This window comes from Calliphora vicina, chromosome 1 (assembly GCF_958450345.1).
Source record: "Calliphora vicina chromosome 1, idCalVici1.1, whole genome shotgun sequence".
Taxonomy (NCBI): domain Eukaryota; kingdom Metazoa; phylum Arthropoda; class Insecta; order Diptera; family Calliphoridae; genus Calliphora; species Calliphora vicina.
The window spans coordinates 139,506,425-139,972,941 of NC_088780.1; the positions used below are offsets into that span (position 1 = coordinate 139,506,425).

At 29.4% G+C, this 466,517-nt stretch overlaps 21 protein-coding genes across 28 annotated transcripts; 10 read left to right on the forward strand and 11 right to left on the reverse strand.

Annotated features, from left to right (window-relative positions):
• The first annotated feature begins 2,716 nt into the window (after positions 1–2,716).
• Positions 2,717–20,805, forward strand: trp (transient receptor potential). The gene is made up of 17 exons (XM_065508824.1): positions 2,717–2,815; positions 3,820–3,827; positions 8,988–9,188; positions 9,251–9,491; positions 9,575–9,717; positions 13,491–13,692; positions 13,765–13,941; positions 14,003–14,237; positions 14,915–15,067; positions 15,441–15,586; positions 15,660–16,027; positions 16,102–16,459; positions 19,040–19,265; positions 19,343–19,505; positions 19,568–19,728; positions 19,792–19,973; positions 20,040–20,805. The coding sequence occupies exons 3-17, from the start codon at positions 9,052–9,054 to the stop codon at positions 20,697–20,699; spliced, it is 3,552 nt and encodes a 1,183-aa protein (XP_065364896.1). The 5' UTR covers positions 2,717–2,815; positions 3,820–3,827; positions 8,988–9,051; the 3' UTR covers positions 20,700–20,805.
• A 6,051-nt stretch (positions 20,806–26,856) lies between these two features.
• Positions 26,857–35,581, forward strand: Capa (Capability). The gene is made up of 3 exons (XM_065508836.1): positions 26,857–26,966; positions 34,953–35,150; positions 35,253–35,581. The coding sequence occupies exons 1-3, from the start codon at positions 26,891–26,893 to the stop codon at positions 35,480–35,482; spliced, it is 504 nt and encodes a 167-aa protein (XP_065364908.1). The 5' UTR covers positions 26,857–26,890; the 3' UTR covers positions 35,483–35,581.
• Positions 35,582–44,159: 8,578 nt separating this feature from the next.
• On the forward strand, positions 44,160–49,467 carry LOC135953163 (cardio acceleratory peptide 2b-like). Its single transcript, XM_065502888.1, has 3 exons — positions 44,160–44,235; positions 48,928–49,116; positions 49,215–49,467. Exons 1-3 carry the CDS (start codon positions 44,160–44,162, stop codon positions 49,436–49,438), a joined length of 489 nt encoding a protein of 162 aa, XP_065358960.1. The 3' UTR covers positions 49,439–49,467.
• Positions 49,468–56,020: 6,553 nt separating this feature from the next.
• On the reverse strand, positions 56,021–69,163 carry LOC135957992 (uncharacterized). Its single transcript, XM_065508848.1, has 10 exons — positions 69,049–69,163; positions 63,279–63,466; positions 59,143–59,354; positions 58,974–59,080; positions 58,454–58,913; positions 58,237–58,394; positions 57,971–58,172; positions 56,824–57,908; positions 56,499–56,721; positions 56,021–56,427 (listed from the first exon to the last, which is right to left on the reverse strand). Exons 1-10 carry the CDS (start codon positions 69,161–69,163, stop codon positions 56,124–56,126), a joined length of 3,054 nt encoding a protein of 1,017 aa, XP_065364920.1. The 3' UTR covers positions 56,021–56,123.
• A 525-nt stretch (positions 69,164–69,688) lies between these two features.
• On the forward strand, positions 69,689–415,072 carry ATPsynC (ATP synthase, subunit C). 3 transcript variants are annotated; one of them, XM_065515974.1, is made up of 4 exons: positions 69,689–69,699; positions 412,305–412,416; positions 413,831–414,035; positions 414,692–415,072. In XM_065515974.1, exons 2-4 carry the CDS (start codon positions 412,369–412,371, stop codon positions 414,853–414,855), a joined length of 417 nt encoding a protein of 138 aa, XP_065372046.1. In that variant the 5' UTR covers positions 69,689–69,699; positions 412,305–412,368; the 3' UTR covers positions 414,856–415,072. The 3 variants fall into 3 exon arrangements, with proteins under 3 accessions (XP_065372046.1, XP_065372045.1, XP_065372044.1); XM_065515973.1 differs by lacking the exon at positions 69,689–69,699 and adding an exon at positions 411,457–411,475; XM_065515972.1 differs by lacking the exon at positions 69,689–69,699 and adding an exon at positions 411,861–412,007.
• LOC135958000 (endocuticle structural glycoprotein SgAbd-9-like) lies at positions 85,075–88,776 on the reverse strand. Its single transcript, XM_065508860.1, has 3 exons — positions 88,654–88,776; positions 85,468–85,598; positions 85,075–85,386 (listed from the first exon to the last, which is right to left on the reverse strand). The coding sequence occupies exons 1-3, from the start codon at positions 88,669–88,671 to the stop codon at positions 85,161–85,163; spliced, it is 375 nt and encodes a 124-aa protein (XP_065364932.1). The 5' UTR covers positions 88,672–88,776; the 3' UTR covers positions 85,075–85,160.
• On the reverse strand, positions 94,383–95,914 carry LOC135958009 (endocuticle structural glycoprotein SgAbd-9-like). The gene is made up of 3 exons (XM_065508872.1): positions 95,897–95,914; positions 94,684–94,814; positions 94,383–94,608 (listed from the first exon to the last, which is right to left on the reverse strand). The coding sequence occupies exons 1-3, from the start codon at positions 95,912–95,914 to the stop codon at positions 94,383–94,385; spliced, it is 375 nt and encodes a 124-aa protein (XP_065364944.1).
• LOC135963945 (putative mediator of RNA polymerase II transcription subunit 26) lies at positions 109,854–243,724 on the reverse strand. Its single transcript, XM_065515959.1, has 4 exons — positions 242,967–243,724; positions 217,749–220,668; positions 156,336–156,765; positions 109,854–111,583 (listed from the first exon to the last, which is right to left on the reverse strand). The coding sequence occupies exons 2-4, from the start codon at positions 219,833–219,835 to the stop codon at positions 111,074–111,076; spliced, it is 3,027 nt and encodes a 1,008-aa protein (XP_065372031.1). The 5' UTR covers positions 219,836–220,668; positions 242,967–243,724; the 3' UTR covers positions 109,854–111,073.
• Positions 302,638–303,612, forward strand: LOC135958016 (uncharacterized). The gene is made up of 2 exons (XM_065508885.1): positions 302,638–302,911; positions 302,995–303,612. Exons 1-2 carry the CDS (start codon positions 302,668–302,670, stop codon positions 303,477–303,479), a joined length of 729 nt encoding a protein of 242 aa, XP_065364957.1. The 5' UTR covers positions 302,638–302,667; the 3' UTR covers positions 303,480–303,612.
• Positions 304,969–320,558, reverse strand: LOC135963946 (WD repeat-containing protein 44). 3 transcript variants are annotated; one of them, XM_065515960.1, is made up of 11 exons: positions 320,312–320,558; positions 320,035–320,236; positions 319,107–319,211; positions 317,921–318,999; positions 317,653–317,853; positions 309,198–309,269; positions 307,196–307,790; positions 307,003–307,134; positions 306,126–306,944; positions 305,937–306,065; positions 304,969–305,688 (listed from the first exon to the last, which is right to left on the reverse strand). In XM_065515960.1, exons 1-11 carry the CDS (start codon positions 320,395–320,397, stop codon positions 305,533–305,535), a joined length of 3,576 nt encoding a protein of 1,191 aa, XP_065372032.1. In that variant the 5' UTR covers positions 320,398–320,558; the 3' UTR covers positions 304,969–305,532. The 3 variants fall into 3 exon arrangements, with proteins under 3 accessions (XP_065372032.1, XP_065372033.1, XP_065372034.1); XM_065515961.1 differs by lacking the exon at positions 309,198–309,269 and having other exon boundaries at positions 320,312–320,555; XM_065515962.1 differs by lacking the exons at positions 309,198–309,269; positions 317,653–317,853 and having other exon boundaries at positions 320,312–320,557.
• LOC135963947 (Golgi to ER traffic protein 4 homolog) lies at positions 324,232–325,481 on the reverse strand. Its single transcript, XM_065515963.1, has 2 exons — positions 325,039–325,481; positions 324,232–324,978 (listed from the first exon to the last, which is right to left on the reverse strand). Exons 1-2 carry the CDS (start codon positions 325,405–325,407, stop codon positions 324,349–324,351), a joined length of 999 nt encoding a protein of 332 aa, XP_065372035.1. The 5' UTR covers positions 325,408–325,481; the 3' UTR covers positions 324,232–324,348.
• On the reverse strand, positions 327,633–329,313 carry LOC135958039 (meiosis-specific nuclear structural protein 1-like). The gene is made up of 2 exons (XM_065508905.1): positions 328,006–329,313; positions 327,633–327,947 (listed from the first exon to the last, which is right to left on the reverse strand). The coding sequence occupies exons 1-2, from the start codon at positions 329,229–329,231 to the stop codon at positions 327,815–327,817; spliced, it is 1,359 nt and encodes a 452-aa protein (XP_065364977.1). The 5' UTR covers positions 329,232–329,313; the 3' UTR covers positions 327,633–327,814.
• LOC135963949 (BTB/POZ domain-containing protein KCTD9) lies at positions 330,769–332,237 on the forward strand. Its single transcript, XM_065515965.1, has 2 exons — positions 330,769–331,473; positions 331,536–332,237. Exons 1-2 carry the CDS (start codon positions 330,853–330,855, stop codon positions 331,980–331,982), a joined length of 1,068 nt encoding a protein of 355 aa, XP_065372037.1. The 5' UTR covers positions 330,769–330,852; the 3' UTR covers positions 331,983–332,237.
• TrpRS (Tryptophanyl-tRNA synthetase) lies at positions 332,270–336,206 on the reverse strand. The gene is made up of 5 exons (XM_065515964.1): positions 335,938–336,206; positions 335,650–335,878; positions 335,400–335,582; positions 332,651–333,230; positions 332,270–332,594 (listed from the first exon to the last, which is right to left on the reverse strand). Exons 1-5 carry the CDS (start codon positions 336,116–336,118, stop codon positions 332,484–332,486), a joined length of 1,284 nt encoding a protein of 427 aa, XP_065372036.1. The 5' UTR covers positions 336,119–336,206; the 3' UTR covers positions 332,270–332,483.
• On the forward strand, positions 338,488–342,849 carry Vps16A (vacuolar protein sorting 16). The gene is made up of 12 exons (XM_065515966.1): positions 338,488–338,662; positions 338,736–338,925; positions 338,984–339,260; positions 340,081–340,769; positions 340,823–340,950; positions 341,117–341,265; positions 341,335–341,456; positions 341,518–341,679; positions 341,820–342,091; positions 342,159–342,290; positions 342,351–342,551; positions 342,617–342,849. The coding sequence occupies exons 1-12, from the start codon at positions 338,607–338,609 to the stop codon at positions 342,762–342,764; spliced, it is 2,526 nt and encodes an 841-aa protein (XP_065372038.1). The 5' UTR covers positions 338,488–338,606; the 3' UTR covers positions 342,765–342,849.
• Positions 355,045–407,381, reverse strand: LOC135963952 (type-2 histone deacetylase 1). 4 transcript variants are annotated; one of them, XM_065515971.1, is made up of 7 exons: positions 390,612–391,630; positions 383,654–384,877; positions 363,045–363,254; positions 362,660–362,768; positions 362,410–362,547; positions 361,826–362,328; positions 355,045–357,308 (listed from the first exon to the last, which is right to left on the reverse strand). In XM_065515971.1, the coding sequence occupies exons 2-7, from the start codon at positions 383,751–383,753 to the stop codon at positions 356,671–356,673; spliced, it is 1,698 nt and encodes a 565-aa protein (XP_065372043.1). In that variant the 5' UTR covers positions 383,754–384,877; positions 390,612–391,630; the 3' UTR covers positions 355,045–356,670. The 4 variants fall into 4 exon arrangements, with proteins under 4 accessions (XP_065372043.1, XP_065372042.1, XP_065372041.1 ...); XM_065515970.1 differs by having other exon boundaries at positions 357,126–357,308; positions 361,122–362,328; positions 390,612–391,638; XM_065515969.1 differs by lacking the exons at positions 355,045–357,308; positions 390,612–391,630 and adding an exon at positions 407,272–407,381 and having other exon boundaries at positions 360,204–362,328.
• Positions 415,073–418,442: 3,370 nt separating the features above from the next.
• LOC135963954 (G patch domain-containing protein 4) lies at positions 418,443–419,533 on the forward strand. The gene has a single exon (XM_065515975.1). It carries the CDS (start codon positions 418,527–418,529, stop codon positions 419,523–419,525), a length of 999 nt encoding a protein of 332 aa, XP_065372047.1. The 5' UTR covers positions 418,443–418,526; the 3' UTR covers positions 419,526–419,533.
• A 691-nt stretch (positions 419,534–420,224) lies between these two features.
• LOC135963955 (probable rRNA-processing protein EBP2 homolog) lies at positions 420,225–421,426 on the reverse strand. The gene is made up of 3 exons (XM_065515976.1): positions 421,289–421,426; positions 421,143–421,226; positions 420,225–421,078 (listed from the first exon to the last, which is right to left on the reverse strand). The coding sequence occupies exons 1-3, from the start codon at positions 421,352–421,354 to the stop codon at positions 420,308–420,310; spliced, it is 921 nt and encodes a 306-aa protein (XP_065372048.1). The 5' UTR covers positions 421,355–421,426; the 3' UTR covers positions 420,225–420,307.
• Positions 421,427–423,088: 1,662 nt separating this feature from the next.
• Zwilch (zwilch) lies at positions 423,089–433,094 on the forward strand. Its single transcript, XM_065508914.1, has 6 exons — positions 423,089–423,268; positions 423,329–424,056; positions 430,184–430,350; positions 431,760–431,833; positions 431,989–432,185; positions 432,247–433,094. The coding sequence occupies exons 1-6, from the start codon at positions 423,119–423,121 to the stop codon at positions 432,848–432,850; spliced, it is 1,920 nt and encodes a 639-aa protein (XP_065364986.1). The 5' UTR covers positions 423,089–423,118; the 3' UTR covers positions 432,851–433,094.
• Positions 433,095–439,654: 6,560 nt separating this feature from the next.
• Positions 439,655–461,710, forward strand: chp (chaoptin). The gene is made up of 20 exons (XM_065508936.1): positions 439,655–439,889; positions 439,953–440,019; positions 440,083–440,729; positions 442,777–442,952; positions 446,105–446,239; positions 446,301–446,529; positions 446,601–446,819; positions 447,040–447,126; positions 447,182–447,316; positions 456,404–456,478; positions 456,536–456,629; positions 456,700–456,830; positions 456,899–457,012; positions 457,103–457,245; positions 457,316–457,457; positions 459,026–459,384; positions 459,444–459,867; positions 459,937–460,178; positions 461,037–461,223; positions 461,293–461,710. The coding sequence occupies exons 1-20, from the start codon at positions 439,707–439,709 to the stop codon at positions 461,392–461,394; spliced, it is 3,891 nt and encodes a 1,296-aa protein (XP_065365008.1). The 5' UTR covers positions 439,655–439,706; the 3' UTR covers positions 461,395–461,710.
• LOC135958057 (uncharacterized) lies at positions 451,429–455,468 on the reverse strand. Its single transcript, XM_065508925.1, has 4 exons — positions 455,237–455,468; positions 455,005–455,175; positions 452,420–453,217; positions 451,429–452,355 (listed from the first exon to the last, which is right to left on the reverse strand). Exons 1-4 carry the CDS (start codon positions 455,396–455,398, stop codon positions 451,675–451,677), a joined length of 1,812 nt encoding a protein of 603 aa, XP_065364997.1. The 5' UTR covers positions 455,399–455,468; the 3' UTR covers positions 451,429–451,674.
• Positions 461,711–466,517: the final 4,807 nt, after the last annotated feature.

Below are 466,517 nucleotides of genomic sequence, written 5' to 3' on the forward strand. Positions count from 1 at the left end.
CATGTTGAAAATATTCTTTGCTAACACTTCTTGATATAAATTTCTGTATTTGTACAGCCTTTTTTATGTTTTATTACGAATCAGCAACATAAACTATTTGTCATTTCTGTAGCATGGGTTTTATTTTATAAAAATTCTCTATATTTTGAATCAAAATTCTTTATTCATCAGGAATATTTTAGACCTTGTGTGTTTTCAAACCTCCTGTCTCACCAAGCAGTTATAGCACAGCACTATTCGAGCAGTTTTTTATCTGTTACAGATGGTGTGAAATTTTTTGATTGAGAAAAAGGTCTTTAAAATTTTTTTCGATTTCAGTATTTATACTCTTTTTGAACGACATTTGGGTCTAAACGAAAAATTTCTATCAAAAACAATGAATTTTTGAATCTTTGCTCTTCTAAATTCGATAATATTTGGTAAATATGTTTTCCATGGCCAGAATTAAGTTCACTTTAGTTTGATTTTTATATAAATTTAAGGTTCATATTTTTAATAGATGCATGCAAAATTATTAAAGTAATTTAATGTAATTTTTGAATTTATATTAAAGCTAATGGTTCGTAGAATATAAAGTTTTTTTTCCAGAAATTCGTTTTCATCAAAACAGGATATATTATAGAAAATGGAAAACGTCAACAAACCTGGGTATGTTTTGCATTTTTAAAATGCTGTAGCTCTGAATTGGATAATCGGATCGACTTTTAGTTTCAATTTTAGTTATATGATGTAAATACTAATAAGATTCAGTAAATAAAATGATATATAAAAAAAATAAATACTATGGCCGCAGAATTCCGCATAAATGTCGTATTAGGATATCGACACCGGTAGCAGAAACAGAGATGTCTTGATATCCTAACCAAGTTTGGTTAGGTTGAATCACCGGTTTGGAAGATAAAGCCCATTTACAAAGTTACACGCTTACGTCAACAGCATACATACCTGGGTATCCATAGTAAAACGCATGCGAATATAATGATAAAATTGAAAAGTATAGTATTTTTTCAACGTTTTTACCCACCCTACTCCACATTTCTGATAACAGAGGGTCCAAATATACCCCGATTTTCTCCATTTTTCCTTTATTGGACTAACAGCAAATGTATATGTCAAACAAAAGAGTTATTTAAAAATCGTGACTAACTCCAAAGTTATATGTATTTGAATTTAAAAAAAAATTAAAAAGGCGATTTTTCTCTAGTTTTTGGGTAAAAGGTACTTTTTATGTTTAAGTTGTCTAAAAAATTTCAAAGATGATGTATTAGGAATTTATACTTTTTGAAAAGCTAACTTTACACTAAATATTTTAAATGAAATTAAATTTAAAAATTCTTTATACGGAGGGGACCAGGTCCATTCAAATAACGCCTATTTTTTATGTAAAATTCCACTTTAGGGCAAAAATTCTCAAATCGCGTAGTCGATATTAAAATAAAGTAACCTACTTTAGATGGCCAAATATGTTCTTAATTATTTTGTAATGGGTTCCGATAATCCCGCTCCTGGTGTGGATATATTACAGCAAAAAAACTAAAAAAAACCCATTTTTGGAATTTTTCAAAACTTTTTTGGGAATTACAGGATTCCTGATTACAAATTTCAAAATTTGTTTTTATTTTTCTATATCTACTAGAAAAGTCTATATAACTGTAAAATTTCATTAAAAACTATTAATAAATAAAAAAAATATTTTAATTTGATTAGCTTTGCAAAAACTCAATAAAAAGCATTTTTTATCATACCTACCCAACCACTTTTTTCAAAAAACAATGACTAAATGTAAGGGTAAAACTGGTTATCATAATATTTTTGAACCTTTTGTCTATTTCTAACAAAATAAAAAAAAACAATACAGAAATTCCAACAAATGAGTTAGATATTAGCATTTTTATGCTAACGGCAGCCATTCACAATACAAAACGTATGAACATACCCAGGTATGTTGCTGTTGACGTGCGTAAAGCAGTTCTGCTGTTGACATAAAGGTTAAACAAGACCGGTCAAGAACTTTCTGAGTTTGGGAGTCGATATTTAGAATTTTTAAATCAAAGATAGCGAAATTTTGTATATTTTTGAGCCAATTTTAATGAAACTAGAGAAGAATATATGCAAAAAGTATTTGCAGAATTTCCATAAATACATAAATGTACAATTGGGTATGTATTTCTGTATTTGCAAGTATCTGCGTTCATAAAGAAAAATTGTAATAACACAAATAATCACATTTCCTACAAAGAGCTTTAGAAAATCTCCGCTAAGGTTTCAATCGATCAATATAAACTGAGTAAATAATTTCGTTTTCAATGAATCGTTTATTTCATTCACCCTTTAAAATTGTAATAGATTTCAAACATTTCAATACTTACTACAACCATAGAAAATAATCAAAACGTGCAGAAAGAAAACTATACACAAGAATAGCCAAGTAAAATCTTTGAACATAGAATAAATGTGACATTTCCATTTTTAGTTAATTTTTTTTTATTTTTTGTTCAGCTGGTTCTCTCTTGTTCAGTTTTCAATGACTAATATTGGAACCAGTAAAATACTAATGTAATTAATGACATACTTATACCAAGGTACTTGAGCAATTTTCAAACAGTTCTTCGCGAACTCTTGAATACTTAACATTGGATAAAAAAAGGAAATTCAAAAGTGAAATTTTTTCAAAATTTTCCACTTTTTTTGTTTTTCCAAGGATACAAAATATAATAAAAGTTTAAATTGGATAAATTGTAAAAGGACAATTAAGGATACGGAATATATGCGTAGTTTGTGTAAAATGCGCTAATAGAAGCACAGAAAAAAAAAAGTAAATGAAAAAATAAATGGTTACATAAAAAAATGCATTGAAGAAACCTTAAAAGTGTTACTAACTAAATTCAATATTTGTTAAAAAATCTGAATAAATCAATGAAATACTTATAATTTAAAGATAAAAGAGAATTTATAGAAAAATTAATAAAACATTAAAGGAGTTTTTTAAGTGTGCTGTAACTAAAAAAAACTAAATACAAACAAATTATTCAGACCTGTAAAATTATTTAGCCAGCTTTTAGAACTCTACATATACATATATTATGGGGTTGTTTAGAAATACAAAAAAAATAATATTAAATAGTTATGAAAAAATTAAAAATTTAAATCTAAAATAATCTGTTACAAAAAAAGTGTCAAAAAAAGCTTGAAATTAGTCATAATGCCTAAAGAATCTTAACTATGCGGAGGCGTTGTTCGAAATATTCGCTGCTTCCGACCAAAGACCTACTATAAGGACATTTTTTTTGAAGGAGAAACGAAAAGTCAAACCAATCTTGAGAAATGAGCAATTCTTTCCTCTTGAAATTTTTTCTTCTTGAAACCTTATTATTTATTTATCAACATATTTCTTTAATGGAAATTTCATAATTTCCATGATCTTTATAACAGTGGATTACAAAAATTGGGGCATTCAAACGGTCTGTTATTAAGTCATATTGTCATAATGTCCTAAAATATTATGATGGTTTAAACAAAGTGTTGTTGTGATTCAAACAAAAAAATTTTATTTTATGACAAAATAATAATCATAAGGTCAATCCACAATGTCTCCTATCATATAATATTGTCCTAATATTTCACAATGGTTTGAAAATGTTGTTATTGCCTTTCAAGCAAAAAATATCATAAAAAATACTACTCTGTATGTTTATGTTTATTGTGTTATCGTAGCCAACCAGCAAAGACCTGCGCCTAACACCTAAGAGTCGATTAAGCCGAGCCGCCGAGTTGTGAAATATTAGGACATGATAGGAGACCTTTTGAATTGACCAATAGTTCAAAAAGTCTTATTAGTTTAGAACTTTTTTGTTTGAAACACAACAAAAATTTGATTGAACAGTCGTAATATATGAAATAATAGCAGACCGTTTGAATCCCCCAAATATAATTTTATTGAAAAGTTTCCATTTTCGAAGACTATTGCAGTATGTAATAATTTACACATAGAGGCTTCGAGGAATCTAGTTCCTTTCATAGGTGTGAATCGTTTTCAAAAAGTTTTGAAATCTGCAGATTTTATATTTTCAAAAGATGTCATATGCTTTGTTGCTGTTCTTACAGCTAAAATCATAGATAAATACACATATCGCACTTGTTCCTCTAAAGAGCGTCAATTCAAAATTTTTCAATTTTAACTTTTTGCAAGAAATCGATGTGCAGTGATCATATCTACCCACTGTAAAAATCTGCTATCATTTTCTCTACTCTTTCGCCAAAAAATACATTTGTATCCGTACAGTCGTTTCATTGTAATGTATTGAAAATAAAATAGTTTTTTGCTTCTACTGAACATTTTAAAATTTTGAGTTGACGCTCTTTAGAGGAACCAGTGCGATATGTAGATCGAAAACTTTCCTGTCAAAGAAACTTTCAAACTTTCAATTGTCAATTACTAAAAATTATGTGAAAACAAAAACAACACCTGTATGTGTGTTTATTTTGAGTAATTTTTTGTTTGAGTTTTTTTCTAGATTCCGATCTATGTTTAATTTATGGCTAAAACAATTTTCTAATGCATTCTGCCTTCAGGTCCAGGCCAAGGAATTGTTCGACTTCTACCGTGTTAGTCATAAATTGGGGACGACATTGTCTATGCAAACCAGTACACAATTAGTCAATTACTCCAGACAACAGTTAGGACAGAATTATACGTTTTTTACGCGGCAGGTTTTCCTCTGTTTCTGCTACTGGTGTCGATATCCTAATACGACATTTATGCAGTATTCTGCGGCCATAGTATTTTTTTTATATAACATTTTATTTACTAAATCTGCCTTATTTTCTTAGTATTTACATCATATAACTAAAATTTAAACTAATTGATCTCCGACGAGAGCATTGATGGACAAATGAACCTCATCTCAGCGTTTAGATCTGAGCGAGAAGTCTAGTTTCGGGTGTCACTTCACCAGTGGTACTTCCAAGTTCCTTTGGATGTTCTCATTTCATATGTACCATGATGCACCTGTCATGGTTCTAAGAATTTTCAATTGGACCTTAGCCTTTTGTATAAGATAAATACTGGTACATACTAAGTACTCGGCGTTCCTCACAGTTGGATTCCATAAGTCCAAATTGAGTTTAAAAAGCTTTTATACAGGATGACTTTATAGTATATTATTAATTTTGATTGGTCACTGATTAACCAGTAAAGACTAGATGATTTTAACTTCATCTGAAGTCTCTTGGTTTCTATATGAATGTATAAATAGTTAATCTATCGCTCATAGGCAAGTCGTAGGTGTAAATTAAAGAACACTTCCTTGTGGTACGCCAGCTCTAATCTTAAATCCATTTGTCAAGTAATCGTTGTAGTTAACTGTTAATAAACGGTCCGATAGATAGGTTAGATTAATTCAAAAGCTTTTCTTTTCTCTCCAGTTATACATTTATCGCGAACGCGATAATCAAATTGATGTACTGGTATAATATTTTTCTCATTTAAAATGGTACGATTTTCTGTTCAGAGCTTATAGCAAGTATATCTACATTAGATAATGTAAAAACAGGTGGTTCCTTAAGTTCAACATCATTTGTTGATGAAAATACTGTACTTAAGATATCTGCAAATATGACAGCTTTAGCTTTTGAGCTACGTGTCAATATATAGTTAGCTTTTCTTAAAGGGATTTGAGACTCTACCGGTTGCTTTATATTTCTTTTTGATTTCCAAAGAAAAATTATTTGAGCGTTTGGTATTTGACAAACTTTGAATGTAATTTCTATTTCTGTGATTCCCTCCTCATAATATTTTACTAGCAGCAGACAACCTCTGTTTTGCAACAGGTGATGTATTTCGTTGCCACTTTCTTCAGAGTTTTCTATTTTCGATAAGAAGTCGTTCATACACGATAGACACGATGTCTGAGCCATGCTAATTCGATGACATCTCAGCATGATGTTATGTTCCATGACTTGGAGAAGCTTCTTCGTATAGGTGGTTTTCCGAAATTAGTTGCTTTGAATATCTTTGAAAAGACAAAGATTAGCTTTCGCAGTTTTTCAAATTTGATTCATTTGTTAATATAATTCTAGAAAATCAAAAATGTTGATAACACGGAGCTACGATGGAAAAAAACTTGAAAAACGACATAGTGTGGGTTATAGGTCTTGCTGAGTACATTACAAATTATGTCTAAAAATTTCAGAAATACTCTCAAGTTCAGAAGTTATTCTAAAAAAACCGTTTTCAGTGATGTTCGTCGATTTATCGACCTTTGGCTCAGTCAGTTTTTATCCGAGTTTACATAAATGTTTTAACTGGTTTGCAAAGAAAACTTATTACGCTTTAAAATGACGTGCAGTTTTTGATACATTTAATTTATAAAGTTTTTTGATTTTAGTCGCTTTTCATTGCTTATTTTGATATGAAAGCTTATAAGAATTTATACCAACGTATAAAGGAAATTTAGTTCTTAAAAAAACATAGTTTTAATTATTCAAATCGGATGAAAATTGTAAAAGTTATTCAACTTTTCATTAACACCGTTTTTTAGCATTTTCTCCCTCAGCGCATATACACTGAATCAATTAAGTCTCCGTACAGACATACTCATAATATAAACTAGCTATTTATGGTCACTTTTCAATACATATTTAAACCTTTTTTTAATTCATTTTATAAAAAATCTTATAAACTAGAAATCAACATAAAAAAACTACAAACATTTTCATTAAAAACAAAAAAATTTACATAAATTCAATAATTGTACGAAAAGTATCACCAAAAAAGTCTCCAAAAGTCTCTCTTTTAAGGCAAGGAATCCCAATATTAATTTTAATTGAATTTAATATGTGGCAGGTCCTCCTTTCTGAGCAATTGCAGCATTTTAATGGCTGTGCATAGAATGGACCAGCTTTGTTGTTGTCAGGGAATCTATTTTATACCACTCTTCCATTATAACGGCTTTTAGTTGATCTTTTCTCGTTATATTGTGCTGCCGAACCTTTCTTTCCAAGTGATCCCATAGATGCTCAATCGGGTTGAGATCAGGTGACTGAGCTGAGCGATTTAAGTGCTTAGGAACATTATAAATTCCTTTACTAATCTAGAGGTGTGTTTAGCATCGTTGTCTTGTTGGAAGCAATACAAACGACCCAAGCTTAATTTTCCAGATTAAGGTATGCATATTTATCCATAGTGTTTTCAACAAAAATAAGATTTCCCACCCCAGATGAAGCCATGCAACCCCAAACAATAACGTTACCTCCTCCATGCTTTACGGTTAGCGTCAAATGCTTCGAATTCATTTCAGTATTTGGCTTTCTCCATAACATTTCTCTTCCATCAGAACCAAAAACATTCAATTTACTTTCATCGCTAAAAATAACTCGATCCCAAAATAAAAAATCTTTATCAATATGCTCGATAGCGTAATCCAATCTCTTTTTCATGTTCACTTTTCGAACAGGGGGCTTCTTACGGCTTACTCCACCATTGTATACATTTAGTTTATGATCGTTTCTTACAGTTTGGGGGTTTACCGTTAATTCATCACTAGTTTTCAAGTTTCTCGCAATTACACATGCGCAAATTTGTGGATTACCTTCTACAAATCGTACAATTCTTCTCTCTAAGTGGTGGTCTATTTTTCTTGGATGGTCAGTTCTTTGTTTATTTTCCATTGTTCCGGTTTTTTTGAACTGTTGAATAACGTACTGAATGGAAGAGCGTGGTCTTTTTACAATATCCTTGATTTCGGTTAATTTTTCCTTCATTTTGCAAGTTAATAATAATTTTCTTTCTATCCATTAAAATTAGCTTATTTTTGGTTTCCCTGACAACAACAAAGCTGGTCCATCCCATGCACAGCCATTAAAATGAAGCAATTGCTCAGAAAGGAGGACCTACCACATATTAAATGCAATTAAGTTTAATATTGGGATTCCTTGCCTTAAAACGGTTAACTGTACGGAGACTTTTTTGGTGATAATTTTTGTACAATTATTGAATTTATGTAAATTTTTATGTTTTTAAGGAAAATGTTTGTATTTTTTTTATGTTGATTTCTAGTTTATAAGATTTTTTATAAAATGAATTAAAAAAGGTTTTAAATATGTATTGAAAAGTGACCATAAATTGCTAGTTTATATTATGAGTATGTCTGTACGGAGACTTAATTGATTCCGTGTATGCATATATATATGGAAATAAAATACAAACAAAAAACTTTACAAAAAAAAAATTGTACAATTTTGTAATTACAAGGTAAATTTTTTCGAACTTTTTTCGAAAAAGTTTAATAAATTTTGCAAATATGAACCGATTTTAAGAGGTAATGTCTCATTTCTGTCTATATAAATTTTTCTTTAAAACACTGTGCAAAAAATAATAGGTTTTCATAGAAATAAATTAAAATAACTATATGAATTTGAAAAATTACGACAAAAAAAAAATAAAAGAGCGAAACTTTTTATAAAAATATTTTTGGAATATACATTTTATGCAAGCTTAATTCTTTGCCTATCCATAATTGTTTGAAATTTGGAAAGCGGTATAAAAATGTGGGAGTTAGAGGTACTAAAGTACCTACCCTAAAACAGTTTTTTTCAAAATAACTCAAAATTTTGAGGGTGTTTCAAAATCATTGAAAACGGTTTAGTATGTCCTCACCAACCCCTACAACCTCCATTAGGCCGCTTTTCAAGTTCTGACAAAAAGTGTTATTTTGTAGCAGAGTGTAATCGTTGAAACTGAATTCAAATGGCTTGTAGTTATTTTGAGTTACGAATATTAATTTTTGATTTTCCTCATGCATAGGTTTATGTTCATACTTTTTCCATATGGGTAGGTCCATAACGAAAAACCATGCCAACGGTCAATAAGAAAAATTGTGGTTCAGACTAAAATGTATTTACTTCAATTTATTGTGGATTTCCTCACATGTTGTATATAGAAAAACACACAAAATAATATAAAAATTGTTTCTCTTGTTTTTTTTTAGCGGATAAATCTTTAGAAACAATAAACACTAGCTTAAAAATTAAAAGCAAAACAAACAATAAAACATGGCAACTGATCCGGAAAAAGGGAAAAATGAGGAAGAAAACTATAATATACAGTTTGCAGATGAATACGTGTTGACGGAGACAGAGAAAACCTTTATATTGGCTTGTGAGCGCGGTGACATAGCAAGTGTCAAGGTGTACGTTAAGCTATATCTATGAATCATACATTTTATCATGGCTATTTATTTTGTTATTATAGAATAATTGAGGAAAATAAAGGTGCACCGGAAAAGTTTAATATTAATTGTGTTGATCCCATGAATCGTTCGGCCTTAATATCAGCCATTGAAAATGAAAATTTTGATTTAATGATTGTACTGTTGGAGGAAGGCATAGATGTGGGCGATGCATTGTTGCATGCTATTTCTGAAGAATATGTGGAGGCTGTGGAGGAACTGTTGCAATGGGAAGAAACGCATCATAAGGAGGGTACACCATATGTAAGTAGTTATTGTCACAATGTTTAACACTATCTTGGAAATGGATATACAAACTTTTTTTTTTATTTTTTTTAAAAAAAAAGAGTTGGGAGGCAGTTGATCGTTCGAAATCGACATTTACGCCTGATATAACGCCTCTAATATTGGCAGCACATCGTAACAATTACGAAATTTTAAAAATTCTATTGGATCGTGGTGCCACATTACCAATGCCTCATGATGTCAAGTGAGTATTTAAAAACAAGTAGGAAAGTATAGTCGGTCACTATGATGGTATGAATATAAACAATTTCGAATACTTCCCAGTACATTTTATGTATAAATAATTACGTGTCAAAGTTGAAATGGAATAAAACTGTTTGTGAGGTATTTTTTTTATTTGAATTGCTCATTTTTGTCATTATGAGAAAAAAAGGAAAAAAATCTGTAACTTCTAAACCCTTAGTCCGATTTGAATAGGAAGTGCAGTGTGCAAAGAGGAAGTGCAGTCGAGTTTAAGTTTTCAATTTGGACCTCATGAGCCTACCAGGAGCGGGACCAGGGGTCCCCAAAGTAGGACACCTCGGGTATGTTCAATTTTAAAAAATATCATATTTCTTCGTTTGTGTTCCGATTTCAAAAAATTTACACATATAGAATTTTCTTGCTGAACACTACATAAAACCTCGTCGTAGCTATCAATTACCTCTTATAGCTTAGGAGATATTCGCATTAAATTTTCCACATTTTTACCCACTCTACCCCAGTTTTTTGATGACCGCGGTTCCAAATATTTCCCGATTTTGTCCATTTTTCTATTGTACAATTAGCAACAGATGCATATATCAAATAAATCATGACTGAATCTAAAGTTACATGCATTTGAATTTAAAACATTTTAAAAAGGCGATTTTTGGCTATTTTTTTGGGAAAAAAGTACTTTTATTCTTTTCAAGTTATCTAAAAAATTTCTAAGAGGATGTATATTGAATTTGTACTGTTTGAAAAGCTAACTTTACACCAAATATTTTAAATAAAAAAAAATTATAATATTTGATACCGAGGGGACCAGGTCCATTCAAAAAACTCCAATTTTTTTATGTAAAATTCAACTTTAGGGCAAAAATTATCAAATCGCATAGTCGATATCAAAATATAGTAACCTATTTTAGATGCCTCAATATGTTCTTAATTATTTTGTAAAGGGTTCCGATAACCCCGCCCCTGGTATGGATATTATAGGCAAATAACGAAAAAATACCATTTTTGGCATTTTTCAAGACTTTTTTGGGAATTGCGGAATATTCGATAACAATTTCAAAAATTTTATTTTATTTTTCCATTTTAAATAGAAAAATCTACATTGTCTGCTTTTACACAGGGCAAGTTTTCTTGCGCAAGTCTAGAGTTTATAGGAGAGAGAGGCAAGAAGAAATAAGAGGGGTACACACTTGCTTGTACTGGCAAGTCTCTTCAATTCTCTTTTGTTTTCTCATTTTCACTATGGCGTCTATAAGGTTTTAACATGCAAAATTGAAAACAGACTTGCTGTGTGTAAACAGTCGAACAAGTTTAAAAGGAAATCGAAGAGACTTGCTTCAAGTAAACTTGCTGTGTGTAAAAGCAGACATACATAACTGTGTAATTTCATTAATAAATATTCATAAATAAAAATTTAATTTCAATTTGAAAAATTTGTATTTATGCAAAAACTCAATAAAAAATATTTTTGTCATATTTTTCAAAAAAGTATTCCATGAATTTTTTAATTGTCAAAAGTTATATACATTTTTGAAGAGTAGACAAAATCCTCTATCCATTAATATATAATATTTCTACCTTATGCTTTTTTGTCTTGCTGGACAAAATTATAAAAATCTGTGTCTTCAGAGTAAAGCAAAATATGTATATCTTGTATAATAGCTAACAGCATGCAATCATACAATCTAAAACAGTTTTTTCATTAGTTATTCGGTTATCAGAAGAGATGCGGGTGAAGTTCAACAAAATATTGGCTCATACTGAATGGAAGAGCGTGGTCTTTTTACAATATCCTTGATTTCGGTTAATTTTTTCCTTCATTTTGCAAGTTAATAATAATTTTCTTTCTATTCATTAAAATTAGCTTATTTTTGGTTTCCCTGACAACAACAAAGCTGGTCCATTCCATGCACAGTCATTAAAATGAAGCAATTACTCAGAATGGAGGACCTACCACATATTAAATGCAATTAAGTTTAATATTGGGATTCCTTGCCTTAAAATAGTTAACTGTACGGAGACTTTTTTGGTGATACTTTTCGTACAATTATTGAATTTATGTAAATTTTTATGTTTTTAATGAAAATGTTTGTAGTTTTTTTTATGTTGATTTCTAGTTTATAAGATTTTTTATAAAATGAATTAAAAAAAGGTTTAAATATGTATTGAAAAGTGACCATAAATAGCTAGTTTACATTATGAGTATGTCTGTACGGAGACTTAATTGATTCAGTGTATATATTATTTTATTGGTGCTGGTTTAGTCCTTCAAAATTGGGCATCCAATACAAAATATTCCGAAATTCGACCACTTTTGAAACGCTTTTTACCACTTTAATGCAAACAATTTTTTAATATTGTGCATACCTAGAGAAAAGAACCTTTTAAACCACATATGTTTCATAAATATTAGTGGGCAATAACATACTTATTTATATATGTATAAGATATATAGGATTTAATGGGGAATTTCATGTCAAGTGAACCAACTTTTGAAATCGATGCCTTCCGATCGGATTTGCACCAAGGTTAGTTCTACTGGATAGTAATTCAGACACAATTTTCCAACAAGATCGGTTTAGAACTCTCTGAGTTAGAGGGGCTCAAAATTTGACATTTTGTCCAAACAGGTGTTTTTTCTCATCCATTCAACTTATTACCGATTGTTCTTAGCAAAATGTATCCCAAATAGTTTAGATAGCTATTTCTGCAATCTATCGAAAAAAAATTTAAAACAAATTTTGAAATTTTTTTCCGAAATCAAAATTTTGTTGATATTTTTTACAAGATATTTATTTTGATGGATATCCCACTTGATGGATATCCGAAAGCAAACTCGCATCTTTTGAGCGAAAAAATTTTTTTTTGAAAAAAATGAGTTTTGAGTTACAAGACATTTATTTTGATAGATATCCAACTCGACAATATGAATATCTAATTATAGTTATGATAGACCTTTGCATATAAGGACAAAGTAAAATTTTGCCATACAATTTTGCTTCGCAAATTTAAAAAATATTTAATTTTTATTTTAAAGTTGCTGAATATAACAAAACAACAAATTAGCGTATAATGAGGAGAGAAATGGTCAGAGAATTAACCTTGTGCCACGAGTCGTTATATTCAGTGAACCTACCGAATGGATCCGGCTATATCTGAGAGGAGACCAAATTTGTACTGTCATCGGCATAAAATTCACACCAAACTGCATTTGAGCCGCGTATGGGTTGAAATCGTCCCATATACCGCTATTTTAATACTTAACATAGCAAATTTTTATTAACAAGTTCCTCGCCGCTAAAAAAAAATCCAATATTTTCGATAACGAAATTTTATACTGTGTTTTGGCGTTAGTGACTGAATATTTATCAACATATTTGATGCCAACAGAACAACGTGGTCGACACATATTATTAACATCGACCCGTCCTTAATGCTGTAAATCTCAGCAGTTTGCTCTAATATAATTAACACCTTATCTAGAAGGGAGGAAGTAAATTCCTTAAAAGACTACTTCAAATATGTTGTATTTTTTTCATATTTATATGTTATGTTTTAAGGTTAAATACCTATAGATATTACATAAATGACACATATGTTGCTTTTTTAATACTGCTGTAGATATAAAAATACTAATGGCCTTAGAGTCAACATAATTGAATTTGTTAAACAAAAAAAAAAAAAAAAAACAACTTACCCACTCTACATTTCACAACCACTAAAAAAACGAAAATGTATATGATTTTCCTTTGATTATAGATGCGGTTGCGATGAGTGTGTAACATCACAAGAAACCGACTCCTTGCGTCACTCTCAGTCGCGTATTAATGCTTTTCGTGCTCTTTCGGCTAGCTCACTGATATCTCTTAGTTCACGTGATCCCGTCCTAACAGCTTTTGAACTCGCATGGGAATTGAAACGTTTGCAGGCAATGGAATCAGAATTTCGTGCTGAATATGGAGTAAGTTGGAGAATTACAAAAAAAAATACAAAAATAAAATAAGGAAAATACTACTACATAGTATTTTTGCAGGAAATGCGTCATGGTGTCCAAGAATTTGTTACATCATTACTAGATCATGCCAGAACCTCAACCGAACTGGAAGTAATGTTAAACTTTAATCATGAAGCTTCCAATGACATTTGGACTCCTGGACAAAGGCAGACATTGGAGAGACTGAAATTGGCCATTAAGTATAAGCAAAAGACGGTATATATAATGAAAAATTATAAGAAAATCCATGTTATTAAATAATGTCTTGTGATTTTAGTTTGTGGCTCATCCCAATGTACAACAACTATTGGCTGCCATTTGGTATGAAGGTTTGCCCGGATTTCGACGTAAAAAAAGTTCTCAACAAATTTTAGAAGTTATAAAATTGGGTTGCATGTTTCCCATTAACAGTATGAATTATCTTATGGCTCCCGAATCGGATGCTGGCAAATTTATGAGAAAACCTTTTGTTAAATTCATTACACATTCATGCTCCTACATGTTCTTTTTGAGTGAGTATATTTTAATCGAATTTAGGACCAGCATATGTTAAGAATTAGACAGTTTTAAATGATGACCTTGCACAATTTTACACAGTGGACGAGGTTAAAATTACAAAAATGAGATTTTGTTTCTTGTTGTAAAATTTCATGTGAATACTAAAAATCTCCAGATTTTTTAAAACAACCCGTACTGCTGTAAAATTATATTAGATTAGTCAATGACAAGATATCTTAGTCTGCGCTCCTGTAGAGCGGATCAGTCATGTAAATGGTGTGGTAACGATAATTCCCTAATCCATACGTTTTGACATACATATGTCCAACGTGTTAGAAGTCTAATCGAGTTTCTACCAAAAGCCAAGAGAGCTCCATAAAGAGGGCCACATGTGTTCCATCTCTTTCCATGCCCATTCATCAATAACATTCGATACAGCAACCGTTTAGTCCATGAAAGACTAAATAGAAATTTAATATCCCCAGATGTCTTTTATGTCCTGGATATTATTAGTTGAGCCAGGGAATAAATGCAATAGAGATAATTATTGGACCTCCAAGATTTACTTGCTTACTTTGTAAAACCGATTATGGTTAGATAGGTTTTCGTTATTTGTTTAACACCTAGAAATATACGTTGAAATCCCCATAAAGAGTTAATATTTATTATGGGTTGTTATTTTAATTCACAGTGTTACTTGGTGCTGCTTCATTGCGTGTTGTTCAAATAACATTTGAGTTGTTAGCGTTCCCATGGATGATTGAAATGTTGGACGATTGGCGTAAACATGAAAGAGGCTCTTTGCCCGGACCTATTGAATTAGGTATCATTACGTACATTTCAAGTAAGTAGATAAATAACACTACTCCTCAACAGCCAAAAAGGACTTCTCGTGCAAAATATCTAGTTTATAATATTTCGGCACGCTGAATACAAATATACCAGACATTTTAAAATCGTATGGTTAGTTTTCGAGTTATTTTCACTGTTATGTTTTCACAAATTAGTAATAAAACTACATTAACAGATTTCAAAAATATTTGAAATCAATGATTTTAGAACGTTTTGAAATATTTCAAAGACCTTTGCAACGAAAATATCTCGATTTAAAAAAGTTTGCCATTTCAGCGAGCCAACATTTTGTAATAAAGATGTTCAAACATTTGATTTAATAATAAAAAAACAAAATTAAATAAAAATTGTTTAATATTTAACAGGTTTAGTCTTAGGCGAATTGAAGTCATTATATTCGGATGGTTTGTTTGATTACATTATGGATCTATGGAATATTGTGGATTTCATTTCGAATATGTTTTATGTCACCTGGATACTGTGTAGGGCCACCGCCTGGATTATAGTGCATGTAATTTAAGTTTAAATGTTTCGTAATTTAATTTAATTCAATTTAAATTTATTATTATTATTCCTTCATATAGCGTGATCTCTGGTTTCGAGATATAAATCCTTATTTTCCACGAGAACATTGGCATCCGTTTGATCCCATGCTGCTGTCAGAAGGTGCATTTGCAGCAGGCATGGTATTCTCATATTTGAAACTAGTTCACATTTTCTCTATAAATCCACACCTGGGACCATTGCAAGTCTCATTGGGACGCATGATTATCGATATTATAAAGTTCTTCTTTATTTATACTTTGGTGTTGTTTGCTTTCGGCTGTGGTCTCAATCAATTACTATGGTATTATGCTGAATTGGAGAAAAATAAATGCTATCACTTGCATCCAGATGTGGCGGATTTTGATGATCAAGAGAAAGCTTGTACTATATGGAGACGATTTTCAAAGTATGGTTGAATTAAAAATGTTTAATTATAAAATATATGTATATTTAAGTACATATTTTATTTATATATTTTAGTCTTTTTGAAACTTCACAATCTCTATTTTGGGCCTCCTTTGGTTTAGTGGACTTGGTGTCATTCGATTTGGCCGGCATTAAGAGTTTCACCCGTTTCTGGGCCTTGTTGATGTTCGGCTCATATTCGGTAATCAATATTATCGTATTGCTCAACATGCTTATTGCCATGATGTCCAATTCATATCAAATTATTTCTGAACGTGCCGATGTTGAATGGAAATTTGCCCGCTCTCAATTGTGGATGAGCTATTTTGAGGATGGTGGCACTGTACCTCCACCATTTAATATGTTCCCCTCAGTAAAGTTGATGCGTAAGGTATTTGGCAAGCAGAGACCAAAACGTTCCAGGAGTTTTATGGTGAGTTAAAGATATTTAATTATTTGTTTTAGCTAAATACCAACATTTACGTCACTAAAACATTCAATTTACCTAATACATACTTTGTAAAATCTTGTATCAATATTTACTTGTTATGAGTTTATTTAACAATTAACATTTTGTTGTCTCTCTCAACCGGAAATACGTTAGTTATTTTGATCAAAATGTATAGAAAACTATAATAATAATCCATTCAAATTTATTACGTGTTTTAGTTGGCTGGTTGCATCATTTTCCAAAATAATTCAAGAATAAATATTGGTATAAAATAGAATTTATAAGATTTGAAACTACCTACCGCAATGATGCAATATGTTGAAAACTATTTCAATAACAAACAAAATAATATAAACAAATGATTGTCATTATTTGCAATCAAGTATCATGAACACCTAGTGGTCTTCCAGTAGAGCGGGGAGGATAAAACTAAAATAAAAATAAAAAGTCTGTGTACGTCAATGGAAAATAGAAAGTGGGTGGTTTAATAAGTTTTGTGAAGAAATATATAAAACAATTTCATAATATTGCACTATAGGTAATTTTAACCATTTTTGAGGCAAAAAGTAATTTTTTTAACTTTCATGAATGCAGTTTTTGTTGATGGTATTTGATAAAGAAAGCATTAAAGCAAACAACTGCAAGTTTTGTTTTTGTAAAAAAATAACGGCGACTGCTTAGCAAGTGGTCAAAGTCATTGTTTGTGAGCAAAGTGTTGAAATCAGTATGTACTGTGCAATTTGTTCGAATTTTTAAGTTTATTTAATTAGTTAAAAAAAATATAAATTTAAATATGGAAAACAAAAGTGATAGTGCTTAATATTTTAAGAAAAATATTTTGTAAAAAAAAATTGTTTTTGGCGAAAAAACTCATACTTCTGACATAACCTTTAATTTTATAATATTTTCTGAAAAATTAACTTTGGATAAACTTTTAAAAAATGTAGAATTTTGAGTTTAATTTGTCAAATTCATGTTGCATTTTTTGAGAAATATAATTTTTCGTAGGCAGCCTCCGCTTGCAAAATAACGAACTTGCGGAAGTTTGGTTGGATGAACAAAATAAAGAGGAAAATAATGCTGCTGTTTACAATTTTGTTGTTGCTAAAGTTGAATGCGGCAGAATTTTGAATGAGGAATCGGCTTATGTGATCCTATTTTCATGTAAATCAGAATACACATTAAAATTTTCGCCGCCATTTGGATCCGCCATTTTGAAAAATTTTACCTCAGATTCGAAATCAGCAATCTTGAATACTCCTGTATACCAATTTTCATGTAAATCAGAAGACATTTTAAAATTTAAGCCGCCATATTGGATCCGCCATTTTGAATTTGAAAAATTCTACCTCAGATTCGAAATCAGCAATCTTGAATACTCCCATATACCGATTTTCATGCAAATTAGAAGACATTTTAAAATTTAAGCCGCCATATTGGATCCGCCATTTTGAATTTGAAAAATTCTACCTCAGATTCGAAATCAAAAACCTTGAAAACCCCCGTATACCGATTTTCATCTTGTTCAGTATTTCCTTATAGTTTTTATTCCTTGTAGTGCATTGGGCGGAATAAAAATATTTTGGACATAAATCTTTCCGATTGACAAAGCATTTTGTTTATGGGTGTAGCAAATTATTAAAGTGTCCATTCAAATTATAAAGTCACATACTTTTTTAAACTTTTAGGTGAAATACTTATTTAGATAAGAATCCTTACCTCTCATTTGATTACTATTAGTTCTAAATTATAAGGAAAAAATTATAAGTTCAATATACATATATGATGCAGTTTTTGTTTCCATCCTTGGTATGCTTAGTCCGTCCAGGTTCTTCAAAGGTCTGCTTTCCTTTAAATCTTCTTTACCACAAAGCTGTCTTGTATCTTTGGAAACAATTTTCGGCTCTCGGTAGGCTAATGACTTATTATTATAAAATAAATACAACGGATGCAATCCAAGGAGATGAATTCGTTGGCTCTATAAGTTAGGACTAGCTACTGAGTATAATCCGACGAGATAAATGCTTCGGCTCTTGGTCGGCTAACGACTAATTATAGGTAAATACAGCTTATGGATGCAATTCCAAAAGATAAATTCTTCAGCTTTCATCGGCTAACTACAACTTATTGACTATAACTACCTAATGAATACGTTCCGACAAGATAAATGCTTCGGCTCTCGGTCGGCTAACTACGATATTAGTACGAAGTAAGAATTTAGGCGTCGTTTAGTTATGCTTTGTTAATCGTGAGCAAATTACATATAAGTAGATCGGGACTTAGAATCTAAGTCTTCGATTCTGGATCAAAAAAAGAAAATTGGCATCGTTTTCAATATTTCATGAAACTAAGTATGTATATGAAATTGGTAAATAATTCTAAATAAACCCTCGTAAAACTTAATAGTTCCATGTTCATACAGAAGTGTGGTTGAGACGCCATAAAATAAATATCAAAATCAATTGAACTAATTTGCATACACACCGACACACATCAGCACAATTTTCAACATATTTTTTGCTAAAATCATCAACAATTCCAGTAAAATTCTTTTGTTCACAGTTGAAATCAAGGGTTAAGGCACAATCACTGCATGAGCGTGTAATGAAGCTATTGATACGTCGCTATATTACGGCCGAACAGCGTCACAGAGATGATTTCGGCATAACCGAGGATGATATCATTGAAGTGCGTCAGGATATTAGCTCATTGCGTTTCGAACTGTTGGACATTTTTACAAATAATAAATTTGTTGTACCGGATATTGAAAAGAAATCAGCAAGTGCAGGTAAGGCCAGGGACTTAATTAATTCAATTTAAACAAACTATTTGTGTGACAAAAATCTTGTTTTCTACCATTTACAGCGGCTGGTAAGAAGGGTAAGACAATAGAACGTAGAATTTTGAAAGATTTCCAAATAGGTTTCGTTGAAACTCTACAAACTGAGTTAGTAAATAGTGTCGAAGAGGGCAAGGATATATTCTCGTCATTGGCCAATGCTATACGCAAAAAAAGATCTCAGAAAGGGTAAGATTATTTCTTAAATTTTGCAGTATCGGTAATTTCAATGTTATATTCTTGATATTTAGCGAAAAAGATTGGAATGCTATTGCTCGCAAAAATACTATGAGCTCAAATCCCATTGGTTCCAAACGTTCATCAATTCAGCGGCATTCTCAACGCAGTTTGAGACGCCGCATTATAGATGAAGCAAACGAAGGTCTTAGAATGAATCAGAATCAACTTATAGGTAAAACTATAAATTACAGTTGAAATCAATTAATATTTTATGTTATGCTCCCTTTTTTTATAGAATACAATCCCTCTCTTGGAGATGTTTCGAGAGCTACTCGTGTTGCATATGTTAAATTCATGAAAAAGAAATTAGTGGCTGAAGAAGGTATATCACCTGAAGAACTCAATGAATCTAATAATTCTACGGAGGCTGCAGCAAAACTCGACGCTTTTGCCAGGTCCACAATGAAGAGAGTAGAGGTACAGATCATACTTAGTAAATAACTAATGCAATTTATTAAATACATAAGTTTTTATCATTTAAAGAGCAAAAAAGATGATAGTGCAAGTCCTGATGACTCGAAAGCAGCTACTGACAAACCGAAAGCTCCAGCTGGAGATAAAGCAAAACCAGCGGCGCCCGCTAAGCCTGGAGATGCCAAAACAGCTGATGCTAAGGCACCAGCACCTGCTCCACCTAACAAACCAGCAGATGCTGCTGCTAAGCCAGCTGTAGCTAAGCCCGGAGCAGAAACCAAACCTGAAGCAGCAGCTAAAAAGGGTGAAGCTGCTAAAACTGCGGATGCCAAACCCGAAGCACCTGCTGCAGCAGCTGCAACAAAATCGGCCGCGCCCGCTGCTCCCGCCAAACCCGACGCCTCAACGAAGCCCCCTGCTGATGCTGCAAAACCTGGTACAGATGCTGCTACAAAAGCAGCTGATGGTGCTGATAAGAAAGCTGACGACAAGAAAGCAGATGATAAGAAACCCGATGACAAGAAACCCGATGACAAGAAACCTGATGACAAGAAACCCGATGACAAGAAGCCCGACGATAAAAAACCAGGAGCCGATGCCAAGAAACCTGATGACAAAAAAGATCCTCCCGCCAAGCCCGCAATAAAAGTTGGCCAAAGTAGTGCTGCCGCCGGTGGTGATCGTGGTAAATCGGTTGTTACTGGTCGCATGATATCGGGTTGGCTTTAAATTCATTTTATACCAATCATTTATTTGAGACTTGAGACAAATAAAACTGATACTTTTAAAATTAAAATTGAAAAAAGAAAACTTGTAGTTAATTGGAAATCGATTAATTATTATTTTTACGAATAAAAACTATAAGTAAATACCAACAGTAATGCTCTGAATGTTTTTCTGTTTGTTATTTGACAGTAGTTAATCAAAAAGACTCTGTGGCATTTTCAAGAATAAATATGTATATTACACTTTTTTTAATTGATTGGACTTACGGAATTACAAAGTGTATGCGTTAACACAATATTTTATATAGTTTTAAGTTTTCGTTTTCGTACACAAAAAATAGTTAAATCTTGCAGGAATTTCAGTAGAAAATAATTAAAATAATAATGATCATAGCTAATTTCTATGGCAAACGTCTAACTCCATACATAAACAATAATTCGTCGCTTCATCGAATGCCAAACTCCATATAAACTCCATAATATTGAGTTTGGCATGGTAGTATCCAAATATGATCGGGCATGCCCGACGAATCAATCCAAGTTTAAATACTGTGTTCTGAAGTGAAGAGTATCCCATAGAGAGCGTTCGAAGCAAATAGTAATCGCACGGGGTAAATAAATAGTTTTTAACAAGTCTATTTATTTACCCCGTGCTTAATGTCTGGCAGCATATTCTGGTCATTTTTTTGGTCAAACTAATCATTTGCGTTTGATACAGTTTCCCTGTGATGGTCTGGCCAGATTTCAGCACCTCATAATTAGAGTTGTCAAACCGGTATTCGAATTATTCGTTTTTTTTTAAACCGGTTTTTACAAAAGGACTGTTTTGAGTTATTCGACAAACCGGTTTTTTTTGTGTCGAATTATTCGACAAAATCGAATATTTTTTTAAAATTTATTTTAAGATTTTATGCGATTACTTTTAATAATTTTAATACAACAAGTAAGAGAGCTATATTCGGCTGTGCCGAATCTTATATTCCCTTCACCAAATTATACTTTAAAATATTTTTATTTAAACAAAATTAATTTTTTTTAAAAAGTTTTTTCCAATTTTTTATTTTTAAAAAATCTTTTTTGGGGAAAAATAATTTATGAAAAAGAAAATTTTTTGATGAAAAAAAATTCAAAAAAATATTTTTACCGATTTTGACCCATTGTAGCTCCATCTTACTATAGCCTTATATACATCGTTACAATGGAATTTGAAATATCTATCATTAGATATCCATATTGTCTATATTACTGACTTAGTAATCTAGATATATAGATCAAAAATATGACAAAAATTGAGGTTGTCTCAGCCATATGTGGGCTGATTTTGTCGCTTTTAAATAGAAACCGGAAGAATTCCCGATATATTGATATATGAATCATGTATGTAAGTAATTTGGGGGCCATGGAAAGTTGATTTCAACATAAGGACTGTGGACATGGCTATATCGGCTTCGCTATCTATAACGATACAGAATATATAAACTACTTTGCAGGGTCGCAAATGAAAAATGTAGAAATTACAAACGGAATGCCACTCAATTCTTAAATTGACAAAAAAGGCTAAAAACCGGTTTTTGATAGAAAAAACGGAAAACCGGTTTTTAAAAATTACGCTTTATCGAATTATTCGAAAACCGGTTTTTAGAATATGTTGAATATTTGACAACACTACTTATAATAGATAGGACCATATTGGTCCCATATTCACAGCATTACCATAGCGCCATGGATATCTGGCGATTCGGCTGGTTGGCCGGGCTTCACATAAGATCTCTTACTCTTCTGGTTATCGTAATGGATACATTTATCATCGCAAGTACTGATTAAGTGCAAGAAGGATTTTCTTTTATAGCGATCTAGCAGCATTTTGGACATGTAAAATCATCTTCACGCTTATGAGACTTTCTTGGCACAAAACATATAAATTGGATAAGTGGTTTAGAAACGTTTTTTTTTTTTTGTTTAGAAGTAATGCGGTATCTCGGGAACTATTGGAAATATTGTTACGAAATTTCACATGGTTGGAGCTGAAGTGTTTTCGAGTAGACTCAGTTTCCTAGATGTAATGCGGGCCAGTACGTGGAACCTCAAAAATTGGTCACCTCGGGTCCTACATTTTTTAAAAAATCTCAGAATGTTCTAAGTATTTAAGAAACTAATAGGGTTATACAAATATGGAGGTTTTTTTAGGATCAGTGCTTTGCGTTTTTAGAATTTTTACTCTAACCTACATTTTTTTTATAAATTAGCCAAGTTTGGATAGGTCTGGTAGGGACTAGGTCCACTTAAGTGAGCCAAATTTTACTTTACACGATTTTGCATTAAGTTCTCTTATCATATCATATACAAATTTTATATAGTCATGAAGAAAAATTTTTTCTAGAAAAGAAAAAATAGAGGTACTTTTTTGGGGAATAATGGCCCTTTGGACATCCACATTTAGATACTTCTTATAGGGACGAGATAACTGTTAGAAATTTATTTTTATTTAGAATTTCATCGCTAATAAAACAGATTTTTTAAAAAAAAATGTCTATCCTCCGTACCTGCCATATCTATCGAGCATAATTAAAAGAAATAAACTAAAAGAGATAACCTCTTTAGCGTATTTTTTGTAGATCCTTTCAAGGACTATTAATATTTTTTTCAGCTCATTCGGAACATAAATGTATTTTTGTCAATCAAAATGGTACTTTGTTCCAATGCAAGTCAGGTTTTTGAGATTTTTCTTAAATATTTTTTATTTTAAGTACCAAAGTTTTTGAATTTTTTAGATTCTAAGATTTGAATTAAACCAAATGAAAGCAAACAAATTCAAAATACAAGAATTATTTTAAGAGAAGGACAATATCTTCGTGAAATGCTATTTAAATGCAAATTTCTTCAACTTTCTTACCGAAGCACCACTTAAGTGTCTTAATAGTGTTAAACATATCCTTGTGGTATTTAAAGGAAATTTTTTTTGTTAGTAGCATATAAATATAAATGTCCCTGAGTGCAGTATTTCGTGTACTAAATTAAAAAAATAGTCTATATTTCCAAGGTGTTAAATTCCCGGGAATCGGGTAGTGAAAAATTGGTCAAATTCTTGGGAAATTTGTACCGCGAATTCACGGGATAAGTTACATATAGAAATACACATAGAGAGGAAACACTCAAAATAACTCAGAAAAAAGTTTAGGAAATATTTAAATTTAAATATTTATCACATATTATTGAACTGGCTTGAATTATTTCATAAAATTTTGTTTTGACTAGTTCAATGTGTGATGAATATTTGAACTGAAACGGTTTAGGAAATATTTTTTCTGTAACATATATGTATGTATTTTTTAAAATTACGTAGCTATAGAAATCTATTTTAACCTTCGCTTTACCAAAGGTTTTTTATGTACATGGTTTACCAATACCCACCCGGGTTACACTACACTTTTATAAATATATGCGACGAATGAAATTTTAAAAAATTTAAAAAACCTTATAAAAAGTTTAAAATGTTTCTATTAAATTCTATAGAACCTTAAAATTTGTTCAGTGAGTATAAATTTCATTTAAATCGAAACAAAATTAAAAAAAATATTAAACCAATAAAAATGATGTGGTCACCCGGGTGGGTATTGGTAAAGCGAAGGTTAAAGATGTTTATATTTTGGGTAAGGGTTCATAAAAACAGAATTTATATCTATCTATATATTGAATTTCATGGAGTAAAAAATAAATAATACAAAACAATTTGTATTATTTATTTTTTTCTTAATTATGTTAATTAATTTATATTAAGCGAAAGCTGTCAATACCACTCAAATTTTGAATTGGCTGAATATTATATTTCATGCAAATTACATGTAAATAGAATTCTCATACAAAATATTAAATTGTTTTTTCAAAAAAATATATTTATTTTAGAAATTATTTTGGGTTTAATATAAACGTTAAATATCGATGACTTATAACATGAAACAAGTATGCCAAATTCTCCAGAATTTAGATTCGGTGCTGTAACCCATTCCATTAATCTTGCTTTTTCAAACGACCACAAAAAACTTAATTAACATTTTTAATGAACCACATTAACATTTTTGTAAAAATAACATTTTAAATAATTTGTCCATGTACAAAATATTTGCATTTTCAAAAAAGAAAAATAAGAAAAAAAAATCAATAGGACGTGTTTCGCTGCAAGCTTACAAACAGACTATTTAGAAATCTCAACTTTAGAAATATACTGCAACATTTATTTTGTCCAGCAACATGTTGCCATTGAAGTGAACGTTATTATCAAGTACCTGTTGCGTTAAATAAACAAACGCAGTTTTAAATCAAATCGTTGAAACGCCTGCGCATTTTTATGCAAATAATTATTTCATTAATGCAAAAAAAAAATGAATCCAAAATATATTTATGTATATTAAACACACGCAGAATTGTGTTTAATAAATAATATTTAAGAATAAAAAACAACAACCAAAATAATACTTATTGAATATTCAAATTTAAACCAAATACTTCTAATTGTTGTACAAGATAAAAAACAAGCAACCTATAAAAACAGCAGTGATACGTACGAATAGCATTTCATTATTCCCAAAATCTGTGTATATATTTGAGGCTGTTTATTAGGATGCTACTGCTTTTTTAGGTAAAAACACAAGTTAGTGTTAGTTGGGTCAAAACATAAACACAAATATTCCGGTGATATGATCATGTGAATCGAAATACCCAGTTCGAAATGGTAGATTTATTTCCAAAAATATTTTGATTCAGTACCACTTAGAAACGTTTTTTTGGAAATAATTCGGTATTTCGGGAACTATTGGAGATATTGTAACGAAATTTCACATGGAGCTTAGGTGTTTAAGGAATATTTATATATTAAATTTCAGCTCTGAAAAACAAAAAACATAAACGCTGCTGTTCGGTAAATCGAGTGATTTCAAAAACTAGAGACTTTCAAAAACGAATAGTTGTCAAATTGATGTTCTGAAAATCGCGCGATTTTGTAGTCGATAGTAAAATGAGTTAATCATGTGGATTCGAATTACAGAACAGCAAATCATGTGAATTCGTTTTAAAATCGAAAACGTTACTCGGATTCGAGTAACTTCCCAACCACTTTAATCTAAATACCCAGAGTCTTTCGTCCAAAGAGCGCTTCAAACGAATCAGTTGCCGCGTTTAAAAGATACGCCATATGTTGGGTGTATGACTTAAGTCATACATTTCAAATATAAACTTCCTATTATTTTTGTAATTACTTTGTAGTTGATGTACAAACTTTTAACTAAATCACTAAAAATATATTTTTTTACTTCAGAGATGCACAACGTTAAAATTTCGTTTAAAAAACATTGTGATTCAAGATGTGCATGAAATTGTATGTTATTGTTTGATCAAGATATAATGGGTAATTTAAGTTATAAAATTTTACAATTATTACCATAAATAAAATACAAAAATATCTTTTAATTGAACTCGTTTTTCAACATTAATTTATTTTGATTTTTTTTAAATATGAGTCAATGTTTTGATATTTGGCTCAAATTTTTAGCATTTGATTTTAATTTAGATTTAAACAATTTTGGAACTTGGAAGCCCCGAAAATCAAAAATGTCCAATATAAGGGCCATCCTACTGTACATGTTCTTTGTAGTGGCTTAAAGAAAACCAACTGAAAATAGCAATAGAACAGCAACAACAAACATCAACAAATGGATTTCAATTGGTAGTTTATGTTACAAATTTTCAGTTTTTGTATCTGTGAATGTTGGCATGTGTGTGGCTGTTTGTGTATGACTATTTGTTGTTTGTGCAATACTACATCTGTAGGTATGTGCGTGCATAGATTTATTAATGTGTATGATAATGATGATGTTGATAAGGATACTGATGTTGCTGTTGTTATTATCGTAGTAGTGATGATGCCGCTGCTTAGGGCCATACCTTTTGTCATTTTCATATAAAAGGACATTTTTGTAACAGTTTTGAAGCATAATTCGTTTGAACGTTCACTAAAAAACAACAACCATAAACATCTTGCTCTAGTTCAGACATTATATTTATAAAAAATATTTGAAAAATATCAACAGTCGAAAAAGTGACTTTGAATTGTGATTAAAACAAAAGAGTGCCATAGTCTTGATATTGAATCAAAATAGAATTTTTTTTCATATTTCAAACCGTTTTGCTAAAAAAAAAAACATGAAATCTTTTCAATGTGTGGATATTCTTATTTGTTCGGTAATGGTAATGGCCATTGTTGGCTGTTCTAAAGCCGGTAAGTTTATCATTATTATTACTTTTTTATTTCTCCTCTTAAGAAAGTGTTGACAGCATGGAAAATTAAAAATAATATGTAAGAATTTCTGAAAAAAAATATTAAAAAAAAACAAAATAAATATTGAAGAGTAAAGTGCACACAGTATAAAAAATTATATAAAAATTCACACACCTTAAGACTTTTAATTAGTGTTATCTACATTTAATTTTTTTAAACTTCGGTTAGAATATCTTTTTTTTCATATTATTCAACAACATTTTACCATTTTAGTTGTCCACTGTTGGTATCAAATTTCTTCATATTAAAAATAGTTCAAGCCAATTTTTATTAGGCAATAGCTGCCAGGACTAATTAATATGAATAGCTTGCAATATTCTCTTAAGATTATATTTCATCTATTTGCCTCTAAGAAAGTAAGATATAAAGTTGTTTTTCCAGTACAGAAATTATTAATTGTAATTAAATTTGTTACATGTTCGTATAGTGGCTAAATATCATATTAATATGATACTTCTTCTAGTCTAGGTCAAAAATAGCATATATGTATGTTTTGAAATTTTTGAAAGGTTACTTAAAAAAATTAATTTAGTTTTATTTTGAAAAAAACAGTGTTCATGAAATTTAAGGTATTTTTAGAATATAAACTTTTCAAAATAGATTCGAAAATTCTAAATATTTTAGGTGCTCTAAAAAGAAGAAAATAAATTTGAAAAAACAAAAATTCAGACTAAATTCGAAAATTCGATCTTACGTTATGTTAAAGCTGTTGAAATAATCTAAAAAGAAGAAAATAAACTTTAAATGAAATAACACTAATTACACTAGTTTACAAGGTTTTTGCTCATGAATTGAAACATATGGGGATTTGTGTATTTAGGTCTTCTAACTTCTGAAAAAATATAAAAAAAAATCCTAGACGTCAAACTTTTGAGATATTTATTAAAAACGAAACATATAAAAATGTACATTAAAGTAGGAAAAAAAATTAATCCTCTTTTTATAATTATTTTCATTTGTCTCCCTCACAACACTCCAACAGTAGTCTCCTAGCATATTCTGATCCCAAAAACCTTGATAATTCCTCACGAAAAAACTTCACATCTTGATGGAAATGCTCTCCATGTTTATCACTCATGTGTCCTAGGTTTTCCGGGAAAAAATCCACATGAGAATGTAAAAAGTGAATTTTGAGGGACATATTTACACCCATCAGTTCAAAATTATGTAATAAATTCGCAACAATATCTCTGTAGTTTTGACTTTTCTTAATCCCCAAAAATTCTTGAACAACAAGTTTAAAAGAATTCCATGCTGCTTTTTCAACATCGGTTAATAGACACTCAAATTTGGTATCACCCACAAATACCACCCACAAATACCCTTCTTTTAATTTAGCCTCAGAAAGACTCGGGAACACGCTGCATAAATATTGAAATACTGGTTTTGTCTTATCTAAAGCATTTTGCAGTGTTTGTGTTATAGCAAAAACCTCGATTTGACTGAATAATTTTTCTACAAATAAAACAAAAATGGTCTGGGTTTATTTTACACTCTCTAGATTCTAGAGTCTAGAAGATATTTCAAAATAGTTTTTACTTTAGAATTTTGTATTTAATAGCGATTTATTAATGTTTATCTACAGGAAAGATGTACTTTTAAACAGTATTAATTTTTCCTCCGTTAATTTTTTTGGAATTTGTCAAAAAAAATACAATTCTGAAAGCATCTAGTAGCTTCGCCAGAGTGTTGAGTACCCAAAAACGATGTAAGTACTTAATTATCACAATTCGGTATACTACAGTATGCATTAGTAGTACTCAGGGCAGGTGAAAAATAAAAACCCATATATCTCATCATTTTGACGTATAGGTGTGAAACAAAAAATGGTCAATAAACTCGAGTCCCTAGCTCTTCTCAAAAATATAAGTTTCATTTCTAATCTATAAGCACAAAATTAAAAAAAATGTTTGTCATCAGAATAAACCGAAATTTATTCTTTACCATACCTAACATGATGATCTCTTACTACGTAAACAGATTTTCAATCGATCGTTTTGTTTTCATGAGATGAAAACGAGATTTCCTATAATCTTCGATCATATTTTTGCTTCAAAATATATAAAAAATTTATGATTATTTTATAGTTCAGTTGTTTTATAATACAACAGTTGTTTTATAAAACAATAGTTACCTGCCTTTCACTTAAGAGCATTTTGCTTATAAGTGCACAAAACTTGTGCTATGTATATTTATTTACCAAACTCCATATAAATTCGTTAATTTAAGTGCATTGTCCATACCTGCATATTTAAGATAAGTGCATAATACATTTGGAAGCTATATCTGGTTTTCATGAAAAAAATTTAATTTAGTTGCCTAATACAAAATTAAATCAAAACAAAATAAGGAAAATACGATTTTGAAAAAAATGAGAAGTTTGCAGCTTCTTAATAATTTGAAACGTAGCTAAAATAACAAATTTGTCGTTATGTTTAGACGGAAAAATCACAAAGCTTCATGTAAATTATTTGCCGTTAGCTGCTTTTTTGGGCAGTAAACTTAAATGCACTTACCAGCATCAATGAGCGTGTAAGTGTATTAAGGTTAACTGCATTTTTATCTTACCTGCACAAAATATCGTGCAAAGTTGGTTGTGCAGGTAATTCAAAATTACTGTACTGAATATAAACAATATAATAATTTACACAGTAGATATATCGCACTGGTTCCTCTAAAGAGCATCGACTCAAAATTTTAAAATGTTCAGTAGAAGCAAAAACTATTTTTTTGGCGAAAGAGTAGAGAAAATGACATCAATTTCTTGCAAAAAGTGAAAATTTAAAAAAATTGAGTTGACGCTCTTTAGAGAAACCAGTGCGATATATTTATATTAGATTTTTCGTAGATATATTTCATACTCGAATAGTGATCGTCATTGTGCAGTTTTAATCCGTTAAAGATCAATCCCAAATAATTGAAATTTTAATTATTTATTATTTATTTTAAAGCTTGAACAAAACACCTCACAGTCTTTATCGTATGTACTTTCATTCATTCTTTTTTACAAATTTCAATAATAATGATTTTGTTATGTCGAACCTAAATTCAAAAACAAAAAATTGCATATTTCGCCACTTTGTATGGGCATGGTTTTTTCAACAAATTATCACTAACACAATATAATCTATACATAGATTTTGTTAGCATTAATGAAAATGATTCCACCGAAAGTGCGGATCGAAGTACAATACAGAATTATTATGTCTTCGTATTTGACTCATACTTGCACCAAATCGCTCATTGGCGATGGATTTATAGCGATATCTACTCATATCTAATTTTGGCAAAATATGAATAGTCTTTTCATCTAACAGCATATTGTTAGGTTTGTGTGCAAACCTAATAAGTCAATTTTTTGACAATAGAGATTTTAATACAAAACATTAAAATAAGTAGTTTTGCTTAAAACTAGTTTACAATTATTTAGTTTTTATTCCGTTGTAATACTGTGGTATGCAAACGTGCTAAGTGCATCTTTTTTTGACAGAATTACAAAATTATTATTTCTGTTAAATGGAATTAGTGCAAAACATGTTTTAGTTATCAGTTTATTCATTAAACGTCCACTTAAAAATACAAATAAAGTAATATGAAATGTTCCTAAAGGAGTTTTATGTCGACAATGCTTCACATGTAAAGTCTGATTATTTCTCATTATAAAAATCACACCAAATAAGTAATAAAACTACATTTTTGAAAATGTTTGTGTTTCTGGTAAAATTGGTGCAAGTGACTTAGTACGTTTGCACACCAAGTTAACAATTGTGGGAATTGCTCAACTAAAAACTTCCTACTTGTTCAATAATGTTTTGATTTTGTTTCGCAATTTAAAATTAATAGAATATGTGTGAAATTCAAACTATAACGATTTTCGAAAAATGGGCAATGATTGTGGATATTTTGAACTCGTTTTTATGATAGTCTGTGCTTTTTTCTTGTTATATGATACCAAAGCATTATAATCCTTACCTCCAGTAACACGAAGTCTGGTTATGTGTTAACTAATAGCTATACTGACAGTTTTCATACAAAAAAAATGTTAACCGACAATATAACTGTTAGTTAAGGCATAACCAGACTTCGTGTTAAAGGGGGAAGTTGAAATTTAGGTAGACAAAAAATGTAAAATATAAAATTTAAAATAAATTTTTTTTATTTTAAATATTCTATTTCCGATTCCTAAAAAAATCACTATCCAATGACTATTTCATACCATCTGCGTTACTTAGAGGTTGTTTGGTAATGACTCACATATAATCTGATATATAAGAATGAATGCCTAGTCAATTTCAAATATAACTATTCCGAATTGATTAAAATCCCTTCATTCCATTTGTTTTTTTTAATACCAACTTATTAAGTACACAGACAAAACTGATTCGCAACCGAATTTGTTGCCAATCGAATAATTCTGCCTTAGTGACCGATTTTTTTAAAGACACTAAGTACAACATTCTCGTATTAAGAAAATTTATTCGGATGCAGACATCTACTAAAATGGCAAATATTTGACGAAAAAGAACCGCTAAATAAAATATATTTTAATTCTTTTTATTTAATGTCAAACAATCCTTTTACTTATGACAATTCAATACAAATATTTAGTTTTATTTTATTTGATGATGTTTGATCTTACAAAACACTTGTAAAAACACTGAGTAAATATTCGCCATGTGTGACCGTACCTTAAGACAATTTCCTGATAAATAAATACCTAAAAAGAATAAAGCCTTTTAAAAGGAACTTAAATCATAAAGTACTAAGAATAAGTACATGCCCAACATTTTGCTGGGTAATGAGGATATTTTGTTTTCAATAGTGTCCCCTGTACAAGTAAAAAAAGAACTACATACGACAATTGTACACAAATTTATAAACATTATTCTGTGGCCTCCACCAGAGTGAATATGTGTTATAATTTCAAGATCTATTAGAACAATAGCGGTGCTTGAATGTGAAAATGAAAATGTTTGGAAATATGAAAACATAAACATAGATTTCAATAATTGCCAGAAATGACACGTAACGTAAACTAAAGAAGATTAGAGAGACACTAACTATTCATTGCACAAAGACTTTAGTAGGTGTTAAATATCCTGTACCAACAAAACCTCATATTTACACTAATACAATACTAAACCACCCTAGATGTATGCTTCAAAAAAAAACTAAACAAAACAGGGGAATATTGCTAAAATGACGAAAATAATGATGCTACAACTAAAGAACTAAACTTAATTAGAATATTAACCTAACAGCTTTTCTTTTTTTCCATTTTTTTTTTTCAAACATCTTTGCAAAAATGGAAAAATATTAAAATAATGAAAAAACAATAGGGAAGTTAAACTTCTTTTACCTGGGCATTATACTGGGAAATATACAATATATAAAAATAATTTAAAACAATTTACGTTGTAATAATAGCAAAATAAGCTCCAATGTCCCTTAACAGAGGTATTGAGAAATTATGTAAATTTTTATACTGTAACACAAATTTAAATAAATTAGAAAGACACACAAAACAAAACCTCAAATAGATTTAAGATTTTTTTTTGTTTTTAAATTCTTTGCATCATTTAACTGCAAAATAACTGTGTTTATTGAAGAAAACCAAAAGTAGTTGATAAAATGTTTATAAGTAAGTGAATATATTATTAGCCTAAGGAGCGATTGATTGCTATGGCTTAATAGTCCATCATAGAATAAAGCCCAAACATCAATAGATTAATTTATACATATGTTTTTATGTTATTTATATTGTTTGCTTTTTCTTGATTATAAAGTTAAAGTCCTTTGGTAAATACCTTTTGGAGCCAAGTGATATTTTTAGTTTTTTTATATTTGTTGTTAATAGCTAGTTGTTTAGCTGTCATGTTTGAAAACAATTCCAGGAAATAATAAACTTAAATAAAAATCTTGATAACTACTTATTTAAAGTTATGAGGTTTTTTCTTTATTCTATATTATACCCAACAAAAACTTGATAATGACATGCAATTACTGTACAAATTCCTTTTCAATGACTACTTCATACCATATACATTACTTAGAAGTAGTTTAGTAATGACTGACATATAATCTGATATAATATATAAGTACTAGTTTACAAAATTCATACATCATTGGTATGATTTCATTTTTGTTAATTCAATTCAAATACTAATTGATTTCAAAAGGCCGGGTAACTTATCAAAATAAACAATAAAACAAAATTGTTTATAAATGATTTTTTAGAGAAAGTGATACAAATACGATTTTTGTTTGAATCTGTCTAGGAATAAAACTTTAATATGTCAATATGCATATGACAATATTTCCCAATCAATTATGGAAATAAAAATAGCTATAATTGACCCCCTAACACCACCATAGAGTCACGGATATTATGTGTTTATAGTGATGTTGGTATCATAAAAAAAATCGTTTGACATCCAACGTAATGTATCGGCGCAGAATCATTTCTGGGCCGACTCAACTATAATCGTCCGTATGGCCATCTCTCCACCTTGCACAGGCGGCACAGACTTATAAAACATTTTAGGAAAGTATAGGTCGCAAGATGTTTCGATACATGCAGTTTTTTCCGGCTTAAGAACATAAGGCTTATTGAAGATGGTTAAAATCGGTCCATAATTTCACCTAGCTCCATAATTTCCTCATATAATAAGGTTTTTGCACTGATAATTGTTTTAAATATGTGGGATTTCATATAAAATACATTTTATGAAAATCGGTCCACATCCCAATATAACTCTAACGTATAAATAAAGCTCTCAGATAAAATTGGACTTAAATTAATTTTTGTAAATACATAAAATATGCTACCAAATTTTATGAGGATCGCTCTAAAATTGGGAATAGCTCCAATATAAACCCCACTTCCGAATAAGACTTTAGAAAAATTTTAGAAATGTTTTTAAATTTGTCACCACTATGTTTCGTATATAAATTACTTTACCAACTTTTAGACGAAGTATCGGTTAATAATTGGTTATAGCCCTCATATAAGGCCCACTTTTGAAAGTAAATTTAAAGCCCATTAATTTTTAACACAAATAAGATTCATAAATACGAAAATCCTCTAATTAAATTTCATGAAGATCGGTCAATAACTGGTAATTTCATGCCTATAAAACCCACTTCATAATTGACCTTTCACATAGTTTAACCTAGATCTATTCTTAGTTCTAAGATATTACAATAGAAATACTACTTTTTAGTGTTCAGTAGATATTAAATAATCAAGCTTAATCGACTATATTTTCTAATTTACTTAACAAAATATCCGTCCGACAATTAAAACACGATTGGCACAAAGCTAATAGCAAACTTAAGTACTGCATTGTCTTTTACACATTTCGAAAATCAATTTCGAGCTTAATTTAATATAAATTTCACTTATGTCGACTTTTAACTTAACTTTTCTTTAATGAGCTCTCCCATTTTTATACCCAACGTGTTAAAATGTTATAAACACTTTATTACACTTTCATCATTTCAGACATTCAATGAATAAAATATTTCTAAAATATTCCTTTATTTACATTTTCGTGTTACACTTTATAAACACTGACCAAAATCTCCATTCTGTTTCGGCAATTACTTTATAATTTTTTGCTTGCAAGTAAGTAATACACTCATTAGAGCGTCTTCTGTCGTTAATAGTTCCCCAGAGTTAAATCAATTTTCCAGTGTTTAAATCCTGTAAAAAGACACTAATAATTCGCAGAATGCAAAAAAAAACATTCGTTATACATACATATTTAACAAACAAATTTATAGCTTTTAAAAATTATTTAAAATTTCTTAAGTTTAAAATAACCAACCGTTACAATACAATTTGAATACAAATTTGTCAAATATACAGCCAGCATATTAAACATATTATTATTTGTGTGTTTTTTCTTTTTGTTATTTCTATAGAACTTGAGCAAACCAAAAATCGTCGTGGCGGTGGTGGCACTTCGGGCCTTTTTGCTTTTCCCCGCGTAGGTCGCAGCGATCCCACATTAAATCTCAACAATTTGCATAACCCAGATGTAACTGCTGAAAATGCGGCAGCAGCTGCTGTCGCTGCCTTGGATATTTTATATCCATCTTCTTCCTTTGAGGAATATGAAGGTTTGTATTGTATTTTGGTAATGTTTTAGCATTGAAACTTAAAACAACAATATGTAGAATATATTAACATTAACTTGTGTAATTTGCTTTACAATTAAATAGAATATCCCAAATCTGATGTCAAACGTGCTGGCATGATTGTGTATCCACGCGTTGGCCGCAGTGATGCTGATATACGCAAATGGGCCAGACTATTGGCGTTGCAGCAGTCATTGGATAAGCGTGCGGGACCCAGTGCCACCACAGGAGTATGGTTTGGTCCCCGTTTGGGCAAACGTAGTGTTGATAATCAACAGTTTGACAAATCTTCCGGACAGAAAGAGGAATATTAATTTATTAAGGCCTCTACCCAAACAACAAACAAATTCCAAAGACAACCTTTGCTATTCCTAATGCACACATGACACTCACCAACTGGATTTTAATTATCGAAATATATATAAAAATAATTAAAAAATATTTGTTTTTAATTAAATTTAAATAATAGACTTTTATGTAATACCTATGTATAAATATTCCAAAACATATTCTATAATACTCAAATACATTTAAAAAAAAGTTTGGTTAAAGTCGCATGCTAACAACGTCTTAATAGTATGTATTTGCAAAGAGATCAATTTTTGAATTTTTTATTATTTTTTTTTAAATTTAAATAAACCATAAATATTAAGCCTTATATCTTAAATAAATAATATGTCCTAAAACAAACCTTTTTAAATAAAGTATAAAATAAACAACAAATGAGTAAAACTAAAAATGGGCTGGTGTAGGCTTTCATTTTATATAATTTTGATAATATTTAATGAAAGTCTTAAACAAATTTGTTGCTAAAAACATCACATCTTTATTTAATGCGTTAATAATATATAACAAATTCTAAAACATAATAACTATATATTGTAAATATTTTTTAATATTAGTTATTGTAAGTGATATTGTTATTTTATTGAATTTGTCTGCAATGTAAAATATTTATTAAATATAAATGCCGCACATTAATTATAAATAAAGCAAACGCTCAAACTAATTTTGTGTTCTTATAGTGGGTCCAAACGATTCAGAAATAATTTGTGGGTCCATATTAACAGCTTCAGCTGGTTTAATATTTAGAGTTGACTTTAACGTCAAATGTACATTGTTTACTTGTCTATAATAGACCTAAAGTCCACTCTTAAGTAAAGTTGACTTTAGTTCTCTTAAAGTAATAGCACTGGCTGCCTAGGCCATCAGCTACTAAAATAATATATATTCTGTAAATATATGTATTCTCTTGTAATTGCCCATATATGTTTATTTTCAACAATTGCATTCGCAATTATTGCCTTTATTTTACGCACATTGCGTAAGTATGATGAATACATGATAGATCATGTTTTTGCTTGCTTGATCATGTGTGTAAATCTCTTTCAATATATATGTACATTAGGAATATAAATATTAACATTTTTTGCAAATATGCAAATCTATTATTTTGATTTGATAATTTTTATTCATATAGGACATAGAATAAAATATACATAGAAGCGCTACTGAGACACAAAGAACCTAAGTTTGTTGTCAAAAACCTAAGTCTTACAACAGACTACATGTAAATCAATGTACATATTTTGAGTTTTTATCACAGATCGAGTTTTTATATAAAAAATCGATTTTTTGTCAGAAATATGATTCTGTGATCAATCGAGCTCCTTTTCTCGATTAAACGCTTATTGGCCAAGTTATTGGCGATTTTAGATATTGTGAGTGATCATAGATCGAGCTCCTTTTCTTGATTCAATGCTTATTGGCCTAGTTATTGGCGAATTTAGATATTTTGAGTTTTTATATAAAAAATCGATTTTTGGTCAGAAATATGTGTGATCACAGATCGAGCTCTTTTTCTTGGCCAAATTATTAGCGAATTTAGATATTTTGAGTTTTTATAAAAAAAAACATTTTTGGTCAGAAATATGAGTGATCACAGATCGACCTCCTTTTCTTGATTGATCGCTTATTGGCCAAGTTATTAGCGAATTTAGATATTTTGAGTTTTTATAAAAAAAATCGATTTTTGGTCAGAAATATGAGTGATCACAGATCGAGCTGCTTTTCTTGATTGATCGCTTATTGGCCAAGTTATTAGCGAATTTAGATATTTTGAGTTTTTATAAAAAAAATCGATATTTGTTAAGAAATATGAGTGATCATAGATCGAGCTGCTTTTCTTGATTGATCGCTTATTGGCCAAGTTATTAGCGAATTTAGATATTTTGAGTTTTTATAAAAAAAATCGATTTTTGGTCAGAAATATGAGAGATCACAGATCTAGCTGCTTTTCTTGATTAAAAGCTTATTGGCCAAGTTATTAGCGAATTTAGATATTTTGAGTTTTTATATAAAAAATCGATATTTGTTAAGAAATATGAGTGATCATAGATCGAGCTGCTTTTCTTGATTAAACGCTTATTGGCCAAGTTATTAGCGAATTTAGATATTTTGAGTTTTTATGTAAAAAATCGATTTTTTATATAAAAACTCCTTTTCTTGATTGATCGCTTATTGGCCAAGTTATTAGCGGATTTAGATATTTTGAGTTTTTTTATATAAAATCAATTTTTGGTCAGAAATATAAGTGATCACACATAGAGCTGCTTTTCTTGATTAAACGCTTATTGGCCAAGTTATTAGCGGATTTAAATATTTTGAGTTTTTATATATAAAATCAATTTTTGGTCAGAAATATAAGTGATCACACATAGAGCTGCTTTTCTTGATTAAACGCTTATTGGCCAAGTTATTAGCGAATTTAGATATTTTGAGCTTTTATATAAAAAATCGATATTTGTTAAGAAATATGAGTGATCATAGATCGAGCTCCTTTTCTTGATTCAATGCTTATTGGCCTAGTTATTGGCGAATTTAGATATTTTGAGTTTTTATATAAAAAATCGATATTTTCTAAGAAATATGAGTGATCATAGATCGAGCTCCTTTTCTTGATTCAATGCTTATTGGCCAAGTTATTAGCTAATTTAGATATTTTGAGTTTTTTATGTAAAAAATCGATTTTTTATATAAAAACTCCTTTTCTTGATTGATCGCTTATTGGCCAAGTTATTAGCGGATTTAGATATTTTGAGTTTTTATGTAAAAAATCGATTTTTGGTCAGAAATATGAGTGATCACAGATCGAGCTGCTTTTCTTGATTAAACGCTTATTTGCCAAGTTATTGGCGAATTTATATATTTTGAGTTTTTATAAAAAAAAACATTTTTGGTCAGAAATATGAGTGATCACAGATCGACCTCCTTTTCTTGATTGATCGCTTATTGGCCAAGTTATTAGCGGATTTAGAGTTTGAGTTTTTATGTAAAAAATCGATTTTTGGTTAGAAATATGAGTGATCACAGATCGAGCTGCTTTTCTTGATTAAACGCTTATTGGCCAAGTTATTAGCGAATTTAGATATTGTGAGTTTTTATAAAAAAAATCTATTTTTGGTAAGAAATATGAGTGATCACAGGTCGAGCTGCTTTTCTTGATTAAACGCTTATTGGCCAAGTTATTAGTGAATTTAGATATTTTGAGTTTTTATATAAAAAATCGAATTTTGGTCAGAAATATGAGTGATCACAGATCATGCTCATTTTCTTGATTAAACACTTATTGGCCAAGTAACTATCGATTTAATTTTTTATATAAGTAATTGATTTTTAGTCAGTGATCACAGATCGAGCTCTTTTTCTTGATTAAACGCTTATTGGCAAAGTTATTAGCGAATTTAGATATTGTGAGTTTTTATATAAAAACTCGATTTTTTGTCAGAAATATGAGTGATCACAGATCGACCTTCTTTTCTTGATTGATCGCTTATTGACCAAGTTATTAGCGGATTTAGATATTTTGAGGTTTTATATATAAAATCAATTTTTGGTCAGAAATATGAGTGATCACAGATCGAGTTCTTTTCCTGGATTAAACGCTTAATGGCCAAGTTACTATCGATTTAAACTATTGTGATTTTTAATATAAGTAATCGATTTTTGGACAGAAATATGAGAGATCACAGATCAAGCTTCTTTTCTTGATTAAACGCTTATTGGCCAAGTTATTAGCGAATTTAGATATTTTGAGTTTTTATAACAAAAATCGATTTTTGTTAGAAATATGAGTGATCACAGATCGAGTTCTTTTTCTTGATTAAACGCTTATTGGCCAAGTTATTAGCGAATTTAGATATTTTGAGTTTTTATGTAAAAAATCGATTTTTGGTCAGAAATATGAGTGATCACAGATCGAGCTGCTTTTAGATATTTAGATATTGTGAGTTTTTATATAAAAAATCGATTTTTGTTAAGAAATATGAGTGATCACAGATCGAGCTGCTTTTCTTGATTAAACGCTTATTGGCCAAGTTATTAGCGAATTTAGATATTTTGAGTTTTTATATAAAAAATCGAATTTTGGTCAGAAATATGAGTGATCACAGATCATGCTCATTTTCTTGATTAAACACTTATTGGCCAAGTAACTATCGATTTAATTTTTTATATAAGTAATTGATTTTTAGTCAGTGATCACAGATCGACCTCTTTTCCTTGATTAAACGCTTAATGGCCAAGTTACTATCGATTTAAGTTATTGTGATTTTTTATATATGTAATCGATTTTTGTTAAGAAATATGAGTGATCACAGATCGAGCTGCTTTTCTTGATTAAATGCTTATTGGCCAATTTATTAGCGAATTTAGATGTTTTGAGGTTTTCTATAAAAAATGTCAATAGTTATATCCCTAATGTGCACATCCATTGACAACATGTATCCAGCTGGCTGTTTTTCGAGGTGATGTTGTTTCGTAACGGTTTTTAATCGTTTTTGGCCTCATAAGATGAGCAGTACTTTTGGCTCGGATTCCATATGTTGCCAGAAAGATGGGGTTATAACTAACAATTACCAATATTTTAAATAAATTTAAATTGTACAATGTTCATAAATGTATTTCCAAATAAAAACAACAAATTTTAAAAAAAATAACAAATGTGTTTACTAACAACGTATAACAATAGAATTCTATTTTTATGAACCCTTTAAACAAAAAATAAACAAATTAGTTTATTTCTATCTATATATTGAATATCATGGAGTGAATGTAGTTAAAACATTTTGTATTATTTATTTTTTGTTTAATTATGTTTGTTAATTAAATAATAATAAGCGAATGTTGTCAAGGTTCATGCAAATTACATGCAAATAGAATTATCATACAAAATATTAAATTGTTTTCCAATAAAAATCTTGCTTTCGACCACAAAAAACTTAATTAATATTTTGAATGAACCACATGAAACTGTTTGTAAAAATAATATTTTGTTATAATTTTAAATAAATTGTCCATGAATACAATATTTGCATTTTCGAAAAAGAAAAATAAGAAGAAAATCAATATGAAGTGTTTCCCTGCAAGCTTAACAACAGACTATTAAGAAATCGCAACATTAGAAATATACTTCAACATTTATTTTGTCCAGCAACATGTTGCCAAAGAAGTGAACGTACATACGCACAATTGTGTTTAATAAATAATATTAAAGAATAAAAAACCAACAGCGAAAATAATACTTATTGAATATTCAAATTTAAACCAAATACTTGTAAAAGCAGCAGCGATACGTACGAGATGCATTTCATTATTCCCAAAATATATTTCATACCAAAATCTATCTATAGATTTGTGTTTTTGAGGCTGTGTATTAGGATGCTACTGATATTTAAAGTAACAAAATAAGTTAGGATTTGGAAGATAATCACATAATTCTATGTCAATAGAATTATGTAAAAGGATTAAAATATTCCACGAACATTTTTGACGAAAAATTTCAGTGAAGGTCACCAAACATACCAAAGTTGTAAATAATCTTTTAAAACTGTTGGTATCCACTAGGGTTTGGGGTCCGGGAAACTGAAAATAGCAATAGAACAGCAACAACAAACATCAACAACAAATGGATGAATGTTGGCATGTGAAATTTGTTTGTGCAATCCCAGCAGTTCTATGAGACAGTCCCGAACTAGTGATTTTACCCATCATTTAGGGTGCATGTTAGTTACTTCAATAGCAAAGTGAATAGTTATTTTAACACATGCATATACTAAAAAGAGGATCAACTGACCCCTTTTTGATTACAAAGATACTGTATAATAGCTGGTCTAAAGTATTCAACGCATTGGATTCACATACTGGTTAAGTTACTAGCTACCTAACTGGTTACATTACTAGCTACCTAACTGGTAACTTGATCAGCTATATGTATAACTAGTTATTTTAACATGTACGGGTGCTAATTGACATGAAATAGTCAGCTAAAAATATATATCATAGACAGTCCAATAAACAATTGCTTCTGGTGGGTAAAATAACAACTTTCTAAAATGCAGTACAAAATAAACGTTTAAAGTGACTTCACTATAGGTTACTAAGAGACACTAAAGTGACTAGTGACTTCACGCTATATTGCATGGGACATCAGCTTACTTAAGCAAAAATAAACTGCATGAGAATTATATCAACACAATTTGTATAAAACCAGTTTGTACACCAAGAGAATAAACTACTTAAAATCAATAAAAACCATATTGAATCAATAAGAAACATCAACGAAAGTCTACACCATTTCCAATTGTATTTCAGAAGTTTCTAATTGTATTTCAGAAATTTCTAAATATATTTCAGAAAATTCCAATTGAATTTCAGAAATTTTCAATTTATTTCAGAATTTTCTAATTCTATTTTAGAAATTTCCAATTATATTTCAGAATTTTCTAATTCAATTTCAGAATATTCCAATTATATTTCAGAATTTTGCATTTATATTTCAGAAATTTCTAATTGTATTTCAGAAACTTCCATTTGTATTCCAATTGTATTTATTGGCCAAGTAATTAGCGAATTTAGAGCTGCTTTTCTTGATTAAACGCTTATTGGCCAAGTTATTAGCGAATTTAGATATTGTGAGTTTTTATATAAAAAATAGATTTTTGTTAAGAAATATGAGTGATCACAGATCGAGCTGCTTTTCTTGATTAAACGCTTATTGGCCAAGTTACTAGTGAATTTAGATATTTTGAGTTTTTATGTAAAAAATCGATTTTTGGTCAGAAATATGAGTGATCACAGATCGATCTGCTTTTCTTGATTAAACGCTTATTGGCCGAATTACTACCGAATTTAGATATTTTGAGTTTTTATATAAAAAATCAATTTTTGGTCGGAAATATGAGTGATCACAAATCGAGCTCTTTTTCTTGATTAAACGCTTATTGGCCAAGTTACTAGTGAATTTAGATATTTTGAGTTTTTATGTAAAAATCGATTTTCGGTCAGAAATATGAGTGATCACAGATAGAGCTGCTTTTCTTGATTAAACGCTTATTGGCCAAGTTATTACCGAAGTTTCTAATTGTATTTCAGAAATTTCTAAATACATTTCAGAAAATTCCAATTGAATTTCAGAATTTTCTAATTCTATTTTAGAAATTTTCCATTATATTTCAGAATTTTCTAATTCAATTTCAGAATATTCCAATTATATTTCAGAATTTTGCATTTATATTTCAGAAATTTCCAATTGTATTTCAGAAACTTCCATTTGTATTTCAGAAATTGCCAATTGTATTTCAGAATTTTTCAAATCTATTTCAGAATTTTCTAATTGTATTTTGGAAATTTCCATTTGTGTTTCAGAAAATTCTAATAGCAATACCAATTGAAATTTCTGAAATACAAATAGAAATTTCTGAAAAACAATTGGAAAATTCTGAAATACAATTAGAAACGTTTTAAGTAAAAATTAAAAATTCTGAAATACAAATAGAAATTTCTAAAATATTAATGCAAAATTCTGAAATATAATTGGAATATTCTGAAACTGAATTAGAAAATTCTAAAATATGATTGGAAATTTCTGAAATTTAATTGGAAATTTCTGAAATACAAATGGAAATTGCTGAAATACAATTAGAAACTTCAGAAATACAATTGGAAATGGTGCAGTAATGTGGAAATTTTTTATTTTAATAAGGAACAATATTAATTTAAAGTTGAAAATTATTGATTTATAGTATTTGAGTATAATTTTTCTATTAAAATCTATTATAATGAACATTATTGAATTAACCCTTTAATTGAATTAACCCTGCCATTAGGCGGGTATGTTAAATGTATGCAATGCTGCATTATTTGGTTATTTTTCCCGTTATAACGGTAAATATGTGTAAAGAGACAAACAATTTACTTATTTTAATAAACAGGAATGTGCACTTGGCTTTTGTTTGTTTTTATTCTAACGTATTTCTATTTTTTTTTTCAAACAATAACCTGGTTACAGGGTTAATATGACGCTTTCTTATTTTTAAGTTGCAGTTTTTCCCTGTGTGTACGAATTACTCACAAAACGTTCACTATAGATTACTTACAGACACTAATAAAGTGACAATTGTCTTAGCGCTAGATTACCTGGGATGAATAAAGTAACCAATTGTCTTTTCTCTGCACTACAAACAGCACATACATGCCAAATGACCCAAAATATTTAAATTGGAGACAGCCAAGTGATAGGACATTAGTGACAATTACTGTCTATATTGACTACTTGCTTAGCTGCTGGGAACTGCTGGGATACTACATCTGTATGTATGTACGTGCATATATTTATTAATGTGTATGATAATGATGATGTTGATAAGGTTGCTGTTGCTAGTATCGTAGTAATGACGATGCCGCTTCTTAGGGCTATACCTTTTGTCATTTTCATATAAAAGGACATTTTTGTAACAGTTTTGAATCATAGTTCGTTTGAACGTTCACTAAAAAACAACAACCATAAACATCCTGCTCTAGTTTATAAAAAAATATCAACAGTAACATTGAATTGTGATTAAAACAAAAGAGTGCCATAGTCTTGATATTAAACCAAAATAGATTTTTTTTCATATCTCAAACCGTTTGCTAAAAAAAAACATTAAATCAAACATGACATCTGTTCAATGTGTGGATATTCTTATTTGTTCGTTATTGGTAATGGCCATTGTTGGCTTTTCTAAAGCCGGTAAGTTTATCATTAGTATTACTTTTTATTTATTTGTCTTCTTAAGAAAGTGTTGACAGCATGAAAAATTAAAAATAATAATATAAATAACAATTTGTAAAAAAAAAAAATATTAAATAAAACAAAATGAATATTGAAGAGTAAAGTGAACAAATTATAAAAAAATAAATTTTGTATAAAAATAATTATTTTTATAAAATTCAGGACACAACATAAAAATTAGAAAATTTGTTACACACCACACCATAAGACTGGAAACGACGGATAGAATATATATTATGCAACAACAGTTTACTACCAATTCCACTCCACAAAGTTTCAGATATAAATAGTCTACTGTAGTTAGTTGTCCACTGTTGGTATCAAATTTCTTCATATCAAAAATAGTTCAAGCCAATTTCTATTAGGTAATAGCTGCCAGGACTAATTAATATGAATACAAGGCAATATTCTATTAAGATTATATTTCATATATTTGCCTCTAAGAAATTGAGATATAAAATTGTTTTTTCGAATAAATAAATTATGAATTGTAATTAAATTTGTTACATGTTGCTGCAGTCACCTGCCTTAATTAACATTATTTCGTGTAGTGGCTACATATCATATTAATGTGATACTTTTTGTAGTCTAGGTCAAAAATAGCATTCCTTTTTAAATTATTAAAAGTATTTTAATAATTATGCTAAAAAAGCAATGTTGAATATATATTTTGTGTCAAAGAAACAACAAGTAAATACCAACAATTTTGGTTAATAGTTTTCTTAATTTTGTTTTTTGCTCAAAAGAAAATTGTATGCCTTGAGTTACAAAATATTTATTTTGATATATAACCCGCTGGCATGCCACTAAGCGACTAAAAACCTCTTAAAGGACAATTTAAAATATAAAATTTAGGTAGATTAATCGAATATACAAATACAAGTTTCATTGAAATCAACCAGCACAAACTTGTTAATGATTTCCAAATACTGAACAACTTACTTTCCAATGACTATTTCATAGCATCTGCATTATTTAATATTCGTTTGGTAATGACTCTAATATAAACTGATATATAAGTATTTGTTTACAAAATTCAAAATGAATGCATAATCAAATTCAAATATACACAGAGATAACAGATTCGTTATCTCTATATAGAGTCGATTTCGAATAGAGTCGATTTCAACGCACGCAAGACTCAATGTTGTATGTTAACACACAAACGCACAACAGATCATGTTGCTCCATCTGTTTTCATGGGTGGTGTAAATATTAAGGAATCAGAAGCTCTTGATGTTCTAGGCATGAGTATTCAGTGCGATGTCCGCTGGACAAAACACATTTTTCGAGTGTCGAAAGAAGCATTCTAGTGCCTTGGTTTCCTTAAACGGTGTAAGAATTACTTCACTTCATCTGATCTCTTTACTACTTACACCACTTATATCTGACCTAAAATGGAATACAACTCTCATGTGTGGGCCGGTGCTTCGAAGTCTATTTTGGAGTTACTCGACCGCGTACAGGAGAGGGCGAAGGTGCTTATCGGTGACAGTAGGGTATCCAGCTCTGTTGACTCACTGGAACATCGTCGCAATGTGGGTTGTGTTTCACTGTTCTACCGATACTACAATGGTATGTGCTCTGCAGAAATTAGGGAACTTGTTCCCGAAACCCGTAGTTTTTTACGCAACACACGTTCTTCGGCAAGGGCTCACCAATTCGTTGTCGACTGGACAGTGGATCGCACAACACATTACAGAGAAAATTCGTTCTTTAGCCGTACTGTCCGTATGTGGAATAATCTTCCTCCTGAAGTCTTTCCTGTCACTTTCAATATAGGAAAATTCAAATCTAATGTCCACAAACACTACTCCCTCTATCCTCCCACCCATAACCTATTTTCCTAGTTCCAACACAATGCTTTGCATGAGTAGGGGTCATCCCCTGAGTGCTGGTCCAAGAAAAAAAAAAAAAAAACTTTTGTTACTCCTTCTAAAATTTTGTAGCCACAACTGTAAAATTTGGTCACTAAGGTAGAATCATTCGATTGACAACAAATTTGGTTGCTATCATAAATCTGTTTTCTCTGTGTAACTATTCAAAATTGATTTAAAATGTTTTACTTCGTTCAATTTGTTTTTTTTTTAAATTATTTATAGATAATTTGTAATAGATTTATTCAAGCTGGGTAATGAGGATATTTTGTTTTCAATAGTGTCCCCTGTACAAGTAAAACAAAGAACTACATACTACAATTGTACACAAATTTACAAACATTTTTCTGTGGCGTCCACCAGTGTAAATATGTGTTATAATTTCAAGATCTATTAGAATAGCAGTGCTTGAATGTTAAAATGAGAATGTTTGTAAATATGAAAACATAAACATAGATTTCAATAATTGCCAAAAATGACACGTAACGTAAACTAAAGAAGATTAGAGAGACACTAACTATTCATTGCACAAAGACTTTAGTAGGTGTTAAATATCCTGTTCCAACAACACGCACAGTAACCTCATATTTACACTAATACATCAACACAAACACCAACACACTTTTAAATCACCCTAGATGTATGCTTCAAAAAACTGAACAAAACAGAGGAAAATTGCTAAAATGACGAAAATAATGATGCTACAACTAAAGAACTAAACTTAATTAAAATGTTAACCTAACAATTACCAATTTAATACTACTTGCTGTTTTTTTTTTCAAATATCTTTGCAAAATTAGAAAAATATTAAAATAATGAAAAACAATAGGGAAGTTAAACTTTTTCTACCGGGATAGGTACAATATATAAAAATAATTTAAAACAATTTACGTTGTGATAATAGCAAAATAAGCTCCAATGTCCCTTAACAGAGATATTGAGAAATTATGTAAATTTTTATACTGTAACACAAATTTAAATAAATTAGAAGAGATTTAAGATTTTTTTGTTTTTAAATTCTTTGCAACATTTAACTGTGTTTATGGCAGAAAACCCAAAGGAGTTGACAAAATGTTTATAAGTAAGTGGGTTTTTGTACAAAAAAGTTAGGTTGAGGTGGTGAATATATTATTAGCCTAAGGAGCGATTGATTGCTATGACTTAATAGTCCATCATAGAATAAAGCACAAACATATGTTTTTATGTTATTTATATTGTTTGCTTTTTCTTGATTTGAGGAATCATGTTATAGTTTTAGTTTATTGTAATAGTCATATTTGAAAACAATTTCACGAAATAATAAACTTAAATCAAAATCCTGACAACTACCTATTTAAAGTTATAAGGTTGTTTGCTTTAAATAAAGCTTAGCTATTACTATTATATATACATTAGAGTTCGTTTGTAACCAATTCACTTCTTTTGTTTTTCGGGTATCATCATTTTTCTAAAGATTTTTGCGTAAATAAAAATAATGGCGTCCTTTTTTTGGAAAATTTTCACTCCTTGTGGTGGTGAACATTTTTGAAATTAACTTTAATATACATACATATATACCCAACAAAAACTTGATAATGACATGCAATTACTGAACAACTTCCTTTTCTATGACTATTTCATACCATCTACATTACTTAGAAGTAGTTTAGTAATGGCTGACATATAATTTGATATATAACTATGTAATTGTTTACGAAATTCATATAAATTTGTAATGATTTAATTTTTGTTAGCTCAAATCTAATCCAAATTGATTTCAAATATATTTTCTTTATTCATTTGGTTTTTTTTTTAATTGAACGATTTTATACCAAAAAACTCTACTAAAAATAACTGAAATTTATAAAATGTAATAAACGGTTATACTAAAATAATTGTAACGAACTATACTATTGTGAATAAGACTTTGTTTCAATCTATCCATATTTAATCCAATTAAATCCAATTTAAAATCAACTTAAATTTTTTTAAAGGCAATAATGAATTAAAATTTCAGTCTATAAGTAGTGAAGGGTAGTAATATTTTTGATTTCCGCCATAGACTGCTTCACTACAATAGGATTAATGTCTTCATTACTCTGCTCTGTAAACTCTGTTAGAACATAATTAAGTAATTGTATTGCAGTAAATACAAGGGCGGAACTACGGGTGGAAGGAAAGTGCTCCCCCTAAAACCAATTTATATACTCTACACCACCTTAGTGGGGAGGGTATATTGGGTTAGTTCTGATGTTTGTAACGTGCAAAAATATTGTACACCTTAAAGTACACCAATCTGCTCAGGATCAATTTTTGAGTCGATTAAGCGATGTCCGTCCAAAAGTTCGCAATTTTAAAGAGAATTCGACAAAATTTGGCATAAACTTTTCTATTGCCCCAAGAACTAAGTTTATTGAATTTGTTTAGAAACGGTCCTAGTCCCCCTATCTGAAAATAGTTAAACTCTCATAAAAAGGTGAAACTTAAGATGGCGTGTAATTTTACTAATTAAGCGTAAAGAGCTTTATTTACAACTTTGGTATCTTTGGTGACTCCCACTGAAATTTTCCGGCAAAAAATTTCGTGGAATATTGTAATCCTTTAAAATTTTTGGGATTTTCTCGAAAAAAGGGTCAAATTGACCCCTGAAGAGAGGAGCTAGAGACCTAAGATCTTCCACAAAAATGATCGCCATAAAATTCCACAATATAATTTGAATATTTGACAAATGTACAGCCAGCATATTAAACATATTCTTATTTGTGTGTTTTTTCTCTTTTTGTTATTTCTATAGAACTTGAACAAACCAAAACTCGTCGTGCCACTTACGGCCTTTATCCTTCTCCCCGCGTAGGCCGCAGCGATCCAACATTAAATATCAACAATTTGCATAAGGCAGATGTAAATGCTGAAAATGCGGCAGCAGCTGCTGTCGCTGCCTTGGATATTTTATATCCAACTTCTTCCTTTGATGAATATGAAGGTTTGTATTGTATTTTAGTAATGTTTTAGCATTGAAACTTAAAACAACAATATGTAGAATATATTAACATTAACTTGTTTAATTTGTTTTACAACTAGAATATCCCAAATCTGATGTCAAAAGTGCTGGAATGGTTGTGTATCCACGCTATAGTGATGCTGAAGTACGCAAATGGGCCAGACTTTTGGCCTCGCAGAAGTCATTGGATAAGCGTGCGGGACCCAGTGCCACCACAGGAGTATGGTTTGGTCCCCGTTTGGGCAAACGTAGTGTTGATAATCAACAGTTTGACAAATCTTCAGGACAAAAAGAGGAATATTAATTTATTATGGCCTCTAAGCAAACAACAAACAAAATCCAAAGACAACATTGGCTATTCCCAATGCACACATGACACTCACCAACTGGCTTTTAAGTACCGAAATATGAATAAAAATAATTTTAAAAAATTAGTTTTTGTTAAGTTTAGTAAAAGACTTTTATGTAAATCTATGTATAAATATTCCAGAACATGTTCTATATTTAAAAAAATAAATTTGGTTAAAGATGTATACTAAAGTGTTAATAGTATTTGAAAAGGGATTTTTTTTCATTTTAATAAACATCATTGTAAAAAAACAAATATTAAATAAACCATAAATATTAAGCTTTATGTTTTAAATAAATAATATGTACTAAAACAAACCTTTTAAATAAAGTATAAATAAACAAATGAGTAAAAATAAAAATGGGCTGGTATAGGCTTTCATTTTTATATATCATTTTGATCATATTTAATGAGAGTCTTAAATAAATGTGTTGTTTATTTAATGCGTTAATAACATAAGACAAATTGTAAAACATAATAACTATATATTTGGGGGATTCAAACGGTCTACTATTAAGTCATATTGTCATAATGTCGTAATATATTTTTATACCCTTCACCTTCGTGAGAAATGTATATATAAGTTTGTCATTCCGTTTGTAATTTCTACATTTTTCATTTCCGACCCTATAAAGTATATATGTATATTATGGATCCTTATAGATAGCGGAGTCGATTAAGCCATATCCGTCTGTCTGTCTGTTGAAATCAATTTTCTGAAGACCCCAGATATCTTCGGGATCCAAATCTCCAATAATTCTGTCAGACATGCTTTCGAGAAGCTTGCTATTTAAAATCAGCAAAATCGGTCCACAAATGGCTGATATATGAGGAAAAAACCAGGACAACCTCGATTTTTTACCTATTTTTACCTATATCTGGATTACTAAGACATTAACAGAGACAATATGGATATCTAATGATAGATATTTCGAAGATATTTGCAACGAAATATATAAGACCATAGTAAGTTGGACCTACAATGGGTCAAAATCGGAAAAAAAATTTTAACCCGATTTTTTTTACCAAAAAAAAAATTGAAAAAACAAAAAAAAAAAATAAAATTTTAAAAAAATTTAAAATAACAATTAGAAAATTTGTTTTTCCAAAAAATGAAAAAAAAACACTGGAAAAAAAATAAATTTTGTTTAACTAAAAATATTTAAAATTTTTATTTTGAAGTATAAATTGGTGAAGGGTATATAAGATTCGGCACAGCCGAATATAGCACTCTTACTTGTTTTAGTTTAAACATATTGTTGTTGGTTTTCAAGCAAAAAAGTGTTATTTTATGACAAAATTATAAACATAGTCCAAAAAATCTTATTAGTTTATGAAACACAACAAAAATTTGTTTAAACTATGAAAATATATTGCCACATTATGACAATATGACTTAATAGTAGACCGTTTGAATACCCCAATTGTAAATATTTTTTAATATTATTATATGTCTACTCGTACTATTTGGCATACAAGTGATATTGTTATTTTATTGAATTTATCTGTAATGTAAAATATTTATTAAATATAAATTCCGCACATTAATTAAATTACACTTTGCTAGTTGAAAAAACTGTCAAACGGGGCACCAGGTGGGTTAAACTAATTCGGGTACGCTGAATTCAATGGTGTCAACCGTTTTTTAAGGTTAGCTTGTATTTTTGAGATATACCTTTATTTCTAAAATGGAGGAGGTTGCACAATATACATATCGAGCCCTTAGCGCCAAATTATCGTAAGCGACATTTTCAAAAAAATTTTTTTATTACAAAAATTAAAATTTTATGAACCGACTGATGTTTTAGCGTTCTCAGAATATCAAAATTGTTAATAACTTCAAAATTATAGGGGGTAAGATTTTATCGTAAGTCAATGTTTACATTTTACAGTAAACGAATTTTATCGTAAGCGACACATATTACATAGAAGTGTTGTGGAGTTTAAGTTCTGAACGTGGACCTCATGGGCCCACCAGGTGCACGACCAAAGGCCCTCAATGTTGGACACCTCGGGTATGTTACATTTTTAAAACGATCCTATTTTTTCGTTTGTGTTCCGATTTAAAAAAAAAATATACATATAAAATCTTTTCATCGAACGCTACAAAAGTCCTAGTCGTAGCTATCAATTATCTCTTTTAGCTTAGGAGATATTCGCATTTGAAAATTAAATTTTTAACAGTTTTACACAACCTACTCCAGTTTTTTGATAACAGCGTATCCAAATATTTTCCGATTTTCTCCAGTTTTCCTTCATTAGACTAACAACATATGTATGTGTCAAATAGAAAAAGAAGTGTTTAAAAATAATGACTAAGTCCAAAGTTATATGCATTTTAATTTAAAAAAATTAAAAAGCCTATTTTTCGCTAATTTTTTTGGGAAAAAAGAACTTTTTTTCTGTTTAAGTTATCGCAAAAAAATTCTAAAAGGATGTATAAGGAATTTATACTTTCTTTCTACTTTTTAAGTTATCGCAAAAAAATTCTAAAAGGATGTATAAGGAATTTATACTTTCTGAAAGCTAAAATATTTTAATTGAAAAAACCATTAAAAAGTTTTCTTACCGAGGGGACCAGGTCCATTCAAAAAACACCTATTTTTTATGTAAAATTAAAATTTAAGTCAAAAATTCTCAAATCGCATATTCGATATCAAAATATAGTAACCGATTTTAGATGGCTCAATATGATTTTAATTATTTTGTAAAGACCTCCGATAACTCAGACCCTGGTATGGATATTATAGCCAAAAAACTAAAAATTTCCATTTTTGGGATTTTTTAACAATTTTTTGGGAATTGCGGGATTGCTGATAATAAATTTCAAAATTCGTTTTTTATTTTTCCATTTTAAATAGAAAATTTTACATAACTGTGAAATTTCATTAAAAACTATTCATAAATAACAATTTTATTTCAATTCGAAAAATTTGTATCTATGCAAAAATTCAATAAAAAAATTTTTTGTCATATTTTTCAATAAAGTATTCCATGAATTTTTAATTGTCAAAAGTTATAAATATTTTTGAAAAATAGACAAATAGCTTGAACGAAATTTATTATATCGCATCATAACATTTTCAATTTTATGTATAAATTTCAAAAATAATTGAAAAAACCTTCTCCTGTAAAATTTGTGTTTTGTCGCTTACGATAATTTGGCGCTAAGGGCACGATATATTCGCGTAACTTAAAAACGGTTTAGCTTATTGAATAAACTAAAAAAACGAAATTCCGCAATAGAATTACCTTTACGTAAGCCTATCTGAACTTAAAAAAAGTGTCAATTTCATGCACAGTGTTATAAATAAAGCAAATAAATGCTCGAAATAATTTTGGGTGCTTATCTTTTTTATACACTAATTTACAACTCCATAGTGGGTCCAAACGATTCAGAAACACTTTGATGAGAAACATCAGATGAGACGATGTAAGTTCATCTGGTTGACTTTCCATATAAACTTAATGCAACGAACATGTAGCAATCCATACAAATGTTCTTATGGAACAAGGGTGTAGCCCTAATAAAAAATCACTTCAATGTAATTAAATTTATATAAGATTTATTATAATCAATTTTGTTAATTTTATCCTAGCTTAATATTAAACTTACCTTGAACTTGAATAAAATTTTCAAAAACAATAAATAAATTTCATACAAAAATCTCTTTAATACTACCAAATTTTATGAGGGGACACAAATAAATCTCTTAAAATTGAATAATAATAGAGACGAAACGAACAATTTCGATCACAGGGCAACCAAAAATATGCAATTTCATATTTTTTTCTGTCTGTCGTATAAATATATGAGCTGGTTATTTATCCGCTTCAGACAATTTTAAGACTTTTGACATCGATTTGATAGTGAATATTTTTGCATATTTAATTCATGAATGAATATTTCAGCATTTTTTGCGTTTTATAGCATATTATTGCATATTTAACATATAACTGCATATTTTTGTTGTATATTTTCTTTTTTTCATTATTTTCTGTTTCTTAATATAATTTTATTATTTGCATTGTATTTTTTCATTTTAATATTTTACTATTTTGTTAAGGTTCAAGGATAATTGGTCCAAGCTAATTAAAGAGTAAATGAGAGTACTCATAAATTACATATCTTCATTGCATTTTCGTTGACTTAAGGGAGCTTAGTTTCCACATATTTGAATTAAATTATAAAGATGCTCACACAAATATCAAAATTTAACAAATAGTAAAAAAATAAAAGAAAATTTCAAAATTGTTTGTTGCTATGGGCAACTTTTTAAGTACGTCACTTTACCAACATTTTGGATACATTGAATGCTCCAAAATCCATCAAATCACATGATAATAAAGTGGTTTTTAAGCTTGATGTAAAATAAAAAAAATTTCGAGAAATTTATCCGGAACATATTTTTCCTAATGATCGTATAAACATTGGGGCACATCGATTGAGAAAGTATATTATGCCACTAATTACTAAAAATAAAGTTTGTATTAGACATTTTAAAAAATGATACAAATCAATTGATTAAACTAAGATTTAGTTAACAAATTTGAAAACCTAAGTAAACGAATGATTAGTAATTTATTGCTAAATTTAATAAAATGAATTGAATCAAACAATTTTCATGTAGTGCCAAAGTCACTAAAATCGAAGTTTAATCCTATAATAACAAATATTAATTTATGAACTCACTATTTTATTTACTTCTTATATATTTGTTTAATAAAACTTTAAAATCAAACTAAAAACCATATATTTATAAGTGCATATTTTTTATATTTTAAGAATTTATGCGCATGAAACCCTTTTTTTAGAGAATATTTATGGTACTGGTCATTATACATGAACAAATCGATAAATAGTTACATCAAAGTAGAGTATGGTAGTAACACTGCGTTTCTTTTTCGGGTCAAATAACCAGTATTTAAAAAACTAGACTACAAGAGCAGTAGCAACGAAAAAACACAAGTAGTCTAGTTAAAAAATTAATAAAAACTCGGAGTCAATAATTACTACTACTACTGCTACCTTCACATTTTGGTAGCAGTAGTTGTAGTAGTACTAATAAAAGAAAAATTTAAAAGTAGCAGAGTAATTTATTTTCTATTGCTACCTTAAAAAAGAAAAAGTTTTGATGTAGCAGTCATTAGTTTTTTATTAATTCTGCTACTTTTAAAATTTAGTAGTAATAGAAGTAACAGTTGAGGTAGTAGAAGAAGTAGCAGTTGAAGTAGCAGCTAAGTAGCAGTTGAGGTAGCAATAAAATAAGTCAAAAATAAAAATCTTCAGCCAAAAAAGTATATTATGTGTTGTTGTTGTGAATGTATATTTGTGTAAGTTGGTCGTGTTGTAAACAAAAGTTCGGCTTTTTTGTTATACACACAGAAAACACGATCTTTCTGTTAGCAACACGAACATCTGAGACGAATAAAAACGAATAATTCTTTCAAACTCTCTCAAAATAAAAACAACACACAGTGTTTAATTCTGTCAATTTTGGTGTTATGATTGAAGATTTTGTTTTTTGACTACTTTTATTGCTACCTTAACTGCTGCATCAACTGCTACTTTACTGATACCTTAAAAATTAAAACTCGATATAGAGCAGTAGCAATGATTTGTATTTTTATGCTACTACTCCATTTACAATTCATGTTTTATTACTACTGCTCTGTTAAGAGTTTTATATTTTGAAGGTAGCAGTAGTTTTAAAAAAACAAGAAAACGAAAAAAGACAAATGCTACTGCTACCACTACATATACTTTTTTGAAGCAGTAGTTGTAGCAACAGTTAAAAATTTGTTAGTTATCGTAGCTTTTTAAACACTGCAAATAACCATTTAAATGGACATTATATATAGATTAAAAGTTCATATTTTTTAATAGATGCGTAAAAAAACCTAAAGTAAAAGCGTTAGTGAGATTTCATATTAAAGCTAATGAATCGTATCGATATCTAGACATTTTTGTATTTCGTTTTCATAAAAACTTGTTTATACTATTAGGAAGAACATGGCAAAAATTGGAAATGGAATTCTGAGGATGTTACACCATAAAGGTTAATTTTGCAAACTACATTGCAAATTTGCTAATAAATCTGAAGTACCTACGACTTATATAAGATTAAGTTTAAGTCTGATAACTAATTAAATTCAATAACTTTAGCCAAATGTTTTAAAAATCAGTTATAAATCTGTTAGAAATTTTGAAAATGTAAATGATACAATATAAACAGAAATCGCTCTAAAACATTTTGCAAGGATCGACCTCTAATTCCGTGAGGACAAGTACATAGTTGGTCCTAGTCTCCATATAAGGAATACTCCTGAAATCACTTTAACTTTTATTTGCCATAATAAGGTTTCATTTACACAAAAATCACATTAACAAATTTTGCAGATATGTCAATAACAGGTCCTAGCCCCTTTATAGTGATTCTTTCTCGAAAATAATATATTTCTAATATTTCTCCTACAAATTAATATATAATTAATATAATACACTCAAAATTCTGTTAAACTTCTACTTTATTTAAATGCAATCATTAAAATGTTCCTTTATACAAACAATAAAAACTACATTTAAAATCGTATTATAAAAATTAAATATCATTTGAGTTTTTGTGACTTGATGAAAATATTACTTGGGATCATTTTGAAATTTGCGCAATTCCTTTTGTATGGCCTCTATTAGGGGTGCTGTGGAAAGATCGTGCACAGGGCGTGCGGCCATATTACTGCTGTGAATATCAGCTGGACGATGAAATGGTCCAGCACTCATGGGTCGAACAAGAGGCGAGTGCGAACCATGAGCACTGCCACCACCGCTACCCCAAGCTCCTAGATTGGGTGAAGGTGGTTGGGTGGAATGATTTGATTTGCTAGTTTTTTCCGGTTGAGCTGTAGCAGGACGATTATCAAGAGCCGAAGATTTAAGATTGCAACTGTTGAATAAAAAATATATATGTATGTAAATAAAATACACCTAATTATTATTAACAATTCTAAAAATTACTTGGAAGCTCCTGCTGAAGAACCGCGTAATTCACGTTTTGTCGGTTTGCGTTGATTGGAGAAATCTCTGGTGGGCAATGGCATGGGCAGATCATCCTGACTGGAATACATTTGCAAAGCGCCCTCTAGTAAGCCTTCATAGTGGTTACGCATAGCAGCTGGATCTTTCGAAGGACTATAATAATCCGTAGTTTTATGTTTATATACCTCACAATCCTCTTCTTCTGGAGATGGAAATTTAGCAAATGATAGAGAAAAGTCGAAAACAAGAAATTATGTAGGAAGAAATTAAAGTGTTCAGTAACGTTGTCTTCTTTCGTAATTACCATTGTCTAAGACATCATCAGCACTTAAGCGTTTCTTATGACGTTCCCACACTATAGGGCCCACAACTCCCGGATCAGGATTATCACTTTGTGAGGCGAAACGTGAAAACTTTTGTGGAGCTTTGGGCGTAGGAAAGCTTTCAATGGTAGCTATGGTAGTCGAGTCTAAGCCATCTCTCGAAGAACGTTTCTTGCTCTGAGATTTGCCAGTTTTGGACGAAGTTTGATGGACATTTTCGATGTTGTCATAGTATGTGACAAAAACGGGCTCTAGAACACGATTTAAGGGTTCGGGCAATGTTGTTTTTGGAAACGCTTTAACCGACTGCATCGACAAAAACGAGCCAATACTACCGGAATCCGAAGATTTTTCGGTTGGCTGCAAAACTCGTATAATCTCTTTATTAATGGCTTCCGAAGAAGCTTCTTCTACATCATCACAATCCCTGTCGCCATATATGGTTTTCTGATGCAACAGTTTATTGCGATGATAATTGTTGTGGCGATTATATGCCTCATTTGTTCTCTCAAAATGGGCATATGAATGTTTGGTTGCTGGTGCGGCATCACCTTCATCACCAGAATAATCTCGTTGACTTTGTACCGGACTCGTTTCTAGAGAGCCCACACGATTTTCCGACAAATAACGACGTTTTGGTTTGTGCTGCCTCGACTTATCTCGTTTCTTTTCCGATATTACAGTGGTATATACAGCATCCTCATGTCCTTCGGCTCTATCGTATTGATTGTGTCTTCTCGTCTTATGACGCTCAAACAGATTGGCTGCCTTTTCGTCGAGCATTCGTTGAACATCAGCTGCAGGTGGATTTATGGGACAGTACACAGACGAATCTGAAGTATTGTCTGAAGAAGTTATGGATGATCTACGTGTGCGTTGTGCAGGTGGTCCTGGAAAATGTATGCGTGGTTCTCGGTCCCCGTGACCAGTTTCGTTTTCGAATGAAAAGTTTTGTATGCCAACATCACGAGACTGTGTGGTGGTACGACCAGTGTCCAAGGCTGATATTGTTGAAGTCGGTCGCACCGATTGTGTTTCGGACAGGAGTTCATTGCGACTAGTGGTTCTGCAAAGATACAATTATATTATATGAATACATAATTGTATTTGATCTTTCCAAAATCTTACCTATCCACCTCATTCTGCTTATGCCTGACATGAGAGCGTCCCATTAAAAGTAGAGCTATTAGTAGCAATAGCAATAGTAATATGGCAATTGAACTAACTATCACCAATATGGGATTATTTTGAATGGAATCTATGAAACCTGAATCTGTACCACTATGGGTGGCTGGGGCTAAAGGTGTAGCCTGGGGTTCTCTCAAATACGCTAAAAATATAATTTTAATTAATTACATTAATAAAGTAAATAGAACATTTAGGAAACCACTTACGTTCTGCTTTCATAAATATTTCTTTACCCATTACCGTAGAGACCTCGGACTCACTAACCAATTTCATGTCATTGGCTGCCGTTACAGCCAAAACAGGGCGGCCATTAACAAACACGGAATAGATTAATTCTGTCTGATTGGCTACAGGTCGTTCATCTCTAGAGTTAAAATAGAATTGATTAGTTTTTATGCTACATTTCATATGTTATATACCCACATTTTTTCATTAATGTCTTCATCATACAACGTACCACTCACACCGACCCCTACATTGCCTCTTTGTTGCACATCCTCTTCTGTCAGTTGCGTGACATTATGTATAACAACTCGCACCTGGTCGTCACGAAAACTTAATGCTGACAATTTTTGTGATTTCAATAGGGGCATTGCATGTGTTTTAAATGCTAAGGGCGACAGAAGTTTTTGTGATTTATCATTTTGTTGTATGAGTTCCCAAGGTGTCACAGTCGCCACTTGGGTTGCAATTTCGGAAGCTTCAGCCATCATATCAGTCACCCGCACTTCATAATCCATAGTCGTTGTATCCTCGAAACTTTCTTCGGACGATGCCATTAATTCAGAATGTATATTAATGGGATAAGGAGATTGAGAATTTTTATTGAGAGGTTGATTATTAGCATGCATATCAATTAGTTCGCTGTCATAATCGGAAGGCTCTAGAACACAAATTTGGAGTAACATAAAAATAATTTCTATAAGATTTTCAAATAAATTACCTCTAGTTGTAGTCGACTCACTTTGTCGTCTATCCCTGCCCGGTGTTGATATTGAAATTCCCGATATATGTTGACCACCATTTATACCCAAATGTCTGGTTTGCTGCCTGTAAATAATGTTAAGTTCCTGTAATTTGAATTCCACTTTTAAAAACAATATATTTTCTACCTAGTAAAAGCTAAACGGTAAAGTCTTGCTAATTTCTCTTCCAATATGGGATTATCCTTTTGTGTGTAAAACCCCGACATGACCGTCAACAGCCAGTAGCGTCTATCAGTGGCTGAGTAATTTAGTGGTGGCATATTTACGCCCGTCCAGGTACCATCTATGCCCACAGTACCTTCACCATAGCAATCCAAACAAATTGGTATATCAACTTCCTGTGGAAATACAAATATTATATTCAGATATTTTTTTTTTAATTCAACATAAGATATTGTTATTTAAATATCATATGAAAAGAGTTTGAAAGTCACATTGAATGACATGATGAAAGTAATTTAAGAGAAACTCCAACTATAATTGATTTTTTCAGATTTTAGAAAGTTTTATAAAAATTTATTTGAATTAAATATTTTACAAAAAAAGCATTTTTCTAATAACATATTATTCCAACCTCATTTTTTCTCAGCATTTTTTAATTAAATTTTCTAATATTAATTATATAATGCTTGCATAATTTTCTATGTGCATATGTCCCTGTTCTGCTTATCTGTCATTAGCAATATTTACTAAATGCACCTTACTGTAAAGCTCTACTAAATGTTCTTGTGTTTTCTCTTTAATTCTCTCACAACAACAACATTTTTATTTAACCCCTTTTGCATTTCCTCTTCGTTAATCAGTTTCTAGTTGTAATTTGGTCGGTGCGCGAGTTTCTTGGTAAAATCCTTAATAAAATTAATTTTAAAAATAGTTTAAAGTTTTATAATTTTATGGATAAAGTGTAAATTAATTGTTGCTTAATAAATTAAGAATGACATTTTATTAAATTGTTATGTTATTTCTATGAAAATTGTGTGTTTAATAAGCTGTGAAAATTTGACCAGCTGCTGGCAGCGCAGTCTCTGTTTGCTTAGTTGTACATACATATGTGAGAATATAACTAAAGAGGAAATAAAAAATGTTGAAAAAGCAAGTGCAAAAGCAATTTTATTTGCAATAATATAAAAAGGAAATCAAAATCATTGCGTTTCTTAGAAAATAATAAATAGTAAATAATTAAAAGAGAGACAGTCTAATCGTCTCCAAATATGGCCTTTATAATATATAAATGTTTAGTTTAGTGTTAATAAAAATTTTAAATCATGTTAGCCAAAATAATATCTTGGTAAATTGCTAATATTTAATTAAGTGGTGAGTCAAACTAATAGTTAATAGTTAAAAGAGAGATTAATCTTCTCCAAATATTGCCTTTTATTTGTAAATGTACTATATAATTGTGTTAGTAATAATATTAAATATTTATAGCTAAACAAATCATTTAATAAATTACCAAAATGCAATCTTAAAGTAAGTTCTATTTTAGCTTTTTATTAGCATTTGGGACGAAACGAAATATTTCGGTAAAAAAAATGAATTTTTTTAACTTCTGAATTCAATAATATTTGGTACACATATTTACCATGGTCATATAAAATTACGTAGTGGAAAAAATCTTTTTTTTTCATGCTACATAAACCCACCCTAATGTAGGTTCCCTATTATATTCTCAATATATCCCAATGAGATGATCAAAAAATTCTGAAATTTGTTTAACAAAATTTTTAAAAATTTTAAAATGAAATTTTGAAACTGCCGTTAAAAAATTTTATTTTTTTGGTCATACCTGCGAATAGGTTAACGGTATCCTACGAAGACAAAAACTCATATACAAGTAAATATGGATATATTTTAAGTAAAAATGAGCTTTTATTTTAATTTTTATCAAAATATGTTAATTTTGTTCCTACATTTCTTGTTCTAGTTGTCTGAGACACGTTAATGGCCTGGCGAATTTTTAATAACTTTGACATTTTTTGACCAATTTCTGTTTTTTATGTCTCACTAGAATGACAATTACGTACACATTTCTATTCTTTTAAATTAAATTGCAAAAGTAATTTTTTAATGGCAAAATTTTTACAAAAACTGAAAAAATTAATTTTTTCCTTTGTAAATGCATCACAAAACTTCAGAGGGCTTGCGGAGGGTGAGAATGGCCAAAATCCAACTTTCATTTATTAAGGGCCACCGATATCCGATTTTAATTTTCAGAAAAAAATATTTTTGATGGAAAATATTGGTGATTAACGTCCCTTTTCCAATGAGAGGCATATTGACAAAGTTATAGACGATTTAAAGTTTTCATCCAAAAACAGATTTTCATATTAAAAATTATTTCCATATTTATTTAAGGCATTTGAAAGAATTTAAATAAAAAGCACATTAATTGTTGCTATTTATTACGCAACATTTTTCTTTTAAATTTTTCACAATTTTCTACTTGTTTTACTTCTCCATTTACCAATATTGTTGTTGTTTTTAAAGCTCTACTAAATCTTCTTCCTTTCTCGCTCTAATTCTCTCAAACCAACAAAACAAATCAGTTTTGTTTATCCCATTTTGCATTTTCTCTTCGGTAATCAGTTTCTAGTTGCAATTTGTTCGGTGCGCGAGTGTTTTGGTAAAATTCTAAATAAATTAGTTACAAAAATAGTTTAAAGTGCCTTAAGTTTTATAATTTTATGAAAAAAATGTAAATTAATTGTTGCTTAATAAATTAAGAATGACATATTATTATATTGTTATGTTATTTCTATGAAAATTGTGTGTTAATAAGCAGCGATAATTTGACCAGCTGCCGGCAGCGCAGTCGCTGTTTGCTTAGTTGGTTGATTTGTTCTCTCGTGTCGTTCGATTTGTATTTTGATGTAAGAATATGTGAAAGAGGAAATAAAAAATGCTGCAATTGAAATAACAATTTTATTTGCAATAAATTAAAGAGGAAATCAAAATCGGTGATTTAAAAGGCAAATAGAAAAAGAATAAAATAAAATATTTAAAGAGAGATTTATTATCTCCACAAATAGCCTGTTTATGATTTTAAAAAATTTAAAAAATGTGGTTTTCAAATTCGATTATTATAAATATGTTGATACTAATATTTTATTAAATGGTGAGTTTAATGTTTGTTTTATTATATTTTTTTATTTAATTGTATTATTAATTACATAAAACAAATGTAATTAGGTACATATTGTAATAATGTGAAAAATGTAGTAGTTGAGTTTCGACAGTGTCCAGTTCATACCCCATTGTCACAATGCAAAGTTATGTTTTAACCTAAAGTTAAACTGACAGTTTTTATAAAATAATTATTTTAACCGACAGTATAATTATAAGTTAATGTATAACAGAGACGTACATGAGTTGACTTGCTTTTCTTCTATATGAATGAAATTACTGCATTTGTTGTGTTTTCAATCATCAACATGTGCAAATTATATTGCTGGCAGTGCTTACATTCTCACAATTGATTGTCATTTATACAATCATTTTTTAAATGCCGTTAACAATAACAACTCAAAATTGATTACTGTGTTTTGATTTGTATGCAAAGCATTCAAATGATTCATAAAAACTCGATAATAAGTTGAATGCATAAGACAAAATCAGTGCATTAATTTGTTTTAAATAAATTTTCGCTCGTTGTTCAAGAAATAAATTTCGTTTATTTTGATACAATGAAATGCGAAATAATAAAAAATATTGAACAAATTTAAATATGCAAGAAAAATCCTTCTAAATACAGTGTTAAATTAATTCAAACATACTCATATAGGAAAGTGTATATTTACTCAAAAAACTCTGCGTATATTCAAAACACTCATATTGATTCGCTGCTTTTGTGAATGGTAAGAGTTTACAGAATATGCAGGCAATTACGTGCATTTTGTAACAAATCACTTGCTGTAGTGAATCATGCAATGACAGACAGTATTCGTTTAATTTATGTATAGCGATAACTCAATATTCACTTTTGCAAAATAATAATATATGTAATTTGAATGGTATTCATGTACATCTCTGATGTATAACCAGACATCGTGTTAATGGGGGTTAATCGTACAATGTTATTTGAGTTCAGTGTCTTGGGTAAATTTGTTGTTGTTTTCTCATCGGTATTATTTACCTTTTACTACTGTATATTAAAACGAAATGCGTCCTTTTATCAATAAAGTCATTATCACATAAATTTATTCTGATTTTGTTGAATTATATACCTACACTATATTTAAAAGCAATTTACTTATATTACTCACATTATTACCATCCACATAAACGGTGGCCACAACTGTTTCAGTCTTCACCACCACATCCTTTCCTTTACTTATGCCCGTATGAACCTTTTTCAAATAATCCGGTGGACCATCGCCGGAGCCTGTCCAAAAGAAATCTTCCAAATGCACTTCTTCACGCAATTCCGGGTAATCATCGCCCAAGTCATCATCTAAATAAAAAAACACAAATATTTGACTTTATCACAAATAAATTCACCTGTAGATATTCTTGCATATTTAAAGTATTTAGGGGGTTAAATTGTGTGTTTGTATGTAAGTTACTATAGAAATAATTTTTGTGTATTATTTGCCAGACATTGTTTATTGACAAATCATCTACATATTTGTTATACTTGTTACCAACGTTATAAAACTAGTTGTTGTTGTTGCTTTTTTTCGTTACAATGTTTGCTTTTATTCGTTTTATTGTACTGAAAAAGTTTGTTTGATCAATTTAATAAATGAGATCTTAATATGACTGGAGATTATCAGTTATATTCGAATGCATTAAATTAAATGAGTTATTATTTTTAAAAATTAAATTAAAGTTTTTACGAATTTACTTGAAATTAAAGTTAAAATTAGTTTCTAAAGCAAAATATTTAGCTTTAGAAACTACGTTTTAAAATCAGATTTTGTAAGGAAATTTTGCTTTAAAGCATTGTTTAAATTTAAATTTTTTAAGAATATGGGTGTTAGAATAAATATTAGATGAATTTTAACCCCAATTAACTTAACAACTAACTAGAATATTAAGTACTTCTTAGCCATTCACATTTTTATCAATGTAAAAGTGAAAACAAGTGCATATTTTCTTATACCTACTTCTATTATTAATGAACAAAACTACCTTTTTTAAATTTATCCTTTAGTTAATTTTGTAAAATGTTTAATTTATATTTTCATATTGTATTTCATTATTATACTTATAATGTATATTTTTATATATTTTTAAGAATTGGAAAAACAATTCCATGGAAAAGGCTGTGTTAAATCATTAACCACCAAATTACTTATTTTCACTTATTTGGTAGTATTTTTTGGCTGGATTACTTATAATATAATAATATGTATTGCATTAAATTTTTTCTAGAGCTTGTAAAAATGTTTAATATGTATATGTCTATATATAATCAGTGTTTAAAAAGCTACGATAACTAACAAATTTTTAACTGTTGCTACAACTACTGCTTCAAAAAAGTGTATGTAGCGGTAGCATACTACCTTCAAAATATAAAACTCTTAACAGAGCAGTAGTAATAAAACATGAATTGTAAATGGAGTAGTAGCATAAAAATACAAATCATTGCTACTGCTCTATATCGAGTTTTAATTTTTAAGGTAGCAGTAAAGTAGCAGTGATGCAGCAGTTAAGGTAGCAATAAGTAGTCAAAAAAGAAAATCTTCAGTCATAACACCAAAATTGACAGAATTAAACACTGTGTGTTGTTTTTGTTTTGAGAGAGTTTGAAAGAATTATTCGATTTTATTCGTCTCAGATGTTCGTGTTGCTAACAGAAAGATCGTGTTTTCTGTGTGTATAACAAAAAAGCCGAACTTTTGTTTACAACACGACCAACATACACAAATATACATTCACAACAACAACACATAATAACTTTTTTGGCTGAAGATTTTTATTTTTGACTTATTTTATTGCTACCTCAACTGCTACTTAGCTGCTACTTAGCTGCTACTTCAACTGCTACTTAACTGCTACTTCTATTACTACTAAATTTTAAAAGTAGCAGAATTAATAAAAAACTAATGACTGCTACATCAAAACCTTTTCTTTTTTAAGCTAGCAATAGAAAATAAATTACTCTGCTACTTTTAAATTTTTCTTTTATTAGTACTACTACAACTACTGCTACCAAAATGTTAAGGTAGCAGTAGTAGTAGTAATTATTGACTCCGAGTTTTTATTAATTTTTTAACTAGACTACTTGTGTTTTTTCGTTGCTACTGCTACTTGTAGTCTAGTTTTTTAAACACTGTAATTATCGATTTCAAAATGTTTGTGCACAAAAACTAATATTTTGAATTACACATTAGTAGAGTTTTTTTACAAACAATAGCAAATAATATTTAAATACAATTACTATTTGTTATTTCCCAATCTAATAACTTAAATGTGTGTATGTATTCGAGGTCAAACCAAAATAATGAAAAGATAGAATGTCAAAAGTATCGCAGCTCAAGTGACAATTATTCAATTAAAATACTATAAATTATATTATTTATATGGTATTAGATTTTCATATATAATTGGGGTATTCACACGATTGGTCATAATGTCCTAATATATTTTAATAGTTGTTGTTGTGTTTTAAACAAAAAAAAGTATTATTTTATGACAAAACAATAAACATAGTTAAGATAGTCTTATTAGTTTAGAACTTTTTTGTTTGAAACACAACACAAATTTGATTAAATTATCATAATATATTAGCACATTATGACAATATGACCAAATAGTGGACCGTGTGAATACTCCAAATATGTTGTTATTTAATAAAATTGATTAGATTTTTTATTTGTTCTAACTATGCGTAAATAACATGATAAAATTTTAAAATTTCTATCAAGCATTTTGTAAAATATATTATTTGTTTTCAAGCTTGAAAAACTGACTACAAGGCAAATGTGGGATTTCCATAATATACGATTCCAAAGTTAATGAAATTGTAGGATTACATTTACCAAATTTAAAATTAATCAGGTGATACATGGTTTTATACAAATGCACACAATAGGTGTCCGTATTACATATATATTTAAAATATTTAAATTGTACATCAAAAATAATGAACCTTTTTCGAGCAAAATAATGCTAAGGAAATAAGGAAATTCGGCTCATTCGCCAAAATATGGCCAAAAAATTTGTTTTTCTCGAAAATCGTAAAATTTAAATCGCAGGTATGGAAAAACTATAGGATGTATTGTCATACTTTTTCATATTTTTATTCCCTATTATGTTCTAAATAAATCCCAATGTGATGATTAAAAAATTCTGAAATTTGTTTAACAAAATTTTAAAAAATTTGAAAATTTGAACCTGAAAATTTGAAAAGTTAACCTGTATAGGTTAACGGTATCCTAAGAAGATAAAAACTCATATACAAGTAAATATGGATATATTATAAGTTTTTATTTTAATATTTCGCAAAATATGTTAATTTTGTTCCTACATTTTTTGTTCTAGTGGCCTGATACACGTTAATGGACTGGCAATTTTTTAATAACTTTAACATTTTTTAACAATTACGTACACATTTTGATTCTTTTAAATTAATTTGCAAAAGTGATTATTTAATGGCAAAATTTTTACAAAAACTAAAAAAATTGCATGTTTTTCCCCTTGCACCTCAAAACTAAATCGGAAGTCGGCACGGGTTGCAATCATTATAGAAAGATATATATAAAAAAATATACGGTATGCGTTCCAAAATTAAAAAAAAAACTTTTGGGACACCCTACTCTACATATTAAAAACCCAATAAAGTCTTAAGGCCTTATTTATAATCAATTTATCATAATCAATGATCGCTAAATTAAAAGCTCTACAGTGAATTTCGGTATAACGAATATTAATTTTTGGCGAAATTCAAGAACTTATAATATTTAGAGCTTAAAAAATAATTTAAATAATTTTTTGAGCATAAACATTTTTCAACTAAATTGTTTTCAATATTATTACATCTAGGGCTATCAGGTTATGATATTACCCTTGCGTCATACACCTAATATTTATACTGACATATACAGAAGTGTTGGGATTTGTGACAAAATTGTGCAATTACTGGCACTATTTCTTTTTAATGGTACGATCAATATGATTTTGTCACTTTCTATACCTACCGATTCAAAATGGTAAAAAGGTAACGGTAACGCTAATTTGGATTATTTCGGTAACGGTAGCTTAGCGGCTACGGTATTTGCTGTTATTTCGATAACTGGCGTAAATAATAAATAAAGTTTACAAAAATTAAAAATAAGGTCAAATATTACTTTTCAAATGATCTACATTTCAATAAACTCTATTATTGAAATCAAAAAATTGTTTAAGTTTTAATTGTTTTAAAAATTGTTAAGTTTTTTCAATTTTCTTAAATAAAAATAGCTGATCCTTATGTATTTTTATCTGCTGATGACGATAGTGTCATTAGTTTTTACCTACCAGTTCAAGTTTTAAAGATATATTGACATTTATTATTTCCATAATTTACACAATTTTTTATATTATTCGGTCAGTATTTCGCGAGCGGTCATCCAAACTATAAAATACTTTCCAGAATATGAATCTCCTCAAAAATTTCAATCAATTGAGTAGAGTCACATTATTGAACAATCATGATATCTTACTGTTATTGCAAGGTTGTTGAAATTCTTGTGTTTTTGGTTTAGTTCTTAAAACTTTTTTTGTCGTATTTTTCCTGAAATCAAAATTACTGATCTTTATGTATTTTTGACCTCCTGTTTTAGAGATATTGTGTATTAATTTAAAAAAATACTTTAAATTTCCCTTTTTAAGTCGATCCAAAATAATTCGGTTTTTATGTCAAATTTATCATTAATAGCATAATGACTATGATGAAAAGACGTTGTTAGAGCAACGTGAAAGATTTCGCCAAGATATACGAGTAAACGATATCAAGAAAGATGGCACCACCATATGATGGCAGATTACAGCTGCAATCTTTGTCGAAATCTTAAGCAGGCTCTTTATTCAAAAAAATCATTTAATAGAACATTTTATACGTCTTCACCTTGACTCTGCAAAATAAATTTTGTGAAAAGGTTTAATTTTTATGTGAAGATACACATTTTTGGTATTATTTAAACAAGTCGGAAATTAGATAAAACGTGAAGATGGTTTTTAAATATGAAAAGGTCCTTCAATGGATTTAAAATTGTTTACTAAAAATGCAAAAGTTCGTTGGTATATTTAGTTTGTCCATACATTGAACAATTTTTTCAATGTTTTAAGGACTAACCTAAAAAAAATAAATTTGAATATCCTTACAATACAACATGATAGATATCCTGATTTACTCACCATTGTGACTATACTCAAATGAAAGAGATTTTTATGTTGATTAATAATCCAGAACATATTTAGAGGTTTGGTGGGAAATATTAAGCGAATAATACAAAAAAAAATGGTATAAATCATGCAAATATTAAATGTCCTATATCTTATAAACCAGAGCTGCTAGAAAAAAAAACTAATGACGCCATCGTAATCAGCACTCTTAATTTAATCAAAAGCAATGGACAGAAGTCTGGAAAATCATCACTATCATCCGCTTGGGGGCAAAATTTTCGCATTGTATTTCAATTAAATTGTCAATAGTTTTTAACAAATTATATATATAAAAATTATGTCAAAAAGACATCTAAATCCTGTTAATTCCTGGAGTGTTATTTTGGCACTATTGGTTCCATGTTGACACTTTTTAGACATCAATTTGGCACTAAATAAAAATTTTAAAATTCCTTTAATAACATACAGGACGCCCTAGCTTTTTGCAACCCTCAATTAACGCAACTCCTCGATTATTATTTTTATTAAAATTGATAAAAAGTATTATTGTCTGTGTAATTTATCTCCACATTAAACAAATTGCCTAATATACATAACTTAGTTTTCGCAAAAACCGAAGTTTTTTTGCTGCTGCCCTGGCTTTTATTAGCGAGGGAGTACTGTATACGCAATTATATATAAGTATGTATGTAGTGTTCAACGTACCATGACTTATTTGTATCAGCGGCAAACCAACTTCAACGGCGCGACAATTATTAGAGAATTTCAATAATATTCCACAAATTACAATTAAAGTGCTCACAATATTTTCGGAAATCATTACAATTGTTGGTCAAACCAAAAAAAGAAAACCGAAACAAAAAAACACTTTATTTATTAAAGTTTTGCTACGTAGACTGGATTTTTTCGTTCCAACAGTATTCTAAAATGATTGACGTCAGAAATATACAAAATGACATGAAGTATTGCTGTAAATGTCTGTAAGTTGTTTCCTCAACTTAATTGCCATAATGTACTCATATGAGTAGTTAAACAAAAGTGGTGGTATAATAAACTTTTTCACAACTTCGTAATACAAAATTTTCTAAAAGAATTCTTTAAATTCATATTATTTCATAATTGAAAATCATTTTTATGTGTAAACGAAAACACTTTTTAAACGGTTGCACAATAACTTTTGAAATTTTATTACACGTGCATGAATTTCTTTAAAAATTCTTTGGTTTAAACAATTTAACAATTTTTGTATTTTTTTTTTATTGAACCATTGAAATTTCACATTCTTATGAAACGTATTTTTCCGTTTTAAGTTTCATTTAAGTTTTTTCTAACTCTCTCCGCCAAATGTTGTTCGAAAACTGTTTTCCTCAATCACACAATTGTGCCCCTTTAGTTTATTCGATAGCTGGTTGTTTGGTGGCAGGTTGTTCGGTGGTGGTAGTTTATTAATTTTCCTATAGTCTGACTTCCTCTTTGTATAAACAATAAGTTTTACGCTCTTATTGTTTAGTTTAGAAATTTTCTCTGTTCGGGCCGTATATAGTGTGGTCAGTTACCTGTGGCAACAGTACAAAAATATTTTGAAAATACAAAAAAACAAAAAACATGCTTGCGAATAAACAACAATAAGTTTATTGTTTAAATTGTGTGCCCGAGTGTTTGTTTGTATTTTACTAACTACTACCAACTTCAGTTTGTTTACATTTCTTTTCAGAATTTTTGTATTCGTACACCCATAGTTAGTTCAAGTTCTTTGTAAAGTTTTATAGCAAATTTCATTATGACACAGTTCGTTCGCAACGTTTTGTTTCCGCCAAAATTTGATTTTATATACGATTTAAAATTAAATGGAAAAGAGTGGTGATTAGAACAAAACATAATTACAGCGTATTATAAATATAATACTTGTACTGTTCAATAACGCGATAAATGAAGTGAATTTTAATTTGTGTTTTTAAGACGTTTAAAAAACTGAGTTTCATTTGACCCCAAGTCATTAAAGGGTTAATTTTTACTCAAATTTTATCTAAAGATATTAATAAATGCATAATATTTGGTTAACTTCTACTGAAAATCTTTAAATAGGTCAAGCTTGACTTTTTACCCGAGAAATATTTAGGTTTCTAGCCTAATTCTAGCCTAATTGTTCATATTCATAAACAATTTTTAAATTTAAACAACGTTTTAAAATTTAAAAATTGTTTATGAATATGGGGGTTAGTGTTCCAAAATTTACGCATGATTTGAATTTACTGTAAGTGTTGATAACCAAAAATAAAGTGGCAAAGCTGTATATTCATAAACCGAAACCTGAAATTGTTTGTTTTCCATTCCAACAAAAAACATACCGATTAAAACTATGGACAAATCCTGGTTTAATCAGTGAAATCATATCCATAGAGAAATCATTCAGAATCTGGCGTAATATCAAAAATGTCGAAACCGATTCGCTGCGCAAAAATCTCTACACGAGCAGCGCCTCTCAGCCAAAGCTGTTACTGCTCCACGGGGCTTTTGTCATTCATTAAAAGAATAAAGTGTAATGCTAGCTCTTCAATTTCTACTCATTTAAGGGATGGCCAATCATTTACTGGCCGATTGATAGAGCTAACCTTTTGGCAAATAATTCGAACCTAACGCAAAGCAATCAACCACTACCCGAACTCGAAATGCCAAATATATTATTTAGCGCAGTTGAAAGGTTCTAATGGATCTCAACATAAACAAGTCGCCTTACCCCGATGATATATTAGCACTGGTTTTGAAGCAGTGTTCTTCGACTCTAGCTCATCCATTAGCTAACCTTATCAGCATTTTATGCCGTGCCATAAAATTTCCTGTAGGAAGGTTGCTAATGTAACGCCAATTCCTAAAAAGGAGGAGGCTAACAATCATGAAATTTATCGCCCAATAGCAATTTGTTCTACACTTTCCAAAGTTATGGAGAATATGAAGAACTAACATCTTGTGGAATATTTAGAGTAAAACAATCTACTCAGCGACCGGCAATATGGCTTTCGTAGAGGACGCTTTATGGGAGACTTGCTAGCCTTCCTATCGGAAAGATGGCGTCGTTCCATTCACTGTTTTGGCGATAGTGAAGTGGTGCCTCTAGATATTTCTAAGGCGTTTGTTAGGGTGTGGCATGGTGCGCTTCCATCTAAACTCATTGATTTTGATGTCGGTAATAACTTTTCTAGATTTATATCGACCATTCTCAGAGAAAAAAAATCCTCAAGCGTCCGTCGTTGGAAGCATTCAAGTGTCTTGGTTTTCTAAAACGGTGTACGAAATACTTCACTCGATCTGATCTAATTACTATTTAAACCACTTATATCCGACCTTAAATGAAATACAACTATTATTATTATGTTCTCCGGCAAGGGCTCATCCATTCGGGACAGTGGATCGCACAACGCATTACAGGGAAAGTCCGTATTTGGAATAAGCTTCCTGCTGAAGTTTTTCCTATCACTTTCAATATAGGAAAATTCAAATAATCAAATGTCCACAAACACTACTCCCTCTATTCTGCCTCCCATAACCTATTTTCCTAGTTCCAACACAATGCACTGCATATGTAGAGGTTATCCCCTGATTGCTGGTCCAAGCAAAAAACGAAGGCGTCAGCGACATATACATATGTAATTTTTTTGGGACTTTTTTTTGGCATTTTTTATTAATTATTCTCGTTTTTTATAATATTTTTTCTTAGAGCAATATTTTTGATATCAGTAGTCGGGACGACTACTCGTAATCATTTCTGCAACGAATTACGTTGACAGGCCTAAAATAGGTTATTCAAAATCGCTGCCTTAGACTGTTAACTTGTTAATGTGTTTTTTTAAGTCAAAGACCTACGCCAACAAGCTCGTAACCACCGTGCACTGAAGGATTATCAACGAATCTTAGCCACCTATATGCCAAATGTTCTTGGAAGATTTCGTATGTGCCAGTCATGGCACATAATCCTTTTCAGTGTACATTATGATTCAATAAAAACAACCAATCTAAAGAAAAACAAAACTGTTTTCTATTTAATAAAAATCTTGAGCAAATTTTGGTACACTCTTTATTTCTTAGGGATCATAATATTATAAAATAGTTTGATTTTAATTTTATAAACCTAAATACATAACACTATCTGCAGACAATGAACAAATGAAATGTATATGCAGCGAAATACAAGAATTGATGGATTTTCTAAATATTGGATAATTTTCTTTAAAGACTTTCTTAAACATGTTTTTTGTCTCTCCTGGACACTTAAAAGTTTTTGAGTTAAATACAGTATTGTTGAACGATTACGATATGTAATTTACTTCTGTTTTAAAATTAACAGTTATTATTTTGAATATAACAGCGCCATCTTACGGTCAGTAGTAATATAATGATTCATACAGTATTATGATTCTGTTGTCAGCTGCTGTTAAAGCAACTACATATTAACATTATACGCTAACAGTATTTTCACTACTAATTCACAGTGGTGGCTAATACTAAAATATGCTTTATTGACAAAAAATATAATTGTACATAATAGAATAACATATACTACGTTTATACGCACGACTTATTCGCAAATAAATATATTGAAAGTAGAAAAATTAGCCGTATTAACAGTGAATTAATTTTTTATTTGCAAATAGCTAACTCACGATAACAATCCCTGATTGCCATATTTTTAACGTTTTTAGTTTTTCTTTCATTTTTTAAATATTTCATTGCGTTTTTGCATTAATTGGATTGCAAGACAATCAAGAATTTCAAATTCTTTAATTTTTGCATTTAATAACATAAGAATTTTCCGTAACCAATGTGACATATAAACAGAGAGTTAGTTAATTGCAAATTATTTTTATTTGCGAATAGGCTACGTATAAACGTAGTAATAGTAAAGTACTAGTAGTGTCGTTTAAAAATTTCATAAATTTGTTATTTTATTTTTTTTTATAATTTACTACTAAATCATACATAAAAGGTTTCAAATAAATTAGGAAGATAGATTCCTGTTTATCTGGTGTTACTTCATCTTGACATTTAAACAAAATAAAATTATACTCCTCGCCAGTATGTTTATTAATTAATATGTATATGTATTGAAATTTATTAATTGCAAATACTACTTTTTTATTTTAGTATATAATTATTTGCAAACTTGTTTATAATCTTCCTAATTAATAAGTTTTTGTTTTCGAAGAAGCATATCTTCAAACAAAAAAGCGGTATGTTTTTAATAGTCGCTAAATTTGTCATAGAGAATTCTCAGTGTATCAATATATTAAATAAAACTACTATTTTGCATGCATTTCAAATAATTTAAAGCCTTTGTAATGCATTGACGTAAAGAACATTGTTGCAAAGCAGCGTAACTTTTTGCTCCCATTAATATTTCATTTAATATGATATTCGATTGATCATCTATAACGACGTTTTTAGTTTTTGTAACTAGGGTTTTTATTCTCGGAATTCTCGGGACAAATTTCCCTGGAATTTTGCAAAATTTTCACTGGTCTATTTAAGGGATTTAATACAGACGAAAATACACAATAATCAAGTTGGAATCCAAATTTTATTTAAAATGTGTATATAAAAATGAAACTAAGACCGATTTAATTAAATTTTAATAGGAAAACTATTCGAAAAAACTGCCGGTGGTTTATTTTGTAACTTGTTTCAAAAATCATTATAATTTGTATGTTTTTTTTTCGAATCGAAGTAGTTACACAATAACCGCCCTGCACTAGGGGACATCTAAAGTCATTACCACAAGTATATATTCTCAATTCCAAATTGAAATTCTCAATTTTTATACCCTTCGCCATGAGTGGCAAGGGTATATACTGTAAATATATAAGTTTGTCATTCCGTTTGTAATTTCTACAGTTTTCACACACCCTACGAAGATCGTTATAGATAGCGAAGTCGATATAGCTATGTCCGTCTGTATGTTGAAATCAACTTTCTCCCAAATAACCTACATACATGTTTCATACATCAATATATCGGGAATTCTTCCAGCTCGGTTGCTATTTAAAATCGACAAAATCCGGGACAACCTCGATTTTTGATCTATATCTGGATTACTAAGTCATTAATATAGACAATATTGATATCTAATGATAGATATTTCAAAGTCCATTGCAACGATGTATATAAGGCTTTATAAAGTTGGACCCACAATGGGTCAAAATCGGGAAAAATATTTTTGAACCCGAATTTTTTTTATCAAAATTTTTTTTTTTTTTAATTAAAAAAATAAAAAACAATTAGGAAAAAAAATTAATTTTGTTTAAAAAAAAATATTTTTAAGTAAAATTTGGTGAAAGGTAGATAAGATTCTGCACAGCCGAATATAGCTCTCTTACTTGTTTAAATTTTAAATAGAAATTCTGATTTTTTTATTTTTCTCAATTGCACATTAAATTCTCCATTTCAGTTGGAATTTTCACAATTTTATTTGGAATTTTCTCAATTTTAAAATCGAATTTTCTCAATATCCTGTATAATGTTCTCAACATAGAATATACATAGAAGCGTTACTGAAAGACAAAAAACATAAGTGTGATTTCAAAAACCTAAGTCTTCAAACAAAAAAATAATCAATGTATTTTGTTGTTGTGTCATCTATATAATTTTGGAAAAAGTAATTATTATTACTCTCAGTTGCGCCACTAGTTCTACCCTATGGTTCTCCCATACGAAGTAAACATATATTAATAGCTACCGAGCGAAGCCGGGAAGGTCAGCTAGTTGAATATATAATTTTAATATAAAAATGTAATATATTACCCGCTTTTTGTTATTTGTAATCCAAATTAATGTTGCCGTTGCCATTACCGCCAACCTTGATTAATATTATTTTACAATCAAGTCCATTGTGCACCATTAGATTATTTTAATTTTATGTATGTTTTTAATGAAATGTATTTTTAAACACATTAGGTACGGTTTCATTATTTGCAAATTTCTTATGAATGAAGAAATATTTAAAAAATTATTCATCACAATTTTAATTAATTGTGCATCATTTGTTATTCAGTTCTTAAAATTGTTTACATTCTACAAATAGCTATTTAATTAGAATTGCTTAAATATCTATTCAAATTAGATTTAGAATTTTGTTTTGTTTGATGTTAAAAACCCCAATTAGAATAGACACTTTCGAAGGTGTATGAAAAGTACACTACTTGAAACATATAGAGTAACAAAACTGATTTTATGTGGGAATACTTCAGTTTTGTAATAAGTAATGATTGAGGAATAATATAAACTAAGTTGTTATTTATTTTTTTTTCGTACGGAAATAAATTTTAATTATTATTATATTTAAATTTGTTGCAATTTAAATGAAAATTGATTTTGTTGCAATCACTCAGTTTTAATTAACATCAAGTTTACTATATTCAAAACCAACACCCCACTTTTCGCTTCACACATAGAATTATCATTTAATGAATGAAAATTTTATTGAAATTGTATTAAAAAAATAATAACTTTTATATGCAAGTGTGCCTGAAAAATAGTTGTTAAATGTCGAATAAGAATGCAATTAGTAGAAACTTTGTAAATTATTCATAAACACTTTTGAATGGTAATTATTAAATAATGAACAACAAAATAACCACATCAACAGAGATCTAAACAAATCAATGGCAAACAATAAAATAAAATTTAAGATTTAAACGTTTTTATCTTTCAACAAATGTAGTACAGTCAAGTCTGTTGATATTATAAAGTTTAGAGATACAGTATTACTAAAAACTTACTATTCATTGTCTATAAATTTACCAATATATTCCTAAATATCTTTATTGATTTCGAAGTTATCACACAGAATATTGTGCAAATTTCTATATACATACTTTAAGATACATACAAATTTTTTAAAAAAATTCAGACAATTTTAAGAATCGATTTGTTAGTGCATATTTTTGCATATTTAATTCATGAATGCATATTTCAACATATTTTGCAATTTAATAGCATATTTTTGCATTTTTAATTATTTTGTGTTTCTTAATATAATTTTATTGTTTGCATTGTAAGTTTTCATTTCAATATTTTACTATTTTGTTAAGGTTCAAGGATAATTGGGCCAAGCTAATTAAAGAGAAAATGAGAGTACCCATAAACGACATATCTTCATTGCATTATCGTTGATTTAAATGAGCTTAGTTTCCATATATTTGAATTAAATTAAAAATATACTCACACAAATATCAATTTAAAAAATTAAATAGTAAATAAATACGTACAAAATTCAAAGAAAATTTCAAAATTGTATGTTGCTAAGGGCCACTTCTTAAGTAAAAACAAGTAAAAAACTATGGTCGGGCTTAACCGACCATACCCTACACCAAGTAAATGAGTAAAAACGTTTTTCTTCTAAAATATCAATAATTTATATTCGTGAGTGATTTTCGGAAGTGGGCCTTATATGGGAGCTATGACTAATTATGGACCGATCACCATGAAATTAGGTCGTGTGATTTATGTATGTCTGTATGAAAGTAATTTGTGTTGAATTTTGTGTGTATACCAACATTTTTAAGAGATTTATGCACGTTAAAGTGATTTTCGGAGGAGGGTCTATATGAGAGCTATGACTAATTATGGACCGATCGTAGCAAAATTTGGTGACATGAATTTCTTATATATAAAACTTATTTGGAGTGAAATTTGTGTAGATACTAGGGTATTCGAATTATTCGATTTTTCTCTTGTTCGAATAAAACGAATAAGAGATTTTAACTTGTTCGAATAATTCGATTGCGCGTTTAAAATTAATCGAATTATTCGAATTATCGAATTATTCGATTAATTAACATTTTTTTAAAAAAGTAAAGAATGAATATTTTATTGTTAATGAAAAACAAAAAATAACGTTAAAGTTAACAATTCAAGTATTGATAATGTTAAAAAACATTCGAAAACAAAGTCCATCATTAAATTTTCAACAGATATATTCTGATCAGATTAACTCCCGAACAATCCACAAAACAATTGACTAGCAAACCCTTTAGTTTCCGTTTTGGAGCTATGCTTTAAAAAATTTGAGCTAGTTGAACATGATCCTGAATTCAAATACAATATAAACGTATTCAGAACTTTTTTATGTCGTTCATTAATTCGGGTTTGAAATTGAGTAACTAATTCTTTAGTAAATTAATTATTCACTATTTCTAAATTATTTATAACAAATTGTATTATATATCAAGGGTATCAGCGTTGCCGAATCTTTGCTTAATATAGTGGTCTTGGCGAATTACACAATAAAGGGAATCTGTCCAAAGTTTGATAACATTGTCAGTGAACGTTTCTAATTTGTTTATCATTCGATTTATTAAATATTTTGCAACACTTACGTACGCGGTTAATAACATCATTAATTATATACATATATTTTAAGATCATGGCCTTCATCTATTTCAATGTAAACATTATAAATGTCATCCTCAATATCACTTTCGACGACCGTTTCAAAATCACATTCTCCATCACATACAACTCCACTTTAATCTAAGTTAATATTTTGATTATAAATTGCGATTCTTCTAATTAATATTTCTAATAATTTTATTCCGTACCTTTTTTTCATTGGTTCAAGTCCTAATTTAAAAATTTTGAAAGATTTGTTTTTAGAATTGTAACTTCTTGCAGTAATATTTATATATTAATAGATCATCTACAGTGATCGAAGTTCCCTTTGTCTTTAGTTATTTGTCGAATTTCAGAAGCAATACAATTTTTGTGAGTCATTATTAGTTATATAAATTTGAAATTATGAAAAAATTTATGCAATTTAATAAATTTAAATATATATGAACATTTATTCGTTTTATTCGATTATTCTACATAAAATTATTCGAATTATTCGTTATTTGAAAATGGCCCTGTTTAAATTGTTCGAATAATTATTCGTAAGAAATTATTCGATTAATCGAACGATCATTAGTCGATTGAATACCCTAGTAGATACATATATAAATTAAACATTTATGACCGATAAAGTCCAATTTCGAGAGGACATTTGTATGGGGCTAGGTGAAATAATGGACCGATTTCAACCAGTTTCAATAGGCTTGGTCCTTGATGTACCAAATTTTATCGAAATATCTTCAAAACTGCGACCTATACTCTGCGCACAAGGTTTACATGGTCAGCCAGCCAGCCAGACGGACGGACATCGTTTAATCGACTCAGAAAGTGATTCAAAGTCGATCGGTATACTTGGGTGATAGATCAATATTTTTGGGCGTTACAAACTTCTGCACAAACGCATTATACCCTCCCCACTATGGTGGTGTAGGGTATAAAAAACTTAAGGCAGCTTGAACTGTTATTATTGGGCATTAACAGTTTACCACTAATATAAAATTATATAAGTATTCAACAAATATTCGCAATATTTAGTTCCATCGAAAAATTAGAGTTCAAAGCACGATAATAGATTTACACAAATTATAACGAAGATATTAATAAATCATTAAAAAACAGAAGACGTGGATATCTATAGACCTATACAATGGATAAGAAAGGAAGAAGCATAGGAAATGGCAGGGTATTTTGAGTCCTCATGATAAAACTGCTATAAAAAGGATTTTTAATTGCCGCAGTCTTAAATAGAACAAATCATTACACTACTGTAACGCTTTTTGATAATTCTACTTAAATTTAGGAAGCCGAATTTTTTAGATGTTAATCGGCATACATGATGAAGGCCGATCAAATCCATCAAATCATATGATAAAAAAGTGGTTTTTAAGCTTTGTGTAAAATAGAAAAATTTTCAGAAATTTATCCGGAACTTTTCCTAACTGCTCCTATAAACCAGACTTGGGCGTTGCCAATTACTTTTCAATTACCAATTACATTACATGTAATTGGTAATTGAAAAATACCAATTACCAATTACTAGCAATTAGTAATTGAAATTTGCCAATTACAAATCCAATTACATTTTGTAATTGGCAACCAACAAATACCAATTACAATTACAAGTAATTGGTAATTGGCTTTTATCAATTACCAATTACTGTAATTAGTAATTGGTAAATGGAAATTACCAATTACATATAATTGGTAATTGGTAAAGTAATTGCAAGTAATTGATAAAAAAGTAATTCTAATTACATAAAAGGTAATTACATTTAAATTTTTTTCTAAAAGTTTTTTTTGTAAAATCGTGAATTTTTTTAGACGTTTCTCCACATAATTTATGATAACTCAAAACGTATTAGTCCGATATTATAAAAATAAACTTAGAAACGTTTAAAGTTACATAACCTTTAATCCGCTATTTATTGCGTTTTAATCAGCTCAGTAGTTTAGGAGTTATAATTACAAATTGAGCAAACAAAATGGAAAACGGCAGAAATTGTTCAGATTTATTGCCTTGTCGCAAAGCCTCAATTAAGAGAATGCACTTATTTTCAGAAAATTGTATTTTAAAATCATCAATATTTTGATCGAGCTGAAAGTAATAACCCAGCAGTTAAGAAAGTAGTAAATCCATCCCTTATAGACTAATGTTTGATGACTTGATTGACTCCAATTGATATATTTTGTCATTTGACACGTATGTGCTATTTGTATTTCAGAGAGATGTCAATTAGTTACTTTATGCATCCCATGCAATCTATCGTAAAGACAATTGTCACTTAAGTGCATCTAAGTATTGCATTCATCTCTATGTAATACAAAGGATCAATTAACCCTCTGCTAGTTATGTAACTAGTTGTCACCCTAAATGATAGGTAAAATTACTAGTCTCATAGAACCGCTGGGAAATGACTGCGGTAAAACTTTGTATCTATGTGAAGTTACAAAATCGTTCGATAACGAAATCTTTTAAAAATTGAAATTGCAAATTGTAATGAAACAACATAACTCTAAACTTTTTTGAAGCGAAATGTTTTGAAATGATAATTTTCAATTGTTCATAGAAATAAAGAAGTTAGTCGACAACGTTTGGAGTTATTTCTATAACAAATTCGACAAATATGTTGCCCATTGACGACAAAAAATTCTATTTTTATTAAAAACTTGGATAATATACACATAAATATGCAGTTTGAAATTAAATATAACTAAATATGCATTATTTATAAAATATGCACTAACAAATCAATGCCATTTTACAGCAAAATATGCGATTCTAATAGATAATTAGTCTACATTTTATTTGGACGTTCTAGAAGAAACATGCATTTACATATTAATCCGCCCCCTAATAATAATATGTTTGGATTCTATTATTTTGTTTTTTATTTTTTGTATATTGTGTAATGTACGAGTTATTTAATAATTACATTGTTGGTAATAAATACTTTAAAAGTAATCATTACACATTTTTTATAAATTACTTTCTATTTCAATTAATTTTTACCCATTACATGTAATTTGTAATTGACAATAACCAAATACCAATTACATGTAATTAGTAATTGGCAATAACCAACTACCAATTATATGTAATTGGTAATTGGCATTCACCAATTACAAATTACATTTAATTGGTAATTGGCATTTGCCAATTACAAATTACTTATAATTGGTAATTGGTTATTGCCAATTACAAATTACACGTAATTGGTAATTGGTCCTGTAATTAATTACAAAATGTAATTGGTAGTGCCCAAGTCTGCTATAAACATTGAGGCACATGAATTGAGAAAGTAAAACCATATTATGCCTCTAATTACTAAAAAAAGTTTGAAGTATTAGTCAGTTTAAAAGATGATACAAATCAATTGATTAAACTAACTAAGATTTAGTTAGTAAATTTGAAAACTTAAGTAAACATATAGTAATTTATTGCTAAATATAATAAAATGAATTGAATCAAACAATTTTCATGTAGTGCCAAAGTCACTGAAATCGAAATTTAATTCTATAATAAAAAACTTTTATTTATGAACTCAATATTTTATTTACTAATTATATATTTTATTAATAAAACTTTGAAATCAAACTAAAAATCATATATTTTTAAGTGCATGTTTTTTATATTTATATTTTAACCCCTTGTGGACCAAGGCTATAAATCGTTGAAAAAGTTTTATTTTTGTTATGAAATATTAAAAATAAGGACTTCAGGAAGTTATTTAAAAAATTTTAACTTTGTAGAGGACCAGCAAGGATCCGAAAGGGACCTGGTACCGTTGGGTCAGCATCAGCTTCAGCAAAAAGGTGCAAAATATGTTTATTATTGTTATGGTACTTATATGTACCGTCGGGCGACAAAGGGTTAAGAGCATATATTTCGTTTTTAAGTGCATATTTTACGCACATGAAACCCTTTTTTTAGAGCATATTTATGGTTGCCCTGCTAATAACTAACTTATGGTTAGGTTTTGGATCAAAATATATGAAAAATTTTGTTCGCATTTACCATATTTTATTCTCTATAACATATAAATGCACGAAATTATCCAGATGAAATTTACCTCTGATATTTCTAGTAATAGAAAATATAAAATTAACCAAATACATTTGTGTCTACAAAATGCACAAGAATCGGTGCACGTAATATATTTTATACCACACCAATATTTATATTGTAAACACACCAATATAATACGTGCACCGTATCACAGCCGAATATAACAATATTGCTTGTTTTAAACATAAAATTATTAATTTTTCTCTTCATCAAAACAACTTTACCACTTACTGTATTATTTGTTTATTCTTAAAGGTGTTTTCTCGTTTTGTGTTTAACGATCGCTAACTTTTCATGACAATGATGATGATGATTTTTTTATAACATCACGAAGACCTACTCATACGTTTGTAAATAAATTAGACAAAAATGCATACAAGAATTTCAAACTTTTATACACAAATTTTGCAATACGCAATTTTTTAAATCGATATATCTTCCTCTGTTTTTAGATCTTCTGTTCTTTTGAGTAATAAAAAAAAATATTAAAGTTGGCAAATTTCAAATGAATTACGTAAATTATTGATTTCGACATTTGAATTGGACAACTACTGATCATTTCTACAATATGTCTTATAGAAACTTGGTAGTCATGCCAAATTGTAATAAATAAACTTGTAATTTAATTATACAAAAACCGAAAGCAATTGAATAAACAATTGCAAACAAACACACATGCTGAACTTGAACTTTTAATGTGCATGATTAAATGTTAAATTTTTTTTTTAATTGACCAAGAGTAAGAGCATGAAAGATGTTTTTGAAAGATTTAGATAAAGACATCATCATATAATCATTGGAATTATTTATAGCTGGTAACGAATAACAGGTGGGTGTTTTATGACACATGATGTTTTAAGTGTTATTAAATAAGAATTAAAGAAGAAATTATCTGTAGCAAGTGGAATTGTAGATCTAGATCGACTTCTAAATCTTCACCTGATTTATCACACCACAGATCGGTATTTAGAATAAAGTTTGATTATATCTGGATGTCATATCCTGTTGATACTATGTGTTTAGAATTCATCCATTCAAAATATCCTTGCGAAATAGTACTTTAATGCTTATAAATCTATATATACAAATTGTAAAAATTACTTTTAAATATTTTTTAATTATCGGTTCAAAATTGATCAAACCCCATTATAACTCTCATAAATACACGACGTCGTTTGCGATATAGTCACAATATTGAAATGTATTGGGTGTATGACTGAACAATGCGGGATTTTCTTACAAATGTTTAACTTTTATATTGAAACATTTGTACAATATAAATTTATTTAAAGTTAGCTATGACCTGCTCCCATATTTTTGGCAACATATGGATTCCGCGCCACAAAAGAATTGCTTTGTTGATAAGAATTGCTCATATTTTGTGGCCAAGAACGAATCTGAGGGAGAACGTTCTGCTTCGATCGAAACAAAAAGTTGTCGGACCGGGCAAGGTCTGGACTATAAGGCGGTGGGAAAAACATCTCAACCACTTCATTCGAAATACTTTTTAACCGGTATTGCAATATGTGACCGAGAGTTGTCATTATGAAATATAACGGTTTCATATCTGGCCGCATATTCTGGAAGTTTTTCGGCTAATGTCGGTTTATAAGTACGTTTTTACATATAAATTCATATATAAATTTAAGCAAATAGAACAGTTGAATCAATTTCAATTTATATGTTAAAACACAGGTGCTCAAATATTTATATGAATTTATATGAAAAAACGTACTTTTAATAACGTTTTTCTTTATAACTCCTGAACTAATCAAGTCTCCATCGAATATAGTAGAGAGTTTAGGTGTCCTCATACCGTGTTCTTTATTAATTTTTAGCACCGCGATCTTTGATATTATTAACATTGAAATATATACTCCGAATATTGACTTTTAACCTTTTGGAAGTAAACAATTTTATTCACACCATTTTAAGGACAATATCTTTGGCTATAAAATGGAATCAAAAATTATGTTGGACTTTGGGTAGTTTTAGACAATTTTAGACAATTTTAACAAATTTTTCATTTTTCAAATCGCGATATTTTTACATCCGAATGAGTTTTCATTGAAAAAGTCACTGATATGAGGAACATATTGAATATATTATATATGTGGTAAATTTTATTAAAATCGGAGATGGTAAATCCGACATCTGTCAGCTTCCATATGGATCATACCTATAGGAGAAATACTATTACATAATTTCAGGAATCTTGTAATTGGCTCATTTAAAACAAAAATTCGGTTTCTGGCTGGCCTGCGAAATCTTTGCCTCCGTGTCAAAATCACCATTTCAGAACCGCTCAAACCATCTCTAGGTATTTCGTTTCATTTACCACTGGGTGTATAACTGAGAACTGAAAACAAGACTTCTATTTACACTCGTTGTGTGAATATGTGGATCAAATATTTTGTATAGGGTATCATATGGTCGTTCAGGCACTTCTATAATATCTTACATATGTTTTGCATTAGTTAAATTATTTTCAATATAAAACCTTTTCCAAAAATGTGATACATATTCTGCCATTGGCAATAAATTAAGGCCAACTACAAATACCATAAAATTATATTTTGACAATTGAAACCAATTTAATTTGACACTACTGTTTGTTTAGTGGCTTGTAATACACGCATGATTAGAATTTGAATATATGTACACTCATAAACAATATTTCTATAATTTATAAAATAAAAAACTTGATGACCTTAAATCTAAAATTGAGGATTATGTCAAATTAGATAAATTGATATATGTAAATAACAAGAAATCCAAGTAGTCATAAATTCAAATGGAAACCAAAAATTAAATGTAAATACGAAGACTAAGGCTAAGAAACTCCACAAGGTATTAACAAATAATTGTGGTTAAATGTGTGAAGATTAAAAGCCAATACAAATAATTCACAATATAAACATATACGATACGTAGTATCAATTAATAGAAAATATGAACTCAACATTGACCTTGTCAAAGAACGTAAACATCAACGTTGCCATCACCAGCTTTGTTTCTAGGTTTCACGCTTAACAAAATTTGGCATCACCAAACACAGCGGCACCACCACCAACCAAATGATCATCATCAGAAACATGTTTTAACTAGAAATTTATATAACAACATATGAATACGAGTAGATTTAGTCATTGTCTAACATTTCCATTCTTCATATTTCTACAAATATTTTGGAATTTCTTCTCAAAAAAAAACCAACAATTATTTCAAACCAGTTTAAATAGTGAATAGAATCTATAGAATTTTATAACAATATAAAAAAAACATTTTATTAATCTCATCATCATTTAATTAACAACCTTTTAAAAATTAGAAAAAAAAACACATTCATTATTATTTAATTAAAGCAAGTTTAACCAGACAATGATTTCAATGAGCCAGGACTCAATTTACGGTTTTTAAGCATATAACGGGACTTGTAACCATCCTTATCGGCGGTGTACATGGTGATGGTTTCAGTATCAGTCTTTTCATCGTACACGGAATAGGTACCCATAACCACTAATTGTTCTTCGGGTGTGCCGGGGTTAACGACCATGCCAACTTCTTCACGTTTGCTGCCATTGGGTTCTTCCAAACTAAAGAAAAAAGTATTAATGAAATGATTAGTATTCAAAATTAGTTTTGAAGATATTTACATATATTTGCTCAACACTTACTTTAGACGATAACCCTCTTTGGTGGGTGCAAGTTGATATTTCTCTTGCAAAATGGTGGGCACGAATAGGGAGTCCAACAAACCAGCAGAAGCGGTAGCAGCAAGAACAGCCATTACGGCGCACAAGAAAACCTACAATATAGAACATTTTTATAGATAATTAATTATAATGTAGATAATAATTAAATAATTGATACAGGAGGTACTACAAATTTCGTAAAATCTTTGGTTTTAGATAGTTTTTAAATCTGTTAATGTAGTTTTATTTAAAATTGATTCCTAGGGATTCTAATAAAAAAATATATCATTATAAAATACATACATAAGTGTGTTTATGAGGTAGTAGTGTTTGTGAACATTTGATTTGAATTAAAAAATGAATTTTCTCTGTAGTGTGTTGTGCGATCCACAATCGACCACCAATGGATGAGCACCCGCTGATGAACGCGTATTTCTACGAGTATCGGGAACAAGTTCCCTAATTTCATCAGAACACATTCCATTGTAGTATCGATAGAACAGTGAAACACAATCCACATCGATGTTCCAGTGAGTCAATAGAGCTGGATACCCTACTGTCACCGATAAACACCTTCGCCCTCTCCTGTTCGCGGTCGAGTAACTTCCAAAATAGACTTCGAAGCACCGGCCCATACATGAGAGTTGTATTCCATTTTGGGTCGGATATAAGTGGTTATAAAATTTTACACAAATTAGTTATAAAAATTCTGAAATTTTATTGTAAAGTATGTACGAGAGGACCCCGTACAAGGTCCCCCTCAGAAAATGAGTTATTGTCTTATAATAACACTCTGCTTCATAACACTTTTTGTCAGAACTTGAAAAGCGACCTAATGGGGGAATACTAAATTTTGAGTTATTTTGATTTAGGGTAGGTAGTAGTACTTTAGTACATCTGTTTATTATACCCTTCACCTTCGTGAGAAGGGTATATATAAGTTTGTCATTCCGTTTGTAATTTCTACATTTTTCATTTCCGACCCTATAAAGTATATATATTCTGGATCCTTATAGATAGCGGAGTCGATTAAGCCATGTCCGTCTGTCTGTCTGTTGAAATCAATTTTCTGAAGACCCTAGATATCTTCGGGATCCAAATCTTCAATAATTCTGTCAGACATGCTTTCGAGAATTTTGCTATTTAAAATCAGCAAAATCGGTCCACAAATGGCTGAGATATGAGGAAAAAACCAAGACAACCTCGATTTTTGACCTATATCTGGATTACTAAGACATTAATATAGACAATATGGATATCTAATGATAGATATTTCAAAGACATTTGCAACGACGTATATAAGACCATAGTAAGATGGACCTACAATGGGTCAAAATCGGAAAAAAAATTTTAACCCGAATTTTTTTTTTCACAAAAAAAATTGACAAATCAAAAAAAAATTAAAATTTAAAAAAAAAAAAATTTAAAAATTAAAAAATTTAAAATAACAATCGAAAAAATTTTCCAAAAAATGAAAAAAACAACTGGAAAAAAATTAAATTTTGTTTACCTAAAAATATTTAAAATTTTGAAGTATAATTCATATACGCTGGGAGAGAAAATTCTAAAAAAAAGTTTTAATAAAAAGTTGAATAACTTTTACAATTTTCTGCCGATTTGAAAAATGAAAATCATGTTTTGTTAAGAACTAAATTTTCTTTATACATTGGTATAAATTTGTTTAAGCTTTCATATCAAAATAAACAATGAAAAGCGACTAAAATATAAAAAGTATTTTTTTTAGATATTCTTAGCAATAACAATACTTATCACTTACAAATGTATCAAACAAATGCATGCCATTTTAAAGCGTAATCCGTTTTCTTTCCAAACAAAATCCGTCGGACAAAAACTGACTGAGTTACAGGCCGATAAGTTGAAAACGGTTTTTTAGAATAGCTTATGAATTTGAGGATGTTTCTGAATTTTAACAGGGTGTTTAACAATTTGTAATGTACTCAGCAAGACCTATAACCCACGCTACCTCGTTTTTCAAGTTTCCTGTATAATTAATATCGTGATGAAATTGGAAATCAAATCTTTTTACCAACTTTTGTGAGGATCGGTCCATAATTGACACTATCTCCCATATAAATCCTACAAAACTTATTGATGGTGGGTATACAAGATTCAGCTCGGCCGAATATAGCACTCTTACTTGTTGTTGTTAAGTTTTATTTTGAGGTATTTTTTACGGAACTTTGGCCATTTAAGTACACTATATTTGTTAATCTGTGTGTGTGTAAAACACGCTCACATTTAATATACAATACTTAAAGGAATGAGATTAATGTAAAATGTGTATCATTATAAGCTGTTTGCTATAGAAAATCGGAAAAATCCATTAAGTAGAAAAAAAGTTATGAATCATAATATAACACAATCTCTACAAAATTTAAAGTTTTAAACGAAAGTAAATTTCAACATTGTTGCCTACTTAGTTTGTTGTAATGTATGCATGAGTTTAATATATGTATATATACAACAATGTTTGCATGATCATGTATGTGTGTGAATTAAATTCAATGTAGGGACGAGTGTTTTCAGTAAAGAGGATTCGAATTTGTTTAATGTTCTGAAAGCTTCAGTCATCTTCTATAAATTGTATATACAGCTTTGCAATTTCACCAGTTTTTAAGAAGTTTTATTACTATTTCTTTTTGCTATTGGCTCCAGTGTGCCTTGCATGGATTAAATTCTGCTTCTAATTATTATGGCTTCTACATATATTGAATTTTCATCACTGCTTTATTTACACTACGATTTAATGTTACTTTTTTCAGCCAGTCAAATTTAAATAAATATCCATTTCATATTCTTTAGTTTATATATTTTAGCTTTAAAAACAACCAATAAAAGTTTTAATTTTGCATACCCACAATATAATTATAATTTAATTTGCATTTTACATATGTTGATTTTTTCAAAAGCGGTTCAATAAAAAATTCTTGTTTTATTTTAAATTCATTCACAATAGATCAATCACACGAGTTAAGGTTAGGGGAAAAATCGTTGTATGTATTTAGAAAAAATATCTCACTAAGTTGTATTTGTATTTAATTTTAATTGTTTAGTAAACTTGCAGTTGCATTGTACTTAATTATTTTGTTTAATTACTATTTATTTAAATTTGTATATATTCTTAGCGATGTTTTCTTAAGAACTCACCAATTTAGCAGATGCCATTTTTTTGTTTGTTAAATTTGTTTAAGAATTTGTGAGTGTTGGTCTGAATGACTAAAGATCACAATGAAGACTGATTTCTCAAGAATAGTTTGACTTAACACAATGGGTTGGAATAGCATTTCTGTTACTGTTTTTTTTTTTTTTTGTTTTGACGAAGACTCTCAAAGTATGATTTGAAATGTGAAACAGACGGACTAAGAGACAGACAAACTTTTGCAATGATTCTTACTGAATGCTGTTGACGTTTCGCTATTAACAAAATAAGTTTGTATTTAGTATCTTTTTTCTTAAAGTTACTATCATTAGCTAAAGAAATAAAATAATAACAACGACGACAAATAGCGTCGAAACCGGTCTAATACATTCATCATGTTTGTATCAATTTGCTACCAATCTCATCTGTATAAGTGTTAAAGTATGTATCTGTGGGTGAGCGTGTGTATCTCAAAAATCTTAATCTTTTGCATATGTATATTATACATATTTAATTATTTTGCTTTTCAATATAAAAATCACAGGTTGTTTTTATGCGAAACATCAAAAATAGATAAAAATGATACTCTCATGTCCTATGTTAAACAAAATTATCTCAAATAACCCACTAATAACATAAATATGCGGATTTCAAATAAATGTTTCCATTGAATATTCAAATCATGACTAAAGTTTGTTTCCCGTTTTTTTTTTCAACCGTAAAAAAAGACTCTCAGCAGAGGTCATTCATTCTTTTTTTATTTTACAAACATATTTAAACTGTGTTTTCACTAACATTGTTTTAAGGTATTTCCCCGTTTAATATTAAATCCGTCATTAATTTCGATTATTGTAATCTTATTCTCAAAATGATAATTAGTTTTCTATAAATGTTTGATTATAAATTAATTCATTATAAACCTTGTTATTGAAATACATAATATTTATTTAACATTTCTGTTTTGTTAAATTAAATTTATTTTTGCTATAAACTAGTTTAAATTAAAATTAATTGATCCGTTATATAAAAAAACAAACTAATTTTAAACCATAAAAATTATAAAGAAATTCATAAATTTATTTTGTTTAAAACAAAGTCTGCATCAACTGGTATAATTATTTTCTCTTTAAAACATTTTGGTTGCCGAGATAGTAACAAGATCCTGTATTAAATTTGGAACTGGTTCAAATTATATTCTTGCGTGTATTTGTTAACATTTAAAAAATACAAGTAAACAAACAACTAAGTAACATTTTATTATTTAGTTTAAACAAATAAATTTACTTTTGTGACATTTTGTTGAAACTATAAAAATTCTTTATTTAATTAACTCCCACTCTAAATAATATCTGAGCTATGTTATTTAATACATACATATTGATTTTTATTCATCTTTATTTATTTTTATTTAATTACACCTGTCATGTTAAGTTAAGGTCACATCAGTCAAATCTTTTATGACCACTAAGCTCAATTACCGTTACTGTTACCGTTACAATACCCTTTTATACCCGTTACTGAAATAACCGCAATTACCATTACCACTAAAATACCGTTACCGATATTCTTTAAAGATTCGCGTAAAAGATCACATACGATCTCTTACGCTTCGGGTTATCATAATGGATCCATTTTTCATCGCAAGTAATGATTCGGGCCAAAAATTATTTTCTTTTATAGCGTTCAAACATCGTATGGTACCCAATTTCCCTGCTTTTGGATAAATCCTGCTGCTCGCAAACGTTTTGTAATTCCTGCTTCCGTAGCTCCCAATGCTTTTGCAAGCTCATGTTGGGTTTTACAAAAATTTACAACAATCATCATGGAGTAATGCCTCCACATCTTGGTCTTTAAACTTTTTTGGTTGACCTGGGCGATCTTTGTCTTTCGTGTCAAAATCACCACTTCTGAACCGCACAAACCATCTTTCGCACGTTGAAATCAATCTAACAAATTCACCATAAGTTTTTGTCAGCAATCGGTGTGCTTCAGCTGAACTTTTTTTAAATTAAAGAAGTAAAGCAAAACTTCCCGCATAATTATGTTGGGCCAAAATTTAACATTTTTGAAGCAAAAACAAGTAAGAAAGTATGGTCGGTCAAGCCCGACCATATAATACCCTACACTAAGTAATAGAGCAAAAACATTTTTCTTTTAAAATTTCAATAATTTATATTTTTGAGTGATTTTCGGAAGTGGGCCTTATATGGGAGCTATGACCAATAATGGATCGATCACCATGAACTTAGGTCGTGTGATTTATGTCTATAATACTACGTTTATACGTAGCCTATTCGCAAATAAAAATAATTTGCAATTAACTAACTTTCTGTTTATATGTCACTTTGGTTACGGAAAAAGTCGATCGGTATACTTTAAGGTGGGTGTTAGACTAATATTTTTGGGCGTTACAAACATCTGCACAAACGCATAATACCCTCCCCACTATGGTGGTGTAGGGTATAATAATAATCTTTTGGTAGAGTGGTTTTTAAAAATTGCAAGTCTTCGTATTTTTTTGCTGTTATATTTCTTTTTTCCTGGTAAAGTTGCTGCAAATTAGGAAACTCAATTGCTTTTATATTTTTATTAATCTTCTGCTGCATTTTTTTCCATTCTTCAAAAAATCGAAGTTTAAAATAAATTTCACTTTTATGAGTGTATTTAATACCACGTATATCGGTAACTTTTGCGTCGCCTTTGCCATGTCCAGGTCGAATACTTTTATAAAATTTAACTTTATTAAATTTTTTAAAAAACGAATTATCCAAATAAGTAACATCATTAAATTTTTATTATTATTTCTCCAAAATTTTTATTTTTTTTTTTTTATTTTACAATGAATTGTGTAATCACACTATAGTGATTACATCGAAAAATGTTAATCTTCAAAGTAATATAGCAAATAGTACTGAAAAAGTAGATTTAAATAGCATATTCAATGTTTTTTGCTGGACTTAGCACGCTTTCTTATTATTATTTTTTTTGTGGTCTTAGCGTGGTCTTTGCGTATCACTAAAAAATCATCAGTTAGAAACAAAATAACGAAATTTTTTTTATTGCAAAATATGTATGTATCTTATGTTTTACTATCTTTCTGCATCAAAATCTTAATTTCAATCAAAAGTGGACTTTTTATGTTTGCGTACTAAGCTAACGATATGGACAATTCCACTAGAATGACAATCACGACTGAAAAGCTAAAACCCTTGAACATTTTTTTCAAGATGATTTGAATAGGATAAAACTCTAAAATGTTACTATGTGAAAGTATTTAGCTTATTACAACATTTTAAGGGCAAATATAATAGTTTAAATTGACTATATTTAATTTTTTATTTTAATTGGTATGTTTTAGGCTAAGATTGCGGCGAAAACTAAGCTCCCAATTAGCATAATAACATTTTAGTGTATGAAATGAATGTGACTCTGTTTTTTTTTTTTGCTATTATCATATTGTTTATTGAAACCGAATATATATTTTGTTAATATTTTTTAGTTTTTTAATACATATATATACATATTTACAGAATACATATTGTTTTCCTATAAGAGAAAAATCTGTCGCGTTCTGTATGTCACATACGATTTAAATTTTATTTATTATAAAATCATACAAAGATTGTTTTTATAAATAATAATATTAAATAATATTTTTTTAAATTTGTTTGTATGCATACTAAGGCTATAACGAAATTTTGGCCCTAGTACCATGCGATGGCAAACGTTGTGTTATTTACCATAACATTTGTTTCGGGTCATTTTGGAATAAAAACCTCACCCACAAAAACGATTCTTTAAAGTAAAAATTTTGTCAAATTTGTATTACTTTTTTTATTGGATTCCTACCCGTTACCGCAAAATTTTAAATATAGATTCAAGTCAGGTTGATATATTAAAAAAAAACTATTTGCGTTTTTTGGATAATAAAAAAATTATCTCCAAGCTTTACCGCCCATTTTGAAAAAAAAGTCAAAAAAGTTTTTGAATTCGAAAAAAAATTTCAAAATTTTTTTTTTTTAATTTTTTTTCGAAAGATTGTAGCTATCTAAACTATTTGGGACACATTTTGCTAAGAGCAAGAGGTAATAAGTAACATGGATGAGAAAAAAAACCTGTCAACCTAATGTTGACCATCTCTAACTCAGAGAGTTCTCGACCGAACCTTGGTGCTAATTTCATCCCCATCGGAAGACACTTTACTTTGTTACTGTTGCTGAATTCACAAAACCCCTTGTATCATTGTATCGAGTGTATTATTGAATTCAAATACAATAGTGTAAGCTTGTTGTTGGAAATTTTCATACAAAAATTAAATACACTTATACACTTTTATTTTGTATGTTTTTAAAAAGTTGTATTGGTTTACAGCTATAAATTTCTCTGAGCACACATAGTACCTGTATATGTGAGAGAGTAATTTGAAAAAATGAGAGTCGGTCTACTTGTTATACATACTACGCTTTCAAAAACATTCATACAATATACAATGGGTGTTCACAAACTAATAAACAAAAATTGTATTTAATACAAGATACACGATACAAATTGTTGTGAATTCAGCATGTGTTTTACATCTGCACATTAGGGATATAATTTTGTAAAATTGTTGCAAATATACAAAATGTAAATGGTAATTTTATTATCTTTAATGGATAGTTCTTACTAACCATTCCTTCCTAATATTATGATTGAGTCCCGATATTATTGCACATTTGAGGAGCCGCAGAATAAAAGGTACTTTTTCGAATTTTTTTATAAATTGATTTTTTGGTATTTTTATAATATTTGGGTTGAAATCTTCTAGAAAAAATATGTATATTTCCCAAAATTTTTAAATTTTCAAAAAAGTACCTTTTGTTGTGCTCCTCATTTTACATAAAATATATTTTAGTTCAATATTTTCTTTTTTTGCAATGTTTTTGCTTTTTTTTGGACCGAAATTCGATATTATTGCTTAATTAAGTTTAGGATATACTCTTTGATTTCTCGTAATTTTCTTACCAATATTATTTAATGATATCACGATATTTTTTATATTTTAACAAAAAATTATTATTTATTGATATTTCCAATAAAAATTTAACAATTTGTTTGCTTTTAATTATAAATGTTTATATGTATATAAAAACATGTAAAAAAAGTATAGCCGGTCAAGCCCAACCATATAATACCCTACACTGAGAATGAAAAATCATTATTCTATTAAAATTTCAATCAGTTTTTTTTAACAATTATGGACCGATCGCCATGAAATTTGGTCGAGCGATTTATTTCTATATTATATTGAATTTTTTCTGGATATAACATTTTGAAGAGTTTTATGCTCGTTAAAGTAATTTACATAATTGGGCCCTTACATGCTTTAATCAATTATGAATCGATTCATCCAAACTTTTTAGGTGAGATTTATTTGTATATAAAACTTATTTGTGGAAAAATTTGTGTGGATATCTATATAAATGAAGCATTTATGGTCGACAGTCTCATTTCGAGAGGACATTTGTATGAGGGCTAGGTGAAATAATAATAACACCCACTTTAAGGTTGGTGTTAGACTTTGGTCATTAGATTTTGGTCATTATAAACATCAGCACTAACGCTCATTACCCTGCCCACTATGGTGGGGATTAATGGATTGAAGATTTTAGAAATCGCTTTAAAAATAGGTTTTAAGTAAGAAAACAATATTGCCCATTAGATTAAGAAAAATATTTATCATTAAATTAAAGCAAATTTAACCAACGCATGTTTTCAATGTGCAACCACTCAATTTGCGATTTTTAAGCATATAACGCGGCTTGTAACCATCCTTGTCGGCGGTGTACATGGTGATGGTTTCAATATCAGTCTTTTCATCAAACACGGTGTAGCTACCCATAACAACTAATTGTTCTTCGGGTGTGCCAGGGTTAACGACCATGCCAACTTCTTCACGTTTACTGCCATTGGGATGTTCCAAACTAAAAGAATTATTAATCGAATGTTTAGTATTCAAATTTAGTTTTGAAGTTTTTTATAAATTGATAAACACTTACTTTAGACGATAACCCTCTTTGGTGGGTGCAAGTTGATATAGCTCTTGCAAAATGGTGGGTACGAATATAGCGTCCAACAAACCAGCTGAAGTAGTGGCAGAAAGAATAGCCATTACGGCGCACAAGAAAACCTTCAATATAGTAAATTAATATAAGTATTATGTAGTTGTTGATATTACACAAATTTTAAATTTATTAAAGCATTTCTTTTGATCTTTTATTAAAACATACAATTCATTTTTATGTTTTACCGTTATTTTATATTTTAAAAACAGCTTTACTTAATTACTGTCTGACTTATTGTCTGACAATACAATAAAAATCCATAAATTTTATTTATTCTCTTCGAAGTACATAGCACTTTTTCGTTTCGTTAATCCTATAATGAAATCAGCGTCTGCTTTGTCTAACAATTTCTTTAAGATACCACGCACAGTGGTTTAAAAACGTTTTTTGGAAATAATTCGGTATCTCGGTAAATATTAGAGTTATTATTACAAAATTTCACATGGTTGGAGCTGAGGTGTTTCTAAGTTGATTTACAGTTGTTCAGCTCCCTAGGGGTAATGGGGGCCAGTATGTGGCCCCTCAAATTTGGTCATCTCGGGTCTCAAATTAAAAAAAAACAATCGCCAAAAATCCATTTAATCCGAATGAGCTGAAATTCCAAGACCTTGAGAATATCTTCTAAAGCTGATACTAAACCTAAATATCTTTTCAACTAATAGAGATAACCTACACATCGAAGCGTATTTTTAGTAGATCCTCTCAAGCACTATTTGTATAAATTTCAGGTCATTCGGATCATAAATTGATTTTTGGCGATTTGTTTTAAAAATTTGAGTGGCCACGCACTGGCCCCCATTACCCCTAGAAAGCTGAACAACTGCAAATCAACTCGAAAACACCTCAGCTCCAACAACGTTATTGCGCATGCTTGTGAAGGATATTTTTCCTAACTTTTTTAGTTTTTATACCGGAATTACTTAAGGCAAAAACGCTCAAGTGTTTATCCTTTAGTGTTTTTTCTTTTCTGTTTCGAATACGTTAATTAATGTATTTTTAGCCAGGCAGAATTGAATGAATGTCCTTTTAATGTTCTTATTTTTTTTCACTTTAATTACATATTATTTAAACTTTTTGTTGCGTTGTAATTAATTATTTTGTTTATTATTTATTTAAATTTGTATAGATTCCTTTCCTAAGAACTCACCAATTTAGCAGATGCCATTTTTTGTTTGTTTGTGAAATTCCTTTTGGAATTTATGTGTGACTGAATAACTAAAAACCACAATGAAGACTGATTTATGAAGAATAGTTTGACTTAACTCAATGGTATGGAATAGCATTTCTGTTTACTGCAATGGTTTGGAATTGCGTTTTTGTTTACTGCATCTTTTGCTTTGAGGAAGACTCGCAACTATGATTTGAAATGTGAAACAGTCTGACAAACTTTGCAAAAATTCTTGCTGGATGCCGTTGACGCACAGTGGGGTGGATCGAAAAAGTGGTAATAAATCTGAATCTTCTAAACTACTGCACCGTTTGCAAAATTACGTATGAACAAATCATAAAGGAGGACCTAGGCTTTAATAAATGAAATTTGTGAATACCTTGTTAGGAAACATTGTACAACTTGTACATATGTATATCAATAAACGTAAAAAATCACTATTCGACCATTGCCTGAAGTGGAGTCCATGTCAAAATCAATTGAAAAATTTCTTATTTTTCATTTTTGAAGCCAATATGTAAAAATAATTAAAAATTTTTAAATAATCTTTGAGAAATATTATACCCTTCACCAAATTATACTTAAAAATATTTTTATTTAAACAAAATCAAATTTTTTTTTAATGTTTTAAAATTTTAAAAAAATTTTTTTTTTCCAAATTGTTTTTTATTTTTTTTAAAAAAAGTTTTTTCAAAAATTTTTTTTTAAATTCATTTAATTAATTTTTTTGGAAAAAGAATTTATGACAAAAAAAATGTTTGATGAAAAAAAAATTCGAATAAAACATATTTTTTCCGATTTTGACCCATTGTATGTCCAACTTACTATGGTCTTATATACATACGTCGTTGCAAAGGTCTTTGAAACTATCATTAGATATCCATATTGTCTATATTAATGACTTAGTAATCCAGATATAGGTCAAAAATAGGTCAAAAATCGAGGTTGTCCTAGTTTTTTCCTTATATCTCAGCCATTTGTGGACCGTTTTTTCGATTTTAAATAGCGACCGAGCCGGAAGAATTTCGGAGATAATGATGTATGAATTGTGTATGTAAGTTATTTGTGGGCTTCGGAAAGTTGATTTCAACACACAGACGGACAGACGGACATGGCTATATCGATTCCGCTATCTATAACGATTCAGAATATATTATGGGGTCGCAAATGAAAAATGTGGAAATTACAAACGGAATGACAAACTTATATATACCCTTGCCACTCATGGTGAAGGTTATAAAAACTATGACTTAGTGAAATATACTGGAATTTCGTTACCTTTCCACTTGCTTTCAAACAGTTTTATTTATTGAAATCTGTCCATAGTTGTACAAGTTACCAGCTGAACAAAGTTTCGCTAACAAGTGGTCGACGAATTTTACACCCTGTATGTATTCTAACATTGGGTCTCTACGATTCGTTTACACATTTTTTACATATTTTTACAGTAGTTTAGAAGATTCAGATTTATTACCACTTTTTTCGATTGACTCCACCGTGTGAGGTTTAGCTATTATTGTGCATTTTTAAAAATCATCATTTGAAATTATACAAAACCAATACATGTTTTCATACCCACCTCAGGTATTTCTTGGCATATCCCAGCAGTTCTGGTGACAATTTTCAATTGTATTTCAAAATCTTCTAATTCTATTACAGAAAATTCCAATTAAATTTCAGAAATTTTCAAATATATCACAAGTACTTCATAAATTTCTAATTGTATTTCAGAAACTTCCATTTGAATTTCCCATTTGTATATCAGAACTTTATAATTGTATTTCAGTATATTCCGATTATATTTCAGAAGTTTCCATTTGTATTTCAGAAATTTCCACTTTTAGAACTTTCTGAACTACAAATGGATATTTCTGAAATATAATTAGAAATGGCTAAGAAGACATCTCCAAGACATTCCAATAACCAATTGCTTGTAAACAAACCTTCTTCCGACTACTCTACAATATATTACTTTTGGTGGGTAAAATAAGTACTTTCTAAAGTGCTGTAAAAAATAAACATTTAAAGTGGCTACATTCCAGATTACTTAGATACACTAAAGTGGCAATTCACTTCACGCTAGATTACCTGGAATGTATAAAGTAACCAATTGAATTCTTTCTTCACTATAAAGAGCATAAATGACCCAAAATATATAAATTTGAGTTAAACAGTGACAATTAGTGTCTTTAAGGGTTACATTGACCATTTGTAAAACTGCTGGGTTGAAGCCACCCATACCTTCATATAAATAATCATTTTATTTTTTTTTTTATAAAATATTAATTTTTCACAACTTTTATTTGCATATATTTGAAAAATATTGAATTTTTTTTTTATTTTTAACATTTTCTTTTATTGTCTTTTTAAAGCTTTTTTAAAAGCTTAATATTGTGGAATGGCTTTGTTTTATTTACCGTTTTAAGTAGTTTTTTTTTATAAGGTTTTCATCAAAAATCAGTTGAAAGTAGTTTTTAATTTGTATGGAAAGACTAAAGAAATTTTAGTATTGTAGTTTTTCAAATAAAAAACCGAATAAAGCTAAAAATTACTTGTTTTGCATTACACACTGGGTAATTTGAACTACAATATCTTATCCTCTCTTCACCGTATTATGCGCGATTTTCTTCTATGTTCCTTCTATTTGATAAAAAAAACGTTTTAATTTGTGTTGCACTATGCACATTGCTTGCAAATGTAAACTTCGACCATAAATCAGATGATATTTGTTTTTACATAAACCTAATATGCATTTATTTGCTTTGATTTATTCTTAATCGAACGTCATTAACAAAAACATTATCATTGTATTTAAGTGCAAAAAATTATTTTTTGGCCAAGATATCGGGTCAAATTACCTACTGAGTGTTGGTGTAAATAGCATTTTAACAATATTAATTTTGTATTTAGTATTTTTTCCATAAAGTTACCAGCAAAATGCTAAATTCTGCCACTTCGCTACTTAAAAAATAGCATTTTAACGCGGTGATGTCATTGGAGGCAAGTAATAACCACAACTACTTATAAATATGTCATTAATTTAGTATCACTGAAACTGGTTACAAGTAATGATTTAAATAACACATTGATAGTATGATACATATTGCTGTTATTGGCTCGCCATTCTACTCGAAAATACTGAATTTCTACAGACCAATTAAAAAAAATTAATTCATGTAAAGTTCAACTGATTTGTAAGTGGGGATGTGATGGATTATCAGCACTCTCGGATTATAAATAAATCAACAAGAGTGAAACTTCTTCGGAATATAAAAGTGGCTGGTTCCATTAAGAATTCGAATTTATGGAGACAGCGATTCTCCGTGAACCAGTTTCGATGACATTTGGAAGAATTCGACTCCAGGATCAAACATTTTTTTGTACTCCAATAAGCTTTGACTATTTAAAGGAATCCAAATGATAATTTGTATTGAAGCGGATATTAGAAACCGATAAAAATCGAAATAGAAAAATAATATTCCTTTAACATTTCCTTTGATTTAAAACTAACGATGATTGATGGGAAATTTGGCAATGCTATTACAGGAACATCATCTACTTGGTAGTGCTACATATGTATGTGGTGACAAAAAATCCGAATTTTCGAATATTTCAAAGGAGAGAACATATACGAGTAGCATAAGACTTACAGTTAGTGTTTATAATCGGGTAACCGGTTTTTCTTCGAATCTCGGTTTTTTTGCGAACTGGTTAATTTAAAATGTTGATTTTCGATTAACTAACTAAAATGAATAAATTCTATGTTTTGGTGAATTTTTTTATATTCATTGTATGCGCATTACATCAAACATTTGGTCTGATTTGAAACCTAAACTGGTGATATACAATATAAACCTATTTTGATAAAAAAAAATTAAGAATTACAATGATTCTAAATAGTAGAGATAAGTTTACTTAAAAACTTTTACAGAATTAATTGTGCATAATGAAGCTATTAAAAATTAAAATTAAATTCCGCAATGAAGTTTACGTTAAATCTTACTAATGAATCATTAAAAACTTAGTGATGATTTTACCAAATTGAATTTGATGTACATATCTTTGATGTACAATTGAAATATTACTTTTGTTCCAGATGTCTACTAACACAAAAATTTTGAACACAATTATTTCGAAATGGCAAAAATATTATACACTATTGTTTTATTAAGGGGACGATACATACTTTCAATAAATTTGACTTCATTCGAGTGTTCCACTCTTAAAATTTTATTTTATTTTTTAATTTGTTAGCAAACGCGCTGAGTTCCTATTCAGAAATATTACAGGAGATACAAAAACGTTCTAAAATCCTTGTTATTAAATATTTTTGAAATCTGTTAATGCAGTTTTATTAATTATTTGGTTTGATGAGAAATTATCACAGTTAAAAAGAAGTGCGTTTGCATCTTATACTATAGGTCCTTTTTTTGGACTTTCTGTTTCATATAAGAAAGTCGAAATTTTTTCAAGGCCGGTTCATATAAGAAAGTCGAGGTGATAATAGATTTCTAAATTTTTTTCAATGCCGGTTAACCGGTTTTTTCGAAGTCGGTTAAACGAAAAACCGGGTCTCTAAAAAAGCCAAAGGCTTTTTGAATTCTTCTTTTCTCAGTGGCTCTCATAGCTCTTTATTGTTATTTTTCTGTTTTGTTTGCATTTCGGTATGCTTCTGTACTGTAAGCAATGTTTATAAAACACAGACTTTTTAAAAAACCGGTTTGTCCATTTTTAGAAAACCGGTTTTTCGCTTAACCGAGTTCTAAAAAACCGGTTTAACAGGTTAACCGACATTGAAATGAATTTTTTTAAAAGTTTAAACAATACATTTTTATATCTATCTACGAAAAATTCTAAGAAAATTTCGCCAAGAAACTATGGGTCTAAAACCAAAACCTAGCTCCCGCCGAGAGACATCAAAATACACCTTTAAAAAATTTTTAAAAACAAATTTAAAATTTGTATGTCTCTCGGCGGGAGTTAGGTTTTATTATGGTTCGGCTATGATTCGTATTAACTAAAATACATACATAAATATGATAAATGTTAATCAATTTAATGAAAACAATATAAATTTGGATCCTTTTGAGTGTCTGTTCACCACAATTTTAATGTTTCATAAACTTTTCATTTAATAATGTCATTAGTCTACACGAGCTATAACAATATTAATATTTTTGGAACTTTCACTTTCAATTAATAACATTTTGAACATGTTTTTTTAGAAATATTCAAATAAACAGGAACATAAATTTAAATTTATTCGTTCTTTTTTATTTTATTCTCATATTATATACATAGGTACTACATACATATACATATGATTTTATTAACATTTATTTTTTTACCCACCAACAAAAATCTGGGGGTTATATTGATTTTATCATTCCGTTTGTAACATATAGAAATATTGGTCGTATAACCAAAAAGTATATAAGTATATGTATTAGGGTATTCAATTAATCGGGTTTCTGGTTTAATCGGTTAATCGAGCAAATAATTAATCGAGGTTTAGATTTATTCGGTTAATAATCGGCTAATTAAAAATTATTCGATTAACCGAATAATTTCTATTTTCATTTTAAATTGAAAATACAACAACGAATTTTGTGTACAAAACCATAAAAAACAGCAAATAAGGTATTTGAGATCATTTTTGTAAACATATCGCCTATTTGCTGCAACAACGTCATAACTCAAAATCCGTGTTTTATGAACTGAGTAATACAAAATATGCGCTGTTCTATATTCTTTCATATATATATATAGTTTCATCAGTTTTCAAAAAAGTCAATTATTTTTTGTGTGAGAGTGTTTTTTTTGTTGTAAACATCAAAATTAAAATTCATGTTTTCTCGTATATTTGATAAGTAAAAATTTGGGTTAAATACAGATTAGAAAGATATTAACATCTACTATTTATATTTCAGAAATCGCATGATTTGTTGAAAATTTATTTAAGAAATAGTAAAATGTCATAAAATATTCAAAGGCGTTTTTCTCGAAACGACTTTTTTTGAATTATGACATTGTTGCAGCAAATGAGCGATGTGTGAGTTTTTTAGGGTTTAATGAGATCTTCTGAAATAATCTTTTATAAAAAGAATATAATTCATACGATTTTTTCTTTAGATTTAAAAACCTTTCTTGGAAAAAAACTCTCTCGCTGATTGTATATGTTGGAGAAATCTAAAGCATGATAAAGAATATTCCTTTTGGATTGTTTTAGATTTTGATTAATTTAATAGTTTCGTTTAGTTATGATAAAAGACTAATTTCAACAAAAAAAGTTTCGTCTATACATGTAAATACAAACAATGTTTCAAATACATGTAAATTAAATATGTCAGTTGTTATACATACTCACTAATCATGTTTATTGGATGTTCAAAAATATCTAATTTTAATTTGAAATTTGTATTTGAATTGAAACGGAAAAAAAGGAATTTCGGTTAATCGACACAAATTAATCGGTTTAGGTTAACCGATTAACGGTTAATCGATTGAATACCCCAATACAGAAAGGGACTTAGATACAATTTTCCTCCAATGTTCTTTTTTGATTGAAAATGGTCAAAATCGGTGAGACCTACTCCAAAAAAAGTTGATATTTTCAAAAATATTTTGCTATATTCTTTAAATATATAATGCTATGAAATTTTGCACACATTGGTCCTATGATTAATGGCTAAGTTCTGTTGAAAATGGTAAGCATTGTCCATGATTTGTTCCAGCCCCTCAAACAAATTTCTTCCTGGGATATGTCACTATGGTATGTAAATCCTTATCAAAATAAGTTCCATCTAAAAAGAAATCACAAAACGATGTTTTGTTTTGTTCGGTCCATAGCCATTTAAATAAGCATAAATGTCTTCTAAATATAGTTATCAGGTTACAATACGACATATATAAAAATCACTGTACCAAATTTAATGATGATCGGTCCATAATTGGTCATAACTCACATAGCAGGACCACTTTCGAAAAACACATAAATAACATATAAATATCATATTCGAACCAAACTTTAAACTAATAAGTAATATGAATGAAAAAAACAAATTTATGAATTTTGTGAATATCAGTCTATATTTGATTTATAGCCCCCATATTATTTAAATTTCTGAAAATCGCTGAAATACTCATGAATAATTTATAATTAACGTAACTCGACATCAATGAAATTCGACATTAATGATCGAAATTTACACAAAAATCTCAATACCTAATTTGATGAAGATCGGCCCATAATTGGTCAAATTAGATATTAACCCATTTCGCTCTTTTTTAATAATATTTTGTTATTAACTTTTAATAAAAAGGAAATAACGCATGAATCTAGCTTTTATTATGATCATTGGTATTCATTTTTATTAACTAATTTTGGGAATTTCATGGATTATTTAGCAACAGGTAATTTTGACAGCTTAACTAGTTAACTAGCCTATTATCAGAAAATCTTATTTTTATTATACTTTTTTTATAGCAAAAAATAAAAAATATGGTGATATATATTAGGTTTGCTATTCTGTTTGTAACACAAAAAAAGGCATGTCTAAACATTTTAAGAAACACTTCAATATTTTGTGGATTTCATCAAATACATATTTGAATTTAAATTACATATATTTTGAAACAAACTGAACACCTCTAAATACAATTTATGTTTTTCTTTTTTTATTATGTTACTAGCAAACACGGTTCGCATCGCTACACGAATCATAGTAGAACTATGCAAGGATTTTTTTAAAAAAAAATTATACTGTAAAGAAGAATAAAAAAAATAACAATAATTATCCGATTTTATTCACATTCACCCAGAACCATATATTCTGTATTCATTCTGTTCATATTTCTAGGTCCAATATTATAAAAAAGTCAAAAAGTACCATTAGATAAACGAATAAGTACCATTAGTTATCCCTATGTTTGATTCGAACTTAACTCTTATGCATATCAGCTAACTTTTATGTCGATAAGTTTAATAAATTAAAATATTAAAAAAGTCAAGTTTGAATTTTCAAAATATTCAATCTGTATTCATATTTTAAAAAAGTACCAAACTGTTTACCCGTATTTGTCTACAGATACTTTTTTGGTATAAAGTATTTTCTGTAAAATCACAGTATTTACAAAGTTATTAACGATTTAAGGTGATCACAGATTGAGCTTATTTGCCATAAAATCACAGTATTTACGCAGTTATTATTGATTTTTGGTATAAAAAAATTTGTGATTACAGACTGAGCTAAATCAGAGTATTTACGAATTAAGATATTTGCGTTTTTTATCTAAATATCGATATTTGGAATAAAATATGATTCGGTTTTTCTAAAAAATCACAGTATTTACATAGGTTGGTTTATCTTCCCTCAAATCACAGAATTTATAAAAATATTAACGATTTAAGATATTTTAATTTTTACCCAAAAAAAAAAAATGATTTTTCCAAAAAAGTGTCAGAAAATGTGAGTTTTTAGGGTTACATTTGTAGAAATTCTGTTGGGTTATAAAATTGAGGCTTACTCAATCTGCTAATTGATATCGGTGAATTGAAACCAATTCCCTGTCAAAAGAAAAGGGTTTTAAATTTAATGTGTTTTGAATGATTTCCTGGAGTAGGTAAAGTTTTACTAAACAGCGTTTATAATAATTGAAAATAAAGACTGTTTATAATAAATATATTACTTAATTAATTAAGATTTTATGCTTATGAAGTTGTTTTGTCGTTTAATGCTTTTTCGTTATTACCATTGTCACTTCTTCGTTACTTGTTAAAACAAACATTAATACAAACTAATTATATAAATGCAAATATATATTTTGTATGTTTTCACATTTAAAAGATTAATGGATACAATCAAAGTTCTGGAGATTATTAAAATTATTGTTTTGTTTTTAATTATTTAACTTCAGTCACACTAGAATTTTATAAATATTTAATAATTTGTATATAGGTAGTTACTGCTGTTAACACTTATTTACCTATTTAATTCAAATAATGAGGCTCGTATAAAAAATTAATTGAATTCTTTATATGCCAAATCGATTAATTTCATAAAGCATAAAGTTGGGGAAAATAATAAGATATAATAAATGTGTTTCTATTTAGTCGGATTTATACCATTTTCTTAATAACGTTTATTTTTGATGTAAGTTAGGTTACTTATTAATAAAAAAAAATACGTACAATATCTTTTTATTTATTGTTTATCAATCTTCACAAAATCCATAAGTAAAAAGTTTATTGCTGCTGCATATACATATTTTTATTTAATTTGTGAAAAATTTATCAATTAAAATCAATTCCACAAATAACACGTTATCAAATATTAAGCACTGTAGCTTCAATATTAGCGCCTTAACTTTCACTCTATAAACAAGACATCTCATTAATTTAAGCGGAAAACGGAAACATCAAGATAAAACATACATTTTTTTTCTAATTTGTATAGCTCTTGTTATGGATATAATAATAACAGCCTTAAGATATGCAATAATATTTTATTTTAAATATTACTCATACAATTAATTATATATACATATAAGGAGTGAGATCGAAAAATTCTTAACATACATATATGTTTATAAAAAAGAAACCACTAAACTTACAGCTTTAATTTTTTTTTTATTTGATTGAAATTATTATTACAATTTACAAAAAAAATTATTTTTATAGTTTTAATCACTAGTGATGAAATTTTGAACCTTTTTCGGAAACCCTTCCATTAACGTTTTTATAGTGCTTTCTGTCACTTTGCTCGAACATGTAGTCCATCTCCGTTTAAAATCTACCACACTTTTGGACACCTTTTTTGTACTCTTCAATTCTCTTTTAACAAGAGCCCAATATCTCTCCACTGGCCTTAGCTCCGGGCAGTTTGGAGGATTTGCCTCTCTTGGTACAAATACCACATTATTGTTCTTGTACCACTCAAGGGCTTGTTTGCCATAGTGACAGGATGCCAAGTCAGGCCAAAAATAAGTGGACACATTATGAAGTCTTATGAATGGAAGCAGCCTTTTTTGTAAACATTCCTTGATGTAAATTTCGGTATTTATAGAGCCCGTTGTAACAAATGAGTGGCTTCTTTTGCCGCAACTGCATATTGCTTGCCATACCAAGAACTTTCTGGGAAATTTTGTCTGCTTTTGGGTCCTAAACTTTTCTTCAACATTCCCTCGAGCATCAGCAACATAAAATTTTTGACCTGGAAGTTGCGAAAAATCTGCCAGAACATACGTTTCGTCATCCATTATGCAGCAAGAATATTTTTTTATAAAACTTGACTTCAATTTCCGTGCTCTGTTTTTGGCCTCTAAATTTTTAGTAGCGTTCCTGTCAGGAACTTTTTGAGCCTTGTATGTTTTTAAACCTGCATTAGCTTTAACTTTTCGTACCAAATAGTCCGAGCACTGAGCTAACCGGGCTGCTTTCCTACCGGATGTGTTGGGAGCTCTTTTGAAAATGCGTTCTATTTTTTTGGCTTTAGAAACATCATGTGGACCATTCCTTCTACCTGAACCAGGTTTTCTATCAACTGACAAGTTCTCCCGGTACTGTTTAATAACATTGGAAACAGTTTGACGGCAGACCTTTGTATGCTTGGCCAACTTTTTGTAAGACCAAGTTGGGTTTTGTTGAAAATATTTAATAATTTCAGTACGCACTTTTTTCTGGTCACTCATTTTAATCAGATTAACAAAAAAATTAATATAATTGACATTACACATAATAACTGACATGTTTTTCAAAGGTAACTTGATCAAAAAAAAATTCAAATAATACTTGGGTTAAAAAATGTAATGAAAAACGTGTGTTAAGAATTTTTCGATCTCACTCCTTAGTTATTTCTTCTCAAACCTTAATAAGCTAGTCGCATTCAAGGTTGCCAATTTAGCCATTTTCCGGCTAGATCTAGTGATTTTATTTTCATTTAGCCATAAAAAAATGGCTAGATTTAATCTAGCCGGAAGATTTTGCCATTTTATTTTGTCCTAGCCTTTTTTATTTTAAACTTTTCTTGAAATTTTTTAAAAAATATACCAATATTTTGAATCAAATGACAAAGAAATAGTCTTTTTTAAAAAAAAATCTTACGTAGTGGATTTGATGAGAACAGGCTGCGTAATTGTTTCCAAAGCAAACACATCAGTCATATTCGAAAATCAATTTTGCATTTATTTAATGGATCCGATTTTGTTTATAAGTGCCCAGAAAGTTGTTTAATTTATCAAAAAGGAACCAATTTATATTGATATTACAATTTTTTAATCTGTTAAGAAATGTAATATTTTATATATTAGTAAAGTCGATCTCACTATATAAAAAGACAATATTTATGAATTTGTATTCAGTCATTTTGGGTTTTAGCCATTTCTAGCCATTTTTAATTCTAAATCTAGCCATTTTCTGAGCTGAAGAGATGGCAACCTTGGTCGCATTACCAATTGAATACTCATTTAATTAAAATAATACTTTATAGTTTTAAGTTTTCTTATTATATTTAATGTTTGTAAATTTTGAAAATTTATGTGTTGTTTTTCTATAGCGAACGAGTATTTTGAGTGGAAATTTAACATGTGTTTTGTTATTGTAACAAAAACAAAAGACATGTAAAAGGTCCGCTCAAAACACTCGTTTGTTATAGAAAAACAGCACACTAAAAAAAAATTCAATAAAAAGCTCAATTAAGTAATTTTGAAAAACATTAGCCCGATTCACAATTTTGTGTATTTGTATTGCTAATTCGTAAAATGGTGTACACGAAGGCGATTTTGCAACGACTTTTTTAAATGTATAACAAGACATCGACCACCTAGTTCTTGCTCTTTTTCATATGAATGTCTGAACCAAAGTATAACAAGTAAGAAAGTATGGTCGGTCAAGCCCGACCATATAATACCCTACACTAAGTAAAAGTCCAAAAAATGTTTCTTTTAAAATTTCAATAATTTATATTTTTGAGTGATTTTCGGAAGTGTGCCTTATATGGGGGCTATGACCTATTATGGACCGATCACCATGAAATTAGGTCTCGTGATTTACGTCTCTATGGAAGTTTACTATGTTGAATTTTGTGAGTATACCAACATTTTTAAGCGGTTTATGCACGTTAAAGTGATTTTCGGAAGCGGGTATATATGGGAGCTATGACTAATTATGGACCGATCGTAACAAAATTTGATGACATGAATTTTGTATATATAAAAATTATTTGGAGCGTAATTTGTGGAGATACATTTATAAATTAATCATTTATGACCGATAAAGTCCAATTTCGGAAGGACATTTGTATGGGGGTTAGGTGAAATAATGGACCGATTTCAGCCAGTTTCAATGGAATTGGACCTTGGGCCGAAAAAATAATATGTACCAAATTTGATCGAAATATCATCAAAATTGCGACCTGTACTCTGCGCACAAGGTTTACATGGACAGCCAGCCTGCCGACCAGACGGACGGACGGACGGACATCGTTTAATCGACTCAGAAAGTGATTCTAAGTCGATCGGTATACTTTAAGGTGGGTGTTAGACTAATAATTTTGGGCGTTACAAACATATGCACAAACGCATAATACCCTCTCCACTATGGTGGTGTAGGGTATAACAAGTAGTCCGACTCTTTGTCAGCATTATTAGCGATGAAAAATGGATCCATTACAATAACCCAAAGCGAAACGAAACGTCACCAAAGTCAAATATCCATGGCGCTAAGGTAATGCTCTGTATTTGGTGGGAGCTAAAAAGCTATTATGAGCTGCTGGAATCTGGCAGTTTGTGATAGTCTCACAGGGAAACTGCACCGGACGCAACATATTCGTTTGAAACGAGCATTGGCCACAAAATGCACAGAAGATACGACCAGATGAAACCATTATATTCCATCATGACAACAATACCTGTTAAAAAGTTTATAGAATCAAGTGTTTGGGAAGTTTCACTTCACCCTTATAATGCAGACCTTGCTCCGTACGAAAACTATTTGTTTCGATCGATGCAGAACGCTCTCTCTGGGATACGCTTCACCTTAGAGCAGAGTATACGAAATTGGCTTGATTCATTCTTGAACTTAAAAGATGAGTAGTTCCTTTTGCTCGGAACCCATATTTTGCAAGAAAAATGGGAAAAGGTCATATCTAACAATGGCCAATACTTTAAATAAATTTATATTGTACACATGTTTCCAAATAAAAGATAAAAATTTGAAAAAATACCGCATTTTTAAGTCATACAACCAATATGTTTTCCCTTGGTACAAAAATAAGGACGACAAATTAACAATTTTACGAATGTTCGTATTTTTGATTTAGAGGGAATGCAGCATACGGAGACATAAAATCTCACCAAGTCTTCGTAAACAAATGTATTTGAAAAATTCGACGCAGGGGAGTTGTTGAATAGGTCGACAGCGAGATAAAGAAGATGTATAAAAGCTGAAGCGATGGACAGATCTGATTGTGAGACCCATTGAGATAATGAGATAAAAGTGCCGTTCACAGAGAGTTAAACGGACAAGAATAAGTGTGGCAAAACACTTTTAGAATAATTCCAGCATACTATGAAATGAAAATAGTTTTACCTTCCAACTAGTCAAAGGTTATCAAATATATTATTGTATGTTAAAAAATTTCATCAAGTTTATTTGCGTTTTTTAAGAAGGTTGTTTGATTAACAGTGTTCATGGCTGCCCTTTGAGGGTTGTTATTCAATATCAAATGTAGAATATAAGAAGCAGTTAACGAAATTATTTGTAACAAATGCTTTTCAATTAACTAATTAATGACAATATCAGGGATTTTCTAATGAATACAAGAACCAGATTGTCAATAAACCCTGTATTTAACCTTACAAATATTGACCCCGTCTGCAGTTATAGTGAGTACTCACCTTGCACAGCTTTTTAACAATGAATTAAAGCATATAACATGAATTGAATTCAGTTTTTCTTTATTTATTTTTTTATTAAGCATTTAAATTTGTTTCTTTATTAAAATATTTATTTTTCTTCATTTTTTTTTAATATGGTGTTGTTGTATATATACACAATAGAATATTATCGTACCAATTAAATTAAATCAATTGAAAAAAAAGTGTTTTGGATTCAATCCAGCCATTAAAAACTACAAAGTATATTCAAGTATAAAATTACAATTGCATTAAAAATGAACAGAAAAAGTTATTAAATTTATAGTATTTAATATGGTTAAATGTATGTTTTACTTATGATAAAAGTAAAATAATGAACAGCCCAAGCGTTTTATATTCTTGTTTAATATTCTTTATTTTATGTAAATATTTATGTATTTTATAGATAGCTTATGTCGATTTTAAAAAGCACTCCTTAGAATGAATAAAAAAATAATAATGTACAAATTAGTTGAGAGAAATTTAATGAAAATTATGTAAATAGTTGTATAGTTAATCAAATTCTGTTTCAAAACGTATAAAAACAAATATATATAGACACCCTTTTGCCAGGACCCCAGTGTTAAATAATAAAATTAGTTTTGTTTTTGAAGTTTTTTTTAAAAAATCAAAAATATTCGAGAGAACGAACAGTAATAATAAATTTAAAGTTTAAATAAACTAAAGCTTAACAATCAATTAACAAATTAATAAAATAATAAAAAATAAAATAAACAAATCTACACAACTAACAAATACATTTATATGATATCAACTAAATTTCTAAATACCAATCAATCTGATGTGTCATTTTATAATAATAATAATAACATTTACAAGCAAATATCAACTCATTTTAAATAAAAATTTTAAAATTTTACAAAAACAAACTATAAACTTAAAACAAATAACTCTAATCAATAATATTTTTGTTGTTTTTCCTTCTACTTTTGGCAAAAATAGTTTTGTTTTGTTGTCTATTTTAATATGTATGAATTATTTCTTATAAATATAAAATATTGCTTTTCTACGTTTTCTATAATATTAGGGATGGTCCTCTATGGTTAAATTCCTTCGTAACACCTGCTGATTGTTTTCATTAGTAACCGTATTATTGTTGTGTTTCTGTAGCTGTTCTGAATTGGTTTTGTTGAATTTATTCGATTCATCGATCTTCTTGGCATCGCCCACAATCACTTTGCACATGACCATCTTGACTTCGGCAAAGAAGTCGCTGAGGTAGCATCATGTGGGTCGTGGCGGTGCTGTTTGACTTTTGCGATGAGTCGGTGGTGGTGGCGGTGCACTGCGCATGCGTGGCACCGGCTTCACATCCAACGGTTTCGGCAATGGTGGCTTCAACAATTGCGACTTTTGTTGGTCCGCTAACGCTGAAGCTGTTGATGTTGTTGTTGATGACGATGATGACGGAGACGATAATGTTGTTGCTTCTGAAGTTGTCGTTGTTTGATTCGTCATTTCGTTATCGGCGGCATACGATTTAGTTAGTTTCGGTTGGGTGGTAATAACATTGCCATTTTGTAATTCCATACGACTTTTACTTTTTAGCGTTAAAATTTCATCTTCGCCATCCGATGATACCGAGTCGTAGGGTGAGGGTGAACGTGAGTGTGTTGAATAGGTCTCATCGTCGTCCTGTTCCTGATCTTGGATCATGGTGCGAAATTCTTGGATGGAATCATTAAGGGCCCACAGTTGGGATAATAGCGAGAGATCCAATTGGCGAAGTCCAAACTGCAAGTGAAGAAAAATTTAATTCATAATTAGTAAAACATTTAATAGGATATATGCTATGTATTACATATAAATTAAGATCATATAAACAATTGTATTAAAGCGATATTAAAGTTATAAAGTTTAGAAGAGAGTTTCCAGTACGAACATATTAAAAAATGGGTATTCTGTGTTAAAACTAATTTAAAATGTGTGAAACAGTTAGAGAGAAATTCCGTATAAGTTCGTATGTGGATTTTGTATGCTATAATACTTGATTAGTATAATATTAGCTAGATGGATAAGCCTAAACTAGTTGGTCTATGATCAGCAAATTTGCATTTGTATTACGCATACATTTTGTACAACTAAATGACACATATGTTCTTACATGTATGTGGCCCTAATTAATTAATAATTAATATTTATTTACGCACTAAGATCAATACAGATGTCGTCTGCATAAAACCATGCATGTAAATGTACTTTGTATGCAAATTGTATTGTATATTAATAAATATTTATTTATTAATTGTCTTTATAATTTTCTATTCATAATGTAAATGTTTTCTTATGCACAAATGTAACAAAATAAACAGCTAATCATTCAAACGTACGACTCATACTCATACTTAGGCTACGTCTAACGGCAACAGCAAAACCGACACTGTAAAAATTGATTGTCATACATAGAAAAGTTGTTGTCTTTTTGCATGACAGTTTTGGCTATAATTATAGTACATGAAGATTTTAGTTAAAGAAAAGTTTGTTCTATTATAAGGATCTCACTAATACTATCTACTCTAATAATGAAAAACACGTCTTTATAGACTTGAAATATTTCTTATAGTTCTTGAAGAGTACTGCTACATCTATTGTCAACTTTTTAATATTCTTGATAGACTTATACAAATTTATATAATAGGATTTTATTTCAGCTATGACTTCCTAATTCGTATAAAATGTATTTCCCTGAAACCATTTTCCTATGTTATGTATAACAGTATTTTCTATAGAAAACTTTATGTATAACAGTATTTTCTATAGAAAATGTTGTGTATAACTGTTTTTTCTATAGAAAATGCTGTGTTTAACAGTTTTTTCTATAGAAAATGTTGTGTATAACAGTTTTTTCTATAGAAAATGTTGTGTGTAACAGTTTTTTCTATAGAAAACTTTATATATAACAGTATTTTGTATAGAAAACAATATGTACAACAGTATTTTGTATAGAAAATATGACTTCCTAATTCGTATAAAATGTATTTCCCTGAAACCATTTTCCTATGTTATGTATAACAGTATTTTCTATAGAAAATGTTGTGTATAACTGTTTTTTCTATAGAAAATGTTGTGTATAACTGTTTTTTCTATAAAAAACTTTATATATAACAGTATTTTGTATAGAAAACTTTATATATAACAGTATTTTGTATAGAAAACTTTATGTACAACAGTATTTTGTATAGAAAATGTTGTGTATAACAGTAGAAAATTTTGTGTATAACAGTATTTTCTATAGAAAACTTTATGTATTTTTATGTATTTTGTATAGAAAATGCTGTGTATAACAGTAGAAGATATTGTGTATAACAGAATTGTCTGTAGAAAATTTTATGTATAAAAGTATTTTCTATAGAAAACTTTAATTATAACAGTATTTTGATAGAAAATGTTGTATATAACAGTATTTTCTTTAGAAAATATTGTGTATAACAGCTTTTTCTATGAGAAAATGTTGTCTATAACACAAACAGGACGATTTTGTGTATAACAGTTTTTCTATGGAAAATTATGTGTATAACAGTATTATTTTTGTGTACAACAGTATTTTCTATAGAAAATGTTGTGTGAACAGTGTTTTCTATTTAAAACTTTGGATATAGCAGCATTTTCTATATAATCAGATCGCAGCAATAATGCTCTGCCACAATGTATTTCTTGTGCTATATTTACGTCCCTGCTGTACATCCATCGTAAACATTATATGCGTAGATACGTACATACTACGTATTTATGATGTATTTTTTTACCGTAAACAATTTTTTCATTTCAATAAATTCTATCATTAGTTGACCGCAAATTTTTCTGACGAGTACCAACGAGTACTATTCATTTTGTGCCCATTCATATTTGTAAGTTGGAGACTGCAGATGGAGTTTTATTGGAAGAATTGGCGGAGAGCAAAAGAAAAATCATTAAATATCTTCAATGCGGAAGACATGTAACAAAAAATTAAAAACAACAACACCAACTAAAGCAACTACAATCACAACAGCCAACCAACCAACAACAATGACGAAAGTCAGTGTAATTTAATTAAGCCAAACACACAATAACAACAACAACAAACCAACATCGAAATAAACAATTCATTAATTCTTTCGATACAGTACTCGCCTGTAAACAAAAACAGAAGAGAAAAAAGTGCAAAAAGAATGCGGCAATATGTAAATGATAAAAATGTAATGTTTGGATTTACACAGATATTTTTTGTATCTTTCAATCTTTAAACAAACATACTGACTGACTCGCATAAAAATAAATATTTAAAATAATATGACATCAAAGAGTTTGGTGCTGCTGCGTTCTACCACCATTCATTCATTAATTAATTAATAAACTATAATATTCATGTTTGTAGGTTGTTTAGAAATTTACATAATCATATGAATCGTATACCTCAACTGCGTATTATACCAGTTCCATAGCTGTTCTAGTAGTATATACAACAACAACAAAAATAAACATAAATATGAAACACCGAAAACCACCTTGAAATTTGACTAAAACGTGAAAATAAATCGAAAAAAATCAATAATTTCTAATAGGATTTCTAATACTTTAAATAGCTATTATGCCAAGCCGCCTTTGCAAATTTAAAAAATACCGTTTATAATTTGAACAAAAAATCTTGTGTTAAACTAAAACATAAAATCATTAACAACGAATCTAAAGAAAAAAATAAATGTGTGAAAAAGTATTAAGTTTTGTTTACTAACAAAGAATCACGTGCGATAAGGTTCTTAGCTAATGATCACAACCATGAAAATAGTTTAAGGTACAATAGAGAAAAACATACATAAATAGTAACCCGGCACTCCTTCATTATATCATACCATTCTAATTTCTAATTGATAAAAATTAAATTAAAGATAATAGAGCCCATAATTCCCAAAAAATAATATAAAATCTAAAATATCCAAAACCGAAAACCTTTCAACCGGTTTTTTCATCTTTGTAAACTCCACCGGTTTCGGTTTCAAACATTCATTCAAACATAGTTATGAAAAACTTTGATACCCTTTTTAAAAATATTGTTTTATTTTATAGAAAATTATAGCATTTGTCAATATTTCGTAATAGATATAAAATAATTGCATAAAGATAGAGTCTTAAGAATTCAAAAATGCTAAATTTCCGAAAATTTAGTACACAATTCTTAACACATTTACTATTAGCTTTCACAAATTAAAATAAATTTAAGTAGACCTTCTTCATATTAAATAAAAATTTATTATAAACCGATTAATCGGATTTTTTGAAAACAAAAACCAAAACGGGTTAACCGGTTTTTTTAAAAGACAATAATCAAAACCGGTTTTTGAAAAACACACTTTTTCGGTTAAACCGGAAACCGGTTTTTTAAATATGCCGGCATTTTGGACACTCTAATAAAAACATCTTAAAAATATAAATTTGAATTTTTTATTGTAAAATGTCTAAGCATTTTGTAAAAACTGTTCACAATATATACTGATATAAAATTCACATGCTCTAAAATCAAAATAATTTGTTCTGGAAATTAAAAGTAAATTTTAAATGTTTCGGTATGTTTTGAATTAAGCCAAATATTAAGTTCGCTTTCCGACTGATAGAATGGTTTCAGTCGAACTCTATAAAACTGTGTCACTGTTTTGCTAAATCCGAAATTTTAATATTAAAATTTAATAATTAATAGATTAAATTTGGAAAAACTATTAAAAATAGGACACATTTTTTATGTGGCAAATACTCTCTGTAATAATATCGTTAAGAAAATAATAATAGAGACAAAATTTTATACATTTGTAATTTTTTTTGTATGAAATTCAAGTTGAAAGCAAGTGTAATTCAAGCCTTGAATTATATTCAAGCAATTTAAATTAAGTTCTATTACACTTTGTTTAAATAGCATTCTCCAGTAAAAAGGAAACATAAATTCAAGCCATATGTTTTTTTTTTTTGAAAAATATTTAATTTTTCAAATATTTTTCAAGTTCAAAACATAATTACATTTGCATTCAAGTCAAATTCCAACAAAATGTTCAAGTGCTTGAATTTTCAAGGCTTGGTGCTTATTGCGTTGGACTTTAATTTCAACTATTTTTGGACTCGTACAAAATATTGATTGAGCATTTTCGATATTTAAAAAATACTGAAAAATTGTACAAACATTTTGAAATTGAAGAATTCATAAATGTATAATATTGAATAACAGGTTTGTCCATGAACTTATCTCAATGAAATTGTTTATATAGTTACACTTTATGATACCAAATGTTAAAGTGGAAACAAATATACGATTTAGTAATTCCGAAATTCCTCAAAAACCCAAAAAAAATTAATTTTTTTTAATTTTACCTCTTTTTAGCCCCTTATGGCTGTTAGTAGATTAATACTATTAATTTGAAATACATCATAGTATTAAAACTGTTGGCAGTTTTGAAATCCATGCATTGGGATTTTGTAACACTTAAATGCAAAATATTTCTCTGGGATGCAAAGAGAAGCTGCGGTTTTTTGACCAAAAAATCTATTTTCATACATAAAAACGATTATTTTTGTAGACGTTTTGGACATTCTAAACTTATTAAATCGGTAATAAATTTGTGTTCCTTATTTTTAATAAACCGGAGGGTATTGAAAATTTAATTAAAGTTTTCACTCATCCTAGTTGACTGTTAAAAATGCTAAACAATGTACAACTGCATTGACGCTTAATGAAATAATTAATTGTTGAATTGTTATTATGCGAAAAATATTCTGAAATTCTGGTTCATGATTATGATTGCAATGCACGAAAATTAGGGATGCCAAACGGGACTAGTTTTTACAAATCCCGGGATTCGGGTTTTTTTTTATAAATGTAAATATCCCGCGATCCCGAGATTTTTCGGGATTTTTGTTTCACATCAAAAAGCATAAAATTTAACAATGAAAACTATTTATTTCATAAATATATTTAAGTAAAAATATAACAAAACAAAAACTAATTCATGAATTAAAAAAAAATTTTACACAAAAGATATTTCAGTGAAAAATCTATAAAAAAAAAACTGAAAATTTGAAAACCTTTGTATAATTTTGTTATTTTCATAAAGTTCAGAATACAAGGGTTAATATAAATATTGTTACGAAATTGTACTTGAATTCAAATGTAACGATTTTAACGGCTGATTTAAAGTTGCATAATGCTTTCAAATAGCAGTGCCCAAACTTTAACATATCTGTGGGCATTATTAATATTGAATAAAAGCTTTCAGTTGACCATTGATCGTAAGTATGGCAACGCTGTTTGCTGCGACCGTATATTCGAATTCGAATATTCAGTTAAAGAACTTTGTAGAAATAGAGCTTTCTAGATGGTAATGCAGTGTTATAAATAGTGGCAGAGGTTGCAGTCGTTAGTGAGTTTATCAAAGACGCTTTTCGAACAAACATCAACTGAGTGCTGTGTTTTTCAAGTGAATTCGAGTGCCTTAAAGTGTGCCTGTATTTCTGCGAATTTATAAACGTGTATAAAAACATTGAGTGACTGTTTAAATCTGTGGTTGTTGTACATTTTTAAATAAATAAAGAGTTGTTACAATCAAAAGTATCCGGTTTATTTAAAGGAAATAAACTAACGTTTTGAAAAGGTTAAAACGTAACAATATATTTGATGAAAAAAGCAGTAATGATATCCTCTATTAAAGAATGATTTTTTGAGTACATATCCCTTGTTCATAATAAAAGGATTTTTAGGATATATGTATATATTGAAGTGTAAACATTGTTAAAAGTTGAACCTCGACAGAATCGTGACCAGCAAATTTAAAAATTTTAGGAAACTTAAAATTTAGTATAATAACTATGCTTTCTAGGTATTTAGGGATCTTCAAAAATCTTCCAAAATATGAAAATCTCCTCATTTGGGGGGATTTGTGGGATTGGGATTCGCATCCCTAACGAAAATTCACTCGAACAAAATCTTGGCAACAAATTTGGCCCTCAAAACAAATCTAATTTCTCTGTGCATAAATAATACTGTAGCTATTTAGAGTTAAATTTATGCAGTAAACTTTCGTTTTCCAGGTGGCTGTCAACTCATTACTTTCGAAAGTGACATTATTCCCAACTGACCTTTGTGAGTACAAAAATTCAGATCAGTTTCTAGAAGAAAAAAATAATTAACATGCATTCAAACTCTGAACCAATAACATTTGACACATCACTCACTTTCATACTCAAATACAAGTATTTTATGTTAGAGAATTTTGCTCTTAAATGTTTGTATCTTGTGTCAGTTTTTTTGCTCATATCGGTTCTAAACAATTTAGCCTACAACAACGTCAACAATAACAACAAACTATTTAAAGTGATTACAAAATTTTTGAAATGTTTTTGTTGTTGTTGTGTTTATTAATGTTGTTGTGAGATGTTGATGTGGTTGTTGGCTGTTTAGAAAGAAGTATTTCATAATCAAAGCTTTGTGAGGTTAATTGTTTAAGGTTATGTGATATTAAAAGACATGAAACATTTGTAGTGCATGACTGACAGTCTTGATTGTTTTCTTCATTTACGAGCAAGTATTCCAAACAAGACAAAAAACTATTTGCTCTTGCTGTTCTGTTCAGTTCAGTTCTATTCTGTGTTGGGTGTGTTTTCTCCATAAGCGAGTATGTTGGTATGAATGAATGTTTAATAGTACATAAGGAGTGAGATCGAAAAATTCTTAACATACATATATGTTTATAAAAAAGAAACCACTAAACTTACAGCTTTAATTTTTTTTTTATTTGATTGAAATTATTATTACAATTTACAAAAAAAATTATTTTTATAGTTTTAATCACTAGTGATGAAATTTTGAACCTTTTTCGGAAACCCTTCCATTAACGTTTTTATAGTGCTTTCTGTCACTTTGCTCGAACATGTAGTCCATCTCCGTTTAAAATCTACCACACTTTTGGACACCTTTTTTGTACTCTTCAATTCTCTTTTAACAAGAGCCCAATATCTCTCCACTGGCCTTAGCTCCGGGCAGTTTGGAGGATTTGCCTCTCTTGGTACAAATACCACATTATTGTTCTTGTACCACTCAAGGGCTTGTTTGCCATAGTGACAGGATGCCAAGTCAGGCCAAAAATAAGTGGACACATTATGAAGTCTTATGAATGGAAGCAGCCTTTTTTGTAAACATTCCTTGATGTAAATTTCGGTATTTATAGAGCCCGTTGTAACAAATGAGTGGCTTCTTTTGCCGCAACTGCATATTGCTTGCCATACCAAGAACTTTCTGGGAAATTTTGTCTGCTTTTGGGTCCTAAACTTTTCTTCAACATTCCCTCGAGCATCAGCAACATAAAATTTTTGACCTGGAAGTTGCGAAAAATCTGCCAGAACATACGTTTCGTCATCCATTATGCAGCAAGAATATTTTTTTATAAAACTTGACTTCAATTTCCGTGCTCTGTTTTTGGCCTCTAAATTTTTAGTAGCGTTCCTGTCAGGAACTTTTTGAGCCTTGTATGTTTTTAAACCTGCATTAGCTTTAACTTTTCGTACCAAATAGTCCGAGCACTGAGCTAACCGGGCTGCTTTCCTACCGGATGTGTTGGGAGCTCTTTTGAAAATGCGTTCTATTTTTTTGGCTTTAGAAACATCATGTGGACCATTCCTTCTACCTGAACCAGGTTTTCTATCAACTGACAAGTTCTCCCGGTACTGTTTAATAACATTGGAAACAGTTTGACGGCAGACCTTTGTATGCTTGGCCAACTTTTTGTAAGACCAAGTTGGGTTTTGTTGAAAATATTTAATAATTTCAGTACGCACTTTTTTCTGGTCACTCATTTTAATCAGATTAACAAAAAAATTAATATAATTGACATTACACATAATAACTGACATGTTTTTCAAAGGTAACTTGATCAAAAAAAAATTCAAATAATACTTGGGTTAAAAAATGTAATGAAAAACGTGTGTTAAGAATTTTTCGATCTCACTCCTTACGTATATCTGTGCAATTTCTTGAGAAGAAAAAACAACCAATAAAAAATAAGAAACCATACAGACTGCAGAATGGTGCAAATACAGTTTATGGTCATAATGTTGAGAACTTTTAAAAAATTATTTTTTTTTTAAATCGACTTCCAATTCATTTTTTGTCCAAGTTACAAATGAAACTGCAGAGTTTTTATATTCATTTAAAGAACCAATGTAATCGTTTATTGTTTGGAATACTCTGGCCTAATAATGTCCTTAATATGTTGGACGTATTCTGTTTGCAGCATTCTACTTTTATTATTTGTATATGTATCTATGTACATTAGGGTGGCCCCAAAATAAAAGTTGTGCATGTTTCCAACTAAAATAATAGTTTAATTCATTCTAAGATATTGTTTCTCAAAATTTTTAACTTAGCGTCAATATTTAATGAGTTTGATCAATGTATAAAAAGGACATTTTTCAGGTATTTAAAAATCCTCCAACTTGGAGAATTCTCCGTTCTTGGGAGTTGGTGGGACAATGGCATGCATCCAACAATGATAAAAAATAATCCAGAATGATATGAAAGGTTGAACAAATTTATACACGGACAGAACTATTCTGACTGTCCAAATCCTGAAGAATATGCTAAGCGTATTGCAAGGAAAACTGGAACTTTTGGAAATTTGTTGCAAACATTTTATGTTTAACGCATTATAATTTCACTGAAACGGTTTTTACCGTTTTTTTAAATTTAATATACGAGTAGTTCGAATTTTATTTGAATTTCTCGAAACCTATTTTCTCGCCATAGAAACGGGTCCACCCATATGTACATATATGTATATTCAATTGTTTATACTCGTATGAATTCTCTGTCATGTTGTGTTTCTTTATTAAGAGGTCATTAAAATCCCATTTCATATGCTTGTCATTTACAAGCAAATTAACTTTTTCCTTAAGTTATTTTTTGTTTGTTTTTTCATATTATTTTGCGAAAAAATACCAACATATTAGAGAAAAATACAAAAACATTTAAGAATAAAATAATTTGGTACTAAAGAAGAACGAAGAAAAGTCTATTGCCACAACAGAAATTAAATATTTTCTATCATATGCATATAAAGTATTTAGTTCTTCTGATGATTTTAAATTTATATAAAAGTAGGTCAGAAAACATTTGGAGATTAAGAAAGAACTACTAGTACTACTAGTATTTAATGAAAAACCAATTACCAAATAACGTATTAAAATGACGTTTAAAATTGCATTTCTAATTCAAACATATTTAATTTTTGTGGATAATATCTATCTTGTATAAAAATATAAAACATTTTTCAAAGTCAAAAACGAAGAATTTTGCAAGGCTTAATTTTAAAATTGGACACACACTTTCCAGTAGAATGTCCATATTGTATATCATTGTGAAGTCTATTAAAGTCGAAATAATTGAAAAGATTATTTAAGGATCCTCCAACTTGGAGTATTCGCAGTTTTTGAGTGTTGGTGGGACATTGGCAACCTTTCAACAATGAGGAAAAATTCCAGAACGATGAAAGTTTGAAAAAATTTATAAATTGACGATCTTAGGAATGCCATTTGAACTGATTGATTTGATCGGAAAGATCCATTCCGATGGTCTAAATCCTGAAGAATATGCTAGGTAAGGAACACTGGAAAACTTATTGATTGCAATCTGAAAGATAGGAATTTGATGAACACATTTTCCCCAAAAAGTTAGCTTTCTCCTAGTTACTGTTCCGAATTCTCTTGACAATCCTTTGACCCGAAACTCTTGCTGCTCTTCGGGGTATCAAGTATTCTGGAATATTTGCTATAAACAATGCTGCCCCGTATGCGAATATTTATTCCTTTGACAATCCAGAAATGACGTACTTCTGGCTATTAATATATTAATTTTCGTTGTAACGATTGCTATTAGGAAAAATTGCCAATTTCATAGATATCTCACTAATTTGGGGGACTAAAAAAATTTCAATTCAATGATGATCCCCAGAGTAAAACTGTGGCATTACATTGATTCTTATCATGAGGACCACAGAAAGACTGTAATGACATATCATTACCGTATGACTTACTTCGTAATGACTACTACCTACACACTGCATTAAAAGTGGTTAAGTGCACACTTATTCTATTTGAGCCCTTGAGAACACAGTTATAAATAATTATAATAACATTTTAACCGATTACATTGTAATAAACGTTCTTTTTTAATAGAATTTCATTTTATATTTATCACAAAATTTGAAATGCCTTTATAATAACAAATTCACATTTCAACCTTTTAAATAAATAGCAAATTTTGTTAAACATCATTTTAAGCAAATAATCACCCTCCATCATAAACTAACATTCCTTGCACATCTTATGAATAAATCATATTTTCATTATCTTACAAAACACTTCAACACATCATCATCATCAATATAAGAGGGGTGGTCTGATCTAACTCTATTTTGAATTCTATAAATAGTTGATGCAATGCAGAATGTGTATGATGATTATTTGATTGTTTTATTTGTCGTGACAAATTGACATTAATACCAAACAATACATTTGGTTTAAGCCAACAGAAGAAAAAAAAAAAAGAAAACGTAATAATACCACTGCATTAACATACGTTCATTCATTGTTCTATGCCTGATTAAACATGTAAAATATATGTTTGTATGTCTGAATGTGAGTATTTTTATGCAAATGTCACCTATGACATAAAATGCCAATTTTTATATTTTTTTTGGTTTCGTATTCAGTGTATTCTTGTATAACATTTACACTGCATACATTTGAACATGAATGTCACATAGTGTTGTTTATGTTGAGGTCATTTGAACAGAATAACTGCATTGCAACGCATTGGGACTAAAGTATGAGTGTTCTTTTACTAGTACTTAGATAATCAATTATTTATTAAAATTTTATAATACAGCACACTTTACTATTGTGAAAGAGTTTTTCGAAGTTGGCTAACTACATGTTTGAATCAGAAATAACTATGTACATGCCATTTCATTTATAATTTCTATATTATCCATCTGTAACCCTATAAATGATTTATAATCTAAGTACTTATCGGGGTAGTACAGTGGTATAAAAAAAGAGGGAAATAAATCTGTAACTTCTGAACCCTTAGTCCGATTTGAATGGAATTTGACATGCGGAAAGTAGAAGTGTCGTCGAGTTAAATTCTCTGTGAGTTATTAAGTTGTCCCTAATTAATTAGCCACGTAAAAACATAAGGTTGACATTAGAGTGTCCAAAAAACCGGAAAATTTAAAAAACCGGTTTCCGGTTTAACCAAAAAACGGTTTTGAAAAAAACGGTTTTGATTTTTATCTTTTTAAAAAACCGATTATCCGGTTTCGGTTTTGTCTTCAAAAAACCGGTTAACCGGTTTATATTAAATTTTTATTCAATATAAAAAATACTCTAATTTAAAATTTTTGAATTCTTAAGGCAATTATTTTATATATTTTACGAAATATTATCAAATGCTAAAATTTTCTATAAAATTAATCAATATTTTTAAAAATGGTATCAAAGTTTTTCAAAAATATGTTTAAATGAGCTTTTGACCATTAAAACCGGTTTTTCAAAAAACCGAAATTTTAAAGAAAACCGAAACCGGTCGAGTTTACAAAGATGAAAAAACCGGTTGACCGGTTTTCTGTTTCGGTTTTGGATACTCTAGTTGACATGTTATATATCAATGGACTTTTGACAATTAAAAAATTCATGGAATACTTTTTTGAAAAATATGACAAAAAATGCTTTTTATTGAGATAAAAATTTTTTAAATTGTTATTAAATTTTTATTTATGAATATTTTTTAATGAAATTTTACAGATATATAAATTTTTTGTAAATTTTAAAATCCCGCAATTCCCATAAAAGTGTAGAAAAATCACATTAGATTTTTTAGTTTTTTGGCTATAATATCCATACCAGGAGCGGGGTTATCGGATCCCTTTACAAAATAATTAAGAATATATTTGGCCATCTAAAATGGGTTACTATATTTTGTTATCGACTATGAGATTTCAGAATTTTTGCCCAAAACTTGAATTTTACATTAAAACTAGACCCCTCGGTATCAACAATTTTCCATTTTTTGTTCATTTAAAATATTTATTGTGAAGTTAGCTTTTCAAAACTTATAAATTCCTCATAAATCTTCTTAGAATTTTTTTAGAAAACTTAAAAAGAAAAAAAGTACTCCCAAAAGCTAAATTCAAATGCATATAACTTTAGAGTCTGACTCGATTTTTAAACAATTCTTTTTTTTTGTTTGACATAAGCATTTGTTGTTAGTTCTATAAAAGTAAAATGGGAAATCGGGAAATATTTGGACACGCTGTTATCAAAAAAAATTTTAAAAATTTAATTTTCAAATCCGAATACATATCTCCTAAGCTATAAGATATAATTGAAGTTTATTGTAGTACTCTATGAGGAGATTCTATATATATAATTGTTTTGAAATCAAAACACAGACGAAGAAATAGGATCGTTTTAAAAATTGAACATACCCGAGGTTTCCTAATTTGGGCACCCCTGGTCAAACTCTTTAAAACATAAACTCTACGACTCTACTTCTTTGCGCATGTCAAATTCAAATCGAATTAAGGATTTAGAAGTTATTTCCCTCTTTTTTTATATACCACTGTGCGTAGTCGATGTCCATGTGACTATGGTATCTTGAAAGAAATACTTTCTGTTTTAAAACAAAAATTATCCAATGTCCGAAATATAAGAGACATAAACCCATCCTTTTTTCGTTATGCCTCGGTGCTGTCTTTGTCTTGAGCTGTCAAGTTCAACAGACTTCATATATGATATCAAGCATCTAACGAAGTCACACTAACATACTAAGCTGAATACGAAATATCAGTCTATTCAACCCAACAAAAACTTTTCTTTGAAAACAGTTTCTTTTAAAACTAGAAAATCTCCAAAAAACTCTACAAATACCAAAAGAAAAACACCACCACATTCAATGCGACAATTATCTTCTTCACACAACTTAAATATTCAAATGAATTTGCGAAAAAAAAAATGTTTCTATACCCTCATTCCTTTATTCAAATATTTGAAATTAATTTTTGCACAAACTCCACCTAAAACAATGAAAATCTACGAAAGCAAACAAAATCATGTCACAGATCATGTTAAAACAAACTACGAGTACAATGAATGCAGAAAATAATTTGCTTAAGAAACTGAACTGAACATAATCATGTAAATTTGAAATCAGTTCAAATGAGGGAAACAATTGAACTAAACTTTAAGTACAAGCATTAAATTAAAACAACAGCCACTAGAAAAAAAAAACTTAAACTGAAACTCTTCATAGAAAAAAACAATACAAACCAAAACTGGAGGCTTCATTAACTTGAATGTAATATTTGAATAGAGCAGCGCACAATGGGATTTATAATATCGAGGGTCGGGGTTATAAGGCACCTCAGGCATATGCAACCTTTAAAACGTTACCAATTTTATGGTTTTCATCCGAACCGAAAGATTGTACTATATATGGAATCTAATAGTTAAGATCTCCAAAAAGACACCTAGAGATTATCTCATATAGTTTACGAGATGACGTAATTTAGACACATCTATGGTGGCCAAGTTGATGTGGCCCTCTTTTAACGAAAAACATATCATGCAACTGAAAACACGGCACTGGGCGTTAGGCAAGCATGCGAATCGTCTGGGACTCCCTTTTAACGATCATTTACTACGTTTATACGCACGGCTTATTCGCAAATAAAAATATTGCAATTAGAAAAACATGCCGCATAAACAGTGAATTAATTTTTTATTTGCGAATAGCTAACTCACGAAAACAATTCCTGATTAACGACACTATTTGCAAATAAGATATTAAGATTGCCATATGTTTTAACGCTTTTAGTTTATTAAGACGTTTTTTAAATATTTCATTGCGTTTTTGAATTAATTGGATTGAAAGACGGACAAGAATTTTTGATTCTATAATTTTTACATTTAAAAAAATAAAAAATGTATCATATTTTATTCAATAAAAGAGCAAATAATTAAATTTTACCATCCGGCATCTCATAAAAACAAGAATTTTCCGTAACCAATGACATATAAACAGTGAGTTAGTTAATTGCAAATAATTTTTATTTGCGAATAGTCTACGTATAAACGTAGAAATTGTCGTAGTTGTAAGGATAGGGAAAATACTATAAAGACTTCGACTATACTTGATTTTTCGCATGTAGTGAACTACCACGTAAACCAACCAACTAAACCAAGTTTACGAGATATGCCCATATTAAAATTAAAATTTTAGTTTTTCATTTCGGTTTATTTCCACTTTTTTTTAGACATTCCCCCATTGTGCAGCGGTAGTCAGTAAGAGGAAAATTCCAAATACAAATACTTGTGGTACGTGAAGTGTGGGTTAACATATTTCTTGTTTTGTTTTAAAGTTAAACGGCAAAACATCATAGTTTAATGTAAGTTTTGATAATAAAATCTTCCAACTAAAATTACTAAAATATGCAACATCATCATTGTACTCGTACTTACTACATATTTAAAAACTATCTACTCGTATTCAAATATTTTTTTGGAGGCAACACAAGTCTTGTTTATAGTTCAGTAGGGGGAAACAACGAGTTACAAGCAGTAACGAGTAAAAAAAATATATTTCTTCAAACAACACACTTATTTTTTGCTGTATTTTAATACTGGGGCAATAATTTTTTTATAGGTTTCCCGCATAAAAAAAACTCGCACTAAATTTACAGGGTAAATTTATATGGGAGTTGCATATAAAAATAAATTTGGCGAAAAATGCTTAGAATTTGAACGACCATCATTAAAGTATTGCAGCATTCTTGGAAATAGTTAGTTGCTAAGTACTACATGATTTGATTTGCTTAACGAGTTTTGCTTTCGGACCCAATTGGCTGCGAGTGCCTACCACTGATCTAGATTCTCAATTTTAAAGAACTTAGTAAACATTTGTACGCTTTATGCACAAACTGACAAAATATTGATTAACATTCGATATTAAAAAGTACTTCATTATTCCTGAATTGTATTTGAGGACGTTCTAGTGAAATATCTCCTATTTCGACACCCTTTCCTGTACAACAAGCAGGGGCCATAGTTAAAATAAAACATATTTTTTTAAAATTTTTCTAAATACTGCTCGTACTCTATTTGGAAGCCTTTATTACTTGCCAAGCTAAATAAAGTAAAATATTTGCCATCATACTGGTAACCGTTTGGAGTACTACAAGTTTGAGCGAGTATGCCTGTTCACTCATTTAGACACGGTATTAGAGTTATAAGCTCTAAATAGAGGTTTCTTCCAACCAATGAGTGAAAGTTAAATGATTTTGTGTTGATGACAATACAGAAAAAAAAAACAGAAAAAAACTGCACAAAAACCATAAAAATTTCCATATCGTTACCAGCAGCAGCAAACTAAATATATGTACAGCATTCAAAATACTCGTATGTAGCGTAACCCAGCAGTTCTAGGAGACAGTCCCGAACTAGTGATTTTATACATCATTTAGGGTGGGAACTAGTTACTTCAATAGCTATGTGACTAGTTATTTTAACACGTGCATGTCCTAAATGATTACAATGAGACTGTCCGATAGCTGGTCCAAAGTAGTCAACGTCTTGGATTCACATACCAGTTACATAGCGTCAGTTACTTTACTAGCTACCTAACTAGTTATTTTAAAATGTACGGCTGCTAATTGACCACAAATAGTCATGTGACTTCACTATAGGTTACTAAGAGACAATAAAGTGGCTATTGAATTCACGCTATGGCACATGGGATATCAGTATACTTAAACAAAAATATACTGTATGAGAATTATATCAACACAATATGTATAAAACTAGTTTGTACGAATTACTCACCAAAACGTTTAAAGTGACTACACTCTAGATTACCTAGAGACAGTTAAGTGGCAATTGTCTTAACGCTAGATTACCTGGGATTTATAAAGTAACCAATTGTCTTCTGTCTGTACTACAAATGACCCAAAATATATATTGGAGTCAGCCAAGTGATAAGACATTAGTGGCAATTACTGTCTATAAGGGATACATTGACTACTTGCTTAACTGCTGGGAAATAAGTTTGTATTATATGTATGCCACAAACAAAACATCAAACATTTATATTCTCCTGCAATTCACGTAGTACGTCCGTCCGTCCGACCGTCACTGGGTCCATTATTAAAATACATACAACAACCTTAAATTATCCACGCTGTGAATTTTACTAAGTACTGACCACCATATTTAAACTTTCATGAAATGAGCAATAACTTTTTATTTTTGTTGTTGTTTAGTTTATCTTCAAGTACGTAGAGGGTTAATGAACATCAGAATCTAAGAGTTAGTTACTCGTATGGAAGTTGGCAATTGGCACATTTGTTTTTTTTTTATTGCATTAAAAATAATGTTGTTGTACTATATTATAGTAGTTATAGTTTGTATAAATTTGCTCATACATTGTTTTAAGGAGAAATTTTTTTAGTAGGACACCTCGTTAATCATTGGTTTTTATGTATGTACTTGAAATTTAAGTCCTAAATAGCAGTTGAGATCTGTTAAATGCGTTTATAATTAATATACCAATCTAAATACATATATGGGTGATTTCACGTTAAGTGAACCAACTTTTAAAATCGATGTCTTCCGATTGGGATGAAATTTGCACCAAGGTTAGACCTATTGGATAGTAATTCAGACACAATTTTTGACAATATCGGTCAAGAACACTCGGTTAGAGGCGGTCAATATTTGCAACAAAAAAATGCATATTTTGAGTTAGAAAACATTTATTTTGATAGATATCCCACTCTCATCCCACTAAGCGACAAAATAGGTCTTCAAGGAAAATATTTGAGCTTTCTGTTGAGCAAAAAAAAATTAAAAAGAGGGCCCATTTCGGAAAAAAAAAGTCAGCAAAGTTTTTGATTTTGTAAAAAAAAGTCAAAAATTGCACGTTTTGAGTTACAAAATATTTTTTTTAATAGATATCGAACTCGCATCCCACTAAGCGACCAAATAGGTCCTCTAGGAAAATATCGAAGCATTATTTTAAGAAAAAAAAGGCCCATTTTAAAAAAACAGTCAAAAAAGTTTTTCATTTCGGAAAAAAAATATTAAAAATTTTTTATTTTTTTTCGAAAGATTGAAGAAATAGCTATCTAAACTATTTGTGACACATTTTGCTAAGAACAATAGGTAATAAGTTACATGGATGAGAAAAATCACATGTTTGGCCAAAGTGTCAAATTTTGACCCCCTCTAACTCCGAGAGTTCTTGACCGATCTTGCTGAAAAATTGTGTCTGAATTACTATCCAATAGGACAAATTTCATCCCAATCGGAAGACATCGATTTTAAAAGTTGGTTCACTTGACGTGAAATCCCCGATATGTATAATGATATTTGTGATCAAGATTATAAATATAATAATATTTGTTCATATTTATCACTCAAAATTAATCAAAATGGTTTGAATAGGAGAAAACACTAAAATGTTGCCAAGTATGTGAAAGTATTTAGAGCTTATTACATTTTAAGGGCACACATAATAGTTTAAACTGACTGTTTAATTTTTTAATTTAATTGCTGCGAAAACTAGGCTCCCAATTAGCATGTACAAGGTGGCGCAAAAGTCTGGAAGCGGTCAAATCAGGCGACCTTGCTGACCAGTGCAAATCGCCAAAACGGGAGATTAGTCGCATGGGAAATGCATCCTTCAGCATATCGGTTGTGGCACGTGCAGTGTGTGCCGTTGCACCGTCCTGTTGGAACCACATGTTTTCCAATCCCAATTCATCAAGTTGCGGCAATTCGTTATATCGAGATGTTTTTTTTTAATTCTGGACTACTTTTTCTATATTGGAATTTAACTAATCCCTAGGTTGGATGAGCAGTGTGACATTAGGAGGCATGAACATCGTCCAAATGTGTATATCTTTAGTAGTTTTTACTAATTGTTCTTCTGGAGGGTGGCTTGGTGTATTATCCACGAAATTCTTCAACGGTTTTCCATATTTAATTCACGTGAACACGTATACAATTATAACCTGCTTTACAAAATCGAATGAAAGATTTCGTTCGCATTCTAAGTTGATTTTGGATTCCTTAACTACATGTTTACGTGATCGAATCAGTTTTTCTTCGCTTCGAATGCGAACGAAATCTTTCATTCGATATTGTGAAACAAGCAATTAAAACCACTATAGAAGAAATGATAGCACCTATTATTAAGGAGAGTACCCATTGAAAGCGGTACTATAACGACTTATTTTCTTATTTTTACATTATTTACTACTTTTGTTTTTTATACTTTCTGTTCGTTATATTGAGCGTACAAATTTCGAAATGTTCGCTATATAACGTTGTCAATGTTAAAAATTTGGTCGTTTATTTGTTTTTTCTCACCATTCGTTATATCGAGCATAGAATTTTTGAAACGTTTGTTATATAAGGTAGTCAATGTAAAGAATTTGACCGTGCGTTAAATCGGATTTTCGTTAAAGTGAGATTCGTTATACCGGGATTTGCCTGTATTTTCAAATGTATTTTTGCTGAAGAAAAAAAGTGGGATTAGAAATCAACATTTTCAAGACAAAAATAATGAGAATTATTGAGTTTTTTAATTTGTACTATAACCTTATGTACATCGTTGCAATGGACTTTGAAATATCTATCATTAGATATCCATATTACTTATATTAATGACTTAGTAATCCAGATATAGATCAAAAATTGCAAACAATCTAGGTTATCCCGGTTACGGAAAGTTGATTCCAACATACAGACGGACAGACGGACATGTCTATATCGACTCCGCTATCTATAACGATCCAGAATATATATACTTTATGTGGCAAATGAAAAATGTAGAAATTACAAATGGAATGACAAACTTATATATACCCTTGCCACTCATGGTGAATGGTATAAAAATAGGTCTAATTAGGAAAAATCTGGTATTACAAATTTTGAAATGAGTTTATTTTTATAATATTTTCAAACACGTTACCATACATAAAACCATAAACAAATAGTATATGACATTGGCGGTGTACTAAAAATTAATATAAATACTCTTTTCCAAAAATAATGGCAGAAAACTACTATTTTTGATTTTAAACATATCTTTGGACTCAGCAGTGAAAAAAAAATTTAAAAAAACATTTTGAAAAAAAGTCAACCAAGTTTTTGATTTTGCAAAAAAAGTCAAAAATTGGATGTCTTGAGTTACACAACATTTATTTTGATAGATATCCAACTAAACAACCAAAAATCTCTTCAAGAAAAAGCGAAGCTTTCATTTGAGAATCCAATTTTGAAAAAAGTCAAAAAAGTTTTTGATTTTGAAAAAAAAATATTCAAAACATTTTTATTTTTTTTAATTAGCTATCTTTTTTTTAACTAGCTATCTAAACTATTTGGGACAAATGTCTCTAAGAACAATAGTTAAAAAGTTACATGAATGTGAAAAAACACCTGTTTGCCAAATTTTTACCCCATCTAATTCATAGAGTTCTTGACCGATCTTGTGAAAAATTGTGTCTATACTATCCAATAGGACTAACCTTAGTGTAAATTTCATTCGATCGGAAGATATCGCTTTCAAAAGTTGGTTCACTTAACATGAAATCCTCCATATATAATTTTTTTAATTTATTAAATATATATCCGAGGTACCCCACTTTGGAGCTACAGTGCAAGTTTACTATCTATATATCAATGATGAAGTATAATGTAAATCAGTGCTTTATCAAGATATCGCCGTACTACAATTTTACCCACAACTGTATAATGCCACATATTCAGCTTAAGGCGTTTGTTTGTGCTTCAGTGCCAACCCCAAAGGGGTTTTCTACAATTAGTAAATTATCATACAGTTTATCTCTCTCTCTCACTGTCTCCAATCACAATGATGACTCTACTTTTTTGACAATCATGAATTTTCATTTTATTTTAAGGCATTTTTATTTCTTCCAAATGCCTTAAAGCCAACTAACTAGCAACAATCGCACAAAGGAAAAACATTTCATTACAATATTTAATGATTATTATGATGGTAATGGCTGGTACTTAAGAGTTTAAACGATTAAAATTGGTTGCATTTGAATGAAACATTTTTTTGTCATTAAAAGTGTTTGTTTCGTTAAACCGGCAAATGCGAATATGTACGTGAGTTTATGTTTCTTAATAAGGAGTGATAATAAATAATATCTGTATTTGTGTTTGGAAAAATCAGTCAAATCTATGACAATGTTGTTGTAGTTTTACCAATTTTTCTACGTTTTTCTTTTTTGCTGCTTTTGTTTATGTTGCTGGTGAATATACAAGTGTGTATTTGTTGATTGTATAATATTGTAACATTTAATTGTTGCTTTTGCTGCTATTGCTAATGTTGTTTTTGTTGCTGGTGTTGTTTTTTTTTTTTGTTAACACTTTGCCACATTAAGCAGCTACAAAAACGAAGTCGTCGAATACTTATACTGGGTAATAAAAATTATTACATAATTATTGTTCCCCATCCAATATATTTACTAAATTATAAAAATATCAACAGTGTGACATATGTGTAAGTGAACAGTGTATAAACAAAAACTAAAATAGAGCATATTAGCAATAGAAAAAGGGCAACATTCGTATAGGTATTTCAACGAATGATCCAGGGGAACAGTAAAAACTTAAGTTCAAATATGCAATTTCATTTACTGTTTTAATTAAAGTGGTGGCTCTCTAGATATTTCCAAGGCATTATGAATTTTTCTCGAAATTTTTAAAGGATTGTGTTTCTACTTTTTTTGTTCGAATAAAACAAATAATTCGAAAAAGAGATTTTAACTTGTTCGAATAATTCGACCTCACGTATTAAAATAATTGAATAATTGAAATTTTTGCAATTAAGTCTAATTTCAGGCATTTCTCTTCTTCAAATCGATACAAATTTTGAAAAAGCTGTTGATCGTAAGGAATTCACATAATATTAGACACTTGAAGAACCAAAAATATTGAATTATATAAAAACTTTCTTCAACAGCTCTCTAAGAACTTTCCACTAAAAAATGGAATACCGCAGGTATCCACCAAAGTCAGTCGTTCTTTTTAAAACTGCATTTAATCAAATGATCAACATCATCAAAATGCTCAAATATGTAGATCATTGTCTTTATGCCGATGATCTGTATATGTTATGCAAAAACACAGACATATCAAAAATCAATGGCAATGGCTGAAAATGTAGTTATCAAATATTGGACTACAACATCAGGAGCAGAAATCTATCTTGAAAAATCGTTCAAGCTTATCGTTGGCAAGAACAAATTCTTATGCTAAAAAATTTTCACATTGGTAAAGCCAACATTTTAAGATACCTCGCCACTAGGAGTTTTACATATAGACGGTATTTTTAGACCTCTGCACAGTGCGGCCAAAGGTACCTTTGTCCGGCGAAAAGTCGAAAAATGTACAAAATGATCCACAAATTGGTATATGGGGTTTTTTGGGTCGCTGATTACGAATCCGTTATCAGAATTAGCAAATTCAAAATGGCCGACCTAATATGGCGTAATTTCATACGAAAAAACTTGTAAAAAATTAAATGATTTTGCTAATTGATTAAAAGTCATAAACCCTCTAGAAAGTATTTTTGCCGAACGTAGGGCAACTTGCAAATACTTGCAGCTGAATTTTATTTTATTTGTTAAATAATACTTTGACTTATTACCTCCAATATCTTAGAGAGCAGAAAAAAGCATGAAAAAAATGTTTCACTCAATCACATTAATTTTGTTTTAAAAATACAAAATAAAAAATAGTCCTTACGTATCACTTTCTAACAATTTATTATTTAGAAATTTACATTCAGATTTTACGTATTGTTCTTACCTTCAGCTGTAGAATCCATTTTGTTTCGTTTGATTTGCTTGATTACAAAACTTTGACACGTGTTTAACGGAAACTCCTACTAGTCGATCTTTCCTACGGTAGTGTGTGAAATTATGAAGGGCATTTGAGGCAAGGGACCATACTATGATAATTTTTCATCCTAGAGCATTTCTTTAACCAACCCAATGACAAAAACCCCCAACTAAAAACTTGTTTTTTCGACTTTTGGCCGGACAAAGGTGCCTTTGGCCGCACTGTGCTCTATATTGTAAACATTATATGTAACGGATTTGTGTTGGACATAATTATTTATTTAAATTTAAAATTATAAAAAAATTGAAAGAAAGATCAATTAAAAGAATAGTTATTCCAAATAAATTGTTCGATTAATCGAACTATCATTGTTCAAATGAAGTTTCTACACTTTATTATATAAATCCACACAATAAACAACAATGTTGTGGCGGTGATACAAATAATTAAGAATTATTTTTATTCATTTTATTCGAATAATTTTCATTCGTTATTCAAAGATGGTATTTTTTTATTCCTAATAAATTGTTCTTTTCTACAGACAATAAGCAAAAAAGTTGTGGTGGTGATACAAATAAAAATTATAGACCCTTCATAGAGTCTTCGGCTCAAATTTTACCCATTTTGAAGTTAAAATTTATTTTTTGCTAAAAGTGAGTGCTTGATATTTTATGAATTTTATTTATTTTCATTAGTCAACAACACGTTATGTTTTTAGAAAAAAAAAAAACGGCAAACAAAATTTTATAAAATTGTTTGGTTCATATTTGGGCCAGAGCAAAAATCTTGGATTTTTGTTACGCACAATTAAGTTAAATGTTTTCAGAGCTTTTGTAGCTCTGCAAAATATCTTTGGTAGCACTAATATACATACATATATATGTCTATTTTCATCATACTTGCTGAAAATTATATTTGTATGAAAACTGGGATTTCCCTGGTAATAACCAAAGCAATATTTTTCTTATCCTTCATAAGGTCTTCGGGTCAAACTTGACCCACTTTGAAATTAAAATTAATTTTTTTTCTAAAAGTGAGTGGTTGATATGTTTGATATTTTATGACCAATATTTAAAAAAAAAAAATGGCAAAAAAAAATATAAATTTTCCATTTGGGACAAATTGACCCGAAGATCAAATTCGAATTTAGCATTAGAATGAAAAAATACCATAGACATACAAATTTTCTTCATATTCAATATCAATTAGTGAAATGATTTGTTAAAAACAATTACAAAGCAACAAAAAAAAAACTTGCTTATTTAAGTAAGTCACACATAAAATTTCCACATTTCCTCAATTTTCATAAATAAATCAAACAAAAAAGAAGAAAAAACTATTATGTATTTATAAGTTTGTAACTCTGTAAATGGGTCACACTGTATAAAGCACAACATATGGATGTGTATTTAATTTATATGTGCCTGTGATTATCTGCAACTTTTTGTACCAAAATAAAAATTAAAATTTTTTTTATAATGTTGAAAATTTTCTTTTCAACATTGTAGTTTTTGTTGTTGTTTGATATTAGTTTTTATTTCATTATAGTTATTTTTTTTGTATTTATTTTTTGGAAAAGTGATTTTTTGTGTGAAATTGTGCGTGTGAAAAACCAGTTACATATGGCTGGTTGGCTGGCTGGCTGGCTGATTACCTAAGTTTTGTGTATGTCATTTAATATTTGTTTTAGCCAAATAGCGGCACAAACAGCAGCCAGAGAGCAGGCAGCAGTGGCAATAAAATGTTTTGTAGGTTTCTAGGAAAAACTCCAGCCACACACAACGTCACAGTCAGAAAAACAGAAACAGCCATCCATAACCGTAAGTAGGTTTGTGGTCATTTTTCACTGATTTTAAACCGTTTTTTTGTGGGTTTTCATAATCCAGTATCTATTTTCATTTAACAGCTATTTTGCTTATGTAAATATTATGGCGACTTTACTTACACCCAGAGATATACGCTATAAATATGTATATAGAGAGAGACAGAGATACTATATTTAGCTTCTTATGTGAATGATAGATAAAATTAAACTTTCTTTGGATTCGCATTAAATTGTTTAACTTATTAAAATGACAGGCAACTAACTCTTCTTTGGTGTGGTGGTCCGTTGGTCACATATGAATACCTTATCTTCCATGAATGACGCCACTTTTATGCCATTTACTACTTCGTTTATTTTTTTAACTATAATCAAAAAAATGCTTTAATTTATTTGCCAAAAAATTTCTTTTCTTTTTTTTTCGTTTCTTGTCATTTTATTTCTGTGCTAAGTAAACGTATAAAAACTTTTATATTCTTAATTTATTTGCACCTTTTACGGTAAAAAAAAACGTTTATGGTTTAGCATACTAAATTGTATCTACACACCCTCGCATGTTTACTAGTAAAACAATCATACAATATATTGTATATTATACATATGTACCTAGATACATTGTTGTACGTTCCACACAAGCCGTTCAGGCAGAAGAAACCGTTAAAGTATTGCAAACACATTCAATCCATTCCATTCAGTCTTTCGTTCATTTGCCTGATGATGATCAATTCTATTAGATAAACTGAAGCAAACTTATGATGACAATAGCTTGAGGCATGATTTTCATACCTCTTTCTCTATCTAAATACAAATGATTGACAGACCGACAATGTGCCAGGCTGACAGAGTGATGTAAGTCAAAGAAAACGAAAAGCATAAAGCCAGAAAAAATGCCAAAGAATGTTTAAAATCCACTCCATTAGATGGCAAACTTTGAATATTAAATTGCAGACAACAAAAAAAAAACTAGAGAATTTGTTAAGAACACGATTAGCTAATAAATTTTTACTGTTAAAATGTTAATAAACTTAAATGGAAATGTTAGTTGTTTTTATTTTGAATTTTGCATATTTGCACAATATTTGTTTGCATAAAATAAAGTTGCAATATAGATTATTTCCAAGAAACTTTTAACTGTATAATGCAAAATGATAGAAATGCAATGCTAGTTGCAATATTTGCCGGTCCCGTAACTTGATATTTTCATAATTTTTATTCCATGTAGTTGACTACTTTCTCGTAAGTCTAATTTTTAAATTAAAGTCGATTTGAAAGTAATTTTGTACTCTAAATAAATACATATTATTCATAGCTATACAAGTGGTCGGCTATCATAGCTACCAGGGGCCGAACATGTCAACGAGTGTCAACAAAGTTCATACAAAATATCAGCTACAAACTACAATCAAAAGCTGGTAAATTCTCTGCGAGTTGTTAAGTTTTCCCTAATTTATTTGCCACGTAAAAAACATAAGGTAGACATGTTATATATCGATGGATAGGAGACGATTGTATATTTTTCAAAAATATATATAACTTTTGATAATTAAAAAATTCATGGAATACTTTTTTGAAAAATATAACAAAAATAGCTTTTTATTGAGTTTCTGCAAGAATAAAAATTTTTCAATTGAAATTAAATTTTTATTTATAAATATTTTTTTATAAAATTTTACACTTATATAGATTTTGCAATTGAAAATAGAAAACTAAAAATAAATTTTGAAATTTGTAGTCAGGAATCCCGCGATTCCCAAAAAAGTGTTGAAAAATCACAAAAATGGGCTTTTATAGTTTTTTTGGCTATAATATCCATACCAAGGGCGAGGTTATCGGAACCCTTAACAAAAGAATTAAAAACATATTTGGCCATCTAAAACGAGTTACTATATTTTGATAACGAGTATGCGATTTGAAAATTTTTTCCCTATAGTTGAATTTTAGATAAAACAAGTAAGAAAGTATGGTCGGTCAAGCCCGACCATATAATACCCTACACCAAGTAAATGAGTAAAAATATTTTTCTTTTAAAATATCAATAATTTATATTCATGAGTGATTTTCGGAAGTGGGCCTTATATGGGAGCTATGACCAATTATGGACCGATCACCTTGAAATTAGGTCGTGTGATTTATGTCCATATTAAATTTAACTATGTTGAATTTTGTGTGTATACCAACATTTTTAAGCGATTTATGCACGTTAAAGTGATTTTCGGAAGCGGGTCTATATGGGAGCTATGACTAATTATGGACCGATCGTAACACAATTTGGTGACATGAGTTTTGTATATATAAAACTTATTTGGAGCGAAATTTGTGTAGATACATAGATAAATTAAACATTTATGACCGATAAAGTCCAATTTCGAGGGGACTTTGTATGGGGGCTAGGTGAAATAATGGACCGATTTCAGCCAGTTTCAATAGGCTTGGTCCTTGGGCCGAAAAAGTAATATGTACCAAATTTGATCGAAATATCTTCAAAATTGCGACCTGTACTCTGCGCACAAGGTTTACATGGACAGCCAGCCAGCCAGCCAGCCAGCCAGCCAGCCAGCCAGCCAACCAGACGGACGGACGGACGGACGGACATAGTTTAATCGACTCAGAAAGTGATTCTAAGTCGATCGGTATACTTTAAGGTGGGTGTTAGACTAATATTTTTGGGCGTTACAAACATCTGCACAAACGCATAATACCCTCCCCACTATGGTGGTGTAGGGTATAAAAATATACGTTTTTTTGGATGGACCTGGTCCCCTCAGTATCAACAATTTTCAAATTTGTTTTCATTTAGAATATTTAATGTAAAATTAGCTTTTCAAAAAGTATAAATTCCTAATACACCTTTTTAGAAATTTTTTAGATAACTTAAAAAGAAAAAAAGGAACATTTTTTTTCAAAAATCAAACGAAAAATCGCATTTTTTAAAATTTTTAAATTCAAATGCTTATAACTTTGGATTCAGTCACGATTTGTTTGTTGTTAGTCAAACAAAGGAAAAATGGAGAATATCGGGAAATATTTGGACCCGCTGTTAGCAAAAAACTGGAGTAGGGTGGGTAAAAATGTGAATATCTCCTAAGTTGTAAGAGATAATTGATAGCTACCCGAGGTGTCCTACTTTTGGGAACCCTGGCCGCATCCCTGGTGTGCCCATGCGGTCAAAATTCAAAACTTAAATTCGACAACACTTCGTCTTTACGCATGTCTAATTTCATTCAAAACGGACTAAGGGTTAATAAGTTACAGATTTATTTCCCACTTTTTTTTCTCATAACACTGTGCATTGCTATAAAATATCATGATACTTTTTTTAAAAAACTTATTTGAAATTCATTGATAAATTTTAAACTTTTTGCCACAATTGGACAAGTAAAGAGATCCTCCTCTTTTTATATGTCACGGGACAAGTGCATTTAAAACAATTGACACAATTTGCCCACAGTGTAACTATAAGAACCAATTTTATACAGTTTCTAATTGAGTTCAAAACTTATTCTTCTAACACAGTAGTCTAAATAGCCAATTCACCTTTCGCATTTTACCCATACATATTTCTTTTATATGCATTCCATACAAAATGCAGTTTGTGCTCAAATGTGTAGACACAAATATATTTAATTTTTCTTTTACTGTCTTTCATAGATATCATCAGACATACTGAAAAATATAAAAAATAATACTAAACTAGCCATAACATTGCACAGTGTTTTTTGATTGAAAAGAGAGTGAATAGACAAAGAAATGTTAAATTGAAGAGACGTTTTGTTCATATTTGATGTGATCTATCGGTATTCTTGCTTACATTTCTGTATTACATAACACATCAGTAGATTCCGAACTGATACAGACAACTGTCACTTTCCTGTAATACATCCTATACAGTCTAAATTCTTATATGCAAAGATGTCGATATAACGATAGCTGTCTGACCATATGTCTATTACTTGAAATGCGTTTTCTGAAGTCTCCAGTGTCCAACGGTCCCACATGTGTTATTATTATTAGATTATATCAAATATATTCATGAGAATTTCGATATTCAACAAATCCAGTCGCTAAATGACTGATATATTTGTGCCTATATCTCGAATACTTCTCAATAAGCACTTAAAGATTTTGTTGGAATTTGACTTGTATGCAATTGTAATTATGTTTTAAACTTGAAAAATTAAATATTTTTCAAAAAAAAAAACACGTAGCTTGAATTTCAATTTCCTTTCACTGAAGAATACTATTGCAATAAAGTTTAATACAACTGCAACTCAAGTTGAAAGCAAGTGTAATTCAACACTAATTCAAAATGCTTATTGGATTAGTTCTGAGTATATCTACATGTATATATATATATATATATATATATATATATATATGAAGGACACTTCAAATCGACTTCAATGTGTATCGACTATGGGCTAATTTCTAGAATAATATTTTGTAACCTGATTTTTTTTTCCAAAGTATTTTTATTGACAATTACTGTTGTTTGAAATTGTTTTTGAAAAAAGGTACAAGGTGAATTGTATAAAATATTCCACACATTTTAATATAGTACTCTAAGTTATTATACCCTACACCACCATAGTGAGGAGGGTATACCGATCGACTTAGAATCACTTTCTGAGTCGATTAAACGATGTCCGTCTGGCTGGCTAGTCGGCTGGCTAGTCGGCTGGCTGGCTGTCCATGTAAACCTTGTACGCAGAGTACAGATCGCAATTTTGAAGATATTTCGATCAAATTTTGTACATATTATTTTTTCGGCCGAAGGACCAAGCCTATTGAAACTGGCTAAAATCGGTCCATTATTTCACCTAGCCCCCATACAAATGTCCTTCCGAAATTGAACTTTGTCGGTCATAAATGTTTAATTTGTATATGTATCTCCACAAATTCCGCTCCAAATAAGTTTTATATATACAAAATTCATGTCACCAAATTTTGTTACGATCGGTCCATAATTAGTAATAGCTCCCATATAGACCCGCTTCCGAAAATCACTTTAACGTGCATAAATCGTGCATTAAAAATGTTGGTATACACACAAAATTCAACATAGTTAACTTTAATATAAACATTAATCACACGACCTAATTTCATGGTGATCGGTCCATAATTGGACATTGCTCCCATATAAGGCCCACTTCCGAAAATTACTCAAAAATATAAATTATTGAAATTTTAAAAGAATTATTTGGTCGGGCTTGACCGACCATACTTCTTACTTGTTTTTAATTTATTTTATTCCATCTACCACACTGTGCGCTGAAATGCAAAAAGAACGAAAAACTAAAAGCTAAAGAAAAAAATAGCAATTGCCATATTTAACAATTCAAGCAAGTTTATAATACAGTCAAGGCCATTCGTTAGAATACTAGCGGGCAAGAAAGAAAAAAAAAAACAAGAACTAAACCATAAAACTAGATAATATTGATACTAAATACATTTTTAACATCTTTTTTCTCTGATATGTGTATAACTGCATGAGTATGTTTGTATGATTTTTACATACTTAAGCTAGAACATAAATCTAAATTCATTTGGGTTAAAGCTTAATTAACGTTTAACGCTTAGAAAACAGAATTTAAAAAAAAATACTAAAAGAACAGACTAAAACAATTTAAAATAAAACATACGCCATTATATTTAATGTATTTACTAAAGACTAAATAACTTATTTTACTCTGGCCTAAGGCGATTAATTATTGACAGCAGTTGCACGAGTACTTAGGTACTCTGTAAAAATATGTATACTGGTTACTGCTAGGAAGCAAATTGTTTACGTATTGAAGCCTAGCGACCTTGATAGACGATTTTGCATATTCTAAATGATGTTCGAACGCTATATAAGAAAATTATTTTTGCACCGAATCAACACTTGCTATGAAAAATGGATCCATTACGATAACCCGAAGCGTAAGTGATCGTATGTGAAGCCCGGTCAACCAGCCGAACCTAAGGTAACGCCTACAATATGAGCCTAAATGCTACCGTAATATTCCATCATTTAGACAGAAGTGGTTGAGAAGTCTTGAACGCTCTCTCTGGGATACGCTTCATTTCCGAACAGAGTATCCGAAAATGGCTTGATTCGTTCTTGGCCTCATAAAATGAGCAGTTCTTTTGGCGCGGAATCCATATGTTGCCAGAAGGATGGGGAAAAGGTCAGAGCTAACAATACAGAGTGGGGCAGAATTAAAATTTGTTGGAAATAAATCTGGCATTTATAAACGGCTGCTTCGATCGGTATCATGACGTGGGCGTAGCCAAGGAGTATTCGAGTTTATGTTATTAAAATGGGCCCTACAAATGCAATATGGGGGCTCAAAGTAGGGTACCTTCGAAATGTAAAATTTTTTAACACTTGCCATTTTTTGTTTCCCATCCGATTTCAAAGATTTTTATATTTTTGGAAAATTTATCTCTTATAATTTCCGAGTTATAGGCATTTCAAAATTGAAATTAAAAAATGTTGCCATACCTTGGTGAGCTTTTTTAAAAATATAGGGCGTACTTTTGGACCGCATGGACTTGAATTTTTCTGTTAGTTAGACAACTAAATTACCAATAATATACAAAAGATTTCAGAGCAATATCAATTATGGATCCAAAAATAAACGATTTTCAATTAATTCAAAATTAAAAAAAAGTAGATTTTTGCTTTTTTAAGAACATATAATTTTATGTTTTTCTGTAAGGTATCTTTACGGAGAATATTTTGGCACAAAAAAAATTTCCTACTTTTCGAAATTTGACTTATTTTTTTTTTGCAAAATTTCAACTTTGGGCCACATTTTCTAAAATCCCAAAATCAGAAAACGGAAAGCAGCTTTCGAAACCTTGATGTGTTCCCTCTTTAAATCCAAATTTTTTTCCCAGTCCCGAAGCAAATGTGTAAAAATACCATTTTTCGCTTAAAGTTTTAGGAATTGCCTTTTGACCTTTCGACAAGTTTATTTACACTTTGCTATTTAAAATGACAAATTTAAAAAAACGTTGAAAATTTTATTGTGTTTTGTTAATAAATAAAGATTTTATTACATATTTATTGAGTTTCTAAAACTAAAATTTGAATCAAAATCTTAATAAGGTTGCAATTATTGAGAACAATTTGATCCACATTTATTCCGAACTATTGTTTTTACTTAGATAATTCAAAAATTCAAAAATATGCCACTTTAAAACAACGCCCTTCAAAAATATTGGAATCTTTGAAATCGAATGGGAAACCAAAAAATTACACGTGTTTAAAAATTTTACATGTCGAAGGTACCCTAGTTTGGTACTTCTTGGCTACGCCCACGTCAAATTTTATCTTGATCGGACCAGCCGTTTAGAAATGCCAGATTTATTTCCAAAAAAATTTGATTCTACCCCACTGTGCAATGGTCAATAATTTGAATAAAATAAAAGTTACAAATTTGGAAAAAAAAATATTTATAAGTCACACACCCAATTTAATATATTGGGTATGTGAAAATCTTTCCAACGATGTCGATATAAATTTTCGACATGAAAATTTGGATCGACAATAGGCCAATTTAGTGAAAAAATATATGTTACTTGAAAAAGCCCTATATAAGTAAATACATATGTATCTGCATAAATACTTATATAGCCATGATATTAAGCTTTAATTTAATGTATTTTTTATTATGTTTAATGGTATATAAAGAACACCTTATATGTATTGCTCATTACATCTACCTTTAAACACAAATCTCCAGATAAGAAACCCTTGCAAAACTTTAGGTTTTATTGCTTTATTTTCGTTTCATACTAAATCATTATTTCCTAAAATTGCCATAACTTTATGACTCAATAACGATCATAAACCCTTTTTTACTGTTTGCTACATATTTGCCGGCAAAAATAAAACTGAAGTTTAAAGAAATAGAACCATAATATTTATGCACATGCTAATTAGTGAAAATTGTTGAAGAATTCTCAGGTAGATGTTAATTAAATAACTAAAAAAAAAATAATAAAAAAATAAAACCCTAAAGTTATGAATGTGAGCTTAATAGTGCCAGTTTATGAGCATTAATGGTGAGATTGAAAAGTTCTGAAAGTAGTTTTTTTTAAATTAATAACTATAATTTTACTTGGCAGCTACATAAATCAAGCTATTTTCTTTTGAACATTTAGGTGAATGAACCTTTTAATTTAAAGCAACAGATTAATATATAAAATAAATAATTAATATTTGTTTAGATTATCTTTGTATGTTACCTATTTTAGTTTTATTAATAACTTGCATTGAAACTATTGGTATTAATTACTTAAGTTTTGCAATATTTAATTTTGTAAACTATACTTTTTTTGTTTGTTAATTTTGTTTTACAAATAGAAGTAAATTATACAATTTGTTTGTACATGTATTATAAAATGTTGTTTTCTTTTAATTTAATTGAAATATAAAAAACTATAAAGTGGCTTAAATTCAGTCGACCGCAAATTATGTGTAAACAAGTACTAAAATAAAATCCAGACCGGGCCAACATATTGTATGTACTTACATATTTAATAAAAAAAATTGCTATTAAGTTGTAAAACTTAAAATTTTTTAAGTTTTTACATAATTTTTCTTACTAATTTTACCTAAATTATAAAAAAATGGCACAAAACATAAAAAGTTTTTTACATGCATGATAGAATTTTGAAAACCACCTGTTAAATTTGTTAATAAATTTAATGCATTTTGGGAAATTATGTCATACATACACGGTTTAAAAGAAACAAAGTTATGTATCATTACAAATGTATATATAAATGTTAACTTTAGATTAACATACATGTTTACATAAAACTAAATGGCAAGTCAAGCCATAGGAATCAGTTAAGCTTTTAGCACTTTTTGTAACTGTTAACCCACAGACTCGCAGGTGTTATAAATATATCAGATATAATAAAGAGAACTGAAAATCAGCAAAATTGCTCCAAAAATGGCTGAGACACACGACTAACTCGACTTTCAGAAGCTCTGAGAAATTAAAAATAAAACAAGTAAGAGAGCTATATTCGGCTGTGGGTAGCGTTGCCACTGAACAAATCTTATTCCTACCAAATTTTTGTCAAAAAACTACCAAAATCGTTTTAAACCTACCATTTTTTTAAAATCATATACATATGTCAAGAATAAAAAATAAGTTTTGATTTTATTAGACATACTTTCTGCCAGTTCTGCTGCTCTTATACCATTTACGTCATAAAAACGTGATATAAAATACAATTTTAAACTGTCCCATTGTTCTATAATTCTTGCAATAACACCTTCTAAAGATAACCATCTTGTTTGGCAAACACCTAATATTTTATGAGATTTTACAGAACAGTATTCCTGAAATTCTTTAAGCTCGTTAATTCTTTTGGGACTATGAGAGAAAAAAGTATATATATTACCACAAAGAAGCTCAATATTTGGCTCAATATATGCATAACTGGAGCAGAGTTGGAGTGAGTGACATGTGCACTTAATGTAAAACAAGTCAGTTTCATTTGTAAGTAACGTCACCAGTCATAACGTTAGCACCGTCTGTTACCAATCCGATCAAGTTTTTTAAAGGAACGTTATGTGTAGGGTTTTTATCCCGGTACAAATTTCCCGGGAATTTTGCCAATTTTTCACTACCCGATTCCCGGGATTTTTAGTCGGGAATCCCTGGAATTAAAAACTGACGAAAATACATTGAAAACAACTAAGAACTCCATTTTTTTCGCCAACAAACAGTGAAAAGTTTTTTTTACAGTTTTTTGCTTATATCTCGGCAATAATAGATCGCTTACTATTATTATTTATTTGTGGTTTTTCGTATGAAAATTTAAAAAGTGAATTCATTATTTATAGAATTTATTTCTTATTGAATCATTCTAATTTCTTTAAATTTCTTCTTCAAATCCATAACAAAATAGCTTCTCAAATTTATTAATTGATTAAATTTTTCTTCAATTCAAATCTAGTACAAAAAGGCTTAAGAAAATTTTTTTCAATTAATATTGTAAATGATTTGATTTAACAAAAATTTAATCATTCAAAGTTTGAATAAATTCTGTTATTAATTAACTTTAAATTTAATTCAGTTTAAACAAAGGCTCACTTAATTTATTTCTCGGAGGAGAATCCACCATTCCACTAAAAGAAAATAAACGCTCTACTGGAGCAGAAGAAGCCAAAGGCGTGTTAAATTTAAAAAACATTTGCCTTATTATTGGATATTTTTTGAGACTGCAAATATCAGTGTCCGAGCTTAAAAGGAATGCACGTATTTCACTTTCTATGCCATCTTTCTGAACAAATGTTGTCCTAATATTGAAGATGTTAATAAACTAAGTAATTTCTTCAATAACTTTTTCACTTACTGTCAATTTCCCCAAAATCTAAGAATCCTACATTATCAGTGTTTTTTTGTGTTATTATTTCTTCGGATGCTGAAAAACACTTTGAAGCTTGCTCAACAAACATCTGTATATTTAATATTCTAGTTTAAACTGGAATAACTTCATGATCACTAATTTTGAATATATTAGTGCAAAGAAAATTATTCAAGCTTTTTTTTAGTTATTGTTAAATTTTTTAACTATTTGAGTTTAGTGCTTATTTCTACACTACCACTCAATTGATTTATAGTTAAAAAAATATCACTATCACTAAAAAATATTAGTGATAAAAATATAAGCTTCACTACCACTAAAGCTGATGAAAATTAGTTAAAACTATATTTTTTAAAATAATATTTAGTGCTAGTGAAATGTTGATTGCACTCAACATTTAGTGCACTACCCCCAACTCTGACCCAAATCTATCTGAACAAAATTATAAGGATGTGTGTTTTCAGAATAAAGAGAAAACTGTTTTTTATAATAGAGATTTTCATGAGAGAAGCGCAAGTAGTTTAACAAATTTTAACTCATTATATTGGTATCAAAGTTTCTAACAAATTTATGATTCACTAAATAACTTATATTTCATTTGTTTTAGCACCTAGAAAGCCAGACTTAAAATCTTATATCTAATCAAATTGTTTGTTTACACGATGAAATTGTATTATCGTTTGTAAATGCCATAAATAATATATCAGAAATAATTCAACATAAGCTTCTAACAGAGCTGTAAATGAATCATAAATTTGTTAATTAATTCGCGAATTATTCATGCACTGAATTAGCAATTTTGAATTATTCTTTTCACACAAAAAATTAATTGAATGAGATTTGAGTCAATTCAAATGAGTTTGGTAAAAATTAATTGCAATTCGTTTCTAATTCAAATGAATTTGCCAAAGTGAATTGCAATTTGTTTCTAATTTGAATTGATTTTCAATTAATTCAAATGAATTTGAAGAAAGAATTAGCAATTAATTTCCAACTCATTTGAATTGAATTGATTGAAATTTGAATTGATTTTGTAAGTAAATCTATAGTAATCACTGTCGTTTTGTTATTAAACAATTTTTTTATGCATTACTCTCGTTTTGTATATCACCTAATATAGGCCAAAGACAAAAATTCTTAGATTTGACATTCCCATGATATACTGGAATTGTCAGGTAGCGGCAGAATAGGAATTGAATTATTAGGTATCGTCGAATTGAATTAGAAATGAATTGAAATTAATTTGAATTGATTCAAATTTCATACAATTCTGTTTTGTTGTGAAAAGACTTAATTAAAAATTTAACTAATTCGTAAGGAATTAAAATCAAAAATGAATGTTTCATTTACAGCTCTGGGTTCAAACTAGTAGAATACTACTAGTTTGACCCCAGAGCTCATAAAATAGATTAATAAAAACATAAATGCCGTATATACATAAGTACACTAAGGGAAAAGCTGCAACTTAAAAATAAGAACGCGTCATATTAATTCAATAATGTTCATTATAATAGAAAACCCATACAAAAATACGATAAATCAATCATATTCAACTTTAAATTAATATTTTTCCATATTGAAATAAAAGATTTCAACATTACTAGACTTTCGTTAATGTTTCTTATTGATTCAATATGGTTTTTTATCGATTTTAAGTTGTTTTTTCTCTGGGTGTATATTTTAGAATCTCATTCAATTCTAAATCGATATTGTAATGAATTAAAAAGTTAGCCACTCTTGTCTGCTACAATTGAAACTTTTACTTTTCATATTTGTCAGTGCAATAATTTAGTCACAGTTACTATTGTAGTAAAATGTAACTGTCATATAATTTACTACCTACTATAAGTATTTATTTATCATTATTCTAATTTATATTTATTTTGCAATATCTTCAAGATACATACCTACTCGTATTTATTCTAATAAATGAATACTATTGCAACAAATAGTTAGCAGCACACTCAATTTAACATTCTTTTGTAATTGCAACAATTACATAATTTAGTTGTTTTGCTATTGCTGTTGTTTTTGTCGTTTTTAGCATTGTTTAGTTTAAACATTTAACCAAGTTTGTCTAAACCAGTTATAATTCTATTACAAATAGTTACAGCTCAAATAAAACAAAAACAAAATTAAAATAAAGAAAAAAGCAACAATCAAAGTTACTATGTACAACAAAAAATAGTTGTTATTTAAACGTAAAACTATTATATTTTATTTAAATACACATTTCTGTTTACAAGTATCTATGAAATATATATTTGTGTATCTATGGAATTGTGGCTGGTACAAAAACACAATGGTATTGTAAACCTTGACTACATATGAAACGGATACAAGTGACGTTTTTTGAGCTAAAGAATTATTTTAGTTTTAGTTGCTTGGTTTTGATTTGTTAGCAATTTTTGTTTAAATATTTTAAATTTAATTAGAGTCTAAAGCCAATGGGGGGCAGAGAGAGAGTCCATGATTTCTATTTGTAGCGTGACATGGGGTTGTAAGTGATGAATGATTTGCAAATAATTTATAGATCTGCAATTGGAGTTTATTTTGAAATTGAGTTTAATGTTTTAAAACATGTTAATGTGGATTTGTTTGAAAGAAAACATACTTTTCGTATTATATGTTTACACATGGCTTGTTAGCAATTGAAATTAATTAATATTATTAAAATATTTCAAATCAAGCATACTGCCTGCAAGTATTTTAGAATCCAATGCAGTAAAAACAAATATTATTAAAGATATTAATAAGTCCTTCAGTTCTCAAATTTTTTAGTTTATATAGATTCCCAATAAGCCCCAAAATTTCAAGTCCTTGAACATTTTGTTAGAATTTGACTTAAATAAAAATGTAAGTGTGTTGTAAACTTGAAAAACATTTGAAAAATTAAATATTTTTTAAACAACAAGAAACATTTGGATTGAATTTATGTTTCCTTTTTACTGGAGAATGGTATTGAAATAAAGTGTAATACAACTGTAATTCAATTGCTTGACTATACTTCTAGGCTTGAATTACACTTGTTTTTAACTTGAATTCCAATAAAAAATTCTTAATGGGTTATGTTTAAAGGTGACACTAATATATGACGCATAAGAATGTTGAAGAGATGCATTTAATTCTGTTATGTGCAGGAGGATTTGAAAAAATTTGGGTCAAACATTTTTTTTTCTAAAATTTTTGAAAGGCGTAGCTAATATGTATCTAAAATTTTATTGCATTATTTTAAGTTTTACTGCCTCCGGATCGCGATTGAAATTTTAGAAAGAGTAAATTTTTTACATCACATCAATTATACTTTTTTAAGCGAAATAATATTAATTACATATACCAATATCAAATATTAGCATTCAAATCCGCATTCTTACTGTTACATTTCAGCAGAACACGTATTTACATATTACTTTTTATATACAAATACCCAAAAAAAATTAATTGAGCTGGAGAACGAATTTTGATAACATACCAGAGAACGGTTACACAAATGGCTATAAGTAGCCAGATATATTGTCATTCGGATTGTGAAGAAACAAAACAATTACGAACATTAAAAACTGTTTTCTTGGATATCACAAAATTTTTTAATTGCATATTCGTTTACTAGAAAAAATATTGGGTAGAGCCTAATTGTGTATCATTTGTATGTTACATATGAATGAACTGCCATTCAGACACCTGTTTCAACATATTGATGGTGGTAAATCAAGACCACAGCTAGTTTTCAAGTTCTTTGCAAGACCATTGCAAAGAACTTGAAAACTTTGAAAAAAAGACCAATAGTGAAGTGTAAACCAATTCCCACGAACTTACCAGAGCTTTGTGTTGAATATATAAGTGCAGATCTTCGTCTACATATTTCAGTTGAGAACAAATCTAACAACTCTTACAATATATATTGTAAATCATTGGTAGGCAAAAAGAGGCATTTAATTTGTGTGCTTTTTTGGGTAAAAAATAAAATATCTACAACAACATCAAGCAACTGAATGAAATGTGTGTATTTTTATGCTCTATTACGCTCTTTTGTTCACATTCGGGTTGTTTGACGAAAATCATCGTAACCTGAACAATATGAACGCCTACCATGGTTGTAAATGTTTACGTTCCAGTGTGGTTTTCTATAAAAACTCTTCCCAGCTGTAAAGAAGGACCTCGTCACCTTTTTGAAGGTGACCATTTGAAATGGGATGCAAATATTACTGAATCACCTATATTAAAATCTGTAGATGAAAAAATCTTCTTCTGTTTATTAAGAAGGAAAAAACGGAGGAATTGAGCTATTTCACCCCCTGTCATACTCAAGAGGCAAAGAGAGCAGTCAAAGCTGTGAGTAAAGCAACATCAACTTTAAGCAACAAAACAAGATGAGAAAGATTCATCAAAGTTTAGATAGAATCGTGAAAATCAATACCAAAATTTGATAACAATAAGAATTTTGTCGCTAAATGAACACTTCATTATTATTTTGATTATCCATTCTTTCACTTTTGTAAACATTTTTGTAATACTTTTTTTCTCTAAATATTTAATATGTTAAGGTATTTATAGGCGGCAATACTGAGTATTAATATTTGTCAAAAACTCAAGTATCATAATACAATTTCATCGTCTAAACAAAATTTGTATTAGATTTTCCAAAAATAGGAATTTGTTTAAAACAATTCAAAAACTTTTTATTTTCATATGTATCGGGTATGTATTTACAAATACAAATAAAGCAAACATAAATGTCAACAAAATATAAAATATAGAATAAATATAATATACAGGGAATGTAAGAAAAGATAAACTCACTGTTTATTGTTGGAGTTTTGTTTAAGCTTTGATATTTTTACAAATAAAGCTTGAGTGTCTGTAATTCTCATTCACTCTATGGCTTGATATCATTAGTGTTTCTAAAGCCTTTTGGGAAAAGGTTTCCTGATGATCTGGCCTAAGCAGCCAGTGAAATGCGCATAGGAACTAGCTTATCCCCCAACAATTAATGTCAGTGAATTTATCAATAATTGGGAAATTTAGCACAATTCTTACTATGATATAAATAAAGTTTGCTGAAAAATATCAATCAACAAAGAAATCAAATATTTGTAATACTATCGTGTAAACAATAAATTTTTTTCGAAACGATTTCTTGAAATGCCGAATGATTTCAATAATATTTTAAATTTGAAAAGTGTTAATACTCAGTATTGTGGTCTATAAATGCCTATATATGTATGTAATTATAATTGATTTCTATTTTAAAAATAAATACAGTTACCTAGAATAAACTTGCTTATCATGCTCTATTGTCATTTTTAATTAAAGTTTTGAAAAATTCAACATGAAACCGGAGGCAGAAAACTTAGTGACATGAAAATATTTATAACTTGGCACATTTTTTTCACCATGCCCATAAAAAAACTTAAACAAAATTTTTCTTCATTCACGGGTGACCCACCCTAGTGTACACATGTGCAGTTTCCTGAAGAAATGTCTCGGTAAAAAGAGATTTAACTCCAACGACGAAATGATCTCACAAACAAATACATATTTTTATGATCTCGACAAATCTTATTTGTTGGAAGGGATACAAAAATTGGAGTAGCGTTGGATAACGTGTATGGAGCTAAAGGGAGACTATGTTTAAAAATAAAATTTTTATCCGAAAATCTATGTTTGATTCAAAAAGTCAGCGGCTTATTGACCCGCCTCTGTATTGTGCAAAATACATTTTCAAGCTCTAAAGATATTTTGCTCGAAATTATATTGTATTATGTATTAATGATATAAAATGGAGAGATTATATGTATCATATTTAAGTCATACAGTGAAATAGTTCGCGTTTCAGATGTTATAACTGAAGGTGAACAAAATCTCAAGCATCTAGTATTCTGCATGGCACAGCATAACACTGTTGTGTTGCAACGACATAACATAACAATTTGTTAAAGTTGGCATAGCAAGGAACCACACCTAGTTTGAGTTTTCACAACATAGCAAAGCATGAAATACTGGAGTATAGAATTGTTGTACAGCATGTTGTCTCTGGTTCATGTATTAAACAGCATACAAAATTGTTTATAACTTTTAAATTATGTAACAAATTATTTAAAGGTTTCGCAATTTTTTAGGAATTTTTTGTGAAATTCTTAAAAACCATTAAAATGAAATATTTGTTACTGATAAATTAAATTTGTTATTAAATGCAAATTTTCGTTTAGAATACTAAATACCGCACTTTGAACAAAAACACAATTAAATTATCTAAGAAACAGGTTAAAAAAGCATTTCAAGAAATACACATGGCAGCCAGTACAACAGTAATACGAGTCTAAGAATTATTATTAGTTTTTTCTTTTGTATAATTCGAAAAATACGTGATTTAAATAAAAACCGCTCCTTTAAAAGAAACATAAACATTAAAATATAAATAAAATGTTTGTAAACTAAAACAAAAAACACAGGTAATAATAGCAAATAATGATTTGTTTGAACACAACTTCAAAGCAACATTCTATATAGTTGAAGCGAAGCGAACCAAACAATTTACCACCTTCCACTCTTGACATTTCAAGAGTTGGTAGTAAATGGTGTGTTTTTGTTTGTTAGTTTGTTTTAATTTAAAACAGGTTCTTTATTAACGTAATATTTACGATATTTCTAAATTACAAATTAGAAAAAAAGAAAAAAAAAAAAACAACAATGAATGCAAGGTAAACCAAAAAAATCTTAATATTTATTTATAAGTCTAAGATCTTATAGGTATGTTTTAGTTTTTATTCATTAGATACATTTTGTAAATAAAAAAAAGTGAAAGGTTAAAAACTAGTTTCTTAGATCATACAGGACGGTTTTTATTTCTTATAGTTGTTGCTGCTGCTGTTAACAACATAAATACTAAGTTTTTGTTATAAGCAACATTTGTCTGTCTGTCCCAGTAAATGTATCTAAATACAGCTCTGTATCGTATCTTGTTGTCTATAAGTATGTTTTACAAAACAACTAACTGCATAATTAATATATTTGATTGTTGTTGTTGCTCTTTTGCTGTTTCGGTTGGAGCAAAAGATTAGTTAGAAGATTAAACAAATGTTAAATTAAATATTTTATTAACTTTCTTTTAACAAGTCATGACTTCTCTCCAAACTGTTATTCTTATATACCTTATATACAATTTATGAAATGGACAAACAGCGAATAACACACAAAAACTTTAACACTTGACCACCTTTTGGGGCCAAAAAAAGCAGTCAAAATAAACAACAGCTTCAACAAAACTTATGATCCAGCTAAAATTAATAGCAACAACATTGATCCGTACTTAAATTACTACTACTGCTGCTGCTGCCGCTAAAAGTACTAATTAAATAACAAAAGCATGATGAGATCATGCACTCTACCTTTTTTTCACTTTTGTGAATTTATCACCATGAAATAAATGTTCAGTGAGTGAGAAAAGATCACTTGTATTATTTGTTTTTTTATTTATATTTTTGTATTTTTCGTCAGTATTATTTTAAAATACTTTTACTTTTGTTTTTTTTTTTTGTATTTTCAACCTGCCATACCAATGACATTTTAGCAGTTTTACTATGATTTTGTGGCAAGAAACAAAAAAATCAAATTTATAGAGAAAATATATGTTAGAATGGTGTGGAACGACTGACAGATGCTCTATGTAAGGTTTTTTATAAATTGTTGGTAAATAATTCATCAAAAGGACACTTTTTAAAGATTCAGTTTTCTTGCAATAAATTTGAATTATTAAATCGCATTCTTTAAAAACAATTTAAAAAAGTATGTACTTCTATAAAAAGGTACTTTTTAAAAAGGATGCAATTTAACGTTCATATGATGAAAGTACTTTTTATAAAAGTACACTTTTGATAAGTACTTTCTAAAACAGATGTTGTTTAAAAAGTACTTTCTTTAATAGTAGTTTTTCAAAAAGTACTATCTATAATAGTGCTTTTATAAAAAAATGTTTATGAAAAAAAACATCCTATAGAAGTACCTTTTTATTAAAGAACTTTTGATAAAAATAATTTTAATTCAAATTTCCCTTAGACTAGCGTCAATGTGGCATATTTATATCCGTTCTGAGATTTATGTACCATTATTTCATTAACAACCTGTATACAAACAAGTACTTACTGCACTAAATAAAATAATGTGCTGGGTAATCATCGCTCATTACAAATTAATATACGCGCCTGCATTATCCTAAGTATTTACCTATACCTATTTATAGCGTTAGGAATTTACTAATTGATCCCTAAAAGTCAGTCTACTAAGTTAGTACTTGAATTGAAATTGATTTCAAAATCTTTAAGAGAAGCATCATGCTGTGACAACATGATGCTCTGAAACCATTCAACCGATTAGCTCCAAACTGGTTTTATTGGAAAAAATTTTGTGGAGGTAGTGTTAGACACCTAAAACACTACATTAGGTCCATGTCCAATACTACTTTAAAAAAAGGAGAAGAAATACTACTTTTTGAAAAAGGAGTAGAAATACAACTTTTTGAAAAAGGAGTAGAAATACTACTTTTTTAAAAAAAGGAGTAGAAATACAATTTTTTCTAAAAAAGGAGTAGAAATTTTACTTTTTTAAAAAAAGGAGTAGAAATATACTCTTTTAAAAAAAGGAGCAGAAATACTACTAATTTTAAAAAAGGAGTAGAAATACTACTTTTTTACATATGTACTTCTTTTTAAAAAAAAAAAAGAGTAGAAACACTACTTTTTCTAAAAAAGGAGTTGAAATACTACTTTTTTTAAAAAAAGTAGTAGAAATACAAATTTTTTAAAAAAAAAGTAGATACTGTAGTAGATATACTAATTTTTTAAAAAGTAGTACAAATACTACTATTTTTAAAAAGCAGTTAAATACTACAACATAAAAATATTTTTTATGAACAATAATAAGGCACATACTGTATTAGCGTAATAGCTCACGCCGAGTATCCGCTTGTTATTTACTAGAAATACAGTTGTGGTTTTGAAATGCGGAACGTTGCTAAATTGAAAGTGGAAAAACATTAATGATTAATTTTTTTGCGATTTTACAAAATTTAACGGAATTTGAAGGAACTAAAGCAAAATCGATCGAAATTGTACAAGACTGTGACAGGCTTCTCGAAACCAGTATGACAAATTTAAAGAAAAAACTAGAACGGTTTTTGTGCTTTCGTAGAATTAATTTCGAGAGTGACAATTTAAAGCAAAACACATAGCTTAAAGGACATTTTGTATAATCGTATCAAGTTGTATAATAATATCTAAAGCTTTCGCAGAACTTGTTTCGAAGGTGGCAATTACATTGTTCTAGAACTAGATGTGGAACTAAAGATTAAACAAATTCAAATTTACCCGACTGTAGATTTTTTACAGCAAGTAAAGTAACGAGTAACTAAAGTAAAATACAAAATTATTTTCAAACTCACTTCTAAGGGACAGTAGTATGAAAATAAAAATGAAACTGAAACTTACTTAATTTAAAAACAAAATCACAAGAAATCCAAGTAAACCTTCAAACTATACCCTTGCGATAAAACAAATAACAAGACCCAGTGGTGATTAAAATGACTTGTCATTTTGTTAGACAAAACTAACAATTCACTCTGCGCTAGATTTCGTTGAATATGTAAAATGACCAATTGTTTACTCTTTACATTACAAAGTGTCAAATTCCGCAAAAATATATATGAAAATTGGAGTCAATCAAGTTACTAGACATTTTTGTAAAAGGAAAACATTCCCTGTCTGAAATTTTTGTCAATTGTTTAAAACTTACTAGTCCTGGAACTTGCGATAAAAGGACATATTACTAAACTTGCCCAATTGTGCCAAAAAGTAGGCAATTTTGTGACCAGTATTATAATATGCAAAACAGAACATGGTTAGTTTCGTGACATGTCAAAATGAGTCTAACAGATAAGAACTTGCTTGTTACAACTTGAACTGAATCTTATTGATGAAGAACCAGTAAAATATATAGGTTTGTTTTTTTGTTTGTTGGTTATTTATGCCGCTTAATGTAGGGTACTATCATCAAACACACACAAACATTTAAATTTCCATACAAAAATCAAAACCACACAATACCGTTGATAATTTGTTTAATCCGCAACAACAAGATTAAACCCACGAAAATCAAAATGTCAAAATCATAAATAAAATTTAGAAAAAAAGGAAACATAAAAAAGTTAAAGTTCAGCCATAAAAAAATAATTAATTTAAGAAATTGTTCATTAATTTTTTTCATAAAACACTTAAAAATTTTAATTAATTTAATCAAAACCTAATAAATATGTAAAAGATTTTTTTAAATCCTTAAAATTATGCAGTTTTTACTTACCATTTCTTTACGTAATGTTGCTATTTGTGTATCCAATTTACTACCCGGTATCGCTGGCGGTATTTCCGATATTGTTTCATTGCCATTTATTTCTTTTAATGGTGTCGTTAACGCCGCTGTTGCAGTGGATGTGGTCGCTGTTGTCGTCGATGTTGCGGTCGCTGTTGTTGTCAGACACGCATTGTTAAATTTATCACTTGCATCTTTAAGTGCATTATTGTTATTATTAATGTTGCTGTTATTATTATTATTTATATTTAAATTATTATTATTTTCCTTTTGGTTTTCATATTGTTTTATTAATTCATTATTTTTCGTATTTTTTATGTCGGTATCCACGTCACTGACCAGACCCGAATCGGAGGCCAACATTTTATTTATACCGCTGAGACTTTTTGGTAACGGTGGCAAATCATTGATTGACATTATTCTGAAAAAGGTAAAGATAATATTCATGTTATAAAAATCATTTGAGAATTGAATTACATACAAGTAATTGTATAGTTAAAATGTAGTAATACTCTTATATTAAGAAATTGGGCTATGATTTTGAAATCATAACAAATTATATGCTTTGATATGAAAACAATTCTAACAAGTAAGAGTTTTATATTCGGCTGTTAGAGCTAATTACAAATTTTAAAGGGCAAAAATAATAGTTCAAACTGACTATATTTAATTTTTTAATTTAATTGGTAAGCTCTAAGCTCCCAATATGAAGGATTGTAAGGAAAAATATTTGGTTTAGTGTAAGAAATTAAAAGAAAACATAACGCCTCTCACGATTCGCAAATATTCGTATATTTCTACATATACCACTAAATTACTTTCGTTTTATGTCACGTACGATATACCCTTATTTCGCTCGATATTTTGGACAACAATGTTTCGAAAGAACCTATTATTTTTATACCCTTCACCTTCGTGAGGAGGGTATATATAAGTTTGTCATTCCGTTTGTAAGGGTATATAAGATTCGGCACAGCCGAATATAGCACTCTTACTTGTTTTTTTTTAATTAGTACCCTCTGATTGGAACATAAAGACCAAATTAGTTTTCAGATACTCTTATATTTGCAAAATCTATACCACTCTATAGACAAATGTCACATACGATGACATGGAATTGGTCTGCCACAAATATTTTGATGGTGGATATACAAATTAACTTAAGCCTATTTGTAATATAAAAGTCAATTTAATTTTCATTCTATTTAATACAATTTTGAAAATTTAATTAAGAATTAATTCTTTCGAATCTTTGGTTATAGCGTATTTTTTCACAAAGGGAGAAAAAATATTATTTATTTAAGAAATTAAAACTGAAATTTCATATTAAAGACAAATAATGACAATATTCAGACAGAACTTCGCTATGAAAACAAAAAAAAACAAATCCCCATTAAAAAATGTTATATAACCAAAATTCCAAACATGTTTTCCTACGACAATTTTCCAAAAAAAAAAACATAAAAATGTCCGAATTAAATACTGTAAGTTAAATATCCAGAAAAAACATCCGCAATATAAATCTAAAAAATTTAATTCCCAGAAAATCACAAAAAAATCCGTCAAATTCCCAAAACAGACAAACTTGTTACTTTAATGACAATATACTGAGATGTTGTTCAATATTTTGTTAATTTTTTTTTTTAATTTCTAAAAAACTTTGCAACTTTAATTTGAAGAGATTTAAGTATTACAAAAGTGTTGTACAAATCTTTATTGATAAAAACTTTTCAATGTTTTGAAATTTTCCCGGTTGGTTTGGAATTATGAACAGTTTTACCTTAAACTGATGTTAATTAATATTAATCATACGCTTGGGTATTCGAAATTTTAGAGTATTTTTTAAAACTTTGCTCTGAAGAGCAAGAAATCGTAGTCCATATTTTCAGATGTCATTTTAAAGCTAAAGAACTGTAGTTTCTTATTTGTTTTCATTTCATTAAGGAAAAGCTTTATTTAAATTGGTACAATAATTTAGCAAAGTCCCAAAGTTCTATACGACAATTTTCAAAAGAAGGGTAACTTATCAAAATTTTAAATATAGTTAAGGCATAATCAATGTTAAAATATTTTTTTTTTTTTTCATACAAAAAAACATTTATTAAGCTTAACTATGTTTAAAATTTTGATATGTTACCCGGCCTTAGAAATTTAAAAGTCTAAATTTTAAGAAAAATTATCTAATTAATTATTGTATTGAATAATTTGATGAAAAACTAGAAAATCTGTTCAAAAAATTATATTGTGCCATCTGTCTTAATTTTCTTTAATAAATTAACTCTATTTTATTAACAAACTATGTACAACAATTAACAAAATCGACCCAGATGTTTTTTCATGACTCTTTCCACATCTTCTTGATTATTTTTATTCTTTATTTTGTATTCACCTCAATTGAATCTGCTTTACTTAATTACAAAATACATCAGCAGCTAAAATTTCAATAAATTCTGCCGTCAACTAAACGTAAATAATATTTGACTGATTTATTCTAAGCTAACTTGACTGGCTGTTTGGCCTGTCCTAATGCACACTCAAGTTGCTTTACTTGCCTTTATTCCAAATAAATTATTATATAAAAGAAACAACACAATAAAAAAATTAAAACAATTGTGTAAAGTTTCTATTGTTTAAAACAAAACTAAGAAAAAATTCTTTGCACTGCATTGGAGGAAAAAAAATGTCATAAATTGTAATCAATATCATGCTAGTTGAACGTGATTTCTGGGTCATAATGTACGACGAGTATTAGAGAATAAAACTAAAATCAAAACCAAACCGATCCAATGAACCAACCAACCAGCCAACAACCAAAGAAACATTCATCCATCCATACAACTTGCAAAAGGTATGACAATGTTAACAAACACTCACTCACGTACATGCACATATTCTTGAAGCAACTCTAATTTATGTTGCAATGTTAAAATGTCGTGACGCTAATAATCAACAACATTAGTAGCAGCAGCAGCAGCAAAAGCAACCAACAACAAAATAACAAATAGATTGGTTAATACATTAGATTATTTTACAACTATTACTATAACGAATGAACGTATAGACGGACGGATGAACGGACGGACAAACAAATAAACTAGATTTTAGTACCCTCTACTAAAAGATTGAAGGTTATAATAATTTTTTTATACAGTAGGTGACATACTGATTGGCATCTTATATATAACTTATGAAGACGAACAGAAATCATGATTTTACTCCCTCAAAATGAAGTTTAGTTCATTGTTACAGGCCATTTTTTAAAGTTGCGTTCTTTTCTGTGTATTCGTAGTTTCCAGATTTCTTTTAAAATGTTTTAGTGAACAATTTCATCAGGTGGAATCATTTAGAATGGGCCAACCATCTGCCATTCTCTGTTCGAGTCTATGCTAATGGGCAGACAGATGAGCTATGTAGTGAAAGCCTCAGATATTATTTTCAAGGAGCTGAAAATAAATAACGCGTATTGAATACCTGCAGACCAATGGGAACCAAACACAGTCCCGGGACACAAACATCAATCAGCTTATTACACAAACACGAACGCTAGCTTTCAACGAAGTGTTTTGTGAAAGACACCAATATATAACAATATATTAGGGTATTCCAATTATTCGATTTTTGTCTTGTTCGAATAAAACGAATAAGAGATTTTAACTTGATCGAATAATTCGATCACACGTTTAAAATTAATCGAATTATTCGAATAATTTAAATTTTTATAAAATTTTTATAAAAAATTAAAAAGTTGATGTTGGTTTTTTAAATTTATATTGTTAAAGAAATATAAAAAATAACGTTAATGTTATCAATTCAAGTATTGATAATGTTAAAAAACAAAAACGAAAACAAAGTCCATCATTAAATTTTCATTAGAAATATTCTGATCAGATTAACTCCCGAACAATCTACAAAACAATTGACTAGAAAAACATATAGTTTCCGTTTTGGAGCTATGCTTTAAAAAAATTGAGCTAGTTGGACATGATCCTGAATTCAAGTACAATATAAATGTATTAAGAACTTGTTTATATAGTTTATTAATTCTGGTTTTAAAATGAGTAACTAATTCTTTAGAAAATTACTTATTCACTTTATCTAAATTATTTATAACAAATTGTATTATACCCTCAAGTGCTATCAGGGTTCCGAATCTTTGCTTAATCAAGTTGTCTGAGGGAATTACACAAATCCGTTCAAAGTTTGATATCATTGTCAGTGACCGTGGTTAATTTGAAGTCAGGCTCATTTACAAATACGCAAAAAGTTTATTACCATATTATACAAAGATGTTCAACGATTTTCAAAATCATGTATAAGACGAACTACATGCTTTTCTAGCAGCAAAACGTTAGTTTGCAATATTTGTGTTTATTATTCGATTTATTAAATATTTTTCAACACTTACGTACGCGGTTAATAACATCACTTAAATATATTTTAAGATCATGGCCTTTGTCTATTTCAACGTAATCATTATAAATGTCATCCTCAATATCACATTTTACGTCCGTTTCAAAATCACATTCAACTCCACTTTAATCTAAGTTAATATTTTGATTATTAATTGCGATTCTTCTAATATTTCGCCAGCTAAATAACAAATATTTTATTCCGTACCTTTTATTTTCATTGGTTCAAGTCCTAAGTTAAAAATGTTGAAAGATTTTATTTTAGAATTGTAACTTCTTGTAGTAATATTTATATATTTATAGAAGGAGCTATCGGAACACTCATCTACAGTGATCGAAAGTTCGGCTGACTTCATAAATGCAGTAATGCAAAGCAATTATAAGGCAAAGCTATAGTTTGTAACATTCATGAACGCATAAATGTTTTGTAAAAAATCATAAATAAAAACAGTTCACAAATTTGAGTGATGTTGCGAATTGAATGAAAAGCATTGCCATATAATAATGAACTTGCAAAATCCCCAAAACAAAATCTATTGCGTTTATGAACACTATGTGTTGCTTTGCAAAATGCGTTTATGAAATCAGCCTCCCTTTGTATTTAGTTATTTGTCGAATTTCAGAAACAATACAATTTTTATGAGTCATTATTACTTATTTAAATTTATGAAAAATTTGAAGTAATTTAATAAATTTAAATATATATGAACATTTATTCGTTTTATTCTACATAAAATTGTTCGAATTATTCGTTATTCGAAAATGGCAATTTTTAAATTGTTCGAATAATTATTCGTAAGAAATTATTCGATTAATCGAACGATCATTAGTCGAATGAATACCCTACAATATATAGGAGACAGTCCCCTAAGTTTACCTAACATTTAGAACAGGTTCGGATCCAGGTCAACCATTTGCGGGGTGAAATATTAAAATTTGTTCCACATATTTATTTTTACTTTTTCTTATTTCACCACCTCTGGATCCGCGCCTGATTTAGAGTGACAACTACTTACATAACAAGTAATTTTAACACGTCCATGTCCTAAGCAGGGTATCAATAGACCCTTTTGGATTACAGTGATACTGTATAATAGCTAGCCCTAAGTAGTCAACGCATTTGATTCACATACCGGTTACATAGAGTCAGTTTCCCTACTAGCGAACATAGCTGATTACTTGATCAGCTACATAACTAATTGTATGCACATGAATGAATGATAATTGATCTGAAATTGTCAGTTAAAAACACATTTAATAGACATTCCAATAACTGCTTGCTTGTAAACAAACCATCCTCTGACAACTCCCAATGAATTACTTGTGGGAGGAATTATAACGTTTAAAGTGACTACGCTTTAGGTTACTTAGAGACACTAAAGGGAAAATCGTCTTCACGATAGGTTACATGAAATGTCAGTATACTTAAGCAACAAGAAAATAAACTGTATGAGAATTATCAACACAATTTGTATAAAACCAGTTTGTACGAATTCCTCATAAGAAAGTTCAGTAAAAAAATAAACGTTTAAATCTACTACACTCTATATTACTGGGAAAGACACTTAAGTGGCAATTGTATTTTCACTAGACTACCTGGGATATTTTAAGTAATCAAAACTAAAGCACATACGTGTCTAATGACCCAAAATAATGAAGTGGAATCAGCCAAGTGGTTAGATATTAGTGACTATTACTATCTATAAGGAATCCATTGACTACTTGCTTAACTGCTGGGTATTTTAAAATTAATACATACTCATTTAAAACATTTATCTTTTTGGTTGAATCTACTCGCGAAAAAAAGAGAACGTACAAGCCACAAACATGGGTGCAAATTCTCTCACTCCTTCAACGACTACTCTGATTCCAAATACTTAAAACTTTGACTCGGGTTTCAGTTACCCGAGTTCAGTAAAATCTTTAGTATAAAATAGTTTTTTATTTGAACAAAATTATAGCCAAAAATTTCGTTATTTTTTCCTGATATCCTTGAAGTTCTAATCGCATATTCATTTATTCCGTGTAAGCTCTTAATAAAATCCTTAAGAGCAATTCTTAATTTTCCACAATTTGTTTAACAAAATTGTAAAAGTTTTAAAAATTGAGATTTAAGATTTTCGGCCTTAGTTAAACGAAAATCCAATCTTTCGAAGGTGAAGGTAGTCTTGTATTATAAAACTTTTCAAAATTATTAAAAGTTTTTCTTGCATTTTCCAGGCCTCTAAACAGAGCTTCAAATTCTACAGAATTGAATTGAATAAAATTTAATTATTGAATCATTGATTAAGCTAAATTGCAATAGATTTGAATTCAAAACAATTTGATTGATTAAAAAAGTAATGAATTCAATACGTTTGAAGTTCTAAAAAATTCAAACAATGAACTAATTCGTAATGAATGGTTTAATAGAATGTTTAAAATATCAAATTTAATTATGAATAAATTCTTTCAAATCTTTGTCTGAGACATATAATCATTTTCGAACCGATTTCGTTTTATAAATTAAGACTCTATTAAACTAGATGCGAAATTTAATATTTAATAAGAGATTTTTGGAAAACAAAATAATATTTTTTTCCTTGTAAAAGCATTTCAAACATAAAAGCCGATGAGGCATAGGTTATCATTTTGCGATTTGATTTAAATTTTCCAAGTTGGTGTGAAATTCTTTAAGAATTGATTCATACAAAAAGAAAATATTTATTAAAATTATTCTCTACCACAGAGCTATTGTCGCAGCTGGCGGGAATTAGGGAAGGTGAATATATATGAGATATTTGATTCCTATCTGAGGTATCGGGAACTGGTTGGTTTTATCCTAAAAAGATTTTAAAAATCTACTATTTTACATATTAATGATTTAAACATCGTTAGAAAGCTTAATAAAAAAAATACCACAGAAAATTACAAACATCTGCAGGGTACTTTAAATTCGTTAACATCATATAAGAGTTTCTTTTAACTTTTTATGGTACTTCTTATAAACCAGATTAAAAATAAAGTTATTTCTCTGTCTTACTTGTCTGTGCTTTAAATAATAAAATATTGTATTTTAAATTTAGTAAATGTTAGTTGTTTTAAATGTTAGTACGTACATACTGCTACTGCAAAAATTCTGTTCAATATTTTTCATACTTCAAACACTAACGAAAATTGAAACATGTTTTGTAAATGTAAAATAAACTATTTTTTTTTCTGCAAAAACAGAAAAATAAATTAACTAATTAATTTTCAATACAAAAATTCCTAAACTAATTGAATTTACTCGAATGATTTTCTAAATGACTTTGAAACTGCAGTTATAAAAACAATAAATTCTTGCAGCTATAAAAGTTTTAAAACAAATTTTAAAGCAAAACAATTAAGAATTGTATTTAAAATATTTCAAACAAATCAATTTAATTTTTCCAGTAAATATATCGTCATTCTCCCACATTATTTTGCCACAATAGAGAAAACATTTTTTTGTATAAAACAGATCTTTATTTTAGTTATTAATGTCTTCGAAATGACCTTGTTTTAGGTGAATAGAATTTGGTTTATTTCCAGCAAACAAATCTATATTAATTATTAAGTTCTTTCTTTAAGATATTTATAAATTACCAAGTTATTTACCCAAAAAAAAAATAGTTCAAGTTTGCTGACAGCAATTTCTCTAGAATATTTTACATACACATTTTCTTAGACTGTGTGATCTTTAGAAGAAAAATCAAGCCCAAAAATATTTCTCACTAACACAAAACATATTTTTAGTTCTAATAACTAAAAATAAACACCAACTATGCACTTAAATCCACAAATATTTCGTTAAACACCAGAAAAAAAAACACTTAAAATCATACACACTTATTTTAAAAAGAAAAAGATCTTGAACACAATTATCGATCACCACATGTAATTTGCTCTCTTTTTTTGTGTGTTAAACAACACAATTGATAGTTTTATTTTGTTGTGAACATTAATAACAATTCAATTATTAACTCACCTTTATGAGTTTTTATAAACTGTATAGTTTTGAAAAACACTAATATCATTAAAAATTCTTTTTATCAATTTTCACTAAATTAAGATGTTTAACACTCTGAAATAAGCCGCATACGTCGAACAAATCACTATAAACAGACAGGGGAAACAACTTCTTTCTACATGTCGAATGCTAACTATAAACTGAGATATAAAAAATAAATATTTGGCAAAAAAGTATATTTTCTTCCGATATACAAAAATATTAAATAAATAAATACAAAATTTTTGGGTTAATATTGTGTGTAGGTAATACAGGGTGTTTAATGATTGAGAGCATGGTAAATACTGAACGCATATTCTATATATACAGAGGTAGATATATATTCTATATCTGAATAAAGGCAAATGTATTTCCCTTGTACCAATGATGCCAAACAACATATGTATGATGGTGAAATCTTTGGCATCATTAAAATATTTTAAAAAGTTCTTAGTTACAAAATGTCAATCTGTGACCATCGAAATTTAAAACAATTTTATATCAGGGATTTTAAGTTTTTATTGAAGAATACACAAAAGATCAGAATGAATGACATTTAGCTTTATATTTCTATGCGAAAATATTTCAAATGATGGAAATATCAAGCGTCGCACAGTGGCTCATTATCGATTTTCATCGGCCAAAAGTCTGTATCTTTTGAACCGATGGAGATATTTTTGAAAATTTTTTTTGTTGGACAGATAACTTCTTGAATTTTTCTCCAGTTCTAATACAATTAAAATCGGTTCAGCAGTTGTTGAGCAATTTAAGGTTAACTTTTAATTTTTGAGTATGAAAATGCGATTATTTTTTTTGCATCAGCTTTACTTATAAAAAAATTATAAGCAGATAAAAACAAGTAAGGAAGTATGTTCGGCCAAGCTGGACCATATATAGTACCCTACACTAGAATTTATTTTCGGAAGAGGGCTTTATATGGGAGCTATGACTAATTATGGACCCATCGCCATAAAATTAGGTCGTGTGATTTATGTCTATATGGAAGTTATTTGTGTTGAATTTTGTGTTTATACCAAAATTTGTAAGAGATTTATGCTCGTTAAAGTGATTTTTGGAAGCGGGCCTTATATGGCAGCTATGACTAATTACGGACCGATCATCATAAAATTAAGTGACATTAATTCAATTTAAATAAAACTTATTTGGACTTATATTGTGTAGATACCTATATAAATTACCCATTTACGACCGATAAAGTATAATTTCGGGAGAACATTTCTATGGGTTCTAGGTGAAATAATGGATCGATTTCAGTCATTTTCAATAGGATTCGTCCTCGGGCCGAAAAAAATGTATGTAACAAATTTTATCGCAATATCTTTAAAATTGCACCTTGTACTTTGTGCCAGTCATATGAACAGGTAAAATAAAAACAGAAAAACAATTTGGGACTAATTTCATTCAAATGAAAAAACAAACAGGTCAAAACAGGTCAACAAGTTTATATGGGCTTAAAGAGGATACTTTTCTCCTGGTAGCAAAATTTGTTTAACCCCTTTTATTCCACTGAAATTCAAATTTGACTAAATTATAGTACCTGAGAAAAAATTTTATAATACAACAGGTATAAAAGGTATAGTGACAAATCATACCAGTTCTTAAAGACTATTATCCTACCAACATAACAAAAAAAATCATCCAATTATCGATAATAGTTTGAGAGTAATGATAATTTACTTCTGATCAAATTTACAAAAATCTCATTTTTTATAAAATGACATAAAATATTTGACTTTAACAGCATGCCACGCACACAATTGACAATATTTTTATCTAATTTTTTGGCTACCTTAGTTTCAATGTGTTTACTATTGAATGGCATTCAAATTTTTGAAATCGGAGTTAACAAAAAGTTGGACTTTTGGCCGATGAAATTGAAATATGAGCCACCGTGCTTCGTTGAATACGTAATTTTGTGCTCGATTATTTTATCAGATTTATAATATACGAAACTTTGCAAAATCGAAAAATTCTCGAATAAAAATTATCGTAAATCGAGACTTTTCAAAATTATGAAAATTCTCAATACTCTCGATGTTTTTTAAATAGGTTATTATAGATGATTTTCATAACAGTCACGCATATGCAATCTGAAAGATGAACTGCACTCAGAGATACATGAGAGCAATTAACAAACAAATAAATAATCACACACCTCCCATTATTCATTAAACAATTCTGCCAGTGCAAAACAATCAACAAGCGGCTACAAAATGAACGAGCAGAATGGTTTCGTATACTATACTCTAATATTGGGTAGTTCATGTAAGAACTAGTTCAATCAAACGATACAATTGTTTGAACTAATGAACTGTTTCAAATCTTTCGCTCACTTTGTTCAGTTTTGAACTAAGAACCAAATTGACGTAGTTGTAAACTTAAAGTTTGTTCTCCTTGTTTTTCAAGTTTCATTCCGGCCAAAACATATAGAATCTATAGTCATACATTTCCTCAATTGTAAGCTATACAAATTATCAAAATTAAAAACACTATGAGCAATTTAGATTTAGAATTCTACCCATTTTATATTTCAGAGTAGAAATTTTAAGATTTTAAACTTGTATTATAATAAATGTTTAAATATTTATATTATTATCCGTAAATCACTCGCTTTTGTTTCACAATTTGTGCTTGATTGCTGTGGTATGAGCTGAATAGGTAAAGGGGCCATCAAAAATGGCTAAACTTGACATTTGAAGCCCATCTACTATGTACAACGACAAGATTAAGCATTACCTCCGTCGTTCATATCATGACAGATTTTTAAAAATTTGGAGATAACCAGAAAGTTGACATATTTCTGTCCCGTCCCTCCAATTCGATCACTTACAATACTTGTGGAGTTATCGGGAGTTTAGCCAAGTGCTAGTGAAACAGGTAAGGCTGCAGGACGCAGCCCTGAGTAACTCCTTGCTTAACCCAACGGAATTTTAAGTCACCACGAACGATTGACAGCCTCAGATCTCTTCTTGTTGTATGACATTGTGGAAATGGTACCAGCGTTGCTTTACATTGTAAAGCAATGTCCAAAAAGTCTCATTTTTGTCAGTCAGCTCTTTTTTAGTTTGGTTGAAATGACAATGTTTTATCTTATGATTTTGCCAACTATTAAGACAAAGTGGTATGTTTAAAGTTTGTGATTGAATATAGCTAATCAACGGTTATTTTTGAAACAACTATTTTGACAATGGTTCATTATAATAAACCAACTTTATTTTCTCTAGATCGCCAGATTTAATCTATAAACTTTTTAAAATATTGCTAAAAATCATTTGATATATCACAAGAACAAAGGGTCAGTTTAGTTATTTTATTACCTTTCACCTAAACACCCTGTATTTGAGGTATTTTTTCAAAATAAACACACGTTTTATTTTATTTCGTTTCGTTTGTTTTTATTAAGCACATACTGACTGAAATTATGAACAACAAAACAGCAAAAGCACAACCAAAAAAAAAAGTCAAATAATCATGTTTTGAGAATACCGAACAATTTTCTTTAGACTTTTGCACATGACAAAGAAAATTTTCATAAATAAATAAAGAAACGTAACGAAATAAAATATTATTCTTCTCTCTTTGATTTTGTGTGTGTTTTTATATGAACAATAGGGTGGGCCAACAGTTTGTATTGAAGGAAAGAAATTCTTGTCCCAGTCTCAACAAAAATTAAAGTTTAGTTAATTTTTGTTTCAAATTGTAGGATTTTTTCATATTTGTTACTAACGAGGATTAAGGATCTCTCTCTAAAGCCTAATTTTTAACAAACGTTATTATTAAATGAATTAAGTATTAATTTGAATTGGACACTACTTTTTTGGGGCCACCTTATGGACATTCAATTTTTTTGTTCCTACTTAAAGGCGACTTCCTCAAACATAAAACGCAGAAATCTTTAAAACAAAAATAAAATAAACAAAACTTATATGTAAAAAAAAAAACACTGGTGGGACCAAATTAAAAAAAAAAACTCACAAAAATAAGAAATTTTGACAAATTCTTAGTGGGAGAACAAAATGACAAACATTTTTTTATGGGCTTGTAAAACAAATAATGTTTACCTTACACTCTCTCGGAATTTATTTAGCTTTGTAAGAATTGAAAGAAAACATTAACACTTGATGATACATAAACACGAAGATTTTATGTTAAGTATTTGTAGATCTTATCAAATATCAATGTTTTGTGACAGCTGTCAAAATTTTGTATTGTATGTGTAAATTATTGTTTCAGCTTACATATACATACATAGCTAATAACATTGTCCCTGACTAAAGGTAGTGTCAAATTTGTCAGCCAGCTGGTATACTATTTTGGACACTCAGTGTCAGAAAAACAAGCAGTTCTATTAACAAGTAAAAATTGTTTTACAGAAGACTTTTTTAAAATCACTTTATTTTTAACTCAAACTAAAGTTTTAATTTTATAAAACGAAACTACAAATCGATGGTCAGATATTAGAGAATGATGGCAAATAACAAGGCATGTTGTGCAGTTGAGTTAGTTATTTATCCTTTCACACAATTTTAAGAATTTTGCCATCGATTTATTAATTCATACTTTTGCATATTTTACTCATAACAGCATAATTTGGTTGCATATTTTATTTTTCTTAAAAAAATTCTAATGTTTTCTTTCATCACATTACATATCGAAATATTGATCGTTGAACCAAAAAGTATATCGTTAGCTAAAATGCAAAAAGGTGTAACTAACAAAAAATTCAAAATCGAGTTTTTGATTGATCATTATGAATGCCATTAAATTACATGTCTTGTCGAAAAAACAAAGGTAAACAAGTGTGTTTATTTGATAAATGCAAAACGACGTAATTACATATTTTTTTCTAACAAAATATAATTATCAATGCATGCTTTTCTGACGTTACACAATGGTATAGAATGCGCTTAGTCCGAGTTCAATGAAATTTGACGTGCGCAAATAGGTGTTGTCGAGTTTAAGTTTTGAACTTGGACCATGGGTTCTCAAAGTAGGACACCTCGGGTATGTTACATTTTTAAAACGATCCTATTTCTTCGTTTGTGTTTCGATTTCAAAAAAGTTACATACATACACAGAGAAAATAGATTCGTGGTAGCAACCGTATTTGTTGCCAATCGAAGGATTCGGTTACACACATTGAATTTGTCGGTTTTAGCAACAGAAAGTCAGTTGATAAAGAAGAATTTCAGTTGAAGCAACCAAAGTTATGTTACACTTTCCAAAATTTTGTAGCCACAATTGTAAAATTCGGTCACTACGGTAGAACAATTCGATTGGCAACAAATTCGGTTCACGAATCTGTTTTCTCTGTGTAGAATCTCCTCATATTTCCCGATTTTCTTCAATTTTTCTTTATTGGACTAACAACACATGTATGTGTGAAATAAAAAAATAATTTCTAAGTCCAAAGTTATATGCATTTGAATTTAAAAAATTTAAAAAGGCGATTTTTCCAAATGTTTTTGAAAAAAGTACTTTTTTCTTTTTAAGTTATCACAGTGAATTTCTAAGAGGATGTATAAGGATTTATAGTTTTTGAAAAGCTAACTTTTCATAAAATATTTTAAATGAAAAAAAATTTTAAAATTGTTGATACCGAGGGGACCAAATTCATGAAAAAAAACGCCTATTTTGATACCCTTCACCTTCGTGAGAAGGGTATATATAAGTTTGTCATTCCGTTTGTAATTTCTACATTTTTCATTTCCGACCCTATAAAGTATATATATTCTGGATCCTTATATATAGCGGAGTCGATTAAGCCATGTCCGTCTGTCTGTCTGTTGAAATCAATTTTCTGAAGACCCCAGATATCTTCGGGATCCAAATCTTCAATAATTCTGTCAGATATGCTTTCGAGAAGTTTGCTATTTAAAATCAGCAAAATCGGTCCATAAATAACGGAGATATGAGCAAAAAACCGGGACAACCTCGATTTTTGACCTATTTTTGATCTATATCTGGATTACTAAGTCATTAATATAGACAATATGGATATCTAATGATAGATATTTCAAAGTCCATTGCAACGATGTAGATAAGGCTATAGTAAGTTGGACCTACAATGGGTCAAAATCGGGAAAAATATTTTTTAACTCGAATTTTTTTTTCATCAAAAAATTTTTTTTGTCATACATTTTTTTTCCAAAAAAAAAATTAAAAACTAAAAAAAAAATTTAAAAAAATTTGGAAAAAACTTTTTTAAAAAAAAATTAAAAAAAAAAAAATTGGAAAACAATTGAAAAAAAATTAAATTTAGTTTAACTTAAAATATTTAAAAATAATTATTTTAAAGTATAATTTGGTGAAGGGTATATAAGATTCGGCACAGCCGAATATAGCTCTCTTACTTGTTTTATTGAAAATTAAACTTCAGGGCAAAAATTCTCAAATCGCATATTCGATATCAAAATAACCGATTTTAGATAATTTACCTAACAAGTGATTCTGAGTCGATTGATATACTTTAAGGTGGGTGTTAAATATTAAAATAATTTTGTTCTATTTCAAAATTTAAGTAATTTATTGCAATAATAACATGAATTGAATCAAACTACTTTCGTGTGAGTCAAAGTCATTAAAATCGGTTCTGTAATAACCAACATTAATTTATGAATTCAGTATTTTATTAACTTTTTTTCAATAAAACTTTGAATTTCAAACATATTTTTCGATTTTAAGTGTATTTTTGGTTGATTGATTGCCTCATGTTGAAACTTTTTGCCAGTTACAAAGTGTCAACATGAGACCAATGACGTTTTTGAATTATTTCAAAAACTATACCATTATTCTTTATACAAATTTATTTTATACACAAAACATTTCATTTTGAAACTAAACAAAATATTTTTTTAAACTTACATTTAGAAAAAAAAACTTGATGTTAAAATATGAAATACTCACGCCCCATCAATATGTGCGAAACCAAAGTTTACAGTTTAATTTAAAAGCAATACTAAGTGCAATTGAAACATTGTACCTAATTTTATAACAAAATATTGTATATAAAATACTTGAAATAAAGTATCCAAAAAAATGATGGTTGAAGACTTCACACAGTTAACATTTTGTTTTTAAAGGTTAATGCACATTTTTATTTCAAACTACTTTTGTTTAGTAGATCTTATTTGGCTCATTGTCAATATTTATAACACATAACATATTTAAGACATGACCAAACCTACTACATTAACTTAAAGTGTTTGTTATTTTATTACATTTTTTAAAATACTTTTAGCACCCTTTACTAAATAAGAGTAAACACAGTTTATTACACATACGAGTATTAAACAAAGTAAGTCATACCATTAAAGTGCTTCTTCATAACCAACCAATAAGTTTACATCACATTTAATGCACAAAAACTGCTATTTTTTGGGTTTTAAAAAATACACCATTTATTACCATAAATAATTCCAAAATACTACGAGTACAAATGAAATAAAACACATAAATGACCTTTAACTTTAAATAAAATTTAAACACTAAAAATTGAATAACAATACAAAATTTAAGTGATCGTTAAAATATTTGTTTTTGTCTGTTCGTTCGTTTTTCGTACAGGTTCATTTAAAAATGAATGAATAAAAACAATTTTCAAAAAAAATATAAATCAAACAAAGTGTTGTTTGTTTTTATTGTTTTATTTTTATTTTATTAATATTAATCTGAAATATACTTATTTGGACGCCCACGATTACACCTCATTTTGGGGTGTGTAGTGTGTATGAAAGGAAATATTATTTTACAATTATTTAGTCACTTAAATTGTGAGGGTATATTTGGTTTGTTATAGCACTTACAACATATTGGGTGGACAAAACAAATAATTTTCCAAATTTAGAATTAATTAATTAACAAAACTGTTATAATTTACTAAAAATTTTAAATATTTAAAGTATGGCTACTACTATTTGCATAAATATTGTTGATATTGATCTGCCTCGGCGATCATTTACTATGATAAATCCATTGACGTTATCAAAATTACATTTCTTGTTACAAATAAATGGTGTGCTAAAATTTACACTAAATTTTAATTAAATAGAAAACGTTAATTGTTGTTGACATAGACATTTGACTTCAAGTAACCCCATAAAAAACCCAATGGTGTTTAATTCTTCTGATCGTGTGATTTAACTTCATTGGATTTCATTCCAATTTAGATCACCTAACCGAGAGAGTACAAGAACTGGAAATGATTCATGCAGTAATTGAATTGATGCAACATGGAGCACCAGTAAAGCCCTTGCTTGACCAGCCTCATTTCCGAAGTAGTGTTTATAATTTGCACCAAATACTGAAATGTTGTGGATATATTTGTTTTTCGACAATCACATGTGGGTCTCTGAACCACAAATGCGGCAAATTTGTTGATTAACAAAGCCATCAATATAAAAATTTTATTCACGCTTAGCAACTATGGCCGCTCCGATATTTTTCTCCTTTGAACTCTATGAACATTGTCCAACGTATCTACAAAATTTGTTTAACCCTTCCAAAAAATAAAACTTGTCGATGTCAACAAAATAGGTATTTTTTGTGAGATGATTTCATCGTTGGAGTCAAATCTCTTTCCACCGAGACATATGTATCTTCAGGTTTGGAAATAAGAAATAGTCATTAAGGGCTAAATCCGGAGAATAGAGTGGAAGAGGGAACATTTCGTAGCCTAATTCATGGATACTTGTCATGTGTGTACCCTTTTCTGCACCTGATTGTATGCAAACGCGGCAGCCATCTTGCGAAAAGCTTTCTCTTACCCAAGTGTCATTCAAAATTTAAACCACTGAGCCATTTAAGATGCCTATAGCTTCCACAATCTAACTCTCTTTCAATCTCCGATCGGTCAACATCATATCATGATATTTATACCCTACACTGATGATTGTTCAAAAATATTAGTCTAACGATCAACTCATAATCACAATATCACATAATCACAGGTCGCAATTTTAAAGATATTTCGATAAAATTTGGTACATACGTAGGACGTAGGCTTGGCTGAAATCGGTGCATTATTTCACATAGTCCCCTTGCAAATGTCCTTCCGAAAGTGGACATAATTGTTTAATTTTTATAAGATAAGGCCCGCTTTCGAAAATTACTTTAACGAGCATAAATATCTTAAAAATGCTCCAATCACAATATCTAATCTCATGGTGATCGGGTCATAATTGGTCATAACTCCCATATAATTCCTACTTTCGAAAATAAATAATTAAAATTTTAAAAGAAAAATGTTTTTGCTCATTTACTCAGTTTATGGTATTATATGGTCCGCAAAAAATAATTCTTAATGAGGAGACAAAATTCATTTTTTTCCAATTTCTCCTCAAGTTACGAGGTAGTCTGCTATCAATGGCTATCAAACACAAACTAAATGACACAGCTTATTGAAATTTTGACAGATGTCAACTGACAGATGCCTGTTAAATTCAAAAAGTCGCCGACTTATTGCCAGCCCTCGTACAAATATTATATCATAAGCTTAGTGAGCATAAGTATCAAGTGCACTTTTTATGAAAATTGAGAAATTTTTTGGAAAAATGCAAAAGTTCTAATAAGACCATTTTTTTCAAAATTGCAAATTTATTATTATCCAATGGAATTGCGTATAACTATATTATTAAACATAAAATAGCACCAAACTTGTATTAGTTATTAGCAGGGAAACCAAAATATGCAAATGCATGTTTTTTCTGGTGAGTCTAATGAGCACATGTATAAGATATTTACACGTTTCAGAACTATTTAAGAATTTTGGCATCGATTTGTAAGTGCATATTTTTGCATATTTTACCCATAAATGCATATTTGTTTTAAGAGCATATTTATGTCATATTTTTGCGTTTTTAGAACATATTTTAATGTTTAATAGCATATTCTGACTTTATCAAAAACAAATTTTGTCTTACTTATTCTTCGCTGTTGTGTTACAGCTTTTTACTTCCTATGTTTAAAATTCAAAATTGAAAAATAGATGGCTTTTCACAAAAAATTTTTTTTTTCTTAAAATTTAAAAAAAAAATTTAAAAAACTGAATAAAAATTTTTGTTCAGCTAAAAATATTTCAATTTTTTATTTTGAAGTATAATTTGGTGAAGGGTATATAAGATTCGGCACAGCCGAATATAGCTCTCTTACTTGTTTTAATATAAAATAAGCACTATTTTAACAATAGCGCCATCTAAATATCAAATTTTAGTTCTAATTCAAACTTAACCGTTCAAGTGTTAAAGAAATATTGTCTTTTAAATTTGCTCCTATAACATCAGTTGATGTCGAAAGAACATTTTCTATGTATAAAAATGTTTTCAGATCCAATAGACAACGATTTTTATTTGAAAATTTAAGTCAATATTTTGTAATTTATTGCAATAATACCTAATTGAAGAAGTGACTTCATATTTATATGAAATATCATCAAAAATACTTCTCGAGGCTTTTTCATACTTGTTTTAGTTCATCTTATTTTTGTTTATTTTATGTTACTTTACCTTTTTAGAAATAAATTGTATTGATTTTTTTAAATCAAAGTATATTTTTTGGTTAAAAATTATATAAAAGTTTGTTTTTTTAAGAGCATATTTTTTTAATTTTAAGAGCATATTTCAAAGTTTTTACTGCATATTTAAAGCGCTTAAAACGCTTTTTTTAGAGCATATTTCCGGTTTCCCTGGTTATTAGTTAGTTTATACATTTAATCCTAATCAAAAAGCGTAAATCATAAATTGTTTAAGGAAATATTGAAATTTATTATCTCTCGACTACTGATCAAAAACAACTGTGTTGAAAGAATTTTTTAATGGTTTTTGAGTGTCTGTAAAATTTATTAAAAGGGACTTAGTACGTTTGCACACTAAGCAGCTTAAATACTTTTCATTATGGATTTTCGATAAGTAATTTTAATATTCAACATTTTTATGCACATTTTTATGCATACTGTGTTAAAATTATCCTGAATTAAACCCCATTAACCCTTAAATGCATGATTTTTCTATAAAATATCAAATATTTAGTTGATTTTTATTTATTATATTTCCTTTAGCTTTAGTTTGATTTAGAATTTCTTTAACTGAAACTTTTCGTACTCCATTTGATTTTTCGGAATTAGAATCTGAATTAGTATCAAGCTTATATTCGGCTAAAATTAAGTGGAACTGGAATGTAGACAATTGGCAACAATATGCATTAAAGGGTTAAATCGGTCTAATGTTTTTTAATATAGCTGACGAATAACGGCTACATGACTTTTAGCTTTACAGTTTGTAAGTCACCTTCAAAGAAAACATCTTAACAATAATTGTATTTATCTAATGAAACTTATTACCTTAATAGTCTTCATTAAAATTGTTTGTAACTCATTAATAAAAAAGCGTATTAAAATTATTAATTAATTACTCAGAATGCAAAAAGGTAAACAAACGAAAAAACAATAATTAAAGCCGACACTTTTAATAGAATCATTAGTAATATCGACAAAACGGGGTCAGTATAAACAACATTAGTTTTTTTTCAAGTTAATTTACAATTGTAGAGTCGTTGGTTTTGAAAGTTGGTGCTGAATTTTAAACACCCTGCCTGCATAAAGTTTCACTTTACTTTATACTCGTAGCAGCTATTCTTTATGAGCCAGACATGACTCTGCACCAGGTTATTAAACTTTTTAATACCTAAGAAAGGTTTTACGAATTGTTTACTTTAAAAACATATAAATTAGAGACAATAAGAAAAATTTAAAAAAAAAAAAAAATTGAAATAAACTTAAACAGAATTATTTAAAATTACAACATATATAAAATAATTTAAAATTTCCTTAATACAAGCAGCCTTTTCAAAAAAAGCCTCCATTAAAATGATTAAATCATAAGTAAGTGACAATTTAATAATGGTTTTTACTATTTGAAATTTCTCAGTTTATGATTTTTTATTGATGTTACAATTCTTATTTAATATTAAATGTTTAAATCATAAGTAAGTGACAATTTAATAATGGTTTTTACTATTTGAAATTTATGATTTTTATTTGATGTTACAATTCTTATTTAATATTAATTATACCCCATTTATTCTTTATACTAAATAAAGAAGTACTATAAAAAAAACGGTGTCAGTATAAACCACTTTATTTTGAAATTCGTATTGTAACAAACAAGAGATCTAAGCAATATTTTACGTTTTTTATTACAAGTATTATTTTCGATACTAAATAAACATCATTATTAAGGTAAAAACATGTTTATTTTCTTAAATAACCAAATTATTAACAAAACGAAAAACCGTAAAAAAAAGTGTTTAAAATAATAATGATCGTTAAAATAAACAAATCAACGAAATATTTGTAGTTAATATTCATTTATTTATGAAAACAAAAATTTCAATTTGAAATTGAAAAATACTCAATTGTAATTGACTATATTTAATGGTGTGTGTTATTACTGAAGGTCAAATTGGAAATAAAAATATATATAAAAGTAATATATACTTTAAATGTTTGTAAACATAAAATAACAAAAACTTAATTTAAAATTTAAAATAATATCGTGATTATTCAAAAACAATATTCTACATAATTGTATTGTATATATAGGTACCCTAATCCAAAAAAAAAAAACTCAAAAAATATGCTTTGACTACTCTAGTCAGGTCCAATAATGTCTCTAGCTCAAAATCTGGAGCAAGCAATGACACGTTGCTGATGCATTTATGTTTCTACAATCACATGTTGGTTTTCCAAACACCACATGCAACATTTTACGATTAACAAAGCCATTAAGTTGTACTTTTTGGTTCATCTTTATACATAAACAAGTAAGAAATTATGGTCGGTCAAGCCCGACCATATAATACCCTACACTAAGTAAAAGAGCAAAACCATTTTTCTTTTAAAATTTCAATAATTTATATTTTTGAGTGATTTTCGGAAGTGGGCCTTATATGGGGGCTATGACCAATTATGGACCGATCACCATGAAATTAGGTCGTGTGATTTATGTCTATATGAAAGTTTACTATGTTGAATTTTGTGAATATACCAACATTTTTAAGCGATTTATGCACGTTAAAGTGATTTTCGGAAGCGGGTCTATATGGGAGCTATGACTAATTATGGACCGATCGTAACACAATTTGGTGACATGAATTTTGTATATATAAAACTTATTTGGAGCGCAATTTGTGAAGATACATTTATAAATTAAACATTTATGACCGATAAAGTCCAATTTCGGAAGGACATTTGTATGGGGGCTAGGTGAAATAATGGACCGATTTCAGCCAGTTTCAATAGGCTTGGTCCTTGGACCGAAAAAATAATATGTACCAAATTTGATCGAAATATCTTCAAAATCTGCGTACAAGGTTTACATGGACAACAAGCCAGCCAGCCAGCCAACCAGACGGACGGACATCGTTTGATCGACTCAGAAAGTGATTCTAAGTCGATCGGTATAATTTAAGGTGGGTGTTAGACCAATATTTTTGGGAGTTACAAACATTTGCACAAACGCATAATACCCTCCCCACTATGGTGGTGTAGGGTATAATAAAGCAACATCAAGAAAATCAAGATAAGTTACCGTTTTACAAGATTTCCCATCCATTTTACGCATGAGCAAAACACTTCAAAGTACCTAATTGATTTATTGCAAAGTATATCGAGAATTGTCCTTGAAACACTTTATTTTATTTTTCGATAGATATTTAACAAGGTGATATCATCAACTACGCCGCTTTCTTGTGCAGCTAAAAAAAATCTGTAACTTTGAATTTGGAAAGAGTATCAGGAAATGATATCCGCAAACTATTAGCAAAAATTTTCCTGAGAATATTTTTTAGAAATGTCCAGGAAATTTCGGGAATTTCTTCTAATGATGGGTATAAACTATCATTAAAAAAATATATTGATTTTATCATTTCGTTTGTAATATATCGAAATATTGGTCGTAGAACCAAAAAGTCTATATATCCTGGGTCCATACAAGATTCTAAGACGATCTAGCTATGTCCGTCAGCCTGTATACCAAAAGAGCTTTGGTATTGAAAATGGGGAATATCGGTTCATGATTTAACATAGCCCCCATGCAAATGTCCCCCGGAATACTGTTTGAACAGTCATAAATATGTTGATTATAGGACAATCCTTATAAAATGTTGCACAAATTAGTTCTAAGTACTCTGAAATTATATGGTAAAGTATGGTGAAAATCGGGAAACATTTTTCCCTAATCCCCATACAAGGCCTCCCTCAGAAAATGACTTGAACATTCATAATTTTCTATAATAATTAATATGAAATTGGCCATAAACAAGTATTATAAATCTTTCTATCAACTTTCGTGAGGATCGGTCCATAATTGATCCTACCTCCCTATAACCCCTACATCAGAAAACTATTTTATTGTCACATATTGAAGGTGGGTATAAAAGATTCGACACAGCCGAATATAACACTCTTAATTGTTAAATTGAAAAAGGTAGGAATCAAAGAATTAAATTAGCAATGTTCCCCACCACCACTACACCAAATACACAGAGGGCGTTGTTCCTAGGCAACGACAGATGGCAACACCATTATCCTAGACCAGCTACAGCAGACCAATTATCTACTTAGTTGGAACAACAACCTATTAACGAAACTGACACAAGGCAAAAATAACATGTATCCTTGGACCCGCTACAGCAGACCAATCAACTACTTAGCACCTACTGATACAAAAATAACAAACAGTCTGGTTCTAATGGCAATATCGTACATAAAGACGCAAGATACTCCAATAATAAGGAGTGCAATCTTACATGGGAAATATGCGAAAAAACAACTGCAAACAGATGGAGATGCTTTGTGGAAGCCAAATGCACCCAGAGGGGTAATGGAGAAAAAAAATTCTTAAAGTATTATTTCTAAATAAAGAAAACATATTCCTTGTGTCCGAATATATCCATAGATTTTTTCGATTGAAATAATTGACTTTTTGTCACCACAACTAAAATTTTACAACGATCTTAATGACGAAATCATTCGATTATCAAACAATTTTTTTGTTCTTCATTTTAATTTACTCTAAAAGAAAGGTATCTAACATTACAACATCTGAGGTTATACATACAAAGAGAAAATAATGACAATGTAATAAACCACTATTTAAATTTCAGAAAGTGATTCTGAGTCGATCGGTATACAAGTATTATAATAGAACATGAAACTTATTTTCTTATTATGCTTTGTATGCACAATCTCCATTTTGTTTCCCTTGTGAGAATTTTATCCTGTTTCGCTCACATTCGTTTTGTATACATCCGAATAGTCAATCGTGTTTGGCCTCTGGTGGGCATGAATGCCGACCACTGATCTAAAGTAAAGGAAGAACAAACAAAGGCGATTTAAACTAAGAAATATGGTTCCATATTTTTTTAACAAACCTTAAATTTTCAGATAAATATTTTGCATAAACATTAACATATTAATGTTTAGTGGGAGTATGTTACCATAATTGATTACAATTTTGTATAAAAAGCTTTTTCGTTTGAATTATTAAGTATACTTTACGGTATACTACATTTATTTGGAATTATTAAAAACAACAGTTTTTGCAGTATAAAAAACGTTTAGAAATTATATTGTTTATATAATACAGGGCATAAATAAAGTTCCACCTGGCCAAAAGTATTTAAACATTTAGCACTTTCATTTGTATGCAAAAAGGGGTTTTCAAACAATGAATTTCCAAATGACTTCTGTATGCTAAAGATTTGTGATTAAATTTTTTTAATTTTTTTTTTGTTTTATATCATTTGTTTATCTAAGTAAAGCTCTCTTTTCCATATAAAACAAAAAATATATTTTTTTATATTTAAATTAGCATTTCTCTTTGTTATTAATTATTTATATATTCTTTTTTGATGGTAAATAAAATGTTGTTTACGTTTTTTTTTTATTTAACCAAGAAGGTGTTTTCTTTTGTTGCCTGTGTTATTTTTTGCGTCAGACCAACAAACTCTATTAAAATCCCACTATAGACCCACTGTCTTTCTTTCTATCTTGTGGTATTTGATTTATTTATGTAAATTTACAAGTTTTATATGGGTGATTGAGCGAACGAACGAACGTACGAGTTAGTAAGTGAGTGAGTGAGTGTTTCAAAGAAAAGGGAAACTGCTTTCTTTTCAAAGTCACACACAAATACAAACCAAGACTCTCTAACACACTCACAGTTTGCAAACAGTGATCGTGCGTATCTATGTGAACGTGAAGTGTTTAGTATCAGAACTTAAATGAATGTCATGGTTTTGAATACTTAATTGATTACAATATGTTCAATATGTCGGTATATCAGTGTATCTATAGGTATATGTATGAATGTGTAGGAATGTTTGGTATAAAATTTATTTGAATTTCTTATTGGATGAAACGATCAAAGAAAAACATATACAAAATATCAACTTAATTTCTTTCTATTTTAAAAAGCGAAAGTTTGATTTAAATGATGGTAAAAGTTTTATATTAAATATTAATGAAAATAACAAAAAAAAACACAAAAACCTCAAACTTTTGATAAGAAATTTCTTTTTCTACGATTATCTGAGGTCAAGATAGTTTTCGTGTATTGATTTTTAAAATTCGTTGCGTTAAGCAAATAGCAGTAGTAGGTAGTGTGGTGGTAATTTATTAACCTTGAAATTAATATTTTTGTAATTAAGTAGAAAAATGTTTATAATCTTAATTTATATACATATTATACTAATTATGTTGATTCGATAAGCTATAGAGACAGCATTGAGCCATAGTATAGAATACATTAAACAAAAGAAAGTCAATTAAGTTAAGAGACGGTGACAAAAATTAATAACTAAAATTTTTAAATTAACTTTATTTTTATATAATTTGAAAGTAAATTTTAATTAGGCTTAAGAATACACATAAATAATAAAAATAATTTAATTTTCGTCTAATTTACAAATAATATAAATATGAATTTGGCTTCTCATATTCTAATTCCTAATAATAGTAAGTTAAATAGATGAAATTTACAATAGACCTTGACAATAAATATTGTTAATAAAAATACATTCCAATTTGCCAATTGTCTAAAATTTTAGTATTCAGTGATATTCTTTGAATTATAACAAATAAAATATAATACAAATTAACTTAAGCCTAATTAAAATTTACTTTCAAATAAAAAAAAATAAAAAAGAATATTATTTTTCAAACATTGTTTAATTTTATTAAAAGAAAATGAAAAACAATACATTACAATTCATTCTACTAACATAAAACCAAAAAAAAAATGTTTGATAAAATATTTGGAGATAATTTGTTACTATAAAATTAAATATTAGCGATATTCATGATGTAGAGCTCTTGTCCTGGTAATAGAGCAAAAGAGCAATTAAGTATCACAAAATTTCATATAAATAATGTTATATGTTCGTCAAAAACTATTTTTTCATTTGACGATTTCTTATTTTAGTGGCAAAGTTTCCAGACACCGAGAAAACTCATTCGTTTTAAACAGGTGGTGGCTTTATCGTTAATAAAGCATTATAAAGACAATATAAATTTTTTGCTACTTGCTTCAAATAAAGCTAATTCCCTCTTAAAACGACTTTCAGCATGTGATTTTAAATGTTTAGGATTTTCAATATTGATTGAATAATCTAATTCGTTTTTAAAATTTTGCTCCATTTGTATTTCGGAAACATCATCATCATCGCTTTGAACTGATGAGGGAACATTGCGGTCAAATAGGCGTATGTATGAACATTGTATTTTTGTATTATAATTTAGCTTATTATGTTGTGAAGTTATTAGGAAATTTACATAAGTCTGCTGTTATATTGTTTATTAACTTTACATTTTATTGCAAGAACAATTTTTTGAGAAATCGTAGAATTTTTAGATAACAGCTGTTCATAAAGAGTGTTCGTCATAGCAAAATGTCGGCATAATGCTTCTACTGTATCCTTAATGGGGTTTAAAACCTCCATTAATATTTGGAACAAGCCATTCATCAAACAGAGATGTTATATTTAAATGTATTAAAGTATTTTTAATTAATTTTAAATTTCCCGTTTTTCCCGGGAAAAATATTTAAATTTTCCGGCGGGAATTCCCGGACCCCAAACCCTACTTCTGATCCACTGTTAGTTCTATTGGACAGTAATTCAGACACAATTTTTCAACAAGATCGGTTGAGAACTCTCTGAGTTAGAGGGGGTTCTTTCTCATCCATGTAACTTATTACATATTGTTCTTAGCAAAATGGTTTATATAGCTATTTCTTAAATTTTTTGAAAAAAAAAATTTAATTTTTTTTCCGAAATCAAAAACTTTTTATGCTATTTTTTTTAAAATGGGCCCTTTTTTACTCAAAAGAAACCTTAGATATTTTCCTTGAAGATACATTTTGGTCGTTTAGTGGGATGCGAGTGGGATATATATCAAAATAAATGATTTGTAACTCAAGATATAAAATTTTTGATTTTATTTGGCAAAATCAAAAATTTTGTTGATTTTTTTTTTCAAAATGGACCCTTTTTTAATTTTTTTTTTTGCTCAAAAGAAAGCTTAGATATTTTCCTTTGAGACCGTTTTGGCCACTTAGTGGGATGCGAGAGGGATATCTATCAAAATATATATTTTGTAACTCAAGACATAAAATTTTTGACCTTTTTTTCAAAAACTAACTTTTTTTCCAAAATGGGACCTTTTTTAAATTTTTTTTTTTTGCCCAAAAGAAAGCTTAGTTGTTTTACTTTAAGGCATATTTGGTCGCTTCGTGGAATTACTATCCAATAGAACTCACCTTGGTGCAAATTTCCTCCCCATCGGAAGACATCGATTTCAAAAGTTGGTTCACTTAACATGAAATCCCCCCATTATATCTTATAAAGTGAGGTAAAAAAATATTTTTAAAATTTTTGAAAAGAATGCATTTTTCAAAATGCATTCCTATTGCATTTTAAATGTATGAAAAAGCTGTGTTTGCTATGGGTAAAATGTCGCTAAAAATCAGTCGTTTTTTCTGCAGATATGCAGCAGGGTTGGTATTTTAACAAACTAATTACGGCATTGCGATCACTGAAATTAAGCCTAATATACATATTTAAAGTGTATTTTTAAAGAATTTTACTGCAACTTTATATATTATCTACCTTTTTTAGACATTTCAATTGTTAAGTTTGATTTATCTTTTTTCCAACATAGACCTAATATAATCCTATACATCCATACATTTTTCCTTAACATCATCATCATCATTTAAAGTCAGCAACAAAATTAATTTGTTAACTTAACTGACAATTGAAATTATGCTTCATGCAAACATTACAGATGACAGTAAAAATTCCATTTACATGGACATAAAATAACACTTAAATGCATTTAAACTGACATAAAAGTATTGTATTTATAATCAAACCAACCGACACATAACAAATATATGATTGTCTGTCTGTCGTTAATTATTTAGTTATCTTTTTTTTTCTTCTTTATGATGTGTTTTAGAGCAAAAAAAAAACTAGTAAAGTGTGATAATTACAATATTATTTATAAAAAAAAGAGAAAAACAACAACTGAAAAACGTTTTCACAACACCCAACAATTACGAGTATTAAACGGGCAAACTGTTGGTTGGATCACATGTGAGCGCCAGGCAGGCAGGCAACTGTTTCCTTGATATAGATTTTGTCGCAAGTGTGTTGCTTCACCTGTCTATTTGTCAGTGTGTGTGTTGGTTGCACTGCACCCTGGTCTCATCGAACAGCACAAATTGTTTTTGTTGTGTTTTTGAAGCTTTGTATTGTTTTTGTTTTGATTACAACATTTACTGAATCTTTTTTTTTATTTTATATTATATTGTAAAAATAATTTTCAATCAAGAGCATGACTAAAGGAAAAACCAAAAAAGAATTGTTCAATAAATTTTGAATTGTTTTACTTCCGGTGCACTTTTATTATTTATTTTTTTGTAGTTGAAACTGTATGCTGGCCCGTAGTATGGCACATATATTTACTTTGCGACTTTAAATTGCTTGCCATTTGTAATTTGCCATGGTCAGTGTATGTATTTTGATCATATGTCTAAATAATATTTGTTTTGTTGTAGGTTGTTTAAGGAAGAAAATCCAAAACAAAAAAACAGGTATTTTTTTCTATTATTTTTATTTAACATAAATAAAAAGTTGTTTTATTATTTAACGTTTTGTTTTCATGAAAAATGATTTCAATGATTTTGTGCATTTTTCCTTTTACATTTTTGCTAAATTTAATTTATCTGACACAGAATGAAGTAGGCTGAAATGTACATAAGTGTACGCCTTCATAAATGTTGACATAATTACTAGAAACTAATGTACATGTGGGGTGTTTTATTTACACTTTGGCTCTGATTTATTTTTTTTTAATTTTTTTATTTTTTCCTGGTAAATGATTATAATATTTTAAGGTAATTTTTACATACCACAGATGCATCACTTCGAATTAACAAAAGATCCAATAACTTACCTAAAAAATAATAAAAAAAAAGTTAAATTAATAATTTTACTAACATAAACAAATAAATATATAGGATTTCTCTCATTCATCAAAAATAATTTAAATTTAAAAGTTTTTATATCATGCATAGATCCTGCAAGAAATTTGTGACAATGCACGGTGGTAAATTACGGCTAAAAATGTTTTTTTTTGTTTTTTTTTAATTTTTATAAAATTTTGATGGTAAATTTTTCTTAACACTTCAGAATATAAAGTATCATTATTAATTTGGCTATAAAGTAACTATGTGGCTATTTATAGTGTTGTAAAGTCAAAGGTTTTTTCTTGTCATTTTAATATTATAAAAAAGTGATTTTTTTACTTTTGAGTCGAAGTATCCTGTGCCTTTTTTTTAAGTTTTTTTTGCAAATTAGCACATGTTTTTATAAAATAGATAGCAGTTAACCATTCCATGTAGTTATTAAGGAGTTTTTGCGTGTTCTTTTCATATAAAAGTGAAGTGATTAGGAACTAGTTTTAAATCTATAGAAACTAAATTAAAAAAAAAGTTTCAAAGGCCAGAACAAATTAAATGGGGCAATTAGAGGTTAAGTGTAAATTACATATAATATTATAAAGTATCAAGAGTAAGTACAATAAATTTCAGCTGCAATTATCTGCCATTCCAATAACCAGAACGATTTCAGTGCATTCATATTTTACAATATTTTTTGGTATTTTTTTGGTCAATTTCAAAAATTATGTAAGTTTGAGAGTTATTTACGTCTATGCTAAATTGGCCAAACCATATATTTGTATGTCGAAATTTTTTCAATGTATTATTTATGTTATTTTTAATTATAAACCTAATTTAAGCCATGTACAAAAATTACATACTTTTATAACGTCAATGTTTATTTGGCCAACTCCTGTATGCAATTTCTAATATTTTTTGCGATGGATCTAGTGTGTTTTTCTTAAATGTACATCAAATTTAAAATTTTACATGAATAATCTAACTTTTCCACTAATGCTATTCTTCATTTTTGAACTAAATTTCAGGCATTTATATGAATAACTTAATTTGTTCGATGCTTTTAAAACATCCATGATTGTTTGGATAAACCCTGTATATGTAATCCGAAATTTGAGTGACCGATTTTTTTCGATCACATATTTTATTCTTTATTTTTGGAATAAATTTCAGCCTCTTACATGCAATTTTTTGATACTTTTAGAACGTCCATGCTTTTTGACCAAACCCTGTACTTGAGCATCGAAATATTTATCGATCGGTTGATTATGTTATTTTTAATACAAATTTCAAACATTTTTATGAAGAAATAAAGAAGTTATGGATTTTTGGCCGGAATTGACCACCGTGCAATGGTTCAGGTATAAAATGTGTTCAACAATTTTTTGTAAAATGTTACGGAGAACATTTTTGTAGAATATGTTAACCCTCTAGATCCTCAACGCAAGGGTCTTTTTTGTCCTTCTTTTAAAAAAGAGGGATTTAAGAGGTTAAACGGAAAATTCAACCAGACGGTCAGAAATAAAACACAATAAAAGAGAGCTTAGGGTTAATTTCGCATTTATTAAGAATTTTATTTTAGCATGAAAAACTTTTTTCACAGATAATATTTTTGCGGAAATTTTCAGCTTATTTTGTAAGTAAAATATTTTCTAGTAAGACTCAACATATAGTTTTTAATGGAATTATACGAGATTTATGTTACGAAGGGTTGTCTTAAATTTCCCAATCTCATATTTTTTTTAGTATTTTATAAAACACCTTAAGCGTTTCTAATAGCTAAAAAATTAAGTACAAATTTACACAATTTAAATAATAAATACTTTGACCACTTAGTAAAAGCAAAAAAAAATAATACAAATTACTTACATTTGTTTAGAATTGTTTACATTTTTAATTTTAACGCCTAAAGGTGTCACGCCTCTGACCATAAAACAAAATAACCCTCTAATATTTAAGCTCAACTTGTTTATCTGTTTCATCTCTGTAAAATTTGTTTTTCTGTCCAGAATTTCTCTAATATAGATTTTGGTTAATAAACATTTAAATTCAAACAGAAACTCAATCATTACCATTAACCAACACAACTTTCTAAAGAACTTTAGTCAATAACATTTTTTTTTTAATTTTATTTTATATTTTTTTCCTTTAAAGTACATTATCTTGAACATCAACAGGTGTATAAACAAAATGTTAAGAGTCATCTTCAATTTTAAAAAATAAAAAATAATAATTTAGAAAAAGATATCACAGTGTAGTAGATGTAGTACACTTTACTACACTAATGGTAAACGACAATAAAAACCGTTGTTCTATTCTGTTGTTGTTTTTTTCACTTGTTTATTTTCCACTCTTTACATGAATTGAATTGTTGTTATTATTATTATTGTTGTAGTAGTTTATAACCTTAAGCGCGTAAAACCGTTAACAAACTATAAGATACAATGAAATAAAATAATGAAAAAATAATAAAAAAAATGTTGAATCTAGTAGCATTTAAGCGCCCTCAAAGCTGTAATCCTACAATAAAACAATAATGATAATGCAAGAATCAACTACGAAATCTGTTCGTAAGAAGAATAGTAATGTCAATTGGTTTTAAAAAAAAATCGCTAAAATACAATTTTTTTCATATAGCTAGATTTGTTATATTAAAAATAAGGCCTCATGTCAAAAGATTTGGATTTATGAAATGTCTTCACACTAGATTACCTGGGATGTATAAAGTAACCAATTGACTTATCTCTGCACTACAAAAGCACATAAATACATGTCAAATGACCCAAATTATATAAATTACTGTCTATAAGGGATACACTGACTACTTGCTTAACTGCTTGGATGTCATATTCATCCATTAAAATACAATTTAAGCTGGCATATAAAAAATCGCCTCACATACATATAAAAAAACGCTAAATTCGTGTTTTGTAGTGCTCTTCCAACACTACAAACTTTGAGCCACACTAAAACTTTTTTTACACAGGTACTTACTATAAAACATGAAAACCACAATGAATAACCATTCTTCAACTTTTCAAAACTGATGTTCAAAATTGTTTGTTATTTAACTAACAAATAGACAACAGACAGAAAAATAATAATAAAAATTATTAACGTACTATTATGTACTATCATCCAGTAGTAAGTAATATAAATAAGAACAAGCCTGAGAATCAAATACATGGGAATTCTCGCAATCGTAATCGCAGTCGTAACAGACAAAGGCTGAGACACAGTTGTACGGGTAACACCATAAATGGTTACAACTGTTAAATAAATAGTTAGCGCTGACTACTACTATTCACTGAAGTCACTTAACTCAGATATAATTTAATTACAGCAATACAATGATGGTTGGATACAACAATAATAACAATGACACTTTAACGGTTACTTACTTGAAGATGTCTTGATGTTAGTTGGAACTCACAACCATTAAAGGGTCAACAACTTTAGGTATTGGACACTGGATTGAATTTAATGGGCTGGGAAGAAATGTAACAATATGGTGCTATTTTTTCTTGGTAGATTCATATTTTTTTTTAAATTTTAAGGTGTTTGAAAGTTATTTCTCTTTTAATGAATTTCATCAAGGGATTGGTAAGGAAAAATTTTAACTAAGTATGTAGCTCATCCAATTCCATACATTGATTCTCCCTTTATCGATTATTAATGGTAATTCTGAATTAAGTGAATCTAATTTCTGGTTTAACATAATACAAAAATCAAAAAGTACCATAATGGATTCCTAATCAGACACATATGTATGTATGTGCTAAATTTCCTATTTCTATATTCATTCAGGATCATATATAATTTTTCATTATTATAAAAAAAAAATCAAAAAGTACCTCAATAGATACTCACTCACTCAAGACCATATGTACTTAATTTTATATTTATAAAAAATTAACGAAAAAGTACCATTTAGTCCGCCTTTTTAGAGTCTAACTCAATCAGGATCACATGTAGATACATACATGTTTAAAGGTCTATTACTAAATACAATTCAAAAATAAAATTCAAAATTTTATACCATTTTGTACCACTAAAAGGAAAAAAGTACCATTAACCCTTTAACACCTAAGACCGTCTATAGAGGTCTTCAAAAAATACCATTTATTGTAAAATCGGATTTTTTTACACCATAACAACTAAAGAATTTTTATTCAGTATAAAAATACCTATCAACCGGTACTAGTTTGAACGGGCTCAATAAATAAGTTTGGCAAAAATATCAGGTTCAATCTGAATTTTAGTGAAAAGAGTCAAAAAAAATATTTCTGATTTTTCTGAAAATTCAAATTTATAAAAATATAGTTTTAATTTGCTCTATTGACTCGGGAATTTTTGGTAAATATTTGAAATGTAAACTTTCATATATGTTTACTAATTTGATTTGTGACTGAACATGTGTCACCAAATTGTTGTTTTTCGGAAACACCGTCTGTAGACGGTCTTAGTTGAACAAAATTTAACTATTCTGTTTAGTCTTCTTTACTAATAAGTCAATTGAAAATGATTTTGATTTCAAAGATACTGATGAAGATTTCGATGACGTATGGAATTCACATATTATCAATACGATGAAATTATGCCAGAATATTGTGCAATTATAGCAATAGCTAGTAGTTCCAGTTTAAACAAAATGAATGCAAAGCAAGATCATCCACAAAATCGTGTAAATATTGTAAAAAATCTGACTCACATACGTTTTGAACTAAGTGTAATATCAACTTGTGTTTTTGAAAATCAAGAAATTGCTTTAACCCTTTGACGCATACAGGACACCGGTGTCCCAAACGTTTAACATTGGATATTTGCAAATTAAACTTATTTTTGTAATCAATTGGAATACAAACCGACTATTTGTAAACAAAACTTTATTTTCTTTCAAGTTTGGAAGCACTAATCAGGAAAAGTAAAACAAATAATTCAACTTTATTTTTGGTAATTTTGAAGTTTTTTTTTATAATATTAAAAAATGATTTGTAATATATTAGTGCAATTTTCAGTAAGTACAGATTGTGATTAAATTGATTTTTGCTAGAAAGAAGATTTTGAACTATCCGCAATACGAAATTTCTTGTAGGAGACACTGGTGTCCCAATATGCATGAAAGGTCGAGAATGTTTTATGATGTTTATATATAATTTTTATATATTTAGGCCTATAAAACTACTAGAATATTCCGAATAAGCAATAAAATCTGTTTGTCTAATTAAAATCAATGTTTTATTTCAGTTTGAAAATGTATTTATAACCTCCTAATGATAATTTCTCAGTTTAGAGATAGTCGGCCCTTAATGCATATTGGGACACATTTGTCCCAAGAGATTTTCAGTAATCTACTTACATTTTAATTTTTTCATTTTGAGCTGGTGCTTTCCAGCAGCATTTTTTTGGCAAATAGACTTCAAATTCATGCTTATCAGCCCAAAAACATACTAGAACCAAAATTATTTTAGCATTATTACATGTATTTCAATTTCAGGTATTTAAGGGTTAAGCTCCATTTCTTGATTCATACTTCACTTAGATGATTTATTGGTAAGTTCATTAATTCAATATTAGAAAAACAAGTAAAAGAGAGCTATAATCGGCTGTGCCGAATCTTATATACTCTTAAGCAAATTATACTTTAAAATAACAATTTTAACAAAATTAAAAAAAAATATTTTGTAAAATTTTTTTTTTATTTATTAGTGATTTTATACAAACAATTTTTTTTTGGATGAAAAAAAGTTCGGGTTAAAAAATATGTTTCCCGATTTTGACCAATTGTAAGTCCGACTTACGTTATATAAGTCGTTGGAAAGAATTTTGAAATTGTCTATATTAATGACTTAGTAATCCAGTTATATATCGTGGTTGTCCTGGTTTTTACTTATATATCAGCCATCTGGGTCCTTATAAAATTTAAACACGATCTAGCTATTGACATCTGCCTGTCCGCCTACACGCAGAGAAAAAACTACTATGTTCTTTGTAACAATATATTGTTGTCTTAAACATATAATTGTTGTTTTAATTTAATTTCAACCATATTTTAGTTACTGTAAACGTTTATATTTTCATCGCAATTATAAATATGAATATGGTTTTCGGACAACTAAATAATGATAAATAGGTAAACATATTATGTTATGTGCAATCATTAAATGCTAAGTTTCTATACGCGTAATCATAATATGTTTAAGATGTAAACATAATATGTTTATAACAACTAAATAATGATAAATAGGTAAACCTATTATATTATGTAGTCATAATATGTTTAAGAAGCAAACAAAATATGTTTACTTTTAATAGTCTTTTTTTCCCACCATTTGTGAGTGTTGGTGTTAGTCTAAGCTATGTTATTTTTACAAGTAAATTTTAAGTGTCTGTAATTCCCATTCGCTCTTTAGTTTTATTTGTATACTAGCTGACCCGGTGCGCTTCGCCACCCCAATTAGAAGAAAGAAATAGTACTATCAAGTCTCACTTTGTGAATCTAATTGTAAATGTCTAATTTCATATTTCTGGGTCCATTATTATAGAAAATGCAAAATGTATTCCTAATTTTAAATTTGTATGTTTATTATTATAAAATATTCAAAAAGTACCATTGCAATAAGGAAATAGTACCATTGATTATCACTTTTAAATTCGCATTCACTAAACCATAACCCGTCAAGCTTGAATTTTAGATTTGTATATCATTTCCTATATTATCAACTAATTTTGTTTCTATAATACTTAAGATTTAATAAATTATCACAAAACCGAAACCGATCGGTTTTTAATTTTTTAAAACCGAAACCGCGGTTTTGAAATTCTTCGATTTTTTGGAAAGTCTAGGTCCATTATTATAGGAAATTCAAAAAAAGTACCATTAGAATATATAAAAAGTACCAAAAATCCCCCACTTGTGGTTTCCCACTCACTCGGGTCCATATAAGCTTAATTTCATGGCTTTAGGTTCATTGGTGTAGAAATTACAAAAAGTACCATTCGAATAAAGAAAAAGTACCAAAAAGTCTCCCCTAGAATTCTAACTCACTTAGGACCATGTATGCTTAATTTCATGTTTTTAAGTCCATTGCTATAGAAAATTAAAAAAAAGTACCATTAGAATAAACAAAAGGTACCATGAGGTATCCGCTTGAATTTTCAATCACTTAGGACCATATACGCTTAGTTTCATATTTAGGTCCATTATATTATAGAAAATTCAAAAAGTACCATTAGAATATAGAAAAAGTACCAAAAAGCACCCACTTGTAGTTTCCCACTCACTCGGTTCCATATAAGCTTTATTTCATGTTTCTAGGTTCATTGGTGAAGAAATTACAAAAAATACCAATCGAATAAAGAAAAAGTACCACAAAGTCTCCCCATAGAATTCTCACTTACTTAGGACCATATATGCTTAATTTCATGTTTCTAAGTTCATTGTTATAGAAAATTCAAAAAAGTACTATTAGAATAAACAAAAAGTACCAAAAAGTCTCCCCCTAGAATTCTCACTCACTTAGGACCATATATGCTTAACTTCATATTTCTATGTCCATTATTACAGAAAATTCAAAAAGTACCATTCGAATATGGAAAAAGTACCAAAAAGCACCCACTTGTAGTTGCTCACCCACTCCGGTCTTAATTTTATGATTTTAGATTCATTGGTGAAGAAATTACAAAAAGTACCATTCGAATAAAGAAAAAGTACCAAAAAGTCTCCCCCTAGAATTCTCACTCACTTAGAACCATATATGCTTAATTTCATGTCTCTAAGTCCATTGTTATAGAAAATTCAAAAAAGTACCATTAGAATATAGAAAAAGGACCAAAAAGCCCACACTTGTGGTTTCCCACTCACTCGGTTCCATATAAGCTTTATTTAATGTTTCTAGGTTCATTGGTGAAGAAATTACAAAAAGTACCAATCGAATAAAGAAAAAGTACCAAAAAGTCTCCCCCTAGAATTATCACTTACTTAGGACCATATATGCTTAATTTCATGTTTCTAAGTCCATAGTTATAGAAAATTCAAAAAAGTACCATTAGAATATAGAAAAAGTACCAAAAACCCACACTTGTGGTTTTCCACTCACTCGGTTTATATATAAGCTTTATTTCATGTTTCTAGGTTCATTGGTGAAGAAATTAAAAAAAGTACCATTCCAATAAAGAAAAAGTACCAAAAAGTCCCCCGCTAGAATTCTCACTCACTTAGGACCATATATGTTTAATTTCATGTTTCTAAGTCCATTATTATAGAAATTTCAAAAAAGTACCATTAGATGAACAAAAAAGTACCTATAGTTCAGTTCACACATTTTGGTACCTAAATATTATCCCCTATTCCTAACACTCACTTCACTCAAATAAATATCAGCTAACTTTAATGTCGATAACTGAAATAATTTAAAATTTTAAAAAAGTACCATTAGGAGAAAAGTACCAATTTCCCTTTTCTTACTTGAACACCCCTCAAGTTTAAAATTTAAAAATATTCCATTTTGCCAAAATTGTTTATGCTATAGGCATGTATCAAAATATTAAAATCTGTGTTAATGTGCCCAAGAATAAATATGTTTTAAAAAAAGTACCAAACTGTTTACCCGGATTTGGCCCAATATACACCTTGGTACTCGAGTTGCAAATAACACGCTGTTAGTTAATTTTTGTATGAATCCAGGAACCAACGTTAAAAAAAATTATCAAAATTGGCTTAATAATTTCAAATATAATGTATTTTCCCGATTTTATCCCCTTTTTGGTACCTTTTTTATCCCCATTGAGGTGGTACAATTTCATTCAAATAAATTTCTGTAACGTGGTGGGAGCTCATAATAAAATATTCGTATGTCTATGTCAAATTATAGAAAAACATATTTTATGAAAAAGTACCAAAAATTAACACAATTTTTATCCCTTAAAGGTTCGAATTTCCAAAAAGTACCAAACTTATATTTTTTATTTTTTGTTAGTTAAAGAATACGATTTAAAATTTGTTTCTATGTTTATTGGTTTAAAAGATACATAGGGTTCAAAAAAGTACCAAAATACAGTTTTTACCCGTTTTCTCCCCTAAAAGTTTCGAATTTCCAAAAAGTACGAAACACCTGTCAGCTTATTTTTTAAATGGAGTAACATGCTATTTTAAGTTTTTTTGTATCTTTATTAGTTTTGAAGATATAAGGTTACCGAATTTACCCGTTTTTACCCTTTTTTACCCCCTAAACGTTCGAATTTCCAAAAATCCCTTCTTATCGGATCGTTTTGGGGAGGGAGGAACCCACAGTTAAAATTTCGTGATTCTAGCTTCAGCCGTTTGGGCTGTGCGATGATGAATCAGTCAGTCAGTCAGTCATTCAGTCAGTCAGTCAGTCAGTCAGTCAGTCAGTAACGTTACTCTTTTATATATATAGATTATCTTTAACTTTGCTAGAGCGAATAACAATAAATTTCAGTAATTTATTAATAATATTTTAATTGGGAATTTAGTACCTTAAAACTAAAGCCTATAAAAATAAAATTTTGTATTTCTAAAAATAAATTTTAATGAAAATATGATTACTTTGGATCATAATATGATTTTATTGGGTCATAAATATGATTACTTTGGGTCATATTATGATTGATTTATATCATAATATGATTATTTTAGAACATGTTATGATTAATTTGTATCATAATTTGATTATTGAAGAACATATTATGATATTTAATGATACTAATAATAATCATAATATGTTTTGGACTAGAAGCATAAATCTGATCATAATATGTTGCTCTTAGTTTATGGTTTCCACACCCATGTTTTTTCTCTGCGTGTAGAAGAAAGGACATTCATTGATGGAATTTTTCCCAATATATACTCTGTTAATCAGAAATGCTTAGTATTCACAATGGACAAAATCGGTCCTAAAAAAACAAAAATTTTCATTTAGCTATAGTGCCCGGGCCTAAAAGATGAGTTTTCACAAACAGTCATTAAATTAATAAAACATTTTTTGTTCTCGATAACATTTAAATGCATGAATCTAGCAAAGGTTAATGAAAATATCATTTAATTTTTCAACATAGTCTCCGTTAAGCTCTATAAGATTTGGAACTGCCGAATATAACACTCTCATAGCTGGTTGTAGTTATATTAGTACAGACGATTTACAGGTTTTTGCTCTTTTTACCCCCTTAAAATCCAAAAATAATATGCAGCTCTTTTTATCACTTAATGCTAAATTAACATTTTATTCACTTTAAATTACCACCATCTCCTACAAATATTAATGTTGATCTTTTGTTAAATACCATAACAAATGATTTCATCTATTACCTCCCATTAAAATTTCCTGCCACTTTTAAAACATCCTCTGCACTAGAATCCAGTCCAATTGTAAAATATGTATTGCATTTGTATGAACCACAAAGTAAAGACAACTAGATTAATTGCAGCATACAGCATTAGCAAGTGGTCACTACCAAATGTGCAATAAAAAATTTCAATAATCTATGTGAACAAAATAAAAAATAAAGAAAAAACAACAAACTTTTTTATATATATTTATGTATATAAAATTACAAACCAAAAAAAAAATATTAAAAAAAACTGCCAACAACTTTCCAATTATGACAAAAATAAAACAAAGCAACATTTATATTAACGATCAATGATCTTTCAATAATCAACTTTGACTACCACCAAAACCAACTGGCAACTCACACACAGGTCTGCTCATAACTGGAATTTATAGAAAATTATAATGAAAACCGAAAAATAAAAAAAACAAATTCAAATTCAAAACTAAACTACGTCAAAAAAAAGACAAAGAAACTCCTCTTTGTAATTCCTAGAAATTAAAATCAACAAAAACTAAATTATAACTCTGGCTTTAACAGAAAATTTGAATTAATAACAACCATTTTTTGTTTTAATATAAATGCTAGTTAGCATGAGTATGAGTTAGTAAACTAAGAGTTAGTATGTAGCCAGCTGAAGTAGATTGTTGCATGTTTTTTTATGCCACAATTTGGTTTTTTACGTTGTGTTAATAAATTGTGTTATTTGTTTGCACATTTTTAGTAGTAATATTGCTAAATATTTTATGAATAAAAACAAAATATAGATTTTTTTTATTGCTCAACACAATTGTTAAATTATTTAAAATGTAGTTTTGTTTTAAAAAAAATAAAAAACGAAATTACAAATGGTTAGTTGGTGTAAAAAAAGGGTCAACAAATGAATTTGTATGCCAATTGACATGATAAATTGATAAATGAAATATATATAAACTAATAACAAATATGTTAACTCAAAATTTCGATGTCTATTAAAAAATATCAGTTCTAATTTTAATAGCACAACTCTATGCACTAATTCATTTGTCCCCACTTCTTATGTTATGATTTTTTACACATTTCTCCTTTAATATTTCTACAAATGTATTTACTGTCTGTTATGCTAACAGTTATACTTTTCATTACTCCACAAAATAAAAACAAACATTAAATTAATTAACAAACGTTGTAGGTATCTTTTGATATTAACTTCAGTTTGTTCACTCAATTAATTAATTCCTTAATCAATCATATTTGATGTGTAAATATAATTTGATTTGAAGTGTGGCAAATGTGATTTTTTTCTCTCTACTGTCACCTATACCTGCACAAACAATATTCGTGTGCACTATGCGGCATTTACAAGGAAGTTGTCAAAACGAAAATTTAATCAAATGTGATGTGTTACATATTTTGATAATTAACATAAAAGGTAATTTTAATATCTATAAGATCTAAGAGAGTATTTTGAAAATGTATGGCAGACACGAATTTTAAATTCCCTATAATTTCAATAAATAAAAAAAAGTTCCATACCCCGAAATAGGTTTACATTTAAGCCTGAAATATTCGCTCAATTGTTCACTCGAGATTAGAGTGTCCAAAAAACCGGCAAATTTAAAAAACCGATTTCCGGTTTACCCGAAAAAGTGTGTTTTTGAAAAAACCGGTTTCTATTATTGTCTTTTACAAAAACCGGTTAACTGGTTTATATTAAATTTTTATTTAATGGAAATTTTGCATTTTTGAATTCTTTATGCAATTATTTTATATTTTTTAAGAAATGTTGTCAAATGCTACAATTTTCTATAAAATAAATCAATATTTTTTCAAAGTTTTTCATAAATATTGTTACGAAATTGTACTTGAATTCAAATATAACGATTTTAAGGGCTGATTTAAAAGTAGCATAATGCTTTCAAATAACAGTGCTGTAATAGCAAACTGTAACATATCTGTGGGCATTATTAAATAAAAGCTTTCAGTTGACCATTGATCGTAAGTTGGCAATGCTGCATTCGAATTCGAATATTCAGTTAAAGAACATTGTAGAAAGTACACCACAGATGGCGTATGTATTAGTAAGATCTAGAATATTCGAACTTTGACAGTTAAAGAGCAATCTAGAGTGCGGATGGCAGTGTTATAAATAGTGGCAGAGGTTGAAGTCGTTAGTGAGTTTATCAGAGACGCTTTTCGAATAAACATCAACTGAGTGCCTTAAAGTGTGTTGTGTTTTTCAAGTAAATTCGTGTACATTATAAAGTGTGCCTGTATTTCTGCGAATTTATAAAAGTGTATAAAAAACATTGTGTAACTGTTGTTGTTGTACATTTTAAATAAATAAAGAGTTGTTACCACTTTTAAACTACTAAACGGCTTTTATTTGCAATCAAAAGTATCCGGTTTATTTAAAGGAAATAAACAAACGTTTTGAAAAGGTTAAAACGTAACAATATGTTCGAATGAGCTTTAGAAAATATATTTCATTAAAACCGGTTAACCGTCTTACAAAAACCGGTTTATCAAAAAACCGAAACCGGTGGAGTTTACAAAAATAAAAAAAACCGGTTGACCGGTTTTCGGTTTTAGATACTCTACTGGAAATAGTAATTTTGGTGGCCCATAAAATGTTCAATCAAGGTTCAAGACCAAGTTAGCTTTCTAGAAAATATTTATATTCAAGCTGGATTAAAAACCTAATTTCCTGTATGTATCACCTCAGGATCCTCCAGTTGGATTCCATGATATGTTCTAGAAAATAAGTACTTCTTACTTATCCGGCTAAAACACTGTGTTCTAATGTGTCTTTTATTTAGTTTCAAATACCCATGTGACCAGGGTGCGACCTCAATTCCAGTGACCAACGAGGACTAAACATAAGCCTACTCGATACTGGTCTGCTCAATTTCAGAATACCATCCATGTTATTATATTACGATTTCCCCTTAGTAAAGGGGATATCTCATTTAGAGTTATTATTTTAATTTTACATAAAACCCTTAAATTAGAATTGTTTGTCGGAATTTTTATTATGATCCGAAAGAACACTCGCGAATTACTTCACACACGAAATACTTAATAAGCTACTCACCAAAATAATTTCTCAATAAAGCCATTGTTGCCTTCGAACCCTCGACATGTAAAAGTTTTAAACACGTGCAATTTTTTTGTTTCCCATCTGATTTCAAAGATTTTTATATTTTTGGAATTTTTTATACAAATTTAAGTTTTAGAAACTCAATAAAATTTTAAACGTTTTTTAAATTTGGCATTCTAAATAACAAAGTGTAAAAAAACTTGTCAAAAGGTCAAAGAGAATCCCGCAATTCCTAAAAATTGGAGCGAAAATCCTAATTTTTAAAATTTTGCCCCTAGGGTCCATATTTCCTTCGGAGATGGGAAAATGATTTGGGAATAAATAGGGAACTCATCAAGGTTTCCAAAGCTGCTTTCCGTTTTCTGTTTCTTTGGGATTTTAGAACATGTGGCCCAAAGTTGAAATTTTGATAAAAAAAATAGGTGAAATTCCGAAGGGCGTAGGGGGGATACATTCGAAAAAAAGAACATGTTTTTTATACCAAAATATTCTACGTAAAGATACCTTACAGAAAAACATAAAATTGTTATATGTTCTTAAAGAAAGTTTTTTTTTTAATGAAAAAAGAGTTAATGTACTATTTTTTAATTTTTAAATTAAAAATCGTTTATTTTTGGATCCATAATTGATATTGCTCTGAAATCTTTTGTATATTATTGGTAATTTAGTTGTTTAAGTCCATTCGGTCCTAAAATACGACCTATATTTATAAAAAAGCGGATAAAGGTATGGCAAAATTTTTAAATTTCAATTTTGAAATACCTATAAATTATAAGAGATAAATAGCACATGTTTTTTCAAGACATAAATATTCTCTAAAATTTACCACTGTGTCATCTTCATAAAATAGTATTTTTATTGGAAATAACAGTTATTGTAACAACAACAAAATCATAGAGAAAATATACATAGAGCGGAAACTAGAAAAAAACTCAACCAAAAAATTTCTCAAAAAAGTTACACATACGAATGTTGTTTTTGTTTTCACATAGTTTTTTTATACTAATACATTCTCACCACTTAGGTTTTTGACAACTGAGTTAGGTCTTTGACAGGAGAGTTTCCGCTCTATGTATATTTTCTCTATGAACAAAATACATGTAAAATTTCCAATCAAATCACTCGTTCGAAATTGAAAAACAGCACATAATACCCTCTTTGAGAGGGGATTGAAAAACCATTTTCAATTTTTGTATGAAAAACATTAAAAAACTATTTGAAAACTGAGTGATTTTCATACAAAAACAGTCAATTATAAAATTAATAGTTTAAAAAACCATTATAAATACTTCTTAAGTTCCTTTTGGATATATTTCAATCAGACAGTGTTTTTTAAGAGTTAATTTGTACAACAAATGCATTAAAGAGTTAAACATAATAAAACCAATACTTTATTAGGATCTTAGTACATTTTTTTTACAAATAATTATGTTTCAAATATTATTTTTTTTTTACAAAAATCCTCCTATATAAGGCAAAATTATATTTTCTACCTCTCCCTAATTACGCTCCTGACACACTTGCATTCATGATTTTTCTATATTTTTCAATTCGTAGTCGTACTCATTTGATGTCTGGATGGTTAACGTGCAGTTAATTACGGTGAACTCATGTTAACTTGAGACGGACATACGGATGAGAGCGTACTGTTCACATTTATTAACAACAAATTACTCATGTACAAATGTACAGCTATTTGCAATAACAATAACAATATGAAAACAACAACTATAACCAATACAAATACAACTGTAATAATACATCATACATAGATACATATGTAAGTATGTATCTATGTATCTACATAAGTACATATCTTCATAGTATGTAATTGCAATTGGATCATCATCATTAATCCAAAAGATTTATAAACGTATTTATGAGCTTGTAATTGTAGTTATTCCCATATGAAAACACAAACATACATATCGTCACTTAAAATGCAAAATTCAAAATTGAGTTTTTAATGGATATTGGTACAGCGCACATCATCACAAATGTTTAGCTTTATATTTTTAAAAATAACAACTTTATTGAAGAAAGAAAATCATATTTGTAACCACAACACTTTAAATTTTATTATGTTTTTTGTCTCTCCTGTAACATTTAAAAAAAGTGTTGATAGGCCCTTTTGCATTTTAGGTGACGATAAGTAAGTGTGTGAAAAAAATAAAATTATTAATATACAATTATGTGTGTGTATGTATGTGTAATTAATATTGCAAAGATTGACATAAACTATAATCCAATTTATAATGTTGTTGTGCTCACGATTCGTAAGATTATTAACCCTCTAACTGGCCAATTTTATTTTTAGCGAATAAAATATACCAGGTTATTGTTTGAAATAATAAAAAATTCGTTGGATTAAAAAAAAACAAAAGGCAAGTGCACGTTCGTGTTTATCACAATAAGTAAATTTGTTGTCTCTTTACACATATTTACCATTATAACGGGAAATACTCGTATAAGCAAATAAAGAAGCATACATACATTTAACATACCCCGCCTAAAGGCAGTCTTGCCAGTTAGAGGGTTAAAGAAGAATAATGGTAGCACAACAAACCACAGAAAAATGAACAACAAACCAAATACATAACAAATAAAGCACAAACATCTGCAACACAACATTACAGTACAATGCAATAAATATAAACCCAATTACATATTTATGTACAGTAGTAGGGTGGCCCTTATATTGGGCGATTTCGATTTTCGGTAGTTAATCTTTATCTAAATACAATTTATTTGAAGTTTTGAGTTTCCAATACATTTCTCTAAATTGGTGAAAAATCCATTTAAAATAGTCTTGTACGAAAACTAGAAAAAAAATGAAACAAAAAAATTACTCAAAAAAGTTTTTGTTTTCACATAGTTTTTTTTTACTCTCAGCACATAGGTTTTTGACAACTGAGTTAGGTCAGTGTTTAACATGACGCAGAGAAAAAATATAGTTGTACATGTTCACTGTAACAGTTTCAATACTTTTACGTTTTTTTAACAATATATGGTTACTGTAATTATAATATGGTAAAGTTACAATTCACATGATTGCAGTAAATAAGTATATGTTTGTGGCAACAATTTTTTTGATGAATGGATATCATAATCGGATAAGTTTGGAGCATCGACTATAAAGTTCAAAATATGAGCCATCCTAATGTACAGTGTAAAGTTGTTGAGGTTGTTTTTCTAATTTTATTGTTGTTCAATTGTGCAAAGCTGTTGTTATTTTTCAAAAACTTTAGTGATTGTTGTTATTTGTTTGATATTACATGTATAAATCGAAGTTAAAAAACCCTTCCTCCCGGCCGTTGATACATAAATACATATAAATTCAGATTCATATTTGTTGAGTTATGTTCATATGTATGTATTTGTACAACTTTGTATGTATTCCTCAGTTACCATCCCAGCGGGAAAAAATGATAAGACTTCAGTTTGTAGGCCTTCTAAAAGGCATACTAACTCATTCTAAAAGATACGATACTCATTCCACATTGTCTCCTCTTAGAAGCCCTATGAATCCCCTTCTAGTAACAAGTGAGTAATTGAAAATAGTCTACATCAAAAAATAAAATACACTGCATCTCTTTGAATAACTCTCTTTACAAATTTACTACAATAAATTGCTTGTTGGCTACCAGCAGCCCATCGTAAGTAGGCCTTCCTTCCATCGTAAGTAGGCCTTGACTCGCAATGACACGCCGTGTAAAATTGAAATGATTTTGCCATGTGACTAGAAGTCCTTGTGTCTGCAAAATGAGGCATTTAGGAAGGTCTCTTTACTGCATATTTTTCCCGCTGGGATTATATTGCGTTGTTCTGACATGAACAATTGTCTACATATATTTTATGGATGAGTATAAATATGATTTAATTAAAAGGGGTCTGTCTGATGAAGACACGGCCAGTTGACCGGAAAGGTTTAGTATTGAAAATGGATAAACATTTAGAACAAAATGTCCGTTTCTAACCAGAATTTCGAATTATTTAATTAAATTTTAACTTAATTCAATGTAATCTTAATGAAGAATTAAAAATTATAGAAAATCATTTTATGAAACCATTTCCAATATAACAAATTATTAAGCTTCATCCATAGGCTTTTATTTGAATAGAATTCATTCATAATGAATGAAATTCATATACATCTTCTATATATATAAAAATGAAAAGGTCCATGTATGTAATGTCATCACGTTAGAACGGCTGGAGCGATTTGCCTGATTTTATTTATACGATTAGAAATTTTTAGGAGATGGTTTGTGAAGAAAAAAGCTATTTTAAGATATTTTGTAATGGATTTGAAATAAATTCTATTGGGAATTAATTCTTCAAGGAATGAAGTACTAAGGAATGAATTCTTTAATGGAATGCTTAAGAGAAAAAAGTTAATTTGATTTTGAAAATTTAACTAAGAATTACTACCAAACTTTGTCTCTAGCTCGAATTTTTAAGGATTTGGGGACGTTTAAGGACAGATAGAGTTTCTTTAGAATGTTAAAAATTATTTCGGGGAATTGATTATGATGAAGTATTTATGTATTTATGGATTTAAAGTTCTTGGCTTTTTAGCTGTTTTTTTTATTATAGTAACGATATTTACAACCAATTTTCTAATTGACGGGTTTATTTTTGCTGTCCGGAGAATTTCAGAATTTTCATTAGTCTGATATAACTTGAAGAAACCTGAACATGATCCAATGGATTTATTTAAATGTTGGTTACAGTTACCTCTAAGCTATCATTACCCCTAAATTAACCTTTCAGCTCAACTACCATTACCAAATTAACTGCAATTCAGTTGCCGCGGTTTTACAAAATTCAAAATTGGTCCATTTAGGTTTTATTTTCGAGTTTCCCAAATATTATGATATTATAGAATCAGGAAACATTTGATAATATACAAAAATCATACAAAACTATTTTTCATATGTTGATAACTCGTTATGTACGGATCTTGTGGTGCTCAATAACTCAATTTAATGTTTAATTGTTCAGATATCGAAAAATTAATACTCATGTAATATGAGTTTTAAAACATAAAAACTTGTCTCCAGAAAATTTTATTTATCACAGTTAATAAAATGCTAGATTACAATTTGGTTACATTATGAAAATACCGTACCGAAATAATCCAAATTAGCGTTACCTTTTTTACTTTCGAAAAACTTTCTCAAAGTCATAACACCGAAATTTATCTATTATTGGAAAATTAATTTAATACTGTAAAAAAAATATTTGTGGACTGCGAATAAAACTACCGGCAATAGTGAGTCAAGGCGGAAATGAGTTGGATTTGACATCTACGATATTATAAATTCAAAGTGTTCATCAAAACATAGAGACGCTTTCCGGTCCAGGAATAATAAGTCTTAAATATTGAATAGTTCCTAAATATTGAATAATACTTTATATGAATACACAATAGTATATAACTTTTAATCCATATCGTGTATAACTACTTTTGATTTCATTTTAAAGAGCAAGAATTGTTGAATAAATATTTGTAGATCAATATTTGTTTACGGTATAACAAAAATTGTGTGGATCTCAGTTTATTTTAAATAAATTGATTGAAATGCATTCGAAGTTCAATTCTTGGGCTACAAATTCCCCCAAGAGCGCTTTGGGGTGGATTCTGATTCATATAAAGGAACATTTGAAGAAAAACTTTATATTTTTTTTAATATTTGTATGAAATTAAAGAAAACAAAACTCTCACCAGGAATTAAAAAAAAAACTTGTTCACCTTTTTTTCTCGCTAATTAATATTAAAGAAAAACTTGTCTTTTAAAAGCCCATTTTATATGCCGATCACATAAAATGATCTGGTTTAATTAAATCAACAACCTTGATATATTTTTTCTTTGCTATTATATTAGCAAAATACTAATAAAAAAAAACTAAATTAATTGTTAGCACAACAGCAAGACAAATAACATAAAAAAAATATGTATTTTTACCTTGATTTCATAGAAAAGGTTAGTAAAAATGCCATTTTTTACAGTAAAAACCCAAAAGGAAATAGAAGACATACGAGTTCAGTAAAAAAAGTATTAAATGTGTTACTAATTGTTGGTAATTTTTTTTTTAAGAAAAAAGAAATAATAATTGTTATTTTTTTTTAAACAACAAAATGATTCCAATGTTATCGATTTCAAAAGCTGAAAAATTATATAGACAATTTATGTACACGTTCACAGCTCACAGAAACGTACTCGTACTTACTGACATGTTCAGAAATTGGTGTCTAAACTTAAACTTCAATATCAAAAACTTATAATCAATTTCCGCTACAGATTACGGAATATCATTTTGTTTTTGTTTCTATTATGATTATTATTATTTCGTTTTATTATTAATATATTTTAGAGTAGTTTGTTCATGTCTTGTATTTATCTATTGTAGTGGTAATTTATTGTGTTTGATCCGCTATTGTATGCAAAAAGATATGTATATGAATTCATATTTTTATTATAGTTTTTATTGTTGCTTTTTATTAGTTTTTTAGTTTAATAACAATTTGCAGTTTATGTGATGCTTTTTTTTTTTTGTTCAATGTTGTTTTTAAAGTGTTTTAAACAAACATGTAGAGTACAAAATGACCACAACACTTTTTTTGAATTAATGACAGGGTGATCAAATTCTGTTTGATCGTTAAGTAAATATATTGAAAAGAAACGAACTTAAATTAAATTAGACGAATTGAAATGACCAATGCACAGTGGTGCAGATCGTAAAGTAAATGATAATAAAAACTTTAAAACTACCAAACTCTGAGCCAGAGTCATTAAATTGTGGCCATTTAAATATCACGTACATAGGTAATGTAAAATTATCAAGCAAATCTTGGAAATATTTGTATTTTCAATATATTATTTAAAATGTATTATAACCAATCTTAAATCATCCACAATTTCACAATTGCTATGGTCACCATCTTGGAATTCATATTAAAATGTTGATGTCCTGTTTAGGTAAAAAGTTTAGTTAAAAAGAATGGAGGTGTATTGAATTTATAATTCAGTTTGTAGCTCATTGAAATCTTAAACGTCCGTCAGTATATTGAAGGCGCACGATAGGGCCTGGTAGGAAGAACGTATGAAATGTTCTTTAAATATTCTCTATTGTTCAGAAATGTTTGCTATTTTAAAATGGGGAAAATCGGTCCAAATAAAACTTATTGGAACTCAAGGTCCGTCAGACGTATAAAACAATAAAGACACAATAGGTCCTAAAGAGGAGAAAATTAGCAAGATGGAATTTAATATTGCTATTTTCTAGTAAAAGAAAATGCAAAATTAAATTAAAAAAAATTATTTTTAAAATTTATTAATGAAACAAAAGTTATGGCAAAACAAAATTTCTTAATTTTTTTTTTTTTAATTTTTTAAAAAAAATTAATTTATTAGTGAACAAATTTTAAGATTTTTTTGTGAAAAAAATGGATTAAAACATAATTTTTCCGATCTTACTATGGCCTTATACAGCCGTTGTAAAGCTCTTTGAAATATCTATCATAAGATATCCATATTGTCTATATTAATGACTTAGTAAACCAGATAAAGCTCAAAAATAGGTTAAAAATCTAGGTTTTTTCCTTATATCTCAGCCATTTCTGGGCCGATTTTCTCGATTTTAATTAGCAACCGAACCTGGTCAATAGTGGATATATTGATATATATAAGTTATTTGGGGGCTACATGGTTCAAAATGGCTATATCTACTCCGCTATCTACAACGATCCTGAATAAATGAGGCCATGAGCGCAACAGTCCTTACATTACCAATATCAATACAAAAGTGAGGTAAGCTACCTTTTGGTGTACAAAAGCAGATGAAGCTGAAACAACCGTTTTGCACATAGCATAATATAGGAAAGTAATGTAGCCAAAGTGGTGTAAGTTGAATATACCACTAAATAAATAGTTTGGTTACACCACTTTTGCACTGATAGCGTCATATATACTTTATCAGGTCGCAAATGAAAAATGTAGAAAATACAAACGGAATGACAAACATAAAGTATGGGTTTTTAAGGAAACAGTGTATTTTTAATAATTTTAACGTTTTGCATTAAAATCTCAATTTTCATTAAAAATAGACTTAGTACGTTTGCTTACTTAGCCAACAATATCTAGAATAACGGTAATATTCGTTTAGAGGAAATGGTATTTTCGATTCTTTCGATATCTGTGGGGGTTGAGTGGGGAAAAATAAACAAAATATGTATTTTAATTGGATTTAATGAAAAACAAGTAAGAAAGTATGGTCGGGCTTGACCAAGTAAACGACATTTTTCTTTAAAAATTTCAATAATTTATATTTTTGAGTGATTTTCGGAAGTGGGCCTTATATGGGAGCTATGACCAATTATGGACCGATCACCATGAAATTAGGTCGTGTGATTTATGTCTACATTAAAATCAACTGTGTATACCAACATTTTTAAGCGATTTATGCACGTTAAAGTGATTTTCGGAAGCGGGTCTATATGGGGCCTATGACTAATTATGGACCGATCGTAACAAAATTTGGTGACATGTATTTGGTATATATAAAACTTATTTGGAGCGGAATTTGTGGAGATACATATATAAATTAAACATTTATGACCGATAAAGTCCAATTTCGGAAGGACATTTGTATGGGGACTAGGTGAAATAGTGGACCTATTTCAGCCAGTTTCAAGAGGCTTGGTCCTTGGGCCGAAATAATATGTTCGAAATTTGATCGAAATATCTTCAAAATTGCGACCTGTACTCTGCGCACAAGGTTTACATGGACAGCCAGCCAGACGGACGGACGGACATCGTTTAATCGACTCAGAAAGTGATCCTAAGTCGATCGGTATACTTTAAGGTGGGTGTTAGACTAATATTTTTGGGCGTTACAAACATCTGCACAAACGCATTATACCCTCCCCACTATGGTGGTGTAGGGTATAACAATAGGGTTTTAGTATTCAAAAATGATTAATTTATTGGCAATTTTAAATTGTATTTGAAATTTGTTTTATGGTACGAAATTTAAAATAATAGTCAACTTTATAGACTTAAAATCGACTTTAAGTCTTTTGTAGTTAGGCTGAAAAGTTATATTTTAAAATAAAGTCGACTTTAACAAAAATTAACTTTAAAATTTTTTTCATAGTTAGGGACATAGTTTTCTTATTTATCTGCAGCTAATCATCACAACATAGTATTCAAATTTTTGTAATATAAATATTAAATTATTTTACACGTTTACACATTTATTAACTTTTTAATTATAATTGCAATTTGCAACCTTTCAATATCTTATGTATGTACATCGCATTTGTATAATTTATTTATTTTTATTTGAATGTCATTTCGTATTTATCATCACATTTGCTATTTGTTTTATTTCATATCTTAATTAAGAACTAGTTATATTAGCGCCTTGTTTGATTTTACGTAAAAAAAACAACAAGAAATCAACAAACCAACGAAAAACTGTTTATTTATTCATTTAGTATTAATTAAGCATCAGCAACAATTACAATTTAATTCTAAAATAATTTATAAATGTTTAGCAGCTACTTAATCATCAGATATTTGTACATATTTTTATGATACGGAAAAAAATGAGGCGATGAAGCTTTATAATAGTATTAAACCGTAGTGTCCAAGCTTGGGAGCCTGAAAAAGAAAATTTTAAAAAATTCTAGCAGTAACGCTGCAGTTATTTTTGATGGTAAACAAATCACTTCTTTAATTTGAATAAAAGTGCCGCTGAAGCATACCGATTGTTCACTAAAGCTTCTGGTAAATGTGTTCCATCGGTTTCACCATGCGAGAGATGGTGTGTGCGGTTCAGAAATGGTGAATTTGACACGGAAGACGAATATCGCCCAGGCCAGCCAAAAAAGTTGGAAGACCAAGAATTGGAGACATTACTCGATGAAGATTTTAATCAAAGGATCGTAGCTTTTAATAAATTTATATTGTACCAAAATAAAAGCTAAAAATTTTAAAAAATACCGAATTTTTAAGACATAAAAATATTTATTTTTTTGTTCAAATTGCCCAAATTTATGTACCATAATAAAATCAGTATAAATCTATTTTTAAATTTTCAAAGATTGTACTACGCTGCCAACAGTAATATTAAAAAAAAATTACTTCATGATAATTATTATTAATACTAAGTTAAAACCCAAGTAGAGCCTCAACAAATAATATTTTTTTTCTATATAAAACACCAAAACAATTTCTCACTTATTTATAATATACGACTACTGTCTGTCAGTATCAGTGAAAATATTATGAAAGATACTTTAGTACATGTACAATGATATAAAATCTGAGATATTAAAAAAAATGTATGAAGAAAATGTCATATAAGCATTGACACAATACGAATGTGCAAATTAAATAATGAATAATAAGCACGAAAATAAAATTACAAATATGTATAATTAAATAAAATGAAAAAAAAAATAATAATTCTACTTATATTTTACTGCAAAAAGGGTGCTTCTGGAAGAGGTGATATTAGGTTGGCAATAAAAATTGGGAAAAGAAAACATATCACTTACGGCGTTTTCTTTTCTGGCATAAATTATGCCTTTATTCTGCCTACTACCCTTTTTTGTGTTCTTTTCTGAAAAAAATTTAGTTTGGTAAGATAATTTTGCCCTAAAACCCCGTAAATATGCTACATGTTTCACCGTCAATTTTATCAAAGGATTATTGATGCTGCTGTTTTTAAACAGCTTTTCTTGTTATTGTGTTTGAAGTTTGTTTGTGTTAATGAAATAGTTTTTGCATTTTTTGATTAAAAGTGTTAAAATAGAATCAACATTTTTAGTTTTACAATATTTAGAAGCAACATAAAAGAAAATTGCATAAATAGTAATTGTTTTGGTTCTTTTTAATAAATATGTTGGCAACATTTTGTGTCAGAAAACAAAACGCCATTAGTTTACCCAATTACTGCTAAAATTTAACAATTTATAGAAATATGGTAAAAATTAATATAAGTTATAATATCCAAAACTTAACAAACCCCAATAAGCACAAAATCCCCAAAAATTCAAGCACATGAACATTTTGTTGGAATTGGACTTGAATGCAAATGTAATTACGTTTTAAACTTGAAATAAATAATAAATAAACGGCTTGAATTTATGTTTCCTTTTCACTGGAGAATGCTATTGAAATAAAGTGTAATACAACTGTAATTCAATTGCTTGACTATAATTCAAGGATTGAATTACACTTGCTTTCAACTTGAATTCCAGTAAAAATGCTTATTGGGAAAGTATTTGATTAGTTCTGTGTCCTATTATCCTAGACTAACATTAAAGTGACAAACAAGTTCCTTTCATAAAGTGGTAGAACTAGAACCGTGTCCTACTCCAGATCATCCAACTATATGACTAATTCAGTGTTCCCTCTGGAGAACTATTTACATACTTAGTAAATACTCAATGTCTTTGAAAATTGTTAGTATTGGTGTAGAAATGCATTTCATTCGTCCTCTCCTACATGTTCTATAAACTCTCGCAAAATAACGAGGCAGTACAGGTAGACCAGGTCCACTATAACCCTCATATGAGATGAGAGACAAATGTTCACCACAAAATGTCCTCCGGATGACATGATGAAGAAGTCTAATCAGTTACTCATCTTAAACCAATGACTACTGAAATCGAAATAAATTTAAAACAACCGATCTTCAGATATACACAGCGGACAGGATTTGGATCGGGGAAACTCGAAATTTTCATTGCTATGTAAGGAGATAAAATATAACGTTATGTTTTATGTGGATTGAGTCTAAGCTGATTGTCTGAGTCGGAAGAGTTTAAGACTGCATATTGTTCCAAGCTAATGTAGTCTGGTTAAACTGAAGATGACTTATGATCAAGTGAAGTTACACGGATATTTTGTTTTATGAGGGCACGTGTCGATATAATTTAATACAGCGGATGGATCCACTCTAATATATTCAGGTTAACCTCAAGATCAGTATCGATCAAATGGAGTTCAATATAAAGCCACACAAAGCACTTATATACTGAAAAATTTACAGATCTATAGCCCAGATCTATAGTCAGGTCTTCAATCAATGCAACTGAATATGCAACTGAAAATCACAGCAATAAGACAATACTGGAAATCATTTGGTATCCAAACATTACGACTACTTCATAGACGTCGCCAAATAGAACATATGCAACAAAAACCTTAAGACGAAATCTTTGATATCTGATGGAACTAATCACAACTCATGAAAAATTAAAATCAGCGGTATCGTATAAAAGGCCGTGAGAAATGACAATAGGCAGAAAAACGACCTAATTAAGCAAAGTCTGGATATTTATCAAAATATACTTATATACAATAAATAAATAAAAAATATATGTATGTTAATGACAATTTTGCAAAATCGGATCATAAATATACAAAAAAAAACATGATTTTTTAGATACTTTTAAATATTTTTTCTCCAAAGCTACTTTTGCACTAACTTCTCATTTGATTTAATCAATTAACACATTGAATCGTTTAAATGTTTGATAGATATTTATGGGTCTATTCATAAAATCATAAATAAGAAAGAAAATAAGTAGCCTCAGGGGATTGATTTCAGGATTTCGATCAAAATTGCTGGGTACTCAATACATTAAAATTAATTCAGCTAATTCAGAACTATAAAGATGTAGAGTAAAGTTGGCTTTAAATCAGTGATCGGCACTCATAGCCAAAATCGTCTATTCAGATTGGTTTTTTTAACTTTCAACTGAAATGAAAACTCAGACAAATCCATAGAGTTTAGCGGGTTTAGATTTAAGATATAATGTAAAATTAAATATTAAATAAAAATATTAAAACTAAAAAAAAAGATGTGGTAAAAATATCAAATCATGTATATTTTTCAATGTAAGCTCTAAAATGTCTCCTCTTTTTGAACGACCCTGCATTTATATAAACAAATAAATTACCCACCAAAATAAACAAATGAGTCACAATAAAAAACATTACAAAAAAATGAATTGTATTGAAATTTTAATACAACTTATTGTTGTTTTTCCATAATTGATAAACTAACAGTCGTAAGATTGTTTCTAATTTTATCATTAAAATATACTTTTATCAATTTCCCAATACTTACAAAATTTATTTTATATCAAACATATTTAAATATATATTTATTAAGATTTTTCTAAAATTCACTTAATTTTCGCTTTAAAATTTGTGTTTATATAACTTTTTGTTATTTATTATTTTTTTTTAATAACCATTGCAAATATTTATGTCATATTCCTAAGAAACTTTTAATGCAACTAATTTTTTAACTACCGAGAAATAATGTATTTGATATTTATCTTGTGTTGTATTTTGTTGCTGAATTATTTGTTTGTCTTACTTTTTTTTTATTTAAAATTAATAATAATAATAATAATAATAATAATATAGTCTCTATTATTCATATGCAATAATTTGCATATAATATTTCGTTGTGTAGTATTTTTTTCACTTCATATGCAATTGTATGCAATTCAAACCCCAACTACAAATTACAAACAAACCGCGAAATTATTTCTTTCTTCTTTTCAAACAAAAATTAAAAAGAAAAAAACACTCGTACACCATAAAAAGTAGATATTATTTGTACTAGCAAATGTGTTGTTCACTAGTGTGGCAAAAGAAAATTTATAATTATAAGTGAATACCGGTTATTTTAGGGTAAGGTTTTTAGGTATCTATGAAAGAATGTGTTAAAAACTTTTTGGAAGCTGAGAAAGAATAAAAATAAAGAAGGATTAAGGAAGATTTTTTGATATATTTTAGCTCAAGGTGCTTAATTAAGTTCTTAATTTCAATTCTTCGTTTCAAATAGCAATTTTAAACTTTACGCAAGATTTCATATCGTTCATTTACATTAAAGGCCTAACCAATACTCGCTCTATACTCAAATGTTGCATGCTCTGCTAGGCTGTGACTCAAACGTAATACTGTGCACATATATGTCAACTCAAACACTTTGTCATGTTATGTCATTGCTAATTATAAAGGGTGTTTTTTTAAGCCTATAGAACTTACGAAAAGGTTAACTGTCAAACGAACTGCCATACTGTGCTCACTTTCTGACATTTATGTCAAGTATACTTTTTCAAATCATCATGAATAGATTAACGCTATCAAAGTATCCAGATTGTCTTTGAAAATCAGTCATCGATTCGCGCAACTTATAGACGACTGTTTTATCGCAAAATTGTGTTCAGCGATGAGGCTCATTATTGGAGTGAGACCAATCCAAACCCTACAGATCAATCAATGAGTTTTTGTTTGAAAATATGGATGACATTGATCCAAGCAAGATGTGGTTCCATCGATTTATTGTAATCAAAATTTGACGATAACAAGATTTCGAGAAATGGACCAGTCAATTGGCCTCCAACGTCGTGCGATTTGACACCTCCAGATTATTTCCTGTGGAACCACGTGAAGTCACTAGTTTATGCTGATAAACCAGCAACAATTGACGCCTTGAGGGCCAACATTGTTCATGACGTAAAATTGAACGTCCATAATTCGCTTCGTCAAGAACAGCAGCGTTGGCCATATGTCCGAATATTGGACATAGCTATGAAGCGTGCCACAAGATCCGAAAGAGGTATTACATGGGCTATGCATGGGCAACTGCAAAATTCGACACACAAATTCACTGAAGAACGAACGAAACTTTAAGCAGGTTTTAAATCTGCAGCGACATCAGAGCTAACGCGAATGTTTAAAATTCAAGAAAACATAATTGAAGACTTGAAATGTTATTGCTACGTAGGCAGCATTCTAACGAAAGCTGGAGGATCAGAGGCGGACATCGCGAATAAAATAAAATGTATGGAGATCAACATCACTATCCCGCAGCAACAACCTCCGAATCTTTAATTCCAACATTAAGTCAATTCTTGAAATTCGGAATTGGATAGGTCAAACCCTGCTGACATAATCGAATAGAACCCTCAAGGCAGTCGTAGAAGAGGACCACTATTTACACAGGGCAATAAAATTGAAAAAATTTGGTAGACTTTTTAAACAATTACACTATTTTGATGTATTGTGTTTCCAGTAGTACAAATATGGTCCAAATTTTAAATTCTATGGAGAAGTTTTTTTTTAATTTTTTTTTTTGTAAAATTGTGAATTTTCTTAGACGTTTCTCCACATAATAATTATGATAACTCAAAAAGGGTTAGTCGGATATTATTAAAATAAACTTAGAAAAGTTTAGATTTACATAACCTTTAATCCGTTTATATATTGCGTTTTAATCGGCTCAGTAGTTTCCGAGTTATAATCACAAATTAATATATTTTTTTTTACGTGAAAATAGCAAATTTTTTTGTATTAAAAAAATCATGAAAAATCGAAAACGGAAGAAATTTTTCAGGTCTATTGCTTTAACGCAAACCTACATATAATAGCAACAAAATGAGATATCGATCATAAAAATCGATTGATTCTTTTGAAATTTATTCACAATTAAGTGAATTCGCTCATTTTCACAAAATTTTACTTTTTTGTTTGATATACATAAAATTGAGTAGTTAATGTTCTTCTTTCGATTGATTGTATTTTAAAAACATTTTCTACATGCTATGTACAAATTTTCACATATATATTGTGTTTCAATCTGCTCAGTAGTTTCGGAGTTATAATAACAAATTGAAGCATAAAATATATTTTTTAAGTGAAAATAGCAAATTTTTTTGTTTTTAAACAAATCATGAAAAATCGAAAACGACAGAAATTGTCAAGATTTATTGCTTTATCGCAAAGCCACATGTAATAGAATCAAAACGAGATATCGATCATAAAAATCGATCTATTCTTTTCGAATTTATTCAGAATTAAGTGAATTCGCTCATTTTCACAAAATTGTATGTGCTTACAAGCGTGTTCATTGAGTGTAAATTTTACATGTGTTTTGTTATTGTAACGAAAATTTTAACTTTTCTTGTCATTCATTCCGGTATTGAATCCTTATTGCCATTCCTTCAGTTTCGCTAAATATTCATAATTCGTAATCAAGATTTTGCTGCTGCTATTCCACAATTATTATATTCAGATAATTTAAATAAACCGCTAGATTATTGCAAATGTTTACTTTTATTTTACAGTTTAATTTGCTACATCAAACGTTTAAAACTACTCACCAAAGAATTCTATAGAATTCTTTGACTAACGAGTACTTAATAATATTCAAAATTTTCAAATAGACTTCAAATAACACCAAAATATTCATACAAACTCACAGAATTCTTTTCATGAGTTTCTCAAAACTAAAACTCAAAATTACACTTGTGTTCTGTGCACACAATTTTGACAAACTACCTCCAAAGCATACTATAACTACAATAATTACCCATACTTGGAATGCGAGGCATGTCAACTTTTTTCATTTTCATTATATGAGTTTTTTTGTTTTGTGTTTTCAAAGTTTAATAATAGCGGGTATATGGTTAGATGAAATGGGAAACGAAGCATGTATGTAAGTGAGTTTTTCATAGTTTCGAATTAAAAAACTGTTTCCTCAAAATGTTGACTTTGAAAGGTGATTTTGACAATCACTTACTAATAGTGAAAAATTATTTTATTTTAATCCCACATAAACCACACATTTGTGATCTGTCCATGGTACTTTCGATTTAATTTTCGTAATCTAATTACACAAGTATTTTCCCATTAAAAAAGAAAAACATCAGGAATAACTAAGTTTTCTTAATGTCCAAGATCTTATAATTCATTCAGAATGGTAGAATAACAATTGATGACCGTTCACATTACAAAATAAAATCGTTTGATATGTTTATAAAGCTGAATGTAAATATAAATAATAAAGAACCATGCCCACTTAAATTGGGAGCAAAACACATTGTTTTCCCTATAAACTAATCAGCTATGTAAAGTTATCAAATATTTTTGTTTCAAAAAAAGTATATTTATGGCTATATGGCAGTGGTCGGCAATCATAGCCACCAGAGGCAAAACACAATCGCCTATACAGATACACAAAAAGGCAAGTTATCAAAAAACACGATTAGAAAAATCGTTTTATGTAACATTACAATTCATTTACTAATGTGGAAACTTATGTTTGTGCCGACCACTGACTTAGAGAATGTTTCAAAGAGTTCTATACTGTTGTAATAATATTCTGCATTTAGGCAAAGTTTATATTTTAGAACATTTTTTAATTACACAATTTTGATTTTCAGCCAACGATATACAAAATAGTAGTCACTTTCATAATATTTATGTACGAATAACTACTATATACTACAATGTTTTATATCAACTACAACTAAAGTGCTGCCACCACATATCGCATCTAACTTCAAATCAGATGTTTTTTTTTTTTGTTATTGTTTCTCCTTCTAAGTTTCTTTGTTTTGTTTTGATTGTATTTTCTAGCGATTGCGTTTTTTTAATTACTGCAGCAATTGCAATTTTCTTTTTTTGTTGACAGTCAAATGACAATATGTATTTCTTTTTTTTTGCAATAACTACTTGATTTTTTACATTACAAAAAACTTATCGCACGCCCACATTGCACTCGCAATGAGAATTTATTTTAATCTGAAATATTTTAATTTTCATATGAATGTCATGTGAAAAATAAGAAATATTTATAAACAAATAGATCAGGGTATGTGAGTTTTTCTAATGCGTACTTTAAGTTTAAGTTGGGATTTCGTAAAAATCATATCAAGAGATTATTTTTATAGAAAGACAAAGTAAAAGCAATAACTTCCAAAAACATAACAAATAATTTCCAGAAAATTTTGAGGAGTAACATTACTATATTATGACTTAGTTTTGTTCGAGTATATGATACATTTATAGGTTTTACAGGATATAATTCCCGAAATAAAAATGTCTGTCAGTTGTCTCCTATCAAAATTCGAACAAGCATCGTCATTTAGTTTGTGTTTGACAGCTATTGATAGCAGTCTACCTCGTGGAAAAAGAAGCGAATTTCTTCTGCTCATTATACATTATATTTTGCGGAAAAAATCCTCAATCAAATAAACGCTAAGCTTGATAAATACTATGGGAACTCTGCACCTTCAATTTCAATGGTAAAAACTGATTTACGGAAGAATTCTCTATACACGAAGCAATTAAAAATTATCACGATATGGTGTTGGCCGATCGGAGATTGAAAGTGCGAGAGATTGTGGAAGCCATAGACATCTCACATGACTCAGTGGTTTTTGAATGATCACTTGGGTATTAGGAAACTTACCACTTACTTAACTTGGCTGCCGCGTGCAGTTTTCATGGCAGAAATCCATGCATTAGAATGACTATTTCTTGTTTCCAAACCTTACTCCAACAATGAAATTATCTCACAAAAAATACCTATTTCAATGACCTCGACAAATTTTTTTTTTGGAAGGGATAAAAAAAATTATAGAAAAGTTCAGCAAAGTGCATAGAGCTCATAGGAGAGACTATGTTGAAAAATAGTCTGTGTTTCATTCAACGGTGAAATCAATAGTTCAGAACTCTAACTAGGATACCTTGAGGAAATCGTGGGACCAAAGAAATAAAGTCCTTCCAAACTTTGACATTCGCAAAATAAAATGGTGATCAGACAAGAAATTTATTTGATTTTTCTTATAAAATATTAACCTCATTCTTACTATTTATGTTTATTTGAACAATATTAAAGTACTGTATAGCAGAATTTTAAAATCAAAAAAATTAAAATTTTTTACTATTTCTTTTTGTCTTTTTATTGTTTTTTGGAAATGTGTAGTTCTCCACATTTTCAATCCCTTAACATAACCTGATTTTAAATATTAATCCTAGTAACCCCCATTAACACGAAGTCTGGTTATGCCTTAACTAATAGTTATACAGTCGGTTAAAATTATTTTTGTATGAAAACTGTCAGTATAACTATTAGTTAAAACATAAGCAGACTTCGTGTTACTGGGGGTAAGTATAACAAATTAACTCTCGCACTTACCTCTTCACATTACGGCTTCTCTTCGCCTGTTGTTGTTGTTGCATTTGCTGTTGCTCAGCCTCCTTAACACTGTCCCACGAATCACCAACACCCGATGAAGACATTTCGTCCATACGTTCTTCATCCTCCAAACCGGAATCCTCCAAACTAATATGACAACTGGTGAGCGTTACCTGCTTGCCATTGTCGCCCACCTCAATCCAATCGGAGGTGCGAATGCGTGCAGAACGTTCAGTGCCATAGGGCGAGGAATCGGAAGAACAGCCCGAGGGCGTACGTTTGCGTGGTGAATTGTGGTCGGTTATAACTTTAAGAGATTTCTTAAGATCTTCTTCAACATCACCATCGGCATCTTCAATATTATCGGCATCAATGTCATCATCAACAGCAGGGTGATTATGATGATGTTTGTTTAGTTGTTGCGGTGATCGTTGATGCTGCTGTTGTTGTTGTTGCTGCTGATCTTGTTGTTTATTGTTATTGGCTTTCAATTGATTCTCCAGAGTTTTGAATTGTTTGTAATTTTGAAATTGTTTATCAATCGTTGTCGACTCTTTTACCGATAGCGGCGACTGTGGCTGCAACAATTGTTTGGTTGTTTGCAAATTTTCCATAGAACATGATCTGGTGCGCATGGCAGCCAGTTCAGAAATTAGCATTTCATGAAATGCAGCCGATTTTTTCTCTGGAGAATTGAATGCCGATACCACTTGTCTGGTATTAGTAGTTGTTGCGGACAGCTTGTTGGTATTTTGATTATTCGCTGCAGCTGCTGCTGCCGCCGCTGTGTTGGTGATATTTATGCGTGTACAATTATTATTGTCATTGTTAAGCGCATAATCCTTGGAGGTGGTTACCACTGTTACATTATTCGAATTATTTGCATTATTCTGCTTCATAGGTTCCGCCTGATGCTGTATGGCTCTTTCATGTTTCGTTATGATGGTATTGGTGGCTACATTCGATTCCAAAGCATTTTGTTTCTGTTGATTCACCATTATTTCCGAGAACAAACGTTCGGCGGCATTTTTAAGATTATTTTTGATTTCCACCGTCTTGCCCGACAAATAGCTGCCCGTGGTGCTGGTATTCACAGTGGTGATGTTTGAACGTGAGGTAAAATTTTCTATTGAAGTTTTCGAGCGTTTAAAGAGATTCACATGCAGAGTGTTTGAGGATGAGGTGGAGGGTGTGGTGGCAGAGGATTTCGTATCCTCTACATCTAATGTTGCAACGGGAACTTTAACAATTTTTCGTGGTTTCGGCAAGGGTTGAGAAGGCTGCAATTGTTGCAGTTGTATTTTAGCGCCAACTCTTTCAAAATCAGCCTTGCCCAAGCTTAGACGTGTGTCTTTGGCCAGAGCTGAGGGTTTGTTTTGAGGTGAACCAGCACCCATGGAGTGATGGCGATTTAATGTAACTACACCCTGAGCTGATTGCACAATTACAATATTGTTGTCATTGTTAGTGTTAGTGTTGCTGTTGTTTTTGTTGCTTGTATTACTGATGCTGTTGTTGCTTAATTTTGTTACGGTTTCTTTAACTTCCGGTTGTGGCGTCGTTATGCGTGGTTTGAAATTTGTGGGCACATCGGGAGCTTTTCTCAATTTTAACGGTGGTTTAGGTGCCTGCGTGCCATTTGCTAATTTTGCTTTAGTTGCTGCTGCTGTTGTTGCTGCCGCTGCCGAGGTTGTTCTTGTAATGGCAGTTGTTGTTGTCTGAGTACTGGCTTCATTACGATTCTCACGTTCTTCTTGTCGCTTTTGCAAATTCAATGATGGTGATTTATAGATAACCGTGCGACCGCCACTTGTTGTAACTGAAGTAGAGACTGTTGTTGCCGGTGTCGTGTTGCTGCCGCCGTGGCTGGCGTTTGCTATTATGGGCTTTTTAAGAATCTGTGGTTGTTCTAGACCTACTTTGCTCATTAAACGTTGTGATGTTGCTGCCGCCGCCGATGAAGATGATGATACATCACGTTGTTGTGTTTTTAATAAACTTGATTGTTGTGGTCTGGGTGGTACGGGAGGTCCCGGTTTTTTGGGTTGAGGGGTAGGTATCATAGTTGTAAATGTTGTGGTTGCCATTTTTCGTTGTTGGTTGGTTTGTTTACCACAATATGTTGCTGCTGGAATAAAGCCTGGCTGACTGGTTTTTTTTTGTTGTTATTGTTGTCGTTGTCGGTTTTTTCAAGTTGTTGTTGTCTGTCTCAACTGGGTCTAGCAAAGTGGTTCTTTGCTTTAGTCTGTGCTGTAGCAAATGCGAAGTAAAATCATAAACCTGTCTTTGTAGGTCACTTCTACTTCGTACACTTGTCTCCTCTCCTCACCTTTATGTTTGCTACTATTGCTGCCACTTTTGTTATTGTTGTTAATATTATTTTTATTATTATTGTGGTTTTTTATCTCTGACTCCAACTCACTCACTCGCTCGTTCACTGTTTGTTTGTTTGGCTGAATTGTTGGGTTTGAAAACAAAATTGTGTTTTTGTTTTAATTTATGTTTAGCATACTATACGTTGAAAACAACAATAACAGCAACGAATTTAAACAAACAACAAAATCTGGTTTCATCTTAGCTGATTTTACTACGAGCTTTATATTTTGTTATTTTTTTTACCACAAGTCTCTTGCCTCAGCTTCAAGCTTTCCAAAGCAACGTTTCAATGGATTTTCTTTGTTTTTCGCTGGTTAGTTTTTGATGGTGACAAAAACAATCTCATTCAGAATCTTGGCATTTTCTTAGAGATAAATGAGTTTCTTTACAAGTGAAATAAGTTCTAACTAAGGCTTTTTTACAGTTGGCGATTTTTTAGTAGTTTGGCTTTTTTCTGCATTCAATACAGGTTCATAATGTGTCTTACTTTTTGGTTTCAGAGTGGCCTACAAACGATTATTGCACTTAACTCGTTTTCATTGATCTACAAATAAATAATAAAAAAAAAGAATAAAACAGAAATGAAAAAAATGTTTTAAATTAAATTGTAGTAAATTAAATGACACTTTATTAAGAAAAAAGAAACAAATGAAATCAACAACAATATGAAGTTATTTCAAGGACATGAAATATAAAATTCATCAACTATTATGAGCATACTATTTATTAACTGATTGTGTTTTGATATTAAATTGAATATGAATGAACTAGATCGCAATAATCGGTTTTAGTTGATATATCATGTAGCAAGTTTTAAATTTCCATTTTAATCAAATTTTATAAAGGTTGTCGAATTTCAAGGTGTATGATATTAAAATTTCAGCCAAATCATACTTATCAAATTCAACATATTTTTACTTCTAAAATTTTCCAATAGGGATGCTCCATCCCAAAACGAATTTGTCATTTCCAATTTTAAAGAAATTTACTACAGTTATTATGTGTTGCAAGTCATAGACTTTTTGCCTCAAAACCCTCTTTCGGTCCTAAAATATGACTCTTTGAAAATTTAAAAAAATTAACAATTTTAATTTTATTTATAGTTACTTTAGCTTGAGGTCACTTTTTTATAAATATTTATATTTTATTTCAAAGATAATAATATGTCCTTTAACATTTTATGAATAAGTACAATTTTTTTCAAAATATCAAAGATCAGTCTTGAGATAAATATATAACTGTGTGTTTCATTCTCAATAAGTGAATGAAACACAGGATTTTGCTCAACGTTTCTATAATTATACCCTACACCACCATAGTGGGGAGGGTATTATGCGTTTGTGCAGATGTTTGTAACGTCCAAAAATATTAGTCTAGCACCCACCTTAAAGTATACCGATCGACTTAGAATCACTTTCTGAGTCGATTAAACGATGTCCGTCCGTCCGTCCGTCTGGTTGGCTGGCTGGCTGTCCATGTAAACCTTGTGCGCAAAGTACAGGTCGCAATTTTGAATATATTTCGATAAAATTTGGTACATATAATTTTTTCGGCCCAAGGACGAACCCTATTGAAACTGGCTGAAATCGGTCCATTATTTCATATAGCCCCCATACAAATGTCCTCCCGAAATTGGACTTTATCGGTCATAAATGTTTATTTATATATGTATCTACACAAATTTCGCTCCAAATAACTTTTATACATACGAAATTCATGTCACCAAATTTTATTACGATCGGTGCATAATTAGTCATAGCTCCCATATAAGACCCGCTTCCGAAAATCACTTTAACGTGCATAAATCGCTTAAAAATGTTGGTATACACACAAAATTCAACATAGTTAACTTTAATATAGATATAAATCACACGACCTAATTTTATGGTGATCGGTCCATAATTGGTCATAGCTCCCATATAAGGCCCACTTCCAAAAATCACTCAAAAATATAAATTATTGATATTTTAAAAGAAAAATATTTTTACTCATTTACTTGGTGTAGGGTATTATATGGTCGGGCTTGACCGACCATACTTTCTTACTTGTTTTTTTATCCCTTCATAAAAATAAGATTTGTTGAGATCATCGAAATAGTTATTTTTTGTGAGATGATTTCATCGTTGTAGTCAGGTGTGGAAACAAGAAATGGTCATCCCAATTCATGGATTTCTGCCATGGAAACTGCACATGTGTGTACCCTTTTGTGCACCCGATTGCGAATAAATATGGCAGCCATCTTGCGGAAAGCTTTCTCATACCCAAGTGATAATTCAGAATTAGTACCACAGAGTCATGTATGCCTATGGCTTGATCAATTTCTCGCACTTTCAATGTTCGAACGGCCAACACCATATCGTGAATTTTTTCAATTTCTTCGGGTATAGAAACCTCGACTGAATGTTCGGGTACTTTCGTACCATTGAAATTGATAGTGCAGAGTTCCCATAGTATTTATCAAGCTTAACGTTTATTTGATTGAGGGTTTTTTTCCCAAAATATAATGCGTAATAAGCAGGCGAATTTCACTTTTTTCCCAATTTCTCCTCAAGTCACGAGGTAGTCTGTTATCAATGGCTGTGAAACACAAACTAAATGACGCAGCTTGTTCAAATTTTAAGTCAACTGACAGATGCTTGTTGACAGTAGCAGTGTTGCCCTTTCAGTTAAGAGCCGGGAAATTCAAAAAGTCTCGGATTTAGTGACCCACCCTCGTATATATACAAATTTGTACAACACTGGGCACTCTATAATTTAAGCACGAAAATGTGTTATTAGGTATGTTTTTACTCAACAGATGATTTTCACTTCAATTCGGTGCATAACTCCTAAGCTAAATGAGTCTCCAACATACATTAAATATAATAAAAATTGTTGGTATTTTATATCTTCAGAATTGCGGTAAATTCCGTTAATATCGGATATGACAAATCCAAAAAGTGCTGTTTTCTGTCCGCCTTAGAATGGATTCCCCCAATATGATTAATTACATTATTAAACACATTTTGTGTCAATGTATTCCAAATATAAAAGCCGGGAATTAAAAGTATACCACAACCCCTAAACTTAGCTTAAATGTATTTGATTTTGCCTTTAGAAGTTTCTCTATACCATTATCGGTTATATTTCAGAAAATTATAAATATATATCAGAAATTTGCAATTAAATTTCAGAAATTTCTAATTGTATTCAGTTGTATTTCAAAAATACATTTGACAAAATACAAATATAAAAGAAATTTCTGAATTACAAATGAAAAATTCTGAAACACAATTAAAAATTTCGGAAATATAATTAGAAATTTGTGAAAAATAATTTGAAATTTCTGAAATGCAATTGGAAATGGTGTAATATTAAACAGAGTTTGCAGAGACCACTGTTAAAATCTAATTTTGTTAAATTTAAAAAGATCTTTATATATTGTCATGCTATAAGGCTGGCTTGTTAATTAGTTATTAAACTTTCGTCATATAAATCAAATTCAAAATATATTACTCGTATACGTTTTATTAAAAATGTGTCAAAATTAGACAGCCTGTTGACATGTCACATACGATGAAAACAGTATATGTAAATCAAATATATTGCATTAAATCAATTAAACCAAACCACAAACAAATACTTGCTTTTTTTCATAAATTATGAATATGTATTTTTATTTACCGCAAGATTTATATTACCGAAATGTCAAAAAATATTGATGATTGTCATTTTAACAATTCTAAAACAACATGAAATTTAATATGAAAAGTAAAAATAAAAGTACATTTAATCAATAAAATCTAAAGTTTAACATCCATCCTAGTGTAAATTAATGAAGACCGAAATCGATTTATAAAAAAATCTAAATATTTTGATACCCTTCACCTTCGTGAGGGGTATCGTTTGTAATTTCCACAAAATAATTTTCCGACCCTATAAAGTATATATATTCTGGAGCCTTATAGATAGCGGAGTCGATTAAGCCATGTCCGTCTGTCTGTTGAAATCAATTTTCTGAAGACCCCAGATATCTTCGGGATCCAAATCTTCAATAATTCTGTCAGACATGCTTTCGAGAAGTTTCCTATTTAAAATCAGCAAAATCGGTCCACAAATGCCTGAGATATGAGGAAAAAAACAGGACAACCTCGATTTTTTACCTTATCTGGATTACTAAAGGTAGGGTCACACATGACTAATATTTGACGAAATAGACGTAACCGCTAAATATAATACATTTGAATTCTTTTATTTGAAAAACTTATTTTACTTAGGATGATTCAAAACAAAAAAATTAGTTTTATTTTGTTTGATGCTGTTAGTTCTTACAAAACACTTGTAAGAGTAAACACGTCAAACAAATTTGTGCTAAACAAAAGTGGTTACGCTTTTTTGAGCAAATATTGGCCATGTGTGACCCTACCTTAAGTCATTAATATAGACAATATGGATATCTAATGATAGATATTTCAAAGACTTTTGCAACGACGTATATAGTAAGTTGGACCTACAATGGGTCAAAATCGGAAAAAATATTTTTTAACACAATTGTTTTTCATCATAAACCAAAAAAAAATTAAAAAACAAACAATTTTTTTTTTAATTTAAAAAAAATAAATTTTAAAATTTAAAAAAAAAAAGTATTTTAAAGAAACAATTCGAAAAAAATTTGTTCCTAAAAATGAAAAAAACAACTTTGAACAAAAAAAATTTTTTGTTTCCCTAAAAATATTTAAAATTTGTATTTTGAAGTATAATTTGGTGAAGGGTAATAAGATTCGGCACAGCTGAATATAGCTCTCTTACTTGTTTTTTATATTACTGAAAAATAAATTAATCAGAAGCAGTTTTATAAGCTAAATTACGCACTTTATTAGAATTCATTTAATTTTTTGTAAATTTTGTTTTGCTTTTATATCTGGTTATACCGCAGCATTATTACATTTTGGGTCCGGAAATTTCATGCTCAAATATTCTACATGTTTTAACATTGTGATAAAATTTGACACATTTAATAATAATTCACAGAAATAATGCTACTAAATTTGTTTGTGATCGGTCCATAATTTGCTCATATACTCGGTTTAGATCATAATATGATCAGGCTTGACAGACAATACTTTCATACTTGTTTATAATGACAATATGTTTTGTTATTGTTAACTCTTGAACAAGACTTCTTTCTAAAAGAAGAATAATTATCAATTTATTGAGTTTTATGTTCTATAACATTTCCAAAAAGCAACGATATTTATGATCCTACAGGGTGATCGATGAATCTGCAGTAAATGAAGACTTATTCACACTTGTCATATTTATGCAGCAATAATGCAGGCTTTATACCACAAAAATTCTCGATTTCCTAATGATTTAGTAAAGCAATGAAAAGCTAAATTAAACAAAATTTTAAACCAAAATGATTTTTTTATTGTTTTAAAGTAACGGAATAGCACTCATTAAATTGAAAAAAAAAATTACAATAGGTTTGTTAACTTAATTGAAATTCGCTTGGTATTTATTCGACATTCAAATACGTATTTGAAATTTGTTTTAAAATCAGTTGATTTTTTTTTTCTTGTTTCAATAATTTTTATTACACTTTTTTCAAATTGTTAACAATTGTTAGTGAATTTCGGTGTTATTAATTTTTCATTACACCCATACAATTAACAATGTTTCGTTTTTTGTGTTTTTTGCTTTGTTTTCTTTGTTTAACTATGTTTTTATTTAAATAATGAATTTGTTTATTAAGTAGATTTTTAGTGAAAGGTTTTTTTTCTATATCATAGACTATGAGTATGAAAATTATATGTGTATGTAAATGTGATATTTATTTTGTGTGTATTGGTGTTTTAGATTTTTGTTGTTGTTTTTCATTTATTTGTATGTAATTTATCGCTCTATAAGTTGTAGTTGTATTTGATGTTTTTCAGTTTGTTTTTTTCACTTCAGTTCAAATAATAAAACCAGATAAGTAGGTGCTTCTCTAATTTTCTTTCGATAGATAGATTGTTTTTGTAGTGTGTATATTTTCAGTTGGTTGTTGTAATTTGGAAAGTGTTTCGTTTTTTGTTGCTATTGTTGTTGTTGTATTTTTCAAATTAGTTGTTGTTTATCAATATTACAATATGCATACATACTCCAATATACATACATACATGTGTATATCCACATGTATCTAGATATCATATACAACGATACAAAACATAGACAGATAGCTGTTCATTTTTATACCGACTTACAGATGTATGCATGTTGTATATAAATATATGGATGTGTGTACATTAGGGCGGTCCTGTTTGTAGGGAGCAAAAATAAGTTGTTAATGTTCCCAATTAAAATGAAAGTTTAGTTTATTTGAGGAAACCATTTCTCAAAATGTTTGTACAGTCGTCAGTACTTATATTTTTCGCAAAGGAAACATATGAAATATTGTTATCATGTGCAAGGTCTTCGAAATACGCTTTCATTGTTGTATCATTGTTTTAGCAAAAAAATTAAGCTCTTAAAATTTAACATAGAATTTGTTTAAATTGATATGTTGTTGGGTGCATGACTTAAAAATGTGGATTTACAATAGATGGTGTACCTATTAAGCGCAGTTTTTCGTTTTAATAATTGATATGATGTTTTGAAAGGTACACATCAGTCTTTTATTCTCACTTAGTTATTGAACATTATAGTGTAAACAACTTGGTTTTTTCTTGCTCCGAAAATGTCGACTTTTATGCCATAGCGTCATATGCGGGAAGTTATGCTTTACTTCATTAATTTAAACAAGTAGGAGAGCTGTGCCGAATCTTATACATATATCCTTTTTATATGTATAAATTACACTTTATAATACAAATTTTAAATATTTTCAAGTAAACAAAATTAATTTTTTTTTAAATGTTATCAAAATTTTTTTTTAAATTTAAAAAAAAAATTCAGTTTGTTAGTGAAAACAATTTTTTTGAGTAAAAAACAAATAATAGATATATTCGGCTGTGCGAATCTTATATACCCTTCACCAAATTATACTTCAAAATACAAATTTTAAATATTTTTAGATAAAAAAAATTTTTTTTTTCCAAATTTTTTTTTTATTTTTTAGAAATTTTTTTTTTTCGAATTGTTATTTTAAGTTTTTTTTTAATTTTAAAAATTCTAAATTTTTTAAATTTGAAATTTTTTTAAATTAAAAAAAAAATTTTGGTTTTTAAATTTTTTTCCGATTTTGATTCATTGTAGGTCTAACTTACTATGGTCTTATATACGTCGTTGCAAAGGTCTTTGAAATAGCTAACATAAGATATCCATATTGTCTATATTAATGACTTAGTAATCCAGATATAGGTCAACAATCGAGGTTGTCCTGTTTTTTTCCTCATATCTCAGGCATTTGTGGACCGATTTTGCTGATTTTAAATAGGAAACTTCTCGAAAGCATGTCTGACAGTATTATTGAAGATTTGGATCCCGAAGATATCTGGGGTCTTCAGAAAATTGATTTCAACAGACAGACGGACAGACAGACATGGCTTAATCGACTCCGCTATTTATAAGGATCCAGAATATATATACTTTATAGGGTCGGAAAATTATATTGTGGAAATTACAAACGGAATGACAAACTTATATATACCCTTCTCACGAAGTTGAAGGGTAAAAAAATTCGGGTTAAATAATATTTTTCCCGATTTTGACCCATTGTAGATCCAAATTACTATAGCCTTATATACATCGTTGCAATGGACTTTGAAATATTTATCATGGGATATCCATATTGTCTATATTAATGACATAGTAATTCAGATATAGATAAAAAAAATATGCCAAAAATCGAGGTTGTCCCGGTTTTTTCATTATATCTGAACCATTTGTGGGCCGATTTTCTCTTTTAAATGGCAACCGAGCCGGGAGTATTCCGGATATATTGATGTATCAATCATGTTTGTAAGTTATTTGGGGCTACGGAAAGTGGATTCCAACATACAGACGGACATGGCTATATCGACTTCGCTATCTATAATGATCCAGAATATATATACTTTGTGGGGTGGCAAATGAAAAATGTAGAAATTACAATTAAATATACCCTTGCCACTCATGGTGAGGGGTATAAAAAGTAGCGCTGAAGCACACCGATTACTCACCAAAGTTTATGGTGAAGTTTATGAATATCCATCGGTTTCAACACGCGAGAGATGGTGTGTGCTTCTGCGCTACTTTTTATACCCCTCACCATGAGTGGCAAGGGTATATTTAATTGTAATTTCTACATTTCAGAAGTTCAGAAGAATAGAGAAAGTTTGAAGTCCAAGAATTGGACGCATTACTCCATGAAGATTGTTGTCAAACTCATCAAGAGCTTGCAAAATCATTCAGAGCTACTCAAGCAGCAATTTCAAAACGTTGGCGAGCAGCAGGATTCATCCAAAAGCAGGTAAATTGAGGCCGAGAGACGATTTTGCATGACCGAAATAATACTTGAAAGCTATAAAAGTGAATAAATATAAAAAACGATTTTTTTTTTCAAAAAATACAAAAGTTCGAATATTTTTGGACATGTATGATAATGATAATGAGATATGGCATTGAAAGCGTTTTTCAAAAACTTTTGATGGTATCTCAAAATGAATTAATCCTTAATTTTAGCTGAGAACATCCACAACTTAATTTTTGGGACCACCTTAGTGTACATATGTTTGCAGTTGGTTGATTTGCTTGTTTTACAATTAGTTTGTTACGTTTTTCTTTTCGGTCCACGTTTAAACTCTCTAACACTGAGTTGGTTGATGATTCCCGTTGTTTGCTTTTCAGATTATGTATTCAAATTCAAACAAAACTAAATTTCTATTGTAGGAGGTCAATCATTTGCTTTTTAAGCGTATTTGCTTGCTACTGCCGCTTGTTTTTTGTTAGTTTTGGTTAGGAAGAAAGACAGCTCTAGCAGGCATTTTATTTCATTGTTTCCTTAAACCATTTTGTTTAAAGAAAATAAAAATGAACATTTCAAGTGGCAGACATTTAAATTTAATCGTACGGACATCCTTTTTTTGTTTCTTTTCGGACTGACAATTACAATTTCCTGATTTTGTTTTAATAATTAAATTTTAAATTAAAAGCAAATAATGGTAGTTTAACACGAAAGACAACAACAACAATGTACAACTCAATTACAAGAAAAATGAACAAAGATTTCAGGTAATTTTGGGAATTTCCTAGAGTGGAATAAAACAAAATTATGTACAAATGCAATGAAAATGTACAGAAGATTTGTGTGAAAACGAGAATTACCCTAACAGAAAATGTATCAGGCAGTAATTGAATTATTTCACCATCTTTTTAATACCACATGTCGTCCACACCAATATCATATCATTTAGGTAGAATGAGTCGGTCACCAATAAGATTCAATGCTTGACCTGAATGATTTTCGAAGAAATATGGTTCATTGATGCCTCCAGCCCAAAATTCACAACAAACAGTGAGATGAGGGTTCTCTAAACTTAACAGATCACTGAACACCAAAGATCACTGATGTCAATATTAATTTGTTTATATAACCGCATAATTGAAATTTCCAACTCTTGCTCACGACGCTGAATTTATGCACCTGGACTTTCACCATCATTCACAAGCACTGCTTCGATTTTGACATTAGAACGGTTAATTTTTGGACGACTAGTGTGTATAGCATTATCAATTGATCCTATCTCCCTGAATTTTCAATAACTCTCTTCACAAATAAATATTCCGACCCTAAACTGTCAGCTGTCACTTTGTTCATTTTTTGTTGGCAACACTTTACAACTTAAATGGCGCCAAATTCAAATATTGTGTGAATTTTGGAACAAGATATTGTACTTTATTTTAATGAAAATACAATATTCAACGTTGAACCACCTCTAGGCGAGATTTGGCAGATTAATCAAATTGTAGAAGTAGGAATTCCTAGCCCTAAATATCTGACACAAGTACCTGCATTCTCAAACGTTTTCACTACATACTGCTATTTATTTTCTAAGACGACTAGTTATTTAAATGTTGTCTCCTTTGTTTAAGTTTATGGCGCAGTTTTGTAAAAAAAAATAGGCCGTAAATTAAGAATCTGTCACACTCGTGCGATAATTTATGTATAAAAAATCAAATATATGTTAACTCACGCTCTCTGGCTGTCAATTGTTATACAATATTTTTATTTATTTACTTTTAATGCTTAATTTATTAACACTTTTCTAGCTAGCCTAACGCATAAATATTTCAATTAAATTAAGTTCTACAGCCACAACTCAACTCAACCAATCAATGATATTTTAATTAAAATTTATTGAAACTAAAAATGAAAGAAACAATATGATCTTTCAACACTAATCTCTTATTTATATAATTTAGTTTTTTTTTATCAATATATTATCATTTGTAATTAAATACCCATCTTTAAAATTACCAACATCTGGAGTGAAAAATAATAATTTCTCTTAGGGGGACTAGACAGACACACATGTATCTGGTAAAAAAAAATGAAAATACATACTGATATATTTGTTTCTGTTCTACATGATTGGTAACGTTTCACACGTTAAGTGGGTTAATTAAAAATTTATCAGTAATGAAAATAGTTCGATTACAAAATTAATATGAGCATTTATGCCGCTTGGCTGCACAACACTGCCGCAGTGCAGTGTTGCGCGAGTACAATTCAATTCAAAATGGATTAATTTATATTTTAATAAATGATTAAACATATATGTATGTTAGATTGCAGTCGAAATGTTAGTATGTCAAAAGAAAAAGAACAAACTAAAGATTATTGTAGCAATAATAAACACAGTTAAAACTAATTATATTACAACATATGAGAAATACACTCAAAGAAAAAAGTTGTTCAGAAACTGTGGTTAAAAAGAATCATGTTGTGTAAGAAGAATCATTTAAAATGCTAATATAGGACTCTTCACTACTTACACAGAGAAAACCGAACCGAATAATCCGGTTGTACACATAAAATGTTTCAGTTCTTTCAACAGAAAGTCAGTTGATGAAGAAGAATTTCGGTTGAAGCAACCAAACTTTTGTTAACCCTTCTAGAATTGTGTTGCCATAACTGTAAGATTCAGTCACTAAGATAGAATCATTCGATTAGCAACAAATTCGGTTGCTACTACAAATCGGGTTTCTCTGCGTCTATTTAACTTATTCGGGGGATTCAAACGGTCTCCTATTAGGTCGTATTGTCATAATGTCATAAAATATATTTTTAGTTTAAACAAATTTTTTTTGGGTTTCAAACAAAAAAATTGTGAACTAATAAGACTTTTTGAACTATGTTTGTTAGTTTGTCATTTAATAACACTTTTTTTTGTTTGCAGCTCAACAAGAATTTTTTTAAACTAAAAAAATATTTTAGGACTTTATGACAATACGACATAATAGCAGACCGTTTGAATCCCTCAATTATTTTAATTAAGATTTGTTTTGAGAAGTCATTATTTTGATGTCACCAAAATAACCAAGTACTTTAATAACTCATAGATTGCAAAGACAGTTTTTGGTTCCTTTATTGCGTATGTGCTCTTTGTAGTCAATGGCCACTTTAGTGTCTCTAAGTAATCTGAGGTGTAGTCACTTTAAAAATCACTTCGTTTTTCTTTCTTAAGAGACAGACGTGTTTTTAGCTCGCTCCGTACTTTTATTGAAGTTAAAAGTGTTAAAGTTTTTTTTTTAAATTAAAAATATATACAATATTTGGCGATTTGGACGCTTAAAGAAAAATAATAAAAAAAAAAACAATTGTGCACCTAAAACAGTGTAAAAAAAACAAACAAATAGTGCCAAAAAAAATTGTTAAATTATCAAAAATAGATTTAAATTAATAAGAAAGTGTGTTTGTGTTCCTTTTCTTTTGATTTGAGTGAAAGAGCATATGAGTTCTCATGATGAGACTGCTAGGCTCAGCTTAAACGGCAGAAATGCATACATATTTCTCAGTGGGGAGAGTGATCAAAAAAATATAACTGATCGCAATTACAACAAACATTATTTAACCGCCAAACCTATTGAGAGAGCTCGCTCTTGTTCCCCCGCTCTTCAATTATATGATGCAAATAATATGCAATCAATATCACCGAAAAGTGATTGTATAGAATATAGCACAAAAGAGAATACAAAAAATTCCAATATAAAGAACAATACGCCTGTGTTAAACACAACAACAACATCTGAGTTAAACATGTATACACAAGCTTTAAATAAACCACAGAAAACAAATTCTAGTGAGAGCGCAAGTGTAATTAACACTAATAAAACCGTAAGTAGTAACAATGGTGCATCGAAGGGTGCCATTCCAAAGGATGTAAGAAATATAACCACAACAAAACCAGCAGTATTACCAGGTATGCTTAGATACATAAGTATTAATAAAAGAATTTTAAGTCCACAAAAAAAGGAGACACCTTTTAAAAAGCAGAAACTAACTACAAGTCCCTTGAATAATAATCGTTTCGCGCTTTTGAGTGAAGATGACAATATTAAGTCTGTTAAAAATGGTTATTCTAATCAGAAACCATTAAAGCCACCACCAATCTTCCTTCGGGAACCTAGTTCTAATAATTTGGTAAAAATATTAATTGATCTTGTTGGAAAAAATAATTTCCACATCGTCCCAATAAGAAAAGGTGGTGTGCATGAAACGAAAATAGTCATATACACTGAGGAGGATTATAGAAAAATCTCTCAATACTTAAACGACGGCAAGAAGAATTTCTACACATATCAGCTGAAAAGTAGTAAGGGCCTTATAGTGGTCATAAAGGGTATAGAGTCCAGTGTAGAACCTAACGAAATCAAGGAGGCCCTGGAAGAATTGGGCTATAAAACGAAAGTAGTAATAAATATATTTAACAGAGACAAAACTCCTCAACCAATGTTTAGAGTAGAGTTAGATCCAGATGATAAAAAACTAAAAGGGAATGAAACTCACCCAATATACTCTCTTCGTTATTTACTGAATCGTAGAATAACTATTGAGGAACCTCTCAAGCGAAATCGACCCGTCCAGTGTGGTAACTGTCAAGAGTTTGGACATACGAGAAATTATTGTACTCTACGCACTGTATGTGTTGCATGCGGAGACTTGCATTCTTCATCACAATGTGATATTATCCAAAAGGGTCTCAAAAAGAAATGTGGAAACTGTGGTGGCGACCATACGGCGAATTATCGGGGATGCCCAGTTTACAAAGAATTATTAAAAAGATTGAGAGAGAGGCGTCAACCAAAGAGAGATGACTTTTTTGTTCCATCTGCGGGTAACATAGATTTTCCTACACCAGTAAATTCAGTAGCCCGTAATAATGAAAATAAGAACTTTACGACAATGAATGCAAATTTCACACAATTAAACACGGCTAAATCTGGAACCAACTCTTACGCTGGTGTTTTGAAGTCAGAAAATAAGCAGCCTAATATACCCCAAAATACGGGAGGGTTAGAAAACCTGCTACAAGCGCTTACACAAAATATTACCTCTCTTAATGAAAACATGACTAACATAATGTCAACCATGCAAAACACAATACAAGAGCTTTTGAGAGCGCAGAACCAAATGCTTCAAATCCTCCTATCAAAAAAATGAGTTTCTTGAAAGTTTGTTTTTGGAATGCAAATGGTTTGAACCAACATAAATCTGAGGTTTATAACTTTATGATAAGTAAAGACGTCGATGTGATGTTAATTTCTGAGACACACCTTACAAATAGATACAACTTTAATATTCCAGGATTTTCATTCCATAACACAAATCATCCCGACGGAAAAGCTCATGGTGGTACTGGTATCTTGATTAAAAGCCGTTTAAAACATTATGCCCTAGATGAATTTTCAAAAGAATATATGCAAGCAACTTCCATACGACTGGAATGTTCATTTGGAAATCTTACAGTGAGTTCCATATATTGCCCCCCACGATTTTCGATGACTAAGGACAAATTTGAAGAATTCTTTGAAACTCTAGGAGATCGTTTCCTGGCATGTGGTGATTACAATGCGAAACACACATACTGGGGTTCACGGCTAATTAACCCTAGAGGAAGACAGCTCTACAAAGCCCTAGTTGACAGTAGGAATTGCCTGGATGTCATATCCCCTGGCCAACCAACATACTGGCCTACTGATCCTAGGAAAATTCCTGACCTTATAGACTTTGCCATATCCAGAAATGTAGATCGAAATTCAATATCTACGGAAATATCTTTTGATTTATCTTCCGACCATTCACCCGTAATAGTCACCTATTATGGGAAAAATATACCAAAATCTCCTGAAAATATTCCGTTTTACAAAACAAATTGGCTTAAATACAAAAAGTTTATCAGTAGCCATATCCACACAAATACAAATATACAGTGTGAGGGAGAGATAAACGAATGCGTCAATGACTTCACGTCATTAATTATTTCGGCTCTGGATCATTCAAGGATCGAGATCTCTAGAAAGCCAAAAATGCATATTTCCAATTCAGATATTGAACGATTGCTTCTCGAAAAGAGAAAGCTTAGAAGAGAATGGCAACAAAATAGATCACCTGCTGCAAAGCAGAGGCTGTCCATCGCTACTAGAAGACTGAAGAGAGCCCTTTGTTTAGAAGAGGATCGCAGAAACGAAAGATACATTGAGAGTTTGACGAATACTAAACATACGAACTTTTCTCTTTGGAAAGCCACACGTAACATCAAACCACCGGTAGAGGGAAAAACTCCGTTGAGAAAATCTGACGGTAATTGGGCAAGAAATGATAAGGACAAAGCATTAATTTTTGCCGAGCACCTACGTAATGTATTTAAGCCAAATCCACCCAACAATGATTTTGTACTGGAAAATCCTCCTGTTCACGAGACAGCGGATGATCATATCAGAGTAAGTCCCGAGGACGTTCGAAAAGTTATCAAAAATAACACAAATACAAAAAAATCTCCAGGATATGACAAAATTACGCCATCCATGATTAAAAACCTACCGAATATTGCTATAATCGTGCTATCTGTATTGTTTTCTGCGATCATTAGACTAGGCGTTTTCCCAACTAATTGGAAAATTGCTCAGATCATAATGATACCTAAACCAGGAAAAGATTTAACAATGCCGTCTTCATACAGACCTATAAGTCTACTGCCATGCATATCAAAGTTATTTGAGAAAGTATTGCAATGTAAAATTATTCCATACTTAAATAACCAAAATATTATCCCAGTTCATCAATTTGGTTTTCGTGAACAACATGGAACCATTGAACAAGTTAATCGATTGACTGGAGAGATCAGAAAATCTTTTGAAAATAAAAAATACTGCTGTGCTATCTTTTTGGACATCGCCCAGGCCTTCGACAAGGTGTGGCATAAGGGGTTAATTCACAAAATTAAGTGTCTACTGCCACCAAGTACGCATCGATTGCTGGAGTCATACATATCAGACCGAGTTTTTAGAGTGAAATATTGCGATTATGTAACAGGAAATTATGAAATTAAAGCTGGTGTTCCACAGGGAAGTGTTCTCGGACCAACACTTTATTTGATATATACTTCTGACTTGCCTGTGTGTGATAGACTTACCATATCAACTTTCGCTGATGATACGGCAATACTTAGCTCACATGCAGATCCGCAGGTAGCTTCTACGAAATTGGCAAATTATCTGAGACTCGTGGAGATATGGTTGAATAACTGGAGAATACGAGTAAATGAACTCAAAAGTAAACACATCACATTTACTCTCAGAAGGGGTGATTGTCCACCTATCACACTAAATAACATAAACATTCCACAGACAGATACTGTTACATACCTTGGTATTCACTTGGATAGACGACTTACTTGGCGTCGTCATATAGAAGCCAAGAGACTTCACATGAAGTTAAGAGCCTCTAGCCTTCACTGGTTACTCAATCACCAATCAAAATTAAGCCTTGACTATAAAGTCATCCTGTATAAATGTGTTTTAAAACCAATCTGGACATATGGAATCCAATTGTGGGGAACGGCCAGTGGTTCCAGTATTGAACTTATACAGAGGGCCCAATCGAGAATTCTTAGGATAATGACAGGTGCACCTTGGTACATAAGAAATGAGAACATCCATAGAGACCTACAAGTACCGTTAGTTAAGGACGAATTCAAGAATGTCCGTGAGAAATACATCATGAAATTGTGGAACCACCCGAACCCGCTTGCAAGACATCTCACACAGACCCAAACAAGATCAAGGCTTCGTAGAGCCGATCTACCACCCCGCTAAGATGTGGCCCTTATGAACATCAACGCTCCCGTCAGAGAGCATTTAGTTTTAATTTTAGTTATAAGATTTTATTACTTATTGTCAGGCCTAAGTAAGGCAGATTCGATAAATAAATAAACGTTAAAAAAAAAAAAAAAAAAAACTTTAAAAATTTTGTGTACTGCACTTTAGAAAATAGTTATTTTACCCACCTAAATGTGTCCTTAGTATTTGGGGTTATTATACCATTAAGGGCCATTATTACAAGTTGCCTTTATAGCTAAAGTTAACTTTAAGGGCACCTTTTTCTATTGCTTAAAATTACCTTTAACTATAAAGGCAAGTTGTAATAATGGCCCTAAAAGTGTTTTAGATTCTGAGGCTAATGTTGTAAATTGTTAGTTTAGTAGTTATACAGTAATAAAAATTGTTTTTTGCATGTGTCGGATATGAAAACGCCTTCGTTTGGCTGCTTATCTAAGTATCCCGAAGGTAAAACCCTTCCGAAAGGCCGCAGGCTCATAAAAAACATTTTTTTATAATTCATTATCGTAGATGAAAAATTTAACATAAAGTGAGTTTTCATAATAAAATTATATCTGTCGGATGTGGTAATCAAGCCATATTAAATAATATCAAAATTTTTGAGATCAAATAATTACACTCTGCTACAAAATAACACTTTTTGTCAGAACTTGAAAAGCGACCTAATGGGGATTGTAGGGGTATGTGAGGACATACTAAAACCGTTTTCAAAAGATTTAAAAAAACACCCTCAAAATTTTTAGTTTTTTTTAAACAGCTTTAGGACTGCTGGTAGTAGTTCAGTACCTCTAACTCACACATTTCTAGGCCGATTTCAAAATTTTAAACAGTTGTGGATAGAAAAAGAATTAAACTTTCATAAAATGTACGAAAAAAATATATATTACAAGAAATTGTGTAAGTTTTTAAAATGATTCGTTTTTTCTTATTTTTTTCGTAATTTTTCAAATTTAGCAACAGTTATTTTAATTTTTTTCTATGAAAATCTATGTTTTTGCACAGCGTTTTAAAAACAATTTTATATAGACAAAAACGAGACATTATTTGTTAAAATCGGTTTATGTTTGCAAAAGTTATTAAACTTTATCGAAAAAATTTGCCTTGTAAATTAAAATTTTCACCACCATAGGGGGAGGGTATAATGCGTTTGCGCAGATGTTTATAACGCCCAAAAATATTAATCTAACACCCAAGTTAAAGTATACCTATCGACTTGTAATCACTTTCAGAGTCAATTAAACGATGTCCGTCCGTCCGTCCATCTGGCTGGTTGTCTGTCCATGTAAACCTCGTGCGCAAAGTACAGGTTGCAAAAGATATTTCGATAAAATTTGGCACAAGGACCAAGCCTATTGAAACTGGCTGAAATCGGGCCATTATTTCACCTAGCCCCCATACAAATGTCCTCCCGAATTTGGACTTTATCGGTCATAAATGTTTAATTTATATAGGTATCTACACAAATTTCGCTCCAAATAAGTTTTATATATACAGAATTCCTGTCACCAAATTTTGTTACGATCGGTCCATAATTAGTCATAAAAAATAAATCTCTTAAAATGTTGGTATACCCACAAAATTTAACATAAATAACTTTCATATAGACATAAATCACAAGACCTAATTTCATGGTGATCGGTCCATAACTGATCATAGCTCCCATATAAGGCCCACTTCCGAAAATCAGTCACGAATATAAATTATTGACATTTTAAAAGAAAAATGTTTTTGCATATTTCCTTAGTGTAGGGTATTATATTGTCGGTTTAAAGTTAATCTTAAAGCGTAATCAGTTTTCTTTCAAAACCCGTTTAAAAATTTAAAAGACAGACAAAAACTGAATGATAAATTGACAAACAAACCGGTTTTTTAAATAACTTTTTCTAACTTGTTTCCGAAATTTTCAGACACAATTTGTAATGTACTCAGCAAGAGAGTACAAACCACGCTTGGTCGTTTTCCAAGTTTTTTTTTCAATGTAGAACCGTATTATTTTAGGAGTTATTTACGAATTTGGGGATGAAAATGAGTTCCAGAATTTGACTTCCGCCTAGAACATGCACGTGTTAAAGTAACTATGTAGTCACATAGCTAATTCTATCACCAGTGCTGATCAAGATAATGGGTAAAATCACTAGTTCGGGACACTTAGCTGGAAAGCGAGAGAAAAATTCTTATGCGCAAAATTAATATTCATACTTCCAAGTAATGCAGATGAAATGCAGTACTCATTACTCAGGGTATTATTTAGTGAAGGAAATATTGCTTAGTAGGGTTAATTTTACCAAATTGTTTAAAACCAGTATCGATTTACCTATTTAAAAATGTTTATATACTGAAAGTTTGCCAAATTTTGGCACGTGTTCACTATGTAATATCAATTGTTCTCATTTTAATTTAGATACATTTTTAAACGAAAAATTCTTACCAAAATTTACTTCGTACATCACTACTCTTAGACTTTGGTCTTTATAATTTTGTCATATTTATTTTTAACAGTTTCATTTGCATTATTCTAATATTGTTTTTATTTTTTTCTAAACTCAGAAGAACACACAAAACTATGAATAATACTCGTAAATGCCTACAAAAAATATTGCTTTTACTACGACTCATACGAGTATCTAGTACATGAGTCATGGATTTTTAGTTTACCAAGAAAAATAAGCATTTTTTCTAAACTTAATTATTGTTGTCATACAAAATCAGCGTCCATATTATTTGGAGATACAAAGCGATAAAAGAAAAAATTATGGCAATGTGGAAAATGCACAAAACAAATCAGAGATGTTAAATTTATTTGAAAATATGTACAAACAACTGCATCTAATCAATTAAAAACGTTAAACTTAAACGTGTTATAAATAAAAAATGCCAAAACTATCAATATTTAAAGAGGAAAAATAAAAAAAGAGAAATAAATAAATAATGCGAATAGTTGTGTTAAAAGTTGATGTTTCATAAAGTGTTTTTTAGGAGCAGTCACAGATTGTATATGAAAGCTTCGAATTAATTAAATTTAAGCTTAATTTACTAAAATCTTAGTTCAGAATTAAAAATTTTCTGCGATTCATTTCATAAAACCAAAACAAATTCTAGAGCACAATATACATATATTTGCGTAACTCAAAAATTGGTTAGCTTATTAAAAAACTCAAAAAACCGAAATTCCGCAATAAAATTACCTTTCAGTAAGGCTTAACATGTTTTCAATATTCGTAGTCGTTTTAGAAATATAAAATTTTTTTTGGAAAAATTTCGAAATTTTTGGTTTTTAAAACAGTATTAAAAATTGGAAAATGGATATATGTACGCTCTTCATTTTTTTTACACATATAGAAAACAAAGTTCCAAATAAAACAAGCTCTAAATGATTTTATTCACAAAAGATAAGATACATAACTCGTAGTAGATTCTGTAAATTTTCATTTTGTTGTTGATTTTGAATTCATAAATTTGACTAGTGGAAAAGATATGATATATATATTATATATCAACGTATAGGAAATTGTGTCTTCTTTTCAAAAATGTATAACATTTTTAAGAATTAAAAAATTTATAGAAGAATTTTTGCAAAAATATGGGAACAAATTTTAAAATGTTATTAACAGCATAGCTTTTATTTTTAAACTAAAATTTCGATATTTTGCTAAAAAATAATTTATATTTATAAAACGACTGTGGACATTAAAAACATGTTAAGCCTTTCTTAAAAGTAATTTTATTGCGGAATTTCGGTTTTTTCAGTTTATTCAATATTTTGTTTTTGAGTTACGAGAATATATGTTGTCCAACCTCCTCCATTTTCGAAATAACTCGAAAATACGAGCTAACCTAAAAAAACGGTTAGCACCACTGAATTCAGCGTACCCGAATTAGTTTAACCCACCGGGTGATCCGCTTGACAGTTTTCTCAACTGGCACAGTGTTATTATTAAGCTATTTTGTAATGGATTTGAATTAAAGCAAACTCGAATGAGTCAATAAGGAATTAGTTCCAATAAATAATAATTCTTAATGTAATGAATTTAATGCGTTTTAAGCACTAAGGAAATAAGCCTCTGAATTAATTCTTTAATTTCTTATAATTTGTACTTTCATGGATCATAGAGTTCTCTGTAATGTTTAAAATCTTTATTACGAGCTTCCTTTGATTGTTAAAAATAATCAAATTTTTAGCTTTTATTTCAATTGTCCATTGTTAGCTATGATCTTTTCCCATATTTCTGGCAACATATGGATTCCAAGCCAAAAGAAGTGCTCATCTTTTGAGACCAAGAACGAATCAAGCCAATATCGGACACTCTGTTACAAACTGAAGCGTTTCCCAGCGAGAGAGTTCTGCATCGATCAAAACAAATAGTACTCGGACGGTTCAAGGTCTGGACTATAAGGCGGGTGAGGTAAAACTTCCCATCCACTTCTTTCAAAATAGTTTTTAACAGGTATTGCAATAGGTGGCCTTGCGTTGTCATGATGGAATATTACTGTTTCATGTCTGGCCTCATATTCTGGTCGTTTTTCGGTCAATGCTCGCTTCAAACGAATCAGTTGTGTTCGGTACAGGTTCCCTGTGATGGTCTGGCCAGACATAATAGATAGCAGCTCATAATAGATAGGACCCTTTTGGTCCCAAAAAATACAGAGCATTACCTAAGCGCCATTGATATTTGGCTTTGGTATAGATTCTGCTGGTTCGGTAAGACGAACTGGCGATTTGGGTCGATCGCTTATTACTAAATCGAGTTAAATTTAACGTTTTCTTCGAATATTTCCTAAAAATCGTATAATAATTGTTATATTTTATTTGAAAAAAAAAATAAAATTCATTATTTGATTTTTATTTTTAAAGTCATTTTATGATTTTTGAGTTTGGTTTGAAAAAATTATCAAAAACTGATTTGTCTACTTAAAACTCATAACAGTTCCGCACTCTGCATAGAACAATAAATTAAATAGATAATGATGACGAATTTTGTATTCAATGGTTACTGTGACTATAACATAGTTAAAAAACTTGTAACAATATTGAAATGGTTACAGTAACCATGCCCAACTATATTTTTTCTCTGCGTGTATAAAGATGTGTTACAATAAGGGAATTCCCGGGAATATTTTTTTGTTAATTTTCGGGAAATGTTTGTCGGGAATTTCTTCATAAGTTTTCTTCTAAAAGTTACAATTTTCAGATTCATTTCGATGGCCAAATTTGTTGCTAATTGAATCATTCTATTATATCCATAGATTTTTTGATTCTAGCAACAGATAGTCAGTTGGCAAAGAAGTGTTACGGTTGAAATAACCGAATTTCACTCCACTAAAGCCACAGCAGAAAAATTTGGTTATTAAGAATGAATCTAATTTAAAGTTTAGGCTCATAAAGGAATTATTAAGATTCCTAACATTACAACTTTTAGGGATATTCAATGAATATGATTCATAATTAGTAAATAATAACAATAATAGTGGTTCAAATTTGTTTATCTACAATCATATATGAACTACGCGTGTTTATAGATTTAACATAGTCGAAATTCTTAAGTTTTTTAATTAAACAAAGAATTTATTGATTTCATACCGATTAAAACTATGACTGTGACAATACTGATCAAATGCCACTATTAAATTAGAAACCCTTATAAAGGCTGGACCAACATTGTACAACCAAATATAGTAATTTTATACTCATTTTAAATCCCTGGTACAATTATAAGTCAATTTATTCGAAAAAAATTGTTCTTGTTTTTGGTTTAATTTAGTATTAAAAAATTCCCGGGAATGAAACGATTTTTTTAATTTCCTCCCGGGAAAGAAAAAAGTCCGGGAAATTTTTAAATTAATCCTTGATTCAGGTACTGTTCAACACAAAGTTCGCGGGCTCACTCTCTAGCTGATTTATCGAATGATTATATTTTAAACATTTTTTGCAATTTAATTTTGCTGTTCAGAATGGATGAGGCAGAGGTTAATGTTATTTGATTAGTTTAAGTTTATGCAAAATAAAATTTAAAAGTCTGATGGGAATTGCTGTCAAAGTTTAAAAAAATATTTTCGAAACAGGTCTTTGTGAAGCAGGTTTGCTTGTAATTTTATTTTTAAAAATTTTTTGTTAATTGTTTTGTGCAGAAAATCATTGCAGAAACTGCTAAAACTCTGCCATGAATGATGCATTTTCTTATTGCTTTTCAAATGTATGCAATTGTTAAACTGTGAATACACCTAATATTGGTTTGTAACATTAATTGCTTAAGTAATTTCTTTGCCTTGTTATTGTATTGTAAAAGTTTGTATTATTTTTGTTGTACGAGTATATTTACACAAATTTGGGTTAAGTTTATTTTATTGGCGTTTTTATTATTTATACATATTTTTTGTATCTTTTGTAAATTTTGCAAATACTTGCTGTTTTGTACAATAACTTATTGATGATGATGATTATTTTCGTGCAGCAACAACTCAAGAAATAACTCTTTTGTTGATTTTTGTTTCTTTTGTTTTTTCAATAATAAATTTTAAAATATAAATTTTGTTGGTTTTCTTTGAAAATATATTTTATCTTACATTTTAAAACTCCAAAAAGTAAAAATAACTTTTGTTGGTGTTGATGTTGTTGTTATGATTTTATGGATATTTTCACTATTTTTTAGTATTGTTGTTATTGTTGTTGTTGTATTTTGTATATTTATACTTTTAATTCGATGAGATTCGTGTAAACACATACACCCACGCAACGAAAAGTAGAAACAAATTTGGGTTTTTTTGAAACTCGTTCTCGTTTGAATGCACAAAAACACAGCACTTGCTAAACTCACACACTCACTCACTGACTGACTGACTAACTAACTGGCAATCTAGCTGTCTGACTGACGCTGGCGCTGCTGCATAAAACTTTCAAACTATTTGATATGCACGCACTACGTATTTTAAAGATACTTTATTTAGTTGTTGTTGTTTTTCTTTAATTTGTTTGTGTGTTATTTTATCTCAAGCACACGGTTTCTTAAAGATATTAAATGATAATCTTTTTATCTTTTACACATGCACTTTTTCATTAGATTTCTTTGATTTTTGCCAATTTATTTTCTTTTTAAATTTTCATTAATTTCATAGAAAAACAACACTTTATTTTAGATATTTTCCACAAAAATAAAATAATAATATCCGTATGTGCACGTACTATGTCGCGTATCTTGTATCTCAACGTCTGCTTGTATTTTTTCAAAATTCTGTTCAGTTGTGTTTATCGATTTTATCTACGCTACCAATCCGCACGAAAGCCCAATACTAACTGATTCACTAACAAACTGAGCCCACCTTAACCGAATGCAGCAATGGCTTGTTTGTTTATTTCTTCATTCATTCATTCACACATTCATTCGTTCACCCATTCACTCAGTCCGTCAGCCTTTCATTCATTCGTTCATTTGTGGTTGCTGTTCATTTTTAGCGTTTTATTTTAATGGGAGATTTAACCAGTGATGCCGTTTGCTTACATTTGTTAAATTTGTTTATGTTAACAGAAATTTCATTATTTCATCATCATCATCATATGGCTCAAATTATGTGAACTTATTGGGTCGACTTATTTAGGATTTGTAAATAACGTTTGGACAAGAAAAAAAAGTTATTTTTCGCCAGAACAAATGTGTAGTTTCCGTGACAAAAATCCATCAATTAGTCAACGAATTGTTCCCTCGTCCGACCTATTCTCCGGATATAACCCCGAGTGACTAGTTTATTGCACCCAACAAAATAAAAATAATTTTATTGCAAACACCAGCGAATTGTTCGTCGAGGTGTGCGGGACGCATCTGACCCACTGGAGTTACCCGATATATTGTCTGGCACCACGTATTTCGAACAAATACGCAGGCAATTGACCAGTTGTTTTGCATTTTGTTGAGCAATATACAAGTTAGTGCCTTTTGTAAACTTTAATATTCGAATTACATATAAGAAGAACTACTTACAAAATACACAAAGTTTCATATGGATCACACGTTATGTATATGTTTACATGTGGAAAAATGTCCCAATACATGTTACAAACAAGTGCAATATATCCCCAGATAAAATAAACTGATTAAATTCAAGAGAAAATTCGAGGGAAAAAATTATTCACGATTTTATTTTAGCATTTAGGGAAAGGGAAACATTTCGAGGGAAATAGTATTCACGATAGAGTTGCTTATGTATAATTTATAGCTAGCTAGAAAATGCTATTTAGAATTTTTCTATAGAAAACACAGAAACATATCTTTAGAAATTTAATTTTCAAATCAAAATTAATTGTATAGTTGAAAAAAATTAATTTCGGAGTTTTAGCTCATTTATTACAAAGCAGTAAACAAGCCCAATCAAAAAGATTTTAGTGATTTATAAAATCCTTATTTAAATAATCTTATTAAAGTACAAGCTTTACATAAAGAATCATGTGAGCACTCCTCGAGTATAGCCATCGAACATGGTCGAACGTACGAGTTTTTTTTAATTTTTGGGATATCGCTAACAAGCGATCGAAATTTATTTCGATTACTTGTGAGAATTTGCCACCTGATTTCAGTGAATAATTATTTCGATATTGAAATTATGATAAAGAAATTATTATCGAATTCCATAACCTCAAAAAATACTCGATATCTAATTCGCCCCTTTATCATAGTAACCAGTTGAATACGAACAGAATTAGAAATTAGTAACTTTTTATTAATAAAAAAATTCGACTTTTTTATAAGAACAATTTTAATTTTATCCAAGCTACCCCTGGCAACACTGGTTTTAACAATAGAAATGAACTCTACCAATTTTGTGGTCTCTCTTGTTTTGTTAAAGAGCATTAAAAATGTAAACAATAAACATTTAAGAGAATATTTATTCATTCATTCTTTCTTTAGTTCATTTAGCATGCCGGCTAAATTCATTTGTTCTCTTTAAACCATAATTTATTGAATTGTTAAAGTTGTAAAAATTAGTATTTGTTTTGTCGCATCATGCTGCTAATTCTTTTGAAATGCTTTTATTCATTTCCCTTTTTGTTATTGATTATTTTTAGATCATTGTTTTGCTTTTGTATTCCTACGTTTTAAGTTAAGATTTTCTTTCCTCCATAATTGAAATGTTTATTTAAATTTTTGTGGTGAGGGTTTTGAAAAATGAAGAAAATTAAATTTTTAAATTAAATCACAAATTTTACTTGTTTGGGGACTCTTTCACCTCTATATGCCTTCAGCAAATTTAAAAATTAATTTAGAAAATTTTATTTAATTATTTTTAAATCAATTAATCAATTAAATTCGGGTTTTGAATCTGTGTAAAATTTAAGTCCAGGATAAATGAAGTGGAAGCGTTACACCTCCATAACAATACATATTTTCGGAGACTCCATTTATGTACATATATTAAAACAAAATCAATAAAATCTACAATACAGGAACTGTTCAATCATTGTTATCTTATAAATATCATCTTGAAAATCTGAAAGTGACATTTTAAATGCATTAGGATGATCAGATTGCAATAGTTATATCAGAGAGAGATACCGAAGGAATTGATAATTTTTCAGCTATAACAATGAATGAAAATGGTACAGTTAAAGGAGTGATAGCTATTAGACTGAGTAGAACATCTTTCAGACCGAATATTTTACCGTCTCTGAACCAGCTCAGATTCAGAGATATATATTCAGAGTGATAAAGAGAAAATCGGGATTCATTTTGAAATTTACCGGGAATTCCCGCCTAGAACAAATTATTAAATTTTTAGAATGTAGACGTTAAAAATCTAAAAAATGTCTTTGGTAAAATTAAAATGTAATATAAGGAAATAAACTGACTCGATTTCTAATTTTGGTTATATACAAACTTGTCACCATTTCCATTAGATTTAGTTCTACCTTCGTTAGATTCCAATTAAATCGTTAATTCGCAAAAAATAAATATTTTTTTTTTGAATTTTGAATTGGCAATCTTTTGCTTATTAAATCAAAAATTAAGTAAAGATGTTAATTAAAACTTGAAGAAAACCCAATAATATTAAAAAAAAATCAATTGCACGGAAGGTGGTTTTATTCCAAATGTTTTAGTTTTACTCTCTGTGAAAAGCAAAATAATAATTTCACTTTCGATCGGAATAGAATTCTGTGACAGCTGTAAACATCCACGAGTTTTTGGAATATTTTGAATAATGAACTTATTACTGGTCTATTTGGGTTAAATCGTTTTTCTTGTATGAATCTTCTGCATTTGTTTTGGAGCTTTAAACATCATTTAGAGAAAGTCAAGTTCACATCACATAAAACTAAGGAAAATATTTCCCGGGAATACTCGCCAAATTTCCCGGGATTTCGGGATTGAAAATTTGGCGGAATTCCCGGGATTTCCCGTCCCGATTTAATTGATTTGGCTCACATTTGTTTCAGAACGCAGAGAAATTGAAGGGAATTAATCATAGATTATAAAACTCTATGAGACAGTCCAAAGATGAAATAGCTCTGAGAAATCTAAAGATCAACAATATTGTTCTTGTTGTAGATTAACAGGTTTATATTATTTAAACCGGAGTGAATGAGGACAACAATTTTTACACCAGCTATGAGGTGGGTACTCGAAATTTCGATGCTACATTTTAGATACTATAATTGTATAAAAGTAATTTTTACTTGGTATATATTAATTATAGGATCCGCTTAACAAGATGAGTTAATGAAATACCACAATTAAGTTCGAAAAGTGTTTTTTTTATTGAATTAAGAGTTTGAAATGTTCTTGAGTATGAGATACCCGACCTCATTAACGCCGGGTTAATCTGGGAGTTCTGCCTGGAGGTCAATTGAGTGTGTTCCTAAAAATGTAAAGCCAAGCTGCGTATAAATTTAGGATGATGCATTCTATGAGAGACCAGAACTCATTAAACACGTTGCATGTCCCAATTGTTTTTTAGCTCAGACCAGCACTCAGGGAATGACCCCTACTCATGCAATGCATTGTATAGTATTGGAACTGGGAAATATGTTTTGGGAGGGAGGATAGAATGTGTAATGTTTGTGTGAAAGGAAAGGCTTCATCAAGAATTTTATTCCACAAAGTGTTGTGCGATCAACTATACAATCGATCACGAATAGATGAGTCCTAGGTTTATATCAGATATGTTTCCAAATAAATGTCATTCATATATATGAATATACATATGTATACATGTAAAATTAATAGTAGTACTATTTCGGCAACGTGCTAAAATTCACATGCTACAAATACGTCTGCTTATCTCTGCAAAGGGTGTAACTTAATTTTACTCCATGCACGTACGTATGAATGTCTATCTACAAAAGAAGTATTTTTATTTCATTCAGAAATTTTCTGCAGGAACCTACAATTGTTTGCAACTCGAAAATTTTGTTCAAAAGAGAAATTTAAGAGAACATCGATGCATTTCAAACATTTATTTTTGTTTGCATTTTCCAAAAATGTTTCTACTCTGCTGGCACAAGGCCAACAATATTCTTTTACTTGTTTGTTAGCTACTCCTGAAGTATCGACTTAACATCATTGCCGAAGAACATTGCTGTGGAATTCTTTAGATTTTAGCAGCAGATGGGTATAATTCGGACCAGACAACCAACACCCCATTAGACGGCTAACTGAATGTGGTGGTACAAGTTGTGTTGTAGGAAACTCTAAGACTTCCTGGCCACAAATTTTTTGCACATGAAGTTTGCAAATGAATTCATTAAGTTGTCTGCTTTGTTGCGCTACACTTTGAATTTTTTGGGTAATTTAGGTTTATTATGATGTTTCTAAAAATTGTATGAAACTATTGGTCAATTCACAAGGTCTCTTATCATGTCTTATTGTCATAATGTCCTAATATACATGACTCGGCGGTTCAAATAATTTTTCTTTAATTATGTTAGCTTTTAAAAATGTGTCTTTTCTAAATCATTCATTTGCAACCAGGGGCATAACTGTTATAACCAATATTGGAAAAAATCCTGAAATAATTGTTTATCAAGAATTTTTGAAAAATGGTCTCTGAATAACTGTTAAAAATAACCAATATTATTTTGGTCTTTGGTAACCATTATAAACGATTTTTATTTTATTTGGTCTTCAATAACCATTATGATAGATTTTTATTTTTTTAGGTCTTCAATAACCATTATGAAAGATTTTTATTTTTTTAGGTCTTTAATAACCATTATAAAAGATTTTTATTTTTTTTGGTCTTCAATAACCATTATAAAATATTTTTATTTTTTTAGGTCTTTGATAACTATTATTAAAGGTTTTTATTTTTTTTGGTCTTCCGTAAACATTATGAGTACCAACAAAGTTTTTTGGTCGCATGGACCTGGTTTTCTTGTATTTTAAAATAGACAGAGAAAGATAAATTGTTCCAGAATTTCATAAGAATCAAGAATATTTATGATTATAAACAGTTTTCTTTTAAAATGTGCAATATGTGATAGCTATGACTAATTATGGACCAATCGGCATAAAATTAAGTGACATGTCTTCTGTATATATGAAAGTTATTTGTGCTAAATTTTATTTGAATACCAACATTTTTAAGAAATCTATACTCGTTAAAATGCTTTTCGGAAGTGGGCCTTGTATGGGAGCTATGACTAATTATGGACCAATCGTCACAAAATTTAGTAGTGAGAGTTCGGCTTATATAAAACTTATTTGTGCTGAATTTGGTTTGGATTATCTATTTTCAGATAGGACAATTGTTTGGGGGCTAGGAGAAATAATAGACCGATTTTAACCAAATTTAATAGACTTCGTCCTTGGGGCACTATACGCTATATCACTATGGTGGTGTAGGGTATAAATATTTGTAATGGCTGTAGTCTATCGAAGACCAAAAAAATAAAATTTTTTTATAATGGTTATCAAAGACCAAAAAAATAAAAATCATTCATAATGGTTATTGAAGACCAAAAAAATAAAAATCTTTCATAATGGTTATCAGAGACCGAAATAAATAAAAATCTTTCATTATGATTATTGAAGACCAAAAAAAATAAAAATCTTTCATAATGGTTATCAAAGACCTAAAAAAATTAAAATTTTTCATAATGGTTATCATAGACTAAAACTTTTTTGAGTTATTTATAATTGTTATTACGGGACCTATTTGTTTGCAGTTATTTTTTCTATAACCAATTGCTTATTTAAAAAAAAATAACAGTTATTTCGGGTCCCTGTTTGCAACTGTTATTTCGGTCAAAATGGTCACCGAAAAAAGGTAAGTGAAAAAATAATTAAAACAAAGAAAACCAATATGGACTTTAAAAAAAATACCAAAAGATCTGAAGGTTCATCGTCACACTGTTTCAAAAGCCATTAAACACTATAGGAAGACTTGACCACTGAAAGGAAACCTAGTTCAGGAAGAAAAAATGTCTTACAGATATAAGTAAGGTAAAAGAAGACGAACAACTCTTTCGAAGAGCACCGAACACTTCCATCAGAAAACCAGCTCATAAAGTTAAAAGTTATATACAATCATGTGAATCGAATCGAATAATTAACAGTATTATGGTTACCACAATCATGTAAATAGTTAATGTGACTATAATATTGTTAAAAAAAAAATTTGTAAAAATGTTGTAATGGTTACAGTAAACATGCACAACTATATTTTTTCTCTGCGTGTAGTTGGAATAAAATGAGATATTTTTGTTTATATTTTTTTTTTTTTTTAAATTTTAACTTGAAAATAAATTTATTCTATTAATCGGCAATTATTGATCGAAAGCATTTTTATTCTAAATTGAAAATTTAGGAATATGTATTTTAAAATATACTTGCTTTTTGGTGAAATTTTCAGAAAAATTGAAGTACCTACGATTTATATAAGACTAAATTAAGGAAATGGTAAAATCCGATGCCTTGTCGAAAAATGTAATTTCTCATTACTATCGAACCATATGCTATCCCTATGTTCGTGGAGGGTGTCTCTAAGTCTACCGTTTAAAAAAAATAACACTTTTACTTGTTTTATTTGGGGTTTCTTTTCCAAAACAGAGGAGTGTTTACCAAAAAAGATGCAGGAACAAAATTAAACAAAAAAGTTAAAGAATAATGTCAACTAAAGTGCAATGCAGCCTCCTCGTAAATGAATGAATGATGATACAGAGGACAGTAGACTTCGACACCACTTGACATTTCGTTCTCCTTATTTTAGCTAGTCTATTTGCTTTTGAAGAATTTTTGGCTTCTTTCCGCATTGATTTGGTCGTTTGACAATTATCTTCCTCCCCAAGAGGGTTGATATAATACAACACGAACAACAAGAGCCACCAGAACAACAACAAAAACAATTCAGATTGTTTTTTTTTTTTGTTTTGAGTTTTGTTAGACTATACGACTGTCACCGAGTACAACAGACGACAGACAGACGGAGGGATGGACGGACGGACGGAAAGATATAATTAAATGTATGGAGCATAAACACAATTCGTACAAAGTTTTTCGTTTATTTATTTTTTCAGTTCCACTGAATCGTCACACAATGTTTGGCTTCATTTATTATGCGCTTGTTAAGAATTCCTCCTAAAGCGTATAGACATTATTGCACGCTGCCACCGAGTGAGTACACACAAACATACTCTACATATATTTAGTACGTACCAACAATCATGATGCAGCCCAGCCAGTACATTGTACAATACGTTGCAACGTTTATTGAGAGGTGGGTGATTGGAACAGCGGAGTACGAGTGTAATCGCGTGGCGACAAAGAAAGTCGTTGAAAATCTTAATGGTTTTTTCAATTTTATTTTTTTGGTTTTTTGCTTTCATTTTCATTGAAATTTACTGCATTCTCTAAGCAATTAATAATTGAAATGTATACGAATGAGTGAGTGACTGACTGAAAGAATGGTATGTGAGCAAATGAATGACTAAATGAATGAATAAATGTATGAGTAAAATAAATGCATGTGCCTACAACAAGAATAACATTTATGCATAAATACAACAAGATTCTTTCCATTCCAAATGCGTGTAATGCGAGTATTTTATGATTTGCATACCCTACACCATCGTGCAAACTGTTTTATGCTCATATCTAGCATATAAACCCATTTCCGAAATTCGATTACGAAAATAAATTAATGAAATTTTACTAGAAAAATGTTTTGGCTCATTTACCCAGTGTAGGGTATTATATGATCGCGCAAAATACCTAAAGTAAAACTTTTAATAAATTTGGAACTGTTAGTCAAATTTTATTATCTTTAATTGATCTCATATTAAAGCTAATGAATCATAGATCTTAAATTATTTTTCCAGAAATCCCATTCTCATTCAAACAGAATATGTATAGCATAAAACATCGTCCTTAGTCAAATGATATGTCAAAAACGTCATTTTCCATTTTCCAAAGAATTTACTTAAATATTATAAATTACCCGATTAAAAACATACACACAGCCTCAAAAGTGAGTAAACACCCGCGAATTTTTTGATTTTTTTAGGATCATGAAAATAATTATAGTCCGACTTAAATCATTTTTTTTTCATAACCGAATCTATTATTCAACTCAATCTCCAACAAACCGAAACATTAAAATTTTAATGTTTCGTAAACATTCCTTGATGTAAATTTCGGTATTTATAAAGCCCTTTGTAACAAATGTTTGCCTTCTTTTGTCGCAACTGTATACTGCAGCCATGCCAAGAACTTTTTGGGAAAATTTTCTGCTTTTGGGTCCTAAACTTTTCTACAACATTCCCTCGAGCATCAGCAACAAACAAATATTGACCCAGAAGCTGTGAAAAATTTTCCATATGTACATTCGTCATCCATTTTATGCAGCAGGTATATTTTTTGTATAAAATTTAACTTCAATTTCCGTGTTCTGTCTTAGGCCTCTAAATTTTTAGCAGAGTTCCTGTCAGGAACTTTTTGAGCCTTGTATATTTTTTTAAACCTGCTTTAAATATTCGTAGCAAATAGTCCTAGTACTGACTATAACCAGACTGCTTTCCTACCGGATATGTTGGGAGCTCTTTTGAAAATGCTTTCTATTTATTGGCTTTAGAAACATCATGTGTTATATTCCTTCTACATGAACAAGGTTTTCTAACAACGGACAAGTTCTCCCGATACTGTTTAATAACATTGGAATCAGTTTGACGCGTGAACTTTGATTGTTTGGCCAACTATTTGTAAGACCAAGTTTGATTTTGTTGGAAATAATTAATAATTTTAGTATGCACTTTTTTCTCGTCGCTCATTTTAATCAGATTAACGACAAATGAACATAACTGACATTAAACATAATAACTGACAAGCTTTACAAAAGTAACTTGATAAAAAAAAATCAAATAATACTTGCGTTAAAAGTTTTAATGAAAAACTTCTGTTAAGGTTTTTTCGATATCTGTCCTTAATACAATAACTTTCCTAGAAATTCGGCATTATATAGTTTAAATTTTAAGTAACAAAATACTCCTTTCTTAAAATGTTGTAGAAATACTTTCTTTTTAAAAAGGAGCAACAATACTACCTTACTACTTTTATACATTTTAACATATGAATGTACAATAACCTGTAGTCGACCTAGAATTAAACTCACACTTACAGTTTTAATAATTTCCTTATTGTTCATCAGGGACGTAGACAATAATACCCTATATTTATTTTTTTTAGTATTATTTTCTCAAGTGGCATTGCACAAAAACTTTTCCAAAGGGATTGAGTGGTAAGTATTTACCCAATTACATTTTATGTCAGTTATTTTATTTTTAATTAACACATATATGAATATGGCGCCTTCATATGCTTCACTGGTGGTGAAAATAACACAAATGCTGGTACTTTTGTAGAATTTGCAAGAAGGTATCACAGATACATATGTATGTTATTAAGTCTTCCCTCTATTTTCCCCCTTTTTGTAATTGTCAGGCTAAAGAATATTGTTTTTGATTAATTGGAATATATTTGAATTTTATTAAATATCCGTTAAAGTCACACTACATCAGTTCTTAGATATTTTTTTAAAGAATATTTTACTTTACGAACCTATTTGGAAATCAATATAGAGCTTAAGGAAATAATTATCTCAAATCATGACTCATATTTCTCATATTTCATGTAACAATTCCAGAGATTACGGCCTTTAAATTTAGTTTTAGAGTTTAGGGTCTAGTGATGCTTGCCAACAAATTCCATTAACACCAATAAATATAGGCTTGTCATGTATTTGGACTGTGGCTTTTCTTCTTATACATATACATATATTTAAACTAGAGTTTCGTGTTCGGTTTTAACCGAAACCGCGGTTTTTCAAGGCCTAAAACCGAAACCTAAACCGACAATTATTCTTCGGTTAAAAAACAGTGAACACCAACATTTCAGATTCTGACGATTCATTTAACTGATGTTAAAATATCTTTAGACTTCTTTAAATGTCTTAAATTGTATTAAAATAATTGCTTCAGATGATGTAGCGGGCTGCCTTTCACATGAAAATATTGATAATTTTCTGACGATTAAACTTGAAATGTCTGTTCATTTATTTAATTTTTTTTAAAAAATAATGCAAAATTTATATAACAAAGTCATAGTTGTTTTCAAATATCCGATAAAAGTATGGAGTACTAGCTGCCAGGTGTGGTTCGCCACCCCAATTAGAAGAAAGCAAGGTAATATTTATCATGAATGCCTAATTTCATATTTCATGGTCCATTATTTAAGTAAATACAAAAGAAATTTACAACTAAAGTCACCTTTTGTGAACTCTAACTCATTCAGAATCATGTGTATCTAATGTTTAGTTTATTATTACAACAAAATATTCAAAAAGTACCATTACAATAAAGAAATAGTACCATTAATTATCCTATTTCATGTTTCTAGGTCCATCCTTAGAAAATATTCAAAATGATTCTAACTCAGTCATGATCTTGCGTGTTTAATTTCCTGCTTATAGGTTCATTATTATAGAAATTTCAAAAATTCCATTTGAAGAATGAAAAAATACTAATAGTTTTTGTTACCTCAATATCATTAAGCCCTCTAAGGATAGATATTATTTTTTACTCAGAAGCATATCACCCCAACTATTATATACATATATACAATAAGTGAAATAATTTATTATAATAAAAAGTACCAATTTTCTACACTTGGACCCCACACATGAACCTACATGAGATAAACTGATTGAACAATATAGATCCTATATTATCAACTGAATACATAAAATTTAATAAATTATCACAAAACCGAAAAAAACCGAAACGATCGGTTTTCAATTTTTTAAAACCGAAACCGCGGTTTTGAAACTCTAATTTAAACCTAAGTACTAAGTGTATTAATATTTTCATTAACGTTTCTTTATATTTCTCTGAAATCAATTGCATTTAACATTTAAAGTTAATTTGTCACTTTACAAACAAACTCTGTTATTGGCTAAAATTGTCTTTAAAAACTTTCATTTGTTTAGAATATGACTTCTTGTTTATTGTAAAGAAATTTCTGAACAAAATATTAAAATATATTTATTAGTACTTAAGTAAATAGTAATAAAAATAATACTCGTAGTACATGTACAAAAGTAAGTATTTAGCCTAAATACAAACAGAAATTCAAATCCACCCAAATTGAAAACAATAACAATTATATTTATAGGAGAAAAAAGAAGAAGAAAACATCAACAACAGTAACACAAAAAAAACTTTCGCTTGTCACGCATTTGTCACTTGATGTTTCCTTAAAAATGTCTATAGAATTTTAAGTGCCCGGTAATAACGATTTAAACACCACAAACAACAATTTTATTTCAATATCGGAGAGTAAACGTACTCAGTTAAAATGACACACAGATATACTCAGCTATATTTACTAATGGTAGATTCAGAAGAAGTGACATTTTAGCGGGCAGCAGAAATTTACAAACGTTTAGTCAGTATGAACGTGCACATTTCTTACAAGAAAGTGAATTGATGCGGCCGGCTCTTAACTTGTACTCACATATAATAGTTGTTGTTGTACGATTAAGTATGGAATGGTTGGTGTGTTGACCTTAAAAAATTAAGACCCAAGAAAAAAGAAATATATTCATATGTATTTATATTTTTTGCTTAGTGGAGAATGTAAATTAAATGTTTAATTTCTTTCAGGGTTGTGGAGGAATTAATTCATAAACTAATTTAGAATAGATTTTTTGCCGTTCGAAGTTGTATAAATTTAAACCGAGCTAAACAGATTAATCTAGACCGGTGCTTCGCAAACATTTTTTGAGCTGTAATCTACTTTTTTAATACAAATTCATTCAAGTCCATCTAACATATATATTACCCCTATTCCTCTAACTTCACTCAGATACATATCAGCTAACTTTAATGTCGATAAGTTAAATAATATAAAATATAAAAAATATTGTATGCCCAACTTACTATAGCCTAATATACATACATCATTGCAATGGACTTTGAAATATCTATCATTAGATATCCATATTGTCTATATTAATGACTTAGTTATCCAGATATAGATAAAAAATAGGCCAAAAATCGAGGTTATCCCGGTTTTTTCCTTATATCTCAACCATTTGTGGGCCAATTTCAATAAAGTATGTAAGTTATTTTTGGGCTACGGAAAGTTGATTTCAACATACAGACGGACATGGCTATAGCAACTTCGCCATCTATAACGATCCAGAATATATATACTTTGTGGGGTCGCAAATGAAAATGGAATTACAAACGGAGTGACAAACTTATATATATATACTTATATATAACTTATTCATGGCGAAGGGTATAAAAATAAGCTCAAGAAAAAATATGTTTTAAAAAAAGTACCAAACTGTTTACCCGGGTTTGGCGAATAATCACCTTGGCACTCGAGTTAATTAATTATACCTTACACAACTATAGTATGTAGGGTCTAACACCCACCTTGTCACTTTCAGAGCCGCTGGTGGGCCGATGAGGTCCAAGTTCAAAACTTAAACTCGACAACACTTCCTCTTTGTTCATGTGAAATTTCATTCAAATCGGACTTACCGTTTAGAAATTACATATTTATTTCCCTCTTACATATTTATTTCCTCTTATTTCCCTACCACAGTGTGATGTCTATCCGTCCGTCTGGCTGACTTTCCATGTAAACCTTGTGAGCAAAGTACAGGTCGCAATTTTTAAGATATTTCGATAAAATTTGGTACATAGAATTTGGTACATCCGCCCAAGGACAAAACCAATTGAAACTGGATGAAATCGGTCCATTATTTCACCTAGGCACCATACAAATGTAATTTCAAAATTTGATTTTATCCCTAATAAATGTTTAATTCAAGTAGGTATCTTCACAAATTTCGCTCCAAATAAGTTTTATATATACGGAATTTCCAAAAATAATGCGATTTAAAATTTGATTCTATATTTATTGGTTTGAAGGATACATAGGGTTCCAAAAAAGTACCAAAATACAATTTTTACCCGTTTTCTCCCTTAAACATATTCGAATTTCGAAAAAGTACAAAATACCTGTCAGCAATTTTAAGTTTTTTTGTATCGTTATTAGTATTGAAGACATAAGGTTACCGAATTTACCCTCTTAGTGGATCGTTTTGGGAAGGGATGAACCCACAGTTAAAATTTCATGCTTCCAGACTCAGTCATTTCGGCTGTGCGATGATGAATCAGTCAGTAGGGTCACTAACTTATATACATATATAGATAACAAATATTCCCATTATTTATGAAACACGATTTCATTCATGGCAGACACATGTCTGGATTCGCAGTAGCTTATTCTGTCAGTAAAATTTTCCAAGATTTTGTCGACGATCATTCGCATAGCGGCACACCACAAGAAAAAGTCTAAAGTGGTCAAATTGCAGGTCCAAGGCGACCAATTAACAACGCCAAGACGACTGATGATACGATTGCCAAACTTAGTGCGCAAAAGATCCTGTTGAAGCAAAGATTATCCAAGTTCTTAACTTCCATTTCAGCCCATAGAAATTATAGCACCATTTTCAAAAAACATGTTCCAATCAACACCAAACTCTAACTCTCTGTGAATGCATTGGCTTCTCGACAATGATGTCCGGGTTTTCCGAAAAGAAATATTTATTTTGATAAATTCGATGTCGGATTGGAGTTTCTGTAAGGCCCAAACTTAGAATCCGTAATGAAATGGATGGTCGTCTGCCTTCAATTTGGACTTGTAATCAATTAATCCGAGATCTTTTTGCAAAATTCTCATCATGCTTGTGCGTGAAATGCCGAGTTGTTGACAATTTCGGCCACAGCCGCCACATTCACGTCGTTAGGCGCCGTATAACTACGCAGACCATGTGTGTTATCCACTAGAAAGATAGTTTCACGAATTTTTTGCACAAACTTGCGTACAGTACTCGATGTGGATGCTTTATTTCGGCCAAAACTTCTGTTCAACAAACGCACTGTTTGGATAACACAGCCATTACTTTGGAAATAAGTTTTCAATATTTCCCAACGTTCAAAGTGATTTATGATGATAAGTTAGGGACAAAAAAATAGTAAGAGGTAAGTCCTTATCTGACCCACTTTCCCCAAATGAGACAGACCCCTAAGTAGGCTAAGACTCAAATATGTTTTAGGTGCCTTCCTTACCTACCCACAGATATTAGGGACAAGTTTGTGTATGTTTCAAAAATGAGAGACGAAGAAGAAGCCTAGGGGCCAATTCATTTCGTAAATCAAGAAAAGAATAGATTCCGCTAAAAATATATAGTATTGAAAGACATAGATGACAACTAGATAGGTAACTGAGAGCCAAGAATGTATTGCCATGTATTTTGTTATTGCAGAGTGATACTTTGGGTTGATTTCTTTTATTGGCATTTCTTTGTCCTTCCGTTCTACGTATTTATTCTATGTTGAAAGAGTTAAATAACTATTTTGTTTTTATTAGAAAAAGAGTTAAGAAATAAACAAATTCTTAAATCCACCTGCTGTAAGTTCAATGAATTCTTTCATAGCTCTCATACAAATTACTTGAAACAAACATTAAAAACAAAACAGCAAAACAAAACCAAGAGCAAAAACCAACTGTCAACAATAACGACAACATACACCATGTTGTTGTTTACAAAACTCGCGAGTTTGGTGTCATCTTTATAATGAAACGTTAATTGTTACAAACAATAAACCCAGCAACAACAACAGCGGCAACACCAAGAAATCTTACGCTTTTGATTTCTTTGTTTTGAGATGTGAATTGGAACAAATGTCTCAAAAAGAAAGAAAAAATTCAACAAAAAATAAAATACTCGATGAAAATTATAGCAATTAAAATAATTATAAACACGCAGATCGCGAAAGCACACAACTGCAACAATATAAAATTTATTAAAAGATCTCAGACAAAAAACACTTTTAACACAACCGAACAGAAGTGTGTGTGTTTAAATCAGTAACCATTTCCGCATAATTTGAATTTTTATCAAATTAAACACACAAAACAAATATTAAATCGACTTTTATATAAATTTATTAAAATACTTTTACTTTAACTTCAACATCGTCTTTAGTTATGTGTGTTACTGCTGTTACTCATTCCTCTGTCTGTGAGAATTGTCTATTTATTTAATAATAATGTAGATAATTATAATTGGTACTTACAGCAGCAATTTCATTACTGGTTTACTTTTTTTGGGGGGGAGGGGGTGTGTTTTATAAAAACTGTTGCCGACAGCTTGCTGCAATTGAGTGATCAGTAAAAGTGTCACAAACAGGGTTGAGATTTTCATACAAATCCACATTTTCCAAAGGATTTATAAAAAGTTTGCATCGATTTGTTATTGAATATTTTTGTATATTATGTGATTTTGTTTATATCAACTAATCAGTTTTTTGTCAATATTCTAAATACAATATTGCTCCGCATTATTTATAGATACCTCTCAAGCATTTGATAAAGTCTGGCATAGAGTATTCATTATATTAATCATCCGTCCATGGTGATTTGGCAAAACAAACTGAATTGATGATATTCGACAGTCAAAATTTGGAATTCTCTATTGGAAGACCCTTTATATGTTTTTAATCGAACAATGTCCTTTGTTCATGGACAATTTCTTATGCTATTTTGATGAGAAACGAATTTTTAGAAAAAAAACTTTAAAATTTACGATTCATTAGCTTATTCATTTCAAAAATTATTCATTATCAAAAATTACAGTTATTAACAGTTTTCCTTTAAAAATATGAAATTGAAATTCAGGAGAACTTTAAATTTTGTATGGCAATATTGACAAAATCAGAAGAAAAGTTTAAAGGTTCAAAAATATGTTTTTTTTATCGAAATTTTCTGTTTCGTCCCAGCATTGTTTGCAGATTTACTAGCTCTGACCTTATAATAACTTTACAAATTAATTAATTTTGTATCTGTGCACTTTTGACAAAACAACTTAAGTGTAATTTTCAAATTTTTCAAGAGAGAGCTAAAACTGTTGAATTAATCAGTAATTATTTTATTATTTGTGCTTGAAGAACTTCTAAAGCTTTGTATAATTCTTCGAGACAAATAATAAAATAACACAGTCCAACAAATTGACGCTTTTTGATTGGAACAGAATAGCGACCATTAAATTCAGAAAGGGCATGTTGAGTAGATAATTTTTGTAGAATAAACTTATAGTCCAGCTGGTCTGAATTTTTTTATAGTGGGTCAAAGTTTTCATTTTTTGTTCGAAGGGAGCATTATACTATATGAAAAAAATCTTGTAAGTTAATGTCTGAGAGATTTTATTTTTATTTTCACGAAAAAAGGGTAAAATTTACCTCTAAAGAGAGGAGCTAGAGGGTTAAGATCTTCCACAAAAATTAGCCCCATATAATTCCACTAAAATAACTCTAACAATAAAAATTCTCTCAGACATTAACTTACACCATTTTTTCATTTAGTATAAAGCTCTATTCCTAGTGGGTTGAATGGTACCCAAAGTGGCGATTAATTCATAGAAGCCGTAGTTTTAAAATATTATATTTTTTTATTGATAAGTTATTATAAGCACATAAAAACACAGCATTTTAGAAAAAAGGTTAAAAAAACCTTTTTTAACCCTTTAAGCGCATTATTGTTTTTTGGAAAAAAAAGACCTTTTTCACAATTTATGCTGTAACTTTGGAATGGAAAATTAATGAATAAAATTGGAAATTATTATAGCATACTTCATGTGCTACTAAAAAATTAAAATTTTAAATTTATTATATGTATTTACATTAGTATAAATTTAATTTAAAATCCAATTTTTGTTTTACACAAAATTTTATAAATGTACAAATTTTTTTAAAAAAGTCACTAAAGATAATATTATAATTTTTTCGTAATGAATAATCATAAATACATAAAAATACAGCATTTAAAATAAAAAAAAATTAAAAAAAATGTTAACCCCTTAAGCGCATTATTGTTTTTTTGCAAAAAAAGACCTTAGTTCACAATTTATGCTGTAACTTTGGAATGGAAAGCGATAAATTAATGAATTAAATTGGAAATAAAAGCATACTTAATATGCTATTAAAAAATTCAAAACATAAATTTGTGATATGTACTCACATTAGCATAAATTTAATTTAAAATCTAATTTTTGTTTTTCACAAAATTTTATAAATGTACAAATTTTTTAAAAAAAGACAATATTATAAATTTTTGTAATGAACAATCATAAATACATAAAAACACAACTTTAAAAAAAATTTAAGAAAAAAAATGTTTAACCTGTTTTGTATCAGAATATGTTTTTTAGCAAGAGGAGTTCTTTCACTATAACTTAAATAAGTAAAAAACCTCTATAAAAATCTCCACTTTTTTTCTGTATATATAATTTCTATTATTATATAATAATTTCTATTATATATAATTTCTATATTAATTTCTTAAAACTATAAATGACTTAAGTCGAAATTTATGTTTATATCATTATATATAAATTATTTATTGACAATCAAATATTTTTCTGATATAGGGTTTATATGGAGGTAGGGCCAATTATGGATCAACCAATGGGAGAAAGATGGCGCCTTTTGCCAGTATTGTGTTTTTAACAAACGTACGGACAGGCGTACTGACATAGCCAGATCGTCTTAAAATATTATGAGGACCCAGGATATTTATACTTTTTGGTTCTACAACCAATATTTCGATATGTTACAAACGAAATGACAAAATCAATATACCCACCATCTTTTTTAATGGTGGGTATAATGAAAGCAAAGGATTCTTATGTGAATAAAGTATGAGCAACAGATATTTTAGCCAATCAATACTACAATATTTGCATGTTATGATAAGCAGAAAAGTATCTGCCTGACCTTATAATTTTAAAAATAATTTCTGTATATGTAAATCATGTATTCACTTTGGTGTGGGCATTTTTTAAATCAAAAACTGCATCAAGTTAGGAACTCGATAGTGGAAAGGCAACTGGTTTTTATCAGTCAGTAAATAGTTCCTACATCAGTATGCAAATATTAACACTTTTTAACGCAAATCTCCTTCGCCTTCTGAAAAACTTAATGTGCACAACTTTTAAACGATCTAAAGTGATTAAATCATATCGCTACAAAAAACACCTTATTTGTATGTTTCTGCCTATCTGTCTACCTATCTACATAATTGTTTAAATGTAAATTATTTCATTATTATTAATTTGTTATTGATACATTTCTCTGTTTATTTCTTTATACACTATTTATTTCATACAGTCGGCATTATGCAATTGAACAATTTTTAAATGTTAGAAATTGAAAGTACTCGTACATATCTACTTACATACGTATGTATTTATTTATTGACGAAGGTCAATGTGTTGGGTGTCTAACTAACTATGTACTACAATTTGTTGCGTTTTTTACGCTTGTTAGCCACTTTGATTGATGGGTGCTACTTGTAACCCAAATAAATTATTGAAATACATATTGCCAACGAAACCTAAACTGAAAAGGTACTTTTCAGATCATTGTTTGAGATCAGATCATGTTTATTTATAATTATAAAACGATAAGTAAATACAGCCAAGAAACACTATGACAATAAAAATTAGGGTGTTTGGTTGAAAATTAATACAAACTGAAGAAGTCATTATCATTATTATTTATAGCATATTAGAATTACTAGTTACGAAAACCCTATTCTTTAAAGTACAACTTAAGATACATGACATTTTGGTTATTGTTTTTTTTTTTAAATTTTTATTATTCTTTGCTTCTGTGCAAAAGATGTTGAAAAAAATATGTTAAGAATTGTTAACAATTATGTATGTTGACGGAAGCATAAATAAAAAAATACTCATACTATTGGTAAATTGTATTTTATGGCTTCTTCCCCATATGCGCCACAATTATGATGAAAAATACTCGTACCAAAAGACGATATTGGCTGTTGAAACCAACCACTCGTATGTAGAAAAATAAATAGAATAACGACAATATTTGAAAGATGATTTCAAAGAACTACGTAATTTACTACACTTTATATACTATAGTACTTTTAAGGGATGTGTGGTATACTTGATATAACTTTTTGGAAACTTTTATACAGTTGTAGATGTCTTATTTGATAGATAATCGATAAACACTATAATAAAGTTAAAATTTTTTTAAATTTCATCTTGGCTACAAAAAAAAACTTATTATATCCACCTCCAAAAATTGAGGTATATATTGATTTTGTCACTTCGTAATCACACATCAAATAATGGTCGTAGACCCACAAAATATGATTTATTTTGGTAAGAATTGTTCTAAATTTCCCAATCTAAGTATATATATAAAAATGAAACGTGAGAACGGCTGGAGCGATTTGGCTGATTTTTTTTTATTCGATTCGAAATTTTCCGGAGATGGTTTGTAAAGAAAAAAATTCAAAAAATCCGGGTAAAACTCGGAAATATTTTTTTTTTGGTGAGTCCAGTCAACTGTAATAAAAAAGCTCCCTAAAGTATGCAGTACAAATTTAGATATTTTATTTGCAAATAAATAAGAACATTCTGGTGTGAGTGGGTTGGAGAAACTTGAAGAACTAACATTAGTAAATGCTACCGGGCGAAGCCGGGGAGATCAACTAGTTATTGATAAATTCACTGACATTTATTGTTGAATATCACTAGTTGCTTAAGCCAGATCATCAGGAAACCTTTTCCCAAAAGGCTTTAGAAAAAAAAAGATATTATACAAATCAAACTATAGATTGAATGAGAATTACAGACATTCAAGCTTTATTTGTAAAAATATCAAAGTTTAAACAAAACACCAACAATAAACCGTGAGTTTATCTGAAAAAAATATAAGTTTTTTTTTAAATTTTGTGTTTCGGGATGATGCAATCTCTGTTTTCGCTGTCAACTTAAACACGATACTGGCTGGGGAATTTTCTCTGATAGAAATGTTTTTTCAGGCTACTAAACGACTGCACAAAGTATTTTAAACAATTTCCGTCAGATCCGAAAAAAAGGGTACTGGGGGAAAAAATTATTATGTTTGGGCCAAATGTCTTAAATTTAAAATTTTTGGACAAAAATGTGGGATTTTTTATTAACATATTTTTTTTTTTTTTGTCAATATTTTAAATTCAAAATAAAAAACGCTAATATCCAACTGTAGGACTAATCTAAAAAGTTCCAAGTAGTTAGTTTCCGTAAATCTCTATTGCATTTTATAAGAATCAGAAAACTATTCCACTGAATTGGTTTCAGAAATTTTTGCGCCTTGACGTTTTTGGGAACATATTTGGGACTTAACGAACTAGTATAGAAATTTCTAAATAACTATTTAATATTTCTCTATTAAATTACTTACGAATCAAATAATTGTTCCAAAGAATATGTTTTGGAAGTGGTTGCAATAAAATTAGTAATATTTATAGATATTCTCAATGAATCTAAAGACAGAAATGTCTTTAAAAAAAACCAACAAAATGTTGTTCTGATATGCACCCACTTTCCCTCTCTCGTTCATTGCATATGTATGACTGACTGACCTTAACAATTAACCACTAGAAATATTACAAGAAAAAGTTAAAAACCTATAATTAGATTAATCTACACACTTTTAGCAATATTTTCTTTAGTTTTTCTAAAGCCGCTTATAAATATTGATTTCATATTTTGTAACAATTGAAAACTGTATTTAAAACACAAACGAACGAACACATAAGAATACAAAGGAAACAACTTGCAGTTAAACAATTCTAAGATATGATTCGATACCAGCAGCTTAGGATTGGTAAGAGAAGGAGGAAGAAAGAATGTTTAAATGTTGCATGATTTAAAAAATCTATAGGAAAACAAATCTATAAAATGGCTGTAAGACTAAATTGTTATTGGTATTAACAATAGTTTGTGAAAATGTTTAAGAGAATTAATGTTAAAACCATTAAAGACAATTTTGCGCAATAAACATTACCAATTGGAAAAGCAAACTTTAAGGTGCTAAAATGAATAGTTTATAGATATTAACTGAGATGAGGGTAGATAAAAATGTTTTGAAGTATTTATAAAATAATTTAAAACAAAACTTTTGGCTACCGGGATTCTTGTGAATAAGTAATAATAAATTATACTACTATTATTTTTCAAACAAGACTTTGGTCTTTTTAATAATAAATATTTGAAAGTATGAAATCATTAAACAATTTATTATTGTTTTCATTTCCAGTTTCCAATATTAATTTGCGTTTCTTTGAAATATATTAAGGAAATATGATTTACAAAAAAAAAATTAATTGAATTGGCCTTATACGAAGCTGAAAAAAACATGACATTATTAGTATTTAGAGAAATGATTCAAATTGAATCCTCGCTGGAACTATCTTCAGATCACTCACCCACTATTGTTACTTTATTGAGCCCCCTAGAAATTGTATCCCCGGCTGGTAATTTAGCGATGGCAGGCACAAGAATAAATTGGCTCAAATATAAAAAATACCTCAGTACACATTGCTCGGAAAACATACCGCTAAGAACACCAGAAAACATTAATCACTATCTTATCAATTTCGATAAAAATCTCAACATGCTACCCAAACCCCCCGACAAATCAGATATAATAGAATTAATTCTGCAGATGTAGAATGGCTCTTAAATGAAAAAAGAAGATTTCGAAGAGAGTGGCAATTGCACAGATCCCCCCCAACTAAAATCGAAGCTTAAAGATTGTATAAAAAGACTTAAAAAGCTCTTGGAATTTCGAAAAATGGAATCATTGAATAAATATTTAGAAAGCCTGGACGCAACCCCGCAATCGGATTACTCATTATGGCGAGCAACAAAAAGTATTAAAAGACCCGTTTTATGTAAGTCCCCCTTACGAAATTCAAGTGGTAGTTGGGCAAGAAATGATACTGAAAAAGGGAATCTGTTTGTTAATCATTTAAAAAAAGTATTTACACCGAACACATCAAACGAAGCAATTGAGTTGCCACCTTTTGCACCCCATTTTGGAGCAGCCGTACTCCTACGTTTTGAGATTCGAGAGATCGAAAATGTTATTGTTGATTTAAATCCCAAGAAAGCGCCTGGTATGGACAAGATCAGCAACAAGATGCTTATGGAGCTACCCCGGATAGCAATAAAAATAATTATTTTTATTTTTAATGCTATATTACGACTTGAATATTATCCTCCAGAATGGAAGGTTTCACTGGTTACCATGATACCCAAGCCGGGAAAAGATCACACAAAAGTAGAACCATACAGACCCATCAGCCTATTGTCTAATATATCAAAGCTATTTGAGAAGATACTTATGAACAAGTTGTACCCGATGTTAACTGAAAACAATTGTATTCCAAATCATCAATTTATATTTAGAAGAAAACACAGTACTATCGAACAAACCCATAGACTTGTAAATATGGTGAGAAAAGCGTTTGAAGAAAAGAAATACTGTTCTGCACTCTTCATCGACATCTCTCAAGCGTTTGATAAGGTATGGATTAATATACAAATTGAGTCAAAATTTACCCGCAAACACACATAAGCTGTTGGAAAGCTATTTAACTGGTCGAACATTTAAGGTTAAAGAGTGAAACTTTTTAAGTACTGCACAACCCATTGAAGCTGCAGTATCCTGGGACCTTTTTTAAATTTAACCAAAACAACCATGAATACAAAATTTTTTCGTCCGGCACTGGCTGGACTAATTAAATAATAATAATTAGATATAAGATTTGAACCACTTGTTGATAGTTCATTAAATAATGAAGATACAATCAATAAATGATGATAAAAAAAATTAGTATTTATCACAACAGATATAAGAATTTGGTAGATATTAAATATCTGTTCCTAAGTATCGACATACATATGCTAATATGCAAGAGTAAACAAAATTGTTTATCACAGATCGAAAATCAAAAATCTGAATTTACACTGTTACCCAAAAGGCTCTTCTGAAGATTCCGTGAAAATTTCATCAAAATTGGTATACACACATCCATTTTTATGAAATATAGCTGAGCGCTGTCCGCGTTGCTGGCCTTTAGAAAACATCTGTTTTATATTGCATCTCGATTTTAATATACAGTGTCGGAAAAAGCCGGTAATCCAACATTCAATGTTAATACATGTGGTGGCATTTCGGCTGGTTCCTATGAATTCAAAAATTCAGTAGGATAATTGACGACTTGTTCTTCGTCGAACAAAATTTCATTAAAATCGGTCCATCCGTTTTTGAGTTCATTCGGAACATACATCCATTTTTATATATATAGATGAAAAATGTTTGTATGAGAAAATTCGAAAATCTTCTTAACGAAAGCACCGAATGGACCTAATGTAGTATTTTAGGTGTCTAAAACCATATTCAGAAAATTTCCTTTCCAATGATATCAGTTTGGAGCTAATCGGATGGATGGTCTCAGAGTCTATAACGGACATAGGTAAAAACATTTTTTGTATTTTATATTTATAGAAGAAGAAGATAGAAGATAGAAGATAGAAGATAGAAGATAGAAGATAGAAGATAGAAGATAGAAGATAGAAGATAGAAGATAGAAGATAGAAGATAGAAGATAGAAGATAGAAGATAGAAGATAGAAGATAGAAGATAGAAGATAGAAGATAGAAGATAGAAGATAGAAGATAGAAGATAGAAGATAGAAGATAGAAGATAGAAGATAGAAGATAGAAGATAGAAGATAGAAGATAGAAGATAGAAGATAGAAGATAGAAGATAGAAGATAGAAGATAGAAGATAGAAGATAGAAGATAGAAGATAGAAGATAGAAGATAGAAGATAGAAGATAGAAGATAGAAGATAGAAGATAGAAGATAGAAGATAGAAGATAGAAGATAGAAGATAGAAGATAGAAGATAGAAGATAGAAGATAGAAGATAGAAGATAGAAGATAGAAGATAGAAGATAGAAGATAGAAGATAGAAGATAGAAGATAGAAGATAGAAGATAGAAGATAGAAGATAGAAGATAGAAGATAGAAGATAGAAGATAGAAGATAGAAGATAGAAGATAGAAGATAGAAGATAGAAGATAGAAGATAGAAGATAGAAGATAGAAGATAGAAGATAGAAGATAGAAGATAGAAGATAGAAGATAGAAGATAGAAGATACAATTCTAAAAGTGGAGTTGAATGTGATTTTGAAACGGTCGTAGAAAGTGATATCGAGGATGACATTTATAATCATAATATTAATAGGCAAGTCGATTTCTTTAGACCCCTTTTAAGCTCACATTATACATTCAATTTTGGGCAAGAAATATACCATTTTAAAGGGATTTATTCACAGAAGAGCAGAATACATATTTTATTGAAATCAGTTCAGTTTTTTAGGAGTTATAAGCGTTTAAAGATGTTACTAACACATATGCAAAAACGTGTACAAGTGAACCTTAAGCTAAAAAGTAAACAAAGCAATCCATGTTTGTCCAATTTGTTGTTGTAAATAAATAAGAGAAACAATTAAACTGTATTGATTTCGCTCTGTTTTAAATGAGAGTTGTTATAGAAAACAAAGAAGAAGACTTTAGTAATTTAAAGTCACAATATATATTTTGAAGGTGCTTTTCTTATTTTCTAACTCCCATATGCATAAACAATTTTTAAATTGATCAAAATTAAACAAAATTTCCATTCAAAATTTCTTTTATAAACCTTTGACAAATTTAAAAACTGTTTATGCATATGTGGGGTGGCGGGGTAAATATGTAATTGTACATGAGTAAATATTTATTTTTAATATATGCAGAAATATAATTGTGACGGTTTTCAAACTTCATACGAATCTATTACTTATCACTGCATGAAGTTTAATCAAAAAATGGGACGGGTCGGAATAAATGGTGAGTCGCCTCCCATTCAAAGTAAATAGATGTTTCTAAATATTTTGTGAACTATAATTGTAAGATTCTTCAAACTTTCGTTTCGCTGAAATTGTTCGGAATTGAAATAGTGGGCGTGGCTTACCCTATACAAAGTATATAATTCATTTCGAATATCTGTAGAACTATAATTATAAAAGTGTTTAAACTTTTAGCGAATTAATTTCTTATTACTGTGCGGAGTTTAGCTGAATATAGACGGAATTAGATTAGAGGGCATAGCACCTAAAATGGGAGGGGTCGGAAAAGGATGTGAGTCACGTCCCATACAAAGTAATAATTACAAGGTTCTTCAAACTTTGTACGCAAGGTTCTTACTATTTTACACAGATTGGTTGAAAATGGTCGGGATTGCATTAGTAGTTGTGGCACAAAGTAAATAATTAATTTTGAATATCTGGAGAACTAACTATAATTCTGAAAGTATTTAAACTCTGTATCAATCAATTTATTACCATTCTACGGAGGTTAGCTAAAAACGAATTTATTCCTTTTCCCTGTTCGAAGTTTAGCTACACAGATAAAACAGATTCGTGATAGCAACCAAATTTGTAGCCAATCGAATGATTCTACAGTAGAGACCGAATTTTACAGTTGTGGCTACAAAGTTTTAAAAGGGGTAACAAAAGTTTGGTTGCTTTATCCGAAATTCTTCTTTGTCAACTGACTTTCTGTTAATAGATCCGAAAAATTCTATGTTTGCAACCGAATCATTCGATTAACAACAAATTCGGTTGCTATCACGAATCTGTTTTCTCTGTGTAAGCATTATCGGCTTAGTAGGAATTACCTCTCCCTTATAAAGGAAAGTAAAGACTGATATTTACATAAAAGGTTAAAAAATGGGTGGGATCAGAGCAGTAGAGTGGTATCTCCCACACAAAATTAGTTAGTTATTTTCGAATATCAAGTGAACTGTAATTGAGAGATTCTAAAATTTTGTATATGTTATTTTCGTATTTCCATTCATATTTTTTTAATTTTACTAGGGTAGGGGTAGCGAAGTGCACCGGGTTATGCTAGTCATATTGAAATAGATGAAGTCCATGAGCTTAAAATATATTATTATAAGTGATGTTATTAACCGCGTACGTAAGTGTTGCAAAATAGTTAATAAATCGAATGATAAACACAAATATTGCAAACTAACGTTTTGTTGCAAGAAAAGCATGGATGGAGTTCGTCTTATACATGATTTTGAACATCGTTGAACATCTTTGTCTAACATGGTAATAAACTTTTTGCGTATTTGTAAATGCGTCAATCATGCACTGCTGACTTCAAATTAGCCACGTTCACTGACAATGATATCAAACTTTGGACAGATTCCCTTTATTGTGTAATTCCCCAAGACCATTTTATTAAGCAAAGATTCGGCAACGTTGAACGACATAAAAAAGTTCTTAATACGTTTATATTGTATTTGAATTCAGGATCATGTCCAACTAGCTAAAATTTTTTTAAACATAGCTCCAAAACGGAAACTAATTGGTTTGATAGTCAAGTGTTATGTAGATTGTTCGGGAGTTAATAAACATTTTAACATTTCAACATTTCTGTTGAAAATTTAATGATGGAATTTGTTTTCGAATGTTTTTTAACGTTATCAATACTTGAATTGTTAACTTTAACGTTATTTTTTTGTTTTTCTTTAACAATAAAATATTAAAAAAAACGAAATAAAAACTTCATTCTTTACTTTTTAAAAAAAATTAAATTATTCGAATAATTCGATTAATTTTAAACGTGTGATCGAATTATTCGAACAAGTTAAAATCTCTTATTCGAATTATTCGTTTTATTCGAACAAGAGAAAAATCGAATAATTCGAATACCCTAGTATGTACTCAAGGCGAAAGTACATTAGAACAATCAGCTTGAAAGACTCTTTTAAAGTTCTGTCGTTTTACATACATTGTTATACACACCTCTACGTAGGTAGATAGATATGTACTTATGTATATATTTATATGTATATAATGTAAATAAGTATGTATACAAACATTTAAATTACTTTGTATCTATGTTGTATCTATGAACGTATTTAATACGTGTTTAATGTTTTTAATGCATTCATTTGCTTTTTTTTGTTCATTTTATTGGATTTTATAATCGAACATATTGCTAGAATAGAGGTACGAGTATGTTGATTTGGATTTGAGTGCTCTTAATCACCTGTTCTGGTTTAGTAAACTATGCTGCATGTGAATATGTATGTAGAAACATCTAATGTAAAATGCATGTTTATACATGTATGTAATCTATGTACGTACGTACGAGTATGTTACTCAAGGCCAATTTTAATACAAAAAAAGTAATTGTAAGCAAAGTGCAATATAAAATAAATACTACTACATACTACATTATTACTCGTTATAATTTACTCAACTTTGTATTGTAGTAATGCCGTAATGCATGAAATTAGATTTTTTCCAATAAGTTTAGTAACATTTTTGTTTTTCTTTCTGCTATTTTTTCGAATTATTTATTAATAGTTTAAGATTTTTTTTTTTGAAATGCTTGAAAAACAACTTTCTTTAAACTAACCATAGATTGGTTTTCAGTTAATATTAATGTTATTTACACATAATAAAACCCTTTATACATGTTTTTCTTTCTGTTAAACCACTTTCTGTCATTGCTGTCAAATCAAGTATCAAATTTCAAAACTATTTATGATGACTAATAAATGTTGCTAGGAAAGTATTTACATACAGGGAGCAGAGTGTGTAAAATCTGTAAAAAGGATTGCCATAGTTTTGACTTTTCATTTGAAATTTTTTCAAATAACATTTATCACAAATGCGATTAACTCTGTTATAATATCGAGCCCTTGCGCCAAATTATCGTAAGCGACAAAACACAAATTTTACAGGAGAAGGTTTTTTCGATTATTTTGAAATTTATACATAGAATTAAAAATTTTATGATGTGATATATTATAATTTCGTTCAAGCTATTTGTCTATTTTTCAATAATATTTATAACTTTTGACAATTAAAAATTCATGGAATACTTTATTGAAAAATATGACAATAAATATTTTTTATTGAATTTTTGCATAGATACAAATTTTTCGAATTGAAATAAAATATTTATTTATGAATTGTTTTTAATGAAATTTCACACTTATGAAAAATTTTCTATTCAAAATGGAAAAAATAAAAACGAATTTTGAAATTTATTATCAGCAATCCCGCAATTCCCAAAAAATTGTTGAAAAATCCCAAAAATGCAAATTTTTAGTTTTTTTGCTATAATATCCATACCAGGGTCGGAGTTATCGGAATCCTTTACAAAATAATTAAAAGCATATTGGGCCATCTAAAATCGGTTATTATATTTTGATATCGAATATGCGATTTGAGAATTTTTTGCCCTAAAGTTTAATTTTACATAAAAAATATTTTATGAAAACTTAGCTTTCAGAAAGTGTAAATTCCTTATACATCCTCTTAGAAATTTTTTGCGATAACTTAAAAAGAAAAAAGTTCTTTTTTCCCAAAAAATTAGCGAAAAATTGGCTTTTCAAAAATTTTTAAATTCAAATGCATATAACTTTGGACTTATTCATTATTTTTAAACAGTTCTTTTCTTATTTATTTGTTAGTGCAATGAAGGAAAACTGGAGAAAATCGGAAAATATTTGGATACGCTGTTATCAAAAAACTGGAGTAGGTTGGGTAAAAATGTTGAAAATTTAATTTTCAAATGCGAATATCTCCTAAGCTATAAGAGACAATTGATAGCTTAGGAGAAATTGATAGAAATAGAAAAGATTTTATGTGTGTAATTTTTTTGAAATCGGAACACAAACGTAGAAATAGGATCATTTTAAAAATGTAATATACCCGAGGTGTCCTATTTTGAGGACCCTTGGTCGCGGCCCTGGTGGGCAAATGAGGTCCACGTTCGTTTCTATTCGTGGCATGCATATTGATATTCAATTTGAGTTTTGAACTGTAAATAAATTATCTCCCGTCATCTGCTTCATAACCATCAATTTTCAAACAATCAGGTAATATGCAGAATTGTTTTCATCATTCACAACGAATAAACTTTCATGCTCTTCTGATTTATGAAGTGGCGAATTTTTTTTTTCTTGGACCAGCACTCAGGGGATGACCCCTACTCATGCAAAGCATTGTGTTGGAACTAGGAAAATAGGTTATGGGAGGGAGGATAGAGGGAGTAGTGTTTGTGGACATTTGATTTGAATTTTCCTATATTGAAAGTGACAGGAAATACTTCAGGAGGAAGCTTATTCCACATACGGACAGTACGGCTAAATAACGAATTTTCCCTGTAATGTGTTGTGCGATCTACTGTCCAGTCGACAACGAATTGATGTGCCCTTGCCGAAGAGCGTGTGTTGCGTAAAGATCTACGGGTTTCGGGAACAAGTTCCCTAATTTCAGCAGAGCACATACCATTGTAGTATCGGTAGAACAGTGAAACACAACCCACATTGCGACGATGTTCCAGTGAGTCAATAGAGCTGGATACCCTACTGTCACCGATAAGCATCTTCGCCCTCTCCTGTACGCGGTCGAGTAACTCCAAAATAGACTTCGAAGCACAGGCCCACACATGAGAGTTGTATTCCATTTTAGGTCGGATATAAGTGGTGTAAATAGTAAGGAGATCAGATGGAGTGAAGTATTTCTTACACTCGAAAAATGTGTTTTGTCCAGCGGACATCGCACTGAATACTCATGCCTAGAACATCAAGAGCTTCTGATTCCTTAATATTTACACCACCCATAAAAACAGATGGAGCAACATGATCTGTTGTGCGTTTGTGGGTCTTTTGAGTCTTGCGCGCGACTCTATTCGCACAACCCCATTCAGAGATTGTCACAAGATCTTGGTTGAGCGTATCATTCATATTTTGCCTCATTGCCCCAATCTCCGACAGGCTTGGTCTATAATTGAATGCATATGAATGGCAAATGTTGCTGTCATCTGCAAAAGAGTAGATAGGGTTGGAAGTTTGACGTAGAAGGTCGTTTATAAAGATAAGAAATAGAGTAGGAGAAAGGACGGAGCCTTGCGGTACCCCTGAATTGATCTTGAACTCGTTTGATGAAATTCCATCCATAACAACTCGTATAGTGCGATCTCTGAGAAAGCTCGATATAAATCGACAGAAGTTATTACCAACACCAAAAGCAATAAGTTTTGCTAAAAGCGCACCATGCCATACTCTATCAAACGCTTTAGAAATATCTAGAGCCACCACTTTACTTTCGCCAAAACGGTGTATGGAACGACACCATTTTTCCGATAGGAAGGCTAGCAAGTCTCCCGTAGAGCGTCCTCTACGAAAGCTGAGTAAATTGTTGGCCTCTAAATATTTCACAAGATGGTAGTTAACCATACTCTCCATAACTTTGGAAAGTGCAGAACAAATTGCTATTGGGCGATAATTTTCAGGGTTGTTAGGAATTGGCGTTACATTAGCAACCTTCCAACATACTGGAAATTTGCCGGCACGGTATAAAGTGCTGAAAAGGTTAGCTAATGGACGAGCTAGCGTCGAAGAACACTGCTTCAAGACCAGTGCTGGTATACCATCAGGCCCAGGAGACTTATTTATTCCGGGAATTCCCGCATAAAACAAATTATTAAATTTTAAGAATGTTGGCTTCGTTAAAAATCTAAAAATGTCTTTGGTTTTAAAATGTAATTGGATACAAATAAAAACAAGTAAGGAAGTATGGTCGGTCAAGCCCGACCATATAATACCCTATACCAAGTAAATGAGTAAAAATATTTTTCTTTTAAAATTTCAATAATTTATATTTTTGAGTGATTTTCGGAAGCGGGCCTTATATGGGGGCTATGACCAATTATGGACCGATCACGATGAAATTAGGTCGTCAGATTTATGTTATATTAAAGTTAACTATGTTGAATTTTGTGTGTATACCAACATTTTTAAGCGATTTATGCACGTTAAAGAGATTTTCGGAAGCGGGTCTATATGGGAGCTATGACTAATTATGGAGCGATCGTAACAAAATTTGGTGACATGAATTTTGTATATATAAAACTTATTTGGAGCGAATTTTGTGTAGATACATAGATAAATTAAACATTAATGACCGATAAAGTCCAATTTCGAGGGGACATTTGTATGGGGGCTAGGTGAAATAATGGACCGATTTCAGCCAGTTTCAATAGGCTTGGTTCTTGGGTCGAAAAAGTAATATGTACCAAATTTGATCGAAATAGCTTCAAAATTCCAAATCGACTTGGAATCACTTTCAAAAAATCAGAAAGTGATTCCAAGTCGATCGGTATACTTTAAGGTGGGTGTTAGACTAATATTTTTGGGCGTTACAAACATCTGCACAAACGTATAATACCCTCCCCACTATGGTGGTGTAGGGTATAAAAATCAAATAACCATTTAATATAAAGAGATAAACTGACTCGATATCTAATTTTGGTTATATACAAACCTGTCAACATTTTTCATTTCGCGTTTTCTATTTTACCAATCCATTGGTATTCAATTTTTGTTCACTATAATATTTTGGCTGAAGTACATCTCGTATGTTTGAAGAAAATCTGCACTGAAATTTCCTGGAATATTTTTTTTTCCGAAAAACGGAAATGAAAAATGGAAACACATATGGAGTAACATATGCTCAATTCACAGGGACTCTTATCATGTCATAATGTCCTAATATTTCACAATGGTTTTTATTGCTTTTCAAGCAAAAAAAAATCCTAAAATAATACTACTCTGCATGCTATGTTGATTGTGTTATCGTAATCAACCAGCAGAGACCTGAGCCGAATGCCTAAGAGCCACCGAGTCTTGATATATTAGGACATTATGACAATATGACTGATAGGAGACCTTGTGAATTGACCAATAGTGTTATTTATCAAATTTACAACAATTTCCGAAAATAAAAACCGTTATAATATATTAAATATCTGGCAAGCCTTGCAAATACCGCACACAACATTTTAATTGAAATCAGAAAGTTGGAAAAAATTAACATTTGTCGCTACTTTATGTTAAATTGATTAAATGACAAATGAAAATCGGTTTTTTTTTCGCTGAAAAATAAAATATATATACATATATACGTATTATTAATATGCAAACATGCTAGACCGCCTGTTTACTTTCCTTTTAAGCCACAAACTAAATCAGGCCGAAATAAATAAATAAACGAATGTGCCCGCACTATGTTGCCATGTCCTCAGTATAAAATATGACGTTCAAACACACAGATTCAAGACAAGACAGATGTTCAAAAATATGTAAGGAAAACTGCAATAACAATCAAACTACAATAAATGGATCTCTGAACTTTACAACAAGAAAATATAAATAAATACATACATACATATATACATATATAGAGATATAAATATTTTTAGTTTAGATCGTTTTTGTTGCTGTTACTGTGGCTGTAGTACAGTCCATAAAAAACCACAAAGACAAGCTAAACATCAAGCCATGTTGTATTAAGAAAGTATTAAATGACAAAAATAAATTTCTTAATAATAAAATATAAAAAAAAAAATAAATAAAATGGAAAAACACTAAAGTTCGTTAACCATAAACAACATACATACGTTACTTACATACGTGTATAATGACTTCTTTTGAGACACTTAACCACAGGAAGTTTTGGCAGAGGGAATCAATAAATGAATTTTTTTTTTATTAAATTTTCATAGGGAATTCGGACGGACTTCTTCTCGCAATTTTCTTTATTAAAGCTTTTGCGAACAAAACAAACATTATGACATTGATATTGCGTTAAAAACACTTTAGGGTAAATGACATTTCAATAGAGTTCAATCAGTAAAGGCGCCAATTGTTTTGCTTGACCATGTTAATGACACCATAAATGCATAAAGATCCTGCTCAATGATTCTAACTAATTAAATTTCCTCCTTCGTCCGTAATTTTTTATACTTTTTGTTTCAGTTTCATTTTGCTATTTTACCAGTACTTACATATAAAGTTACTTAAAATACTTAAGAATTCATAGAATAGAGAAAAAAAAATTACATCATTTATAATGAAGGGCTATAAAAACTAGTCGCAAAATATTGCATTTGAAAAATATACAAAGATGATTAAAATAATAAAAAAAGGATGTAAAAAATACTATAAATGTCATTTCGCTAAACCTCCCATAAAATCACATGAGAACATATGTCTGTATTTACCCAGCAAACACAAGTCAAACGTTTAAGAATTTAAGGGTTTCGTTTTAAAATTAAATTTAAAAATGTTCTTAAAATTTTTTTAATAAATTCGAGAAAATTATTATCAAATCATTGTGTAAGGAACTTCAAATCATTCATAATTTCATACCAAACCGGTGTGTTTGCTGGGTAAACACATATGAACGAATGTATGTTTTGTCGTAGATACATTTCAGAATATTTAAGTGCATTTAAGCTTTATACAAGTATTCTCTTCTCGTAATTTAGAGATTTGCTAATGAAATACATAAAAGGCAAACGTTTTCAACACCATTAGTAGGGAATTTGAAAACAGTGTATTCGATTAATAAAATTTTTAAAGAAATAGATATAAAGTGTCTTCCAATAGGAACTTCCGAACTTTGACAGTTAATAGCGGTCATATTGTTAAAGCTACATACATCATTCGAATTTACTGCCATTTATTCAGATTGAATCACCATGGACGGAATAGCGTGCAAATGATAAAATGGTTTCATCAAAATAGCTGTTCTGTTCGGTATGCCTGTTTCTGGATGAAGAAAGTCAACAAACAAAATTGTCCAATTTGGGACTATTACAAATAAGATCAAATAGCATCCAATGCACGAGACATCGCACAACATTTTATATTAAGGTGACAATAGTTTGAGCCACAAAGTATACAGAGGCGTCAAATTTGACAGTTAAAAAACACTAAAATCCGCTTTTTTTGAAATTGTTTCGATAGAAAGAGAAAACAAATTTGCGGTTTAATACAGACAGTGCGTTAAAACAAACAACTATATAAATAAGCACAAAACAAACCAGTTGAAATTGTTTCGAGCGAAAGAGACAAATATATTTTTTTTGCCGTGTCGCCTCTGTATACTTTGTGGTTTGAGCTGGATCGGTTAAAAATTGTCCGCACGGTAGTTATAGTTCGAGAGATTGAAATGGGTCGAAAAAAACAATTTTTTCAGTTTTTGTAAAAATGTCGCCATTAAATAATTACTTTTGCAATTTAAGTAAAAATTAACATATTTTGAAAAATATTAAAATAAATTTTGGTTAACAAACGTGATTAATACATCAATATATCAGGTATAGTCGAGGTGCTTTTGATATACAAATGGTTGAGATATAAGACTAGCTAGATTTATTTTAACCTAGGCCCATTGATTGTAGGTTTGCCACTAATCTATTCGATCTCACTCCATCATTTTTTTTCTTCCTCCTATGAAACACTCCCAGAAACAGATTTGATGAGGGGAAAGTTATCGTCCCTTTATGAAGTCGTCTACTCTGACCAAACCAGTCCAAAACTTCCCGTAATCGATGCGTTTCCTATCGTTGGTGGGTGATTTTGTGTTTTTCGTGTTTTATGGTATTTTTTTAAAATATGTGTATTTTGTGTTTTTATACCCTACACCACCATAGTGGGGAGGGTATTATGCATTTGTGCAGATGTCCCCTCGAAATTGGACTTTATCGGTCATAAATGTTTCATTTATCTATGTATCTCCACAAATTCCGCTCCAAATAAGTTTTATATACACAAAATTCATGTCACCAAATTTTGTTACGATCGGTCCATAATTAGTCATAGCTCCCATATAGACCCGCTTCCGAAAATCACTTTAACGTGCATAAATCGCTTAAAAATGTTGGTATACACACAAAATTCAACATAGTTAACTTTAATATAGCCATAAATCACACGACCTAATTTCATGGTGATCGGTCCATAATTGGTTATAGCCCCCATATAAGAACCACTTCCGAAAATCACTCAAAAATATAAATTATTGAAATTTTAAAAGAAAATTTTTGTTTGCTCTTTTACTTAGTGTAGGGTATTATATGGTCGGGCTTGACCGACCATACTTTCTTACTTGTTTTAAATATGTATGTGAGTTTTGTGTTTACATTCGTTCATCCAAAAAAAAAACTTCACCTCTTCTTCACCTTTCTTTTTCATTTTCCACCCCTTCCTCAATGGAAAATTTTCCCATCCATTTTGTTCTCATTTGATATTAATTTGTTTAACCAAAAAGCCGGATACCCTGACGATTTAAGTATGTCCCTAGTCGACCTATATCTTCATATAGGAAGCTGGAACGCTTGAAACAATTAACGAAATGAGTTTTAAATGGTACTCCACCAATATTGAAGAGTTTTAATGGTCTCCACCTGGGTTTGTTCAAATTAAGAGACACGCGGTTGGTGCAAACGACGTTTAACAGGATCCGTTTTACGAAGCCTTACATCAGATGCGTGCCAGAGTGAGACACAAAATTGTCGAAGACAAAATAACTAAAACGGGCCTGATTGCACTTAAAAAATAATTACAACGACGCGCGAGTTGTTAATCAATCCAGACTTACTTTACGACTGCCATTTGATATTACCCCTTTTTTCGCACATTTAAAATTTTTGGGAAAATGAGTTTTATTTATTTCCCCCCTTAAAAAACTGCATGAACCTGGAAATGGTAACAAGTTTCTTAGTTATCAATAGATACATCTAACTGCCATAAGTCACCACATTAAATGTTAAGGATGTTTGATATAAAACCATTTTAATATCGGAAAAAGAAACTTTTCTTAAAAAATAAAGAAAAAAGTACGTTTTGTTAAAAACAAAATTAAAAAGTATGTTTTTTATGAGTTAAGGATAATATTCTGTTAAGGATAATATTGTTACGAAATTGTACTTGAATTCAAATATAACGATTTTAAGGGCTGATTTAAAAGTAGCATAATGCTTTCAAATAACAGTGCTGTAATGGCAGACTGTAACATATCTGTGGGCATTGTTAAATAAAAGCTTTCAGTTGATTTGATCGTTAGTTGGCAACGCTGTATTCGAATATTCAGTTAAAGAACATTGTAGAAAGTACACCACAGATGGCGTATGATCTAGAATATTCGAACTTTGACAGATAAAGAGCTTTCTAGATGGTAATGCAGTGTTATAAATAGTGGCAGAGGTTGCAGTCGTGAGTGAGTTTATCAGAGACGCTTTTCGAATAAACATCATCTAAGTGCCTTAAAGTGTGTTGTGTTTTTCAAGTAAATTCGTGTACATTATAAATTGTGTCTGTAATTCTGAGAATTTATAAACGTGTATAAAAAAAATTGAGTGGCTATTTAATTATGTTGTTGATGTACATTTTAAATAAATAAAGAGTTGTTTCAATTTTTAAACTACTAAACGGCTTTTATTTGCAATCAAAAGTATCCGGTTTATTTAAAGGAAATAAACCAGCGTTTTAAAAAGGTTAAAACGTAACAATATTTTAAATGAATTTTTTTAATCCTGATCTAATATATAAACAAATTACACATTGAAATTAAATACATTTTTTTTTCGTTTTATACTAGTGTTGTACAAATTTTTTTAGAACCCATTTACTTAGTAAAAAAATTTTGCTGACTTGATTGTTTCTAGAAGATTTCAACCCAAATATTATAGAAATACCAAAAAACCAATTTTTGAAAAGATGCGAAAAAGTACCTTTTGTTCTGCGGCTACTCATTTGTCCTTCTTAATTTTGTTTTGTGCGCAACTTTATCTCCTAAAAACACAGTTCTCAGATGAAAAAAAAAATAAGATTCAAATTTTTATGATGATCATAATAAAAATCCTTCCATAAAACAAAAAAAAAAGTTAAAATTAAAAATATTCCAAATTGTGTCTATGCTAATTTCAATCGTCTATAAACTTACAAAATAATTTATGACAAATAACACGGTGCTACGATGAAAAAAAACTTGGAAAACGACCTAGCGTAGGTTATAGGGCTTGCTGAGTACATTAGAAATTGTGTTAAATAATTTTCAAAACACAACTTCAAATTCAGAAGTTATTCTGAAAAAACAGTTTTCAGTTATGTCCGTGAACTTATCGATCTGTAACTCAGTCAGTCTCTGTCCGACTTTAAATTTTTTAACGGACTTAAATAGAAAACTTATTATGCTTTAAAATTACGTGCATTTTTTTATACATTTGTTAGTTTTATAAGTATTGTTTTTGTTAAGAATATCTAAAAGAAAAACAAAATTTATTAACTTTTTTGATTTTAATCGCTTTTCATTGCTTATTTTGATATGGAAGCTTATACAAATTTATACCAATGTATTAAGGAAATTTAGTTCTTAACAAACCATCGTTTTAATAATTCAAATCGGATGAAAATTGTAAAAGTTATTCAACTTTTCATTAACACCTTTTTTAGTATTTTCGCCCCCAGCCCATATGAATAAAAAAAAAACAAAAAATTATAAAAAAAAAATGTTTTCTACAATTTTTAATTTACAAGGTACATTTTGTGGAACTTTTTTCGAAAAAGTTTAATAACTTTTGCAAGTATAAAACGATTTTAACAACTAATATCTCGATTTTGTCTACATAAAATTGTCTATAAATTACTGTGCAAAAAAAATAGGGTTTCATAGACAAAATTTAAAATAACTATTGTTGAATTTGAAAAATTAGGAAAAAAATAAAAAAAAAGCCAAACTATTTATAAAAACTTAAACAATTTCTAGAAATATAGATCTTAACATACATTTTATGAAAGCTTAATTCTTTACCTAACTATAACTGTTTAAAATTTAGAAATCTGTCTAAACCTACCCTAAAACAGTTTTTTCAAAATAACTAAAAATTTTGAGGGTGTTTCAAAATCTTTGAAAACGTTTTTAGTATGTCAAGTTCTGACAAAATGTGTCATTTTGTAGCAGAGTGTAATTATAAAATCCATAAAAACCCTGCATATGTATGTATTTCAATACTCATTTTGTAATTGTATTAAAATAATGAAAAATAATATTTTGAACTCAAAACTTGGTGATCCTTTGAAGCATATGGTCGGTCAATTTGTGTTGAAAACTTATTATTCACGTTTTTGCTAAATTGAATCTTATTATCATGTAATTATATGTTGAATTAGAAAGCATTTACAACAGATACAGATTTCTGGGAAAATTTAACGATTTAACCCTCTTTTTGTAGAAAATCCTTCATAGAATATGTCTCAAATAACCTCGACTTGTCAAACCACATTTCAGCCAAAACTTCAGATTTTTAATTTTATCTTTTAGTGTAGACTACGATGAAAACTATATAAGATTCTACAGAGCCGAATACAATACTCTAATATATTTTAAATTTCAAACGGCCATAACCAATGCCAGTTATAAAGTACAAAAGTACATTATTCTAAAGTTCCAATAACGGTATGATGAGACAGTTTGTTGTTTATGGTGGGAGTGGTTGGTATTCATAACAAAAACCCAAACATTTTGCAATGGCTGGCGACGACAAAATAAACTTTGAAATAAAGAATAAAACTAATAAATATATAAAGAAACTGATACACATAGTATGTACGTACTTGCATGCATAAACACACAATTATTTTGTAATATTCTTTTATTATACACGAAAAAAAATAACGAAATTGAAACTGATATACCGTCTTTATTGGCGACATTCATTATTGGTGGAAAATCCAAAATATAAATACATACTGACACGTAAATATTGAATACATGCGACACAGTACGCTTACCAGAATTGACACCCTACAATTGCTGCAATCGAATTTATCGGTTAACCATATAAAGTTTGTAATAATTGTTCTAACTGTTTATTGTTATGCTTCGAAATCATGTTTGTATTCAAATCATCTAGTAATTTTTTCAAGAGATTAAATTTAACTGCTGAAAAAAAGACACTTTTAGCCAGGAGTTATCAAATATTTTGCAGCTTTTAATAAGGTTTTTCTGGATATTAAGGATATTTGAAATCCATAGACATTAATGCCGATATTCCGAATCTACATTTACAATTGCTAACCTTCTGTTTAACTGTTATGCAATAACTTGTATCAAATAACCATTCAAAACAAATCCTTGTGAATTATATTTAACTTTGGAATTTGGCTATAATCCAAACAATTTATAAAAAAAAACACCTTTAAGAATTTGTCCAAACATTAACATCATTCACATCATCATTGAGTATTGCAATGATGAGTATTAACCATTCATTCAAATGTCTTATTTTTGTATTAATGTTCGAATATGTACTTGTGTTGTTCCCCTTTTTTTCTGCAGCAAAAAAAAAAGCGAAGTACTAGCTGACATTTAAATAGAATGAATATAAAAAATTCCTCATTCTAGGGAGTACAATGAATTTTGATATTTGCACACTTGTCGCTATTTACTCGTAAACATTGCATGTTGCCCATTTTATTCTCAATGTTGTAAAGTTCATGTCTGCCCAGTGCAGAGATGGAGAGTTGTAATGAATTAATCAATGTGGCAATAGACAAGTCAAAAAATGCACCAAGATCACATCAATGCATTTTTGGCCAGAAATATGAGTGATCACAGATCGAGCTCCTTTTCTTGATTAAACGCTTATTGGCCAAGTTATAAACGAATTTAGATATTTTGGTTTTTTATATAAAAAAAATTGATTTTTGGTCAGAGATATGAGTGATCACAGATCGAGCTCCTTTTCTTGATTAAACGCTTATTGGCCAAGTTATTAGAGAATTTAGATATTTTGAGTTTTTATATAAAAAAATAGATTTTTGTTCAGAAATATGAGTGTCACCGATCGAGCTCCTTTTTTATGATTAAACGCTTATTGGCCAAGTTATTAGCGAATTTATATATTTTGAGTTTTTATATAAAAAATAAATTTTTGGTCAGAAATATGAGTGATCACAGATCGAGCTCCTTTTCTTGATTCAACGTTTATTGGCCCAGTTATTAGCGAATTTAGATATTTTGAGTTTTTATATAAAAAAATCGATTTTTGTTCAGAAATATGGGTGATCACAGATCGAGCTCCTTTTCTTAATTAAACGCTTATTGGCCAAGTTATTAGCAAATTTATATATTTTGAGTTTTTATATAAAAAATAAATTTTTGGTCAGAAATATGAGTGATCACAGATCGAGCTCCTTTTCTTGATTCAACGTTTATTGGCCCAGTTATTAGCGAATTTATATATTTTGAGTTTTTATATAAAAAATAAATTTTTGGTCAGAAATATGAGTGATCACAGATCGAGCTCCTTTTCTTGATTCAACGTTTATTGGCCCAGTTATTAGCGAATTTAGATATTTTGAGTTTTTATATAAAAAAATCGATTTTTGTTCAGAAATATGGGTGATCACAGATCGAGCTCCTTTTCTTAATTAAACGCTTATTGGCCAAGTTATTAGCGAATTTAGATATTTTGAGTTTTTATATAAAAAATCGATTTTTGGTCAGAAATATGAGTGATCACAGATCGCGCTCCTTTTCTTGATTAAACGCTTATTGGCCAAGTTATTAGCGATTTTAGATATTTTGAGTTTTTATATTAAAAATCGGATTTTGGTCAGAAATATGAGTGATCACAGATCGCGCTCCTTTTCTTGATTAAACGCTTATTGGCCGAGTTATTAGCGAATTTAGATATTTTGAGTTTTTATAAAAAAAAATCGATTTTTGGTCAGAGATATGAGTGATCACAGAACGAGCTCATTTTCTTGATTCAACGCTTATTGGCCAAGTTATTAGCGAATTTAGATATTTTGAGTTTTTATATAAAAAATCGAATTTTGGTAAAAAATATGAGTGATCACAGATCGCGCTACTTTTCTTAATTGAACGCTTATTGGCCAAGTTATTAGCGAATTTAGATATTTTGAGTTTTTATATAAAAAACCGATTTTTGTTAAGAAATATGGGTGATCACAGATCGAGCTCCTTTTCTTGATTAAACGCTTATTGGCCAAGTTATTAGCGAATTTACATATTTTAAGTTTTTATATAAAAAATCGATTTTTGGTCAGAAATATGAGTGATCACAGAACGAGCTCATTTTCTTGATTCAACGCTTATTGGCCAAGTTATTAGCGAATTTAAATATTTTGAGTTTTTATATAAAAAATCGAATTTTGGTCAGAAATATGATGATCACAGATCGAGCTCCTTCTTGATTCAACGCTTATTGGCCAAGTTATTACCGAATTTAGATATTTTGAGTTTTTATATAAAAAATCGAATTTTGGCCAGAAATATGAGTGATCACAGATCGAGCTCTTTTTCTTAATTGAACGCCAAGTTATTAGCGAATTTAGATATTTTGAGTTTTTATATAAAAAAATCGATTTTTGTTCAGAAATATGAGTGATCACAGATCGAACTCCTTTTCTTGATTCAACGTTTATTGACCCAGTTATTAGCGAATTTAGATATTTTGAGTTTTTATATAAAAAAATCGATTTTTGTTCAAAATATGAGTGTCACAGATCGAGCTCCTTTTTTATGATTAAACGCTTATTGGCCAAGTTATTAGCGAATTTTTATATATTTTGAGTTTTTATATAAAAAATAAATTTTTGGTCAGAAATATGAGTGATCACAGATCGAGCTCCTTTTCTTGATTCAACGCTTATTGGCCAAGTTATTAGCGAATTTAGATATTTTGAGTTTTTATATAAAAAATCGAATTTTGGTCAGAAATATGAGTGATCACAGATCGAGCTCCTTTTCTTGATTCAACGCTTATGGGCCAAGTTATTAGCGAATTTAAATATTTTGAGTTTTTATATAAAAAATTGAATTTTGGTCAGAAATATGAGTGATCACAGATCGAACTCCTTTTCTTGAATAAACGCTTATTGGCCAAGTTATTAGCGAATTTAGATATTTTGAGTATTTTATATAAAAAAATCGATTTTTGGTTAGAAATATGAGTGATCACAGATCGCGCTACTTTTCTTAATTGAACGCTTATTGGCCAAGTTATTAGCGAATTTAGATATTTTGAGTTTTTATATAAAAAATCGAATTTTGGTTAGAAATATGAGTGATCACAGATCGCGCTACTTTTCTTAATTGAACGCTTATTGGCCAAGTTATTAGCGAATTTAGATATTTTGAGTTTTTATATAAAAAATCGAATTTTGGTCAGAAATATGAGTGATCACAGATCGCGCTCCTTTTCTTGATTAAACGCTTATTGGCCAAGTTATTAGCGAATTTATATATTTTGAGTTTTTATCAAAAAAAATCGATATTTGGTCAGAGATATGAGTGATCACAGAACGAGCTCATTTTCTTGATTCAACGCTTATTGGCCAAGTTATTAGCGAATTTAGATATTTTGAGTTTTTATATAAAAAATCGAATTTTGGTCAGAAATATGAGTGATCACAGATCGAACTCCTTTTCTTGATTAAACGATTATTGGCCGAGTTATTAGCGAATTTAGATATTTTGAGTTTTTATAAAAAAAAATCGATTTTTGGTCAGAGATATGAGTGATCACAGATGGAGCTCTTTTTCTTAATTAAACGCATACTGGCCAAGTTATTAGCGAATTTAGATATTTTGAGTTTTTATATAAAAAAAACGATTTTTGGTCAGAATGAGTGATCACAGATCGAACTCCTTTTCTTGATTAAACGCTTATTGGCCAAGTTATTAGCGAATTTAGATATTTTCAGTTTTTATATAAAAAAATCGATTTTTGTTCAAAATATGAGTGTCACAGATCGAGCTCCTTTTTTATGATTAAACGCTTATTGGCCAAGTTATTAGCGAATTTTTATATATTTTGAGTTTTTATATAAAAAATAAATTTTTGGTCAGAAATATGAGTGATCACAGATCGAGCTCCTTTTCTTGATTCAACGCTTATTGGCCAAGTTATTAGCGAATTTAGATATTTTGAGTTTTTATATAAAAAATTGAATTTTGGTCAGAAATATGAGTGATCACAGATCGAGCTCCTTTTCTTGATTAAACGCTCATTGGCCAAGTTATAAGCGAATTTAGATATTTTGGTTTTTTATATAAAAAAAATCGATTTTTGGTCAGAAATATGAGTGATCACAGATCGAACTCCTTTTCTTGAATAAACGCTTATTGGCCAAGTTATTAGCGAATTTAGATATTTTGAGTATTTTATCAAAAAAAATCGATTTTTGGTCAGAGATATGAGTGATCACAGAACGAGCTCATTTTCTTGATTCAACGCTTATTGGCCAAGTTATTAGCGAATTTATATATTTTCAGTTTTTATATAAAAAATCGAATTTTGGTAAGAAATATGAGTGATCACAGATCGAGCTCCTTTTCATGATTAAACGCTTATTGGCCGAGTTATTAGCGAATTTAGATATTTTGAGTTTTTATAAAAAAAAATCGATTTTTGGTCAGAAATATGAGTGATCACAGATCGAGCTCCTTTTCTTGATTAAACGCTCATTGGCCAAGTTATAAGCGAATTTAGATATTTTGGTTTTTTATATAAAAAAATCGATTTTTGGTCAGAAATATGAGTGATCACAGATCGAGCTCCTTTTCTTGATTCAACGCTTATTGGCCAAGTTATTAGCGAATTTAGATATTTTGAGTTTTTATATAAAAAAATCGATTTTTGGTCCGAAATATGAGTGATCACAGATCGCGCTACTTTTCTTAATTGAACGCTTATTGGCCAAGTTATTAGCGATTTTAGATATTTTGAGTTTTTATATAAAAAATCGGATTTTGGTCAGAAATATGAGTGATCACAGATCGAGCTCCTTTTCTTGATTCAACGCTTATTGGCCAAGTTATTAGCGAATTTAGATATTTTGAGTATTTTATATAAAAAAATCGATTTTTCGTCCGAAATATGAGTGATCACAGATCGCGCTACTTTTCTTAATTGAACGCTTATTGGCCAAGTTATTAGCGAATTTAGATATTTTGAGTCTTTCTATAAAAAATCGAATTTTGGTCAGAAATATGAGTGATCACAGATCGAGCTCCTTTTCTTGATTCAACGCTTATTGGCCAAGTTATTAACGAATTTAGATATTTTGAGTTTTTATATAAAAAAATCGATTTTTGGTCCGAAATATGAGTGATCACAGATCGCGCTACTTTTCTTAATTGAACGCTTATTGGCCAAGTTATTAGCGAATTTAGATATTTTGAGTCTTTCTATAAAAAATCGAATTTTGGTCAGAAATATGAGTGATCACAGATCGAGCTCCTTTTCTTGATTCAACGCTTATTGGCCAAGTTATTAGCGAATTTAGATATTTTGAGTTTTTATATAAAAAAATCGATTTTTGGTCCGAAATATGAGTGATCACAGATCGCGCTACTTTTCTTACTTGAACGCTTATTGGCCAAGTTATTAGCGAATTTAGATATTTTGAGTTTTTATATAAAAAAATCGATTTTTGGTCCGAAATATGAGTGATCACAGATCGCGCTACTTTTCTTAATTGAACGCTTATTGGCCAAGTTATTAGCGAATTTAGATATTTTGAGTCTTTCTATAAAAAATCGAATTTTGGTCAGAAATATGAGTGATCACAGATCGAGCTCCTTTTCTTGATTCAACGCTTATTGGCCAAGTTATTAGCGAATTTAGATATTTTTAGTTTTTATATAAAAAATCGAATTTTGGTCAGAAATATGAGTGATCACAGATCGCGCTACTTTTCTTAATTGAACGCTTATTGGCCAAGTTATTAGCGAATTTAGATATTTTGAGTTTTTATATAAAAAACCGATTTTTGTTAAAAAATATGGGTGATCACAGATCGAGCTCCTTTTCTTGATTAAACGCTTATTGGCCAAGTTATTAGCGAATTTAGATATTTTGAGTTTTTATATAAAAAATCGAATTTTGGTCAGAAATATGAGTGATCACAGATCGAGCTCTTTTCTTAATTGATGGCTTATTGGCCAAGTTATTAGCGAATTTAGATATTTTGAGTTTTTATATAAAAAATCGAATTTTGGTCAGAAATATGAGTGATCACAGATCGAGCTCCTTTTCTTGATTCAACGCTTATTGGCCAAGTTATTAGCGAATTTAGATATTTTGAGTTTTTATATAAAAAATCGAATTTTGGTCAGAAATATGAGTGATCACAGATCGAGCTCTTTTCTTAATTGATGGCTTATTGGCCAAGTTATTAGCGAATTTAGATATTTTGAGTTTTTATATAAAAAATCGAATTTTGGTCAGAAATATGAGTGATCACAGATCGAGCTCCTTTTCTTGATTCAACGCTTATTGGCCAAGTTATTACCGAATTTAGATATTTTGAGTTTTTATAAAAAAAATCAAATTTTGGTCAGAAATATGAGTGATCACAGAACGAGCTCATTTTCTTGATTCAACGCTTATTGGCCAAGTTATTAGCGAATTTAGATATTTTGAGTTTTTATATAAAAAATCGAATTTTGGTCAGAAATGATGATCACAGATCGAGCTCCTTCTTGATTCAACGCTTATTGGCCAAGTTATTACCGAATTTAGATATTTTGAGTTTTTATATAAAAAATCGAATTTTGGCCAGAAATATGAGTGATCACAGATCGAGCTCTTTTTCTTAATTGAACTCCAAGTTATTAGCGAATTTAGATATTTTGAGTTTTTATATAAAAAATCGCATTTTTGGTCAGAAATATGAGTGATCACAGATGGAGCTCTTAATTGAACGCTTATTGGCCAAGTTATTAGCGAATTTAGATATTTTGAGTTTTTATATAAAAAAATCGATTTTTGGTCAGAAATATGAGTGATCACAGATCGAACTCCTTTTCTTGATTAAACGCTTATTGGCCAAGTTATTATCGATTTAAGCTATTGTGAGTTTTTATATAAGTAATCGAATTTTGGTATGAAATATGATTGATCACAGACCGATGTATTTTGAAGATGTATTTAATAAGTAGGCATATTAGTGGACCTGGACAATTTTTATTTATATAAAAATTATGTATTGCGAACATTAAGAAAAAATTAGTTTAATCGGTCCAGGCGTCCTGCGACCTGGTAGAAACTTAAATGATCATGATCATTTAAACAAAAAATTAGCCAAATCGATGTTGCAAAAGATATGTTAAACAACTAAATTTCCGGCTATAAAAGATACACTAAGAGCTGGTTTCTTATTTGTCAGTTAAACTCAGCTTAACACGCTGTTATATTAAACCAGAAACATATTTAGCCGGGATTTAACCAATGATTGTGTTTCTCACTAATGGATTAATTTTGTTAGTATTGCCATACTTTTCAGTCAAATCACATGTTTATTCCTCAAAATTTTTCATATAAATATGGCAATACTTTAAAATTTATAAAAAATAGCAACCGCGTACATACCTTTTTTTTTGTAAATTTTAACTTTGTAAAAGAAAAAGTGACATTAAAGTATATAAAATGAATATTAAAAATTATATTGATGCTAATAAAGCAAATCAAAACAAAGAGCTGCTGTGCTGAATTGTTTATTTTATTTTTCATCTATTTGTTCTTTGGCATTTTATACTTAGGTTTAACTCACCAATGGTGCTCAGTTAAACCGAGATTATATAGTAAATCTATATATATAAAAATGAAATGGTCCATGTATGTAATGGCATCACGTGAGAACGGCTGGAGCGATTTGGCTGATTTTTTTTATTATTCGATTCAAAATTTTCAGGAGATGGTTTGTAAAGAAAAAAAAATCAAAAATTCCGGGTAAAACTCGGAAATTTTTTTTGAGTAGATATTTTATTTGATAATAATAAATAAGAACAGGCAGTATGCGGGTTGGACAAACTTGAAGAACTAACATTAGTAAATGCTACCTGGCGAAGCTACAATAAATGAGAAACGCAATTTTTAGTTTAATTTAGGTTTAAACGAAGAATGTAGATTATCTTTATCCCAGAAACTAGCTCTAAGTTAACTATTAGCAATAATTTATTGTGCCAAATTTCGTTTCCTAGGTCGCTTCGTTTAAGCCCTATCATATTTTAATAGTGTTTAAACGTCAGATCGACGGACATTATGTTCTAAGTATTACTGATCAATAGATAATATTTAGGGAAATATTGATCCGCTTGAACCCTATCGAGCATTTAACAGATAGGCGGAGGAAATACTTATATTTTTATCGATCATTTAAGATTTTTTATTAGTAAAAGTAGTGCGATATTCTTAAAGTTACAACTTCACAACATCATAAGTATTTATGTTCTTTTGAAGTTGATTTGAATCTGAATTCTGTGCCCTCTGTATGAGATCTATTGCTTGCTGTTCATCATAATTCGTTTTAAGACCATCTTATACAGGATGACTTTAAGGCAGTAATTTCGATTGATGGTGGATTAGCCAGTGTAAATTAGAAGCTTTTATTTTCATGTGGAGTCGCTTGGCTTCAATGTGCCGACGCCAAGTAATGAGTCTATCTAAATGAATTTATTTATTTATTTATTTATTTATTTAGATATTTATTATAATTAAAATTACAATAAATCTTATAACTAAAAGCACTAGCAACTTAGGCTATCGGCTTAGTATCTAAATGAATATCAAGGTGATCAGATTGTGGGATTCTCACTGTTTAGTGTCACTGGTGGACAAATTCATTTCATTTATTTGTATTCTCCAATTTTTTAACCACATCTCCATGCGTCTGAGGTGAATAATAGCTACAGGGTTGGTCCTAGAACTCTTTCCTGAGGTACACCAGCATTGATCGCATATTCGCTTGTCACATATTCTACCGGTTAGCAACAGGAGATCTGTTATGTTTTTTTTATTTTTTTAAAAAAAGAGAAGTAACACTCAGGAAATTAATATGCCTATATATAATTGTGTTCCTCTTTTCGAGGAACAGTCTATTAATTTCTATATTAGAAATATACGTTTTTGGTTTAGGAGGAATTTGGAACTTAGAGTGATCCAAGACCGAAACAAATACCTTTATTTCACTAACACGAAGTGATCGAGAAAAACTATTAGTATTTTCCTACTCTACCAACAACTTTCCAACAACTCCTGCATATTTTTTTCGTTAACTTTTCTATCACTGTGTAGTTAAAATAAATATTTTAGCAATTCATTAATCCCATCCCAGACAACTTTACGTTGTACGAAGCAGAAAGGTAAACTTTTGTTAAAAATACACTTAATTATTTGGGTCCCTTTTAAAATAGTTTGCAACACAATAAAGCCAAAACGAAATGCACTTATTTCACAAAAGTTATACATTTTTGGAATTTAAAATATGTATATAATATCAGTATGGAGAGTTGTTAGCCCTATCACATCTAGATTAAGTATGCATGGCACCATTGTTCAACAGAAAAATCTGTATTTTGAAATTTTTCTTTCATTGAAAAGTCATCAATTTGAATTTCACTCAAAGTTCAATTAACAGCTAATTTAATTTTGTTCAGTGTAGGTTTGGTTTTTTTATACAATAAATAATTCTTTCTGTGTAATTAAACAAATATGTACAATCATAAATAATTAAGAGCAGTCAAAATGGTCAAAATAAATTTTCAGTGTCATTGCCCGTAGTATTTACTCAATGCTGGATAATGATGATGGAAAATGTAACAAAGATGACGATGATGAAGTTCAAGGCATGCTTTTTTACATGTTTATGAAGTGACTGACATTGGTTCCGGTATTTGCACATGCAAGAGTACAAAAAAGAAATACATACAGATAGATAAACGAATTGTTAAAATAAACTTTAGACTTGAAAAATTAAAAAAAAAAATTGTATTTTGTAATTGCAACATTTTAAAGTTATGTAAGAAAATGAGTGATTTATAATGACTTAAGAATATTTAAAGGTGTTACATTTTTATTGTAGGTTAGATATGATATAACACTTTATATGTAAATATGTATATATTTATGTATTAAAAACATTAAGCTTTCGGAAGTAATTCCACATAATTGTTTCCATTGTTATAAGTTTGATTGCACATCACCAACTAGTTAGGTTCGCATTGTCCCCGAATTTTGAAGATCCATCCATGAGCCTAAAAATTAAATCTTATCTTACTTTTTATTAGATATTTTAAAAAGATAAATGTTAAGAGTACTATATATGGAGTTGTATCGAATCTTTTATGCCCACCACCAATATAATAGGGCACCCATTTTTGTGATTTTGTATAAAACATTAATCTGGTTGGCTCGATTTGTATTTTCTATTAACAGAAAATATGAGTGGTAAATTTTACTTTGCTAGATTCATGCATTTAAAAGTTATCGTGATCAAAATATGTATAATGTTCGAAAAAAATGGTTATATATTTTGATCAAAAACTTGTTTGGCTATTAGCATTTGTGCTATGTGTCCTTGGATAGGTTCTATCGTGTTTTCAGTTGGAAGGATTCAATACCAAAACCTTTATTATCAACAGAGAATAAATATGTGGGAAAATTTCATTCCTCTATGTCTTTCCTTCTAGGCGCTATAGTGTCTACATAGCTAGATCGTCTAAGAATTTTAAAAGGACCCAGAATATATATACATATTTATGTGGGTCTACGACCAATATTGCGATGTGTTACAAACGGAATGATAAAATCAATATACCTCCAATATTTTTAATGGCGTATATAAATATTGAACATTAGAGATTGGGCAAATGAGGATACAATTTTCGGTTGGTGGATATGGGAATTTGTTGGAGATAAAAATATTTTAATTTGTTTTAAATTTACATGTTCCAATGCAGTTTTACAACTATGGCTAACATTATTATATTTGATTCATATACATTTTACTCTGCTGGCAAGTCTAAAATCTTACTTATTGCTACAAAGATTCCTACAAAGAGTTCAAAAACATTCATGGAGCTTACTGATTTTGTTTCAAATATACAAAAGTCCGTCCGTGCCTTTTTGAAACACAGGTTTTTGGATATAAAATTATTTTTATTTTCCAACATAGTCTCCTTTGAGTTTATGGTCTTTTTCCAACGTTTCTCCATGATTTGTAAAGATTTGTCGATGTCAACAAAATAAGTATTTTTTGTTAGATGATTTCATCGTTGGAGTCAAATCTCTTTCCACCAAGACATTTCTTTAGGTTTGGAAACAAATAATAATCACTCGTGGCTAAATACGGAGACTAGGTTGGAATAAGGAGCATTTCGTAGCCTTTTGTGCATTCGATTATGAGCAAACGTGGCAGCCATCTTGTGAAAAGCTTTCTCATACCCAAATGATCAATAAAAATTTAAACCACTGAGCCATGTGAGATGTCTATGGCTTCCACAAACTTTCGCACTTTCAATCGCCGATCGGATAACACCATATCGTGATTTGCTTTCAATTGTTTCGGGTGTAGAGATCTCAACTGGCATCTTCCGTGCTTGTAAGGCCACAATAAAATTCTGTAAACCACTTTTTACCATTGAAATTGATGGTGCAGAGTTCCCATATATATTAACAATTAAGAGTGCTATATTCTTATACATACCCTTCACTAAAGTATACTTTAAGATAAATATTAAAAACTATTTTCAGTGAAAAAAAGTTATGTAAAAAAAAAGGGTGGAAAAAAATTTGTGAAAATATGTGAAAAATATGTAGTCGCGGCTTTTGTTATATCTCAGCCATTTATGAGCCTAAGTTTGACTTTAGGGGATATATTGATACATCAATAATGTATGAATATTATTTGGGTACTTGGATAATGAAATAGTATGGCATTAATCTTCGAAATTACCCAAAACAAAAGGTTTCAAACAATAGATTAACACCCTATTATACACCCTGAACACATTATACAGCGTACTCTTATTGTTGAATCTGAGGACAAATCATTAAGAGGATGCATTAAGAAGAGTAACCAGTTTCAAGAGTCATTTTCATTGACAATATTTGTGTGTACTCACTCGCAACATTTAAAGAGTAAAACAGCATGAAAATGAACATGTACTCGTTCGTATCTTGGCACATGGCCAAATTATATTGTTCATTTTGTTTTGCTATTAACGTTTATATTTTTTCGATTATTTTCTTTCAGCCATCAGCTGTAATTCTATACGGCTAGACGAAAAGAGCTATGACACTGTATGCAGTAAAATAATAAAAAAAAATAAAAAAAAGGAAACAAATATGTTCATATGGATGTATAATACTCGTATACGTACATACATACGTTAACATAACATAAATTTATAAACGAATATTTCGGTTTTTTCTGCTGCAGCAGGAATTGAAATAATATGCAAAAATATGTAGTACATGAAAGCATAAATTTAGTGTTTCCAATTATTCGAATCGATTGTTAGTCAAAGGGTAATTTGTTAATTATTGTAATAGATATTTTACACAAATAGTATAAAAAATACATACATATTTATTACACAGAAAAAATAAATTCATAATTGGAATGTATTTTGTAATAAATATTATTAATCGAACATGACTTTTTCCCTTTTTTAAAAGTTCAGGGTCATTTGGACCCCAAGAGCTATTAAGGGTTAATTTCCCTTTTTTGCTGTTATTGTAAATACTAGACTTCATGTTATATTTTTCTTAAGTTTCAAAAATATATAACATTTCGCTATCTTTCCATTAGAAATTCCAAATATTGAAAAATTTGACCTTTGACCTTCACGATTTAAGGGTTAACGTTTTCCGATTTTATGAAAAATTTCAGACTATATTTAAAATTACCTGGACTATTATATTCTGAACACATTTTACTTAAAAATAATAACAGTAAGGAAATTGGGCTCATTCGCCAAAATATGGCCAAAAAATTAGTTTTTCTCGAAAATCGCAAAATTTATATCGCAGGTACGGAAAAACTATAGGAGGTATTGACATACTTTTTTCACATTTTTATTCCCTATTATGTTGTCAATAAATCCCCATGTGATGATCAAAAAATTCTAAAATTTGTTTAACAAAATTTTTAAAAATTTGAAAATGGAGTTTTGAAGCTGCCGTTAAAAAAAATAATTTTTTTCATACCTGCGAATAGGTTAACGGTTTCCTACTAAGACAAAAACTCATATACAATTAAATATGGATATATTTTAAATAAAAATGAGCTTTTATTTTAATATTTCTCAAAACATGTTAATTTTGTTCCTACATTTCTTGTTCTAGTGGCCTGAGACACGTTAATGGCCTGGCGATTTTTTAATAACTTTAACATTTTTTAACCAATTTTTGTCTTTTATATCTTATTATAACGACAATTATGTACACATTTCGATTCTTTTAAATTAAATTGTAAAAGTCATTAAATAATGACTTGGCAAAATTTTTACAAAAACTGAAAAAATTTCATTTTTTCCCCTTGTAAATGCACCTCAAAACTTCGTCGTTGCGCCACCAACGTTATCCTATCATGCTAATACTTTACACAACGTGTTTCTACAATACATAGAACAATTCTAGATGGGGGGACGGTAAAAATTCGCAATTTTATTTTTTTGGAGCACTCTAATATGTAAATGAAATTGAAATTATATTTTCCAAGCCTTCTAAATTTTGTTTGAAAACATAAAATATAAAAAAAATCATACTATTTAAGAATGTATTAATAAATGTTATGAATTGAAATCTATGAAATCAAATCATAATATTTATGTTGAAACTTTTTTCTGTGTAGAATTTACTGAAAACTTTCATGAATTATATCAAACTTTAGAAAAATATAATAAATAAGTTGAAAATTTTTAGTTAGAGGGAAAAATATTATTCGAATAATTTTGCAAGATTTTAAATATTTCTTGCAAAATTATTCGTTTCTAATAAAAAATTCAATTTCCAATACAAAATTAAATAAATTAGAATAATGTTTAATTCTAAACTGAAATATATTATTCATTCGAATAAAAAATTGGTTTTCCTCGATTATTCGAATGACAACCTCAGTATGTGTATTATTTTGGACAGGACAATGTTCTGACGTTCTCAATTAACTCCGAGTAATGACAAAAATTTTCTTTTCATACTTTCCTTTTTGGGTACTTCTTTTTTTTTTTGTTTTCTGTGTTCTTACCATAAATTAGTTTCCCATTACATATTTTACATGGTGTTTTGTAGCTGAGACTTCATGTTGTTGCAGTTTTTTTAGATTTCTTTTAGCTCCTGTTTTAGCAACGGTATTAAAAGGATACATGTCTATGTGTTACTTACAAATAAACTACATAAATATGTGAGTGTATCTATAACATTTTCAATTAACTAAAGTTTAAAAAAAAACTTATTCATTCTAACAAAAAAAAAAACATCTCATTAGATTTGTTAGGTTAATTTTAAGTTAAGTAGATATACATTTTTCTAATGGCTTATTTGAATTTTATACTTGTGTTAATACACACATGAATGTAAAAGGATACATTGAAGGAATCCTTATAAAAATAAAATGAAACTAAACTGATTTATTTAACTAATTCCAATAACTGTGTACTGTACTACTTATAAGTACGTATGTACATTAGGGAGAGATAACAAATTTTGGCGAAATTTTTGGCATACCACCACGTGATGGCCAATGTTGTATAAGTAATGAAAATCATTTTTTTAGGTCATTTGGAATCAAAAACATCACACAACAACACCAATTTCTAAAATTAGCCAAATTTTTTTTTCAAGTTTTTGATTTATTTATTTTAAATGTTGTTTAAATTTAAAGTTCTTGCATAATGGATGTACATATATCCTGCATCACATTTATTGCACTATCCACGAAAATGTTGCTACATGATTTAATTCCGAATTCAGTGAAGTGAAACAAACAGTGATTTACAAATTCGTTCTAATTGAAAAGTTTAGAGATCCGTGCTACACAATTTCTCTGAAAAATTATACAAATAGTTGCAAAAATAAATTTTTTAAAACCGAAACCGCGGTTTTGAAATTCTTTGGTTTTTTGGAAACTTCTATGTCTGCTAGGTTTCCCACTCACTCGAGTCCATATAAGCTTTATTTCATGTTTCTAGGTTTATGGTGAAGAAATTACAAAAAGTACCATTCGAATAAAGACAAAGTACCAAAAAGTATACCCCACTCACTTGTTATAAAAAATTAAAAAAAGTACCTTTATAATAAATAAAAAGTACCATGAAGTATCCTCTTGAATATACACCTTGGCACTCGAGTTCCAAATAACACCCTGTTAGTTAATTTTTGTATGAATCCAGGAACCAATGTTAAAAAAAATTATCAAAATTGGCTTAATAATTTCAACCTTTTTTATCCCCATTGCGGTGGTAAAATTTTATTCAAATAAATTTCTGTTTCGTTGCGGGAGCTTATAATAAAATATTCGTCAAATTATAGAAAAACATATTTTATGAAAATTCGAATTTCCAAAAAGTACCAAACTTATATTTTTTACTTTTTGATAAGTAAAGAATACGATTTAAAATTTGTTTCTATCATTATTGGTTCAAAAGATACATAGGGTGCCAAAAAAGTACCAAAATACCGTTTTTACCCTTTTGCTCCCCTAAAAGGTTCGAATTCCGAAAAAGTACGAAACACCTGGCTGCTTATTTTTTAAATGGAGTAACATGCAATTTTAAGTTTTTTTGTATCTTTATTAGTTTGAAAGTTATAAGTTTACCGAATTTACCCGTTTTTACACTTTTTTACCCCCTAAACGTTTGAATTTCTTATCGGATCGTTTCGGGGAGGGAAGAACCCACAGTTAACAGTGAGAATTGGATTCCGTTATAAGAAAAATCATACCAGTTGAAGATCACATAGGATAGCATTGCATTTTTTATGCTGGGTACTGCATATTTATACATATACAATATAATAATGTTCATATCGGAAATGTACAGTTGGGGATTTTAGAAGAAAAAATATCCTTCCATCTTCCATAGAGGGAAGTACCTTGGATTGGAATAATAGTTGATCAGAAATGTTAGGTAAAAACCGATCTAACCAAAAAAAAATAACGAAAAGTCTATCGTTTTAAAGCAATTAAAAAACGATTGGAATTAACGAGGTGACAAAAAAGTAGTTATTGCTAATAGCTAACCGGGAAAAGTTTTGTATCAAAATTAAAAACTTTGTTCGAGCCACTAAACCAATTTTTTCCCAATAACATTTCAATTCATTAATCTAGTAAGGTGAAATTCACCACTGATATGTTCTAGTGAACAACAGTGTATCAGATAAATATTTTTTACTAAAATCGGTACCCTTATTAGGGTTTGGGGTTTCCCGGTATATTTTACCCGAAATTCCCAGGAATTTAATTAAACCGGAAAATGAAGTAAAAAGTAGAGTATTTTATAAAATTTTGGAATTTTATTTAAAAAAAACGATTCCGGAAAGGACCTTTTTGGTTCCTAGAGCCAAACATTCAGTTTTACCGTGGTGACACAGCCCATATGTGGGCTGTTTGTCCAAACAATTTTCAAGCCCACATATGGTATTTTGACTCTGAAAGCGATTTATAGGAGATTTTGTTTCATGGAGTCCACAGCCCATATGTCGGCTATAAAAAAACACCCTTTTAGCTATTTATATACATTTTAAAATACACCGATTTTGCAAAAAGCGGACGTGTGAGGCAATCCTCTTTGGAATGTTAACGTTTTAAAATTGTTGTAGGGTGGGTAAATTTGAAGTAATGAAGTTAATTGGCTGTCAAATGATGAAATGGCAAGAATTTAACCGTCGTTTTGTACAAACTTGTTAAATTTTCCTTTACCTTGCCACGTTTTTGTAATTTAATGCTATACTATTTTCTCTTTGGGCCATTTGACTGACCGGCTTTACCAGTTTTACCCTTACATTAAGTCATTTTTTTTTGAAAAAAGTGGTTGTGTAGGTATGACAAAAAATGCTTTTGATTGAGTTTTTGCAAAGATACAAATTTTTAAAATTCAAATAATTTTTTTATTTATTAATAGTTTTTAATGAAATTTTACATTATAGAAACTTTTCTATTAGATATAGAAAATTTTTAAAAATCCCAAAAATGGAATGACTTCTGTATATATGAAACCTATTTCCAAAAAAATAAACAAAATAAATCGTTACTTTAATATAGAAAGGGCCTAACTCGTGTTTTTTATAAGCCCAGCTTTTCGATTATTTCTATTAGTGGTCCACTCATATATCATATTTAGCAAACAAATATCGAATTAAAAAAACACGAGTTAGGGCCTTTCTATATTAAGGTAACCAAATGCTAACTAATATTAAAATTTTTGTATTTTGTGTTTATTTTAACTAATTTTTATTAAAAAATAGTTAAAAATCAAATCTTTAGGGTCTCCGTCGATCCTAAGCTTTTTTTCTACGATTCTACAAGTTTACAAGTGCAAATTTAGTTTAGTGAAACAAAACCACTTGTAGAAGTATGACTTGCAGACTTGTGACTTGTAAAATTCACTTGTAGCTTGTAATTGTATTTTGAGGAAACACAATTATTCACAAGTTCACAATTTTTCGGAACCCTTTAAAAAATAATTAAGAACATATTTGGCCAACTAAAATAGGTTACGTTATTTTGATATCTACTATGCGATTTGAGAATTTTTGCCCTAAATTTTAAATTTGCATAAAAAATAGGTGTTATTTGAATGGACCTGGTCCCCTCCGTATCAAGAATTTTTAAATTTATTTTTATTTGAAATATTAAGTGTAAAGTTAGTTTTTCAAAAAGTATAAATTCCTAATACATCATCTTTGAAATTGTTTAGATAACTTAAAAATAAAACAAGTAGTCTTATATACTTCAAAATTTTAAATATTTTTAGGTAAACAAAATTTAATTTTTTTTAGTTGTTTTTTTCATTTTTTGGAAAATAAATTTTCGATTGTTATTTTAAATTTTTTTTTTTTTAAATTTAAATTTTTTTTTGGATTTTTAAATTTTTTTTTTTTGAAAAAAAAAATTCGGGTTAAAAATTTTTTTTCCCGATTTTGACCTATTGTAGATCCAACTTATTATGCTCTTATATACGTCGTTGCAAATGTCTTTGAAATATCTTTCATTGTCTATATTAATGTCTTAGTAATCCAGATATAGGTCAAAAATAGGTCAAAAATCGAGGTTGTCTTGGTTTTTTCCTCATATCTTAGCCATTTGTGGACCGATTTTGCTGATTTTAAATAGCAAAATTCTCGAAAGCATGTCTGACAGAATTATTGAAGATTTGGATCCCGATGATATCTGGGGTCTTCAGAAAACTGATTTCAACAGACAGACAGACGGACATGGCTTAATCGACTCCGCTATCTATAAGGATCCAGAATATATATACTTTATAGGGTCGGAAATGAAAAATGTTGAAATTACAAACGGAATGACAAACTTATATATACCCTTCTCACGAAGGTGAAGGGTATAAAAAAGTTCTTTTTTTCCCAAACATTAGAGGAAAATCGCCTTTTTAATTTTTTTAAATTCAAATAAATTTAACTTTGGAGTCCGTCACGATTTTTAAATAACTCTTTTTTTGTTTCGGGATATATTTGAACCCGCTTTTATCAAAAATGTGGAGTAGGGTGGGTAAAAACGTTGAAAAAATACTATACTTTTCAATTTTGTCATTATACTTGCATGCGTTTTACTAGGGATACCCTGGTATGTATGCTGTTGACGTAAGGGTGCAAGGGTAAATGGGATTTATCTTCCAAACAGGTGATACTATCCTAACCAAACTTGGGACAATTGCGGAAAACAGTTTGGGCTAGGATATCAAATTTCAAGTCAATCCGATTATCCAATTCAGAGCTACAGCATTTTAAAAATGCAAAACATACCCAGGTATGTTGCCGTTGACATAAAGGTTAAAAATTAACAATTTGCAGTAATTGGCGTCATCTAGATGTATTCGTGCATATTGGTTTGAAGTTTTATTAAAATCGGACTATGCGTATATTTAATTTATAAAAAAAATAAATAAATATGTTAGCTTGGGATACTGTTTGTCGCACGGTATCCAAAGCTCATAAAATGTATATGGGGGCACTAAATTTATTTATAGATTGACCTGTATACAATGATTAGAAGTTTGAAAAATCTGTTTGATTAATTTATGGGTTCTTAAGGCACACTGAATTTTAAATGCTGACTTAAATGTGTAGACTGATACATTGCTGACAAATTGCCTCCCTCTCGTTTTCTTTTTTTAATACATTTAAATTAACCTCATTAAAGATACAAATGTTAATAACAAAATATTTACATAAACAGTAAAAACTTTCAAAAATGGACTACAAGTACAAGTAATGGGTGTGGTCATTCGAAATATTAGTAAGTTAATAACATTTAGTACTGAACATACATATTATCAGAAGCCTATAAAATATTTTTAATTTCTTGAATATTTAAATCAATCTAAACCTAAAGCCATACAGAAATATGGATCCAATAGGTTGAAATTTTGAACAAAATAGTTACTCTATTTTAGTTTTTATATTAATGGCTTGTATTAAACAATACTGGCAATCTAGGACCGATCATTTAATACATAATTCACAGACTCTTATATAACTAGAACATTAGATATAAATAATGTACATGGTAGGCTAAGCTGATCTGAACTGTCCTACCTCTTCTTCTGTGAAAATAGCAGAATAAATGTACATATGTATTATTTAACGGAAATCGTAATTAGCCATACCCCATTTTTGAATTATTTGAAGAATTAAATTGTATTTATCATGTCCATACTTTTGAGTATTTACTGTAATTTAATACATTTGTATCTTTGTATGCATGAGTATACGTACATACATATGTACATATTCGAATCAATAAACTGGCAAAAATATTTACAAAAAAATTATTGGCAACGTTTACCGTTAAATTTAAACAAAAATAACGGATCAAAAGTAAGTCATTCATTAGTAACAGTTCAATTGAACAGCACACACTCAGTACGTTCAAGATGATTTTCGTGCGGAAATTCAAAGTGGCCAATACGATACACATTTCATTGGTGGTGACAATCATCTGCAGTAATCTCGGTTTAAGTTGTAATGCCACCGCCATCGCCTCTTCCATGCGCTCTAATCAAGTGGAATTAAAGACAACACCAAAATTTTTCAAAGAAAATTGTACATGTTCAACACAGTGGCAGTGTGAATGTTGTGCCAAAGTCAATAATGACCTACTTAATGTACATCAAACACGTAAGTGTTCCAGTGGTCACATTCAATTGCATTTAAACATTGCAACAATAAATACATTTAATTTCATGTTCCTTTTTCCACAGTGTGTGCCGACTGGACAGTATTTTCGAATTCATGGGATATACAGGCCAATGTACGTTTAAATGAAAATGTTTTATACACAAATACATTTTCCGCCTGGAATATACCACCATTTTGTGTCCCCATATGGCCAGCAATCGCATTGACCGGATGTATACAAATGCATAGCATCACACAACATGAATTCAATACGTTGCATGGCTGTGCAAATTTGACCATCAATTTTATAGCCTTTAATTTAGTCAACATGCAAATGGGTTGCATGGATGTCGGTGCAGGAGGCATTCAATTTGTTGAGCCAGACCATCAAGTTGTTAGTACGACCTCAACTGAAAAGCCTCCAGAAATAGAATTGGAAACAAGTGATTTCATAAAAATTGCCACGCCCACCATGAGTAATATTGAGCTAAATGAAAAGGTTACTACTGAAGGAATATCAACGATGCGCCAAGATTCGTTGAGTTATTTGAGAAGTAAAAACTTTTAAATAAAATTTAATAAATAAATAATTCAATAATATTAATAAAATTACTTTGATTTCATCATGTTGGTTAATCCGGAATGTAGGTCCTTAGAGTTGCATTTTGGCAGCATAAATATACTTATTGCTTATTAAGATACCTATTGTGTTAGTCTATTGAATTTTTGTTTTGTTTGTAAAATTTTCGGGTATTTTTTTAATTGGGAAATTTAAGGACTTTTGTACTTATAACAAACAAGAATAATGTTCAAAACAAAACGTCTTCAATCGTAAGTATATATCAATATCGTAAGTATATTATATAAATTATTCGAATAATTATTCATTATTGTGGCCTTTTTAGTGTCTCAGTATTTTGTTGGATATTCCTTGTTTTTTGTTATTGCTTCACAGCGGCGATGCATTGAACCAATTAAAAAATCAGTCGTCTTCTTTGAAATATTTTGTCATTCAAACTAAAAACTATTCATTATTATGGCCATTTTAGTGACTCAGTATTTTGTTGGATATACCTTGTTTTTTATTATTGCTTCACAGCTACAATGTATTTAAACAATTTTAAAAAATTAATTTGAAATATTTTGTGATTCCTTTATAACCGCTTCTGATAAAATTTTAAATCCGTATTTTGCGATCTATGATTTCTCATGTTTTCTATGGAATTGAAATCTGGCGATTGGTTCGAGAAGTAATTTCCAATTATTGATTAAATTCCGTGAATTTTTTAAACTCTTGTTGTTAAATTATCTGGTCATGAAGTAGTTTTACGAAGTATTCCTCTCAAATGTTGAGTATTTACAGTACCTGTCTCACGATTTTTTTATAATTTTTTAAGCTGCTAATTTATTAATTGAATGTTTTTACTATTTAAAAAGCTTCGTGATTATTTGGAATGACATGAATATCCGTATTGTTTTGATGATAAACACGTTATGCTAAAAATTATCAATAATCTCGAAATACATTGTGCTAAGTGGAATATGGAGGTGAATATGGATAAATCTGAATTGGTAGTATATTTATGAATTGGGGTAGATTAGCAAATGATGAAGTATGGTGTTACTTTACGAATCATGTAGTAGCCAGAATAGTGCCGCCAAAAATAGTATAAATCCGACATGGCATAGATACCTCAATTAAACTAATGTATCGTTGTGTTCAAATTAGAGAATGTTTCAGGCAGTTTGCAGAGCTATTCAATCATATGGTGCACAAATTTGGGGATTCTCATCATTTGAAATCGGTAACAATCTACAGAGATACTTTTTGAAACGAATTTTTAAATTACCAAACAACATAATTAAAATTATGATTTGTCTTTGGAAACAGGAGCTGAAGACAGAAACTTTTACACCATTATTTAGTACAAACTAGGGAAATTTTAACCATTGAACATATGATTTGTCTATGTAACGATACTGAATTAGCCAGATCTTCTTAGAATGTTATAAGGACCCAGAATTTATATACATATCTACGTAATAAGTAAAAGCCATTTTAAATTTATCATGCTACTCAAAATAAAGAATTTTTATTTTCATGTAAATGTTTTTTGTTTTTTAATATTTAAATATTACACAATAATCAAGAAATACTGTAGCAGATTAAGTAAAGTTAAAAAAATATTAAATCATATCTACAAAATAAGACAAACTGAAACATTACATTATTAAACCAAAAAATATAAAAAGCTGAAAAGAAGCTGAACACACAAACAAAAATTATTAAAACAGTGATATTAGTTTTAAATTAAAATATAAATATGTATGTATATGTTTAAAGAAAATTTATGAAAATATCAAAATATATATAAAAATATGTATGTATGTGTTGCAATAATATCAAATTCTGTAAATAATTTGTTTAATATTTTAGTTAAAGTTATTAGTTTCCTTCTTGTCTGTTTTTTTAATATTACTTTTCAAAAAAAAATATTTTAAAGAAAAGTTAAAATGTAGAAGAAGAAATTTAAATATTTAACAAAATATATGTATGTATATATCGCATACAATTTAGAATATAACATTATTATTATTACTATTATTATTATTATTATAATTTAATCGGCTATTGCAGTATAAGGTAGACTGCTGTGTTTAGGTTTTGTTTTATTAATAAAAACTTTTATGGCTCCATTGAAATCGGCACTAACCATGACATAGCCGCAACCCTTTTTATGCTGTTCCACCAAAGGATCTGGTTGATTATTTGTTTGCTTTAAGACAGAGAGATAAAGACAGAAAAAATTGATTTCAAATTATATTAAAAATGTTTAGATAATATGGGAGAAAGCTAAATTATTTTTAAATTTTCTTCAAATTCTAGTGAAACAGATTTGTCAGAAGCGTTGAAAGCGAATTTATATGCAATTTTTATTTTGCAATAGTTGTATGGTTATTAGTAAATTTTAAGACTGAAAAATTACCGAAAGCAATTACAAAGATGTAAATGTTTAATAGTTACCTTTTCATGAGATATTTCATCGGGTTCTGGCTTAATGACGGCCTCAGGATGTGGAGCAAATATTGCACAAGTAACTGTAGCGTTATGGGCTTTAATTCCCTCCCAAAAATCACTTCTATCACGACGTACCTTAAAACATTTAACATAAATAAATGTAATTTTACTTCATAACAAACTAAATAAACTTACAGAACTTAATTTTGAGTAATCGTGATTTGTTTTCCATATATAAATACATTGGTTTTCAGAACCGGCTATTATATATTTGCCATCATGACTGAAAGAGGCTTTAATTTGTGACGAAGCATTTAGGTAACCTTTATATTTGCAGGACAAATTCAAATCTCTCAAATCGTATAAACGAACACGACTGTCGTTAGATGTAACCAAGATTTTATCTTCACCCGGCATAGGTTCAATGCCGCTTATTTTACGGCCTATGCGATTTTTTCCACGTGTCGAGCGTACATGTATCTGAGTATGATATTTCAATTGATCGGTATTGTAGAAAATACAGCGACCATCATAGGAACCGACTACAGCAAATTGACCGTTTTGGCAAAAGTTTGCCGCTGTTATTAGTTTCGTTTGACCGTCGACTTCATTCCATAAGGCCACCTTCTTATCGGGTATATTCCATAAACGCAGTTTACCATCTAAACTGCCACTGAGGAAGTAACGATCATCGCGAGGATGAAATGCTATGGCCGTTACAAAATCAATGTGCTGGAAACAGCATAGACACTCTTTACGCGAAATATGCCATAAACGTACTGTTTTATCCATGGAACTTGAGAGTATAAAGTAGTTTTTCGACCAGGAGACATCCAGCAGATCAGATGTGTGACCAATGTAAGTGCAAAACGATTTTGGCATAAATGGGCCAGTACATTTTTCAGCTGCGGTTGCCATAGCAATTGCCTCTTCAGCAGATTGCTGAGATACCAACGATTCTTGCGACGGCGTTGGTGAGGATTTTTGATCGGCATTATATTTTGTACGCATATCCTACAAAAATTCAAATTAATATGTACTATGTTTCTTGATCAAGGCAATATTAACATACTTGGAAAAAAGGATAGGCATCTTTAAGAACCCAAATACGCAATACTTTATCTTGGCCAGCAGTGGCTAATAGGCGGCCACATGAACTAAATTTCATACACCAAACAGCGCCGGTATGTTCTCCAGACAAGTCCTGTCGTTAAAGATTATAAATAAATTAAGTTTGACACACGTTTCCACCTAATATCACTTACTTGTACGTGCTGCAATTTTGTAAATTCATAAGGGCCCTTATTGGTTGAAGAGGCTTTAATTTTAATATTTTGTTCCGGATTCATAACATCAACTATATCGGCCACATCTTCTTTGTGACGAGCATGTGATACCTCTGATGCCAGCGATTTGGCTTTATCGACTGTCTTACGCATAGTAGAACCGAAAAATCGTTTAATTTTGGCCGTTTTCTTTTTCAAACGACTGCCGTCCTCAGTTTCCCCTTCTTCCTCGTCCTGCGGCTGACCCTCGCTACAGGGCGGTATTCCAATTACACTTTCATCATCCGATTCCTTTTGTATAACTTCTAGATGTGATGTAAGTTTTAGTATATGCAACGACAAGGGATTCCAACCCTCTGGCACTGGCGGTGGCCGTACCTCAGATAATGGCATCGTCTCACCGGTTTCTAGATTTTTAACCGGTACTTGTTCAAGTATTTCGAAATCCGTCAATTGCTTGCCCGAATTTGTACGTATGCGTACATCAATATTCATTTGCTTTAAAACATCCTCATCGCCCGCCGATTTACGACGTTCTTTATCACTGCTACTACGATATATTAGAGATGGATATCTATATGTAGATGCGTGTAAGGTAAAACATATTAAGAAAACTACAATTTATAGATACTCAATGAGAATAATGAGACTACACAAATGATTATTATGCAACAAAAAGTTAATTTTTATGTTGTATACAATTTAATTGATTGTTTCAACTACATTTAATTTAAATGGCAGGTCAAATAAGATCGCAATGAGAATTTTATTCAAAATCATAAATAGCTCTGACATTCGACTGTGACTAATCGTATATACCCCATACTAAGGCGAATATGTAAAAACAAAACAAGGATGTTAATAAGTATATAATAATTTTATAGAAATGTATAAAATATAACTGTAATTTGTACTTCTTTCGAAAATGTCACGAAGTTTTATAAACAAGTAAAACCTAGAATATGAGATTCCTTTTTGTAATAAAAGATTCTTACTTCATAACTCAAGTCGAAAGAAAAATGTCACAAATATTTCATAAACCCTTACTATTTGCAAGTACTTCAAAGTGAACGATATTATTTTAATGTACAACATCGTGCGATTTTCAGAAAATTAAATTATCAATATTTCATCCCATTTCTGAATGTAATCCTCATTCAAATTTGGTTGTTGTTGTAGCAGCATCGGTTGCTGAGTTGACAGCCCTTAGCCGAGTGAACTCGAGTCATTGCGGTGCGTAGAACCGCAATGACTCGAGTTCATGACTCGAAAGAAATTTGGTTGTTTTCGATGTTGTCTTAATCTTACTTGCCCAACTCACAACCGGTGTTGTATCGTTGTATAATTTTTTAATCGCTTTGTTTTTTTTTTGCAAAAATATAGTTTGAAAAATATTTTGGATTTACAACGGTACTACAATACACCGTTCATTACGAATTGAACAATTTAAAAAAAAAGGAAAAACTTTTCCATCCCTAAAGCATTCATACTACATTATATTAATAAACACAATGAAACCACCTGAATGGGCCCAAGTGAGCTGTACGTCAGGATGGCTGCATGTTAATCTATGTAGTTAAAAATGTGAACCATCAATATGTGTACAACTATTGTAAAATGTGATTTGAATATACATATATAATTTTTTAATCATTTAAAAATAAATATGAAAAATTTTAACTAACTACGAGCTTCCTCTTACGAATATGATTAAAAAAGATTTAAACAAGACTTATTATTTATATTCGCAGTATATGTATAATATATCCATCACCATACGTAATGACAACACAAATATGAATACCCTAAACTTTGATGATCGATTTAAAATATTAAAAGATGTTTTTTTTAATTTCAATGTTTAAAAGTAAGCTGTGAAATAGCTTCTCTATATGCCAACACATAACACCAATAAAAGCAATGAATGAATCAAGTGTAACTTTAGCTGTACAATTTTAAAGATAAACCAAACATCACCAACTTGATTTTTAAAATCCAAGGTCTATTTACTAAAGTTGTAAATTTATAAATAATAAAAACATCGACTAGATTGCTGCAAACAAAAAGGAAATATATATTTGATTACTGCAGAAATATGATGGTTATAGTTCAATTAAAAGTTTTTTTTTATGTAATACGTGAAAATCTCTATTTTACATAATGGTATATAGATGCGAAAGTTTAAATTCTTTATATTATTTCGAATCACCACATTTTTTATACACACCACCAAAACGATGGATGTTATATTGATTTTGTCATTCCGTTTGTAACATATCTGGTCCTCATAAAATTCTAAGACAATCTAGCTATGTATACCCGTCTGTTGAAGACATGAATGCGCCCAGAGGAACGGATTTGGGAAACGACATTTTTCCGAAAATATTAATTGTTGATCAGAAATGTTTACAGTTAAAAATGGGCAAAATTGTTTTTAACTATTTTTATTTATACTATATTTGTTAAATGTTAATATATATAATTTAGTAGCTTTTATTAGCCATTAATGGCCCCTAAGGCTTGGTTATATAAATTGAAGATAAATAAATAAAATATTTATTACAAAAAAAAAATCAGTACAACAAAACAAATTTTGAACAAAATGTCCGTCCGATGTTTAAAAACAATTAAAATACGAAGAGACCTACGAAACCGAAATTTGAAACAAATAGTTATTGCTGATAGCAAACTTATGTATCCAAAAGTAGGTTGAATCCGTAAAAAGTTTTGGCTTTATATTACATGGTTTGAAATAAATAAATTAAAATATATGAAAAACTTTGTTCGGACTTATATTTTCTAGAAATAGAAAATACAAATCGGTGCACGTATTATTTGCTATTTACTACATCTGTAAGAATTCATATCAATTTGCAACAGAAAAGAAAACGGCTACCAAAAATTTAAAAAGCAACTTTCGTTTGTTACAATTCAATGAGGTACGTGCTTTGAAGTGGCCTGCCCAATCCACAGATCTCAATCCCATAAAAAATGTATGGGAATTCGTAGATCGCAAAATACGGACTCCAAATTATACCACGAAGGATGCGTCATCGTATGCTGTTTTGTGGGAATGGCAAAATATTTCAAAGGATATATATTATATATTAATTAAATTCTAGATAAATATACAAATTTCTTAATAATTTATTTTGACCTATTAATTGAATACTATGATCGCCCTGTGGTCAAAATTCGACCACTTTTAAAATGCTATTTACCACTTTTATGTAAAGAATTTTGAAAATATAGTTTATACTATGCATATCTAGAGAAAACAACATTTTAAACCATATATGTTTCATCAATATTGATGGACAATAACAAACATACTTAAAAGTGTACCACAAAAAAAACGTGTGGCCTATTTACACATCTGCTCAAAATAATAGATACACCTAATTGGAAAAAATTTAAATGGCGGTAACATTGAAAATTTCCTCGCAAGCGTTAAGAATACATCATATTATTAAAATTTCTATCTGGCAATGTCATGTCAGTCAAAAATCTGGCAACTATTTGCTTTCATGTTGATTTTTAAAAACGAATTTATTTGAATTACAAAAAATTATTTGCTCATAAAAATAGATACACATCAGTAATTTGTAATTTGTTTATATACTATTTTTTTTTTGTGCAATTTTTTGTTCCTATTTACGTGAAACAGTAAGTATAATTTAAATTTTAGCAACAATTTTATAAAAAATAGGACTCTTTTGAAGAAAATGGGACGAAATCATCATTGTACCGAAGATGAGAAAAAAATTGTTCAAACGATGAGAAATCAAGGAAAATCATTACGGGAAATAGCAAAGAGCATAGGAAGATCTTTACATTTTGTCCAAAATGCTTTATCTAAAAAACAAAAAAGAGAAACTCGCGGTAGACCAAAGAAAACCAGTCCAGAAACAGATAGGCGGATCGTCCTTATGGTTAAAAAAGACCCTTTCATATCATCGAAAGCTATTTCTGCGGAGCTATGTAACGAAATCAGTCCACAAACAGTTCGTCGTCGTCTTTTACAAGCTAAATTGCCGGGAAGAATTGCCAGAAAAGTGCCACTAATGCGCCAAAAAAATATCAAGACAAGATTAGAATTTGCTAAAGAGCACTTACAATGGTCCGGGTGTGAAGGCGAAAAAAAATGGAGAAATATTTTATGGAGCGACGAAACAAAAATAAATTTGTTTGGAAACGACTGCCAAAGAAATGTACGCCGACCAAAAGGAAAATAATTCCACGTTAAATTTACAAAAAAGACGGTAAAACATGGCGGGGGAAACATAATGGTTTGGGGTTGCTTTTCATGGAATGGTGTTGGTCCGATATTCCGAATAGAAGATACCATGAATGCTAGTGGGTATAGAGACATATTGGAAAACGTAATGCTTCCATATGCATCGGAAAATATGCCATTAATATGAACATTCCAGCAGGACAACGACCCAAAACATAGTTCAAGATTAGTTAAAAACTGGTTCTTGGAGAATAACGTACCTGTTTTAAGCTGGCCCAGCCAATCTCCTCATTTAAACCCAATAGAAAACTTGTGGAGTGAATTAAAGATAAGGCTTTCGAAGGAAGCTTTCAAAAATAAAGACGATTTATGGGAGAAAACGCAAAAAATATGGTACGAGATTCCATTGGAGAAGTGTCAGAACTTGATATCCAGTATGCCCAGAAGAGTGGAGAAAGTTTTACAAAACAAAGGTGGATATACTGGATACTAGCTTTACTTTAATAATAAACTAATTTTTTTAAGATAAAATTTATTAGCTTTTGTTTAATAAGAATTTTTAAAAATGTATCTATTATATGAGCACCAAATTTTTCGAAATTTAAGAAATTTAATTTACTTTATAATATTTATTATTAATTATGAAATATTTTGTTTTTGTTTTTTACTCTCCTTTTAACTATAAATAAAAATCGACTGAATTTTTTTTATAATTTTTTTAATATACCATTATTTTTTTTCGTTTTTAAAAAATAAATTTTGGTGTATCTATTATTTTGAGCAGATGTGTATATATAAGATTTGGAAAATATTCCATTGTATTGTAAACCATACATAAATATATAATATATATCATTATTTAGATAACGTTGAAATTAAAATTTCGGAGCCCCGTTGGATATTCTTTCGAGCATTTTTTGGTATTGAAAATCAGAAACATTTATAAATAAATATACAAAAATCAAAAACTATTTGAAAACAAAAACAACACTCGTATGTGTGATTATTTTGAGTAATTTTTTTGTTTAGGTTTTTTCTAGTTTACGCTCTATGTTTCTCTATGTTTAAAGCATCAAATATTTTTTATATGCAGGGATAACAAAATTGTTATATTTTGCTTGTGAATATAAATAGACACTAAATTTAAGTAAGTTTTTTTGGATTTTAAAACTTCTGTATATGTTCCACATATTTGTTAGTAATACTTTTTAAATTATCTATATTAAAAATTAGTAAAATCGGTTCAAGAAAAACATTAATTTCGTACAAAAATCAAAATTTAACCCAAAATATCTAATTTTTTCGAAAAATATTTTTTATCTTTTGTTTAGGTTTTTTTCTAGTTTACGCTCTATGTTTCTCTATGTTTAAAGCATCAAATATTTTTTATATGCAGGGATAACAAAATTGTTATATTTTGCTTGTGAATATAAATAGACACTAAATTTAAGTAAGTTTTTTTGGATTTTAAAACTTATGTATATGTTCCACATATTTGTTAGTAATACTTTTCAAATTATCTATATTAAAAATTAGTAAAATCGGTTCAAGAAAAACATTAATTTCGTACAAAAATCAAAATTTAACCCAAAATATCTAATTTTTTCGAAAAATATTTTTTATCTTTTGCAAAAAGTCTTACATAAGAACACAAAAAAAAAACTTTATTTATACAAAGGGTATATAAGATTTGGCACAGTCGAATATACCACTCGTACTTTATTCCGTTCCGTCCTTCAAACTTCACTAAGAAATTATATATTTATACAGGATGCAATAGCACAGACTAATATCAAAATGTTTGTCCTTAAACTTTGTTAATGCAACGAAATTGTCGTCATTTGCTCAATAATCCCATAGTGTGGAACTGCTAGTAATATCAGTGTTGATCTTATACATAGGGCCCAATCAAAAATTCTTAGGACCATGAAGGATTTTGAAATGAGAAATGAGACCATCCACAGAGATCTAGAAGTACCATTAGTAAAGGAGGAGTTAAAAAAAGTCCGTGAGAAATACATTAAAAAGTTACATAGTCACCCGAACCCGAGGCTTCGTAGAGCTTATCAGCCAATTTCCAATTAATGCTCTCATTGGTATTAGATTTAATTTTAGTTATAAGATTTGAATACTTATTGTTAGACCAAAGGAAATAATAGGCATATTCAATAATTCGTACGGCAGGATTCCTTCAAAAGTTATCGGATTACAACAAAAATTAATTTAATATGTATATAATTTTTGTTAAAAGCAACGTAACATTTATTTCGTAGGAAAATATTTTTTAAAGAAATAAAAAACTTCAGATAGTTTAAAAAGTATGTAGTTCATATCGATCATTATTACTAATTCCCTATTTGTAATTCAAACTAGGATTCTTTGATAAAATCGTCTTTTTTTCTTTTGGATGGTAGTAAGCAATGGTAACTTATCTTGTAAAATCCATAGCAGGGTTTTTGTATATTTTTTCGGGTAGTTTTTCGTACAACGGATTTTCTAATTGTAGACGGTGTCTACTATTTTTTGAAACAATTTTTATTGTTATTTACGACATATTTATACGTTTTTCAACATTAGAGGTTATGGAATTGTTTTTCTTATAAAATTCCACTTTACCTTTTTTACTTTACCATGTTTTCGAATATCGTCGCACAGTGGCTCATTATCGTTTTTCATCGGTCAAAACTCTGTAACTTTTGAACCGTTAGAGAAATTTTAGAATTTTTTTTTTTTTGATGGACAGATAACTTCTTGAGTTTTTCTCCAGTTTTAATTTCATTAAAATCGGTTCAGCAGTTGTAGAGCACTTTAAGGTTAAAGTTGAACTTTTAATTTTTGTATAGCAGTTAGCATGAAAATAAATTTTTTTTTGTTTTTTGAATCAGCTATACTTATTAAAAAAGTTATCAGCAGATAAAAACAAGTAAGGAAGTATGTTCGGCCAAGCTCGACCATATAATATAATTTATTTTCATGAATGATTTTCGGAAGAGGACATTATATGGGAGCTATGACTAATTATGGACCTATCGCCATTAAATTAGGTCGTGTGATTTATATCTATATGGAAGATATTTCTGTTGAATTTTGTGTTTATACCAACATTTTTAAATGATTTATGCTCGTTAGAGCGATTTTTGGAAGCGGGCCTTATATGGGAGCTATGACTAATTATGGACCGATCATCATAAAATTAGGTGACATTAATTCAGTTTATATAAAACTTATTTGGAGCAAAATTTGTGTAGATAAATATATATATTAACCATTTACGACCGATAAAGTATAATTTCGGGAGAACATATGTATGGGTGCTAGGTGAAATAATGGACCGATTTCAGTCATTTTCAAAATGTATGTACCAAATTTTATCGCAATATCTTCAAAAATGCGACTTGTACTTTGCGACAGTCATATGAATAGAAAAAAATATTTGGAATAATTTCATTCAAATGAAAAAAGTATTCAACAAACAGGTCAAAACAGGTCAACAAATATATATTGGCTTAAAGAGGACATTTTGGCCTTTCTCCTGGTATTAAAATTTGTTTAACCCCATTTGACCCAAAGCACTTTTTTCTACTGAAATTCAAATTTGACTAAAATATAGCACCTGAGAAAAAATTAATAACACATCAGGTATAAATGGTACAGTGAAAAATCATACCAGTTCTTAAAGACTATTATCCTACCAACATAACAAAAAAAAATCATCCAATTATCGATAATAGTTTGAGAGTAATGATAATTTACTTCTGATCAAATTTACAAAAATCACATTTTTTATAAAATGACATAAAAAATTTGACTTTAACAGCACACAATTGACAATATTTTTATCTAAATTTTGGCTACCTTAGTTTCAATGTGTTTACTATTGAATGGCATTAAAATTTTTGAAATCAGAGTTAACAAAAAGTTGGACTTTTGGCCGATGAAATTGAGATATGAGCCACCATGCGTCGCACACCTTTATAAATTTTTAAAGTTTTAATTTTTAACAATTGTACTAATTAATAATGGCAAACTTAGAAGAGCTGCATTTTCAAGTACATAGATTATAAAGTACTACATTCAAAGAAACATTATTTTCAACTTAATTTCTTCCTTGCATATTTTGAGAATCATAATTAACAAAAACTTTATATGAAATCTAAATGATTTAAATGTTTTTTTTTTTGTATTTTACCCAGGGACATAACTGTTATAACCAATATTGGAAAAAATCCTGAAATAATTGTTTATCAAGAATTTTTGAAAAATGGTCCCTGAATAACTGTTAAAAATAACCAATATTATTTTGGTCTTTGGTAACCATTATAAACGATTTTTATTTTATTTGGTCTTCAATAACCATTATGAAAGATTTTTATTTTTTTAGGTCTTTAATAACCATTATAAAATATTTTTATTTTTTTAGGTCTTCAATAACCATTATAAAATATTTTTATTTTTTTAGGTCTTTGATAACTATTATTAAAGATTTTTATTTTTTTTGGTCTTCCGTAAACATTTTGAGTACCGACAAAGTTTTTTGGTCGCATGGACCTGGTTTTCTTGTATTTTAAAATAGACAGAGAAATATAAATTGGTTCAGAATTTCATAAGAATTAAGAATATTTATGATTATAAACAGTTTTCTTTTAAAATGTGCAATATGTGGGAGCTATGACTAATTATGGACCAATCGGCATAAAATTAAGTGACATGTCTTCTATATATATGAAAGTTATTTGTGCTAAATTTTATTTGAATACCAACTTTTTTAAGAAATCTATACTCGTTAAAATGCTTTTCGGAAGTGGGCCTTTTATGGGAGCTATGACTAATTATGGACCAATCGTCACAAAATTTAGTAGTGAGAGTTCGGCTTATATAAAACTTATTTGTGCTGAATTTGGTTTGGATATCTATATAACTAAGATATTTATGAGGGATTATCTATTTTCAGATAGGACAATCGTTTGGGGGCTAGGAGAAATAATAGACGGATTCTAACCAAATTAAATAGACTTCGTCCTTGGGGCACTATACGCTATATCACTATGGTGGTGTAGGGTATAAATATTTGTAATGGCTGTAGTCTATCGAAGACCAAAAAAATAAAATTTTTTTATAATGGTTATCAAAGACCAAAAAAATAAAAATCATTCATAATGGTTATTGAAGACCAAAAAAAATAAAAATCTTTCATAATGGTTATCAGAGACCGAAATAAATAAAAATCTTTCATTATGATTATTGAAGACCAAAAAAAATAAAAATCTTTCATAATGGTTATCAAAGACCTAACAAAATTAAATTTTTTCATAATGGTTATCATAGACTAAAATTTTTTTGAGTTATTTATAATTGTTATTACGGGACCTATTTTTTTGCAGTTATTTTTTCTATAACCAATTGCTTGTTTAAAAAAAAATAACAGTTATTTCGGGTCCCTGATTTTACCACCATACGAATTAATAGTGATTAGAGTAGTATAACGATGAATGAATAATGAACCGAACAGGAAAGAATGTGCATAATTCAATTGTATCCCAGGTTAACTACCGATTCAAAACGGTCAAAAGATACGATTTTTTCGGTAACGGTAGTTGCAGTTATTTTGGTAACGGTATTTTAATGATACCGGTAATTTCGATATGACTTAAATGTAGAACAAAATTTAGTAATAACGATAGCGTACCGGTAACGGTAGTAGAGCTGAAATGGTGGTAAGAATAGCTAAGCGGTATCGACAGCCAACCTTGTGAGTATGTAATAATTCAATTGATTGATTTAGACCATTCTCATAATTAGTAGTAGTAAAATTATTTAACAATATCTCTAATATATTTATAAAAAACGCATATTTTTAGCTATTTAAACACTTAATTGAACATAACTTTGATGTCATTATTTTTTTAATAAATATTTTGCTAATCACAGTGAAGATTTAAACAAACTGTTAAACATTTGTGTTTTTTCTCTCAAATAAACAAAGCAATTCATTACAGAAAGATGTTTGCATGCATGTTTATTTGTATAGTAAATATTTGTGTGATTAAATATTGAAATTGTGAGTTTATAACGACATCAACAGATTTTGTATTTTTAGAAATTCTTTTAATTATTAAAACCGAACTAATTCTCGTTTGCTTTTGACATAATAGTTTCATATTAATGTAACAAATGAGTTATTTGAGGAAAACTAACATACCTGGTAGCACTTCCTAAACTATTTGAACCAGTACCAGCCAATTTAGGTCTTTGAATATTTTCATTTAATATACGTTCAATACGTTCAATTTCCTCTTGTGAGGGTCCTTCAGCTTTATTAGATGCTTCATCGCGTGGTTTAACCACATAACCACCTTGGGTGGCTTTATAAAGATTTAAACTTTGTGAAGGGTCAATGGAACTATAAATGAAATTTTTATTGATGGTAAAGTGTTTTAGCTGTTTAAAGGGTTCAGTGAAATTCATACCTGACACGGCCAGGAGCGGAATTACTTTTGGCCGAATTCGATGGACTCGGTTTGGAGTACACCGAAGTGGAACTATTACCCAAAGAATGCGACATGCGATTTATGGAACCGCCAACAGCAGCTGTAGTGACAGGACGTGTTTTACTTGCAGAAATTTGGCTTAACGATGTACCCGATGCTGAAACAATTGTATTGCTAGAAGCGTGTACAGAAGAGCAGACAGAGGAAACATTACCGCCTAAGGCACTAATACTACTAAAGCCGCCAATTGACAGTGCCATATTTGCCGACGTTGTAATACTACCGCCTCCATCAAGACTGCAACGTGCCATGCGTGCATTTTGCAGAGAACTTGTTTCATTCCAGCTTTTCTCAATTTCTTTAACCAAGTCGTCGCTTAGTTTCTGTTGAACATCACGTACACTCTTAACGGATTTTGTATCACTGTCAGTATCCGTATCGGCGGCCGGCAAACGCATCCCCTCATTCATATAAAACTGTTCGGATGAACTGGTTGAACCTTTCTTCGAGTCCTTTTTCTTACGTCGCGGTGGTGCAATCGGTCCACTAGATGTTATCGAATCCGTAGTCTTGGAATGGGCTAATTTAGTGCTGGCTATAACATCGGGTTCCTGCAATACAACGTGACTTTCGAATGGCACTTGATTTATACTACTCATACCACCAACACCAAGAGTGGATTGTTGCAACGATTTATTTGATTCCATAAGACTAGACGGTACACTTGATGACTTTATATTGGCAAACACATTTGCCGATACAGCTGCTGCTGATGATGATAACTGTGTCTGATGTAAATATTGTTGCTGCTGTAGCTGTAATTGCTGTTGTAATTGTTGCTGCTGCTGATGTTGTTGTTGCAATTGTTGTTGTTGACTACTAGAGCTTGTATTAGCAAAATATTCCCGATCAATACTCATCGCTGATGGGTCAATACTGCCAGCCAATATACGTCCAACACGACCTAAAGATGTAATACTTTGAACGCTCATAGTGTCATTTTCCACTACTTTAAATGGATGTGTTGGACGCGCAAATACTCCATCTGTGGAGCTATTCTATTTTGTGTCAATGCACAATAAAAATAATTAATCGGAAAAAAAATAAAAAAACAAAATGAAATAAATTTGATTGAAGGTATTTTAATTTTAGTAGACAAATATACCTGAGAATCAGGTGTTAATGTATTTCCTGGATTTTCATCATCGTCATTTTGCATGCCCTGACGCAATTCTCGAAAACGATCTCTAATATCTCTAGTAGTATTACTCTAAAGTTATTTCGTATCATATTGGTTAATTGATACATTTCAAATCAATTGCAATAAATCGAATTGACATATAATGGGGTGTGGTTGTTGTGGTGTATAATGTAGGATAGACAGTCACAAAGATGTTTAACATGGAAATAGAAAATTAAAATAAATGAAAAAGATAAAACAACAAAATGTCGATATGCTCAGAGAATGAAAAAATAATTGTTATAAAAAAAACATTGACGAATTTTGGATAAAATTATGTTGTATGCGACCTTCATGATTTCAGTTTCATTATTTAATTTGGCAGAATTTTAATTCGATTAACCATTAGACTAGGCTGGATTGCCATAAGTATCCAAATAATAAAAACTAACTTGAATTGAATGATTGCACGGACTATGACATCTTCAACACTACTGGTTGAAAATATTCATAATGCAACCTTTAGATGAAAATTGAAAATTTAGTGAAATAGGCTTCTATATTAAAAACTAGTCTCGAATTCCAGGAGAAAATGTTTATTTAAAAACGAAATTTTAAATTAAAGTTTTTACACTTTCTCCGAATTGAAATATTAATATCTAACACACACTGTGAAAACTTACACCCTTTAATTGTACTTAAAATTGTAAGATTAATCATTAATGATATTAAGTCTATTTGAGTTTTAAATTTATATCTTTTACTATGTATAAATAACCGTAGCACAACAATATATACATATGCATTACTTCGCCCTTGATTTGTAATGTTTGTACATAGAATATTGTTTGAAATAATATTGTAAGTACATATGTACACATTTTAATATGAGTAAAAAATTAACTTTACTTACAGTGACCTGCACTGGTTTTGGTTCTACAAATACATCTGATTTAGTGCCACGAGCACTTAGACTACTGCTGGGACTGCTAGTAGCTGGTGTAACTGTTCCAATGGGTGTGGCATCACTGTCTGACGATGCCTGCAGCCGTACTGCTGGTTCGGGAAATACAAACTCTTGTGGTATCTGTGAGGCATTTGCTAACGATTTGCGGCTAAATGAAAACGTAAATTTTAACAATTAATTACACTATACATGTAGTCATAAATTTATAATATATTATATTTACCTTAGTGTTGACAATCGATTTGGAGTAGAGTCTTCTGCATCAAAAAACTCTTCCGAACTGTCTGAATCCGTTTCTGGCTTAATCATTTTAAGTTTATTTTTATTTCATGAACATAAAACAATTTTTTAAAATTTAGGATCAATTACAAACAAAAATCAAACTGCATTTGCAAAAAAATTTAATTTTTTTTTTCTTCGTTTTTGTTTTGTAATTCTATAATGATGCTTCTTCTTGTGAGTAATTTTATATGCTTTGTATTTACGTCATTTGTATTTATGTAAAATTTATTTATTTAACAATTTATATTGCGAAAATAGTTGTTTTATTGTTTTTATACTAAATTGTAAGAAAAACAACATTTCTTTTTTATGAAAAACAAAAATTAAACAAACAAGGAATATTTTTATCACTTTTTTTGCACAGTAAAATAAACGTCATACTAATGAAAGGGAAATTAATAAATATGCTTCTTCTTTGGATTACCTATAAATAAAACGTCATTGATAACATGTCATTGTATGAAATTCCAGGAAACGAGTTATAACATAAAAAAACGTTACGTTTTCGGAATTGCTAATAATTGGATTGATTTTTATTACAAGAAATAATAATTTAATGATGTGTACTTTCACATATGAATGTTGTTATTTTGTTTCAATATTTTCACCACTTAAGGCAGAATAAACCAACAAAACTTTTGCATTAAATAGGACCTACAGCTAAAATTAAAACAGTATATTTATGTAGAACGTTACCCAAACGATACAGCAAACCGCAGCGCCAAGAATTAAATTTGGACAATTTTTATCATTGAAACAAGGCGTATTAAGAAGGTGAGTGCGTCCCGGCAATAAAAACAACAATGCAAAAACAACAGGCATTTTATTATTGTTAAAATGTACGGTAAATGTCAAAATCAAGGCGAATTAAAATATTACCATGTTAAGCATTAAACACATTCAAGACAGCAGGCTACCAACTTCAATCTGTCAAAAATAAAATGCACACGTTTATATGGAGACGATTATTTTAACGACAGCACAGCTACACGGCCACACGACTACTCATGCCGATGTAGCCGAATTAGGCTAATTTCTATTTTTGTCAGCTACAAAACAGATATAGTGTTGCTAATATAATAAACAAATGTAAATCAAATTAGTGCTTAAAAAAAATATATTTTTTTACTTAATTAAGAGAAGTTTCTGATAACCTTATTGAAATAAATTAATAACAGGTACATAATTAATTATAACCATATATATATTTTTACTCAAAATAATTGTTTCAATCTTAATTACTTTGGAATTTTGTACGATTATTTTTTATTAAAGTGGCACCACTGAATTATAAATCAGCTGTTTACTTTGTAGCTGTCGTCTTTAAAATAATTCAGTAGCTGCCACACGACTACAACTGTAACCAGCAGAATTTGTGTTCGTGTAGTCGTGTAGCCTGCTGTCTTGAATGTGTTTAATGCATTATTTACAATAACAAATGCAAGGCGTATTTAACAAGGTGACAGCAGTGGCGAATTGAAATAAATACAGGCGAATTCACTTATTTTTTATATATAGAGTTTGACATACGGGCGTACGGGCGAATATTGTGTATGTGTGTAGTTTGACATTTGTGCGTGCTATTTCTGTAATCAGCTGTGCTCCCTTATTAAATGCACCTTGGTGGCACCTATATCATCTAAACAACCAAGGTGCATTTAATAAGGAGCCATCGGGAGCACAGCTGATTACAGAACATTTTTCATTTTGGTTTTTTGACATTTGTTAAGACCAACTGTTGTTTTTGTAGAACTGACGCCACCTTGTATGAATTCGTATTCGACACCACCTTATCAAGGCGAATTTATATACCAGGTGGTGTTGATAGCACAGCTGATTAATGTTATTTGGATGTTTGAGCTGTCAATTATCCTGTGTTTGTTGCGGCGAATGCTACAACAAACGTAAAAGTAACAAAAACAACAGGCAAACTTTGACAGCTTAAACCACATAAACAATAACAAATTGCAAGTGGTTTTTGTAAATGTTGTACTTGTTGTAGAATCGACACCACCTGGTATATAAATTCGCCTTGCACCTTATAGTAAATTCGGCTTATATCAACAAAGTCTCCCTGTCTTTCCCTAAGTTCTATGTATATATGCAGGCATAAGTAAATATTTTTATACCCTCCACCATCAGTGTTAAGGATATATATGTTTATCATTTACGAATTTATTAAAAATCTTTCACTTATATTAATCATCATTAGTATTATATATCATTAGTAGGGGGCGGATTTTCATGCATTTATTATTGGAAAATATGCGCCTAAAATATGCTTCAAAAAAATCAAAATATGACCTCAAAATTTAAAAAATATGCACTTATATTTTTATGCAGAAACATAAAATAATTAAGTATGGAATTCGAAATGTCCAAAAAATACACAACACTGTTGCCAGCAGTTAGAACTCTTTAAATTATACCAGGAATTAAACAAATAAAGTTCTAAAACTAAAATAATTTTTCTTCTGAAAAAACGATGGACGATATATTAATTGTAATATCTTGGTATGAATACTTGTTTAAATCCATAATCTTTAGAGCTTCTCTATTTTGATCGTGCTGTAAAGTAGCATCCAACCTTAATATTTATCTCGTAATAACCAAGCAATTAAGCAATTAGTAAATGTATCGCTTATAGAGGGAAATAATATCTGATCACTTGGCTGACTCCAATTTATATATTTTGGGTCATTTGACGTGATATTTGTAATGCAGAGAGAAGTCAATTGGTTACTTTATACATCCCATGGAATCTAGCATAAAGACAATTATCACTTAAGTGTCTCTATGTAATCTATAGTGTCGTTATAGTTATCCAAAATCACTAGTTTACGACAGTCTCGTAGAAATTACTGTCAGGAGCGGTAACTGTGTATGTGAATCTTTCGATAACGAAATCACTTATAAATCGAATTTGCAATTAAAACAAATATGAATGTTTTTCGATACATTTAATGATTTTTTGATACTTAAAAAAACTAAACTTTTTTGAAGAAGTGTTTTGAAATGATAATTTTCAATTACTGTTAAAGAAATGCCAGTTTCTCGATGTCGAATGAAGTTAGTTAGTAAATGTTATCTACTGCTATTTCTATAATAAATTCGACAAAAAAAATGTCGAAATAATGTATTGCCCATTAATGACAAAAAATTATATTTTTATTAAAAATTGACATAATATGCATATAAATATGCATTTTGAAGTAAAATATAACAAAATATGCATTATCAATAAAAAATGCAAAAATATGCACTAACAAATCTATGCCATTTTGCAGCAAAATGTGCGATTCAGATAGATAATTGGTCTACATTGTATTTGGACGTTCGAGAAAAAACATGCATTTGCATATAAATCCGCCCCCTAATCATTAGTATTGTTTTTCTTAGAATTGGGGGTAGGATGGTGATTTGTCATATCAGAATAATTTCTATATTATAAAGTGTACGAAAAACTCAGAAACGAGGTATAAAACTCCCGAAAATATTAACCCATTATGATCCAATTCCAGATTTAAAATTCGTCTACCGTAAGCAGCAGGTTTGTAAGTTTATTTTGCTGATCTAAACATATTCAGCCCAATTATGAATAAAAACTTCCCGGGAGTTTTTTCCCATTGAATTTGAATAGAAAAAATGGAAAAAAAACTCCCGGGAAATTTTTATTAACAATTGGGCTGATTGTGAAAAAATTTCTGAATACTTTTCAATGCAGGGTGCATACATCTAGTACACAATAAAAGTACAATACATTTTTTGGTTATAAGAACATTTTCTTACAATAAGTATGTATTTTGTTAAAATTAAAACACAATTAACCAAATCAAGTCAATGTAAGAAACAAATATTAAATTAGATATTACCAAATAAAAAAAAAATAATTATTATGTGGCAAAAATTAAAAATACAAACTTTTATAAAATTAGCAACATTTAATATTTTCTACTCCCACCAGACTGGACTTGCTTGTCAGTCCAAGGCATGAGCTCCATCTCCATGCCCACGTTCACCCTGCTCTTCATCGTCGTCATCATCTATTCCCTGAAGTAGACGAGATATAACATCACCGAACATGCCACCGAATCGATTATCAGACGGTGACGCAGGGGCATTAGCTCCAAAATGTTGTACACCAATCTTGGCTAAATATTTTTCGAAGGCTGCATCACGGTCCAGTTCTGTTTTATATAGTGTACACAACGAACGGAAAGCTTCTAGATTCTTAGTGTCCATTAGACGAAACAAAAAATGAACGAAATTTAAAAGGGGCTTCTTAAAGGGAGCCTCCTTGCGGTTTATTTTGGGATGATACCGGGTGTATGTGGTGAAAGTATCTTCAGCTGTTTTACGATCATTTACACTGATTTGCTGTAAAACTGCCTGTAATATGAATAGATCCACTTCGCTATTAAAGCCTTTCATTTCATTGATTTTTATTAATATACGTCCACAAAGATTGCCATCCCGACATAACATGTAATAGCGTCTAGCTAATTCTGTATTGCCTTCAGCCCAATACACTTGAGCTAGTATTTTATACAGAGTTGGATCACCAGGATAATTACCAGATATTTCTGAACTCCACTTAATGGAACGATTCTAAAAACAACTTTTGATTAGTGTTATTCGCTAAGATTAATCTTTTGATATTTCACTTACTATTATAGTGTCACGTTCAACAGTTGTAGGACTTAATCGTGTTATCAAGTTACCAATACGCTCTATCCATAGGTCGCCATCCTTGCAATTACCTCTTTTTTCCAAAGTATCTAATATTAATAAACCCAAATCCGCAGCACTTGTTTCTTGTTGCTTAGCAATCAATTTCATTGACCCTTTGTAGAGTAACTCCAAACAGTCGTCATATTTTCGCTGAGCTGTGTAACGAAAATACAATGTACGATACATTTGGTGGGCTTCATAATAGTTGCCCGCCTCAATGGAACTATCTAATTTGGCCAAGACACGACTAACACCGCGCTGGCCTCTTTCCGTTCCCGACGAAGCTGTCTCGGATGCCGTCATCATATTTAACAATATTTTAAGAACTAATTGACACTTTCCGATATAAATTTGTTTAGAGTGTATATATAGTTCTTATTATCAAGCTTAGATGTGATATATACGTAAATGTTGTAAATTTTTTATAAAAAAAATTCTGCAATACGTGTTTTAATGTCGAATAAAATAAAATGCTTCTTCTTTTGCAACACCGACATCAAGCTCACTGATTATGATAACATATAATGTCAGAAGTACAAATATTGCCAGACGAAATATTTAATATAAGGTATTATTTATATAATGGGAGTAAACGAAATTCACGCCCTAAATAATTATATTCTCATTATTAGATTATTGTTAATTTACTGCTATATGCATAAAAAACCTTATTGTAGATTTAAAGCACAATATTTGTTAACGATTTATAAAACTATTGTATTCATAAACGTTTGTTAAAGGCACAATAACTAATGTACTGATTTCTGTCTAAGCTGGCAATGCTTCTCATTTATTTCCTCTTTTTCGTTGTTAGTGTTGCTTTCAATTAGGATAAAATATTCGTTGATTTTCTTTTTTTCATTGATTGTTTATAGTAATAATACTGTTACGTTTTAACCTTTTCAAAACGCTAGTTTATTTCCTTAAATAAACCGGATACTTTTGATTGCAAATAAAAGCCGTTTAGTAGTTTAAAAATTGTAACAACTCTTTATTTATTCAAAATGTACAACAACCACAGAATTAAATAGCCACTCAATGTTTTTTATACACGTTTATAAATTCTCTGAAATACAGACACAATTTATAATGTACACGAATTTATTTGAAAAACACAACACACTTTAAGGCACTCAGTTGATGTTTATTCGAAAAGCGTCTCTGATAAACTCACTAACGACTGCAACCTCTGCCACTATTTATAACACTGCCATCTGCACTCTAGATTGCTCTTTAACTGTCAAAGTTCGAATATTCTAGATCATACGCCATCTGTGGTGTACTTTCTACAATGTTCTTTAACTGAATATTCGAATTCAAACAGCGTTGCCAACTTACGATCAATGGTCAACTGAAAGCTTTTATTTAATAATGCCCACAGATATGTTACAGTTTGCTATTACAGCACTATTATTTGAAAGCATTATGCTACTTTTAAATAAGCCCTTATAATCGTTATATTTGAATTCAAGTACAATTTCGTAACAATACATTTTTGAAAATAACAACTAATTTTTAGATAAAAAATGTATATCTGATTCTAGTAAATTTATATTAAGCTAAAATGTATTAATGTACATACAAACTTTTTTATATAGTTTATTTGAATTATTATGATAATACAAACATCACTGTTTTATAAATTTATTTTTATTGAAATTTTTTTTTAATTTTAACAAATTTTAATGAATTTCTATGTGGAAACACATAATTTTAATTCCGGAGTGGGTATATTAGATTTTGTGGACACATTTTATTACTGTTAAACGTAAATGACAAAAATGCCAATCAAAATCACTTGTGAACCTCATGTAGTTCACTGCCGGAGGAATATCAAACAAAATCATATACTATTAAAATGGAACTCATTCGCCAGCGGAGTGGAAATTGTGCTCTTTTACTACATTACCAGGACAAGTACTCTACATTGTGAATACCACTAATGTTTTTAATGTTGTAAAACAGGGTTATCTATTCATAATTTAAATTTCTGAAAATATCTAATTGAAATCAATGTTGGCTAACTATTCTTAACGGATAAAGGTAACAGTAATGTATTTTCTGTTGCTTCGATAATGGTATTTCCGTTACTGTGGCCAAAAAACAATGTCGATATTCCCAACTAATAGGAATTTATAAATACATACATTTTTTGCGCCAACATTTTAGAATTTTTAAATTAGATGTAAAAAATATTCTTAAAAACCTAAACGTTTAAAGAGTAATCTTTAATTAATTTTAATATACATACATGAAAATAGAAAATGTGGAAAGATTTATTAATATAAAATATACATATACAGCCCAATTATGAATAAAAATTCCCCGGGAGTTTTTTCCCTTTTCCAATTTTTCCTATTCAAATTCAATGTTAAAAATAAGAAAAGGCAAAAAAATCCCGGAGAAATTTTAATTCACAATTTTGCTGATATTATTTAAATTAAATTTATATAAAATATATCTGCACATATATCACTCATTTGCGACAAAAGGGTTATCAATTATATTATTCTTTAAATAACTATGGTCCAATTAAGAAAAATTTAAAGTGATATATATTTGAAGATTCGTGTTTTTCAATTGATTTGAAACTAATCTATTACCGATAAAATGTGTGTAACGTTTGACAACAAATTATTTGTAATACTGAATGCAAAAGTCCAGTTTTCGTCGCACATTTACGGTATATATATATTCAACCATATGGTTATAACTATGTCTTCTGTCCTGGTAGAGTCAGAAACTCTTTATCAGACGATCTTAGAACTCCAGGAGGTAAATAACTTAATAATTCCTTCGGAGCATCACTTAGTATTCGTTTACGTTCCTCTTCAATTAGTTGGTCCCTAAAAAATTAAAGATGTTAAAGAATTATTTAGCTAAGAATTTTTTTATAATATATACCTCTCTCTTTCGCCGCTTATTAACTTTTCAAAATCTACAATTCGGTTCCTTATTGCATTTGCTCTGTGACATCTTCTTATTTCAATCATTTCTCTTAGTGCTTTACTATGTTCCAACTTTTTGCGACGGCGTTTTTCATCAGACAGTAGATCCAACTTATCGCGTTCAGCCAAATATCGCAAATGTTCTTCACGAAATTTTTCTTCTTCCTCTTTAAATTGTCTCTCCTTTTGAATTTGAATTTCTTGACGATAATTTTCCATTTCAATGCGTAATTTCTCACGTTCTCTGACTTTTTTTATTAAAGTTTCTCGATAACGCTGATCCTCTTTTGCTTTACGTTCTTCCACCAAAAGTGAAAGCAGCAAACTTTCACGCTTTTCCTTTTCCTTGTGTAGTGTAGATAACTGTTGCCCTATTTGTTCACTAAGAGCCTCCTTTTCTTTTTGAATGCGTATTCTATCTGCAACCATTTGGGACTTTATGTTGTCACATTGTTTTTGATAAGCTAAATTACGTTCGGTATCATCAACATTTCTTTCCTTTTCCAATTGTCGTTGTAATTCTCTATTGCGATATGACTCTTCCATTTCCTTCTTACATCTTTCACGAAGTTTCTCAGCCTCTGTGCGTTCAGACATTTCCTCATTTTTAATTCGTTTAAGTAGTTTTTCCATTTCATCCCTATCTTTAATGACATTCTCAAATTCTTTCCTACGTCTTTCTCGCAAATCTCCAATTTGGCATTTTAATATACCACGGAAAACATCCTTTTTTTGTTTTTCCTCCTCTTCTTGCTGTAATATAGACTTACGTACAAGTTCACATTCAGCCGCAAATTGTGCATTTTCTTCACGTTTTTTACTAATTTCATCATCTCTTTGCTGTGCTAACATTTGTTGCTGCTCCTTTAACTGCTTGGTCACCAAGGCAGATTGAAGTTGTTTTTCTAGTTGACGCAATTCATGGCTGTTTGCGCGTAACTGTTGTCGTCGTTTTTGTCTTAATATGTCATTAACTTTGCACTCTCGCAATTCATTGCAAATATCGGAGCTTTCTTCCAGAAATTTAGTACGTGGGTTTTCAGCAGTTGCCAATTTTTCCACATCTTTTAATTGGTCAACTTGTTTATACTCATCATGTACTAATTTCAAAAAATAAGAATCGCTTCCTTCAGTTTTTTCTTGAGCACATTTTTTAATATTACAGTATCGATTGGGAAACATTTTTTAAATATCAATTTGTATATTTATAAAATTTTATTTTGATCTTTTTTGCAAACCTTGACAACAAAATTGAATAAACATTTAAATTTAAATGCACCTGTCGTTTTGCTCGAGACGTATAAATTCGCCTTGGTTTTGCTGTTTTTGTTATTAAAATAAATTATTGTAGCAAGGTGGAGTCAGTCAAACATCTGATAATTTTTTTTTCGCTTTTTGGTTCTAACAACTGTCAAAGCTTGTTTTTATATTTAAATATCTACATATTCTAAGCTTATTAACAAAATATTTATTGTTTACATAAATAAGTAAAGCCCTCACTATTCAATTATCTACACTATATTAAGTTTAAATACTTATTTGTTTAATTTTTCATTTTGGTATTTTGACATTTGTTAAGACCAATCGTTGTTTTTGTAGAACTGACACCACCTTGTATGAATTCGCCTTGCATTGTAGCTTGATAACACGGCGAATTAATAAATGTATTGATAAGGTAACACTGTTGCATAAGTGGTCGGACCAAGGTGCATTTAATAAGGTGCCATCGGCAGCACAGCTGTTTATAGAAATAGCACGCACAAATGTCAAACTACATATATAAAAAATATTCGCCCGTACGTCCGTATGTCAAACTCTATATATAAAAAATAAGTGAATTCGCCTGTATTTATTTCAATTCGCCACTGCTGTCACCTTGTTAAATACGCCTTGGGTCGGACCATAAAGCGGATTAATCGGAAGCTGGTTCAACATAAAACGAATCGTGTTATGTCAATCCGCAGTTTGCGAACGCCTTGAAAGAAACAAATGAAGCATGAAACAAGATCATTTGTTTTTACCTATTTTTTATTCAGATAACCGGTTTTGCTATACTGATAAGAAACATGAAAATGTAATTAATTTTTTTCAAAACCAATTTGTAAACCCCATAGCAGAAGAAAAATCTAGATCTTTATTATTAATTATAATTTACTTAGCTTACTAACTTTTAATTTTTTCGTGAAGATGCTACACATTTGAGTAGCGAAATATTTTAAATAAAAATACATCTCAGATTGTTAATTTTTTCCCTTAATATGCTATACCACATATATACATATCTGTATTATACAATGCAGTACCAAAATATTGAAAATTAAAATAAATTTAAATTCGTTAATTAAAAGTAAATGACAATTAATAACGGGATCTTAATTTGATTCCAGTAACAGTTTATATTTTCATAATTAATTCACTGTTGATGTTATATGTTCTGAATGGCCTGCCTTTGGACGGGCGCGCAGATTATTAATTAAACTAAGATATTGCAGACAAACATTTTAAAGTTTTTATTCTTGCAATTAAGAGAGCTATCAACACACAAAAAATGATGCAAATTTATGTAGTGTTCATTATTTGTTATTAACATAAATAAATAAAAGATTTGTGTATATTAATTTACTTTGTGTAATTTGTCATCAGATCTGGCATCATTTTTATTCGAATGAAAGCCTAAAGTAGAATATGTGTTAAACTAGTACCAAAATAAAATATAATTATCAGATGAAATTTCTTGAAGGGGCATCAACATTTTTGTCTCTTTACAATTAATTACAAATTTAAAAGAAAAAATCAAAATATTATGAATATTGACGAAAACAATAGCAATACTGTTTGTAATAATAATGAAAATGCTAAAAATATAGAAACAGATCTAGAGAATAGCTGTTCCGATACTGCTAACAAATTTGGTGGTTCCGTATCTATGACCGCAGTTATGGCCAAGGAATTTCCATCTTCCAAGTGGATAAAACTAAATGTTGGTGGTAAGGTATTTCTTACCACAATATGGACATTGGTAAGCAAAGAGCCGGAGAGTATGTTGGCACGTATGTTTTCACAAGATGGAGCTATGCTACCTAGTAACCAAGATGAACAAGGGGCTTATTTAATAGATCGGAGTCCGCATTATTTTGAACCAATTATTAACTATTTAAGACATGGCCAGTTAATAGTTGATCAAAATGTCAGTTTGGAGGGTGTTTTGGAGGAGGCAAAATTTTTTGGTCTAGAAACGTTGGTTAGCCAATTAGAACCACAAATATTACAACAGAATCAGTCAATGGATAATGTACCTTTGACTCGAAGAGATGTCATTAAGGCTTTAATACAAACATCACAAATAACAGAGATTCGTTTCCAGGGCGTGAACTTAGCAGGTGCTGACTTAAGAAAGCTGGACTTTCGTAACATAAATTTTAAGGTTTTTCCTTGCAATTAAAATTTATTCATAATTCTGTTTACAGACTAAACATTTATTTTCAGTATGCTTGCATGCAAAGATGCAATCTATCACACGCTAATCTAACATATTGCTGTTTGGAACGTACGGATTTGGCATTTGCCAATTTAGAATGTGCTCAACTTGTATCCGTTAAAGGTTTGTGTGCCAACATGGAAGGTGCCAATTTAAGGGGATGTAATTTTGAGGACCCATCCGGTTTACGCACTAACCTTGAGGGCGTTAATCTTAAAGGTGCTTGCTTAGAAAGTTCTAATATGGCAGGCGTCAATCTTAGAGTGGCCAATCTTAAAAATGCTAATATGAAAAATTGCAATCTACGAGCTGCAGTATTGGCGGGCGCAGATTTGGAACGTTGTAATTTATCTGGCAGTGATTTACAGGAGGCCAATTTGAGAGGAGCTAATCTAAAAGATGCTGAACTTACTCTTATGGTTACTCCATTGCATATGGCTCAAGCCATACGCTAAATTATGACATCGAACATTGCTTTAAAAGAAGTGTTTGATGCATTATTTCTGTGATGCCTCGTTCTTTTTTATTCTTTGTACAAGAAAAATATATTTAATCATTTCCTTATGTATTCATTTATTCCAATAATGTGACTTTTTCATGACTACCTACCACTTTCCTTTTTAGAATATAAGTTTATGTGAATATCTTCATTTAATTTTATAATGTTAAATAATTTAAATAAAAAAAATCAAATTATATTTTCACAAAAACATTAACCACTATTTAAATTAAAAGCACATAATTTTTGAAATACATACATAATTAAATTCATGAAATAATTTATTAAGTAGTAAGCATTTTGTTAATTATTTCTTAAAAAAAACATACAAAATTAAATTCAATAATTTAAATGTGACCTTAGGTTATATTTTAATACAAAAGCAAATATCTAAGTATACAAATGTACGATTTTTTATGATAACATTGGAAGTACATACATATATAAATAATGTAATTTAACTATTGCCACCAAATTTCAAAGGACGTATTTTCATAAAATCTTGCAATATTTCGTCGGTAACTAGTTTCCGAGCGGCTTGGTGTTGTTCCACGATCGGAGTAACAGTCTATGAACAAAATATATCAATACAGGTACGAACAATATATTTGTCAAGAAACTTACCTCGATTGCTAATTTTTTAATTTCTCCAGTTAACATTTCACCCTTGCTGTAGGCTAAACGAACTCTTTCTAATTCATTATCATCATCCAAAAAGAATTTCAATAGTTGATAAGCCACATCAATATCTGGATTGCCACCCAAAGCTCTATGTTCCTCGACGGTGGTACGACCTCCAGAAAATGCATATTTATTAATTTTATTTTTAATTTGTTTCGGTGTATCCGTTAAAAATACTGCTGAATTTTGTTCGCTGGCAGACATTTTCGATTTTGCTCCCTGTAAAGCCGGGAAAAATGTTGAATGTATTAGAGCACATTTGGGATAACCTAATCGTGGCGCTACATCCCGACACATTCTGAAGTATGGATCTTGATCGATTGCACATGGTACTAAACAATGTACCTTACGATCTCCAAATATGAACGGAAATGTGTTCGAAAGAGCAGGAGCAGCCTGCACAGCTGGAAATCCAATTTTTCCAATAAGATCTGAATCTCCAAAACCAAAAATACCCTTAACTTGATTAAATGTGACACATTTTTGGATACGTATAACATTTTGATACATTGCTGGACATTGGCTATAAAAAGAAAATAAATACAACATCTATTGAAATTATTTAATGCAGATTTTAGATTAGTTTAGTAAGTAGAAAGGCGCACCGCCGATCATAAATATGCATATTTCGCACGTCGATTAAAATTTCTTTAAAGAAAATATAGCTTTTGAGTTTTTTATCCACAACCAGACATCGAATATTGGATGTAAGATTCCACAACAAATACAGCCACCTATTTAGGGACAAATATTTGATTTTTTTTATCGAATGAACTTCGAATTTCAGTACACATACGTACCTTGGTACTTTTTTCAAAAGTATTTTTTGCCCTATTTTATATTGTGTACTTTTATTTTTTTTTTTAATAAAAATTGTTGCGCCGCCTCTCGAATTTTCGAACCCAGGTTGTTCGGTTATAAAGCAGGAATCTAAACTAGACTACATTATATCACTTCGTTTATTTTCATATTTAAAAAACTGATTTTATTTTCAATTGTTCACCAATGATGAATTATATTAGTTGAATTCTATTGGTGTTGAAAATAGAAACAGTACAGACAAAAACTTTAACCCTAAAGGGAAAATGTCGGGTAAACAATTTTTTCAAATTTCTTTTTCCAAACCAAGTGAACGCAAAGGAAATCCAAAATTTCTTTAACAAATTTATAATTTACGTTTTTTTTTGGTGAAATTAAATGAATAATTAAAAAAAATTTGATGCTATTGTAAATTATTAACATAGTTACACTCAATTCCATTTGATAAAAACTTTGGAATTTTGACAAAAAAATAATGGACTTGAATTGTAAACTAGCTATTGCAAAATTTAAGTGAAATCGGATAATTAGAATCCGTGCCGGAAATCGATTGAAACTTATAAAATTTGGAAAATTACTTGTTTTGCTTTCTTAAAAAATGTTCGTATTTCAATAATACTGTTTAAATGTTTGGAATAAGTAGTCAATGTTTTATACCTTGTAAGAAAGTTAATTTCCTCTAGATTTATTTCAAATGTTTAAAAAATATTATTTAAAAATATTTTTTTTTTAAATCAAAAGAAGGACCATTATTTACCCAATTTTATAACTTTGAATAGATTTCCGGCACGGGTTCTATTTTGCAATGCATAGTTAGTTTTAGCTACTAACGAACAAAATAAGACACATCCAAAGCAAATCTATTTTTTAAGGGCTTGTCTAATGTACTACGCATTACTAATTCAGTCCAAAATTAAAGAAGAAGTTAACATCAATACATTTTCATTAGTTGCATTTTTTTAATAAAAATTATAAAACTTGGAATAATAACATCGTCATTTATGTGATTGGGGGAATAACAGTATGATAAATAGACAACAAACTAAATTTAATCACACTTGCTCATAGTCCATTTATTTAAAAATAACAGTAAAATGTCAATAACATTTTACTGTTATTTTAGCATTGTACCTTATTATTTATCCCCAAATATTACAAAAAAAAGGAGAAGATAACATCAAAAGATTTTTTTCTTTTTGTATACATTTTATTGCGTTTTTTATACAATGACGATACAACTTTGTAATATTTGTTCTAATAACTTCGCAATTTATTTAGTTGGGGAAATAACCATATAATATGCAACAAAGAATAAATATTTATTTCATCATATCCAATAAAAAATAAAGGAAATTCCCCCTAGCACTTGTTGTTAAATAAAAAGCTAATCTATTATTTCTAGGCATATGTAAGTTTAAATAAATAAATATTAAACATATCGTCATCTAAAAAGAAAACCACCCAATCTAACTTTTAGGAAATGTTAAAGCATAAAATATTTAAAATTTTTAAATATACTGATAAATGTAATAAACATATTTTAGTAATACAAGTAATGCTGAATTTATATTTAGTGAATTATAAAACGATTTCATTAAAAAAAAAAATCTCAAAATTATTTAAAAGAACAAGTAAGTGTTACATCGGCAATACTGAATCTTATATAAAACAACAATCAAGTTGTTTCTGTTAGAGACGTTTGCAATTTTTTGTAACGATATGTAATTTATAATTACAATGCAAAATTAAACCCCCGTTTTTAAGATATACAGAAAGTATAATACTAATATGTATACAATATATTGATTCCGTTTAAATAAAAAAAACTCAAAAAAGGGTCTTTATAATAGTCACGTTTTCATCCTTTACTTACCCCATAAATGTTAAGTTATTAAATATAAATGTCTTCTCTGCATCAAATCCCATAGCAATGATATCTTTAGCATTCTCATGAGCCAATTTAATTGCATCTTCTACTTTCAAATCTTTCCACAAAGTCTTCTCGTCATCAGACATTTGAATTACCAAAGGTACATCAAAAGTTTCTTGAAGATATCTAAAGTTAAATTATTGAATAGAAATTATTAACCAGAGTTATACATGAAAAAAAAGACCTAACTTACCTTGTCATTATAAATGGTATCAAATGACCCAAATGCAACGATTCCGAACTAGGACCACGACCGGTATACAAGTAAAAGGGTTTACCTTGTTCCTTCAATGTTAAGATAGTACTTAGTTCGCGGTGTGAAAAGAATATACCACGTCGTATCAAATGATGAGCAGGCTTACCACTTATCTTTTCAATACGAGCTATCAGTTCATCATCAATTCTGGAGGAACCGAAGCGTTCTAGAAAATGTTAAATCAATAAGTAAACAATACTAGGGAAACACTATTTTTTAGCTTACTTATTAATTTTTCATAATCGATTCCAGTGGCACTGCTACTAGCCACATTCCATGGATCGACAATATCATTTTGCTCATCAATAACAGTAACCTCAACACCCGTTGCAGTCTCTTCTATTTCATTAGGATTGAGAGTTAAGGCATCAACGCCTTCAGCCACTGCAATTTGATTATCACTCATGTTCCCAGTCTATTTATTTATTTAAATCAAACAATGCACTGCAATTTCCTTTAAAAAGTGACAGCAATACTAAACGTGTCGTTGAATAAATACTATTCGGCAAATGATGACACATGTTTTACTGCTTGGCCAAGGCGAATTCAATATAAGGTGAGAGCAAAGTAAATTAATAAAGTAGACTCAGTAGAACAGCTGACTATTTTTTTTACTTTGGTCTAATCTGTCAATTCACTTGTGGTTGTTGTGGCGAAAAATACAACAAGCCCAAAAGCAAAAACAACAACAGGCAACTTTGACAGCTCAGACCTTAAACCAAAAACAAAATTGCTTGTGGTTTTTGTAAATGTTGTATTTGTTGTAGTACTGTCGCTACTTTATTAATTTACTTTGGGTGAGAGCAATTCTACAAAAAGTACAACATTTACAAAAACCACATGCAATTTGTTTTGTTTATGTTGGCTGTAAACTGTCAATTTGACAGTTCTAGCCTCTATACTAGTGAACATGGTGTAATGATATACAAGGTGACATTAATCAAACAGCTGATAATTTTTTTGCTCGAGTTTGTTTACAACTTTAATCTTGTCAAAATTTTTTTTTGCTGTAGTTTGTATACATTATGTCAGCTGTTTTTGACACTATAAAAGTTATTTGTTTTTGTATTGTTGTATTTGTTGCCGTAACGCATACACCTTATAATCATTACGCCATGCTAGTGAAGAAAAAATAATCAGCTATGGTATCAACACCACCTTACGGTGCGTTTACACATGCAAGTAGATTGAGGAAAGTTGAGAATACGTATTATTATCGAAAATGTCGAAAATACATCGAAATGTCTACAAGTTGCTTGAGCGTTTACACATGCAAGTAAAAGTTCATTTTAAAAATGTCGTCAAAACGTAAACACATTATTATTAAGAGTTGCCTAGGATACCACATACATATATTTGTAGGGAAATAATTGTTATAAATAATTATTATTATTACTTTAATGAGATTAGTGCTCTTAAATTAATTTAATAGCGTTCTTTATTCATATTTGAAGAGAAAAAACAATTTTTTTTACAAATATACATAAAATAAGTTAAAAATATAATAATTATTTTACCACAATCCAGTAATTTTTTTTAAATTTTTTTAGTTAGGCAACTCTGTTTGTGTTTTTGACACTTTATTGCAGTAAGTGTCAAAAAATCACTGTCCATCGAAATTCACTAGGCAGTGAGCTGTAAGTGGCTGCATGTGTGCTTGTGTTAGTGCAAAAGTGTGAATGTATTGTGTTTTTCGAACTGTTACTTGCATGTGTAAACGCTAGGTTATGCTTGGTGTAAAAAGTAGGGATTTACCCTTTAATGCCGACATGGCAACGCTTTTTATTTTGTCTAAATACTACGATTTATATTTACACATTTTTTGTCGTTAATATTTATAATTTCTGTATTGGCGGCCTTCGACCGGGCGAAAGTGTTTCAATTGATCTTGGATGTACCACAAACTGTATAACTTATTTATTTATTTGTTTTAATTTATTATTGTACCGTTTTTATAGTCAGATTTTGTTCCGTAATATGGCAAAAGTTATTATCCAAAATCTCCAATAATTAATATAGGACAAATGCATTTATATGGCAACACTTAATGTTATCCAAAATCTCTAAATATATAAATCAAGGTGCATTTAATAAGGTGCCATCGGCAGCACAGCTGATTATAGAAATAGCACGCACATATATATAGAGTTTGACATACGGGCGTACGGGCGAATATTTTTTTATATATGTAGTTTGACATTTGTGCGAGCTATTTCTATAATCAGCTGTGCTGCCGATGGCACCTTATTAAATGCACCTTGATATAAATGCTAATACAGCTGATCCAAGGCGAATTCATACTTGGTGGAGTCAGTCAAACCGTTGATTACTTGTTTGGTCCGTCAAAGCTGTTTTTTATACTTCAATATCTACATATTCTATACTTATTAACAAAATATTTATTTACATAAATTACTGTTCAAATATTCACACAATTTTAAGTTTTATTGCATATTTTCTTAATCTTTAATTTCTGTTTTCTGACATTTGCTAAGACCGACTGTTATTTTTGTACAACTGCCACCAAGGTGCATTTAATAAGGTGCCATCGGCAGCACAGCTGATTATAGAAATAGCACGCACAAATGTCAAACTACATATATAAAAAATATTCGCCCGTACGTCCGTATGTCAAACTCTATATATAAAAAATAAGTGAATTCGCCTGTATTTATTTCAATTCGCCACTGCTGTCACCTTGTTAAATACGCCTTGACTGCCACCATCTTATATAAATTCGCCTTGAGCTGATCAAAACAAATTTTCTCATTTCACTTTATTCTCTGTTTATACTGTCATAATTTATTTTGTTTGCAAAAAATGCAACAAAATACACTTTGAGTTGGTGCAAAAATTAAACATTTAACAAAAGTTTAGAAAATTTAAAAATAATAATGCCGATTATGTATAATACTGGTGATTGGTTCGTTTTAAGACCCACCACTTACAGGTAAATACAAAAAAAGATAAAACTAAAAAATAATATGGTTAACACCCATTTTTAAATAACCACTTCGATATAGAAAATTGGATTTACACACACCAGACTGGCCATTAGATTTGGATTTGGAATATATGAAAGTGGTATGTGCTCCGTATGGCGGACCTTTGGCTGTGACAAGAGACCCTAATCAGATTGTGCCGATTAAAGGAACAGCTAAACCAGTTATACGGATATTTGATACAGTTGGCCAAGAGCTGGGGAAAATATGGGCAAGTTTTAAGAAATTTTAATTTTTTTTTTATTAATAAACATTTTTCATAATTTTAGTGGAATCATGGTAAGCTGATTTCAATGGGTTGGTCAGATACGGAAGAGTTGATTTGTGTACAAGACGATGCTTTAGTTTTTATTTACGATATGTTTGGAAATGAAAAAGATTCCTACAGTATGGGCCAAGAAGCTGGTTTAACCAAAATAGTTGATGCTAAAATATTTCAATCATCAACTGGAACTGGAGTGGCCGTTATGACCACAAATGGACGTGTATTTATAAAGCTTAATAATATGAAAGATTATCGTTCACGTCTCTTACCAGAAATTCCAAGTAAGTAAAAATATTATATAAGTATATAATTTCGTTTCCTATATTCATTTACTACAATAAAAAGAATTATTATTATGTATACTTTTGTATAGGGAGTCGATTCTTTCTGTATATAAAACAACTTTCCAATGCTCATAAATAACATAAATCCTAATATATCAGTTATGCTTTATGAATTTAGCAAATTCCATTTATACATGATTGAGTAATTCTCTCAAGTAAGAGCGCTATCTTCGGCTAAAAAACGAAAAATTGAGTGAATGACATTTTTTGGTGAACTATGTATCATTAATATCTAATGATTGATATTTCAAAGACCTTTCCTATTGACTATATTAATATCTTATTAATCCAGATATAGATAAAAAGTAGGTAACAAATCGAGGTAGTCGTGATTTTTTGCTTATATATTGCGCATATATTGATGTATGAATCGTGTTTGTAATTTTCCAAAAGTTGGGTTTAGCAAATGAAAAGTACCCTTGCCACTAATGGTGAATAAATGGTAATTTCATGGGCGATGTTCCCGAATTTAAATAGCAACCGGAACATGACTATAGCCGATATATTGATGTATCAGTTATGTTTGTAAGTTTCTTAAAATTGTGGGGGGCTTCAGAAAGTTAGTTCAACAGAGAGACGGATATGACTATATAGCCATATCTAATGAAAAATATGGAAACTAAAAACGGAATGACAAGCTTCATTAAATCAGATTTGCTTGATATTTTAAATGGCATCATAAACAGTTTATGGTCTCATTTGGTAAAACGAGACAATCAAATGTTTGAACAAATATTCATTATTCAAATATTTACAGAATCACTATCAGAATGCAGTTGCTGGGAAATTGTAACAGAAGAGCGGAACAGTTATTGTCTCTTGGGAAGGGATCGTGAAGTCATTAAATTATTTTTGGGAGAATCTGTGGGTTCAATAACACGTAATTTAATCGATAAGCCCTTCGAACGCATAATTTTAATGTCCGTATCCTATAATCATCAAAATTTGGCTTTGTATACCAATAATGGACTTTTATGGATGGGTAGCGTTGATATGAAACAGAAATATTGTGAGTTCGATACTGGACGCAAAGACATGCCAAAACAAATCGAATGGATTATGAATGTTGACAACTCACAGTCCGATGCTGTCGTTATAGCATATAATTCATTTTTATTGGTTGTCAATCGCAATGGTGACAAAAATCTTTTTAGCTATGATCCGGCAATTTTTTTGGTTGCAGAAATGGACGGCGTTCGCATATTAACAAATAATACTCATGAAATGGTACAAAAATTACCAAAATGCGTACAGAATATTTTTGCCATAAATAGTCAAGAACCCTCAAGTTTTCTATTTGAGGCTCAGAAAAAATTCCAAGAAAAATCCCATCAGTCAGACGAATACTTAAGTCTTTTTCGAGATCGTATGGATGAAGCCGTATATGAGTGTATAGAAGCGGCTGGTTATGAGTTTTGTACAGAAACACAAAAATGTTTAATGAGGGTAAGATTGTTTTTCTTTAATAAACGTAATCTGATCTACACATTTTTTTGTAGACGGCTTACTTTGGGAAAGGATTTATAAATTCACATAATCCAGATGAATATATCAAAATGCTGAGAATTTTAAGAGTTTTAAATGGCTTGAGACATCCTAAAATTGCCATGCCTTTAACCATTAAACAGTAAGTATATTTTATATATAAGAAAAATGATGATACCCGAAAAACAAATGAAGTGACCTGGTCACAAACGAACTCTAATGTACATATGTATATTTTTACTCATTTAATCAATAATGTTTGGCATTCCTGCCGAACACATAAATATTGTTTATTAATTTATTTACAGATTTTTACATTTAAAACCAGATGTTATTTTAGGACGTTTAGTATTTCGAAAACACTACGCTATCGCTATACAAGTTGCAAAACATTTGAAATTGCCAGAATCGTGGATATTAGAACATTGGGCATATCATAAAGTCATAAACGACAAGAGTATGTACATATAAATAAAGTTTTATTCGAATATCTAGTTTATGTATATTTTATAATTAAATTTTTTAGACGATCATGAAGTTGCTCGTAAAATAACGGAGAAATTTAAAAATCCTTCCGTTGAAGGTATATCATTTTGCAATATAGCAGAAAAAGCACATGCTGCTGGACGTGATGAGTTAGCTATTAAAGTCAGTACATTTATTTTAAACTCGTATATATATGTCTAGTTATACTTATTTAAATTTTCAGTTGTTGGAGTTGGAACCCAGAGCGTCTTTGCAAGTACCTCTATTGTTAAAATTGGGTAAATATGATCGTGCTGTTCAAAGCGCCACACAGTCTGGGGACACCGAATTGGTGGCTACTATATTGTTGGAGATTAAAAAAAAAATGATGCTTACAAATTTCCATGTGAGTAAACAAGTAAATTTAAAAAAAGAAACTTCATTAAAATCAATTACTTCTTAAATTTTATTTAGAGAATTTTATGATTGATAATTATAAATAAAATAAATAAACAAATACATATAAAATTAAATGTTGATTTTCAGATGATCATACGCGAGTATCCAATGGCTTTAAATATTTATAAAAAAATGATGAATGAGTGGAGTCGTACCGCTTTATACGATATTTATAATACCGAAGATGATCATAAATCAATTGCCGAATATCATTTTCGAAATGCTCTCGAAAGTGAAACTTTAGAATCCAATCTATCAATTATATCCAACAGTTATACACAAGGCCGTCGAAATGTAGAAGCTGAACTCTGTTCAGACACAAGTAAATTAATGAAGTTACAAAAGGCTTTAACAACCAAGTAAGTTTGTTTTATCTATGTTTTATTTTAATAATATTTACTAAAGTTAATGTTTTTATTAATGTAGATATACTAAGATTTTTGGCCAAATTACATTCCATGGTTTATCCATACATGATACAATAGAAAAACTTTTAGAGTTGGGAGAACTTAAAGAAGCTGAAAAAATTAAAAGCGATTTTAAAGTTCCGGACAGAAGGTGAATTTGAATAATATTTGAATAATAGTACAATGTTGTCATGGTAACTCCCTGTTTCAGATTTTGGTGGTTACGCATACTAAGCTTATCCAGTAAACATAATTGGATTGAGTTAGAAAAATTTGCCAAAAGTAAAAAGAGTCCCATTGGATATGAACCATTTGTTGAAGTTTGTCTTAAACAGAACAATTTAACGGAAGCACGTAAATTTATAATCAAATGTCGTGATGATCGTAAATCACATTGGTATATCAGAGCAGAGTAAGTTTTTTTTTGGCAATACTACCTTTTAATTTTTTAAATAACACATACTTATAAATATTTAGACTTTACGAAGAAGCTATTGATACAGCATTTGAACAACGTGATCTCAATACTTTATATGTACTTCAACAAAAATCGACTATGCTAGGCAATCGTCAACAATTAGATAAAATTAATGTATGTATTACTATATTGGCTTCTAAAAAATAAAGCAAAAATTTGTCATATTTGAAAATTATAAGCTAAATAATCATCAACATTTAAACAAATATACAATTTATATTTACACCAAAAATTGTGTTTATACTTACACCATAATCGTATACATATTTCTTCATTAGCTAGCAATTACTTTATGGTAATGTCCATTAATTTCTTGCAGTATCAATCAGTATTTAGCAGGGGTTCAAATTAATAAATTATTTCTAGTTATAATGGTTCACCAAATTTCAAATTAGAATTTATTTTAATAATTTTTAACTCAAAAAAAAGATAATTATATGCATTCGCCCAACAAATGATTTAACGGAAAAGTTAAGAAATCAATAACTTATTCTATCAAACTTTTGGTAACATTAAAAAATTTGTTTCAAAATATTTATTCATACAAAATTTAATAAAAAGGCAATTGTTTTATAGGATTTTTTTATTAAATAATCCATATATTTTTAATTTTAATTTATTTTTATTATATAATGTGTGATTATATCATATATTTTGTATGTATGTATGTATGTATGTATGTATGTATGTATGTATGTATGTATGTATGTATGTATATGAAGAGCAGATCACAAAAAAGCAATAAAGAAAATAATTTTACTAGATCTTTATTATATTTTTTAAATATACACATCTGCTCAAAATAATAGATACACCAAAATTTATTTTTTAAAAACGAAAAAAAATAATGGTATATTGTAAAATTATAAAAAAAATTCAGTCGATTTTTATTTATAGTTAAAAGGAGAGTAAAAAACAAAAACAAAATATTTCATAATTAATAATAAATATTATAAAGTAAATTAAATTTCTTAAATTTCGAAAAATTTGGTGCTCATAATAATAGATACATTTTTAAAAATTCTTATTAAACAAAAGCTAATAAATTTTATCTTAAAAAAATTAGTTTATTATTAAAGTAAAGCTAGTATCCAGTATATCCACCTTTGTTTTGTAAAACTTTCTCCACTCTTCTGGGCATACTGGATATCAAGTTCTGACACTTCTCCAATGGAATCTCGTACCATATTTTTTGCGTTTTCTCCCATAAATCGTCTTTATTTTTGAAAACTTCCTTCGAAAGCCTTATCTTTAATTCACTCCACAAGTTTAAATCAGGGGATTGGCTGGGCCAGCTTAAAACAGGTACGTTATTCTCCAAGAACCAGTTTTTAACTAATCTTGAACTATGTTTTGGGTCGTTGTCCTGCTGGAATGTCCATATTAATGGCATATTTTCCGATGCATATGGAAGCATTACGTTTTCCAATATGTCTCTATACCCACTAGCATTCATGGTATCTTCTATTCGGAATATCGGACCAACACCATTCCATGAAAAGCAACCCCAAACCATTATGTTTCCCCCGCCATGTTTTACCGTCTTTTTTGTAAATTTAACGTGGAATTCTTTTCCTTTTGGTCGGCGTACATTTCTTTGGCAGTCGTTTCCAAACAAATTTATTTTTGTTTCGTCGCTCCATAAAATATTTCTCCATTTTTTTTCGCCTTCACACCCGGACCATTGTAAGTGCTCTTTAGCAAATTCTAATCTTGTCTTGATATTTTTTTGGCGCATTAGTGGCACTTTTCTGGCAATTCTTCCCGGCAATTTAGCTTGTAAAAGACGACGACGAACTGTTTGTGGACTGATTTCGTTACATAGCTCCGCAGAAATAGCTTTCGATGATATGAAAGGGTCTTTTTTAACCATAAGGACGATCCGCCTATCTGTTTCTGGAGTGGTTTTCTTTGGTCTACCGCGAGTTTCTCTTTTTTGTTTTTTAGATAAAGCATTTTGGACAAAATGTAAAGATCTTCCTATGCTCTTTGCTATTTCCCGTAATGATTTTCCTTGATTTCTCATCGTTTGAACAATTTTTTTCTCATCTTCGGTACAATGATGATTTCGTCCCATTTTCTTCAAAAGAGTCCTATTTTTTATAAAATTGTTGCTAAAATTTAAATTATACTTACTGTTTCACGTAAATAGGAACAAAAAATTGCACAAAAAAAAAATTGTATATAAACAAATTACAAATTACTGATGTGTATCTATTTTTATGAGCAAATATTTTTTTGTAATTCAAATAAATTCATTTTTAAAAATCAACATGAAAGCAAATAGTTGCCAGATTTTTGACTGACATGACATTGCCAGATAGAAATTTTAATAATATGATGTATTCTTAACGCTTGCGAGGAAATTTTCAATGTTACCGCCATTTAAATTTTTTCCAATTAGGTGTATCTATTATTTTGAGCAGATGTGTATGTATGTATGTTATTTATTCCTTATAAAATATTTTTTTCACAAATATGTATTTATTTAATTATTCCTGATTTCAAACACACAATTTTTATAAAAATCAAAATGCAGTCGAAGTAAATAAGTTAACGTATGATCCCGAATAGGGATCTATGGCAGCGCGGACTCTTCCCTCCTGCTGATGTCATACGGATATATACGGATGGCTCTAATAGGGGCAATAGGGTCGGTGGAGGTTTCTATATTGAAAACTTTGGGATAAGATCCTACTTCAGGCTACCTAACTTCTGTACTGTTCTTCAGGCGGAAATTACTGCCATTAAACGCGCAACCAACTGGCTGAGGTATTATCGAATATCTGGTGATATATGTATATTTACTGACAGCAAGGCTGCTGTTAACGGAATAGCGGGTGTCTTTACGACATCTAGGTTAACCGAGGAATGCCGGGTATCTCTAAATGAGATAGCGAGACATTCTAGGATAACGCTTATATGGGTCCCTGGACACGATGGAAATCAGGGTAATTGTATAGCAGATGATCTGGCCAAAAGGGGTGCGATGTTGAGTGAGGAGGCGATCGACCCCTTTTCTGGTATTTCCCTTGTTAAATGCAAGATGGCTGTTCAGCAGAAACTGTATGAGACTGCACAAAACAGGTGGACTAATGAACCTTCCTGTGCCACAGCGAGGTCGACTTGGCCCGTATATGATGCCAACAGGACGAATCTACTTGTAGAATACCGTCGTGAGCAAATAAGGCTAATTGTCTCCTTTATTACAGGGCACTGTTTAATCGGGACACATGCTAGAAGATTGGGCCTACGGTACAATGATTACTGTAGAAGCTGTCATAATGAAGAAGAGGAAGAGACTGTATATCACCTTTTCTGCCAATGCCCGGCTCTTACAAACCTGAGGGAACGCATCCTTGGATTTCCATTCCTATCATGCTTGGACGAGCTATCGAGGATGAATCTTAGACGAATCTACTCCTTCATCCGGGAATCTGGCTGGTTTAACCTGGAGGCAACGGAAGTATTATAAATACCCTGTTGTCTACCCCTTGGGTATCACAATGGGATCAGATTTAAATGGACCCAAGTGAGCTGCTTGAGGAGCAGCAGCCCATGGAACCTAACCTAACCTAAATAAGTTAACGTACTTACATAATTACATAATATATATATATCTATGTATACATAGACAGTGCCAAAGTAAATACACAAAACATAGAAATACACAATAAGATATATTTTGAATTTAGAATTTAAATATATTTTACTGATTTTCAGTTACTTAATTTATATTTAAAATAATTGAGTGTATTTATTTTTAATGCATATATTATGTACACATATTACCTCGAACAAAACGAACAATTTAAATAAGATTTGTATAATATAAAGTTGAAATAAATAACCAAATCAAATTAAGGACTTAATTTTGTAAATCACGTCACCAAAGTAATATTTATGTGCATATCAAAAACAAAATTTCACACATTTTAAAAATTTGTATAACAAGTTAGCGAGCTATATTCGTCTGTGACGAATTTTATATACCCTGCACCAAAGTAAGAACAAATTTTGGATGATTACAAATTATTATTTTTCCCGATTTTGACCCAGTGGATCCGAATATGTATGGCGTTATATACATCGTTGGAAAGGCCTTTCATTAGACATCCATATGTTAATGACTTTGATAAGATATTGATAAAAATAAGTACATACAAAATCGAGATAGTCGTGGTTTTTTGCTTATATCTCAGTCATTTGGAATATCTCTATTGGTTTAGGAGTTATCAAAAAGAGCTATATGTAAATCATATACCTGTTTAAGATCAAAAACTAATTAAATCTTTTATATTATTAATTTTCTGTCAAATAACTATATCTTCAAAATAATGATTTGAAGAAAATGTAAAAAATAATGTTAAAGTTAAATTTGTATATGTTTTTTTATATTTGCAAAGTAATTAAGTACCACTTTATTCAGAAAAAATATTGCAACCATTGTGTTGAAGATATTAGCAAAAATATGAGATTGCGTGACGTTACCAAAGACAGAAGTGCGGTTTAACTTGCATTACAAAATTGCATAACTCAGCGAATTGGGCAAAACTTTGTGTATAAAACCTTTTGTAGTAGGATTTGGAATAATATACATACATTTATTTTCCAAATTATAATATTTAAAAATCTTTCCTCTTTTTATTTGTTAGCCTTAGTCTGACGTAAATTACATGACGTTACGTTATTTAAATTTCTATTTGATATATTTTTTGGTTAAGAAATAAGAAAAAGCATTAGGCTGGGTCGAAAAAGGTTGTGATAATTTTCTTACTTTGGGTTTCTTAAAATTGTTTTAAATTACTAGCTAATTATCATCTGATCTGTATTTTGGAAGGAAATAATAACCCGTCACACTTTTTCAAATCGATCGTTTTAAAACCTATCGATTTCCATCACATAGGCGATTATTATATGGTTTGGCGTTATTTGCATTTACAAAATTCATGAAAACGATGAAATAATTATTTGCTGAATCGCTTATTTTGCCAAATATTAAACCAATATGAACATATTATGTATTAGGTAGAGTAATGTTTTTTTTATTTAAATTATTGTTTTAGATGTGAATGTGTAAAAGTAGTAGTGGTAGTCCATTTATATGATTTAATAAATATAAACTATTTTATATCTTAAATTTGTTATTATGTCTATAACAGTTTTTATTAAATTTATTATTTTGTTTACAATATATTACATTATTATATGTATTTATATAATAAATAATAATTACGAAGAAAACAGCAGTCTTATATAAGATGAAATATTTCTTTTATATCTTTTTTTGTTAATATTTTATTTTAATTAAATTTTGTAAGTTATTTTTTATGTGAAATTTGCGAGTTAAGCCATTAATAAAATAATCGGCCCAGTTCTATAAATAAAACCAATTTTTGGAAAAATATATTAATTTTTGGTGGTAAATTAGAGGAGTAACTTTCAAAAGGCAGGCTTTTGACTTGAAGATCAGCGATTAAATTGAAATTAATATTTTATTTGCTAGTTTTATTAATTTGTCAATATTGGCCGTTTAATCTTTTGCCAAAAAAATACCAAACTACAAACAGCTGATCTTATTATTACATATTTGGCTTTTGATCTCCAAGTCAAAAACACGTCTCTATTTTCGTTAACAAATAATTAGAGAATACATAAACTAAGATAGACGAATAAAATTTCATATTATGATTGTATTTAATTCGATTCGGAAGGAAATCTTTTAGAATTGCAATGTATTTCGAATATTTCCGAAATAACCTGAGCGGTTACTACGTTACCACTCAATCCGAAAACGAAAATGTTCGAATTTGTGTGCAAAATACATTGTAATTCGAATCGAATTAGGCAGTAACCCCCCTGAATGAAATGATTTGTGTTTTATAATGAAATTAAATTTTATTAAAGATTCCTACTTAATACTAGGCTAAAATATTTAATTGTTTATTTATTGTATAAACAGTTATAATCAGGTTATATTTGCAATAACTATTATAATATTTTAATATCGAACACACACACACTTAAGCAACATTAAAACCAATAAAATGTATACAATCGTTTTTAATTTTAAGAATTGGATTTATTATATTTAGTATGTCTGGTTTTTACTTTATTAATAAAAATAATTAATTTGAACAGACGAATAAACTAAAAAATGCATAATGAATATAGTATATCCATGTCCGTAATGTATGAACACAATAAGTTCGTAAAGGATATTCAAATACAAAATATAATCTTAAGATATTATTACACCATATTCGGTACATAAGCGGTTATCGAATATACTAGAATTAAAAATATAATTTTGTGGTACAATTATGATGGAAAGTGAACGCATTATTGATACAATTGAAAAAATCCTAATTTAATTGATACAATTGAAAAAATATATTGTTGTATAATTATAATTTTTTTGAATATTTGTATATGGACATAAATAGTTTAACAAAATAATACAAGAAACTCCTCACATGTCAGAAAAACAGAATGCAAACATTTTTATGAATCATAAATATAAAATATCATAAATTTATATATGCTTGATAAACGTGATAATACCAACATGTACATATTTTAAGTAATTTGACACTCGAATTTAAATTTAGAGGAATATCTTCCAAATAACTTCAGTCAATAATTAGAAAACATTTCAAATTACAATGAATCATGCTCATTACTTGTAAAAAACATATATTTAAATCAGAATTTTACATACACACACTTTTCCCAACAAACTTTTTTATTCGACCAAAGCCATATTGATCATTTATTTACCTAATAAACAAAGGTTCAAAAGAATTCTTAATTAAATTTTCATTTCAAAACTAATTTTTCTATTAACCATTCCATTAAAGAATACATTGCTTTACGAATTACTTATCTATAGAATTAATTACTTATGTAATCATAACATAACTTATGTTAATTTTGTTCAATTCATTTTGTAAATGATTAAAAGCGAAACATAAAGAAAATTGAACGAAGACAAAACATTTTCATTCAATTATGTACATATCGATGGCTTAATATATAAAGATCATAGGTGTGTTCGCGTACTTTCCAGTAAAAAATATCCAGTAACTTTATTTTAGAGAGTAAAAATTTACTCTCAATCTGAAAAATTACAAAAAAAAAGTACGCGAACAACAATTTGTAAAAATAAGTAGTATTTTATTATAAAAAAAAATTAAAACGTTTCTTTTGTGTTATTTTACTTCTTTTCTTTGCAAAACTTGTAAATTGTGTTAATTTTCAACTTTTTTGTTTCGTTTACATTTGCAACCAGAGATCGAAAATAACTCTTCCATATACCAAAAACCCAAATTGTGATTTATATTTTTGTGATAAAAATAAATCACTGAAAATAACAGTTATAAAATGATTTTTATTTAAAAGGTTTGGTATGACCTTTATTCGTTTTTGTAGTTTTTTAATGGTTTGGTGTGAGATAAACAATTCATTTGTTCTTGTTCTTAATAACTGTTACTTTCTCTTTTATTTACATACAGTAACATATTATTAGTAATTTTTAACAAATTATAGAAATAATATGATAAGTATGAAGTAATGAAGTCTGAGTAACAGAAATAAGATTATTTTTTTTATTTGTTATAAATCTTTTGATAAATTTTATATATTTAAGCGTTGATATAACAAATAAAAGTCACAAGCTAACCTTTACGAAAAAAATAAATTATAAATCACTCATCTAGATTAGTTGTGTTTGTTTCTTTTCTGTTTCTCTCAACCCGTAACCTAAAATGTTCTCTAATAAATAACTCTCTCAGTGATATATCATAAAAAATTATTTTTAAATGGCTGCGAATGAGAATTTACTATTGAAATGAAAGTGAACCCGTTATTTTCGGTCTCTGTTTGCAACAATATGTTTTAAACTTTTTTTTATGTTAATATCATGTTCTCTATCAACGAACTGTCACTTTTAACACTCTCTTGCTCTCTCGTTACAAGTTTTAAAAAGTAAACGAACGGAATCCCGTAACTTCCAGTGATAATTTATACAAATTATTACAAATTATCAAGTACGCGTACACAACTCATATCTCAACTTTTAGTTACTTTACAGGTGTAGAAAAAAACTCAATAAAATCTGATAGTGAAAGCAAAAAACTAACAACTCAAAATTTGTAATATATCAAAAAATACTTTTAGAAAAGCTGTTTTAATATAAACCAAAAAATATGCATTCAACATTAAATGAGTTAGGGCTTTTTCGTACAAACAATTATTGAAATGAGTTGAGGCTTTTATTAATTTCTGAAATCTTTTATTCGTCAACATAGGAAACTGAATTATTTAAGATAGGTGTACTTGAGTTTTGTCTACCAGAATATGTAAAAAACCCGATTTTGAAAAAAAAAACAAGAAACGACCTTTCTATATTAAGCCATCGATATGTAACCAAATTTTGGGTCGATCACCACGCGATAGTCAATGTTGTGTTATTTCTTTCGGGTCATTTTGGAATAAAAACCTCACCCACAAAAACGATTATTTAAAGTCAAAATTTTCTCAAATTGAACCATTTTATTTCTGCTTGAAAAAATCTAAATAAAAAAATAACTTATAAAAAATTAAAGCATAATTTATTAAAATCTAGTTAAAAATTAAAAAAATAACTGTTGTTTTCGGATCGATATAATTTCGTTAGTTTGTTCCAAAGAATTTCGATTTATTTAAAGTATAAATTTTTAAAAAATTTATACTTATAATCAATATGATGAAAAATAACAAATGATTAAAGATAATTAAGTCAAGAAATGTGAATTTTAAACAATGTACTAAACGTAGCCGTTTATCGAATTATAATTAATTAAGGCAAGAAATGTGATACAAATTTATGGATCACATTAAATGTAAAAGTGTAAATCTTCAACAATGTACAAAACAAAAATAATTTGGTTTCGAATGCGATATCAAGTTTTTTATTTAAATCATATTTAATTGTGAAAGTTATACTTTTACAATTTGTTTTTTAATATGGAAAATTACTGTTTCATATGGATCAAATATGTAAAGATGTATATGATAGATTATTTTTATTTAGTCTGCATAGATGGGTTGTGCTACTCCAGAGAATGAGTTTCTAGCGATAAAATCGCAAGGTACTACCATACAATAGCGAATAGAAAATTAATATTCATATGTATGTTAGGGCAACGTGTTCACGATACATCACGAATTGATGTATTTTTAAATTATTTACCATAGGATGATAGAACGAGAGGCGCAACTGAGAGTAGAATATTTACTAGGGTATTCAATTAATCGGCTTTCTGGTTTAATCGGTTAATCGAGCAAATAATTAATCGAGGTTTAGATTTATTCGGTTAATAATCGGTTAATTTAAAATTATTCGATTAACCGAATAATTTCTATTTTAATTTTAAATTGAAAATTCAACAACGAATTTTGTGTACAAAAACATAAAAAACAGCAAATAAGGCATTTGAGATCATTTTTGTAAACATATCGCTTATTTGCAACAACGTCATAACTCAAAATCCGTGTTTTTTGAACTGAGTAATACAAAATATAATCTTTCATATATTTTTATCAGTTTTCAAAAAAGTCAATTGTTTTTTTGTGTTAGAGTGTTTTTTAGTTGTAAACATCAAAATTAAAATTCATGTTTTCTCGTATAATTGATAAGTAAAAATTTGGGTTAAATACAGATTAGAAAGATATTAACATCTACATATTTCTGAAATCACATGATTTGTTGAAAATTTATTTAAGAAATAGTAAAATGTCATAAAAAATTCAAAGACGACTTTTTTGAATTATGACGTTGTTGCAGCAAATGAGCGATGTGTGAGTTTTTTAGGGTTTTAGTGAGATCTTCTGAAATAATGGTTTATAAAAATAATATAATTTAAACGATTTTTTTTCTTTTGATTTAATAAAACTTTTCTTGGAAAAAAACTCTCTCGCTGATTGTATATGTTTCAGAAATCAAAAGCATGATAAAGAATATTCCTTTTTGGATTGTTTTAGATTTTGATTAATTTAAGTTTCGTTTAGTTATGATAAAAGACTAATTTCAAAAAAAAAAATGTCGTCTATACATGTAAATACAAACAAAGTTTCAAAGACATGTAAATTAAATATGTCAGTTGTTATACATACTCACTAATCATGTTTATTGGATGTTCAAAAGTATCTAATTTTAATTTGAAATTTGTATTTGAATTGAAAGTGAAAAATAAATACAAAAAATAATTTTAAAGTGCAAAAAAAAGGAATTTCGGTTAATCGGTTAATCGACACAAATTAATCGGTTTATTTGTTATTTGAAAATCGGCAATTTTAAATTATTTGAACAGTTAACCGATTAACGGTTAATCGATTGAATACCCTAATATTTACTCTCTTAGAAATTGTACACAACAACAAAAAACATTGATTTACATTGTAAATTTTACATGTATTTTGTTGTTACAAGACTTAGGCCCATTTTCTCAAACTCTGGTTATAGTTTTTCGTAAAGATATACTTCCAATTAATATAAATTTTGTATGAAAACTGTCAGTATATCGTCACAATAAAAAATAACCAGTGATTGAAGAAATGGGGCTTAGGTTTTTGACAACAGACTTAAGGTACGGTCACACATGGTAAATATTTACTCAAAAAGGCGTAACCACTTTTTTTAGCACAAATTTGTTTGACGTGTTTACTCTTACAAGTGTTTTGTAAGATCAAACAGCATCAAATAAAACTAAATATTTGTTTTGAATTGTCTTAAGTAAAAGGATTTTTTGACACTAAATAAAACAATTAAATTATAGTAACGCTTCTATTTATATTTAATTCTATGTTATTTATAATTTCGTCAGCTAATTATTCTTTTATCTCACATCAAAAAACACCGTGTTGAGAAAAACGACAATGAAGTTTTACTTAGTTTTCTCAAAATGTATGTGTTAATTTTTTTATTGTTTATACCATTGATTTCAGTATATATTCTGAATATCTTTATGTCCAATTAATCAAAAGTTATTAAGCTTTTTTTTGTGCATAATATCAATTTTTTGACATTATGTGTTTATAGTGGGGTGATATTTCGATAAAACTTGGCACATAAGATTTTCCATGATTTCGCCTAGCCACCAAACAAATGTCATTTGCGTTTCAGTTTGGAAAGAAAAAAAAGAAAAATCTATATAAACTATAAGTATTTCCGTACTCCAGGCCCGAATGTCTCTTAGCAGAGTGTCTGAAATTCTCCTGTTAATTTAACTGCATTAAGGATGGTGATGCCTCGCCAGGGGGGTTATTATGTATTTCGATTCGAAACGAAACATTTTCGAAATACAATGTACAAAGCATACAAATTCGAACGAATTTCTTTTCGTAAGGAGTTACATAATAACCCCCCAGTACTTAAAGCCTGCAATGTCACCTTTTTTGAGAAATGTCCCCTATAATGCCCTCATTTATCTTCGGATCCAGGGAGGTTATTATGTAACTCCTTTATCCTTTATACATTGTATTTCGAAAGTGTTTCGTTTCGAAGCGAATTACATAATAAACCCCCAGTTCATGAGTGCTTCAGAAGTTCTGGATAAGGGGAAGCAATATAGTATATAATCGATCGTTTTGAAATAAATCGATTTCTATCACATACCTCATACAATTATGATGTATATTTCCTGCAATGTGTATTTTAGTCTTAAAAAATAAATTTAAATTAGCATTCAAGCACAATTTTGTAATAAATGGTTGGATGCGTCATTTATCTTTGGATAACAAACTTTCTTATAGACCGAAATTAAATATGTTATGAAAAAAAAATAATTAAATTTTTTTTGAGGCAAAATTTATTAAACTGTTATTTTTCAATTGAGTTTTTCGAGACACTATATTGTCTATAATATTTTTATAAAAAATAGGGAAACTATGCGTATAAATATGCGTTTTGAATTAACATATGACAAAATATTCATAATAACAGTGCTTTGTCTTTCAAAAGACTCACACGGATTTATGAATTTTTCAAAATCGCTAACAAAAATTACTATTTTCAGCGAAATAATAAGTAGTTCTTACTCAGCTGCAATACTACTTGCTGGATTACTAGGTAAGTAAAGTTTTTGCTGGGTTATAACTTCAGCAGTATCACTACGTGATAGCTTGTGACAGTGCTAGTGAAAACAAAAATACATTTTCTTAAACTATCTAAACAAAGGCATTAAAATTCTAACACTTTAATCTTTGAAGCGAGATAAGGAGTAAATCCTATGGTATGCCTTACTCATATTTTTGTAATAACATGTCTATTGATTAATTCACAATTTGCTAGCATTCCGAAAATGTATACAATACCAACATTTTAAAACCAATTCTTAAAAAGCTTTTATTTTTAACCAATTTTGTAAACAATAAAAAATATTAATAGTTTTTAATTTTTTTAATTTAAATATAGTTTTTATATATTTTGTTTCTTTTTTATTTCATATTTATATGTATATATAATTACAAAAAATTAATTTAACTACATATGTATACGATAGTGACTAGGCGAAGAAAATAAATCTTCAAAAATGTTTATATAAATATTTTTATATTTATTTTATTACGTTACGCTAAAGAAATAGCATATAAATAATTTTAACTAGAGTTGTTTTTTTTAACATTTTTATGTTTTATAGGATTTTTTGTTTGTTTTTTTTTTTTGTTTAATTTAATATATGGTTTTACAAATATTACTATATTTTGCTAAAAAAAAATCTTACAATATATAAACATTAATGTGGACAATGATTTATATTCCTTTTTTGTTTAAGCGTTAGTAACTAATATTATTTAGGTTTTAATTTTTTTATTTGAGAAGGTTTAAGCCTAGTTGAATAAAAAGTTGTAGAATTAATTTTTTATTTTCGATAATTTAGGATAAACATGCTTTACGGCGAGTTTTATGATTTTTCGTCATTTCGAAATTTGTTTTTTTTTATTTAATAATTTTTATAGGACTTGGTTGTTATTTTTCTCTTCTTCAAAGTTAGGATTTATTTTATTTTTGAAGGGAAATAAAAAATGGGATGCGTTAGGTTAAACTTTATTTAAAAAAGATTATCACAACCCAAACTATATTATGTTTTATTTATTTTAAAAAATTTTAATATTTTTTCTGCTAAAAAAATGTAAAAATGGATCAATCAATTTTAATTGATATCTAAATTTATTATGTATTTGGATTTAACTGATAAATTAATGTTACATTTGTTCACTAGACTTCAGCATTATTGAAGCTATAAAATCAGTTTCTGGTTTAACAAATGATGTAATCGCTTCAATGAATTTAAATCATTTTCAATAACGTTAAACAAATTAAAAAAAAAAATTACACGTCAACGACCCTCATAATACAGATTGTTATTTTTTTGATTTTTCATTTTTTTTTAACTTTCATCAAAATCTATAAAAGTAAAAATTAATTGATTGATCCATTTTGAACATATGTATGTATATGTAAATAGCATTACTTTTAAGAAATAAGCGTGTTTAGGTTTAATCTATTATTAGAAAAAATATTTTCATTATACATCAAAGATTGTTATATTAATGGTGTGATTTTTGTTTTGTATGACCTTTTTTACTTTATAAATTATTCAACAACATAAGATAAAGAAAAACAACACAAACAATAAAAAATAGTTAAGAAAAATCATAAAACAAAAAATAGTTGTTAAAATAAACTTGCATTTTCTCCACTAAGTATTCATTCAAACAGCTTTTATAATCCTCTTTTCTCACTTCGCAATTCACAGAAAAATTCAGGTTCTCTTTTCCTCACTCTCCAGTCATTATATGATTGATTATATTTCTTTCTTTTCTTCGTATCATTAAATTTCTAAAGCCTTTTATTCTCTAATATTAATATTATTTTGTTTATTTGTTTGTTTTGTTTTTATTCCACACATCACAGCCATGTATCAGTTTGGGGGGAAGGGGGTTTGGAGTTCTAGGTAGGGTGTAGGATGAGATTTTGTTATAAAATGTGTAACAAACAAAATAGAAGACGTTAATTAATTGTTTTTTTATATAAATTATGTTTAACATTTTCCGATAATTGCTGTTGTATCGTAGAACACATATTCGTTTGATGAATATTTATATTGTTATTACTGTTACTGTTATTAACACCTTCACCACCACCAACATCGTTTTCAACACCACCACCTCCGTCAATATTACTATTATTAACATTACCACAACCGATTCCAATTTCATTTGTGGCAACAATATCTAGACTTCTTAAAGAGTTAGTTTCATTGCTATCATCATATTCTGTTTTCTTAATACTGTTGCTGGTTTTCAACGAGTTTGTTTTATTTAAATTATGTTGTCGCAAATTGGCGAAAAATTTTTCTTTAAATGTATTTGCCGAATATTTGTGTTCAATAAATGTCGGTGATATGGCGGCAGGTGGTAGTGATGATAATGTAGCTGTAGCAGTGGCATTTGCGTTGAGTGGCAAGTTCGCTGATGGTGTAACAGGAGCTGTAGCTGCATAAAAGCAATTTGAATTGTTGTTTATAACACTGCCGTCGCCTCCACCACCACTACCACCGAAACCACCGCCAGCATTAGCGGTTGAAAGAATACGCTGTTGTATAGCTGTGGCTAACAATTGTCCACTAAAAGGAGAGGAGGAGGACTCTGTAATAATGAAAGAGAAAAAAGAGAACTATAAAAGCCAACAAAAATTAAATTAAAAATAAATAAATATAAAATAGAAATTTAAAGGAAGTATTTGTAAAATAAAAAAAAAAAATAAACCAGTAAAATAACTAAGACAGTGGTTTAACAATTTTATTTGTTTACTTTAATATAAAATCATAAGAAAAAATAATGTCATTTCATAAAGCTGTTTTACAAACTGCCACAATTTGCTCTACATTCGATTATAGTTTTCACAAAGAGTGTTACTTCAATTGCTAATTCATAATTTTTGAGAATTTTCGAAATACATACAACATAAAAATTTAAATATTTAAAAAAAAAGTAAATCTAATAAATTTATTAGTTCAAGGAGTATACATATTAAATTTATTACCTTGAGAAATTCCTGAGGCTATTATGATCGTATGGGAAAAATAAAACGAAAACTTAGAGCTCACGATTTCCGAAAAATTTTTGTGATTAATAGTACTTTTAATACAATGTTTTGAAGCCATGTACGTTTCTTAATTTTTAAATAATACAGAATTTTGCAATTTTGTTACCATGATTGTGTGCCCTGAGGTGCTCCATCATGAAACTACTATGATTTATTATTCAATAAAATTAAAAAATAAACTATGATTATAACGATAAGCAAATGAACTGTTAATTAAAAATATTTGCAAAAATGTATACATTTGCGAAGAAAATGCAAGTTTCTTTGTTGATCTTGAATATTTCTACAATTTGTTAAAAAAAAAATGTATATATTGCACTAAATTATATTGTATGTTTCCACATTAGAGTGTCCCGTTAAAATCAGGTTTGTAGGAATACCACTTAAACAATGGTTATTTGGGATCTGAATATTTGAAAAATAAAGTAATATTTGTTCAAAAGTTTTGATAATAAAAGATTCAAAATTACAAAACATTTGTGACAAAATGTATTTTATCCCTATTCAAATCATCAATACTTATATTTGTATGTGTTATTCCTTTAAAAGTTTCGGAAAAAAGTTGTTCATTGGGACATTAACATTCGTAAATACGATAGTTTAGTTTATTTAAAAATATAATCTATATATTGCTCATCAAGGCATCATCTACATTAAAAATTTTTATTTTTAAAAATTATTTTTAATAATTTCAAACCAGGGGCCAAATTACCGCATTCGTGATCGAATGAACTATAGTATCGAAAAATGATTTCGATATCGAAATTATGATAAAATGTACTAAATTTCTTGCTCGATATCGAATGCCATAATCTCAAATAAGAAAATTACGATCAATTTTACTCGATATCGAATGCGGTAATTTGGCCCCAGAATGAATTTCGAAAAATTTGGAAAAATTGTTTTGCTTATATCTCAGCCATTAGTGGGCCAATTTTTCCGAATTTAATTTAAATATGTTGATGTATCAATCATTTATGTAAGTTATTTGTGAGCTTCAGAATATACATACATACGGACAAAAATATAAAAATTACAAACGGAATGACAAACTTATATATACCCTTACCACTCTTGGCGAAGGGATAAAAATTGTTTTGGTCTTGATTCTCGTTTCTTTTGTCTTTCGAAGATAGCGAATTGGATTAATGTTGTTCTCTTTAAATGTGGTAAAAACTTAAAAAGAACGGTTGGTGGATGAACAAAATATTTCTAAAAATATATATGAATATCTTAAGACAAAGTAATTTTTGGTTCTAATTGGAAACATTAAAAATCTTTTGTGGAAACCATTTAAATGTAACTCTAATTTCTCAGTAACTCTAATTTCTCGATGCTATTTCTATTTTATTATTCAAGTGTTAGAAATTGAAGTATGAAATTTATTCAAATTTCGAAATGAATATGCTTAAATCATTTTATTCTAATTAAATTTTAAATTAGTAGTGTGTATTATTGTAAATAGTTTAAAAAGTTGTTTAATCTCAACATATAACCTTAAAAAAATAATAACCATATGATAAACTGTCTAAGGAAACAATAAATTTACTATTTTTTCAATTGAAATAAAAATTGGATTAAATAAAGTTTTACGTTTTTAATGGTTTTAAATAATTTTAATTTGTTATATATAGTTTAACTAAATTTAATAAATTCTTTTATAATTTGTTTATACATATTTTATATATAAGGACTAATTAGAAAACCTAATAAATAATACTTGAGGAGAGTAATTTTATTTTTTCAAAATATAAAAATTAGTAAGAATGTACAAATTTTGAAATAACGAATGTAGAAGAAATATATATATATATATTGTTTGCATATATTTTAAAAATATAGGAGATCAGTAGGTTTTTCTTTTCATTTATAATACATAAGTGTGTGTTGAAATTATAAAAAAAATATTGCACACAAATAAACGATAATAACTCTAAAACTAATGATAATAGAAAATAATCTAAACTAGCAGTCTACTGTAGTATTTTTTACATATGATGTAGTGTTAATTTTTTAAATAAATTGTATTATTTGAGATTATTTAAGCTTGTTTACAAATCGTATACTAAAGCTTTTAAATGCAACTTTAACTGTATTAATTTTTTAATAAGGAATTTACTTGTTAGTTTGTTAATTTAACTATTAAAAGAACCACTTAATATTTGTTATTTTTCAGATTTTATAGACTCCAGTAATAGATTTCCTGATTTTAGATAAATTACCACAATCATTAGGAAGTTACCAAGGAATTATGGTATTGATTAATACATTGATAAACTAAAATGTTCAAAAGTATATTTATGCGAAAAATTATAAAACTAAATGTTTAAATCTGTTATCTGTTAATTTCACTACAAATATTCAATTCCTTATGTATGTAGAAGAGAAGATAAGTTCGATTGCTGTGATTATTTTTAGAACTTACATGTGCAGGAATTACTAAAAAATTTATTAATATACTATTTTAGCTCTCTAACTAGTATTACGAAAATAAAAGAAGCAACAATAGCTTCAATTATCAAATAAAATTTTCCGATCATTAGTTTAAAATGTATCTTAAACAGATGAAAATGTTATTAAGATATTGGCCAACTCTGTATAACTACATATTTCTAAAGTACTAAGTAAAGTACCAACACATGCCTAATATTCTGGTATGTACCATATGAAATGGGTAAGTGTGAAATTATTATAATCCTAAGCTTTTCTAACGAAACATACAAAAGGTAATAAACACTGACAGAAATATAGCAAACATGTTATCTAATATCATATCTGTGTGATAGCTTCTATTTTTCTAAGTGGTACATCTATCGTGCGACACTATATTGCAATAGGAGTAGGTCATATTCGAACAAATTATACAGCAACATTTTAAGAAATAAATTATAAAATTACGAAAAAATATTTATAAAAGAAATCTACTTAAATTTACGACGCATTAAAAGTTTCTTTAGTATAGGCTACGTTTCCTCGCTAATGGAACCAACACCAGCATCAGCAACGGCAACAGTTAAAGCCACTACGTCTGAGGACGAACTGTGTGAAGTTGGCGAACAAACAATACTACTACTACCGCTGCCACCGCCACCACTACCACCATTAGAACTATTAGGTGAGTTAATATTTGATGGTGGTGGCGAGGTGGAGGAGCCAGCTGTTGTTATATGTTGTGTTGTTTGTTGTTTATTACCATTACCATTGCCATTGCTGGTAATTTGCGTTAAATGTATGCTACCAACAATTTGTTGTTGCTGGTGCTGCTGTTTGTTTTTGTGTTGTTGTAAGGTGGCATTTAAAACATTTGCTACAGCAACAGCATTGGTTTTTTGTTGTTGGTGTTGTAAACTTACACTATTTGGACTAATGGGAGTTAATGGAAGATGTTGTTGATGTTGTGATGATGATGATTGAGATTGTGTTTGTAGTTGTTGTTGATGATGTTGTTCAACAAGCAATATATTATTTTTATTTGTAGTTGTTAAATGATTAATATTGTTGTTAGTAGTAGTAGTAGAAGAATTATTGGAATTTGTTTGCAACGTCTTTTGCTGTTGCATAATATGTGTTGCTGTTGTTAAACTATTCAGAGCATTCGTAAGCGTTTGTTGCTGCTGCTGGTGATGATGATGTTGTTGCGTAAATGTTAACGATTGTGTAGTTTTTGTTGGCGATGTTGCCGGCGTTAAAATACCTAAATTTACCAAATTTGGTAAAGTTATCTTAGTAGGTGGTGTTGTCGCTGTAACCGTTTGCTGTTTATTAAGAAATTGTTGTTGCTGCTGTTGATCCACCACCATTGCCGTAGCACCACTAGTGGTAGTGGTGGTGACATTATTTGCAGCAGCGGCAGCAACATTAGTGGCTAGTTTTAAAATTTTACTAGCTGCTGCATTAGCAGCCAATAGATTTGTGGCCGCCGCTGTTTTTGTAGTAGCCAATGTAGCGGTAATGTTGTTAATATTACCATTACTACCATTGTGGTTGATGTTGCCACCATTATGGGTTTTCAATGACACCAAACTAATTGTGTTGCGTAATAAATTGTTGCTGTTACCTGTTGCCGTTGTGTTGTGTGTTACTGATGCTGCAGACGCCGCTATTGAACCCGTTAATACCGATGGTATTGTAACACCGCTCGAAACTCCTCCAGCAGTAACAACTTGTTGCTGATGATTATTGGCAGTTGTAGTGTATTGTTGCTGCTGCTGTTGAGGTTGTAAATTGAGAGTTGTTCCATTAATAGCTTGACCTAAACAAGCCGTAGAACCAACTGTGGAGCTGTTGCTATTTGAGAAATGTCCACCGCTGCCATGGCAACTACTTGCACCGCTAGACATGTTGCTAATACTAGATGGACTCAAAGAGCCCAGCGACTGTGACGGTGAACTACTGCGTTGCATAAGTATACCACCGCTAGTAGTGGTCAGCACACTACCCAAATTTTGCGTTGCCAACACATTCTCGGGTGAGGAATTGTGTGCCACCAAAGCATGGCTTTTCAAACCTTGGGCAGTCTTATAACTTTTTCCACAATGACATTTATAGCCTTTGCGTACTCTAGAGAAAAAAATTGTATTAGTAGAGTAAATATTTTTTTTATTTTTGTTCTCTTATATACATGTATATTGTCACACTTACTTGCCGTCCTTTTTATGCCCATTCTTCGAATGATATTTAATACCATTGACATTTTTATAACGTTTTTTACACCCCGGAACAGGACAGGCAAATGGTTTTTCATTGCCGGGTGTGCCATTGCTGCCGGATCCGGAATGCCTTTAAATGACCCAAGACAATGCACAAAAAATTACAGAAAAAATAATTACAAATAATTTTTTAATAGAAAGCATTGAGCATTAAATAAAAGTTGGCAGAGAGCCAATCCCACCTGCTGCCATAGCGCATTATGAATTCAGAACTAAATTCTTCGGTTGTCCAGGAATCATTACTATCCTCTGACTCAGAAACAACCATTTCGTCTTCATCCATTTCGCTGCCTAGAAATTATTAACAAAAAAAAACATTGCGAATATACATATGAGTACAACCAATTGAAAGAAATAAGATGATTAATAGAGTTAAATCGAATGTTCGCAATTGAAATATTTAAATTCCTGATCATTAATAAATTTGTATGTCAAATTTGCAATTTTGTTTTGAACATTTTCAATATGCCAAAAAAAAAAATAAAATTTTTCAAAAATGCGATAGAACACTAAAAACATAGATAAATGCTCTATGTGTTTTGTAATATGATTTTGACAATAGCTCACCGGTAGGCGTATTACTGCGATTTGATGAAGACATGCTATAGCTGTGATGTTTAATCGCCAGCTTGCGTTTAAGTTCAACGCCAGCTGCATTTGCCGTGAGAAATGGACTCTCTTTACGTGCATCATCCGATATAAATCGTAAAACATAGCTCAACGGTAGGCAAGCCGGTTGGGCTTGCTCTTTTTGTTCCACCACTTTTGGATCATAATCTAAAATAAAATCATAAAAATATACATATAAATTAATTTCTTTTATAACATAAATTATAACAACATGATTATAAATTTAAAGTATTCGACATTCTCAACTAACATTATTTCGTTTTTCTGTGTGGTTAATGGACGTGTATAGGAGTTACTAAAAGAATAATTCAATAAGATTCAGTAAGTTTTCTTTAAAGTATCAGCCATAAACAATTCCGCGTAAAATTTTCCCATTCCTTCCGTTATAAATAAAAATTTACGTAGGATTTTTCACTTTTCCCCTATTCTTAAAACAACTCTAAAAAGGTAAAAATTACGACGGGATAAATCATGTATTATGAATATGAGAAAAAGGGGAAAAAAGTCAACAGTATTTTCGAGTTTTTCCTCAGCTATTTAAGAGGGAGATAATTTAAAAATGTAAGTATTTAGGTAAAAAATAATATAAGACACTGGTTAAATTTTTTTCTTTTAAATTAAAAAAGTACAAATTAACATTAACTACATTCCTGTCATTGATGCTGGAGAATCCGGAAATTTGCTCACGGCATTTTTAAGGAAGAGAAGCAGGATCTTCCACGGTTCTTGCGGAGAGCTGATGGCCATTGCACTAGATCCACCAATATAAAACAGCACTTACTAGTAATTAAATAAAATTATATCAGAAAGCACAACTCCAAACAAAAATAGTTTTCACAAAAACTATGGATTTTGTGCAAATAACTTCGGCTTGGGTTTGCCCAAAATTTTGAACTTCCAGAAACAACGCCTGAAGTTGTCTCCTTCGTTATAATTCAGAGGAGTTATTAAGTAATACGATTCGAAAAGAAAATCATTCCAATTTATTTGTAAGCCTTACAGATAGAAATTCGAAAATATTTTCTTTCAAATCGAATTACACAATAACCTAACTCTTGTTCGAGACGTTTTTATTCACACCGGACGATGATTAGCTTCGAAGATGCCAACCACTTTTGTAAGCAGTAAAGTTATTCTGCATGCATACGAAAGGAGGCCGCACTGAACATTTCGATTTTATTATTTACGCTATGTAAACAAATTGTATTTTTGCAAAAATATTTTAACCAAAACATCTAATGCTATTTTTCCTCTCCCTTATTTAGATATACCCCGGGAGTCTAGAATAGGATTTTTACCAAGGAACAAACAAGTGAGAATGGAAAGAATTCCCTGCGAATATTCATGTATATTTTTGAGTTATGACGGTCTTGTTAAAAATGAACAATATATATACATATACTAAATAACATTTTCATTAAATTTAAAATAAAATTGGTTTAAATGACAATAAACTTAGCTGACGCTCAACTTGGGTCATGAGATTATTTTTATTAATAAAACCTGTTACAATTGCGTTTCATTATTTGATAATATAAATGTAAACCTAAATAACGTTTAAAGTAGAACAAGTAAGAATTTATTGATTTATAGAATTATATTTTACTTTTCCACATACATATTTTCATGTCGCTAATATTTGTGTGTATTCATGAAATACTCAAATAAATTAAATATAAGTACACAACTTACTAAAATAAAAATTTGTTTCCCAAAATATTCTTTTGATGATAATATATTTTCCAGCAAATATATTACAACGGTAATGATTTGATAAACTTTTATTCCTTCCATTTTTCTAAAAAATAGCTTCAAACTTAAAAAATTTATTTTAAAAATACCCATATTATAATTTTCATTTATGTATTTTAAGTGAAAGTAAACAATTATTTTCTGTATCTATTTATTTGATAAGATAATGTAAGATAATACAATGAAGTGTGGGCGAAAACTCATGAAAAATATTTTTTGTTAATCAAGAGACAATATCAAACAATAATTACATATCGATGGCTTAATATAAAAAGGCCCTAACTCGTGTTTTTTTAAGTTGAGATTTTGTTGGCTATATGAGATTTGGCTATGGATATATGATATCGAAATTAACGAAAATCTGGACTTACAAAAAAAAAACACGATTAGGGCCTTTTTATATTAAGCCATCGATATGTAGCTTGTAAAAAAATGTTTTTTATAAAAAAAAATAATTTTATATAGGGAAGAAATAAAAATTGTTGACCTTAACAGATCCAAATCCAAAACTGGGTACTTAGGTTTTAGGTGATATCGAGATAACAAACATTTAGTTAACATTTTCTTATATTTCGAAGAATATTCAAAAAACTTCAAATGTATTTTTGGATACACATATCTTTGTAATTTTTATTAAGTTAGTCTTATATACATAAATCGCAGGGACTTCAATTTACTGAATATATCACCAAACCCCATTTTCCAAAGAAAAAAGGATAATAAATTTAAAAAACATTCTTTAAGCAAGGATATTTTGAAATACACATCCCTAAATTTTGTAACATTATTATATTAATAATTGACTATAATTTAAAGATAAATATGCCAAAAATATTAATTGATACCATAAAACTATATGAATAGATTCTCTATTCTTTTTTTTACAAATTCACTCTGAAAGATAAGTAAAGTATCAGTATATATATTTTTAAAATTTTCTAATTGATTTTTTTTCTTATTGTGTTGATAATTAATTATCCGTACATCTTATATATAAATAGGCCACACGTTTTTTTGTGGTACACTTTTAAGTATGTTATTGTCCACCAATATTGATGAAACATATATGGTTTAAAAGATTATTTTCTCTAGATGAGAACTATATAAATTTTTTTTAAAAATTATTTCCATAAAAGTGTTAAAAAGCGTTCTAAATTTGCTTGAAAAACAACAACAACAACATGTTTATGCACATCTAAATACACGTGTATTTGTACAAAAGCGTGAAAAAATATTTTTGCGTATAGTCAAAGAACTGTATAATTTCGTTATTAGTGGTCGAATTTTGACCACCAGGAGATCCTAGTATACATAAATATTATGAACTTTTCAATACAATTTGCTATTGAATGGGGCCTATTCTGAAATATAGTTTTTAAAAATATTTAAATTTTGTATGGTTGGGGAGCCAAAATACTGAAAAAAATAAATTAATAATTAGTATTAATCAATATTATATTATACATTATATTAATCAAAAATATACTATATTATGCATATATATTTTAAGTAACTTTGTTATTTTTTATATATTATTAATTATATTCTCAGGTATTATTGTTTTACCCCTTATTCATAATCAATTTTTAGATTTGTAAAAGGTATATAAAACAAAATTTCCATACATTTACTATGTAATATTGTGATAATAAATGATATGAAAAAATGTTCGTTGAGGTATTTACCATAGAATTAAAATTTAAAATTTTATAAAGAATTTTTAACCCGAATTTTTTTTTCACAAAAAAAATTTAAAAAACAAAAAAAATTTAAAATAATCGAAAAAAATTTTTTTACAAAAAATGAAAAAAACAACTGGAAAAAAAATTAAATTTTGTTTACCTAAAAATATTTAAAATTTTGAAGTATAATTTGGTGAAGGGTATATAAGATTCGGCACAGCCGAATATAGCACTCTTACTTGTTTTTATTCAGTTTGAATTGTCAATTCACTTGTGGTTGTTGTGGCGAAAAATACAACAAACCCAAAAGCAAAAACAAAAACAGGCAACTTTGACAGTTCACCTACTTTTTAACAAAAACATATTGGAATATCTGGAATATTCGCGATTAAATATTTTAAGACAAATTAAAAGTTTTTATTTAATATAATTATAAAACGTGTTGAACAAAAGTTTTTAAACGAATGAAAAAATATTTGATTAGAAAAATTATTATACAAAAAATATTTTTCAATGCAAACTAAAATATTCATGTTGTTATATAAAGTGTTTTTATAATAAGTATTATTTCCAACACTCCTCCTCAACATGGATATTCTTTACAAATTAAATTAAATTATTTTAATTTTAACAAATCAACAAAATGTAAATGTTTAGCCTTTGGTAAATTCTTTGTGAATACATCTGCAATCATATGTTCAGTCGGACAATATTTTAATTCCACTTCTTTGGATTGAACGACATCTCTTATATGATGATACTTAATATCAATGTGTTTGCTCCTATTGTGATATACTGGATTAGTTGCCAATTTCAAAGCACCTTGATTGTCGACATTTAATATTACGCTTTCATCTTTCCAAAAACCAAGCTCTTTCAACAATCTTCTTAAATACACTGCTTCTTTTGATGCATTAGATATTGACATGTATTCGGCTTCTGTAATGCTAAGTGCTGTTGTAGATTGCTTTTTTGATTCCCACGAAACAACATTTTTACCAATGTAAAATACAAATCCGGAATACGATTTCCTATCTACAGAACATCCACCCCAATCTGCATCTGCGTAGCCTTCAAGAATTTTGCTACCACCAGAAAAATTTAGTTTAAAATTTTTGTACCTTTTAAATAACGTAGTATACTCTTAGCAGCTACCCAATGTTCTAAATGTGGTTCTGAATTTCTATGTGCTAATTTGGAAACAGAGTGTATAATATCTGGTCTTGTTGTCAAAGCTAAATACAGCAAAGCTCCAATCAGCGATTGATATGAGGTCTTGTCAACTTTTTCACAATCATTATCACAACTTATTTGAAAACCAGGGGTCAATGGTATAGATGAAGGTTTGGAATTTTCCATGCCATATTCTTGTAATAATTCATTGATGTAAACTTCTTGACTTAACTTAATGTCTCCAGTGTTTCCATCACGTTGTACTTCCATCCCCAAGAAATGTTCTAGTAATCCTTTTGTATTGTTGTAGTGATGCAGTACCTTTCTAAGTGTGCCTTGGTATTTACCATAGATGACAACTAGATATTAAACTGAGAGAAAAACACCTACGTCTGCTGTCAATAACCTAATTCATGAGAATCTATTGCCATGTATTTTGTTATTGTATCACACATATGTGTGAAAAGAGAGCAAATTTGTTTGATTTTTTTTCAATGACATTTCTCTCTCCGTTCTATGGTATTAATATTTAACAAAAAGTTAAGTATAGATTTTCAAAAAATACAAATATTTTTTTAAATAATTCGAAAGTGTATACAAAAATTTTAAAATTAGTATTTTTATGTTTTTTTATTGGGAGATATTTTAAATATAATTTGGAAAAATTATAATATTAAAATATAACACATAATATACATATTTATCTGTATTATAGTGAATCAAAAGATTGTAATATATTTTATATATTGAATAAAAATATCGTTTTTAAGAAAAAATTCATTAGAAAAGCAAAAATAACCTTTATCTTATGGCATACTTAAAATCCCATTTCAAATTTTTGGAAGTTTTTTCATAATATCGCACACCCAGTTCAAAAGTGTATTATGTAGCATTAACGCGATATGTAGTATTAACTAATTTTTTATGGAAACAAAATACAAAAATGAAAGACATGAATTTCGAGATATCCTTCTTATAAGTACTTGTACATTAGAATAAAAAACTTTCAGTGATTAATATTATAAGACTATAGGTAAGTTCACATTGATAAAATATTATAATAAAATTGAATATCGTTCGTGACATACCGTACGCGACTGATTTTACTCTTATAGTAAAAAAATATATTTCTGTATACAAAAACTAAAAAAACAAATTAAAAATATAATTTCGATTTCAGAAAACTAGGTGTTAATAACAAAAAAAAAATCAGATTAAAATTCATTTCTTACTACATACTAACTACATATTATTACGCCACCTTAGCCAACTACGTACTAATGAAATTAAGACCAACTGCATTGAATTGCCCATATATTTTGAATCGTACAATGAAACATTTAGGTGACAATATATCTATATCCATTGTTCAAGGCCGATTTTCTATGCTATAACATGTTTTGATGAAAAAAAGCTTTAAAAACTACAATTCATTAGCTTTAATATGGGATCAAAAATGTTAAAATCTGACTAACAGTTCTAAAGATATTAACAGTTTTATTTATGTATAATAAAAGCGCATAGAAACTAGCTCAGTGAATTAATCAATAATTTAATTGCGAATTAAAAAAAAATATGAATGAGCTACAAAATATTTAAGGCCTTATTCATAAACCATTTTTTAATTTAAACAACGTTTTAAAATAAAATTTTGTATGGAAATTTTGCTTTAAAACATTGCTTAAATTTAAAATTTTTTTATGAATATAAATTTTATACATTGTCAGCTACTACTCATACTTTGTAGTTGAAGATTAAATAATTATTTAAGATTATTTGAAGTGTAACAACCCGCAAAGTCGAGTGCATAAGCTTACAAAAACATTAACCTCAATTTATCTTAAGTTCATATAAAATATATCAGAAGTTTATACATCATCACATAAAATGCAAAAGGAAGTAACTAAAATTTCAATAATTTTAAAGAACTACAAATTAACAACACCTGGATAAATTTTCTAAATATGTACTACGATTTAAAATTGTAACTACTATAGTAAAAAATTTAAACGCTTACGTTGTTATTTTTTTACCGATAAATAGGTAATCTGTACTATATATTTGTTAAGTAAGGCCTTATTAAATTTTGAGAATATTTGGATTATATTTATTAAACATTAATTTTATTAAATCGATGAGACATACAAAAATATTTATTACGTTTTATTGAATCATTTATTGAATGTTAATATTATTTTTATAGTAAGTATTAATGCCACATTTAAAAATGTAAATAAAACATAATCATTGTTGATTTATATATAGTACATACATATGTTAACTGATAACACTTGAAAAAGTCATTTAAGTGCAAATTTCAAATGTATTTTTATAAATTGTCTGGAAGGTCTTTTGTTCATTTCAATAAAATTCTAGTATTTGAGTAATATTTCTAATTCAAAAATTATCGTTTAGTAAAATATAATTTCATCACTACGACTATTTAAAATAAGTATAAATAGTAATGTAATAACTTGAATACCACTTAAATGATCACTATATATTGGTGCACAGGATCGAATCACACAATTTAAAACAAAAATCAAAACTAAAATTTATAAAAACTGTTGTTTTCATAACTTTATTCCAGAATTATTTATTTTATTTTGTCAAATAATTTTTGTTGTCATTTAAAATAAAACTATATAATATGTTACTACTACAAACAATTTTCTATGGAACAAACTTTCTTCTAATTAACTCAGAACATTAAAAAAAAGTTTCATCTGTAACGTTACAGAATACAAAATTTTTATGTAACGCCCTTGTTCAGTACATTAACAGAACGAACGAAAAATTATACAATAAGGTATTTAATTCGTTATAATGGTACATTCTCATTGTTGAACAAAGGGCAAAATTTGTGGTCACTTTAAAACAGAACTTTATTATAAAGTAAATATTTATTTAAGAAAGTGAAATATTTTAGTCATAAAGCTTAAAAAGTATTTTGAAAAAGATCATTTGAAAGTTGTGAAGCAGTACATTGAACGACGTGATAGTACTGAAAACTGCTGAGATCTTATATCTGAATTATATCGTATATCTGGATTACAATTCTGCTAATCACTATTTCTGCGACGATCATTTCTGCCTGGGTACATATTGCATATTAACAAACAAGAAGTCATACACACACATTTGAAAAAAATATTAATAATATTTACCACATATTAATCTAATAATAAATGTATGTTTGTACTTATAGAAACCTATTAACTGTATGGCGTTACAAATAATACAAAATACATTAGGATTGCTCCATTTGCATGAATCCAATAAAATGTTGTCGATGTTTCTATATAAAATAATATATGTATATGGACAGGCGTAGATTCGCTCAAAATGTCTTGGAATCAATTTGATGAGCATTTTTAAGACATTTTTAGGTTTTCATACAAGACATATTAAATTATATTAGAATATTATTTTTTATGTTAAAGCAATATTAAATATCTGCTTATTTATAAGATCGTCTTCTGTGGTAATCTTTTATTAATAATTTCGATTTACACTCCTCATGCATTTCACTAAAATTTCCAAGCATTAAAAAATATTTAAATTTTATTAAAAAAATAATTACAAAATTAAAAAAAAAAAAAAACAAGTAAGAGTGCTATATTCGGCTATGCCGAATCTTATATACCCTTCACCTTTGTTGTGGATGCATTATTATTTTTTATAATAATTAGTATATTTATGTATGTACATTGCTCACTTTTACTACGTTTATACGCACGGCTTATTCGCAAATAAAAATATTGCATTTAGAAAAATTTGCCGCATAAACAGTGAATTAATTTTTTATTTGCGAATAGCTAACTAACGAAAACAATTCCTGATTAACGACACTATTTTCAAATAAGATTTTAAGCATTGCCATATGTTTTAACATTTTTAGTTTATTAAGACTTTTTTTTAAATATTTCATTGTGTTTTTGCATTAATTGGATTGCGAGACAAATATGAATTTTAGATTCTATAATTTTTGCATTTAAAAAATAAAAAATTTATCATCACCCCTAACTTATTATTCGCAAATAAAAATATTGCATTTAGAAAAATTTGCCGCATAAACAGTGAATTAATTTTTTATTTGCGAATAGCTAACTAACGAAAACAATTCCTGATTAACGACACTATTTGCAAATAAGATTTTAAGCATTGCCATATGTTTTAACATTTTTAGTTTATTAAGACTTTTTTTAAATATTTCATTGTGTTTTTGCATTAATTGGATTGCGAGACAAATATGAATTTTAGATTCTATAATTTTTGCATTTAAAAAATAAAAAATTTATCATCACCCCTATCGCGAATCAACATTTCACATGAAATATTTTCCCTTTTCCTTTTTTCGTTCATCAACTTTGTTCACGTGAAAAAAAATTTCCCTTGTTGTGAAATTTTTAGATGGAATTTTGTAAACAATAAACAGCTGTTACGAACAAAATCAACTATTGTGAATGTAAAGTTCATCATAATATTCCCGATAGCAATTTTCCCTTCGAGGGAAATGAATATTTCATGGGAACAAATTTTCACATGTTATTGCCGATAGGGGTGAATATTTTGTTCAAAAACATTACTACCAATTTATTAAAGTTTACCATCCGGCATCACATAAAAACATAAATTTTCCGACTTAAATACTACGTTTATACGTAGCCTATTCGCAAATAAAAATTATTTGCAATTAACTAACTCACTGTGTATATGTCACATTGGTTACGGAAAATTATTGTTTTTATGAGATGCCGGATGGTAAAATTTAATTATTTGCTCTTTTATTGAATAAAATATGATACATTTTTTATTTTTTTAAATGTAAAAATTATAGAATCAAAAATTCTTGTCCGTCTTGCAATCCAATTAATTCAAAAACGCAATGAAATATTTAAAAAAACGTCTTAATAAACTAAAAGCGTTAAAACATATGGCAATGCTTAATATCTTATTTGAAAATAGTGTCGTTAATCAGGAATTGTTTTCGTGAGTTAGCTATTCGCAAATAAAAAATTAATTCACTGTTTATTTCTAATTGCAATATTTTTATTTGCGAATAAGCCGTGCGTATAAACGTAGTATTTCAGCGTACAGCACCCTAAATTTATCAAGAACACTTTTAAAAATTGTAGAAGTTACAAACGAAACAAAAAATCAAAAAACAGCAATAAAACCCACACACATCCAAACATACGTTTTATTGTATAAAAAACAACAACAACGCCAAACGAAACAAAACACCAAAAAAAACAAAAACAAAATACGCAAGGCAATGAAACAAATACACATCCAAACACACGGTTTGTTGCTTTTTCGTCAAAGCAATAAAACCAACACACAACCAAACATACGTTTAGTTGTATAAAAAACAACAACAACGCCAAAAAAACAAAAGCAAAATACGCAAAGCAACATCCAAACATACGGTTTGTTGCTTTTTTGTCAAAGCATGCAATAAATTGTGTTTTTTTGATGAAATTTTCAGAGGTTGTCTCGGATTTTTGCTCATATCTCCGTTATTTATGGACGGATTTTGCTAATTTTAAATAGCAAAATTCTCGAAAGCATGTCTGACAGAATTGTTGAAGATTTGGATCCCGGAGATATCTGGGGCCTTCAGAAAATTGATTTGAATTAATTTTTTTTAAATTTTTTTAATTTTTAAAAAAATTTTTTTTGGAAAAATAATTTATGACAAAATAAAATATCTCAGACATTTGTGGGCCGATTTTGTCGATTTTAAATAGCAACCGAGCCGGAAGAATTCCCGACATATTGATGTATGAATCATGTATGTAAGTTATTTAGGGGCTACGGAAAGTTGATTTCAACATACAGATGGACAGACGGACATGGCTATATCGACGTCGCTATCTATAACGATCCAGAATATACATATATGTATACTTTGTGAGGTCGCAAGTGAAAAATGTAGAAATTACAAACGGAATGACAAACTTATATATACCCTTGCCACTCATGGTGAAGGGTATAATAAAAACTAAATTTAATCATATATTACTGAACATGGATATTTTTGAAGCAATCCTAATCTATATGTAAAAATATATTCTGCCTATAAAACCGCATTATACTCTTAGTAATGGATAAATGAACGTATATTTCATAAATGCCAAATAAGAGAAGGAATTAGGGTAGTCGATCACCCTAGATTTATAGGTTTTTTTCAAATGTTGATTTTTTGGATTAAGGAATAAATCAGATTTTGCTAGGAAATTCCCTTTTTTTAACCAATATTTCTTGCAATAACTTAGGTAAAATAAGTTTAACACTTTTTTATTTTAATTAACATAACTTACATACATGTTTATATCGATATATCCGCTTTAGACCTAGTTAGGTTGCTATTTAAATTCGGAAAAATCGGTTCACAAATGACTGAGGTGAGTTTTAGTTTATAAATTTTTAAAAAAATTTTATTATATTGTACTAATACATTTTGTAAGAAATATTTATGTTAATAATGTTTACCAAAATGATTAAAATTCTTCGAAAATTTGTTTTAAAGAACCTAAAATATGTATGAGACGGAATAAAAAATGTTAATTTCTTTGCAGATTTATTATTCATGCTAAATGTAAACTAAATAATGTGGGTTTCTATCAGTCTGTATTAAACCCGCTTTTAAAAATGTTTAAACGCAAAATTTGTATTATTATATTTCAATAATAATCCCACCAACAGGAGATCATAGCTTTTTAAATCATCAAACATACTATTTATAAATTTTTAATCCTTAAAAGTTCTGTTATAGAATTTGTATATTTGGCATTTGTACACGTTTCCTGACTTTTTATCAGTGCATAGACAAATGTGGGTGGGTTTCTTCTGTATTATTTTTCCATTAAACCACATTATTTATCAACTTATATTTTTACTTGTACCTTCGTGAGAAGGGTATATATAAGTTTGTAATTCCGTTTGTAATTTCCACAATATAATTTTCTGACCCTATAAAGTATATATGTATATTCTGGATCCTTATAGATAGCGGAGTCGATTAAGCCATGACCGTCTGTCTGTATGTCTGTCCGTCTGTTTGTTGAAATCAATTTTCTGAAGACCCCACATATCTTCGGGATCCAAATCTTCAATAATTCTTTAAGACATGCTTTCGAGAAGTTTCCTATTTAAAATCAGCAAAATCGGTCCACAAATGGCTGAGATATGAGGAAAAAACCAGAACAACCTCGATTTTTGACCTATATCTGGATTATTAAGTCAATAATATAGACTATATGGATATTTAATGATAGATATTTCAAAGACCTTTGCAACGACGTATATAAGTTTGACATACAATGGATCAAAATCGGAAAAAAATATTTTTTAACCCGAATTTTTTTTCACCAAAAAAAATTAAAAAAACAATATTTTTTTTTAAATTTAAACAAAATAATTTTTTTTTTAAATTTAAACAAAATAATTTTCTAAAAAAAAAAAATTTAATTAACAACACGAAACATTTTTTTCCAAAAAATTAAAAAAACAACATTGGAAAAAATAAAAATTTTGTTTACCTAAAAATATTTAAAATTTGTATTTGAAGTATAATTTGGTGAAGGGTATATAAGATTCGGCACAGCCGAATATAGCTCTCTTACTAGTTTTTTTTTTTGAACTAGTCCTTTAAAATTTTGTAGGATATTTAACATATTTACCTAAAAATATGTATGTATTACATACATACACATCTGCTCAAAATAATAGATACACCAAAATTTATTTTTTAAAAACGAAAAAAAATAATGGTATATTGTAAAATTATAAAAAAAATTCAGTCGATTTTTATTTATAGTTAAAAGGAGAGTAAAAAACAAAAACAAAATATTTCATAATTAATAATAAATATTATAAAGTAAATTAAATTTCGAAAAATTTGGTGCTCATAATAATAGATACATTTTTAAAAATTCTTATTAAACAAAAGCTAATAAATTTTATCTTAAAAAAATTTGTTTATTATTAAAGTAAAGCTAGTATCCAGTATATCCTTTGTTTTGTAAAACTTTCTCCACTCTTCTGGGCATACTGGATATCAAGTTCTGACACTTCTCCAATGGAATCTCGTACCATATTTTTTGCGTTTTCTCCCATAAATCGTCTTTATTTTTGAAAACTTCCTTCGAAAGCCTTATCTTTAATTCACTCCACAAGTTTTCTATTGGGTTTAAATCAGGGGATTGGCTGGGCCAGCTTAAAACAGGTACGTTATTCTCCAAGAACCAGTTTTTAACTAATCTTGAACTATGTTTTGGGTCGTTGTCCTGCTGGAATGTCCATATTAATGGCATATTTTCCGATGCATATGGAAGCATTACGTTTTCCAATATGTCTCTATACCCACTAGCATTCATGGTATCTTCTATTCGGAATATCGGACCAACACCATTCCATGAAAAGCAACCCCAAACCATTATGTTTCCCCCGCCATGTTTTACCGTCTTTTTTGTAAATTTAACGTGGAATTCTTTTCCTTTTGGTCGGCGTACATTTCTTTGGCAGTCGTTTCCAAACAAATTTATTTTTGTTTCGTCGCTCCATAAAATATTTCTCCATTTTTTTTCGCCTTCACACCCGGACCATTGTAAGTGCTCTTTAGCAAATTCTAATCTTGTCTTGATATTTTTTTGGCGCATTAGTGGCACTTTTCTGGCAATTCTTCCCGGCAATTTAGCTTGTAAAAGACTGATTTCGTTACATAGCTCCGCAGAAATAGCTTTCGATGATATGAAAGGGTCTTTTTTAACCATAAGGACGATCCGTCTATCTGTTTCTGGACTGGTTTTCTTTGGTCTACCGCGAGTTTCTCTTTTTTGTTTTTTAGATAAAGCATTTTGGACAAAATGTAAAGATCTTCCTAGCTCTTTGCTATTTCCCGTAATGATTTTCCTTGATTTCTCATCGTTTGAACAATTTTTTTCTCATCTTCGGTACAATGATGATTTCGTCCCATTTTCTTCAAAAGAGTCCTATTTTTTATAAAATTGTTGCTAAAATTTAAATTATACTTACTGTTTCACGTAAATTGGAACAAAAAATTGCACAAAAAAAAAATTGTATATAAACAAATTACAAATTACTGATGTGTATCTATTTTTATGAGCAAATAATTTTTTGTAATTCAAATAAATTCGTTTTTAAAAATCAACATGAAAGCAAATAGTTGCCAGATTTTTGACTGACATGACATTGCCAGATAGAAATTTTAATAATATGATGTATTCTTAACGCTTGCGAGGAAATTTTCAATGTTACCGCCATTTAAATTTTTTCCAATTAGGTGTATCTATTATTTTGAGCAGATGTGTACATATGTATATTGTAACTATAGGTATATACATATGCAGAAAATTCACAATAAATGTGTTTATACATAAATACATACAGATTTATGTAATTGTAATGTACACATACATAAGTATGTATGCATTTAATTTTGTTAAACATTTTTATTTCAACCTTAAAAACATTTGTCCTTCAACTGTGTTGAGTTTTGTATGTGGGATTTTTAAACACATGCTGCTTAAATATTTAGTTGCTACCTGTTGGTGTTATTTGTCGCTTTTCATCCATTTATGGTTATAGTTCAACTTAATATTTGCATCCTAACCTAACTAAACTAAATGTGTTTGGTTCAAACGTTCCACATAATTTGTATCTTTTTACAATAGTAATTATTTCAAATACAGGACCAGCTACACCTGCATATATGCTTATTTTTAGTATTTTTGCAAAATGGTTGCTGAAATACTGGATAACAAAATAAACTTACACATTTTAAATACTTATATTGATTTCTAATAATATTTTCCCTAAACAGTTCTGGATAGATTGAATAAAAAACAAGTAAGAGAGCTATATTAGGCTGTGCCGAATCTTATATACCCTTCACCAAATTATACTTCAAAATACAAATTTTAAATATTTTTAGGTAAACAAAACTTTTTTTTCCAGTTGTTTTTTTTTAATTTTTTGGAAAAAAAATTTTCGAATTGTTATTTTAAATTTTTTACTTACTTGTTATTCTTTGGGTATACAAATCAAACGAGTTACGATATTTAATCTAGTTATAGCCTTTTGGAAATTTCAACAAATCCATTAATTTGATGTTGAAACTTCTTTTTTAACATTTAGCCAACAATATGTACATTGGAATAGATAGCTATCCCAATCTCATATATTTATTTCTTAATAAACAAATAAATGTAGGTTAACATATGGTCGATCTTTATTCACTTGTCTGGTGTAATTTTGTTTTAACTGCGTAAAATCAAATATACATAAATTAATGTCCTTTTACATACAAACTTTTTTCTTGATATACTACATTTGCCTTGCCGAGTTAAAGTAATTACGTAATTGGATTGGTTGCATAAAGTTATGTCGGTGACTAAATATACCATACAAACATATGGTTAATTTATGATTTATTCTTTTTTCCTTTACATGTACATGTACATACATGTACATATATTTTTATTTGCGTGACATTTAGTTGAACTAAAGATAAATATTTACTAATCGATTCTATTGTACTTCTTACTAATTGTTAATTATTTTATAATTGTATTATTCTAATAGATATGTTTAGTAGGATAGGAGACTATTGACTAAAAAAACTTTGTGGTACAACCCCATATTATTCGAAATTAAACTTGTTCAACTAAAGTTATTTATGATAAATTCACTGAAATTAATTGTTATTAATTACCAGTATTTATTTTTATAAAAATATATTCCACTTTTCCATGTTTCCACTTTTTATATTTGACCGTTCTAACTTATTTTTAACCGACCGGTTAAGCCTCGAAGATCAGGCTTAAAATACGATTCTAAATGGAGCGAATTTTTTAATTTGTCAGTATTAACATTGATTCAGATTCTAAAATATTTGACGAAAAAGTAACCGCTTAATAAAAGATATTTTATTTATTGTCAAAAACTCCTTTTACTTAAGACAATTCAAAACAAATATTTAGTTTTATTTTATTTGATGCTGTTTGATCTTCCAAGAATAAACACGTCACGGTTACACATTTTTGAGTAAATATTTGCCATGTGTGACCGTACCTTAAGACTAATGGAATAAACAAAACGTTTACTCTCTTTTGGTTTATAAGTTATACAATAATCGCTTTTTTGCATGTGTGGGAGATGAAAGTGACTTCAACCGGCCAAAAACCTGCTATTAAGATACATACAAAATATTATGCGAATCCGCTATTTGATATACACAGGAGGTAAAATCCCGTCCATCCGTTCGAGAACAGTCTACCCGGGAATAAAAAATCGACACCATATTTTGATAATCTAGTAAAATTATAAAAAAAAAATACAAAGTTTTCTATCCGAATTGGCATCTCAAGCCCTTTAATGATTTTATTTTCGAATCAGAGCTGCAACTTTTTGAAAAAATATCTGAGTTAGCATTGGGTTTAAAATCTGAGACACCTTTAAAATTCTTTATTTTTATAAATTACAATTACTCTTCATCTATAAATGTATACTAATATTTTATAAAAAAAAAATTATCAATACTATCAACTTGGTATCAACTTGTTAAAATTACAAGGAAATTCGAATTTATGTAGTCTGTTATTTTAACGGAAGTAATTAGAAAACACAATGGAAAGTCTTAGGTACATTGTACCTTAAAGATTTTCAACGAAATAACATGTAAATTATCATATTTGAAAATGATAGAGAAATTGTATGTAGTTTGAAATAAAGAAAAATCCATTATATTCATTCATAAGTTTAACAAACATTTTGTTCAATGACAAATTACTTATTGTATATAAATACATATCTATATGTAACACTTAAAATTACCCTTGTCAAAAATAGTATTCCTCCCCAAACTTATACAATCATTATCTATCTTCTGAAGTAGCTGTAGAAAGTAGCTACTATTTTGAGTTGCTTTATATAATACATAAAAGAATATCCAAATATATGTTTGTATGTATGTATATAATACACACATATACAAACATATATTTATGTATATCTGCATTAAGATGGTCCTGTTTGCAAGGGTCGAAAAAGTTGTTAACATTTTTGCAATAAAAATTTATATAGTTAATGTTAGAAATAAAACTACTTTTTCAGCTTGAAGGTTAATACCGAAAAAATAACTTTATTATGAAAAAATATAACTCCCTACCAGAGCTTCGAATTAATTAATTCAATTTGAGCTTAATTCCATAAATTCATTCCCAACATATAATTATTTAGCTTCATTCAAACGCTTTTATTTAAATAGAATTTATTAATCGTTGAAATAATTCATAACAGAATTCATTCAAACTTGGAAGGATTAAATTTTTGTTAATTCAAATCTAATACAAATTTAATTAAAATATTTTTTACTCATTCAGTTTTGTTTTGCTTTTAATCATTTTATGTAATAGATTTGAATTGAGGAATAATTTAATCATTCAATACATTTTTAAAGCTATTTTGTAAAGGATTTGAATTTATGACAATTTTAATGATTCAATAAGGAACAAATTCTATAAAGAATGAATTCGCAAAGGAATGATTTCAATTCATTTGAAGTATAAGGACTTAAGGATATAAATAAATTAATTAACGGAATATTTAAGAAATACAATTTATTTTGATTTCGAAAATGGAATTAAGATTTTGCTTCCTACATATTACTTTTTTCTTTAAATTACCTTTTTTATTATGCACGGTATATCAGTTACGAAAAAAAAAACTTATATTTTTTTGCCGAAAGTAGGGGTCGACTTTTTAAAATTTTCGTTATGTCTTTGGCATTTACAGTCGGATCATAAAGTATGATATATCAATATTTTTTTCTCGTAATTTCCTTGCAAAAATACTTTATACTAGGCGGTGTACGGCGCTCAGTTATATGTATATGTCTATTAGACTTATATACATATATACAATGCATAATCCAAATTCATTAAAAATTATAATTAAAATAAACTTTATTTTATTTTTGTTAGAAACATCGAAAACATTTTTGGAGCATCTTAATGTAATAACTAACAAATACAAACGTACATGGTATGTTTGTACCAAGTTCATTTGTATTATTGATTTCTATAAATTTCAACTAATATTCCTTGATGATTGAAGCGTATAATGAATATGATTCTAATATGTAAATTCCAGCTATGTATTTATTTTGAGAGATAAATTATTTTGTTAATCCTACAATTTATATATTGTATATACCTTAGGTTTAACTGCCAATGATGATTAGTTAAACAAAAATTTTAGTTTATGCTATATTTAAACAAAGGATATTTTTCCCAAAAACTAGATCAAATAGCTAAGATAAAAATCTCAAAACTATTTTTCATTTATAACTTCCGGTATTTTCTAAAAAATATTTCCGGGACATTTTTCCCCATAAGGATCTATATTATGAACGTTTAAGCTTTCAAATGTAATTTTCTTAATTCAATACCAGAATTTTGGAAGCATCATACAAAATTAGTATTCTTTGAAACAGTCCTCCATTTTAAAATTCTATATGTTCAGAAATTATATTTTAATTTATAAACTATTTTCTATTAGTATAAATATTTAAAACCGTGTTAATACAGACATAATACATGAACGACTTTTTATAACTCTTTAGCAAATTATTTTATTATTTATAATTGAAAGTCCAATTTATCGATCCAAATGATCTCAACACCTTGTGTTACATACTACTTGCTACAAACAAAACGCCGGTATCGAAAGTTGTTTATATACTTATAGAAAAATTATGGAAAGAGAGACAGAAAAACAATAACAATTCGATAATGGTGAGGTGAATTCAGTTATCACAACAACTCATTAATAATAAATTTTTAAATGTTACATTTTTTTGTTTATAAAGATTTAAGCCGGTTTTTGTGTTTTTTTAACAGACAAATTAGTTTAAAGGTTAAAACTAAAATAATAATGAATTTTTCTCGGCAGTAAATAAAAATCAATACGAAATTCACTAAAAGAATATTTCCAAATGAAATCACAAAAATATTACTGATGAATGAATTTAAAAACAAAAATAGAGTGCTTAACACTGTTGCCAGATCTTCCGAATAAAATTGAAATAAATACCTACTTTTTAATTTTCTATAAATATTTTTGAATTTATCTAAAAGGAAAGGTTAATTAGAAAAGACTACATAGTATGTATGTATTTCAAATTAAATAAAATATTTTTCAGTACTTAAGGCTAGTATGCACAAATAAATTCATGTACATAAATAAGCTTTTATTTAGCATTTCCTTTTTTATAACACGGACGACGATCTATAATTCATTTAGGTGATCGAATTAAGTATAGTTTAAAAAAATATAATTATAATTTGTATAACAAAATGTGTAAATTAGATATAAATTTTAGTAGAACCTATGAAGTTAATTTAACTGTAATGTATCTAATTTGTCTGGCAACAATGGTATAAAGGTGCATGCTCTCTCTATGAAATGAAAGAGAACAAGTGTGCGTATAGAATTAACGAACACACACCAACGAATATCGATTATTCAAAACACAGCTGACGCTTATGCATGTAAAATACACACAGATACAGTATTTCGAATCAAGTTGTAGATATACATGGTGTGGTGGTGGTAGTGGTGGTGGTAGTGAGTGAGGGGAGAAATAAATATAAATGTAGAATAGAAATATTGAAAACAGTGAATCAAGAAGCCATAAACAAAAGCATATAAACAATTTCTTCTTTTATTTTGTTTCTCTTTTTTGCCATAATACAGCCAGTGAACAACCCCATTATAGAGCAGCTGTAGTTGTAGAAATAAAGCAAATAGTCAATATTTACAGATCCATTTAAAGTACCACACCAAAATAATTTTATAAACATTACATTCAAACACACACATAAATAAACATATGAACTATAACACACAGATACACACGGTTTATAAAAATACACTCTCTTCTCCATAACTAGTGTTGCCAAATGTCCTGTTTTTAGTCATTAAATACCGTGTCACGTGCTAGTATGATAATTCCCGCTTTTTCACATCACATAAAGTTAGTAAAGAACAGTTGATTTTGAACTAACTTCACTTCAAAAACTTGTTCTTGGGTAACTTTATGTATTTAAGAAATGTCCCTCAATTATTTTTCAATCGATGGTAACTGTATTTTGATGATAACAGTAATTTCGATCTTATATAGAAATTAGCTGACATATTACATTTTAAATTCTAAAGATTTCAAAAACTCTATTATAGAAATCAAAAAATTATATTTTCATAATTTAAAATTATGTATGTATTTATGGAATATCGGTAACGGTATCTACAATAATATCAGTAACGGTAATTGAGCGGTAACCTTGATTATAAAATTTAAATTGCATATAGCATAGACATTAATATTAATCCCACAATTTTTCACCTACAATATTTTGAAAAATGTCCCGCTTTTTGTAAAAAATAGAACTGGCAACTCTAATATCTACATACATTATGAATATACAAACGAATCTAAAAAGCTTACGTTGGACATTGTACGGGTTTCATGGATGCCAGGCCGGGCATTACTTGATTTATTTTTTAATTTTATTTTTTAGTTGTTTTCATTTTAGCTAAATGAAATAAACCAATGACATCAAAGTCATGAATATAACGACATATGTATTTATTTACACACATACCACATATTTATACATGTAAATATATTTATTTAATTAACGTATCACGCGACAATGCCGCACCACCTAACTAAACAATAAACTTAAAGATATTCGCATCTTATTTTGAAACACATTAAAACAAAACAATTTTGTTTAAACTTTGATGTTTGGGAAAATCAATCCAAGAACACTTTTTTGCAAACACGCACGCACACACAGTTAAAGAACATACATAGATACATCCATACATATTGATATTTAAACTTACCAATATGTGTGTCCTCAATGTGTTGGATTAAATCACCCAAACTTGGAAATGTGATTCCGCAGCCATTAAATTTACAAATGTTGAGCAAAAAGACGGCCATGTCCCTTCTAAAGCAGACTGCGGAATCGCCGACAATTGCTGCGTTATTTGCTCTTCTAGCGCACAAAACAAAACTTATGTCGGACGTTCGGTCGGTCGGTCGGTTGATTAGTTTGGTTTGTTGGTCGGTGAGTCTGTCGGTCGATCTGCTCCTCGTTCGTTGTTTGTTCTATTGCGAGTTGATGTTGATGGTCGACTGTAGTTGTTTCTTTTTGTCTGTTCTATTCGGTTCTGTTTCAGCTCGCTATACCTCTCACTCTCTCCGAACTGTTTTTTAAATGGTGAATTACGGTATACGTGTGTATTGGTTTTAGTTTGTTGACGTTGTATTTAATACAATATTGTTGTCTCCGTTTAACGCTAGGCGTTTGTTGCTTGAATTTCAACTTTTGTTATTTTTAAAATACTGTTGGTTACGTTGCTAATTCTAATTTGGCTTTTACACTTTTCGCTCTATGTTTTGTTTTCTCCTTTGTTTTACCTTCTGCTTTGCTTTCGCCGCAACACACACTCAACCAGACAGGCAATATGTTTTTGTATTTCTTCTACCTTTGCTATGACCGCTGCCTTATTAATACCAAACTTATGTATGCATGTAAACAACAAGATACACTGTTTAGATGTAGTATGTGTGTGTGTATCTATAACTCTCACGCATTAGTTCTCATTTAATTGCACCAGCTCTTTTTTCGTATCTGTCTGCGGATGTGTGTTTTGTTTATTACACCTGAAAGAACAGCTGTGGTGAATTTCCAAGTGCAACTTCGTACGTTTAAGTTGTTTAATTGTATTGTTGTTGTTGTTTGACTGCTTGGCTGCTTAGTTTCTGTTGCTATTGTGGAGCATGATGACGATGGATGATAATGATGTTGATGGTTATGTTTTAAATTGCGGTTTCCTAACTTTTGGTTTGCGCCATCATTGCTTTGTCAATTTTATAGTGTTTCTTATTTGTTTGTTTTTGTTTATAAAATGTAAAACGTTCGAATGGTTGGTTTTTTGTTTTTATTATTTTTATTTGTTGCAAATCCAATTCCACGTTGCTATTTTTGCAATTAATATTTTACCGGTGGGTTTAAATTAGTACGTATGTTGAAAATTGACTTCTTTTTGTCAACTTTAACTCTGCAAGAAAAATAAAAATTTGTTAATTCTTTTTTATACCTACGATTTATATTAAATTAATAACTATAATTGTTCAGCTAGATAAGTTCAAATCCTAATTTTCCACATTTCCAAACTACGAGCTAGCTTTAAATTAAATACCTACCTATAGAAAGAAGCTCATTGCTTCGGAAAGGTATTTAAAATACATTTACATATGTATGTACATTAGGCATATGTACCTATAACTAATTTTGGCGAAATTTTTGGTATACCACCGCGATGGCCAATGTTGTAGGTATAAATAATGAAACATTTTTTTGTCATTTGGAATCAAAAACATCACGCACCAACACCAATTTCTAAAATAAACCAAATTTTTTTTCTCTGAAAAATTAGGTAAAAATGTAATTTCATATTTTTTGAAGTATGTCCGCAGTTATTATTAAAATAAAATACATACATATATTGTTTTTCAAAATTATTGAAAATATTGAATGAAAAACTTTATTACGTTTGGTGCGTGAACTTTTTTAACAACCGCGAAAAAATAATACCATTTTTTTATATTTTTTAATGCTCTATTCGACTATGCTATGCCAATTTGCATAGTTATATCCCTAATGTATACGTATTATATATATTTTCTATTATGGTTCAATATAAGAATTGATTTAACTTCTCACTTGTACTTAAAACAAGATTTTCGTACTCAATTCAAGAATTTCGTTCTTGTTTTAAGAAAATTTCCGCTTGATTTATTTAATCAATCCCGTTTATACTTGTTCTAAGTACGAATGAGTATGAATCGTACTTAAATTTTTAAGTACAATTCTGGTTAAATTTGAGTAAAATAAACATAAATTTAGAAGTGCTTTTTTCTTTCTGTGTATAAATATGTAAGAACATACATTTGAGGGATTCAAACGGTCTGCTATTATGTCGTATTGTCATAATGTCGTAAAATATTTTTTTAGTTTTAACATTTGTACGATGTTATATTCATACATAATGGCATCGATAGGCCATTAGCATTGTTTTATTTAAAGATAGGAAGCACTTTATGAAATACCCTTTATTATGTTTAAGACAAATTTCAGTAAAACCATTTACAAGCTACGAAAAGTTCCATAAATTGTATGTTGACCTCTTCTCCAGGATTTTTCATTTTCCAATCCCATTTCATCAACAATCTATATTCTATATAAATAAAAATCAAATGTCGTTCATTGGTAATTGCATCAGTAGAGAACGGCCGGACCGATTTAGAAAATATTTTTTTTTAATGTTGGTCATAGCCCAACTTAGGTTTTTACGAAATATTGACCAAGTCCACTTTTTTATCTAAAATCGGAAAACGGCTACATCAATTTGGCTAATTTTTTGTTTAAATGATCATAGTAATCCAATTTAAGCAGCACCGATTTAACTAATTTTTTTTAATATTCGCAATACATAGTCCGTAAAAGTATTTACATAAATAAAAATTTTCTACGTCCACTAATACGCCCACTTATTAAATACATCTGCAAAATACATCGGCATTCAGACCAAAATATCTAAATTCGTTAATAACTTGGCCACTAAGCGTTTAATCAAATAAAGGAGCTCGATCTGTGATCACTCATATATCTTAACAAAAATCGATTTTTTATATAAAAACTCAAAATATCTAAATTCGCTAATAACTTGGCCAATAAGCGTTGAATCATGAAAAGGGGTCGATCTGTGATCACTCATATTTCTGACCAAGAATCGATTTTTTTTTTATATAAAAACTCAAAATATCTAAATTCGCTAATAACTTGGCCAATAAGCGTTGAATCAAGAAAAGCAGCTCGATCTGTCATCACTCATATTTCTGACCAAAAATCGATTTTTTATATAAAAACTCAAAATATCTAAATTCGCTAATAACTTGGCCAATAAACGTTTAATCAAGAAAAGCAGCTCGATCTGTGATCACTCATATTTCTGACCAAAAATCGATTTTTTATATAAAAACTCAAGATATCGCTAATAATTTGGCCAATAAGCGTTTAATCAAGAAAAGGAGCTCGATCTGTGATCACTCATATTTCTTAACTAAAATCGATTTTTTATATAAAAACTCAAAATATCTAAATTCGCTAATAACTTGGCCAATAAGCGTTGAATCAAGAAAAGGGGTCGATCTGTGATCACTCATATTTCTGAACAAAAATCGATTTTTTTATATAAAAACTCAAAATATCTAAATTCGCTAATAACTTGGCCAATAAGCGTTGAATCAAGAAAAGCAGCTCGATCTGTGATCACTCATATTTCTGACCAAAAATCGATTTTTTTATATAAAAACTCAAGGTATCGAAATTCGCTAATAACTTGGCCAATAAGCGTTTAATCAAGAAAAGGACCTCGATCTGTGATAACTCATATTTCTGACCAAAAATCGATTTTTTTATATAAAAACTCAAAGTATCGAAATTCGCAAATAACTTGGCCAATAAGCGTTTAATCAAGAAGAGGACCTCGATCTGTGATCACTCATTTTTCAGACCAAAATTCGATTACTTATATAAAAACTCAAAATATGCACATTGATTTATATGTATTCTGTTGTTGCAAGACTTAGGTTTTTGACCACAAACTTAGGTTCTTTGTCTCTCAGTAGCGCTTCTATGTATATTTTATTCTATGTCCTATATGACTAATGAATTGTCATTTAATAATACGTTTTTTTTTTCTTTTTAACTATTTTTACCCTTTTCAAACCGCTTCTCACAAATCGAAAACAAGCATTTTTTTAACTTGGACGGGACAACGTCTGTCGGGTCAGCTAGTTATGAATAAAACATCCGAGGGAATATTTCACTTTTCCCATTTTTCCTATTCAAATTCATTGTTAAAATTGGAATTTGGCTGTATGTGACATAACACTAATGTAATAATACCGCAATTTCCATAAATTTTGGTACGAACTACGAACAGAATAATTATATAATAGCCATATGATATTTATTTCGAATCTAAAACATATAAAGGCAATACTTTTTAAAATATCGCAAAATAATAGTTTGGATATTTTTTAACAAATTTATTTGTTTCGCTAATGGAAGTACATGCGATTTTTTATAAAAAAAAATTATTTCATTTGAAAAAACTGTGTATTCTTTAGTAATGAAAATTATTTAGCATAAAAGCTTAAAATTGTTTGCGGAAATAGTAATATTATTGCTATATTTGCACTATATTTAACATTTAATTATAAATACTTAAAATTTAAACTGTTAATCGTCGAAACATACCAAATAGCAGAAAATTTTATTTAGTTTTTAAAGAAATATTTAAATTACCTGCGCTAGTATTTATTATATTTGCTTATATTGAGATAATCATTCAGGTAGTCAGGTGGTAGTACATATTACTATTTTTATATATTTCATATTATGATTTTAAGTCAGTGCGATTTAAACCTTTTAAGCCAGGACTAATCCTGAACAGATTACTACTTGTAGTTGCGTGCAACTAACAAATTAGGAACATAATCCAAATTTTTGTTACGGAAATTTCAGAAGTAAATACATTTTTTTTGATTTTAAACAAACATTTGGGGGATTCAAACGGTCTGCTATTAGGTCGTATTGTCATAATGTCGTAAAATATTTTTTTAGTTTACACAAATTCTTGTTTTCAACAAGTTACAAAAGATAGACTGGGAATATGCAATATCATATTTTTCCTTGTGGGTCCTATTGAACCAATTATATAAGTATACGTTTCAGAATCATTTAAGAAATTTGGCATCGAATTGCTAATGCATATTTTTGCATGTTTTCCATTTAGAGCATATTTATGCATATATTTGTCTTAATAGCATATTTAAGACATAATTTAACCTTTAAATTTAATATATAATAATATAAAACATTTGTCAATTCAGGATGAAATTGACGTAAAATACCATTAACAAAATTACTGCAATTACCGTTACAGCTAAAATACAATTTAAAACTATTAAACAGTTGGACATTCCTTGAAAATATTGTACGTCAATTTTAATATTAAATTTGTTTCACTTTTTGAAAATGATTGGTACTTTAACCAAAGACTAATATACCATAGAGAATAGACCTAAGACCTAACTCAGTTGTCAGAAACCTAAGTGGTGAGAATGTATTAGTAGAAAAAACTATGTGAAAACAAAAACAACACTCGTATGTGTAATTATTTTGAGTAATTTTTTTGTTTGAGTTTTTTTCTAGTTTCCGCTCTATGTTTCTCTATGTAATATACTTTTTAAAAATTTTAATTTACTTAAAAGGAAAAATTATTAAATTCTATACCTATATGCATACATACTTTATAAAAAAGTTTTTGCACAGTTTTTGGCTAAAGTCTAGTTTATGGGCGCCAATTCGGATTACCAAATTTTTAGCAGATATACATCTTTTTTTGCTGAACTTGACGGTATATTTTGTCGTCAGTCCATGTGCCTCCAAAGTTCAAATAATGAATATATTGTATTTTTATTGTTTTTAATCCGATTTTGTTAATATGTATATAGTATGTCATTATCAGCTTTATAAAATATCTTTTACATCAAAAATAAATCTTATAAATGTTTAACCCTTTAGGATTAATTTTGTGTTTATTTACTTTCTTATTCTCGAGTTATGGGTCATTGAAGAAACTATCTTATACGAAGTCGATATACCATAGAATTTAATACCCTTCTGCATGGCCATAGGCCGGCTATCAAGAAATATATTATATGGACTGCCGACAAAAACAATTGTTTTCCAAAATGTCCTTCCTACCCCTCTAATTTAAGGTTTTTATTTTCCTTGACGCCCATAAACTAGACTTTTCCATATTTTCTTTTTTCTATACCTAGTAGGATGATTGGCCAGGTTTTTAATATCCGGTTTTTTTTGGTAAGGTCGGTTTTTTGGAAAAGCTCGCATTTCGAATATCGAAGAAACAGGGTTTTTCTTCTCGATATACTACAAAGCATTTAAACTGTGTTTTACTTATTCCTAAGAGATTATTTTACCTTCATAAGGTCTTCAAATTTACTGAAAATGGGTAAAATTTTACCCGAAGATCTTATGAAGGATATGAAAAACATAGCTTTGGTATTTACCCGGGGAATTCCAGTTTTCATTCGAGTATAATGTTCAGCAAGTATGATGAAAAGAGACAGATATATAGTAGAGCTACCAAAGATATATTGTAGTGCTACCAAAGCTTTAAAAAATTTAACATAATTGTGCGTAACAAAAGACCTTAAGTCCAAACAAGTTTATAGATATTTTTTTGCCAATTTGTTTTTCTAAAAACCTAACGTAGTTGTTGACATTTGAAATTAAATAATATTCATAAAATACCAAAAATATCAACCACTCACTTTTAGAAAAATTAAATATTAATTTCAAAATGGGTCAAATTTGAACCGAAGACCTTGTGAAAGATAGAAGTATGTAATCAAAATTGTTTTAATCACTATTATTTTAATAAAAAAAAAACTTTTTTTTTCTTATTTCTAGGCGTTTTAATATTTTTCCAAAAAGCCGGTTAACCGGTTATTATAAAAAAACCAAAACCGAAACCGGTTTATATTAAATTGCAATTTTTCGAAGAAACTGAAAACCGGTTTCAAAAAAATGTCGAAGAATTGATCACCCTAATACCTACCTAATCCCTATTTATTTTTGGACATCCGAAATCATATTTTACTTAGTGTATATTTGAGGTAAACTACAATTTAACTTACCTTTTTATCTCCAATTAATGATATCGTCGAATACATGAAAATGATGTATAAAAAATTATTTAAAATTGCGTTATGTTGTTTACTAATTATTTACACTTTTGACAATTGAAGCTGGGCTTCCTCGACTCTTTTTTAAATATACATATTTTATTTATTTTGTAAACAACTCTAATACACTAAATTTTTTTTTTGTTTATTTTATTTAATTTTTCTATTTGTGAATCAAAACAAACATTCACGCACATACACAAGCACTAAATACTCATATACATACATATGTACATCTGCATGTATAGTATCTGTATAAATGTATATCTGTAGATACAGAGAAGTAATTACACTTCTTAAAACACTGGACGGATTTATATTTTGTTTATTATTGTATATAAGTTAGGTAGATTTATAGATTCATTCAAATGCTAGTTATAGTTAGCTAATGTAGAGTTAAGTTGTATAAATGTTAATAGTGAGTGCTTTCCACACACAAATAACAGTTGCTAAGGTGGTGTGATAATAAAGGTTAGTTTGTAAGTGGTGAATTTATATCGTTTGTAAAAACATGCACACACTCACACACCCTTCTATGAATTTACTGTTTTTTGTTGATGATTATATGGATTTCTTCTTCGTGTCCCACCGAGGAAACGAACTACCCTCTCTCACTTTTCTATTTTCTCGTTATTTTTTGTGTTTTTATTCACAAACGCACACACCACACATATACACATATACTGATGCTGTTATGCAATTTTTTATTTGAGGGGCTATGCGATATACTCTAGTCAAGCAAACACATATTTCGATTTTATATTTTTACTTTTCACAGCTATATTTCTCAAGTTTTACACAATTATTTGTATATCCGAAAATTGGTTAGTATTTAAAATATTGTGTTACAACATTTTGCTAAGTATTTGTATTGTTTGCAAAAATTTGAGGGCGTTTTTAAATAATATCTCCAAATTAGAACATGTTCGAACCGTGCGTTGCTAAGACGAAGACACCTCGCGACGCGACCTCTTTTGCTGACGCTGCGATTCGAATGAATCAAAAAACAAAATTCAAGGCGAAAACACAGCCAGAGTACTGTTGGTGGTGAATATATATATACAAATGCGACGAAACATCGACGACGCAACGAGAGAAAGTAAACAAATTAGGAAGGAATGATAGATTGCATTCATTTCGTTAAAATCAAGTAGAATTTACTATTTATATTCACATATAATAAATTCGCCTTGGTTAAAATATAAATCGATGAACTTCCCCGAAAAAATAATATGTATTTCGAAAATTTAAATCATTGAATTAAACTAATTTAATGTTATCTTAAAGGTATTGCCTACAACCAGGTGTGGTGAGTAAAAATGTTTATAGGGTAGTACAGCGTTGCCACTCATGAAATATTTTTCCTACAAAATTTTTGATTAAAAACTAACAAAACTTACCAAATTTTAAATAGTTGAAGAAACGCTATATCGATTTGTTCCTATTCCGATTTCTTTAATTCAGCCAATTCATATTGATTTCAAATAAAAGGAGTTTAGTAGTTAGAATTATAATTTACACAACAACAGTTTAAATAATCACTCAGTGTTTTAATACTCACACTTACATTACACACGTAATGTTAAGAATACAGTGGTAATGCAGTTGATGTTAAATCTAACAAGGCAAATAATGATTTTGTTCGAAATGTGTTCCAAAAATTAAATAAAAAAATTATAATTTTTATTCTAATTTTGTACTTAAAATGTTTTTATTGCATTTATAGTATTTCATTTTATTGGTTTAGCTAATTTTGCTCAGAATAAATTACACTTTCGGAATAACTATTCAAATTATTAATAAGTATCTACTGCGTTTAATACGTACGTCTGGGCAATCAACATTGAAATTGCACATTAAGGGCCATTATTACAACTTTCCGTTATAGTTAAAGTTACCTTTTTCTATTGCTTAAAGTTACCTTTAACTATAACGGCAAGTTGTAATAATGGGCCTAACTGTAGAAGCTGCTAACATGAGCGTTAAGGCGTCCGAAAGCTCTAGAAATGATGCTTCTAGTATTGTCCGTTAGTCCCCATTCATACTGTGAAACATTTGCTACAAAACATTTGAGTTTGTTGATGAAAGGGGAAAGAGGAATGGAAAAGGGTACTCTGTTTCATGTACGTGAAGTTTTTGTCGAGTTTGTCATCCACATTTATTCGTTTGTATTCGTTCTGTACAGAAATGTCAAAAACTGAAATGCAAAAACTTCACTGTGTGGACACGAATGGAGTTTCCAACGATAATTTAAAAATGTTCTGCAGCACATGTTTCACAGTGTGAACCGGGACTTAGACAATTCATGAAGCTTATAGAATATGGCACTGTGAATATAAATAAGTACAGCAAGTTAAGGCAGAATTAGTCGTTACGTTCTGTTACGTTCCGAACCAGCTGTTCTCTTTTGTACATGAAAAATATATATGTATAAGTAGTTAGTTTTTCTGTGATGTTCCATTCTGTTCCTGACGAACCAGTTAAAAACAAAAATTGTCTACATAATTGTAAAGTGATTTTTGTGAAATTTAATATAAAATAGCTGATGTTAGTTCTTCAAGTTTCTCCAAAATATTTCTCTTATTAAGAAAAATAAGGAGGTAATATATCAAAAATTCCGAATTTTTGAATTTTTTTCCATATCCTGAAAATTTCGAAAAGAATAAAAACAAGTAAGAGTGCTATATTCGGCTGTGCCGAATCTTATATACCCTTCACCAAATTATACTTCAAAATTTTAAATATTTTTAGGTAAACAAAATTTAATTTTTTTTCCAGTAGTTTTTTGAATTTTTTGAAAAAAAAAATTTTTCGATTGTTATTTTAAATTTAATTATTTTTTTTTTTTAAATTTAAAATTTTTTTTTTTAAATTTTAAAAAATATTTTTTTTTAAATTTAAAAAATTTTTTTTTTTAAATTAAAAAAATTTTTTTTTTGTTTTTTAAATTTTTTTTTTTTTTAAAAAAAATTCGGGTTCAAAATTTTTTTCCCGATTTTGACCCATTGTAGGTCCAGCTTACTATGGTCTTATATACGTCGTTGCAAATGTCTTTGAAATATCTATCATTAGATATCCATATTGTCTATATTAATGTCTTAGTAATCCAGATATAGGTAAAAAATAGGTCAAAAATAGAGGTTGTCTTGGTTTTTTCCTCATATCTCAGCCATTTGTGGACCGATTTTGCTGATTTTAAATAGCAAAATTCTCGAAAGCATGTCTGACCGAATTATTGAAGACTTGGATCCCGAAGATATCTGGGGTCTTCAGAAAACTGATTTCAACAGACAGACAGACGGACAGACAGACAGACAGACAGACAGACAGACAGACAGACAGACAGACAGACAGACAGACAGACAGACAGACAGACAGACAGACAGACAGACAGACAGACAGACAGACAGACAGACAGACAGACAGACAGACAGACAGACAGACAGACAGACAGACAGACAGACAGACAGACAGACAGACAGACAGACAGACAGACAGACAGACAGACAGACAGACAGACAGACAGACAGACAGACAGACAGACAGACAGACAGACAGACAGACAGACAGACAGACAGACAGACAGACAGACAGACAGACAGACAGACAGACAGACAGACAGACAGACAGACAGACAGACAGACAGACAGACAGACAGACAGACAGACAGACAGACAGACAGACAGACAGACAGACAGACAGACAGACAGACAGACAGACAGACAGACAGACAGACAGACAGACAGACAGACAGACAGACAGACAGACAGACAGACAGACAGACAGACAGACAGACAGACAGACAGACAGACAGACAGACAGACAGACAGACAGACAGACAGACAGACAGACAGACAGACAGACAGACAGACAGACAGACAGACAGACAGACAGACAGACAGACAGACAGACAGACAGACAGACAGACGGACATGGCTTAATCGACTCCGCTATCTATAAGGATCCAGAATATATATACTTTATAGGGTCGGAAATGAAAAATGTAGAAATTACAAACGGAATGACAAACTTATATATACCCTTCTCACGAAGCTGAAGGGTATAAAAATCAGCCAAATCGCTCCAGCCGTTCTCACGTGATGCCATTACACCATTTAATTTATATACATATATATAGATTTGGGAAAAATAAAACGAGCCGCCTGGTCGAAAATAACAAAGGAAGTGGGAATACTACTCCTGGTATTCCCACTTCCTTTGATATTTTCGACCATGCATTTATAAAGTGTTTTAAAGATGAGAATTGTGTTTTAAAAGATGGTCAATGCTACGCGATAAGTTCGCCAAAGAAAAAAATATTAAAAAACAGAACGCAACAGCAACGGAAATTAAAGACTAATGAGGCCTTTACAGTCAGTCAGTTTATCATAGGCGCTGTTAGAGTTAACATGAACTGCATTCTTGTACATTATAAACATGTATTTGTATAAAAACACACTATTTAAACTGTTTTTGTGTAAATTTGAATAAATCGTCCCCTTAATAAAACAATAGTGTATAATTTGTTTGCCATTTCGAAATAATTGAGTTTAACATTTTTGTGTTAGTAGACATCTGGAACAAAAGAAATTTTTCAATTGATCACATATAGAATCAGTTACATATGTAGATATTTATTATGCAATACAAAAATAATGGTGTATATGCTTATACACTATTGTTTTATTGAGGTGACGAAATAGTTTTTAAAATTTTAAACTACTAAACTGCTTTTATTTGCAATCTAAAGTATTCGGTTTATTTAAAGGAAATAAACCACCGTTTTAGGAGGTGAAAACTTAACAATTGGTGTCAGAAGTGGGATTGCAAAATAATAAGCATGAAGTTTTAAGAGCTAAAAGTGGAACACCTCAAGAGAGAATTGAGTATGTTGGAGCTGCTGCAGGTAACAAAGCAAAAGAGGCTGATTGATGAATTCAAGCCGCGTGACATTAAAATCGATACAAATAAGAAACTGAGACAACGATCTACATGCACTTAAACACAATGTTTGCCGCCATGATGGATAAAATTAACAAAAATTCGAAACAACTTGAACTGGAGTTCAAAAAAATTCTAGAATCAACAATGAGAAGCTTATAGCTGGAGTTCAAGAAATTCTAAAGTAAACAACGAGAAATTATTAGCTGAAGTTCAAGTCAACAACGAGAAACTCCTAGCGGAAATGGAGGCAAAATTTCAAGAATCATCTAGAGTCACAGACGAGAAAATGTCTGAAGCTTTTAACAGCAGAGTGGATGGTATTGATAAGAAGGTACATGATCTGGAATAATGGTGAATAATCTTCAATGCCAAGATGGACCGGTGCGAATTATTCCAGAAACCTCTAGTAGAACAAAGGCCCCTACTTTTGGTATTTTCAAATTCCAGTTTGATACAATTGCCAAGAGGAACTTAAGAAAAAGCGGTGGAATTGATCTTCGCCTTGAAAGTTCTGAAAAGCGTGCCAGTAAACAGAAATAGTTATGATGATATAATGGATGCTCTACAACGAAAGTATGGTGGAGAAGACATGAAAGAAATATACCGAATCGAATTGCGTGATAGGGTACAGAAAGCCAATGACACGCTTGGCGGAAATCGAACGTTTGATACAGCTTACATATCAAGACGGAAACCATCCATTATTAGATCATTTAAAGATTGAGACATTTGTGAATGACCTTCGTTACCCTGGTGTAAAACATGCGGTTTTTCATACGGAAGTCAACATTTGAAACAGGTATGTTTCACCTCCAAAAAACAACAACAAAGCAATACAGGAGCCACCTTTAAAACGAGCTAGCTCTGAGGGACAGGATCTGACACCCCACCTGACGGACCTACCATCTCCATATCAGTTATGTAGCAAGAAAATAACTGTCTTACTGCTAGTGGGTACATCAACGGACAGAAGTACATCCTTACTATGGACACGGGAGCGTCGCAGTCTATCAACAGATTTAGTGAAGAAAGCAATTGAACTAATTTGCAATGTAAGTCTACGCACCGCTAATGGAGAGCCTGTCACTGTCCATGTTTTAGTTAATGTAAAAATAACTATTGGTGTCGTTAGCGTAAACCATGTTTTTTGTTGTTGCCGATATTGTGGACAGAGTAGGTAATCATTGGTGCAGACTTCATGAGTAGTCACAGCATTACTTTGGATATGGGACAAAAAGTCATGAATTTCCAAAATGTTGAAATACCCCTTACGTAGGATATGAGAGCAAGTCTCAAGTAAGAAAGCTAGTGTTTGTTGAGCATAAGAAGTATGGGCCCGTGAGGAATAGGAGGATTGTATAGACAATGCTTTGAGGGTGTTGGAACCAGAAGATATGAAAAGTGGCCATGTAACGATGGAAGTGCCCTTTTCACGGATTTATTAATATCTCAACAACAACAAGAGCGAGCTCGCAAATTTTTATATGGGTAGCTCTCAGACCAATCCGCATATTTTAACAATATTTTAGGTATATAGGAGGGGGAATTCAGATAGCCTCCATATAAAATAATTATTAACTGTGCTATATCTTTACAACTACAATAGTTAAAGTCAAAGGTTTCTTCTTGTCATTTTAATATTTGAAAAATGTGTTTTTTTTTACTTTTGAATCGAAGTAGACTGTGCTTTTTTCTGCAAATTACCCCATGTTTTTAAAAAAAAAACAGTTAGCTGTTAACCATTCCATGTGGCTATTTCGGAGTTTTTGCGTGTTATTTTTTTTATAAAAGTGAAGCAAATCTATAGGAACTAAATAAAAAAAAGTTTGAAATACTGTAAAGCATCCAAAGTAAGTACTATAAATTTCAGCTTCAGCTACGTTCCATTCCAATAACCAGAACGATTTCAGTGCCTTCGAAATTTTTAAAATATTTCAACTTAACCAAAATAGAAATTGGGATGAGATATTAAGTGTGTTCGCGTACTTTCCAGTAAAAAATCTCCGGTAACTTTAATTTAGAGAGTAAAAATACATTTACTCTCAATCTAAAAAATATCCAAAAAAATACGGAAACAACAATTTGTAAAAATAAGTTGTATTTTATTATAAATCTTGTATTTTATTATAAATCTTTTATTTTATTATAAATCGTAATTTCCAGTGATAATTTGTACAAATTATCAAGTATGCGAACACAACTATTATCAATAATACTGAAATGTATAGAAGAACGCACAGTTGTATGAGTAAAAAAGAGCAAAATAAATTTGTAACTTCTCAACCCTTAGTCCGATTTGAATGAAATTTCACATGCGCAAAGAAGTGTTGTCGAGTTTAAGTTTTGAATTTGGACCTCATAAGCCCACCAGGAGCAGGGCCAGGGGTCCCCAAAGTAGGACACCTCGGGTATGTTCAATTTTAAAAATGATCCTATTTCTTCGTTTGTGTTCCGATTTCAAAAACACCCTTATCGTGGTTGGCGTAAACGTCTTACGCCTACGACTGTTTCGTAATAGATTAAAGATAAAATGCAAACTGTTTCTTTAATCTAGTACGAAACTGTCGTAGGCATATGACGTTTACGCCAACCACGATAAGGGTGAAAAAATACACATATAAAATCTTATCATCAAGCACTACATAAAACCGTAGCTATCAATTATCTTTTATAGCTTAAGAGATATTCGCATTTGAAAATTAAATTTTCAACATTTTTACCCACCCTACTCAAGTTTTTTGATGACCGCGGTCATCGGAACGGAAAAATGGAGAAAATATTTCCCAATTTTCTCCATTTTTCCGTTATAGGACTAACACCAGATTTATATATCAAATAAAGAAAGAATTGTTTAAAAATCATGACTGATTCCAAAGTTACATGCATTTGAATTAAAAAAATTAAAAAGGCGATTTTTCGCTATTTTTTTGGGAAAAATGTACTTTTATTTTTTTTAAGTTATCTAAAAAATTTCTAAGAGGATGTTAATGAATTTGTACTTTTTGAAAAGAAAACTTTATATCAAATATTTTTAATGAAAAAAAATTATAATTCTTGATACCGATGGTACCAGTTCCATTCTAAAAACTTATATTTTTTATGTAAAATTTAACTTTAGGGCAAAAATTCTCAAATCGCATAGTCGATATCAAAATATAGTAACCTATTTTAGATGTCCCAATATGTTCTTAATTATTTTGTAAAGGGTTCCGATAACCCCGCCCCTGGTATGGATATTATTTTTTATTTATTTAATTTAGTCTATAGTCCTTACAGACTGAGTGTTAAATTACACAATTTTTTCTTAATTTAAAGATTTTTAGTTATTTAAATGGATAATAATATTTCGTTTAATAGCATCAACATTTAATGTGAAATCTATTAAGTTGAACATTTCGTTAAAATTACAACATAATTTCCTAAACGGATCTGCCATTTCGTAATTTGTTCGGAAAGTTTTAACATAAAGTGTTTTATTAAATCGTAATGAGCGTTGAGGAACATTTAATGATATCTTAATTAAAAGAAAATCGGATAAAACATTCCCATTTAAAAGATTTAAAAGAAATGAAACATTAAGCATAATTCTTCGGCTTTTTAATGTTGGCAGTCGAATTAAAGCAAGTCGTGAAGAATATGATGGAAGCGAAGAATATCCTCGATAAACATTTCTTAAACAAAATAGTAAACATTGTTTCTGGACAGATTCGATACGATCAATGTAAACATTATAGTAGGGGTCCCACACTATTGAGCCATACTCTAAAATCGGTCTTACAAGTGACATAAATAATGTTTTAGTGATGAAGGGATCATTAAATTCTAATTCAATACATTCGAATAGTTTATTGCTTCAGGCAAATAGTTGATGAAAAGTAAAAATAAAATAGGGCCGAGGTGACTTCCCTGCGGAACACCGGTTTTTACCAAAATATTTTTCGAAATTGTAGAAGTGTTCTGCATAAAATATATGAATTTAACCAGCTTAGATAAGTATTGTAGAAACCCATTGTATCCAATTTTTTTAGCAGAAGTTTATGATTAACTTTGTCGAACGCTTTACTGAAATCAGTATAAATGACATCAGTATATTGACCAATAGTGAATCCTTTATTAACCAAAGTTGATAACTGTAGAATATTAGTCATAGCTGAAGATCCTTTGCGAAAACCGTGTTGACAAACCGTTAGTAAGTGAGATACTTGATGAACGAGAGAGTCTGTAATACATTTTTCAAAAAGTTTTGGAATATCGCTTAGTTTAGCTATGCCTCTATAATTTATTATATTTGACTTACCTGATTTGAATAAAGGAATGAGGAACGATTCTTTCGAAATTTTAGGGAAGTAACCAAATTTTAATGATGTATTAAATATATTTGATAAAGGTGTTGCAATAGCTGTAGAACAATTTTTAATGTTATTGCACATTGATTCTGTTATTGCCCATTACTCGACACTACACACATTATAAAATATTTAAATTGCTTCAAATCCTCATTATCGCGTGGACCAGATGGCATACCAAGTTGTATTTTGAAAAATTGTTCTACAGCTATTGCAACACCTTTATCAAATATATTTAATACATCATTAAAATTTGGTTATATCAATGGTATATTTTGAGTTTTTATATAAGTAATCGAATTTAGGTCTGAAATGCCAGTGCTCACAGATCGAACTCCTTTTCTTGATTAAACGTTTATTGGCCAAGTTGTTAGCAAATTTAGATATTTTGAGTTTTTATATTAAAAAATAGATTTTTGTTCAGAAATATGAGTGGTCATAAATCGAGAAATATGAGTGATCATAAACGCTTATTGGCCAAGTTCCTAACGATTTTAGATATTCTAAGTTTTTATATAAAAAAATCGATTTTTGGTCAGAAATATGAGTGATCACAGATCAAACTCCTTTTCTTGATTAAAAGCTTATTGGACAAGATATTAGCGAATTTAGATATTTAGAGTTTTTATATAAAAAATCAATTGATAAAAGGTTATTGGCCAAGTTATTAGCGAATTTAGATATTGTGAGATTTTATATAAAAAATAGAATTTTGTTCAGAAATATGAGTGATCACAGATCGAGCTCCTTTTCTTGATAAAACGCTTATTGGCCAAGTTATTTACGATTTTAGATAGAGTGAATTTTTATATAAAAAATCGATTTTTGTTCAGAAATATGAGTGATCACAGATCGAGCTCCTTTTCTTCATAAAACGCTTATTGGCCAAGTTACTAACGATTTTAGATATTGTGAGTTTTTATATAAAAAAATCAATTTTTGTTCAAAAATATGAGTGATCACAGGTCGAGCTCCTTTTCTTGATAAAACGCTTATTGGCCAAGTTACTTACGATTTTAGATATTGTGAATTTTTGTATAAAAAATCGATTTTTGTTCAGAAATATGAGTGATCACAGATCGAGCTACTTTTCTTGATTAAAAGCTTATTGGCCCAGTTATTAGCGATTTTAGATATTTTGAGTTTTTATATAAAAAATCGATTTTTGTTCACAAATATGAGTGATCACAGATCGAGCTACTTTTCTTGATTAAAAGCTTATTGGCCAAGTTATTAGCGAGTTTAGATATTGTGAGATTTTATATAAAAAAAATCAATTTTTGTTCAAAAATATGAGTGATCACAGATCGAGCTCCTTTTCTTGATAAAACGCTTATTGGCCAAGTTACTTACGATTTTAGATATTGTGTATTTTTGTATAAAAAATCGATTTTTGTTCAGAAATATGACTGATCACAGATCGAGCTCCTTTTCTTCATAAAACGCTTATTGGCCAAGTTACTAACGATTTTAGATATTGTGAGTTTTTATTTAAAAAATCGACTTTTATTCAGAAATATGAGTTATCACAGATCGATCTCCTTTTCTTGATTAAACTCTTATTGACCAAGTTATTAGCGATTTTAGATATTTTGAGTTTTTATATAAAAAATCGATTTTTGTTTAGAAATATGAGTGATCACAGATCGAGATTCTTTTCTTGATTAAACTCTTATTGACCAAGTTATTAGAGAATTTAGATATAGTGAGATTTTATATAAAAAATCGATTTTTGTTCAGAAATATGAGTTATCACAGATCGAGCTCCTTTTCTTGATTAAACTCTTATTGACCAAGCTATTAGCGATTTTAGATATTTTGAGTTTTTATATAAAAAAATCTATTTTTGTTCAGAAATATGAGTGATCACAGATCGAGCTACTTTTCTTGATTAAACGCTTATTGGCCAAGTTATTATCGAATTTAGATATTGTGAGATTTTATATAAAAAATAGATTTTTGATCGGAAATATGAGTGATCACAGATCGTGCTCCTTTTCTTGATTAAAACCTTATTAGCCAAGTTATTAGCGAATTTAGATATTATGAGTTTTTATATAAAAAATCGATTTTTGTTCAGAAATATGAGTGATAACAGATCGATCTCCTTTTCTTCATAAAACGCTTATTGGCCAAGTTACTAACGATTTTAGATATTGTGAGTTTTTATATAAAAAATCTACTTTTGTTCAGAAATATGAGTTATCACAGATCGAGTTCCTTTTCTTGATTAAACGCTTATTGGCAAAGTTATTAGCGAATTTAGATATTATGAGTTTTTATATAAAAAATCGATTTTTGTTCAGAAATATGAGTGATAACAGATCGATCTCCTTTTCTTCATAAAACGCTTATTGGCCAAGTTACTAACGATTTTAGATATTGTGAGTTTTTATATAAAAAATCTACTTTTGTTCAGAAATATGAGTTATCACAGATCGAGTTCCTTTTCTTGATTAAACGCTTATTGGCAAAGTTATTAGCGAATTTAGATATTGTGAGTTTTTATATAAAAAATCTACTTTTGTTCAGAAATATGAGTTATCACAGATCGAGTTCCTTTTCTTGATTAAACGCTTATTGGCAAAGTTATTAGCGAATTTAGTTATTTTGATTTTTTATATAAAAAATCGATTTATGTTCAGAAATATGAGTGATCACAGATAGAGCTCCTTTTCTTGATTAAACTCTTATTAACCAAGTTATTAACGATTTTAGATATTTTGAGTTTTTATATAAAAAATCGATTTTTGTTCACAAATATGAGTGATCACAGATCGAGCTCCTTTTCCTGATTAAACTCTTATTGACCAAGTTATTAGAGAATTTAGATATTGTGAGATTTTATATAAAAAATCCATTTTTGTTCAGAAATATGAGTGATCACAGATCGAGCTCCTTTTCTTGATTAAACTCTTATTGACCAAGTTATTAGCGATTTTAAATACTGTGAGTTTTTATATAAAAAATCGATTTTTGTTCAGAAAAATGAGTGATCACAGATCTAGCTCCTTTTCTTCATAAAACGCTTATTGGCCAAGTTACTAACGATTTTAGATATTGTGAGTTTTTGTATAAAGAATCAACTTTTGTTCAGAAATATGAGTTATTACAGATCAATCTCCTTTTCTTGATTAAACTCTTATTGACCAAGTTATTAGAGAATTTAGATATTGTGAGATTTTATATAAAAAATCCAGTTTTGTTCAGAAATATGAGTGATCACAGATCGAGCTCCTTTCTTGATTAAACGCTTATTGGCCAAGTTATTAGCGATTTTAAATATTGTGAGTTTTTATATAAAAAATCGATGTTTGATCAGAAATATGAGTGATCACAGATCGAGCTCCTTTTCTTCATAAAACGCTTATTGGCCAGGTTACTAACGATTTTAGATATTGTGAGTTTTTATATAAAAAATCGATTTTTGTTCAGAAATATGAGTTATCACAGATCGATCTCCTTTTCTTGATTAAACTCTTATTGACCAAGTTATTAGAGAATTTAGATATTGTGAGATTTTATATAAAAAATCCATTTTTGTTCAGAAATATGAGTGATCACAGATCGATCTCCTTTTCTTCATAAAACGCTTATTGACCAAGTTATTAGCGATTTTATATATTTTGAGTTTTTATATAAAAAATAGATTTTTGTTCACAAATATGAGTGATCACAGATCGAGCTCCTTTTCTTGATTAAACTCTTATTGACCAAGTTATTAGAGAATTTAGATATTGTGAGATTTTATATAAAAAATCCATTTTTGTTCAGAAATATGAGTGATCACAGATCGAGCTCCTTTTCTTCATAAAACGCTTATTGGCCAAGTTATTAGCGATTTTAAATATTGTGAGTTTTTGTAAAAAATCGATGTTTGATCAGAAATATGAGTGATCACAGATAACGCTTATTGGCCAAGTTATTAGCGATTTTAAATATTGTGAGTTTTTGTAAAAAATCGATGTTTGATCAGAAATATGAGTGATCACAGATCGAGCTCCTTTTCTTCATAAAACGCTTATTGGCCAGGTTACTAACGATTTTAGATATTGTGAGTTTTTATATAAAAAATCGATTTTTGTTCAGAAATATGAGTGATCACATATCGATCTCCTTTTCTTCATAAAACGCTTATTGACCAAGTTATTAGCGATTTTATATATTTTGAGTTTTTATATAAAAAATAGATTTTTGTTCACAAATATGAGTGATCACAGATCGAGCTCCTTTTCTTGATTAAACTCTTATTGACCAAGTTATTAGAGAATTTAGATATTGTGAGATTTTATATAAAAAATCCATTTTTGTTCAGAAATATGAGTGATCACAGATCGAGCTCCTTTTCTTCATAAAACGCTTATTGGCCAAGTTATTAGCGATTTTAAATATTGTGAGTGATCACAGATCGAGCTCCTTTTCTTCATAAAACGCTTATTGGCCAGGTTACTAACGATTTTAGATATTGTGAGTTTTTATATAAAAAATCGACTTTTGTTCAGAAATATGAGTTATCACAGATCGAGCTCCTTTTCTTGATAAAACGCTTATTGGCCAAGTTATTAGCGAATTTAGATATTTTGAGTTTTTATATAAAAAATCGATTTTTGTTCAGAAATATGAGTGATCACAGATCCTTTTCTTGATTAAATGCTTATTGGCCAAGTTGTTAGCGATTTTAGATATTGTGAGTTTTTATATAAAAAAACGAGTTTTTGTCAGAAATGTGAGTGATCATAGAACGAGCTCTATTTTTTGATTAAACGCTTATTGGCCAAGTTATTACCGAATTTAGATATTGTGAAATTTTATATAAAAAATCGATTTTTGTTCAGAAATCACAGATCGAACTTCTTTTCTTGATTAAAAGCTTATTGGCCAAGTTATTAGAGAATTTAGATATTTTGAGTTTTTATATAAAAAATCGATTTTGTTCAGAAATATGAGTGTTCACAGATCGAGCTCCTTTCTTGATTGAACGCTTATTGGCCAAGTTATTAGCGATTTTAAATATTGTGAGTTTTTATATAAAAATGGAGTTTTTGTCAGATATAGGAGTGATCACTGATCGAGCTCTTTTTGTTGATTAAACGCTTATTGGCCAAGTTATTAGCGAATTTAGATATTTTGAGTTTTTATATAAAAAATCGATTTTTGTTCAGAAATATGAGTGATCACAGATCGAGCTCCTTTTATTTATGTTTTGGTTTTAAAAAATGGTCATAAAATTATAATTTGAATATATGTACATATTTATATCGAATTCAGTAAAATTAAAAAAAAAAATATTTTCTAATTTTTTAGTAACAAAAAAGTGGTGTATGTCTGGTAAAAAGGAAACCAAAAACCTTTAAGAATGTGTTTTGGGGAATGAAAAAATATATTTGGCATACGAGTTCGATAAAAAAAAATTGCAAAATTTTGTAATCTTAGGCGTAAGGCGTTGGGCGGTCTCGTTTTGGCCAAAAAAAAAACAAAAGACTGCAATATTTTACTTTTAATAATAACGTGTTACGTTAACGTGTTAACGTTACAAACCATAATAATTTTTACTAAATTCAAGTTTGTCCTGGTTAATTTTTGTTTATTTTAATCGATTTCGATCTTGGTGCTATTTTTTTGATTGATGAATTTCTTAGGTATTTATTATGTAGTTTTTCTGAATGTGGTGCTATTATTTTGACCGCAGATGTATTTTATTATTGTATGATCTTTTGTCTTCGAAGCATAACATTATCCTATTTTCTAGTATGGCGAAAAATTTAGATTTTTTAACGGCAGTTTCAAAAATCCATTTTAAATTTTGTTCTGGACTATATTCGGAATACCTTTTATTTAAAATTCATAACAGTAAAGAAATAGACTTATTCGCCAAAATATGACAAAAAATTTGTATTTCCCGAAAAATTTATAATAGATATTGAAAACATTTGTTTACATTTTTATTCCCTACTAGGATCAACCACTTGATGAAACAATTTTTTATTTTTATCTGTTAAGATATAGGTATCCTAGTTTATAATAAATAACTTTCACATTAACTTTTGAGCTTTCTTCGATAGTTGTCGGTTTGGATCAGTCTTTTTCAGAAAATGAATCTTTTCAGTTATTGTGAACGTCATATATACAATATTCTGCTCTTAATAAAATTTTCGAAAATGATAAGGCTGATTTTGCTTACGGTTTTTCCTCTTTCTATTTTTAAAAAGTCGAAATTTCGAATTTAAAATTTTTGAATAGTCGATTTTTAATGTAAAAAATATATGGTTCCTGAAGCCCGTTTCTGTATTTCTCGAATCGTAATATTTTCCACGAGAAACGATTGAATTCCAACAAAAACAGTGTAAAATAAAACAAAAACTGGTTTTATTGATGAAAAAAACCTATTTTATAAAAATAAAAAAATCTTTTTGAGATAATGTAATCTAATGTTCGATAGTTGAAACAAAATATCTACTTTTCGACTTTTGGTAATTTATGAAAAGTCTAAATTTCGAACTTTCGACTTTTTTAGTGTTTATAAACCGATTAACCAAAAAACTGGTTTTTCTTCGTAATCTGGGTTTTTTGCAAAACGGTTAATTTAATATGTTGATTTTCGGTTAACCGGTTTGTCCGGTTTTTATCACTAGGTTAACCGGTTTTTAAAATTTGGGACTTAAATTAATAAATCTCATGTTTTTGTGCATTTTTATATTCATTGTATACACATTATCGGTCTGATTTGAAACCTAAACTGCTGATTTAGAATACAAAGCACTGTAGATTAATATTTTTAAGAATTACAATGATTCTAAATAGTTGAGGACGATAAGTTTACTGAAAAACTTTATAAATAATAAAGAATAAATTGCACATAATGAAACTATTAAAATTTAAATTCCGCATAATTCTAGAAGTTAAGCTAAATCTTAATAATGATTCATTATAAACTAAACGTCCAAACGTTAAATTGAATTTGATGTACATACCTTCTTTCAATAAATTCATTAGTGTGTTTTGTTCTAAAAATGATAGTCGACTTTTTGATATAATCGATGTTCGAATTTAATTGAACCAAAAAGTCGTATGTTCGAATAATCGAACAATCGACTTGTAGAACCTAGTTTGCATTCATATTTTCCCACACATTTTCCATTAGAACCAAAACCAGGCTTTTCTCTAAAACATTTAAAAATAAATGGTTTTGTGACATCCTGTTGTTTTTTTCTTTTTTACGTTTCTGTACAGAATGGTATATCGAGACAAAAGTTTGAATAGACTTCTGGCGCTGTAGTTTTTTTTTGTAATTTGTCTTAGTATAAAGAAAGAATTAAACTTACCAATTCTTCATGTTTTCGAAGCAAATCATTTGCATTTGTGTTCTGTATAAGGCCGATAAACCGTCGTCAAAAATTTTTTAAATAAAATAGGAATTTACTTTGTGATTTTTTTTTGCAATTATAGGAATTTTACTGTTCAAAATTTTAATTATTACTGTTTATGTTCATATTTAAGTAATTTGATCACAATTAATTTAAAGCCGTTGTAATAATTATTCCGGCTGGTGCCACCGTAAAACTTGACACAGATTTTGTGCAGGAACGTATTACTTAAAACAGGATGATACAAAGTTATTTATTTTGAAGTGTTTTTAAAAATAAACTTGTTTTGGTTCTACTACAAATTGCATCAAGTCGAATTCATACAAGGTGGTATCAGTTATACAAATACAACAATTGGTCTTAACAAATTTCAAAAAACAAAAACGAAAAATTAAACAATTATATATTAAAACTTAATGTAGTGTAGATAATTGTATAGTGAGGGCTTTACTTATTTATGTAAAAAATAAATATTTTGTTAATACGATAAGAATATTTAAATATAAAAACAAGCTTTGACAGCAACCAAACCAACCAAAATTCGAAAAAAAAATATCAGCTGTTTGACTGACTTCACCTTGTATAAATTCGCCTTGAAATTGTATGTCCGTCCCCTCAAGGTGCATTTAATAAGGTGCCATCGGCAGCACAGCTGATTATAGAAATAGCACGCACAAATGTCAAACTACATATATAAAAAATATCCGGCCGTTCGCCCGTATGTCAAACTCTATATATAAAAAATAAGTGAATTCTCCTGTATTTATTTCAATTCGCCACTGCTGTCACCTTGTTAAATACGCCTTGCGCCCCTTTTACAATGCATAAATTGAAAGGCAGACATTTTTCTCATTCTCTTTTGAACACACTCTACTCAAGGTGCATTTAATAAGGTGCCATCGGCAGCACAGCTGATTATAGAAATAGCACGCACAAATGTCAAACTACATATATAAAAAATATCCGCCGGTACGCCCGTATGTCAAACTCTATATATAAAAAATAAGTGAATTCGCCTGTATTTATTTCAATTCGCCACTGCTGTCACCTTGTTAAATACGCCTTGCTCTACCTCTTGAACCCCTCGCCCACAAACTTCGCCTGTCTGACTTTCAATTTCTACATTGTAAAAGGGGACTATCAAGGCGAATCTATAGAAGTTGACGACAGAACTACAACAAATACATCATGTACAAAAACAACAGGTGCTTTGTTTTTGTTAAAAGATAAGTGAACTGTCAAAGTTGCCTGTTGTTGTTTTTGCTTTTGGGTTTTTTTGTATTTTTCGCCACAACAACCTCAAGTGAATTGACAGTTCAATTGTCTAAACAACTGAATAAAAAAAATAATCAGCTGTTCTTCTGAGGTCACCTTCTATAAATTCGCCTTGGGGACTATGGAGAAACATGATTTCGGGTAAAACCAAGACGAATTTATAGAAAGTGGCATTAGATTCTAATGATTAGAAGAACAGTTTTTTATTCTCTTGTTTAGATGTTTGAACTGTCAAATTCACTTCTGTTTGTTGCGGTTAAAAAATGGAACAAACCAATAAAAACAGAAAGCAACTATGACAGTTAAACAATTTGTTTTAAAATAAAAATACCTGTTTTTGTGGAAATGGTGTTGTTATTGTAGTACTGTCGTCACCTATAAATTCGTTGTGAATGCCATATCAATGAGCTGTTTACTAACATTTTGCTGAACCACCTTTAAGAATTCGCATTGTACCATATATATTCGTGGTCAAGGCGTATTCACATAATGTAAGTTGACCTCAGAACAGCTGATTATTTTTTTATTCATTTATTTTGATAATTGTACTGTCAATTCACTTGTGTTTATTGTGGCGAAAAATACAACAAACCTAAAAGCAAAAACAAAAGGCAACTTTGACAGTTCAATTATCTTCTAACAAAAAAAATACCTGTTTTTTTGTACATGTTGTAGTTCTGTCGTCACCTTGATATAATGTATACTCGTCCCTACATAAAAATACCACTATACAAAAACAACTGGCACTTTGTTTTTGTTAAAAGCCCCAGCTGTCAAAAAATTATGAAAGAACTCTAAAATAACAAATAGTACTGCTAGTAAATACATAAAAAATTTATATTTCGTCAAATTGCTTCACGCATGTTTAAAATTTTGAATTATTTTTTACTTTTTAATCTATTTTACACTTTTTTAATTTTGTCACTTTCCAATGGTATCAAACATAAACACAAATTTTGACATTTGGGGTAAACAGCTGATGATCAGCTGGACTAACGAGTACACCTTATTAAATATACCTTGGTGTGCATTGTGTTGGAATTTTCAGACCGTGGTGAACTGGAATTTTACGTGAAGTACGTTCAGTAAACAATTGTATTAAAAACTAACAAGTGCTAGCACCTTTTTAATATAGTGAGCCGACGCCACTGCGCATCCCGCAAAACCATTTTTATATCCTTCACCATGAAGGATATATATAATTTGTTTTTTTTCTACATTTTGTAATTTCTACATTTTTCATTTGCGACCGCACAAAGTATATATCGTCCTCTCAAAAAACAAAAGTGTATAAGCATATACACCATTATTTTTTATTGCATAATAAGAATCTATATAACTGATTCTATATATGGTCAAAATTTGGCGAAATTCTACTTCCACAAAGTGGGTCAAAAGATCAATTGAAATATTACTTTTGTTATAGATGTCTATTAACACAAAAGTTTTAAACTCAATTATTTCGAAATGACAAAAAATTATACACTATTGTTTTATTAAGGGGACGATATATTCTTGATCGTTATAGATAGCAAATTCGATATAGCCATGACTGTCTGTATGTTGAAATCAACTTTCGGTAGCCCCCATATAACTTACAAACATGATTGATACATCTATATATCGAAAATTCTCCCGGCTCGGTTGCTATTTAATATCGATGAGATATAAGGAAAAAACCGGTTTCTGGAAATATACCAGTCACATCCAGCTTTGTGGCAGAATAAGGATCAATGTGCCGACTAAAAAGAAAAAGCGATCAGCATGCTCATTGAAAAAATTAAATAGGAGAATCTAGTATTGAAAAAAATAAATATATTTAGATCCTCATACAAGAGAGAAGTCCGAGAAGTGAAGAACACTGAGGTCAGGGTCTTCAAAAGATGAAATTTATAAACCGAAATAGTAGTGCTTTAACCAATTATATTTCTTGTTCGGCACTGAGGGTAACGTCATTGGAATAACGTCCATAGAAAACGATATGATAGGTGGAAACTTGTTGCAATACCATCACTTTTTGTAGCTACTATACTATTTTATTCGTTTCATTACAGAAATTTGTTAAGACACCATAAAAAAAGAAGTAATGATGGAAATTTGCTAGAGGATTAACTTTTAGCAGCGGCCTCTAAATTCACTGCAGCCAAGGAGGTTTTATAGATATGTTCCAAGTAAAACAAATTCAGGACATTTTATATAGTAATGTCTGTCAGTAGCAGCAATATTGTATGTTTCCAATATTTTAGTAGATAAAAAAGAAAAATATCTTTAGAAAATCAATGTTCTTGAAAACGAAATATTAATTCTGTTTTGTTGGAGTCCATAGAGTATTAAAAACTTTTAGTTTTTCTCGATCATTTTGTTTTAGTGAAATAAGGGCATGCATATATAACAAAATGTAACTTGGCTTTAAAAACTACGACAAATACAACTCTGTAGACATTATTACCTAAGAGAATGTGACACATGATTGGAAGTATATTTCCAATCATGGGAAAAATAACAAAAAATAAACGTGTTGATATTGTTGCCAGCCTAAATTAAGGTGGTAGACACTACATTATTTCATTAAATAAAACAAATGTATCTGGAGTTAAGTACATTAATTGTTTTAAATATTTACCTTGCAAATTAATATTTATATTTTTTCAATTTAAACACATATAATAATAAAATATGTTGTTTGTAGGATAAAATGTAATTTAGCTTTGTAATACAATTGTTCACTGAACGTACTTCACATTTTGACATTTACCGGAAAATTACTGTCAAAATTCCAGTTCACCACGGTGTGAAAATTCCAATGCAGACATTGATATTTTAGCTCGACCAACGTAATAATTCTACTCAGTTTCATTTTTGCCACTGTTGTCAGGGTTCGTTCGAAGTGAGTACACGTAAAAATTTTAGTTACCGCATTAAATAAAAAAGGTTCATTTTGTTATATATGTAATCACATTGGTGTTAAATAATCAGTGTTAAAGTAAAACGTGAATATTTGGAAGTGATATTAAAGGTTTTGTTTAATTTGTTGCAATTAAATAACAGTAAAAAACTTTAAATGTTATAAAGTGTTAAAAATATTGAATAGAAAAAAAATTTTTTTTTTCTTTAATTTCTCCCAAGTTGAGAGTTTTTTTTTCCAAAGAGTGGTGTGGTAGATATTTAAAAAAAATCGAGGTGAAGACGGCCATCTTGTTCGGCAGTGGTAGATTTGCAAAAAAGAGATAGCAATACTTCCAATAACTAGCCGAACATTGCTTTGGCGATTTACGGACACGACAAAAAGAGATGGCAATACTTCCAATAACTAGCCGAACATTGCTTTGGCAATTTACGGACACGACATTTAGTAATTGTCAGTTGGAATCAAGTTCAGCGGCTTTCAGCACCATTATTAGTAATTGGGATAAATAAATGTTAGAATTTTAGAAATAAGAAGTGATTTTAATTAATAAAAAGTGTTAAATATTAGTAAAAATAAATAAAATTATTTGAATGACTATTTTAAATAATATTTAATGAATTATTGGGTATTGGACAAGGCTAATTAGGGTTACGTAATTCTACTGAAAACGTCTGAGTAGGAACTAATGTTGCAAACATTTTAACAATTTGATGGGGGTTTTACTATTTAATTTTAAAGATGAATATTTCTTAAATCTCTTGCATCTTTTTGTATATAAATTAATTTATTTCTTTTTTTTATATTTCAGAGCCTACGTGCGCTAGCTTCAATTCTTTGTTGATCTTCAAATCATAAAAAAAAACAAATTAAAAATGTTCGTATCAACAGTCTCCCGTATTGCCCCCGTTGCCAGGTCCGCTGTAAGTATTAAATTGTATTTATTTTTTAAATAAAAATGCAATTTTTGCATTACATAAGTTTCCAAAGAATCGATTTTTTCTATACATCATTATGTAGTAGTGGCTTTTTTTCATTTCGTCTTATTTCATGTTCTTCGCCAATTATTCTCTCACTCTCTTCGTGATGTAGTATAATTTTCTATTGTATTTTCCACGATGAGGTGAATTTCCAATGACCGCGCTCTTTTAAGAAAAAGGTGTATTTGTCAAAATGTAGAAAATCCTAAAAACGTTACATAAGTTAAATTTAAGGTTAGGTTAAGAAAAAAAAGGAAAACAATAACCCCCTAAGAATAATGTAATTTGCTAATGTTTGATAATTTTTTTTTTATAAATATAACATATTGAATTAAATATTTGTTTATAATGTTACCGGGTTAAATAATGTTGTGAATAGTATTAAATAATATCCGCGTGATATGTTATTACCGGCCACAAACAAGCACGCTTTCTTTAATTGTATAACATTGTTATTAATTTTTTTTATGAATAACTTTACTATATATCCATTAAAACAAATTGAATTTATATAATTGCTTGTCGAAAATAATGTTAAACATAATTATGAATTGCTCTTTTTTGTTTTAAGATTGTTTATTTTTTGTAAAAACAAGTTTTTTCACTACACAAAATTTAAAGGAAACTTCTTCAATTCCTCATTATATTTTTTTAATTATAAATCTTTCTCTGTATTAACTTTGTAAACAATTGTATGGTTTTTTTTTTAATTGCCAAAATTTATTGCATAACTCCTTTTTTTAGTCTCGTGAAATTTTAGTTTACAAGTTGCTATTGGGCATGTTTTTTATTTTCTAATTAAGGTTAAATAATTTCTTTTTATCTAATGATTAAATAATCAACAACATTTTTATCAACATTTAAGTTCATGTGTGAAATACAATGATTTACTTAATATTTGTATTAACATTTTTTAATAAAATTAGAGAAAATAAAAAAATAGTAAAACGTTATTGTAATAAATAATTATTTAAGTTTATAAAAGAAATTGAAGGTGAATTTAATACAAATTTATAAATTGACTTTGATCTAAATTTTGTTGTTTCCTTTTATCAGCAAACATAATGAATTCATTATAAATATGTACCATTACAAATTCAAACATTCTAAAAAAAACCACCCTTAGAGTTATATAAATTTTATGAAAATTTGTAGTAGTAACAGGAGAGCAACTGCAATTTTTTTATGAAGTTATGAAATTTTGGAAATGAACATGATTATAAGAACTTCTTGATTATCTATATAACGATTATCTTCTGTTGAAGTATTTTTTTATATCGATTCTAAGGAGCCATATTAAATTACTTTTTGTAATATGTATATTTTATTTTAATTTTTATTTATTTTTTTATTGCAGCTCGTCAACGGCTCCAAGCAATACTTGCGACCATTGAGCAGCGCAGTCATTTGCCAAAGCCAAACCTTGGCCGCTCAGAACACAACCCCAGTTGCTTTACTGCCACAAATCAGGTCATTCCAGACCTCCCCTGTCACTCGTGACATTGATTCAGCTGCCAAATTCATTGGTGCTGGTGCTGCAACAGTCGGTGTAGCTGGTTCCGGTTAGTATTGGAAGCCTATTATAATAATTTTAGTAAATTACGAAACAAGGAAAATTTCACTTCATTTTTTTTTTTTTGTAAATAAGAATGAAAAATTGTTGAAAAAAAGTTTAATCTTAAGTCAGTTGCAATCTAGCATCTGGGGCTTACAGACGAGTATTTAATTACTCTATAAATTGCCTCGGGAAGGTCTGAGATTTGGTCAAAGTTCAGAAAAAGCATGTTGTTACACATGTGAACTTAAACTAATAAATTTTCTAGCAGGAAACTTGTATGATTAAAAGGCAAAGGGACAAGAAATTTTGGATTTTTTTTCTAAAAAATATCCATTGAAATCTTTTGTGACCAGCAATTTTAGTGCGATGTGCTTGCTGTTTGAAAATAAGTTGTAAAACTTATGATAGAACAGAACTCAATTCAGACTAATCTGTGACTGACTTTCTTTAAACATAAACAATTTTTCATTTATTTTATTTTCATTTTATTCAGTGTAATATATAAAGCCATTTAGGCCATTTAAGCTCAATTTACATATTATTTAAAAAAGTGCAATTTTCTTTGTTTCTTTCAGTTTTAAAACTTGTTTGTTAATGTATTTCTTATTTTTTTTTTTTTTCATTAAATGTCGTCGCAACTTTAAACTTCCAATACAACAGGTGCCGGTATCGGAACAGTATTCGGTTCCCTCATCATCGGTTATGCCAGAAACCCATCATTGAAACAACAGTTGTTCTCCTACGCTATCTTGGGTTTCGCCCTTTCTGAAGCTATGGGTCTTTTCTGTCTTATGATGGCTTTCTTGCTCCTCTTCGCTTTCTAAAGTGTGTATTTATGTCCTTAAGAAGACGTTAAATCTTATAATAATAACAACAACAAAATTAATTGATAACATCTGTACTACAACAACCACAGCTCCATTATCTTTATTGTTTTTAAAAAACATCCAAGAGTAATAAAAAAGAAAAGCAACACTTTTTATTTAAGTTTAAAACGGAAATAAAACAAAATCTATGATAAAAAATTAGAAAAAACCAAAATGTTTGAACAGTTATAATTCGATAACAAATTTTATTGCAATTAAAAAAAAGAAACACAATACTGCTAGAAAATGAGCCAGGAAAAATATATACTACCTAAATATAGAACGAAAAAAGGAAGAATGAGTTAGTTATTGTAGAATACGAACGAATTCAACCGCCGCAAGTTTGCATTTCTTGTTGTTACTTTTTTGTGCGTGTATATCGAATTCATTTAATTTCTTTTTTCGAAAGTTTATATTGCTCCCATAAGTTTATTATTTAAGGTCAAATCTAGTGTATTTGTTTAAATTGGTGTTTTTTGTCACCAATTTTTTAAGTTTAATTGTTTTCTTTTCCTTTTTTATTTCAATAAATTCTTTAACTAATATTAAAAATAATGGTACATAGTGTCCCATTAAAGAACAAGGGAGTTCATTAGATTTCAGATACATACAAATTATTATCTTTGTATATACAGTAGAGTAATACCACCGCAGCCTTTAGCGCGCTCTCATTGTCCACAACATTTGAAGGTTAATTGTGGTGCATGCTCATCTGTATCGTTAATCACATTCGTTAGCATCATTGTTTAAAATATTTCACATTGCAACATGGATTTTACCAATAAGCTATAGGTATATTTTATTTTAACAATCTGTTCACAATCTCAACAGAAACACTGGTCATAAAGGATATTTGATTCTATTCTTAACATAACTCATGTTTGTAATCACTCACATATAAAAATATATTTGCTGTACAAATTAAATTGTTTGAATAAAGAAACATCAGAAAATAAAAATTCATGGATTTAATGAATTAAACAAATGTTATTTTTTTAATTAGTTCGTCAAAACGCCTTTAACTACATATTTAAATTTAGACTATACTTACACATTCAGTTACGGATAACAATAAGGTTCCATTGATATCGAACAAATTTCCGCATTAAATTCAGAATCCTGGGGAGATACTCAATAATTCGATTCGAATGTAAATCTTTTCGAATTAGCATACATTTTCGGATAGAGTTACGCAGAAACCGCCCAGGATTCTAAAAAGGCGGAAGGATATTCGGATTAGGACAACAATTTAGATCGTTTATTATACACCCTGGCAAATAATTCCATTCCGTCCGTATTTTGCTTTAGAATGAAAAACCACTTTTTCAAATTTTTTTAGAAATTTATCTACCACAAACTTTGACTTATAATCGATTGGTATAGTAACTACGGATGAAATGCGTTGCAGCCTGATAGTTACACGACTTTATTTTTAATTAACAGACATTAAAAATGGTTAGGATTAAAAAAATAAATGCGGTAGCATTAATTGCATTTGTTATTAAGAACATAATAAAATCTTGAAAGAATTCAAGTTATTTTGTATTTAAATTCTCAACCATTTAAATAAATATGTACTATTAAAAAACAAAAATTAGTGCATTTGAGGTGAAACCACCGAGCAGATATAGCACTAGGGGTCATAGGACGAGCTTTGAAGAAGTTTATGTTTTTGGGAAATATAAATGTTTTTCAAATGTTGGTGAAATGGAGTTGGTTTTCATTAGCGAAGCGCCTAAGGCGTTTTTAAAAAATCGTGCTAGTAAGTAACTGATGAGCTTGAAGAACAGACTATATTCGTTTTAAGCAGTTCGTTGTTAAAAGAATCACAAAATTGGCTGATGCATTGTCTGCGCATCAGCATCTGTTGATTTGCATCAGCATCGCAAACTAATCACAGATGAGCATTAAATACAGCGCAGTGATTTCCGAAAAGGCCCAGGCTGAAACGAATTATGGTTGAACTCGATATTTTTTAATGGCACTTAAAAATGTTCTATTATGGATGGCAACCGAACTTGAGTTGCGTTGTCAATTGCCTAAATGGTATTACAGATGGCAACTGGCAGCTATCATGGCAACCAGAAATTTCTGGTTGCCCTCTGGCAAACGCAACTGAAGTTCGGTTGCCATCCATTATCGACCCATAAGAGTAAGGTGAGTAATAAACAGATTTGTAGAATTTGAGCCTAATTGAAAATCATAGACAGTTTTGTTCCTAATGTCGGCATCAACGTTCACGTGAAAAGCGTTTTAAAAGTGTTCGAATTTCGGCCACCGGATCCTAGTAAAGATAAATTAAATTAAGGGACATACATAACTAATTTTTGGCAACCACTACGTGATGGCCAATGTTGTATATACATTAGGGTGGGTCGAATTTTTTCACCAAAATCGTATAGCAGAAACGCATTCCACGGAAAATTCTAAGAAATTTTCCCCAAGAAACCATAGGTCTAAAATCAAATCCTATCTTGCGCATTTCGTCTTTTATCCAATGATATTTCAGTATATATATATTTTTTTTTATTGGATAAAAGACGAAATGCGCAAGATAGGATTTGATTTTAGACCTATGGTTTCTTGGGGATAATTTCGTTGAATTTTGCGTAGATTGCGTTTCTGCTATACGATTTTTTACGTTTTGATCGTCCATACAAATCGACCCGGCCTAATATACATACAACATTGGCCATCACTTATAAAAACATCACGCACCAATTTCTAATTGTGAATAAATTCGAAAAGATTCAATGAATTTTTATGATCGATATCCCATTTTGTTGGTATTATGTGGCTTTGCGAGAAAGCAATTAACCTGAACAATTTCTGCCATTTTCGATTTTCATGAGTTTTTTAAAAAAAAAAAATTTGCTATTTTCACGTAGAAAATAAATTTTTCCGAAACTACTGAGCCGATTAAAACGCAATATATATATGGATTAAAGTAAAGTTCAGCTTTTCTAAGTTTACTTTAATAATATCGGACTAACCGTTTTTGAGTAATCATTAATTAAGAGAAGAACATCTAAAAAATTCACAATTTGACTTAAAATTTTACTGGAACCACAATATACCAAAATTGTATATTGGTTTAAAAAGCCTCTAAAAGAGCCTAAAAAAATTGGTTTATTTTTTGGGGTTGTTGTGTGATATTTTTGATGACATACAACAATGATTTCATTGCTTATACAACATTGGCCATCACGTGGTGGATGCCAAAAATTACGATTTTCGTGAAAAAATTCGACCCACCCTAATGTATATACAACATTGGCCATCAAATGGTGGTATGACAAAAATTACGCCAAACTTGAAATGTGATTGTTGACAATTAATCAATGAACTTTAAAAAATCAAAAAAATAAACGGCCATTTACAATAAAAAAAAACGTTAATTTCAATATTGGGATTCACGGTACAATTGAAAGAAAAGTTAACAACACACTTTTATTTGTGTGAACTGAACATACCCAACTGATTGACATATACTACATCAAGGCGAATTTATAAATTATAAATTCGCCTTGTACTACATATTGTAGTTTGTTTTGATTTGTAAATTTCCACGTTTTTTTATTTTTGTAAAGAGAGCTAATTTAACAGCAATATTTTTACAAATAAATTTAATGGATTTTGCCCGTAAGATCCTTTTAAATTGTGGCTGGAAAGATGGCGATGGTTTGGGAAAAAAGAGAGATGGGATTGCTAAACCTTTAAGAGCCACATTAAAATTTGATAATGCTGGTTTTGGTGCAGATCAGGCTGCATCCGATTTTAATAACCACTGGTGGGAGAGGGTATTTAATGAAGCCGCAACCAACGTCAATGTTAACCATGAAGGAGAACAAATAAAAATGGGTTTAAAAGATGATGAGGATGCTGTTGAAATTTCGACTAAAAGTTACTCTATTAAAAAGCTGAAAAAATTAAAAAATAGAGGAGAATCCAGTGAAATGAGAAATGGTTACGAGAATTTCTTGCAAGCAGCAACCTTAACCAATTTAGGCGATGAAATTGAAAATCCCGATAAAATAGATACCAATGATATTGAGGTGACTAAAGTGAAAGTGTTAACGGATGAGGAATTGTTTAAAGCTTGTGGCGGTAGAACTGCACACAAAGGAGCTCGTCATGGCTTAAACTTAAGCGGAAAACTAGCAAGAATTGAACAACAGGAAGCAGAATTGTTGGCTAAGATGATGGCAAAGCGCAACCAGGAACAATTTACAGAACAAAAATTGAAGAAAAAGAAAAATAAAATTAAAGATAAAATACAGGCAGTAGTTGAATTAGATCTTGTTGAAAACGATAAATTGAAGAAAAAGAAACGTAAACACTGTGAAGTAGAATGTACCGTAGAAGATGTTCCATCCAACCAGAAAACAACGGTTGAAAAATGTAAAAAGAAGAAAAAAAAACATCTTTCTGAAATAGAATCTGATGCAATTGATCAAAATTTGGAAACTGTAAATATGGAAGTAATACCTCTGGAGACTAATGATGAATTAAAGCCTTTAAAAAATAAAAAAAATAAAAATAAAGACAAAATATTGGAGGTTGAAATTGATGAAATCGTACATAAAAAGAAAAAAAAGAAAAATAAACATAAAGATATTGAACATTAAGAATAAAATTTTTTTGTATTTTTGTAAAAATATTTTTTTTGGTACAAATTTTAATTTTGAACAAATACATTTTCTAATTTAGAGCCCATAATTTACCATAAATGGCCAAAATGTATCAATAATATATTTTCGATGTTCTGATAAATTTGCTAATAATCAAAACGAAGCCCATTCTGACTTCATTAGGATGTGAAGAGCAACTGATATTTTAGTATACATACATAATTTAAGCTTCTATGGTCTTCGGAGAGTATCAATAAGCTCTGAAAATAAGCAAATACACAAAAAACTTCTTATAGTTAGATTCTCGTGTGGGTGTTGTTGAAGCAGTGGAACGAATTCCTCATAATTATTGCCGTGGTTTTGGTGAAGTTATAACAAATGCACAAAAATCTCTTATATTATATGATACGTATTCCTGAATTGAATATAATAAAATCGAGTTTCTGACGATTTTCTTCAAAATGTCTTTAAATTTTTCTCGAAAAATAAAATTTGTATTCATTTTGTATTAATGCCGAAGTGGGTATTAAAATACCCAGGCCATGAAATCATACTTTAGAACACACCATACCTAGAGAACATCGAAAGCTATATGGGCCCAAAATTGTTTTATTCTGTAGATTCCGATATTTGCAAAATGAATCTCAAACTTTATTTTTATGTTATTATGTATATATTTAAATCAAACGAAAATAGTTATTGTTTTTCATATCAAATTAAGTGATAATTCTTAGAATAAAAAGAAATTGTTTATTTTATACTAAATCTATTTTAAAAATTTATTTCTTAGATTTCATTTTCATCCGTCTCGCTTTACCTACACGCTTATTACCCGGTGCAGCCTTAGAGCCTACTCTACTTCTAGGTAATTTTGTCCGCTCAAGACCAGCAGCTGATGATTTGGTATTACGTTTGGATCCACTCTTTTTGCCACCGAAACCAAATTTCTTATTGCGGTCTTTTCTCTTTGAAGCAGATTTTTTAGTTTTTGCTTCCAGTGCTTTGGCATCTTCTAAGAAATCTAAATTCTTCAATTTTCCCTTACGGAACTTCTTCAATTTATCCAACATATCCTTCTTTTCCATTTCACGCTGCACCTTTGTTTGTTTAGCCAGCATTTTGCCCATTTTACGTTGTTCTCTGATTTGTCGGATGCGTTCGGATTTAGCTTGACCCTCCTGTTTGGCCATCAAATTGGAACGTACCTTTTGCATGTGTTCGTCAGATTTTGCCATTTCGGCGAAATAGTCATCGGGACGTTTTGTTTTAATACCCATCTCATGTAAACGTCTTATGCCCTCAATAACAGCAGCTTGGGCTTGACGATGAAATAACATTTCACGCTTGAAATCATTTAGTACTGGGTCTTCTTCAGGTCGAACATAGTGTATTTTTGCGTTACCCTTAAACAAATTGGCTCTTTTTTGTTCGTGTTTTTCTAGAGCAACTGCTAATTCTGGTGCCAATGGTGCTAAATCGTTAACCATGTCCATACGTTCTACCCATGGTAATTCTGCTTTAATTTCATCTGTTTTTTCTAAAATTTTGGGCTGAAATTATTGAGTTTGTAAGTATTTTCTGAGAACATACATTAATAATTCAAATATTACTTACAATGTTATTTATTTTATCTTTTCCCTTTTGAAATTCAATATTGAGTCCAGGTTTCAAATCCCCACGAGCAAAAGCCTCTTGCAACTGTGTGAAGTATTCAATATATAATTTTAATCATTATTTGATTTTATATTTTAATAAATTACCTCTGTTTCAGATTCATCTTCAGAATAGTATTCTGAATCGCTGTCTTGCATCTCAAAATCGGTCATATTTCTTTAAAACTATTTCGAAAACAAAATACACGTGCGGCTATTAAAATTAAACACAATAATATAAAAAATTGACGTATACCACAACAGCGTTGCTAATAATTTGATTGAAGCTTAGGTTGGCAACATGTGCTCATTTGAGTTGCCAGAGGTCACAAAATCTTTCAATGGCGCATATTCATAACTTTTTTAGTACCTATTTATATTGGTTACTTTCAGCACCATTAGTTAGCACTTAATTATGGATAAAGATGTAACTAAATGCTAACTAACTAATACATTAAAAAAAAACAGCTGATTGATTTCATTTTATTTAACATTCTATTGAATAACATAATTTTACATGTCCTTATTTTAATTGATTTACATACAAACTATAAATTTTGTATGTACATTTTAGACAGGGCACACTCTAAGTGTGCCCTGATTTTAGAGAACAAAAATAGTTCGTTAATAGCTTTATAAGCCATTTAAATTACTGGAGTATATATCAATCAAAATATTATCGACATTTTGTTTTCTCTAAATGTCAAAGCAGTAACAAACTATAAATTTTGTATGTACATTTTAGACAGGGCACACTCTAAGTGTGCCCTGATTTTAGAGAACAAAAATAGTTCGTTAATAGCTTTATAAGCCATTTAAATTACTGGAGTATATTAGAAAAACATTTTGTTTTCTCTAAATGTCAAAGCAGTAACTAAGCTACATAGTTATGAAATGTGAATAAGATATACAACTATCTATGAGCTATTTTTTAGTTTCTGTTTTAATAGTTCTGACTTTAGTTATAATTTCTGAATATACGCCAATAAAACGCAGAAAAAATATACCCATCCAATTGGCTTTATTAATTAGATAATTTTATGGCATTAACGCTACCGCGTACATAGCATAACCAGATCCAAATTCTGTGATGAATTCGCCATCATGGCTCCTTCTTTTATTCCATGGAATTTTATTTAATACAATCAAAATTGAGCTATTTAAAAAAAATTGTTTGTGAGTGTATTAAAACTTAAAAGTCAAAACTTGACTCCTGAACTCCACACGGAGTTCTCTCCTCCACGGAGTTCGATTTTTAGAGTACAGTATTTAGGATAAAATTTTTAAATTTTATATGTATTCTCGATAATGACAGTAAATTATTAATAAGTGAACTTTATTTCACGTTCTTAGGATAGAAAATATAGATGTTTAATGATAGTTAAAATACTTATGTATTTCCAAGACATTTAATTTGATAAAAATTTTAAATCCAGATCAGTATATTCAAAAAGTTTTAAAATTGTGAGATATTATGCGCAGATCAAAATAAATTTTGATGATGAAATTAAATACCAGTGAATATTCTAAAATTATTCGTTTATTCTAAATATCTGGTTACAGAAGATACCACTACTAATTTAACATAAAATCTGAAACTATGTGTTACGAGATGGAGTGTAATCCAATTTTTTCAACTAATTGAATGACAATTTTCAAAAAGAAACTTATTAATTCATAAGAATTGAGGCTTCGGTTATTTACCAATTAATTTATTAGTTTAATTTTTCTGAAAAATTGTATTTAATAAAAAAATATTTTTTGGCGATTTTTAGGGATATTATTTCTATGGTTGGAGACAGCAATGAAATTACTTGGAAACCCTGCATTGTTGTGAAAACATTTAAATTTACCCGCCGTACTTTTTGTTTGTTTTTATAGACATTTTTTTATTTATTCTCTTTTTTTATATTTAAAAACAATAAATAATATACGAAAATGTCTTCAAATTTAGCTAATGTCTATGCAAATTTATTACGGAAATATGGAGAGAATTATATGATAACTTATTCCACATCTCCAACTTATTTAAACAACATTGTTGGTGCTGCCGAGAATCCTGGGAAGATTATACTTTTTTATGTGGAGGTATTTAATCAGTGATTTGTTGCATTTAGAATTACTTAGAAATGTTTTACATCTTTCCAGGATCGTTCAAAAGGAAAAACACTGAACTTTGTTTCACCTTCCAAGTTGAACATAAAAAAATCCACAAACGTTGATTTAGATTTAACTGGCAGCCCTTTAAAAGATGATTGCGAAGTGGACGCTATAGGCGATATGTCTTTAGAACTCAACTTGATTTCTTTAAATCCATGGAAACCCGAAGAAGAATATCACAAGGGCATATCTGTGGATAAGGCCAGAAATATTATGACATTGGAAGACTTTCAAAAATGTGCAACAAGTGCAGATGCTATTGGCTCTGTGTGGTTCTTATGTTCGTGCGCAGATTTTCCAAAGACTCTCTTGTTACAATATGAATTTGGACGTAGCCAAAACACCAGAGGCATTATCAATTATATGGGTATTATAGCATCGCATGCTGTAACGAGTCAATCACTGTTGCAGCAGCACTATGCCTTAGTTGGCAGAGATGTTCGTGTTGAAACACAAATTGAAAATACATATCATATCAAATCGAATATTTCTATAAAATGCTCTTGGACAACAAATTCAGTGACACCATCATTAATAGAACTGAGAAGTTGTGATGTCATACTAAAACAAACATTTCGTTTTGGTGATAGCACCTCATTGACAGAGGATTTTATTAATCAATTGCGTATTCTAATGGCTATACGTGATGAAATCATTTCATATAAACAATCGGAAAATTCAGATGTGGCAAAGGAACCTAGTTATTCATGTGGCATGTAAGTTTAAGACTTTCACAAATAAATGAAATTATTTTTCAAATGATTAATTGTACAGTACAAGCATATATGTATCTGCAAAACCCTGATTGTTCAGCAGAAGCAAAAAACTGTTTAATTCCCTAACTAGTGAGTAGTTAACAAATCGATCTACTACAATATGATTGATAGGCTTCTACTTATTCCCTAAAATATAAATTATAAAATAAAACCTGTTATTCGCATTTTTACGGTAGATAAACCATTTTGTTTTAGAAAATTTTCAATGTAAATATTAAAATGAGTAGATAGACTTATGATTTTTTTAAGTTGTAACTTTGAGAATATCGTTTATCTCTACTTTTGTTAATAAAAAAGTAATAAACGAAGTAATCGAGAAAAACTATAAGTATTTTCGAACTCATGGACTCCAATACAACAGAATTGCTATATGAGAACTCGAACTGGAAACGTTTTTGCAAAAACCGAATAATTTGTCCCCTTTTAAATGCATCTCAATTATGCAAGACAAAGCGAAAAACTATTTCACGACATTATAGTCGAGATTTTCGAGGAAACTTAACAGAATAGATTTTAAATTCTTCGTAATAAATTTGATGCACATTTTACATATCGCTCATTTGCTGTAACAACGTCATAATTCAAAAAAAGTTGTTTCGAGAAAAACGGCTTTGAATGTTTTATGACATTTTATTATTTCTTAAATAAATTTTCAACAAATCATGCGATTTCAGAAATACAACCTTATTTAAATAGTAGATATTAATATGTATTTAACCCAAATCTTGTCAAATATACGAGAAAACATGAATTTTAATTTTGACATTTACAACGAAAAACACTTAAAACAGATAAAACTATATGAAAGACTAAAGAACGGCGCATATTTTGTATTACTCAGTTCAAAACACCCGGATTTTGAGTTATGACGTTGTTGCAGCAAATGAGCGATATGTACTTTAAGGACGATTTATTAATTACTTTTGTATATGTACATAGAAAAAAACTGTTAAAAAGAATTTCATAAATTATAGAAAATTACCAGAGCGTTTTGTTAGATACAGAATTTAAAAACAGGATGCTGTCGACTGTTTTTGGTTCTAGTCTGCTTCTCTTTTCTGTTAAAATATTTCCCGCCAAGGATAATATACGCTCTGATGCTGTGCTGCTAGCAGGAATAGATAATATTTTTGCTGCTAGTTTCGATAACTTCGGATACTTATTGGAATTGTTCTTCCACCATAGCATTACATCGAAGTCATCAGTAAGCCTTACGTTTTCATTAGCATAACGCTCGACTTCATCCCTTACATTTTCCGGGATGGATTGTGTCTCGTTTTTAACAAGATTAGGGAAAAAGAAACTTATATCACTTGCAGATGTTTGTGAAGCTGACGTACTTGGCATTGGTTGATACTGTGGCAGCAAAAAGTCATTAAAGTCTGCCGATGTTGCTTGTGTTGCATCAACAGTGCCAGGAAGATAGTTTAGGTTTCTTAGTGCAGCTGAGGAATTTGGCAGTGGTGGAGAAAGTGGCAACACAAAGTCTTTAAAGTCTGGCGGTGTTGCTGGTGCTTGTGAGGAGATGCTAGAGAGATCATTTTGTTTCTCGGCTATAATTTTTTCCATACAAAATTCTTTTATGTCGAACATATCATTTGGCTGTATAGTTATGGCAGGTGGATATAAAAATACAGCAGCTTTGTGCCAAATACTTAAATTTAAGCGCCATTTCTCCAACTGCAATAAAATATTTCTCTTTAGGGCTGCGATGCCATCTTCTTCAATATATTTACTAGTGCAAATCAGTTGAATTCTGTTAATAGAAGGAATTACATAACAGAGTGTGGGAGATGTACTGCCTTGAAGTTTATTGAAAATAATATCAAAGTCGTTGCATATTTCCACTAACCCTTGCAGGAGAGGCATGTTAAAATTGAGCAAGCTGCGTGTTTCAGCGTTGTCTGCAAGAATTTTATTCACTTTTCCATAATTATCAAAAACTGATTTAAACATTGCAAAGTTCGAATTCCACCTTGTCGGACAATGGCTCTTTAAAGTGCTTTTCAGCATATGTTGTATTTTGGCCTTTTTAAAATATTTTACAATTTGTTTACAGGATTCTGTAATTGCTTTCAATTCAGTTGTTAATTCAAAAGCATCATTGAGGATATTAGAAAATAAATCAGCAGAACAGTTTAATCTTGTGACGTCTTTTAGAGCGCTTTTAATATTCATTCTTCTATCTGTAACGAAAACCGCATTCGACATGTTAGTTACACCGAATTCTTCAAAAAGGCTGTTTAATTTCTCTCTTATATTATATGCTGTATTGGACATAAAATCCATGGATTTCATCCCCAAAGTAATGTCCACAAGCTCAAAATTAATTTGGAAATGTAAAGTGCCACACAAGAAATTTCTTTTAATAAAATTATCAGTCCACAAATCAATGGTAACTGCAGCCTCTCCATTCTCTAACAAATTTTGTATATGCGGTTTAATTTCTTGTTTTTTCTCTTCAGCTATCAATTTAGTTCTTTCAGATATTGCCTTTGCACTGGGAATAAGACTTTCCAAATCAACATTTTCACCGTATTTAGCACCTATTTTTATACATCTCTCAATCATTTTTCGAAAGCCATAACCTTCGACAATACTAAAGGGTCTACAATCTTCAATAACGAAGTTGAAAAAGTCTTCAAAGCAATCATTTTTGTCGTTTGTGTTTGCTACAACAGGACTCGACTCGCGTGGCCGTGAGTGAACACACTTATGCTTAATCAAATTTGATGTTTGTTTTTTGGTATACTTGAAAACCTTTTGGCATCCTTCACAGTATACTTTTTCATCCAAAATCGAGCCATTATCTTTTTCAATTTCAGAAAAAAAATTCCATATTATGCTCTTGCCGTTCCGTTTTCTTCTAAGTTTGTACACTCCATCAGTGATTTTCTTTTTAATTTCTTCTGCGTCTTCCATGTTAAAATGGTTTTTAGATTTTTCTATAATTAAAAGTTGTGCATACACAATGTGTATGTACTTATAATTCTTTTACCTACACATAAGCATATGGAAATACATATGGGTATGATGTGTACACAGAGTACTTAAAGCTTAAACACAGTTGCCACCACCACATTTAGTCGCAACATAATTCCGACGACAGTCGGTTCTACGCACCGGCATCACGCGAGTTCACTCGGCCAAGAGCTTTCAACTCAGCAACCACTGCTGCTACAACATCAACAAAATGTTCACATTTTTATTCGTTATTTTTTCCAGACATTTCATGTGAATGTTTATCCTTGTTAGTAAAGCCATAGTTTACCAAAACAAATTGAATTTTGTTCATTTTTCAAAAGCTCTATCTCAAAATGATAATGTGCATTCTATTTGTAGCCGGTAGTCACTATTATGTTCAGTCAATTATGTGTAGATAATTCTGGCAACACAGACAGGTTTAAACTTAACGAGACCATACATCCCGCATTTTGCATTTTCAAAATTCCTCTACATTTCATAATATTTACATCGAAAGCCTGCCTTTTGGTAAAACCATTTGGTTACGTTAGGTATACGATAACATGATCTGGGGAATTAAAGAAACTAATATTGCAAGTACAGGTGATTATTTTGTTGTAATATTTGGCAGACTTTGACGTCAACATAGCAATTATTTTTACTTTGTCCAAATTCGGAAATAATTCCAAGTTTATTGTTATATTGATATGTAAATTTATGTATTTAGCTATTAATAAATTTTGTTGTAATGAAATAATTAACAGTTATGCAACTCAAACAGAAAACATGTAAGAGTGCCATATTAGTACATATGTGCCGAATTTTATATTCCTTCACCTTTAGTAAAAGATTGAACAAATATAATCCGATTTTGTGAAATAAAATGTTAGTCCAAAAAAAATTTTTGGTGAAAAGAAAATTTAGTGGACAATAATTCCCTTGTCGCACAGTGGGTTCGATGGTACCCAAAGTGGCGATTAATTCATAGACGCCGTAGTTTCTATACTATTCTAAAATCTATAAAACTAATTTCAACTATTACTAACTTAATTCTTGTGGCCCATTAAATGCGGAAATTATCCCAATTTTGGAACTTTTTTTAAAAAAAATTATTAAAAATATATACACATAATTTTTTTTTTTTTATTATTATTTATTTTCAACAACCTAGCCTATTGGCCATAACCGGTTATAAATTTCTACTTAAAAAAATAGTTTACATTAAAAAATTTAAGTATAAAATAAATTAAATAATTATGATATAAATTAAATCACCCCTATCGCGAATCAACATTTCACATGAAATATTTTCCCTCTTCCTTTTTTCGTTCATCAACTTTGTTCACGTGAAAAAAATTCCCCTTGTTGTGAAATTTTTAGATGGAATTTTGTAAACAATAAACAGCTGTTACGAACAAAATCAACTATTGTGAATGTAAAGTTCATCATGATATTCCCGATAGCAATTTTCCCTTCGAGGGAAATGGATATTTCATGGGAACAAAATTTCACATGTTATTGCCGATAGGGGTGAATAACTATTATAATAAAATTGAACAAAGTCAAAGCTTAAACTCCAACATATGTATTACATTATACAACATCATTATTAGATAATGATAATGAATTTATAAAAAAAAATTACTATATACTTGAATACCTGGTGTTGAAGGTTCCATTATAAAAGATTTACTTATAATAGATTTAATACCAACAATAATCGCTTGAATTGTAAAAATTTCCAATTTTTTCACTTTTTTTAAAAACAGCAATAATTTGCTAACTTTGATCGCTCACTGAAAAGAAAGTAAACAACTTAGTTGATTTATTTTTACAGCCAGTGATGTAGAATTTTATCTACTTTTACCATATACCAAAATTTATTATAAACATTTTATTTCTAAATTTCAATTAATCGCCACTTTAATACCATTTGAACCCAACGTGTGTCGGTCCGAATTTCTATGACGTTTGCCGATCGATTTTCCAGATTTTAAGAAAAAACAATTAAACATGTCGTATTAGAATATGTATATTTCTAACATTCGTACATTTCTCGGCGTTGGTCCCCTTATCAAAATCAATGGCAGAATGGATAAGTTTCAGTACTTAGATATTATGAAAAACCATATGGAGCCATATGCCTTCGATTCCATGTTAATTAATACAAGATAATGACGCCGAACACTTGGTTTTGTGCAGAGATGATCGAAGTTTTAGATTGGCCAGCCAGCAAAAATTATAAAAATATGGACGATCTGTGGTCGGCAGCAGTAAAAGTTTGGTATGACTTACCCAAAACAAAATGCCAAAAACTAGTGGAAAATATGGGTCACAGGAACGAAGCTGTTATCAAAAACATAGGCTACAGCACTAAATATTAATGGTCAAATATTTCTAAATCCCAAAAAACCAACAAATGCAATATTAAAATGATTTTTTTTTTAAAGATTGTGTTTTTCTGCTTATTAAATTTATGTTTATATTAATATTAAAGATACACCTTTGCAAATAACCAAACAAATTGTGTTTGTTAAGGTATTTATAGACGACAATACTGAGTATTAACACTTTTCAAAATTAAAATATTGAAAGCATTCGGTATGTCAAGAAATCGTTTCGAAAAAAACATTAATTGTTTACATGATACTATTACAAATATTTTTTTTCTTTGTTGGTTCATATTTTTCTGCAAACTTTATTTATATTTTATATTTCCTTGACATTTTTGTTTGCCTTATTTGTATTTATAAATACATACCGATACATATGAAAATAAAAAGTTTTTGAATTGTTTTAAACAAATTTTGAATACCGACTGTAAATCAAAAAAAATCATTGGTATTTTTTGAAAATCTAATACAAATTTTGTTTAGACGATGAAATTATATTATGATACTTGAGTTTTTGACAAATATATACTCAGTATTACCGTCTATAAATACCTTTAATAGTATTTACGATATTGTATTGTAAGAACATTTGGTAAAATGTGCCATTTATATGTTCATAGCTGTAGCAATATTACGTGTTTTCCATAATACATTAAATTATTATAGTAAAGTTTATTAAATCCATTTATGTTATCTGTTTTTTTTTCTAGTGGTATTGATATGGTAGAACTACGTGAAAACATCAATAAAGTTATGACCGAAATATCCGAAATAGACGCTAGTAGTGGTGCAGAACGTGATATTGAGGATGTTATACAAAATGCTAAAATAAGACGTCTTAATGACTTAACCGATAAATTGTGGGACATTTTAAAACGTAAGATTATTACATACTTATATTTGTCCAATTCACAACCTATGTTGTATCGTTGTATGGCAAACATATTTTTTAAACAATATTTTTAAAAACAAAATAATTGTTGAATTCACAAAACCCCTTATATCATTGTATCGAGTGTATTATTGAATTCAAATACAATACTGTAAGCTTGTTGTTGGAAATTTTCATACAAAAATTATATACACTTATACACTTTTGTTTTAGTACCCATATACACACTACTCTTTCAAAAACATTCATACAATATACAATGGGTGTTTACAAACTAATAAACAAAAAATGTATTTAATACAAGATACACGATACAAATTGTTGTGAATTAAGCAAATATCTAAACAATGCAATTTAAAAAATTATACAACAACAATACAACGCATGTGAATTGGTCAATTTGGATATATGAAGGATTTTAGGTTTGTATACAAGATCTTAATTCGTTTAATTTATTTGTGCAAATTCTAAGTCCACACAGAATAAATAAATTATTATGTACTTGGTTTTCGTAATATATTCATATGTGGAAAATCAAAAATTTTACCAAAAATATGTAAAAAAAAGTTTTAATTAATTTTTTCATTGCGCGCAAAATTAAATTTAAAATTTAAAAAAAAAATTCTTAAAAACACCTTTTTATTTGTAAATAAAATGATACCAATTCATAGAACTCTCTGGGAAGTATCATCGTGTATTAAAATATTTATTTAAGCATATTTTTTGAGGTTTTAAAAGTATATTTTGGTTTATAAAATTGCAAGTCCTCAAAATATTTTAACGTCCCCACGTTTATAGTGTATCAAGCTAAATGTAATCATAAAACACATTTTTATGATATTCATACATTGCGGCAGTTATCTGAAATCAAAATGTACCGGATATATATATACACATACATAAACTAAAAAAATCGATTTTTTAAAATTTTTTTTTTTTTTAACTTTTAGAGATGAAAGATTAGTAACCACAAATTTCACACTATAAGTTTATCGTTTCCACATTTTTCATTTGCGATCCCATAAAGTATATACATAAATTCTAGATCGTTATAAATAGCGGATTCTCTTCACCAACATGTTTTTTCTCACAAAAAATTGTTTTCACCAATTTTTTATAATTGTTTTCACCAATTTTTTATAACAACATTGTTGGTTCACCAAATAATTGTTTTCCATATTTAACTTAAAGTATACATTGGTGAATGGTATATAAGATTGGGTACAATCGAATATACAAGCACTCTTACTTGTTTCTTGATTTATTCTACCCATGTGTGTCACTTTTCATTACGAAATACAAACTATCTGAATTCAGTTTCAGTGATTCTCGAAAATTTTTGTATTTCTTCATATTTATTTGTATTTCTTTATCAATACTTTATTATATTATAGAATGCTCATCTTATAAGGATTTAAAAATGGCTTATAATATACTATTTCAATGTGCTGCCCGTTGTAATATTGTGGTAAGAACATTTTTTTTATAATAATTTTAACTTTCTGATCAAAATTAGCATTGACAGATAATACAAAAGTAATTTGTTCTTATTTTTGTTCAATTTGTTGGTAAATTACACTAATACATCATTACGTGCTATATTTATTTTTAACATTTTATTAGAATACTCCTACAAATAAAAACCGTTTAGCCGAGATCATTACCGAGGTGGCAAATCGTCGCTTAGCTATACCTTGTCTTTCGGGTTCTGAGCCATTGGAATTATTGTTGGAAATTGGTTTGGAAAAACTATACAAAGACTATGAATACATATTTGTTGAGAGTAAAGTTTGCAGTGCAAATGATTTAAAGAATAAAAGGTATTCTGAAATGTTCATGTACTTAAAGCTGATATTTAATATTTCATATTTTCTTTTTCAGTCTTGCCCACGATAACAAAGAAAATGATGCAGTTGTGCCAAATGTTCGTAAATCCCTGCGAAATGCTGTTATGCAAGACAATGCAGCCATGCGTAAAACATTGTTGCATAATGACTTCAAAAGTACTGGCAACCAAATGAAAAACGATATAATTTGTTTCAAAAATAGTAACTTTGATGAGCATGAAAGTGCTAAGACACTGGCAAAACTATTGCAAATTCATTGTACTCTAGAACATTTACTAATGATTCATATACATTTGAATTTGAGCCGTGTCTACTATGAGGTCTGCGATCAATTGCTGCGCAAAACACCACGTACTGTCGATATGATCGGCGATTCATTGACCGATGAAATGGAAATACAATTGTCAGCCGACTATATACGTGAACTTTTGACAGGTAAGGAACCACACTCACGACGCATTACAATGAGTTCAAAAAATAAATTACGTGAAGTAAAGTCGACCTTCTATTTCAATATGGAGAATATATGTCCACCCAACATATCTGAATGTTTTAATGCCGATGAAAAAGAATACAGCAAAGAGAATGTTTATTATAATTGGTTATATCGTAAAATAACAACGGTACAAAATCACTGAATGCACTTCAACAATGTTAAGTGGTTTTAGTAGTCTTGTAATAAGCTGTTCAATTACGCATGTTTATTCTTTATGTTTTACTACTATATATACTATTGTAAATGTAATTGCTAAAAAAGCATATATGTAAATAACAAAATCAACAATTGCCAACGAAGACTTACAAATTGTTAAGCTTTGTTTTGATTCTGTTTAATTTTATTCATTTTCGTTTGTTTTACATTTAAAAATATCTTAAAATAAAGAAACAAATACATAAATAGATGTTTATTTCATAATTGTTTTCAGGTATTATAAATACAGCAATCGCCACTTTAACATCATTTATATACCTTTCACCATGAGTGGAAAGGGTATATATAAGTTTGTCATTCCGTTTGAAATTTCCACATTTTTCATTTGAGACTCTATAATGTATATATGTATGTACGTATGTATGTACATATATTCTGGATCGTTATAAATATCGGAGTCGATATAGCTATGTCCGTCTGCCTGTTGAAATCAACTTTCCGAAAACCACAATTAACTTACAAACATTATTGATACTTCAATATATCGGGTACAGTCCTGGATCGGTTGCCATATCGGAAAATTCGGCCCACAAGATATACGTAAAAACCACGAATACTCCAATTTTTGTTTACCTATTTTGACTTAAATCTCAATTACGAAGTGATGTACATATAGAATAGGGATCTCAATGAACGGCATTTCAAAGACCATTCCAACGAAAGTCCTTCCCTTTTTTTCGCCAGCAAATTGTTTTTTTTTACACAAAATTATTTTTGTGTTTTAAATCTTTATCTTTTGAAGGGAATATAAGATTCGGCACAGCCGAATATAGCACTCTTACTTGTTTTTCCTCAATTTATTTTCTCGAAGTCAGTAAAAATGGAAATGCACAAAACACTCAACATCATCCAAGGCAAAATTTTCAACAGAAAATTTGCTGAAAATAAAATCACCAAATCTTTAGAAGACCATCTGGAATCTCTGACTATAAGGTCGCGACCTTTAGCTTCGGTGCTTCACCCCCAATAGAATTCCCCATTAGGGATAAGTGGGTTGGATCCGATCAACTGTTTGATGGGTGCGCAGTTTTCACTGACGGTTCCAAAATGGATTCTGGTACAGGGGCCGGGGTTTATTTGGTCGACCAAGACATCAAGCGCTCATATAGACTCTCTAACGAGTGTAGCGTCTTCCAGGCAGAGATCTTCGCGATCTGGAAAGCCACAGAGTTGATAGGGACACACATCAATAGGGGGGCTGTAGTGACGATATACGTAGACAGTCAGGCGGCACTGAAGGCCTTGGAATGTCATTTAGTACACTCCAACCTAGTAGAGGACTGTAGGAGAGCTCTGGAGGAGCTATTGGTACACTACTCAGTGAGATTGTGTTGGGTACCAGGGCACTGTGATATACAGGGTAATGAGGTAGCAGATGAACTTGCTAGACATGGTTCTGATCTGGACCATGACACTAGGAAACGGGCTGTTAGACCACCCATTTGTCACTACTACAGGGTAATCTACGAAAGATTCCGGGACTATACGAATCAATCCTGGTGCAGTAGAACAGATTGCAAAGTGTCCAGGGCCTTATGGCCAAGACTGAATGCGAACGCGACTGGAACACTGATAGAGTTGGATAGGTACAATCTCAGGATTCTAGTAGGAGTGATAACCGGTCATTGCTCAATTGGAGCCTTTAAGGGTAAATGAGATAATGGCACTCAGGACTTCTGTAGAGTATGTGGGGATGCAGAGGAGATAGAGACAGTAGAGCACATTATGTGCAACTGCCCTATGCTACAGGGTCACAGACTTAGATGGCTAGGAAATAGATTTCTGGACGAACTTGGTAGTGTTGCTGGCTGCAAACTAAGCAACATACTGGGTTTCATTAAGGGAATAGGGTGGCTATTTAAGGGACGTTCCACGGCAAGTCCAAATCCGTAAAAAGACTTATCTTTCCTTTCTTTCTTCTTTTTAACAGACGGAATTTTGGACTTTTTTTTTTTTTTCTTACTCTAGGGCCTAGAGTCTAGGCTATCATCTTTGTCTATCTCTATTGAAGGGAATCACAATGGACCTCAAGGTCTCCGAGTGGAAGTACACACAATGTACACCCCTTCCAAAACCTAACCTAACCTAGAAGACCAACAAGTTATCAATATTCTCAGATTGAATATGGGCAGTCTGCCCTGGTCACATTAACCTTATATTTTTAAACTGGATTGGGATATATCGCGTATTAATCACATCATATCTAATGAGATCGGTCAACTACAAAAAAGGAAGAAATTTAGTCCCACGCATCTTACGGCAATTTTTAGTGTCCATCTTTTATTAAATACAAATCCGTAAATAAAATTAAGGTAATAGAAGATGCACTGTAAAAACATTTAAATGTTTTAACCGTTACTGAGGGACAAAAATAACCCAAGTTTGCTGTCTAAATCGATGTATTTTGTTGTTGTGTCAGCAGTGCTACCACCAAGAAAACTAAAAATTACACATGAATGATTTCTAAATTACACACCAGAAGGAAAATTACACATGTTTCATAATATTTGAATTTTTTCAAAACTACAATATGAAAATCAATAGTTTGCGAGCATATCATATGGGCGAAATAGTGTATTATAGATCGGAAACTCTCCTGTCAAATACCTAACTCAGTTGCAAAAACATAAGTAGTGAGAATGTATTAGTAAAAAACTATGCGAGTTTTTTTCTAGTTTCCAATCTATGTGTATTTATCTATGGTTTTAACCATAGAGAAACATAGAGCGGAAACATATACATATATACGAGTGTTGTTTTTGTGTATTTATCTGTTGTTTTAACTTTCTCTGAAATAGTAATTTTGATAAATTTTTTACAAAGTTTATAGTTTTCAAAATAAAATCGATAGTGACAACAATAACGCATATTTTACCGCTAAGCTACCTTTATCACTAAAATACCATTTCAGCGAAATATCTGCAACTACCGTTACCGATTAAATCGTAAATACCGTTACCTCTAACAACGGTATGTGTTCTATAAGTAATTTAAACTTATAAAAATTCATATCTTTAATTTTTATAATTTAGATTATTGAAATCTATAATAGAATACCAACTTTGTCAACTTGTAATTATTTAATTCAGGATTAAATTACCGCTAACCAAATAACAGGAAATATCGTTACCGTTGAAATACCGTCATAGAAATAAGCCAAAATTCCGTTACCGCTAAGTCAGCGTTACCGAAATAATCCAAATTAGCGATACCGTTACCTTTTTACGTTTTGAATCGATAATAGGGTTTCTAATCGGGAATATTTTTTCAGAAATTTGCGGGAAAAAGTTTATTAGTTACAATATTATTTCCACATAGATAAAACAGATTTTTTGTGATTTGTAGCCAATCGAATGATTGGTGACAGAATTATTACAAAACCGAAGTTTGCCATCCAAAAATTGTTCAGCCACAACAGTTATTTAGACAGGATGATATTATTAGAAATACAATTAGTTATCACAACTAAAAAAGTTTTTTCTGTGTGACAAAAAAAATGGATATTTAGAGAATAATCATATTCTTTGGAATATTGTTTGGAAATGTAGTTAGAATTTTATTTTGATAGTGTCAAATAGTATATAATATATAAAATTATCTTTCTCCAGATTCGCTTCCATTCACATCGAACTTGATTTATTTACATTGCCATTATCAGCATGTGGTGATTTGTTTTGATCCCATCATTCTAAACAACAATGGATGGACATGCGTATGGGAGTGACAAATTCGAAGCATGCGCTCTGCAGGGGTTAGTCAACTCTGGCGGTAAATCCAAAACGGAAATGCGAAGAGAATAGTAAAAAAAAACAAAGAAATGTTTGAGGAAAACTAGAGTCTATAATCTAGTTTTGAGCACCTAGTTCATTGAAATATAGTGCAATCCAATTAGTTGCGTTAATCATTTCTTGGTTTATTTGAGTTCAAATTTTAAAAAATTCAATCAGATGCACCTTTCATGTGCAAAGGTTCGGACGTGTCTTAGCACAATAGCGGAATATAAATATTAAAAAAAAAAAATAAAAAAAGGATTTAAGAAAAGGACTTTAAAATTATTTAAAAAAGGATATTGAAGAAATTTTAAATAATTTTTAGAAACAAATAATGAAAAAAGTACAATAAATATTTATATAGTATAGTGTAAATTAATCCAATTAAAAAAATAATATAAAAAAATGGTGTGTATACAAATTAAATTATTATTTTTCCAAAAAATATCCATACATATATACAAAAGAATTTAATAAATAAAATGTTTTTCTTTAAAATTAAATGAGTGTTGTTCCTAATTTAAAATTATTTAAACAATTTTAAATCACACTGAAATCATATAAGTGCATACTTTAAATAGACCGTAAATATTTTGTGCAAGTTGCCTTAACTATAAAAATCCATTACAAATGCAATCTGGAATTATAAGTGAACATGTATTTATTTATATGGTTTCTTTGCTTTTAAACCGATTTGTGTTGAAAATGCAAGAAAGGAGTTAAAAGGATAAAGTACAGAGCTTTAAAAGAAAAATAAAATGTTCTATATTAAATGATTTTAAAGGATTTTAACGGGTATCAAAGTATATGTATATATAGTGGAATCTGAAACATATTCAGAAAAAATTATACAGTTATAAATATTTTCTATTGAGATACCATTTTATTCTTGAGGATACGTTATATGATTGATCAATATAATTAATCGCTCTATAAATCGAGTGATTTCAAAACAGAATAGTCGATAAACTAATGTTCTATAAAACCACTGTTGTTCCAATCCCAAATCTAGCTGCATAAAATTAAAAAAAATATTCTCAGAATAAAGCTAAATATATGTATGTATGTATATGTTTTATAATAGCTAATAACTTGTTATCATATAATGTAAAATAGTTTTTTAATTGGTCGTTTTGTATTCTTGTTTAAAAATTTCTATAAAATTTATGCTCAATTAAATTACCTATAGTTCATGTGTTTTAGCACTTATAAGATATTGAAATTAGTATTTATTTAATGTATATTTTATTTCATTGGTACTCACCATTGACTTGATTTAGTCCTTTAAAGTTGGGTCTTAAATAATAAAGACCGCCGAAGGCCGGTCTATTGCTTATCTCTTAAGGCAACTTATAGGGAATGTGTCTCTATAAAAATCTCATATCATCGTACATCCTTTTATTATATTAAGAAATTTTAATTGAAACGATTTTGTAGAAAATTGCCTACTTAAATGAATTTTACTTCAGATAACAATACATTTTAAACTAGTGTTTGATGAAGCTTTAATTTTAATCTACAATAGTATTCCAAATTTTTACAGTAATGCAATATTTTATTAGTTTATAAGTTGTTAATATCTAGACCCTATTGTAACTTGAAAAATACATAAAACATAATTTTTTGATTCAGAGATCCCAAATACTTATAAAAACGCCAACAAAAAATATTGTACAGCTAGATTTGAATTTGAACCACAGTGAGTACGTACGAATTTGTTCATTGAAACAGGTTTGTTTAATTTAAAATAAAACGAGTAAATTATTTAGACTACATTTACAGAATACCAAAATATGTATGTGAATTCGTTTTAAAACGAAATAGTTAGTCGGATTCTAATTACAGAACAGGGGGAAACAATTAAGTCCAATTTCGATAGGAAGATTTTGCACAGACTTTGAAATTGTTTTATTTGTATAAAATTTGCATAAAAAACTAAGTTCCAATTTTGTTGTGCATCTCCGTTACCGTTTTGTGCATCTCCTACAAAATATTTTCAGTTTGGAAGGATGGTAGAATGACTTTTGGTAGGTTTGGTCCTGAATACTGTTTTAAAAATTTGTGGAAATTAAAGAAATTCAATTTCGTTTTTCATAAATTATAAATTAATTTTAATCAAGTTTGTGTGACTAATATCCAAAATTTAACAAGTTCGTTTTTAGTTAGTTCCGAGATCTATCATAAAGTTTATCCATTTACCAACTTAAAGTGAGAGGTTCCTTTCTTATAAAGTATTAGAACTAGAACAGGTCCTTACCATGTAACTAGTTCTGTATCAGCTTGTTTCTCTTCATTGGAATATTTTATATTAAAATTTTCGATTTGTAATAAGGCTAAACAGAAATCAATTCTTAGTCAACCAAATGGTTGTAGGATCACTGTTTTGTTGTGCGTTGTTTAAAAATATGTAGAATTTGGTAGATTTTTGGCAAACATTTGATAGGAACTTTTTCGAAAAAACAATATTATTTAATTGAAACAGGTTTGTTTTCTTGAAAGTAATTCGAGTCAATCAAGTGGATTCAAATTACAGAACACCAATTGTAAATTCGTTTAAACACGAAAACTTTACTCGGATTCGGTTTCGATTTATAAAACAGGGTGCAATATAGTTTTATATCGACACAAAAGTGAGCCCAACAAAACTTGAATAAAAATACTCATTCTATTTTTTTAAACTAAAAAAAATATTCCTCCCTGTTCTGTAAAACGAATTCGCGGTTTCGTTATTAAATGAAATCATGTTCTGAAAATCGTACGATTTTGTACATAGAATGAGGTTTGTTTACTTGAAAGTAAAACAAGTAAATTATGTGGATTCGATTTACAGAACACTAAAATATGTATGTGAATTCGTATAATAACGAAAACGTAATGTTACTTGAATTCGATTTACAGAACAAGGGGGAATATGAGATACATACATATGTCGATATTTATGTTTGCATTTTCTAGGGTCTGGAGTTTTTCTTCAAATTTGGTTATGCTTTTCTTATCATAACACTTATTATAATGATATGGATGTCACTGGCGCGAGCGTCACTGTATAATCATCGAGAATTGGAAGAGATGAGATATCCGCCCTGCACATATAATTCTTTTTGTACGTGCTCAAAATCATCATCAGATTTGGGTATAGTTTACTGTAAAAACGTACCCTTTCCAGCATTGCCAAGAATGGTAAACCAATCAAAGGTAAGACTAATGCTCATGCATCATTATTCTCAATACATATATAATTTTTAACAATCACTAAAGGTTTTCATGCTGCACATGGAAAATACAGGGTTACGAGAAATAGAACCATACTTTTTACAATCAACAGGTTAGCATATGGCGTATTAAATTGCTTGTATGAATATTATTTAAATATATAAATGGATTTTAGGCATGTATCGTCTTAAAATATCGGGGAACCATTTAACTGAGATACCAGATGATGCTTTTACCGGCCTAGAACGTTCCTTGTGGGAACTCATACTGCCACAAAATGATTTAGTGGAAATACCATCGAAATCATTTAGACATTTGCAAAAGCTAAGACATTTAGATTTGGGCCATAATCACATAACACACATACAACATGATTCCTTTCGCGGTCTCGAAGACTCATTACAGACACTTATATTGCGCGATAACTGCATTTCCACATTGCAAGCTCACAGTTTTTCAGGTCTTCTCATATTGGAAACGTTGGATTTGAGTGGCAACAATTTATTTGAAATTGATCCTAATGTCTTTGTGGATGGTATGCCGAGACTAATGAAACTTTTATTAACGGACAATATACTTTCGGAAATACCATATGATGCTCTGGGACCATTGAAGAGTCTACGTACCCTGGATATATCGCACAATGTGATTTGGTCCATGAGTGGCAATGAAACATACGATATACAGTCTACCACAAAGCTAAATTTGGACAATTTACATTTGGAATATAACAATATCAGTATGTTGCCACCAAATTCATTTAAATATTTTGATATTGTCAATCGAACATTTTTGGATGGAAATCCGATACATACAATTAAGGTAAGTGTACATCTTTAAAATTATTTGCTTGGGAAATTGTAGTATATCCTGAAGACCAGTACAAAAACACTTAGAAACAAATCAAATTAAGTTTGAATTACTTCAACGATGAATGAATTCTTTTTAATTAAAAGTGTTTGAATGAAGCTAAAGAATTCGTTCTTTGGGAATAGTTTGACGGAATGTATTGCTGATATTTATATTTTTTTTCTATATTAAAATTTTAGTGAACTAAGCTCAAATAGAATCAATTCCAAGCTCTGATAGTAACAATACAATAGAAACTTTTTCAAAATATTCAATTAATAAAAAAAGTATTCATTATTATGTTTTGTCAAAACAAATTTATACAAATATTGTATGCCGCTTTTAGTGACTCAGTATATTGTGTTGGATATCCCTTGTTTTTTTATTACTGCTTCACACTGACGAATCACAGATCCAATTAAAGAATTAATCGTCTGCTTTGAAATATTTTGTCATTCACTTATAACCGCTTCTGATAAAGCTTCGTCCGTAGTTTTGCGGTCTTCAATTTCCCAACACTTGAGGTGTGTTTGGGGACATTGTCGTGCTAGAATCTCCAAACTAGGGACATATTTTCCCCTAGTCACATTTTAAAAATTTATTTTTTTGTTAAACTTTAAAGCTTAATTTAAGCTAAAATGTAATCTATGAAAAATTTGTCTAAAATCAAAACCTAGCTCCCGCTGAGAGACTTCAAAATCTTTATGTCTCTCGGCGGAAGCTAGGTTTTAATTACTTTCTTTTGGTAATTTTCCTAGAATTTTGTGTAGATTCCCGAACAAATTGACCCACCCTAACATTTATATTTGATAAATTGTTTTTGAAAACTGATATTAGCAAATATAATTTTCAAAACAAAGTTTCTATTGTATTGTAACTGACTGTATAAAATATTAATTTATCATTATTAATTTAGCCCAACTGAAATTTCCATATTTTCTTTTTAGAAAAAATGTCTCCTTTTTTCCTAAAGGGGCCATTACCCCTAAATATCGAAATTTTACTGTGTAATTTGTGCTGATTGGTTTTTGGTTTTTGGTATTTGTAGTCCCGGTTTTTGCTGGTCATCATTATAATTGAATCATTATATATGAAATTTATAGCGGTTTGGTGGAGAACCATTGATGGAATTAATGGAAAATAATTGATTATTGTTGGGTGTATGACTTAAAAATTAGGGTTTTTTTTTAATTTTTAGCTTTTATTTTGCAACATTTGTACAATTGTGAGCTATGAAATTTTCTTCCCATCCAATTCATTCTAAATACTTTTTAACATGTATTGCGCTCAGTACAGGTTCCCTGTGATAGCCTGGTCAGAATTCAACGACTCCTAATAGATACGACCCCTTTGCTCCCACAAAATAGAGATCATTGCCTTAGTGCCATGGATATATGGCTTTGGTATCGATTCGGCTGGTTGACATGGCTTCACATCGCAATGGATCCATTTTTCATCGCAAGTAATGATTTGGCACAATTTTTTTTTCTTTTATAGCCTTCAAGCATTATTTCGAACATGTAAAATCGTCTTTCATGGTCTCTCGGCTTCAATTCGTATGGTACTCAATTTCCTTAATTGCCAATTTGCGATCTTTGTCTTCCGTGTCAAAATCACCACTTCTGAACCGCACAAACCATCTCCATAAGCTTTGGTTAGCAATCGGTGTTCTTCAGCGGCACTTTTTTTTTCAGAATTCGATATTTTTGAAGCAAAAAAAAAAAAACTTTTTTGTTTACACTTTGTTCAAAAACTAAGTGAAAATAAATGACAGATATGTTCCCTTCGAAATAACATATAAAGTATTAAAAACAAAAACCGCGTTCAAAAGATACGCCATATGTTGTAATTCCCTAATTTTTAAGTCATACACTTAATATAATACATTGAACCGTTAAAACTCGGCGGTTTGGTAAAAAATCATACCAAACTCATGCAATACCATTATTTGAGCATTATTAATTTTTCAAAATTAAAAATTAAAATTTTTATAATTTTTTTGTTATATAATCCCCTGCAGGATGATGCCTTTAAGTCTGCTAAAATACGTGAAATTTATATGCGATATTGTGGTCTAACTCATATATCACCAATGGCATTCGATAGCTTAGTAAATAGCCTACAAATATTGGATTTATCTGGAAACAATTTAACGCATTTACATCATAAACTGTTTAACAAATTTGATGTTTTAAGGTATGTATGCTTATTAAAGGTAGAGTCACACATGACAAATATTTGACGAAAAAGACGTAACTACTAAATAAAATACATTTGAATTCTTTTATTTATTTCAAAAACTTATTTTACTGAAAACTTATATTTATTTACACGTCAAACAAATTTGTACTAAAAAAAGTGGTTACGCTTTTTTGAGGAAATATTTGTCATGTGTGACCCTACCTTAACACTACATATTCATATAACTACAATTAAACACTTTGTAAATTATTGAACTTTTAAAACTTTTGAATATAAAATGATAGATCCTTTCTGTCAATAACAGTTACTTATTAACTGTGGTAGCAGTTCAATTGTCTATACGGTTTCTTATTGAAATGAATGTACTTAAAAGTGCATAAATAAGTACAAAAGTATGTATAAGATTAAGTCTGTGTAATATTTTCTCATTTTCATAAGTATTTATACTTAATCAATGGGCGCCATATTATTTAGCAGCCAATAAGTACAAATACTATTGTATATAGATTTAAATACACATATTTCAAGTAAGTACATAATATTGCACATGTACATATGTATGTATGTATATTAGGGTGACCCGTTTGTATGAAGGTTATAATTCTCAACTAAAATTAATGTTCTGTTTTTTGTCCTGGTGAGCTGGATATTTTTCGCTAATGGAACAAAAATATTAAAAATTTATTTTTTTATTGTAAGTTTTTAAAATGTTGGCATAAAATTATTTATAGTAATAGTAATTTGTAATTAATTAATACGTTTTATACCTCATATAAATTCACCGAAACCGTTTTTTCCATTTTTCGAAATTCAATCTAGTTCGAATTTTATTTGAATTTTTCGAAACCTACTTTCTCCCCAATATTGACATACAAAAATTGTTTTTTCATAAGCTCTCTTAACACTTTATAATTTCATTACGTTATAAGATTTCATTTATTTATCATGCTTTCCTTGTGATCAACATTTTGAATGTTTGTGATTGGTTTATACGATACATGAAAAACTGTGTTATTACATAATTTAAATTTAAATAAAATTCGAACTAGATTAAATTTCGAAAAACTGAAAAAATTTATTAATTTAAACTAATTATTTTAAATACTGTATGTATAAATTTAAAAAAAATGCCAAAAGTTTGAAACTTTTTGGATTTACACGAACATTTCTGACAAAATTTCATATGATTCCGTTGCGGAAAATTACCTTTTTATTCTTTGAGAAACTTTAATTTTTGTTAGGATCATCCACAATTTTTTATGGGGCCACCCTAATGTATATACTTACAGACATACATATATTTTTATTCTCTTAAGCCGATTGTTGTCATCAAATGTTCGCGAGACATGTTAATATTTGCAGCAGAAAATCATCGTGCTTTACTTGAATGCATTGTATGTATAGGGAATACCACATTCTTCTTCTTTTTTCCAATTTTATTATTTGGTTTTCCAATATTATTTTCTAAGGCTTCCTATAAGTGGGTCTAGAAGTGCACGACCTTATTTTTAGACATATAGACAAATTTCTTGCAGCTCGTTGTGTATGTCTGTGAATTCTGCTGAATTGTTATTGAAACAAATACATACTTCAGTTAATATTAAACATTTATTAGTCAACTGGTATTACATAGATATGTTATATCCTCCAGTTCCAAAATCGTGTTGGGAAAAGCATGACCTAAGAACAACGATTTCACTTTTTGGCGATCGTTCACGCACCAAATACTCTGATGTTTAGTATGTGGGCAAATCCTGCGTGACGAACGTTTCATTCGTACACGTTTTCATATTTAAATATGAAATTTTTTTTGGTTTTTCAAATGAGATACCTCCAATGTATACTATACGCTATAGTGAGATTTAAGTGCAATTCCAAATGGCATAAGTTATTACATTTTAATTGCCATTTCTTGCGAAATAATTGATCGCAAAGTTTTGTGACGCACTTTACAAAAAATGGAAGTAACATTAGAAGTTGAAGTGTTTTTTTTCGTAATTTTAGCGAATTTTTTCATAATAAAGCACACTAAATCTTATTCCTAAAAGAAAGATGAATGAAAGGGAATTCAAATATAAATTATTTGCATAAACAAACATTTGCCGTTTTCGCGAAAAGCCAAGAACATTTTGTGACACACGAGCGTCACTCGATACAAATTATCCAGATGCTTAATTGAAAATTATCTCCTTTTCCGTGAGAAGTGAAAAATTCCATTGAAAGTGAAATTTTTGTGTTTTATTTTATATAATTTTATTTTGTGTTTTATTTTATATAATTGTATGTACTTACAAAACCGTTACTCACCATTTTTAGTATTAATATGAGAAATTTCAATAATTCTGTCAGACATGCTTTCAAGAAGTTTTCTATTTAAAATCAGCAAAATCGGTCCACAAATGGCTGAGATATGAGGAAAAAACCAGGACAACATCGATTTTTGACCTATTTTTTTACCTATATCTGGATTACTAAGTCATTAATATAGACAATATTGACATCTAATGATAGATATTTAAAAGACCTTTGCAACGACGTATATAAGACCATAGTAAGTTGGACCTACAATGGGTCAATATCGGAAAAAATATTTTTTCTCCAAAAAAAAATTACAAAACTATTTTTTAAAATTTATAACTTTAAAAAAAAATTTTAAATTTGTTTTCAAAAAATGAAAAAACCAATTGGAAAAAAATAAATTTTGTTTACCTAAAAATATTTAAAATTTTTATTTTGAAGTATAATTTGGTGAAGGGAATATAAGATTCGGTACAGCCGAATGTAGCTCTCTTACTTGTTTCATTTTAAAATTAATTTTGATTTCAATTCTTAAAACTAAAGTAAAAGGAACAATTTTTGTAATAGAGTTAAAAAATATTTTTTCCGCTATGCTATTAACTAATTTATCACTTGATTTTAATTTTAAGTTAAAAATTCAATTACAGTTAGGCCAAAGTATATTTCTATTTTGATAGAAAATATAAGTAAAAATCAAAAAAATTTTATTATTTATGACTATAAAGAACCGTGTGCCAAGTTTTAAAAATTTTAGAACGGGTTAGGTCCAATGCCTTGTTAAAAACTTTTGTTTCCTCCCAGTATTTATTCGAAATTATTTTAATTTTCATCCATCTTTTTAATTTCAGAGTCATAAGTATGCGCGATAATAAAATCAAAATCGATCAACCCACGGAAACATTCAATGCTATGCAATATACACTGCTAAAATTGGACTTGAGTGGTGATCAAAATGATCAGACTAATTTACAAACACTGCGCAAGTAAGTTCAAAATTTGACTTTTTTTACATCAAAAAAAGTATTTTTATTCATTTGTAAAAAGTATGACCAGAATGAGGAATATGCGTTCTCTATCCATGTCACGTATGAGTTCAACTTCTATAGGACCCGAGGATTTTAAGGATTTTGGTGTAGAGTTGGAAGATTTACAAATAACACGTGCACAATTAACGAATATACAATCGCATGCCTTCAAGCATGTGAGGGGGTTAAAGCGCATGGATTTTAGTGAGAACTCAATATCGAGTATTGAAAATGATGCCTTCGATGAGGTTAGTATGATAACATTAAATCGAATCTGAATCAATATTTAGCAAAAAAAAAATATGTATTGTAATTATAGATTGGCCACTCATTAATTTCTTTAAAAATTGCACATGGCTTCTCGGGTACAGCCCTGCCTTCGGAACCTTTGCGTCACTTGACCTCTTTGCAAGAATTGGATATGAGTAATAATAAAATACAGAGTATGAGTGATACTAGTTTTCATTTTTTAAAGAATTTAAGACTATTGGAGTTGCACGATAATCGTATTGAACAAGTTATGAAGGGAACATTCCAGGTATTTAAGACACAATTTAATAATACTGAGTAACAAAATGAAAACAAGGTATTTTTAACTTACAAAGGTTTTGAAAAATTATAAATTTTATAAATTATAATTTTCTCATTTCAAATAAATGCATATTCGTAAACTATCTTACATTATTCATGTTACACAGTGTTTTTACATGGACTCGTTCCGTATTTAAATAAAAAATTCTTTTTTTTTTGTGTAACAGGGTGATATACATTCCAAATTGGAGGAGATTTCTTTGCGTTTTAATCATTTAGCACAAGTTTCCCAGCATACATTTTTTGATCTAGAGGTTAGTATAAAAATTTAAAATTAAATTTTTTTAATTTACTTTATTTTTCGTTCAGGCTTTAAGAAAACTTCATTTGGATGATAATAAAATAGAGCGTATTGAGCGTCGTGCATTTATGAATTTGGACGAGTTAGAGCATTTAAGTTTACGTGGTAATAAACTTAATAATTTAGCAGAAGAATCGTTTCAGGTGAGTTTAACATAATATATAAGTAGTAAGTATTGGATGTTACCTTATTATGGTTTTAACCATATAAAAATGTTGCAAAATACAGCCGCATTATTTGTACTTACCGTTGTAGTTGTTGTATTTATGTTCTTTATATAAGTTCCGTTATTATATTCGAAAATAATAAGTTCGAATTGGTTTGTATAAGATATTGCAATTGAAAATGGGTTTCTTTCGAACAAATTACAACTAGCTGACCTAATGTATTGTGTATGGCCTAAAGGATTTCAGAATATCCCTCGTGTTTCCGAATGTCTATCGAGACACTCATCGGCTTTGGGTTATTATTGTTGAGGCCATTCCCGTGTTTTTAGCAATTGTAGATTACATTAAGCTTCGACCTTTTGCGAACCCATGCTAGTTAAATCCATGTGCGAACTGAGTATGTTACGTCTCCTCGTTCGCAAGTATTAGCATGTATATCGGATCCGATAGGAAAATTGTAAAGTTCAAACAAATTTTGTGTTGATTGATATCTGGCAGGTGGCCTAACATCATTCGAAATACGGAACATTGGTGACAAACCAATCAATTCCTAATCAATATTGAAATCTTAAACCTCAAATGGCATATAGCCAAAATCGGGATCGACTGGAACCCAAAGCGAAGGACCGAAGAGTAGGCAGACCGTCTCATACCTGGCGTCGTCAACTAAACATCGTAGTTAGCCGTGTTAATCTGAGCTGGAGAGAAGCGAAACAAGTTTCATTAAGCTGGATCGAATGGAACAGATTCGTTGTGGCCCTTTATTCTCAATACATTATACAGTACATTATATATGTATATACGTGGAGGGTCTATGTAGGGATGTCAATAACCTTAAGTGCCATCAAGAACGACGACAGTAGAGATCTGTTGGTGTACACAAACTTATGTTAACAAACTTATTCGGTAACAAATTAACCTCCATTGTTGGTCTAGAAGACCCCGAAATCTAATTTGACCAGTTGAACAACAACATTAAGAGCAATCAATAAATTCATCGAATAAGGGATGTCCGCGAATTTTCTAAATCTATAGTTTTCTTTCAAGATTTGTTAATAATTGATGATAACTTTAATAGGTTAGACCGCATATGTATATGCGTTAATTTTATGAAAGCCAATAAGAAAAAAACAAAAAAATTTTAAGTCTAGTTAAAATTTATTCCATGATGAATTCTATGTAAATATGTAAAAAATATGAGTAATACTAAATGCGTTTTAAAACAATATTGTATGTATAGGAAAATCTCAAGCAATAAATATAAAATTACATACATATGTATATATGTATGTATAAATAATTAAAATTAAAATTTGTATAAAAATTGATGTTGTTAGCAAATCTTTTCTTTTAAACAAATTAGCACGCAGCTCGAATGTATGTTGATTAGAGTGGTCGAAATAAAATTTTCATGCGTTACACATCAACGTACCTAGAATATTGGAAGGAGATTTCATGTGTAATATCTTGGCCAAATTTCAGTTGTTGCAACAGCTAATTCGGAGGTTTTGCAAACGGGTTAGTACATAAATCCACTGGTTGTTGGCTGGGCTATAAGCTGGGCATATTTTGGATACGCCAAGGTATTTGTGTTGGTCGAACTCAATTTACGACATTCATTCCAATCGCGTAATTGATGGTGTCCCTGTATCTCCATCCCGAAGGTTCTTCCTCAGATGACAACCTATGAGGAACAGCTAAGGGGTGCCCATCCAAATTTTAAGGTCACATACATTTCATTCTGCTTATCCAAAAATACAAATAGTATTGATTGATAATATTGGCTAAAAAACGTGTGGCTCAAATGTTGTTCAGATAAGAATTCTTTGCCCTAATTTGATTACTATTAGTTCTATTTATAAACTGAAATATCAATAATCTGCATTTTAAAGTGTGTCAAAATTATAAGGTCAGTGCTAGTAAACCTGCATAAAAATTCTGGTCGACCAAAATCATTTTTGTTGGTGAAATAAAGCTTAACGAATGTCTTCTACACTGTACGTAGCGCTAATATGATTAAGATGCAATTACACACAGTTACTAAAGTATTTTTTAAAAAAGGCCCAAAAAGTAAATCGTACGTATACTTTAGTAACTGTGTGTAAGTTTGAATCTGTCAAAATTACAGTTTGAATGGCTTCAAGCACACTATATAAACTAAATTAATTGCATATAATCAATGATAATGCGAATCATAGGACGAAACATTTCGAATTTGGGACAACATCATGCATCAGGTACCAATTTTTGTATTATTTTCTTTAAATGAAAGTAATATTTTTTGTTCCGAATATTTATTTTTTCATACGAAACAATATTAAATTTTATCTATCCAGATGGTTTTAGAGACTTTTGGTAAGATTTGAAAAATGATACATGGGTTCATTTTTCAAATTTATAGAAAATTTTCGGTATCGTTTCCCTAATGGTTTGGATTGCGTTCAGCTGATATCAAGATATGGTTTCAATAATGAAGTGTTTGGAATTACAGTTGTACTCTCAAATTATTTAGGAAGAGGCTAAATTTCATAAATTGTAAGCCTTATCGCGTTTATAAAACAATAAATAAAAATACTCAATGTATCAATTGAAACAAATCAAGATACTTTGTTTTATTGAAATAATTATCGAGAAAACACACGTTTTGACGAGACCCAAAAAACTGCAATTTTCTTCTAAAATATATTTTTAAGGTCGCTTCTAAGTTCTACTATATATAATTTATTTTTAAATTTTTAGGCGATATCTCGAAAAAGCTAACATTTGGCCAGATTTATCATGAACATGTCCAAATTAGTGAGAAATAATATTTTGTAAAGAGAAAATATGAGAAATAATATTTTGCAAATATAGAGAACAGAACGAAAATTAATTAATTTATTTTGTATAGTGCTGAAATGTATTGAGCATAGAATAAGCACATAGAACGGAAGGAGAGAGTAATATATATGGAAAAATTACTCTCTTTTCACACGTACGGGTGATACAATAACAAAATACATTCTCATGACTTAGGTTTTTGACAACAGACTTAGGTTTTTGGCTCTCAGTTACCTATCTAGTTGTTGTCTATGGTATTGAGTATCAATATCAAAAAGAAACTACTCTATTATTTGAGTTTTTGGAAACAAAGGATCCTATTAAAAACACAAAACTGGCAAATACAGATTATTACAGATATGCAACAAATGACACTTGTCAAACAAATTAAGTAAAATCGTACCGTATGGTTATTTTGACGTTCTACAACCACTTTTCAAAGGTTGTGGTTTGCAGAGAGAGAGAAAAAATATAATTTTCAATAGATAAAGATTGTGATATATGTATATTTGTCACTCTCTTCAAACCACTACCATTTTGACATTCTCTTTTGTTTTTTATTGCCATATTACTGAAACCAGCTGGCAAACATAAAATATAGAAATTTCTTCTAATGGAATTTTCTGACATTTTCAAAATTAGAAAACCTTTAAAATGTTTGAGTCGTAGAGAATAGACATAGAGCGGAAACTCTCCTGTCAAAGACCTAACTCAGTTGTCAGTTTTAGATACCGGAATAACATGTGTTGCTCCACCAGTGTCTGTCAGCCTAAATAACTCCATAAATGGAACACGGTTATATTTGCTACTGATTTCTTAACGAAACGAAAATTTATGTTATTTTAAACAACTATTGCATAAACATTCATTTCATTAACAACACAGAGCGATTTGTTTGGAGTCTTAGTCGATAGTACTAATCTGTGGATCATCAATGTTGGGGGAACATAAATACTTTGTGTGATTTACTTTGTTGACAGTGGACCAGAATATAAGTTTCAGTTCAATATGACTTATATGTGGTTCAATCATGCTTTCCAGAACTCAAAACAGTATCAACTCAAAATACAACAAAATTTTAATAAAGGCTCAAATCAAAATATGTAATACATTTTCTATGAAATTATACGATGCTAGTACCATACAACAAAGTTGTATGGTACTCAATCAGATCACAAGAGGAATTAAAAAATTCCCAATTTGTGTTATAAATTTATCTATAAATTTGTAACCAAATTGGACAAATCTTTGCAACCTCCTTAATTTTTTATAAAACGTATTAACACGGGAACCGGAGTCAACTCAAATAATGTAAAACATTATTAGCAACTGTATCAAAATTTACTAATAATTCCTATGCCGCAGAATCAGTGTTGCTCTGTGTAAAGGGAATCACCCTGTTCCAATTATCGAAGAATGTTGAAATTTGGTCAAGATATTTTTCATAAATTTACGATACATTGACTTGTGCCATGTTCTTTATATTCCTTGATTCATTTGCTGAACCACTCTAATTAATTTATATTATGAACAAACATGGCATGTAGTTCATAATCTCGAGTGTTGGAAAATGTTTCATTACATATAAAACATAAGCGAGGTTCTGGCGACTCCGCATAATCGGTATTATCCAAAGGTTCGGATTTAATTATTGCTGGTACTAAAGGTGAACTTGTATATTCGCCGTATTGCAAACCATTGTTATGAGCATCATTTCCCGACATATGTTCAGACTTAATCGCAGGCATTAGTAATTCGGGAACTATCATGTTCTCATCGTCATTTGTGTCGGATGCTGATGTCATAGACCTTTGAGTTGGATGACGGTCGTTATTTGCATAGTTTGTTAGAAAATCATGACGCTTTTGAACAATTTTCGTTTTAATGCCACGTAAAGGACCATTTTTCATAATGACACGATAAGGTGGTCTAGGAGGTTTCACATGAAAGGAATTTGTGGCTGCTGAAGATGATGGATTGTTGATGCCGTAGCGGAAGTGACTAGTTGAAGGTTGTGCCATATAGTCATCTTGTGTAATATAATTATCCACTGCAGCACCTGGTGCAAAAACTGGATCGCCATTACGAATAGGTGGTTTGTGTTTGCGCATATGGGAATTGCTGGATCTAAAGTTGTCGAATACTTTATGACAAATTTTACAAGTTATGGTACCATCATCATTTTTGGTACAAGACTGTTAGCAAATTTGGTATATGTTAGAATAGAATACAAATTATCATATGGAAGAATTTACTTACTTTGGGTGGAGGTTTTTTATAAACAACTTTTTTAACTAAGCCAGTTTTAAAATTTGAGGACATTGGATAGAGATTGGTAGATTTCAATGTTGTTTCTGCAAATGCTACTACTGGCTTTATGTGCTCCGTATGACTAGTCATAAATTCACGAGTGACACTGCGATAACTGATACCATGGACTGTTGTTACATGTTCCCTTAACATCTTCGGTGAATGGGGATACTCTTTTCCACATACGAAACAATAGAATTCACACTCACCTCCGGACCAGTGCTGTAGAATTGCCTTATTATCCGAAAATGTACGCCAACAATTGAGACAACGTATACACTTATTATCATTGAGAGTAATAAGACGACCACGTCTGAGTTGTTTAGGTAACGAACGTTTTTGGAAAATTTTATTCGCACTGAGTTTTAAATGTATCAATTGATGCTGTGCCAATATCTTAAGATTGGAAAATTTCTGCTTGCAATAACTACAAATCACAATTTTATCAGTTGTTTCTACGGAGTTGGCTGTCAAATCTACAGAATCATTAGGCGCATTTAAGTCATGATTAATATCGTTTGATGTGGGAATTTTTATACGTTTGATAGTAAAACCATTCGATTCCAATTTGGTTTGTATATTTTTTACAACATTTTCATTAATGTTTAATTTAGTGACTTGTGTATTTATTGCGGTGGTATTAGGGATATCTTTTGTTGGCGTAGCTATTAATTTGCTCAATGATATATTATTTATGTCAATGTTATATGAAGACTTTATGGAATCTCTTGTGGCTCTAGTAGTATTCTGAAAGAAAATGTACTTCTTTAGAAGCAATCATACTTTTTGTTCATTCAATTACAAAATGGAAGCAGTAATAATTGTTGATATAAAAGAAACTTTTCTTCATATTTAGATATTGGGTTAAAATCCAAAAAAAAATTTTTTATGAAATTTGTATTTGTTTTAAACTTTTCTTCATATTTAGATAATGGGATAAAATCCCCAAAAAAAAAAAAAAATTTATGAAATTTGTATTTGTTTTAATATATTACAAGAACTAATTATCGTACTTATTATCTAAACTCTGCCCTCAAAGAATCAAACATTTTTAATATTCATACTACTAGAATAGCTGGACACAAATCAGATCAAATATATTTTTGGTTTTATCTTTTTAACCACTTACAAACTACATTTACCCCCAGTAACACGATGTCTGGTTATGTATTAACTAATAGTTAAACTGACAGTTTTCATACAAAAATATTTTTAAACGACAGTATAACTATGTATTAGTTATGCCATAACCAGGCTTCGTGTTAATGGGGGTTAGAGTCGGAAAAACGCAAACAATTGTATTAGGGAATGTAAGAAAAGATAAAATCTCTGTTTATTGTTGTTCTTTTGTTTTGTGTTTTGATATTTTTACAAATCAAGTTTGAGTAGGTATCTGTAATCTTTATTCACACTATTGTTTTAATTGTATAATTTGAATTTATCCAAATAACATTTATAACTGGGAAGAAAGCACGTTGTTAAATAATAAAAACTTACTAAAATTAAATAACAAAAACTTACTAAAATAAAAATTTTGTTTAATAATTCTAATTTATTGACCTTAAGCTCAATAAATTAGAATTATTAAATATAATAAAAGGTCGAAAAAATAGAATACAAAAATAAAAATTTTGTTTCCAAAATTATATTAGCTCTGTCAATAACTAAAAGTTGTTACTAATTAGTAACAATTGTTACTGGAAAAGCGTTAATTAACTCAAAAAACTAGCAAGTAGAGAAAAAAATCAAGAGCGTATAAAATTTAGAGAGTGTTCTCTGGTTGCAAACTATTACAAGTTCTATTTTGAACTCGTAATAGTTAGCAGCTTATATTTCATAGGTTTTGTGTTATTGTTTATTTATTTACAATTTTTTTTGTGGTGAAAAAATGTAAAAAAAAGAATTTTCAATCAAATTGTAGAAAATGTGAGTATTTATTCATTTTAAAAGGAATAAAAAAAGATAATTGTGTATATAAAACAATTGTTACTGGAAAAGTGTTCATTTACTTTAAGAATTTAAGAGAGTAATTTTGTAAATTTTGATTTTATTCTCTCGTTGCAAGTATTTACTGGGAAAGTAAATGAACGAACAGACCTATTTTTTGAACAATTTTTACATTTATCAATACTCTAATGCACAAACATTTCAACTGTTAACTGATAAACAGTGGTTATTAATTGACATCTAAATTAGCTGTTAAAATTTTGGTTTTTGTCTCCGCTAGTTATATTCGAACTTATGTTCATGCACTATGCAGTTTTTCGAAATAATTAAATTTTAACCGATCCAGGCATAATAGTTGCAATTATTGTTAAAGCTCTATAAACTTTGAATTACATTTTTATATGTGAGATTTTGATCTTAATTTTATGTTTTAGTTAGTTATTTTTATATGCCTTGATCAAAGTGTTGTTTGCAAAACAAGGTACCTCTATATCTTTATTTCTGTTCTCGTATAAGAATAGCTATGTAGTACATATACTATGTACACACGAACCATTTTAACTTCTACTTATAGCATACATACATACCTCTACCACATTGAGTATACGAAAATATTTATGTTCTGGTTGTACTGCTTTTGTTAAGTTCATCCATTTATTTTGTTGCCTCAGCACTTGTTGTATATCTTGGTACGTAGTGCTGACGTTGCCAATGCATTTTGGACAAATATGTTGGGGCAGCGGATCATCTTTATACAACTAAATATAAAGAATTGTACCGAAATTAATAAATTTCTATATAAACATACAGAAAACTTACCACCAATGGGTAGACGGTTAAAATTTTCGTTAATAAATCATCACTTCTAGAGGAGATGGGTTTGCTGGCAAAAATATCAATATTTTCTTTATTATCGATGCCGCAAAGCCGGCATATTTTTATATCTCGATAGTCCTCAATGTATGGATTCATAATTTCCATTTTGTGTAATGTGTATGCAATATAAAAAAGTATAAATTTAATTTATTATAATTTTCCTATGCGGTATTTATTTTTCTTGTTTATATTGCGGAAAACTTTAGTTGTTGGTGTACAGCTAAACAGCTGTTTACAGTGAGACTTCTATGTCAGCGATGTGTGAGTGAGTAACGGCGTTAATAAAGTGGAGAAGTTGGCATGGAATTTAAAATGAAACCGTTAAATTTGAAATGAAAGGAAATGGAACGGCGTGAATAAAAAAGTTGAAAATATTAATGGAAATTTGTTTATTGTGAATTTAATTTAAAATTTAAGTATGTATGTATGTAATAATAATAAAACAGTAAAAACGTAAAAACCATTTCAAATTGAAATTGAGAAAATACCAATTGATAGTGAGCATCTTATCTTATATAAATAGGCCACACGTTTTTTTGTGGTACACTTTTAAGTATGTTATTGTCCACCAATATTGATGAAACAATATTGAAATTCAGAAAAGCAAATTAATATTGAGAAAAAACAAATTGAAATTCAGAAATCGAAATTAATATTCAAAAAATGAAAATTGAAATTCAGAAAATACAACTAGATGTTGAGAAAACCTAAATTCATACATATTGAGAAATAATAAATTTCTATTATGTTTAAAATTCATACTCTTAGTATGGTCGAGATAGAAATGGAAAACTATTCTATTTTCGGCTGCATCCAAATACAATTAAAAAGGCAGTGATGGGAAAACATTTGTTAGACGGCCGAAGGGAAACAGGGACCCCAAGTACACAAATAAGACAATGAAGTTTGGCAATGTGGATATTATTTTTATCACATATAATTCATATTACTGGTTGTTAATACGAGTAAAATTATATATTTTTAAGATATTTTTTGGATTGCGACTTATTAATTGAAAAGTTTCCATTGTATTGTCAACCACTGAATACATAAGTAATCCGTTTTTTTATTTAATCTCATTTTAAAATTTATTTGTGTTTCTTTTAACAGAATTTACCCAAATTGGAAGTTTTGGATATGGCATTTAATAATTTACCCAATTTTAATTTTGATTATTTCGATCAGGTATACAAGTTATAACTACATAATAGCATAATCAATAATATGTCTATAAAAATTTAGGTGGGTACTTTATCAAATTTGAATGTAAACGTTAGTCACAATCAAATCAAAATGTTGATGCACAATTCGTCGTGGACCGTTCGAGGAGACCATGGTAAATTGAAATATGAATTCAATAAAAATTTTTCTAAAAAACATTTCCAACTCAGACTATAATTTTTCAGGCTCCATGTATCATTCAAATATAAAGATTTTAGATCTTTCACACAATAACATTTCACTTATACATCCGGGCTATTTTAGACCAGCGGAAAGTTCATTGACTCATCTACATTTGGGCTATAATTCATTGATGGTAAGTCAAGTATTTAAATTTGTTTGTAAAAAAAAAACATTTTTTAATTTTCTGTATGTTGAGTTTAGAACGCTACTCGGGATGTTTTTGGCAATATGAACCATTTGCAATGGTTGGACATCTCTCATAATCTTATACATGAATTGGATTTCGATGCCTTTAAAAATACTAGAGATTTACAGGTTGTTTTGTTACAGCACTTAATATAAATACTAATATTTTTATTTATTTGTTTTAATGTTAATCATTTTTTATACTTACTGAATTTAAAGCTTATCTATTTGTCCTACAACTATTTGACCGATATACCACAAGAAGTATTTAAGAGTGTAAAAGCTTTAAGAGTTGCCGACTTTTCTCACAATCATTTAAGAGGTCTACCCGATAATTTGTTCTATAATGGTGGCATGGAAAAGTAAGTGCAGATGGGAATGCGTGAGCTAGTGATAACGAATTTTCTCTAATTTTTGTATATCATTTTGAAGATTGGATGTCTCACATAACATGTTACTTAAGATACCATCATCATCTTTGTCCAGTTTGGCGGCCTTGACATTGTGTGAATTACATTTATCCAATAATTTCATTTCAACCATACACAGCATGGATTTATCTAATAAATTTAGAGTAAGTTGTGTATGATTTTTTTTAAGTTTCAGTGTGCCATGGAATTTGGATATTGATATTTAAGATTTTCCAAAGAAACAATATTCTAAAATCTTTTATTTATTGATATTTAAAGTTTGTTTTGAATTTGTGTATTTATTATATTTTATATTCACTCACTGAGTCGAAATGTTAATCGCAAAGAAAGTATGACAAATAAATAACATTTTGCGTGAAATATTATTTGAACTAAAATGTTTGTTTTATAACCCAATGAAATTATAAACTGTTACCTATGAAATTAGCCTTATTTTGATATCCATATTGTGATTGTTTTGAACATATATGTAGCTGTCAGATCGGAAACAAAATACAAGTAAGAGTGGTATGTTCGGTTGCGTCGAATCTTAAAAAATGTGTGTTGAAAAAAATTTGGGTGAACAAATCGAGGTAGTCGCAGTTTATTGTTTTACCGATTTTCTAAGCAATCTAAGTTGGATTTTAGCGGATATATTGATGCTATAATCATGTATGTAAGTTATTTGTTGTCTTCGGAAAATTGATTTCAATATTCAGACGGACAGACGCATATCGCTATATCGACTTTGCTATCTGTAACGATCCAGAATATATATACAGTGCACTCGCGATAATATGAACACCCTAGTGCAAAAGCTTTAAAATATGACTAAATTCTAATTCAACTGCATAATAACTCGGGGATTTCCCTAGCTGTTTGTCTTCAGCTGTCAATAATAATTTCTAACTTACACGTTTTAGTTAGTGCACAGATTCAGCTGGAATTCCATATTATTTTTTAAAATATAAATGTAATGTGAATCTTTTATTTTTATAGGATTTTTGTTGATGGGAATTTGATGACATTCGCAAATATGAACAATCTTGCAAAAGTGAACTGGCCTGGTTTTAATTAGTTCATATTATCGTGAGTGCACTGTGTATGTACTTTATGTTGTCGCAAATGAAAAATTTGCCACTCGTGGTTAAGCGTATAAAAACACTTTAATGTTACATTATATTAAATAATGTGAAATATTTGAATTCCCTGATCATCTTTAAAAACTATTCTTGGATAATATGTATGTTTAAGTGCTATATTATAGACAATAAGAATGACTATAAGTATTGCTTAGAAAGTCGAGAAAATTACATTCACTTTGAACTACTTCCAATTTTTTGGATGGTTATGTACATATGTATTGTGAGGATCGGTGAGCAATTATTCCTTGCTCCGTTATTAGTCAAACATATCAATATCTTTGGCTTTGGAGCGTTTCAGTAAACTATTTATTATTAGCATTATTCCAAGGCATACTGAAAATTATACTCTTCAATGAAAATAAATCCATAAAACTGTATTTTAAATTTCTATTCTATATTTTTTCATTTCCCCCTTAACACTATTAACTCTGCTAACCTTTTCAAATTAAAAATGTATAACTTACTTACTTTCCACCTACCAATAAGCCACATAGATATCGGGTGAACTTTTACTTTTCCTCTGCTCTACACGCCATTTTTCATGTTCATTTTCTAAACATTACTCTTTCATCTTTAATCCCATACAGTCGCTACGTTATTTGGACATTTCCTACAATTATCTATTGCGCATTGATGATGCTGTCTTTGCAACAATGCCCAAATTGGCTGTTTTGGATTTATCGCATAATCGTGATTTGAAAGTTATGGATAAATCGTTTATGGGTTTGGAAAATAGTTTGATTAAATTGGGTTTGGAAAATGTATCACTGAGTACGGTGCCCGAGATACGTTTGAAATATTTACGTGAATTTCGTTTGGGCTATAATGAGTTGCCTTCGATACCACAGGAGTTGGCTCACAATATGTCGAATTTGAGAATGTTGGATTTATCTAACAATGACTTGACGAATGTACCACTAATGACACAGTCGTTGCCGCATTTAAGGTGAGTGGGAATTTGTAATTTTAGCAAAACTGGTAATTTTTTCGATTGTTTTTGTTTAGAAAACTTATGTTATCTGGTAATCCCATAACCTCCCTTAACAACAACAGTTTTGATGGTGTCAATGAAGATCTTGAAATGTTAGACATTTCCAATTTCCGTTTACATTACTTTGAATACGGTTGCCTAGATGCTTTGCCACACTTACGCTCACTCAAACTTACAGCTTATTCACACCTGGAACACTTTAATATACCACATCTGCTGCGCCACCATCATAATGTTCGTGAATTATGGATAGAGGCACCACAACCGTTTACGCGTATATTGAAAAAGGGTTCAGGGCCAACACAAGAAATGCAAACCGTACAAATGGGTATGCCAACAGATTTGGGACGTGAAATGGAGGGTCATTTACCGCTAAAACTAACAAATATAACAATTAGTGGACCGCAATTTTCAAATTTAAATGAAAATATCCTAAAAGTTTGTTTTCGCTTTACAGTTTAAAGACATGTGAAATAACGTTTATTATGTTGTATCATTTACTTCCAGGGTATGCAGTCACCATATTTGTATATTCAACTGTTTAATACATCAATACCAGAAATACCCAAGAATTTCTTTAAAAATATGGGGCGAGTACGCAATATATCGTTGGACATACGCTACAATAATCGTATGTTAAAGAAGATACCAAATCCGAATACAGGCACTGTACCTTATTTGCCCAACAGTGTATTTCTGACGGAATTGAAAATGTCGAATTCAGATTTGAATTGTGATTGCGATTTGGGGTGAGTATGAATGGGTAATCTAAATATGAGGAAGGTTGAACGAGGTTTTTCCCCAGTCCATATAACCTACGGACCCACATGTGGTATGAGGGACGAAACGAACAATTTCGAAAAAAAGTAATTTTTGAATATTTACTGTTCTGATTTCGATAATATTTATTATACATGTTTTCCATGCCAAACAAAAATTAAAGTTCACCAGAATTTCCAGTTAGGTTTTTCTATAGATTTATATAACAACCAAAATAGTATAGAAAAGTATAGAAAATCGTACTTGAACAACAAAATTGCACGATTAACAAAATTTTAGTCTTATATTAAGATACAGAACTCTCTTAGATTAAGAAGACATTTACATGTTGATTTAAAGTCATGGCTTTTTTTGTTTCTCTTTTAAAACCCCTACGGAAATTCGCTATGCATTTACACGATGACTTTCTTGTCAACCATGTTTGCTTTTTTTTGGAATCATAATCGTTATCTTCATCATCAACAACCAATCAGAAAAGAGCTCAAAGCTGAGTATCAAAAAAAAGTCATGAAAAACTGAAATCTTGCATTTTTGTTCGCCGTCACAATTTGCCAGTACAAAAAAAACCCATGGCTTTAAGTCATGACTTAAAGTCATAATGTAAATACCCCCTAAGTTCCTCAGGCAAAAATGGCTTGGTGAAAGATTTCATGATGAACTGGGGGATATAGCTAGATATGATCTAGGAAATCTACTTGGCTTTATCAGGGGAATGTGCTGGCTACTTTTAGGTAACGGGACTATGTTTTTCACTTTAATTATCTTCTCTTCACTTTATCTGTTTTGATATTTTGATAAAATAATTACATATTTGAATATCCTCTTAGATGGGTGGAATTTTGGCAACGCAAACGGCGACAATACATTTGCTCTTCACAAACTTGGACCGACACAGTGTTTCGCACATTTATGAATTCACCATGTCAGATATATGGCCGTTACATGTGCGATGAACATGATGATGATTTACGCGAAACTCGTTGTGATAACAAAGGTGGACAACAGTTAATGGAGGTAATTAATTTTCGTATTATTCTTAAAAATCTATCTCTTTTAATAAATATTTAATTTTGCTATTCACAGTCTTTAAAATTCGATTTGGAATGTGGTTGGGATAATGCCACCTGCCGTGAAGCTTTCCTAATTCTTGTATTTTCTCTAGTCGGACTATTGTCCTGGATGTGACTGTTGTATTTCATTTTTCAAACGTCGTCAGAATTTTATAGTATTATAGACAAGGTCTATGGCGATCAAGTAGCATAAGATTTTAATATTAAAGTTAAGAAACATTTTTATTAAAACGAATGACGTAGTACTGGTAGTAAGCAGCAATGTTAATAGTTTACGAAAAAAATATTAAAAAGCGTTGTTACTTATTCAAAAGTATGTAGAATGCATGTTAGTACGACCTTTAAATTCTGTCTATGATGTTTGGAAGATATTCTATGGCCTCCCCCTGGATCTAAACGAATAACTCACTCTTTGTCTCTGTCTCTTTGCTATGAATACAATGTATAAACTTTATAGTGCCTAGAAGAAAAAAAAAATTATAAAAAAAACTCCCCATTAAAATTAATGTTTTAAAATTAAACCCAAAATATTTTGGTTTATTTGACCGTTTAAGTGAGCTGGACTGATTTTAAAATTTGTATAATATAATCAATATACTACTAGTTATTAAATTAATGGAAACTGGTAATTACTTTATATTTTAGCATAATTTCATAAACTTCAAACATATTAATCTACCTTTTAATGGGGGTACTTTAAAATATTTGTTTAATTCAAGGGACTGTAATGTTTATTCATATATATATTTAACATTCATTAAATAAATATTAAATATGTATATATTTGTATATCGCCGATCTCTTACTATCTCTTTTCTATAATTTTTTATAAATATATACGTACACCATCTAATTTACAATAATCACTGTCATCAAGTTTTTTTTCAATACTACTACAATATTTTTAACAGAATTAAATTTGTTATTTATTTTAAGACACTTTTAAGTCTATCACTAAATGTCATCAACTAATTTTAATACTACTACCCTATTTTTGTAACAGAATTAAATTTGTTATATACTTTAAGCCACTTTTATTAAGTCTATCACTTATTTAACTTATCAATATCCAACTATAAACCTATTTAAGGTATCTACAGGCGACAATACTGTGTATTAATACTTTTAAAGTTTAAAATATTATTAAATCTATCCAAAATTTGTTTTTGTTATTGATGTTTTTCTGCAAATTTTATTTATTGTTTATAATTTCTTTACATTTGCATTGTTTACCATATAAAAACAAAAAGTTTTTGAATTGTATATCAAAACATATGTATATCAAAAAAAAGTAAGAAAGTATAGTCGGTCAAGCCCGACCATATGATACCCTACACCGAGATGATGGTTATAAACAGTTTTCTTTTAAAATTTATATTTAGTTTTTATTTGTGTTAAATATTATTTGAATACCAACATTTTTAAGAAATCGTTACAAAATTTGGTGACATGAGTTTTGTATATGGGCAAGTCACAGAAACAGTCTACCAACAAAAAAAAAATTTTAAATGAATCAAACTTGGAATTCTTAATTGTAATATTAGACTAGATATGTATATTATATTTTATATATATACAAAATGTATTTCGATGGTCATTCATACAAAAATGATTAACAAATCCTAGTGTTGGATTTGGTAATCAGATATCTTAATATTACACAAAAAAATTTTAATTTTTTAATGTGTTTTTATTATTACTTAAATGTTAACAAGATGGTTCGATTGACAGCTATATTTTTGACCATTCAATTTAAATACAAATTAATTTTGAGTAATTTCACTTTGAATGGAATTTTTCGCAACTTCTCACGGAAAAGGAGATAATTTTCTAGCATCTGGATAATTTATCACGAGCGTCACGTAACGTGCGTCACAAAATGTTCTCGGCTTTTTATGAAAACGGCAAATGTTTTTTCATGCAAATAAGTTATATTAGAATTCTCTTTCATTCCTCTTTCTTTTAGGAATAAGATTTTGTGTGCTTTATTATGCCAAATTCGCTAAAATTACGAATAAAAACTTCAACTTTTAATGTTACTTCCACTTTTTGTAATGTGCGTCAAAAAATTTTGCGCTCAATTATTTCGCAAGAAATGGCAATTAAAAGGAAATGTCTTATGCCATTTGGAATTGCACTTAAATCTCACTATAGCGTATAGTATACGTTGGAAGTATCTTATTTGAAAAACCAAAAAATTTTTAAATATGAAAACGTGTATGAATGAAACGTTCGTCACGCAGGATTTGCCCATATGGAGGATATCATGTAAAATGAACAAACTTTTAATACCGAATTCTTTTTCGATCGCGATGAAGGTTAGTCCTATTGGATAGTAATTTATATAATTATACCCTTCACCTTCGTGAGATGGGTATATATAAGTTTGTCATTCCGTTTGTAATTTCCACATTTTTCATTTGCGACCCCATAAAGTATATATATTCTGGATCGTTATAGATAGCGGAATCGATATAGGCATGTCCGTCTGTCCGTCTGTGTGTTGAAATAAACTTTCCGAAGCCCCTTTACAGGGTACATTTTTCTATTGCTTAAAGTTACCTTTTAATATTACGAACATAAAGGCAAGTTGCAATAATGGCCCTTATGATAGTTAAGATGATTTTCGGATTTGGGCCTTATACGGACCGATCGTAACAAAACTTGTTGGTGCGAGTTCGGCTTATATAAAACATATTTGTGCTGAATTCGGTTTGCATATCTACATAACTAAGATATGAGAGTTTAAGTATTTTCAGATAGGGCAATCATATGGGGGTTAGGAGAAATAATGGAACGATTCTAACCTAATTCAATAAGCTTCGTCCTTGGGGGAATTGAAAAGCTTGTACAAAATTTTGTCAAATTATCTTTGAAATTGCGACCTGTAGTTTGATTACAAGGTTTACATGGACGGACGGACATCGCTTAATAAACTCAGAAAGTTATCCTGAGCAGATGATTATACTTTGAAGTGGGTGTTGCAAACATCAGTGGTGTAGGGTATAAACATTTTATTATTTGAAAATCTAATACAATTTATTATTAAATTTTATTAATAGTAAATATTAATACTCAGTATTGTTTTCTGTAAATACCTTTTACCCTATTCTTATATACATTCTTACTATAGAATATAACAAACATTATACATATATCTATTTACTTATTAGCTTCTTATAACCTCATAATTTCTATACACAATAGGGGTATAACTTTTAAAAATTGATTGAAAATTTGTTAAACTTAAAATTAGAAATTTTTGCGCGATACATAGTTAATTATTTTATGTTTCTGCACAAAATTATAAGTGCATATTTTTTAAATTTTTAGGTCATATTTTGATTTTTTGGAGCATATTTTAGGCGCATATTTTCCAATAATAAATGCATGAAAATCCGCCCCCTAATTATTATTAATCGAACATGACTCTTTTTTCCCAAACATTTTTCATTCAGAATAAGAACATGTTCATAAATATTATAGAATTGTACATGATGGAAATTTTTGCTTTTTTACGTAAATTTTATAATATTTTATAATAAATTGCATTATAATTGTATAATATAATGAATTAGTTCAAATATGTTTGCATAATAGCCATATATTGGCCAATATTTTAAGATGAATCAACAATATCTGAAATTTAAAAATATCATTAAACATAATAAAACATAATAAAACATCCATAAACATTAAAGCATAGCATCCTATTTAAAAATGTTAATCAGTTTCGCGCATATTTCATCATTTTGTAGCTGAAAATCATAAAAAAATGGGATGTTTATTTTTTAAGTTCAATTTTATTGATACTTACCTGTTTATTTTGTATGTTTTATTTATTATTTTTATTAACGTTGATTTTAGCAAAATTTTGCTTCAAAATGTTGCTTTTCAGAATTAAAGAGATTTTAATTTTTGTTAGAAATTTTAAATTTATTATTTTTTATGTCAACACACAATGTAAATAATCTTTGACAAAACCGTTACCAATGTAAACACAAAACTTTTGTTATTTTTGCATATTAACTAAATAACGGCCGTTAAATTTAAATTATATTTGAAAAAGAACAACGGTTTAATAGTGCTTTATACAAATTTCATTATATGAAATCTTTTTATTCACATTTTCATTCATGTTTTTTGATTTAAAAATTTTTTTCTTTGAAAATAAAATACGCCATGCTCAAGCACTTTCAAAATAGATAAATAAAAATCAGCTGTGTTGTTTTGCACTTTACTTAGTGCCTCCTTCTCAGTAGAAAATAAATTCTCAATTTTAAAATTCTTGTAACGTCAAACAAAAGAAAATATGAAAAAAATTATAATCAATGTTTGACGTTATAGGTGTAAATATTGAAAACTCTCCCTAGTGATTCTATCTTCTACAATTATTGTATCATGGAAAAAAATCATACTATTTAATAAATTATTTATAAATATTATGAATTCAAACCAATGAAATGAAATCAAATCATAATATTTATGTTGAAACTTTTTTCTGTGTAATTGAAAAACAATTCTTTTCTAAAAATTATTTATAATCATTACATAAAATTAATTGAGCAGATGAAACGCTTCCAATAAGCATTTTTAATGGAATTCAAGTTGGAAGAAAGTGTAATTCCAGCTTTGAATTATAGTCAAACAATTAAATTACAGTTGTATTACACTTTATTTCAATATATTCTCCAGTAAAAAGGAAACATAAATTCAAGCCATATGTTTTTTGTTTCAAAAATATTAAATTTTTTCAAAATTTTTCAACTTTAAAACATAATTACATTTGCATTCAAGTCAAATTCCAACAAAATGTTCAAGTGTTTGAATTTTTGAGGATTTGGTGCTTATTGGGCTTTGTTTAAATTCATTTCGAATTAAAAAAATTTCAAGTAAATTTGTTTTCTCTAGCGTTAAAAAAATGTCCGCATCGATCATGATAAAGTTTGATGCATAGGGATTTAATTTCTCTGGAAAATGTTTATCAAAATGACTCAGAACCGTCAGACACAAATTATACAGATATAAAACAGCTGGTTTCAGTAATATGTCAATAGAAAATAAACTAAAGAAAATATCAAAATGCATAGAGAGACACTCCGTTTTGTCAAACATAAATAATATAAATCATATGTCTGATACAGCAATAAAATACATTGACTAACTTGTATTTTGTTGTTGCGAGAGTTAGGTTTTTGACAACAGACTTATGCTTTTGACAATTACGTCTCGTCTCTA

Coding starts and splice junctions, on each gene's coding strand:
- trp (XM_065508824.1), top strand. CDS start 9,052: ATGGCAACTGATCCGGAAAAAGGGAAAAATGAGGAAGAAAACTATAAT. Junction 9,189..9,250: donor GACATAGCAAGTGTCAAGGT/GTACGTTAAGCT, acceptor TTGTTATTATAG/AATAATTGAGGAAAATAAAG. Junction 13,942..14,002: donor TTAAGTATAAGCAAAAGACG/GTATATATAATG, acceptor TTGTGATTTTAG/TTTGTGGCTCATCCCAATGT.
- Capa (XM_065508836.1), top strand. CDS start 26,891: ATGAAATCTTTTCAATGTGTGGATATTCTTATTTGTTCGGTAATGGTA. Junction 26,967..34,952: donor TGTTGGCTGTTCTAAAGCCG/GTAAGTTTATCA, acceptor TTATTTCTATAG/AACTTGAGCAAACCAAAAAT. Junction 35,151..35,252: donor TTCCTTTGAGGAATATGAAG/GTTTGTATTGTA, acceptor ACAATTAAATAG/AATATCCCAAATCTGATGTC.
- LOC135953163 (XM_065502888.1), top strand. CDS start 44,160: ATGACATCTGTTCAATGTGTGGATATTCTTATTTGTTCGTTATTGGTA. Junction 44,236..48,927: donor TGTTGGCTTTTCTAAAGCCG/GTAAGTTTATCA, acceptor TTATTTCTATAG/AACTTGAACAAACCAAAACT. Junction 49,117..49,214: donor TTCCTTTGATGAATATGAAG/GTTTGTATTGTA, acceptor TTTTACAACTAG/AATATCCCAAATCTGATGTC.
- LOC135957992 (XM_065508848.1), bottom strand. CDS start 69,163: ATGATTTCCGAAAATATTGTGAGCACTTTAATTGTAATTTGTGGAATA. Junction 58,914..58,973: donor TGAGTCGACTACAACTAGAG/GTAATTTATTTG, acceptor TTTGTGTTCTAG/AGCCTTCCGATTATGACAGC. Junction 56,722..56,823: donor TGATGATGTCTTAGACAATG/GTAATTACGAAA, acceptor TTCCATCTCCAG/AAGAAGAGGATTGTGAGGTA.
- LOC135958000 (XM_065508860.1), bottom strand. Junction 85,387..85,467: donor AAAGAGGGTTATCGTCTAAA/GTAAGTGTTGAG, acceptor TTTTTTCTTTAG/TTTGGAAGAACCCAATGGCA.
- LOC135958009 (XM_065508872.1), bottom strand. Junction 94,609..94,683: donor AAAGAGGGTTATCGTCTAAA/GTAAGTGTTTAT, acceptor TAATTCTTTTAG/TTTGGAACATCCCAATGGCA.
- LOC135963945 (XM_065515959.1), bottom strand. CDS start 219,835: ATGGCAACCACAACATTTACAACTATGATACCTACCCCTCAACCCAAA. Junction 156,766..217,748: donor AGAAGCCGTAATGTGAAGAG/GTAAGTGCGAGA, acceptor TACCTTTTTCAG/AATAATGTCAATCAATGATT. Junction 111,584..156,335: donor CAACATTACGTAAAGAAATG/GTAAGTAAAAAC, acceptor CTTCACTTGCAG/TTTGGACTTCGCCAATTGGA.
- LOC135958016 (XM_065508885.1), top strand. CDS start 302,668: ATGATTTTCGTGCGGAAATTCAAAGTGGCCAATACGATACACATTTCA. Junction 302,912..302,994: donor ACTTAATGTACATCAAACAC/GTAAGTGTTCCA, acceptor CTTTTTCCACAG/TGTGTGCCGACTGGACAGTA.
- LOC135963946 (XM_065515960.1), bottom strand. CDS start 320,397: ATGATTAAGCCAGAAACGGATTCAGACAGTTCGGAAGAGTTTTTTGAT. Junction 317,854..317,920: donor TCCGCTCCTGGCCGTGTCAG/GTATGAATTTCA, acceptor TTTCATTTATAG/TTCCATTGACCCTTCACAAA. Junction 307,135..307,195: donor CAAAATTGCAGCACGTACAA/GTAAGTGATATT, acceptor CTTTAACGACAG/GACTTGTCTGGAGAACATAC.
- LOC135963947 (XM_065515963.1), bottom strand. CDS start 325,407: ATGATGACGGCATCCGAGACAGCTTCGTCGGGAACGGAAAGAGGCCAG. Junction 324,979..325,038: donor TTGAACGTGACACTATAATA/GTAAGTGAAATA, acceptor AGTTGTTTTTAG/AATCGTTCCATTAAGTGGAG.
- LOC135958039 (XM_065508905.1), bottom strand. CDS start 329,231: ATGTTTCCCAATCGATACTGTAATATTAAAAAATGTGCTCAAGAAAAA. Junction 327,948..328,005: donor ATAAGCGGCGAAAGAGAGAG/GTATATATTATA, acceptor TTAATTTTTTAG/GGACCAACTAATTGAAGAGG.
- LOC135963949 (XM_065515965.1), top strand. CDS start 330,853: ATGAATATTGACGAAAACAATAGCAATACTGTTTGTAATAATAATGAA. Junction 331,474..331,535: donor TTCGTAACATAAATTTTAAG/GTTTTTCCTTGC, acceptor ATTTATTTTCAG/TATGCTTGCATGCAAAGATG.
- TrpRS (XM_065515964.1), bottom strand. CDS start 336,118: ATGAGTGATAATCAAATTGCAGTGGCTGAAGGCGTTGATGCCTTAACT. Junction 335,583..335,649: donor ATACCATTTATAATGACAAG/GTAAGTTAGGTC, acceptor ATTTAACTTTAG/ATATCTTCAAGAAACTTTTG. Junction 333,231..335,399: donor AATAACTTAACATTTATGGG/GTAAGTAAAGGA, acceptor TTCTTTTTATAG/CCAATGTCCAGCAATGTATC.
- Vps16A (XM_065515966.1), top strand. CDS start 338,607: ATGCCGATTATGTATAATACTGGTGATTGGTTCGTTTTAAGACCCACC. Junction 340,951..341,116: donor ATGCCTTTAACCATTAAACA/GTAAGTATATTT, acceptor ATTTATTTACAG/ATTTTTACATTTAAAACCAG. Junction 342,552..342,616: donor CATTGGTATATCAGAGCAGA/GTAAGTTTTTTT, acceptor ATAAATATTTAG/ACTTTACGAAGAAGCTATTG.
- LOC135963952 (XM_065515969.1), bottom strand. CDS start 383,753: ATGGCCGTCTTTTTGCTCAACATTTGTAAATTTAATGGCTGCGGAATC. Junction 362,769..363,044: donor TCGCAGTAATACGCCTACCG/GTGAGCTATTGT, acceptor AATAATTTCTAG/GCAGCGAAATGGATGAAGAC. Junction 362,548..362,659: donor ATAATGCGCTATGGCAGCAG/GTGGGATTGGCT, acceptor GGTCATTTAAAG/GCATTCCGGATCCGGCAGCA.
- ATPsynC (XM_065515974.1), top strand. CDS start 412,369: ATGTTCGTATCAACAGTCTCCCGTATTGCCCCCGTTGCCAGGTCCGCT. Junction 412,417..413,830: donor CCCCCGTTGCCAGGTCCGCT/GTAAGTATTAAA, acceptor TTTTTATTGCAG/CTCGTCAACGGCTCCAAGCA. Junction 414,036..414,691: donor AGTCGGTGTAGCTGGTTCCG/GTTAGTATTGGA, acceptor CCAATACAACAG/GTGCCGGTATCGGAACAGTA.
- LOC135963954 (XM_065515975.1), top strand. CDS start 418,527: ATGGATTTTGCCCGTAAGATCCTTTTAAATTGTGGCTGGAAAGATGGC.
- LOC135963955 (XM_065515976.1), bottom strand. CDS start 421,354: ATGACCGATTTTGAGATGCAAGACAGCGATTCAGAATACTATTCTGAA. Junction 421,227..421,288: donor AAGATGAATCTGAAACAGAG/GTAATTTATTAA, acceptor TACTTCACACAG/TTGCAAGAGGCTTTTGCTCG. Junction 421,079..421,142: donor AAGATAAAATAAATAACATT/GTAAGTAATATT, acceptor CAATAATTTCAG/CCCAAAATTTTAGAAAAAAC.
- Zwilch (XM_065508914.1), top strand. CDS start 423,119: ATGTCTTCAAATTTAGCTAATGTCTATGCAAATTTATTACGGAAATAT. Junction 423,269..423,328: donor TTATACTTTTTTATGTGGAG/GTATTTAATCAG, acceptor ACATCTTTCCAG/GATCGTTCAAAAGGAAAAAC. Junction 424,057..430,183: donor CCTAGTTATTCATGTGGCAT/GTAAGTTTAAGA, acceptor TTTTTTTTCTAG/TGGTATTGATATGGTAGAAC.
- chp (XM_065508936.1), top strand. CDS start 439,707: ATGATATGGATGTCACTGGCGCGAGCGTCACTGTATAATCATCGAGAA. Junction 439,890..439,952: donor GAATGGTAAACCAATCAAAG/GTAAGACTAATG, acceptor CAATCACTAAAG/GTTTTCATGCTGCACATGGA. Junction 456,479..456,535: donor ATTTTGATTATTTCGATCAG/GTATACAAGTTA, acceptor ATAAAAATTTAG/GTGGGTACTTTATCAAATTT.
- LOC135958057 (XM_065508925.1), bottom strand. CDS start 455,398: ATGGAAATTATGAATCCATACATTGAGGACTATCGAGATATAAAAATA. Junction 455,176..455,236: donor TAACCGTCTACCCATTGGTG/GTAAGTTTTCTG, acceptor CTTTATATTTAG/TTGTATAAAGATGATCCGCT. Junction 452,356..452,419: donor ATAAAAAACCTCCACCCAAA/GTAAGTAAATTC, acceptor ATTTGCTAACAG/TCTTGTACCAAAAATGATGA.